This window comes from Panthera tigris, chromosome C2 (assembly GCF_018350195.1).
Source record: "Panthera tigris isolate Pti1 chromosome C2, P.tigris_Pti1_mat1.1, whole genome shotgun sequence".
Taxonomy (NCBI): Eukaryota; Metazoa; Chordata; class Mammalia; order Carnivora; family Felidae; genus Panthera; species Panthera tigris.
This window is the reverse complement of record NC_056668.1, coordinates 156095485-156623954: the sequence shown is the minus strand read 5'-3', so window position 1 is coordinate 156623954 and position 528470 is coordinate 156095485. Positions and strand designations below refer to the sequence as shown.

The 528470-nt window shown below is 46.2% G+C and overlaps 3 protein-coding genes, 3 long non-coding RNA genes and 1 pseudogene across 24 annotated transcripts; 2 read left to right on the top strand and 5 right to left on the bottom strand.

The window, feature by feature from the left end:
• The first annotated feature begins 24515 nt into the window (after positions 1-24515).
• Positions 24516-25429, top strand: LOC122242063. The gene is made up of 2 exons (XR_006222235.1): positions 24516-24661; positions 25294-25429. It is a non-coding gene; the product is annotated as an uncharacterized LOC122242063 (long non-coding RNA).
• A 16932-nt stretch (positions 25430-42361) lies between these two features.
• Positions 42362-42547, bottom strand: LOC122230918 (annotated as a pseudogene).
• Positions 42548-105013: 62466 nt separating this feature from the next.
• Positions 105014-153177, bottom strand: LOC122230590. Of its 2 annotated transcripts, XR_006207583.1 has the most exons (4): positions 152834-153177; positions 144507-144601; positions 131019-131145; positions 105014-105234 (listed from the first exon to the last, which is right to left on the bottom strand). It is a non-coding gene; the product is annotated as an uncharacterized LOC122230590 (long non-coding RNA). The 2 variants fall into 2 exon arrangements; XR_006207584.1 differs by lacking the exons at positions 131019-131145; positions 144507-144601; positions 152834-153177 and adding exons at positions 110184-110309; positions 110942-111112.
• Positions 153178-161681: 8504 nt separating this feature from the next.
• On the bottom strand, positions 161682-191285 carry ABHD5 (abhydrolase domain containing 5, lysophosphatidic acid acyltransferase). Its single transcript, XM_042956789.1, has 7 exons — positions 191144-191285; positions 178564-178649; positions 175831-176203; positions 167540-167694; positions 165051-165162; positions 162397-162583; positions 161682-161864 (listed from the first exon to the last, which is right to left on the bottom strand). Exons 1-7 carry the CDS (start codon positions 191188-191190, stop codon positions 161775-161777), a joined length of 1050 nt encoding a protein of 349 aa, XP_042812723.1. The 5' UTR covers positions 191191-191285; the 3' UTR covers positions 161682-161774.
• A 101-nt stretch (positions 191286-191386) lies between these two features.
• ANO10 (anoctamin 10) lies at positions 191387-454375 on the top strand. Of its 8 annotated transcripts, none has more exons than XM_042956784.1 (13): positions 191387-191679; positions 195669-195842; positions 249210-249362; positions 252521-252718; positions 254322-254456; positions 279447-279566; positions 280659-281228; positions 282867-282922; positions 284446-284520; positions 286013-286195; positions 297358-297549; positions 305908-306036; positions 336953-339644. In XM_042956784.1, the coding sequence occupies exons 3-13, from the start codon at positions 249224-249226 to the stop codon at positions 337148-337150; spliced, it is 1995 nt and encodes a 664-aa protein (XP_042812718.1). In that variant the 5' UTR covers positions 191387-191679; positions 195669-195842; positions 249210-249223; the 3' UTR covers positions 337151-339644. The 8 variants fall into 8 exon arrangements, 7 of the variants coding, with proteins under 7 accessions (XP_042812718.1, XP_042812719.1, XP_042812717.1 ...); XM_042956786.1 differs by lacking the exons at positions 191387-191679; positions 195669-195842; positions 336953-339644 and adding exons at positions 238254-238584; positions 408011-408127; positions 454121-454375; XM_042956785.1 differs by lacking the exon at positions 195669-195842.
• LOC107181282 lies at positions 227451-238081 on the bottom strand. Its single transcript, XR_001512104.2, has 3 exons — positions 237147-238081; positions 228263-228310; positions 227451-227462 (listed from the first exon to the last, which is right to left on the bottom strand). It is a non-coding gene; the product is annotated as an uncharacterized LOC107181282 (long non-coding RNA).
• An 11592-nt stretch (positions 454376-465967) lies between the features above and the next one.
• On the bottom strand, positions 465968-525120 carry SNRK (SNF related kinase). 11 transcript variants are annotated; one of them, XM_042956978.1, is made up of 9 exons: positions 525003-525120; positions 521739-521788; positions 520941-521200; positions 510894-510955; positions 506886-507580; positions 481488-481629; positions 476435-476647; positions 474050-474184; positions 465968-469925 (listed from the first exon to the last, which is right to left on the bottom strand). In XM_042956978.1, the coding sequence occupies exons 5-9, from the start codon at positions 507472-507474 to the stop codon at positions 468701-468703; spliced, it is 2304 nt and encodes a 767-aa protein (XP_042812912.1). In that variant the 5' UTR covers positions 507475-507580; positions 510894-510955; positions 520941-521200; positions 521739-521788; positions 525003-525120; the 3' UTR covers positions 465968-468700. The 11 variants fall into 11 exon arrangements, with proteins under 11 accessions (XP_042812912.1, XP_042812911.1, XP_042812918.1 ...); XM_042956977.1 differs by lacking the exon at positions 520941-521200; XM_042956984.1 differs by lacking the exons at positions 510894-510955; positions 520941-521200 and having other exon boundaries at positions 506886-507359; positions 507455-507580.
• Positions 525121-528470: the final 3350 nt, after the last annotated feature.

The window sequence follows — 528470 nt, the reverse complement described above, 5'->3', positions numbered from 1 at the left end:
AAGATTCTTCTCTAGAGAATCTGCAGACTTTGAAGGAAAGCCTCTTGATCCTGGCATTGGGGGCGAGGCCGGCCTGAATGCAACCCAATAGCCCTTGGACACTGACCAGTCTACAAGCCTTGCCTGTAGAGAAAAACACTCAAAGTGGAGAAAAACACTCCTGGACCCTGTCCCCCACTACATGAATGTACCTACTCACTAAATTGATCCTCTTAAAAATAAAAGAAAACATATTTCAGTCAAAAAAGAGAGAGAGAGAGAGAGAGAGAGAGAGACAGAATACCATGGAAAAGGAACAACAGAAAATATGAAAGCAGTCTCAAAACTTTAAAATGTAACTAAAATTATAAAAAAATTAAATAACAGAACTAGAAGATAAAGTATAGGAAAATTCCCAGAGAATAGGACAAAAAGTCAAAAATATGAATGATAGGGCAAAGAAGACAATTACATAAATGATCCAGAATTCCAGAAAGAGAAATGAGAAAAAGAAAAATGAGAGAAAGAGAAAGAAGGGAATTATTAAACATTACAAGAAAAATTTCCAGAACTTGAAAGAGCACATTACTCATCCAGTTCGGGAAGTGGAAAAGATCCACACCAAGCACACCAGGAATAACAAAAACTTCTGACAGCTTCCAACAAGGAGAAAAAATAGATCCTACACAAAATATTGGGCTGCCAAATGACACTGATCTTCCCAACAGCATAATGGAAGCAATGAATTTAAAAGTATGATTGATTTGATTTTGAATCAAAGAATCTACATTTCCAAACTATCAATCAAATTTGAAAACAAAATTTTTAGATGGGTACAAACTCAAGAAATTTGCTTCTCAAGCAACCAGTATTGGGAAACTACTGGAGGATGTGCTTAAGCAAAGAAGGAAGAAAGCAGAGAGGAAAGAAAAGAGGAAAACTTTAGATTCATCAAGCAAAGGAAACAACACAGAAGGATCATGAAGGGAACCTTGGGGGTAGTCTACACCTAGTCCAGAATAAAGAAGGATAGAGGGCCGTGGAAGAGAGGCCTTTAGAAAATCAAGAGAACTAATAAAGCACCTATATACTTGGTCATTTAGAAAATATGGGGTGCCTGGGTGGCTCAGTTGGTTAAGCATCCGACTTTGGCTTGGGTCATGATCTCACAGTTCATGAGTTCAAGCCCTACATTGGATCAGGCTCACTGCTGTCAGCACAGAGCCTGCTTTAGACCCTCTGTCTTCTCCCCCCTCTCTCTGCCCCTTCCCCCCTCTCCAAAATAAAGTTAAAAACATTAACATTTTTTAAAAAAAAATATTATTTGTACATATTTGACAGATCCATTGTAAGATATGGGGGAAAAATAGACACGGATACATAGAAAAATGAAGTAAATGGAAAAAATAGAGGCAGTGGTCAACTCCAGGAAAAACAAAAACTTGTACAAGAGATGAGAAGATGAAAGTGCCATCCTGCTTTAGAAGTGACCAATATTTACATACTTGCAAAAATGTAAACACTGGCAACTGTTTTAATTCCTGAAATAGCATCTTAGGAAAATGGGTAGAATGGAAAAGGAAGGAGGTGATCTGTAAGAGTGCTAAATCCTTATTTAACCTAATAGGACATCAATAAATCATTTTCAACACTGGTAAATCACGAATTTGCAGCATAGCATGTTATTTAGAAATAGGAGGGTAAGTACTGGGACAAGCAGCTGAACTAAATGGTTGCCTCTGGGGAGTGGACCTGTGGCTTGGTAATGAGGAAGAAAGAAATCAATGCTTTTTATTGCCAGACTTGCAGTATTGTTTCACTTAAAAAATTGAAAATCGTTTACAAAACCATAAGGAGGCTCCTTTTGAAGTGTGTGCTATGCAACCACGAATTGCAAGTTTCCTCTCAACATACTTTGAGAAAAGTGGGAGCAGCCACTCTCAAAGCCCCACGGGATTTTATCAACCTGGAGTTCAGTAAGTTCCCACATCATTCCCTTCTCCAATGTGTACACCCTGCATTTGTGAAAACCTTTATGCTTTAGAGGGAAAGGGGGAAACGAGTGTGTGGAATTCCCAAGAATTTAACTGAAAGAATCACAGCCCAAGGCACATATTTATTTGTATCACAGACAAACTCTCAGATTTGGTTGGAAAAACTTAAAATCATTAGTGTCTGCATTAGTGTCAAATGTGTTATCCTCAGTGTTTTCCAGTGGAGCAGCACATGTTTTAGAAATAAGTGGGAGACCAAAAGGAAGGAGCCAGAAAGCCAGGAAGTGTGACTCAGACATTTGCTTTTAACTTTAATTAGTAAGCCCTGCCAATCTACTTCTCAGAAGGGAAAGCTCATCTCATGCCCTCTTTCTTCTAAAGAGATTGCAAGTTACTCTCACCCAAGAAGTGAGCCACTTCGCTGCCATTGATACTAGTTAACATCCAAGCTGCACACCAGTCAGCGAAAATATATTGATCAGTGACTGTCTTTCTTTATCCTCGCACCCTCTCATAGGACTCCCTAATGCTAGTGGATTTCTCAAAACTAATCCAAGTCCCAGAAGGTCTGTAAAAGAAATGATGATGTGTATTGGCTCAGAAACAGAATTGCAAAGTGTTTTCCAGTTGGTAGACTTGCAGAGAAGAGGCAGAGGGGGTGGCATGCACAGAAGTGCATACCAAATTTGAGTCAATAAATATTTATTGAGTGCCGACTATATGCTGTTCTGCTGGGACATAGAAATGACAAGCAGAGGAACTGGCCCTCGGTTACCCCAATATTGGACCATAGCTTCATTCCAGGCCCCTCCTTTCTGTCTCACAGGATTGGGGCGCCCCACACTGCCCTTTTGGCAAGAGGCAGAAATGAAGGGACTCCAACTTAGGATTTCTTCTGCCAGTCGAGAGAAATGGGCTAGAGTCCATCAGAAGTCAATACAGTGTGAGTGCTGTTTTGGGGGGGGTGGTGAGGGCAGTTGCCCTTTTGAAAACACCGCTTTGCTAGTTTTCTGTATACTAAATGTTAAGTGACCTCTGGTGGTGTTTTCACAATGCCTTTAGGAGGAATCCCAATGTAAGGCTCCCGAATCATATAGACTCAGAGGATTTATGTAGCTAACTCTCCTTGTTAGGGGACAAGGCCTCTAGAGTGTCCCACAGGGGTGCTCCCTCATTTCCCATTCTCACTGCTCAAACCTTAGCTTCCACATTTTCCTCTGTAAGCCCTTCCTTTCCCTCCTTCCCAGGACATGACACCCCTCCCCCAGGCACCACCCCAAATTACCCTTGGGCATACTTCATTTGGATAGCAAAGATAGGTGTTTTTTTCTGTCCAGGCTTTTTCTGGGTCTTAGAAGAGCAAGTGGGTAACTATGGATGGTTGCAGCCTGGTCATGGCTATTCAAAACCTTTATGGCCTGTGCACCCTTACACATCCAACAGTTGCCACAGCAAGGTTTTGCTCCCATCTCAAAGGCAAAGGGCATTCAAAGGGTGGGGAGGTGGAAGATTTTCCAAGTAGGCTTTCCAACTTCTTGGAAGGTGTTGAAGTATCAGTTTTCAGAATGTTAAATATAAACGCCATAAATTTGATCATCTGAGCTATTATTGTATATCACTCATGGTCCAATCAAGAATTTAAAAACCATCTAGGTATCTCAAACAAAACCTAATACAGAAAATTGACAGAGCAAAGGAAATCCTCAACAAAATGAAAAGGCAACCTACTGATGGGAGAAAATATTTACAAATCATATATATGATAAGGAGTCTATAACAAAAATATATAAAGAACTCATACGACTCATGCAATGGCAAAAAAAAAAAAATTCCAATTAAAAAAATGGGCAGAGGATCTGAATAGACATTTCTCCAAAGAAGACACACAGATGCCCAACAGGTATATGAAAGGGTGCTCAACATCACTAACCACCAAGGAAATGCAAAGCAAAACAAAAATGAAATCATCTCATTCATACCTGTTAGAATTGCTGTTATCAAAAAGACAAGAAATAATAAGTGTTGGTGAGGATGCGGAGAAAAGGGAACTCTCGTGCAACTGTTGGTGGGAATGTAAATTCGTGCAGCCATGATGGAAAACAGTATGGAGGTTCCTCAAAAAATTAAAAATAGAAATGCCGTTTGGTGCAACAATTCTATTCGTAGGTATTTATCCAAAGAAAATGAAAACACTGGGGCGCCTGGGTGGCTCAGTCAGTTAACCAGCTGACTCCAGCTCAGGTCAGGTTGTCACAGTTTGTGGGTTTGAGCCCCGCGTCAGTGTCTGGGCTGACAGCTCGGAGCCTGGAGCCTGCTTCGAATTCCGCGTCTCCCTCTCTTTCTGTCCCTCCCTCAGTTGCACTCTGTTTCTCTCTCTCTCTCTCAAAAATAAATAAACATTAAAAAAAAAAAAGAAAATGAAAACACTGATTTGACAAGGTGTCTGTACCCCCATGTTCATGGTAGCATTATTTATGATAGCCAAGATATGGAAACAACCTAACTGTCCACTGATAAAGAAGGTAGAAATGGAATACTATTCAGCCATAAAAAATAATGAAATCTTGCCATCTAAGGCAACATGGATAAGGATTATGCTAAGTGAAATAAGTCAGGCAGAGAAAGGCAAATACCATATGATCTCGCTTATATGTGGGATCTAAAACAAACAAAAATCAAAATCATAGATACAGAGAACATATTAGTGGTTGCCAGATGTGGGGAGCTTGAGGGGGGTAGGCAAAATGGGTTAAGAGTGTCAAAAGGACAAAATTTCACCTATAAAAGAAATAAGTCATGGGGATATCATGTACAGCACGGTGACTGTAGTTGATAATATTGTACTGCATATTTGAAACTTGCTAAGAGGATAGATGTTTTCTTTGTAACTAAGTGTGGGGACAGATGTTAACTAAACTTATTTTTTTTTTAAAGCAAATTGGTTATAGAGGCCTTGGAAGGGCTGGAAGAACAATGGGGAAATGAGTGATACCCTGAGATCAGAAACTACTTGTACCTCTGGGCTGGAGCCCATGAGCTCGCACCTGCTGCTGTGCTGGGAAATGCTGAACATCCTTAGACCAGGACTGGAACCGCAGAAATGGGCTGTTGGGGTTTCCCTGCTGAATCTGGAACCACCCTTTCCAACTGCTACGATGCCGCCACACAGGGACCAGAGCAGAGAGCTTCTCTCTTCGTCCTCCTATCTGATCTCCAGCTGATGTCTCTGTTGGCCGAGTCTAGCACAGTATCTGCAGCAGGGACACTGGGAATATATTTTGTCGTCCTCCAGCCCTGGACTTACAGAGTAGCATGTGGAAGGGTGGAAATGAAAGACAACAGGAAATTACCCGACATAGAAACACCCCTCCTACATTTGACTCTGTGATGTTCAGTACAGATCTTCTGATGTTCAAGAGGCTTGAGGCTAAGGCATGGGGACGGGCATTGGAAAAGCTGTGTCCCCTGCTGCCGTTGGCCACAGTATGACATCATCATTCTGCAAGGCGGCTGGGATCTTGGACCATAAGACCTGGAGGGAGTCAGATTTTCTGCTAGAAAGTGCACACAGTTTTCTAGATGCTTATTAAGGTGGCCCTGAGGTCAGTTTGGTACAGCTCCATGAGAAAGAATTTTAGAAGAACACCACAAAACATTCTTTAGAAGAACACTACAAAAGTGTGATCTTAGGTACAAATTTGGCTCTTTGTATGCCAAAAAGAAAATATGTTTAGGCAGACAAGATGCTCAGCTTTGTTATCCCAAACCAGCTTCCAGTCTTGGGGAGAATGTGTTTCAAAAGAATATCCCTTTTCCTGGAGTCAGGTGAAATATAGAAACACAGAAACACCACCTAAAATGTTTTTTTATATAAAAGTACACATTAGGTTCTTTTCTTATAATTTCAAGTTATTTATATTTACATTTGGAAAATATTTAAAAAGCATACAGGAAAAAACAAATTATCATAAACAATTTTTAGGGTATATACCCTTCCACCTTTTCTGACATACAGAGAAAACATCTATAGGTCCCTTTTTACAAACATTTTACAAATAAAAATGAATTGTCTGAATATTTTGTAAATCTTTTCCTGCTTAACAAAATTCCATTAAATCGACTTCTACAAAATAATTTTTCAATGGCCCTTTGTAGTCTATGTGCAAATCCTATCAATTTGTACCATAATTTATTTAACCTACTTTATAGGTTGAATATTTAAATTATTTCCTGTTTTTCACTAATGCTATGATAAACATAAGCAAAATTTTTTGGAAGACTTTGAATATTTCAATAGGATAGATTCCCAGAGATAGAAATGTGGAGTCAAAGGGTGTGAATGATTTTAAGGCCTTTGACACACAGTGCCAACCAAGAATCTTCCAGACACACTGATCAAATTCTGCCCCAAGCATTCACCATATGAGATGTGAGGTTCTGTCACTTAAGGAAAAAACAAACAGGGGTGCCTGGGTGGCTCAGTTAGTTCAGTGTCTGACTTCCACTCAGGTCATGATCTCACGGGGTTAGTGAGTTTGAGCCCTCATCAGGCTCTCTGCTGACAGCCTGCTTCAGATCCTGTGTCCCCCTCTTTCTCTGCTACTCCCCTGCTTGCACTCTTGTGCGCTCCGTCTCTGTCAAAAATAAATAAAAACATTTTTAAAAAAGGATAAAAGAATAAAACAAAACAAACAGCCAATAACAATAGAAGACGCACAAAGCCCATAGAAGACCCGATTTTTGCTTGTCCGAACGATCCGAAACGTTAAATGCCGTATTTCACTGATTAGAAGATGTATCCTTTTTTATGTTCATATTTTAACATCTCTGACATCAGTGGGGTTGAGCACATGTCCTCGTCTATGCTGGTCATTCTTGTGCGATTACTAACAGCATTGCCCCTGCTTCTTAAGGGTTCCAGTTTAAGTGAATGGCATGATCACCCCAGTTATCTGCTAACCATACAATGTGGCTCGTTCTGACTTTGGACCAGGGAAGTCCTTCAGAAGGAGTCCTAATCCTGCCCTACAGGACGAGGGATGGCTAACCTGGGACCGGAAGGTTGCAAAGGGGCTCCTCTGACGGAGGTCGAGGTAAGGAGAAAGGTCATGCCCAGTGGACGGCCTCGCCCAGCAAAGGCCTGGAGGTGGAGGCCTGGAAGTGGCTGAGACATCCAGGGACCGAGGCACGCGGTGGGAGTGGCTAAGTTAGAGCTGCACGGTATTTTGAGCCAAGGGTCCACCTTTATGCACCAATAACCTATGGAGATTTGCATTTGGATGTTGGGATTCTTCCGACCTGAACTAGAATCCAACGCTATTCATATATATATAGTACTATATGAATCGAAGGAGACACTGAAATGAACTGGTAGGTAGAGACGGCTCGCAAGGCTGGCAGCAACCTCCTTCCAACCGGTATGTTCTACACAGCCCCGAAGAAGGAACCAAGGAACCCTGCTGCCCATCTGCCAGAACACCTCCCAGCTTTCTGAATGGTCAGAGACCCACGTCCAGCAACCCTGCAAGAAACGTTAAATTCCAGAGTTAACCTCGTCAAAGGACATGATGGAGATGCTGTTATTGATCCCAGAGGCATCCGACCTCTTCGATTTTTCCGGGCTTTCTTTCATAGAGCAGGGCAGCACATCGGCGCATCCAACAGGGCGCAATGCTCATCTCCCTTCAACCGATCAGGAACCTGGCACGGTTCCCAGTTCCACCACTGACCAAGTAAATCGTCGGATTAAGTCACCTGAGGTTTTTCCCATCAGTACAACAGGAGAAGCAGAAACTATATCCACACCCCTGGCAAATAAATAAAGAGATTGCCCAGGAACACAGAAATCAACCATTCCTGACATCTGAATTCCAGCTGTGTCTGTGCCACGGTGGGGGAGGAACAGCGACCTGGTTCCTTCGCGCTCCTGCCCTCCGCAACACTTCATACGTGCCTGTGCCCGGATAGCGGATCTGACCAGGTGCGTGGCCTCGAGCAGGTCCCGACGCTTCTCCCAAGCTGTTTCCTCATCAGCGAAACAGGAACACTAGTCCTGAGCAGACTCTGGTCCACCGCCAGTTCCGTTCCCTCTCCATCCGTACCTTGTTCGGAGAGGTACTGTCCCAGATGAAGTGCTCCCTGCCCAGGCTGCCTTCGCCCAGTGGTGACCGTATGGCCGGCTCCTGTCAGTGAGAGGTGGCCAGAAGCCTGCTGACGAGGCTCCGAGAAGAGTTACTGCCTTCCTTGCAAATAGGGACAGACTCAGCTGGCACATGCCTTTTACTCTCTGCCCTTCCCTTTCCTCTCGCCTGGGGCCACAGAGGCTGTTCTTGAAGGAGGGGCAGCCGTCCTGCGACAATGAGGACAGGAGACGCTTGCTCGGACTGCTGGAGCAGGGTCTCGGGGTCTGACGGCCAACTCCTCAAGCAGCTGTACCAGCCTCGGGCTACTAGTTGTCTGGACTTTGTGCCACATGAGGGAGATAAAACTCTTACTGTGGCTAAACCACCCTACGTGGGTGTCTCCGAGCTGCACCGATACCTACCTCGCAAAGTGGCCGTGAGGACATGAGACGGGTACAAATTGCCCACTTCCCTATCAGGGTGACTACCCGCGGGGAGATGGTCCAGTTTACCTTCGAGACACTGGCAGATAAGTGCGTGGATTTGCACCGGAACCCAAAGAGCAACTCATCTCCGGCTCAGAATGAAAGCTGCTTCGGGAAACCCTCACCTCCTACGTGCTGGCCCTCTGAGCCTCTTGCTCCCAGAAGCTGCACTGGGCCTACGTTGAAATAACTTGAAGTTTCTGCAAAAAGAGTGAGACAATGAGAAGGAGAATTGGAAAAGAGTGTGTGTGAATGAGGTAGGGCTTGGTCTGCGGGTCACCTGGGACTAAATCAAAGCGTGGCCCAAGAGGGCACCTGATTAGAGGGGCACTCAGTAAGGGGTGCTTAAAGGCACCCTGGGGAGTGTGCGCTCCCTTGACTCAGGCTTCTAGACGCGGCATCTGCGCGTGACTGGCAAAATGCAAATTAAGCTTCCCTCTGAGGGAAAAATATGTCCCCAAATGAAAATAAAATACCCTCACTCCAATCTGTCTGTGTTCAGATTTGTCACAATCAACAAAGAACAATTGGCCCCATTCCTCCCGAGGAGGGCAGGACCTGGGCAGAAATACATGACCGAGATCCGCTGCGCTCAGTTGCCTGCTTCTGTCGTTACTCGTGGCACCAGGGGCAAGTCTAGTCAGCTGCCACAGCTGAATTTAGCAGCTAATGTTGCTGAAACTTTGAAACAGGAAAACGTATAACGAAAGGACTGGCTTATGAGCTAGATGGTTAAACCATTTAAAACGCTGTCCGGTTTTTCTGGCCCGGAAAATTGCATATAACAAGTATGTGCACTGTCTCGGATTTGTGACGGCTCAACTTATAATTTTCCAACTTCGCGATGGTGTGAAAGTGGTATGCATTCGGAAGAAACTGTACTTTGAAGTTTGAATTTGGATCTTTCCACGGGCGAGCGATATGCGCGATCCTCCCTCAGGATGCCGGACGGCGGCCGCGAGCACAGCTCGGGGTCAGCCACACGGTCGGGAGGCTCAACAATTCTGACTATTCTGTTTGTCACTCTCAGTATAGACTCAGTAAATTACATGAGATATTCAACGCTTTGTTATAAAACAGGCTTTGTGTTAGATGATTTTGTGCAACCCTAGCCGATGTACTTGTTTTCAGCACGTTTAAGGTGAACTAGGCTAAGCTATGATGTTGGTAGGTTTGGGGCATTAAATGCATTTTCGACCTAATGATATTTTCAACTCATGATCGGTGTATTGGGATGCAACCCCAGGGTAAGCACAGGAAGATCTATAATTATTTTTATTTCAAACAGAAGAAAATACATGCTTTTTCAAGAGAAAATTAGTTTCTCAGAGTCTCTCCAAATGATATGCCGAAGACATATTTTTTAAGATATTTGATATAATGCCAAAATAACAGCCGAAATGCCTGGAAAGAACAAAACGGGGACATAATGATAACAGCTGACATAGGCCAGGCCTTGCGGGGTGCTCTGCACTGTTCTAAGCAATTTACATAGGTTAACTCATTTAAGCCTCGCAACAATTTGTGAGGTACAATTATTATCCGTATTTTACAGATGAGGTACATAGCTAATAATAAACGTTTTGCCCTTTCAATTTTAACTATAATCCTTAATAAGAAGTGCGCCGTGAAACAAAGCTAAAAATGCCCGCCTGTGGCCTAATTAACAAACATTTTCACCGTCCCTATTTTATTTTTATTTATTTTCTCCCCTTTAACCTAGAGTATATTTCTTCTGCTTTAATAAAGCTCACAAGTAGCCTTAGAGAGAGCAAGTAACAACTTGGTCACAGAGAAAATGAGATAGGAAACAGTAGAAACTTTCCTTGGCTCTTGGGGGATTAATTGTCATGGATATTTAATTTAGGATTAATAATTGTTTTAACCAAGCCATTTAAAAATGTGCCAAACCAGCAAGGAAGAGGGGAAATGAATTCGTGATCTGAAATTTGGGGAATAAAGCTTTTCTCATTAGCAAACAGCTTTCTCTTTGTAATGTGAATAAATCTAATGAGGGTCAATTATACGTTTTATTAAATTTTACAAAACCAGTGTTACTGGATCCCCCTCTGCTCCATACTCCCTCTGCCTTGCCTCCTGCGTTTCTATTCTCATTGCTTAGGATTTCTGCTATTGGAATATAAGTGCCATTCATTTCGGATCTTTATTTCCCACTAACCTCTCATTTCGGAGATCTCTCGAATATGATTATCTGGAAAGTCCAGGCCAAAAGCAGATGCCAGTAGCAGCTAATATGGTCTTAAGAAACAAGGCTCTGAGTCATTTGTGGGTTGGGAGTAGGAACAAGGACAGATGGGCAAGAGGGAGAATGATGAAGGTTGGGTATTCACATCAGCAACCTCCAGGTCCCTTTACCCATTCAGCCAACGGACCCTGAGCATATGTTATATGCTAAGCACAGCACAGGCACAAGAGAACAGGACACAGTCCTTGCCCTCCAGAAACTCACAGCCTCACAGGAATTCACGGCAGGTTAATTTCCTTCAGTGAAGAAGAATCTGGCAGTGACGATATTGCCTGACTAATCCAGTCGAAGCCTCTCCCAGTTGGGTAAGTTGGAGAATGGGTTAAAAGTAGTCGGCAGTGACGGGACAACCAAATAATTCTGCCTGTTTCTTCCGGATGATCTAGAGAAGTCCCAACAATGTTTCCCTTTAGCAACGGGTACCTGATTTTGTCAAACCACAATGCCTGCTTTGCCAGAAGCTTCCATCACCTCTCACTTTGCCGTGGGGAATTCCGAGCCTCACTCTTGCCCAGTCAGCTACTCAGGGGCCTGCAAAAGTTCCTTCTCATGAAACTTATCTTCATTTCCATTTGGAAGGGAAGAAAGAGGTTGCACACGCTACTCTGCTTGGCTCTTGCCAAAAGAACAGGACTAGAGGTACTGCAAGATATTGCGCATCCCTTCCACGATTACTACCTTTGTTGTCTTGTTGAGGGCTCTCTCCTTCCCCGGATGTCACTTGGAACATCTCCGGACTCTCAGACCCCCAGACTTCATAAATATTCATTAGGAAGTGGCCACCAGCCCACAGTCGAGCGATTAAGGAAATGCCTTGAGTGCAATTCAATAACTCTGAAGGTCCTTCAGCATCTTTCTGGTCCAGCCAGTGTTTCCACCATCTCTGCTGCAATCACTTTCTTCACTATTATAATCTTTCCTTGTATTTTGTTCTCAGGTAAATGAAAGAAAATCCCTATATCCCCTATTAGAGTTTCAACCCTGCTGTCTTCCCTTCTGGCTTCCCTCCTGGAGAGTTCCTTTAAAGGAATTGTGGGAGATCTGAAACGGGGATTAAAACAAAGCAAAGCGTAGAGCATTGTGCACAGGCAGAGGACCAGGTAAGCCCACAATGAGATCGGTAGTGCTGTTCTCCGCCCTTCTTCCATGCTCCTGCCTCAGCTCCCCCACGAGGGCCTCAGCTCCTCCCGGCGACTTGGGTGGAAAAGAGCTGACCGCAGGCCCTCCTTGGTGACAGACACTCTCCCGTGCAGTGCTTGGAAGGCAGCAGTGGGATGTCGCTGATTCCAGCTCTCACCGGCATCACTGTGGGGGGCCAAAGGCACGAGACCGGAAGTCAGCTGCTGAGCTTATGAAAGGAACAGGACTTTTGCCTTTGGCTCAGTGACCAATGTGTCCTTAGCCTTTGTCTGTTATCATGACTGCTCTTGATGTCAGAACTTTCCACTTCGCCTTCTGGTGCGAAATGCATCATTTTACCTGAGCATATTGAGGTGCTCAAAAATAATGGCAATGAGTTATTCCTATCATTAAGCTTCAGGAGGGCAAGACCCAGGTTTCTCCGACAGTTTGGGGATCAGCTCTGCCTCCTGCCCCCTGAAGCCTCATGAGCCCTGCTGAGCCATGAGTCCCCTCGCTGCTTTGGCCTGCAGCATCCCTCCACAAACTGTGTGCTCTCTGCTTCCCTCTCTGGGGCTTCCCTTGCCCCAAGGGGAAGGCCCACATGTAGCATGAAAACATGTTGTGCCAGGTCTGGCTCACGGGGGAGGGCTCTGGGCATCAACCCCCGAGGAAGGGGAGTTGTGGACGCAGGTGTGGGCAGAGGAAGAAGTCAGCATGACACTGTCCCAAGGAGACCCTGAGCTGACCCTTCAGCACGCCCTGGAGCTGGGGTGGCCCTGCAGAATTGCCCAGCTTAGGGGGTGGGTTAGACTCTATCTCTCAGCATTGATAGACTGTCCCCTGGAAGGAAGTGGGTCCTTGGATGAGGCGGTTTTCCTCCCCTGAGACATCCCCAGGACGGCTGATAGTGGACAGACATTCTTAGGCAACACTACCGGCACCAGGGGGAATAAGTCTTCCTCTCTGCAGGGAAATCTGGGGGTCACCTCAGCACCCACCATGCACAGCCCAGACATGCAAGAGAGTATCAGTCCATGGAGGACAGGAACTAATGGATACATGGAGACCTGCAGGGGACAATTCTGAGAAGCGTCCTCTAAGATCCCAAGAATGTCTACTGGGGTCTTTAACCCCAGTTGCTCATAGTGACGTCCTCAACATGACGATTTTCCTTTCTCCCTGTCCCACCTCCCTCACTCCTACTTTCCGGAATCGCCTCCCAGAGAAATCACCTGCACCCAAGTCTTCATTTCAGAGTCTGCTTTTGGAGTGGGGAGGACTCAGGCTGTGACACATGTGCAGCATGATGTCAATAAAGACTTAGTAATAACAGCGCTCACCCTGTACGGCTTTGTGAAAACAAGCTGGGATCTGCCATCAGAGAGATGAGTATCAACCATGCTGTTTCTTCAGACAAACCCTCCAAACAGTTGCAAAGGAAATGGCGCGAAGAGGGTAGGAATGAGATTGGGAACGAGACTTAAAAATTGGAGACCAACTGGACTTCATGAAACTTTTAAAACTTTGTGCACCAAGATACATGATCACAAAGAAAAGGCAATGCGCAGAATGGGAGGAGATATCTGTCACTGATATATCCAATAAGGGAGTAATCTCCAGAGTATGTACAGAATTCCTAAAACTTAACAACAACAATAAAAACCAAATAAATCAATCAAAGCTAGGCAAAGGACTTGAACAGACATGTCTCCAGAGAAGATATACGGATGGCCAATAAGCACGTGAGAAGATGCTCGATGTCTCTGGTCATTAGGGGGATGCAAATCCAAACTGTAGTGAGATACCCCCTCAGACCATGCGGATGGCTACTATCAAGATATCGGAAAGTAACAGATGTTGGCAAGGATGTGGAGAAAAGGGAACCCTTGTGTGCTATGCGTGGAAATGTGAAGTGGCCTGGCTGCTGTGGAAAAGTGTGGAGGTTCCTCAAAAAATTAGAGCTAGAATTACCATATGACCCAGCAATCCCACTGGTGGGCATGTATCCCCCCAAAATGAAAGCAGGGTCTCGAAGAGGTATTTGTACACCCATGGTCATAGCAGCATTATTCACAAGAGCCAAAAGGTAGAAACAACCCAAATGTCTATTGATGGATACAAAGAAGCGACATGTGGTGTATACGGACAATGGAATATCATTCAGCCTTAAAGAGAAAGGAAATTCTGGAATATGCTACAACATGGATGAACCTTGAGGACATTATGCCGAGTGAAATAAGCCAGTTAGAAGAAGACGGATATTACAAGATTCCACTTTATGAAGGATTTAGAGCAGTTAGAATCATAAAGACAGAAGTAGAATGGGAGTTGCTGGGGGCTGGTAGGGGAGGGGAATGGGAAGTTACAGTTTAACAGGTACAGAGCTTTGATTTCATAAAGTGAAAAAAGTTATGGAGATGGATGGTGGTGGTGATTACATAGCAGTTTAATACTACGGGACTGTGCACTTTGAAATCACTAAGACGGTAAACTTCATGTTATGTGTATCTTATCATAACACAAACATTGGCGGGGGGGGGCGGAATTAAGAGTTGAGAAACCAGAGGAGGCAGAGAAGCAGTAGCCAGGAATGAAAATCCAAAATTGGCCTGGGTTCAAACTGCGTTCTACTTATTAAGATTCCTGATGGGCAGTTAATCTCTCTGAGCCTCAATGGCACCACATCTGTAAAGTGGGACCAATGACAGAGACCCCCTAATAGAGCTGCTTGGGGGTCATATGAGGGACGAGGTTCCCTCCCATGGCGCTTTCTGTGGTTTGCCACTTTTCAGCCATGAGACTTTGGGTGGGCATTTAACCACTGAGAACCTGCAAAGTGGAGATAGGAAAGAGTATCTCTGTAACCTGAGCATTCTTTTTTTTTAAATATGAAATTTATTGTCAAATTGGTTTCCATACAACACCCAGTCGAGCATTCTTTATTTGAGTTCTCAGAGAAACAGGGTTGCATGGTGAGCAGAAGTGAACGTCAGGATCAAAAAGTCACTTCTCAACCACCACTTGTGTAATCGGTTCCCGTCGAAATGCCCCTGTCCACGCCTGCCATACAGATATAATGCAGATCAATTGCGAAGAGAAATCACAGTGGCTGTGCCTATCTATCACAAGGTTGATAAATGCGAGGTGACAGATCGCTAAAGTCACATGCAAACCCAGCAAAACCAAAACATCTTGCAGAGTTAAACTAGTTAAAAGTTGAGAAAAAGAATGATGGCAAGCTCTGGAGAAAAAAGTAACACTCGATTCCACCTGTGTCCTAAGAGGCGGTCATCATTTGTCGTTTGCTCATCTAACAAAGAGTTATCACATGGCCGCCAGCTCCGGGCGATACAGCAGACCAGCACTGCATTAATAGTACAGTTGTGTAAGGCAGGAGACAAAACATATCTTTGAAATGTTTTGTTTCACTTTGGAAGCTTAAAAAGATGCTGTTCTAATTTTTTTTTCACTACTTGAAATGACATTTGGTTCCCATTTTAAGTGGATTTACTTTAAGAGGCCTCTTTAAGATGTAGGTTATTCTGTTTCTGTGCTTCCTAAGTCTCAGAGTGTTTTACAGAATCAGGTGACATTAGGTACCTGTCAACACTTCACATTTTCTAACCAACATGACAGGGAAAAGTGACTTCCCCGGGGGACCTGCTTCTGTAGTATGGCATGGCTTAGTGAGAACCCCTCCCCTGCTTGGAGCTATTATTTTTATTATTTTAGGTGTAGAAAGAACTGAAGTTACAACATATTAGCATCATTGCTCTGTAGGAATCATTGCTCCTGTCCTATTGATTTGTCTTCCTTTTTATCACTGATCTCTCCTTCTATTCCCTTCTTCCCCTAGGCATCCACTTCAATGTGTTGGATGAAAGCCCTTGGATAAGTTATGCTTCTTTGTAGAATATAGTGTTATTGTGTTTTAATTTGTGTATATGGTACTGAAACTTGCTCTGTTTTTCTTTTTTTCACTCAACACTGCGTTTTAAGAGTGTGCCCTGTGGATAACATCACGTTATCCAGTGTGTCCAAGGACCCGCCCCTGGGTTGCCTCCAACTCTTTCCTACCGGATAACACAGATGTGAGTGTCCTTATAAATGCCCCCGGCAATCCTATCTGAGCAGGTCCTTAGGATATTACGTAGGAGAGGAGCCATCGGTCCTAGGGCAGAAGCCAGATAGGTTTCCTGAATGACCATCTCAGTACACCCTAACACCAGCAGTGAACAGAATTTCCCATCTCCTCACAACACCATCGGCCCTCATTGTTAACTGCCTTTCCATTTATCCTCTGTTCTGATGGGTGTAATATGTTATGTCCGCTGTTTTAGCTGCATTAACCTGACTGCATTTATACGAGTTTGAGAATCTCGCCTGTGAATTGACTACACATATCCTTTCCCCACTCTCTGTTAGGTTTCTTGTGCTTTTCTTATTAATTTGCAGGAGCTCTTTGTAAAGTATAAAAACTCTTTACCTTTTTAGATCATGGTGACTATATTTTTCCAGGCTGATACCTGTTTATATTTGTTTACCAAACAGAAATCATTTTACCTAATATAATTAGATCCATTGTTCTTTATTTGCCTTCTGGTTGCTCATCTCTGGCTATGAAGATCTTTCTCATACACGTTCCTCTATTAGCTTTACCACCTTCCCTTTTACATTTAAAACTTTAATCCATCTGGAGTCATCCCTGTCAGGGTATGAGGACAGGCTGTAGCCTTACTTTATTACGCATACTTTATTACTGTTTTTTAACTCCTGTTTCTTATCACAACTAAACAATCCATCCTTACCCCACGGCTTTGTGACACTACCTTCACCATTGTACCAGTTTACCATATAAAGATGACCCTAGTTCTATGCCCTCTGTTTGTTCTTTTGGTCTATTGTATTTTTCGACCCTCTGATTTTATGTTTAAAAAATCTTTAGGGATGCATATTCTGTTTCTTAATATAATATTTTCTGTAACATAAACCCCATATTTTAAACACCATAGACTTAAGTTCCAAGGCCTTTTAACTTACAGATAAAGAGCATGGTCTCCGCCATCAGAGGGAACAGTGTTCAAATCCTGCCTTTACCACTCAACATCCATGTGACATTGCTTAGCAGTTTCCTATTGCTGCCGTAACAAATCACTACAAACTCAGTAGAATAAAGCAACACAAATAGTTCTGGAGGTCATATGTCTAAAGTCAGTTGACAGGGTTTTGTTCTTCCTGGAGGCTCTAGGGAAGAATCCATTTTCTTTCCTTTCTAGCTTCTTCTTCTTCTATTTTTTTTTTAACGTTTATTTTTGAGAGAGATAGAGTGTGAATGGGGAAGGGACAGAGAGAGGGGGAGACACAGAATCCAAAGCAGGCTCCAGGTTCTGAGCTGTCGACACAGAGCCCGACACAGGGCTTGAACACACAAACCGAGATCACGACCTGAGCCGAAGTCGGAAGCTCAGCCAACTGAGCCGCCCGGGTGCCCCTCCTTTCCAGCTTCTAGAGGCTGTGTGTATACTTCTGGACTCATGACCCCACATCTCTCTGACCTCTGCTTCCTTGTTGCAATTCCTTTGCTGACTCTTCTGCCTAACTCTTTTCCTCATAAGGACTCTTGCAATAATCCAGGATAATCTTCCCATCTCAAGGTCCTTAACTTAATCATGCCTCCCATGTGCCTTTTGCCTTGCAGGGTAACCATTCACAGGCTCTGGGGGTTAGGACATGGACATCTTTGCAGGGGGCATTATTCTACCCACCACACCTTGGACAGGTAAGGTAACCTGTGTGAATGTCAGTTTCCTCATCTCGAAAATGGGGATGATACAGTAAGTAGATGATGTCTGCTTGCCATGGTGCTGGGAACACAATGGATGCTTAATAACTGGCAAATATTTTTATCCTCATGCACCGTGTACGGCACTTGGAGAAATTCAGAGTAGATGAGGCATTTTGTGAGAGAAATGTTGAATTACGGAAAATAACCGTAACAGATCATTTTATTAGTATTTTTGGTACTAAACCAAGTGTCCTATTAAAGCCCAGGGCTTGTCTGGTTGTCATATTCTAATTGTCATCCCGGTGAGTGGAGTCAAAGTGTTTTACTCTGTGTTTGAAACACATAATCTCTGATGTTCCCTGAATTCTCTGAATTCATAGGAAACCAAGATTTTATCACCAGCTCTCTTTTGCTCGAGAGCTGGCATTGCATGGTTTCAATAAAGAAAATCACAGAAGACTGAAAGAGTCTGGTGTTCATAAATCAAGGTCTGTGTGTGAGAGATCTCAGGGGACTTAATTTGGCAAAGGGAAGTTCCCTGAATCAAGGCATATTACAATTTGTGCCTAATCAGATTAAGTAGATCAAGGAAGAGGGGGATCGTGTCATCCCTCGCAAGGCTGTACATTTCCAGAGCAGGAGCCATCAAAAGGAGGAGTCTGGATGTCAGGAGTAGGGTGGTTGGAATGACCAAGTGCAGGCCGATCACAAGGCCAGCATCAGGAGCACTGCAATCCCAGGAAGATTTCATCCTGGTACAAAACCAGCATTTTGGAATCCTGAGAATTTCGTTTCTGGCACTGGAATTAGGTTGCCTGTGTTTGAAACTGATTTATTAGCTGTGGCGTTGGGCAATGTTCTAATCTTTCTGTGCCTCGGTGTCTCCTGCTCCCAAAACGGTGAGGCTATAATGCACATCCCTGGCCCCTATGTAGATTAAATGAGTTAATCTATTCAAAGTGCTCAGCCTCTCTCACTCAGCACACAGTTAGCTATTAGTATTGTTGTGATTGGCTGTCTCTCAAATGAACTGGATATCTTCCGAGGCTCGCAGGGGTTGAGTGATTCATGCATCACACTGTCGTCAATTAGGGACACGTGACCAGGATTCCTTGTCTAAAGCTGCTCCAACAGGAGAGAGTTACTGCAATCTAGAGGACGTTATGAGATTGGGAACAACAAGGGCACTGCCTCTCCATTGTATTGTGATTGCAAACGAGTCCAGGTTGCAAATCTTTAAAAAAAGCGGAGCTCCACTGCTCTCTGCAGTCAAACTCACCTTGGACTCTGTGGATTGAGAGCCAACTTGGCAGATACGAGACATTAACAGTGGATTAGTTGTGGTAGGCTCACTGCTGTAACAAACACATATTTCTATGGCTTAATAAAATTGCCATATTTCTGTGGCTTAATAAAATTGCCTCTACCAAGTGAAGTCCAGAATAGGTGTTCCTGCTGTGTGGGCAGCTCCCCTCCAAGTAGCGATTAGGGACCCAAGCTCCTAACACCTTGAGCTCTGGAAATGGTGCCGTCATTTCCATTCCTGTTCCACGGGCCGCCGTCACATGGTTACTTATGAACTGCAAGGGGATCTGGGAAATATGGTCCCGCTGTTGTTCCCAGCGAGAAGAGGACACAGATTTGATGACTAGCTAGTTGGTTTTGCTGGAGAAAATGACGTTTCTTCAGAGGACCGAATAGAAGCTCAGACAAAATTTCACCTGCCAGCTTCCCTTCAGGTGAGCCCCCACCATCATCACCCCTTAGATTCAGGGAACTGCTCAGCCGGGAACGACCGAAGCTTGCCATCTACCCAAGATCACCTGTGTCCCTAATGAACCACCAAGGATTCGGAACCAATGGTATCTTTTGGTTTTTGATGGCAGGGAGAATGGGGCAGTGAAAGGAAGACCAGGAAGCAAGCAGTGGATATTAAGGTAGCAAAAACGGGAAGGCTAAGAGGAACAATTGCTTTGAAATTAAAATATAATTTTTATTATGGAAGTATTTAAGCATACAGAAAAGTAGAAAAATAGTCTTACTACAAACATTTAAGTAAAAGAGTTAGAATCGCATTTAATTATGCAATAAAAGAAAAATATCCGTAATTCCACCACCTTCCAGCCAGTAATTGCTATGGTGTATTTCTTCCTAGTTTGTTTTTTTGTTTTTGTTGTTCTCCTCCCGACTGTAAGTTTCCTCGCGGAGTTGTAAAGAAGAGAAATGGCTATGATCCGGGACTGGGTAGCGTGTCCTTACAGCGGGCAGGGGTGGATTACCCAGAGTCCCCTGTGCTGTGTTCTTCACTCTGGGGGGCATTTCCCGCTTTTCCAATTCTCCAGCAGAAATGAGGGGGGCGGGAGGTGAGGAGCACGAAGAAAGAGGATGCATAACCCCAGTCAGTCGTACGTTCACTTTGTTAGCAACTCTGGTGGAAAGATTCCACGCAGGAGCGAGTGGAAACGCTTCCTCAAAACCACTTTCTCAAGGTGTCTCTCGCGTGCCCACACTTGGTGCCATGTGGTTGTGCTGGTTGTGAGGCTGGCGCGGCTCCTGTAGCGAAGACAAACCCGTCAGCAGTTTCAACAGGTGGGGGCGTGTTGCCCCTCAGCTGTACGCCCCTCGGGGGGGGGGGCCTACCCGGTCCCCAGAGGATGCCAGCAGGTGGTGCCTCAGCGCCCCGGATGCTCGCCGGTGCGGGTGCGCTCTTAACGTCCCTTCCCTCCCTGCCTCACTTCCCGCAGGATGCACCAAGGACTGGCCTCCAACCCAAAGGGTACAGTTACCAAGGCTGGCCGCCGTGCCACGAAGCCCCCGGCTGTGTCCGTGCAAGGCCTTCTTCCCGCGGACTGCTCCAGTCGCTGACCGTCACAAGGACCCCAACGCAGGTCGTTCCCAGGGGAACTGGGGCCCCCTGATGCCGGCTTTGCTACCTCTCCTCAGCCTGGCAGGCAGTGTAAGGCTTTCCTCCTCTTCTTCACTTCGGGCCAGACTCACCTTTGCCGGCTGGTCCGCCAGCCCTTCTGGCCTCATCTGGCTCCCACCCCACTGTCCCTCCCATACGTGTTTCCCTTAATAAAATCCTCGTATGTGTAATGCCACTTGGCACCTACTTAGAAAATCCAGACTGACACACTTCCCCTACTCCCCTCCTCATGCTTCCTAGAATCACCTTCTCAAGTAAACAACTTGTGCTGGACTCTTGTTGTCAGCATCTACTTCCGGGGAAGCCGGCCTAGAACAGAAGACACTACAGAGAAACTGCCCACACCACTCCCACTCATCACCCCGGAGCAGAATCTAGTCACATGGCCACATCGGACGAGGGAGGCCGGGCCAAGCAGTGTTCCAAGATGGGCCACGCGCGGGACGATGGATATTAGGGGGCCTGAGGGCAGTGTGGCTACTCCTTACTCAGCCTTCAAGGCCTGTTTAAATTCCTCCAAGGCCAAGGTTCTGGAGCAGGATGTAAAGAGGTAGAGCCCTTGGACAAGTCTGTGCTGATAGAAATTAATCAAAATCAGCCCAAGTCTGACTTTATACTATAGCGATTACCGTCTGCCCAAGACAAAAATCATGAAGTGTGTGAAGTATATGCCCTGAACGTAGCCCACCCTTCGGGCCATGGCCCCTTCTTTCCCTTTCAAATTCCCTCCGGAGCGTCAGCTGCCCAGAGCCCCTATTGCAATGTCCCAGCCCAGGCACTGATTCACCAACCCATTTCTCCTCCTTAACACACGCCTGTTCTGTTCCCCAAGGCTCTGCATACTAATGATGTGGTAAGTTAATTTAACCTAAAGACGTTAGTGTTGTCTGAGGCTTAACTGTGACAGCAACCGGACGGACACGTGTGGCGCCTAAGTAGAGCCTGTTAACGCCTTATCCAGCGGATGGAACGGTCACTTGCCTGGCGACTGCCACTGAGTCCTAGATTCCATGTGACAAGCAAATATTACCTGTCTTAGGCTTTTCTCCCAACGCAGATAGAAGTCAAGGCTAAGGCGTAAGTGGGTCGCCCCAAAGAAGGATCTCATAACCCAGCAAGCTGAGACTCCTTAAATTTTGTGGTCTGTTTTCCTTTGGGCCATGTTCTTTGGAATTTTTTTTTTCTGTCATGTTCAAGAAAGAAGCACTAGGTCCTTTGATTCAACACTAAACTGTTCACAACAGTTATCTCTAGAGAGAGAGACTGTAGGGCAGAGGTCAATGCCAAGTTATTATATTTCTATAGAGTTTGAATTTTTCATATCAAGCATATCAAGTTTTGGTAACTTTAAAAATAATGTAGTTTATGATAAGCCCTTTGCCTCACCCTGTGGTAGGGACAAGGCATCCGTCCTATCTATTCTTGAGACGGCCTCTTGGTCTTTGGTAACTGATGACAAAGCCAATCGTTAGGGTCTTCTCTCTTGGGAACGCATTTGATTCCTTCCTGCCGTTGTCTTTTTCTAACATGATATGAACTGTCCCTCAACCTTACCACTCACCCCATTGGTCAGCTGTTCTGATTTATTTAAGTAACATTTTAAGTAAAATTAGAATGGAGGCCACATGTGTTTGTCTGCAGTGCCTCGGCTTAGTGCCTAGTATAAAGTCGATCCTTTATAAATGTTTTTGAGTAATGGCTGAGCCCTTATATTCAAGGAACTCCTCACGACCACAGAGTTTTAATAAAGTGGCCACTGCAGTTCCTCTCCGGGAACGAACTAGCAATTCCTTGATGAGCTTTACTTGGGACATCCACCAAGATGCCGGACACAGTTGGAAAGGGGACATGATGGCCTGAATGATGGTATAATACTAAAATTAGGAGTAACATTGGTGAAAACAACCACCCCTGCCCTACTTACCTAGTCACTGGGTAAGGTGTGTTAGGCTTCAAGGAGAAATTACTGGCCACCATCTCAGACTTCTGTGGGAACTTCAGAAACTAAAAATAAAACATAACCAGAGTTTTGTGTTTTGTGTTTTTGACAATGGTATGTCCTGGGCTGCATTAGCCACGTCAACACTCTCAGAGACGGCTTTCCTGACCTTTTGTTTAGGCCCCATTACCTGCCGTTTAACTTTTGAAGTGATTTTCCAAATTTCACACTTTGAGCCCCTAGCCTTTTGCCAACGTGGTTGTGTGCTGTGAGAGAGGGGACTGCTTCATGGCACAGCAAAAGCAGATATGTCAAAGTCCAACCCTGGCCCTGCCGGTCCTGGCCCTGCCAGTCCTGGCCCTGTGACCTTAACTCACTGAGCCTCAGTTTTCTCCTCTGTTAAATGGTATTAATAATGACAGCTGCCTCTAGGGTTTGTTTTAGGAATTAAATGGCATAATCTACTTTTTTTTTTTCTTTAAAGCACTGGATACATAGAAAGCACTCAATAAATGGTAACCACTGTTAAAATCATCATCATCATCAAACCTTGTCAATGAGTCCAGAAGGACCTGAGATATAGGCCCAGAAAATCTCTTTTAAGCCAAAGAATACTAAAACGAGTAGAGTTCATTCTCCTAGCCCTCATGTTCCGTTCTTTGCAGAACTGGGAGGTGGGTGGGCTGGAGCAAAGGAGTGGGGAGTGGGGTGGGAGCGCAAAGGGAGAATGAAGCCCGCTGATGGTAGGTTGGTAGTTCAGAAGCAACAATGCCAGCAGAGAGGAGACAGGAATTACCAAGAGTCCTGATGCCAGCTCTCTGCTGACATAATTAATGAGGCTGTTGTGCCAAAAATGAAGCATGTTGTTAATACACAGACTTGTTGGGTGCACAAGGGAAATGCAAATAAAAGTTTTGCCAAAAGGAGAGTGGGGTCAAATCGGCTCCAAAGGGAGACCACACTATCCGTAAGACAATAATGTACAGATAACAAAACCGAGAAGAAAAGGGGTAAAAAATAATTGATTTCAAACACAGGACCAACAGCCAAAAGATGGTGGGCTTTTAACACTATTACCTGGTGATTTTACTCTTATCTTTTTTTTTTTTAAGTTTGTTTGTTTATGTATTTACAGCACGCTCACAAGCAGGGGAGGGGCAGAGAGACAGGGACAGAGAGAGAATCCCAAGCAGGCTCAACACCCTCACCAACTCGCTAATGGTGAGATCATGACCTGAGTCAAAATCAGGAGTCCCAAGTCACCTACAGAGCCTCCCAGACGCCCCTACTTTAGGTTCTTCACAGTGTGTCCAATTGGTCAAATTCACCTGATAACGGTAACTAAATTCCAATGGAGTTTTAGCATTCAGGATTTTAATACGCATTCCATAGGATATGTAAGAGAAAACTTCAGAGATTAGTTTCCTCTCTACTTTGCAGAGCTCTTGAGCCCACATGAAAAATTTGAGATTTCTGTGCCTGCCGTTCCCATCATAAAAACAAAATGATTATCCGTTTGCCATTGACGTCTTCCCAAAGGTGGCTTCCGTTTTCTTTGAAAAAGGCCCTCTTGAATCACGTGGGAGGGATCGGGCCCCTGGGCTGCCCCTGCTGCGGGGGTGGGGGTCGGGGCGGGGGGAGGCAGGGGTTGGAGCAGGAGGTGCCGCTGAGGCCAGGGGAGCGGAGTCGGCCCCCTAGAGGCAGTTGCTCTGGCAGGTCTCGAGCAGGTGCGTCGCCCCAGCTGCGAGCCCCGGCCCCGCGCCCTGACCTTGGCCGCGCAGGGACCGCCCCTCGGGGGACCGGCTGGCTCAGCGGACCTCCCGCGGGGGGGGGGGGGGGGGGCCAGGACGGCGGGGCTGCGGGGGGGGGGGGGCACTTGCCGGGGGACGCTCTCGTCTCCCCTTCCCCCGTCGCTACCCACCCGGCTCGCTGCCCACCACGCTCTTGTGCCGCCTTCTTTCCCGGCTTTTACCGGGCCCGGCGGTGACCCCGAGAGAACGCTCGGGGGTCGAGAGGCGGTTTTAGGCGGCAGAATGCGGAAAGGTCTGTGTTATTTCTTTACAGTTCATTTACTTTTCCTTTGCCTTCCGCCGGCTGCCGAGGCTCTGGTGACAGCAAGAAATACTTAGAAGCCGGCGCAGGTCCGCGGGGCTGGCGGCGGGGGCCGGACGCGCCGCGGCTGCGCGCACGCGCGCGGGGCGGGGGCGGGGGCGCGCGCTCGGGGGGCGGGCGCGTGCGTGCGCGCGCGCATTGTTTCCGCTGGAAACGGGGCCCCCGGCGGCCGTTTGGGTGCGAGCGCGGTGGCCGTCGCCGGGGTTTGGGCGCCGTGGCCCGCGAGGCGCGCGGGGGGTTTCCGGGCGCTTCGGCCGGACCCGAGGCGCGGTTCTCCGCCGACGTTCGCTGAGCGCTTACTCTGTGCCCGGGCACCGCTCTCACCCTTCCCTCGGATTCACCCAGGTTATCCTCAGTGACCACCCGGGAGAGGAGGTGCCGGTGTCCCTGTCGGGTTCCGGAGGGGGAAGCGAGGCACTGAGAGGTTGAGCCGCAGAGCTGTTGAGCTCAGCGTGGCTTCGCAATCTCCATCTTGCCGGCCGCTCCTTATTTCTTAAAGGCCGGCGCCCTTGGTCTCCTGTTGGAGAGTCGTAGAGTCACGGACCCGTTTCACGTCCCTCCAGGTCAAACACCATTTCGGTTCATCCGAAACCCAGAGGCCGCTCACGAAGGCGCAGAAGGCGTCAGAGTAACTGGCTGTGGCTTGGCAAAGTGGGATCTCTCAACGCCTTATCTAATAAAGGTCACCGTCATTTTAAACCTACTGGTAGCATCTTTTATTCTAACTGTAACATTACATATAGTTTAACACGTTTGGTTCTTGATTCCTATTAGGAAAATGTAGGAGAGCACAAAATCTCAGCGCCCCCTATACCATAGATTGTTGAAAAAATCCTTCCAGTCATTTTTCTATGCATATATATTATAATAAATTAAAATGGCTATATTAAAAAATTTAAAACAGTATAATGTACATTCTGTCTTACACCCTTTTAAGTGTAACAATACGTCAATGAACATTTCCCTGCCAGATATTCTCCTACACCTCTTTTTAATGACTATTTCATTATACGATTTTGCCATAATTTGCTAGCCTTGTTTTTTTAACATTTAGTTTTGCTATTATAAATAGTGAACATCAGAACGCAGTAATCTTTGACACACCTTGACTATTCCCTTAGGACACATGGCTAGCAATGGAGTTGCCAGGTCAAAGAATATCACGGTTTTAAAGGGGTCACATACCTTCCAGAAAGGTAGACTCGGTCCACACACCTCTAGGTAGAATGAATGTGTCCATTCCCCGCCCCCCCCCCCCCCCCCCCCCCCCCCCCCCCCCCGCCTCATTCTGGGTCATTGTTCAAGAGACTCTATTAAACAAATGACACACTTAAAGAAAAAATACCTATGTAATGTTGGAATGTGCAGGGTTTCAAGAGAAAGACTATATTGTTGCAAATTTTTTAAACATTTGGCAAATTTGGTTTATTCGGATGCTCCCCTGACTGAATGGGACTCTGCAGAGGATATGGTTAAATAGGGACTTTTAGAGAAAGAAATTAGGAAAGTTACTTCTCCAACAATTTTTTTCTAAGGTGAGGAGACAGATGCTGTCTATAAACTGAAAAGGGAGGTATTAATGACTTCTTTTGCGGGGCCTTGGCTCCCTGGCAACCTACCCATTGTCAGGTCTGAAAACGCGGACCGTGCCACCGCCTGCCTCAGAGCTACCTGCAGAAATATTCAAGGCAGCAAACCCGGGCAATTAGAGGTTTCTGTTCGTTTTCCTCCCCTTTCATTCTACCAACTCCCCCTCCTCCCCATCAGCAAGTTGGAGTGACAAATATTTTAAGTCAGCTTGTCACGCATGAGCAGCACAGCTGTGTGAATGACTGATTTTCTTGACATTCCGAACAGCTTTGTGTGAGCGCGTGAAGACCTGCAGACCCTCAAGTCCGACACCGTCTGACGTACAAGACGCCGTGGGTTTGGTATTTGAGGCAATAGTGGGGGTCTGGGCAGGTGGCGTTTTAGGACCAGGAAATGAAGAGACCTGCAGTCCGCAGACGTTTTTTGGAATATACGTGTTTGTTGCAATGACCTCTAGGTGGATTTCTGCAGCGACAAAGAGGAGGCTTTTAGGGTGTGGTTTAAATTCCTTTCCTTGCAAAGCTTGCTCTCAAATCACTTTTGCCTAACGGGCTGGAGACCACGATGTCCTTAGAGAATCTGAAAGAGGCACTTGGACCTGACTGGCCTTTTTTCTCCCCACTCAGCATTGCAGCAAGAGTAACAGATACCTATTTAGGGAAGGCATGTTCCCTTTTTATATGCAAACCTTGTTGCTAAAAATTCTCTTTTAGATGAATTATTAAACCCAATTTATAAAATAAGGACAGTACAGATTTCCTCTTGAACTATTCTTTCTCTTTGATATGTGATCCCCACGTCTGCCGGTGGAGAAAAGCAGAGACAATATGAGAGGCCAGGTGGGGGTGGGAGGAAGGAGGTACTAAAGGTCACTTTAGCACTGCAGAAATTCCCTGAATGCTTGGACCCCTTGGGGTACCTTTGGAATTCTTTAATCATCCTATACAAATGCACAGAAACATAATTATTTTGTAAACCTAGATGTCTGTCTTGTCATGGTCTAAGAAAGTAGGAATATTTAACGTATTGAAATTCCTCTAAGAAACTACTACTGTCTTTGGGAACATCTGTGTTTGGAGCATTCAGGTAGGTGCTTTCAAGGGAGAGAGAAGGTTATTCTTTTTCATTCAAGGGGAGGGATTTTTGTGTTGCTCTTGAAGGAGACTCCGCAGGAAAGCTGCTGGAGCAGTTGCGCCGATGCGAAGCCACCACCGGAGAGGTGTGGTGGCCCCGGGGTGTTCTGAGATCCGGGAGACCTGGATGCTCAACTGGCTGTTTGGGTCATAAACCTAACAGGACATGTAAACCGCCCCCCTCCTTTATGACATCTTCAGTAACATCTATACTTTCTAGACGCATGAAAGCCTTTGCTAATTAATATTCTCCTTACATGGTTTAGAACTGTTACGGAATTCACATCCCTTTCTGCAGTGCATACATTTTTATAGTCATTGTGGAAAAGAAGTTAACCATGAGGTTGAAATTCACACTTTAACGCCAACTTTAGGTGCTGCCTCCCAGGCTAGTTTTTCCTACTGTTGTACCTGCTCCGTGTCATCAACGTCCCCAATACATGCAACGTGGTCCCAGGGCCAGCAGCGTCACGTGGGAGCTGGATAGACCTCGTGATGCAGAATCTGCTTTTTAACAAGATCCCCAGTGATTCAGGGGCACTTGACAGTTTGCAAAGCGCTGGTCTACAGCACTGGTTCTAAACTGGCTGCACACGGGCATCCCTGGAGAGCTTCACGCACTATAGTCCTGAGTCCCACATCCAGAGATTCCGATTTCATTGCTTGGGGGAGGGGGGACCCCGAGGATTTTTCAAGCCTCTCAGATGATTATAATGGTATTTGATTATAAGAATGTTTGAAAAACACTGATCTCAGAACACTTCCTTTTCCAAATCGTTTTTAAACCCAGACACCTTGTGAAGTACCCGTTCTGGACACAAAGTTCGCTGCCTTCACCAGCCGCAGCTCTCCCCCGGAGGCGAAAGCTCCTGTGTAACAGATTTTCACCACTAGCCTCCGTGGAAGACTTAAGCCCATGGCAGACATTCAGAGGAGTTTCGGGGATGGTGATAGGGAGAAACTTAGCGTGTCTGACTCCATATTGCCCCCATTTCTCTTGCTGCTGTCACCTGTGGCTTAGAAACTCCTGCTTAGCCCTGCACGTAGGCACGCTACAGCTAAGATTTGCAGAAATCACCTTTCCCCCGAAACCCACCTCACCCGAGGACAGAAGGAAGTACGGACAGAAATGACTATGCCATGGCATGATTTACAGGATGATATGACCAGATTCCTGTACACAGAGCTCAACTGACCAAGGACAGAGAGTTTACACCGCCTTCCTGGGTTGTCTACAGATGTCAGTCACTTTTGACTCCACCCCTGTCCCCCTGCCCTAACATAAAGGAAGTGCAGCCTGATGCTCGGGGAGACGGATCACTGGGACAACAGTCTGCCATCTCCTGGGCTTGCCGGCTTTCTGGCCAAAGTCGCTTTCCTTGTCTCAGCATCTTGCCTCTCGGCTTACTGGCCTGTCATACGGTGATTGGAAGGAGCTGGGTCCCGGTAACGGGGTCACCCTGCTCTCACACCTTGTGCCCCACCTTCTGCTTCTGGCTGCCCAATATGGTGGCTGAGGGCAAGGGCTCTGGGGTTGGAAGGCCTGAGTCCACGCCACCGCTCTGTGCCCGAATGGATACCTACTCCCTCGAAGGCTGCATTCCCCTCTTCGAGTGGGGTTGATAATAGTACTTACCTCACAGGATGGTGAGGACGGGATCTGAGAGAGAATGCACGGAGACCACGTCCCAGGACTCGTATTCGAACAATAAAGAGAACATAACCCAACAGGACTAAGAGGAGGAAACCCTAATTAGTGCTCAGCTTTCTCTGCGGTTAAAAGCTTGCACATGGGGTTGCCAACAAGCAACATGCCTGTTCGTGCCGCAGACACCTAGAAAAACTCGGGAATCCAAGGGCCAGGTATCTCTGAAAGTCAGGGTAAGTGGAAAGGCTGAGGAAGAGAACCCATAAGTCTGTCTGAAGGGCAGTCAAGTCCCTGCCCTTCCCCATCCCAGCAGAGCGCCTGGAGTTTTCCCTCTGGAGAAAGAGACCCAGGGCAGCTCCAGGTTTGGAGATGCCAGGCGCGGCTGGGGAGGAGGTGAGGGCTGCACGGAAATGAGAGGAAGTGAAATCGTGATCTTACCCCTGCTTCGGTCCTCTTTCCCAACTAGGTTCCCAGAGTGCTGGTTGCCGGCACCCATTCTCCAGCCAGGAACCAGAGAAAAGACAAAAATGTTGAATTTGAGAGAAGCTTCTAAACGAACAGCAGGGCTGCTGCCTGATGGTCCTTAGTGAAGCCACGGCTGGCCAGCCCTTTCCCACTTGAAGAGTTTCCAGCCAACCTTTGAGGCCACTGTCCTAGCATAAAGGGAGGCAAAGATCACAGGAAAACCCCTCAACATGGAAAGCAGACATCAAAATAGATGAGAAGAAAAAGAATGGAGTAAACAGAGGTCATGCCCCACCCTTGAGGGGAGAGAAGTCATGGCACCCATGAGGCGAGAATGTTGAGAAGACAGTAGGGGGATTGGAAAACAGTACACAACAAATAAGATGAAATTAAGAGGACGGGGCTAAAGCCAAGATCATCTCTCAGAAAGTGTGATGAAGAGCACTAGGTAACATAAGACATCCGATAGAAAACAAAAGGTATTCTATGGAGAACAACAGCAACAACAACAAATGGAAGGAAAGTGATCAGAGGAAACAATATTTTGAAATATCCCAAAACTAAAGAATATGATTTTTCACACCAAACAGGCCCAGAATAAGGGCCCAGCACACTGGATTTTTTTAGAAGGGGAGAAGGACCCACCTAAAGCACATTTGCATGAAATTTAAATATTTCAGGAGTTAAGAGCAGATTCTTAAAAAGTGCTCTGGGACAGAAGGGGCAAGAAGAACAGATTAGGGGTCACTTGCACAGGGCTAGGGGTCAGAGGAGCATCAACTTTCTCGGCAACGTTGGAATCTAGAAGACAGGGCAACAAGACTTTCAAAATGCTGAAGAAAGCATATTTCTGGTCTAGAACTCTATATGGTAGTCCCCCCTATCCACGGGGGATACATTCCAAGACCCCCAGTGGATGCCCGAAATTGTGACTAGTGCCAAACCCCATACGTGCTGTGTTTTCTTCCTACACATGCATCCCTATGATAAGGCGTAATTTATAAAGTAGGCACAGTAAGAGATTAACAACAAAACTAATAAAATAGAACAATTACAACAATCTATTGTAATAAAAGTTACGTGGATGTGGTCTCTCTCGGTCTCTCTCTCAAAATATCTTACTGTACTGTACTCACCCTTCTTCTTCTTCTTGTGATGATGTGAGATGACAGAATGCCTACCTGGTGAGGTGAAGGAAGGTGAATGGCCAGACACTGTGACGTAGCATCAGGCTAGTCCTGACCTGACAGTACGTCAGAAGGAGGTTCGTACCCGGTCAGACAACCAAGGGCAGTCTCTGAATGATCGTACAAATACACCACGAAAGGGAATTAACAAAGGGAAAGGAAGGCACAGGATCTGAAAAATGGATGCGACACAGAAGAAAGGCAGAGGGAATTCAAGGCTCCATGAGTGGGGCCCTAGGATCACCACTGGGAAGCAAGGACGGGGAGCCACCAGCCCAGACTGGAACAGGAGGAAGGACGGCTCCAGGGAGGACATCTCCAAAATACAGGTGGAACCGACATGTTGGAATACGCGGAGGAGGATCTTACATCTGTTCTGGAGAGTTTGTGGGGAGAATTGGTGGTGACCTGAAATTGTGCGAATGGAAAAAAGGCCAGTTCTTAAGTCCAGGGAAAACAAGAAGTCATATATGAAAGGAAATGTAATACTTTTCTGGAGCAGCTTGACCAATGTGTTCTCAGTAAAAATAATATATTCATGGAATATTTACTTAACAAACAATGTGATATGATTACATGGGGAGGATGTGGTGGGAAAGTGGATAAGGTATGTGTGCTAACGCCCTCATCACCCATAGCAGGAAGGCAGGAGATTATGTCTAAAATGGAAAGATCAACACCACAGTGTAAGCCTTTTGCTCAGACACATGGAGGTAAATAAAAAACTCTATTTGCCAAAGAGTTGGATGTGGGGGTAGGAGGCACGGGAAGGGAAAGGCTGTTTTTCTCACTACCCTTTGAGTACTGTTTGGCTTTTTAAAACATATGTAGGTTAATATGTTAAGAAATCTTTGGTACATGTAGGATTAAATTTTCAAACGATGCCGAGCCCCGGGCCTGGCCCATGGTGAGTGTTGGCCAGTGTGAGGAAGCTGCCCTTCCCATTTCTGTCCCCAGCCCCCTTGGCTTTTCTCGGCAAACTTGAGAGGTAAGTGCAAAAGCTGGCCGGTGAGATTTTTTTCAACTTCACGTCTCTCTTGTGCACTCAAAAGAGCCGGCTGTAGCATCGGTTTTGGTCGCTGTTTGCCTTAGCCGATTAGGCGGCTCTAATAAGTTATGGTAGATCAGGGGCACGAGCAACAACGTTTCTCACGGTTCCAGAAATGAGAAGTCCGGGATCAAGGTGCTGGCCCGTCTGGTTCTCCGTGAGGGCCCGCTTCCCAGGCTGTCAGCGGCCACCTTCTCAGTGTGTCCCCACATGATGGAGACACAACGGGCAAGCTTCTCCCCCCTCTTGTAAGGACCCTTGCCCCGTCCTGGGGACGCCCCCCTCACGACCTAATTAGCTCCCAGTAGCTCCAAATACCCTCCCATTTGGGTTTCCACGTATAAATCTGGGGGGTCTCATTCAGTCCATCGCATCGGTGTGCTGCCTTATTTTTGTTTTTTTGCTACGTTTTGCCCTCACAGAGACGGTCCTTCGGCATTGTGCTTTGTTGGAGAAACTCAGTGCACAGGAAACTTCCAGAATGGTTTTGGCTGCTTTAGTCATTGAAATAAATGGTGTTTTAAAAAAGAAATCTTACTTTTCACCTTCTACATAACCAGGGATTTCTCTTACATATGAGGAAGTTATGTGTGTGAAAAGTCAGTGTCTTTTGGAGTAGCGGCATGGATGGATTAAAGGTTCCCCACTGAAATAAATAGTCGAGGCCTTTGTGCAAAATTCCCCTCTGCCTTATGCTGCTGGGAAGGGAGGGGCTTGTACACTGAGGGCCTTATGTGGGTGGAAAGCTGGACCTGTTAGAGCGGATTGTTTCCTGGAAATCAGTGAAAGGGCTGAGCCTGTGCATGTGGGCTGTCTAGGGGTGAATGGACCACCACCCCGGATCCCAGAGCCTGGGGGGTCTGGGGAGGGGGGAGGGGGAGGGGGGAGGGTCCGGTAGTAAATGCTGAGAACGCACAGACACCCGTGGAGGACAGGGGACCCGGCTCCTCACTGTGGATGTGGGGATCCGCAGGCCTCTTGCCTCCATGCGGCAGGGCCGGGGGAGCCCGACTGACACGGGGCTTAGAAGAGTTCCCTGTGTCTCTGTTGATTTCTCACAGCCACGTGGCTGTCTTCACCTCTGCAGAGAACAGGACGGCCTGGCGTTTGGACACGAGACAGGCTTGCCTCCCGGGGGAAAAAAAAAAAAAAAAAAAAAAAAGCCCTCTCAGTGACCAAAGTGTGTTTCTTTTCTTAAAGTCACTTTCTCCCCCTCGCGTTCCCATAACCAAGCTGAAGGTACAGGGCACCCAACGGGGCGCCCGTCTACACATCTCAGTTCAGCTCCTCATCCGCAGTGACTGAAACAGCAAAAAGAATTTTTAAAAATAAGTTTTGTCGTCAGCCTCGCTTGATCCCGGGCAGCACTGTTCCTGCAGATGTGGTGAAACCCTCTCACAGGCCAGCTTGCTTTGTTCCGGAGGCAATTTGTACAGAAAGCAGCAAGCTCCCCGATGCCAGACGGCAGGGAGATAGACCGCCATCCAGGCCCTGCTGCTGGGAGCCGCGGGTGGGGCGCGGGGTGTGGGGGTGCGAGTGTGCGTGTGTGCGCGCGTGTGTGTGAGTGTGCGGGGGTGGGGGGGCCGGAAGGCGTGGTGGGCAGAGGTGGAAAAGACGAAGGAGGAAGGGTGCTTACGAGGTTGAACCCCACTCTCGGGGCCTATTCTATGTGTTTAACAACGAGTGATCTGTTCTGTCTTAAGTATTCAGCCTCTTGATATGAAAATCCCAGCAAGATTCCACCAAATTTATTTTTACAGTACTTGCAATTTGCAGATGGACTTCAGAAAGACTTTCTGTTTGCACTGGGGGTGATTGCAGATAATTTCTTTTTCGAAATGAACCCCTTGCCCTTTCTGCAGGGGAGAGAAGATGTTTCTCGTGAAAAGAGCTGTCACGACAGGGGGCACCCATTCTTTATTAGCAACGGGATAATAAGTCCTGTTTCATGAGAAAAGTATAGACGGTCTAAGAAGGAAGACGTTCCTGCACGGCGTGCCTGTGCCCCATCCGCAGCTGCTGCCATGTGGCAGCGTGGTTCCTAATTTTAAGGACGGCATTGGGAAAGAAAGCATGTGTTCTGAGCAGAGAGCTTCACTCCACAGCGACTCAGTCCTGTGCAAAGGGGCTCGACAGAGCACGGGGGTACCCAAGGTGATTTTAGGTGGGACACAGCAAGCACGTTTCTTTTTTAAAGTCATGTATTTATTTTAATGTGTGTTAGAAAGGTGACGACCAACGTATCGGGTTCACAATGACACGGAGACATAATATCCCTCTAAGACAAATCATTTCGATTTTTAAAACGTGTTTCAGAAACAGTCAGCCAGGAGTGGATCATAATAATCCGGGAGAGTATCACCCCAGGTTAGGTGAGAAAAAGAATCCTCCCTGGTGGTCTCCTTTGGCAAGACTTGATGAGGGGGCCCATCGCAGATCCCCGGGACAGGGTAAATGGAGCCCTGAAACCTGCTAACAGCGGCCCCCCAGAGGAGCCCCAGCGGCAGCTGTTAGCACTGAGGCCCAAAAAGGTTAAAGAAGGGAACCGGGCCTCACTGAGAACTGAGGTGCCAATGGGTCCCGCTGTAGACGGAGACAGGACGCCCAAGTGAGGAGAGTCCCCGGGCCTCTTCCTTGGAGCTCGCTGCTTTTGCCAGGGCCTTCCATGGGCCAAGCCGCTTGGCCAGTGGCAGAGAACCTGGGGGGCGGGAATGGCGAAGGCAGTGCACGATGGCTGCGGTTTGGCTTTTCACAGCGGTCTGGCGAGGTTGATGTGATCACCGCCACTTTCTGGATGAGAAAGCCATGCCTTAGATGGGTTAACAGTTCCTAAGCTTACGCTGCTGATGAGTAGATCTTCACCTCTACTGAGGGTAACACTGGGTCTCAATCCAGATCTGATGGTCATCGAGCCTGAGCTCTTAGCCATCACACTATACACACAGACACGCACATACCCACACACCCACACACCCACACACACACACACACACACACTCCCCTCTTATATGACAACCAGCAAACTGATATTGGAACTGTGTTCACAAAGGCTATACACAATAAAGCATATTAAAAACGTAGTCGAGGGGCACCTGGGTGGCTCAGTCGGTTAAGCGTCCGACTTCGGCTCAGGCCGTGATCTTGCGGTTTGTGAGTTCGAGCCCCGTGTGGGTCTCTGTGCTGACAGCTCAGAGCCTGGAGCCTGCTTTATATTCTGCGTCTCCCTCTCCCTCTGCCCCTCCCCTACTCGCACTCTGTCTCTCTCTCTCTCAAAAATAAATAAACGTTAAAAGAAAATTCAAAAATGAAGTCGAAGTGCTGATGTTTCATTCCTTTCCAAGACCTCTGTGGTCAGGAGCACACAGCTGGCTTCACGTGTAGACGAGGTTCAGCCATCACACCACATCTTGGTAATTTACCCCAGGCCTTGTTATTCTAGCCACAGACATAAACCCTGTTTGTCCAAGTGCCGGAGTCTGGTTGACTCTCCTTAGGGCCTCACACTCAAGGACAGGGCTCCTGGCCAAATTAAAGTGGGGCCTGGGAGAGTACAAATGCACTTAAAAAATAATAATAATTGCATGTACTTTCTTTAATGAGGTCTCATTCCCACTTGGCAGCAGGAAGACTGAATTCAGTCCCCTCCAGCAAAGGCCAGCCTAATCCAATAAAAATGTTAGTCTAATCCAAGAATTCAATCACAGTCCAGTTCAAAGTTCTCACTGGGAGAGGTGCTTCCCATCCCCCACCAGATGGGAAGATCTCGGGGGCCTCCAGCCAGCCCTCAGCCTAGCGAGCAGGGGCAAGCCGGAACCCCACGGGGGCAAGCCTGCGTGGCCTTCACGGCCGCTGTGCTCCCCTCAGCTCCTTGTGTTCAGCTGCCAGCTCCGAGCCCATTTCGTGGCTCTGGGCCGTCTAGCAGGTGGGCACCTTCTGCCGAGCATGTGCAGAAGCATAGTGGCTGCTACGAGCCCCTTCACCCAAGTAGGCTGTCCGCCTCCCAGCCTCTGCCAGTGAACCCTCTGTTCCTCTGGGCAATCTTTGGAGGTGAGGAGAGTAGGCCACCATACTTTTGAAATTGACTTTTTAAATGGTTACGGGAAGGGGGGGCGGGGAGGAAGAATCCCCATCTGGTTCCGGATAGCCTGGACTCCCTTGAATAGATGGCGTGAGGCAGGCTTAAACGCTAATGCTTTATCCGAAGGTACAGTCCCAGCCCTACTTCGAGAGGCTGGTCATCTTGCTGTGCGGGATGTCTCTGAACAGATTTTTCGGAAATCCCAGGCCTTGAAAGAGTCCGTTATGGTGGAATGGAGAGAACGTCACTGGTCAAGTTCTCTACACAGGGAGTTAAGTTCCCTGCGCTTCCGGGTTATATCGCCCGAGTCCTTCGGGAGCCACTGGGGAAGCCAGATCCCAGGAAATATCCAGCATGATAGGTCCTCTGAGTCTTGAAGTCATGGGAGCAACCAGAGACCCACGCGGAGGCCTCAGGTGGGTAGAACTTAGTTGCCTCCCGGAAGCCCTCACGGCAGAGGCTGGGCATGGTGGTGGCCCCTTGAGAGAATGAGGCAGCGCGTGAGGTGTCTGATACAGAGAGGGTGATTTTTCCTTTTTACATATTCTAGAAGAAACTGGGCTGAAATCAGGCTAAAATGACCTCCAAAACGTCCCAGTATAAAAAACACACGATGGGTCACTTGGGAAAGAGGCTTCCCTCAGCATGCCCAGGATTCTCTCTGCTCCGTTCCAGGCTCTGAACCTGTGTGCAACTGTGGCAACCCTCCACGGCACAGAGACCTGGGACTGCTTTTCCAAGTGTGAGTTGTATGGTGTGTCCCAGTGGTTAGCACTAGGGCTTTCCTGATACACAGTTGTGCAGAATAAATGAGGCAAATCCAGGGTTTCCCACATTTGGGGCCTTTGCACGCTGCCTTCACATTTTGCCCCTGACCTGCGTGCCATCTGTTTTTATTATTTAGTTGATATCTTTCTTTCATGTTTTTAATGTTTATTTGAGAGAGAGAGAGAGAGAGAGAGGAGAGAGGGCATGCACAAGCAGGGGAGGGGCAGAGAGAGAGAGAATCCCAAGCAGGCTCTGCGATGTTAGCACAGAGCCCTATGCAGGGCTCGAACTCACAGACTGTGAGATCATGACCTGAGCTGAAGTCAAGAGTCAGATGCTTAGCCGACGGAGCCACCCAGGCTCCCCATTGACAGCTTTCTTTAAATTGACTCGATTTTAAACCGAACTCTTACGCTAAGCACAGTTATTTGTGAATTCTCTAGGATGACAAGCTGGTCATATACATATTCATAACATACTAGAATGAGCGTGTGAGTCTTAAATTGAGAAGATGATCATCATCTGACACCATCTCATCTGTGGAAAGCCGCACAAGGCTGCACCTTGACGGACGCTGAGCTAATCTGCATATTCAGGCAGAATCTGGTGTTGCGTCAACGTTCTCCGAGCCGGCTCCTTCAGCCCTGGCCAAGGCTGTGCCGTGTACTTCCTGAGCGTGCGCTGCTCATTTATTTGGTCCCCTGCTCTTCTGTCTGGCCTGCTGCCCGGGGGAGCAAAGCCTGTCTTCCACTGCCTCTCAGGCTGCTCCCGGACACTGTTCTCCCATTCCCATGCAAATGCCCTTCTTGACATTCCTGTCATTGGTCCCTACCTCCCCCTCCTCTCCCGGTGGCCACCTTCCACAACCTTCTGATCACACTCCCTCTCTTTCCCTAAACACTTGGGCACCTGCCACTTGTTTTTCTTCTCCACTCCAAGCCCTTCCATAAACTTCATGGCTTCAGCTTTGATGTCCATCTTTGACCTCTTCCAATAACCACTTCGTCACCTCCCCTTCTGGCAAACCATGGATGGCTGCATACCGTGGAGCTCACCACCTCCTGGAATTACACAACCTCACAAATCGTTCAATCTCATGGGGCTCCTGGGTGGCTCAGTCGGTTATGTGGCTGACTCTTGGTTTGGGCTCAGGTCGTGGTCTCACGGTTCATGAGTTCAAGCCCCACGTTGGGCTCCGTGCTCACAGCTCAGAGCCTGCCTGGGGTTCTCTTTCTCCTTCTCTCTCTGCCCTTCCCTGCTCTCTCTCTTTCAAAATAAATAAACATTGAGAAAAGAAATCTTTTAATCTCAGGCTTCACACTTCACCCTTCCAACCCTTTGCGCCCTTATTCCCCGTGTTCTGCCCCCTGAACTTCATTCGGACTCTAATTCTTTGATCCCTTCCCCCTTTTTGCCACAGTTCCTCATCCACTTTCCCTGCCCAGTCTGTGTCCTGTGAGGTTTTCCTTAGTGACTGGGAGGGTCCTGGCCGCTTTCTGTTTCCACCACACACATCGTACAAACCCCCAACCTTGGAGCAATCAACCTACCTGCAGGCCAGTCCCATATGTGGGCTGCGGTGACGGGGGGGGGGGTGGGGGTGGGGGGGGCTGAGCTCTGTTGCCGCAAAGCTATCCAGCCTTTTCTCAGTTCTTTGCTTGGTTCTTCTTTCCCGATTTTTGGTACTGTTGGATAAGGCTGCTGAAGAGGGGGAGAAAGGATTTATAAGTGTTCTGAAAACTATAAAGTGCGTATTTAAAAAGCCAAGCATTGCATCCTTATCATGAAAGACCTGACATGCCCCATTGAGGGATTCACAATCCGGCGGTTGTGAGAGCAGCTCCTTTGACCTCACCTGGGACCGGGACGTACACTTCTATTTGAAATGCCCTTCCCCTTTCAAAACCTTCAAATTGCCCTGGAGTCACTTCTTATAGGAAACCTGGTCTCAGCCCCGGGCTCGGTTACGCGGCCCCTCCCGTCGTGCTCCTTGCTGGGTTTTCTAACGAGCTGGTTATTTGTTGGGTTCCCCCTTAGCCTGGGCCGCGGGTCTTTGAGGGCAAGGACTGTGTCTAACTCATTTCATTCCTCCGCCTCTCGGTCCAGAACAGGCCCACAAAACTGAAATGAAGGGGAGCGAGAAGGAGAACTCCAACCTCTTCTGGAGAACAAAGAAAATGTAGTGCGTAAGATGGTGATGAGCCACAAGAGACAATATTTTGTCTGCTTAGCATTCTACCTTCTGGGGGAAGCATCTGTTCCCCACTCCAACCATGTGGAATGGAAGGTAACAATCCCAGGATGTCTCTCCCTTGGCCACTGTCGGCTGGCCTCGGCAGAGCCAATCAGAGTGCTTCCTGGGATTTTTGAACTGGAATTAGAGTCAGGGATGCAGCTCCTCCTTGTTGGGAAGGCTGTGAAACACGAGGCTGGGAGCTACTGGCGGCCACGTTCCGAAGTCAGCGTGCCGTGAGAGAGAACGTACTCCAGGGGAGAAGGAGTTGAGGGACAGGAGCGAGTCCCTGGTGCCCATCACCCCGGGCACCCAGGCTGCCAGTCTGAAACAGATGGAGTCCTCTCATCAAATTACCCTTTGGATCTAAGCTGGATGGAGTTGAGTTCCTGTCATTTACAGTTAAACGCAGGCCGGCTGACCAATGCACGTGCTTGTCCTTTGCCACTGTTTTACCTTTCTCAGGGCAGCATGGCTACTGAAATCAAAAGATGGGTCTGGAGAGAATTATGCTAAGTGAAGTCAGTCGGTCGGAGAAAGACAAATACATATGATTTCACTCATGTGTGGAGTTTAAGAAACAAATGAGCATGGGGGAACAAAGAGAGAGAGAGAGGAGAACCAAGAAACAGACTCTTAACTCTAGAGAACCACCGGATCCTTACCAGAAGGGAGGCGGGTGGGGGATGGGGGAAATAGGTGATGGGGATTGAGGAGGGCACTTGTGATGAGCACAAGTGTGGTGTTGGAAGGAGGTGACGCATCACTAGATGGTACTCCTGAGACTAATATAGCACTGTATATCAACTAACTGGAATTTAAGTAAAAACTTAAAAAAAAAGAGAAAACCAACATGGTCCAAAGAAATGCGTTGACGCTTGATCTGATCATGTTATGCTCCTCGTTTTTTCCCATCTATTTTATTGAGGAATCTTTTACACGGGGTAAAACTCTCCCTCTGTCGTGCACCATCCTGCAAGTCTTGCGGAAAGTAGGCTCGTGGAAACACTAGCACGGTTACAATAAAGACCAGCTCTGTCACCCCCCTAGAGATTTGCGTTTGCAGGAATGTCATATACATGGAGCCCCGCGGTGTGTAGGAACTAGCATAACCCCTGTGAGATGCGTCCATGTTACCGAGTGTACCAGTAACTCGGCCCTTTACACACTGTATAGTGTTCTGTTGTACAACGTGCCATGGCTTGTTTATCCATCCCCCCTTGGACATTTGAATTGTTTCCAGAGGTTTCTCTCAACATCTGCCCCACCCTCTGCTTCAGGCCCTTTGCAATTGCCCCTCAGAGAAGACGTCTCTCCAGGCGCTCACCCCTCTCCTAGCAATAGATGCTACCACTTGTTACCTTGACATTTGCTGCCCTAGTCATGGCATGTGGGTGGAGTGATTCGCACTCAGTCTTGGGCAGGCATGGTGTCCCCGTGCCGCAGGAGTGAGTCCTTCTTCTTGCTCCGTACCGCCCCCAGCCGTAGGGGGCATTTCATAGTCTGGGTCCAGGATGCACCTGCGCCTTTTCCTCAGGTGGAGGCTTTTTCTGTTCTCCTCCCAGCTGCAGAGGATGCTCTGAGGGCAGAAGAGCGGGCCATCCTTCCCACATCGGCTTGATGCTGTTCCACCGGGAAGAAGGACTGCTTGCCCTCCGCGCAGCAGCTCAGGACTCTTGCTGTGCTCCTCGCCTTCCTATGAGTGCTTGCTGGGTCAGTGGGGGAAAGCCCGAAGGTGGGGCAAAGTCCCTGTGTCTGTGGCTCCCAGGAGCTCCATGTTCCCACCCTTGGTCTTTAGCAAATCGGAGGTCCTTTTCTTACTCACTAGTGTGGCATCTGGTGACATCTGTTCTAGTAAGCAAGTTCCTTGGAGGTGACCGGCTCTCTTCAGATTTGGGATTAGATATTTAGCTGGTGGCTTCATCTGTCCCGGGGGATCCAGAGAAGTTGTTAACTTGTACAACGTTCAGTCTGTTCTTCTTGTAAGGGGGGGAGTGATGTGTCCCCAGCTTTCTCTATCATATGTGAGAGCCAGAAGTCCATGCTCACTTTTAAACGGAAGATGGAAAACAGAACCCCCATTTTGGATGGAGAGGCAGTGACTTCAAGCAGGAGAGGGGGCCTCCCATGAGTCAACCCCAGCCCTACGTTATTTTTAGTTGACCCCCAGGAATTTGGAAAAAAAAAAAAAAAACAACTTGAGTCAGCTTCCAATATTTTAAAATCTGAAATTTTCTCATAAAAATCTGACTCTGGGCTTCTCTTGAAAAAAACAAAAATTGCCCGCTGCGATCATCACCAGGCTGCTTCCTTGATGTGGGGCATGGTCCTCTAGTTCCCCGCCGTCCCTGGCACACGTGTGACACTTGGCCTGTGTCATGCACCTTCTTATCCTCCCTGCCCCGCAAGGGCCAGCGAGAAGGCTGAGCCCAGAGCTACTGGTAAAGGAGTAGCAGTTGTGAAAATGTTAAACCGCTTCCGGGTCGACAGGCAAAGAGCCCTTCCTTGAGCCCCCAGACAACCCCACCACGCCAGGCATGTTGGCATTCTCCGTAGAACCCCTCATGCCAAAGGGCTGAAGTTGCAAACCCCACAGTCTGGCAGCAGAGTGAGGGCCAGCAATCACCGTGACCGGATGATGTCTGCCCTGTTCCGGTGAGCAGGGTGACCCTTAAAATCCTGAGGCTCACAAGTACCACACAAGCTCTTGGCTCTGAGGTGAGTAGGCTGGTGAGTAGGCAGGTGATCTTGTCCGGGGCGCCCGGGCAGCTCAGTCGGTTGAGCATCTGACTTTGGCCCAGGTCACGATCTCACGGTTCGTGGGTTCAAGCCCCACGTCGGGCTCTGTGCTGACAGCTTGGAGCCTGGAGCCTGCTTCCGATTCTGTCTCCCTCTCTCTCCGCCCCTAACCCACTAGCATTCTGTCTCCGTCTCAAAAATAAACATTAAAAAAAAATTAAAAAAAAAATAAAGTGATCTTGTCCAACAACAAGGCTTTGGAAGCTCTGCTTGTAGAAATCATTAGAGCAGCAGAACATGGCACTGGATGCTGGTTCTAGAAGCATAAGAAGAGACCAAGAACTGATAGGAAGTGAGAAATTCAAGGGAAGGGGCAGAGAAGCTACAGCAACAGGAAAATCAGGAAGCAGGGCTGATATGTGTTGGAGATAAACCAGAAAATGGCCATGCCTCAGGGTGGCCCTTATCAGGGATTTTTTTTGCCTCTTTCTACTTTAAAGAGACACATAATTACAATGAAGTAATTAACTGTTTTGTAATTAAATACCCAAGTAATTAAATTTGAAATGAAATATGATAACATCAAGTTGTTCAGGCAGGATTAATTTATGTCTTCATCTGATAAATCATTTTCATTATTATTGGGATTAAGATTTTGAGAAAGAAATCGTAAGAGGAATAGTTCCTGCATCCCACAGAGAAAGACTGCCTGGGCTTTTGATTCCTCATGGACAGAGTTTCTTCAAAGGAGAGCTGGAAACTGATTTTAAGTCATGCTTTGGAAGAACAGGAGAACATATACTTGAAAGGATTATTTTTATGAGATTTGTACCTGGACTATTTTGTTCTTGGATTTTGAGTTTTCAATTAGCAATAATCGCGCCTCGGATAAACCTCATTGGCTACGATACTGCCACTGCGCAAAGCTGTTCTTGGATTTTGAAAAGTAACCAGTTTCTTCCTAAGATCTTGTAAATTTTTGACAAAAAAAGAAAAAAGAAAAAAATTATATTGAGGCCCAAAAGTAGCCAAATTAATAGCTACTCATCAAATAACAAACGTGTGCTGTTTTGCGCAAAGTACTATTCTAGAAAATGCCAGAACATGCAAAGAGGTAATAAAACAGTCACTTCTCTGCAAATGGAGGTTTTTCTTCCCTTGCTTTGGAGAAAAAGAATGTATGCACGGAGAAAGTAAAGTGGCAATCGTGGATTGAATAATAATAGAAGGCACTTGTAATGGTTAATTTTATGTGTCAATTTGGCTAGACCATGGTGCCCAGATAGTTGATGAAACATTATTCTAGGTGTAGATGAGATGACCATTTAAATCAGTAGACTCTGTGTAAAGCAGACTACCCTTCAGAATGTGGGTGGGCCTCATCCAATCAGGTGAAGGCCTTTCCAGAAAAGGCTGACTTCCCCAGAAGAAAGGGGTGTTCTGTTAGCAGACCGCCTTTAGACTTGAACTGCAACCCTCCCCTGGGCCTCCAGTCCGCCAGCTTTCCTTGCGACTTTTGGACTTGTCAAGCCTCCACAATTGTGCAAGCCGATTACTTAAAACAAAATCTCTTCTCTCCTCTCTCTGTCTCTCTCCTTCTCTCTCTCCATGTATATACATCCTGTTGGTTCTGTTTCCCTGCACAATCCTGACTAATACAGTATCAAAGTCAGGGGTGTCTCAGGGAAGTTCATCGTCTTTGGCAGACTCTAATATCACAGCCGCAAAGTACTGCAGGATGGGTAAGTCCAGAGCATCCTAATAAAACTGTGTTTATTAAAGCAGGCACACAGCCTTGAGGCCATACTCTACTGATGTGATTTTTTTTTTTAAGTATTGCATGACAATATTATTTCTCTCGATTCCTGAGTTTTTTGGCACCTCGTAAATTTTGCACTAAGGCGAATGCCTCACTTGCCTCACTCCAGCCCCAGCCCGGCTCCTCTGCATCGTGGCAGGAGTGATTCCTGTGGGGACAGATTACAACTGGTAGGACCAGAATGTGGCGTCGAAGTTCTGGGAAGGTGGTCCTGCTCTCCTGTACAACCCTGAGCGGCTGTCAAACCCCCCTGGGCTAAACCTGGAAACGTGAACATAGCAATCTTCCCTCGATGGCATCCTGGGGGATGACCTCCATTAAAAGCATATTTAATCCCTGAGATGCTGGGTCACTGGACAGTTTCCTAAGGCCAGACCCATGCCCCTTGCCCCGGCCAGCCCAACAAAGGAAGCCTGCGTGGCCTTGTGGGTAGCGTCCTTTCCGACAGTGTGTGCTGAAGGGTCCTGGGAGTGCCCGTGTCTCAGGCTTGATGGGAGCAGGCAGCTGCCTTTGACCGCGTGCCCTGGTCTGCAGCAGCCGTAGAAGAAAGAGGGAGAGAAAGGAGAGGAGCGAAACCAGCCCACCGCATCCCCTGCAGACTCCTGCCTGGAGAGCCCAGGGGGGACTCGGGCCCCAGCTACGCTGCAGCACACGACAGACCAGCTGCGGATGGTGTGCGGCTAGGGTTAGGGTGCCACCCGGCTGGCCTCTGTGACCTTCAAGTGAAAAACAGGACCGGCTGTTCTTCAGAACCTTGGAAGGCACCCGTCGGTGGGCCAGGTGGCCGTGTGGTGGACAACCCTTGAAGGGTGTGGCCAGAGCCGGGGACTGGGCAAGAAGGGGGGCTGCAGAGACCCGCTTGGTTTCGACGGAGCCTCCTGGCTGTCTTCAGGGACCACCTCCCCCCCCCCCGAGACCCAGCAATGGCAGTGACCTGGCCAGTTCCCTGACGGCTGCAGGACTCAGTGCCCTGGTCTGGAAAGTGGTAAGAATAGTAATAACCCCACAAGCTTAGCACGATAAAGGGTGGAATGAACGGGGAGTTGAGCACTGTGACCGATGCAGAGTCGTTGCTCAACAGATTAGCTGTTGTGTCCCTGTAACTGGCTGTGGAGTGGACGATGACCTAAGCCGAGCCCCACCACTGGGCTTCTGCAAAAATAGCAGTGAGACAAAAGGCCCATCCCTCTTGGGGGGGAAGCTGTTTCCTGCCAGGAGGGAGGACAAAGCCAGGGAGAAGCAGGGCTGGAAGTGATTGATGGCACATGGACGGTGAGCTCCTGGTGGTTTGCGAGTCCCCCTGACTCCGGGTGTCCCGTGTGGGCTGCCCGAGCCCCAGTCACTCTGCTCTCCCTGCAGCTGTACGATCCTTCAAACGACTTCCCCTCTGGGCCACAGCCAGTTCCGGGGGGGCATTCGTCTGCCCCGGGGCCTCCACAGCAACGCACCACAGGCTGAGCGGCTGAAACGACAGAAACGTACTTCCTCACAGCTCCAGAGGCCAGAAGTTTGAGGCCAAGGGGGCAGCGGGGCTGGTTTCCTCTGAGGCCTCTCTCCTCTCTCCCTTCCGTGTCCTAAGCTCTTCTTATAAGGACACCGGGCATCTTGGATCAGGGCCCACTCCAGTGACCTTACCTAACTGGAATCACCTTTTCAATGGCCCTGTCTTCAAATATAGGCATGTTCGCAGCTACTGGGGTCTCAAACGTCAGCACTGAATTGGTGGGGCAGAGACACAATTCACCTCATGACAAGGGGTTCGAGTTGAATTTCTGTTACCTGCAACCAAGAGAATCCTGGGACGCATGAGTATTCATGGAAACTGAATTGGGAGAAGATTTATCAAAATGCTAGCAGATGCTATTTCTCATGGAGGATTAACACTGATTTTTAGATCTGCTTATCTGTATTTTCTTTTTATTCTGCAATGAGCATGCATTCTTATTGGAATAAAAACGTTTTAGAATACCTCAAAGTATCCCAAGGACTTGCAGGTGTTGGGGCAAAGCCTAGGGGCTGCATCTGAAAACAGGAGGGCGGTGGAAATGGGGAGTGTGGGGGCTGATCACAGCGGGCACCCATGGGGGCAGGGGTGAATGGGGGAGACACCAGAGAGATGTGCCTGAAAGAATTCAGAAATAAGGACATGAGACGTCAGTCTGCCAGTTAAACCATAAAGCCAGCAAAATGGAGCCACGCAGAGAAATGCCAAGTCACCTTAAAGAGGCAGGAGGGCTCCAGCCCAGACTTGATTTGATTGGAGGAATGGAAAGGCTAGAGGAAGACGAGGGGGGGGAGGGGGTGGGGAGAGCAGTGGGGACTTGGGAACAGGGGGCCACCGAAGCAGGCAAACGAGGGTGGCAGCAACCATCAGGGGGCAGGAAGGAATTGCTCTTGCTAAAACCAGGCTGCCATTGAGCCAGACTTCTTGGGAAAAAGCCCGTCTTGGCTCTTGGGCTGTGTTGCATCTTTGTTTAAAAACAAAAACGAAATGAAAACTGGGAGGAGATTTCTCTTTTTGTTTGTTTACGGTTGAGAAGCCTGCGGCCCAGGGGCCGCACCAGAAGGACAGGGTAAAGACAGCACAGCGGGGAGCCGCGTGGCCACAAGACTGGGTCTCAGGGCCTGAGACCCGCCCTGGGACAGCCAGCGAGGTGGCAGGCTGAGAGTGCCCTGGGGAGGCTCTCAAAGGAGGCGTTCAGCAGGAGGACGAGGGGAGTCCTGGGGAGACCAAGGGCCAGCAGGAGCTCCCGAGGGCGGGAAGGGCTAGGGGCATTCAAGCTTGGGATCCCCAGGATGGCGCTGAAAATCGTCTGTTGTGTGTTCTGTCATAATCCGCCTTCCGTTCTCTCAAGCCTTGAGTGAAACTGCATGCCACACAGCAGCATCCTGGTGGTGACACTTCGGGGAATGAAGGCAGAGGGCTGGCTAGCAGTGGAGTGAGAGAAACGGCTGGCTGAGGAGAGGGGACAGCAGCCTGGCTGGGAGTGACAGATAGGCTTTCAGGAGGACTCATGTAAGGAGTGGCTGGAGACAAACCCCTTTCCTCAAAAAGGAGGGGAAGATGAGCCTCAGAATAGGGGAAGCTAGCCCCGAGGAAGGCACAGGCAGTAATGATTGTCACTCATTCTTTCCAAGTGGCAGTCCCCTTGGATAGAGTAGTGATCTCTTGGCTCTGTAAGGAGGTGGTCTGGGACACTGGGTCTGAAACCACCCCACAAGGAGTGGGATGACAGTGATTTCAGCCTGGTCTTAAGTGACGAAGCTCAGAGAGACCAGGAGCTCTGCCCAAGGTTGCACAGCTGGTGCATGAAGAGTTGGGATTTGAACCTGAGTCCTTCTGACTTCCAAGTACAGAAGGCTTCTTACCTGCCTCCCCCCCCGCCCCCCGCCCCCACTGCTTCAGGCAAGTCCGGGAGAGTTTCTTTCCAGCACTGTCAAAACAAAGTGGGGTCCTGACCCACGGGCACCCCTCCTTGCCTCATCACCACCGGAGCCCCGGGACCCGGCCATTACCAAGTCCAGCCAGCCCTCCCGCTGAGCGCACCCTCACCCTGCGGTCTGTCTGTTTGTGGTCTGTCTGTGGCAGCCTCTCCTCCCTGGAGAACACGGGCTGATCCTTGGACACAGGAGCCTAGGGTGCCTGCTGGTTCTATTTTTCCCTGGAGAGGTGCCATCAGTCGGGAGTTTGCTCGCATGAGCCAGTCCCTGGCACCCAGTCGCCTTTGGATGTTGTACGAGCTGCTGTTGGGGCTCTGCCCAAACCCCTCCGGTGCCCTTACACTGTCTGCGTGCCCCAGCACCTCCGGCACCTGAAGACGGGTCTCGGGTTGCCAAGCCGACTTTGCCCGAGTGCAGGGCATCCTCTTGGGGCCACCTTGACCAAGGACAGCTTTGTCCCTGATGGAGACACTCTGTAGTGAAACACGCGCTGTCCCCAGCGGGATGGAGCCAGACTTGCCCTCGGGCTTAGGGTTGCCAGCTCACTGCGTAGTCCCACTTCCCCACTCTCCTCCCAGTGTTTCCAGGAGGAGACATTCGCTGAAAAATCACCCCCTAATAAATCACTTCCACCTGCATTCACATCTCAGGGTCTGCTTTCGGGAACACCACCTAAGACAGACACGCGAACAAAATGAAAGGCCGAGCCTCCAACGCCGTGAGCCGGTGGACGGGTGTTCTGTTCCACACGCCTCCCCCACCCTCCCCCCGCCCCCCCTCAAAGCAAACTCTGTTTTCCACGTGGGAATAAAAACCTCTTGACCTCGGCTAATGGAGCGTTCGTCGACCGTGTTGAGCAGTCACGAAGAAAGGCGGTGCCTGTGGCTACAGCACGGCAGGTGCTTCAAACCCACGGTATTTCACGCAAATCTTGCGGTAACCTGTGAGTTATCATCACCCCTGTCCACCGGTGAGGATTCTGACTCATCAGGCTTATTTACTCTCAGTCACATCTCTGGGAAGCAAAGAGATGGGATTTGAACTCGGGCAACGTGACTCTATAGATGTGCCCTAACCACTGTGCCCCAGGGAGACTCGCACGCCCACACCTGCCGTCTCGGCCCCCGACTGGGGGCATCTCACAACTGGTGCGACTTCTGATCTGGTCACCTGGGTTTTCCTATTATTTATTTTCTCCCTTCCGACAGCTCAGGGCTTGATCGCGGTAGGCACAAGAATAAACAAATGATGTAGGATGATGCGTTTTTGGAGGGATTTGGATCTTTCTTTAAAAGTATAGACAAAGCATCTACATATATTTAACTCCTCAAATTGCACAGTGGCAGTTCCTGGGACCCGGCATTCCTACAAGCCAGTGAGGTCGTTCCAGACATTGGACCCTGTGTGCACGGGGCTGTGGGTGAGCCAGAGCAAGCAGTCGGGAGAGGAAATCGCCCCCCACCCCCACCTCGTGCCTCCCTCCTCCAACAAGCTGTCAACTCTGCAGTGGAGAACAGTGCCAGCCTGCAGGCTTTCTGTTCCCAGAGCTCAGGGATGACTCAGTTACTGAGCTATTTCCTTTTTTCATGAGCCTACCATGCAGAGATTTTCAAATTATTTCCCTGAAATATTTCTCCCCTCACCTTGCTGCCTGCCTTGTCCCCAGAAGGCACAATTTTCAAGAGGTTTCTTCCTAACAATGCACCAGCCAGCGTCTATTAGGTTCTTACTCGAGGCCAGGAACCCAGCTCAGCAATTTTATGTCTGTCCTCTCAACTCACCCTCACCACCACCCTGGAAGGTCAACGTTTCCATTTCTTGGATGTGGAGACTGAGGCCCAGGCACTTTGCCCAAGGCCATTTTGCCAAGAAGCAGCCGAGCTGGGACTCAAACCCACAACAGGTTTACGTCTTTAACCACTTGGCAATCCTGCCACGTTATTGTGAGAAGGGTCTCCTTGCCTGTGGTAGATTGTCCTGAAGTTCTTCCTTCCTTCCTTCCCTCGATAGGACTTTTCTACGGGCAGACCTTCCACCCCTGACTTCAGCCTTGACCGCGTGACTTGCCTTGGCCAGCGGGGTGAGCACGGAGGTGGAAGGGAGCGATTCTGAGCTGAGGCCCTGGGCGACACGGCGTGTTTGTGGGAGTCGTCCTGGTACCTGCCCTCTGCCGGGAAGAAGCCGTCGGCTCCCAGCTTGAGCCTCAGCATAAAGGCCTGTGGAGGAGAAGACCCGATCCCGGCGGGAAGCCTAGAGCTCAGGCCGATTCATCCAGATGCGGCTGAGCCCAGCCCAGATGGGCCCAATTGCAGCCAACCAGCACCCTGTGGGCACAAACTTGGGGGCTGTTGCTGTGAGAGCCACTGAGCTGTTGGGGCTGTCTGTTACCCACCACTGTCCCAGCGGGAGCCTCTCGCCATGGCACGGACAGCATTCTAGCCTGGCCAGCCCTGCCCGGTCCTGCTCTCAGCGTCATGTTGGAGGAGTGCAGGGTCAGGATCTCAGGGAGCCCCTCTGTGGGATCATCCGGCCTGGCCCTCCAGTCTCCATCTGTCACTGCCTCTGAGGGCAGCCCACTCCCTCTCTGAACATTCTCTAGGGAGGTCTTCCGTAGGTTGAGCCCTGACGGCCTGTGCTCAGCTAACATCCGCAGTCCCTTCCCTCTCCGTGTGTGATGAGCACCAGGGCTCCCCATGACCTTCGTCACTATAAGCAAACCCATTTTTACTCGTCAGTGTCCCTCTGAAATAATGGCCAGGGCCGTGTGCCTGTTTGCTCTCCCGCTCCTGCCTTGCCCATTCTTCTCTGCCCCACAGGGGGACGAACGCTGCAAACTAGTGTCCAGGGAGCTCTTGTTCTTTGGTGTCCGGCTAGGCGTAGCTAAGCAGAAGGCTCTGGGGGAGAGATTGGAGGCGGGAGAGGAAGGGAGAAGGCAGGGCATTTCTCCCCACCTCCCTTGCTTCGGGTGCTGTCCCAGGAAATGGTCGAGATTCCTTCTTGGTTCCAGCCCCACCCTGTTACCGGCGCCTCCCACCGTTCCAGGTCCGGTCAGGTGGTTCCAGTGCTGGGACCCTCCAGCCCTAGGGCTGGTGGTGGCTTCCAGCTATGGTGACTCTGGTTTGCCTCACCCTCTCCCGGTTCCCTTGCAGCTTTTATGGCCCTTGTAACTAGCTCCTCCTCATATCCACCCTCTCACTTCGACTACTTGGCCTGAGCTCCGTTTCCTCCGTAGACACTGGTTAATACAGTCTCCTGACTTTTTAGGGTCTCATCCCACATTATGTACGACATGCCCACACCTCACACAAATAGATCTCACATGTGAAAATGCCACACGAGTTGAGTTGCCGTTGACTAGCCAACAAAATGTTAAATTTTGTAGCTGTTTAATTTTAATTTCAAATAAAGTTTTCTTTCTTGGCATTGTGTCGCCAACATTTTCTTCCAGACCTTGGAACATTTCTGCAGCCCTGGGAAAGCTCGTGGGTCCTGTGGAGAAAATGGCTCTCATGGTGGTGACCGAAGGGAACAAAGTGTCCCAAGAGCGACTGCAAGGGCCTGTACTCTGGAGTCACTGTCTCAGTGCGAAGCCAAGGAGAAAGAAGCCCAAAGACAAGGGCTTTGGCCAGTGAGCCTTGCCCCTCCCATCCAACAGTATGGAGTCTTTGCCTTTGAAGAGGCGTAGCCTTCGGAGGACCCTGTGTCTGTGAGATGGATTTCCTCCACGGGCTGAAGGCAAGAGGGTCGTAAATGTGTCAGTGGAAGTCAAACGTCCCAAGTTGCCCAACCACCATAATAAAGTTAAAAGCAAAACTGTGCTGGAAGTCTGCCGAGACTTTAATGCAGGATGCTGCAATGGCAGCGAGAAGACGAATGGGGATCTGACAGCCCCTCCTCTGCAAATGGACTCGGCTGCCTCCAGATGGGCCCTTGTGGCATTGGCCCTGCCGCTGAGCGGTGTGGCTCGCTCTCGCCGAGGGCATGGCCATGGCCGGGACGAGAAAACTCTGCTGAGGTCTACAGGCAGCCTCAGGCATTAAGCACCGAGTTTCCTCAAAAGGCCCGTGGGCGGTTAAACTCTATCTTGGTCTTGTGAACAGCTCCGAGGTGGCTGGGACCCAGTCCCCATCTTGACAGTTCCCCCGGCCCATCTCGTCAGGTCCTATGAGGAGCCGGGTCTTGGTAGGCACACAGGGAAGGGGCCAGTACAGCGCACAGAGCAGGACTTGGTGTGAATGCCCACCAGTATGGCTGGCGGCCCGCCGACCCTCCTCTGGCGCTTGGCTGGTGGCACCGGGGGGTTTGATGCTATGACAGCCCCATCACCGCCCCCTCCCGACAGCAGGGGAGTTGAAGGCGCAAGTCCCTGCTTAGAGATGGACCAACTAGGGATTGTCCTAAAGAGAAGAACTAACTTAATGGTGCATCACATGAAGAAGGAGGAGGATGGGAGAAGAAATAAGGAAGCCCTGGCTCAGAGAGGACGTGGCTCCAGCCTTAAGCCATTGAAGGACATGGAGCGAGAGGGCTTTATTGGGCAGCTCCTACTGCCTTAGGCACACTCCCTGAGGCTGCTGACTTCACTGAATTTTCCAGAACACCCAGTATTGACCTGGGAGCAGCCCGGTCAATGAAAGTGTCTTCGTACAACTCGCCTTTGTTTATGTGGTTGGGAGCAGTGGCCCGGGGCCAAGCTGGGCAAAGAGGCAGATCAGGCCGGCACCACCGGCCAGGCTGTGACAGGTGCTTGAGTTGGAAGGCAACAACACAGATAGTATTTATTGGATTTTCCGGGAGCAAAGACCCCAAGCAGCATGTGTTTGAAAGGAACTTTTGATAAGCCACGTGGAAGAAAGGTTGTGCTCCCCAGGTACGTGGTGCAGTGCTCTGGAGGCTGACACCGGTGGTCACTTAGGAAGACTGTTGAAGAAACGCTTGAGAAACGTGAAAGGGTCTCATGACTGCCTCCCAAGGCGGGTGGGTCTCCTTAAACGAAGGGCTCTCATTTAGCTGAGTGGGAGGTGTAAGCTGGGCTCCTGCGACAGCCAGCGATCTTCTTTCCCACCGTAGAGCTCAGCCCCTCCCCTAAGCCAGTGTGGAACCACTGATTTAGAATATCTGTCATGGGGGTGACAGAATATCTGTTTGCCGGAGATCCCACTCTTTGCCATCCCGGCTCACTTAGGTCAGGCCTGGTCAGATGTTAGAATTTGGTGACGACAAGACCGAAGTCTACCTCTAGCCAGCTGTGCGATTTTGAACAAATCACTTACGTTCTCTGGGCTTCCATTTTCCTTCCCTGTAAAACGACCAGCTAAGACTAGGACTGAAGCCGTTGATGAGGCCAGGCAAGCAGCCATCACCGAGGACAATGCTCTGAGATCCCAAGAGACTGGGGACTGGGGGTGGGATGAAAATAACAAACGGATACACACTCACCACACCAGCATGTGTGAGCACCTCATTCTTGCGGTGCCACCCATATTAATCAAACACCTCCCGCATTTCAGAGGTTTTGTGGACACCTCCATCGAGGATGGGAGGCTGGCATCATATCCCCATTTCACGGGTGAGAGCAATGGAGGCAGAGAGGGAACGGCATCCGCCTAAGGCTGGAGGACGTAGAGGGCACGTGGTTGAGACAGCGCCACAGCCACGATGCTCGTTCTCCCTAGAAGACCTGAGCATGTGCCTGGCCATTTGGCCACAGGGCCTCAGGCTGGTGGCTTCCTTCCTGGGAGTTGACGCCCCTTAGACACTGCCCCTGCTGGGAAAGGCCTCATGCTCACAGACCCTGCCTAACTCCTGTTTACCATTAGTCGCAGCCAAATGGAATAAGTGCAGTATTGATTAATTGCAATTTTTTTGGAATACATATTCACCCTGATGTTTTATCATTAATGCATTAAGAAGCTGAACAAGCAATAAGACCAAATGGACTTCAAAATGCAGCAGAATTTCCATCCAGCCCGGTCTGATTTACAGCCATTACCTCCTGGCAAAAGACAGCTCCCATTACAGCCCACACCTTGGCTGAAACGAGAGAGCTCTTTGTTCTTAACCTTACAGGCTCTGTGCCACGCCACGGGGTGGGCCCTTCTTGGTGATGTGGACACTGGCCACTCGTAAAGTTGGAAGGCAAGACAGAGAGGAAGGAGTAAGATTTCACTGCCTTCTTGTGGGAAGCACTGTGGACCGGTCACCTGGTTATTGGGAGGAGGGGAACACCTGACGACCTTGCCACCTGCCCTCTGTCACGCCCCAAGCATCTGGTTGACTAGTATAGCAACCCGTATCCCAACGACCGGGTTCGGGCTTTGTCTCTGTCACTAGCTGACTGGGGGAAACTCAGTTTTTCACTTGCCTCCCCCCAGAAAAAACTCACAAAAAAAAAAAAAACCCAACAAAAATAAAAGACTGGAAAGTTTCTTAGAGCCTGGAATTTCCAGCAGTTAATGACTTTTCCTCTGTCCCTCCCTCCCCTCCCTCCTCCCTCCTCCTTTCTCCCTCTCCCTCTCTCTCTTTCATTCTCCTCTTCCTCTCCCTCTCCTGCTTCCCCTCCTTCCACTCCCTCTCCTTTTCCTCCTCCACTCCTCCCCATCTGCCCCCTTACCCTCCTCTCCCTCCTCCTCCCCACTCCTTTCTTTCCAAAACAATTTTATTCTTGCAAAGTCTTGTCAAAAACTCTCTAGATGCACTGACAGGGACAAAAATACCTTTAAAAAACCACTGAACAACAAAAAATCTCTTTAGGGGTGCCTGGGTGGCTCAGTCGGTTAGGCGACCAACTTCGGCTCAGGTCATGATCTCGCGGTCCGTGAGTTCGAGCCCCGTGTCAGGCTCTGTGCTGACAGCTCAGAGCCTGGAGCCTGCTTCAGATTCTGTGTCTCCCTCTCTCTCTGCCCCTCCCCACTCACACACTCTCTCTCTCAAAAATAAATAAACATTAAAAAAAATTTTTTTAATCTCTTTGAAAGGCACTTCTGCAAAGCTCAGATGTCAATAAGGAAAGCTTAGGAAAGTCATCATTAAGAGAGCTGGTGTTTTCAAAAGTTAACCCTAAGATACTCTAGAGAGTAGGGAGGCATGGTGACAGATGGGGGAGGGGGTGTCAAACATGTTGTCCACAGAATTGGCCATCCCCAGGATAAGATTTCTCTCCCTTTCCTTCCAAAGCTCTAGGGTCAGGCTGGATATCGCCTTGATCAGGGCTCCCCCGCCCCGATTCTCGTGGGCCCCTAGATGGTGAGCACAGCCATCTCAGAATGCTTGCTGCAGCCTGAGCCAGTGAAGGCTTCCTTTGCTCTGCAGAGGCCAGTCCCACAGGGACAGCCCGGCAGAAGGAAAAGGGCTCGTAGGCTTGGCGATTCATTCATTTCTTTCAGGGTTGTTTGTGGGTTACTGCATGTTGGGTACTTCCTGGTGGCAGGCCCCGTGCAGGGTTCAAAGATGGCACTTGGAGAGGAATGAGGGGCAGGCCTGGCCCCAAGAAGCTCAGCGCGTAGCTGGGAATCTGGACGAGGATGGTGACTGGCCAGCATGCTGCGGAGTCCTGGAGGTGAGCCCAAGATGTGGTCCGGAACAGGAGGGTGGGTAGGCTGGCAGGAAGGGTCCGTGAAATTAGAGCCGAATAGGAACTCTCAGTGGGAATTAGTCAGCCAAGCAGGGATTGGGGACATCCCAGGGGGCGGTCCATGTGAGCAAAACCCCGGAGACCTGAGAGACCAGGGCTGGGTCTAGAGAGCGGGGACGGGCAGGGCACAGACAAGAACGGTGAGAAGTTGTGCCGGACAGATAAGCAAGAGCCAGGACCAGCAGCGGCTGGTTTTGCGTGGGAGGTGATAGAGTTGTCTGCAGCAAGAGAATGATCTGAGGTGCACGGATGCATGGGAGAGGAGAGATAAGAACCAATGCAGTGAGCTGCGCACTTAGGCTGAGTGATGACGGGCTGCAAACACCCCCAGCCCCAGCCCCACGTGGGACTCTGGCACTCCTCGGGCACTCCTGGCTGCCCAAGAACAAAGGAAAGGGGAAAGACAAACGGTTAACTGATAGAGATCACAGTCCTGCAGGACCCAAGCCTCCATCACCCCTCCACAGCGGTGTGGGAAACAAAGGCAGAAGGAAATGGCAGATGGAACTAAATTTCCTTGTAACCTGCAGCCCGTTGACAAATACTCCAGGCAGGCCGGACTCCCTACCGTCATAATGCTAATGCTTTGCCAGAGGGAAAAACAACCCTTAGCTTGACAACAACAAGGCCTCCACTATCCTGCGAGTCTTCTTTAGTACACGAAAATCTCACTGGAAACTTTCTCTGGGCTTTACCTTCTCCCCACTCCCCTGCAACTCTCCTCAGGGTCCCCGGCGGCTCTTCCTGCCCACAGGTCCTGTCCCCGGGCTTGAATAAAATCAGCTTTTTGCACCAGAGACGTCTTCGAGAACTCTTTCTTGGCCGTCGGCTCCGGACCCCATGAACCCCACCGTCACCCCCGAAACCTCATCATAAGGACATTCTAAATATGACACTCAGTTCAGTGCTCCAACCAGAGCCAGGAGCCCACGGTGACCCACCGCTCTGCTTGGGTCCCAGTCCCAGAACCATCATGCGTTAGTCGGACGGTCTGGCTTTCTCAGGGGCCAAGTCTCCTGGCCTATAATGTGGTACGTGTGGAATCCCTGAGGGTTTGCAGAAAATACTGGGACCATGGCAAGTGCTCCACAAAGGCCCACTATGACTGTCGGACCTGGTCTGGAAACAAGAAAAGAGGCTTGTACAAGGGCACCATCAGCAGCCCTGTGAGCTCCAGGACGGTAGCTCTTTCCTGTGAGTCATCTCCTGACTGGCCTGGACATTCTCATGGGGACCCCGTGGGGGATGCTGATGTCTGGAGCTGATGAGTAAAAGTGACAGGGAGTCGGGGTGGAGAGGATCCTTCTGGTTCTTTCCAGGTGAACTGTGCTGATTCCGGCCTGAGCATTTGGGATCTCAAGGTAATCAAGAGGCCAAATGTACTCTGAGCCCTGCTGTGTGCCCCTTCCCCACCACATTACCTTATGCGACGGAGCGTCAACTTCCCAAGAAGGCAGAGGGAGGACAGGTGGCCCAGAACCCCACCAGGGTAGGCGGGGGATCCAGGGCACCCAGAAACCCTGTGGCCAGCGTGCCCTTGCGACCAGCCTACACCAGACCTCCCTACTCCTCAAGAGGCCTGTGCTGGCCCGTGTGTCAGGGATAATCTCCCCCTGGCTTTTCTCCCCGTGGGCCACACTCACCTCTTCCCACAGCCCCAGTCTGAGAAGAGCATCTTTTGACCGTCGGGGATGCTCACAGGGGCCTCAGGAGCCCAGGCCCCTGCAGACTGGAAGGTCAGACCAGCCCTGTTCCCTTGGGAAGGCTCCACAGGGAACTGGGAGGACCCTGTGAGACAGGCAGAAGGTGAAGGCTGCCCAAGCACAGCCCAGACCCCCCTGCTCGCCAGTGCAGCATGCCCTTGCTGCTGGGAGTGGTTGCTGTGCAGCCGCCCAGAGAATTGCCTTGGGCTGAGCAGGAATCAACTGGCCGGGTGTTTTGCCCGCCCAGTGGCTCCTGCAGCTCACGGACCTTGACCTCAAGTCCAGACTACCTCGTGCTCCAGAGCTCCTGGTGGGATGTGGCTCACGCTACACCCTGGTTGAGACCACGTCCTGGTTCCCCTCCTTCCCCACTCTTCCTGCTTCCCCGGCCGCTCTTTTCCAGACAGCACCCCCTCAATTAATCGTATGCTTAAAGATCCAAGTCTCAGGCTTGATTTGGGGGAACCCAACCTAAGAGACCATAGAACCCCAAGGCTGTTCTTCTTACTCCCCCAACACCAACCTTGCAGCCTCTCTGAATGACCTGCCTTCCTGTAATTTGTTGTGCTTTTCCACCCCCAATCCGAGGGCTTTGCAAACACAGTTCCTTTGCCTGAAATGCCCATCCCAGCTTAGCCCCACGAAAAGGCCCAGCTCGAAGGTCACCCTTTCATGTCGCTTCCGTTGAGCCATGAAGCACATGGTGTCTGCAGCTGCCATAGCATTGGTCTCAGGGCATGACTAACAGCTGTCAGAGGTGGGGCCAGGGTCAATCCATACTGAACTATGGGCTCTCAGGACCCCTCACTCACTCCTGCCAAGGTGCCCAGAACCCATCAGGTACTCAACTCGTGCTCAGGAGTTGAGCTCAGGAGTTGAGGCTCAGGACTCAACTAGCCTGCCCTTGGAATCTGTCTGTCCTCCGTGGGCCTGTCTGGCCTGCTTCTGTCCAATCCTCCCCTTTGGCACCTGGAACGGTCTCCTGAGAAGCCTTCAGGTCACCTCTCCTGTGGACTACATCTGTGAGAGACACTTGGAAAGAAACAGACTCACAGGGTAGTATGGCTGGTCCCAGGCCACATAGCAGAAAGGAGCAGAGCTCTTGCCCCCGGGACAACTTTCAGTCATCCCAATTTGGACCACTGTGGGTGATGGGGAAGGGGGCACGGTTTTCCTCAGGAGTCCAGGAGAGGCCAAATGTTAGTGCGAGTCTGATGGCGCGAAATGGACACTATCACTCCTTATGCAGCTTCTGCTGGCAGCCCAGACCCTCATCACAGATGATGCCTGATTTCCCTTCAGAGGAAGGAGCCTCAAATTGTATCAGTTGGGGCTGGGCAGGAGACAGAATTCACCCCAGATAGTTCACATGGACAGACTTCAATGAAGGGGATAATTCCTGAAGGGTGATCAGGGTTAGGGGAATAATCAGGGATGTTGAGGGATTCAGAGATTCAGAGGGACATCAGGAAGCTGTTCTTGGCCCAGGAAGTTGGCCCAGGGGCCAAAATTGGGGGAGGTGAACAGAGCCCCGTGGGACATTGGAGGAGACAGAGAGGCAGGGGAGCAACACCCCAACTGCTCCCCTCACACCCCATCCCCTGCTAGGATCTCCCACTGACCACATCCAACTAAAAGTTAGAGGGCAAGAAAACCTGGAGCCTCCCAAGAAGCAGAACAGGGCCAAGAAGGGCAAAGAACAGAGCTGGAGGTAGGGTAGCAAATGGAGAATGACCGACAGAGACAATGCCTCCTTTTAATGAACTAGCAGTGGGTGGTACCCGGGACAATGCAGAAATGGGTGTGCAAGACAGGTGCATGGTCATCCTAGCTTCTCAGTTTATCACCCTTCCTCCCACTGTGTCCCAGTGGGGCCACCACCACTTCTTTGTCACAGGGTCTAGCAGGTAACGGAGACCGACCTGAACAGACAGGGTACGTGGGAACAGATCCTTAGCCAGCCATTAGCTCAAGTTACAGACTTTTGCCAGGGACCGTATTGCTTCCAGAACAAGGAGGAGGGGTCGCTGAGGCCTGAGTAAAGTTGTCTGGTGACCCTTCCCCTCCCCAGCCCAATGGACACCCCGAAACAAGGAGAAACAACTCCCAGCACCTCTTCTCGAATACCTGAGGCTCCCTGGCCCAGCATTCAAGATGGCACAGCAAGGGGACTTATAGGGACACTCCTTGACTTTGTGGGATTTGGTTACATTTCTGGGTAGGAATGGGAGACTCTGGAAGAACTGACACACCTGTGTTGGTGGAACCATGAGCCGGTTTGTAAAGGAGAGCCTGTTGATACACAAAGGGCATTATCCACTGGGCAATTCTCCGTAGACAGAAGGAGGCAAGGATGATATGGAGACCTGTCTCTTCTTACCCACCCCTTTCTCCAGGTCATTGGGAAGGGACACCTGTTCTGTATCCCTTCGCCATATTAACATATGCCCTCCCTTAAGATAGCCTAACAAAGGCCTCCGAGTCTGGGAAGAGAAATGTCATAACTGATAACATTGAGTATATACAAAGTCAGATATGTAAATTCCTTTGCTTTTAGGTCCTATCTTGCAAAATGTTTGCCAAGGAGAGAGACAGCCCACAACCTGGAAAGGGGCTAGGGCTTGGTGGGGATATGAGGAGGGGGACTCCCAGGTCTCTGGAGGGAGCACTTCGGGGCGTACAGGGAGGGGCGTCCCGCCCACAAGGTTGGGAGGCCCCAAGTTGGCCCCTGCAGCCCAGCAGTCTTGTTCACTGGACGTCTCAGCAAGGACCAGCAGGAGCGAAGACAGAAGGGTCCTCCCAGAATGGCTGTGTGGGAGGGAATCCAATTCCCCTTCAGCTCCACAGGACTGCAAAGTCTAGTTTCGTTTTCTCCTCAGAGAAGAAATAAGATGTTTCTTGCATATCTGTGGTGGCAGATTTAAAAGCACCACACATTTATTGCATGCTACATACTCTAGGCCCTGAAAACAGAACTGACTGATGGGTTCATAACCCTGGCCATGGAATCCGATTGCTTGGCATCCATTTCCCAGTATCCCACTTACTAGCCAGGTGTTCTTGGGTAACTTACGCTGGCTAATTCAGCATTTTCAAAACAGGGAACAGAAAGCTTTCCAAGGGTATGTTGGTCTGGCTAGTGTGATAGATTGGAAACACGGCCCAGCTTTGCCCTGGTCCCTGCAGTCTGTTTACCCCACCCCTTCAATCTGGATGGGCCCTGTGACTTGCTCTGGGCAATGTGGCAGAATCGGACCCCTGCCCTCAGCAGCAAACCTGGTGCAGGAGAAGAGAGACGGGGGGCTCTCTCCACCTCCCTGCTTGCCCTGGCTGCCCCTCCCCCAAGCCCCAGCTCTCATGGCCCTCAGAAGACTCTTCCCTCTCCGGCCCGGAGCCTGGAAGGTGGTGTCCCAGGCAGGGTTTCCTGGAAGCACAGGGCAGAGGGGATTTGTGTGAATGAGCTTCATTAGCGGATGTTCTCTGGAAATTCTAGGAGGGGAGGGGGAAATGGGGCCAGGAAGGGAAGGAAGCCCAGCAGGGGTGTGAGGGCAGAGAGGGCTGCGTGTGCCCATCCGAGACAAGGTACTCAAACCCCATCAGTCGCCCAGGGGGCACGTCTCTCTCTCTGCACTGGCAAAGCTGGGTGTCGAGGGTGGCCCTCTGGCAAAGACAGAGGCAGAAGCCAGCTGCGGGGCTACACCCACCGGAAACCCCACACTTGAGGACACCCCTCCTCCACCTCTGGTTCTCCAAGTCTTAGCGTTCACCAAGGTGAGCAATGAGAAAGCAGGGCTTTAACTTCTCTAGCACAATGCAGCCTAGACAAACAGCGAGAGGAAGGGCTGTCTTGGGGCACCGGAGGAAGCCCGGCAGAGGAAGTACAAAGTGCTCTGATGCCCCCCGGAAGAGGGGGGATGGAGGGCAAGGAAGACGAGGAAAACAGTCATCCCGCCACAAATGGGTGTTGAATGGAACCGACCTATTGGATCGTGGGCCCTGGTGCCTCCACGTTCTAGCCGTGTGACCTGGGGCTGGTTATTTAACCTCTCTGTGCCATTGCTTTATCATCTGTAAAAGGAGGATGGCGAAAACAGTAGCTTTGTTGTGTTGCGCTAATCTCTACGGAGCACTTAAAACCATGCTCTGCATGGGATACACAATGTGCACTAACGGTTTTCATTGTTGTTAGTATTCATCATTAAAATAAACAGACTCTTCTAATTTTGAATTTGTGTGTGATAAATAGCTTTCTTCCTCTTTTAACATGGTTTTGGGTGAGCGGGCGAAACTTCCTGCCTCAAACAAATGAAAGTTTGCCTCCTTCTGCTTGAATTGGTGAGGGAAAGAGAGGTCGCATGGATTCCGGGGCGGCCTTTGGAGGTGACCTCTGGGTTGAGCTGAAGTTTTGAAGGTGAGCCTGAGCACACGGCAGGAAGGACCTGCACTTTCTTAGTCCTTATGTTTGTCACGCTAAAACCTGGAAATCACAGGGGGAGGAGGGGTCTGGTGAGCACGGCTGCCCCCCCCCCCCTGGCCTGGGAGTCGTGCCCACTAAGCATTTTCTGCTTCTCTCCTACTCAAGCACAAAGCTGCAGAGCTGAGGTGATCTCTGCAGAGAGGCAGCGAATGGAGAGGTGAGCAGTGTTTATTGATTTAGTAATTCGCACGCACTTTTCCGGCCAGATTCTCTTCCCGGAGACTCTGACAGCAGCAGGCAACTGCTAATGCAGTGCAGGGCTGCGGGCAGGGCAGTGGGAAGGAGATTGGCCAGGAGGCTGGGGGAGGCCTCCCTGGGGGAGGGAGAGGAAAGGGAGGCTTCCCCACTGGCCTGGGGCAGACACAGCAGGGAGCACGGTTCGGCTGGCTTCAGGAAACGTAATGCGCATTTCCACAAGGTGCTCCCCAAACTCCCCTTCAGACATGTCCCTAGAAGTACCACCTGGAGATGCCCTCAGATGTCAGCCCTCTGGGAGACGCCTCCAAGGAGGAAGACTGCCCCATCCCAGGTCCTGCCTCTAGCCCGGGACTGTCACATCCGGGACAGTCACACTGAGCAACACAAGCATACTCCACCCCTCAGTGTGGAACATTCTTCAGGGCCACCCCAACTCCAGAGCCCCACGGAGTGGAGTCATCAGAAATGTGCTCCCACTCGCTGCCCTGCATCCTGCTCCTCCCTCCACAGGTGGTGATCCCAGGAGCACAACCCTAGTAACAGTCTGGCAGGCTCGCCTCGGCCTCCCGGAAGTGTTGCACGCAGGAAGCCCGCAGAGCCACCCGGAGCCGCCAGTACAGGGCAACTCTTGGGTTTCCGGATCAACACCCGTCTCCCCAGAGATGGTCTCCCCCTCTGGTCTCCCCACAGTAAAACCTTTTTTTCTTTACGTAACCGTGAAGGACAGCTCACTATGGTTTTCATTCCAAGTGCTGTTGGGAGGTTAGGGACATCAGCCCATGCGGCAAAGGTGGCCCAAGGTGGACAGTCTTCTTCATCAACATCACGTCCCCTCCGGGGCTTGTCTCTGTGTTTTGACCTTTGGGAGCCCCAGCACTCTCCTCGTCCCAGGTTTCTCCCGTTAGGGGAGAGTTGCTTAGGTGTCAGAGCTTCCGGTGAAGCTGGGCCAGAGGGTGGTGCTGAACCAAGGGAATCGGCTCCAGGATGGAACAGCGGGCACCAGGCACAGGTACGGGAGGCAGGGAAAGCAGCTGGTTTGGGATTCACGTCTCTGGTCATGTGTATGTTCTAGCTCTCCCTTCCTCTACGCCTCTCCTCGTTGTCGTACTCAAGTCACAAACTCACCCAAGGATGAGTGACTACCGCACGTCAGACAGTACACTCAGCATCAAGAGTGCAAGGAAGAATCAGAACTAGATGGCTGTGCTCCGTCTGCGAGTCTCAGTCGTAGGGGAGACATCCCTCCATCCCTCCCTCCATCCATTCACTCGGTAATTACCTCTCAAACACCTGCTAGTACCATTACTTTAGACAGACAGATAAGGTAGACAGATGATGATGATATACGGATAGTCACTCCTGAGTTTTCTATCTTTGTGTTAGCACTGACACCCCACTGAGGGCAGGGAACGTGTCTATTCCCCCACAACTGCCCCCCAAGGCCCAGTGAGTGGTGCTGACCATCACTACTGTAAACTCAGGAAACAGGAGAGATGATTATAAGGTGGGTTTTATAACAGAAACCCTACGGATGCAGCGGCACCTAAGCCTGACCTTGAAAGAATCGTGAGCTTGGGGTTGGTCCCCCGTGGATCACCCAGACCATCTGTCCTGCCCAATCCTGGCACTGGAAGCAGATACAATATGTCGAGGATGTGGGAGAGACTGGTCCAACCAGCGACAGGGTCTTTTTTCCTTAGGAAAAGAGTCTCTTCTCTCCACAGGCCAGGGAGCAGAGGACTCATTCATCTTGCTCCTCACTTGTTCAGACAGACTGCTGTGTGGAGGGCTTCATGGGTGCAAAGCCCCTTTGGCCAAGTACGACTGGCCCTCTGACCCCAGCTCCCAAGCTGGGGTTCTGCTTCCAAGACCCGGATTCCCAGAGGACCTGGTAAATGCACGTGCCTCTGGAAGTCCCTAGAAGGGTCTCAGTCAGGGCTCACGCACAGCTGACTGGCAGTCTGCAATAACTCCCCCACCCCAGCCCACATCTGCTGTGCACCACGGGCTCTCCTGGCGTCCCCATCTCCTGATGCCCACCATCCCTGCCTCCCTTCCTGGCTCCCATTTCTGGATCAGTTAGGGAACTGTGAGGAGACCCTAACTGTCCGGGTCGGGAGACATAAAGCCCCAGGTATTTTAACAGAGAGAATTGAAGAGGAAGAATTTTTTATGATTTAATAGAAACCTTTATTTTTTCCCAATAATAATTTTTATTGGGCTACAATTGGCACATGACCTTGTATTCGAGAAGTGTTACCTGAAATTGAGAAAGTGAGGGGTGCTCTAAGTTATCACAGGTGGCAGCTACGGAAAGCAGCCACCTTCCCTCAGGCCGGGGCACTAAGGGAAGAGATCGGAATGGTTGAAACCCGGAGAAGCTTGGGGAGGAGGCCTGGCAGAGGGGGGACCAGCGAAGCTTGGAGAGGGGGCCTGGCAGAGGGGGGACCAGCGAAGCTGGGGGAGGGGGCCTGGCAGAGGGGGGACCAGCGAAGCTTAGAGAGGGGGCCTGGCAGAGGGGGGACCAGCGAAGCTGGGGGAGGGGGCCTGGCAGAGGGGGGACCAGCGAAGCTGGGGGAGGGGGCCTGGCAGAGGGGGGACCAGCGAAGCTTGGAGAGGGGGCCTGGCAGAGGGGGGACCAGCGAAGCTTGGAGAGGGGGCCTGGCAGAGGGGGGACCAGCGAAGCTTGGAGAGGGGGCCTGGCAGAGGGGGGACCAGCGAAGCTTGGGGAGGGGGCCTGGCAGAGGGGGGACCAGCAAAGCTGGAAGAGGGGGACCTGGCAGAGCGGGGACCAGCACATCTAGCTGTGAGGTGGGGGAGGCCGCCAGCTGGTGCTGGTGTCTCCGGGCTCAGAGGGCGCCCGTGGGGCTGAGACCCAGACTCTGAAGCTTGTGGCGTGTCTCCGGCCAGGGAGCAGGCGACGCAGCTAATTCTGCGGAATGGCAACTGGAAAAAATGCAACGTGTTCAGTGGCTGCCGCTGCCAGGGACAAGAAGCCGGGGGAGGTGCTCTCCCAGGATTAGAAGGCAGCGGGAGAGGAGCCGCTTCCTCCTCCAGCCGCGCAGTCTCTCGAGCGCCCCCTCGTGGTCAGCCTATCAGGCACGTCGGAAAACGAGACTGGGGCCCAGCGTAGCTTGACGCGCGCCCCGGGTCGTCCGCTTGCCGACACCACCACACGGGGTCCCCAAGGCGACAGAGCCCAGGGAGATCCATGATGATGAGGAGCGTGCTCTCTCCTATTTTGTGCAAAGAGCTGCTGGGTGACGCTCATCCTTCACTGCTCCCTCCGGACACAGATGCCAGGCGACGACGATGGGTCTGAGAACAGATGTGAGTGGGAGACCACAGGGGGAACGCAGAACTCGTCCTCTCTCCCGGAGACAGAGGTCATGCAACAGGGAAAAACTTGGAACAAAACAGGAACGCCTTCTAGAGAAAAGTCGTCCTTTGAGACAAATTAACTTCTGAAGGAACTTCTACCAATTGGCAAAGCCCATTGGAATCCCAGCGGTGGACATTGCTTGAGGCGAAGATGGGCCCCAGAGAACCACAGGGACGTGCGAGGCAGGCAGGAGAGGGCTGTCCTTCCCACCGTCGAGCCAAGTAAAGCGAGGTGCACGGGAGTCAGCCAGTCGGACAGGGGTGGTGCGAGCAGAGCTCTTGAGCTCTTAGTACAATAGTTACTTGATCGGTCGATCCAGCGGGTGGGGGAGGGGAACCCAGCAGGGGTTCAGTGAGGTTACAAGCTTAGGCTGGCCCCACCCCAGCAGAAAAACCGGAGTCAGGGTAGGGCTGGCTCTCATCCTTGCAGCCCCAGGCTGGGGACCTGAGGGCAGGGACAGGGTGGGTCCCGTAAGGGGCTGCTAATTGCTCTGATTGCAACTCCAGGGCAGAGTGTTTCTGGAACTGCAGAGCTCTGACAGAGGAGGAAATACCGGCGGAACATTTTTGATGAATAATTCAGTGAGCTGAAATGGGAAATGAGAAAGTTTTCTCTCCACTAAAGTGGAATTTGAAATAAAAAAAAAAAAAAAGAAGAAGAAGAAAGAAAAAGAAAGGAGAAAACAATAATAGCAGCAAGGCTTAGCATTCTGGTTTCCCCACAGTAAAACTTTTTCTTTGCATAACCATGAAGGACAGCTCACTATGGTTTGCTCTTTGACAGTCTATAGAATTTGAGCTGAGGTAGGAAGATACTTGGGTCACCTGGGATTGAAGGTAAATTTGATCTCATCACTGCCACCTTCCCTTTCAAGCATTATTTTACAAATATTAATTGGGCAACTACTGAAAGCCAAGCACTGTTCTGGGTGTTAGAGATTCAGTACTGAAGAAAAGAGATGTTCTTTTATCGTGGAGTGTGTGCAAGGGGGAGAGGGAGGTTTTCAGACATTAGATTAAAAGACACCGCAGGTGATAAATTCATATCTACAATTTGAGATATGTGCTAGATCAGTCAGGGTCCAACCAGGGGAGACAGAACTACTCTGCATATATAGAGCAGAGAGAATTGAATGCAGGGGAATTGTTACTTACACGAGTGATGGTGATGAGGGAGCATAAGTCAGGCTGAGGGCAAAGTACAAGCTAGCACTCTCCCCCACCCCCTCACCCCCCACAAAGTTGGATACGTATGATATTCCTTGGACACTCCCAGCTACCCCAAAATGGGAAAGGACAAAAAAACAAATGGTTAAACTAATAAGAGTCTCCACAAGAAAAAGGCAATCCCATCCACAGCCTAAAGTCCAGGAACTCCCTACTGTCTTAATGTTAACGTTTTGCTAGAGGGAAAAACAACCTTAGCTTGACAATAGCTAGACCCCCAGTAATCTGAGTCTTTAGTATATTAAAATCCCTTTAGGAACTCCCCCTTGACTTAATCTCCCCTGACTCCACAAAACAGTCACCCCCCACCCCCCCACCCCACCCCCACACACACTTATAGTGCAGCTCTTTCTGCCCCCAGGTCCTATCCCTATGCTTTAATAAAATCACCTTTTTGCACCCAAGATGTCTTCAAGAATTCTTTCTTGGCTGTCACCTCCAAACACCAAGAACCCCACCATCACCCCAAAACTTCATCAGTGGGAATGCCAAGAAGTCTGGGATAGTGAAGGAACTCTGAGATTATTAGCAGCAGGAAGCCTCTCAATAAAGGGACAATAAGAGGAGGTGATGTTATCAGAGTCCAGGACCTGGAACCATCTGAGAGCTAGGAACCAAAATAGAAACTGTCCGAAGAGAATTGGGACCATGGAATGAATAGATGTCCAGTACGAATGGAAGATGTAGGGGAACCTCAGCTTTTGTGCAGGTAAAATAAAAGACAAAAGAGAAGGGAGAAAACCCTACCTTGTCCCTTCTTCTTGCTTTTGTGACATTCGTCAATACCTCCCAACAGCTGAGGCTCTACAGGATTCAGGAAGTAAGGTAGTCTAGTAAATGTACTCCACAGGAGTCAGTCAGTCCCCCAGAGGTATAGAGTGAGCTGGTTAAGAACAGGGAGATAGATTTGAGAGCATACAAGCCAGGAAGCACCAGCACACATTCTCTGGAGGAGAAAGAACAGACTTGTGAGGGGGAATTAAACAGATAGTGTTATTAAATTGGATGACCATGGGAAGCCTCTTTGAGACATTTAGGTTGACATATAAGATTACAAAGAGTTATCCAAACAATGAGAGGTGTCCAGGAGAGTAAGAACTTTCTAGGCATGTGCAAAGGCACTGAGGCTAGCCTGTGCATAGAATGAGGGGAAGAGTGGCAAGTTGAAGGTGGAGATGTGGTTGGGACAGGTGATGTTAATACGTTGTTTGGTGTTTTAGAGAAGGGAAAATTCACAGCCAATTGCCTTTAATTAAAAAGAGATTTGGGAAAGGTTTTTTTTTTTTTTTTTTTTTTTTTTTTTTTTAACTCACACAGTGTCTGTTTACTTTTAGACAAAGCAATAACTAAAAACTTTCCAAATGTTCCAAGAATATAAGAACAAATTCCCTTTGTGAAGAAGCTAATGCTGTATTTATGGTAGTTCCCTCTGAATAAAGCTATGCCCTGAGAGTCTGTGAAGAAATATTTAATACAGTAGATTGACTTTTTCTGGTTCAGTTTTTTCCAAATCCCCTAGGTGACTATCTTTGGAAACGAGTAACAATTCTTGCCTCCATTTTTGCCTCTGCCACCAACATGACTTGCTTCCATCCCCTTCTCTCACCTCCTATGGGACCTTATCAGACTTATTTAAATGCCTGGGAAAGTGTGACTTGTTTTAAATGAATTCAAAACCACACTTTTATGCACAGTTAATCTTATTTTGTGCTTCTTGTGAATACATTTTAAACTATCTTAAATTTTAATGAGATGGAATTCTTAGAAATAGATTATTCCATAAACTGCAAACTTCCATTGTACTGGTGCCTAGCACAATGTCAGGAAAGCACAAATGCATGCAATTTTTATGAGTAATAATTCAGTAAATTAATGTTTTGTTAATTTTTTAATGTTTATTTTTGAGAGAGAGAAAGACAGGGTGTGAGCAGTGGAGGGACAGAGAGAGAGATGGAGACACAGAATCCAAAGTAGGCTCTAGGCTCTGAACTGTCAGCACAGAGCTCTACTCAGGGCTCGAACCCACAAACCGTAAGATCATGACCTGAGCCAAAGTCAGATGCTTAACTGACTGAGCCACCCAGGTGCCCCTGTTAATTTTTATTCAGAAATTTTAACTCTGTAGAGCTAGAATTATGTTAATTGACATGGGTGCTAAAAAGATAGGGGCACCTGGGTGGCTCAGTTGGTTAAGCGTCCGGCTTTGGCTCAGGTCATGATCTCACGGTTCATGAGTTTGAGCCCCACATCAGGCTCTCTGCTGTCAAGACAGAGCCCACTTCAGATGCTCTGTCTCCCTCTCTCTCTGCCCCTCCCCTGCTCATGCACATGCTTGCTCTCTCTCTCTCTCTCAAAAATAAGTAAACATTTTTTTTTTAAAAAGGCATTAGGATGTTCTATTTTTAGCCATGATGGAGTAACTGGAACCAGATTGACTTCTCACTGTTAAGAAATAGAAAATTGAACAAAATATTCGAAGTAATGGCTTTCAGACATTGGGCAACACTGCTACCTGAGAAAAAGATCAAAAAGATGAGCCTGGTATCACCCTAGCTTTCTGTCTGAAGGTGCTTCCGGCAAGGAAGGGGATCCAAGCAGAGCATTGCTTTTTCTGAGTTGAAGAGGCAGAGATTGCATTCAGAAAAAAATGAAGGGGCTGAATTTTCTGAGGCATAGCACTGGAGAGGGAAAAGCTGCTTAAGTAAATAGCTCCAGAAGAGTGCACAGGGATCCCTGGAGTCTGTCGCTGATTAGTAAATCACATAAGCATAGAGTGAAGATCCATGAAGCTAAGGAAAGAAAAACTAGGGAGCTATACGCAAAGCAAGTCATAGACCTCACATAGGGCTGAGAGGAAATCATGTATCAAATGGAATGGAGACTTCTCAGACTCTCAGTCCTCTGGTGGCAACCCAGGTAAGTCACATCTTAGCAGTGGAGCTTAACCCAGTCTTAGAATCAAACCTACTCAGGACCACCCCAAGGAAATTTAAAAGCTTGAAAACAAACCTCAGAAGGATCAAGCCTATCTGCAAGTAAGTTAACTGCATGCCACACGAAGATCCAACACCCTTTAAAGGTACACAACATCCAGGGTGCCTGGGTGGCTCAGTCAGTTAAGCGTCCAACTTCGGCTCAGGTCACGATCTCACAGTTTGTGAGTTCAAGCCCTGTGTCGGGCTCTGTGCCGACAGCTCAGAGCCTGGAGCCTACTTCAGAGTCTGTGTCTCCCTCTCGTCCTGCCCTTCCCCCACTCGTGCCCTGTCTCTCTCTCTCTCTCTCTCAAAAAATGAATAAACTGAGACAAAAATTTTTAAAAGGTACACAAAATCCAGCGCCTACCAATGTAAAGTTCACAATGTATAACATCCTGTCAAAACTTACAAGATATATGAAGAAAGAAGACAGTGCAACCCGAGGCCTGGAAAAAATTCAGACAGTTGAAACAGCCATGGGGAATTAACAGAGAGAGATGGTGGAATTAACAAATCAGATCTTTAAAGCAACTATTACAAAAGTTTACAAAGGTTCAAAGGAAGGCAGAAAAGCAATAAGCATAGAAATAGAAGATATAAAGATTAATCACACAAAAGTTACAGACATGAAAAATAAAATATCTGAAATGAAAAATTCACCAGATAGGATTAGTAGTATATTAGACATTGAAGAAAAATGTTCACTGATCCTGAAGCCAGGGATGGAAACTATCCAAGATGAAGCACAAAGGGAAAAAAAAAAGACTTAAAAATATAGAACTGTGGCTTCTGGGACAATATCAATCTAACATATGTGCATGGGAGTCTCAGAAAGAGATGGGAGGGACAGAAAAAATTTTGAATAAACAACCAAAATTTTCCAAATTTGATTAATATTACAAACCCATGGATCCAGAAAGTTCAATAAGTGCCAAGCAAGATAAACACAAAGAAAACCACATCAAGACACATTATACTCAAATTTCTGAAAACCCATGATTAAAAGAAAAATCTTAAAAGCAACAAAAGAAAAAATATGCATTACATAGACAAGAACAAAGATATGAATCTCAGAAACTTTTGTTCAGAAGCTATGCAAACCAAAAAACAACAGAATGATCTCATTAAAGTGCTGTAAGGAAAAAATCCATCAACCTAGAATTTTATACTCCCCCAAATCTTTCAAAAATTAATGTAAAACCGACTTTTTCAGACAACAAAAACAAAGAAGATAATTTGCCACCAGCAAAATTATTAATGTACAAAAATATGCTAAGAGTAGCTTTTCAGGCAGAGATAAATTACATGAGATAGAACTTGGATCTACCCAAAGGAGGAGAGAGTGCTAGAAATAGGAAATACATAGATATATATAAAGGGCAGTTTTCTCATTTTTATCAACCATATAAATAAAATTCCTAAGGATGTATTATGTGTTTTATAGCATATGTGGAAGCAAGATAAGGTGACCGTAATATCACTCAGGCTAGGTAGAGAAAATGAAGGGATGCTGTGTTAAGGTTCTTATACTACACATAAAATGAGAGAGTATTTGAAGATATGCTAGAATAAGTCAAAGGTATATTCTATACACTTGAGCAACCAGAAAACAAACAAACACACAAAAAACAAATAGGCATAACCAATAAGCCAAAGTGACAATGTAATAGAACACTAAAAAATGAAATTCAACAGCAAGATGGTAGTTTAAATCCAACTACATGGATAATTACATTAAATGTCATTTGTCTAAGCATCCCAAATAAAACAGAAATTATTCGACTGCAATTTAAAAAGCAAGGCTCAACTATGTACTTTCTTAAAAAAAAACACTTAAAAAATATATACACATAGAGATTAAAAGTTCTAAGATGGAAAATGTCATACTGTGCAGACCCTAATAATAAAGAAGCTAGAGTAGCTAAATTACTATCAGAGAAGGTACGATTCAGTACTAGCAATTTTTACCATGGATAAATAGGGAGATTGCATAGTTATAAGAGAAATAGACAAATTCACAGTTATCATCGAAGACTTCATATTCCTGTCTCAGTTGTCAGAGAACCCACAGGGCCTGAGAAGACTGGAAGCAAGGTGCCAACCAACTTGGCTCAACTAACATTTGTAGGACACTCCAACCAACACAGCAGAATACTCTTTTCAGGTGCACATAGAACATTCTCCAAGATAGACCATATTCTGGACCATAATGCAACACAGATTTTGTATTCTGATCAGTATGCAATAAACCAGAAATTAACAATAGAAAGGTGTCTGGGAAATCTCCAAATATGGTGGAAATTAAACAACACATTTCTAAATTACCCATTAGTCAAAGAAAACCCAGGAAAAATGAAAAATGAAAAATTCACTAGGATTTGAGAAGGCAGAAGAAAGAACCGGTGAGCCTGAAGGGAGGTCAACAGTCACACAGGGCGAGGTTGTTTTCTTCTCCATCTAGATGTTGTCGTAACAGAATGGTGGCCAGAATGGTGCAGCCATCTTGCTAAGGGCCAGATAACGGAGCCAACCCATGAGGATGGCAGAGCCAGGAAAGAGAGAGCCCAAGTCCTAAGTGACATTGACAAACTGCTGAATCAAGTAGCCTTTGAGCTCGCCCTTGTTTTTGAACTTCCAACTCTGTTAGAGGCTACATTTCTTTAATGCCTAACCCATTTGAGATAGGTCTTCTGTCTCTTGCAGTTGAAAGAATCTGATACATGTGCCGATATGATGGAATTGAACATAATAAGAGGAATTAAGAGTTTGTGGGGAAGGGACGTATTTGGCTTCCAGAAAACCTCCTTACTATCACTATTTTCCTTATGGATGAGGGTGGGGTGGGGGAAGGTAGTTGAGATACCTCAAATCACAGAATGTCAGAATTAGAAGGGTTTTTGGAACTTTTTCTCTAGAGGATATTTTTTGTCCTGCCAATCCAAACTGGATTCCCACCACCCTCCTACCACCCACTATATTTCATCACTACATTCTGTTTTCTTGACAGAGCTTATCACCATCTAAAATTACCTTTTAATTTGTTTTCTTGTTGGTTATCTAACTTTCTCTGCTAGGACATAAACTCTCTGAGAACCAGGAACTTGTCTGTTTGTGGTGGAGATTTCTGGGTCACTTTTCTCCCTGTCATCCTTATAAACAGAACCCCTACAATGATGGCTGTGGCAACATACCTAGCTTACAAAGCTACGTTTCCCAATCTGCCTGGCTGGTAGAAGCAGACAATTGTATGTAGGAAATAATTCTGTGAGCTTCTTGAAAAGCTCTTAGCTGGAAGGGGCTCCCTTTCGTCCATTTCCCTTCTTCCTTCTTCATGTGATATGATGGGTGGGGTTACAGTAATTATTTTGGGACCTTGAGGTGCCCTTGATGATAAAATAGCATAAGAATAACATACCAGAGAAATAAAAAAAAATTCTGTGTGCTTGGTGACTACAGAGCCACCATAACAACTCTGATCTGGGGGTCTCTAGACTTGCTTTATGTGACATAAACAAATAAACCCCTGATCTTATTTAAGTTCTTTGGTCTTTCTATTTTATGGGGCCAAATCTAATCTTCATCGATAACTTTTATTCTCTACATAGATATATCTCCAGGGCCTTACAATAGCGCCAGTCTCATCATAGGTACTCAATTAATATCCACTTCCCAAGCTAACAGATAAGGGCACTGGATCCAATTAAAGGAAACAATTTGCCTTTGTCACATAGCTGGTAACAGGCAGAGGTGGGATCATGTTCATTACCTATATTGCCCAGCTTCCCAAGCATCATGGATGTGGCAGAAGGAAACCATTTGCCCATCACCTCCATGGTCTCATCTGCACTTCCTCTGCCCGTGTGCATCTGACTTCATCTTTTAGCCATACCTGCCACACCACCTTAGTTGAGTGGCACTGTCCTCCATGGTGTAGCAGCAGCAGCAGCAACCCAGACTGCCCTGCTCATCTTCCTGCCAGGACCCAGTTAACTCTACCAGGGCAGGGAGTTCCTCCCTGGCCCTTGGTTCTCACCCTCCCAGGATTAGAGTTTTCCAGCAGGATTTGCTATAGGTAGAGTCCCCCACTCGCCCCCAGTTTGGGTGGGGCCCAGCAGGGGCTCAGAAATTTCACCCTGCCCACCCATTTGGAGCACCAGGGGCATGATTAGGAGTCCCACCTTATCCCATGTCCACTCTGGAGCTGGCCTCTAACTGAGCTACCGTAAAAGGACCACTCTCTTGCTCCCTGCAGGTCAGCATGAGATGCTGGACAGATGGAGTGCAGAGATGTCTTTAGATAACATCTTCCTTGCCTGCCCCACCCCTCCACCCCCAGACATGGGAAGGAGAATTTGGGTTCTTACACATTATCCATTCTTAAGCATATTCTTCTTTTCCTACAATTCCTAGGTCTAAGTTATTAAGGGAGCCACTCAGGGCATTTGTCAAACCTGAGTCAGGTTAAAAGTTTTAGTGCCCAGATCAGCAAACCCTGTTCCGTTTAGTTGACAGCACGTTAGTTTATTTTCTCCCTGACTGGAAGAACACAAGATGGTGGAATAATAATGGTAATAATAATAGCAAGCATTTACAAGTGTTTACAGAACTCCAAGCATAGCGTTAAGTGTTTTACATAGATAGTCTCATTTAATTTTCTGCAATAACCCGATGAAGCAAGTATCACTGTCCCCACTTCTAGGGGAAAAAAATGAAGCTCAATTAAGTTAAATAACTTGCCAAGGCCCCACCCAGTCAATAAGAGGAAGAGTGGAAATGAACTCTTAGACTGAACTCTTATTTCCATGTGATGCCACATCTCCATGAGAGGATTCTGTGAACTACCACGTTGTTATTACCCCCAATAAAGAGAATGCAGCCCTCTGCTTACCTCCGTTCAGTCATTCAAAATTTGCTGAATACCTACTGTAAGGCAGGTCCCATGCTAAATATTGGGGCTTTAAAGACACATACTCTATAACCCCTACCATTTCAAGATGCTTTGTAGAGGCAGGACAGAGCACTTTTCTTTCTTGATGAAAGAAAAAAAATAGTCAAAATTCCAAACCACACTCTTAAAAGAGAGCTGCTATCTGAAAAATGGGAGCCTAAGAGAAGAGTTTATACCAGGTGGTTTTGTTTGGGAAGATTCTCCAGGGAACAAGCATATGGAAATGGGACAGGAAGAATAACCATTAGAGTGTGTGTTCTATGGTTGGTCATTGTTGTGGGAAACTGGCGCCTGATCCCGTTAGGACTTCTGAGGAGCCATGTAGAATGTGCTTGAAATTTGATGTGGCTGGGGGATGGAAGAGGGCAACATTATCTACCAGCTTCTGCTCTCACTGGTCATAGGTTGCCCCATAAGGTGTTAAGTCACATGCACTATCTCTGCAAAAAAGCAGGCTCTCAGTAGGTAGGGCGGGGGGTAAAAAGTGACAAGCAAGTCTGCATTTTATACATCAGATAACTGGAGAGGAGAACTGTTGATCGTTGTGAGAAATGTATTGAGCTTCAATCTGAAGCAAATCCATTCTGCAGGATGAAGTGCTGGTGAAAAGTATTTGGAGACGATCCACCCAAGCCCAAGTGGCTTTTGATCCAATTTATTCCCTTCATCTTTCTCCACACAGCTTGATTCCTATAAAAGAGCTGACCAAGAAAGCATCAGCCTCCATTAAAAAATGAATAACATGAAAAGGAATAATACAAAACCGATGTAAATATGCCAAGAGAATAAGGTAATGATGCAAGTATGACATACAAAAAGCAAATAAATATGGCAGGACACTTGCAACAAAACAGAGGAAAATTTATAGACCAACACCTCTCCATGCAAGAAAACAGAAGTTATACATATAGCTTTAATGAAAAAAAAAAGAAAAGCTCAAAGAAGAGAAATAAACATTCAAAGAAATTGTAACAGAAGGAGATGAAAAATGATATGGCAGATCTCAAGAAAACAAAGTATTTAAAAATAAAATTAATATTAGAAAAAAAGAATGAAATATCATAAAACAAAGATAAGATAATGTAGCAAAAGTTTTTTAAAATGTTTATTTTAATTTTTGTTTATTTTTGAGAGAGAGAGAGCACGAGCACGAGCGGGGGAGGGGCAGAAAGAGAAGGAGACACACAATCCAAAGCCGGCTCCAGGCTCCAAGCTGTCGGGGCTCAAACCCACAAGCCGTGAGATCATGACCTGAGCTAAAGTCCAACGCTCAACAGATTGAGCCACCCATGCGCCCAATAGCAAAGGTTTTTAATCTCCAGATTCAAATATTTTTTTTGTTTCAGTAAAGTTTTTTCTGCTATGACTTTGAATATTATGTTATATTTCATTCTCTTTTTTAAGGATACTAATGTTGGTTCTTCTTTGTCTTTCATATTTTTCATTTCTTTTGAATCCTGTCACAACTCTATTCCAATTCATTTTGCTGGTTTTATTTTTTCATTTTATTTTTTAGTTTTAGTTTTAGTTTTAATTTGAGTTTACCAATTTAATCATGGATCATGAGAATCTGCTTTGCTTTAGACTTTCCACACAATACTCAAGAGTAGAAGCCAGTAAATCAAAATCCACGAAGTCATCAAGGAAAGAAAATGTAACCAACTTAGGGTGAATTTATTCCAGCAAAGTTGTCACCCAAAAGTAAATGCCATACAAAAAAAAAAAAAAAAGATCAAACATACAAAAATTAGGGACTAAGTCTTTCTTCAAAATACCTATCTTTCAAGAGAAGATGGAAAAGCCAAGGTAAAAGGACTAGTGAGCATTAAACCCATTTGCATGTAGAACTAAGGCCACGCTAGGGCAGTGTTAATTACAGAAAAGAACATAGATGTTAAAAACCATGATGATATGAAATAGTATCACTAACAAAAATCAAGAAAAGAAGTGAAAGATTCAGTGGTGCAGACTACTTTAAGCAGTTCAGTATCCTCAAATTTCACACGAGGCAGATACTAAACACATTATCAATTACGAGTTAACTAACAAGTGTGTCTGTCTATTGTGTAATCATGTACGGTAAACAACTAAAAATAATCATATAATTAACACAAGTCCAGTAGTCTTAGAAGCACAAATGTGATAATTATTCATATTTCACATTGGGAAATAAGTAGGCATTACCTAGTATCTTAAAAATGATTTCAAGTTATTATATAAAAACATAGGATAATTTTTATAATAGCAGTATAAATTTTTTTCAAAATAGACGAGATCTAAACAGCCCAAATTACTAGAGGAAAGCACACACACACATACACACACAGCAAAACAAAGAGAATAGAAACAATTCAGCGAGTGATTAAAAATAGAGAACATGACATAGAATATGTCCAAACTCTTTTGTCAAAAAATACTATGTACATAAGATATATTTATTTAAAGCAAGATCCAATACTTCAACTGGGATTAAAAAGTCATACTTAAATATATGCTATATAGAAGAGATAAAACAATAGAGAAAATCAATGAACAAATAGATGATTCTTTGAAAAAACTTCTAGCAAGACTGACAAAAATAAAAGGAGAATATACAAATCACCAACACAGGGAAAAGATCAAAGGTCATCACCACAGATCCTGCACGCATGAAAAATAAAATTAGGGAATATTGAATATTATAAACTTTCCCCTACAAATTTGACAACTTAGGATAAATGAATCAATTCCTTGAAAACCACGCTCAACAAAGATAGAATAAATAATCTGAATGAAGCCACTAAAAATTGTAATTCACAAATTAAAAGTTCCCCAAAAAGAAGTCATCATGCCCAGGTGGTGTCACCGAAGAATTTTACCAAATATTTAAAGAAAAATTAACACCAATTCTAAATAGTATCTTCTAGAAAAACAAAGAAGAGGATACAGGTGTGAGAGGAAGAGAGCGGTCAAGGGTGACTCCAAGGAGTCTGAACAAAGGAAAGGAAGGATGGAGTTGCCACCAACCAAGATTGGGAAGACTGGAGAGGCATAAATAAGATAAAGCAAGGGTAATCAAGGTTGGTGTTGGGCATTGCAACCTTAAGATACTTATGAAGCCTGACAATGTCTACATCAGGCAGCAGTAGAAAGTTCAGGGGGAGTCATGCCCAAAGATACTGACCTGAGAATCTTGAGTGTCTGAGATAACCTACCGGGGGTGAACAGACAGCGTGCCTGACACAGCAGTATCTAGAGGACTGAATTTGCTAATTTTTTATTTAGGACTTGTACATTGGTGTTCATATGTGAATTTGGTATGCAATTTTATTTCCTTGTATTGTCTTTGTTTACTTTTCATACCAATATTATGCTAGCCAGTTAAAACAAATGTTGTACCCTTTGGATTAGTGTTGTTTATAATCTCCAAACCTCCCAACCTCCAAACATACCAGATGCATTTTCTAAACCTTCAAAGAATCTTAGACCATTTTTTTTGTGGCCTTTGTTTTTTTAGAGCAGCTTTAGGCTTACAGCCAAATGCAGAAGAAGGCACAGATATTTCCCATCTACCTCCTGCCCCAACACGTGCATTGCCTCCCCATTATCAACATGTCCCCCCAGAGCAGTACATTTGTTACCACTGATGAATCTACATCGACACATGAATTATCACCCAAAGTCTACGGTGTTCCTTAGGGCTCACTCTTGGTGTTGACCATTCTGAGTTTGTATAAATGTGTAGTCACATATATCCATTAGTATAGCATCATATGACTAGTTTCACTGCCCTAAAATTCCCCTGTACTCTGCCTATTCACCTCTTCCCACCCCCTGGAAACCATGGATCTTTTTACTCTCTCCATAGTGTTTCTCCAACATGGCAGCTTTTCCAGAATGCCATATAGTTGCAGTTGTATAGTATGTCTTTCCAGCCTTTTTAGATTAGTTTCTTTTACTTAGTAACATCCATTGAAGGTTTCTCCATATGTTTTCATGGCGTGATAGCTTATTTCATTTTAGCACTGAATAATATTCCATTGTCAAGATGCACCACAGTTTATTTATCTGTTCACCTACTGAAGAACACCGAGGTTATGTCTAGGTTTGAGCAATTATGAATAAATCCTCTAAAAACTATAGCGGAAGCTTTTGTGTGGACAAAAACTTTCAGTTCCTTTTGGTAAATGCCAAATAGTGCGATCGCTGAATCATACGGTATGAGTACGTTTAGTTTTGTAAAAAGCACCAAACTGGCTTCCACAGTGGCTGTACCATTTTGCCTTTCCACCAGCAGCGTATAAGAGTTTCTGCGGCCCCGCATCCTCACCAGCATTTGGTGCTGTCAGGGTTCTGGATTTTGAACCCTCTAATGGGTATGTAGTGGTATCTCATTGCTGTTTTAATATGCGTTTCCCCGATGGCATATGACGTAAAGCATATTTTTACATGTTTACTTCGCATTTATATACCTTCTTTTGTGAGGTGTCTGTTAAGGTCTATGGCCCACTTTTAAATCAGTTTTTTTTCTCTTATGGTTGAGTTTTAAAAGTTCTTTCATATTTTGGGTGCCAGTCCCTTATCAGATTTTTCTTTTGCAAATATTTTCTCCCAATCTGTCACTTGTCTTCTCATCCTCTCAATACTGTCTTTCACAGAGCAGATGTTTTCAATTTTAATTAAGCCCAGTTTATCAATTCTTCCTTTCATGAATTATGCCTTTTGTGCTATCTAAAAAGTCATCATCAAACCCAAGATCATCTGGGTTTTCTCCCATGTTATCTTCTAAAAGTTTTATAGTTTTGCATTTACATTTAGATCATTTTGAGTTAATTTTTGTGAATGGCGTAAGACCTGTGTCTAGATTCCTTTCTTTGCATGTGGATGTTCAGTTGTTCAAGCACCATTTGTTGAAAAGAATATCTTTGCTCTATTGTATTACCTTCAATCTTTTCTCAGAGATCAGCTGAATATATTTACAGGGGTCTATTTCTGAGCTCTCTATTCTATTCCCTTGATCTATTTGTCTATCCATTGTCAATTCCACACTATCTTGATCACTGTAGCTTCTAGAATTAGTCTGAAAGCTGAGTAGTGTCACTCCTCCAACTTTGTTCTTCTCCTTCAATATTGTGATGGCTACTCTGGGTCTTTTGCCATTTCATACAAAGTTTAGAATCAATTTGTCAACATCCATAAAGCCATGACTCCCCGTATCCGTCTATCCAATCTTGGGGATAGTGATGCCCTGTGCCCTCACCTCTTTTGAGGATTCTAGAGGGTTCTAGAACAGATTCGGTCTGTTCAGCTTTTTACCTTTTGTCAGGATGGAATGGCAGCTTCCCAGCTCCTTATATGTGGAATCGGAATTGGTTATATTGCCAATTTTTTTTATTGTTCATGGGTCTATGCAATATTTTAATTCCTTTTGATGCCATTTGCACTTTGCAATTGCTGATATTGGTTTACAAAATTCGTTTAGTTACACAATTATTGGAATGAGTATATTCATTCACTCTCAATAAGATTTACAAAATTCTGTAAAGTTAATGTTATTTGTTCTTATTTCTCTCTTTCTTCCTCAATTATCCTCTGATGCTGTTTAGGTTTTTCTATCGTTGATGTTCTTTTACTCCATTATGATGCATATAGGTGTTGATACATTATTATTAACATGCTTGGTACATGATGAGCTTTTCCAGTCTGAAGACTCATATCTTCCTTGATTCATTCTGAAGTATTTCAAACAGACCAAAAAGATTAGAGAATAATTCAATTGAATGTACATGTACCCATCAGTACAACTGAAGGCCAGTATTTACTTCTCCCCAGTCACATTCCTAATCACTATCCTAAATTTGATTGATCAACTCCCGGTAGGTGTTTACAGTTTTCCCACAAAAGAATATATCCCTAAGCAATATGTTTTCATTTTTTCATGTTTTCACAGTTGAAATAAATGACACATTATGTAAACTCCAGTAATGCGGTTTTTAAAAAACTAATCCACTTTTCTTTTAAATTTTTTTTAATGTTTATTTATTTTTGAGACAGAGAGAGACAGAGCATGAGCAGGGGAGGGGCAGAGAGAGAGGGAGGCACAGAATCCGAAGCAGGTCCAGGCTCCGAGCTGTCAGCACAGAGCCTGACGCGGGGCTCAAACTCGTGAACTGTGAGATCATGACCTGAGCCGAAGTCAGACGCTTAACCGACTGAGCCACCCAGGCGCCCCCAAAAAAACGAATCCACTTTTTATGTGAGTGTGAACCAGAGCCACCCAAGTGGTGTGCCACAGCTCACTGGTACGGGCCGCAGCTGACCGACCTCTTGGCCCTCTGAGCAGCCGGGTGGGACCTAGAGTCCCTCGACAGGTGCCTCCAGAGCCAGTGGAAGAGGCTATGTTCCTGGAGCCGAAGAAGCACAGTGGGCCCAGTCCAAGGTAGCAACAGGGAGGCCTGGTGGGGGGAAGCCCTAGCAGATGCAGCTCTAGGTGGAAAGCTCCACATCTCCGCCTCCCTACCTCCACCCCTGCTGGCTGCTGCCCTCTCTTCTTCATCCACGTCCTTCTAGTGGTGAGTGGTACACACTGGTGCTTCTGCCCTATTTTAAAAATGCTTCACGTGATAAAGTTGTTGAGGTTTATTTGAGGCAAATCTTGCCGTACTCCTGAACAGCAAGACCTTAGGATATTTTCAATCTTACAACCTGTCCCTTCTTAAATGTCGTTTTTATCGAGTATTTTTTTCTCCTTGTTTCTCTTTTATATCATAAACCAATACCTCTGTTGCTGTTGTTCTATGCAGTCAATATCTGTTTAGATGTACCCCATGGTTGTGCAGGGCTGATACCAAATTCTATGGTATTTTTTGTGCAAATTCGGAAAAGATGCTTCTTTCTCAAAAAACTTATCTCCAACTATGAAAAGCAGCACTAAATCAGTAATATACATATACCACCCAATGACAGAGCACATAATAAACATGGAAGCTACGCTGTCTGCCATGTAACAGGCATCCAGACATGACACCTCTATGGAATACACAACCTCTACAACTGCACATGGCAGTTCAGATTTGCCAGGTCTTTAAGCCCCATTCTGCACTGTAACACAGTTCTTGTTTCTGAGTCAATTTCTTTCCTCCTTCCTTCCTTCCTTCCTTCTCTTTCTTTATTTCTTTCTCTCTCTTTCTTTCTTTCTTTCTCTCTCTCTTTCTTTCTTTTTTTAAAAAAAAATTTTTTTAATGTTTATTTATTTTTGAGACAGAAAGAGACAGAGCATGAACAGGGGAGGGGCAGAGAGAGAGGGAGACACAGAATCTGAAACAGGCTCCAGGCTCTGAGCTGTCAGCACAGAGCCTGACGCGGGGCTCCAACTCACGGACTGTGAGATCATGACCTGAGCCAAAGTCGGACGCTCAACCGACCGAGCCACCCAGGCACCCCTCTCTCTTTCTTTCTAAAGAGAGAGTGCACAAGAAGGGGAGGAGCAGAGAAAGAGGGAGAGAGAACCCCAAGCAGGCGTCTCACTGTCAGCACAAGCCCTCTCAGGAACAATGAGATCATGGCCTGAGCCAAAATCAAGAGCCAGGATGATTAACGGACTGAGCCACCCATGCATCCCTCTGGATCAATTTCCATACAAAGGGACAGTCTTTAGAAGTTCCTTCAGGTTTCTAGGAAATAAATCCCTCAGTTTTTGTCAGTTTATAAATGTTTTTATATTGACGTTTTATAAATATGATTATGTTGTGTCTTGTGATAGGTTTAAGTAGTTCGAAACTCCATGTCAATAGTTATTTTTTCTCAACAGTTTGAAGATAGTATTATATTGTCTTTTGCTTTTATCGCTGTTAGTGAGGAATCTATGGTTGGTCTAATAGTTATTCTTTGCCAGTAACCCATCCTTTCTCTGTGTTTGCTATTAATTTTTTGTTTCGTCTTTGAAGCTCTGCCAATTCTTTTAAAGTTTGCTGTGTAGACTTCATTGTGCTCTCTGAATGTTAGGATCTATTTCTTTTATCAGCTTTGGAAAATTCTCTGCAATTTTCTCTTTGAATATTTTCTCTGTTCTGGTCTTTTATCTCTCTGAAATTAAAAATAGACATACACTGATTTTTTCGTGCTATCTTTTGGTTCTGTTAACCTTGTTCACACTTCTCATCCCATTTATCTCTCAGAATTTTATTTTTCCTTTATCTGTTCTCCAGCTTACCAGTTCTCTCTTCAGCTATCTTCAGTCTCCTGTTTAACCTTTCCACTGAGATTTTCATGACTATATCTTCAATTTCTAGAAATTCTATTTGGCTACTTTCTCAAATATAGAAAGATTCTTTTTGATAGAGTATCATTCCTTTCTCCTGTTTTCTTGTCCACCTTTTATTTAAAAAAATTTTAAATATACTTGATTTATGTTCTGTATCCAATTATTATATCATCTAAAAGTGACTGGGGAATTACATTCTGTTATGTGTTTTCTACTGACTTACTCCTGATATCTTGGTTCCTTGTGAATTTTGTAATTTTGAATTTTGAGCTCATTTTCAATGGCCTTTATCTGTGAAAGTTTTATAGGCTTGGCTGAAACACGTATTTCTCTGGAGTGAATTTGTGTTCTTGCCAGGCACCCCAGAAATGGTTCCAAGATGAGATTAATGCTACAATTTTTCTAATGAAAACTTTCAAACATACACAGAAGTTTACAGAAATCTCCCTCACACCCTTCACCCAGTGCGATATTCAGCTAAGAGGTTGTTATCATCATAGTAATCAATATGGTGTGGCACAAAAACAGACACATAGGTCAATGGAAAAGAATAGAGAACCCAGAAACAAATCCATGCTTACATGGTCAATTAATTTATGAGAATGGCGGCAAGAATATGAAGTGGGGAAAAGACAGTCTCTAAACTGGACAGCAACGTGCAAAAGGGTGAAACCGGACCACTGCCTTACAGCATACACAAAAAGAAATTCAAGATGGATTAAAGACTTGAACATAAGACCTTAAAACAGAAAACTCCTAAAAGAAACCATAGGCAGTAAGCTATCTGACATCCATCTTGGCAATATTTTTTGGGGGCCAGTCTCCTCGGGCAAGGGTAGCAAAAGCTAAAATAAACAAATAAGATAGCATCAAACTAAACAGCTTCTGACGGTGAAGAAAACCATCATCAAAACAAAAAGGCAACCTATCAAATGGGAGAAGATACTTGTAAATCGTATATCCACTAAGTGTTTAATATCCAGAATATATAAAGAAAGTATACAACCTAATATCAAAAAAACAAATATCCCAATTAAAAATGTGGGGGGGGGGGACTTGAAGAGACATTTTTCCAGAGAAGGCATACACATAGGCACAGGCACATGAAAAGATGTTCAACGTCACTTGTCATCAGGGAAATGGAAATCAAAACCACAATGAAATATCAACTCACACCTGTCAGATTGGCTAGTACCAAATTCAAACAATAACAAGTGTTGGCGAGGACGTGGAGAAAAGGAAATCCTCGTACTTGCTGGTGGGATTGTAAATCGGTGCCACCACTATGAAAAACAGTGTGGAGGTTCCTCAACAAATTAAAAACAGAACAATTGCATGATCCAATAATTCTACTTCTGGTTACTTATCTGAGGAAAATGAAAACACCAATCCAAAAAACTAGATGCACCCCTATGTCTGTTGCAGCATTATTTAGGATAGCTAAGATATGGAAGCAAGCTAAGAGTCCATAAATAGATCAATGGATAAAGAAGATGTGTGTGTATATAAATCTCTCTCTCTCTCTCTCTCTCTCTCTCTCTCTCTCACACACACACACACACACACACACACACGATGGAATATTACTCAGCCGTGAAAAGAATGAAATCTTGCCATTTGAAACAACATGGATAGACCTAAAGGGTGTGACGCTAGGTGAGATAAGTTAAAGAAGGACAAATACCATATGGTTTCACTTACATGTAGGATCTAAAAAACAAAATGAATGAACAAACCAAACAAAACAGAAGCAGACTCATAGTTACAGGAAACAAACTGTGGGTCACTGGAGGAAGGAGGAGTTGAGGGATGTGCAAAATAGGTGGAGGGATTAAGAGGTAAAACTTCCAGTTATAAAATAAGTCATGAGGATGTAATGTACAGCATAGGGAATACAGTCAATAACATTTTAATAACTTTGTATGGGACAGATGGTAACTCGACATCCTGGGGATCATTTCATAATGTATAAAAATATTGAATTGCTATGGTATACACCTGAAACTAATAGGATATTGTAGTCAATTAGACTTCAATTAAAAAAAGAAAAAGGAAAAATAAATCACCTCAAATCTCATCAACAAAACATAACCATTACTAACTGGCAAGAAATCCTTCCAGATAGTTCTCTGAGACCTCACCACATATGCCACCTGGTCATCTCTGCCAACAGATATAGCTGTACTTCATCATTTCAATGGCTGTGCATGCACACACACACACACACACACACACACACACACCAGTCCATTCTCATTACCACATAACAATAGTTATGTTCTGTAAAGTCACTGTGAACACAGAATCAGCAAACACTGAACCATTGCTCACGGGGAAAATACCCGGTTAGGTTCCTGTGAGCTTCTGGTCACATTTTCATCAACTAATCAATACATAACCTTGTTTTATGTGTGTTTCTGTTTAAAGACACCCTATGTTATTGATTCCTTAACATTGAACTTACAGTCAACAGCACAGTATAACTCCTGCCTGAATGAAACACCTAATAAGGGTATTTTCCCCATAAGGTACATCACAGCTTTCTCACACTTAGGGACAGTAGACGAGACTTAAGCACTATGCTTGGGGACCACTTAAAACAGGGAAATCATCAACAAAGAGCACAAAAATGCAAACCATGTTGCACGACATCTGCTGTGAAAAGGACCCTGTTTACAGTATGAGAGCTGAGATAAACAGGCAGAGAGTCGCCCTTTCCACTTCACCTGGGAAGGTGCACAGTGGGGGACACAAATTTTTCACTGCTTTGCACAAGTCCACAAACGACCGCAAAAGTGTCGCAAGCATTAATTTGGGGGTTACAGAACATTGAGATTATTCCCAACTTTTCGTTACCTAAAAATACAACTTTGCTGTAAATCCCTTACGCGTGTATGTTTGTGAAATGATCCCTTGGATATATTCCCATGAGTGGGCTGCTGCATCCGTGTGAAAGGCCATTTCCACCTTCTATCAATATTGCCAAAGGCCTCCCCCTCTCTCCCTGTCCCCTGCCTTCAACTCTTCTAAGTCCTTCTGCCTTCCTCTTTCCCTTCCTACTCCCCTTTCCTTCTGTTTCTCCTTGTCCCCCTTTTCTTATTCTTATCATCTGCTGTTGAAGAAGTTTCAAACTAATGAGGAAATGAGGGGGTGCCAGGGTGACTTCTTTGGTTAAGCATTGGATTTCAGCTCGGGTCGTGATCTCACCGTTCGTGGGGTAGAGCCTTGCACTGGGCTCTGTGCTGACAGCATGGAATCTGCTTGGGATTCTCTCTGTCCCTTTCTCTCTGCCCTTCCCCCTCCCCCCTCTCTAAACACAAATAAATAAACATTGAAAAAATAATGGGGAAACGAGAAGAGGAAGCTTGAGGTGGGAAAAAAAGGAGCAGGAGAGAGGAAGGAAAGGAAGTCTCCCAGTAGGATGCCAGGTCAGTTTTCTTCATCCCAACAGTAACATTTCACTTGCAAACACCATTACATTATCCACTTTAAAGATTTCATTTTAAGAAGTGTTAAAGTTTTATGTTATGAAAAGATAAATTCCAAGGGAAATCATAGTTCATACCTGCAGTAGATAAAAGCTGGCTACAAGTTATTTGATGCTCCCCATTCCAGCAGGAGAGGAAATCTATGTCCTTTCCCCTTGAACCTGATGGGGCGCTTTGACCGCTTAGACAATAAAATAGAGTGGAAAAGACACTGCCTGAATATCCAGGCTCCAGTCTTAAGGAACAGCACCATTAAGTATCTCAAATCATCTCTTGGGACCCAGATACCGTGCAATTAGGAACCCGAGTGATCCATGGAGAGACCCACGTGGAGAGAAGCGGAGGCCCCTGGCTGTCGGCCCTGGGTGGGCTTTCACTGAACAGCCAGCACCACCTTGGCGGCCGGGTGAGTGAGCCATCTTAACAGTGGACGTTTCGGCCACCGTGAAGCTTCCCCAGCTGTTGCAGCTGGAGCCGAGAGAAGCTGTTGCCTCAGAGAGCTGCCTGAACGGAAGAGTCAGGCGCAAAATAAATGACCGTTGCTCTTTTAAGACACTAAGCTTCGGCGTGTTTTATTATCCAACAATATATAGCTAGAACATTATGAGGCAAATCCGTCCTACGTAACAGTCAGTCGTATTTGTAGCATTTGTACCAAAGTTCTGCTGCTTCTGTTATCGTCTAAGAAGGTGAGTTAAACCAGCTTTTAGTTCGGTGTTTTGTTTCATTTTGTTTTATTGGTTCCATGAAACCCTTGGATAACTTCTATCAACCCATTCTTAGAATAATGTTTGTAAATACATAAGACAATATACCCTAAGTAGAAGTGTAGTCACTAAAATATTAAAAAATCTTTATAAAGGAATTATACATGAGATAATAGGATCCAGTGGGGGGTTTAATAACTACCATAAACTTGAAGCGTGATGAGCTCAAATAATTTTTCCAGATATGCAAGGCAACACTTGCCTGTGATATGGAAATAACTGTAATTTTTATAGGCGGATCTTGCTTATATGATTATGGTTCGTTACCTACATGAATAGTCGAAGAGAATGCAAGTTTTCAGTCAGAATTAGTGAAAATACGTAGGTAACTGCTTTCCCATAGATGTCCACAAATTCTTAAATTGTATTCTCATACCTCAGGTTAAGAACTGTAAACTACCCAGTTGTAGTTATACGGCAATAGAATAACTGCATTCCTCAGTAAAGACTGAGTTTGAAAATAATCTCTCTCCAAAAGCATAGATTACAAAAGCAGTCGGGACAACAGCCTTCATCTACCCACTCAGGCTGAATGTCGTAAGCAACAAGGAATCATGTGACTCTTGAAAGTTCTGAGACAGTTGCATTCTCCGGCCACGAAGGGGTCCGAAGCATCAGCCTAAGCCCACATGTGCTCACACACCCCAGAATGTTCTGCTTGAACCCAAGGACAACTGATTCACTGCCATGAGATGCAAAGTTATCTGTCATCTGTTTAGCACAGCAAATTACTTTATTTCCTGAGTATGTGCTATGCTGAGTCTACTAAGAAAGTAATATCTGGCAGTGATTAGTAACTCTGCCTTAGGCAAACAAGCAACAAAAGCCAGAGCTTGAGAGGGGCAGGGTGGGAGGCAGCCGACTCAAGGGACGTGGCTGGGTCCCGGGAAAAATTGCCGCTGGGCTAGGATGCACAACATTACTTTGAGCTCTTGACTTGGCTTTCTATGTACATCTTTTTCATTCCCACCTTTTGGTGCAAACCGGCTTTCTTTGCTACTCAGTCCCTGGGGCAGAAAACTTGGCCAATAACAGCTCTTGAGTTTTCTATGTGCTCTATCTTTAAACAACTGTAATGAGGCTGGTTTGACTCTCTGAATTCAACACCCAAAAAATCACAGGGACGTACTCTGACCAATCAACTGTGGCTAGAAGAGGAGGCTCATGTGTTAAAAAGCAGCTGCTGTCATAGTAACCATGCACATGGGGGGAAGGGTGGAAGAGGGGGTTAAGTTCCCAGAAAAGTGGGGCAAGGGAGGGGCAGGTCACGCGATTTATCCGGCATAAATATAATGAAGGTGTAGATAAGAACGGCCATCCTCCGTTCATGATGGATGCTGTGGAAACTTACCTGCTACCAAACTGAATGGCTTTGTGGGTGGCCCCAAGCAGAGCTCATGACACTGAGAACAATTTTTTAATAAATCTAAGGCATATATCTTTGAGACTGTATTTTTTGACATCAGCAAAGGCTTGTGGGGGAAAACTTGGGGGGCTTTAGTGGAACCGTCAGATCCCAGGGAAAGTTCTTCAGCCTTGCTCTGGAAAATGAAACCGGGCTGTGGGGACTCTTTCCCTGAGAGTAGGAGCTGTCATCTGAGGTCCCCATTAGAAATCATTCCGTAAATTGGAACAGAAACAACGATTTCTTTCAAAAACCTGAAATTTATACTGTGCTCTATGACAGTGCTTCCCAAACATTTATTGTCAGGAACCTTACACTCTTAGAATTTCTTAAGGCCCATAAAGGGCTTTTTACATGGGTTACCACATTAGAAATTAAAACTGAGACATTTTTAAAAGTCTGTTTCACTTACCTATAAATAAAATGTTTATTTAAACATAACAATATCTGATATATTTAAATATTTATGAGAAATATTTATTTATTTTGTTTTTATTTTAACATGACAATAATAAGACCATTCCATGTTAGTACAAAAAAATATTCTTATAAAAAAAGTATATTTTTGAGAACAAAGAAAAATGTAGTGAGAAGTGTAGCATTATTTTATCTTTCTGCAGAGCTCTTAATTGTCTGGCTTAATAGAAGGCAGCCAGATTCCCCTGCCTGCTTCTGCATTCAATCTGTTGAGAAATGCTGTTTTGTTTGAAGTAGATATGGAGTTGGAACAGGGAGGAATATTAAAGTAGCCTTTTCAGAAAATTGTGGCTGTTCTCTCATACTAAACGGAAACTCTACAAATGGTTGTCAAATCATATGCTGTTACGTTAAAATCTTCCATTTCGCCTGGATCTTTTACCCAGGCTTGATTTTGTAGCATCATGCATTGGTCACTTGAAAAATATTGGTTCCATGAACTCATTGCAGATCTTTCAAATGTTGAGACGTTTCATTATGTAACATGAGAAACCATAACCACACATGTTGACCCCTTCATCAATTTCACGAGAACAGTGTTTAAACATCAGGCCGCTGTCAAGCTCAGAAAGACAAATACAAGTTTTCCAAAATTCTAATTTCTGCACAAAAGCTTCAGTGTTCTCATGGGAAACAAATACTGTCATTTATTTTCCTTGAAGTGACGTGCTCGCTTCATTATTTCTGAGAAAATGCCTGCCGAATGCCTAAGTCTGTAACTTGTTCATTTAAGTAAAAACGGTGTTCCGCGAAAACAGCGGCTGGTCCATCTCGCAACTCAGAGAATCACGGTTGCGTTTCCTTGAGATGAGCACCGCCCTTCAGGATGCGATGTAAGGGCTTTGCGTGCAGCTCCCATTTCAGCACATAGACTAGGAAGAAGATGTGTACTCGTCAACCGCAACTCAATAAAATTAATATTTTTTACCAGTTCATTAAAGATTTTCTTAATTGCAACTGGTATTTTTTTCTCTGCAAGTTCAAGGAGGTGAAGAATGCAATGACCACTAGTCCAGTCGGTGCCACCACCTTGATTCATGCCAAGACACCAGCATTTTGCCTTCCGTTGCTTTTCCACCATCAGTGCAAATGTCAACACACTGAACAGGACAAATGCAGTCTTAGTGCTATTAAAAACTTTTTTTGATCTGTCAGACCCTTTGAAGGGGTCTCAGAGATCCCCGGGGTCCACAGACCATACTTTGAGTTCCACTGATCTACAGTTCACAAAGTATTTCCCTATAAATGTCTTTTGTGGTCTTCACAGAAGCCCTTTGAGATGGGCACTCCTGGGACACTCCCTTTGTAAGGGTGAGGAAAATGAGGCTCCTAGATAATTAAATGCCTTGTGCCTGGGCTCAGAGAGCCAAGAACTAAGAGAGAGTAGAGGGAATTCTTGTCATTACTTCCACAGATCCCAGCACAGCATCAAGATGGAAAACACCCATCTCCATCCTGACTCCACCAATTGGTCCCCTGGGGATCAATAGCCAGACTTAGCAGGAAGGAGAATATCCAAACACATGGCATTTGGAAGCCTGGCACAGGAGGGGGAGTCAAGGCAGCCTTGTGGGGTGGCCACAGGAGCCAGCCATCAGTGGAGCAGACCCTCCTCCCCACCTGTTAGGCCCCTCAACTCCAGTAGATGATTCATGAAAGGTTCAGAGGTTGGCATGATGGCCTCCTCTCTCCACCCATCTCAAAGACAAAGGGATGCACAGCAAGAATGAGGAGGAATAAGCTAGTAATTGTCTACCTTCAGAATAACATTTATTATTTCAGTCTTCAAAGTTGCTCAAGACTTGTGTATCCTGCTAGTGTAAAGACACAACTCAAGCCAGACACAGCCTGCAAGCTCGCCTCTGGCTTGTCTATAGCCCCATTCCAGGAGGAGATCCTTAAGCCTGTGACTTTGGTGATGCTTCTCTGCTGACACATTCTCAGACGGCCTGGGAAGCCAAGGGAAGAGAAGGAAAGCAGGCTACAAAGCATCCCTGGGGCTTTCTACGGAGACCATATGATGAGTGGATCAGCAGTGAAGAGAAGTGTCACGGCTATAGAGCTCCGTGGGATAGAAACAGAATCACAAACAGTATCTTTAGGAAGGAAGGGAGACATGACAGGAATTGTGGGTAAATACGTATGCAAATTTTCTGAGGGCTGGACACCTCCAATTTTCTGTCCTGTTTGATCCAATGGATCCCCAGGTGAAGGGAACTGGTCAGCTAGACAGGCAGCGAATGAAATGAGAGTAAGTAAAACCGGACATGACTAAAAAGTATTAGAGACTTCTGATTTCTAACTTTACTTCAGACCTTGTTTTCCAACCCAGACAGCCAGGAGGACACGGGGAGAAGCAGAGACAAGTAGGAGAGGCCACGCAAGGCTGGATCCAAAGGTCTGACCTCCCCAAAACTCCCATCCTTGTCCCTTGGCTTAAGTATGTGTCTGCTGTATAGAAAAGGAGAAGTGCTAAGGGCAGAATCATCCATCCATCCTTCAACACACAGGGTCCTGACCACTGCTGGCAGATTTACTCTCTAGAGGAGGAGAAAAACAAGTGAAAGGAAATTTGACAGAGTGCTGGGTGTCTGACGTGTACATTTGGGGCACTGAGGGAGAACAGAGCAGGGACCAGGGACCAATCCCGGCCCTGAGAGGTCAGGGAAGACTTCCACAGGCTGATAGTATATAAGTGGAGGATGGACAGGGAGTGGTAGGAACCAAACTTGCAGAATCATAGAAAGATTATGTCTGGGTTCAGGAGACTCCCAGTGGCTCAGTGTAGCCAAATTCCAGAGTGGAAATGCAGTGGAAACTCTGGTGTAGCCTTGACATTTTTTAAGCAGCACTAATAGTGTTCCAGGCCAGTAACTTTCCAATGTAGGGACTTGTAGATCATCCAGGACTCCCAGCAGTCTTGGGGGAGGGAAGCAGAGAAAAGTCATAACACTAGGTACAAGGCACAGTGATAAAGCAACATTGGTCCCAGGGGAGCCACACGGGGCTCCATCATTTTTTCCACCTCTCCAGTTCCTGGAAGCACGAGGTAGAGGTTGACTCATAGGAGTGAGGCAGAACACCAGGTTCTAGAAAGTGTATGAGGTCAGAGCATGACACACAGAGAGGCTGACTTAATGGTGGGTCCTCAGAGCCAGTGGGTCATGTCTCCTCGAATATCACTCGACCAGGGACCCTGTGAACTAAGACCCAAGAATGGAGGTAGTAATGAGCTGGCAGCTTTGTGCTCATGTGTATCTATATAGGAAGGATCCCAGGAAGTGGAACTCATGGTACACAGATACGCATCAAAAGGCTTCTAGAAGGCTGTTTGCTTTACATTCCTATGAATAATGAGACAATCGACTTCCACATCCTCACCAACACTAGACGTTTTACTTTTTCACCAACTGAAGAGAGCTCTTTGATGATCACTTGAGAAGCATTCACAGGGCTAACCTAGAATATCCACTAGTCAAAAGACGGCCCCTTTGATAATAAGAGGGGAGTGTGAAACTGTCTCTTGCATGTTCTATACTTGGGATTTTTTTTTTTTTTTTTTTTTTTTACATTCAAGCTGGTTAACATATAATGTAGTATTGGTTTTAGGAGTAGAATTTAGTGATTTGTCACTTACATACGCCACCCAGTGTACATTTGGGATTTCGGTATGAGGATGGAGCCTTCTGGACTAGTCAGTCTTGACTCTCTATGTGTGTAATGATTTTGTCTTCTAGCAATCCCGCTGGTGCCAATAGAAGTCTAATGTAAAATACAGTCTAGATGTAGATCTAATCCTTGCTATTTGGGAGATTGTCTTGTCTCTCTGATAGCTGTTCTGTTTTGTTTTGTTTAATGTCCTATAGTTACAATCTGATTATTTATGGAGGGTTTGGTTTGGGGTTGTGGGTTTTTGGTGTTATCCTGCTTCTAACTCAGTCTGATTTTTGATCTTGGGGATTCATGCCTTCATTTAGGTCTTAGAAATTCCCTACCATTATGGCCTTGAGACTTGTCCTCCCCATCGGTGGGAACACAGTTGTCTTTCTTCAAACATAAGCTCATGTTCCCAGCAGTTACAATAAGGAATAAGTCTGTGGGAGGTGATCAGAAACTTTAGCTGGGGCTCCTCAAGGCAGACGAGTCTCCTGGGAGACAGGCTGGGAATGAACCCCTTGGGCTGAGGTGCAGGCAGGTACGTCCAGGAACAAGGAACTATGTGGGATGGTGGACAAGAATGGGAGGCATGTGGAAGGCAGCCTGAAAAGGCATGAATGTGGAGCCTGAATAGCTTGGTCCTCATTCTGGCATAAGCACTCACTACACTGTGACCCTGAGTAAGTCTGACTCAAGATAGTGATATGATGATGATACTCCATAGTAAGTCACCCTTTTAAAAGGATTTCATCCATGGTAACTTTTGAAATTCACAACAGTGCCATTAAAGACTGGTTGCTTCATCTGTACAGTGGGAGCAATGATTCCTTCTGCTCCCAGAGATGCTGTAGGGATTAACTTGGGAGAACCCTTGTAAGCTGTAGCATCACATAAACGTAGGATGAGTATATTAGGATTGTGCTCCGCCTGTGGCTGAGGATGCTGAGGCTCAGAGGGTGTCCGTGGTTGGGTAGAAGTAGCACTTCTAGGAGTCTGAGAACAAACCCAAACTTTCTGACTATACATTCTCACTCCCCCTGCTGTGCAGTCTGTCACGACCAAGGCCCTCCACATTCCCCACAGCCCATGGTTAGCAGCAGGTCATGGTTTCTACAGTGGAACCAGCCTGGGTTCAAATCTTGACAGCAGCGGGACCTTGAGCCAGTTAACTTTTCCAAGGCTTGGTTTTCTCATGTAAAATATGGGGAGATGATAACACCTTCTCCATCTCGTTAGGGGATTAAATGAGATAATGCAGATAAACCATGCTTGTCTCATGGTAAACACTTAAGAAACGAGACCCTTATAATTATTTTTGCTTCCACAGAAAGTAGAAATGGAGGCAACTTAGGGGGAAGTCCAGCTCTCCTACAAGAGACTCTCTGGAGTATTTAAACAGAGCCTCCTCCCACCCTTTGTGAGGGCATGGCGGGGGGGCGTGCATGGCAAGGGGGACCCCATTGCTTTGGACAAGAGCTGAGCTTCCTGCACACCATGGGGAGTGGTGTTGATAATCCTTATGTCAAGGCAATGTGATGTTGACACAGTACTCAGCCATTTCAAAAAGGTATTCTTCTACATTAACTTTTTGAAATTCACAATACTGTGATATGGCAAACCTAATGATAATATTGCCTTTGTTACTTGTCCTACTTATTGATAAAAATAGGCCCACTGAAGGTAAATCATATAGCATATCAAATATGTTCCTTAATCTTTTATAGAAACCATGTTGAAGATAGTTTTCATTATGCTTTCCAAAATCTTTTAGATCAAAATAAATTCCTTTTTTAAAAATTTATTTTGAGAGAGAGAGAGAACACATGAGTGTGAGTGGGGGAGGGATAAAGGGAGAGGGAGAGAGAGAATCCCAAGCAGGCTTCATGTTCAGTGTGGAACCCAACTCAGGGCTCATGAAACTGAGAAATTTCATGACTGTGAGATCATGATCTGAGCCGAAATCAACAGTCAGATGCCTAACCAACTGAGCCACCCAGGCACCCAAAATAAATTCCTTTTAGAATTTAGTGGTAGATGAATACACAGATAATTAGAATTATATGACCTGGATGTATTTTTTCTTTTTTTCTAGGCAATCGTAAGACTATGGGATATGGTTCACTCTCAATCTCAGCAGTTATGTATTTTGGTATTTTGTACTATGCTTAGGACCCGGGAAGACTATACACAGTGGAGGGCATAGTCTGTGTCCTTCAGCAATTACAATTTTCATGGGGCAGCAAAGTGGTGGCCCAAGACCCATCCCGTGGTAGCATGTCAGGCCTCCCAGCCGGACAGCCTAGTTCATCTCAAGGTGCTAGGACTGGGCTCTGATTGCCCCCAGCCATCATGCTCACTATTTCCATAGACTTCCCAAAGTCCTGTAGCTGGGACAGCAGTGCCCAGAACTCTGGCTATTTGTACATACATATCAGAGGAAAACCAAAGATAAGAAAAAAGCCTTCAAGATGCCCCCGTGTGGTGCCAGGTCAGGAGTCCCGCCGACCTCCCAGCCAGCTTTTGGAATTAAAATCCACAGGCGAGACATCTCTGGGTCACTGAGAAGGCCCAGTTGTGTTGCCATATGCTTGGGACCCTCGCTTCAGATTTCCAGCTTTTCCAGATGGGAGCAGGGGGGAAACTGTGGGAGGGGCCTGGACCTTCTAAGTTCCTGAAACTCAGCCCCAGTTGCCAGCCTTCTCACAGCAAAGCTGCTTGCTCCAGCAAGCAAAGGCTGAAGTTGACGTATGGCTCATTTTCAGTACACAATACTGTAATTTTGTGAAATGATAGCGGTATCGATTCCAGAAGATTTTCTCTGCTGAAACCCAGAGCTGAGGTGCTAACTGCAGCCTCAGAGTGAGTAACAGCACTTCTTCACACCTCATCGATTCAACCGGCCTGATCCTCCACATTGACGGAACGGCTGAGGGTCCCCAGCAGAGGCTGAGGCCTTCATTGCCCAGTAGTTCACAGGCCATCCTTCTTCCTGAGGGGCCCTGACGCAGAACACAGGGCTGACCCTCCCTCGGAACAGGAGTTGGAGCAGGGCCCCAAGGAACCTACCTCACTCTGGCTATTGGGAGACTCAAAGCCACTGTGCAGAACGCATTTGGATCCTCATTCTAAGTACATTTACTGTTTCCTTCTGGTCCTCAAGACAGGAAAGGATGTACTGTTGGCCCCTGAACAACATGGGTTTGAACTGTGTGGGTCCGCTTTTACACGGATTTTGTTGATGGATACGGTAGAGTACTGCAAATGTATTTTCTCTTCCTGATGATTTTCTTAATAACGTTTTCTTTTCTATAGCTTACTTGGCTGTAAGAATGCAGTATGTAGTACATATAACATGCACAATATGTGTTTATGTTGTCAGTAAGCCAACAGCAGGCTCTTATAGCTAAGTTTGGGGGAAGTCAAAAGTCGTAGTGGATTTTCAACTATACACACAGGGAGTTGGCGTTTCTAACCCCAATGTTACTCAAGGGTCACCTGTACTTCCTTTAGGATTGAAGTAAAAACAAAGTATGAATCAGTGAATGAATGAATGAGAAAGAGAGGAGAGGAGAGGAGAGGAGAGGAGAGGAGAGGAGAGGAGAGGAGAGGAGAACAGACAGAGAAACAAGGAAGGAAGAGAGAGAAGAGGGAAGGAGGGAGCGAGAAAACTATAAACTCTGAAGGAGCACCGTCAAGGCAGGGTGAGCTGTGACCTTGAGTAGAACTGAATTATCTGCCAGTTTCAGCATTAGTTTCAGATCAGGATTCTTTGTGGCAGAGTTTGAGAAGGAGGCTCCACGTCAGAATCATGGGGCTCTCGTCCCACCACCCTTGGTAATGGGCCAGGAATTTTTTAGAACACAAGATACCAGGCTGAGCTTCTCAGCTAAAAGGAGATGGGCCGGTTTGGAGGGGAACTACAACAGTCTGGGAGATTATTAAAGGGTTATAAATTAGGAAGATAAAGGGGCTGGGATAAGACCAGAAGAAGATATCGTAGGGGGTGTCTTGATGGGTAAAATCTGCTTTCAGTGTCCAGAAGGAAGGAGACATCACCATTTTCCCATTAATTTATTCATTCAACAGGTCATCTAGATGACCAACAGATGATGATCGATCATCTACTATGAGCAGACACTGCTGGTTCCTCTGGAGTTTACAGGTGAGCAGGGGAAGCAAATATTAGATGAATCAATTCAAACACACAGGCAATTACAGGGTGCCCTAAGTGTTTTAAGGAAGGAAGCTGAGTTCTACGAGACAGAGAAGCAGGGGGCTTCAATGATTTGGGGGCGGGCCCAGGGCCAGCGTAATCCATCAGATCTGAGACATGAGAAGAATCTAGCAGCGTGAAGCAAGCTGGACAAGACTTCTCTACTTGTCGGTGATGTCCAGAGCTTGTTGCTTTTGAGGAGAAGCAACGCAGTGTGGCAGGAGTTGAGAGGAAAAAAGAGGAGGGCTGAGCTCGGGGGAAGACTGTGTAGGGCCTGATGAGCCAGACCCAGGAGTCTGAAGGGTATCCTGCGTCTGACGGGAAGCCATCGGTGGGCTTTAAACAGCGGAGAGGTATGACCTGAACCGCCTTGAAAACATCCCTCACACCACAGAGTGCAAAGTGGGGTGGAGCGAGGGGAGACCAGTTCGAGCGAGACTTGGTCATCTGGCCAAGTGGTGTGGCTTTGCCCAAGGTGAGAGGGAGAGAAATGGACAGATCCGGGTCCCAGTTTGAGGGAGGGTGGACGGGACTTGGTGGAGAGCTGGCTGTGGGAAGGGCAGGGCAAAGGACACGACTCCCAGATGTGGAGTGCGGGCAGCGCTTCCCGGGAGTGGGAAGACAGAGGACTGAGGAAGAGGGAACAGCTTCCTTCCTGACCCTGGAAGCCCACAAGCCCTCCTCTGGCTCTGTGATGGCTGTCCACTGGCCCTCACGCGCCTGCAGAGGTGCGTGGGCCGATGGCACTGAAGGGGCTGCCCTGCCCACGCATGGCTTCAAACCCTGCAAGAAACCCCCCCTCCGCCAGGGAAGAAGCCGACTGGGACTGAGCTCTGGAAAAATATCCCCAGTGGTGATGTCAAGACACTGGGGAGAGGAGTTCTGAGTCACTGCAGGGCTTATCGTGGGACCATGATTTTGAGCATTTATTTACGTAATTAACTTTTAAAATCTTGTGCAGCCACATCCTATTGACCAGGCTGTTACAACCCTGTTGGATCCCAGCATCAGGACTACGAAGTTGGAGGGAGCCCAAGGGGTCACCCGTTCCAAACCCTCGTCTCCGCCCGAGTCCCTTCAGTGTCCCAGCAGGGTGGCCATTCCGGTCAGGCCTTTCCACGCGCCACACAAGCAGCTCAAGACAACACGAGCCATGCATGGCACACGAGAGTGCCTGGGGTGGTGATCTCCACAACCCACAGTGTGCGTGTCATCCCGCACACGTGTGCACACCCACACGCACACGCACGATTCCCCTGAGACAGTGCTCACTCTTACTGCACCCTGACCTTTTCTATTGTTCCACTGTAAACGCTGGTTGTCTTAATCCACTGAACAGATTTTATAGCTAATATGTTGCGCACTTGCCCGGGACGTAGACTACAGACTCTCGGGTGTCGGACAGACCCCGACAAACACAATTCTATGCTTCCTCAGTTGCTCTGCTTGATTCTCAGGAGCAGTGAGGGTTTTATTTAGATATTATTATAAACAAACGTAAATAATTTTGATTTTATTTCTCTCTTTGGGGGGACATCTGCCACACAGAATGGTTGTTGATGCCTTTATCCCCAAGTCCCGGGGCCTCTCTCTCTGATATAAAATGCGATAATCCACCAAGGCTACAGTTGCTGTATGTGGGCCACTGACAACTTTATTGAAGGGAACGTTTCTTTTCGAAAAAGTCAGTCATGTCAGTAATCGATCAAGGTAAACTTTCAGTTTTCTAATTATTTTTGTTCTCAAGAGAAGTATTTAGTGACTCCTGAAGGAGGGAAAAATGATAACAATGTGCATCTGGGTCCATAAACCATGTTAATGAATACACGTTTGAAACTGGATTCGTTTCATAGACACTAGTTCCTAGATGATACCCCCTGTCTACATATAGGCAAGTACTGGGAGAATGGGGGAGAGATTCAGAGAAATGGCGAACCCACTACAGAGTTAGCTTATACTTGACATCAGTTTGGCCTGACCTTTAGCTCCCAATACAACATGCCTTAGATTCTCAGTTGATGTCATTTTTAAAATAAGACATTTTTTAATTTCAAAAGTATATAAAGGCATATTGTATAAAATGTGCCAAATGCTAGCAAAACATAAGAATAAAGAAAGAGGAAGGAAAGAAGAAAGGGAGGGGGGAACTAAGGGAAAGAGAGAAAAAGAAAGAAAATTAAACTCAACCCAAATCCAATCCCTCGGAGAAAACCACGAATAACATGGAGATGTATTATATGTCAGTTAATTCTTCAAATTGCTTCTGATCTCACGCATGTGACTTTTCCAAGATTAGTTCTTATTTCAGCTCAATAAGATTCTCCTCATCTTCTCTCTGACCTAAGGGCTGCTCTTGAATTCTGGTTTCACAGCCTTGCGACGCCTATCATCTCAGTAAGTTTGTGTCGTCTGCCTTACTTTAAACACACATATACAGATAGATATAAAACCTCCGATTCACTCTAAACTTAGCCTTGGTCAAATAATTCCTACACAGTATGGGGAGTGCAATTAACTGACCATGATGTTGTTGTTGCTATTGCTTTCCACTGGACTTCTGAAACATAGAACTTCTTCAGGGTGGCATCTAAGTCTTATTAATGTCATCCCCCACAAGATCTATTATAATGCCTGATGCATAGTAGGTGTTCAATAAATGTTTGTGGAATTAAACTGCAGAATGCTGAGTTCATTACTGGGTCACTCCGAAGGACAGACTGAGAACATTTATTGATGATTTAGTCCAGGCAGCTGGTCTTTTAGAACACATGAGTCAGGCTAGAGTGATTAACAACAACAACAAAAAACACAAAATAAAGGAGGACCCAATCTTGTCCATTTGACTGCCAAGAAATCCATTACATTCTCTGATGGGAAATCCAAAATTTTCTGCTCTCAAGGTGGTAGACGACCTTCCAAGATCCTGCACAGAAACACAGTGGAGCTATTCACCCTTGGGGGCACTGGGGGCACCCATCGAGCCTGGGGTGACAGCTGGGCACTGAAGGGAGACTCTTACACCACTCTCCCCTTTTCTAAAAACATTACCTGAGAGTTTGGTCTCGTTCTTGTAATGACAGCGGGCTTAGAACGTTTCTTATTTATGTCTTATTTTTAATGTCCTTCAACCCGGGGTGTCCTTTATGTCTTTGGCTTGGACATCCAGGCTCTAGCATTTGTTCTGAGCTTCAGAGGTCTGTTTGCTGTTGGGTCAATGGGCATGAAGTGGTTAGTACTTCTCAAGGTGAATGTTGTCTCTGGTTGCTAGGGTCAGCCATGAGGGAACTAGTCAGTATTCACTAGCACATTCCACCCCCATGACATCTTCCTATAATTTAGGGACACTTAATCCATAGAGCTCAGTCCTTTCAACATCAGTTTCTCCCAAATGACTGCTGCCATCACACGCCCAGAGATTCTCATGCGATAGCAGATACTGTCGGCGCTCCTTCCATATCTTGTTGAATGGTTTCCCCATTGCCCCCCACTGGCTTCCCCATGTGCTTTCACCCCCATTCAACAGCACCTGCTAGCTTTCCTGGAAAGCAGCTCTTCGGCTTCTGGAGCCTCTTTGCCTATATACACGCCTGTAGCAGGAAGTGCCTGGATATTTGATTCTAGAGACAGCCCTCAGCCAATGGCCCGGTGACTCTGTCACTGGGAATGACCTCAGCCCTGGGGCAGCCCATCCTCACACTTGGGGATGGTTAATCATTGTACAGATAGGACCGTGTTGCAACCCTAGGTTATAAGCTCGTGGCAACTACCAAATAGTGAGGTATAAATCCCAAGAGAGTTATGTGAGGCCTTCCGCCTAAGCAAGAGCCTGGGTTCTCCCCCTGGCCCTCTCAAAAAGAAAAGCATTGTACATTCCATTGTAATTCATCTTCAGAATACTTCAAGTATAATTGCTAAGTAATGAGCTGGCACGTGCAATGCAAAAAGTGCTGGATTTACCGCCACCTCAGCCCCGAGCCGCTTTCTTTGTAGGCGCCTTCTGTAGGCAAGGACGTGAGTGGAGCCAGTGGCGTTCAGCAGGGGACAGAATGGGGAAGAGAAAAGCGAGGGACCGCAGGATTGCCTTGAAAGGCCTGTTGTCCGTCATCCCATAGGGAGAGAGGTGTTTACACACGCACAGCAACAAAATAAGAAATTAAGCCTCCCACCATACCTGAGTCCAGCCAGCCAGGTTCATTTAGCAATTTCTCCCTGAATCTCAGCTACGAGCAACGGATGGACTTTGATAACCTCACCCGAAAGTTACGCCTTCTGAGTCCCTCTTCAGCTGCTCGGGTCTCAGGGAAACAGACAGAAGCTGGTACCCTCTCTGCTATGTCTGTGAGGGTGGGCTCTCCAAGGCCTCACTGCTGTGGCAACTCAGAGACACTGTACAATAAGAGACCCCGGAGGGCTTTCCAGCTCTGAGTCATCTTAACCACCCAAAGTCCTCGGGGCTGGGATGGATGTCCCTGGAGACACTGCCTGTTGGATTGTCTCATCACTGGAATTTACTGTGACCGCGCCTGGATTCAGAGAAAAGATGCATTTCTGATCTCTTTGGAGACCAAAGAGCAACGATGGCTGGCAGGTATTGAGCTTGTAGGGTGTCCCAGATGCAGTATAGCAAACTGTACGCCTTAATCCTCACCACGATCCTATAAGGTAAGTCTTAGTATCTCATTCTGCAGAGGGGAACACGGAGGCATAGAGAAGCGAGGAACATGCTTGAGTTCATACCAATGTTATGTGTGTTTCTGGGAAGAGGTGTTAGTCAGTTTGGAGCCCCAGGATCCTTGCTCCAGAGCTCAGAGTCTACCCTGCTAGCTTATGCTGCCTTTCTCTAGAAAAGTTTCACAAGAACTTTTACGGGTTTTTGTTGGTGTTTATGGATTTTACTATAACTTGTGTCCCCTGTTAAACTGCAAATATCCCAAGAGAGCTTTGAAGCTGTCTGCCCTTCACAGTCCACTATGAGTTAATACCCTAGCTCACCTCCTATAGTCAATGGCCTTTCTCTGGACATCGGTCTGGGGAAGGGGGGTGAATTTGAAGGCCAGGGAATGTCTATTCAGAGAGAGAGGTTAACCGTGGAACAGGACACCGCAGGGCTCTGGGATGGAAGGCTTTGGCAGCCAAAGGCCATGCAGAGGTCACCGGGAGGCTGGGGGAGGAGGGATTGTCACAGCAAAGAGGCATCCCAGGAAAGGGGAGAGCACCGAAAGCGCTGGGAAGCGTGGGGCCACTGAAAGCTGTCTCATGTTCAACCTGGGCATCCTGCCCCGAGTGCTGCTGGCTGCACTATGCCTCAGTTTTACTTTCCATGTCCTGGAGATTTCTGCTCGGGCTGGTGACCCAGGCACTCACACCTGCCCCTGCAAGGATACGGCGCTAGCCATTTCCTTATGCACAGGTGGCCACATCCTGCCCCACCCCCTCCAGCTCTCCGGCCACATTGACTGGACCAGGAGAGGGCACCTGTAGCAGAGGTTGTCAAATGCACCACGTGAATTCTCAGCAGCCACAGTAGACAGTTTCCGGTATGCTAACGCCTTCCCACCTCTGGAACTGTCTTTCTTCTCTGCCTAGGGATTCTTTCTGTCATGGGGACCTTGGTCAGAGCAATGGGAGGAGAGGTGGAGGGGAGGTTTAATGGCTCCAAGGACAGCTTTCAACCAGTTGGGGATAGGAGTTGGGAGATAAAGGCTCCCCTCCTGCTCGGTATGGCAGAGGGTCCCCAGCAAAAGGGGAACCTGCTCCTTAGCACGCTTTGATGAGATTTCCTCCTTTGCGCATCTCGCCACGTCCCACAAAACCCTGAAGTTAGAACCTGGGTGCAGGAGGATTCCAAGAAACCTGGTGAAGGAGTGGAGAAGCAAGGAAGGGAAGGGAGTGATGAGGGAGCATGGGGCAAGCTGAGAGCAGAGCACAAGCTAGCATACCCCCCACCCAGGAGGGGTACGCGTGACATTCCTCAGGCGCTCCTGGCTGCCCAAGGACAAAGAACAGCACAGAAAACAAATGATGAAACGGATAGAGCCTCCATCAGTTTACAAATATCTTAGCGAACGACAAGAAAAGGCAGTCTTACCAACAGCCTAATCTGCGGAAGCCTGTAGACTCAGTTTCCTGGAGCTCCAACACCACCCTCCCCTCCCTGTGGGGAACAAAGGCAGGTGAAATGAGTTTCCTTACAAGCTGCAGCCCACTGACAAACACTTGAGGCCGGCTGAGTAAAACGATTCTCCGGGAGCTCCCTACTGTCTTAATGCCAACGCTGTGCTAGAGGGAGAAACAACCTCAGCTTGGCAAGGCCTCGGGTATCTTCGGGGTCCTCTTTAGCGTCTTCGGGTCCCCCCTGGAGGGTCTCCCTTTTGACCTTACCTCCCCAACTTCATAGTAAAGAACCAGCCACTCTTCGCAGCCCCAGTGGAGCCCTTCCCGCTCACAGGCCTGTCCCGCCGCTTTAATAAAATCACCTTTCTGCGCCAAAGGCGTCTTCGAGAATTCTTTCTTGGTCGTCGTCGGCTCCAGACCTCCCACCACTCCAAAACTTCATCAAGAGGAAACCCCGAAATAGAATGTGTTAAGGAACAAGTTGCTTCCAGAGGCTGCTGGGAGATTTTTGAGAGTGTATATGGAGCACACCTTAGAGCCGCCCCCCAGAAGAGAGCCGGGGAGGCTGGGGGACCGATCTACCTCATTTCTCCCCTTATTGCTTGAGGGTCTCCCCCAGGATGGGGCATCAAATTCCCGGTACGTTCATGCCATGCGAGCTTTTCCTCCGGAGAACAGCCCCAGGCGGGAAGAAAGCCATCAGGGTGTGCAAGGACCTGGGGAAGAAAGGCATCAGGGTGTGCAAGGACGTCTGCAGGGAGCCCTAGGGCAGGCCTGATGGGCATGGGCAGGGCCCATGGGGTCTTGCTACATCCTTGAATTAACGAGGCCCTGAAACTCAAGCCAAGCAGAGGCCTAAAGAGCAGAGGCCTGACATCTGTGGCGTAGACCCCGTGCCCCAATTTCGTTACAGATGATTCCATTCTGTTTCTAAACATTGGCTCCCAGAAGTTGTCCTGTTTTCCTAGAGACTCCACAGGCGGAATCCTGCTCTGCTGAGCTGATAAATGTGCCTTCTTAGGTCTGCCTTCCTCTCAGTTTACAAAGGATTTGGGTCTTTGTTATGTCGAATGAAGAGGGGGGAAAAAAAATGGAATACTCATTCTGGCATTAAAGATTACTATTGCGGCATATTGCACCATATCTTTTTTTCTGGTGAATTATTAATGAAGCCTGTTTTTGTTTAATGCCGGCTAATAATTTCCAAAAACAGATCTACAACTTCAGCTGTAAATGCGCGTCCATGAATCACTCTACTGAAAACCCAATTGTATGGTTAGCAAAAACCTCTGACAATAAAACTTCATCTTTCAACCTTCCTCTCTGCAATCCCTGCAGAATGGCAGACAGGCCAGGGCAAGATCCAGGAAGGTGAGAAGGGGAAGTTGAAATAAAGCTTCCCACGTCAGCCTTCAACGACCTTGTTCAAGGAGAAACGAAGGGGTTGAAAATCTGGGAAAAGGGCGTTGAGACAAGTGACTTTCTTACTCCTGACTTTGAGTCGGGAAGAGAAGGACAGTCCCACATAACTGGGGGAATCCTGTGTTCAGTGTGGACTCTGAAATGCCTTTGAGACTTCCAAGAGGAAATGTCAAGTAGGCATCTGAAGTACAGAGAGCAATGAGTTGTCCCCTTAGCGGTGGGACTTAAAGCTGCGGTCCTGGATGCGTGCTGAAAGGCCAGGGGCTTGTGAGGGAACTGGTCCCCTTTGCAGGCGTGGCTGCCCACCCAGAAGACCCCCGGCAGTCACAGAAGCTTCTTCAGAGAAGCAGGAGAGAGCACAGAATCAAGCGATGGCATGGAATCCAAGAGAAAAGAGTGGGAAGGTGGGGATGGTCAGCAGCGGTCAGTGCTGTCAGGAAGACGGGCGCGCCGAGAGCCGAGAACCGTCCACTGGACTGGGCACCGTCGGCCGACGGTGAGGAGAGTAGTTTTGTCAGAGGGAAGGGAAGAAGCCAGCCAGAGAGGGCAGAGGAACTGGTGGGAGTGAGGGGATGCGACAGTGGCCACAGAGCTCCCTTCGGGTTGGTCTGATCCTGAAGGGAGGAGAGAGGAGGAAGCGACGGTGGAGGGTGAACATTTAAGAGCGTGTCGTTTAAACGGGAGAACTGCGACCGTGTTTGAAAACTGGTGTCGAGGACACTGGGGCACGTGTGACAGAGAGACGGGTGCCCGCACCGCGCCCCTGCGGCCCTCACGAGAGTCCCGCAGCTCCAGCCAGTTTTCCGCAAGCACCTGTGCGCCCACGTGTCTTTACGCCTTTCTGGGCTCTTCCTCTGGCAGGTGGGGGGCCTGCTTGTCTGTGCCGTGCAGTCGGGAAGCGTGGGGAGACCGGGCCCCAGAGGCAACGCTCAGTGCAGGGGGATGGGATCCCGGACAAGTGCCTCAGCTTCCCTGTCCCTGTCCCCACGTGGCATGATTCCAGCTGTGCCCTGACCGCCTCCCAGAAGGACCCGTAAGACCCTGAAGCCCACTTGCCCGAGCGGTCCTTCGCTTCTCCCTTCCCTGCCCCACCCTCCGCTTTCTCCCTGGGCTTTCTGGGATCGCTAGACAACCAAGCGATCATCCAACTTCAAGCGCCGTGGTCTGTCGTAGGAGGAGCCCAAATGGCAAATGTAGGGCAAATTCCCCAGGAAAGCAAGAAGGGCTGAGACACCACTGGTGAGCACGCGGGAAGCAGAGAGCAGAGAGGGGCGACGGGTGAGCACCTACGTTTGGCATTAAGGCGGTGAGTCTCCTCTGATGTCGCCTGTGTAACGTGAGAGGCGGGGTCGCCTGCCGGAAGAGAATGGGGAAGGCACCGGCCGCTAATGGAAGGCACCTGAGCAGGGAAAACAGAAGGGTTTCCAGGAATATGGAGGGTCCATCTGTGGCCCGTCACAAATTCCTGGTGAATCCCCCCGCCTGGCCTGCGACCTCCTCCAGCAGCACCTGGCTGCCCTGAGGCAGGTGAAAGGAAAGTGGGCAGGTGGGATCACCCAGAGGGGCCACAGAAGCGGGGTGGCAGGAAGACACATCAAAAGTCTGAGCCTCTGCTGCGCGAGGAGGGAGTGAAGGAGGTGGGGCCGATGAGCGGAAGTGTTAGACGGGAAAGGCTCTTTCTGCAGAGAGCCAGGTAGTAAACAGGCTTGGGAGCCACACAACCTCTGTCACAACTACTCAACTCTGCTCTTGTAGCTCGAAAGCAGCCAAGACGACCCATACACAGATGGGCGAGGCCGTGTGCCAATGAAACTTTATTTACAAACACAGCAAGCCACGTGGGCCCATGGCCATAGTTTGCCAAGCCCTGGATTAAAGAGGAGCGTTGGCCAGGGGAGTCCAGAAGTGGTGCCATCCAGGGAGGACCAGGTCAGGGTGTAGCGGGGAGGGACCAAGGTGGGTGAGGCAGAGCACCGCTGACGAGCCGGTCGAGACGCTGAGGGTTTGGGCTGCGGACGCTGACGTCACCTAGGACAGAGGCAAGAGGAAGAGTGTAATTGCATGAGTGACAGGAGGGACTGAACGTTCAGCCGATGATGGCAGAGAGAGGTACGAGCACCTTGAAGAAGCAGGGAGGTTACCAGGGAAGGCAGTCATTGTCTGGGATTTTCCAAAGGGGGAGAGGGACAGACACAGTGGAGGTTATGCTTCATGAAGGTGAGATGACCCAATGGACGTGAAAGCTGTGCGTTCTACAGTTTGAGATCAATTCCCCCCCCCCCCCCCCCCGGAAACCAAGGAGATCCTGAAAGTGACCACATTGTCTCCCCGTTCCCAACCGACTCACTTGCAAGGAGCCTGTTTCCACCTGGCCTCTCCTCGGCCCTACCGCCATCTCTGGCTCACCGTTGCCTAGGAGGGAGACCCCAAATTTCTTAGCGAGACGTTGGAATCCATCACCGCATGTCCCCCAGCTACTCCTCCAGCCCATTTACCATTACGCTTCAGCAAGCCAAAGATTTACTGCTTCCCATACCCACTCCACAATGCTCACTTCCTCCCATGTGCCTTCAGCAGAAAGACCCTTTGTCTCCCGGGCCCAGCTGGGGAACGTTTCTCCAATGGCCTGGGCAGAAGATGACCTTGCCCTCCTCTCTGTGTCTCCAGAACGGGACTGGGGAGGCTTTACAGCCCGCGCCGGCTAAGAATGTGGTATCCTTTGAAAGCTGACATTTTCAAACTGTCCGTGGATGCTGGGTGGGTGGCGGAGGGAGCAGAAAAGCAGCATGAGGAGGGGTCAGCCGGGACCGAACTGGTGGCCACGGCAAACCAGGACAGCTCCCGCTCCACGTGCCTCTTGGCAAAGCACATGTCCTTCCGCAATGCGCTCTTGTGACCTGCGGCAGCCCTTGGGGGCTCTCCAAGCCACTCGCTCGCCCTCTCAGACCCTTCCTCCCATCTGGGCGAGGCTTTCCTTAAAAGACCTTCTGGCAAAGAGCATATTCTCCTTCCCCGTTTTCCCTGAGTGCTGCGGCAGCTGTAATCGGAGCGGGTCTCGGCACCTGACTGAACTGCCTGGCCCACCCCCCTGCAGCACCTCTCTCTGCTCCCTTGTGCTGTGGTCCGGGGCTGCCGGCCCTCCCCTAGGAGACTCTGAGCCCACTAGGCCACCGTGTCACCTCTGGTCCCTGCGCCGTACGCGGGAGTCAGCAGCGGCCTCCCAGCACGGTTCCGGGCCATCAGAGCGGCCCCGTTTGTGCCACCCTCTCTCTGGGCGGCTCTCCAGTTTGAAGGACCCCTGGAGCTGAGCCTTCGTGGCCGAGGGGTGCCTGAGAGATACGGCGTGGGCCTCAGTGGCATGTTCAGGAAAGCAGCTGCTTTGGGATGACACCCCTGGGCTCTGGGGATCAGAGCTCTGGCCTATGTGGACCCTATCGCTAGCATGACACTCGCACCCCCCTGGAGAGCGGGAGCCCCACGCCCAGGACCCTGGGTTTGATCCTGGACAAGCCCAGCCCCGCAGGGAAGCACATGGGAAGCTCCATGGCAGTCAGCCCCAAGAGCAGCCGGCGGTCCCCCAGCCCCACCTCCCTCCCATCCTCCGGGGCTGCTGGGGCGGGTATTGCCCTGGAGACCCAAGGCCTTGGTGGGTGTGGGTGCAGCTCCAGGCGGGGTCCAGTTCGCTTCCCTGGAACTAGAACAATCTGGAGGCACCCACAGGGGCCAGCTCCCCTCATCAATTCTGCATCTTCCTGAAAATGTACTTTTAAGCCCCTTAATTGCATTTTAGAGATAACCCTGCAAGCAAAGTGGCAGGAAGAGAAACCATAGAGAGAGGCTGGTGGTCAGGCTCTTTGTTTTAAATCAATCAAACATCTGCGACTAATGCAGCTTGGGGCTGCTCCTCAGGAAGCATTAGCCCTATTAGTGGGGGCTGGCAGGAACACAAAATAAGATATTTATGGGCTGGGCACGTGTGCATTACCACGGGGACCAAGGGGCCGGGGTAGAGAACGGTACAGGTCAGCACGTCTGCTCACCTCACCTCGCCTTTGCCGAGGGCGTCCACGGCAAGCAGGGGACCGAGGGCCCAGGTTCTCCGCCTCGGTGCCACGCGCACCCCGGCACAGTCACCGGAGACGATTCTGCCTTCCGGTCCTCGCCCCGACCACAGCCGGGAGCCGGGGCGAGCGAGTCTCCCCATCCTGCCGGGCTCTGGGCCTCTGCCCGGGAAACGGTGGACCTGGGCAGGCGATGGCTCTGAAGCCCCGTGGCGGGTGGGGACTGGGGTGTTCTCAGGACCAGGGTGAGCCCGAGTGGGCTGGACACGACACACACAGGGTGCCAATGGGACAAAGTAGCGAGGGAGAAGTTGCCGGCTGAAGACAGGACAACTGATACCTGGTTTTAGGTCATTTAAGAGCGGTGTCTGCTGGGGCGCCTGGGGGGGGGGCTCAGTCTGTTGAGCGGCCGACTTGGGCTCAGGTCACGATCTCGCGTGATCTCCGGTGAGTTCGGGCCCCGCGTCGGGCTCTGGGCTGACGGCTCAGAGCCTGGAGCCTGCTTCCGATTCTGTGTCTCCCTCTCTCTCTGCCCCTCCCCGTTCATGCTCTGTCTCTCTCTGTCTCAAAAATAAATAAACGTTAAGAAAAAAAATTAGAGAAAAAAAGAGCAGTGTCTGACAAAACTCTTCACGATCCACGAATGGTTAATAAAGGTGCTGGGTTGTAAGCAACCGCCATACGCTGGTCACTTTGGGAGAAGAATCTAGAAGGAAGGAAATGTGCTCTGTGGTGGCTAGAAATAAGGGTGAAGGTAACAGAGGAGTCATAAAGACAGGACAGGGAACAAGAAATCCCAGAAGTCCTGAACCAGGCCTGGGGGGTGGGGAGCGGCCCGCGGGTGGGGGCAGAGCCTGGCAACTCGGTTTGCCCAAGCAATGAAGGACAGGGGCAGGCCTGTTTTCCCTCTCACGCTCTGAGTGCTGCCGCCTCATTCTCCGGGCCGGGAAGGAGCCAGGGTGGAAAGCGGTGGAGGCCGCCCCCGCTGGTCTCCACCACAGGACCTCGTGAGCGATTTCCTCTGCGTCGGGACCACAGGAGAGGTGGAAAACGGCTTCCTTCCCGGGACCGTCGGCCTCCTGAAGCGGGATCGGGGGTGTGCCTTACGCATGGAGTCAATTAACCACTGTCGTGTGACACACGAGCACACACAGACCACGGCTACTTAAAAGCACCACTTTCCGCTCTGGTTCTGCAGTCCAAGCTGGGGTCGATGGCAGTTCTCAGGCCGGTCATTGCCGTGGCCGCTCATTACTTGTCTGAGACTCACCTGGGCCCGGGAAGGCCGAGACGCCCCACTCACACCGGACACTTTGGTTCTCCTCCACACGGTCTCCCCGATGCGTGGGCCAGAATTTCCTAGGTGGCTGTGCGTGCCAAAAGGCGAGCCTCCACGCACGGGGCTGCTTACGTCTCGTTTGCTGCTAAGCCACAGCAAGTTACATGGCCAAGGTCAGGGTGCCCACGGGAGGGGATCACGCAAGGGCGTGGGCGACACGAGGCACAGCTCTTCGGGGCCCCCGCTTGTGACAATCCGCCTCAGTCACCAGTCACACTGCTTGCATCACAAATACGCAAGAAATGGGAGTGCCACGGCTCTTCGTGTCCGTGTTCTGGTGCCCTCTCCACTCCCAGACAGGCTGGGAGGAGGAGTCTGAGAGCACTGGGAGGTGTGTGGGTGCACGGCCTCCCCCAGAACGGAGCAGCCTGGCCCCGAGGACCCAACCTGCTAGACGGCCCAGTGGGCATCCACATCTGCTGAAAGCGTTGGCCACTGGCTTCTAGCCGTAGCCCAGAGCGGAGAACGCCCTTCTGTGGGCAGCTGGCCCCAGGGACCCCGGTGGAGGTGGCCTCAGCCTAACCTACGCCGCAAAGGTGGAAGGACGCATATGGTGACCAGGTGGCTTGGCGTGAGGTCCCATCCGTGCCCTGCTCACCACTCCCCCCACCCCCCCCCCCACCCCTGCTTGTCCACCCAGCTCTTTCATCCAACAGATGAGGAATCTTGACAAGGCAACATGGCCCGGGAGGAAGAAGAGAGCCATCGCCTTGGCCTCACCGGCTCCCTCACTCTGCTTTGCTGCCCCTTCCCATCTCCCTCACGTGCTGCGGCCTGGGTTTCTGCGGCCTCCCCAGCCTGGGAGCATCACAGACCCCGGCCGTCTCTGGACCCCAGGACCTGGCACGTGGAGGTGCTCAGGAAACACGTGCAGAATAGAGATGGTTACGGTCGGAGAGGCCTAAGAGTGGGTATGCGGGTTAGCCCAGACGATGGCACCTTCCCTTTAGGAAAGCGGAAACGGACGGAGCCGCCTAAACCCAACTGTACAAACGCCAGTCCACAGAGTCCCCCAGGCACCTGCACAGAGGCCGAGCCCCGCCTGGCCCCACCCAGTCCGCATCGCACTTCGGCGTGATCGCCGGGGGCTCTGCAGGTGGAGTGGTTTGGGAGGAGCTGGTCCAAACGGCAAGCACCCCAACGGATCTAATCCTGGGCTGGAGGTTCGGGGGGAGAAGGCCGGGAGGTCGCGCCTGACTCACTCCCTAGGCCTCCGCCTGCTCCAGACTGTGCTTGCGGTCGACGTGCTAACTTCTCCGAGACTATGCCCGCCGGGGTCCACTTCTCCCGTTCGGAAGCCTTTCTCTTCTCTGCCCGGACGCCTGCGGCTGCAGATTCCACCTCAAGCTCCGTTCCGGGCGGAAAGACCAGACACGCGCTCAGGTGGGGTGGATATGTGAAGTCTTGCCGGCCCAAAGGATCTAAGGGGCCAGGTCACCTCAAGAGCAGTGAAGAAGGAGGCGGTTGCCATTCCTATCCGCTCAGCCCTGGGAATCCATGGGCCGAGGGCTCCCGTGGAGAGTTTGCGCGTAAAAAGAAGCACGATATCGTACGGGAATATTGCACACAGCACCCACCTTTCTGCAGGATCTGCTGGGACCTATCTTCCCCAGTGATCTGTGACTCTTGTGTTCGACATCAGCTCTGATTTGCTGGGCAACCTGAGGCGAGGCCCTTGACCTCCCTAGGCCACAATTCCTCATCTGAGTAGCAAGGAAAACCAAAAAAAGATTGTTGTAAAATGTTGGCTGTGTTTGAGCTGAGAGACTACTTCTCTCAGAGGAATTTCTTCTCTGCTGGGAGGAGGAATCCCTTAAAGGCCCCCCTCATCTGGAAAACTATCCGAACAAAAGAAAACAACTAGAAATCCATCTCCGACAGGGAATTAATCACCCTAGAGCAACCCTTTGACCGTGTCACTTTGCTGCTCACATGATTTCCAGGACTTCCAAAACCTGTCGTATGGGTCCCAAATTCCCCAGCAGGGGTCCCTGCGACACCTGCCACATCCCCTCTCTCCAAACCCTTGGCCCAGGTCTGATTCTCCTGCCAGTGACCAAGCACATACTTCCGAGTGTATGTTCCTGGGCTCCTAACATCTCACCTCCTCCTCCAGGAAGTCTCCCGTGATCACCTTCAGCCAGACATAAGCTTTCGTTCCACGGCACCTCTGTGTTCCCTGCTGGCCTGGTAAGGAAGCGGCCATCCGCCACCCCCCCACCCGCCCCCACCCCACAGGCCCTCCAGGACCAGGCCTCTCTCCTCAAAACCACTGCTCCTCCTACGAAGGCAGCACAGCGCCCTCCCCACCACACTACCCAACAGTGCTTCTCACGTTTGCCAGTAAAATATCTTCAGTGGCAGGGCACAAAGTTGAAGTCCCCAGGTCCCGTAGGAAAGCAGCACTGGGCAGCCTTTACTTCCCTCCGCCAGCACAGCCAGCGGCTCTTTGCTCCTGTTTTAGCATTAAAATTCATAAACTTTTACATTCCACACAGTCGTTATATATTTGTTTTAATGTTTAATTTTATTTGAGAGAGAGAGAGAGGAAAAAAACATGAGTGGGAGAGGGGCAGAGGGAGAGAATCCCAAGCAGGCTCGGAGCTCAGTGAGGAGCCGGACCGTGGGGATCACGATCTGAGCCGAAATCAAGAGTCGGACGTTTAACCGACCGAGCCACCCAGATGCCCCTATATATGTATTTTATACAAAAGTCACGATTTTCCTATGTCCCAGGCTTCCGGCCCACTTAATACGCCGGGAGGATGTGTCTCTCCACAAAAGAGGTCTGAGGCTGAAATGCCCATTGCAAAGTGCAGGAAACAGAACCGGGCAGACAGTTCCAAGGGAAGGCCAGCTCCCGACCCACCGGGCTTAGCACCAGATGAGTGTGCTGAAGGGTCCGGGCTTTACGCTTGTACCTCATTCCCCAGCAAAGCCCTGGACAGCTCACAAAACAGCCTCCCAATGTGAACTTCATCTCATTTGGGATCATGACGAAATGGAAGGGCGGCGAGAAATAGGAGATATTGACCTCATTTTATGAAGAGGTCCTGGGCTACTGGGAGCCCCGTAACCAGAAAACTATGGAGGCAGAACGGAAACACCTGCCTAAGTTTCCCAACATAGGAGCTCCCTGCGACCAGGACAGCCAGTCAACGAGCACCACCCAGGCAGGAATTCTGCTTCATGGACACATGGCCGGGAGACAACTCAGCCGCAGCCAAACGGAGGGCGGGACCCATCTCCCAATCTCACGCACACACACACACACACACACACACGCACACCCCACCCCCTTGGGCCTACCTTCAGGAGCCCCTCTCTCACCCCCGTCCTTGCTGTCATCCACGCCAGCAGACAGAGCCTCCACCCAGAGCTGGGGGGCCTGGCTCTGGCCACGGGACACCGAATGGACTGGAAAGCAAGTCTGTATCCATTTCCTCTTTCCTCCAGACCCACTTCCCATGTCCAGGCGCACAGAGGGAGCAGCTCCTGAGGAAAACAGCCTTCCACAGGACACGAGGGCGAGTGTACGAGTGGCTCTCCATCAGAGCTCCGTCCCCGTGGTGAGTGACTCTGGGCGTGGGTGATCACGCAGCACACGGGCCAACTGGGACCCTGGCCCTTCGCGTGCAGGGCTGCAGTCAGCGTGAACCCTCTTGGGAGAGCACGCTGAGCTCTGGGTGCGCTGTGCCTGTGCACAGGGATCGGGGACGCGGGGTCGCCCCCCTGAAGCTCCACGGCCAAAGCCTCCCCCCCCCCACCCTGCCATGGAGAGGGCGCCAGACGATTCCCCTCACACGTGAGACAGCCGCCCACTGGGAAACCACTCTAAGACTCTGTCTTCATCTTCAAAACAGGGGAAATCACTGGATCCAATCATCCTTCCTTGGGCTATGGAGGCGGAGAACACATCTGAAAGTGTGTTTCTAAAGGTGATCAAGTCCTGGCCCCAAGCCAGAGGAGGGAAACTTAAATCAACATCCATAAATGCCACAACCCCTGCGAAGTACACAGGCCATTTCAGTACAGAAGGGGAAGGGCCACGACGATGTCGGTGGGGATGCTGGAGGGAGAGGAGGCCCCGCTCTGCCCGGGGAGGTAGTCCAGGGGGCAGAATGCTGTCACTCCTGTAGGTGTCCGGTGAGCCCGCCCTGACTCAGGGGCCCTCACGGGCCAGGCACACGAATGGGGTATGAAAATGCGAGAGGCAGGTCTTTGGCCCTTAGAGACGGTGCACTCACCCCACGACCAGGCGGGCACTCAGGCTCGGTGTTGCCAGGGTCGCCAACTCTCAAGAGAAGCTGGAAGGCTGGATGTATATGTAAAATTTCCCACTGTTTAGAAGTTGGCAACTAGTTCCGTTAGAATAGCCACCTCATCTGAGCAACTCTTCATGGACCACACCACGCTGTCTCCATACGCCGTGGCTGCAGGAAAGCAGCCCCTCCGGGCACTGGGATCCCTCAAGCCCTGGGGCCAGGAAGCCAGGGTGTGACGGACAGAGTCAGCTGGTAGGCCGGACGTTTCTGAAGCTGTGGTGGGGAGTTCTAGCTTAACGTGACCCTGAACGGCTCCTCCTCGTCCCCCCAGGGCCCGCCTGCCTCCAACCGGCATCAGCTGCACAGGATGACCTACGGGTTTTGCTGCCAGAGCACCGTGGCTCCCGGCTGGGGGCAGAGCCGATCCTCCAGCGGGACCTGTGAGCAGGACTGGGGCAGGACTGGACACCGCGCGCCCCTGTCTGCACAGCCCAGGGCAGCCGGGCCCGTCCAGCTCTCCGAATTTGGGGAATTCATCCTCCCTTCCCTGCCTTTCCGGCTCTGCGTCCCCGGCCATTCCCAGACAGAGACAGTCTGCTTCAGTCAGTGGCTATTGGTGGATCGATCGGGTTTTTGTCCCTTCTGCTCCAAAGGCAGCCGGGAAAGTCCCCGCACATCTCTCTGAAGGAGAAATAGGATGAAGGTAGAGGGATTTGTAAATGTCCTACACGCTGCTCTCCTGGGACTGGAAGGGGCCTTGAAACGCGCCCCCAACCTGTGCTTCCACCCAGGGGTCCAATGAAAACATGCAGAGAAGTGAGAAGACACCCAGACCCCCAGCCTCCAGGGAAAGGCCGGCCTCCTCCCTAAGTGGAGGGGTCTCTGCTCTTGCAGAGGACAAGTTGCACACAACACACCCCCTCTCCCCTCGCTTCGCAGAAATAGTTCCCTCTTTTTGAAATGTGGGATTAAAAAAGCCATTTCTCAATTAAAAAACAGACTTGCCGGCAGAGGCTCAGGCCGCTCTTGCAAAGGCTTTGTTGATTTTCTCCCAAACGTTCCCAAGTGCTGATGTAAATAATGAAAGCTAAGTTAAATGTTGCAAAAATAAGTGATCCGAGTCCACTTGCCTTCCTCCAGCCTTTCTGAATCTGCAGACGTTAGACTTTCCCCTGAAGCCTGTCCTGGAAGTTTTTTAACAGATTCTGCTTAACACACTTCAGAAGTGTCATCCCCCAAATAAAGACTTTTTGTACCGATCTCCTTCTCATATAACCACTTGAGGTAATGATGTTAGTATGATAAAAGCATTGCCGTTTTCCATTAAATTGTATGGCTCTCAAATGAAATCAAAACCAAAACTTTAAATAAAAAATCCATTTCAAAACATACGCATCACAAAATGGAAGCTACTGAGGGTTCTCCGGGAGGCGGGAGGAGGGTGGGGGATGGGTGACATAGGTGGAGGAGATTAAGAGGTACAGACTTCCACCTAGAAACTGAGTCTGGGGTGCCTGGTGGCCCAGTCAGTTGAGCGTCTGACTTCGGCTCAGGTCACGATCTCGCGGTCCGTGAGTTCGAGCCCCGCATCGGGCTCTGTGCTGATGGCTCGGAACCTGGAGCCCGCTTCGGATTCTGTGTCTCCCTCTCTCTCTGCCCCTCCCCTGCTCATGCTCTGTCTCTCTCTCTCGCTCTCAAAAATAAATAAACATTACAAAATTTAAAAAAAGAAAAGAAGTAAGTCATGGCGATGAATAGTACAGCATAGGGAATGTAGTCAATAGTATTGTCGTAACGTATGGTAACAGATGGTGATGCCACTCACGGTAATGAGCACTGAGTAATGTATCGAATTGTCAAATCCCCATGCTCTACACCTGCAACTCATACAACATTGTGTGTCAACTATACTCCAGTAGTAAAGACCTCCAAAATGGAAGAAAAAAAAAAAGACGAAGATTTGAATTGTCACCTCACAAAAGGAGAAAGAGAGAGAGAGAGAAATAAAGGGAGAGAGAAAAGCAAGCCTCCAGTGTTGGCTACGTGAACAGACCTGGGAACACCACTCAACGGCTCTCAGCTCCAGTTTTCTTCAGGCAAAAAGGGATTAAAACAGTTGTCCTTGTGACCATCCAGAGAGCTACCTTTACAGCAGGCACACTCTTCTGGCTGCAGATTGAACTCTAATAAAGTCCTTGTCCACACCTACTCCCAGGAGAACTCATTGGGTGATGGACATGGCCATGACCTGTGACCTCTGGGCCGCCAGTGCAAGAGGAGGATGACCATTGGCCCAGAGCAGGTGGCCCAGAGCACCCACACCTGTGAAGCCTGGCGAGCGGCCATGGGACAGCAGGCAGAGAAGAGGCTGGAGGAAGACGGGTTCTGTCCACACCTGGTGTGCCGCTCACACTCTCATTTAACTTCTCTGTCCCAAGTCCATCTGCCTGTGAGGCGGGCCCGGCGATCATCGCTTCACACGGTAGATGCCAGTGGGGCTGCGCTAAGGGTGCAAATACGACTACCCAGCCCTCTGCCCTGCGGTGCCTCCCGTCCAAATACCCAGCGGCCTAGGCGTTAGCTCCTTCCCCGCGCTCTCAGGGGCGGCCCCCACACCCCCTGCTCACCCTGAGCGGGGGCACCTCTGGGGTCAGACCGTCAGGCGGGATGGCGTGGATGAGGCACCTAGAGCCTGCCCTCAGTGGCCCGCCCTGCGTCCCTGCCTCAAACCTTCTCAGCCTCCGTCCTCCGGTTCTCTGTTCACAGACCACCTCCCTTCCCTGTTCAGGAAGGGGCTCAGCCTCCGGAAGCCTCGGTAACCTGGTGTGAAAAGTAAAAATAAACAACAGATTCAAGATAACAGCTTCAGGCAGCAGGATCGGGACAGAGGCACGGCCTTCACTGTCTGGAGTCTCTCCTGGCTCCCGGGAGGGCTGAGCGATGCACCCGGGGTCACAGGGTTGGCAAGCGGCAGCCAGCCGGGATTTGCGCCTAGGTAGCCTGGCCCTAGGCCTGGTCCCGCTCTCAGCGGAGTGGAAGGTGGCCTGGAGGGGGGGCTAGAACCCCACTCTCCCCTGCACCAGTGTAAGCACTAGCGGGGGGCTCTAGGACACAGCAGGCCAGCAGCCCGGCCTGCGAACCGGCCCCAGCCCCTGGCCTGCCCGCAGCTCTGCGGCAGGGACAGGAGTTGCGCCCAGGCCCCCGCCGCGCCCAGCCCGAGGGCGCGCAGGGTGGCGCTGACGCCCGTCCCGCAGGACCTGCTTTCCCAGTCCCTGTATATAGGTCACCCTTCAGATCCTGGTGTGATGGCTCACCTCTCTCCTCCGTCACAGCCTGATAAAGAACCCGGGCCATTAAGAAATGGAACAAATTACTAAATGGGCGGCACAAGAGAAACCCAGGGATTAAATTAGTTCGTTATTCATAAATCATACATGACTCTTCCTCTCACCGATCCTTGTCTGTATCCCTGTCTGCTGGGCCTGAACCGGTGAGAGCCTCCTGCTGGCAGGAGGGCAGGGCAGGCCTGGAGGCCGCATTCGCCCTGGTGGGGACCGCGGGGGTGGCGGCCACCCTCGGGCGGGGCACCAGAGCAGGACTGTCGCAGGCCTCTGAAAAGCAGGCGGTAGGGGGCGGTAGGGGGGGTGGGTCGCTGCAGGGCCGGCTGCGCCTGGGCGTGCTTCTGCCCCCGGAGGTGGCTGGGGAGGGCTGAGGGCAATGGGGGTGTCACCTCTGTGCGCCACGTCACCCCTCTCCAAGGTATGTGTCAGCCTGGCACACGACCTGTCTTTGGGGGACGTCTCGGCCCCCGACGGGCGCGTCTGAGGACCGAGGGTCCCTGGGTGCCCCCTGTCCCCGGCCGGGGTCTCTCTCCAGAGGCCTGTCCTGCCTGGGATGGAGCCGGGAAGCAGAGACACCGGCGCACCCAGAGCCACGGCCGCCAGGGCGTCGGTCGCGGGTCTGGGAGGAGATCCCGGCCCCGCCTGCAGCCCCCGCCGCCGCCTTCGGGTCCGCCCGACGAGGAAGGAGCCAAGGCCGAGGCGAGGGGGGCGGGGGGGGGGGCGGGGGGAGAGGGAGGCTCGGAAGCGGAGCCCGAGGAGGCCGGAGCGGCCGGAGCCGCGGGAGGGAGTGAACCCTCCCGGGAGGAGCGTGTTAACGGCCGAGAGCGAGAGGTGCCTCCCCCTGCTGGCCGGAGCTGGGAAAGACACCGCAACGAACGGAGCCCGGGGCCAGGTGTCCCGCGCAGCGCTTTCGGCAGACATCTGCTTGTTGCTTCCAGCTTCGCCCCAGCTGCAACACTATTTTGATATTGCCTGACTCCTATGCTGCGGGCCAGGGATTCCCCCACAAACAGCAGTATTGTTCTGGAACTGTTTGCGTGAGGGTGTTTTCCTAAGCCGAGCCTTGCCGGGACGGTGCAAATCGCCTGGCCGGCTCTTCTGTGCTCCAAAGGGCCGGCTGCATTTCAGAACTGAGAGGGGGCGGGAGCCGTGGGACTGGGAGGTGAAAGGCACATCAAACAATCAGCAGTGCGCCGAGTGCCTGCCGGCAAGAAGTGGGCACAGGTTCTTGCATAAGAGCAGTGAGTGTCCCACTTTGAGGGCCTGCCGCGTGCCGGCTGCACCTGCTGTCTGAATCCTGCAGTGACCCTGTACTCACTGTACAGATGAGGAAACTGAGGCTCAGTAAGCAACTTGTCTGAGCAACAGGCCGAGCCATGATTTCAACCCAGCTCTGAAGCAGTTCAACCCGCGCTCTATTCACATCATCGTGTGACCTCTGAAGCTGGGCCCATTAGGGACACCCGTGTGCTCGTGTCTCACTGCAGCCAAGGCAGGCGTCTGAGGCACCCTCTTGGTCTTGCCACACCGTCCTGGCTACACTGACGTTCTACTGGGCAGAAGGTCAGACTTTTCCCCATCCTCAGTACCCCAATTCATCCTGCCCCTTTGATTCTCGGATTTGGTCACCTCCCACCCCCGCCTCTTGCTTCACCGTTCGGGCGAACTTCCAGTCTTAGCCACAAGGGCACCGTTCCCACTGAAGCCAGAGGTCAGAGCCTGCCGCCTGCAGTGTCACCCAGCTCCCCCGTAGCCAGCTCACAGGACCCGGCTGCCACCGACACGCACACTGCCCTGGCCCATCACTGCAGCGCACCGGGACCCCACGAGCCATCTGACTCGACACTGATTTTCACAGCTTTGCAAATAGTTGCCTCAGTTCCCATCCTCTGAATGCATTATAAAGTTAAAGGGAGAGAAAGGAGTCTTTTTAAAATCCCCCAGCTATCTTAATTAACATGCAGAATGCTTTTCTAGCAGTGCACAGGCTGTGATAAAACGGGAAGCTTCTTAACACAACATATATTTAATCTGTGGCATTCACTTCCACATGAAATTCAATCAGATATTTTAAGGGAGTTACCAGGGCTCTCGTATCGAACTGTGAATCAATGCAGGTGTGATAAATACACTCAGGCTACCGAGATGCTTTATCAAATGATAAAGGTGTAGAGTGTGGGGGTGGGTTGAAGGACAAACCTTAATTCTAATTCTGTGCACTGTCACAGAGGGTCAGGGAATTTAGTGGACAACGCTTGGGCTATCTAATGACCCACTGCCTCTGAAAAATCAATTAAACTCGCTCATGTGTTCTGTTTTTCTGAAAACTAATTCAGGCCTGCTATGTTCAGGCGCAAGGGAGGCGGTGACTGATGAATGATGTGGCTCAGATCTCCGCCCCTGCCCCCCACTCACATTCTAATGGGACAATAGGCAGGCACACAAGTGGAATCGTGCCGCTTTCCAAGCTCCTGGGGAACATCTCAGGTGGATCTGAAACGGGCCTCCATACTCAGAGGGCAGGGAAAGACTGAGGAGAGAGGCCGGCCCCTCAAGGTTTGTAGGTGGCAGGTTCTGTCAGCAGAGGAACTCACATGTGAGGCTCGTCTCGAGCGGCACCAAGAGGAGTGTGTCTCGGACCCGCACGCCGCGTCTTAACGGCTGGTACAGAGGAGTGAACTGATTCAGTCACATCTACCATTCCGGTGGCCTCCACAGCACATCACTGTCCCTGGAGCAGCCTCTGGGAACAGGAAGGCAAGTGGAGCCCACGCTCCAAGGACAGGAGAGGGGGTGAGGAGCCTCAGACCAACCAGTTTCAGCTCACAGGCCAATTGGTGGTCACGCTTTCTTTCTCGAGGACCTCCCCTCTAACAGAGCAGAGATGAGCAGCCGGGTTGAAATACGGAGTAAATGAGAGGGAGTTCAGATAAGGCAACCGCCAGGAAGCCTGACAAAGGGCCCACCGCTGGAAGAGGGAACAGCCTCTTCAACGTCCCTGAGCCTGGAGGCCCCGGGCGTGGGAGAGGGGGGACAGAAAGGATACCAGTGGGACGGGGACCAGTGAAAAGGGCAAGCGCCGAGGACCCGCATTTGGCTGCAGAGGTAGGCCTTCCAACTTACCAGCCCCACCCCAACTAAAGTTCCACCCGCTCCAGATCCACAGGGAAAGGATGACTGGTCTGGCTGCTCTGTGAGGAGATAGCTCACCACGGGGGGAGAAATTGAGCAACATCTCACATCACACGCAAATGCGAACACCCGACAGATCCAAGGGCTCGCTCAGTGTGAGAGCCGGCAGAAATAAGGAGTCAATCCCAAGGAAAGGAGCAGAATATCTTTGTCTTGTTGGGATGAGAAAGGACGCTTTAATCCAAGGAACACAAACTTCAGATAACGATAGGATGAATTTTGCTACATCAGAATTGAGGATTTTGTTCAAAAAAAAGAAAAGAACACTTTAGACAAAGCTAACAGCTGGGTGAAGACTTGGAGAAGATTTGCATTGTCTAAAACCAAGTGACTGATATCAGAATAAGGGTCGGTAAAGCCCACAGGGCCAAATGCAGCTGGCTGCCTGTTTTTGTACATAAAGTTTTGTTGAAACACAGCCACACCCATTTGTTTATGTGGCTGCTTTTATGCCGAGACACCAGAGTTGAGCAGTTGTGAGAGACCGCACAGCCCTCAGAGTCTGAAAGCTAGTATCTAGCCCTTTATAGAAAATATCTGTTGACCTCTGATCTGGAACGTGTAGGAAACGGCATGGCAGGCAATACACAAGAAAGTTTGCAAACCTATGAATAGATAGTTCATCAGGGAAGAAAGGGACTGGCTAATTATATATGATATAGTGAGTAATCTCACCAGAATTCAGAACAGTACATATTAAAACAATATGGAGATTCTCTCACAGATAGGTAGTCAAGTGCTTGTGGTGATGGGAAAAAATGAGAACCCACAAGCCATTAGGTTAGAGTATAAACTCATATAACCATTCTGCAGAGTCTTCTGACTGTATTGGTGCTGCAATATGAAATTGCTGATACTGAACCTGAGAAATCCCCAGGAAAGCCACCTGTGCCCAACCCTATCCCAGTCAATAGGACAATAATGCCACGTATGAACATTGTTGACTGTCCACCCTTCATGAGGCTCTCCCGTCCCTCACTTCCTAGAAATGAGAGATGGTGTTGTTCGTGTATTCCCGGCGTCGTTTGTGTATTCCTCTTCTATAAACGGCTCAAGCGTTGGGATGGGAAGCAGACCCCGTCCCTCCCCGGGCCCAAGGCGAGGCCAGATTGGTTAAGAAATGGGCACAGAGCCAAATTTATGGTATTGAGATTCAAAGCAAGGTTTGTCAGCAGATTTGGGGGGAGTTTTTCCTTACTCTGCTGAATTAGCTTCCAGAATCAGCTCTGTATCTCTCTCTTCCCTCAAGTGTGAGCTGTGGACACAATGGCGAGAGTATTCAGGGTCTGACATCTGCACAGAAGATACATGGAAGAGAGTAAAGCAAAAAGAATCCCAGAAATTAGAGCTGGGATTTCTTTTTTTATGTTTATTATTTTTGAGAGAGACAGAGAGAGACAGCGTGGGAGTGGGAGAAGGGCAGAGAGAGAGGGAGACACAGAATCGGAAGCAGGTTCCAGGCTCCAAGTTATCAGCACAAAGCCTGACGCGGGGCTCGAACTCACAAACTGCAAGATCGTGACCTGAGCCGATGTCGGTCGCTTAACCGACTGAGCCACCCAGGCGCCCCAAGAGCCGGGATTTAAATTACCTTAACCCTAAAGCCTGCCCATCTTCTGGGCCTCCAGATGAGCAACAGAGAAATCGTTTAAGCTGGCTTGTGTTGGATTTTCTTACTTGAGCTTCGGGCACCCTAACCAATAGAAGCTGTTGGAAAGCTGTAAGATTTGAGAAACCAGGGAATCTATGCCTCAGTCCTAAGCTTCAAAGAAGCCACTCCCCACCACACACACTATCACACTAGCCTGGTGAGGAAGATGCAGAGGAGAGATGGCTGAAATGTGTGCAGCGAGGACTCCTAGCCTGAGAGTTCCCTGCATCGCCCGCATTCATGGGCCAGAGCAGTGTCTCAGGTCAGGTCGCCAGAGGCAGAGACTAAGATGGGAATTCTTATAGAAGTCACATATCCAGGGCATGCCCTAGGAGAAACCCATAAGAAAGTGAGGGGAGTAAGATAAGGCAGAAGAAAGAGCAAAGTCAGGATGTGGTCCCACGTGGAGTCCAACTGCATCCTGGCCCCACAGGGAGTTCTGGAGTATGAATTATACCACAGAATTGGGCCATGTTGGTATAATACAAAAACATATATTTGATCTGTGTCCCTGTTCCTGGAAGAGAGCTTCTAGCCCCCTTGCGGTCCCCAGAATGAGAGGAGTGTCTTTTTGGATACCAGTGAGATGACCGTGACTCTGGGGCCCCTAGATAGCTTCCAGATGGGGCTGGTGGCCAGGAAAACCAAGCTGTGATTAGAGGGTGGGAACCCCCACCCCCTGATCTCCAGGGATGAGAAAGAAGCTGGAGAGGAAGTTCAATCACCAAAGGTCAATTACTTAATCAATCACTTAATAAAGTCTCCATAAAAACTCCTCAGTGGTGGGGCGGAGAGCTTCCAGGCTGGTGAACACATCAAGGTCCTAGAAGGGTGATGGCCTGGAAAGGCCATGGAAACGCCACACCCCTTAACTGCCCTCCTCCTCATTCCCTGCCCCGAGTATGTCTTCCGTTTGTTCCTGAGTTGTGCCTTTCATAATAAATCAGTAATAGTAAGTAAAGCGCTCTCCTAAGTTCTAGAATGACTATTCCAGTGAATGATTGAACCTGAGAGGGGGGTTGTGGGAGCCCCTAAACTTGTAAGAGGCCGGGCGGAAGCAAGGATGCTCTGGGCAATCTGTCTGCGGTTGGCATCCAAAGCAAGGGCAATCCTGTGGAACCGAACTCTTAAGGCCTGTGGAGTTGGATGTTAACTCTGGGCGGTTAGTGTCAGAGTTGAACCGGATTGTCGGGTGCCCAGTTGGCGTAGGAGAGTTGCAGAATCGGTGTTGGGAAAGGCACACCGCAGTTGGTGACGGGGAAAGAACATCTCACCACCTTGAGGCAGAGGGTGGTCTTTTGCACGCTGGCATCAGTCCAGGCTGTGGGCTGCCGTGGGGAGGAAGACCTAACCCGGCTGAGGTGTGGGCCACTCCCGAGGAAGGCAGCTGTGAACTCTTAGCTTGCGATGCTCAAGCACCGGGGGGACCAGTCCCCAGAGAAAGGGTTCTGGGTGGGGGACCAACGGCACCCAGTATGGGCGGGGCAGTCAAATATTTCTATTCCCTCTGAGAAGGCACTGAAGGCAGTGACAAGAGGAACCTGTGGCAAAGACTTGTGGCCAAAACAAGCAACACAGAGCAGTAGACCAGAAGAGGACCGTAGGCCGCGGACAGACAAGGACGTCCCGGCAGATGCCAGTGTGACGGAAGGTCAGCGTGCATTGTCACACAAGGAGGCTGTCGTCCCAGGGGCACCGGTCTGGACAGATGACAATAAGGAGCCGCACGCCTCCCGCCCCTACCACCACCAAGGCCCGGACACCGCACACCATCACCCCTGCGCTCTACCCAGGAACCGGAGGAAAGAGAAGAAGCCCCACGTTGACTAACACGAAGCTTTTCACCGCCGGGCAGAATGGGACTCTGGGCCAGAAATGGGAAACGGTGAGAGAAAAAATTACACCCGTGTGCTCACTCGCTGATTTGCAATCACCACATGTGCTCCCGCTAAAACATAAAAGAATGTCATTAACAGGAAAACACTCTCAGCGACTTCATTAATCATGGTCATTTTCACACTTCCGTGGTCAGCTACAAGCCCGGTAGATCAGGCTGAGGCCTCCCTACTCAATTATAGTGTTTAGCAATTAACTGCTCATCCCCTGCCCCGGGCCTGCCCCGGCTTTCAGTAAAAGATAAAGTGCTTGGATTTCACAAGTGCTCTTGGTAGGAAATCCCCCCTCACTTGGGCAGACGACCGTGTTTGGTGTCGCTAGGGCAATCATTTGCTGCTGAGTGAACAGGCCTGTTTTCAGTGACGTTACTAATGGCTGGGCCTTGTCTCTGAACCCCAAGGTGATTAAGGGCATTGATGAGTTCCCAGTCCCTCACAGGGCAGTTGGATGATCCCAGAAAACTGCCTCCTTTAGCCTCAGTTGGCTTATCTGAGCAATGGGGCTAATAATAGAAACTTCCTCAAAAACTTAAATGGCACCACGCCCGAGAAGTGGTGAGGAAAGGGCCTGCCGCGTAGCACTTGATTAATACTACGTATTAATATAATATACATTAAATCTTTTAAAGACTTTTATTGATGCCCCCATACAGAAAAGTGCACATACCATACAGGTACAGCTCCGTGAGTTTCCCTGAACGACGCGCCCTTGCAAGCAGCACCCAGATCCCAAGGGGGAACACGGTCAGGGCCCCAGAAGCCCCTTCCTGTGGACTCGCCCACGATGGTAACTGCTCTCCTGCCTTCTAATAGCAGCCTGTGCATGCTCCATTTTGCATTTATGCAAACGGACCCATACTGTGTGCCCGGCTTTGGTCGCTCAACACTAAGCCTGTGCCATTCATTCATGCTGCGTATAATTGCGCTCCACTCACGTTCATCGTTTTACACTGTTCCACTGTGTGAACACACCTTCATTCGTTCATCCATTCGTTCTTTGGTGTTACGGGCCTTGAGGTGGTTTTAAGTTCAAGGTGATTATGAGTGAAGCTGCTCTGAATATTCTTACCTGGTCTTTTTTTATTTAAACTTTTTATTCTGAGACCATTGTAAATACATATACGGTTGTAAGAAACAATACAGATAGAGCCGGTGTGCCTTTTCCCCAGGTCCCCTCAATGATAACATCTTGCAAAACTATCCGTACCATATCATGGCCGAGATACTGGCATTAATAACAATCCACCACAGATTTGCTCAGATTTCCTGTTTCCCCGTACTCGTGCGTGTGTGTGTGTGTGTGTGTGTGTGTGTGTTGAGGTCTGTACGTTTTTCTCACGAGTGTAGGTATATTCACCACCAGTCAAGATGCTGACAGTCAGTTCCATGACCAACAGTCAGTAAGGATCACAAGAGCAAACTTGAAAGTGAATGACAGGCCAATTGCAATTTTGGGAGAAACCTGCAGTCAGAACCACCCAGCTAAGCCACTCTGGATTCCTGGCCCTCAGAAATTGTGACAGACGTTTTGTTGTTTTAACCTGCAAAGTACTGAGGTAATTTGTTATACAGAAATAGATAATACAAAAGCTTATATCAGACACTTGTTAAAAATGTAAGTCTCTGAATCTCCCCCAGACCCAGAACCTGCCTTATATAAACTCCCCCAGGCAATTCTGATGAGCATTCTTTTTTTTTTTTAACTTATTTATTTTGAGAGAGAGAGAGGGTAGGGGAGGGGCCGAGAGAGAGAAAGAATCCCAAGCACAGAGCTCAACTTGGGGCCCGATCCCACGAACCATGAGATCATGACCTGAGCCAAAATCAAGAATCGGACGCTTAACCACCTGAGCCACCCAGGCGCCCCAATCCTGATGAGCGTTCTTTATTTGAATCACATCTCTGCCATTATCTTCAGGCAATTTACTTTCCTGCCCTTGATTCCATGCCTTAAAAATGGGCATAATCATGTCTGCTTATGAGAGTTTCTGTTTCTTTGTTTTGTTTTGTGTTCTGTGTTTTGTTCAATCCTTGGTTTAGGGGTGAAATACGTACAGCACGGCAGTGGGCACTACAGGTGCCCTGCCCATGTCCCCTCGCTCTTTCGGCGTATGCCTGGTGGGGCAGGGAGACTGCAAACACCTCACTGCTTTGCCTGAGACCTTGCCCTTGCTGCCTTAGCGGGGAGCCTGAAGTGCTGGGGATTTAACACCCTCCCCACCCCCACGACCAATGGCTGACAGGAATTGTATAAACACCTCAGTTCCCTTGCCTTCTGGGTAGAATGACTGAGCGGCAAGTTCCACATTACTGCCAGAAGTGAAGTTCACCTCACCTGGGGGGATCCTTGCTAGAGAACTCACCCTTTACTGGCCGTCCCCCACTCCCCTGCAGGCATGGTCTTCTCTGTCCAAATTAACCACTTACACCAATACCCTTGGCTCAGGGTCTGCTCCAGGCAAGCACCTCACCCAGGGTTGGAACAGTATGTGCTCAGCTAATGTTTTCGACTATATATCAAATACTTCATGTCTAGTTAATTAAGGACGCAGGAGAGAATCGATAGGCTAATGATGAACTGTGAGAAAGTATACGCAGGATTGAAAAATCCAAGTATAACTATCCAGACTCTCAAATACACAAAGTCTTCTACAAATCAAGAACAACCACAATTTCCAGAGGAAATCAAGAGGGGCCCCTGGGCGGTTCGGTCAATTAAGCGTCCTACTCTTGATTTCGGCTTGGGTCATGATCTCGTGGTCTGTGGGTTCGAGCCCCACATCGGGCTCCACGCTGACAGTGGGGAGCCTGTTTGGAATTCTTCCCCTGTCCCTCTTTCTCTGCTCCTCTCCCTCTCAAAATAAATGAATAAACTTTTTTAAAAAGAGGAAATAAATAGAAGATGGTGATCAGGATTGGGCAATGCACAGGAGGGGAGGCCAAATGGCCAACGAGCATGTGAAGAGAAACTCCAGATCAGCAGTGATCAGAAGAATTCAAATTCAGACCACATGTCCTCTTACATCCACCAAGGGGGCAAGTATTTGACAGGTGGGGATGTGGGACCCCTACCGTGCTGGGAGGTAGATGCTGGAGCCACCACTGTGGACGGCTTTCAGGCAGCATTCAGCAAAATTCAGAATCTGCTGTCTCCACCCGCCCACACACACAATCCACCCCTGGTCCCATAAATCCCATGGGAATTCTCACAAAACACCGGGTGGTTTACTGTAGTGTTTTTATGTTGGGGAGCTGGAGGCAGGCTGGTGTCTTTCGCCAGGGAAATAAGTAAACTGTGACAATGCATACTTTAGAATAACATTCAGCACTCAGAAGCAAAACAGACATCTGCAGAGCAACACGCAGAGCGAGAAAAGTCGAACCAGGATGAGATTTATAGCAAAATTCCATTATGCAAATTAAGAACCAATGCAAGGCAGTCCTGCATATTTCACGAGGCTATATACATATGCAAGGACATACACCAAACACATTTAATGGCTAAGGATGGCTAAGGGTGGGGTGGGATGGAAAGCAGCAACAAGAAGTTAAAAAAGGACCCTCATGAGAAGAGCAAAATTTTAAACCATAACGTGATAACACAGGAGAAGATCCTTATGACCACGGAGTAAGAAAAAATTTCTCATGCAAAGCATAAACCTTAACGAAAAAGACTGCTAAATCTGGCAATATTCGAATTTAAAGCCTTTCGTGCAATACACCCCATGTAAGAAATGAAAAGATAAACCACAGACTGAGAGAAGATAATTGGAACGCAGGAGACTGAAAATGGATCGGTATAAAGATTATACAAACTCCTCCAAATAATGGCCAATATTTATTGCATGCTATTGAATGCTTACAAAGTGCCAGGCACTGTACTGCTCAAGGCACTTCACATGGGTGGATTAAATATAAAGCAATTAGGAAAATACACACTGGCAAAGGCAATTCAGAACCAAGGCACATTGCACAAGCAGTTCTTGGGTTATTTTGTGTGACATTATGCGAATATTACAACCCACAGAAATTGTGTTCCCTCCTTGCTTGGCATCTCAAAATCCTGCCCCAGCTCTCAGGAGGTAATGTGGCTGAGTAAAAGCTCTGTCGGCCATGGGGAGCCAAGATCTCAACCCAAGATCCTGACCCACTCTGACCTTCTGTCTCCCCTTTGGTAGGATGATAATATCTCCCAGTGTGGTTTGAAGGGCCTAGCCCAGGATTTAACGCACAGTAAACACCCAATAAATGGTTGTTCTTTTTCTGAAGCAAAATAACAATAACTCACATGTAGTAAGGACCTGGCCCCAAGCTTTCCATGTGCATAGTCTCAACTAATGTCCACAGCAGGTTTCTCAAGTAAATTGCTGTTATTATTCTCATTTTGCAGATGAGGAAATTGAGTCTTGGGAGGTTAGGAGACCGTCTGGGTAATGCAGTGAGATCAGTCGGGCCTACATTCTGAACTGCCATATGGCGGCTTCTATCATTAACACATAAGCTTACCAAGTCCAACTTTCAATCCAAAAAAGTATCTGGAACTATAGAAATCTTCTGTTGATGAAGCTGAATATGTTTCCAAATAACGCAGGGCAGGGAGAGGGATGTAGACGTTAAACTGTGTATTCTGACCCAGTAGGTCTGGGGGAACCCGAGGAAGTGCTTTTCTATCAAGCTCCCAGGTCGTCTGAGCCTATGGGTCCTCACATCTCACTGGGTGATTCTGGTTCTAGTGGTCACTAAGCCACTTTTTCCACACCCCAGCGGGCTCATCTTGTTATATACACTAATCCTAAAGTTTTGTGTTTGAACTTAGGGACAATAGGGGCTCTACAAGCTTTAGAAGACGGCATATGTCCTCACACACACAACAGACGCCAGAGTTCACAGCAAACTGTGAATTAAATTCCTCCGCACCTCTGTGGTTCACTGTTTTAATATAAGATTGCTGGGATGACTCAGGCACTGACTGTTCTGGGCCTCGGTCAGGTGACAGCTGATTTACAGGAAGAATGCTGTGTCTTGAGAGAGTCACATGGTTTGCTCATCGGCGACGTAGCTCCTGCTGTGAGCCAGACCCTGGACACTCACAACAGGGAAGGCCAGGATGAATGCACCTTGTGGCCAGGAGCTTGGAGTGTTTCTGGAAATGCCTTTGGTGGACCAGGTGCACGAAGCTGGGAAGATCAGGCTGCCCAGGTGTTTGCCCTAGAGCCAAAGTCAGGGGTCACCAGCAGAAGCCCTCTCCCAGGGCAGGGAGGGGAAGTTTATGGGAGGGAAGGAGCCGCCAGGGGAAAACAACAGTGGAAGCGCCAGGGCAAGGGAGGAACAGGTGCCGAAGAGCCAGCTGGCCCTCTCATCCCCTCCTCCTTCCTGCCGGGCTGGTTCACCTTGCCCTGGCCCTATAATGGGGCCACACCAGCCTGACTACATGCCAGCCGCCAGTGACAAAGTCTGTGTCTCTTGGCTCCAATTCTTGAGAGGTAAGAGCTGATTGATTCATTTCGTGCCGTGGGCGGATGGTTTCTTTAGAACTGGCCAAGGCAGTCCAGAGCAGGAAACCTGCCCACGGCGGTCCACCCCTTTGCCTGCCAGTTTCACAGCCCATTTTCCGATGCAACACTTCTAAAGGATCTTCCATTTACCATGATCTAAAGGCACAAATGCACAAACACGTACACCCTTGCCACTTGCCAATGAGGGACACCCAAAGCCACGGCCAACTGGGTACAGCTGGGGGTGATACCGCTCCCCGCTGTTCTCAGAGTCCAGCATTTCCAGTAATATCTTCACTCTCTGGGCCCCCAAACAGTCAAGCCCAGTGTTACCTCCCCACAGTTGTATAACCTAAGGACTCCGGCAGTAGATTTCCCTTTCGCTAATATGCCTTACACACAGTAATGAAATACAAACAGAGCAAGTTCAAAAACACTTCCCATTTGGAAAGGGGTGAGGCAGATCTGCCTCAAGGACAGCACCTTACACCGTCCCTCAGTCCACAGCAAATTTCATGATGTCACACAATGGCACAGGCCCTCCTCATCTAGTTGCCGCTGAAAGGCAGGATTCTCGTGAACAACCAGGAACGTGATAGGCCCAGAGAGTCCCACGAGCGTCATTTGTTGACCGGCCTCCGTGGCACGGGAGTGAGGCCTTTGGTCAGCACACCTGGCTTCCAGGTGGGCAGGGACCACATCCTTGTCATCATGATATTCCTCACAGTGCTTACTAAGACAGGCTCTCTGCCCACACGAGCTTTGGCTCGTTGTAAAACTATCTTTCAGGGTTGAGACGGTGCAGAATCTCAATGCTTGGTGTTCAGGATGGAGAGGAGAAGAAAGGAGAATGGCTGGGGTGTGAGCCGGTTGCTGTTGGCGGGCAGACAGACGCCTGGACTGATGAAATGTCAAGGAAGGAGGCTGGCGTGGGATGGAGAGCAGGTGGCGGCCTCGAGCTGCTTTTGCACTCCGAGGGGCCACGTGAGGCAGAAGCGACGAAGCTTTGTTCTGCTCTTTATACCCATGTCCTTGGTCCCGTCCACTTCAGAGCCAGCAGATGGCTGCCTCTCCCACCCAGCTCAGGTAGGTTGATAACGGCTGCCAGGCAGGAGCCCGGCCGGGGCGAGGGTACGGAGGCAAGCTGCTGACTCAAGGGAGGGATACTCACTAGGCCACGGGCCTAGAATTTAAGTTTGTGCCACTGTTCAGCATAATCCTAGTATTTTTCACCGAGTGTTTCCCGCATCCGAGCAACAGCCTATGTGCTTTTCAGGTACGTGCCATCTCGTGTCATCTTATGCCAACCCCGTGAAGAACACACAGCAGTGGCCCCATTTCCTTTCCAGGTGGGTCTCGTGGACCTAAGTGGATTCCTTGAGGTCACGTGCAGTAGACCCAGTCCGTGCCTGCCCGCTAGGCAAACAACAACTCGCACGTGCCTCCACGGCAATGGCCAGTCCCCGTGTCACTGTGGGGGACCCTTGCCCTCAGACTGCCAGGGTCCACTTTGTCCACCTGCAGGAATGCCTTTGGTGCCTGGGAATTGAGGTCTTCTGGGGGGACGCTGAAGCTGGGGCTGCTGGGTGCAGGAGTATAAATGTTCTGCTGTGTTGCCTCCGATAGAGAACCCTGAGAGATGACCTACGCTGATCCCAGAGCTCCCAGAACCAGCCAAGCGGGAGCCCTCCTCCGTGGGCTGTCGTTTGCTGCCTCACGTGTCACCCCTGCCTGCTCCCGCTTCCCTTCCCTCCTGGCTCTTCCTGGGAGCATTTCCCAACGAAACACTTGCATGTAAAGTCTCATCTGGAGGTCTCCTTCTGGAGAACCAGACCTTGGACATCACTTGGCTGTAAGTGCCAAAGCCTCAGTTCAAATTCAGGTCCAACGATCTACCGTGTAAACTGCCTCAAAAAGAGCACCACCCTGAGGGGCTCCTGGGTGGCTCTGTCAGTTAAGCATCCGACTTTTGATTTTGGCTCAGGTCATGATCTCACAGCTCATGAGTTCGAGCCCCATGTTGGGCTCTGCACTGACAGCACAGAGCCTGCTTGGGATTTTCTGTCCGCCTCTCTCTCTGCCCTGCTCACTCTCTCCCTCCCTCTCTCAAAAATAAATAAAGAAACTGAAAACAAAGAAAGAGAGAGAGAGTGTCACCCTGCCAGAAACAATGACAACAACGTAACAGTAAACTTCCAAATAGAAAGACGGAAGACCTGAACTAGAACTCTCACCAGTGCCGGTCGCGGACAGCCTCTGCCTGTGGGCCACGTGGAGCTTTAACGCTCCCCCCCACCCCCCATGCTTCCTCCTCCCTCGACAGGCCCAGCATAATTACGGAGGAGACAGGGATTCCAGTTTGGGAAGCGAGGAAGGCTTTCCCAAGCCCGCTAATTTTTTTGTTCTTTCTTTCAAACCTCTCTGCAAAGAGTAGAAGTTAATTGATTGTCCTACAGCTCGGTGTGTTCCATTGTTCTCTTTTCCACAGCCAAATGAGTGTGCAGATTTGATGCGTGTGAAGTAACATCTTCTGTAGCTCCTCCCACTCGCAGAAAGAAGGGAAAGACACTCACCATGGCACTTGTAGTTCACACATTCTTCCACTCAAGTGGCAGGGAAGCAAAACGCCTCAAGCTGGGGGTGGAGGTCGGAGCGGGGAGCAGAGTGCTTTCCCTGTCTCGCCATATTTGGGAAATCATCCTAGAGTAGGGAAAACAAGATGCCATCATCGTGAATATAATCTCACATAGAGAGAAAGGAAAGTGTCTTGTGACTGTCATGAAACCCCACCTATCCAGAGTCTCCTGGAAATGCTGAGGTCCGTGGATCTCAGGAACGCTCTCACTTAACCCTTCCCCGGCCCTCCAACTCTCTCCCAGCACGGGCTTCACTTCCTCCCCGCCGCACCCCCCACACCCAGCCAGAGAACTTCTGTGGAAGAGTTTCGAGGTGACTCCTGAATGAGATGCTCTAGGGATTACGCGAGGTGACAGGAGATCCAGGATTGGCTGAAGTAAGAGTCTAGAACATTCCTTACTTTAATTGCGGGAAATTCTACCTGTAGAGCTAAAGCCAGGGGCTAGGTTCCCCTTTGCTCACGCCGACTCAGAAGCCAAGCACCTTTCAGAGGGACAATGGCTTCCTTCAAGAGCAGTTGTCACTACGGGTTTGCCTCCCTGGTGGAAGTTTGCACCAGGAGCAACACAAGTAAACTTGAATCAGTCATACCCCTTATCTGGCCTTGCCTACACACACTGAGTATTTTGTCTGCTGTTTCCCAGACATTTCTGGTTCACCTCCCTCCATGAATATGATGGGATTGCATGCCTGGGCCCCCGTAGTTGCTTGAGGACATGACCAACTCTAGCCAATAAGCTGTAATGAAGTGGCATTTAATTGCCAAGGCGAGGTCCTCCAGAAGCCTCTTTTCCCTGTGGCGTGAGACCAGCAGTGCTCAAGATAGCAATGCTTCCATCAGCCTTTGCTCTCTGAATGACTATGAGCAGACCCTTCCACATCCATGATGACCCACAGTGGACATGTGAACAAGCAGGAAATTAATCTCTGTTGCTTTAAGATACTGAGATCGGGGTTGTGCAGCATCACCCAGCCTATCCTGACTTGATACACACCTGATATTATCTGTTGTTTGGCAATTGATGTAATTTTTCTAAGGGATGTAGGTAAATTATGACTAAATATATCGTATTAGGAAAATATCCTTAGGGAAAAAAAGTGTCTATCAATGAATGGTACAAAAGAACAAAAGAAGGGCAAAAACCGATGTCAGAGTATATTAAAAGATAAAAGCAGGGGATAGAATTTGCCATGTGGATGAGTTTCACCAAGGATCCGGCCGGCTCCAGAGGTGCCCCTATTGGGAGTATGAATCAGGAGGATTTGGGCGATAAAAACAGCAACCCAGGTTATATGCCCCTGACGCCAGAAGCCCATTGGAGGAAAGAACAGTGTAAAATTGTTACCAAAAGGGCTGCAGCTCCTCCTTGGCTGCTACCAGCAGGGGCCAATCAGTCAATGTCACCCAGAAAACCAGCACAGCGAGAAGAGAAAGACGTTGTTACACAATAGTCATTCTCCCTCTGTAAGTTACGAATAAAAATGCAAATTATGTCCTGGTTAGTGCCGCGTTCAGTTTAAAATACTCCCTTTCCCAGACTCCCTTGCAACTAGAGGGTGGTCAGGAGACCAATTCTAGCCAGTACTGGGTGGAGCTTCCAGGAGGATTCTGCTCCCCTAAAGGCACAGACCCAGTACCTTGTGCCTTTCCCGGGAGCGACGCCTTTCCCGGGAGCGACGCCTTTCCCGGAAGCGACGCCTTTCCCGGAAGCGACGCCTTTCCCGGAAGCGATGCCTGGCGGCGCTGCCTCCGTCCTGTGAGCATAAGGGTGAGCGCCACGGGCCCAGGAGAGTGGAGATGAGCCAAGCCTGGGCTCCTGACCCAGCCCTGCGAACCGCCACATCAGCCCTGCGCCATCTCCTGACACCTCAGCCCTGCACGGCCACCTGACACCTCGCGCTGGGTGACAAAGCGAACTTCGCTGGCTTAGGCCCCCCTTGGCGGGTTCCGGCTGCGCACAGCTGGACCTACCCCCACCGGCCCCACCCGGGAAAGTGCAGCTCCCGGCCAGGGCCTGACCCACAAAAGGGTCTGGCTTGGCCAGCAGAGCGTTTTAAGTGGTGATGTTTTAAATGTGGGGAACCGCATTCCAATTTCAGATTTCTGGCTTCTTTTGAGGAGCTCTAGGGTATGAGAAGATTGGGCATCCCTCCGTGGCGGTGCTGCCCTCTCTGCTCCTGGGGCTCCCTCTGACTACGGCGGGGGTCCCCCGAGGTGGCCCTGCTCATGCAGACGCTCAACCCGTCCCTGAGCTGCTCCAGCCACTGTTTTGCTTGCTTGGCCCCCGCAGCCGTGAGTCTGAAGCCCTCGTGGAGGAAGGGGCGCAGGCTTGGCAGTGGCCACTTCAAATCCCTGCTCTGAGCCAGTTATTCGGTGTCTCTGAGAGATAAACAGCTACCAGAAGGGGACTGTGGGTTTAGAGGGGACGGTGTAAAAGCACTTCGCGCGTTATCTGCTATTTCAAATAAATCCATAGAGCCCCTCAATAAATCTTAGTTCCTCTTCTCTCCTCTGTCCTTGAGTTCTCACGCCTCCTGTGACTGAATAGCTCAGGGGTATGCTTGCCCAGGCTTAAACACACCAACGTCCCGTCCAGAGGTGACACCCCCAATTTAGTGACCAAGTTCCGCCTCTGACTTCTGACTTTCAGGACGGTCCCGGGCAGAGCCTCCTTTACAAACATCAGAGTTGGATTCTGAAAAATTCCCTTCAGTGAAATGAACCTAATGTGACCAACAGGTCCTTTTTCTGGCCCCCCTTTCCAGCCTGGAACATTTGTCGAGGTCTCTTGTCCATCGTGGTCCCCTAGGGCTTAATGGTTTCTGTTGGCCCAGGGTCCAGGCAGCTCCACCCCATCCGTCAGGGATTCTGAGCCACAAAAGGGGTGCACCTCTTTCTCTGCCTTCCTCCCTAACGAGCTGGGTGAGGCTGAGGGTGGGAGTCAGGTTGAGGCGGGAGAGAAGGGGTGAGCAGAGGGAGGGTACAAAGAAACAGTGGCTGACAGAGGGGCACAGTTACCACATCAAGGGGGGATGTTCTGAGGGGCCCAGTCTCTCCCCCCCCCCCCCCGGGTTCTTTGACTCCCCCCCCCCCACCATATCTGTGACACATCTGTGCCTTCATAGCATCCAGCCCAATCCCCAGCATAACACCACCACCTGGCCTCCCCGCCTCTCCTCTGACTCGCCAAGCCACGGGTACCACCCCCAGATCAGGTGCCTTCTGGACCTGACCATCCTCTCTCCTGACTGTACTTCTATTTCTCCCCCGGCGTGGGGCGGGGTGGGAGGGGCACCTCCTGTTCTCTCTTGCAGGCCATCAGTCCCTCGCCCCCACCTATGCCTCCCAAATAACATCTTTCCCCACAGAAACCTTCTCCCCACAGCTACAAAGACACTATTTGCACCTTTAAATGGGGTCACATGGGAAGTTTTCACGCTTGCCGTATCAGAGAATTCAGTTTACGGTTGGCCTTGGGAACCTGCACACCTCCACCTGAGGGTCCCCCTGATTGCTGGGCCCTAACTGCCTGGAGGGGTGAATGTGTGTCTCAGAGGCTACGTCTGACTCCAGAACCAGCAGGACCAAAATCTCAGGATCTCGGGCCCTTCACCAGTCCCCAACTGGGACTTGGAGGAGGCGCAGTTCCTCCTAGAGGGCAGAAGGCCGGCCCACTTCTCTGAATCCCAGGGACAGAGGGGACCACTACGGGCTCTGGTGAGCTTTCACAAGCAAGAAGGGCAGGCATAGCCTTCCTCACCCAGGCAGCAGCCCGTGGAGGGCTGGGCAACTTAGAGACCTCACCGAAGGTGTTGGTAAGTTACTGACTAGCCAGGAGCCCCAACAAATCCCTTGATTTGAATAATACATATCCAAGAATCCCTGTGGAGGCCCTCTTTTGCTAGAGCCAGAATTACAGATTTTCTTTGTGAAACCCCCACCTGTATAAGGAAAATAAATACATGGAATTGGTCATATTGATAATGAGCATGCCGATTGGGTTTTTCTGTGTGTTAAATATTTATATGCATTTTCTCAGACACAACTTAAAACTTCTTGACACTTCTCATAATCTCCCCAAACAAGAAGGGCCCCCACCCATCACACACCAACACTAATGCCCAGTGTGGTCCCCTGCCGCCTTCTTATCCGCTAGGCAGCCACAGGCAGGCATGCACTCCTTCAGTCAGTCACTGCATATCTACTAGGTTCTTACTCTGTATTTTCCAGAGTGTTGGAGGTATTTCCCAGGTATTGGAGGAAACCACCGCAAACAAGACCAACAGCAAAATCAGCCCATGGATCCTCTATGCCATGGGCCAAGAGGAATAAACCAACAAAAACTTCAAAGAGGGCTAACGAAGAAATACACAGGGGCGGGAGTTACGGGGGAAGGAGGGAGGAAGAGGGGTCTCTCTGACCTTGAAGCACATCTCTTCATAGGTGACTTTTCCTTCCTTCACTCCTTGATGCAGCAAACATTTATTAAGCACCTACTATGTGCAGGGCACTTGGCCCTGGGATACAGCAGTGACGGAAAGAGGCCAGAACGCCCGTCCTCATGGAGCTTACATTCCAGGGGGCGGAAACAGAACGAAAGGACTAAAATAGAAGATATGTCAGATGGGATAAGTATGGTGGGGACTCATCTCGAGGTGGCAGTTGAACAGGCCACAGGGAGGATGGGTGGGGGAAGATCCTTCCAGGGAGAGGGAACAGTGTCTGCCAGGGGGCTCTGGATAGAGCCCAGAGGGTACCGAGACAAGACCTAAGTGATGATAAGGAATCAGCCTCGCAGAGCCAGAGCGGAGGGCACCGGGCAGAGGGAACAGCAAGGACAGGCTGGGTGTGATCAAGGAGCAGAGTGGGTCTGACCAGCAAGAGCAGAGTGGCAGCTCTTGGGGGGCGGGGGGTCCTCCTGTATGGCAGGAAGAGGCCCAAGTTCACACCTTGGCGTCTTGGCTGATGCTGTGCCCCTGTAGGGATGCCGTTCCCACCCTCTTCTTAGAAAGTAGAAAACAAGCACCCACTGGTTCGGGCTCACTCCTGATGCTCTGCCCTCTCCTCTCGGGCAGAAAGATTTACTCCGTCTTCAGAGTTTCCTCGTTAGCTGAGCCTCAGTCACATTAAATGGCAGGCAGTCTAGTAGGAAAGACAGTATTTTAATAGTCTCGGCCATCGCTCAGTGCCTGGGCCGAGCTCAGCCGCTGCTTAGTAAATAAGATGACACCCCATTCCTCCTGACACCCCATTTCCTGTCGCACCGGTCCACAGCTCTGGCAACGCGCGCCTCTCGGCTGCCACCCTGTCCCTGTCACACAAGCGTGTCCCCATTCCTTCTGTCTCGAAGGAAGAGAGCCTCCCTGAAGCCTGCTTCCCTGTGGGTGTGGCCCATTCTCTCGTTCCCTCTGCAGCAGGCACTTTGGGGGGTTGTGAGGATGGCCTGTCTCCAGCCGGGCCCCTGCCGGTCAGCTGCGAGCCCCGCCCCCCATCCCCGTACCGCTCAGCAGCGCCCCCACCCCCATCTGGCTGGTGCCACTCTCATTGCTGTCTGAGAAATGTGTACCTGCCGGGCACAAATGCCCCCACGGCCTCTTGGTTCCCCCGGCCTGGCAGCTTCCTCACCTCCCCAGTGTCGACACATTAATGAACAGCCAGCTCTCAGTCTCTGGATTGAAAATATATTAATGAACAGCCAGCTCTCAGTCTTTGGATTTATTATATATAATATATAAAACATATATTACACATAAAATATGTATGTATTTATATATAATATAATTTTACATAATATATTTTATATAATATATTTCATATATAACGTATATCTTATATGTAATATATAAAATATACATATATTTATATTATATATGTGTGTATAGATATGTGCTGAGTGCTGGCTGTTTATTAACGTGTCTAGATATATGTATCCTCATTCCCTTGGTGACCTCATCTAATCCCACAGATTTAAATGCTATCTGTATGTAGCCCAGTGTGCTTTCCTTATATATGCGGCCACCACCAGACGTGGCCACTTGGAGGCTTATGGGTCAGGAAAAGCTAGATTATGATGCAGAACAAACAACTCCCGCTCCCACATCTCAGTGGCTTAACACTACCCAGTTGTGTTCTTGCTGGCGCTCCCTGCCCGCCACAGGTCAGCCGGGGCTCGGGAACCCCTGGCCGGTGGAGGCCCCCCATCCTGTGAGCAGCCCTGCCCACGCAGAGCCTCGGGGCGTGTCGTGGCAGGGACTGGAGCGTGGAGAGCCACGCACTTGCCGAACCCCCAACCTCTGGCATGTCTAGCTGGTGTCTTCTCTGTCATCAGCTTAAGCAGTTTTTAGAAAGAAAACATACAGAGACGCACACACGCGCGCAAATAGACGTCCACTCCATAAACTTCACACACGACAATCTGCTTCCACAAGCAACAGAGTTAATGTTTTCACAACCTTCCCCACCTAGGAAGGAGTTACAACCAAGTCTTGTGGGCAGTCAGGATTAGACCTTCAGCAAGTGAGGGTTTCCCAGTCGGGTACTGACAAATGTTTGGCAACCCACTTTCTCAGAAACCCCAAAGCCCTGATTTGAACCGTTTGCCAATCACCGCGGCGTAAATACCCCCGCTGTGGCTGATCTTCACCAAGATTCTCACCGCCAGCTCACAGAGTTACTGAGTATGTCCCCATTAGCTCCCATGGGCTGATAGGAGCCAGCTCTGGCACCGTCCCGGTTTTACACCAACACCGCTTGACCTGCTCTCCTGAAAGAGAATGAACGGGGAGAGGACATATATCCAGTCACTGTGACAACATTTTGTGTGCACTTGTTAAGACTGGTACTAGTTGGTATTTGGGTTCCACCGCTTTAACCAAAGACCCAAAATAACCTGTACACCCGTGTTCATAGCAGCATTATTCACAATCACGAAGAAGCGGAAACAACCCAAGTGTCCATCAGCAGACGGATGGGTGAATACAGTGTGGTGTAGACCCGCAATGGAACACCATTCACCCTCAAGAAGGAGTGAGGTCTGGTACGTGCTGCCACATGGGTGGGGCCCGACAACTGGGCTGAATGACAAGAGCCAGACGCAAAAGGACAACCATTGTACGATGCCACCTGCGTGCAGCCTCTGGAACAGTCAGATTCGTAGAGACGGAAAGTGACACAGTGGTGCTCAGGGGCTGTGTGGTGGGGGGGAATGAGGAGCTGGTGTTGAGCGGGTACGCAGTTTCCGTTTGGGATGATGCAAAGTTCTGGAAATCGACAGCGCTGATGGTTACACCACAATGGAACGTGCTTAGTGCCACTGACGTACGCACTTAAGAATGCTTGAAACGGTAAGTGTTATGTTATATGTATTTTACCACAATAAGAAACGTTTTCAAGAGCACTCAAAATAATAGAGGCTTGAACACCCTTTCTGTCGCTCACAAAAGGCTGGTGGTGGTCCAGGGCTGGCCCGGGGACTCCGGGCTGCTGGCCGAGTCCTTTTCCACCCGGGTACCACGCCGCCACCACATGGGCTGTCCCCCGTCACGGTCTGCACGGCTGCTTCCTTTCCCTCCACCCCACCGGCCTCGCCACCAGCAAGACGCGGGCACGTGGCAGCGGGAGCCGTGTCCCTTCCCCCCGGGACTCATGGCCTGGATATCTTCCATGCGACTCGGGAACCAGAAGGGATTTAGCTGCAGCAGAGGCTGGAAAGTGGTAGTCTTTCATCCAGACAGGTATGTGTCCGGCTGAAAATTCTCCTGGTCTGTACAAGGGGGAGAACGGATATTGGGTCACGGTTAGTGGTCCCTCTTCCGAAAGCCGTAGTGACCCTGTGGAGTAACCCACGTTACCCCACCTCAGCGAAGACGCGTCCGAGGCTCAGAGTGATTAACTCCCCCGGCCCCGAAACCCTGACAGATGCCGCCACGTCGGGCCCCCCGCAGCCTGTGCTCATTCCCTCCAAGAGGCGACGTTCCTCTGACGCCACCTGCAGAGCTGATGCGCGAGAGAACGATGGCTGGGGGTGCAGGAGGGGGAGCTGCACAGCATCACCTCTTACTGGACCTGAGCCCCCGGACTCAACCCCAGGGGCACTTGGGTGGTGGCTGAGAAGTGACTTTGAGCTGCTAAACGGCGGTACGTGTGGCGTGTGTTGGAGTCGCCTCCCGTGAGAATCGGGACGGGAGACGTGAGAATTATCGGGAGTTTTGCGACCACCACAAAATTAAGGTGTGTACGTTGACACTGAAATTATATGAAGAGCAAAGATGAGACTCAAATCTGCCACTTCCCACTATCTCACCGCATTTTACCATTTCTCTGTGCTCTTGGGGTTACTTCCGTGGATTGCTGTGTACACGGTGGAAAGACCGTCAGCCGGTGAGCGGCTGGCCGCCTCCCGCCGACTCTGTGTTCAGTAACGGCACTTTGGTAACTGGGTATCAGCCTTGGGGGGCGGGGGGCGGGCGGGATGTCTGCGGTACAGAAATCAGCCAAGGTTACAGATCAGAGCCTGTAGCCACTCACGAACACGTCACTGTATGTATGTGCAGAGGTGATGACCAGTGGGGTAACTGGGAGACAGCCAGCTGGGCCGGCTCTCTCCCTTCCCGGCTACGTTCTGGCGTCTCCTCAAAAAGGCCTGCAGAAGGAAGTTGCCTGACTGCATTTTTTTTACAGCCGTTCACATTCGCTTGAAGTTCAATTAGTTCTCGCCTCGCATAGTTGGATGCTCTGTTCTTACGCAGGAGCACATTAAGGATTAGCGTGTCTTCTTGGAAAACTGACCCCTTTATCATTATGTAAGGCCCTTCTTTATCCCCAGTAACTTTCCTCGCTTGGAATTCTGCTCTGAGTTAACGCGTAACTACTCCTGCTCTCTCGATATGGGTTAGCATGGCACATTTTTCTCCACCCATTTGCTCTTAACCGATATGTATCTTTATATCTAACGTGGGCTTCTTGTAGGCAACATACAGTTGGGTCTGGTCTGACCATCCCTGTCTTTTAATTGGGGCACTTAATTGTTTTTTAATGTTTATTTTTGAGACAGAGAGAAAGAGAGACAGAGCACAAGTGAGGGAGGGGCAGAGAGTGAGGGGGACAGAATCCGAAGCAGGCTCCAGGCTCCGAGCTGTCAGCGCAGAGCCCGATGCAGGGCTCGAACTCACGAACCGTGAGATCACGACCTGAGCCGAAGTCAGACGCTTAACCGACCGAGCCACCCGGGAGCCCCTAATTGGGACATTTAGACGTTGACGTTCCAGGCGATTTTTTATATAGTTGGATTCATATCCATCAGACTCGCTACTGTTTTCTATTTGTTGCCCTTGTCCTTTATTCTTATTTCTGCCTTCCGCTCTTTTTTGGCCTTTTGTGGTTTTTTATTATTCCATTTCCCCTTCTTTGTTAGCATGCCAGCTACACTTGCTTTCTCGCCTTTTTTTAGTTGTCACCCTAGAGTTTGCAATATGCGCTTGCAACTGATCCCAGTCCACTTTCAAACAAGACTATACCACTGCACAAGTGCCGTGGGGACGTCATGATCCACTCCTCGCCCCTTCTCTCACTGCCCGGCATTCACTTCACCTGCATACAAGCAGACATGGACGTTGTCAGACACCCTGTTGGTATTGTTTGGAGCAAACGTATCTGTCAGATCAATGAAAAAGAAGAGGCATAAAAGTTTTCATTTTCTTCCCATTACACACGTGTTACACAGTCCCAAGCTCCTCGCATACTCTGTTCTTCTTCTAGTCCGTGTTCTCCTCGCTTTTCGGTTTTCAAGGAATCTATTGATATGTCCTCCAGCCGGAAGCTTCTTTCCTTAGCTGTGCCCAGTCGACTCAGAAGCCCGTCAAAGCTTTCTCTGTTTCTGTCCGGGTTTGATCTCCATTGTTTTCCGTTTTCCGTTTTCTGCGTTGCTGTTGCTGTTGCTGTTGTTGTTCCTTGTTGGGATTTCCCTCCCCGCTTCCATCGTCTACCCGCTCTTGCGTGCTGCCTACTTTATCCTCTGGAGCCCTCGCATGTGAATTCCAACTGTTTTAAATTCCTGGCCTCATGACGCCAATATCCCCGTCGCGTCTGGTGTCACCGCTTGGTCTACTCCGCAAGTCGTGCTTCTGTCTCTTGCCGCACCTTGTGCTTTTTACTTCAAGCCAGAAGTGAGGTTCTGGGTGAGAGGAAGTGTGAATGGGCCTTTGGTGGTGTGCTGGCGAGGTGGGGGGAGGGGGGAGCCCCCGTCTTCCTGGGGGCGGGCTCGGTCTCCCCGTGAGCCAGCGCCTCTGGACCGTGCACTTCACAAGAGCTTCTCAGTTTTCGCACCCCCTCCCAACTTGGATGGAACGGATGGCTGGAGTGGGCCGGTGCTGGGGATTGACCTTCCCCCAAGTCACTTAGGCTCTGGTTCAGTAGCTTCCCCTGAGAACTGGTCTTGTTAAGAAAGGCAGAGTGCTCGGCACATTGAAAAATGGTCCTTTATCCCTCCCTGTGCCAGGAGCCTGATTTTCTCCCAGATATCTGTGGTGGGAGACCAGTGGAGCCACGGAGGTAAGTCTCACAATAGGAGCCACTGGAGGCGAGTATCGCCACAATACTGTGGGGACCCCCTTCGTGGGGTCCCCCTTCGTGGGGTTGTGTCCCCTGAGCTCCAGCAACTGGCCGGTTATAGTGGAAGTGGAGGCTTATCCCACCCACGCGCTGGCCCCCACCGTGCTTCCTCGTCCCTTCTCAGGGAAGCCAAGGCCACCATGCTCACCTGCCTCCCCAGTCTCAGGGGCGGTGATTTGCCCTGAGTCCTCCTCGCTTTCATGGATCCCAAAAGATCTGTGGATCTCGGTCTCCGTAGCTTGTCACTTGTCGGGATGAGATGGCAACTTCCAAGCTCCTTACGTGTGGAGCAGAAACCCTAAATCCCTGCAGATTTAGGGGTGGGATTTCTGGTAAGGTGTTCAGGGATCGACGGAGAAAAGTGATCCGGGCTGGGATCCACATCCCTACTATAGCTTTCTGGGGCGCCACTCGTGGCCGCCCGATCGCCCCGCGCCCTTCTGTTCTCACAAGCTGCGGTGTGACTAGCGGGTCCTCTTCCTCGCCAGAGGGCCGAGGCAGGCGCCAGGAGGCAGGTCTGATGGGCGGGGATGAGTGGCTCTCTGCCCTTTGAGGGGACAATGTCCATTTCCCTCGTGAGCCATGAATCACGTGATCGATCACGTGATGCCCCCTGCCCAGCTCTGGATTCATTATGTGACCTGCGGGCAGCGGGGGGCTGGAGGATCCGGAAGAGAAGACGGACAGCGGGCAGAGGCCGAAGGCAGGCCCGAGCGTGGCTCAGCCAGGCAGGCCGGTGCTGCTTCCCCAGGAATCCACGGTCACCAGGCCCAAGAGCTCGGCTTCTTGTCTCTTATCAAGACACACGCGCACAGGCGCCCACACGTCACCTTCAGAAGAGAGAAAACAAAAGCCGAAACACGCAGTGAAAGATGAGGGGTCTCCTGCCTCGCTGTGTTTTCTGTGCTAAAAACAAAAGCAGCAGGGAGAAAGCCCTACCTAGAATGCAAAGCTGAGTCCCCTCAGCCCCAACCACAGCTTCCTTCTCGGCAAGGACTGTGCTCACCGTCCAGAGACGTGTTCTGGTTCTGCGAAGGGCAAGGATGGGCTGGCAGTGTCCACATTTGGCCCCCATGGCTAGGCTTTTGTACCCTTGGCTGACTCGAGTGCCAAGTGTAGGCTGTGACCTTGGGCTAGGCAGATGCGAGACAGTTACGCCAGGGGCTGTGGGCCACCCTGTCCTTGCTCGTGTCTGCCACACGAACAGGAACATTCTGATGCCACGTGTGGGGCTGAAGTTCTCAGCGAGGCTCTGTTTGCGTCTTTAAATTTTTTTTTAATGTTTATTTATTTTTGGTAAACAGAGAACACCAGCGGGGGAGGGGGAGAGAGAGAGGGAGACACAGAATCCCAAGCAGGCTCCAGGCCCCGAGCTGTCAGCACAGAGCCCGACGCGGGGCTCGAACCCACCAACCGTGAGATCGTGACCTGAGCCGAAGTCGGACACTCGACCGACTGAGCCCCCCAAGCGCCCCCTCCAATTCCTTTTTATAAAATGGGGTTGAAGACTCCATGAGCTCACGGCATTGGAGCCCTGGGCAGACGTGTGTACCTTTGTCCCCTCACTTCCTGCCTCTCGTCCCCACCCCCCAGGAGGAGGCAGGACCGTCCTCTCCTTCCTTCTCTGCATCACACATTGTTCACCCCCTTTCTCTCACTTCCTCAGGGTCCCGGTTCCCGTCAGCACTGTTGGCAGAGGGGACCCTTTTCAAAGCACCTGTTCAGCTTCCAAACTTCCAGAATCAAGGTCTCTGAAAGAACAATGGCCACCCCTGCCTTGGCCACTGCCCACGCCCGCACTTAAATTCTCAGTGGCGTCCCAGAGCCTCCCGGACGCATTAGCTTCCCTTTGCCGCTGTACGGATGACCACGATTTAGTAGCTGAAAACAACAGAAATTCACTATCTTCTAGTTCTGGAGTTCAGAAGTCCAAAACGGGTCTCTCCGAATCAAGATCACAAGGCTTATGCCCCTGTCCAGAGGCACAAGTGGAGGGTCTGTCTCCTGGCATTGCCCGGCCCGTGGCCCCCTCCCATCTTCAAAGTCAGCAGCGTCTGGCCGAGGGCTCTGTGCCACCGTGTCCCCGTGACTTTGACTCTCCCGTGTCCCTCTTCCGCCTTTCGAGCCCCTCGTGATTACATCGGGCCCGCCTGATAATCCGGGCGACTCTCCCCACTTTAAGGTCAGCTGATTAGCGACCTACTTCCCTCTTGCCGTGGGCACAGCGTGTTCACGGGGTTCGGGAATTAAGGCACCGACGTCACCAGAGGAGCCATTATTCCGTCCATCACGCAGGCCTAGGTCAGAACGCCCTCCCGGCATCTTTCCCACACAATGCGGCGGGACGCGAGTCAGTGAGTCATCCCCGGCTGCGCCCGTCCACTGACGTTAAGGAAGCGACCCGGAACCAAATCCCTCAGGCCCGAAGGGTCTGGCCCCTGCTTTCCCCTTTGGCCTCGTCTCGGGCCTCTCTTGCCTCCTCTCCCGCCTCCTGACCGGCAAGCTTCAAATAGTCCCTCATCCTGACCCAGCCCTGTCCTGCCACCCGGCCTCCGCAAGGGCCGCTCCCTTTGTGCGAACTGCCCTTCCCTTTCCACTCTGCGTGAGGAGTCCTCTTCAGCCTCCAGGCCTCGGCCTGAGGGTCACTCCCTCACCTCCCTGATGCCTCCGTCCGCCCCTCCACGCTTTCACTTGCCGTGATGTATGTAGCAGCTCCCCGGGTGAAAGCTGCCGTGGGGACGGGGTGGTGGGCAGAACGGTGCCCCCTTCCCCAGAGATGCCCACCTCCAAATCCCCAGAACCTGCAACACAGTACCTGCTGGCAAAGAGGGCTTTGCGGGTGTGATCAACTTCGGGCTCTTGAGGTAGGGCGATCAGCCAAGACGAGGCGTCGTGTCATCACGGGGATCCCTATAGGGGGAGCAAGAGAGCCAGAGGTCAGAAGGAGGAGATGGGAGGGCAGAAGTAGCGGCAGGCAGGAGGGAGGTGCTGCGAGGGTGGAGGAGGGGACACGAACTGAGGAGTGTAGACGGCCTCTGCAGCTGGAGAAGGCCGGAAGCAGGCTCTCCTCGGAAGCTTTCGGAGGAAACCAGCCCCACCGACATCTGGAACTACCGCATGGTGAGTTTGTGCTGCTTTAAGCCAAAGTCCGTGGTAACTTATTACAATGGGCTAGAGGCAGCCGATCCAGACAGGAAACTGCATTTACATCTACTCGAAACGGTGTTGCCCGAGCCCAGGAGAGAGCTTCTGGTATAGTAGAGGCTCCGTACATCTTTTTATTTTTTGATGTTTATTTATTTATTTTGAGAGAGAGAGTAAGAGGGTGCACGCACGAGTTGAGGAGGGGCAGAGAGAGAGGGAGAGAGAGAGAACCCCAAGCAGGCTCCCTGCGCAGTGCAGAGCCCGACGCGGCCTCAATCCCACGAACCGTGAGACGGTGACCCGAGCTGAAACCAAGAGACGCTTAACCGACTGAGCCACCCAGGCGCCCCGAGGCTCCATAAGTCCCTGATGAATGAGAAGTGAACCCAGCATTCAGGCATAGTGGCCCCCAGCTTCTCCCTGCCTTCACGTGCCCGAAGGAAGTAATGTGGGAAACCACTCCTCCAACTTCCCATGCACGAGACAACAAGAGGAAGGCCAGAGGGGTGCCTGGGGGGCTCAGTCGGTCGGGCGTCCGACTTCAGCTCGGGTCATGACTCATCGTTCGTGGATTCGAGCCCCTCGTCGGGCTCTGTGCTGACAGCTGGGAGCCTGGAGCCTGCTTGGGATTCTGCGTCTCCCTCGCTCTCTGCCCCTCCCCAGCTCATGCTCTGTCTCTCTCTGTCTCTCAAAAGTGAATAAAACAAAATTAAAAAAAAACATTTTGGGGTGCCTGGGTGACTCAGTCAGTTAGGCAACCGACTTCGGCTCAGGTGATAGTCTCTCAGTTCGTGAGTATGAACCCTGCACTGGGCTCTGTGCTGATGGCTCGGAGCCTGGAGCCTGCTTGGGATTCTGTGTCTCCCTCGCTCTCTGCCCCTCCCCCACTTGTGCTCGCTCTCTCTCTCTCTCTCTCTCTCTCTCAAAAATAAATAAAATGTAAAAAAAAAAAAATTAAAAGGAAGCCTAGGAAGACGGGCTGCTGCGTCGGGACAGATGGGGGGTTGCTACCCCCCAGCCTAAAGTGGCCACAGGGTGCAGCCCAGATGCCTCTGGTACCAAGGAAGAGGCTGTCCCGTGGGAGAAGACTTTTCCAGGTCACTTCGTCACGGGAGGGGCAGGGGGAGCTTCCCGGGGCCTCTGAGTGGGGGGGGGGGGGGTTCCTTTTGATGTACATGGTCACAGGGAGGCGGCGGGCCAGGCTGCACAGACAGGCTCGTGGGGGTGGGAGCGGGCGCCCTGCACACCCCTCTCCCCGCACCCCCTGCTGCACTGGGCGCACAAATGAATGGAGCTCAGAGCCAGAACTCTGACAGCTTCTCGGGGTAGGAAAGCAGAGAACCGACAAAGGAGGTGCGAGTGTGACAGGAGGCGGTGGGTGGAGAAGATGAGCTGGAGGGGGTGGGGGTGTCAGGAGGGAATTCAAACGTGTCCACGATGTTTATGTTCTTAAAAAGAAGGGAATCCGAACATGGCAAAGACAATGGCGTTTGTTGAATCTAAGAGTTATAATTGGTCATTTTTTCTGCCTTTCAAATGCTTTTTAAAAGAATAGAAGAACGGACAAAGTACTGCTCTCTGATCTGCATGCATAAAGGAATCCCGCAAATTCTCTATCACACACACACTGGTGTCTACAGGGGCTAACTGCCCACCCTGTCTCCTTTTCTTCCCATCATTAAATCATTTTCTGTGTATATAGAATTTATATAATTACAGTAAGTAGTTTTAGTGCTTTTTAAAAATTCAATGAGTTTTCTTATCAATTTAATTATTTCAACACATTGTTCGAGTTAATTAACTTTCACTGAGTTGATTTACTTTTATAGTCAAAAAAGGTTTTTAAAGCTCAACAAAAAAGATTTTTGGAAGTCAACATAAAAATGCATGTTTATTATTGAACCCGTCGTGTGTAAAACATGTATCTGTATTTTCCAATCACCCTACCAGCTACTGCCCAGACATAAACTCTTTTAAGATTTTATATATTTCCTTTTGATTGCTTTTAAGCAATCTTATTTCCTTTGACTGCCACGCATCTGTATTCTTTTTTCCCCTTGACGCTCTACCATAAGCATTTTCATCAAATTTTTAAGAACTTTTTCTAAGCAGAATTTTAATGGGTCCTCAACCTTCATTATAGTATATGTTCCATAAATTTTTTACACACCCGCTTCTCACCAGCATTTGGAATGTGCTGAGGCGAACATCTCTGTGTGTGAATCTTGACCTGAAGCGTGTTTGTCTCCTCCAGGCATTTTCTAGAATTGGAGTTACCAGGGAAAAGGGCACCCAGTGCGTAAAGTCCCTGTGACACCGGCTGCCAAATTCCTTCTAGAAAGGATGTGACCCCGTAATGTGGCCACCAGAGAATATGTGCATGCCAGTCAGCTTAGCAAGAATTTCAGAAGCCTAGCTCTTTGGTATAACTTGCTTTTCTTGCATCGTGAGTTAATTTGAACATTTTTTTCATTTTTTTTAAAGTTCATTTATTTATTTTGAGATTGGGAGGGAGAGGGAGAGAGAGAATCCAAGGCAGCCTTTGCACTGTCAGCGTGGAGCCCAGCGCGGGGCTCGATCTCACGAACCATGAGATAATGACCTGAGCCGAAATCAAGAGTCGGACGCCTAATCGACTGAGCCACCCAGGTGCCCCAGAACATTTTTTTCTTAACTGTCTGGAGCGTTTTTTTAATGTCTAACTGGCGCGTGCTCTCTCTGGCATCTGTGCCCAGCCCCTACCCGCAGGTACAAGTCCTCTATCTACCAAGGACAGCATCCCTTTGTCTGTTTTGTCCTTGAAAATCCTCTTGCCCCAGTTTACATTAGCTTCTGCTCCAAGTAAACCCACCTCTGGCCGTGAGTCTTTGGCTCTAGAGTGGCAGCTTGCCCTGTGGCCTCCGTTCTGTGAGGAGTCCTAGAGAAACCCTGGACTTCTGGGTTTTCCAGCTTTCTCTTAAGGGCGGGAGTAAGGACTGCTCTGTCCTCTACACGTCACAGCTGAAACCAGAAGAGGCTTATTTCTTCCGGAGCTTTTACATTCTGAATTCAATTTCTCTAATGGTTATAGGACCATTCGGCCGTGAAAGAAGTTGGGTTTGTAATTAACAAGCTCCCAAAAAGACACCTCCAGGCCCAGATGGCTTCACCGGAGAAGTCTAGCAAATGCTGATAGTTCTATGCCTTTTTTAAATGCTCTGCCTGAGTGATTTTCTGGATCTAATCCTCTGTTCCTACACGTTTTCATTCTAACCCGAATGTGCTTCCAGTTTGTATGTCCAGCCGGGTATTTGCCTTCCGTGGTGACCATCGGACGGTGGGTTTTGCCGTCGCTCTGCCTGGCACACCGTCTTCATCACCGCGTGCATTTAGCACATTTTCCAACTCTTCCAACTTCCTCTCCTTTCTCTTTGTGCGCTTTCTGACTTCGCTGATAGAATTTTGCAGGTGCTCATAGAAACGAAGGACCCCTTGTATCAACTGCCTGTGAGAGCGGTACGACACGGCCCCTTTGGATTTTCGTCGGCATGTGAACCAACAAGCACAACGACAACAGGACGCAGTGGAACAGCTCAGTCCCTTCGTCGTGTTTGCTCCATTCGAGGGCTGGTTCCCCTCCCTTCCTTCTGTGGGGGTGGAAGGCACGCGGCTGGTGCCGTGCTTAAACACGGTACTGGGGGCTCTTGGTGGCAGGAACCGCGTCCTAACCCTGAACTTCCTGGCTCCGTCTGCCAGACCGTAGCAGACTCGGGCAGAGAGGCCAGGGGCAGCATGGGCACAGTTTGGGGGCAGTCACTTCAGCTCTGTTCCAGGGCCCGCAGGAGTCTCGAGAGGCCCGTAGGCCAGGATTCCAAAAACCAGGCCGCACGTCCGACGCACTCAAGAAACTCGGCAAAGACAGACCCCTGACCTCCGTGCCGAGAGTCTGATTCAGTAGGCTGGGCCTCGGACGTTTTAACACGAACCCCAAGGCTACTCTGCCACGTGACCAGCTTCAGTGCCGGGCATTCCTCTGCCCCCGTGAAACCGCCCACCTGTGCAGGTCTCAGAAGCCCTGAGAGGGCTCCTTTCTCTGGAGATCATTTTTAGAAAACTATTTTTGGTTCCCCCTTCCTGGTGGTGATCAGTCCGTAGACTTTCCTGAGTTATTCCCCTTCAGCTCCTGAGTACATGGCCAGCTTCGGAGCGGGACACCCCCGGGGCCTTGAGTCAAAGCAAGAGATGAGAAGTTTGCTTGAGTTTAATTTCCGGGCAAGCGGTATGAACGTTACGGCCACGTGATGGGTCCCCCGCTCCACAGCCGAGATCAGGATTTTAAAAGCAGCACGGGGAGATGCCTCTGTCCCCGCCGGAACCAGGCCCGTGAGTCTCCCTTGGGAGGTAATGCTCACGGCCCTGCTGAGCAGACCGGATTCCCGGGAAGCAACGGCCTTCCCCATGTCCCAGCAGGACCTCCTCGCTCTCCCCACCTCTCCCTCCCTGGCCCACGTCCATTCTTCCAGCCTTGTCTCATTCGCCCCCGACTCCTGAGCATGGCACTGTGTCCCAGCACGTGCTGGGCAGAACCCCTCACGACGGGCTTCGCCAGCAGCCTGGAGCTTGTCAGACAAATGCGTTTTCCACCCGCCTTATCCAATCCCGGCCCGATCCGCTCAAAGCAGCTCCTTCTTCAATCTCTCTCCTGCATTTTGCCCTGTTCTCGGGCTGCTGGAGTAGCTGCTGCTGGGAACAGCCGAAGGTTTAACCGGCTTTGCACTGGCCCACAACCCCGGGAGCCCAGGAATGGAGTTCCAGGGAAGTGAGGACTAAGACCTTTCTAGTCCATTCCCACACGTGTGGTGCTGCCACGCGAGGGTTTCCTTCTGTAATGCTGACCCGGCCGCACCCCGCTTCCACGCAGGAGCAGAGCTGCACCTACGAAGCAGGGTGGCCAGATTCCATGAGAGCAGGTCACCAGGTCCACCCGCTTTCCTCACACCCTGGGAAACAGGGCCTCACGTCATCCTACACCCTCTTGTCAACTGCGGAGAGCCTGATTTTCCTGGAGGGCACAAACCTTTGGGCAGGTTAGGTGGCCATCCCACTTTCTTCTCCGAGGTCCTTCCACATTCCGTCACTCCCACCCCACCAAGGACCAGGGTGCTGCTGTCCGGGCCCCAATACTTAGCCATTCCCAGGGTAGCACCGTCTAGATTGTAATGTATGATGTGCATGTCATGTATGATGGTGCAGTCTGTGCACTGCTCAAGTCCACAGGAGTGGGCAAACTTTGGCCCACAGACTGGGTGGCTGGTTTTGGAAAGCTGTATTGGCTCCCAGCCACACCCGTTCCTCTACATATTGTCTATGGCTCCTTTGGCACAAGCCCAGTAAAGGGGATCCGGCTGGAGAACCACAGCACCTAATCATGTTCACCCCTGAGAGCTCACTGTGGACTGACAGGTCCCTGAAAGGCTCAGAGAGATTTTTCATCTGAACCTCTCCTCCCGCAAACAACAAAACCGTAGTACAGACGGGGAGCTCATCTGTGCTAGAGCTGGGACAAGAGTCCGGGCTTCCTGACTTTCCGACACGGCTTTGCAGGGTGAGCACCGGCCTGATTCTTGTGCCGGGAAAAACCCGGCGGCGGTGTTAGAGAATCATTTCTCAACGAATGTCATCTAACAGGCACCAATGGAGGGGGTTCACCTAACGCAGTCACTGCGCTTTGCACACAGTCTTTTAAAAGTTTATGGCACTATTCTTGTGGAAAAGTATCTATGTATCCAAAAATATGTTTTTTCTCTCTGAGAAAAGGACATTTAAAAGGAAGTGCTGTATTTGTTCCAGTTTCTTCGAGAGAAACGTGATTCCAATGTAAATGGCCGAGAAGGGCAAGACTAGGACAATGGTCCAGATGTGAAAGGCAAACACAAGGGTGTACTGTGGAAAATTTTGTTCTTGAATGTTTAAGCTCTTTTGTTTTTTTTTTTATTGCATGGCTTGAAATTTTGACCTTTTAATACACAAAACTGACAAATCGGTTTTATGATGCAAATCTAAAACAACCTATTAGCGGTGCCAGACTCTGTTTTCTCAAAGCCGCCTTCATTTGCAACACATCGATATGTTCATTCGACAAATAGTGGCTACATGATTGCCTTTGAACCCACGCGAGATGTTTATGGGCAAGACGTTTGCTCTGCCGACTTCAGGGAGACCAGGCAGGGCTTTCTGGAGACCGAGGGCACCACCGGGTCTCCGGCAGCTGGCAGACCCTACTGAGAAGGCACACGGCGGCAAGCAGGCTGAAAGCCGTCCCAGCAACCCCTGCTAGCTGGTGTCCGCGCCTCTGTGTGAGCCCCTCCCTCCCTGGAGTGTGGGGGAGTCACGTGACTTCTTCTAACCAACAGAACCTGGCAAAGCTGAGAAGGTGTTACTTCTGTGATTACAGCGCCTAAGATCGTAACTTCTGTCTTGGCGGCCCATTCCATTGCCTTCTTAGCTTACAAGCTTTGGTGAGCGGAGTGACCACACCGGGGAGGTTCACATGGCAAAGGACTGAGGGTGGTCTCAGCTGACAACCAGGCAGGAACGGAAGCCCTCCATCTATCAGGCCGAGTGGAACTGAATCCCCCCTGGTAACCACGTGCGCCTGGAAAAGTCCTTCCCCACTCAAGCCTTCAGATGAGAGCCCCACCCTGGGCGCCGTCATAACTGCAGCCTTGGGAAAGGTCCTGAGGCGCAGGACGAGTGACCCCGTGCCCAGGTTCCTCATCCACAAGCTGTGAGATAATAAATCTGTTTTGCTTTAAGCCGCTAATTTTGTGGTAATTTGTCACACAGCAGTAGGTGCTCAAGGCCTTTGCAGAGGAAAACGCCTCCAGAAGAGAGGGAGCTGGAGGAGGCAGGGCGGGCTGACCCATGCGAAAGGGAAGACAGAAGAAGGAAACGAGACATGAAGGTCACAGACCACGGTGAGGCTCCAGGAAGGCTTCTGGCAGTGGCCGGGGAGTGCCCGCTGGGCGAGCCCCACGTCAGGCAGAGACGCCTGGCTGCTGAGCCCCCCACCACGCTCGGTCCCTGGCTGGGGCTGGCTGGGATAAGTGTGGCCTCGAGGGGAACACAGAGGCGGGTCTGGAGGGGCCGCTTCTGGGGCCGTCAGTCCATCTTTCCCCAGAACAGAAGCTCCGAGCGGCACCTGCTGAGGTCACCTCACCCTTTTCTGAGAAGGGAGGCCGCATCCTGCAGCCTGTCCCCCAGCTGAAGATCCACTCTTCGACGTGTCCCTGGCCACCAGCCACAGAGTCTCAACGGCAGCGCCCAGAGTGTGCATCCCAGTGCTCCTAGAAGCTGTAATTATTTACGTAGATCTAAACGAATGCCTTTAAAAAAATTTTTTTTTAATGTTTATTTTTGAGACAGAGAGAGACAGAGCATGAACGGGGGAGGGTCAGAGAGAGGGAGACACAGAATCCGAAACAGGCTCCAGGCTCTGAGCTGTCAGCACAGAGCCCGACGCGGGGCTCAAACTCCTGGACCGCGAGATCGTGACCTGAGCCGAAGTCGGACGCTTAACCGACTGAGCCACCAGGCACCCCTAAACGAATGCCTTTTAAACCGCTCCTCTCCCCAGCCTTAAGTGCCCGGGACACGTTCAAGACCAGAGGCTCATCCGTCCTGTTCGCTTAGTTAGCTCCCTGGCTGGCACACATACATGTAGAACACGTACGTTCGAGTGAAGAAAGCTTCACAACTCGTTTGATGTCGTTGTTCTCGTGTCGATGGCAGACAACTGAATTTCCACCCCAGCGTTTTGGAGTATTTGTTTCGTCCCGGCTTTGATTTTGTATTAGTTGAGAGTCTGTCTCTGTCACCGAGGGCAAAATAACTTCCCACTGCTGCTGTAACCCGTCACCACCAAGTCGGTGGTTTAAAAGAGCCCAGATTTATCGTCTTACGGTTCTGGGGGCCCAACGTCCAAATGGCTCTGGCTGGGCTAAAATCAAGGTGTGTTACCTCAGGCTGCTCTGGGAGACAACGCACTTCTTTGCCATCCCGGCTTCTGGAAGCTGCCTGCGTTCCTTGACTCGGGCCCCCTTTGCCCCTTCAGAGCCAGCAATGGCTGGCAGCCTTTCCCTCATCGCATCACAGTGACTCTGGCTCTTCTGCCATTGTTGCCACGCTAAAATTCCTAATATAGTTTCTAACGAGAGGCTCCACCGTTTCATTTTGCGCCCCACAAATTGTACATCCAGCCTCGGCTGGGATTTTGCAAGTTCAAGAGCATCGTTATTTTGCTCTCACTCTTTTTTTTTAGTTTTTTCAAATGGTTTTATTTATTTTTGAGACAGAGAGGGATAAAGCATGAGCAGGGGAGGGGCAGAGAGAGAGAGAGGGAGACACAGAATCCGAAGCGGGCTCCAGGCTCCGAGCTGTCAGCACAGAGCCCGACTCGGGGCTCGAGCTCCCGGACCGTGAGATCATGGCCTGAGCCGAAGTCGGACGCTCAACCGACTGAGCCACCCAGGCGCCCCTGGAGATACCTGTTAAATGTACCTTGTCCCACCCCCCACCCTCCTCATACACACTTCCGCAGCTGCACATTGGCCTTAGGATGGAACCCACGCGATTATGAGGTCCACAGAACTGGTAGCCAGGGTGGAACAGGCACCAGCTTACTCCTTGCTGCCCAGTCTCTCAGGAGCCAGGAAACCCTTGCTCTTACAAGCCTCCCAGCAGATTGAAAAGGGCAGTTTCCATCTGTGGTGAGAATGCCAGCTGCTTGAGTGTTGAGGGAGGGTCTCTGCGTCTTCCTGCACCCGGGGTCTTACGTTCAAGGCTCAGTGGTGGCTGTTTTCGGCGCTCAGGCCTTATTCCCCTTCCGGGCTCTCAGCGGTGTCTCCGGTAGTTGGAGGAGAGGTATGTGTGCGACCTCTGACCTAACGACCGGCCCCTGTCCCCCCAGGCCAAAGATTAATGATGAGGTACGTGTCAGAGCCCCAATTCACAGGTCACAGGACTGTGATTACCGGAATTCCAGATCCTCCCTCCTCCGAATCAGCCTATAGTAAACAAACCCCTTCTGAGATCAGATCATTATTTTCAAACTCCTTTGTGATCGGCATCGGACGGCGGAGATGCGGAGGGAACGTGTCAGGAGCGTGATCACCCTTTAGGGTTTGGGGGGTTAGTTTTAGGGGACTGGGAATAGTCTCCATCAGCAATGAGGAAGTTTGAAAGCGTTCACCCCTCGAGCCTGTCGCCGGCTTCCAGGCTACTAAGCCTTCACTAATCTTCCACTACAGTTGACGCCGCGGGGTTCCGAGTAAGGCAGAATATTGCGCCTCTCCACCAACCGAAGTCGAATCTGGCGTTCCTCAAGAATTCAACCGTTTTGCTTCTGTCGGCTTCGTAAAAATTTGCGGCACTAAGGCTACTGGATGACAGCGAACCAGCCTGGCTCCAACCATAAACAGGAGAAGTAAATTCCAGAGAGGGCAGAGGCCTCCGGAACAGTGTACCAGTGAAATGTTGCAAGTTTCTGGAGCCCTCGGTGGCAGGGAGAGCAAGGCCTGTGAGGCCACTGAAAGCTCAGGATAGACGGGCTTAAAAAAAAAAAAGAAAAAAGGCAGCCTTAGAGAGAGGAGACAGAAATGGTGGTTTCCAGACGGGATATTGACGGCAAACTATATTTGGTTTTCATCTCAGCTAAGTGTGGGGCCTCATTCTCTAAAAGCAGTGCAAATACCCACACTGCTTTTCCTGCCTGGGCTAATTCTTATTTACATTTTTCCGGTAAACCGAAACATCCACGGATCGCTAGATGTGGCCACAACAGTCTGAGGGTGAGTAAAGTAGGTACAGAAATAACACGCAAGTGTGTGTTACAGCAAAGCCCGCCTCCACCTAGCCAAGTCTCAAGCTTGTACGGAAAGAACACTAGGGGACGGTGATTCCCAAAGTCTGGGAGCGAACAGCTAAGTCCCAGTTCTTAGCCTAAGAGAAGCCACAAGGTGGGGAGAGGCCCAGAACTCCGGTGGAAAACCGGGAGTCTGGGTTTTAAGAAGCAGAAGACAGAGTTCAGGGCAAGCACGGCCACTGCAAAATGAGGAGGGAGCCCTGCAAAGCCACAGACCAGAGCCCCAGGTCTGACTGTGACCTCTGCCCGTTTCTGGCTGTGTGCAGAGGGCAGACCACAGCCGATGAGACCTCAGCGGCCGCTGAGAAACAGCGTCTGCAAGTCGAGTCCAACCCAACCGACTGATGAACCACAGAATCGACGCTCCCCGCTCCGACGTATTGAGGAATTGGGGGCGGGGGGGGTGGCGCCCGTTGAAAATGTAGATTCCCAGTCCCTACCCACAGATCTGCAGAATCAGACTCTCTTGGGTACAGTGCCTCGACTGTGCGCTTGTAACAAGCAGCCTCGATGACTCAGACACACGAGAGTTTGTGCTTGGCGGCTCTGAGAGCTGGCACGGTCCACATCTCATGCTTAGCTTTTGCCAAAACAGGCTGCGCTTGAGGGCGTGGCGTCTGTCGTGGCCAAGGAAGTCTGTCATCTGCCAAGAAGATGTGTCAGCTGCCTGAATCCTCGGTGCCGGCCACACGAAGCTGAGAGGTCGTTCGGAAGCACGGAGGAGATGCTTCTCCCCGAAGAGCATCACGGAAACCTCCTTGATATGGAAGAGCGCCACGGAGAGACGGGACAGCCGTCCGTCAGCACGAGGCCTTCCCCCGCTGCTCTCTTGGACTCCCCAGACCCCCTTACCCTGGTGCTTCTCCCACTTCACGGAAAGCAGCTCTTTCAAGTCTTGAGCAGATAGGTGTTAAAGACCTGCTGGGGTTCTCGCAGGCCAGCAGGCATCTAGCAAGCTGCTTGGCTCAGGAAGGTGAGATGCCGGTCATTCGCGTCTGGCACCCTGGTCGCCCCATTCAATTGTTCCCGTGGCTGTTATGTTCCGATTATAAAAACCTTCACAGATAACAAAACAAGGACGCAACTTGCAATCAACACGACGGACACAGCAGCGATGTCTGTCACGCACTTAATCTCCCCACGCTGGTCATTGTGACTGACGTGTCTGATTTTACCAAGGAGTAAAGGCGGCCCTGTCTCCACAAGTGTCCAGTGTCCTGCAATGTGGCGAAACTGACTTGGAACTCCCAGCCCTCACGTCTGTCAGTCAAGCGACCCCTCTCTCAGGACGATTGCAATGGTTACTAAAGAAAAAGTAGGCATGGGATATTCTAAATTTTCAATTAATGGGCTCTTCGTGGAAACCTGTTAAGCCTTGAATATGTAGAATTTTTTGAAGGATTAAAACATACGGTGGACTAGAATTCCTCACCCATTCATTTGGAAAACTACTTGCTAAGAATGTTCTCCAATCTTAAATCTGGGAGCTGATCTAATTAAGTGATCCCAAAGCCAGGCTACAGCCGGAAAACAGAAAAATACATTTTAATCAGTTCTAACTTAACATTAAAATAGCAGGAGATATGGTGGTGCATATGAGATGGGGAGAGAGAGAGAAAAAGGTAGAGACATCAAGATATATACATATATGTCTATTATAATATATATTATATATTATATATAGTAGACTTAGATATATCTTATCTTAGTAGACTTATATATATTATATATAGTAGACTTAGAAGTATAGAGAACTATATATATCCTAATTCAGATGCCCCTTGCCACAGGTGTATGCAAAATTAAACAAATGAAGAGGGCAGTTTCCTGTCGGGACCATGTTTCTGTTTTAGAACAGAGACAGACAAATTGTGACTTTAGAGCTCAGTTTTAATTAAATCACTGAGGCTTAGAGCCTTACCAACTCTGAACGCCTGCCCCTCTTCCCCGAGTCTGGGTCTGCACATCCACACAGATAACACCACAACTGGTAAGTTACTTTCTTACCTAGTTAGCATTAGCCAAGGTGTTGGGTTTTTCTTTCCTATTTATGTATTTTTACTAAAACAATGAATACACCAGGTTCCAAAATTTACAAGAACATATAAAACAGGCTTGCCCTTGTTCAAAGCTAACTGCTATTAACAAACTCATGTACATGTTTATCCTCCCAAAAATGTCTCTTTATATCAGCATGAAAGTATATCCTTACGTAACTTCTGAGATACACGCTCTTCTATATGTATTTATATATGTGTGTATATATGTATGTGTGTGATATATATGTATATTATACACACACAATTCTGAATTTTTTCATTATTTTCATTAAAGATATTTTGAAAATTTTCCATATTTTCACTTAGAGATCTACATTATAGATCTACCTCGTATTTTTTCAGCTTCATTGAGATGTTACTGGCATATAATGTAAGTTTAAAGTACACAATGGGATGATTTGATACGCTTATATATTGAGACCTACCTCATTTTTAAGGCTGCATACTCTTCCAGAGTATGAATGTATTAGAATTTAGGCAGATATTGGGTTCCAGACTTCTAATGTTACAATGTTGCAATAAACATCTTGTAGATGTTTTTTGCACATTGGTGCTGATGTATTTGTGAGACTGAGAACTGGAAACAAAATTGCTGTGTCAGGTGACATTTATAATTTTACCATATAAATTACCTGCCAAGGGGTAATAGCTATTTACAGTCCTACTGAAAGTATGTGGGAATTCCTATTTGCCCTCAGCCTTGCTAGTGCATCACCCCCACCATTCTCTCCTGCAACACCATTTCTCCCCCACCCCTCTCTGCTGGGTCATTCATCAGGTTCCCCCTCTACTATTAACACTTGGCTGCTCTTTACTTCTAAAAAAAAAAAAAAAAAAAGTTGTCTATACTGGCAGTCTCCATCTCTCCCCGTTCTCGTCCATCCTTAAATTCCTGTTATGGAAATTCTTAAGCATGCATCAGAGTAGAACAGAATAATAACCCCCGATATAAGCCCCTCTATATCTGTCACTCAGCTTCAACATAACATTCTGCTCATTTTATTTCCTGCCCTCTTTTTCCTAAGTATTTTCAGTCATAAATTCGACCACAAAGACTTCAGTGTGTGTGTCTAATAGATAAGGGCTTTAAAAAAAACAAATGTAGTCACTATATCATTTTACCCACCATAATTAATAATTATTTAATATCATCTGATATCCAAGCCATCTTAAATTTTTCTGTCTCAAAGAAAGTCTAAGATGGTTTTGTTCAAATCAGGATGCAAACAAGTTATGTTCCCTAGTCTTTAAGTCCAACCATCCATTCTTTTTTTTTTTTTTAATTTTTTTTTTTAATGTTTATTTATTTTTGATACAGAGAGAGACAGAGCATGAATGGGGGAGGGGCAGAGAGAGAGGGAGACACAGGATCGGAAGCAGGCTCCAGGCTCTGAGCCATCAGCCCAGAGCCCGACGCAGGGCTCGAACTCACGAACCGTGAGATCGTGACCTGAGCTGAAGTCGGACGCTCAACCGACTGAGCCACCCAGGCGCCCCCATCCATTCTTTATTTTACACTTGCAATTTGTTGAAGAAGCTGGGTAATCTGTCCTGTGGAATTTCCCACATTCTGGATTTCGTGTGCTGTTGACCATGTTCTTCAATATCCCACACCTTTACAAACTGATCTTCTGACGTGGAGGCTTGATTACATTCAAGTTTTGTTTTGGCCAATAATTCATTCAACACCGCTGGTGTTGGGTCCTTGCTATTGCAACACATTGGAGGCATTAACCTCTGGCTGTTCCTTTTTTAGTAACACTAAGATCGATCACTGGGTTCACATTTTTCAACCCGGGCCATTCAACAAAACGTTTCCCATCAACCTTTCACCTTTCAGCAGTCTAGGTCCATTATTTCACTAGAAGTGACAAAATGGTGCTTTGTTAATCCTATCGTTTCTCTGACATCTAGCTATGACTCTCACGTGAAGAACTTTCCCTTATCAGGTCAAGTGGATCCACAAAATGCTCAGGATAAATGCTTTGTTTTTCTAGTTAGCAATTTTCAAAATAATGGGTTGGAGCCCTGGTCATCTCCAAATAGTTTTTTTTTGTTTTTTTTTAAATATTTATCTACTTTTCAAGGGAGAGTGAGTGGGGGAGGGGCAAAGAGGGGGAGAGAGAGAATATCCCAAGCAGACTCTGCACTGTCAGCACACAGCCTGACGCGGGGCTTGAACTCATGAACTGTGAGATCATGACCCGAGCTGAAACCAAGAGTTAGACTTAACTCACTAAGCGGCCCAGACGCCCCTAGTTTTGGTGTTTTAACCATCATTGTGACCTCGTGCATCTTTATGCATTTCTCATTTCAGTCCACTCTTTTTTTTTTCTAGTGTTTATTTTTGAGACAGAGAGAGACAGAGCATGAGTGGGGGAGGGGCAGAGAGAGAGGGAGACACAGAATCCGAAGCAGCTCCAGGCTCTGAGCTGTCAGCGCAGAGCCCGACGTGGGGCTCGAACTCACGACCTGCGAGATCATGACCTGAGCCAAAGTCGGATGCTTAACCGACTGAGCCACCCAGGTGCCCCATATATAGAGACGTTTCAAAAGTGTTTTCTAAATAATATTCTGAAACCAACTCTAGGAAAACTTTGTTTTGAAAATTCGTTTTAGAAGGAAGCGGACATCCCACTAAGGGAGGCACTAAGCCAGGAACAGCCGTGCGTGGCCGTCGGAGTCCCGCACAGCAGCCTTCCCTCCCAACGCCCACCAGTGTTACTTCCCGCACACCCACTGGATCCATGGTCCTACGGTAACTCGTGTAAACAGACCGGGCCACACCAAAAACCCAAGAAAAATACAGCAGCTTTGTGCAACTATCACAGTAAAATTTATTCTGTAAAATCCAGTTAAAGTACACTGTGCATAATTTAGCAAAGATCAAATACCGTAATAGAATTTTTTTAGGAAAACATTTAGCACCCACTGTATTCTCAGGAATTTTGAGGACCGTGACCGTCTCTGCTAGCTCAATTTTCACAAGGTTACACGTTGTACAACCTAAGGGAAGATTCAACTTTTAAGAAGGCTGACAATATTTTTCAAATAAAGCAAAATCAGTTAGCAGGAAAATAAGTTCCACCTGACATCTGGGTACATCTTTTCCCCGAATCACCTGGCATGTCGTGGCCAGAAACTCCACTTACTAAGTGAACTAGTAGCTTCCCTCCAAGGGTTGGGACCAAGTTTCCTTCACAGAAATCCTCCTGTACCAGTGAAAACTGTCATTTGCCCAATTAAGAGAGACTGCAGAGCGTGTCAAAAATGCAAAAACGGTCCCCAAATTACTTGTACCACTTAAAGGTTTTGGAGCTAGCCCTCAAAGACACTGACTGCAAAGTACGGACTACTTTTGTTCGTCAGGCAGAGAACTCGGGCAGCGTGCCTGGGCTCTCGTGTTACCTTTGGCCGTAACCTAGTTTAGGTGCCAAGTGAGATGAACTGTTCGCTGGGAACTATCTGTTGTGCTACAGTACAATTTGCCTTTTCCTTAGTAGGGAAGGTATGGTTGAAAACAGAACATTCGGTCTTTCTGGCAGTTAATCAACACGATACAACCTTATGTTTCTTAACTGTAGATTTCCTAATCAACCATTTAAAAAAGGTAACAGTCAAAACCATTAAGCCTTTCTTTGCTCTAGTTCACCGTTTTTATTTACATAACCACCTTTCTCCCAGACAAGCAATGTTACTGGAACGTAAGGCAAAGATGCCTTGTTGCTCACAATCCTGTTCAACTTCCTCTTTTGGAGCGTCTTCTCAGCAGCCAGTTACCACACGGTAATTTTCACAGTTTCAAAGTTTTCCTCGTTTTAAAACAGCAACAAAGTGTTATACTTGATGGCAGTTATGGTCAAAGAGTTCCATCAACCTTATACAGTTTTCATAATATAACTTCAAGTATGTGTATCATTTCATCAACACAAACCTCGCAAATGAAAACCAAAGAACCCCAACCACCTAGTGCCATCTCCCTTCTGGTGCCTTGAGACGTAAGAGCACCACCTATTTGTCTATTTCAGTGGTTAAAACGTAATCCCGTTTCAGCACCCATCGACGAGAGTTCGAGCTTAACGACAATACATGACGGCTTACTGAAAGGTAACAGTCTTAACATCCCCTCAGAAGGAAGTCTGTTCCTTCTGCTGCAGCTGGCTCCTAGAAAAGAGTGTTGACGGGGCAAGAAAGGACAGACGTCTAGTTAGGGCTGTGCAGTCCTTAAATCGCGTAAGTATTAATGTCGTGTTTCCCTGGAAGTACACAATTATACCAGATATAAAAGATGTCAAGGAATTATGTTGTTGAGATACATCAGGATGAGCCACATTTAAAATGTTGACCATGGCTTTGCAGCCTTAAATAGAGAACAGAGGAAAAGCACAGAAATTAATGCTGGTGATCAACTCCCACCTTTTTAAACCAAAATGCCGTTTCATCAGCACTCCACTTCGAAAACAAAGCGGAGGATTCTAAACAAGTGATAAATTTTACACAAAATCGTGATGACCTAGATCAGTCATTAGACATGGTAAATACAAGCAAAGAAAATAAAGTGCACCTTTCCAGTATATAAAGTTATAGACCCAGTAGTCACTTGTTTAATTGGCAAAATAGACTGAAATATAAAAAGTACTGGACACAACAAAGTTAGACAGAAAGTAGTACTATTTCAGTTGAAAAGTGACAATCTTTCAGTACAGCAGAGGGACAGATAACCTTTTATTAAAGCTATTAGATTTGGAGACTCTTGAATAGTTTGATTTTGTGTAGGAGAAAGGAAAGCCATTCTTCTAGAAGGCACTAACTGAGTTAAATGTGCAGGCAACTTCACAAAGAAAGTGTGTGCGAAGGACAGTCGACAAGACCGCTTGGTCTTTTCCTGCAGTCCTTACTCTGCAGGGGGGACTGTGCACTATCGCGGAGGCACCGTATCAGTCCGCACGCAGGCTGCCCCACGTCCCCGCCAGTATGCTCAGTCGACGGTCTCACAGATCTCCTTGACCTTCTGGTTGAAGTCTTCCGGTTGATCTGCATACACATAATGCCCCGCCCCGAGAATGGCCTGGGAAAGGAAGGCGTCAGGAGGTCGGTGAGCAAAAGCATTTAAAAAAACACGAGGACATAAACAAGGCACCTAGCAATGAAAGTGACAACAGCTACACAGAAATAAAACGTAAGGGGATGAGCAACACTGATCCGCAGTACCTTTTGTGTATCTCCATCAACTAAAGAATCTGAGAACCAAGGGAAAGATCTGTTGGACCTTACTACAAGTTTACACGCAGAGAGCCATTCTAAATTGACCCGCGCCAGCAGATCAAGTGAACCGAGGGAGAACATGCTGCCTCGTGAGGGGGGAGCTGCTCAGGGGCCACTGGAGTGTCCTTCTCCCGCGTGGGAGATGCCACAGCTCTAGGGACAGGCAAGGCTGGCCTGGACAGGTGTGCGAGTCAAGCCCTGTCCATCGTCACACGTGGCATCAGGTCCTGACGGAGGCTCTGAACGCTCGGGGACGACGCGGAATCTCCCCGCAGGCCGACACGACGGAGCAGGCCGCACCTGCAACGGGAAGCCCAGACTGACCCCACACTTACTATCGTCTTCACGTACGAATGTGGTCGCAAGGACTGGATGCTGGTGCCGGAATTGCCATCTATGCAGGATCGGGCGCCATAGATCACCGAAACCGGAATGTCAGGGTGCATTTTGCCAATTCGCCGGAGCATCGGCCTTTTTGCCCATCCGTAGGGAATGGTCATATTTTTGAACGCTGTCTCACCACTTAAGGAAAAGGAAAACAACATACATGTGACTTCGGGGGAGGAGCATGCATCGCACTCCCACCGTCTCTATCAAAACGCTCATATTTAACTTCTCCCGAAGAAAAACCTCAGTTTAAACAGAAAATGACGCACTAGAAAGCGTAAGAAACAAACCCCACAGAAGGTACACGCTTTTGTTAGATAAACAAGATTTTCTCAACTCCAGCTGATTGAAAGTCACCCTCTTCTAAATCAAACATGCAACCCTAGTTCCCGATCATTCAATTATTCAATTCCCTATGGGGAGAGTTAACATGTTTTCTTCACTGTAACTCATTCTGAAATGTAGAACATAGCTTTCCAACACGTGCACGGCACCAACTTTTTACCTGCAATAGTAAAGATACCAAGATGAGAAGAAATGCAGATTGAGTATTCCTTGTGCGTTTACATTTTTTCTTTCCTGCATATCATGACATTTGCTGTTTAAAAAGCCCTTTCTGGCAAGGGAGAGGCCGCCTCCTGGAGCGGCCCATTCTCAGAGACGGCGAAGGGCTCACCCGGGACCACGCCGGTCACCTGCCAGCTAGCAGTCCAGCAGTGCCACGCCTCTTCCGTCCTGCCCACCACCCAGGAGGCAGCGTCCCTCTGCCTCAGTCGTCCAGGGCCGGGCACCAGGCAACGAGTGACCAGCCCCGGATCTCAGAGCCTACCGAAGCCGGTCCACTAGCCGGTCCTAAACCGTCTGCCGCGCCCAGCCTTGCCTCTCCTGAAGGACCCAATAAAAGTTCTGGCCTCACTTTCCCTTCACGCTTGTTTTCTGCCACGTGACCAAAGTCTCGTGCTTCCCTGTCCCGCCTCGTGGCACTCAGTGACCCCTTTCTAGGTCCTGTGAGTATAACAAACTTTGCTTTCTTGAGCCTGTGTCTTCTCTTGTGGCCACACCTGACCGCCCGTCACACAAAAGAACACAGCACACTCTGCAAACTCCCAGGACGGATCCGCTCAGCTGTCACTTCGGTTTCCTTGCAGTACTAGGCAGAGCTCTGAACTGCCTGTTGTGAAGAATCCAAGTTCCACCGTAAGAAAGACAGCGAACTGGCACCGTGCCGGCACACGCAGTCACGAAACGTAGGGGGACAGGAAAGCAGGGAGACCACGCGGGAAAACAGGTGAGGTACCTGGGACTGGCCGCTAAAAACTGCTGGACGACTCCGTACAGGGTGCCGTCCTAATCTGCCAGACCCCACGGCCCAGTGAGTCACAAAGTCGTCAATCTCTTCGGGACCCCAAACCTCCCAGCCTCCCTCACTCCTGGCAGAGGAGCTCTAACCCACTTTACTAACAAGACTCAGACTTCAGCACAACAGTGGCCACGGCCTCGCCCCTTAACTAAGCAGGCGTGCGCGTTCTCAGCCAAAAGCGAGGGAGGCTGCCTCTGCACCTGGCCTCTCGGCGTGTCACCCAAGTCGGAACCTTGGAAGGCTGGGGTACCACCTGCAGGTTCCGAAGTGTGGCCCGTGACCCACCCACACTGGAGTCATCTGAAGGATTTAACATGCAGCCCCGCCCACCGAATCAGTCTTAGAAACAGAGAGTTCAGGGGTCACACTTTTGACAGTCCCCCCCCCCCCGCCCTGCCCCCAGCAAGTCTGCTATGCCATGAGGCAGGAGAACCGGGGCTCTCCTCGGCCTGCCGTGTGCTTGACCCTCTCCCTACAACTCCGCGGCCCTGTCTTCCAGGCTCCTCCTAGCTCCCCACTATCTTCAGGCTGTTCTGTCCACTGGTGCCTTGCACCTAACATCTCTAAGTCATATTTAAAAACAAGAAAGAAACACCTTTGTTTGGCCCTCTTGCTCCCTGTGGTGTCTCCCCTCTTCTACTCACTGACAAAACGCCTGCACAACTCCCTCCCTGTCTCCCAGCCCTCAGGTATTCCTCACCCACTGGAGCAGAGCTTCTCCCGCCGGCCCAGGGTCATTAAAAAAGTGCTCAGCAAAAGAGGAGCGTTGTCATCACGTGACCTGGAACCACGCTGCAGGGCATCTCCCGGGCGTTTGTGAAGTTTGTGAGACCAAATGCCCTTTGGCAGAGCAAAAGTCTCCAAAAAGATCCGTGGTGTCCCCAACTATTTCCTTTTGTTTAATCTGGCAGCCCTTTCCTCGCAGAACATGCAGACTCGGTTCAGAAACGCGGTTTTATCTGCAATGCTGCTTTATCTCCCACCTCCGACCCCCTCCCGCAGGTGCCCAGGACCACGGCCCCCTCAGCTTACCCAGGACACTGTGCGGGGAGACAGCACACACTGCTGCCTCATCTCCCAGCGGAACCCGGGACAGTTTTGCGTAGCAGACACCCCACGAGCAGGGGGTACGTTAACAAGCATCCGTCATTTAAGTACTGATAAAAGTCTCGACTACTCGCATGCTTTCAAAGAAGGAATGTGTCAAACGCCGACACGGTAAACTGGAACCCTAACCCGTACCTTGGAGTCTGCACGTTGCAGTGGTAGATGTACTCTGTCACCGTGTCATCGTCAAACATTGAAGAATACTTCCGCTTGAAGTCAGGCCTTAAACGCTGCACGAGACTTAAGCCTATGTAACGGGAAGTGAACGTTTTGAGTTACAGTCAACTGGCCGACTAACAGAGAGAGGCTTTGTGTTTGCTCCCAGAACGGGCGTTACACGCAGACACAGCCACATGTGTTAAAGTGTATATTTTAGGTGGAAAAGAGCACAGGGCCTAGTAGCTGCTCTCCTCAGGTTCCCTAAGCATTAAAATAAGGAGTAAAGAGTATTCTACTATGACTTACAGGTGTGTTTCAGGAGCTCAAAACGTACAAGTTAACTTTCTAAGACTTGTCTTCATAGGAAAATAAATTCCATTAAACATGGCTTAAGTTAATTTATTAATCTTTAGTTCTCCCGCAATTGTAACTCATTAGCCTCTAAATAAACAAACTGGGATATACAAGTCTTTCTGTGGAAAAATGAGCCGAGTCTCTGCGGGATTTTGGACACTTCCAATCCTCCCGGCTAAGGCCATCCACTCCTGAGGTGAGAAGTAGGGCCAAGGCCCCCAGAGGAAAAAGGATGAAGGGCAGAAGCTTCCATCTGGTCCCTATTGCCCCTACTGGGGCCCCAGGGGCTAGCCAGTTTCCCTTTCTGCTGTCACCGCCCATCATTCTAGCAAGGTCTTCTTCATCGGCCCTCCTTCCCACCTCTGAAGGAATTTTACAGCTCGGTGGAGAATTCTGATGATGTGGTTGATATTCTACATGACCCCCCCACCCCGACCATGTGCAGCAACAGTGGCAGACAGAGGGCATGGCGGGAGGGGCCACTCCTAAGGAGCCCCCCTCCCTCCCCAACTACTGTCTCTTAGTTTCTTTTCATACTTTACTCTTCCCACACTCGCTACATGTGGAACTGTGATCAAGCATAATCCACTTGTATTTCAGGACTGTACAGACTAAATACAGTTTTGAATAGTCCATCAAAGGAGGACCAGACACCTAAGAGGAGTGGCTCTGTACTACTGAGGGGGGGGGGGGGGGGACGGTGAAAGGGTTGTGGGTGGGGCACAAAGGCTATCTGTCAGAGCACTGAGGAAGAGTGCTGTGGTCACCAACCCAAACCCTGTGCAGTCCCGTGGTTCTCCCTATCCCAAAGGGGCATAGGGCAAAGAGGGGCCTAATACTTAGGAAGAGGGGAGCAGAATCTACAGCCGCCTCTGCAGCAGTTATTTCCACACCCTCCCCCATCCCTCTCCTCTCGTCTTGCTGACAGAAGCTGACTCTTGTCTATGAGTTAGGCAGCAACATGCCCAGGTAAGTGGGCCCCTCACTCCAGCCCCTGGCAGCAAATCATGATCGATCAGCCACAGATACGTATTGTTCCTTGCCAGTGCAAGAACCAGGGGTGGGCAGAGCCGTATGGGGAGGCCTGCTGGGGCCTTCCAAGGAAACTTTCTTCCCTGACCAAGAGCATCATGGGGAGAAGGCCATTTTCCACTCTTTCCTTTCTTCTTGCTCAGAGCGCTGCTTCGTGAGATGAGGCTTCCCGCCATAGCAGCCAAACAACGTGAGGAAAAAAGGTCAGGAATCACAGCTGCAGGCCCCAAGGCCAACGTCAACGAGCCAGCTAGTACAACAAATTCGGACCACCTGCCTCCAGCCTGCTTGCTACGGGAACAACGAAAGGCCCTGTGGTTCAGACCACTTCGGTGTTCAGCTACTTGCGGCTACCAGCACTCCTCACGGATACAAGCGATGAGAGGGGAGCAGAGGTCCAGACCATCACCATCGGGTCAAAGAGGAAAGGCAATTAATTCCCTTGGCTTTGGGGTGGAGACAGAGGAGCTGAGGGTGGAATCAGCTCTAAATCAGAGACTAACCCCTGTATTTCAAAATATGACCAGAAACATAGATCACGAGTCCCCAGAACCTCGGGTGGAAAAGGGTGATTTTATCTTCTTAACACTCTGACATTATGGGGCAATTAGGGAATCTGGCCATACCCAGTTGCCCCATGGTCAATCAAGTCAGGCTTTGTGATCTGCCAGCTGCGTATTGCCAACTAGCCAAAGCCTCTCTAATATCCCCAACAGGTCAACAAGCTTCACTTCTTCTCCTCGTGCCCTGGGCTAGCTCACCTGCGGCATTTCCTGCCTTCTCAGTTCTGCTAATTACCTGTAATGTTTACAGTATGTTATATATATAAATCTATCTACCTACCTATCTATCTATAAATCTCCTCTTTCAGAAGATCCAGTTTCATTATCTTTATGAAAGGACTGGTACTTTTTAGAGAAGGAGGAAAAAAAGTAATTTAGTAAATTAGTAATTCAGAGGAGGAGAAAAAGATTCAGTCTGTTTTTAAGGTTCTGACCAACAGTGGCGATCAGTAAATACTCCTCTACTACCAATATATAAACACATAGCTTTCCTAAGATACGGATGTAAGTACTCACCAAAGGGGCCTGCAATCCTGAGGCCAGCCAAAGGGTTAAAGGGAGTCAGTGCTGCTCCCAAGGCTCTGATCCACACTGGGATTGGCCTGTCTTGATCGGCAAGGTCCGGCCGCTCAGGAAAACCCCAAGGCTCCACTAAAATGAGATGATTAACCCTGTAGGGAGGAAGAACAGAAACAATTTCATTTGGCAATCTCACCCCAGGACTCTAAAGAATTAACATAGTTTATAAAGCAAAGGTAGAATCAACCACCTCAAAAACTTTCATACTAAAGACAAGACTAATGGCTGACCAGTCACATCATGATCTTATTGCGTGTAAACTTTCAGATGTGATAGGAGCTGAGAGGTTTACGGGAGGAAGAGGGCTTCCTTTTTCCTGGAGGTAAACGTGGATAATAAAGGCTACAACAAGAGTAGCGTCACAACAGTGGCTGACACTGTAGAAATGACTGAAGATCAATATTACCCTCGTCAAATAGCTTCAGATACCAACAACAGCGATCTCCTGTGAAGCAGCCATTCTAAAAATTTAAGAGGCATTAATTAGCACTTAAGGTGGGTTCAAAAGGACTTTTAAATAAACTTTCCATAAACACAGACAATGGGCTGAAATTTCCCCTAGTCTGGTAAGCATGAGCACATCTGCCCTACCCATGAGATCACAATACACTGAGAACAGATTCTGTTCCTAACCCTTTCCTAATTTTCTTCTTTAATGACCAAAGACATAGAAAATTCTCAGCCCAATCTCACATAAAATCCTTTCCTATCACTAACAGCTCTAATTGTTCCATCTTATGAAACCTCCTCCTGACGAGGGAGGACCAGAATTACCAGCAGTACTCCCACGTGCCCGCATCCGGTGTCATAGGCCATAAAGATCCTGAACAGGGCACAAAGGTCCTCATGACTCACGTGATATTCAGCGATAACCAAAACAGCCAAAAAATGCCAGCAAAAACATCCCAAGGACAAATGGACAATGATTCCTACGTCCCTTCCCTAAGTCATGACTGAAACAGAAAGGTAAAGAAGCCAGAACATGGGCACAGATGGCTACTATTCCCAATGTAAAACGTTTTATTGTTTTTGCCACCACAGAGAAAGATGAGTTGATAAGGAGTCCTTTGCTTTGACTGCATTTTCTCAAATACAAAGCTTTAGAGGACGGACCCAGAGCACAGAGCTCCAAGGGCCCTTGAGAACACGCAGCCCAATGTTTCATCTCACAGATGAGAAGGAAACTGAGGTGCACTGTGTGACCTGCGCCGGGACATACGGCTACTTAATGCGGAAGCAGGGATAAACCCCCATTTCCCGATTGCAGTAAACTAAACCGTGCCAACAGGCCATAGAGCAGAAGGTTCTCTCTCTCCCCCAAGAACAGGCCAAGCAACATAAGATGACATATAAGTAAAGGTAAAGCTTAACTTGTATCAACTCTAGGCCAGTCCTAACCCTGAAATACCAGATTTCGAGCACTGAAAAGATTTGTAGAGTGTAGCTACCAATCTTGTGTGGAGATGTGTAATAAGTGAGATTTCCATATACTTCATGAGACTATTTTCTACTGGCGTATGGGAAGGGGATGAAAAGGAGTTTGTTTGCTTTTTTTTTAACAGCAGAGGCTAACTGATAATGGACTTCCTCCTAAATTCCTTATTACAGCCCACAGTGAGACCTGAGGGGCAGGGAGAGGCAGGCATGCCAGAGGTTTCAGTGGAATTAATGACACAGTCACCCAGTCGAAAGCAGCAGAGATTCCCATTAGGAAACAGCTCGTAGTATTCACTATGACTCGGCTCCTGAAGAGAAAAATGAACTCTTTGTTAACACATATTTTACCTTAAAAACTTTAAGGTAAATTAAACTTTGTTATGAATTTCTTTGGGGGTCCTGCCCCGTCTATTCTAGGCTCGTACTGATCTGCTGAGCCAAGAAGGGGGAGGACAAAGGAAACTGTGAGGGAGGTCAGGTCCGGTCTATCTCTAGCTAAGTGACTGCCTTGTTTCTGCCTTAGTTTTGGCTTGCCTGGTTTCATACAGATCTTCAAAACAGCATCCGTAGATAAAAATGCCAGTTTAACAAATTATGCAAAGTACACACACTAGAGAAGGCTAACTTTCTTTTTTTTTTGAAGGGAGTGAATTGACCCAACAATTGTTCAGTCTTGTGTCTTCAGCCTAGCATGGTGCTTAGCACACAGCAGACGCTCAGTAAACATCTGGAGTATTAGGTTGTTCCATGTTTCCACTCAGAAAGGAAAGCATGTAAGTATACAGAAATTTTACTAACTATACCCATAAAGTAAGCACAGCACTTAGTGCAAGTCTGGATTGTTTTGGTCACTATTATTTCTTATATTAGCCTTGCAGGCCACTACCCATTAGTGGGAGTCAGCCAGCTGGTCTTTTTAATTGCACGGTTTGGAACAGAAAAATATTTAACAAGTGTGAGTACCATTCCATGGAACTTTTATCTCAGACACACATACGATTCTTAGTGAGAGAGTATTGTCAAAAAAGCTTGAAAACAACTTTTTAAAAGCACTGCCAAAACGTCTAACCTGGAGTTACAGATCATCTGCCTCCACTCGATGTAAAATGCCTCAGAAAAGAACTTGCTTATTTCTGGTTAGAAGACTTCTAAATGAGACAGACCATCAGAGCACTTAGGTTGCGGCTGTTAATAAATGTCCAGGAAATGTTATCCAGTTATAGCAGCAAAACTGGGAAGGCTAGTAGAGAAGACTTTTTGTAGGGGGCGTGAGAAGACAGTGGCCAGAACCATGTGCGCAGTGAGGCACTGAACTTTGAGTCTTCAAGAAAGCCTGACCACAGGTTATTACAACCTCGCACCAGTCCGAGTTCCCAGGCTACCTTCTCACCAGCTCTGCTGGTGACAAGATTACCTCCCTTGCCTGACAGAAGTTATTGGGTTTAAATGTGTATCTAAACTTACAGTAATGTCGACCCAACCCTCTGATAGTCCACAGAGGACAGCCTGACGGGATTGCTGGTTCACATCCAGGATTAAGGAATGAGTCTGGCAAGATGGCATACGTGAGTCACGCTATCAGACTCCTTCGCCAAGAAAGAGAGACTGATTCAAACGACAGGAAAAGAACTGGCAGAGCAGGAAGGAGAGAAGAGCCTATCCGTTTCGAAACGCTTGAAGAGGCATTCTTCAAATCGGCCACCGGAGCAGGTCTCGAATTTGAAGATGGTGAGCACATTACAGCCCAAGGGCAGAGCAGGGGATGACCTCTGCTCCGACAGGCGGGGAGGAGGGAGTCTGAATGCCAACAAGGGTATTTTATATAAACCTGACTCTCATGGGCTTTAAGGTCAGCCACCAGCCAGAAATGATACAAGAAGACAATCAGGCCTAGAACCAAAGAGCACAAGGGAACCAAAGGACCTACTTACAGAAGAAGGAAAGGAGCAGGGAAAGCCAGAGGAAGAACCCTCGGCCCCAAGGCCAGCCCCAAGGCACTTCCCGCCGGCTCCCGCCTCTGAGGGACAAGGCAGCAGCTCCGAGAACAACGCACGAAAGACCCCCGACTTCAGGCCAAGCAGAGGAGCCTCTCTTCTCAAGTGGGGCTGGCAGGAAAATGCTCAGCCCGTCTCTGTACCGTCAGGAGACAGAGCCAGGCAAGGCTGCAGGTCAGAAGACCTGAAGGTCATTCCGTGCAGAAGAAAGGACCCGTCGTAACCTTTTCTACTGTATCTATTCTCTTGGCCAAACACTTCCTAAATCAGTAAGTTTCCACACGGGCCTTTTCCGTAGTTTATGACAAGGTGTTTATGGCGTAGTGCGCTTGGCTCACTCGACGCTCTCCCACGCCCACCTTACGGGGGATCACACAGCCTGAAGAGGAAGGTAGTGGGATGGCAGCCCGTGACGCCTCACACCGCGAGTGGACCTACTGTTTGCGACACAGCACATCAACCTACAAATGGAACGACGATGGCATCTCTCATACACATCGTGGTAAGCGAACCGAGATGAACGAAGCTCATTTGGGGGATGGGACATAGTGATTGTGCCCCCATTTAAAGAAACCTATACACCAGTTTGTAACCGCGCTGCTCACCAGCCACATGGCCTTTCCAGAAGGGCCCAAGCTGTCCACCTAGCAATTTCTTTCCCCACTGCCTAGAATGCTCTCCCCTTGAGACTCAACCTCAGCTTACACTGCACTTCTTCAGGTGTCATACTGGGCCAGGTTCTCCTCGAGAGCTCCCACGGACCTGCCCACCCCCTTCACACCCCTCAGCAGGTTAAGTTGTACCTCTTCTCCAGCACATCTTAAGCCTTCTAAAAACATACAGTCTCTCAACATTCGTTAGGGGCGCCTGGGTGGCTCAGTCGGCTAAGCATCCGACTTCAGCTCAGGTCGTGATCTCACGGTATTTGAGTTCAAGCCCCGCGTCAGGCTCTGTGCTGACGGCTCAGAGCCTGGAGCCTGCTTTAGTCTCCCTCTCTCTCTGCCCCTCGCCAGCTCATGCTCTGTCTCTCTCTTTCAAAAATAAACATAAAAAAACTTATATAAAAAACATTCTTTAAACACAACCAACCTGCTGGAATGTAATGTTAAAGTATTTCATTCATTACCAGTATTTCAATGGAGGAATCATCCAGGTGCTTTTCTACATAAAGCATCACAACCGCTGAACGCTCAGTTTTCAACCATTTTATTAAGAATTGGGAAAATACGTGACTGCCGCCACAAGTTAGGCCACAAAACAACTTTTATGGACAGAGACACTCTGCTGCTCATCGACATGAAGCATCTTATGTTGACTGAATGAAGCAAAAATTAGGGAAAGAAATGGATCGGGTTTTATCTGTTCTCTAGCAAAAGAACGCTTCCTAAACAAGTACATTAAACTAGTAAACTATGCACTTTCATTCTGTACCTCAAACTGCCCTATAAAAATAAAAAAGGAAGAATGGGGCTACCCATAAAAGATGAGAACAGAAATAGGTATGGACTGTTGTCTTTGGGTTTGTTCCTGCACGTGTAGAAAAAAATTGTTTTACTTCAGAAAGAAAAAGAAAGATTGTATTTGTTATACTGGAGGAAACAAAGAAAAAGGTAACTCTCTCAGAGTCCATTAGGAGAAAAAACAGAGACACAAGAAAAGATGCACAGTGAGTGAAGGAAATTATGTGCATCTCATCTGATCTCAACTAGATCATTTTTTCCTTCTTCTCAACCCCCTCCCTGCAAAATCTTCCTGAAAAGCAAAGATTTATATATTTTAATGTTTATTCATTTTTGAGAGACGGCGAGCGAAGAGAGAGAGAGAACATGAGAACACGGGGGAGGGGCCGAGAGAGAGGGGGACAGAATAGCCAGACGGGGCTGTGCGCGGACGGTAGTGAGCCAATATGGGGCTCAAATCATTGGCTCACATCGTGAGATCATGACTTGAGCCAAAGTTGGATGCTCAACCGACTGAGGCACCAGGGTGGCCCTCAAAGATTTAATCTCATGACAGCACAATAAAAAATGGTACCTGTGGGAAGGGCTATGTGTAGTGTAGAGGCAGGAATTATACAGGAAATGTCTGTACCTCCCTCTCAATGTGGTGGTAAACCTAAAACTGCTCTAAAAAAAAATGAAAATCTTTTCAAAGAGCTGGATCAAGTGAAAGCTGGGTAAGAGACATTGAGAGTAGGTAGTTCCATACTCAGTTAATACTGTTAAAAGATAAAGCAGGCATATTGAAAACGTCCAGAGTTTATTTGAGCAAAAATGTGAATGTGGCAGTGAGTGGTTAGATATGCTCCAGCAAAAGGAGCAGGGCAAAGACTTATGTAGAGAATGCGTGGAAGCTAAGAAATTATCTGACTGGCTGTAGGTTAAAACCAAGTTGGCTATTTGTGATTGGTTGTTTTTAGGCTTCAATTCCATAACCTTGAGGCAATTACAGGTTTGGATTGTAATCTGCTTACGTAGGCCACGAGAGCATCACAGCCACCTCAGTCTGACGGCCTCCTTGTTTCATGAACTTAACACTGGGCACCACCATGTGCCCAACCACAGTGGTCCGACTGAATGTCATGCATGATTTGGGATATCTGAAAATCCAGAGGACCTCACTATTTCGAAATTAACTTCTGTTTAATAATGTAAGTAATACAGGTAAGAATATAGGCTTGAATAGCCAACATGGTCTATAGACTTCTTCTCAAATACTGGGTAGCAATCGCTCGATTTAAACATGCTAATTATTTCAAGCATTCTCTTGGTGGTTCTCGGTCCCGACACATTTCTTTAGTTTTATTTCTAGCATTAGGCACAAGCATTCAAAACGCATTTTCTAAACTGCGGCCCACTGCAGGAACCACTGGCTTGCTTTCAGAGACTTGTGCTGCCCACCATGCCATTCAAAGTATGTTGCTGTTCTTTCTCTTTCATAGAAAGTTTGAAGGTGCTCATTCTTCACTGGGTGTTGCATGTAAGTGAAGAATCACTGAAGTCTATCCCTGAAACCAGTATTTCACTGTATGTTAACTAATTAAAATTTAAATAAATAAATAAACAAATAAAAACAAAGTGCTCATTCTCTTTTGAATCACTGATTTCTTCGGAGTACTTCGTAACTGCAAATGAAACTCTCACCAACTGACCTAAATGGTAAATAGCCATGAAGGGCCAGGATTCACGGCCAGGGTCTAGCCCACATAGTCCTGTATCACGGCGCCAAAGAATAAATACCACAAGAGAAACATAATAAACCCCTGATGAGAAACAAAGGAAGCCCAGCCCCGCTGCAAAGAGTCCCCTGTTATCTTACGCCTGAAAAGTATCCACTTCCTTCTCTTACTTTCCACTACGAGTAGGACACAGTAGAAGATAGTAAATTCCAAAAGCCAACTAGAAACAGAAAATGTGCTGGCTTTTTTTGGAAGAAGGGGTCTGTCATCTGACAAGACTACAACCGGCCAGCACACCCAGGACTACAAACTCTCCAAAGGGCAGAAAGTGTTAAAGCTGAAGTTGAGACAAAGAACGTGTACAGAAAAAGCCACTGTCTGAGGGAAGAAAACCTCAGGGACGCAGGGCTGCTGCCCGACGCTTCCAAGTGTCGACGGCACACCTGAGGTCACGTGACGGGGCGGCCTCACAGGTGCGTGCATGCCATCTGAAAACAAACGACCATCATCCGAGGTTTCCTTCACAGACCTCACTGTCAAAGTTGGCTGCAATTCTGGATTTAAAAATTAGTCCAATGAGAAAATGCACTGGCAACATAAGAATGTTGATTTTTTTTGTCTCTTTCCGAATGATAAGGAAAAAAAAAGCTTTTCTTCTATTTTCTCAGCACTCAAATGTGACCTTCACTCAGAGCTGAAACAAATAGGAAATAGCACAAGAAAATAAGGTAAACAAAGAAAGCAGAAGTACAAAGATTCTGAAGCAAAATTCAAGTCATTAATTCAAAATGACTCTGAAAAATGAATCTGTAACAATAAAGGTAGGGCACAGATAATAAAAACCCTGTCAGATACACTATGCAGATATATTTTCTGTAGTTTACAGGTGAGAAAACTGAAGCTTCCAGGCTGAAGGATTTGCTCTAAACCAAAAAATAACATTGGCCCCCAGGACTTCTAATTTCTCACCTTTGGGTTCCTGTTACACTTTATTATAACCTGAAAAAGGTTAGTAAAAGCCTGTTGGGCCCAGAGATCTAATGATAACAATAACAATAAACAATACCACTAAAAGAATTCTTTTTTTTTTTTAACGTTTATTTATTTATTTTTGAGAGAGAGAGAGAGAGAGACAGACAGACAGACAGACAGACAGACATCATGAGATCATGAGCAGGGGAGGGGCAGAGAGAGAGGGAAACAAAGAATCCCAAGCAGGCTCTGCACTACAGTGCACAGCCTGATGTGGGACTTTGAACTCACAAACCATGCAATCATGACCTGAGCCAAAATCAAGAGTTGGACACTTAACCAACTGAGCCACCCAGGCACCCCACCCCTGAAACAATTCTTACTTGTGGTTTAAATTGTAGACACTCTCAAGTTTGGCAAACAGAAAGTCCTTTCCTCAAGCCTTCTACCAATGTTCAGCAAGTGTAACAAGAAAACACTGACATCAATATTTCAGTCACTAAACTGGCCACTGGTTGTGCCTATTTGGTCTCAAGGATCCTGTAAGAGAATCTGTCTTGAAAGGCTCAAACACCAACAGCCACCAAAGACAGGCAGGCTAGCAGAGACCAGCAGCTGGCTGTCTCTCTTCTGTCACCATCACTTACCTTGAGGGGTACTTCAGAGAGTAAGCAGCAGCCAAGAACCCACCCAGGTTGTGTCCAAGCAAGATCATTTTGTCCAATCCCAGGGCACATCTCCACTCTTCAATGGATTCCACAAACTGATTCTCCACTTCTTCCGCATCACTGTCAAACCTGGGCCTGCTACTTCGTCCAAAGCCCAACAGGTCAAAGGCATAGATGGGTCTATCGTTGCAAAGATCTCCATAATTCAGTGCCCAGAGTCCAAGACCTCCTCCAAAACCATGGAGGAGGACAAGCGGAGTCTTGTTTGAAATATTGTGAGAGAACTTCAGCGTCCATATCTTATTCCCATTCGATATACAAACGGGTTCTTTCTTGTATGTGCAGGGGACACCTAATGAAAACATAAAAAAGAAATTCTGCTTAGTTTCCCTACTTCTCCTGAAAAGAGGAGTATTCTCAGGGCAATCAGAAATTAATAATCTTCTAGACTGGTATCAATTCATAGGATTTTAGCCTTTATTAGGTCATTCCAAAAAAAAAAAAAAAAAAGCACACATCTTCTTGAAGCAAGTAATTCTCATCTAAGTGGGAAGATCTATCCCAGGGAAGTCTCAAGTACCTGCCGCCGAGGTCTTTTGGCAAGTTGTGTTAGTTCTTTGGACTTCTTTTCACATCTACCAAATGAGGGTCTGAGGCTTCTAGAATTGGAGAGGAACTTAGTGCTCACGGACCCACTGTTTGGAGGTCTCTAACTGTGCAGACTATAGCAAAAGAATACCTTGAATTTGTCTAACACTGGAAGATTAATCACTGAAGATTGAAGTCAGACTCAAAAGGAACATTTTTCCCTAAAAAGTGACCAGGAATTTAGGGAAGGACTAACAGTATCTGTATTAAACACATAACCGGAATCTTAAGTCATTTCAAAGTTTAGTAGAAAAGAGGTGACAGGGTATGGCAGGAAGGCTTGGCACGAAGTTTTGGTTCAAGTCCAACAATAATGCAGAGAATCACAGTTTTGTAGATAAAAACTTTTACTTGCCTTCAGTGCTGTGGGACTCAACACTTTAAATCTCCCCCAAATTGACTAAAGACAAAACCAATTTGAAATTCCTTTATGTTAAATTATCACCTGAATTGTTGACACTTTAGATATACCACTTACTTGCCCGTATTCACCCGTAGTGGACAAACACCAGAGAACTGGGAGTTTCTGCCCTTTAACCAAACAAATAATCTCAGGTTTTGTACCACACAGTAGCAGTAAAGAGGAAACTCAGCATTCATTCAGAATAGTAATGGAGCCCAGGCCTCCAAATGGGGGGAAATGCCGTCGGTTTAGAAAAGGACACGATCCAGCATCGGTACCAAAGCAAAGCCCGGCAGCATTTTGAACACAGATGTCTGCGTATTCCCGTCAACACCAGCTGTAACCTCTACTGGGCAGCTCACCCCACTTGTTTTCACATCTGACACTGAACCAGGGCCCGATTCTCATTCCTTTTTGCACCCCCAGACTCTCTCGGTAGGGAATCAGTAGGGAGCCAGTAAGCACCACTGCCAGGAAGTATATACCCAGAGACACCAGGACTGCCCTGCCCCAACAGTGCAGGTTTGGGCAAATTTCAGCGCTCGTAAGAAATTTTAAAAACAGGTTTCCACACCACTGAAACGCAGAATTAAGGAATCCTACGAAACTAGCACCAGAAGGAACTCTAAGGATCATCCTGCCCCTTCATTTTACAGGTAGCAAATGGGAAACGGACGGTGGCTCATCCAAGGTCCTGACACCACCAGACTGCAGGTCTGGGCCTGGACCAGGTTACCTTGTTCCAGTCCAGTAAGTGCTTCACCACACAAGGCCATGTGTTCTGGAACACCTAGAGCATGTGATCAGGCACAGTCAGGATCTCTGGGGAGTCCCTGAGACCCTTCCAGGAGATCTAGGAGGTCAAAACTGTTTTCATGACAAAACTAATTTTTTACTCTCATTCTTTGATGGGTATGCAGTGGAGTTTCCAGCGATCACATGGATGTGATTACCAACAGTCTTAATGCAGAAGCAGATCCGACAATCCAGTTAACCTTATATTAAGCCAAACGTTAAAGAGATTTGCACACAATGCTACTTTTCTCGCTACATTTCTGCTTGGGAAGTAGTTATTTTTAGAAAACATGAATCTGTAATAGGTTTCTTACTATTACTTTAAAATGGATAAATTAACATATTTCAAATAATTCCATTTTAATTTCTAGTTGGTAAACATTGATAGCTATAACTGATAAACAAAGCTCCTTAAGGTCCTTACTAATTTAAGTCCTTTAATTAATTTAAGAGTATAGCGGGGGGGGCGCCTGGGTGACTCAGTTGGTTCAGCGTCCAACTTCGGTTCAGGTCATGATCTCACCATTCGTGGGTTCAAGCCCCACGTCGGGCTCTGTGCTGACAGCTCAGAGCCTGGAGCCTGCTTCGGATTCTGTGTCTCCCTCTCCCTCTGCCCCTCCCCTGCTTGCACGCTGTCTCTCTTAAAAATAAACATTAACAAATTATTTTTTCTTAAAGAGTATAATAGGGACCCAAGACCAAAAAGTTTGAGAACCCCTGCTTCCCAGCGTTTCTGCACTTGTTAAGAACATGGTAAAGGGAAAAACAGACCACACACAGAACCTTTTCTCCAGTTTCTGGGCAGTGTGACCTATGAGATCTAGTTCAGCAAATAGCTCAGTTAACTTACAGGAAGAAAACCTTACATTTTAAAATTTTCTCTTCAGCTTCTTTAAGGTGTGATGTAGATGTAGGGCACCAGGTGGGAAGCCAACCAGTTAGCCATCCTGACCTAGAGCATCAAAAACAAAATACAAAGAGAGATGTTAATGCCCTTCTCAACTCCCAGCTGTCACATCTAAAGAAAAGCAGAACAGGAAACTCATCGTCCATACGACGGTGAAGCTGTCTACCTGTGGCACAACCCACCTAATACATACAAAGCATTGTGGTAAAGTACTGGGCGGCAGACATTCAACTTCAGCCTGTGAACCTACAGGTAGACATGGCTGGTTAACTGTCGATGAAAAAGCTTCAGGCTCCAATAAACAGCAGATGAAAAGAATGACCCAGGTATCTGGCAGGGGGGACAGAAGCAAGCCTGAGGCGACCAGTAAGGCAAGGCGTGGGGACGCGAGAAAAGACAGGCTTTGCTAGTAGCTAACGAAGGAGAGGACGAACCTTTAACTCCCGGCCTGGCAGCAGCAGACCACAAGCTCATCCTAACAATCTGGGAAAACACAAAGCGTCAGCAGTTCTGTGACAGTCAGTGAGAGCTAGCTCCTGACCAGGAACATCCAAAGTGAAGAGCTTCCCGATTAAAGAGAAAATGAGTCCGAGAAGGAAGAAAGACAAACCACTGCAGCTTCCAGATGAGAGGTATGGGCCTAAACCAAGGCTATGGCACCAAGAAGATGAGGCCAAGGAATATTTAAAAATAAAACAGGCTGAAGGATACAAACTAGAAGATACAACTAGAAGAGGCCTAAGTTCCGGAGATCTAAAGCAGAGCGCACGGATATGGTCTGTAACATGCACGCTTCAAAACTAAGAGACCAAATCTTAAGTGTCGCCACCTCAAAAGAAATGGCACTTATGTAATGTTGTAAGAGGTGTTAGCTAAAGTGTAACCAGACTGCAGTATATAAATGGCATATAAATAGTGTCAAATCAACACAGTTGATTTGTTGATAAACTTATACAATGTTGTATCAAAGGGGGAGGGTGGAATCTAATGGAGGAAACAGGTGACCCGGCAACTATAATACATATACATACATAATACATAATACATATATACATAAATATAATCATGTGGAATGAATTCATTCCACAAGTACTTACTGAGCACTTAACTATCTGTGAGGAACTATTTTAATCACTTGGGACATACCAATTATCAAACAGAGGTAAGAGTGATTAGTTCTCCTTGAGGGCATCAGAGAGTTACTTTTGAGCTACATCTTCTAGGTAAACAGGATTTAGAGTGGTAATTTAGGCATCCCCCATGAAGGGCACGAGCACAAGCACAGAAGGAAGTGCATGATGTGTGTTCTCAAGTAACAAGGGCATTGTTTCCAACGGCTGCTATAACAAATTACAAACTTCATAGCCTAAAACAACAGAAATTTATTCAGGGCCACACTCCCAATAGAGGCTCTATCAGAAAATCCTTGCCTCTTCTGGGTTCTGGTGACTGCCGGTATTCTTTATCCTAAGGCAGGGTCACTCCAGTTGTCCCCATCCATTACCACACTGCCTTCTGTGTGACGTCCTTCTCCCCGTCTGTAATCAATCTCCCTCTGCCTTTCACTTATAGAATCACTAGTGATTGCATTCAGGGCCCACCCAGACATCCCAGGATCATCGCAGTGTTCAAAGTAATTGTAATTAGTTAAATTAAAAGTCTGCAGAATCTTTCCCATATAAAGTAACATTCACAGGTGCCAAGGATTAGAAAATGGACACGTCTTTTGAGACCATTACCTTTGGGGACCACGACCACAGATGTAAAGCATGGAGTATATTCCAAGATAAAATATTTATTTATTTATTTACTTACTTACTTATTTTATTTATTTATTTATTTTTTATTAAAAAAAATTTTTTTAACGTTTATTTATTTTTCAGACAGAGAGAGACAAAGCATGAACGGGGGAGGGGCAGAGAGAGAGGGAGACACAGAATTTGAAGCAGGCTCCAGGCTCCGAGCCATCAGCACAGAGCCCAACGCGGGGCTTGAACTCACAAACCGCGAGATCATGACCTGAGCCAAAGTCGGCCGCCCAACCGACTGAGCCACCCAGGCGCCCCGTTACTTACTTATTTTTAATGTTTGTTTATTTTGAGAGAGAGCGAGACAGCATAAGTGGGGGAGGGGCAGAGAGAGAGAGAGAAAGAGAGAGAGAGACAGACACACAGAATCGGAAGCAGGCTCCAGGCTCTAAGCTATTAGCACAGTCTGACGCGGGGCCTGAACTTGCCAACTGCGAAATAATGACCTGAGTCAAAGTCGGACATTTAACCGACTGAGCCATCCAGGCGCCCCCAAGATAAAATACTGAAACGTTCAATAAATGGTAGTTGACATTATACTGATGACAACGGAACAATTCACTAAAATCATGTGATGTTAATTAGTAATTCCTAAAATGAGAATTTTAAATAAGGTTCAGAAGAACTTTGAAGATGGAAATTGACAAAGAACGGTCATATTGCATCACTCCTTACCTCCAAGGTAAGGCTACTTCTAGCTACCTACAATAGGAAGCTCAGCCCTGCTCCAGCCTTTTACTTGATATTCTAGTGTCATTTTTGCCATTTCTTATTCTGTTTCTGGCCACACAATATCCCCTGTTCTCTTGCTTCCTGGGCCTGAATAGCCTTAGAACATGTATCTCCCCTTCTTGTCATGATCCATTATACCTCTTACCACCCTCTGATTCGATTTCATTTCCCCTTTGCCCACATACCCAAACAGGACTAGACCAAGATGGCAGGATTAACACCCAATACACAAACTCTATTCTCTTCCTTCTCAAGTTGTGTTATAACGTTCATATTTACTCATCAATATACTCGCCCAGCTGTAAGATCCTTGAAGGTAAGGACTCTGTGTTCACCAATGTATATTACCATACATTGCTGTCATAAATGAAGTTATCGCTTCACCTGAAATGTATTAGGTACAGTGAATTGCAAGTGGATCACTTGAATACAAGAGAATTTTCTGAGATGGCAGTGACATTCTCTAAACAGGTGGTTGAATTACACAGATGTATGCATATGTCACAATCCAGCAAATAAACACTTAAGATGTAAGCATTTCATCATAATAAAATTTTATACTAAAAAAAGGAAAACAGGCTGGATTTGATAACTGGTTGGATATAAAGAAGGTGTAACAGAGGATTTCTAGGTTTCTGACTCAGGTACCACTAATAACCACACAGAACGCACAACTAGGAATAGGTGTGAGTAGAGAAATCCAGCTTTTTCTAAGCTTTGTAGGTCCATCCTACATTTCCCTGTCCTATAGAATCTCTCTGGGCATTATGTATAATAGCTGCTCAATAAATGTCTGCATAATGATTAAGTCACTCAGAATCAGGGTATTTTCGGTCCAAGTTATCCCCATTTTGCAGATGTTCAAAGTAAGGTTCAGAAATGTTAAGCACGACATCCAAGGGTATTAAGGTAGTAAGGAAGTGACACAAGTAGAAATTTAAATTCAATTCTGTCTGGCTTCAAAAGCTCTTTTTTCTCAGGTGACTATCTTCCTTAAAATGCGTGAGGAATTGTCATGACCTACAGGATAAAGTCACAGGACAAAGGCACATTCCTTAGACCTGCAAGGCAAAGAAGACACACAGTAGCCTACATTCTAACCAGGCTCCACTCCAAATGTTCTCTGTGCTGGTTTCAAACCTTAAGATGATATGACCCCTAGGCATCTCCCACAAATGGCACATAGAACTTATTAACAAGGTATAAACATAATAGAAAACATCATTATTAGTCTATAAATATATAAGGCTATTTACAAATCATCGAGGAAAGACAATTCAAAGTTTTAGCAATGAGTTTTTCAATCATTCAACAATTTGTCAACTGTTGGCAAAAAAAGCAGTTAACGGGCAATTAAAAGAATCTCCTGATATTTAGAGCTTAAAATTTAAAAAGTAAACCATTATTAAGCTGAAGCTCTTTTGTCCTTGACCAGGAATGGTCATCAAAGTCTGTTAGGCCGCAAAAATATGAGCTAGTACCAAAAGGAAGCCACTTATAACTCAATCTCATCATTGTTCTTATATATCCCTCAAACTATAGCACGGTTCTTTGCCAGAATCAGAGGTTGGTACTAAACAAACAAACAAACAAACAAATAAAGTGAAATGAACTATAATCTACTAGTGCTCCAAAAGACATCACAGACACGTTGGGGCAAAGAAAACACAAATGCAGTCTTTGTTTCTGTCTTTTTTTTTTGGTAAGTTTATTTATTTTGAGAGAGAGAGAGAGAGAGAGAGAGAGAGAGAGAGAGAGCGCGCGAGCGCACAGACGTGCACGCAGGAGTGGGGGGAAGGGCAGAGAGGAAGACAGAGAATGCCAAGCAGGCTCCACCCCCAGCACAGACCCTGACGCAGGGCTTGATCCCATGAACCGAGCTGAAATCAAGAGTTGGATGTTCAACCTACTGCGCTACCCAGGTGCCCCATGTTAGTCTTTTTGAAAAATTTACATTGTCTGAATACCTGCTACGTACAGGTCCTCGAGTTTAAAATGTTATACAGCAGCCTGCAATATAGGAATTATGCCTACACCAGCTTTCAAAGGACAGATCCGGTCCACTCATCTTTGCCTCCTGATGATGGGCTTAACTCAGAGAAAAGGCAAAACAGCATTTTTATGTTTGCAAGCCTAGTGCATCACACTAAAACTCAGGGCTTTTCAACCACAGGAGCCACCAATCCTCTTCAGGCTTTCAAGGCAACCTTTTCATCAAAGCAGCTAATTGTTTTTAAGTGAATTTTTCTGAAGTACATTTAAACTGAAAAACCTATATTTAACAAAGCATAGTAAAATATTTTATTTTTACTCATTGGAACTGTAAAGATACCTCTCCTCTCCTAAGCCTTGATAGTATTTCTGTCCAATCAGTTTGCCTAAACCAGATGATAATATGTTTTATAGAAACTGTCTTCTTTCTTAGAGATACTCCACATGATTGACTCCAAGCCACATAATAGGCTCAAAGGAACGTTTCTAAAGAGTGCAAAGCTGGGGCCTTCTTTTCCGTCCTTTTCTTGATCGCTCCTCATTCCCAGTACCCCGTCTGGAGCTGGCCGCCTCTACTGCTTCAGCCCTCCAAGACGCTCATCCGGCTTCGCCTTCTGCCTTCCGGGTATAAACCTCATCTTCCAAGAGACCCTCTGCCCCTTCCACAAGATCTCCTGTGTCCTCCAGCGTTGTTCTGCATCCTGGGCTTGGTGCGCGAAACCGGCACTAAGGACACAAGGCCGGAGCCTGTCAGATCCCCAGCAATTCTTCTGAGGTCACAAAATCCAAAGTAAATATGAAACTCACGTGGCCCAGATATAAACCGTAAACAAGAAAACAAACAAAAAGGTAACCAAGATACAGGCTGCCTTCTCATAGCTTCAGAAAACAAACAGAAAAGCAAAACTTCCCTGTTTTATTTAAGCAGATCATTGATAAACACCATTCATCCACTGGCTGAGGCCCTAACTTCAGAAGCAACCCAAAGGTCAGTCACGATACAAAGAAACAGTCATTCACGATGGGGACTAACACCTATCTAGGACAACAGGAAGACTTACCAATGTGCACCAAAACATTTTCTACACGCCTATTAGCAAGACTGGAGATCCCAGCCCTAAACATCAAATCAAAAGCCAAATAAAACAAATCTTGCTTTATAATCTCTGTAACAAACACAGAGAATCTTTTTAGTGAGCAGACTTCGGAGTTAAAAAAGGAAGGAAGGAAGGAAGGAAGGAAGGAAGGAAGGAAGGAAGGAAGGAAGAAAAAGTAAAAAAGAATTTGAAAGACTGCAGGAGAGGTGGCAACTCTAAGACAAAGATATGCTTAACATATCAATAGAGTTCTTAAGTTAATAAACTTAAGAATCTGATTTTAAGTATCCTGAGTTTGAGAGATAAAACACTACATTTTTTACCTTAACTTTCTACCTAATTTTTCAAATATCTTTAACAAAGTATTTATACCCTATTGCCATCAACATTTAAGTTTCCTGGTAATCCCTGTTTTGTTCTCTAAAACATCTATCTATAGTATTACCAAACCTGAATTGCACAATCTATAAATATTGTGAAACAGGTTTCAACGCTTTCTGAAGAAAACATACAGAAGGCTGGCCAATTTCCACACACTGTTGGCCACTTAAATAACAGTTCTAATTAGGTTATAAGTAAAGAGGATTTCATTATATTACGATTTTGGTTAATATGACTTTCCATCTCTATACTGGTGCTGTCCAGAGAGAAAAGCTGTTTATTACCGCTCTCTATCCTACTCTAAAGCACAGTGTTCTACCTCATTTAGAAACTATGAGGTTTTGCTTCTTTTGCAAATATCCAAATTTGAGGTGTGAATATATATATTCCTCTAAAATAATTCCTCACCCAGTGAATAATTAAAAACTTTCAAGTTGGACATTACGACCCTTCTGTAAATAAAGGCCTTCTTTCCTGGGTAATGGTTTCCTAAATCCTATTCTTGGAAAAGAGGAAACAAAAAGAATTATGTCTCATATAACCGTAACTTAGGCAACTAACACGCCCTTTCATTTTAAATAAATAATACTTGGGGCCCCTGGGTGGCTCAGTCGGTTAAGCGGCCGACTTCGGCTCAGGTCATGATCTCGCGGTCCGTGAGTTCGAGCCCCACTTCGGGCTCTGTGCTGACAGCTCAGAGCCTGGAGCCTGTTTCAGATTCTGTGTCTCCCTCTCGCTGACCCTCCCCTGTTCATGCTCTGTCTCTCTCTGTCTCAAAAATAAATAAACATTAAAAAAAAAAAATTAAATAATACTTACATAATTCAAATTGTCACTAACCATTAGATCAATGACCATCCAAGCCCCTCTGACATATTTTAACATATTAATTCACATTCTTTAACTTTTTACCCCCTATATTTTTAACATCTAACTTTTAAAGACCGACCTAGAGCTGGACAATCAGTATTTTAGACAAAGTCACGTGCTGGTGATACTTTCCCCCAATTGTTTCCTACCTTTTTTCACACAGTAAACACCATTCTGGAGTCAGACACAGCACCAAACATACTTAAATAGAACTACAGGTGTACTTTTAGATTTACGCTGCTTAACAAATCTAAGGGACATTTCATGTTAGTTCTAAAATAAGTTTATCTAGGGGCACCTGGGTGGCTCAGTTGGCTGAGTGACTGACTTCAGCTCAAGTCTTGATCTTGGAGTTCACAAACTGGAGCCCCACGCTGGGCTCTGGGCTGAGGGCTCAGGGCCTGGAGCCTGCTTCAGAGGCTACATCTCCCTCTCTCTGCCCCTCCCTCACTCATGTTCTGTCTGTCTGTCTCTCTCTCTCAAAAATAAATAAAAAACATTTAAAAATTTTTTTAAAAAGCTTTAAAATAAGTTTATCTACTAGATAAATAAACTAAAAATCCTAGACCAAACTGAATAATAATTTAGACAATTTTTTTTAGTGTTTATTTATTTTTGAGAGATAGAGTGCCAGTGGGGGAAGGGCAGAGAGAGAGGGAGACACAGAATCGGAAGCAGGCTCCAGGCTCTGAGCTGTCAGCCCAGAGCCTGACTCAGGGCTTAAACTCGTGGACTGCAAGATCATGGCCTGAGCCCAAGTCAGCTGCTCAGCCGACTGAGCCACCCAGGCGCCCCAATAATAGCTTTAATAAAATCATCTTTCCACACAAATCTTTATGATTCACAATCAGGGGTGGGGAATTACAGGTGACTCCATTCAGAGTCATCTGTAATTCTCAAACGTACTATCCAGTGTTGTTTTTATTAAGTGGACCATCCTGGGACTTTACAATCTTTTGTTAAATTCTTTGTCCCAGCACTAAAATCTCCATTTGCTGGTCTGTGACTGGCATTTTGGAGAACAGGCAAAACAATGAAGTATGAGTTGGTTCATCCAAGGTCAAGAAATAGAACCATATTCCCAACCTCCTCAATGTAACTTAAGTTCAGGATCTTATTGTTATCCTAGTCAAATTCAAACTTTGAATTCTTATGAATGTATCTTTTGATGTTCTTTGAATATCTTAGGATGTAAAAACATCAAGTTACAAAGCTGCAAAATATAAAATCAATTACTAGGGTTTTTTTTCTTAATGTTTGTGTCGGCATAAGTTCATAATATTGAAGTGTTTAATTCAATAAACATTAATTGAAGCTTACTATTTACAAAACCCCATCAGGCTCCACCAGACATCTGAGTGTGACAAAGGTTTGTCCTCAATGAGCTGACAAAACAAATATACAAATAACTGTACTAGAAAACAGGGTAGAAGCACCATCAAGGAAAACACCACAGACCTTTAGGGAAGGGAGACTACAATCTGTTTTGGGTCACAGACAACAGTGTGAACCAAGCCAAGGGAGGAAAGAGAGGTAAGGAACACGTTTAGGAAACAACGAAAGACGAGAGCCCAGCACAACAGGAGGAAATAAGACTCCAAAGACAGATAAGAAAGAGCCACACTATGTGCAAAGGGCTTGAAGTCAGGCTGAGTAGTTACAATAAAGCCACTCTGTGTGGCTACACTGCAAACTAGGCGGTGTCTGTTGGAGAGATAAAAGTAACTAATGAAATAAGCGATGTTGAAAGCACAGGAACAAAACGAGTCGCTAAAGCCTGCTATGATCCGGGAAAGGGAGTAAGAAGGGTTTGAGCCAGGTGGTTCCCCAGCGACACTGGAAACGGAAAGCGGATGTACCTGGGATCAGCTGGGCTTGATAGATCTGGAATTCAGGGCAAAGAAGATGGACGGAAGGGGGCAAAGACCAGGCCACAGTTCTGAATCCGGATGACCAGGAGCACGGAAGTGCCCTAAGGAAAATGAGGACGTCAAGGAGAAGAACCGGACTTTCGGTATTGTTTAGTTCGGGGGAAGAAAGGTGAAAATGAGATCCTAGTCTGGACACATTACATCTAAGGAATGAGTTGCAAGCGTCTGGCACACAATTAGAAACATCACTAGAACACGGAAGACGGCACCAGCATGAGGATGACATTTCGGTTCCCTCCACAAAAGAGACACTTCAAGGATGAGTGGAACTACAAGACAAAAGATGAAAGATGAAGAGACGGTCTTGGAGAAGTACGACATTGAAAGAACGGGAAAGGGGCGTCTGGCTGACTCAGTTCGCTGAACATCCGACTTCGGCTCAGGTCACGATCTCATGGTTTGTGAGTTCGAGCCCCACATCGGGGCTGTGCTGGGGCTGTGCTGACAGCTCAGATTCCGTCTCCCTTTCTCTCCGCCCCTCCCCCGCTCATGCGCTGCCTCTGTGTCTCTCAAAAATAAATAAAGAGTAAAAAAAAATTTTTTTTAAATAAAGAACGGGGAAAAGAAAAGAACCTAACAAAAGTGACTACTGGTCTGAGGTAAGGCGCAAAGCAAAATGTCTTAAGAGCTACAAGGTCTGGTAAGAATTTCAAACACTGAAAACTCAAGACCCCAGAAAGATTAAGTACCCAGAAAAATAAAAACCCACTGGGATGTGTCATGCAGAAATGTTATGATTTTTAAGAAGCTGGGTGGCAAGGATGTGGCAAAGGGAGATGGCAACGGAGAGAAGTCACTGATCTTAGCAGCGTTTTAAAAGATAGAGAAATCCATATCCTATCTGCACGGCAAAGAACTACAGTCAAATTCTAATGTAAATCCAACAGGAGGCTGGTAAACCCACTGGAGGAGAGAGGGAGAAACAACAATCCTGTATTTATAGCATGTGATGGTTTCCGTGGTGTGAATACTGCCACCGTGGCTGATTTCAAGCTGCCAAAAGCTGCCGGCACAGGGCAGCTCCAACACACCCCTGCAAACCACCTGTTCTGTCCACCCTGCAGCCGAGCCACTCCGGGGCGGTTTTCCCCTCAACTCCACTGACACGTAATCATTCTGTGCGAGACCCGTGCAGCAATTCGCAGAAGTCCACCCCGCTCCTGTTACGTTTAGCTTTCTCAACTACATTGCAAGGAAAGGGGCTAGATGTTGAAAGCCAAAGGGTGTCCAGGCATGGCTATCTATGTAAGTCACAGAAAAAAACCAAGAAGCGTAAGCACCAAGAAAGCCTTCCTAAACCATTTTATGATTGTTTCCTTTGTTACTGTCCATTCTCCATCTAAACCTGAAATGTCTTAGAAAACACGATCCAAGATTTGTGTTTTCCCGGCAACCAACACTGGCTCTTGGGACAGTTCTAGGCGTGGATGCAAGGAATAAATAACAAAGTGTCAGTAGAGTAAAAGAAACAAGAACCAAGCTCCTGCGTGAGTCCCAGTCCCACTGAGAGGCAGCAGAGACGTGGTTTAAACTAAGTCAAGACACCTGGGCTCCAACCCAGCTCTGCCGCTTGCTAATGGGGTGCCGGTCCCCCTCTCAGGTGCAGTTCCAAATGAAAAACGAACAGTAATACTGCGCACACAGGGTTGACCTTAGCTTGAACACGAGCACGTTCAGGCAACGCCTAGCAGGAGCGGGTGGTTGATCGCCTGCTTGGTAAAGTTCAGAAGGCCACACTAGTCTGGACACTGGACCCTGCTCAAGTACAGGGCCAGGAGTACCCAGGAGGCCCGCCTCTGTGTGGGACTGCGGCTGGTCAGCTCCCTACGATTCTTGAGAGTCTGTGCCCACTGATCTGCGGACATCGCCCCAGCCACCAATTCCTTTCACAGTCGTGTCCTAGAGTCTCAGGCCCCACCACAACACGGAGACCAGAAAGTCCACCTAAACACAGTTTCAGAAGGAGCAAGAAATGTTGCAACAAACTAGAGGGGATCAAGCTACCAATCAGGCTCCTACTCGTGTCCACGTGAGGGCATTCCGCATCTTACGTCACCAGGAAGTTCATCAACAAACCAAAACAATCGGCCCACTGATACTGTAAACAACCTTCGTGGGAAGGACCAGTTTCTAATATTCAAAACTGCCTCCCACCCCGCATCTTTCCAAATACACCTGTCTTCACGGTACTCCACGTGAGTACGTGTTACGTGTCGCATGCAACTTTGTGTAGACATCTGAAGCAGAACTGCTATCAAAATAGTAAATATATATACGGATGGGGCCCCGGGGGGCTCAGTTGGTTAAGCCTCGGACTCCTGGCTCAGGTCGGGATCTCAGGGTTCGTGGGCTCCAGCCCTGTGTCCAGCTCTGTGCTGACAGTCAGGGCCTGCCTGGGGTTCTCTCTCTCCACCTCTCCACCCCCCGCCTTTGCCCCTCCCCCGCGCTCTCTCTCATTCTCTCCAAATAAATAAGTAAACTTAAAAAAAAAAAATACAATATATATATATATATATATATATATATATATATATATATATATATATATAAAAGCACAAAAGTTTATTTTCCAAAAGAAAGTACTACCCTTGAAATAGACGGCAATAATATTCGTAATTTAATTTTTCCACGAATTAGTTGCCGTCAAGGGCATGAAGTTCGTTACAGGTGGAAAACAGTATGCTCATCGATCGGGTTTCACGCTGGACATCTGCCCTCCCTCCACTTCCACGAAGTTTTCTACAGACGCACGTCCTCTGACGCGCACACGCACGCCTCCGGCAACGCCACAACACTCAGAAGCAAAGACCCCTGCTGGAAAGGTTGTTAATTTTGGGGGCGCCCGGGTGGCTCGGTCGGTTGGGCGTCCGACGTCGGCTCAGGTCACGATCTTGTGGCTTTGCGAGTTCGAGCCCCGCGCCGGGCTCCGTGCTGACAGCTCGGAGCCTGGAGCCTGTTTCGGATTCTGTGTCTCCCTCTCTCTGCCCCTCCCCCGTTCATGCTCTGTCTCTCTCTGTCTCAAAAATAAATAAACTTAAAAAAAAAAAAAAGAAAAGAAAGGTTGTTAACTTTGACCTCGCTACCTGTTAACTTTCTCCTAAGGATCTACGAATTACACGCTTCCGGAAACCCAGCCACGTAGCCACGCCCCCGAGCCGCTCTCCCTCGCTGGGCTCCTCCCCTCGACCCCCCGACCCCCGCAACCTCCCGCGGCTCCTCGGGAGACGGCCGCAGGGAAGCACCGCCCCTTCCTCCCGGCTCCCGGGGCTCAGTCCCGACCGCACCTCCAGGCGGAACGGCTTTCCCAAGCGAGCGGAGAGCCGCAGTCGTTTCCCGCGGCGCGAGGCAGGTGCGGGGACGGCCGGTCACCGCCCGCCGGCCGCCCTCGGGCAGGCGGGGTCAGAGGAGACACCCAGGCCGGCGGGCCCGGTTGTGTGGGTGCCGGGCCACCCCGCCGCCGGCCCCGCAGGGACGCTTACGCCGCATCGCGGCCGCCTCTCCGTGCGGGGGGTCCAGCGGCCTCCGGCGCAGCCGGGTCGGCGCCGACGGGCGCCCTCCAGGGGCAGAGCTAGGCCGGGGCGTCTCCTCGGGGCGCAGCGCGGTCTCACGCCGGGCCGGACGACGGAGAGACCAGGCGGGGTGCGAGTCCTCTGCGATGCCGCCCGGCCCGGTCCCGGCCCTCGTGGGGGGCGCGTGCCCGAACCCCACGAAGTCCCCGCCGCGCTCACCTCTCGCAGGTGTCCGCCGAGCCCACCTCCTCCTCCTCCGCCGCCATAGCCGTCGTCGCCTCGCGAGCGCAGGACCGCGCCTCCCAGCCGGCTGACTGGCCGACTGAGGCACCCGGCGCTGCCGCCGCCCTTAAGGCCGCCGCCGCCCGCGCATGCGTCGCCCTCCCACTCGCGCGACGCGGCCGCGCGCGAGCGCGCGCCCGGCCATCCCCGCCTACACCCACCGGCTGCGCATGCGTCCCCCGGGCCGGTGTGACCCGGGATGGGCGCTGGGCGGGGCTGTCAACAGAAGCGCTGGTGAGGCTCGCCTGGCGGTGTCTGGCAGTAACTGCTTTCAGTAATGACTTTGTGAATGCATCAAACGCTGGTATTAACTGTCCGTGCTGGGCACTGGGCAGGCATTCTGTCAGTGCCTTGGGACTGAGGCGCGTCACCTTCCCTGGAAGAGCCAAGATAGTATCCGATAGATGCTGCAAAGGCGCATGGAACTGCAGAAATGGAGGGGACTCTGGCCTTCCGCCAGCCCTTCCCTCCAGGTGGGTAGGTAAGGGGAAAGGGTGACTCGGGACCCTCCGTCGGGAATCACTGCCGTGCAGGGACCGGTCTAGGCGCTGCCAGAACCAGCAACTCCGCTTAGCCCCGCGCTCTGGACACACTGGAGGGGTGTAGAGTCAGTAGAGCTCTTGCGGGGGAGTCACTAACGTAGATGTAAACATGCTTGAGCTGTTTTCAAGCCTTGTAGCCATCAGACACTGTCTGGGATTGTGATTACACCTCTCCGTATTGCAGGGGCCGACGGCAGGCTGCCCCAAATGTGCTACTTTGGCGTATTGATTATTTCAAACACGTTACTTAAGAGACCACCTGTGTAGGAAGGACACTCAGACCCTCCTCTGTCCCCTGAAAACAGGAAATCAATCGCCACGGGAAAGGTACCCTCTTTGTATCAGGAGATAAGGAGCCATCCTTATCACCAGAAATGTAGAGCCAAGAAGGCTTTATAAACAACCCTTGCTACTTTTTACTAATTTACTACCCCAGCCCACATTCTGTTTAGAATTCCTTACTAATTGAAGCTTCCAAAGTTAGGTTTTCTATATCCTGTCAATTCTTCCCAGATCTATTGTCTCCGTCTGGAAAGTATAAAGCCTTCCTGCTTTGGTCATTTCTTTAGGCCTCAATTTCATGATTTGGCCTCTGTAATAAAATGTTGGATTTTTTTTCTCCTGCCAGTCTGTCTCATGTAAATTTAATTCTTAGTCCAGTTGGAAGACCTGTAGGTAGAGAAGAATTTTTCATCCATCCTTATCTACTGTGTGCCTGCTGTGTGTCCACTCTGTTTTAGGACCTGAGAAACAATGTATTAAAATGTCTGAGAGCAGATCTCCCAACGTTCCAGGACAACCTGGTGCCCTATTTCCAAATCCACTTCCTTTTGGTGACCCACTATCCACTTAACCTTGAGCAAGCATGTTTATGTTAGATCACCAGCCCCTGCTTTGTCCAATCAGATAGTCAGGTGTGACATTTTTAAGGCGAGTACGTGGCCTGTTCTGAATGCTGTTCCCCAGCTGTGGCATCTGAAAAACTAAATGCAGCCGTTATATCACCACGACTAAATGTACCATACAGGTTGATGACTGGTGCCCCACTGGTTCCAAGGTGGGCTTTAATTTCTAGCCCACCCCACCGCCTAGCAGGGATTTTTTTTTTTTCTTTAGGGAAAATGCTATCACAGGAACCTGGATCTTTCTCCAAAGTCTGCCAAGCAGGCACTAGCAAACCAGAATGAGGCTGAGGCATGGAGGGTTTTCCGAGGGCCCCAATGGCCTTGCTGACTTATAAATGTTTATAAAGTGCTGTAATTAAACAAAGTGAGAAAGTGAGTATGGTAGGGAGATAATAAGAAGGACATAGGATAGTAAGGGAAATGGTGCCTGGCTCAAGGGAAGGGCCTGGACATCAGCTGTTTGACCTTAGGGGAAAAAAAAATCACATGGTTAGGGCTTCTTAGACTCTAACCTGCATGCAAACTTCCTGGGGGATATTTTTTAATTGCAGATTCCAATTCTGTAGGTCTGGTATGTGGCCTGATTATTAATTGAGATTCTCTCTCTTTTTTTTTTTTTAATGTTTATTTATTTTTGAGAGAGAGAACGCAAGTGGGGGAGGAACAGAGAGAGAGGGAGACACAGAATCTGAAGCAGGCTGGAGGCTCTGAGCTGTAAGCACAGAGCCTGATGCAGGGCTTGAACTCACAAGCTGTGAGATCATCACCTGAGCTGAAGTCAGAAGCTTAACCGACTGAGCCACCCAGGCACCCCGCGATTCTGTATTTCTAATCAGCTCCCAGTGATGCCTCTGGTCTTGCTATATGGGTCAGCACACGACCCTTTAAATAACAAAGCTCTAGAGCAGCCACTAGAACTTTCTGCAGTGATGGAAACAATCTAAATCCTACTGTCCAGTAAAGTAGCCATGAGGCACGTGTAGCTATCGAGCATTTAAAATTTGGTTTGTGTGACCGAGTTTTTTACTTTAACTTAAACTTAAAAACCCACATGTAGCCAATGGCTACCATGTTGGACAGCAAGGTCTAGATTGTATACTCCTTATCTATGAAAATGAGAGTTTGAAACTGGATGATTTTCTATATTCCTTCTGGTGTCCTCTGGTCCCAAGTTGTTTTCAAGGTGTGTATGGAGGGAGGGGATGGATGAGGGAGCAAGATGTTACAGATGTTAAAATTTGGTATGAAGGACGAGGGATCAAGAGCTCTACCATGGTGGGGTGGCGGAAGCGGGCCATGATCACCTAAGGGAGGGATTCTAGAACTCAGCGGTAGAATTGCCCTCCAGAGACAAGAGACTCTGAGTAGCCAATGAATGTCGGTTGAACTCTTCAAAAGCAGATAAAAGGCCTTCTTTAGCAAGATACAAATGCCAGGCCATAAAGGAAAAGAGCAAGTAATATAACCACATCAAAATTTAAAGTTTCTGTGTGGAAAAAAAAAAAAAGATACACGATGAAACACAATGCAAAAATTTGAAACAGACCTGGGTTTAATGTCTTCAATATATAAAGAAAAATTAAATGATAAAAAAATATAAAATAGATTTTTAAAATCCTTCTAAAAAAACTCTCAAGTCATGAACAGACACAAGATGCCTATACTCATCTGGGATCAAGAGAATGGAAATTCAAACCATGATGACATAACTAAAAAAGGTTCATGGTACTAAATATTGGCAAGAACGTGGGTTGATGGGGAATACTTCCACCCAGCCCATGGGAGTGCCAACTGATACAACCATTTGGAAAACAGTTTGGAAGTGACCCGTTTAAAAAATGTAAAATTAATATACCTTCTGACCAAGCAATATAATTTCTAGAAGCCCAGCCCCTCTCATGTGCATATAGAGATACATAAAAGGATGTTTCAGTATTTTAATAGTAAGAAGAAGGAGAAGAAGAAGAAAAGAAAGAAAAGAGAAGAAAAAGAAAACGAAATAAAGATGCCCATGATTAAATAAATTCTGATACCCCCATAATATGAAATGCCTTGACAGCAATTAATAAAAATGAGGTAAATCTGTATTCACTAATTTGGAAAGCTCTCCAGAACATACCGATATGTAAAAAAAAAGCAAAATCCATGAAATATGAGCCAAAAGTTGGTTCTTTGAGATTAATAAAATTGATAAACTCCTAGCTAACTAATCAAGAAAAAAAAAATAGAATTGAAGGCTACAGATTTGGGAAAGAGGATGTGACTACAGATTCTACCAACATTAGGATGATAATGAGGCAGTATTACAAACAGCTTTATGCGAATGAATTTGACAACTTAGATAAAATAGACAAGATTTTATCTTAAGTTAGAGAACATAACTTACCAAAAACTGACAGGATAAAATAAGAAACTTGAATAAAATAAAATAAAATTAAATTAAAATAATGGTGTCAAAACCCTTTAAGAAAAAAAGAAACTTGAACAACTCAATATTTATTTTTAAAAACGTGAATAGGGGTGCCTGGGTGGCTCAGTCAGTTGAGCGTCCGACTTCGGCTCAGATCATGATCTCGCAGTTCATGAGTTCGAACCCCACGTTGCACTTTGTGCTGGCAGCTGAGAGGCTGGAGCCTGCTTCAGATTCTGTGTCTCCCTCTCTCTCTGCCCCTTCCCCGCTCATACTCTGCCTCTCTCTGTCTGTCAAAAATGAATAAACGTTAAAAAAAATTTTTTAACGTGAATATATAATTCTTAAAAACTGCCTACATAGAAACATTTTTTTTTTTTTGAAGAATTATACAATCTCCCCCAAGGGTGGAGTAAGATGGTCATAAATTCTTTACTCCTTCTCACACTGAAAGTTGGAGGCTATTTTCTCTCCCCTTCGGTCTGAGCTGAGATTTGTTGGGACCAATAAAATGTTTCAGAAATGATGCTCGTAATTTCCGAGTCTGGGACTTAAGAGATCTGTGGCTTCAGTGTTTACCAATTCGTGTTAATTCCTCTCGAAAGTCCGACTACCCCGTGACCACCACGCTGTGAGGAAACTCTGCTGACCATGCGGCACCAGACTTAAGATTTCTGGCCCAGCCTCTGCTACTGAATGCCCCCAAGTGAATGACACCAATCGACAACACGTGGATTAAAATATCTGCCCAGATGAGCTTAAGTTCCTGACAGAGAACGGTAAAAACAAAATAATGGTCGTTTCAAGCCACTATATTTTGAGGTCGTTTGTTATATAGCAATAGGCAATTGAATCACCTTTGCATCCCATAGGGATAACGCTTTACCTCACCAATGTGTGACGCTGCTATTTCATAGAGGAAATTAAGTAGTTGATTTATTGAGTTCAAGACTTTTTTCACCGTTTTTTTCACTTTTTGTTTTGAGGTAATTGCAGGGTTACATGCAGTGGAAAGAATATGGCGCGATCCCATGCATCCTTTACAAACAGTTTTCCCTTGCGGTAACATGATGCAAAACTGCAGTTCAACGTCACAACCAGGATATTAACAGTGACGTAAAAAAGACATAGGACATTTCCATCATCACAAGGGTCCCTTGTGTTGCCGTTTTGTAGCCACACCCACTTCCCTCCTGCACACACACCACACCCCTCCATCCTTAACCTCTGGTTAACGACTAACTTGCCTCTATGGTTTTGTCACTTCAAGGAACTTCTGCAAATGGAGTCATACAATAGGTAGCCTTTTGAGATCGACTTGTTTCTCTCAGCATAACTCCCTGGAGATTTATTGAAGTGGTCAGATGTGTTAGTAGCTTGCTCCTTTTTATAGCTGAATACTATTCCATGGTTGGATATACCACCGCTTGTTTAACCATTCACCTATTGAAGGACATCTGGGTTATTTCCAGTTTGAACCTTACAAATAAATCTACCATAAAAATTCATGCACAGGTTTTTGTGTGAACTGAAGTTTTCATTTTTCTGGGATAAATGACAATGCAATTGCCAAGTCACAGTTGCATGTTTAGTTTTTTAAGAAGCTGCCAGACTCTTCCAGAGTGTCTGTACCATTTTTTGTTCCCACCAGCAAAACGTAACTGATCTAGTTTCTGCACACCTTCACCAGCATTTGGTGGTATCTCTGTTTTTATTTTAGCCATTCTGATAGGTGTATAGTGATGTCCCATTGTGGTTTTAATGTGCATTTCCCTGATGACTAGTGATGCTGAGCAACTTTTCCCATGCTTATCTGCCATCCATGTATCCTTTTCAATGAAATGTCTGTTCATGTGTCTTGCCCATTTTCTAACTGTTGAGTTTTAAGAACTTATTATGTTCTCTAGATGCTGGTCCTTTGTCAGATATATGGTCTGCAAATATTTTCTCTCGTATGCAGTTTGTCTTCTCATCCTCCTCACATGGGCTTTTTCAGAACAGAGATTATAATTTAATGAAATCCAATGTATTGATTGTTTTGAGGGCTTATGCTTTGATGTTGTCTAAGAACTCTTTGCCTAACCTGAGCTCCCCAAGATTTTCTCCTTTGTCCTTTTCTAAAAGTTTCATGGTTTTCATGTTACATTAAGTCCATGATTCATTTTGAGTTAATATTTGTATAAGGAAAGAGGTTTGGGTCAGGGGTGCTGTTTGTTTATTCCTGATGGCTATCTAATGGCTCCGGGACAGATGGTACCACAAATAGTTTTTGACATACTGCTCAGTAGTCTCTTGTGCTCTTACGAAGGACATATGATGGGTGAACAATGGTAGACATTTTTCAGGGTAAGGAGACTTGCAGGGGTGGATATGAAGGTGTGGTGCTTAAACCCCCCTTCAAGGAAGGGCTTCTTATCCCAGCTGCTGTGAGAGTTTCAATGGAACAGCTTTCAGTCCTTTCAGGGAACACTTTACCTACAAAGAGCCACCTCACCAAGGTCATGCCACTCTAAGCAAAAGTCCCATCTAATGATGGCTGGAGGTAGGACTACAAAGGACCAACCATTTCTACCCAAAATGGGATGATTCAGCTGAGCCTGTTAAACTCCAGAAGTCCTTGTGGCTGTGGTCAAGCCCACATCATAGCTCAACTTCTTCCCAGTCTCACTGACCTCCTCCTTTCCATGGATGTTGATCACCAGGGCACTCCTGGAACATTAAACCCTGTCTCAGAGACTGCTTCCTGCAGAAGCCAAATTGTGACACTTGTTTTCATTTGTATTTAATGATAAGCATGGCATTTGGCTTAGGTGTTGACAAGTGAAAAGGTTAGAACTTGGTGGGTTTTACACTATGATTATAGAAGCCAAGTCACGATGGGAAAGCTTTCCTTAGGAAATCTACTCTCAGCATGCAGCACTACAAATGAGGAAAGGAATCTGAAAGGTAGGGAGAGGACAGATGTGCGTGGTAAGATTAGCACATGCATGCATGATTAAGAAAGAGAAAGATCACGAGTGAGATAGAGTGAGACCTGCAAGATGCTGTCTCCTCTGTCACCATGGTTCATAGTGGTTCCAGCACTAGGAAGGAGATGTGTAGGTCAGTATCCAGAAGTGCAGCAGGGCCAAATCTCCCCATCAACATTTGATCAAAAATCAGAGAGTTATGAGCCGGAACATAATCCCCAAACTAGTACCACCTCGGATTCTGATGTCCTTCTCATATTTTTATGACTCCTTAGAAAGCCCAGACTCAGAGAAAAGAAGTCATTGGGCATGATTGTCCAGTTTCAGATTCCAGTGCCAGTGAAGGTGGAGACAGGGAAAAGAGGGGAAAGGAAAATGCCACAGGGGCTAGCATTCAATTTCCAGTCATGGCTTCCCCTGGCCCCAGGAAATTTGAAGTCATGTGATTTGGGGAGCGAAGTTTAACGGTGTTTCTTTCCTCCACCTTCCGTGTCACTTGATTATAATAGAAGAAACCTAGGTTTTTATTTTCAGTAGAATCAGTGTTTCTTACAACATTTTTTCCTACCGTATTTCAGATCTTTTAACCTTTATTTTCCTTCTGGTTGTTTTTTTCTTATCGGCGCATGCTGAAATATTAAGCATCCTCATAAATCAGGAGAATGCCCTCCAAAATGTTGACATTGAAAATGTCAGTTGCCTTTCTGTGTTTGAACTTCTGAGAGCAAAACCCTTCTACGTAGTCTTTATTTATGCCCCTGAGCATGTGTAGCAGGGGCAGGCTTATACAGTAGCAAGAAGTGCTCATACCCATAATTCCCTCTGACGTTAATGTTGCCTCTTTATTCACCCCCTCACCATTTTGCAAATGCATCCTTCAGTTTAATACAGCTTATTGAATATCCATTCCATTTAGTCGGCACTTGTGGCAGAAAACAAACAGCAACTGGTATCTTGGCTCTATTACATTTTCTGACAAGTGGAAAATATCTGTTTGTGATGCAATAAATACTTGGTTCTAAGTAATTCAGCAAATTGGCTTATTTAGCTTCAGCTCTGCGGGGATGCACAGAGGGAACAATTTTTACCCATCATTGATTCTACACTGAAATACGTTGATTGTCTATGCCCACAGCTGGAAGAATTTTGTGGTGGTATGAGTGAATGAGCAGTTAGTGGAAATGCTGTTCTAAGTCATTGCAGAACCAGCAGTAACCTTATTGCTTACGTACATGGCTGGAGCCAGCCGGCTCTTATCAGTTCGTGAGAGTCTATTGTTAAATATTCAGGAATTTTGAGCTGGATGCGAAACCTTGGAACTTTGAAATTGGGGACTATTTATGCCACAGAAATTGGCAATCATTTGAGATCAGGGCTTTTTGTTTTTTTGTTTGTTTAAAATCCGGTTTATCAACACACCATTGCCTACTATACCGTAACGTAGGCGAGTTACAAAGGAGGTGGCAGGTGAAGAAATTGAGGTTTCCCAAGAAATTGAATAAACCCAAGTAAACTAAAACTACACAAGAAACAGATGACAAAATTATAACAACTTTGTGTAATGGTCAAGGTATACATAAGCATATTTAAACACTTAAAAGGTAGAGATCTGATTATTAAATCAAGCAGGTATAGTAATGATTCATGGAAGTGAGTCTCAAATAAGGCTTGTTTTCTTTTAAGTTGAGGTATACAGCACAAGTCATAATAATTACCACAAAGTGAACACCCCCACGTAAGCACAATCCAGATGATCGAGGAGATTTTGCAGGAGAAAAAGGGACACTCTAGGAAAAAGTAATGGAATAGGCAATCCAGGTAGGCATGCAACAGAAAAAAAACACCTGTAGCTCCATGACAGATATTTGAGCTTTAAGAATTTCAGTTAGATAATATAACCGGCTCTGGATTTTTATTTTGTTTTAATATCAAGATACTACAGATCAATTTATGAAGACTTTTTTTAGCTGTGCCGATGAATATACACTTAATAGCCAAATTTAGGGCATTTCTTCGCATAACTCTTCTCCTTTGAGATTTGAAGGTATTGCTTAGCTATCCTCCCCTCTAAGTATAGCCTCGGACTTAATGTACCTTTGACCCTTAAACAATATAGGCTTGAACTGAGTAGGCCCACTTATATGCAGATTTTTTTCAATAAATACAGTAGAGTGCTATAAACATGTTTCCTTATGATTTTCTTAACATTTTCTTTTCTCTAGCTTACTTTTTCTAGGAACAAAGTATATAATCCATGTGATGTACAAAATACGTGTTATGTAAATAACTGTTTATGTTATCAGTAAGGCTTCTGACCAACAATAGGTTATTTGTAGTTGAATTTGGGGGGGAGCCAAAAGTTGTACATGAATTTTAACTGTGCAGGGGGTCAGTACCCCTAACCCCCACTTGTTCAAGGGTCAACTAATTTCTTCACTTGCCGCAAGGGAAATGGATTATTATGAAATATCTTTCAAGTTCAGTAGCATATCCAGTATGTATATTGCTATCTGCTACTTTTGCATTAACTCACCAGTCTCCCAAAACTAGACATTTAAACCATCGTTTACGTGCATATGTGCAATTCTTGTTGGGGGGGGGGGGAAGTTGTATATTAAAAGTGATCATTTTAATGATAATCAACACATGTAGTTTTACCAGATTGAGTATCATTTTTTATCATAAACAGTTTTTCTGTGCAATGAAACCTTTCAAACAAAAATTACAGCGTAGCATGTGATTATGCTGAAATGATCTACCAAAACGATTATACCCTCTTAGTGAACCCATCCTATAAGCCTTGTTTTCCTTCCTGGCATCCAGCAGAGTGTCCAGTTCTCCACGTAGAAATCTGGTCACAGACCATTGCAGGAACATCAGGGTACTTGTCAGCAGCTGCAGTTGGCTATGTTTCTGTTAATGTGCTTGCCAGTTTTCACTGGGGGTGATCCTATCTCACCTGAAGTATAATAGTTCCTGGAGAATAGAGATATGTTCTCCACTTCCTTTATAATTCCCAGAAGTACTTAGAACTATGCTGTAATCTATATACTGTGAGGACCAAATAAACCCTGCTTGTTGACGGAGTTACAGCTCAGGTGTAAGTACCACCTGCAAGGAATTAAAAATGCTACCTGATTAAGCCAATTGATCTTTCCATCATTCTTAACAGTTAGTATTATTTCCATGAAACAAATGGGAAATCAGGGAATAGAGAGGTTCTGTTACCTACCACAACTCTACAGAGAACTTGTAGCAAGAGCCGAGAGTACTTTTCTCTCTTTGTATCATATGCCCTATGTTGGTGGTGACTGTCCCATGAGGTGGTGATGGGTTGGTAAATGGCTATCCCACCATATGCCCCCTCCTCCCATAGCTAAGGCGATCTCGGGGTTGTGTTTCTAGCAATGGTGTAGATTTGCTTCCAGTTGAAAAGAGTAATGTAGCTGTTATGAAATTGACAAGACTAGCTTTGTTGGCCTTCTTAGTGTAGGGTAATAACCACCGAGCTACCAGCCAAAAGTGTAATTTAAAGCCATAAGGCAACTGTCACCAGCAGGGGCTCTGTTCCCATTGCCAGTCAACCCATCCAAGTAATGCTCTAATCAGTAAATTAGAACAGCTGAGACCTCAGTTATCAACCAAATTTGTAAATCAGCTATTCACTTGGGCCATTTAATTATAAGAATGCTGAATCCACTCTTTTTATCCAGTTCCACTTCTGAGGACTGGATCAAATGGATTATTTTTCACCCTAATTGGAAACTTGGAAATCAAGTTGGTCCAGTCATAGAAGCATTATGAAAAATACCACCAAAGTTTAGGCTAGAAAGTTTAGGCTCTTAACTACAAATCTCCCAATCTAAATCTCCAGATTTAGGTCCCAGAATTTCATTTAAAAATAAGCTAAAAATATGCTTTGATTATGATAGATAGATAGATAGATAGATAGATAGATAAACAGACTAATATCCATGACAGATGGATATATAAATAGATATAAAGATATGCAGCTATAACCTCTTTCTTTTTTTTTTCTCCTATCTCGTCAGCTTAACGGTAATTTATTTCGTCAAAAAAAAAATGAAAACAAAGCAATTATCACTCTAGGTAAAATATACAGGATTTCAGTTGAATTCCAAAGCAAAAGAGAATTTAGGTATCTTGCATAAATGTTTAGCCATTTTTACAACTTACAGAATATTGATTGCCAGGTTTAGTTACCAGTTTGATCTCCTAAACCCCAAATAAGATATTTCAGCCTCCATGCAACTTCAGTTCTTAAACTTTTCCTTTAATAGTTTGAATTATCACTGCAATTTAGCCTTTACTCAAGTGTAAGACTTTTTTTTCTCTTGAAAGAAAGAAAACAAAGAGATGTTAAATATTTCCTTTTGAATTATTCGCCAGTGCTCAAAATACAGGTTTAATTCAAAACCAGTGTTTGCACTATGAATAACATATCAGGATTTGAGTTAAAAAACATTGAGTCTATGAAAGAAATAGAGTGTTGTTTTAAATTACGGCTTCTTTAAAATATAAATGACTTAAAATTACATTGATATAAATTTTTAAATGTATCGAAAAACAAAAAAAAAAAACAGTTAAATATGGAACACTAAAAGCACATACTAGAATCTCTTTATACTTGTATAATTAAATATCCCTGAGTTGGGAAATAGAAAAGTAAAAATTTCTCGTAGCAATCAGTTCCCTATGTCGCTCACAAAGAGACCATTACCCAACTTTACCTATAAAGATTTGAACAAAATAATAAACGTTAAGCTAGTAAATTGAATTCTCAGAGTTGGAGCCATGGTCCAACAGTAGATCCTATGGATTTTACTAGTGACTCATACTCTGTCCTTGAGCAGAAGCAATATGTGTTTAGAAGGTGTTGATAGAAGGAAAGGTAAATGAAAAGGGAGGCAGAAGAGAAGTAAATAAAGAGAAGTGTCTTGCCTTTTCTGTAATAAACTGCCCTAAGAATCACCATGCTAGAAGGCCAAGATTTTTCTTTAAAACCAAAAAAAAAAAAAAAAAAAAAAAAACAACCCACAAAAACCAAAAAGGACATTGCCTTTTCATTTTAAAACACTTTTTCCAGCAAAATATACATATAGAAAAGTACACAAAACAAACAACTAGCCCAAAGCTTTATTATACAGTGAACATTCATGTTATTATCACAAGGGTCAAGAAATGGAACGTTTCCACGTTCCCAAAACCTCCCTTGTATGCCACTCAATCATTGCTCCAAATCTCTAAAGTTAACTCCTCTCTTAAGTTTTAACACCATAGTTTCGTTTTGCCTGGTCTTAACTTTACACAAACAGCTTCATAAAGAATGTGAGCTTTGGTATCTGGCTTCTTTCATACAACATTCATCCATGTGATTGCAATTTCCTATAGATGTTCATGTCCATGGTCAAAAGACACCACAATGTATTGATCTGTGCTATTGCCCTTTCTTTGATGACTGACTTTGTGACCTTAGAGCTGTTTGAATAGTTTATTAGCTTGTGTATTAGCTTCGTGTGCCTTGATGACCTATCCTTTCCCATGGGCTTTAAAAATACACCTTTATTTAAGATATATTAGCCTTGATTGTTCAAATTCTCAAAAGGGAAGTTTTAAAACTAATATTTCCAAAATAAGTTGTACTATTGTTAATTTTTTCCTATTATTTCCAAGGACTATTTAAATAGCAACAGTTGTATGCTTTTGCCTGGATGAAAAGGGGAGTGGTAGGCAAAGGAGAAGGAAGAAAACTCAAAATACAAATACAAAATACTTATTTATAACCCTAGGAAGAAACATCAGACTACTCAGATTGAATACACATCTTACAGGAAAGAACTAAGGGCTATGTAATGTGTTGAAAGCTTTCAATGTTTCCACACAATAAATAAAAACATAGCTGCTTTCAAAGATGGGATTTGTGAGGCACTGACACTCTCTGTATCAGTTCGGTTCTTTGGCTTCAATCACAGTAACTCCCTTGAGCCATCTTAAGCAGGAAGAAAAATGGACCTAAAGGAACCCAAGGGCAATAGGGTTCAAGGGAGACTGGGTAATGAGGTCAGCCTCTAATGAGGTCAGAGCCTGGAAAGACATCCTCAGCAGCCACCTTGTAGCAAGCAGAATCTACCAGTCCTACCAGTCGGATGGAATGAAACTAGTTTTCAGTGTCTTTATTCCTCAGCTCAGATTCGGATTTAAGGAGGGAGCAAGGAAATTGCTTTGACTTGGGTCGACTACTTTCCCTTTAGCTGGGCAGAGGGGGTGGTGGAAGGAGGAGAACTTCAGCGATAGTCCCACGAGACCTTATGCAGTGGCTGAAAGGTAATCATAATGAAGGTAACGAAGGGGCGGATAAGAAAGAGAAATGGACACAGAGAAGCTCAAACCACTAAAACCTACTGCATGCTCCTACAAAACAACTCCCATTTTGGATCCAACATGGGCCAATGGCAATCGGATCCTCTGCTTTATGGACACAGTTTGGGAAATGCACAGTTTATGGCATTATTGCCCCCACCGTCTTCAGGCTTGTGGATCGTTGGGATTATTTCTATTTCTAGACTTTATTTCTGGGCATCTCTGTCCTGAGTTTTAAAAATTAAAATACGGGCGCCTGGGTGGCCCCCTCAGTTAAGCGTCTGACTTTGGCTCAGGTTGTGATCTTGCGGTTTGTGAGATGGAGCCGCACATCGGGCTCGATGCCGAGTCCGCAGAGCCGGTTGAGGATCCTCTGTCCCTCTGTCTCTGCCCCTCCCCTGGGCGCGCACGCGCGCGCGCTCTCTCTCAAAAATAAAATACACATTTTTAAAAAAGAAAAATAATTAAAATAAAATAAAAACCGGAAGTTGCAAAAAGTCAGTGGAACTCCTTGGAGAAGAGCAGGAGGAGAAGGAATCGTAAGGATTGTCACGCTTCTGTGAGTTGCACCTAATCATTCTCAGAATGGAAAGTTTCATTTATTTTTGGATGAGTATATTCCCATCTAAGGTTTTGTTTACAAAAATGCTGATAAAAAGATGGAAAGGAAGGCCCTGCCCTTTAGGCTTTAACTGTTACCCGTAGAGACTGAAAGCCCTTTCCTTTTATCGGAATCGTTGCATGAGATTTAAAAAAAAAAAGTGTCTCTGATCGCTGTATACTGACTGGTAAAAAGAAAATGATTGTTGGAAGATTTTTCTAATTCAAACAGGCATTACAGAGTCTGTGATCACTGTGCCTCATGGAGTTAACCTGAAAAAAATACAAAAGTCAGTGTGGCCAAAGTAACATCCATCATCCCTGGTGCCTCGGGCTGTAATTCACTGAATTGTTTTGCTTAGAGCAAACTGCCATTTGTGAATTTGTAGACATCAGGAAGAAAAATCCAAGCGCTACGCCCAGGGAGTGAAGTCAGAGGCCAGGCCGGTTCTTTTCCCATCAGTCCCGTGCACCGGTTGCTTAAGGCAGGCACCCGTTCTGAGTAGTCCCTGCCCGTTCTGGCAGCGGGATTTCGGTGAGCATGGTCATCCGTCCTCTGCAGTCCATCTTTTGGCTCTTCCACACTCAGAGCAGGGGAACAGAAGAATGTAAGGAAAATGGTAGAGAGTGTTCACCTGGCCGGCAGCATTTGTGTTACCAGTTCTCACTTGACTGACGTTGGCCGGGTGTCCTGGCTTCCACGACACTGTCGGCTCTCTCCTGAGAGGCACTGGTAGTTGGTTGGAGACCTCAGCCCAAGCGATCTCCATTCCAACATTTCCTGATGTAGATAATGTTAGCTTTCAGTTAGAGATTCATCCCGGTAAACCCACACACCCTGTGAATTCTATCCCCAACGAAAAATCTATAGCGCTTGCCTGAGATGTTGTTCAGGGTCGGAGAAAGGAGACCCACACTGAGTATTCTAAAGACAGGAATAAAGTGAAAGTCAGTTGTTATTTGTACCCCCCCCCCCCCCCCCCGCTTTGGAGTGTGAATAAGAGGCAGAGTAAACCTACACGTGTGACCTATGGTGGCAAATTCCAAAAAACCCTCTCAATCCAGCTCAAACGATAATCAAATTTATAGAGTCACAGCTTTAAGCCCAGAAGAGGGGCTTCAGGGCTGACTGAATCTGGTGGCTCTGGCTCCATTTCCCTGTAATCCTCTCTTGCCTGCCCTTTCCTGGTGTCAGCTGCGTCTTCAGAGACGTTGGAGATGACTGCAAAGGTCTGGGCTCCTATCCAAACGTGCGAAAGGCCGGGGAAAGAGTTGATGCTTCTAGAAGCTGCACCAAAGACCCTGGTAAACTGTTCTTTGCATCTCACTGACCTGTATTGTCATGATTACCTAGGTATCATGCATTCGGCCAAGTTCTGTCCGAGGGGTTGGTAGATCAGCTTTTCCTGAGTAGTGGGGCTTCACGGGATTCTAGGAATGAAGAGAGAGCAGATGCTGGGTACCAATGTTCACTCTAGTGTCCTCCCCAAACAATTGTAATGACTAGGTCTCATCTCTTATTGTTAGGCACTTGGATTGTTTCTAGTGTTTCACAAAAATTCACAGGGACACATAACCCTGTACATAGTCTTTTGAATACCTCTTGCATTATTTCTTGGAATGTAATTCTAGAAAGGGAATTGCTGAAAATATTAACGTCTCTGAGCATTTGATTTATATTGCCACATTGCCTTCAACCCCATTATTCCAAGTTATACTCCCACCAGAAGGGTATGAGAATCCTAGTTTGCCATATATTCACCAGCCATGGGTATTATACTTTTTAAAACTCTTCACCAGCGCATTGGGTGAGAGAGGCATTTTGTTGTGCTTTAATCAGCATTTCTTGAACTAGCAGTAAATATTAATATTTTTATATGTGTTTATTGGCCAGTTCTATTTCTTATCTTGTAAATTGCTCATTTTCTTTATCTGCATTTCTGTTAAAGTATTGATAATTTTCTTACTGATTTTAACCATTTTTATACATTTAAAAATTTTTTTAATTTTATTTTTTAAATCTTTTTTTAAGTTTATTTATTTATTTTTTGAGAGAGAGAGAGAGAGAGAGAGAGAATAATGGAGGGGCCGAGAGAGAGAGGGAAAGAGAGAATCCCAAGCAAGCTCTGCATTGTCAGCGCAGAGCCCAATGTGGGGCTCAAACCCATGAACTGTGAGATCGTGATCTGGCCATGATCATGATCAGGAGTCAGATGCTTCACTGACTGAGCCACCCAGGTGCCCTATATATTAAGGATATTATTAATACTGTGTCTGGTGAAACAAAGTTTATTAATAGCATTTTTATAGAGAAATTATAAAAGTAATTTATAATCAAGTATATAAATCCTTTCTTGTTATACTTTTTACCTTGGTAACATGCTTAGAAAGGCCTTATTTGACTCTACATTATATAAATACTCAACTATTTTTTCCAACTATTTAATCCTTCTTAAGTAGTTTTGTTGAGATATAAGTCACAAGCCAGAAAATTCTCCCATTTAAAGTGTAGTATTCATTGGTTTTTAGTATATTCATGGAGTTGTACAACCATCACCATTGCCTACTTATAGAAAGTTTTCGTCACCCCGAAACGATTACATTTCCAGTTGCCTGAGCACCGTTCATTGAAAAGACTGTTCTTTCCCCATTGAATTGTCTTGGCATTCTTGTTGAAAATCAATTGAGTATAAATGTAATGGATTATTTCTGGGCTCCCAATTCTATTCTGTTAATCTAGATGTCTGTCTGTATGTCAGTACTGTATGTCTGTATGTCTGTATGTCAGTGCCTCCTGATGATTGCATGTTTGCAGAAAGTTTGGAAATCAGGAAGTGTGAGCCTTCCAACTTTGCTCTTCCTTCTCAAGACTGTTGGCTATTATGGACCCCTTGCATTTCCATACACCTTTTAGCATCAGCTTATCAGTTTCTGCAAAAAAACAAACAAACAAACAAACAAAAAAAAAACCCAGCAGCTGGAATTCTGACTGAGATTACACTGAATCTATAGATCAATTTGGGGATACTGCTATCTTAACAATATTAAATCTTCTGACCCAAAGACATGGGATGTCTTTCTATAAATAAAGATCTTCTTTTTAAAAAAAAAAAAAAAAAAAAGCTTATTTTCTAAGAAATGCCGCCTTCCTCATCCCTCCTGCCTCCCTTTCAACTCCAGAGGAGTAGTACCAGAAGAGAGATATGAAGCAGTCTTACAGCAACCAGCTCTAGACTGTGCTGTAAGAGGGAAGAAGTGATTTGAGTCAGATCTGACATTAAGTTTTGAACTGGATTGGAGTAGTATGAATCATCAAAAGGGACTGGAACAAGATATCATCTGCCCCTGATGTTATTAAGCTCAGGCAAGGAAGATTAGACATAGAATGGATGAAGTATGATGAGAAAAAGTGAAAAAAACGTGTTTTTCATGTTTCTAACTCAATGGGTTAAGACTTCAATAAACCTGTTTGCACAAAGCTGAACAAAAGAAACACTCTGCTCTCAAGGAATTCATCATCTCGCCTACATCATCTTTGCCAAGGCTGCCCCTTTTACAGAATAAAATCTTTTGAAAGGTGTCATGAATAGTGTTTTTACCCTAAACCTCATCCAAATTTCACATTCATTATTTCACCTAATTTACTGCCCTCCAAAAATACATTTACTGCCAAACAACTTTTGTACAAGGAACAGAATATTAATTGAAAGGAACACATGCTTTCTGGCACATGAGAAGAACAAGAAATAAATGATGTGATGAGCACTTTCTTATTCACTTTATCAAAAGGTGCTGCCTCAAGGAGGGCGCTATTGTGCTCCTTGGGAAAGGAAATTAACACAGGTGTTTGTTATAAATATACTTCCATGAGTGCCTTTCAGGCTGTTGACTTCTTTCAGAGACGGTAAATTGCTCGTTTATTACACTAATGTTAATATACACAACTTAATGTACACAATTTGTCTAATGGGAAATAAAAGAAGCTGAATTAACACAAACGGAACACAGCTGGCTTAAGATAATTATTTAGGGCTGTGGGGAAATGCTCACAACAGCTTAAAACTTAGAAAACAATGATCCAAGACTTTAATTCTTGCATGTGTACTCTTCCCTAAGCTCTGCTCTAATACCTACCCAGAAATTCTTTGATGACAGGCTTTTCACTGAAGTTTTTTTAAACTTCTGCAAAATAATTTCTGATTGCATTCTTTTCTGTGATTCTCTATGATTTACATTAAAAAAGTTAAAGTTACTGCCACTTGTTTTTTTAAGCTTAATTTCCTGTTACTTCTTTTCCAGAAGGACACCAGACTTCATATCCTTGATGGTTTTACTTAGTAATTCCATGTCTTTCCTTAATTTTCAATGCAGTTTTCTTTCAACTACCTGTTATTTGTCTTATCTTGTACCCATAATTAGCCTTTTACCGACCGAAGACCTTCCTAACACCTCCCTGCCTCCTATGCAGGTTTTATCATAGTGGATGAATTCTACATTTTCTTTCTCACCTCTGAACCCCACTGGTCTCGTGAAATTCTCTATCTTCAAGTGAGGATAATCTATACGGATTAGAGGGTCCTTGTAAGGGTATGTGTGTGTACAACAGAAAACAGGGTTCATGATTAACTCAAAGTGGGATGGACAAGGGACTAGTCTCATAGGCAGACATCAGCATTGGATCCTTTAATATAGGGAATGAATTTTTAAAGTAGATTTATTGACGTATAATCCACATGCCATAAAGTTCACCCTTTAAAATTGTCCACTTCAATACCATTTAGTATATTCATAGTGTCATGAGTTTATCACTACTATCTAATTTCAGAACATTTTCATCATCCCCCAAAGACAACATTAGCATCTCTCCCTCCCGCCAGCTTTAGGCAACTACTCATCTATTTTCCGTCTCTATAGAAGTACCTACTCTGGATAGTCCACAAAAATTTGATCTCAAAATATTTGACCTTGTGTGTCTGGCTTCGTTAACTTAGAATATCAATGTTTTATCATGTATCAATACTTGATTCCTTTTTATGGCCAAATAATATTCCACTGTATGGAAATACCACGTTTTACTTATCCATTTATCAGTTGATGGACATTTGGGTTGTTTTCTAATTTTTGTCTATTATGAATTGTGTTGCTACAAACCTTTACATACACATTTTTGTGTGGACATATTCTTTCAGTCCTCTTGGGTATATACCTAGAAGTAGAATTTTTGGGTCAGATAGTAACTCTGCATTGGACACTTTGAAGAATAACAAAAACATTTTCCAAGGTAGATACAACATCTTACATTCCTACCAGCCATGCAGGAGGGTTCCAATTGCTCTACATCCTTGAAAACACTTGTTACTGTCCTTTTTGATTGTAGCTACCCTACTGGATGTGAGATTAGCATTTCCCTAAGTAGTAATGATGTTGAGCATCATTTCATGTGCTTGTTAGCTATTTGTATATCTTCTATGAAGAAATATCTGCTCAAATCTTTTGTCTATTTTTTAATTGAGTTAATAGTCTTTTTACATTGGGTTGCAAGAATTCTTTATAAAATTCTAGATATAAGTCTCTTATCAGAAATGACTCACAAATATTTTCTCTTCTCTTCTGAGATCGTATCATTGATGGTATCATTTTCAGCAAAAATGTTTTGAATTTTTATGAATATAAATTTATCTATTTTTCCCTTGGTTGCTTGTGATTTTGATGTCATATTTAAGAAACTATTGTCTAATCCAAGGTCATGAAATTTTATCCTAAAAGCTTTGTATTTTTAGCTCTTACATTTATGTCTTTGACCCATGTTTAGTTAATTTTTGTATATGGTATGAGGTAGGGATCCAACTTCATTCTTTTGCAGGTAGGTATCCAATTGTCTGTACACCATTTATTGACCTGTTCTTTTCTTATTAGCTCCCTTGCCAAAAGTCAATTAACCATAAGAATAAAGGCATGTAAGGGTAACTCTCAAGCCTATTTTGTTGACTTGTCTATCCTTATGCCAGTGCCACATTGACTTAAATACTGTAGCTTTGTAATAAGTTTGGAAATCTGGAAATATGAGTCCTCCAACCTTGTTCTTTTTCAAGATAGTTTTGACTCATTAGGGTTCATTGCATTTCTACATGAATTTTAGAATCACTTGTCAAATACAAGTGAAAAGAGCAGCTGGAATTTTAAGAGGAATTATTTGAATCTGAGATCAATTTAGGGAGTAAAGTGTAAAAGTGAGATGTTTCTATTTATTTAGATCTTTAATTTTCTTCAAGGATATTTGTAATTTGTAGTGTTCAAGTACTGAGTTTCTTTTATTAAGTAAATTTTAAGTATTTTGTTTTTTAATTAAGTTGTTTATGAAATTGTTTTCTTGTTTTCCTTTTCAGATTGTTCATTGGTGAAGTATAGAAATACAATTGATTTTTGTATATTAGTCTTGTATCCTGCAACGTTGCATCCTACTAACTAGTATTAATTTTTTTTAATGTTTCTTTATTTTTGAGAGAGAGAGAGAAAGGGAGAGAGAGAGAGAGAGAGAGAGAGAAAGACCTAGTGGGGGAGGGGCAGAGAGAAAGAGGGAGACAGAGAATCCGAAGCAAGCTCTGTGCTCTCAGTGCAAAGCCCTACATGGGCTCAAACTCATGAACCCTGAGACCATGACCTGAGCTGAAGTCAGACACTCAATAAAATGAGCCACCCAAGCACCCCTAGTATAATCCTAATAGGTTTACTGTAGATTTTGCAAGATTTTCAATATACAAGTTCATGTTATCTGTGACTATAGATACTTTTACTTCCTCAGTTTCAATATGGATGTCTCTTATTTCTTTTGGTTGCCTAATTGCCTTGGTTAGAACTTTATACAATTTTGGGGCATCTGGGTGGCTCAGTCAGTTGAGCATCTGACTTCAGCTCAGGTCATGATCTCATGATTCGTGAGCTCCAGCCCTGCATCAAACTCTCTCTCTCAAAAATAAGTAAAATTTAAAAAACAAAAAGAACTTCCTATACAATTTTGACTAAAAATTGTAAGAGTAGACTTCCTTGTCTTTTCCTAATCTAAGGATGAAATAATTCAGTGTGTCACCATTGAGTGTAATATTAGATATTAGCTGTGAATGTTTCTTAGATGTTCTTTTTTTTTTAATGTTTATTTATTTTTGAGAGAGAGAGAGAGAGAGAGAGAGAGAGAGTGCATGTGCACTCAAATGGGGGATGGGCAGAGAGAGAGGCGGACAGAGGATCCAAAGCAGGCTCCTGGCTGACAGCAGCAAACCTGATGTGGAACTCAAACCCATGAACCATGAAATCATGACCTGAGCTGAAGTCAGACACTCAACCAACTGAGCTACTCAGGTCTTAGATGTTCTTTATCAGGTCTTAGATGTTCTTTATCAGGTCAAGGAAATCCTTTTGTATTCCTAGTTTGTGAAGTGTTTTTATTTGAAAAGGGTGTTGGCTTTTGCCCAGTGTTTTTCCTGCATCTATTGAGATTATTATGTGAGTTTTAACTTTAATCTATTAATATTGTATATTACATTGATTGACTTTATATTTGTTAAACCAACTTTTCATCCTGGGATAAATCCCATTTGCTCATGGTGCATATTCCTTTTTGTGTGTCACTGCATTTGGCATACTACTATTCTGTTGGAGATTTTTACATTTGCATTCTAGTTTTCTTGTAATTATTTTTGTCTGATTCTGGTATCATGGTAAGCATATATTTGAGTTATTCTTGCTTATATTTTTTGGAGGGTAAAGGATTGGTATTAAAACTTCTTTAAAGGCTTGGTAAAATTCACTTGTGAAGCCATCTGAGCTTGGGCTTTTTTTAAGGAAATTTAAAAAAATTAATAATTTAATCTCTTGTTATTGGTATAGTAAAATTTTTTTAATATCTTCTTGAATTTTTGTCTTTTTAGTAATTCGTTCGTTTCATCTAAGTTATCTAACTTGTCATCATGTAAATGTTTATAGTATTCTCATATTCTCTTTTTTATTTTTGAATGGTAAGCAATGATAACTCCTCTTTTATTCTTGATATGAGTAATTTGAGTCTTTCTTTTTTCTTGTACAGTCTTGGTAATGGTTTGTCAGTTTTGCTGATCTTTTCAAAGAGCCAACTTTTGGTTTCTTTTATAGTTTCTATTATTTTTCTATTATCTATTTGTTTCCTCTCCAACATTTATTATTTCCTTCATTCTGTTTGCTTTTGGTTTAGTTTGCCTTTATTATTATTATTTTTTTACTTTATTAAAGTGGAAAATTTATTCCATAAATTTTACTGTCTCATTTTTTCATTTTCATTAAAGTCAGATTATTTTCTAATTGCTCTTGTGATTTTTTTCTTTTGCCTGTTGTTTATTTAGGAGTGCGTTGCTTACTTTCCACATATTTGAGAATTTACCAATTTTTCTTTTATTATTGATTTCCAGGGTTTTTTTTTTTAATTTTTTTAACGTTTATTTATTTTTGAGACAGAGAGAGACAGAGCATGAACAGGGGAGGGTCAGAGAGAGAGGGAGACACAGAATCTGAAGCAGGCTCCAGGCTCTGAGCTGTCAGCACAGAGCCCAACGCGGGTCTCGAACTCACGGACCGTGAGATCATGACCTGAGCTGAAGTCGGACACTTAACCGACTGAGCCACCCAGGCGCCCCCCAGGGTTTTTTTTTAAATTTTTGTTAACGTTTATTCATTTTTGGGAGACAGAGAGAGACAGAGCATGAGTGGGGAAGGGGCAGAGAGAGAGACACACACACAGAATCTGAAGCAGGCTCCAGGCTCTGAGCTGTCAGCACAGAGCCCAACGTGGGGCTCGAAATCACGAACTGCGAAATCATGACCTGAGCCAAAGTCGGACGCTCAACTGACTGAGCCACCCAGGTGCCCCTATTGATTTCCAGTTTTATTACTTGTTATCAGAAAACATTACTCATATGTTTTAAATTCTTTTAAATGTATTGAGGCTTATTTTATGGCCTGACATATGATAATCCTTGAGGAATGTTTCATGTGCACTTGAGAAGAAAGCTTTCGTTGGGTGGAGTGTTCTATAGATTTCTGTCAGGTCTCATTGATTTGTAGCGCTGCTCAAGTCTTCTATTTCCTTGTTAATCTTCTGCCTCGTTACTCTATTTATCATTGAAAGTGAGATATTGAAGTCTCCAATTATAATTGTTAAATTTTCTATTTTTCCCTTCAATTCTGCATTCTGTGGTTCTGTTGTTAACTACATATATGTTTATAAGTATTGTATCTTCCTGAGGGATTGAACCCTTTATCATTATAAAGTTTCATTCTTTTTCACTAGTAACAACTTTTGGCTTAAAATCCAGTTTGCCTGATATTAGTATAGCCACAACAGCTCTCTTTTGGGTATTGTTGGCACAGTATGTATTTTTGCATCCTTTTACTTTCCCCCTTTTGTATCTTTCAATCTAGTTGAGTCTTGTTTTTGTATCCATTCTCCCGGTTTATGCCTTTTGATTAGGATGTGTATTCCATTTGCACTTAGTGCAATTATTGATAAGGTAGGATTTGCATCTACCACTTTATTCATTGTTTGTCCCCTGCATAAGTGACATGGTTTTTGTTCTCCATTATGGCCGCCTTTTGTGTTAAATAGGTATTTTATAGTATATCATTTTAATTCCCTTGTTTCTTTTACTGTATTTTGGGGCTGTTTTTCTTAGAGATTGCCTGGGAATTAAAACTAAAGTTAAAACTATCTTGTATGGATTAATACTAACTTGATTTCAATAGTATACAAAACTTTGCTCCAAAATAGCTCCATTCACTCTTCCTTCATTGCACTATTATTGTCAAACACATTACTTCCTTACATATTATAATTCTATCAACAGCTTTATAATTAGTGCTTCGGCAATTGTCTTTTAAATCAGATAGGAAAATAAAGGAGTTACAAACAAAAGTACATGTATATTATCTTTTATGTTTACATATGTGTTTACCTTTACTGGTATGCTTTATTTCTTCATATGGATTGAAGTTTCTGCTTAGTGTCCTTTCATTTCAGCCTGAGGGTTCTCTTTAACATTTCTTATAAGGTAGGTTTGCTAATGGTTAATTCTCTCTGTTTTTGTTTATCTAGGAAAGTCTTAATTTCTCCTTCATTCTTTTAAAAAAAAATTTTTTTTTAACATTTATTCATTTTGGAGAGACAGGGCACAAGCAGAGAGAGAGGGAGACACAGAATCTGAAGCAGGCTCCAGGCTCTGAGCTGTCAGCACAAAGCCCGACACAGGGCTTGAACTCACAAACCGTGACATCATGACCTGAGCCGAAGTTGGACGCTTAACCAACTAAGCCATGCAGGCACCCCTAATTTCTCCTTCATCCTTAAAGGGTAGTTTTGCTGGATATAGAATTGGTAGATGGGGCGCCTGGGTGGCTCAGTCAGTTAAGCATCTGACTCTTGATTTTGGCTCAGGACATGACCATGGTTTGTGAGTTCCAGCCCCATGTCGGGGTCTGCGCCGACGATGCTGATCCTGCTTGGGATTCTCCCTTGCCTTCTCTCTCTGCCCCTCTCCCACTTGCATACTCTCTCTCTCTCTCTCTCTCTCTCTCAGAATAAATAAATAAACTTAGAAAAAAAGAATTGGTAGATAATCTTTCTTTTAGCATTTTGAATATATTATCCTACTGCCTTTTGGCTTCCATGGTTTCTGATGAGAAGTCAACTGCTAATATTACTGAAGACCTCTTGTATATGAGTTTCTTCTCTCTTGCTGTTTTTGAGATTCTCTCTTTGGCTTTTGACAGTTTAGTTGATGTGTCTGTATGTGAACCTTTTTGAGTTTGTTGTAATTGAAGTTTGTTGCATTATTTTGTGCAGATTAGTGTTTTCATCGAATTTGTGATGTTTTTGCCATATTTTAAAAAATATTCTTTCTGCCCCTTTCTGTTCTCTCCTTCTGAGACTTCAGTTATGTATATTTAGATAATATTGGTATTTTCCCTCAGATCTCTGACACTCTGTTCATCTTTACTCATTTTGAGTCTATCTGGTGATTTTTTCATTTCAGTTGTACTTTACAACTCCAGAAGTTCTATTTGATTCTTTTTTATAATTTCTATTTCTTTACTGATATTTTATATTTGGTGAAACATCTTTAGTTTCCTTTACTTCTTTGAATATATTTATAATAGTTGGTTTAAAGTCTATCTAGTAAGTTGAACATCTCACCTTCCTCAGGCACAGTTTCTATTGACCGTTTTTCCTGTGTGTGTGTGTGTGTGTGTGTGTGTGTGTGTGTGTTTGGATGACATAATTTTTTGTTGAAAACTGGACACTTTATGTAATAATAACACGGGAGCTCTGGAAATCAGATTCTTCTCTCCCTTCCCAGGGTTTGCGATAGTTCCTGCTGTTCACTGTTGTCACTGCTGCTGTTTGTTCGGTTTCATGACTTTCCTGATCGAATTCTGCAAAATCTGGATTGTGATATGTGGCTTCCAAAGCACCTGCTCCCAAAGTAGCTTAGTAATAAGCAATAATTACAGATTTCCTTGTATTCCTGGATCCAGTAAGTCTCCCAGCTTTTCGTGAGGGCCTTCGTGCATGTGTCAGGGCAGACATTTTCTATGCTGGTCTTAGTCTTCACTTCCTGTTTGTATAGAACCTCAAGCTCGGGGAGAGGTGAGAGTTGCACACTGCCCTGTGCGTGCCTGTGACCTGTATATTCCCAAGAACGTGTTGGATCTTTGCAAAACCCCTCGTGGACATCTCATTCCCCAGTTTTTCCTTGTAAGTTTTTCGGTCAGTCTCTTGTTAGCTGCAAGTGACCTCAGGCAGCTTTAATGTTTGTGTATTACCTACCACTCTTTGTGTGTTAAGATATTTTAATACCTTTCTAAACCTCTGATTTCTGAACTAGTATTATCCTCATTTTCAGACCCAGAAAAGTTAAGTCTATACACATGTCGTCACACTGCTGGTCAGTGATTGCATCAGCATCCAAAACTCTTCAGACTGTCTCCTTCCAAAGCCCAAGGGGATATGGCTGAAAAGTAGTTTGGAATTAGACACTGGGGGGTTTGAATGCTTTGAATACTGTGTAGTTCAGTCTCCTGGACTGGACCCAGTAGTTGAGAGAATGATGTTCTGATGGTAGAATTCTTACACCCATTGTAAGGACACCTGTGGTGATACCTCAACACCAGTTGGAAGGTGGAAGAGAATTTTGTCCTTTGGGAAGCAAAAATGCTTTCCCTCTTTCCCACCTTTTATAACAAATAGTCTTTGCCTTCCAGACTTGTACCCCCACAGGTGACCAACACCTATTTACCCTTTCAGATGTAAAGAAAGTGGATACCTGTGACCGGCACAACCATGGCTCTCTGAACAACATTCCTTTGGGGCTGCAGTTTCCTCCCTGTAAAATATGGGGCTGGATTAGATGACTTCTAAGGTCCCTTCTACCATAACAGTATTATATTAATCCTTTAACTCAAAGTCTAACTGAGAATCAAAGTGACACCTGCTGTAAAGTGAGAGTATGGAAAGAGCGGGAGAGCACCAGGCAGCAGCGCACTCTCTGTTTGCTCTCTCCCCCTCTCTGTCACTTCTGCTCAAAATAAAAGATTAGGAAGTGCCCCTCATACAAACATGAGAAATAGAACTCCTGGAACCTTTTGTTTTTACATCATGTCATAGTGAGACAGTTAGCGTTTATTCCCAAGGTCAGTATTCACTGAAACACAGCTAAGTCAAACTTGGAACATGGCTCGGCAGTAGACTAATAGACTTCCTATGGAAGTTTTCCACTGGTCAACTAAGCAACTTATAATAATCGGAGACACTTAAAAGTTTTTGCTGGAGCCTTTTTACATATGAAGAAATTAAGTACAGAAATAGCAGAGTAAAGAAATGTACCCAGGAAGTAGCACTTGGGGCCTGGCTGTTAAGTAATGGGGGTAGGGTTTTGGTTTTTAGGCAAACATACCAAAGCCTGCACATGCTCCTGTCTGACTTGAAAGCAACCACCCCAGAGAGAATACCGTCTCAAAACATTTAGGAATGCTTTCAGTGGAACTGTCTTCAGAGGCAGGGAGCACTTTCTTTAACATCCTAGGAGCAGTTCAACCTTAGGTGTTTGAGGATGGGCTTAATTGGTGAAACGAATCACAAATTAGACCAGAGCTTTGCATAGTGACTAAGGAAGATAATCAAGATAGATCATATTCCTCTGGATTTCTAACTGAGGTGTGATCGCATTGTTTTCGGCCTTACTCTGTAAACTCTCTAAATGGGGATGTTAGAGTAGAGCCACGCTGCCTACCTTTTTGCTGGTAGGTTGGTATTTATTTCTGATGCCGTTGGCATCAGCCAGGCTCTGGCCGGGCACACGTGGCTTATTCAAAGGGCAAAAGGGCATAAGTGAAGAGGGCTTAGGAGGGTTTTTTTACAGTGGCATTGGTAGGACAGAGCCTGTTGTGAGCATTGTTCCTCTCTGTTCCAAACAGCGAGGGAGCAGATCTGTTCCACAGTAAAGTGTCTTTTTGTGGACCTCATTCCTGCCCAGGTGTTTGTTCCAGTGACAAATAATCAATCAAGCTATTTCTGTCTGAGGAGAAGATAGGCTTTTTGATAAATGATGTTGGGACAAATAGCCCCTTGGAAAAGTTTAAAAGCGCATCTAATCCTCACATTGAAATAAACTCCAAATGGATCGGAGATCCTAGTGCAACTGTGAAACCAAAGAAGTATCCCACGGTGAATTACTTTATAACCTGGAAGTGAAAAAGGCCTTTCAAAATCCAGGAACAAAATGGGGAAGAGATTGATAACATTTACTACCAAAACAAACAAAACAAAGCACCCTAGTAAGCCAAGTCAAAAGGCAAATGACAAACCAGGAGAGAGCATTTGCAAGTTATCTCACAGATGAGGGCAAGTGTACAGAGAACCCTTAAAAATGGAGAAACCCCCCATTGGACAGAAGTATAGACAAGAGTCATGGACAGAGAGAAATGTGAGAAAAGAGAGAAAAAGAAATGTGAGTCGTCCCTTACACGTATGAAATGATGCTCATGTTCCCTTATAAAAGGGAAAGGCACATTAAAACTTTCCTGAATCTAAAAGTTTGATGACATTTTCTACTGAGAGGAAAGCACGAAACAGAACAGACCTTATGCAAGGGGATTTGACAAAGTTTAGCAAAATCACATACGTATTAACCTTTGACCCAGCAGCCCCACTTTTAGGAAGCTATCCTGAAAGTACACGTCCATAAATTTGCACAAGGTGGTGCAATACAACATTGTCTGCAGTAGCAAAATACTAGAAATAACCTAAACGTTCACCCATGGGGCAGTGGGCAAATAAACGGCAATCCATACACAAATTAGAGCTGAGGCAGTCATAAAAATACGAAGGCAAATGTCTATGAACTGAGATAATTTGCAGAATATATTTTTAGCTTTAGCCCATAGCAGTACACAGAGCATGTACTGTATACTTTGTGTTTGAGAATAAAAGGCGGAATAAGAATATACTTACATATGTGCTTCTATTTTCAAAAAGAAGCAATAAAACTGTTTGCTCTAGGAGGTGGAGAGACGAAGGAAGGGGGAAGGTTGGAAGTGAAACTTCAGCGAGTTTGGTTACCCGTTCACACAGTTTGTACTTTGGGATCATGTAAATGTTTTGCGAATTTAAAAAATTAAAATGGGGGTACCTGGGTGGCTCAGTCAGTTAAGTATCATTGGACTCTTGATTTGGGCTCAGGTCACGATCTCACAGTTGGTGGGATCGAGACCTGCATCCAGTTCTGCACTGACAGCACGGAGCCTGCTTGGGACTCTCTCCCTCTCTCTCTGGCCTTGCTCTCTCTCTCTCTCTCTCTCTCTCTCTCTCTCTCTCTCCCTCCCCTCTCTCAAAAATAAATAAATAGACTTAAACATTTTTGGAATAAAAAAGACTAGAATAAATTCCTAAACCAGAAAACAAATTGGAACAAATGAACCTAACTTTATTTTCAATGTGGCAACATAGCTACACAAAGAACAGAATCACTTCAGTGCTCTGATTATACACCCTTTGTGGGATATGATCCAAAGATAGGTGACTAGAAACAGATCTTAAACTTCAGTCGGAAATTTGTTGTTAAAAAGGCTAAAATTAATAACATAAGAAACAACAGGTGTTGGTGAGGATTTGGAGGAAGCTTCCTGCACTGTTGGTGGGAATGAAAACTGGTGCAGCCACTCTGGAGAACAATATGGAGGTTCCTCAAGAAACCAAAAATAGAACTACCCTACAACCCGGCAATTGCACCACTAGGTATTTACCCAAAGGATACAAAAATACAGACTTGAAAGGGTACGTGTACCCCAATGTTTATAGCAGCATTATCAACAATAGCCAAACTGTGGAAGGAGCCCAAAGGTCCACTGACTGATGCATGGATAAAGAAGATATATATACAATGGAATATTACTCAGCCATCAAAAAGATGCAGTGACATGAGCTAGAATGTATTATGTCAAGCAAAGTGAGTCAATCAGAGAAAGACAAATACCATGTGATTTTACTCATATGTGGAATTTAAGAAGCAAAACGGATGAACATACTGGAATTGGGGAAGAGAAGGGAAGGAAACAAACCGCAAGAGACTCTTAATGGTACAGAACAAACTGAGGCTTGATAGAAGGAGGTGGGTGGGAGACGGGCTAGGTGGGTGCTGGGTATGGAGGAGGGCACTTGTGATGAGCACCAGGTGTTGAATGTAAGTGATGAATCACTGAATTCTACTTCTGAAACCAATATTGCAGTGTATATTAACTAACGAAAATTTAAATTAAAAAAATTTGTTGTTATAGTATGACAATTCCGAACTAGGAGAAAACATATAACTCTGAATTAGGGGGAAATAAATATTATGCCCACCAAGACTTTCAGTGTAAGAAAAAAGATGCAAAGCAAATATTAAATCAAAGAAGTTAAAATAAAACACTGTAAGTTTAAATTTGAATTGAGAATGTCCATATGAACTCACCTTCAAAAGTGTATGTCTTTCCTAGATCTGTCCACTGAAAAGGCCAAGATGTAATAACACCCTAGTGTCAGTGAACACATCTTGCCCCCAGATCTTGGTTTCTTTTTTTTTTTTAATGGTTTATTTATTTTTGAGAGAGAGAGAGAGAGAGAGAGCATGTGAGCAGGAGAGGGGCAGAGAGAGAGAGGGAGACAGAGGATCCCAAGCTGACAGTGCAGAGCCTGATGCGGGGCTGGAACCCACGAACCGGGAGATCATGACCTGAGCGAAAGACGCTTAACCAACTGAGCCACCCAGGTGGCCCTGGAGATCTTGGTTTCTAAATATCATTTCTCACCAACACGAAGAATGTCCTTATTCTTGGGAGATGCATGTCGAAATCTTTAGGAATCGAATGGCATGAATACAGTTTATTCTCGATGCTTCAGCTGTGTGTATGTGTGTGGTAAGGATCTAATGATTGCACCAAGTAATCCCTTTTCCCGCACTTGGCATAGCTCTGCAGAATTAGCTCCAGCTGCCCACACTCTCTTCTGGTCGTGGCCTCCATTCTGAAGATGAACCAGAGCCTGAAAAGATGCAGATTACTAAAGTGCATGTCTCTGAGGCTCAGAGACTCTACAGAGGAGAAATACCACGCGTGCTCTAATTTTCTGCTTAAAAGTACTTAAGTCCTTTCGATTTGAGATATTTAAAATAGATCACACCTGAGTTCAATCTTTCTTTTTAAATGTTTATTTATCTTGAGAGTAAGAGAGAGCCGAAGAGGGGCAGAGAGAGGGACAGAGAGAGGATCCCAAGCAGGCTCCACACTGACAGTACGTAGTGGGCAGACACAGGGCTCGGACCCAACGAACCGCGAGGTCATGACCTGAGCCGAAATCGGGAGTCAGACACTTAGCCCACTGAGCCACCCAAGCACCCTGGGGCTTCAGTCTTAGTGGCCAAAAGCGCTGATTGAAGTACCATTTCCCAGTGCTTTTTTGGTGTCTTTGGCTGTGATAACTGAGCGTTCGCATTCGTAGCCGCTGGCTTCGATGTGGCTCTGATCTTTCCTCAGGAATTGAGAAATGTGGGTTCTTCCTGGGCCTCGATGACTTGCTATGTAATTTGGGGCAAGTCAGATCACCTTTGGGATCTTTGTTTTCAACGGCCAAAGATGAGGGTCGGACTTGATTTTTTTTTTCCGCAGTAAATTTTTGTGATTTTGAATTCTCTCCAAGTAGGGCAGTGTATCTGCAGATATCAGGAGCAGTAAGAGAAAAGAGTAAGGCTTCACTGAGATATGAGGGGCCACCTGGAGTAGTTTAATTTTTCCAGCTAATTTTTTTTATATCAATCCTGTATCAGATTCTTTAAACATGTTAAAAATGGATAAGGGCAACAGATGGTTCCTTAGTTACAAGAACAGTATTTTGGTATATGATTTTATTGATAATTATCCTTAATTCCAAAAATTTTTTAAGTTTATTTATTTATTTCAGAGAGAGAGAGAGGGAGACAGAGAGAGAGAGAGAGAGAGAGAGAGGAGAGAACACACACGCATGTGCATAAGCGGGAGAGGAAGGAGGGACAGACTCCCAAGCAGGCTTCACTCCATCAGCGCAGAGCCCGACGCGGGGCTTGAACTCACGAACTGTGAGATCATGACCTGAGCCAAGATCAAGAGTAGGATGCTTAACTGTGCCAGCCAGGTGCCCCTCCAACAATTTTTTTTTTTTTTTTTAATCTAGAAGGAAAACAATGGCTTGTGAGTGGTTCCAATCCAACACCTCCCTGTGGCTGCAGCTCGCATGGCTATGCTAGAGCTGGCCGACGAGTTGTAATATGCCTCAGGTTTGGGGTGATCTACTCCCAAATAACTTATCACGGCAGAACCATTGAAACACAGTAAATCCTCTTGTTCCCTTGTGTGACTGGGGAATTAGACAATCAACCGCGACCATCTAAAAGTCTTGGAATACAAAATGCACGAAGCATGAAATCCTCTTGAAAACCATTTCATTCTCTTAATTATTCATTAGGTTCCTCAGCGTCTGACAGACCTTCAAGGTCATTATTATGAACATTAATTATCAATGTAATGTGACCGGGGAGAAGCCGGTTTTAAAAGAGTCCTGTCTGGCAGAATTCTGCAAGTGAAAGAAGTCACCATTTGGGTGTGCGTGCATCTACTCTGTTGCTGTATGGTGAGAGAATGGGAGTTTTGGAAGCAGACCTTCCAGACTCTTCTTGCCGCCTGGGATAGTCACCCACTCTGTGTAAACTCTCGCGCGGAGGCCTGGAGGGAGAGGGTACGTGCTGATCCGGTGGTCGGGGAAAGAGAGAAGAACCGGTGCCAGGCAGGGATGGCAAGTTCTCCATGACCAGGGGGTGATGCTTCCCCCCAAGCCAGCTGGTTTGTTCATGCAGTCAGCGTTGATCAGGTGTCTTCTCTTTACCATGCTTTGCGCCGGCTTGGAAACAGCACCAACGTGGACTAGGCTGAATGGAGCTGCTTCAAGTCCAGTCTTTCCGCACAATTAGCGGAGGGTACACTTCTCACCGTTTCCCCCATCCCCTCAAAGTTCACCACCGCTACTAAGAGGTACTGTGAAATTTAAGCCCATTGAATATAAATGCGTCTAATGACTGATGCATTTAAGTATTTGTTCTTCCAGCAAATCGTTGTGAAGTGGTTCATTTTGGAGTGACTGTCCAGAAACGTCATTTTCAGGCCTCCTCAGTGTCCTCCTCTCTTTGGCACAGCAAACACTTCTGTGGCCCCAACTTAGGGCAAGTTTAGGCTGAGGACATGCCTCCAAAAACAACTGGTTATGTTGATATGACAAAATAATGCCGGAGAAGTTCTCAGAATGAACTGGGCCGCCATCCAAACAGGCTCATAGTTGACAGTGTTCTGACGTGTTAGATTGTACCTTCTGGAAAAAAACAGGATTGTCTATACAGCATTTTCATCACAAACTGATTGCTCAACTTATTTTAGCTGTGTGGCATTAGGATGTATGTATTAAACGTTAGCACTGGGAATATACCACAAATACCCAGAAAGGTACAGATGTGAGAAAGCTCTGGAATGTGAGGGTAAGGTGGCTGAATCATCTGATCCTTGGACTTGCTGCACTGTGCTGATTTAAAATGTCAAGTTCAGGGGCACCTGGGTGGCTCAGTTGGTTAAGTGGCTGACTCTCAGTTTCAGCTCAGGTCATAATCTCACAGTTTCGAGAGCTCGAGGCCCATCCCGGACTCTAAGCTGATGGCGCGGAGCCTGCTTGGGATTCTCTCTCTCTCCCTCTAACTCTGCCCCCTCCCCCATTCACACCGTCTCTGTCTCTCTCAAAACAAATAAATAAAGTTAAACATAAATAAATAAATAAAATGTCAAGTTCTTTGTCCCTGCCATTCCAAAGACGGAACCTAATTCCCCTCCCTTGACAATGGGCTGGACTTAGAGACTTGCTTCTAATAAATAGAAGGATGCAGAAATGGTGGTGTGACTATGGTGATTAGGTTATTAAAGGGCATCACAACTTCCTGATTACTCTCTCTGATCCTGTCCTCTTCGGGGAGCCAGCTGCCACGTCACCAGCACAGATACAGAGTCCAATGATGAGGTCCGTGTGTGAGGAACTGAGGTATGTCCTACCAGCAGCCACGAGAGAGAGCCACCTAGGGGGGCAGATCCTTCAGCCCTAGGCACACCTTCAGATGACTGCAGCCCCAGCTGACATCTTGACTGCAGCCTCAGGAGGGATCTTGAGCCAGAACCACCCAGCTAAGCCACTCCTACATTGCTGGCTCTCAGAAACTGGTGGATAATAAATATTTTACTGTTTTAAGTTGCTACGTCTGGGAGTAATTTGTTAAAGAGGCAACAGGTCCTATAGGCAGATGCCTAAAATAGTTGTTGAGAGTAACCTTTCTTACCCCTTCACTCGACGGTGCCATCGTGCGGCCACCCTCACGCACGCGCGCATGCACACACCCATGCATGCACCTGTGAAGAAAACTACCCCACCCTGCAGAGGCCCTACAACTCCTGCCCCGTGCACCCTGGGAGGCAGGTCTTTGACCACTGTTTCACACTATGTGCCAAGCAACTGCTCTCTGGGTACCTGTGAGCTAAATATTTTTATCCTTTAACTACACAATTCAAGGGACATCTGGGTGGCTCTGTTGGTTAAGCATCCAACTTCAGCTCAGGTCACGATCTCATGTTCCGTGAGTTTGAGCCCCGCGTCGGGCTCTGTGCTGACAGCTCGGAGCCTGGAGCCTGCTTTGGTTTCTGTGTCTCCCTCTCTCTCTGCCCCTCCCCTGTTCTCACTCTCTCTCTCAAAAAGAAATGTTAAAAAATTAAATACACAATTCAGGTTTAATAAGCATTTAATTTTTCAGAAATTCTAAGGTACAAAAAGAGATTTGTCACTGTATCCTATCCAGATCCCATTGAACAGACTGGATATCCAATAATACATGAAATTGTTTTGATTTTGACAGTTAAAAACCCTGTAAAAATGACAAATGCTTTAATGGGTAATATAAATATCCAATTGGTGGTATTTTTAACATTCTATGAACATATCTCAAAAAAGCTTCTCTTAATTTTTTGTAAATTTTGGTCAAAGAAAATTAATACAAATTGCATAATTTCAACAAAGGTCATCTACTACTACTTGCTTGTGATAAAATGTATTTATCTCTCAATTATTCATCTCCTTGATTGTAGTGCTAGTTGGAATGTTATCCATAAATGAGCTTATGGTGTAGTGAGTCGATGATTATTGAAACATTTGATTTTAGAGAAGGCACATTTTTCCCGGGAATAACTTAGAGCTTGTGTTCACAAAGGTCACATTAATAATTTTTAAACCGTAATTTAATTAGAAAAATAAGATACCTCATTTTAATCAGCTTGTATTTGAAAAAACCACAAAGATAAATGTAAGCCCTCTCCAGGCTTCCAGAAAAACCTGATTGATTCTACTCTGGGGATTTCATGATTATTCATTAATTGCTGCCTGTGATGTATTTTTTTATTTTTATTTATTTTATTTTATTTTTTAAATTTACATCCAAGTTAGTTAGCATATAGTGCAACAATGATTTCAGGAGTAGATTCCTTAATGCCCCTTACCCATTGAGCCCATCCCCCCTCCCACAACGCCTCCAGTAACCCTTTGTTTGTTCTCCATATTTAAGAGTCTCTTATGTTTTGTCCCCCTCCCTGTTTTCATATTATTTTTGTTTCCCTTCCCTTGTGTTCATCTGTTCTGTGTCTTAAAGTCCTCATACGAGTGAAGTCATATGATATTTGTCTTTCTCTAATTTTGCTTAGCATAATACCTTCTAGTTCCATCCATGTAGTTGCCAATGGCAAGATTTCATTCTTTTTTATTGCCGAGTAATACTCCATTGTGTGTGTGTGTGTGTGTGTGTGTATATCACATCTTTCTCCATTCATCCATCAATGGACATTTGGCCGTGATATTTTTATACTGTATTCAGAACATGTACTAAGGCCCACTAGCTCTAGGAGGCAAATGGCAACTTTCTGACTTATCATCCAACAAGAGTTCCTTTTTTTTGTTTGCTTCCAATTTGTTTTCTTTAAGATGAGAGATAAGAAGCAAGACGTAAGAGAGGCCCTTGGATCAGTTGGAACTATCAGGTTGGGTGTACAAAGTAGACTCCAAGAGTCATTCTCCACTTGTGAGCCACTGAGTGCCTGGAATCCCAAGACGACACCACCCAGGGCAGGTGCAATGCACACAACCCTGCGGCCCCGCCCCCTAATTAATCAGGTGAGAGCTAAGGGCCTTGACATTTCATCTCTTGAGTCCTTCATTTTTCTTCTAAATTTTGCCCCTAATTTCTCCACGTTCTATGGTGTTTAACTGGAGACTTTCCAATGGTGACAGAGGTTTGGGTTGTTTTTTGTCTTTGAGGCTCGCAATGCTTTAAAAAAGAAAAGTGGTTTTTTTTATTACATTTATTTATTTAAAAAAATTTTTTTTAACGTTTATTTATTTTTGAGACAGAGAGAGACAGAGCATGAACAGGGGAGGGGCAGAGAGAGAGGGAGACAGAATGGGAAGCAGGCTCCAGACTCTGAGCTGTCGGCACAGAGCCCGACACGGGGCTCGAACTCACAGACAGTGAGATCATGACCTGAGCTGAAGTCAGACGCTTAACCGACCGAGCCACCCAGGTGCCCCTACATTTATTTATTTTTGAGAGACAGAGTGGGACAGAGCACAAGCGGGGGAGGGGCAGAGAGAGAAGGAGACAGAATCCGAAGCAGGCTCCAGGCTCTGAGCAAGCGGTCAGCACAGAGCCTGACGTGGGGCTCGCACCCATGAACCGTGAGATCATGACCTGAGCTGAAGTCGGTCACTTAACTGAGTGAGCCACCCGGGCGTCCCTGAAAAAGAAATGTTAAAGCAGGTGATTAAAATAGACTTAATTGTTAAGTAAACACTTGAAGTACCCATATTTAATAAAATATGTGTTTAACACAAAAATACAAGGCAATATAATTATACTAATTACAAGGTAAAGAAAGGATTTATGAAAAAACACGAAATTCATTATATATAACCATTACTGTTGGGTTCTGTTAATGGGACACAAGTTGAAAGTTACTCGATAGACATCTTTCAATCCTGGGTGTGTATCTCTATACCTACTTCTGTACTGTCGCAGACTATTAGCTCAAATCTGGGGGCATCTGTGAATGGGGAATACGAGCCAATGGACACTCCTGGTCCTGTACTGGCCCATGTAGTAGATGCAGGCAAGCCCAGCCCTGTCCCCCCAGGAGCGTCCATCTCCCCCGATTTCCGGTGGCCGACATCTGCATCCCCTGCCTGAGGGCATCTCTGGGGGTCGGCACGCTGGCGTGCAACAGAGAGGGAGGCCACGGTACCAGAGAACTAACCTCTCTGGCCAGCAGTCCTCAGGCAGGAGATTGTGAGGTGTGTTTTCCACTAGCCCGGGAGTTGCCCAGTAGGGTCCACCCCACCCACCCACAGGAGTGAGCCGTGTGATGACACGCCCTCCCTCCCAGTCTCTCTTCTCTTCTCCCCTACCTGTGCTCCTTGGCTCTCCTCCCAATCTTCGTCTCAAGGCCGGCTTCCGGGGACACCCACGCTAGGACAACCCTATTTCTTGCTTATGGTTTTTTGTCTATACGTTAAGGATTTACTATAGAAAAATACTTACCTCTCACACACTGGACTACTCAAAGAGAAGCTGTCGGAGCTCAGCAAACTGTGGGGACAAAATAAAGCAAAATTACGATGTCAGATCAAGTCAAAGGCCATTAAAACGTTGTCATTTTATATTTCATCGTATACATTAAAGGGCTATATTTTGAAAAGTCCCAGTTCGTTTTCATCCATGTCTTAGGTTTACTGGACAACCCTTAAACAGCAGAGTAATATCTGTAGGGTATGTTGGAAGAAGTCAGATGGAGGGATTATTTCTGTCCAGGATACACGAAGAGACTTGAAGTGACAGTCAGGGCCCTCCAGGGTGTTGAGCAGCAACATCTGACGTGAGTTCTGAGCAACAGTTAGACCCCGGGGGCTTGGAAGCTCGAGCTAGGCTCCCAAAGCTTTGTTTGCTGTGAAGGAGGGAAGTAGATGCCAGCATCGAGGTGTCATAAAGGACATGGGGGCCGTGACATGTGGGTTCGGTTTCATTCTCGTTTTGTGCTGGGGCTGAAAGGGCCGTGTTGCTGCGCGCCCGCCCAAGGAGACCGTAATTGTCAGCAGCATCGTCTGTGAGGCCCCCACCGTGGACGGTTCCTCCTCCTTTGCTGTCCTTCGTCGTGACTCTTCCCCACCCTCTCCCCAGCTCCTCGGACTGCTCCCTGTTTCCCTAGCGCATGCTTTGCTTTCCTGCCTCTGCACATCTGTTCATGCTTCCTTCTTCCCGAATACCTGCCCACTTCTATACTCCCCACTCCCCCTCAGTGCACACATATCCACAGGACCACGGCTCCTTTCCTCAAGGCCAGCTTGAACGTCACGCCCGCTGCCAGCCCTCCCGCGGATCCTTCTAGCTCCAAGCATTCCGTTCCTCCTCCGACCTCCTATGGTTCATTTATCTCTCCGAATCCCATCATTCTTTATCTTATAATTAGGTGTGTGGATGCCTTGCTCCGCCACGCGTGTGTCAGCTCAGGGAGCGGTCATCGGTGGCGAGTGCATGAAGAAAGGAACGGAGGAATCTGAAAGTCACTGCATGAAATCGCAGTGGTTTTGGTTTTAGAATTTTTCATCTGCCTTTTTTTTTTAAATATAATTTGTCAAATTGGTTTCCATACAACACCCAGTGCTCATCCCCACAAGTGCCCTCCTCAGTGCCCATTAACCTTTTTCAACTGCCTTAATTTTGATTGTTTCTGGCGGGTAGGGATACGTGGAGGAGTAGACAAGAATTCCACGTAGGGGAAAGGCACGAGTACACATGCGTACACACGCACACACACACACACACACACACACACACACACACAGATGCACCCTAACTCTTATGTATGTGCGTGGGGGGGAGGGATAGGAAGGAAGGAAAGAAGGAAGAAGGAAGGAAGGAAAGAAGGAAGAAAGGAATGAAGGAAGGAAAGAAGCAAGGAAGAAGGAAGGGAGGAAGGAGGCAAGGAAGGTTGGTTTCCTCTGGGGAGAGAAACTGAGTGATTGGGGTTAGGGAGAGAGACCTACCTTTCTCTGTCTACTGTCCTACAGTTTTTACTTTTGTACTAAGTATCTGTGTTATCTAACTTTTTTTAAAATTTTTTTTAAAGTTTATTTATTTTTGAGAGCGAGAGAGAGACCAAGCGTGAGTGGGGGAGGGTCAAAGAGAGAGGGAGACACAGAATCTGAAGCAGGTTCCAGGCTCTCTGAGCTGTCAGCACAGAGCTGGACGCAGGGCTTGAACTCATGAGCTGTGAGATCATGACCCGAGCTGAAGTCGGATGCTTAACTGACTGAGCCACCCAGGCGCCCCTTTGTTGTTGTTGTTTTTAATTAAAAGACATACGGGGGGCACCTGGGTGGCTCAGTCAGTCAAGCATCCGACTTCAGCTCGGGTCATGATCTCACAGTTCCGTGAGTTCAAGCCCCGCGTTGGTCTCTGTGCTGACAGCTCGCAGCCTGGAGCTTGCTTCAGATTCTGTGTCTCCTCTCTCTGCCCCTTTCCCAATCATGCTGTGTCTATCTTTCTCAAAAATAAAATAAACATTAAAAAAACCTTTTTTTTAAATAAAAGACATATGAAAAGGAAATCCAGTAATCCTTTGTCCTCTTAAAAAGACTTATTAACTCTGAAGTTCTGCTACCTGTGTAGGCTGTAGAATATACAACCGACCCTTAAACAACACAAGTTTGAACTGTGAGGCTCCACTTATACGTGGATTTTTTACAGTACGGTACCGTAAATGTATTTTCTCTTTCTCATGATTCTCTTAATATTTTATTTTCTCTAGCTTACTTTATCGTAAGAATACAGTATATAATCCATATAACATACAAAATATGTGCTAATTGACTGTTTATGCTATCAGTAAGGCTTCTGTTCAGTAGTAGGCTAAGTTTGGGGGGGTGTCGAAAGTTATACACAGGTTTTTGACTTCTTGGGGAGCTGGTGCCCCTGTCTTCCATGTTGCTTAAGGGTGAACTGCACTTGGGTTGAGAAACTCATGAGTTGTGTTGGTAGCGAGACCGATCCTAGTTGTTGGGAAATACTTCCACATGGGTCATTTGTATATCTGCACATCTTCTGAGTAAAGGCACTGAAAGTCTTTGTTCCAAATTGTCATTTGAAAGATGTTTGTATAAGAAACAGCCTTGAAGCTAGAGCTAGCGTCTTTGTGTGGAGCGGAGGGCAGGTTTGTCTTGTGTCCAGGATTATAAAGATAATGTTTCCCTCAGAGGTAAAGGTCAAGTAGGCTTGTTAAATCTGGGTTAACAGACCAGGGTTCCTTAAACTCAGAGTTCCTGAGCTATGATGCAAGCCCAGTGAGTGTGCAGAATTCACCTGAGCTGTCCCACATACCCCACCCCCACCCCCGCCTCTCTGGGGAGCTGACACAAAGAGCTCACACTGCCTGCTGTGCAATGAATGATAAAGTCTTCCATATCTGACCCGGGAGTTTCTTGTCTTCTGTTGGCATCCGTGAAACCATGGCAGGTTAACTTATTGGCTCACAAGTATGGTAAAATGTCATACCCTTCATAGTTCTCGACACTAATGATACAGATTTTGATAGGTGAAGATACCCATCTCAATCCAAATCTGATATGTAGGATGAGCAGTTCTCTTCAGGTGAGCAACTTCATAGAGGAATTCTATTACTTCAATGGCTTTATTCCGGCAATGTATTCAATACAGAGAAGACACAGAAAAGAGCCATTAGCCATTTAGCCTGTTCCCTGCTAAGACAGGAAATTGAAATAACTCTGGGAGCCAAATTATGTCCTTGGTTATCTGGCAGATGTCAAACGGTCATTACTCTGTATTACAGGTTTCCAGTAAAAACACGGTGGAAATAAAACAACATTTTCCCCAGGATATTAAGAATATCTCTATGATATTTTGTCTACTCTAGCAAATAGGGGTTTGTATGCAATAGTTAAATGGAGGATGGAAATAGTTTACATATTTCTAGGGGGGTGAGATAGGTGTTTTTGTATATGGACATAAATTTCTGTGTTTCATTCCCAGATATCAAAGTGGAAAAGATTAAAAAACAACAACAACGTGGAAAAAATTTAAAAATGGTTATTTTGTTTAAGTCACTCGTCTGTGGTATTTTTGTTACAGCAGCCCAAACTGGCGAAAACGCTGACGTTTGACAAAACCAGGAGACCCCTGAAATTCAAAACCACACAAAACAGACGGGAGTGCACCCAGGGCGGTGGCAGGAATTAGGGACACTGGCCGAAGCGGAGCAAGCACGCTCAGGGTGGGCCGCGGGTCTCAGAGAGGGCCGGGGGCGCTCCGCGGGAGAGGGTTCAGGGTAGGGGGTGCCCAGAGCCCAGTCCCCGCCAGAGGAGCCGCAGGCAGGGGTGAAGGGTGAAGGTAGGAGCAAGGGGGCAGGGCTGCACGAGGACGCACACAGACCCACCACGCGGGGGTAGGAGGCAGTCGGCCGGTGAACGGGGGAGGACCGCACCATGAGCGGTTCTCCAGGGGCCTATTTTGGGGCTGAAGGAAAGTAAAGGCCAAGCCAGTTCACCCGCCCGATCCTGAGCCGTAAGAAAAGCTTCCATCCAGGGACCTGGACCCTACCAACAACGCCTCCTGCAAGCGGCTCACAGGAGAGCAAGAGAGGCAGGAGCCCACACACGAGCTGGTGGCACCTGGAAGAGAAGTGAAAGGGAAAAAAAGGCATCAAAGAATTGAAGGAAAACTGGCAATAGTCCAAGGGAGAACAGACACTAAAGCGAAGTCAGCAGGAGCCGCGGGGAGCGGGAAGGAAAACAGCAGAAGAGTTTGAAGGGATTAAAGAGACTGGGTTACAATTCTGAATAGGGAGACGAGAGTGGGCCTCGCTGAGAAAATGACATTGTGAATAGTCTTGGAGGAGTGAAGGGGTGGGCGGTGCGCCAGGGAAGAGTGTTCCAGGCAGAGGGAACGGCAGGAGCAAAGCCCCGCCCAAGGCAGGGACAATAGTGTTATTTGGCACATCTATATTTACAAGTGTGTTATCTCACTGGGAATTCTACACATAAGCCTTCCAAATTCCCCTTGTCTTTTTTGATGCTTTTTGCTCTGAATCCAACCATATTAAAATCGTGATGTTGGCTTCATTTGTGTTTATATTTGCCCGGTGTGCCTTTGCCCATCCTTCCATTTTAAAACTCTAAAAATTATTTTAGGGTGTCTCTAACGTAGAGTATAGAGCCGAGTTTTAATTCATCCAATGTGGACATTTTTTTGTTTATTCGCAAGTGATTCAGGCACATTTGCCATAATTGGCCAAATGTGTCCGTCTTAGTGCTGTCATATTATTTCACGTTCCCACTTCTCATCTTACCTTACCTGCTCTCAGAATGTGGCACAGCTCCTTCTTCATTCCTGTTCTTCACCTGCTTCTGAGACACCCCCTTTCCTACTCTCCTAGCTTACCCCCCATCTCACTCACCGGTCCTTCCAAATATCCTTTGCTGTTTTTTCCCTCTTGTCCCGAACTCTCACCGTTAGAGCTGAGGACCGGGCCTCAGTCCTTGGTCCTCTTCCTTAATGGCTCCTCACCTCTAGTGGACCCATTCAGGCCTGCATTTTCAGACATCATCTCTGTGCTGATAATCTGCAAATGCATCCCTCCAGCCATGCCCTCTCTCCTGACTGCTGGCCTGTATTCCAACTCAGCTTTCCACAAAGCATCTTAAACTTAATGTGTCCAACACGGGGGTCCGGAGTCTCCTCCAAACCCATTCCTCCCACAGTCTTCCCTACCTCGGTTAACGACAGAGCTGTCACCTGACTTTTTGTTCTCTCATACTTCACATCCAACGTGTCTGCCGTTCCTGAGAACTCTTCCTTTAGAATATTTCTAGAAACCATCTGCTTCTCATCGCTGTACTGCTCCCACTGTGGGGCAATCCTCTCTTGCCTCAATTACTACAATAGTCTGCTTCCAACCTTGTGTTCCTGCTGTGTGTCCTCAACACGGGAATCTATCTGAGTGATCCTGTTCAGATGCGAGTCACATAATGTCACTCATCTGCTCAGAATTCCTCAGCGGTTCTCTATTTCCTTCAGAATAAAAGCTAAATAAGGAAACCTATTCATAAAATTCATTATTGCTAAGAAAAAAGGCACATGAACATCTTCACAGATGATGAAAAGGCATTTTTTGGTAAACTTTCAGCATTCTTCCTTGATACGTAAAAACACTTTCAATAAGATAAGAATTCATGGATTCTTTTTGTCTCAAACCCAAAGTGAACCTCCTACTTGCTGAGTAAACACCAGAAGCATTTCCTTAAAGTCAGAAACAAGAAAAGAAAGAAGGAAAATTGTAGTCATTTCCAGATTATGTGACTGTCAACTTGGGAATCTTTAAGAACTAAACTACTATAAACTCTAAAAGATTTTATTTGGGTCATAAAACTATTATACAAAAACTAACGTTCGTATGATAGGCAACAGCCAAACAAAGCTATACGGGAAGAAAAGTTCTCATTTACACAAGTAATGAGAAAGGTAAACTGTCTAGGAAGAAACTCCATAAGAAATGGGCAAGATTTACGTGAAGATGTTCTAGGTCTAGTGGTTGGAAGCCTAGAGATAACACCAGGCTCTTTAGTTAGATGCGCTCACTTGAAGTCAGGTAGTGGAAATTAGGAAACCATCTTCCAAGGGCTCCTGGCCCTCCCACTGGAGAGGAAGGTTGTGGGTTTCTTTGCGCAAGTCCCAGTGTCTCCTTGAGCTTCCTGGGTGCCAAGAAGCAGTAGCGGTTGTGGCAGCTTTTGGATCCAACTCTGAGATCACAGAGTCCCATTTTAAGGTGTTTATTCTCCGCGTTCAGGCAGTGGCTGTGGGTGGATCTAACCCCTGCGCGCACATGCAGTAAAACCTTGGTTTGCAAGCGTAATTTCTTCCGGAAACATGCTTAGAATCCAAAGCATTCCTGGATCAAAGCAAATCTCAAGAACCATTGGCTCAGTTGTGATCATGTGACGGTCGGCATCCCGTCCTACTCGTATTACACGACATTGCTCATTTATCAAGTTCAAATTTATTAGAAATGCTTGCTTGTCTTGTGCAACACTCACAAGATAAGTTATCTGCAACCCAAGGTTTTGCTGTATTTGGTATTAGAGGTGGTCGCAGGCATCGGGCGCTCAAGATGGAACTCTGGGACTGGGTCTGACCCGGCTAGGTTTGAAGACGATGTCACTGGAGGAAAGTCGGATACTACAAATCCAGGGCACACAGTGGGAAAAGTTATATCACCTGTGGTCACCTGGAATGAGCAGTTTACTGAAGGTGAGGCTTTAAGCGGCTGCTGCATTGGACAGTTATGATGGGAATAAGGGATTCAAAAACTGTCAAGGTGGGCTGGCCTTTTCTCACTGTACTGGAGAGTTGTTTTTGTTGGTTTTTTTAACGTTTATTTATTTTTGAGACAGAGAGAGACAGAGTGTAAATGGGGGAGGGGCAGAGAGAGAGGGAGACACAGAATCTGAAACAGGCTCCAGGCTCTGAGCTGTCAGCACAGGGCCCAAAGTGGGGCTTGAACTCACCAACTGTGAGATCATGCCCTGAGCTGAAGTCGGACACTCAACTGACTGAACCACCCAGGTGCCCCCCCAAAAAATTTCCTTTTAAAGGAAAAATGTGAAATCATGAAACATTTAGAGGAAACCATGGAAGCATTTTCAAAATAATCTAAGAATGGTAAAGGTCTTTCTAAGTATGATACAACCTGGAAATACTAAGTAGTAAAAAAAAAAAGCCTTGGTAAAATTCACCAATTAGAAATGGAAAAGATCTGCATTGCCAAACAAAACAAGACAAAACAAAAACACAAGCAAATAAAACAGCATAAAGAAAGTCAAAAGATATGGCAAGCTGAGAAAAAGTCTTGACATTCATATTTAAGAAGAGGACTCTTTTTACCATTATGTAAACCTTCTCTTTCCAGTAGAAAATTGGACAAAGTATGGGCACCTGGGTGACTCAGTCGGTTAAGCATCTGGTTCTTGCTTTCGGCTCAGGTCACGATGTCAAGGTTTGTGAGTTTGAGCCCCACATCAGGCTCTGTGCTGGCAGCGTGCTGTGTGCTTGGGATTCTGTCTCTCCATCTCTCTCTCAAAACAAACATTTTTTTTTTAAAAGAAAATTTGGCAAAATATATGAACGATAATTCACGGGAAGTAAATACAAATGTCTTTTTCACACTCCTCATAAGAGAAAGGCAAATTGAAACCTGTTGTCATCTGTCAGATTGGTACGTTCCATCCCAGATCTGGCCAGAATGGAGTAAGTCCACTGCAGCCTGTGTCCCCCACTGACTACTACTAAAACCTCTGGATAAAATATGCAAAAGAGGCTTTGCAAGTTGGAGAAAGTGGTGAAAACTGTTTTTCCTTCTCCCTCCTCCGACCTGAGGCCGGTCAGAGTCACAGTGCTGCACTGTGGTAGTACAGTGACATGGGGAAATGAGACCCTGAAAGAACACCTGTCCCCTGGACAGAGGAAGTGGGAAAAGGGACCCCTGTTGTGCAAAGAGCACGAGGGGAATCCCTGTTATTTTTTTCTCTCTCTTCCCTCAATGCTGCCTTTAGAGCAGCCCCAATTGCACAGAAGTGCATGAGAGATAGAAAGCATAGGAAATTCCAAGAGAACCTTAGCTTTCTGGCCAGCAGAACTGGAAAGAGGAGGTCCTGGGAGCCAGAAGATATGAAGGAAATCCCCAAAAGGAGAGGGAAGGGAATCCCTAATTCTGTGTAGTGGTTTGTTATGCAGCAATAGGTAACTAATACAGGGACCCATGTCATTAACTCACCCCGGTCAGCCATTTGTGTTGTCCAACAACTGATTTGTCATACTTAACACAGAATGTTAATTTGTTAATTGTGGAGATGAAATGAGATTGTCCATGCGAAAGGCGTTTTTTTATATTTCCATTCCAATTTTGTCCCCCCTCCCCCACCAATCCTTCTGGTCATATAAATGCCAGAAGATGAAGTCATACGGAGGGAGGGCCATTCAAGTTCAGGGGTTGCAAAGATAGGAAGACTGCAATTTTAAAAAGCCTAATAAGTAATTCATGTCTAAACCTAGTGACTCGCAAACAATTTGTCCCATCTGCAGAAGAGAGAGAACTTCTGGACATATCCATGCAGGGCTTACTAAAAAAGACAGCCATGTGAGAAATGACCAGTAAGGTTGTGAACTCCCGTGACAGAGCATTGGGGTTCTAGAAAGAATAACAAACAGCCCCTATCAAGTGACAAGCTTCTGTTCCCATTCCCCAGTCTCCCTCCTCCCTGTCCTGAACCTGGAAGACCCAGAAAAGGGGCAGAGGTGTGGAGGAGCAGATCTCACTTCTCTGGCTCGGCAGGACTTGGAGGCATTCCTCTGGGCTGACCTGGGTGTATGGAGGGAACCCTTATAAAGGGTTCATTCGTGGCTTTCTTTCGTTCCACTGAGGGTTACTGCTTGCCTGTTGTGGATCGAAGGCCGTTCCAGACACCGGGAATGTATCAGCGGACAAAACTGACAAGAATCTCTGCCCTTGTGAAGCTTACATTTGGGAGAGACTGACAGTAAACATAATAATATAAAACGTTAGGTGATGCGTGCTGTGAAAAAAAGATATAGGAGAGCAGGTAGGGTAGATGGTGGGACGTGGAGGAGAGCAAGTATTACACACGATGATCAGAAAGGGCCTCAGTGAGAAGGTGGGATTCTATTCCCTGGAGGGAGGAGAGGAAGTAAACAGTCTTCGTAATTAAGGAATGCAGAGGGAACAGCCAGGACGAAAACCCTGGGGTGGGAGCTGGGTGAGTGAGATCTAGGAAGAGCAGGGGGCCAACGTGGCTAGGGCAGAGAAAAGGGGAAAAGTAAGAAGTCTGAGAGATGAAAGGTGGCGGGGGACTTGTTCTGATTTTTGAAAGTGACAAGAAAATTGGGGTCGGGACTGCAAGAGACCGGCCAGAGGAAAATGCGAAGAGGCATACAGGTTTCCCTGGCTCTCAGAAAGCAGAGCATTTCTGTAAATTGAAAGGCGAAGAATAATCCTCGCACAACCTTGCTTTCCGAAAGTTCCCGTTACCGAAAGACCTACATTAGTACCTGTTTTCGCTAAAGGAAAGAAATCTGAAGAGGATTACCGCTTTTACTAAAAAAGCTATTGCTGTAGTAATGGAGGTCTTTGGTAAGAGCAGGGATACCGGTATTTTTTTCTCCGCGTCTCCACTAGGCTCCACCCCCGCTAGGTGCGAAGGCCCAGCGAGGCCCCACCCCTCATCGGAAAAGCAGCCCATGAGACACGCCTCTCCCACCGTGGTCCCGCCTCCTCTCGGAGCGACAGCCCATAGGACACGCCCCCGCTCGCTGTGGCCCCGCCCCCTCCCGGTGGGACCGCCCGACGAGGCCCCGCCCCCCGGCCGCGGACAGCCCATAAGGCGCGCCTCTCCCACCGTGGTCCCGCCCCTCCTCGGGAGTGACAGCCCACAAGGCACGCCTCTCCCGTGCCCCGCCGCGTTCCCACTCCCGGCCAAAAGCCAGCCAGGCCCTTCCTACCTTTTCTCCGGAGCCGTTCCCGCCCCAGCCTCGGAGGGACTCCCCACTAGGCCCCGCCCCGCTCAGGGCGACGCAGTGCCGGGCCCCGCCTGTCCCGACGCGGTCCGGCCCGGCCCGCGCACCCTGGAGTCTGGGCCCCGCCAGGCCCGCCACACCCAGCGCCCGGCGCGCCCTCCCTGCAGGCCTCGGCCCGCCCCCCGCCTCGCGCGTCCCCGGCTCTGCCTCCCCGTGGCGCCGGCCGTCGGGCCCGCCTCCGAAGACGTGGAGCGCCGCTGCGGCCGGTGAGTGGGGGAGGGGCCCGCAGCCCCTCTCGCCGTCGGCGGCGCGGAGCCGGGGTCCGTGTGGGACTGAGCCCCGGCTGCCTGGCGGCGGCGGCGCGCCTCCAGGGGCGCCTCCCACAGCCCTTCCTTCCCGGGGCACCTCCCCGGGGCACCTCCCCGGGGCAGTGTCGGGAATGGGGAAGTGGGACCGGGATGGGCGCAGATGGGGGTTGGGGAGGGAGGACTGAAAGTATGGGGGGGGGGTGGCAGGCGCAGGTGGGGGCTGGGGAGAGCCTATAGGAGTCTGGGATGGAGGGCTGAGCATTGGAAGAAACGTGGTGAAGCCGAAAGCTGGGACTTTGGTCAGGATGGGGCCTTGGGGTCTTCGGAGCTCAGGGGAGTGAGGTCGTGGGTGGGGTTGGGAAAGGCGGCCAAGCCTATGGAAGGACGTTTTTTGGAAGGACCAGCCCAGCGGCGCCCAAGATTCACGTTTCTCGGGCCGCCTGGGGAGCAGGGACGCTTGGGATACGTCCGAACTAGCGTGGCTGGAGCGAACTTGCAGGGTCATGCTCCCTTTCACATCGGGGTGATTGGGTTTCCGGGCTCTCCACTGGCACACGTAGTACTTTTTAAGCAATAAGTGCAAGTCAGGGGCAGTGCCTGGGACACCTGAGAAATGTGGATGGAATCGAGTTGTCCTCCTATAGGCTGCTTCTGTTTTCCTGGTGCCTGCCCAGCGCCGGACTCGGTGCGCGCCGTCTGCTGCAGAAGGCTGTTCCAGCAGCCAAGACAGTGTACAGACGTTCCGGGCTTCAAAAGTACAGCGGAGGTTTATTGGGACTGCAAAACAGTTGTGGCCCATGCCCTTAAATCCTGCGGAGTTTAATTTCCAAAACGCGAGTCCTGTGGCGTTTTTCAAAAGTCCCATCTTTACTCTCTGCCTGCTTTCAATTTGAAGTCTCCCACTAACTTACAGAACCAGATATTTTCTAAGGGCCCGTTCTGTGAGGACACCTAGTTTTAAATTCACCGTGGGAAGTAGATCATGTGTGTTCTGACCAGCTTTTGCTGAAAGAATTGCAGAATTACCGGTGAAGGATGAAATTTAAAAGATTTAAAGTAATGCAAGGGAATAGAAAGGGCCTAGTAAATCGGTGTGTGTGCTTAAAAAAAAAGCCAGTGAAACTTTTTTTCATTGTAGAACCTTAGAAGATAGAGAAAAGAGTGTAAGGATGAAAATGAAAATCCCATGTAATTTAACCAACCCTCTTAACATTTTGGTGCAATACTCCTTCATTGTTTTTGTATTTTATTGTGTATTAAATGTACATGTTACATAATTGGGGTCACATTGTTATATTACTTTGTTGTCTGCTTTTACCCCCGCTTGGCATTTCCCCCGATCGTTAAGAATTCTCCGTAAACGTCTTTTTATATGGTGGGTGATCATCGTATGGATTCATGCTTTTATCACATATCAGAGCTTTAGTTTTGAGTCAAGTGCTATGCTTGCAGGTGAGATGCAGTGTTGCTCCAGGGTTTCAGACGTGATTCCAGAGCAGACAGGAAGTGTGAGTGAGAGGCGGTCAGTCCTGGCGAGGCCCAGTTGGGTGCTTCTGTGCAGAGGTGGCCTTCTTGGTGCAGCATCTCTTTAGGCCTAGGCCTGGGCTGCTGTGGCCAGGCTGCTTCCAGTACGTCTGTCCCGCCTCTCCTGCATCTTCCGGTGCGATCCTGATGCCATCAGGTTCCCAGATGTGTTTCTCACATGGGCCTCACCAGCTTCCTTACCTCATCAGTGTCGCCGAGAAACTCTAGTGCGGGTGGGTGTATACGGTGTGCTGACTTACCACTCCCAGATTTGCTTGCACACCTTATGTAACTCGGAGAGGCAGCTGCCCTGGGTCTCGAGGAGGGAGTGTCTCCCAGTTGCCCTCGTCATTAACAGCCTGTTGCAGATTTCAGAAGACGGCTCTGTTTTCTTACCCTCAGGGCCTCCAGAAGGGTCCTGTCCTTCCATCTAGCCCCGGCCATTAAAATTGCACCTTTTCTCCTCGGGAAATCCCTCTCATTTTCCAGCTCAATCAGTGGGGCCCTTCGTCTTTCTCTCAATGATCTGTTCCTGTGCTGCTTCGTGACTGAGTAATTTTGGTTTGTGTTTCTCCTCGGGTCTGAAATAAGGTGATTTCTGAAGATACCTGTGCATTTCCTTCTAACTAGCCTTTGGATTTATAATTCCATTGCCTTCCCCCACCCCCAAGCTCAGGAAGAGAATACAGAGTCTCCTATTCTTTTCTTGATCCTTGATGAAAGATGCATGTACTCCCGGCCCCATGGCTGAACTCACAGTGTGTTTATCTTCATATGCGCATTTCAGCCACTATGGTCAGGATTCACCTCTTCCTGTAGGCAGGTGATTGCAGTAGCTAATGTAACAGCGCCTGAATCCAGTTCATTTTTAGGCCTCTCTTTGGCGCTGTGTGCAGTACAACACACGGTAAGAACAGAATTTGGGACGGCTGTCCTGTGCCCCAGAGTGTCTCTGGAACCTGTATGCTGTGCCTTTTAGTCATTCCTGGCTGCTGTCCTGGTTGACAGCTTGGGTGTAAGGGGGAAATTGGTTGTGGTTGCAGAAATCGTTGTACCGTCCAGTGCCCAAGAAGACTACATATGTTGGATCGCTGTTTTTTAGATTGGCCCCTGCTGGGACCACGAGCCTCTTTTCTGTACCCACACTTAACGCCCTCACGTGCCCCCCTCTGGTATTTTGGTCGCGTGTATTTATTAGTCATGTGCATGGTGATGATGGTAGACCAAGCTCCCATGAAGACCCTCTGGTCAAAGCAGGTTGCAGAACTCAGCTTAGGCCAAGGCTGCCCTGAGGCTTCTTGTTTTTACTGCCTTAGACTTGCTCTGCATGCCATTGAGCCCGCGGGTGGGGAGAAGCGGTTTAGCACGGGCCCGGATTCCGCTGGCCAGTGAATTACAACACTGAGTGCTCCATACCTGCACCCTGCTGCGTGCAGAGCACAGGGGCAGGGATCCCCCAAGGAGAGAGCATCCCAGAGGTGTTCCTATATAGAGACAGAAATTCCCTGAGCGACGGGTGCCCCTCGGTGGGTTACAGGGACAGGAAGAAGACCGCACAGAAGGTGTGGCGCGTCGGGAGAGGGGCGTCTTAGGTCACCAGGGTGGTAAGTACGTTGTGGCGCGGTGGCCGGCCCGAGCGCAGAACAGCTGAAAGCGAGCGTGAACAGAGCAGAGTGGGCCTTCGAGGACTGTCACCAACAGTGTTGAGCCTCGAGGGCATTTTATGTGCTGGAGCCTCAGAGGGATCAAGGCTTCCCGAGCTCCACCAACAAGCCTTCACGGACACTCTTTTCCCACCTGGCATGGTTCAGAGCGGAGTCCAACCAACACGGGCCCTGGACTTAGTCTGTGAGACTTTCAGGGAGCTAGGCTTGCAGCTGCCCAGCGTGGCCGGGCCGGCGTTTCTTCCAATGACAAGACTGTAAAACTGACTTTGTTGACTAAGTTCACAAAAAGGAAAAAAAGAGGAAAAGGTCTTTTTCATACTGCCTGGTTTCATTCAAAGAGCACTGGACTTCAGTCTGTATCTGCCACGCTGGTTGTGTGATTTCGGACCTTGTGAATATGATACAGTGAGGTCATGGGACTAAGTGACCCCTAAGGCTCCTTCTGCTCTAAAAATTCTATCGTTGCCCAGCTCCACTGGCGCTTTTGGCCGCCTCCTTCTGGATAGGAGGGGATGTGCCTATGTGCGGAGCCGTTTCATTTTATATACTGTTGGACGGAAGGCTTTTCGTTGTTATCGAGCCTTTATTCAAAACAATCTTTACAGTTAGGCAACTTCTTTTTTACAAAGTTGGTGTGTTTTTAATCTGGGACTAAAGCAAATTATCTTGTATTATACAGTTTTAAAAAGTATCGTTTGGCCTTTCCTAAAGGGTACATTTCACCCTTACTTTTAAAATGTCGGACCTCTATACTGTGTTACAAGTGTAAAAGCCATTTTTTTCTAATTATAAGAAAAAAAACCTTGCCTATTAAAGTTCAAATCAAAAAGAGAAACGTAAAGAAGAAAATAACAATCATCTGAAATCCTACTACCTAGACATGACAGTTGGGAGAGATATATCTGCCTAATCATCGATGGGATATTTATTCAAATACACACAGTATGGAGTGAATCGTGAGTGTAGCCACACGTGGTTAAGGGTGTGAACTCTGGCCTCAGGGTGCCTGAGGTTAGGCTCTTCTGCTCGCTACCACGTGACATTGGACAAACTCCTTAACCTCTTTGACTTCAGTTTTCTCATCTGCTAAATGAAAGTGTTAAGAGTTTCTTTTTCATGGGGTTGGTGTGAGAATTCAAGGAGTAGCCCATGTAAAGACCCCAAAGTTAGCTAGTGTTGAGATGGCGGCGTAGGAGGGCGCTGGGCTCACCGCGTCCTGCTGATCGCTTAGATTCCACCCACATCTGCCTAAATAACCCAGAAAACCGCCAGAAGACTAGCAGAACGGACTCTCCAAAGCCAAGCGTAGACAAGAGGCCCACGGAAGAGGGTAGGAAGGCCGGAGAGGTGTGCGTGCTCCAGGGACTGGCGGGAGGGAGCCTGGTTGGTGGAGGGGCAGCCTGCCTGGCGAGGCGGAGCCCCCGAGTCTGGCTTGCAAAAGCGGAGGGGCCGGACTGTGTGAGTTCTGACAGCCAGTGGGACTTAACATCTGGAATGTTAAAAGTGAACAGCTCTGCTCGGAGAGTGAGAGGGCTAGAGGACAACGGGAGGGAGAGTTGTTGAGCCCCGGAAGACAGAGCTCCGCTCGTGGGGAACAAAGGCTCTGGCCAGCGCCATCTCCCTCTCCCATCCCCCAGCCGAAACCCCAAAGGGAACCAGTTCACCGAACTTGCTTGCACCGTGCAAGCACCCAGCGCTGTGCTTCTGTGGATCCATCCCTCCGACGGGTCTGCCTCCCTCCCGGTCGCTGCAGGGCCCCTCCTGCAGAGGACCACCGACGGCAAAGCGATCTGAGCCTGCCCCTCCTGCCCCTGTGCACCTTGCGGATCCACCCCGGCTAATACGCCAGATCCCATCGAAGCAGCACCACAAGCCTGGCAGTGTGCAAGTAGCCCACTCCACAGTGAGTCCTGCCCCTGGGAGAGGAGAAGATAAGGTACACACCAGTCTGACTGTGGCCCCAGCGGTGGGCTGGGGACACACATCAGGTCTGGCTGCAGCCCGCCCACCAAAACAAGTTACTTGGGACAGTACAGGGGAAGTGCCCTGCAGTTCCGCGCCACTCCAGGGACTGTCCAAAATGACGAAACGGAAGAATTCTCCTCAAAAGAAACTCTAGGAAGTAGCGACAGTAACGAATTGATCAAAAACGATTTAAGCAATATAACGGAACAAGAATTTAGAAAAATAGTCATAAAATTGATCGCTGGGCTTGAAAAAAGCATAGAGGACAGCAGAGAATCTATTACTACAGAGATCAAGGGACTAAGAAATAGTCATGAGGAGCTAAATAATGCTATAAATTAGGTGCAAAATAAAATGGAGGCGACCACAGCTCGGATTGCAGAGGCAGAGAATAAGTGAATTAGAAGATAAAATTATGGAAAAAGAGGAAGCTGAGAAAACGAGAGATAAAAAAATCCAGGAGTATGAGGGGAGAATTAGAGAACTAAGTGATGCAATGAAACGGAACAATATCTGTATAATAGGAATTCCAGAGGAGGAAGAGAGAGAGAGAAAGGGGCTGAGGGTGCACTTGAACAAATCATACCTGAGAACTTCCCTGATCTGGAGAAGGAAAAGGCATTGAAATCCAAGAGGCACAGAGAACTCCCTTCAGATGTAACTTGAAACGATCTTCTGCACGACATATCGTAGTGAAACTGGCAAAATACAAGGATAAAGAGAAATTTTGAAAGCAGCTAGGGATAAACACGCTCTAACATATAAAGGGAGACCAATAAGACTAGTGACGGATCTATCTACTGAAACTTGGCAGGCCAGAAAGGAATGGCAGGAAATCTTCAATGTGACGAACAGAAAAAAATATGCAGCCGAGAATCCTTTATCCAGGAAGTCTGTCATTCAGAATAGAAGGAGAGAGAAAGGTCTTCCCAAACAAACAAAAACTGAAGGAATTCATCACCGCTAAACCATCCCTGCAAGAGATCCTAAGGGGGATTCTGTGAGTGAAATGTTGCAAGGACCACAGAGTACCAGAGACATCACTACAAGCATGAAACCTACAGACATCACAATGACTCTAAATCCATATCTTTCAATAATAACAATGAATGTAAATGGACTAAATGCTTCAACCAAAAGACATAGGGTATCAGAATGGATAAAAAAACAAGACCCATCTATTTGCTGTCTACAAGAGACTCATTTTAGACCTGAGACACCTTCAAATTGAAAGTGAGGGGATGGAGAAGTATCTATCATGCTACTGGAAGTCAAAAGAAAGGTGGAGTAGCCATACTTATATCAGACAAACTAGACTTTAAAGGCTGTAACAAGAGATGAAGAAGTGCATTATATAATAATTACAGGGTCTATCCATCAGGAAGAGCTAACAATTATAAATGTCTATGAGCCAAATATGGAAGCCCCCAAATATATATAAAACAATTCATCACAAACATAAGCAACCTTATTGATAAGAATGTGGTAATTGCAGGGGACTTTAATACTCCACTTACAGCATTGGATAGATCATCTAGACACAGGATCAATAAAGAAACAAGGGCCCTGAATGATACATTGGATCAGATGGACTTGACAGATATTAGAACTCTGCATCCCTAAGCAACAGAATATACTTTCTTCTCGAGTGCACGTGGAACATTCTCCAAGATAGATCACATACTGGGTCACAAAAGAGCCCTTCATGAGTATAAAAGAATTGAGATCGTACCATGCACACTTTCAGACCACAATGCTATGAAGCTTGAAATCAATCACAAGAAAAAGTCTGTAAAGAACACCCTGCTAAAGGATGAATGGGTCAACCAGGCAATTAGAGAAGAAATTAAAAAATATATGGAAACAAATGAAAATCAAAATACAACAATTCAAATGCTTTGGGATGCAGTGAAGGCAGTCCTGAGAGGAAAATACATTGCAATCCAGGCCTATCTCAAGAAACAAGAAAAATCCCAAATACAAAATCTAACAGCACACCTAAACGAAATAGAAGCAGAACAGCAAAGACACCCTAAACCCAGCAGAAGAAGAGAAATAATGAAGATCAGAGCAGAAATAAACAATATAGAATCTAAAAAAAACAGTAGAGCAGATCAATGAAACCAAGAGTTGGTTTTTTGAAAAAATAAACAAAATTGATAAACCTCTGGCCAGGCTTCTCAAAAAGAAAAGGGAGATGACCCAAATAGATAAAATCATGAATGAAAATGGAATTATTACAACCAGTCCCTCAGAAACACAAGCAATTATCAGGGAATACTATGAAAAATCATATGCCAACAAACTGGACAACCTGGAAGAAATGGACAAATTCCTAAGCACCACATACTTCCAAAACCCAAAGTTACCTAGTGTTGTTGTCATTTTGATATTAGGATGGATTGTACATATCCATAAATGGGGTCTTGTTTTGCTTTTTTTTTTAAATCTTACAATGCGTAATGAAATGTTCTCCATGTTAACATAGTTGCATCCGTACCCTAGTGTTGATGGTTCTGTTGTATGGCTGTGACGCGTAAATACTTTATGTGTTTCGCCAGTGTCCTCTTGTTGGACTTTCAGGTTGTATACGTTGTGTCTTTTTTATTTCTTTGCCATAACTAAACACAAAGTAAATGAGAAAGAGAGAGAGGAAAAAAAGGAAGTTGTAATGACTTCCACTGTATATATATTCTATTTTATTGTCTCCTTGGCATGAATTCCTAGAAATGGCGTTGTTGTGTTGAATGGTAAGCGTATTTCATATTATTTTCCATACTGCCACTCTGCTTTCTGGAAAGATGGCATCAAAGTACAACATCTGTCAGCTGTGTGTGAAAATGCCCGATTTTCTACACCTGTGCCAGAACTAGGTTCCGTCCACCTTTCAGCTTCAGCAAACCTGAAAAGGGAAAGGCATCTTATAGTTGCTTTACATTTCTTTTATTGGTATGTTTGAACATCTTCTCAAAGTGTGTGTTGGCTGCTTCTATTTCTTCTTTTGTGACTTGTGATTTCAGGTTTCGTATTTTTTTGTTGATTTGTAGGAACTCTTTGGATGTCAGAGATGGTGACACTTTTGTCTGTAGGATCTTGGAAATCTTGTGAAGGTTGTGTCGAGTCATGAAGGGCATATAGTAGCTCAAATGACAATAATCAGTGAGCAAATATTTTTTATGTATTTCTTGCTGGTGCTCATACACGTGTTTAGAACTGAAACCTGCATTTAGTGTCTCAGAAAGAGTGTTGTGTGGTCTGGAAGTTGTGAACACAGTGGGCCTTTTATACCGACGTTAGGCGATGCGCAAATGCCAGGAAACTGACACCTTTGACGTGTGTCCACACACACCCTGCTGAACTGTGGATTGTGCCCTGAGCCTAACCATTCCTTTTCAGCTTGGCTCTTTACTTCCTCTTTCCCATGTTCCAGGTCAGAGACCTCACAGTTATCTGTGGACCTTTTCCGAGTTGAAGGCTACCGGTTCTCAGCCTCCCTTCCCAGAAGGTTAATCCCGCCTCCTCAGGCTGCCCTGCCCCAGACGGTTTCTGCTATTGTTTCAGGCCTCCTGTTGGAATGATCTGATGCTTCCGCTGTAAGACTGTGAGCTCCCTAGAAGCAAGATGGGGACCTTACTTACTTTTGTACCTTCAGACTCTTATCACAGCATGACTGAAAATAAGCATGTCATAAATGTTCGTTTATTTGATCTTTCCGTTTAAAAGGTGACGATGCATAAGCCTCTGTAGTGTACTGGTACATTAACCATTTTCCTCAACTTTTTGTTTTGAAAAATTCCAGAAGTTCAGGAGAGTTGAAAGAATATTCATATTCTGCCCCCTAAGTCTACCTATGGAGATTCATCTCACTCCGACACGTAGCTGATTCTCTGCTCAGAAACCAACAGTGGCTCCATTCTGGGCATTGGAGCAGATGTGAACTGTAGCATTCCTTATCCTTAAATGGTCACAGCTCACAAAATGTTGCCCTCTCTGCTCTGGTCCTGCTCTGTCTGCTCTGTCTATTCTTAATGTCATTGATTTTACACATTATTTCCCTCTGTAGAACATGCCTCTTTTTCTTGATGGAAACTTTGGCACATTAAGTGTTCTGAGTTCCTATAGCTCTAATGGCTAATTTTTATCATTCTTTCATTCTGTAGAGTTCCCGACCACATTACTAGCTGTTAGGAGGTGAGTGCTGAGGCCCGTTTTGATCTTGTTACCTTCATAGAGCCTGGCACGCCCGCTTTGGATTTGGCTGTTATTTTATAATAGCATTCCTGAAGCATTTGTGCCATGATGTGAATCCAGCATTGATTTATAATACCTATGTTGCCCCAAAACTTACGCTGTGTTGGAGTAAGAGAAAAACTTATCAGTCTAAGCCAGATAACCTAGGTCTGTTTGATCTGCTTGTTGCAAGATCATAATTCACCCTAAAGAACAGAAGGCTGTTCTGTGGTGTTGGTCACTCCTTTTGTGATTATTCCCAAGAACTGATTTGCACTTGTACTTTGGAGTCATTAAAACCCACGTCAAGTACAAAGTTAGAATAAGTAAGTCTAAAGTCTGGAAATTGTCTCTGCTGTGAATCACTGGGTTAGAGAGATTCACACGAGAAACATTTTAGAGGGAGGCCATTAGGCCTTAGTGACTGATGCCATTTGTGGACATCCAAGTTGACCAGAGTACTTTTCAAGCGTGGAAATGGAGATAAAGATGATATTCCTGAGAAAGAGAAACTAGGAAGGGAAGCTGATACCGGGGACTTCAACTCCATACCTAAGCATGAACTCGGACCAGGTCAATTCCCTGCTCTTACTGAACTGATCACTCCCATCGCTTATTTGACAAAGCCCCGTTCCTTTGTAGTCACGGTCCCTGGTTAGATACCTGCTCATTCCCATCCTGCACCCCCCACCCCTACACACACAAGTGGTGCTGTAGCCACACCTCATCACTTGTGTGTCTCTGATTCTGTTGGCTATTTTTCCTCTCTATTTTGTACAGGAATACTGTTTCTTCTACGTAGAATGCCATCCAAGTCTCGCCAGCAAATTCCTGTTCATTCCTCTAAACCCTGTTCGGGTGTCAGATCTTTTGTAAATACTTTCTACCTCTTCCTGTGTGACAGTGTATTTCACACGTTTTGTCCTTCCCTTATCTGATGTCCTCCCTGCCGTGTTCTGAGCTGCTTACAGGAAAGGATGATGTTCCCCCTGACTTTGTATGGGCCTGGCTCGCACTTGTGCTTTGAGCCATTGGTTGAGCCTGTCTCATGTCCATTTGGATCATGAGAAATTTTCCTTTGTCCTGGGACCCAGAATTAGGTGTAATTAAGAGAAAATACAAATACGTTTTTTATGTTTCCATATATTTCACTTTTCCATTATAACCCATGTGCTTTTTATTTTATTTTAATTTCAGCACATTTGTAAAAGATGAAAGTGACCTTATCAGCTTTGGATACTTGTGAGAGTTCCTTCACACCTTTGGTGGTCCTAGAACTTGCGCAGGATGTCAAAGAAGAAACCAAAGAATGGCTGAAAAACAGAATTATCTCTAAAAAGGAAGATGGAGGCAAGTAAAACAAATATTACTCAGACTTAGTCATGATCAGTGACTAAAAATGTATTTTCAAATGTTTTACAGTTTTTTCCTTGATATATTTCTAAAATTAATATCCACTTCTTTGCTCTTTATGATTTATCTGGACTTGAAAGGGAATCTAAGTCAGCATTAGACTGTAAGCAGCACGAGTGTGATTTTGTTCACAGCTATAAATGCTGTGCCTAGTACACTGCCTGGTGCACAGTAGGTCAATATTTGTCAGATGAGTGGACGAGTATCTATCTGTGTGTCAGGTATGGTGCTGAGAGGGAGATTAACACGGTCCCTGCCTGAAAGAACGTTACTGTTACTGTCACTGTCGGTGTAAGGAGACTGAACGTGGCTTTCTGGAAACTGAAGTAACGGAACAACAACAACAAAACGAGCTGTTACAAAGCAGTCAGTGCACGATAGTTCGGAGTGAATTGTTTGTAGACTAGCTGGAAGAGGAAAGGGAAGAAAGGGGAGGCCCTTGGTGATGCTTTTCAGGACGGAGAGGGATGACTTTATAGGAGAAGCCAAAGTTTAGCCCTCTCCCAAAGGGCAAAAGGGGGTCTACATCTGGGGGAAAGAGTGGAGGACATTTTACATGAGGAAACGCTTCATAAAACTGTACAGAACAATACCTAAAACTTCACCAAGTCTCCAAACACTGAATACAACTTAGACTTTTTTTTTTTTTTAAGATTTTGACTGTAAACTGAAGTGCTTTCTTAAAAATAAAACCTTGAATCAAAGTGGGATTTTTGATTTTTTGGAAACAACCAAGCCAAAAGAAAACTTGAAAACGAGAGTACCTGCTTACTAAAATCAGAGGTGTTTCACTGGATTGGAGTTTGTTCGTTCATTCGTTCTTTCTTTAAATGTTTATTTATTTTTTTAATTTTTTTTTTTTAAACGTTTATTTATTTTTGAGACAGAGAGAGACAGAGCATGAACAGGGGAGGAGCAGAGAGAGAGGGAGACACAGAATCTGAAACAGGTTCCAGGCTCTGAGCGGTCAGCACAGAGCCCAACGCGGGGCTCGAACCCACGGACTGTGAGATCATGACCTGAGCCGAAGTCGGACGCTTAACCGACCGAGCCACCCAGGTGCCCCTAAATGTTTATTTATTTTTGAGAGAGAGAGAGAGAGAGAGAGACAGAGTGTGAGAGGGGAAGGGGTAGATAGAGAGGGAGACAAATCTGAAGTGGGTCCAGGCTTTGAGCTGTCAGCACAGAGCCTGAAGTGGACTCGAACCCATGAACCGTGAGATCATGACCTGAGCGGAAGTTGGACGCTTAACTGACTGAGCCCCCCAGGCGCCCCTGGGTCCCTTCTTTGAAATTCCTGTGATGGAAGAGCTTTTGTTGTGCCTAAGAGTGAGGGACTTCTGTGTATTCCCAGTCTTCTCTGTTCCTTGTGTGGAACAGACACACAAAGACACACAAGAATGGGGAAGCAGCGGGCATCTTTCTACTGTTGGGAAAGCAAAAAGGAACATTCCAAAAAAGCATCCTCATCTTTCAGGTAAGGGTAGTAGGTTTAACACTCATGTTTACTTTTACTCTCTTCTAAACTCCTATTGAAATGACAATAAAAGGATCTTTTAAAAAAGATAATAAGTCCAGGTTGACAGAGAAGAAAGGAAAGAATATAACAGCAGCACCATTTTGGAAGCTAGAAAACAGGTGGATGAGTGGTGAATAACTTCTCAGATTTGAAAAAGCCAAAGCTGAAGCTGGCAGGGGTACAAGTTGAGGTACAGTTTGGTTTATACTGCAGACCGAAGACTTCTAAAGACTTAGGTATTAGTGACTGTAGAGACCTGTGGAGGCAGAAATAAGTGCTACCAAGAAAAAGGAAAAAGAATCGACCAAGATCCATTTAAGAAATAGTTAGCTCCCCTGATCCCTTCTGTATTCTACCATCGGAGCAGAAGAGTGTGAATTATTCTCTGCAGAGGGTCAGATGCTTGGATTTTGTAATGGGGGATTTATGCACAGTTGAAAACAGAGATTCTGTACTGAAAATAGGATAATAACTGAGTATTATTACCCCTGTCCTCCACCCCACGAATCTCATACCTAATTTAGTATCCAAAATATTAGCTAGAATCAATCATCTAGGAAGCAGATTGAATACTCTTTCCTGGGGACTCTGACCAGAGTCAGAGTCAAAGACAAAACAACCAAAGGCAAAATAACCCAAGGTGCAGAAATCAGAGAGTTGCCCATGGAAAATGACCTGGCCAGATGACTGTGCATGGAAGGCCATCTTTAATGAACTCCATCTAAACCTTCAGAGGTTCACTGTACCCTGTCGGGACACCTTTCTTAAACATGCGCATACAATAAAAGATCACCAAACATCCGAGGAAAATCCCTAACATGAAAGAGAAAGCTAAGCTAAAACAAGCAGACAAAAACAGCAAACTCTGCAGAAGAAGAAAACCAAGAGGAAATTAAAAACTCAACTCTCAGTTATGAGAAGGTAGAACATTCTATAAATCAAGAGTTGGATGCTGTAAAATATTCATTTAGGAAAAAAGCTCTTAGAGAGTGGAAATATGAAAGCGAAGTTTAAAAACTCAAAGGGTTAGAAAGTAATTTTGATAAAGCCTACCAGAAGGTAGAGCAAAAAGTTACAGAATTGGAAAATTTGACAGAGAAAAAATAAGGAAGTTAGAGGACTCGTCCAAGAGGTACACATCTGAATAAAAGGAGTTCTAGAAAGGGAATGGAAGAAAAGGAGAAGAAATCATCTGAGGAAAACTCAAGGTGGATGCCATGCTTTTTCAGCTGGAAAGGGCCCACCTCGTGCCCAGCACTGGAAATGAAGAGGCCTGTCATTGGGAAGTTCTGGAACCCTGGGAATGGAGAAGATACTACAGACTTCAGGAGAAAAAGAGAAAAGGTCACGTACATAATAATACCACGTATATAAGGATCACACTTCGTAGCAGAAACATGGGAAGCTAGAAGGCATTTTCTGGAGGAACTTGACTTATGTGTAGTTCTTATCTATTTGGGAGATGTATTTGAATTGTTAATACATTTTGCTTATATCAAACTAGAAACAATACTTACCTAGAATGTTTTCGTCCTGGAAACTTTCCTGAGATTGTGCTTATCTTTTGTTTTTGAAGGTGCCCAGCTGCTGTTTAGACCATTGTTAAATAAATATGAGAAAGAAACACTAGAAAATCAGAACTTATATCTTGTCGGTGCCTCCAAGATTACATTGTTACTGGGTGCGGAAGCAATGGGTCTGGTAAAAGAGTGTAATGATAACACTATGAGAGCCTTCACGTATGGAACCCGATATAACTTCAAAGATTTCGATGGTGAGTCCCAAGATTGTTTCTGTCAGAATCATTTTATCTCACAAATAAGGTTTTGATCAGTAGATCAGGCGTCAACACACATTTTCAGTAAAAGGCCAAATAGTAAATATTTTAGGCCGTGTGGGCCATACGTCCTCTCGCAGTTACTCAACACTATCCTTGTAAAGCAAAAGCAGCCCTAGACTGTAAGAAATGAATGGGTGCAGCTGTGTTCCACTAAAATTTGCTTATAAAATATGGCCCATGGACCTTACTTTGTGATCCCTGGAATAGATGAACATAAATTAGGGTGACAAATGTAACTTATTACTATTATTCTGTTCTAATTCTTAGAATGGTGTATGTTCACTAGCTTGATACAGAAAAATGTTATAATGAGAAATGCAGTAGTTCAGTATTCTAGAATTGCCATTTCCTGGTAGAGTACCTGGTTCTGTTCCGGCCTCATAGCCCGTTCCAGAAGAGAGTGGTTTCTGGAAAGAACTGAGAAAGCCAAGGTGGCTATGAGGTCAGAGTGGGAGTTGGCTTCAGAATAAACTGGTCCCTTCCAGGGCTTTGGAGTTAGAAGATGTGATTAGGCTTCTTCAAAGTCACTCTGGATTTTTATATCTTTATGCTTTATTAGCATAAATGATAATGGTAAAAAAAATCACCTCATTTAAGAGGATTCGCTTGTCAAAAAACAGCACTGTTTTCTTATCAGACTGTCTTCCCCCAATTTTATGGGAGGAATATTCAACTCCAGAAGGGAACAACCTGGGCTGAAGAGTTTGAAGGAGGAGAATTTGTCATGTAGGCAAACTTCAGTTCCATCCCTAGTTAGGATAGTGTTAGAATTCTGCTCATTGGCCTTAAATGAGATCAAGCAGGTGTCTGCCATTTGGATATTTGTACCCTGTTATATAAGAACCAGGACCGTAGTCCCTCGCTCCCCTTAGCTGTGGGCGATACATTCCGAGACTCCCAGTGGATACCTGAGATAGCAGACAGTACTGGGCCCTGTATGGGCTGTGTTTTTTCCTATATGTGCATACCTATGGTAAAGCTTAATTTATGAACCAGACACAGTAAGAGATCAACAACAACAATACTAAAATAGAACAATGGTAATAATCTGCTGTAAGAAAAATGGCGCAAATGTGGTCTCTCTCGAAGTATCTTATATTACTGTGTGCACTGGTCTTGTGATGATGTGAGATGATTCAGCTCCTGCCTGCTGAGACGACGTGAGGTGAATGAACTAGGCATTGCAACGTGGTATCAGGCTACCACTGACCTTCTGACAATAGGGCAGAAGGCGGGTCATCACCTCTGGACCATGACTGATGCAGGTAACGAACTGCAAAAAGCAAAACCCTGGATAAGGGGGAGCCATCGTACAGTGATCGAAGGATTGTATTATGTGAAGGCAAACGGTAATTTACTCTTATAAAAAGGCGCTTTATGTTCTATTTAATTTAGGAGTTTTATACTTTGCTTATTCCTTGTTGTTATTTATTTATTGTTTATGTCCTCATTTCTATAACCCCAGGTTATTTGAATCTTACTAATTTTATTTTGGCCGTCATGAGAAAATAACTGGAAATTTTTTGTCCTCATTTAGATGACAATGATGACTTCCTCACAATGGCAGAATGTCAATTCATTATCAAACATGAACTCGAAAATCTTAGAGCCAGAGATGAAAAGATGATCCCTGGTTACCCCCAGGCAAAGCTGTATCCAGGAAAGTCGCTATGTAAGTCATGCTGTCAGCCACTTCACGGACACGTGTTCTGATGCACTTGTTTTTGCTTAGCGGATGAATAACCAGTTAAAGAAGCTTTGTGTCTTTCTCTTACTGACAAACATACAGAACTGTGTAATAACATACTCTGATGAACATGCCTTTTGCCATTAGAGCTTCGTCATATTGCACCTTTAGATCAATACGTTTGTTCCGGGTGGTTCCCTGCTTCTGATTTACCAAGACCTCACAGCATTTGGTTTGCTTAAAATTGGGTGTGAACACATACACGTATTACTCAACACGGATTAGCAAAGTTTACATTATGCCCAGATGAGGAGTGAAAATGGGAGCCATTGTCTTTTCCTGGAGCCCTCTTTCCATCTCCTCCCCTTTCAGTGGGTGAGCACATGGGAACAAGGCTTAGGAAGAGTCACAGAGTGACATGATACCTGAATGCACATCAGCAGCTTGCAGTTTTGTGATTTTCTGTCATCCCATCTGAAAGAGAATACTAGTTTGCAGATAAAGTGCTCACTACAGTGTGTAATTCCAGGTCTGCCTCCTCCCCCCACCCCCCAGGGTGGCAAGGCCTCAGAGCATTTTTGCTGCCCAAATATACTTTAAACATATAAGCTACTGTGTTCTGTAGTCGGTTTAATACTACCTTCCAGGCTTCACCCAGCAGGACAGATGCCTGGGAAGCAGTCCACGTTCAAATTTTCCCTGTTGTCGTCAAATATATATTAGAGTTGGTTTGTTCAAACCAAGGTCCAGTCATAGATCACCCATTTTGTATGGTGGTTGTGTCTCTTAACTCTCTTTCTCTTATTGTGATAAAGTGCACATAACATAAAATTTAAAGATCGAAGATAAAAAATTTAAAGATTTTCACTGGTATTAAATATATTTAGAATATTGTACATTGTCCTCACCATGCCTCTCTGTAGCTCCTTCCATCTTGTAAAACTGAAACTCTGTATCCATTACACAATCACTCTGCCTTCTCCCCTGGCCCCCTGCCCAAGCAACCACCATTCTTTCTGTCTTTATGGTTGTGACTACGCAAATAAGTGGAATCATACAGTATTTCTCTCTCTGTGACTGGTTTGTTTCACTTAGCATTGTCTGCTAGGTTCGTCTATGTTGTAGCATATGTTGGAATTTCCTTCTTTTTAAAGACTGAATAGTATTCCTGTGTGTGTGTGTGTGTGTGTGTGTGTGTGTGTGTGTACGTACACGTGTATGCCACGTTTTGCTTGTTTACCCATCCGTCAGTGGACCCTTGGGTTGTCTCCACCTTTTTTCTATTTAGAATAGTCCTTTTATGAACTGGGTGTGCAAATATCCCTTCAGGGTCCTGCTTTCAATTATTTTGGGTATATACCCAGAAGCGGAATTTCTGGGTCACATGGTATTGCTATGTTTAATTTTTTGAAGTACCTCTATACTGTTTTCGATAGCAGTTGTGCCATTTTACGTTCCCATCAACAGTACCTAAGGGTTCCAGTCTCTCCACATCCTTCCTCTCCAGCCTCTAGAGTCTCCTGATTTGTTCATTTTAGCCACTCTGACCGGCGTGAGGTGGTATCTCAGTGTAGTTTTCATTTGTATTTCCCTGATGAGGAGTGACATCGAGCATCTTTTCATGTGCCTGTTGGCCATCTGGGTGTCTTCTTTAGAGAAGTGTCTATTCATGTCTTCTGCCCGTTTCTTCACTGGATTATATGTTTTTTGGGTGTCGAGTTTGATAAATTCTGTATAGATTTTGGATACTAAGCCTTTATCCGATATGCCATTTGCAAATATCTTCTCCCATTCCATCTGTTGCCTTTTGGTTTTGTTGAATGTTTCCTTCGCTGTACAGAAGCTTTTTATCTTGAGGAGGTCCCAATAGTTCATTTTTGCTTTTTGCTTCCCTTGCCTCTGTAGACACGTCAAGTAAGAAATTGCTGTGGCCGAGGTCAGAGAGGTTTTTTCCTGCTTTCTCCTCTAGGGTTTTGATGGTTTCCTGTCTCACATTCAGGTCCTTCATCCATTTTGAGTTTATTTTTGTGAATAGGGTAAGAAAGTGGTCTAGTTTCAACCTTCTGCATGTTGCTGTCCAGTTCTCCCAGCACCATTTGTTAAAGAGACTGTCTTTTTTCCATTGGATGTTCTTTCCTGCTTTGTCAAAGATGAGTTGGCCATACCATACCAACCATGAGTTGGCCCATAGTTTGTGGGTCTAGTTCTGGGGTTTCTATTCTATTCCATTGGTCTATGTGTCTGTTTTTGTGCCAATACCATGCTGTCTTGCTGATTACAGCTTTGTAGTAGAGGCTAAAGTCTGGGATTGTGATGCCTCCCACTTTGGTTTTCTAACATTATTTGGGGTCTTTTGTGGTTCCATACAAATTTTAGGATTGCTTGTTCTAGCTTCGAGAAGAATGCTGGTGCAATTTTGATTGGGATTGCATTGAATGTGTAGATAGCTTTGGGTAGTATTGACATTTTAACCATATTTATTCTTCCAATCCATGAGCACGGAATGTTTTTCCTTTTCTTTGTATCTTCAGTTTCCTTCACAAGCTTTCTATAGTTTTCAGCATACAGATCTTTTACATCTTTGGTTAGGTTTATTCCTAGGTATTTTATGGTTCTTGGTGCAATTGTGAATGGGATCAGTTTCTTTGTCTTTCTGTTGCTTCATTATTAGTGTATAAGAATGCAACTGATTTTTGTACATTGATTTCGTATCCTGCAACTTTGCTGAATTCATGTATGAGTTCTAGCAGACTTTTCGTGGAGTCTATCGGGTTTTCCATGTATAATATCATGTCATCTGCAAAAAGTGAAAGCCTGACTTCATCTTTGCTAATTTTGATGCCTTTGATTTCCTTTTGTCGTCTGATTGCTGTTGCTAGAACTTCCAATGCTATGTTAAACAACAGCGGTGAGAGTGGACATCCCTGTTGTGTTCCTGATCTCAGGGGGAAAGCTCTCAGTTTTTCCCCATTGAGAATGATATTAGCTGTGGGCTTTTCATAAATGGCTTTTATGATGTTTAAGTATGTTCCTTCTATCCCAACTTTCTCAAGGGTTTTTTATTAAGAAAGGATGCTGAGTTTTGTCAAATGTTTTTTCTGCATCGATTAACAGGATCATATGGTTATCTTTTCTTTTATTAATGTGATGTATCACGTTGATTGATTTGCAAATACTGAACCAGCCCTGCTGCCCAGGAATGAATCCCACTTGATCGTGGTGAATAATTCTTTTTATATGCTGTTGAATTCGATTTGCTAGTATCTTGTTGAGAATTTTTGCATCCATATTCATCAGGGATATTGGCCTGTAGTTCTCTCTTTTTTTTTTTTTTTTTTTTGCTGGGTCTCTGTCTGGTTTCGGAATCAAAGTAATGCTGGTTTCATAGAATGAGTCTGGAAGTTTTCCTTCTCTTTCTATTTTTCGGGACAGCTTGAGAAACATAGGTATTATCTCTGCTTTAAATGTCTGGTAGAATTCCCCAGGGAAGCCATCTGGTCCTGGACTCTTATTTGTTGGGAGATTTTTGGTAACTGATTCAATTTCTTCACTGGTTATGGGTCTATTCAAGTTTTCTATTTCTTCTGTTTGAGTTTTGGAAGTGTGTGGGTGCTTAGGAATTTGTCCATTTCTTCCAGGTTGTCCAGTTTGTTGGCATATAATTTTTCTTAGTATTCTCTGATAACTGCTTATATTTCTGAGGGACTGGTTGTAATAATTCCATTTTCATTCATGATTTTATCTATTTGGGTCATCTCCCTTTTGCTTTTGAGAAGCCTGGCTAGAGGTTTATCAATTTTGTTTATTTTTTCAAAAAACCAACTCTTGGTTTCATTGGTCTGCTCTACTGTTTTTTTAGATTCTATATTGTTTATTTCTGCTCTGATCTTTATTATTTCTCTTCTTCTGCTGGGTTTAGGCTGTCTTTGCTGTTCTGCTTCTATTCGTTTAGGTGTGCTGTTAGATTTTGTATTTGGGACTTTTCTTGTTTCTTGAGATAGGCCTGGATTGCAAGGTATTTTCTGCTCAGGACTGCCTTTGTTGCATCCCAAAGCATTTGGATTGTTGTATTTTGATTTTCATTTGTTTCCATATATTTTTTAATTTCTTCTCCAATTGTCTGGTTGATCCATTCATTCTTTAGTAGGGTGTTCTTTAACCTCCATGCTTTTGGAGGTTTTCCAGACTTTTTCCTGTGGTTGATTTCAAGCTTCATAGCATTGTGTTCTGAAAGTATGCATGGTATGATCTCAATTCTTGTATACTTATGAAGGGCTGTTTTGTGACCCAGTATGTGATCTATCTTGGAGAATGTTCCATGTGCACTCGAGAAGAAAGTATATTCTGTTGCTTAGGGATGCAGAGTTCTAAATATATCTGTCAAGTCTGCCTGATCCAATATATCATTCAGGGCCCTTGTTTCTCTTCTGTTACCTTGTTAGCTCTTCCTGATGGATAGGCCCTGTAATTACTATATAATGCCCTTCTTCCTCTCTTGTTACAGCCTTTAATTTAAAGTCTAGTTTGTCTGATATAAGTATGGCTACTCCAGCTTTCTTTTGACTTCCGGTAGTATGATAGATAGTTCTCCATCCCCTCACTTTCAATCTGAAGGTGTCCTCAGGTCTAAAAGAGTCTCTTGTAGACAGCAAATAGATGGGTCTTGTTTTTTTTTTTTTTTATCCATTCTGATACCCTGTGTCTTTTGGTTGGCGCATTTAGTCCATTTACATTCAGTGTTATTATGGAAAGATACGAGTTTAGAGTCATTGTGGTATCTGTAGGTTTCATGCTTGTAGTGATGTCTCTGGTACTTTGTGGTCCTTGCAGCATTTCACTTGCAGAATCCCCCTTAGGATCTCTTGTAGGGCTGGTTTAGTGGTGATGAATTCCTTCAGTTTTTGTTTGGGAAACCTTTATCTCTCTTTTTCTATACTGAATGACAGACTTGCTGGGTAAAAGATTCTTGGCTGCATATTTTTTTCTGTTCATCACATTGAAGATTTCCTGTCATTCCTTTCTGGCCAAGTTTCAGTAGATGGGTTTGCTACTACCCTTATGTATCTACCTTTGAATGATAAGGCCTGTTTATCCCTAGCTGCTTTCATAATTCTCTCTTTATCCTTGTATTTTGCCTATTTCACTATATGTTGTGCAGAAGATTGATTCAAGTTACGTCTGAAGGGAGTTCTCTGTGCCTCTTGGATTTCAGTGCCTGTTTCCTTCCCCAGATCAGGGAAGTTCTTAGCTATGAGTTGTTCAAGTACACCTTCAGCCCCTTTCTCTGTCGTTGTCTTCTTCTTCCTCCTCCTCCTCCTCCTCCTCCTCCTCTTCTTCTTCTTCTTCTTCTTCTCTCCTTCTTCTCCTCCTTTTCCTCCTCCTCCTCCTCCTCCTCCTCCTCCTTCTCCTCCTTCTCCTCCTCCTCCTCCTTCTCCTCCTTCTTCTTCTGGAATTCCTATGATGTGGATATTGCTCTGTTTGATTGTGTCACTTAGTTCTCTAATTCTCCCCTCGTACTCCTGGATTTTTCTATCCTTTTTTTCAGCTTCCTCTTTTTCCATAATTTTATCTTTTAACTCACCTATTCTCTCCTCTGCCTCTTCAATCTGCACTGTGGCCGCCTCCTTTTTATTTTGCACCTCATTTATAGCATTTTTAAATTCATCCTATTTTTTTAGACCCATGATCTCTGTAGCAACAGATTCTCTGCTGTCCTCTATGCCTTTTTCAAGCCCAGCAATTAATTTTATCATTATTATTCTAAATTCTTGTTTCGTTACATTGCTTGAATCGGTTTTGATCAATTCGCTAGCTGTCGCTAATTCCTGGAATTTCTTTTGAGGAGAATTCTTCCATTTCGTCATTTCGGCTGATTTTCTGTCCCTTGTGCATTTTAAAAGCTTGTTGTGTGCTTTGCATTGGCGAGCACTGCTATATTAAAGGAGGGTCATACCGTGTCCAGGGCCTGGCCCTTCTGGAGGTGTTTTTCCGGAGATTGTTACTTGCTCTCTGTTGTTGTGACTTTGGTTATTTTATTACCCTATTTGTAGTGATATTTTGGACCGTCCAGCAGGTGTGCTTTGATTTGTTCCTTGGAGTAGCCCTGGAAAGGAAAACAGACAAACAGGAGAGAGAAACACGCAAACAAACAAATAACACAAATGAACAAAAACAAAAAAGTAAAGACTAAAGAAGAGGGGGGAGACGGTCCTGATGGAGAAAAAATACACCTTGATTATGCAGAGAGACTAAAAGGCTTAATCCAGAGAGAGAGAAAGGAAAATAAAGAAGGGGGCAGGGAAAACCTAACGAAGATTAAGTTACCCAGACAGAGAAACTATGTGGCTTAATTATTCCAAGAGAGAGAAAGGAGCGTAAAGAAGGAGGTGGAGAACGTGTATCGAGACAATGGATTAAACGTGCCTGTTCAGAGAGACCAATGAGCAGAGTAACCAGCCTAAGGGACGGAAGAGATAAGGAGGAGAAAGGGGGGGAGGGGGAGGATATGTCTCTACATGCAGAATTGACCTAGAGTTAATCCAGGCAATGCTGCAGACCTTGTCGGGAATAGCCGTCTGCAGGGTCTAGGGCCCCTCCGGTGGATACGCAGGTACGCAGTGCAAAGGGGCGTGGTTTGGCGTAATCTGGAACCACCCCCACTACTGCGTGGGGGGGGGGGGGGGGCCCTGAGGCCCCGCCTTGGTGGGGTTGAGGGGCGAACGGTGATCCCCCAGTCTCTTCTCCACCCAGCGGACCGGAGGACTCCGTTTGAGTCGTCCTCACTGTGCCCCGAGCGCAGACGGGGCGGTCCTTCTCTGTCCGCCGGCTCCCCTGACCCTGCGCTTGGCTAGGATTCAGATCCTGCTCCCTGCGCTCTGGCGCTGGGGAAGCGCCGCTCAGGGTGGCGACGTGTGGTGCCGGTGGCTTTGTCTGTGCCGCTGCACTTCGGGGAGGACGGCCTTCTCCTACTGCAGACTCAGCCACGGCCCTTGCCTCGAGCCCCGGGGTGGTGGTTGCAGGCAGGTTCCGCACTGCCACGCAGCCCTCCAGGGAGGGAACCACCTCCTCCAAGTGCGGACCGAGCCCCTAACCTGCCGCCACACCCAGGCCTGGCTCCCCTCTTCCCTAGGTGCGCGGGGGAGCTGGCCCCAGGCTGGAGATAGCCCCGCAGTTAGGGTTCGATCCTTCTCAGTCTCAGCCGCAGGGTCCGGGGTCTTTCTCCTGTCCAGATCCGGTTCGACACTTCCCCAGCCGCCCTTTCTCTTCTCTTTGTCTCTCTGCAGAAGGGGTCCCTCCCCTCCGTGCCCAAAGGCCTTTTTTTAAATCTCCCCCAGTTGGCAGTCGCCCACCTATCTTTTTTCCAGCTTTCCCATTTTCTTCCAGTAGATTCAGTCTTTTCCGCCCCGGCTCTGGTGTTCAGTCCTTTGGCTTCTACACTTCTTTGTTTGAGAGACACGGGAAGTATGGATTCCCCCTACTTCTCCGCCATGTTGGCTCCTGAGCATCATTTTTTAAAATATTTATTTTATTTTGAGAGAGAGGGAGAGGGAGAGAGAGAATTCCAAGCAGGCCCTGTCCGTGAGCAGGGCATGATCTCACTAACTTTGAGATCATGATCTGAGCTGAAATCAAGAGTTGGATGCTTAACCGACTAAGCCACCCAAGCACTCTGAGCATCTTTTCGTGTTCCTGTTGGCCATCTGGATGTCTTCTTTGGAAAAATGTGTATTCATGTCTTCTGCCCACTTCTTAACTGAATTTTTTGTTTTTTTTTGGGGGGGGGGGTTGAGTTTGATAAGTTCTTATAGATTTTGGATACTAACCCTTTATCCAGTATGTTATTTGGAAATATCTTCTCCCATTCCATAGGTTGTCTTTTAGTTTTGTTAATTGTTTCCTTTGCTGTACAGAAACTTTTATTTTGATGAGGTCCCAGTAGTTCATTTTTGCTTTTGTTTCCCTTGCCTCCAGTGACGTGTCTAGTAAGAAGTTGCTACAGCCAGTGTCCAAGAAGTTGTTGCCTGCTTTCTCCTTGAGGATTTTGATGGCTTCCTGTCTCACATTTAGGGCTTTCATCCATTTTGAGTTTATTTTTGTGTATGGTCCAGGTTCATTCTTCTGCATGTCGCCGTCCAGTTTTCCCAGCACCACTTGCTGAAGAGACAGTCTTTTTTCCACCTGATATTCTTTCCTGCTTTGTCGAAGGTTAGTTGGCCCTATGTTTGTGGACCCATTTCTAGGTTCTCTGTTCTGTTCCACTGATCTGAGTGTCTGTTTTTGTGCCAGTACCATACTGTGTTGATGATTACAGCTTTGTAATATATAATACAGCTTGAAGTCTGGAATTGTGATACCTCCCATTTTCCTTTTATTTTTCAGGATTTCTTTGTTAGAGATATTTTGTGGTTCCATACAAATTTTAGGATTGTTTGTTCTAGTTCTGTAAAAAATGCTGGTGTTATTTTTATAGGGATTGTAGATTGAGTGTGTAGATTGCTCTCAGTAGTAAAGACATTTTAACGATGTTTGTTCTTCCAACCCATGAGCATGTGATTTTTTTTATTTCTTTGTGTCCTGTTCAGTTTCTTTCATATGTGTTCTATAGTTTTCAGAGTACAGATCTTTTACCTCTTTGGTTAGGTTTATTCCTAGGCATCTTATGGTTTTGGTACAGATGTAAATTGGATCGAATCCTTGATTTCTCTTTCTGCCGCTTCATGGTTGATGTATAGAAATGCAACAAATTTCTGTACATTGATTTTGTATCCTGCAGCTTTGCTGAATTCATGTATCAGTCCTAGCAATTTTTTGGTGGTGGAGTCTTTCAGGGTTTCTTTTTTTTTAATGTTTATTTATTTATTTAAAGAGAGAAAATGTATGAAAGTGGGGTGAGGGGCAGAGAGAGAATCCCAAATAGGCTCCATGCTGTTTTCACAGAGCCCAGTGTGGGGCTCAAACTCATGAACCGTGCGATCATGACCTGAGCCCACAGCAAGAGTTAGCTCGTTAACCGGGTAAGCCACCCAGGTGTCCCTTTCAGGTTTTCTACGTAGAGTATCATGGCATCTGTGAATGGTGGATGTCTGACTTCTTCCTTGTCTGTTTTGATGCTTTTTATTTCTTTTTTTAAATTTTTTTTTTCAACGTTTTTTATTTATTTTTGGGACAGAGCGAGACAGAGCATGAATGGGGGAGGGGCAGAGAGAGAGGGAGACACAGAATCGGAAGCAGGCTCCAGGCTCCGAGCCATCAGCCCAGAGCCTGACGCGGGGCTCGAACTCACGGACCGCGAGATCGTGACCTGGCTGAAGTCGGACGCTTAACCGACTGCGCCACCCAGGCGCCCCGCTTTTTATTTCTTTTTATCATCTGATTGCTGAGGCTAGGGCCTCTAGTGCTAAGTTTAATAACAGTGGTGAGAGTGTACATCCCTGTCTTGTTCCTGACCTCAGAGGAAAAGCTCTCAATTTTTCCCCATTGAGGATATTAGCTGTGGGTCTTTCTTATATGGCTATTATAATTTTGAGGTATATTCATTCTATCCCTAGTTTGTTGAGGGTTTTTACCAAGAATGGATGCTGTACTTTGTCAAATGCTTTTTCTGCATCTATTGAGAGGATCATATGGTCCTTATCCTTTCTTTTATAAACGTGGTGTATCACATTGGTTTGTGAATATTGAATCGCCCTTGCACCCTAAGAATAAATCCAACTTGATCATGGAGTATGATTCTTTTAATGTACTGTTGGATTTGATTTGCTCCTATTTTGTTGAGAATTTTTGCATCCAGATTCATTCAGGATATTGGCCTATAATTTGCTGGGGTCTTTGTCAGATTTTGGAATCAAGGTGATGCTGGCCTCGTAGAATGAATTTGGAAGTTTTCCTTCCATTTCTATTTTTTGGAACAGTTTGATAAGAATAGGTATTAACTCTTCTTTAAATGTCTGGTAGAATTCCCCTGGGAAGCCATCTGGCTCTGGATTTTCATCTGTTGGGAGATTTTTGATGAGTGATTTAATTTCTTTGCTGGTTATGGGTCTGTTCAGATTTTCTATTTCTTCCTGTTTCAGTTTTGGTAGTTTGTGTGTTTCTAGGAATTTGTCAATTTCTTCCAGATTGCCCAGTTTGTTGGCGTATAATTTTTAATAATATTCTCTTATAATTGTTTGTATTTTTCTGATGCTGGTTGTGATCTCTCCTCTTTCATTTGTGATTTTCTTTGTTTTGGCCCTTTCTCTTTTATCTTTGATAAGTCTGGCTGGGGGGTTATCCATTTTATTGATACTTTCCAAGAACTAGCTCTTAGTTTTGTTGCTCTGGTCTCCTGGGGTTTTTTTTGTTTGTTTGGTTTCCATATTGTTTATTCCTGCTCTAATCTTTATTATTTCCCTTCTTCTGCTGGCTTTACCCTTTAATTGTTGTTCCTTTTCTACCTCCTTTAGGTGTGCTTTAGGTTTTTTATTTGAGATGTGCCTTGAAGTAGACCCGTATTGCAATATACTTCCCTCTTAGGACCGCCTTTGCTGCATCCTAAAGGTTTTGGACTGTTGTGTTTTCACTTGCATTTGCTTCCATGCATTTTTTAATTTCTTCTTTAATTTTCTGGTTAACCCATTCATTCTTTACTAGGATTTTCTTTAACCTCCATGTATTTGCGCTGTCTCCAAATTTCTTCTTACCTTTGAATTCAAGTTTCATAACTTTGGGGTCTGAAGTTATGCATGGTACTATGATCTCAGTCTTTTTTATACTTGTTGAGGGCTGATTTGTGACCCAGTATCTGACCTATTCTGGTGAGTGTTCCATGTACACTTGAAAAGAACATGTAGTTCACTGCTTTAGGATGAAGTGTTCTGAATATATCTATTAAGTCCATCTGGTCAGTGTGTCATTCAAAGCCATTGTTTCCTTGTTGATTTCCTCCTCAGATGACCTTTCCATTGCTGTAAGTGGGATGTTAAAGTCCCCTATTATTTTTGTATTGTTATCAGTGAGTTTCTTTATGTTTGCTATTGATTGATTTATATATTTGGGTGTTTCCACGTTGGTGGCATAAATGTTTATGATTATTAGATATTCTTGTTGGGTAGACCCCTTTGTTATGATACAGTGCCCTTCTCTGTCACTTGTTACGGTCTTTGGTTTAAAATCTAGTTTGTCAGATATAAGTGTGGCTGCTCTGTCTTTCTTTTGACGTCCGTTAGGATTATAAATCGTCCTCCATCCTCTCACCTTGAGTCTGCAGGTATCTTTAGATCTAAAATGAGTTTCTTGTAGGCAGTATATTGAGGGGTCTTGTTTTTTTTTGTATCCATTCTAATACTCTCTTTCTTTTGATGAGAGCGTGTAGTCCATTTATATTCAGGGTGATTATGTATATAATATATATAATTATATATTCAGGGTGAATATATAATATTCATTATACACATATAATATATAGTATTACTTATATATGTATACACACACACATATATTTACATATATAAATTTAGTGTCATTGTATTACCTATAAAGTTGGTGTTTCTGGAGTTTTTCTCTTTCCTTCCTAGTCTTTGTGGCTTTTGGTCTTTCTTTCCCACTCAAAAAGTCCCCTTTAATATTTCTTGCAGGGCTAGATTAGTGGTCATGGTCTCCTTTAGTTTCTGTTTGTGTGGGAACCTTTATATCTTTTTCTATTCTGAATGGCAGCCTTGCTGGATAAAGTATTCTTGGCTGCATATTTTTCCCATCTAGCACATTGAATATGTCATGCCACTCCCTTCTGGCCTGCTAGGTTTCTATGGAGATATCTACTGCTATGCTGATTTGTCTTTCCTTGTAAGTTACGGATTGCTTTTCCCTTTCTACTTTCATGATTCTTTCCTTATCTCTGTATTGTGTAAATTTTACTACAACATGTCTTGGTGTTGGCCTACTTTTATGATTTTGATGGGAGTTCTCTGTGCCTCCTGGATTTGGATGTCTGTTTCCTTTCCCAGATTAGGGAAGTTTTCAGCTGTAATTTCTCAAATAAACCTTTTGCCCCCTTTCCCCTCTCTTTTCCTTCTGGGATTCCTATGATATGAATATTATTATGCTTTAAGGAGTTGCTGAGTTCCTTAAGTCTATATTTACGATCCAGTGTTTTTCTTCCCCTCTTCTTTTCAGCCTCATTATTTTCCATAATTTTATCTTCTATATCGTTGATTCCTTCCTTTGCTTCTTCCATCTTTGTTGTCATTACATTTAGGCTATTTTGCATCTTCGTTCTAGCATTTTTATTTTGGCCTGACTAGTTTTAGGTCCATTACCTCTGCGGTAAAGGACTCCCTGGTGTCTTCTGTGCTTTTCTCAAGTCCAGCTGGTATCCTTACGGTGGTGGTTTTAAATTCTGGTTCAGGTTTATTACTTATATTTGATTTGATTAGATCCCTGGCTGTGACCTCTTCTAATTCTTTCTTTTGGGACAAATTCCCCCATCTGGGCATTTTGTCTAGGTCTCTGTTTTCTGTGTTTTAGGAAAGCCTGTTATGTTTCCTGCTCCAGAGAGTAATGGCTATATATCAAAGAAGTCATATGCTGCCCAGGGTTTGGCACTTCAGGAGGTGTTTCTGGCGTATGCTGTGTGTACTCTACTGTTGTTTTTTGGCTGTTCTTTACCTCAGGTCAGTTCTCTGCAGCGGGGAGTGTTTGGACCTTGTCCACTGTGTGGTGAGTTTTAATTAGGTGTGTTTTGGTCTACTTCTTAAAAGAAGCCAGATGCCATTTCCTTGAGAGCTGAAGTTTTGCAGCACTTTATGGTCAGTAGATTTGGTGCATGAGGTGGTTTGTGGTGGTCTTGTAGTGGAGGGGCCTGTTGCTGCTCTGACTCTCAGGCACTCTCGCCCTAGTTCAGAAGCACCTTCAGAGTTCAGGGGGTGGGGCTTGGTGTGAGTGACTCAAGCCTCTAACGTGAGGACTGTGATTTTCGCTGAAGTCTGCCTGTGCTGATGGGCAGGGATAAAAATGGCATCAGCCGGCTTTATTGTCCCTGGAGAGGGGAATTCGCACTTACTGCTGTTCAGGAAGCCCTCACAGGGGAGCACACAATCTCCTCTCGTTTGTCCCACGCTTTCCTCAGACCCCTGCCTTCAGCTGGTCTGTTTCCGAGCCATCTGCCCACCCGGTGATGCAGCGCTCCCATCTCAGGCGTGCTGACTGGGTTTCACAATTTCAGATTTTAGGGATTCTACCTGTGCTGATCTTCTAGGGGAGGGTCTTGCCATGCTTTGGCTGGTGCTGGTTTGTCACAGAAGGGCAGTTGCTCAACTGTCCAGGGGCTTAAAGTTTATGCTAAAGCCAGTAAAGAGCCCACATCCAGGTTAGCTGCCCTCAGCAGGTGTCTCTCCCGGCTCTCTTGTCCCCGGAGAGGCAATGCTACCTCTCCCAAATGCACTCCAAGAAGAACTGTCTCTCCCAGCGCAACCCAGGAGAACACACTGTCCACTCCCAGGCCTCTGCCCTCCTCCATAGGAGACCTCTAGGCCTGCCAGGCTCCACCTTGGTACAGACTTCTGAAACCTCAGACTTTGAGCTCCACTGCTCACAAAAACTTGGAATAATCAGCCCCTCTTGTTTTCCTTGACAGGGTTTTTGTTGTTCAGTGCCCTGCATTTTGTTTTCTCTCTCTCTCTCTCTCCCCCCTCCTCTCTCCCTGATCTGGACTCTCTTTGCCCTGTGGCACCTGTGATTCTCTTCTCCCCCAGATCAGGTCCCTGCATCTCCTACCTTCTCGGATGTGGTCTCTTTCCTTCCTGTAGTTACGCAGTTTGTTTTCTCAGTCCTCAGATGTATTTCCTGGGTATCCAGTCCTCAGATGCAATTTGATATTTATCTAGATGTTTTCAAGGAATGAGGGTGGCATTGGGTCCTCTCGTACTCTGCCACCTTAACTCCTCCCCCTCACTGTATTTTCATGCCTGAGTAACATTCATTTGTAGGTATGTTTATGTAGTAGGTCTTCTTTATCCATTCATCTGTCGATGGACATTTGGGTTTATTCCTCATTTTGACCATTGCAAATAATGCTATATTGAACAAAGAAGTGCAGGTATCTTTGAATTAGTGTTTTCCTTTTCATCAGGTAACTACCCAGAAATGGAATTGTTGGATTGTATGAAATTGCTATTTCAATTTTTTGAGGAACGTCCATACTGTTTTCCATAGTGGCTGTACCAATTTCCATTTCCATTAGCAGTGCAGTAGGGTTCCTTTTTTACTACCTCCTCACCAATACTTGTTATTTCTTGTCTTTCTGATACTAGCTAATCTGACACACGTGAAGCTATACGTCATTGTGGTTTTCATTTGCATTTCCCTGGTGATTAGTGGTATTGAGCATTTTGTCATGTGTCCATTGGCCATCTGTCTACCTTATTTGGAAAAAAGTTCAGTTCTCTGACCATGTTTTTTAATGTTTTAATTTTTATTTTTTTATTATTTATTTTATTTTTTTAATTTTATTTTTTATTTTTTAAAATTTACATCCTAATTAGTTAGCATATGGTGCAACAATGATTTCAGGAGTAGATTCCTTAGTTCCTCTTACCCATTTAGCCAGTCCCCCTCCCACAACCCCTCCTGTAACCCTCAGTTTGTTCTTCATATTTATGAGTCTCTTCTGTTTTGTCCCCCTCCCTGTTTTTATATTATTTTTGTTTCTCTTCCCTTATGTTCATCTGTTTTGTCTCTTAAAGTCTTCATATGAGTGAAGTCATATGATTTTTATCTTTCTCTGACTAATTTCACTTAGCATAATACCCTCCAGTTCCATCCACGTAGTTGCAATTGGCAAGATTCCATTCTTTTTGATTGCCGAGTAATACTCCATTGTGTAGATATACCACATTTTCCTTATCCATTCATCCATTGATGGACATTTGGGCTCTTTCCATACTTTGGCTATTGCTGATAGTGCTGCTATAAACATGGGGGTGCATGTGTCCCTCCTAAACAGCAGACCTATATCCCATGGATAAATGCCTAGTAGTGCAATTTCTGGGTGGTAGGGTAGTTCTATTTTTAGTTTTTTGAGGAACCTCCATACTGTTTTCCAGAGTGGCTCTACCAGCTTGCATTGCCACCAACAGTGCAAAAGAGATCGTCTTTCTGTGCATCCTCTCCAACATCTGTTGTTGCCTGAGTTGTTAATGTTAGCCATTCTGACAGGTGTGAGGCGGTATCTCATTGTGGTTTTGATTTGTATTTCCCAGATGATGAGTGATGTTGAGTATTTTTTCATGTGTCGGTTGGCCATCTGGATGTCTTCTTTGGAGAAGTGTCTATGATGTCTTTTGCCCATTTCTTCACTGGATTATTTGTTTTTTGGATGTTGAGTTTGATAACTTCTTTGTAGATTTTGGATACTAGTCCTTTATCTGATATGTCATTTGGAAATATCTTCTCCCATTCTGTCTGTTGCCTTTTAGTTTTGCTGATTGTTTTCTTCACTGTGCAGAAGCTTTTTATTTTGATGAGGTCCCAGTAGTTCCTTTTTGCTTTTGTTTCCCTTGGCTCTGGAGACGTGTTGAGTACCAGGTTGCTGCAGGCAAGATAAAAGAGGTTTTTACCTGCTTTCTCCTCAAGGATTTTGATGGCTTCCTGTCTTACATTGAGGTCTTTCATCCATATTGAGTTTATTTTTGTGTATGCTGTAAGAAAGTGGTCCAGGTTCATTCTTCTGCATGTCATTGTCCGGTTTTCCCAGCACCACTTGCTGAAGAGACTGTCTTTTTCCATTGGATAGTCTTTCCTGCTTTGTCAAAGATTGGTTGTCCGTACGTTTGTGGGTCCATTTCTGGCTTCTCTATTCTGTTCCATTGATCTGAGTGTCTGTTTTTGTGCCAGTATCATACATACTGTCTTGATGGTTACAGCTTTGTAATATAGCTTGAAGTCTGGGATTGTGATGCCTCCTGCTTTGGTTTTCTTTTTCAAGATTGCTTTGGCTCTTCGGGGTCTTTTCTGGTTCCATACAAATTTTAGGATTATTTGTTCTAGCTCTGTGAAGAATAGCTGGTATTATTTTTGATAGGGATTGTATTGAATATGTAGATTGCTTCGGGTAGTATTGACATTTTAACAATATTTGTTCTTCCTATCCAGGAGCATGGAATCTTTCTCCATTTTTTTGTGTCTTCTTCAGTTTCTTTCATAAGCTTTCTATAGTTTTCAGCATATAGATTTTTCATCTTTTTGGTTAGATTTATTCCTAGGTATTTTATGTTTTTTTGTGCAACTGTAAATGGGATCGATTCCTTGATTTCTCTTTCTGTTGCTTCATTGTTGGTGTATAGGAATGCAACCGATTTGTGTGCATTGATTTTATATCCTGCAACTTTGCTGAATTCATGAATCAATTCCAGCAGGTTTTTTTTGGTGTAATCTTTAGGGTTTTCCATATACAGTGTCATGTCATCTGCGAAGAGTGAAAGTTTGACCTCCTCCTGGCTGATTTGGATGCCTTTTATTTCTTTGTGTTGTCTGATTGCAGAGGCTAAGATTGAATAACAGTGGTGAGAGTGGACATCCTGTCTTGTTCCTGACCTTAGGGGGAAAGCTCTCTCTGACGATGTTTTAATCAGATTGTTTGTTTTTTTGTTATTGTTGTGTAGTATGAGTTCCTTATATATTTTGGATATTAACCTATTATCAGATATATCATTTGCAAATATCTTCTTTCATTCAGTAGGTTGCCTTTTCGTTTTCTTTATGGTTTCCTTTGCATAGCAAAGGTTTTTAGCTTGATGTAGACCCAATGGTTTGTTTTTGCTTTTGTTGCTCTTGCCTGAGGAGACAGAACCAAAAAAATAGTGCTGAGACCAGTGTCCAGGAGTCTACTGCCTGTGTTTTTTTGTTTGTTTGTTTTTGTTGTTGTTGTTGTTTTTTAAGGCATTGTATGGTTTCAGGTCTTACATTTGAATTTTTAATCCATTTTGAGTTTATTTTTGTATATGGTGTCAGTAGTTGATCTTTTTTCATTCTTTTGCATGTAGCTGTAGTTTTCCCAGCACCATTTTTTGAAGAGATTGTCTTTTCCCCATTTGTGTATTCTTGCCTCCTTTGGCAAAGATTAATTGAGCATATCTACATGGGTTCATTTCTGGCTCTCTGTTCTGTTCCATAGATCTATATGCCTTTTTCTGTGTGTGCCATTACCATACTGTTCTGATTACTGTATCTTTGTAGTGTAGTTTGAAATCTGGAAACATGATACCTCCAGATTTATTCTTCTTTCTCAAGATGGCTTTGGTTATTCAGGGTCTTTTGTTGTTCCATACAAATTTTAGAGTTATTTATTCTAATTCTGTGAAAAATGCCATTGGTATTTTGGTAGGAATTGCATTGAGTTTGTAGATTGCTTTGGTTAATACGAACATTTTAACAATATTAATTCTTCTAATCCATGAACACGGTATGTCTTTTCATTTATTTTTATCTCCAATTTCTTCCATCAATGACTTAAAGTTTTCAAGAGTATAGGTCTTTCACCTCATTAGTTAAATTAATCCTATTTATTTTATTCTTTCTGATGCAGTTTTAAATGGAATTGTTTTCTTAATTTCTTCCTATAATATTTTACTACTAGTATATAGAAACATGTAGATTTCTGTATATTAATTATACATTATTCATCTTTACTGAATTCATTTAATCTAATTTTTGTGGATTCTTTAGGTTTTTCTATATATAATATGTTATCTGCAAATAGTGACAGTTTTACTTCCTCCTTATCAATTTGAATGCCTTTTATTCCTTTTTGCTCTCTGATTATTGCAGCAAGAACTTCCAGTACTATATTGAATAAAAGTGGTGAAGGGTGGACATCCTTTTCTTATTCCTAATCTTGAGTGTGATATTATCTGTGTTTTTTTGTCATATGTGGCTTTTATTACATTGAGGTATGTTCTCACTATACACATCTGGTTGAGAGTTTTTACCATAAATGGATGTAAAATTTTGTCAAATACTTCTTCTGCATCTATTGAGATAATCATTTGATTTTTATCCTTCATTTTGTGAATGTGTGAATTTTGTGTGAATTGATTTGAGGACATTGAACCATCCTTGCATCCCTGAAATAAATTCCATTTGATTATGATGCGTGATCCTTTTAATGTATTATTGAATTTGTTTTTCATTTTGTTAAGGACTTTTGCATCCTGGCCTGATACTGGCCTGCAATACTGGCTTGTGATTTTCTTTTTTTGTTGTATCTTTGTCTGTATTAGGGTAATTCTGGTTTCATAGAATTAATTTGGAAATGTTCCTTTCTCTTTAACTTTTTGGAATAGTTTGAGACGGATTGATACTAACTTTTCTTTAGCTTTTTTTAGTGTCTATTTATTTTTCAGAAAGAGGGTGGGGGAGGGGCAGAGAGCAAGGAAGACAGAACCCCAAGTAGGCTTCAGGCTCTGAGCTATCAGCACAGAGCCAGCTGCCGGGTGAACTCATTAACCACGAGATCATGACCTGAGCCAAAGTCAGATGTTTAAATGACTGAGCCACTCAGGTGCCCTGATACCAACTTTTCCTTAAATGTTTGGTAGGATTTACCTGTGAAACTGGTTCTGGACTTTTGTTTGTTGGAAGTTTTTTGATTACTGATTCAGTTTCATTACTAGTAATCACTCTGTTTAGATTTCCTCTTTCTTCCCTTTGTCTTCTGTGAAGATTGGATGTTTCCAGGAGTTTATCAATTTCTTCTATCATGTAACTCTTGGTAGTAGTTTCTTAAAATCCTTTGTAATTTATATGGTTACTCTTTTCTTCTTTTCTTTCTTTCTTTCTTTCTCCCTCCTCCTCCTCCTCTTCCTTCTCCTCCTCTTCCTTCTCCTCCTCCTTCTTCTCCTTCTTCTTTGATGAATCTGGTTTATCAATTTTATTCATCTTTTTAAGGAACCAGCTACTAGTTTCATTGATCTTTACTATTGTTTTATAAGTCTTCATTTTATTTATTTCCACTTTGATCTTTATTATTTCCTTCCTTCCATTAACTTTGGGCTTTGTTCTTCCAGTTTATTTAGGTGTAAGGTTAGATTGTTTATTTGAGATTTTTTTGGTTTCTTGAGGTAAGCCTCTACTGCTATAAACTTCACTCTTACAACTGCCTTTGCTGAGTCTCATTGATTTTGGAATGTAGTGCTTCCATTTTTATTTGTCTCAAGGTATTTTTTTTATTTCCTCATTGATTTCATTGGTTGCTCATTGTAGTTGATTTATGGTTTTATACCGTTGTGTTCAGAAAAGATGTTTCATAAGATTTCAACCTTCAATTTATTGAAACTTGTTTTTGCTCTACTATGTGATTTATCTTGTTAAATGTTCCACGTGAATGTCAAAAGAATGTGTATTCTGCTGGTTTTGGATGGAAATTTTTGTATGTATCTGCTAAGTCCATCTGGTTTAATGTGTCATTAAACCATCTGTGTGTGTGTGTGTGTGTGTGTGTGTGTGTGTGTGTGGTTTTTTTATTGATTTTCTGCCTGTATGATCTATTTGTTGATATAAGTGGGGCATTAAAGTCCCCTATTCTTATTGTATTATTGTCAGTTTTTACCTTTTAATCTGTTCGTATTTGCTTTATATTTTCAGTGCTTTCATGTAGGGTGCATTGATATTTACAATTGTTATATCCTCTTGTTGGATTGAGTTTTTCAATTATTATGTAATTCTTTGTCTATTACAGCCTTTCATTTACAGTCTATTTTGTCTAATAGAAATATTGCTACCCTGGCTTTCTTTTCATTTTTATTTTCATGGAATACCTTTTTTCATCACTTCACATTTAGTCTGTATGTGTCTTTAGGTCTGAAGTGAGTCTCTTTTAGACAGCATATAGATGGGGCTTGTTTATTTACCTATTCAGTCACCCTTTATCTTTTGAATAAAATAACACTTGGAACACTTAGCCCTTTTGTATTTAAATTACTGATTTGTACTTATTGCCATTTTGTTAATTGTTTTTGGTTGTTTTTTTGTTCTTCTGTGTTCCTTCTTTTCCTCCTTTCCCTTGTGATTTGATGACTTTCTTTAGTGTTGTGTTTGAATTCCTTATTTTTTGTGTATCTATTATAGGTTTCTGTTTGTGATTACTATGAGGTTCACATATAATACTCTATGTGTATAGCAGTCTGTATTAAGTTGATGGTTGCTTAAGTTTGAACGCTTTCTAAAAGCGCTACATTTTTACTCTCACCTCTCCCTGTTTTATGTTTTTGACATCATATTTTGCGTCTTTTTATCTTGTGTATCTCTTAACTGTCATAGATATCATTCACTTTACTACTTGTGTCTTTTAATCATCATACCCTCTTTGTAAGCAGTCAATCTACCGCGTCTGGTATATGCTTGCTGTTACAGTTAGATTTTTTTCTTTCAAAATTTTCTTCTAGTTAGGGCCTTTTCTACTTAAATCCCTTTAACATTTCCTGTAAAGCTGGTTTAGTGGTGAACTCTTTTGTCTGGGAAACTCTTTATCTCTATCTACTTCAGTCCTGAATGATAACCTTGCTGGGGAGTGTTTCTCTTTGTGGGTTTTTTCCTTTCAGCGCTTTGAATATGTTGTGCCACTCCCTCCTGACCTCCAAATTTGGTAACAAATCAACTGATCGTATTTCGGGTGTTCCCATGTACGTAACTAGTTGCTTATCTCCTGTTGCTTTTCATATTTTCTCTTTAATTTTTGACGTTTTAATTATTTTGTGTCTTGGTATGGACCTCTTTGGGTTCATCTTGTTTGGGGCTCTTTCCTTTTTGGACATGGATATATTTTCTTGTTGAGGTTAGGGACGTTTTCAGTTGTAACTACTTCAAATAAGATTTCTGCCCCTTTCTCTTTCTCTTTCCTTTCTGGGACCTCTGTAATGCAATTGTTATTACCCTTGATCTCTTAAGGTCCTGAAGGTCTCTTCAACTGTCTTCAGTTTTTGAAATTCTTTTTTCTTTTTGCCATTCAGCTAGGGTCATTTCCATTACCCTGTTTTCCAGATCACCGATCCAGTTTTCTGCATCTTCTAATCTGCTGTTGATTCTCTCTAGTGTATTTTTCAACTCAGTTATTATAGTCTTCGTCTCTGGTTCCCTTTTTATCTTTTTTTTTTTTTTTTTTTTTTTTAATCTCTTGAAGTTCTTGCTGTGTTCATCCATTCTTCACCTGAGTTTAATGAGCATCTTCGTGACCATTACTTTGAACTCTTTATCGGGTAGATGGTTTATCTCTTTTTCACGGAGTTTTCTGAGGTTTTGTCATATTCCTCGCTCTTCCCATCTTGCCTCTCTATGTTTGCTTGTGTGTATTAGGTAGATCAGCCATGTCTGTTCTTGAGCGAGAGGCCTTCTGTAGAAGGTGTACTGTGGGCCCAAAAGTGCATTCTCCCGCTGGTCACCAGAATCCGGAGCTCCAGTGGTGTCCTTTGTGTGTTTCCTTCTGTTCTGGCTGAGCTGCAACTGTTGTGGGCCCGTGGTGGGTGGGAGCCCCTTTAGGGGAATGACAGTGAAGGTGGAGGTGACCTGGTGAGTGTGATAAGGTGGGAGCCACTTTGGGGGCTGCCTGCCAGGGAGGGGAGGGTTAAGTGGGTCAGGTCTGCAGGGGAATATGAGGGTGGGGCTAACAGTGCTAGCAAGGTAGAGGAGAATCAGAACTGTTTCTTGGGGCGCCTGGATGGCTTAGTGGGTTAAGCATCTGATTCTTGATTTCGGTTCGGGTCACGATCTCACTGTTGGTGGGTTCCCACTCCGAATCGGGCTCTGCATTGACAGTGCAGAGCCTGCTTGGGATTTTCTGTCTCCCTTTCTCTCTGCCCCTCCTGGGCTTATGCTTTCTGTCTCTCTCAAAAATAAATCAATAAACTTTAAAAAAATAAAAGAACTGTTTCTCACCAGTACTAGGCACCTGCCACTGCTTCCATTCATGGAGGAAATTCCTGCAGTTTCCTGCACCTCTGGCACATGCCCTAAAGTTAGTCAGTAAATCTCCTTCACGTATGGCCCAGATGCTTTTCAAACTGTTGCCTCTGCGCTGGGTCTTGGAGTGAGTAGGTGCATGGGTCTTTGAAGAGTGGAGTCTCGGTTTCTTATCGCCCTCTGGCTCTCTTGGGATTAAACCCTGCTGATTTTCAAAGCCAGACATTTGGGGGGCCCATCTTCCCAGTGCTGGTCCCCAGTGCAAGTTTGCCCCATGGAGGGCTGGAACCCCTTGGTCCTCAGGGAGGACCCCCCTACGTGTGATATCTCCCCCACTTGTGGGTCGCCATGCTGGGGTGTGGGTCCTGATCACACCACTTCTCTGCCCCTGCTGTGCTTCTTGATGTGACTCTCTGTAGCTCTAGAGGATCTGTTCTGCTAGTCTTCCGGTCATTCTCAGAGGGTTGTTGTGTGTGTAGTTGTAGCCTCGGAGTGTCTGGACGAGGTGAGCTCAGGATCCTCTGCTCTGCCATCTTGATCCTCGCAGAAGCAGTAGTTTCTGTCTTTAAAGGGGCCGGCACAGCATCATATTTTCCTTTGAAGGTAAGGGTCATTTGAATTACATTCTTAGCTGACAAGAGAAAGTTAAAGGTTTAAAAGCAAAGCCTCTATTTTTAGAAGCTGAAATTGGAACCATGCTTTTGGCATTGATGGTGAAGAGAAGCCTGGTAATTTAGGACATGAGGCTGTATATTCTCTCTGGGTCCTTCAGTTCACGGTCCTATTTTTAGAAGTAGCTGGTTTGTATGCCTGCCTCGAGAGTCATCTGTAGTGGAATGCAGTCAGTTTTTTAAAAAGAACTTAGTAAAATAGTTTACATGTTGTCAGTTCACAGTTGAATAACTTGATATAGCAATTGGAAAGCATAATGCTGGAAGAAAGAATAAGGTACAGCTGTGCATCCTCAAATGAGAGAGAAGAATCAGAACCGTTGTGGGTCACTGACTTCCTTGTGAGCTGAAGAAAAACCCTCTGAAACACTTCAGAATAAAAATATTAAGAAATGGGTTTGATGGCACCAGTGGCTAATATAAATTAAACCATGTACCTTTCCTCCCTTATTATAAATGTGTCTGTGCATGTTTTGAGTGTATACCTTTCTTAGTCATTAAGGATTTCATCACAACCCTAGCTTTTTAAGACTTTTTTTGATAACTTATGTCTGAGATATAATAGTAACAATCATCTATTAAGAATTTTTCTTCCAGACCCAGACTTTTCCCACTTTTGGCATCACATCTCTCCTATTTAGCATTATTTGCTCATTTCTTTTTTTTTTTAAATTTTTTGTTGATGTTTTATTTATTTTTAAGACAGAGAGAGACAGAGCATGAGTGGGGATGGGGCAGAGAGAGAGGGAGACACAGAATCTGAAGCAGGCTGCAGGCTCCGAGCTGTCAGCACAGAGCCCGACGTGGGGCTCGAACTCACGAACTGTGAGATCATGACCTGGGCTGAAGTCGGACGCTCAACCGACTGAGCCACCCGGGCGCCCCTCTTTGCTCATTTCTAAGAAATTAGCTATACCTTTAAATTACTCTGAAGAGTTTATGATAGGACGTCTGTCTTGAGAATACTCTCTCTCTTTGTTATATGTAGTATTTCAACATGAAACACAACATGTTCCCACCCCCCATGCTGCAGACATTCTTTTGCCCTCCTCTTTGAGGGACCTGTTGCCTAATAAGCCCGTCACTTGTCTTTGGTGAGGAGGTAGATAGGAGATAAGGGAGACAGCCCTTGTGACAGGTGAGCTGGTAAACCTCGGAGAACTCCAAGCTTATCAGTAGATGCAAACAGCAGAGCATGTTCTCTTTATGCAAACTCCGACTTGGCACCAGCTATATTCTTTGTTAGAGATTGTACCAGCAACTTGTGAGCGAAGTACTCTGTCTCCCCGCACATGGCACAAGGCGTTGCCTCAAAGTTCCCCCTGCCTGCTGAGCACACTTCCTGTTAAGACCCGAACGCCCACCCACCCGGTGAATCACTCTAAGTATATGGATGAGAGGATGCCCTGCTTTCATTTATTATCACCAGGGGATATCGTCTTTGGTTCAATTCACTCGCCTCTTTCCACTATGTGTGCGAGCGGATAAAATCATACCAGATGACTGGCTGCTGAAAGTATGATTTTATTTGATTTTGACATTTGCTGTTTGTAAACATAAGCCCTTGTTATCAGATTAGAAAGGGTGAAAATGATCCCGCAGATACTCAGTATCAACAAGAATGAAAGGAACTGAACATTGTCTTACCTTCACTTTGGTGGGAGGGACAGATTGGTAAAGTCTTTCTAGGGGCGGTTTTATAGTAGATGTTTAAATTTAAAATACGTGTGCTCTTGGACCCAACGGTTCTACTTCTAAACGTATATGAGAAAATAGTGGGCAGGTGGGAAAAGATACGTGTATAACAATTTTACCTTTTATAATAGCAAAGGAAAAAGGAAGGGAAACAAGTATTTTTCAACAGAGGATTAAATTATAGCACTTCATACAAGGGAATATGATGATACCGTTAAAAAGGACATTTCACGTCTGCAGGTATTGGCATTGAGAACCATTTATCATACACTGCTGGGTGAGAAAAGGTTACAGAACACTGTGGTGTAGAATGATCCGACTTTTGTTTTTATAATGTGCATTTATGGGTGTATGTTTTAAAGTCTGATATTGCATGAAATTGCTATTTACGCTGGTTATTTTCTGCGGGAGGAAGAGAATAACTGGTGTCTCTCAGTTCTAATTTGTACATTTCTGTATGGTTTTACATTTTACGTAAACTTGTATTGCTTCCATCGTCAAAATAGCCAAGATGTTTACATGGTGAAGAACAAAGGAATATCTGCCTTCAGAGCAGTAGGCGGTGATCTTTGCGTAGCACTGCTTCCTTCCTGGGCTGTCTTCACAGCATTCGAAAAAGTGTGTCATGCCATGAGCAATCTCAGATCCGTTTTATGTAGCTTGGCACCATTTGCCTTCACAGTGAGAAGATTGCTCACCTCTGGCCTCGTGATTCAGGTATTCCCGCTGCACGATAACGAAGCCTTGAAGAAACTGGAGGACACCTGGTACACTCGCTTTGCTCTCAAGTGTCAGCCCATAGGTGCGTGTCGAGGGAGGTCATGTGATTTGGCGCCTGGGGCCATGAGCACCCTTTCCCCTCCCCCCTCCATTGTTTGGATATCCTTTAACCTGACTCAGATTAGAGGGGGCCCTGTCGTACTGACTCTTTTAACGTGTTCCTGCCTTAGTTAGGAGAATAAGGATAGGGCAAAAGAGCTTATCCCAGTGTACTCTCACCCACCTCCATAGACCGATCTGACACATCACCTTAAAAAAAAAACAAAAAACGTTTTAACGGCATGGAATTAACCAAGACGTAATAGCCCCGTTACTGCACCACCTCAGCCCCTGCATCCCACCCTGGGCCCAGCGCTGGATGCTTTCGCAAGCCCGGCGCTCACTCGAGTAGATACGGCCGGCAAAGGATGATAGTGTTTGCGACCCCTTTTGAGTTAGCTTGTGTTGCGTTCACAGAATATTAACAGTGATGTTGCTTGTCCCTTCTTTTGCCCAGTGCTTTTCTGAAGGTAATAGATACGTGAGTTCCCATGGCTGTTCTAGAAGTTAATGTGTAGAATATTGTTCTGCGCTTTTGAATAACTTTTTTGCAGTGTGCTGAGAAATTTGCCATGATACATTGATGAAAATTTATAGTTTTGGATAGTGGGAGCAGACGCTGTGGATGGGAAGGCTTCTTTGAAAAGAACATCTACAACTGTGATATTGAAGTGGGAGTAAGGTGGGGAGCATAAATTGAAACCCCCAAATTAAAATGGTTCATTGGCTACGGCTGGATTTAAACTAGTACCGTGGAGATTTGGGACAAGCCCCGAGGTGGGTTTTCCTTTGGGAAGAAGGCATCCATCAGCTAGGGAAGCAAAGGGAGGACAGTCCCAGGGTGCCTGGAGAGCAGCCACCGCAGCTGTGGCCTGGGCTGTGAGCTGGGGAAGGCGTCAGGCTTGCCGTCCAGACAGGCGCGGTCTTTGTGGCGCACGGAAGACGGGTTGACCATCACGCGCTGATTGGGAGATGAGGGTATGAAATGATCCCCACGTACCTAAAAAAACAAATGGTGAAAGTCGTTGGTAGTCTGTACTTCAGTTGTTTTTTTTTTTTTTCCTTTTTATTGTAGACCATATTCGTGGCTACTTCGGGGAAACAATTGCTCTTTACTTTGGATTTTTGGAATATTTCACTGTTGCCTTAATCCCCATGGCGGTCATTGGGTTACCTTACTACTTATTTGTGTGGGAAGACTATGACAAGTACGTGATCTTCGCCTCCTTCAACCTCATCTGGTCCACAGTGATCCTGGAAGTGTGGAAGCGTGGCTGTGCCAATATGACCTACAGGTGGGGGACACTTGTCATGAAGAGACAGTTTGAGGAGCCCCGGCCAGGATTCCATGGGGTCCTGGGTATCAATCCCGTCACCGGCAGGAAGGAACCTCTGTACCCCAGCTACAAGAGGCAGTTGCGCATTTACCTGGTCTCTCTGCCGTTTGTGTGCCTCTGCCTCTATTTCTCCCTGTATGTCATGATGATTTACTTTGACATGGAGGCCTGGGCCTTGAGTCTGCACGACAATAGTGGATCCGAGTGGACCAGTGTCCTGTTGTATGTGCCCAGCGTCATCTATGCCGTTGTGATTGAGATCATGAACCGCCTCTATCGATACGCTGCTGAGTTTCTAACTTCGTGGGGTAAGACTTGATGCTTGTATTTATGCCTTGTTTGCCTATCAGAAATGTTGCTTGGCTCAGAGGGTTCCTATCACTGCTACCTGGCAAAGCAGGGAGGTGTGGCTCTGGGTGCACTCTCGAGACTGGGGGAGGGGTTCGTCAGTTTTGTGGGCTCCGTGTCTCTCAGCTCCTGGTTATCGTGGCACTCACATAGTGTTAGTCACTGCACTCCAGGTGCCCGGCTGGCTCTTTGTCCATGGTGTCTCATTTTCACCTCCTCAGGACGCCATGAAATGGAAGTTTGTTTATCTTCAGGGATAAAGACACAGAGAGTTAGCAAGATTCAGACAAATTATAGAGCCAGGCTAACCCAGACTCTGTGTCCAAAACCTGTGATCCCAGTGCCATAATGTGGTATTTTCCGTTGAGGATAAAGTAGATTGAATTACCTTCAGATACTTTGGCCAAATGAACAACGTCTGGTATCTGGAAACCAGTTGTTTAGTTGCTTATAGGACCGAGGTTTGCCTTTGGCCTTCGTGTAGCGGGTACCCTTGTATGTATCTGTGGTACAAGGAACTGGTCATGGTTTAAAAATGCTCTGGACAGGCCATTTGCTCTGTAGTTATTCACTCAAACAAGTAAATATGCAGTGCGATTTCCTATGAAGAAGTCTATGCCTTAATTTCATGGACCATAAAGATGTTTTAAATTATTTTTGTCAGTCTTTTAGCAACTATTATCCATTGAGTCCTTTCCGTGTGCTGTTACTGGACTAAGGTTTTGTGTTATCTATTGTCCCGACAGGGACCCTGGGAGAAGCGGGTGTCCGCCTTGTTTTTGTAGCGAGGAGGCTGAGTGTCGGGAGGTTCAGTGACTTGCCCAGGACAGACAGTGGCTGAATAGCTGGGCTGGCGTTCCAGTGCAGGCGAGCCTCAGACCGCCTCTCTGCAGGGTGACACTTCTCTTCGGGAGTGTCTTTGCCCTGCTGTCTTGGGGCCAGGACTGTGTCTCCTTTCCGTAGCCCAGGAGGGAATTTTGAGTTGCTCTTTGAGTGAATCCTTGTAAGGCACATGGACAGACACTTTATCGCCCTCTTCAGAGGTTGCGGTCAGTTTCACTGTGACCACTTGTCCAGGGTCTTTTTCTGGGTGGCTGTCTGTGGGATCGTTTGCCAACACTTCCCATGATTCTTTGTTGCAGTAATACTTTAAGAATAATTTCAGGGGCACCTGGGTGGCTCAGTGGGTTAAGCACCCGACTCTTGATGTTGGCTCAGGCCATGATCTTACAGTTTGTGGGTTCAAGCCCCGTGTCAGGCTCCGCGCTCGTGGTGTAGAGCCTGCTTGGGATTCTTTGTCTCTCCACCCCTCCCCCACTCTCTCTCGTTTCTCTCTCAAAAATAAATAAACATTTAAAAAAAAAATTTCAGAACACAGTGCTCTTGTAGTACCATGGAAAATGTGTCCTAATCTTCGTTTCTTCCTGTGCGATGTTCTTGAGGATAAGCGGCAGCCGTGATTGACAGTCTGGCACATTTACTCACCGAGGCTCTGTTGCCTGATGTCTCTGCCTCAGCACATCTGCCTTTACCCCACGACAGCCTACCATACTGCTTTCTTATCTGAGAGAAATTTCCTCTCCTGTTTCCTTTTGTAGAGAATCACAGATTGGAATCTGCCTACCAGAATCATCTAATTCTGAAAGTTTTAGTGGTGAGTAGAGTTTTTATGTACAAATCCATTCGAATTATGAAGCTTCCGTATACTGGTTAATACTTAGAAATGTAAATACGAAAACTGGCTTCTAATTTAAGATATCAGACGGTTAATATATTTTGTACAGGTAGGCAGGATTGATTACGTGTGCTTACATATATGTTCAGTGCTCTTACTACAATTGTGCACGTGGTGTAAGACTTCAAGTATAGAAATTAGGGTAGCCAATTTCTAGTTATTTAAAAAACTAAGCACATTACAGACATGTTTCTGTCTTTTTCCTTTTGGTGACTTCTTTGCTTCACTATTTAACAATTCTTTCTGTTGCCCACAGTCTGTTTAGTGATGGACCATTAACTTTTTTTCCTTTTTTTTTTTTTTCCTTTTTGAAAGAAATTTCTAAAGTCTAATAGGTTCCCAGCATGTTTTGGTGGGTGGGAGGGAGGAAATGGAGAGAAGGCGTAGTGTAACCTGCTTGCTGTTTGTGTAAAAGCTCACACATTATGCCCTTTTCCCACTATTATAAAAAAGAAGTGCCAGCTTGGTAGCACTTGGTTTGTCAGGAGCTTACCGCAGCCATTGGTAGCATGACTGAGGATCGAGAAAGCCGTAGAAAGAGTCCTCTGACCTCTCGACTGGACCACAGTCCGTGTATCTTACTCCCAAGAAAGGGTTCCGGAGAAAAGAGTTTCTGTTCCAGCCAAGAAATCATTGTCGGAAGCTTGTTACCTGGTTGTTCAGGCCTTAAGAGATCACAAAGCTCTGACAGGAAGGTGCTTAGGTTTATGGGAGTAGGTCTGATTATAGAGGCAAGTGTGGCAAGTAAAATGCAGCATTTTTTACAAATAGGTAATGCAAAACGAACAGTTTTAGCAGTTTGGACTTTAGAAAAGGGGCAAGCAGCCATGCATCTCTAAAAAGTCTTTGAAGGCCTCGTTCTAGCACTGCGAGATGCTTGACGTGCAGAATGCTGGTGCTGTCTGGCTGGCCTGGCGTCTCTCCGTGGGGCCCGGTGGGCCAGGCCTTGCCGGGAAGGAAGCACGTCCTCCGGCACCTCAGTGTTAGCGGGGAGTCCGGGTGGACCCCGTTGCCGGGTCCGCAGGGCTCCTCAAGTGAACGGGGGGTGGGGGGGGCTGGGCAGAGGTGAGGTGGGCAGGGAGCGAGCCCGCCCAGGCCATCCGGCTTGCCGGTGGGGGCCGGGAAAGGCTGGGCCTTGCTCTTCCTCTTCCCTTAGAATGTAGCAGAAATGTGCGGGTGCTCCTCTGTTCCGCTGTTCCCTCAGGCCGTGGGTCCCAAACCAGTTCGCTGTCCAAGCTGTTGGCAGCTGTCAGAGGTCTCCTCTGCTCGCCTCTTGCGGTATTTCCAGGGTTTCTGGATGTGCTTAGTGAGGAGGAGCAGGAGAAACAAGTCTGCCCTCTGGTGAGGGCTGGAAGTCCCTCGTTACATTGTTAATGCTGTATTTACAACTGTAATAAAGTACCGTAAAGCAGTGTGAAATGTTGCCGTCTTTTTCTTGGCAGTTCAACTTTCTGAATTGCTTTGCCTCCCTCTTCTACATCGCCTTTGTCTTGAGGGATATGAAGCTGTTGCGTCAGGTGAGTGTGAAAAGCAGGAAGTCTCAGTCTTGTAGGTTTCAGAGGTCCTTTCCTGTATTAATTTACTAATTATTAATTATTAATTTCCTGTATTAATAACAATAATATTGTTATTATTGTTATGGATAAAATCTGACATTTTGTATATTTCTAAGCCAATTCTAAGTGAAAAACCATTAGCAATTGCACTGTATATCGTACTCAACTGAAAACAAATTCGTTGAAGCTAACCAACTTGTAAAATTAATCATGCGGTACAGGAAAAACACATATGTAGTTCATCTCAAAGCCTGTAAAAGCAATTCTAATGAAAAGTATTCCTTAATTGAAGTGTGTGTGTGTGTGTGTGTGTGTGTGTGTGTGTGTGTGTGTGTGTCAGAGTGAGAGGTGATTGATACAACCTTAAATAGGTCTTTCCCATTTCATTTTTAAATTGATAAGTTGTTAACTTTTATAATTTTTTTTTTTTATTTTAGAGAGAGAGAGAGAGCACGAGTTGGGGAGAGGGGCAGAGGGGCAGAGGGAGAGAAAGAATTGTAAGTGGGCTCCACGCTCAGTGTGGAGTTAGGCATGGGCTCAATCCATGACCCTGGGATCATGACCTGAGCCGAAATCAAGAGTCGGATGCTTAACCGACTGAGCCACCCAGGTGCCCCAAGAGTCTCTTTTTTTAAACAGAAGATGAAGGACAAGGAGATAGGGGAGGACTTTTAGAATAATGCACTTTTAATCCTAGCAAAGGGAGTATGTGATGGAAACACTTCTATCCATCTGGGGTAAGTGGAAATTGACACAGCACTTCTAGAAACGCCTAGGGCAGCTTTGCCAAGAACCACAGTCCGTCCTCAGTAAGTCATCAGAGACAGGGCAAAGATTCGTGTACACAGGTATGCGAAGAGCAGCATTTGTAATAGTGAAGGTTGGGAATAATACAGTCAACAACAGTACGTGGGCTGCTTGTATTTTACATGTGATTGGAAAGAAATATCCTAAGATGTTAGCAGAGGTTCCATCATGGTTGTGGAATTATGGGTGGCTTTCTTACTACTTTCTAAGCTTACTACGATGAAGGAGGGTATATTCATTTTATAAGTTTTTTGAACTTTTGCCAAACTTTTTTATTTTTCAGAGTTGGCAATATCATTTAGATTATTATGTTGTAGCAAGGATGAGATGACAAAAAACAATTTCAAATTAAATTGTTCCCCTGCCAGCTCATTACTGATTTCATTTCTTATTATAATCTTATTTATAACTGATTTATTTCTTATTATAATCTTACTTATAACTTTTTGTATTTTAATGTGTTCTTTCTGTGGGAAAAAACAATAAATTGGAAACATTATTCTGGCACCTCGCTTCTCTGATATTAGTTGTGATATTAATGGTATGCTATTTGTTGAAGATTCCATTTTATTTATTGCATAATTATACACATACTGTGATTTTACTAAGCTACATTGTCAGATATTACTTCTCTGCTTCTTTTTAGAGTCTGGCCACCCTCCTGATTACCTCCCAGATCCTTAACCAAATTATGGAGTCTCTCCTTCCTTACTGGCTCCAAAGGAAGCACCACGTGCAGGTGAAGAGGAAGGTGCAGGCTTTAAAAGCGGACATCGATGCTACATTGTACGAACAGGTTGTCCTGGAGAAAGAAATGGGAACCTATTTGGTAAGTGTGAATATTGCCGAATTAACCATTGAGTAAAAGCGAGTAGCAGTGGACCCGCTCGCTGGCCCAGATGTGGCTACTTTGGAAGTGCTCTCCTGCCAGCGTCCGCGCCAAGAGCTCCTTTACCGTGAACGAGGGGGGACCGCGCCTTCGGTGTTGCCGCCCTCAATCTGAAGTTAAGCCTCACGACAGCAGGGGGCGGGTTTGGCCGGTTGCGTCGCTGCTTCCCCCACCCCCAGGGCGCCAGGCAACCCTTGCTGCAAAGCTGCCCCTGGCCCGGCCGGCTGTGAAGAGGCCGCGTCCTGCTCACTCGCCGGGGCTGCTGCAGACTCCTGGGGGAGGCGGAGACCCGCCGCCGAAAATGGGGCGCCGCTCTGCAGAGTCTCTCCGGTTTCCCTTAGTGGTGTGGGAAGTGACCGTGGTTCCTTCTGGATCAAGACTTTCTGAGTTCCTTTGAGGAGCTGCAAGCAGATCACTGCAAGGCTGGCCGCCTGTGACAACAGTGCGGGGAAGCCCCCGGCTCGTGGAACCTGACCGTGTGTTCGTGGGCGAGGGGCGTCGGGGTCGTGCGCGCTTCGGCTCCCGGTGTCCTGCGTCCTGCACCTTCCTGCGCGGTGCGCTCTGCTTCTCGGTGAGTTAGACCCTGCAGCGGCCCGGTCAGTGTTCAACTCTCGCGGTCTTGTTTTCCGCCTTCGCGCGTCATCGTTTGACCCTCTTGGCCCACGTGCTCCTTCTTCTCGTGCGCTCGCGAGTGTCACTTGGCGTGTTCATCTTGAGGACGTGTGTCTTCCCTCTCTGCTCGCTTCTTCCCGCCCGGTCTTCACAGCTGCCCCAGGAGCCTCCGTGGCTTAGCCTAAAACCAGGGGTCTGTAGCCCCGGCTCCCACCTTGTGGGGACCTTGGGGGTTTTGCGGAGCCAGTCGACACAGACTGCAGGTCAGGGCGGCAGCTGTGGCTTTTCAGCCCCCTTTCAAGGACAGGGGACCACTGTTCTAGCCCCTGGTTTTGTTCAAACAGCCTAGCCCCAGTAATGCTTCAGGGGAGGAGGTGCCTTTGAATCCCTCGCCCCGCAGGATACAGATCGAGCCGCGTCCGTCGGCCTGCGGGCTGGAGTCGGGCCGGGCCCCCGCTTACCACCTTCATTTTGTTCCATTTCTCACCTGTGCGGCTGTTTTTCTGGTTTCTGCGTGGTGATACGCGTCTTGATGAAATATGCACATATGCACTAGCGTCTTCTGTTAGTGCTGTCTGTGGGGGGAGAGTGTGATTCAAAGTATACGCACGGCACACTTGGCCAGTAACGCTGCTTGTGTGTGTATGTGAAGCGTCGGAGAAAACACAGGCGTGCGAGAAAGGACACGTTCGCACCTTGTGGTGCTTCTTGCCTGTGTTGGTCGAAGGGCGGGCTGGCTGGGGCCTGAAACCTCAGTCTGTGTCTGACTCCTTTCCTTGCGTGTTCTGGGGAGCGGGATTTCTGGCCGTGTTTGTTTTCCATCCTTCCCTTTCTGGTGGAAGCCGGACAAGCAGTCTTTCCCCTGAGCTGTCTCTTCCTTCCCCTCCGCCTCTCCTCTCGTCTGCAAAGGCCCCTGTTCCCGCCTGGAGCCGCCGCATCTCCCGCTTCCCCGTCTCCCTGCCCCAGCTGTGGGCAGCCCTCCTGTCCCAACCAAGCAAACCCGCACGCACTTCTGCTGGCTGTGTCCTGTCTTTCCTGCCCCAGTGTCTTGAAATAATTATTTCATGTTGGCGTCTCTCCTTCCCCTCTTCTCTCCCTGTGATCACTTAGAATCAGCTCTCTTCTTTTTCTCTGAATTATTTGGACAGACGACATCATCCCCCCAAGTGCCCCAAACCAAATTCACAGTCTTCTCCAGACCAGTTTCCCCTCCTTTCCCCCCGGCTCACTGACTCGTATACAGTAGTTCAAGCAATGTGTCCCTCATCCAAGCAATTTTGTTTATTTTTTAAAATCTACATCCAAATTAGTTAGCATATAGTAAAACAATGATTTCAGGAGTAGATTCCTTAATGCCCCTTACCCATTCAGCCCACAACCCCTCTAGTAACCCTCAGTTTGTTCTCCATATTTATGAGTCTCTTCTGTTTTCTCCCCCTCCCTGTTTTTATACTATTTTTGTTTCTCTTCCCTTATGTTCATCTGTTTGTATCGTAAATTCCTCACATGAGCAAAGTCATGATACTTGTCTTTCTCTAATTGGCTAATTTCACTTAGCATAATACCCTCCGGTTCCATCCACATGGTTGCAAATGGCAAGATTTCATCCTTTTTGATTGCCGAGTAACACTCCATTGTGTATATAGACCACATCTTCTTTATCCATTCACCCATCGGTGGACATTTGGGCTCTTTCCACAGCTTGGCTATTGTGGATAGTGCGGCTATAAACATTCTCATCCAAGCAATTTTAATTCATCCAACAACTACATGCTACTGAGGTGACAACCGTCAGAATCTGAGACCTCACCTTTTTGGCATCTCATGACATCCGATAACACCTTGGTGAAGGACGGTAAGGTGAGCGTTGCTTTTCCCGTGTTAATAACAGGCAGTTGAAGCTCTCTGCTGTTAATCCCTTGGTGACCAAATCAGGAACAAGATCCGAGTCTTTGCTTTTCCAGTTCGGAACCTGTCATTCAGCCTGGGCAAGAAGCAGTGCACTCGCTTCTCCTGCAGGCCCCGGGTCTGTGAGCGAATGCTGTGGTTAGCGGTGCTGCTCCTTGGCTTGCTCGAGGGGCTGGGGTCCTGGGTGATCTGACACGCTCCCTCCTCACCGCCTGCACATCCCCCTCTACTCTCTCCGTGGAGCGACAGTCCGGTATTTGCTATTTCAACTCTCTGCATGTATTGGGAGAGGGGACATGCTTTGGGGTCACATTTGATCTAGACCACTGTTTCCTACGTGCTGATCCTTCCCTCTGGGTGTATTTTCCTCCACACTGAAGTCAGTGAATTTAGGATTGTATTCTCTGTAAAGCTCATCCTGACTGCTACACATGAATCTAAAGTAATATTATCAAGTTTTGGGAAGAAAGACAATTTGACTGGAACACAAAAATTGTTATAAAAGTAATACTTGTTTAGGCACAATGGGAAGCTTGGATGATGCAGGACAGAGTGAAAAGTAAGGAAAAAGGAAACCTCCATAATGGCCCCCTGGGGGTGATCCGCCGGTGTCTTTTGGGCCTGCTGCGCCCGCCAGGGCTGAGGCCATGGGTGCCTCGGGCCTGCGTTGTGCTGCCCCTGCCCTGTGAACTCCCGGATCCTGCCCAACCGCACAGCTGCGTGACTATGACTTTTCGTGATGAGTCGCCACACCATAAATGAGCTGCCTTCTAGTGAGCTAGACGTTAAGAGATTTGCTAAAACCGTAAACGAGTGCCACTCTCTACACTGAATGTTTTTGTCTTGGAAAACGTAATTATTTTTCAAGCAGTATCTCATTGATGTTAATGTTTTTGTGTAACCGAATCAATGAGAAATATTTTTTACGGTTTTGAGTTTTAATTTCAAATGGGGAAATATCACAAGGTAGACTCCTGTAAACAAAAAGTCTTTGCTGTCCTCAGTCATTTTTGAGAGTTTAGGGCTGCAGAGACCAGAAGGCTTGAAAGCTGCAGGTCTGGAATAGCCTGTTGCTTTTTTCGTTCTTCGGGGCGTTGGCTCGTTGTGAAGCCAGTGTGTCCCATGGTTTCCTCACGAGATTCCAGTTTAGCGATTCTGGGAGAGCACCTTCCGTCGCACCCCACCCGGAGCTGTGATGCCAGGCAGCCCCACGCCTTGTCGGATCCTTTGCTTGACCTGGGGCTGGGCTCGTCGCAGGGACGGAATTGCACTTTGGAAGGAGTAAGTGAGCTGCTGGTAGATATTTTGAGACTTCCGGTTTCCTGTCATTGGTAGCTCTTTCAAAAAGTTCTAAATTGTTGCTGTTAGATGCGAATGCTGTTGATTTTTGTATCTTGTTACCCAGCAACCTTGATGAACCCTCCCATTTTTTTCTAATCCATTTTCTTGGGTTTTCTTGGGTTTTCTGTGTAGAGATATTTCAGCTATAATTTCTTTCTTCCTTCATCTGTACAGTTTTTATTATCTATTGGACTCATGAATATGTTCAGTATAATTTGGGCAGAAGTATTTACAATAGGAATCTTTCTCTAGCTCCTGACTTTTTTTTTTTCTTTTTTGGTCTCCTCACCATTGAGTGTCAACATTTGTCCCGTGTTCTTGGTAGGTAGCTTTTTATCAGTTTAAAAATGTTCTTTTCCTTACTTGCGCAGAGTTTGTATCGTGAAAGATGTTACATTTTATCAAGTTCTTCATTTATTTGCTTCTGTTGAGATTATCGTATTAAGATTTAATATTCTCCTTTACACTAATAAATTTCCTTTTTTTTTAATATGAGAATTTATCGTCAAATTGGTTTCCATACAACACCTAGTGCTCATCCCAACAGATGCCCTCCTCAATGCCCATCACTCACCTTCCCCTCCCTCCCACCCCACTCATAAATTTCCTACTGGAACATCTGCTGAAGTGATTAACTCTACCTGCTCACTATTTTTAAATATACATTGTCACGTTGAACATGTCAGTATTTTATTTAGGGTCAAGTGCCACTGTCTAATAATTTTTCTTTCTCTGTTGCTGAGGTCACTGTCCCCATGTTATTTATCATGGTAATTCTTAGCGAGCATTCAATATAATATTGAATAAGGAACAGTTTTAGGAGAAAAATGGTCAGCCCCTAGTGTCCGTGTGCTGCTTGTGGCCTTAAATATAGTACTTTCTTTCCTTGTTGTATACTCAGCGTAGGGAACTCATAGACCTGTTTCTGCCCGGCTGGTTTGAGGATCCAGTGGGATAGAGCCCCTGGAACCTGAAACTTTGTTTCCATTCATCTAGTAAATAGATACATAAAATTAGTTATGACTTCACAGAAATACCACGGTGTTCTTCATGACTGCTTTGTTCTTAGATTTTGTAAGTTGTCTTTGCTAACTTGCAGCTAATCGGGTAGACTGTATCTTGGTTAACGTATTTTTATTTTAGTGTGCAATTATTTAGATTGTTGAATTTGCATTTTTTTCTCCTTCTTGCTTTTGGAGTACGTCCCTGGTTTGCTAAATTTACTGACTCCGAAGCGCTCAGTGTAAAAGTCCTGATAAAGTGTTAGCGTGTGTGTGCTATACTCAGTCCCTGCGTGAGATGGAGGCAGAATGCAGAGTGCGCTGCTGTGCGGAGAAGGGGCCCCCTCGTGTTGTATGCTAAAAATGCCAGGCCTGAGCATGCCTTCTGGAGGCTGCCCATTGGCACAGGGGAGGATTTGTCTACACAGCTCTGCGGAGGCTCTATCTTGTACATTCTGATCTGAAACAGCAGTTTTGAAAGCCGAGCATAGGCTGTCAGGATTTCTTAAGACCCAATTGTGGTAAAAATGGCGTAACAGCTAAGGTTTTTTTTACTCTGCTCTTGATTTCTACGCTTTTCAGAGAAGTGGATTGATGCTATACCACTGGGTGTATTTTAGAACCACTTCTGTGTGCTGCAACGCAGCGTATGGAAATACTTTCCAGAGCCAGATGCTTCCAGAGAGTCGTTGAGAAACTACTCACCGCTGAATCCCCCACTGAGCCCCAACCCGCCAGCTCTGGAGGCACGTGTGAACCTTGAAAACAGCCAGAGTGTAACTCAGAGTCCCTGGGTTCGTGCTTTGTCCTCCCACCCAGGCCGTCTGAGAGCACGCTCTGCCGTTCCCAGTATTCTGTGCCTAGGTTTGGGCGTTTTCTGCCAGAAGTAGAATCTGACTTCCACTGCAGCTCAACTAGTGAGCCTACTGTGCGCGTCTTGGTGAAAGACGGACTCTGAGATACAGTAACAATAATTACAATAATTCATTTTAGAGAACATTGCTTTAAAATGTTGTGACGTACATTTTTATTAAGCTGGAGTGGTTCTTGCCCGTGCAGTGGATGATCATGAGGAGGCCCGAGGATGCCGAAAGCCGGCGACATGGCCTTCGGCATCCTGAGGGCTGGCTCTGTCGCTCAGTCGCTGCACGGCACAGAGAACTGCTCCTCTTGGGTCAGAATAAACACGTGTTGTGAACAGCAGGCCTCCACTGAGGAGTGAGGGGTTGGAGTGCTCGTCGCCTGGTCCTGTAGAGTTTTGGTGACGCCATTCAAGTGGCCAGTGGGGGTCACCGATGCCCAGGCAGCCTACTTCAGTGAAGGCTCCTTTGCCCAGTCGTTAAAGATCACGAAATAACCCGCCTCGTACTGTTTACGTTTCTCTGCCACCAAACTGAAGGTGTGTGATGACTGTTTTCCCTTTCTTCCTTTGGACTACACCTTTTAAAGTGTTGTTAGACAGGTTTTTAAACATAGTTTGAAAGGGATTTCTTCATGTTTCTATGGCTTCCCTCGATTTCTGCTGTGGATTTCATTCTCTGGCCTCTTTTGTATATTTGCTACTTCTGCTAGGGTGACTCTTGAGAGCTCCCTTATGACTATCAGCTTTTTTTTTCTTTCCTTTTTTTTTTTTAAATTGGGATACAATTCACGTACCATAAGATTCACTGTTTTGAAGTGTACAGTGTAATGATTTTTAGTAAATTCACAAGGTTTTACAGCAATCACCGCTACTTCCAGAACATTTCATCATCCCCGAAAGAAACCCCACGCCCAGGAAGCAGTCCATCCGTACCCCAGTCTCCGGCAAGCATCAGTCTACATTCTGTGTCTGTAGGTTTGCCTCCTGCGTGCACGTCATGGAAATGGAGTCATACAGTCCGTGATCCTGTGTCTGGCTTCTTTCACTAAGCATAATGCTTTCAAGGCTCAGTCCACAATACAGCCTGTATCGCACCTCGTTCCTTTTTATGGTCGAGGGATATCCCATTGTATGGATATGCTACATTTGATTTGTTCATTCATCAGTCGATAAACATTTGGAACAAGTTGTTTCCACTTTTTGGCCGTTAGGAATAAGGCTGCCGTAAACATTTGTGTGCAAGCTTTTGTATGAACGTCCGTTTCTTCTGAACATCCATTGGTTACCATAGGCTAGGTCACATGTTCACTCTGTGTTTCGCTTTTTGAGTAACTGCCAGAGTGTTTTCAAAGGCAGTGGTACCATTTTATATTCTCACCAGCCATATAGGAGGGTCCCATTTTTTCCACATCTCTGTCAACACTTGTCATTTTTTGCCTCCCCCGCCTTTTAGTAGTAGCCACACTTACTACATGTAAGATGGGATTTCGTTGTGGGTTTGATTTGCATTTTCCTAATGCCTAAAGGTACTGACCATCTTTTCATGTGCTTTTTGGCCATTTGTATATCTTCTCTGGAGAAATATGTATTCATATTCTTTGCCCATTTTTCATTCAGTTATCTTTTTATTATTTCATTGCAAGAGTTCTTCATATACTCTGAATACAAATTTCTTATCAGGATGTGATTTGCAAATATGTCCTCCCATTCTGTGGGTTAGCTTTTTATTTTCATGAGTGTCCTTTGATGCACAGGTTTTTGACTTTGATGGGAGTCAAATTTCTCTCTTTTTTGTTGCTTATTCTTTTGGTGTCCTCTCTGAGAAACCATTGCCTTATCTGAAGAGAGGAAGATTTACTTCTGTATTTTCTTCTAAGAATGTTATGGGCTTAGCCCCTACATTTAGGTCTGATCCCTTTTGAATTGAGTTTTGTAGATAGTGTGAGGACAGAGTCCAGATCCATTCTTTACATGTGGATATCTAGTTGCCCGAGCACCATTTGTTTTAAGAAATGATTTTTTCCTTCATCGAATGATCTTTGCACATTTGTTGAAAACTGTAAGACTGGGGCGCCTGGGTGGTTAAGCGGGGCTCAGTTGGTTAAGTGTCCGACTCTTGGTTTGGGCTCAGGTCATGATCTCGCGACTTTGTGGTTTGAGCCCCACATCGGGCTCTGCCCTGGCAGAATGGAGCCTGCTTGGGATTCTCTCTCTTCTCTCTCTCTCTGCCCCTCCCCCACTTGCACTGTCTCTCTCTCTCTCAAAATAGAGAAACAAACTTAAAGAGAAAAGAAAATTGTAGGACTAAAGACACATGGATTTGTTTCTGGACTCTCAGTGCGATTCCATTGACCTCTGTGTGTCTGTCCTTATGCCATTCCTACAGTGTCTTGATTACTGTAGCTTTGTAGTAGGTTTTCAAATCAGGAAGTGCGATTTCTCTCTGTTTGTCCTTTATCAAGATTGTTTGGCTCTTCTGGGTCTCTTGTAATTCCTTATGGTTTTAGGATTAGCATCTCCATTTCTTTTAAAAATGCAGTTGAAATTTTGATTGGGATTGCACCGAATCTATTCATCAATTTGGGGAGTATTGCCATCTTAACAATACTACGTTTTCTCATCCGTAAACGTGGAATGTCTGTCCATTTGTTTAGGTCTTTTTAAATTTCTTTCAGCAATGATTTGTGGGTTTCACCATACACATCTTACCCTGTTAAATCTATTACTATGTGTTTTATTTTTGATAATATTGTAAATGAAATTGTTTTTTAAATTTCATTTTCAGTTTGTTTGTTGCTGGTTTATAGAAATATCATTGGCTTTTGTATATTGATCTTATATCCTGCAGTTTATTATTAAATCATTTATAATTAGACCTAATAATCTTTTGGGGGGTTCTTTAGAGGTTTTTTACGTATAAGATCATGTCCTCTGCAAATAGGATTTTTTTTTTCTTGTTCTCCATGGCTCTTATTTCTTTCCTTGCCTTCCTTTCCATTCCTGGTAGAACCCCAAGGATAGTGTTGAATTGAATAGAAGAGTTAAGAGCAGACGTTTTTGTCTTGTTCCTGATCTTAGGTGGGACACTTCAGTTTTTCACCATCAAGTGTGATGTTAGCTGTGGTGTTTCGTAGATGCGGTTTACCACTTTGAGGAAATTCTCTTCTGTTACTCATTTGTTGAGTGTTTTTATCATGAAGGGGTATCAGATTTTGGTTTTTGTGTTTTTTTCTGTGTCTATTGAGATGATTATATATAGTTATAGAAAGTATACATTTATATGTTATGTACATTACTGTGCTACATATAAAACTTTGTTGTGTTTATTTATTTGCTTTTGCTTGCTTTAGATTTAGTATACTATTCTTTCTCTAGATTTTTAAGGTGAAAATCTCAGTTGTTTTGAGATCTGCCTTTTTTTTTAATGAAGCATTTATACCCATGAACTTCCCTTTGAGCACTGTTTTCACCACATCCTTTAAGTTTTGATATGTCGTGTCTTAATTTTCATTCATCTCAAAGTTTTTCTAATTCTTCTTGTGACTTCTTCTTTGACTCGTTGGTTTTTTAGGAATATGTCGCTTAATTTCCATTCAATATGAATTTCCCAAATTTCCTTCTGTTACTGATTTCCACTTTCATTCCACTGTGGTCAGAGAAGATACTTTGTATGATTTTTAAGCCTTTTGGGTTTGTTGAGAATCGTCTTAGGGCCTAACATCTCATCTATCCTGAAGAATGTTTCATGTGCACTTGAGAAGAACGAGCATTCTGTTGTCGTTGGGTTGAGTGTTATATAGATATTGACGTGGGGCCGCAAGCAAATGGTCAAGAAAGAATTCTTGAGACATTTTCGGTGCAAAAAGGTGCTTTTATTATAGCACGGGGACAGAACTCGCGGGCAGAAAGAGCTGCACTTTTGCTGTATGAAGCTGGTGGTCGTATGCTTAGTGCTGAAGGGGGAGAGGACATGCAGGGAGTATTAGATCATAAATGTTTCTTCAAGTTTCTATTCATAAAACCACTTCTGCAAGATTTCTCGAGTGCTCGTCATTCAGTTCGATAGTAATTGGCGATACGTACAGGTAGTCATGAGACCCTTTGAGAACGTAGCAAGCAGCACTTAATTTGGCCCTTAATGAAAACTCTGCAGGCTGTAGGTCAGCCTGCTGGACTAGAAGTGAACACTTTCCTGCTTCTGTCCCTCATCAGATGTCTGTTCGGTCGCTGTTTTCGTGTTTGGGCGTGCCTTCAACACTAAACCAGGAAGTTTAAAATTCTGCCTTGCCATTCACTTTCTGCTTGTGCAGAGCCCCGAGGTCAGTCAGAGGTGAGATCCTAGAGCCTTCTGTGGTGTTTCCTGAGATGATGCGGTGACCCTTTGCCTGTGCCGCGTCTTCTAGATTCCCAGGAAAATGTTGGAGTTCAACAAACCCCCTGTGGCTATTGCATTCCTCCGCTTGTCCTTTCGAGCTCCCTGGCTAGTCTCTTGTTTGCCCCCGCTGCTACCCATTGCCTCAGGCAGACCAGTGTTTAAAAATTCACCTCACATACTCGGGGAGAAGCCCTGAGCACTGGAAGAGACTCAGTGAAGTTGAATAAAGACCAGCCTTTTGAGCGGAATCTTGTAGGTTACCACTAACCAGGCCAGATCATGACTTCCCTCTGGGAATGAGGCTTTCTTTCCCAGATCTCCAGCCCCAGTCTGCTGCTCCCTTCCCGTCCTGGTGGTGCATGCTGGGTTTTTTCAAGGTTGCTGCAGAACTGGGGAGCAGGAGATGAGATGAGAATAAGTTAAAATGCCAGAAGATTGAGCTGTTTTTCATGACTCTGTGCCACCAGAATTGCTGCAAGCCTTTGGTTGACTTCCAGAGCACTTGAAAAATTGGTCCTGACACGTTTTGCCCTTTTGTTGTTGGTGTTGATTTTATGGAGGCGCAAACTTCTGGAGGTCATCGCTACGTTCATTGGCATCACCACCATCCGTTTTCTGATGGAGGGTCAGGGACTGAGGTTCTGGGGAGCCCATGATGGGAGGGGGCAGTCATGTAAGATTTCTAATAGTGATGTCGGATCATTTCTTTTTACTTGGTTAAAAGCAAACATCTTTAGCTTTGCTGTTGTTTGTTATGTAATAATTCAGTGATTTGGCACAATGGAATGAGGAGCTAAATCATTTTTTTCGTTCTTTCGGGGACTTAAATACAAAATTGCTTTTGAATTTATGTAAATTCTGTTGTTGACAAGAAGAAATTGGGAGGAATTCTAAGATTGTTTTTTGGTTGGAGGCTGGTGCCTTGGATGGTATTGCAAAGTGTTGCTGTAATTATATAATATTAAAACAATTCCTGTTTTTTTCTTGTGGTTTACATTTTCAGGGTACCTTTGATGATTACTTGGAGTTATTTCTTCAGTTCGGTTATGTGAGCCTTTTCTCCTGCGTCTACCCATTAGCAGCTGCCTTTGCTGTGTTAAATAACTTCACTGAAGTTAATTCGGATGCCTTAAAAATGTGCAGGGTCTTGAAACGTCCATTCTCAGAACCTTCAGCCAATATTGGTGTCTGGCAGGTAATTATTTGAGAAAACATGATTCCTTTGGGGGAAAAAAATAGCAAAATGGGCCATTATGATTAAAAACAAAGGTGCTATGCTAAGGAGAAATTTGAGAAATTTAGTTTATTTTTTATTTGAATTTTATTGCATTTTATTTATTGCCACAGACTGCGTTGTGTCACTTCAAAGAGTCATTTACTTTTTCTGGGCTTTGCTTTCCTTGTTTTGAAAATTGGGGATGGGGTGGGGGAGGTAAATTATAATTTCTGTGACCCCTTTCAGATGTAAAAATTCTGATAGTTTTCTAGGAAAGTAGCCAGGTGGGACTTCACTCACTGAGTGATGATGAGGCCCTCCCCACTTCTGTGTGGGTTGCAGATCACGTCGGGAGTCTGGACTTCACCCCTACACAGCAATAATGAGGTTCCTTTTCCAGTTTCTGCTGGGGTGGTTTCAGATAAAGCCTAATGGAGAGTCAGGCCTTCTGCCACCACCCAGCACAGCAGAGACCACGTGGGAACATGGGAACACACACGGGGCACTTGCATTCGTCCTAGCAGAAGAGGTATCAGTGGGAAGGTCTAGTGGGAGACCAGAGTTCTGGCCCCAGTCCAGCAATAGGAAGGACCCCACCCTCCACACTGGGCGTCAGTGGTATCCAAATGGGTGACCTAACGAGGTGTTGTCCCTGCTTTGCCTGCTAGAGTGGTGTTAGAGGAACCGACTGAAACAAAAGCTTTAAATAAATTATCGAATCTAACACCTAAAATGTCCAGGTTTCTATTTAAACAGTCATCATACCGGGAACCGGGATGAACCAAAAAGAAAAAAGGGGCAGTCAGTAGATGCCACCATCAGGGCGACAGATATTAGAAATATCGGACGGATTTTAAAGCAGCCTTGATCAAATGAGTATACCTCACACAGACAGAAAAATAGAATATCTCAGCAAAGAAAGAGAAGATATAAAAGAGAGGCAAATAGATATTTTAGAAGTAGAAAATACAACTAAAATAAAAAGCTTAGTGGATGAGCGCAGTAGCAGAATGGAAGAAATAGAGGAAAGATCAGAAACTGGAAAATAGAGAATAGAAATGATTCAATCTGAACAGCAGAGAAAAAATAGACTGACAAAGTAAATATAACCTCAGAGACCTGTGGGACTGTAACAAAACATCTAACATTCCTATTATCAGAGTCCCAGAAGGAGCGGGGAAAGGAAGGATTAAAAAACGCCTGAACTAATAAGTCCAAGACTTTTTGATTTGGCAAGAGACCCAGAACTACAGACTCAAGAAATTGAGTGAATCCCAAACAGGATAAGCCCCCCAAAGTTCATGTCCAACACATCGTAATTAAACATGTGAAAACTAAAGACAAAAACTTGAAAGCACCAAGAGAGAAATGACATGTTGTCTATAGAGGAACACAATTAGAATGATAGCCAATTTCTCATCGGAAATAACGGAGGCTGGAAGAAAGCAGCATAGTATTTTTCAAGTGCTGAAAGAAAAGTAGTGTCAGTACAGAAGCCTGTATTCAGAGAGAATATCCTTCAAGAATGAAGGGCAGGGGGCGCCTGGGTGGCTCAGTTGGTTAAGTATCGGACTCTTGATTTCAGTTCAGGTCGTGACCTCATGGTTCGCGTCAGGCTCTGCTCTGACAGCGTGGAGCCTGCTTTGGATTCTCTGTCTCCCTTTTTCTCTACCCCGCCCCCTGCTTGCTCTCTCTCTCTCTCTTTCTGTCTCTCTCTCTCTTTCTCAAAAATGACTAAATAAATAAACTAAAAAAAAAAAAAAAAAAAAGAATGAAGGGGAAACCAAGACACTCTCAGATGAAAGAAAACTAAGAGAATTTGTTGCCAGAAAATCTATGCTAAAAGAATAGCCACTTTATTGATTGATTGATTTTTAAATGTTTATGTATTTTGAGAGAGAGTGAGCAGGGGAGGGGCAGAGAGAGAGAGGGAGAGAGACAATCCCAAGCAGGCTCCACACTGTCAGCGCAGAGCCCAATGCAGAGCTTAATCTCATGAACCATGAGATCACGACCTGAGCTGAAATCAAGAATCAGGTGCTTCAGTGACTGAGCCATATAGATACCCCTTAAAAGAATAGTTAAAAAAATTTTTCTAAACTTGAGGAAATGATAAAAGAAGGGACCTGGGACTGTCAGGAAGAAAAACCATGGAAAGCAAAAATACGAATAAACATAATTAGACTTTCCTTCTCTCTGTCTCTCTCTTTTTAATGTTTATTTATCCTTGAGACAGAGACAGGGCATGAACAGGGGAGGGGCAGAGAGAGAGAGGGAGACACAGAATCTGAAACAGGCTCCAGGGGAGGGGCAGAGAGAGAGGGAGACGCATATTTCTGAAACAGGCTCCAGGCTCTGAGCTGTCAGCACAGAGCCCGATGCGGGGCTCGAACCCACGAACCGTGGGATCATGACCTGAGCCGAAGTCGGAGGCTTAACCGACTGAGCCACCCAGGCACCCCAGACTTTCCTTCTCTTAAGTCTTTAAAGTTACGTTTGACAATTGGAACAAAAATTGTAACACTATCTAATGATTCTAAATATATGCAGGGAAAATATTAAGATATTTTACAGAATGGTAAAGGGAGATGAGGTTTCTGTACATCCTTCAGACTGATAAATGGTGACACAAGTAGACTGAACATATGTAGATGGTCCCCAACTTACAACGGTTCAGATTATGATTTTTTGGCTTTACAGTGGCGTGAAAGCGATATGTATTCAGTAGAAACCATACCTCAAATTTTGAATTTGGATCTTTTCCCAAGCCAGCGGCATGCAGTATGATCCTCTCTCGATGTTGGGCAGCAAACCACGGCTCCCAGTTAGCCACACAGTCACGAGGGTAAACAACTGATACACTTAGAACAATTCCATACCCACACAACCATTCTGTTTTTCCCTTTCAGTACAGTGTTCAACAAATTACAGGAAATACTCAATACTTTAGTATAAAATAAGCTTTGTGTGAGATGATTTTGCCCAGCTGTAGGCTAATCTGAGGGTTCTTAGCACATTTAAGGTGAGCTATAGGTTCAGCTCTAATTCAGTAGATTAGGTGTAGTAGATACATTTTTGTCTTACGATATTTGTAACTTACCCTTTTGGAACACAACTCCTAAGTCAAGATCTCTCTCTCTCTCTCTCTCTCTCTCTCTCTCTCTCTCTCTCACACACACACACACACACACACACACACACACACACACACACACAGAGTAATATACGTAATAAATTGCCAAGAAGACATAGCAGGCTTAGTGTGTGTACACTGAACAACGATGGTCTAAAATACGTGAACCAGAAATTTATAGAACTGGAAGGAGAAATCGACAAATCCACAGGTATAGCTGGAGACTTCAACATGCATTTCTCAACAGTTGGTAGAACAAGAGCTAGGAAGTCAGCAAGGATATAGAAGGGCTCACCAATACCACCACCGTCAGGTAACAGAATCAAATCCATATTACAGAGCACTCTGCTCAGCACTTGTAGAATACACATTCAAGTGCTTACAGAGCATTCGTCCTCGGGCAGAACACAAACTTTAAACATTTTGAAGAATTGAAATCATGTATAGTATGTTCTCTGACTCTACTGGAATCCAACCAGAAATCAGCAGGAGAAAGATAACAGGAAAGTCTCCAAACACTCGAAAACTAAATGCATGGTTTTCTTGAGAAAGAAAGAGAAAGAGAAGGGCATGAGTGAGGGAGGGGCAGTGGGAGAGGAAGAGAGAGAGAATCTTAAGCATGCTCCATGCCTCGGCTGACATGGGGCTTGATCTCACCACGGTGAGATCATAACTTGAGCTGAAATCAAGAGTCAGTTGTTTAACCAACGGAGCCGCCGAAGCGCCCCCAAATGCACGTTCCTTAAATAACGATGGGCCAAAGAGAAAGTTTCGAGTAAATTCAAAAGACATTGAACTGAATGAAAATGAAAGTACAACGTATCAAACAGCTAAAGCAGTGCTGACAGGGAAATTTGTAGCACTGAATGCATACACTAGAGAAGAGGAGAATATCTCAAACAATAATCTAAATGCCTACTCGGGAAACTAGAAACAAAGCACAAAAGAAACCCAGAAGAAACAGAAAGAAAATAATAAAGATAAGAGTACAGATGGATGAAATGAAAAACAAAAATAATAGAGAAGATTACTGAAAAGAGTTGGTTCTTTGGGAAGATCAATATAGTTGACAAGATAACCGATATAAAAAGAAAACAGCAGGTACCACTACAGACCCTTAAAGTACCGAAAGTATTGAAGGGAATATTATGAGCAACTCTACACATACAAATTTGACAGTTTGGATCATTTCCTCCAAAAATACAAACTACCACAACTCACCCAATACGAAATAGATAATTTGAGTAGCTCTGTAATTATAAGGAAATTAAATTTGTAATTATAAATTTCCAAAAAAGAAATACATCGGCCCGAATGATTTCACCAGCAATTTCTAAGAATGAACCCCAATTTTACACAATTTCTTCCAGAAAACAGAGGAGGAGGGAATATTTCCTAATTCATTTTATGAAGGCTAGTATCAGTGTGGTAGAAAACCAGAGTGCGAGACAGGAGAACAACAAACCAACATCCCTTGTGAGTAAATGGACAAAACACCTTAATAAACTATTAGCAGACTGAGTTCAGCAATCTGTAAAAAGAAGTGTGTACCATGACAAGCGGGATTTAGTCCAGGGATGCCAGCCTGGTTTAATATTAGAAAATTAATCTGTATAACGTGCCATTTAATAGTTTGAAAAACTGCATAGTTGTATCAACCAATACATATCAAGCATTTGAGAGTCCAACATTCCTTTTTGAGAACTCTCACAAAAATAGAAATGGGGGTGTTTCTTCAACTTGATAAGGGACATCTATTTTTAAAAAAAAATCTAAAGCTAACATCATACTTATTGGTGAAAGATTGAATGCTTTCCTTCTAAAATTAGGAACAAGGCAAAGGTGTTCACTCTTGCTACCTTTATCGGACATGGTACTAGAAGTTCTAAGTAGCCTGATGAGGCCAATGATATCTCTGGTTTACCCACTAGCTGACCTCAGGTGCGTGAGCAAATCCAGTCAAAGTCAGCTGAGACCAGAAGAATTGCCGAGACGAGCATATCCTAACTTGTCCACCCACAGAATCATGAGCTAAATAAATGGCTGTTTGAAGCCAGAGTTTGGGGTGGTTGGTTATGTAGTAATAGCTGACTGATAAAGGAAGTCTCAGTATTCAATACATATCGATTCTCCTTTCGTTTACAAATTGACCTACAGATTAATTTATAAATGGAGCACTACGCCAGCCCAAGGTTTTCTTTTAAGCCGGTAAGTGTATTGTCACATTCACAGGGAGAAATGAATGAAATAGAAGAACAAGAAAGCTATGAAGAAGAATAGGGACACTTACCATGTATTAAAACTTGTTACATAACTTCCGTTATTAACGTGGTGTGGTCCTGGTGCGTCAGTAGACAGTCAGACCAGTTAAACAGAAGAGTAAGTCCAGAAATGGATTATGTGGTCTATGTGAAGTCTCAGTTCAGTGGGGGAAATAATTGTCCACTAATGGCATTGAGATAACCAGGTCTCCAGATAGGGGGGAAAGTTTGCTCTTCTAACGTTAAAAGAAGACTAGGCACGACACAGAATGGGAGAAAAAATACACAATACGTATGTCTGCCAGAGTACTTGTATTCAGATTAGGAAACTCTTACAATTCAGTAAGACATTTCAGCCTTTAGAAACAAGGACCATGATTTGAAGAAGTACTTCACCAAAAAACATATGTGAATGGCCCGTGAGCTCATGAAAAGATTTATAATTAGTTACCAGGAAAATGCAAATGAAAACCAGAAGATAGCACTACATACCCAGTTTAAAATGAAGATTCATGGTGTGAAACGTTGGCCATGATGCGTAGTAACTGCAGCTGTCCTACTTTTCTGGCGAGGATGCGTCATGGTGCAGTCGCTTTGCAGAATGAGATGGAAGTTCGTTAGAAAGTTCAACGTACACCTACCATACCCTCAGCATATCGGCTCCTAAATATCCAGGAGAAATGAGAGAACGTGCACATTTCAGGAGGCACGCATGTGTCTGTAGTAACTTCATTCAGAGTAGTCCAAAACCGGACACAACCCAGTGTTCCATCAGTAGGTAAATAAATAAAAAATGATGGTATATTCATAAAATGGAATACTACTCCACAATAAAAATGGAAACGACTAGATATAGATATAGAAATAATATGGATCAATCTCAAAATCCTACTGGGTGAAAGGACGGGGAAGAGTATATACTGTGTCATTCCAGTTAGGACATCCTGGAGCAGTGACAAAACTGCAGTGACAAAGAGCAGGTCGCTGTTTGCTTTGGGCCGGTGTGAAGAGAAGGATGGATTGCGGTGGGTCATGAGCAGTCTTTTGGGGGAAGTAGAATTATTCTGCATCTTGTTTGTGGTGGTGTTGTCACAGGTATATACGTCAATCAAAACTTAAGTGTATACCTTCAATGAATACAGCTTATTGCACATAAATTATAACTCACTATAGCTGTATTTGAAAAAATCATGTTTCATTATAGACGTAGTAAAAATGCAGGAAACCAGGCACTCTTCTGCTGATAGGAGGATGAACTGGTCAGCCTCATGGAGCGCAGCTTGACGTGATTTATCAAAATTATGAATGCGTGGTACCCTTGACTCAGTTCCACTTTCAGGAATTTATCCTAATTCCACTCTTGTTAAATGATGTATCTACACGGTAACTAAACGGAACAATGATTGTCATAGCAACTAATGCCCACCAATAAGGAAATGGTTAAATAAATTCCGATACATCTCTGCAATAAAGTATTTAAACAGTTGTGACAAAGAATGAGAGAGTTCTTTGAGTACTGACATAGAATATTCTCCAAGACATTTTAAGTGACAAAAGCAAGGGACCGGACAGTATGCATTGGGCTGAAAGAGGGGAAGAAAGGGCATATATATTCAAATTTCTTTATAAAGTTTGCATGTAAAGCATCTGGAAAGGTAAAAAAAAAAAAATTCATAATGGTGATCCTTTTGTAGGGAGCACAGGAGCTCGCGGGTAGGTAAGGGGTACATGAGGGCAAGGAGACTCTTCACTGTAACTTCAAGTTTTCAATTCTGAGCTATGTGAAGGTAAAAAATGAATAAATAAAAAAATTTAAGTTACTTAAAGAGAAGATAAAGTCTTGAGTAGGTTTGTTGTAAAGAAAACTCCGGAAAAAATAATCAAGTTAGACAAAGATTGCTAAAAAAAGATAGCGGAAATTCTCCATGAGACCAGATATTTATTCAGTTGGGATCCAATCATGTTTTGTTTTGCTTCTTTTAAAATTTTAGTTTCTAACAGTAATTGTATTTTTTAGAATTCGTGGGACTGTTATCTGATTCTTGTTTTAAGCGAAAGTACAGTTGGCACACAACGTTACACGTGTTTGGGGTGTGCAACACAGTGATTGGACAAGTCTATATGCTCTGCTGTGCTCGCCACAAGCAGAGTACCCGCGTGGGTCACCAGGCGTTGCCGTCACAACACCTTGACCGTAATCCCTGTGGGCTGCAGCATTCCTCCCCGCGACTTGCTCGTTCTGTAATGGAAGCCTCTATGTCCCTTCCCAGTGGTTAGGTTACTCGGCAGAGATCAAGTGTTGTGCATTAAAAGGAAGAGCGAGCGGGCAGTGGTCACAACATTTCCGCAGTCGGTACTCTGTAGTGGGCTCTGGGAGACTCCTCCACGGGGCCTGGGGTCAGTCTGTTCAGTAGCTCGGCAGGGCACGTGTGTTTTTCCGAAGTCTCCTGGGCGAATGCCACTCGAAAAGGATCATGATAGCTGGTGCCTCTGGTGTAGCCGAACCAGCTGTGGTCTGTAATGTGGCAGAGTAAGACAGTCACAAAAAAATTCCGTTTGAAATCATACTAACAGTTTTTGAATGTGAAACGTTTTTTCTGGTGGCCCCACCTTAGATTCCCTTTAGGTACGAGTAGGGTAACTTGAACAGCACACTCCTCTCGGATGTATTCCAAATTCTCAGGCCCCTGGCCACCTCCAGCTGGGAAGGTAGAACATAGTGCTTTGGATATTCCAACCAAAAATATTGAAAATGCCTTGTAACGGCATGATTTTTTTAAGCCGAAGAAAATCACAGCATATGGAGAAAAAGTTTTAAATGTACTTGGGATATTTGGAACGAGGGAAAGGCTTTTTCTTTGATTTTATATGATACAAAAAAAGGCTGAGGAAGTATGAAAGAGGTCATTGTGGTTTTTAATTTCACATTTTTTTTCCTTTTAGTTGGCTTTTGAAACAATGAGTGTTATATCTGTGGTCACTAACTGTGCTCTAATTGGAATGTCACCACAAGTGAATGCCCTCTTTCCAGAGTCAAAATTGGACCTCGTTTTGATCGTGGTAGCCGTGGAGGTAAGTGAAACTTTCAACGTATTTTAAATAGTCTCCACGCCAGACGCCTCCGTTTAAGCAGAGATGACCTACAGACAGCAGCGGTATCCCTGTCTGTCCGTGACTGGCAGTTTAACGACACACATTTCCTGGTAAGACGGTGAGGTAGTTCAGGTGACGGACAGACACGCATTTCTGGTTGCTGCCCAGCTCGGAGAGACCGAGCCGTGGTGGGCTCGGGAAAGTGACTCTTCCCGTCCATTGCTGGGTAGAGAACTTCCGTATGAAATAGAATTCTGTAGATTTGACGTTTTTTTAGCCCCTTCTAGGGATCTGTCATTTCTACGTTCTTCCGCAAATCAAACGCTTTTTGATAATGACTTAAATCTCGTTAGCAACAGGTGTGGAATTCATCGTGAAACTCTAAAACACCCAGATGTGATATGTATCAGGAAGGCGCATAACCGTGCATACTAAGTTCAAGGAGGGTGGCTGGCCGTACTTTTTAGGTTTTCATTTTGTTTATGGTGGTTCCGAATATGGATTACTGTAACATCTTGAAAATTCAGCACTGACCAGTTGCAAATGGACGCATTCGCAGGAATTTTTTTATTGCTAGTGCTTATTGTGACCTTTCATTTTTAGATACTTTAAAAATAGAGCAGTTGTGAACATTGAATCCAGCATAATTTAGCAGGACTATAAGGCAGTGGCTCGTATACCTAAGGCCTCAGGACTGAGGGCCAGCTAGCAGTCGGAGTGTGAACTTGTGCTGAAGAACTCGATTCTGCTTCACGGTGTTTATCTTTCTGTGTATTTAATAGGAATCTGTGTTCGTGGTGGATGTTCTATGCAGAATATGCGTTTTGGAGAATGATTTTAGACAGCAGTGAGTAGGAGGGAAAGGGGACGGCTCCAGCACATAAAAGTAGATCTGCCTTGAATTTTGAGAGTTGAATAGGATTTTGGAGAGCTATTTGCAAGGCTGGTTTCTCACCTGTGTTAGTGAGAGAGCAAGACAGAGGCGTCTTAGACGGCCAGCTGCCCAGGCTCATAGCGTACCTTCCATTTAGGATATGGCCTTTAAGTTTGTGGGTCTGGGATCTTGTCTTTGCCAGTACATGCAGAGTTAATTAGGCTTTTGGGACTGACTGATGCTTAAAACTAATGAGACTCACAAAGGACTGACCAGAATGCCAGGCAGTTAACTTACCAGAAGGAGATACTTTTCCAATGACTGTAACAGTTGGTGTTAAAGTTAAAGTGGAACTGGTTTAGTAGAAGATTTCTTGGTAAATTGGGAACCAGAACAAGAGGAGTACGAAAGTCTTGAGAGACACGGAAGGACCTGAAAACCGTCCCCTCCCCCAAATCGAGCAGAGCTCTGCCGTGAGCCACATCTGGGGGTTCCGTTGCCAGCTTCTGAGCGATGCGGGACGTGTTCACTGCCCACTTCTTGATTTTGCCTTCGCTTTCTCCAGATTTCTGGCTGGTCCAGGGTTCTGTGTATCCCCAATGCTACTTCTTTCTTCTTTTGTATTTGCTGATGTCTTAACATCAGATATTTGGGGCCTGGTTCTTCTCACTTAAATGGGGAGATATCCTGGCCTACAGGAGCATTCTGCAGGTGGCACCCAGGAATTTGCTGGCCTGCGTGGGGTGGGCCGCAGTATTTCTGTGGTGTTTGGCTAGAGCGTCTAAAAGTTCTCTGTCTTGCTGGGCCGCCCCTGTGCTGGCTCTTTGGCTGGAGAGCAGGCTTGTCTTGGGACTTTTTTTTTTGTCTGTGCCCGTTGGCATTTGTGCTTGCCCCTTCCTCAGCACTCAGTCTAGGACGTATGAGGTAGAGAGGAATACCTGGGGTCCTCAGGGTACTGGGGTCTATGCTGAGTCGGCCTTCTTTCTACCTTTCAGAGTTTCCATGTGTTTATTTTGTATGTAATGTCCATGGTCTTTGGTTGTTCTTAGCAGGAGGAGTAGTGAAAACTACTTCTGTTCCATTCTTCCAGGAGCAGAAGTCCTCACTCTGTTAATCTTTTTTTTTTTTTTTTTTTTCTTTCCTCTTTTGCTTAGGACCAAAGTCCTTTCTTTGGGCCTGGCTAGCACACTTTTATTCCTTATGTCTCAGCTTAGATGTCACTGGTCTCCCAGGCTTTTCTGATCCTTCCATCTCTGCTGGATCTCTTCTCTAAGCCCATCTTGAAGCTCCATGGCCCTCCCTCCTGGTGATTATCCCGTTTATATGCCTTGCGCTTCCTGATAGGTGTGTTTATGTAATGTCTGTCTCTCGCGTGCACTGTTGGTTTCTTAAGACCAGGGACGGTGTCTACTTTTCTATCTAGTAGATAAGAGTACTAACTTGAACAGTGATGGTAGGTATACAGTTCAGTGTTGTGAATGTGGAATTAATAAATTAAGCTATTAAAAAAGAAAATGGGCATTTCTTTCTTTCTTTTTTTTTTTAATTTCAAAACACAGAATGGGGGTGCCTGGGTAGTTCAGTTGGTGAAGCATCCCACTTCTGCTCAGGTCACAATCTCACAGTTTGTGAGTTCAAGCCCTGCGTCGGGCTCTGTGCTGACAGCTCAGAGCCTGGAGCCTGCTTCGGATTCTGTGTCTCCCTGTCTCTGTGCCCCTCCCCTGCTCATGTTCTGTCTCTCTCAAAAATAAATAAACTGAAAAAAAAATAAATCAAAAGAAAAAGAAAAAATGGGTATTATTCTTTTCTGATAAACATATTCGGTATTAATTATATGACTATATTTGTTTATAGCGTTTTCTGAGTTCTACTTACAGAACACAAAGTGGCAAGTGCTCATTTTTTTATTCCTTAATTATACACAGTCAGTATTGAGAGCTACTATGTATATGCTACTGAATCTGGTGCGAAGGAAAGACAAAGCTGGCTTTTTATTTTTGTCCTCAAGAGCTCTGCTTCCTTAATGTAGCTGAGAAGATGTGCACATTTTACACATACGCGCACGCACACGCACGTGTCCACATACGGACACTATAGCTTAGTGCATCTACCAGAGACGCAACTAGGCAGAATAAATGATGTGTCAGGTGACTGGCCTGTGGTGACGTGGAGGAGAAGATCATCACGACTGTCATCCAAAGACAGGGGACCCCTTGTGGTCTTCTCTTCTTCTTTGGTGAGTTCTGAGAAGGCTTGGATGTGAGTTAATCCCGATTTCCTCCATGCTAGCGTAGACTTCCCACTCTGAATTCTAGCCCGGGTGGAATCTGCGCCTAGGATGTAAGTTGGGGATGCCTGGCAGCCTGAGGGGTGGAAGGCAAAAGCTCAGCCACGGGCTGTCTCAGCCACCGACTTTCGAGTCCGTCATGACACGGAAGAAATGTGTTTTTCAGCTTAAAATTCTTCCCCGTAGGCCAGAATGCCAGCAGTGTTGGGCTATTTCATTACCAGCTAGACTTATACCTCTAAACAAGAAGTATTTCCTTTGGTTACCGAGATTAAATCCTTATAATAGTGATTATTTTGGTGTGTTCTGTTTGTTTGTTTTTTTAATGAGCCAACTCATAGAGATGTTACCAATATTTGTTAATACAGAGATCATTACTAATATTGAGATCACCCAGAGTTAAGTCAAAGGGTGAAGGATTGTAAGGAGGTTGTAACTACATGTATATACCGCTTTCTCATTTTTGGTTTTTATTGTGGTGAAGTAAACATCGGAAATTTACCGTTTTAACCTCTTCAGAAATTTAATTGTGGTAAAAAAAAAAAACCCCACATAATATGAAATGTACCCTTTTAACCACTTTTAATTGTACGGTTCAAGGCATTAACTGAAACTCTGTATCTATTAAACACGAAGTGCCCATTCCCCCCTCTCCAGCCCCTGGTAACCACCATTCTCCCTTCTGTTCTTGTGAATGTGATTACTCTAGGAATCTCACATAACAGAATCATCCAGTATCTGTCCTCTTGTGTCATAAGGTCTTCAGGGTTCATGTGTGTTACAGGATATGTTAAAATTTCCTTCCTTTTCAAGACTGCATGATACTCCCGTGTATGTATATACCACGTCTTATTTATCCATTCGTCAGCCGATGGCCACATGGGTTGCTTCCGCATTTTGGCTGTTGTGAATAATATTGCTGTGAACGTGGATGTACCAATATCTCTTTGAGTCCCTGTTTCACTTCTTTAGAGACCATAGCCAGAAACAGAATTTCTGGATTACGTGGTAATTCTGTTTAATTTTTTCAAGAAACACCATACCATTTTCCACAGCAGCTGTACCGTTTTTACATTCCCGCCAGCAAGGCACAAGCATTTGTTCAATTTCTCCACCTCTTTGCCAACATTTGTTATTTTCTGTTGTTTGTTTAATAATAGTCATCCTAATGGGTGTGAGGTCATACCTCATTATAGTTTTGATTTCCCTGACAAGCGGTGATGTTGAACATCATTTCATGTGCTTTTGGCCACTTGAATACCATCTGTTCAGTTTCCTCACCCGTTCTTTTTTTTAGTTGCCTTTCGCTTATCTGTTGACTTGTAGGAGTTCTTTATACGTGCTGGGTATCGATCTCTTGTTAGAGACCTGACTCGAGAATGTTTTTTCCACTTCTGTGGGCTACCTTTGTACTCTGTTGGCACTACCCTCTTAGTGCATAGAAGCCCAGGTTTTCCGCTTGTTTCTTTTGTTGCCTGTGCCTTTGGTGTCATAGCCAAGAAATCGTTGCCAAGTCTAATGTCATGAACCTTTTGCCCTTTTCTTAGGAGTTTTATAGTGTTGGGTCCTAAGTTTAGGTCTCTGATCCATTTTGAGTTAAGTTTTTCTACAGTGTAAGGTAAGGGTCCAACTTCGTTCTTTTGCCTGAGGACATCCAGTTTTCCCAGCACCCCGTTGAAAAGACTGTCTTTTCCCCAGTGAATGGTGTTGCCATCCTCGCTGGAAATCACTTGACCATAAACGTGAGGTTTATTTCTGGCCTCTTAATTAATTTCCATTGGTCTATATGTCTGGGTTTTTTTAACCGCTTTATTGATGTGTGATTGACATACAAAAAGCTGTATGTGTTTAATATATCTAACTTGGTGAACTTGGTGAGAAGTATCTTTCTATCTTTATGCCAGTACCACACTGCTTTTGGCACCATAGCTTTGTAGTAGGTTTTCAAGTCAGCAAGTGTGAGACTCCCAACTTTGTTCTTTTTCAAGGCTGTAAAAGATTGTTTTGGCTATTTGAGTGTGTGTTTGCTTTAATGTGCTTGTAGTAACTGTAGCTATTTACTGATTTTTTGGAAACTATTGATCAAAAGTTGAGTTATATTGGCACAGATTGGTATTAAAATAAGTCTTCCCTTTGTACCAAAGTAGTATATTTGAGGATTTGCTGTTTTTATTTTATTGACTTTCTACCTATTGAGAGGACCCCAGCTTTGTTTTCTAAATTGAAAATTTTGTGTGTCAGGACAAAATCTAGCTCAGAGAAAGTGTTAGAAATAACCCAAAAATTAGTAAGTTAGCTAGTTTTATTCTAGTGTTGCTGAGACCTGAGCTGAATGCCATCTGGTCTTGTAATGAATCCGAAAAGTAGAAAGTTTAATATAAATTAGAAAGTATACGTTTTTGGTTTATTACCATGTAAGTCTGCAAAATCCTACTGAAATTACAATTCAGAATGTTATAGAGAGTTCATTAAAACCATCCGTGGATCAGATTAGCAATGTTTCTGAGATATTTCCTTTGATCTGTAGATAGGTTTTCAAATAAGGAAGTAAAATTTTAATATTATACTTACTTACCTGTTTTCTCCTGAAATCTAGATAGTGTCAGTTTTAATTACTGAATTTAAAACAGTGTTTTGCTGGTAGCACATTAAATTAATAGCATGCTGTACTTAACATATATTCATTCATGGCCCCTAAAAGAATAGAAATTTCACTAATTCGAAACCTAGTAAATAAGCCATATGTGTATTTAAATTTTTGTGTAAATTTTTAACATCTTGATGGAAATAGCAGTTTAAGGTATTTTATCTTAAAGCTATTTTCTCCAAATTAAGTAATATCTAAAATATATTTATGGGGTGCCTGGGTGGCTCAGTTGGTTAAAGTGTCTGACTTCGGCTCAGGTCATGATCTTACCGTCTGTGGGGGTTCAAGCCCCACCTCGGGCTTTGTGCTGACAACTCAGAGCCTGGAGCCTGGTTCGGATTCTGTGTCTCTCTCTCTCTCTCTTCCTCCTCCCAGCTTATGCTCTCTCTGTCTCTGTCTCTCTCTCTCTCTCTCTCAATAGTGAGTAAATAAACTTAAAAAAATTACAAAATGTATTCGTGTCAAAAGAAAAAAAGAATTTGTTAAAACAAAGGAGACTTAGAAAATTTAACAGTTTTATAAAGTTGGAGTTGAGAGTTAGTATTGTCACAGTTTAAATTGTAGATGAATTTGATTGTTTCAGTAGTAACACCAGGGAACTTTAATTTTTATTTAAATTTTTTATTCAGGTTTTTGGTTTTTTGTTTTTTTTTTTTAAGCTTGACATAGTAGAGCATAAAATTCAATAAAAGGCAAAAATGATCATTATGCTTGGTAACACAGGGTCATATGTCACAACTTTTGTGTATTTACTGCCATCTAGCGTTTCCTTTAAAAACTAAGGACACTTGAACGCTATTTTATTTGTAAAATGTTACAGACATTTGTTACAGGCTGATCAAGAGAATAGCCTACCAATGTATGAAACCACGTGAGAATTCCATTTTTTAGGTTAAAAATATCCAAAAACTGGTGGTGCTAGAGTCCAACCCATAAGATTGAATCAATGTCCAAATAATGTATTTTAAAAATAAGCATTATCCTCACTTTTGAGGCAAAGTTAATTTCTTTATTTGATGTAATTCCAAGCAAAGGATCACTGCTTTAAGTGAGGGATTACACTTGGGGCGGCTGGCTGGCTCAGTCGGTAGAGCACACAACGCCTAATCTCATGGTCGTGAGTTTGAGCCCCACGTTGGGCATGGAACCTACTAAGCAGAAACCAGGGAAAAACAATGAGAAATTACACAAAGGTCTCTAATTCCTAAGGAAATAGAAAGGACTTGAATTCTGGAAACAGCCTGTGTTCGCTAATCTCCCGTTTTAGCATTAACTGCATTCACAGTCCTCTGTTCGTTCTGAACTTGGCAACATGCACCAGTTACACATTCTGAATGCTAACAATTCACCTCCTAAACGCTACTGTTTCCTAAGGTGAAAGTGACTTGACTCTTCACCCTAGAAGTGGCACTACATTTCTAATGTTTAGGTCCTGGTGCCCAGCAAGCCAGTTTCCACCATGCATTTTAATTGGTAGTTAAAAAAAAATATCGCTTCATTGCACTTTCTTAAATTAAAAAAAGAAAAAAGAAGTTATGTGATTTTTTTTTTTTTTTTTTGGAGCTGCTTAGAAACAGAACTGATTCTCGTCAGCTTGTAATGACCAAGGATGTCTTCTGGGAATGGACAGAGGCCTTTGGGTTCTTTTATGCCCTAACTCGCAGAGTTTCTTTTTCTATTTAAAAAAAAAAAAAATGGTTTCAGACTTCAAGAAAAGCTGCAAGCGTAATACAGATAATCTTTATGTTTATTTTTTATTTACAGGATTCGCTCATTTGGAACATTTTTCCACGTGAGTGCTCGCTCTCTCTCGGTTCATTTATGTTTAGTCTCTATGTAGGAATACATGTGGGTGCTTCCAGGTACGGAGATTCTGTCCCTCTCCTGCCCCGTCGTGCATCATGGCCCTGGGCCAGTCACCTCCTCTCGTGAGACCGTTTCCTTGACCGCCGATTGAAACTAGTACAGCTTCTCTTCCAGGGACACCATGAGGAGGAGAAGTAACACATGTGTGACAAGTGTCTGCATGGTGCAGATGCTTGATAAATGCAGGTCTCGCTGCCCCTCTTCCAGACGAGCAATAGACACGCTGTGCATGTGAAGTTCCCCCTCTGCACTTGGCAGAGGCACAGGGGTGAGAGCTGTGGTTCTAACTGGCTCCGCAGCGGCAGAGTGAAGCTGTCATTGTCTCTACTGTCGTTGTGGTCGTTACTTGCTCAGCGGGCAGTGTGGCCGCGTGGAAGTCGCTTGGGTGTCAGGGCCTGGAGGCAGCCGCGTCAGGACCTCGGCTCTTCTTCTTCCTCCCTGTGTGCCTTAGTTTGCTCAGGTGTAAAAGTGAGGGATGCCAGCTCTGACCCGAAGGAGGAAGCGAAAAAGTGGTTAGCAGTGAACATCGACACCGTTGTTAGGGGTGCATACCTTAGCAGCTAGGCCTTGTGCCTCCCTCAGCTCGGAGCTTCCTTGCCCTCGGCTGTGTTCCCCAGGATAACTCGAATTGGTTTCTCGATCAGATGTTAGTCAGCCTCTCTTACGTTTCCCTCCTGTGACGTGACTCCATTCTTTTCCTCTTCCTGCTCCCGCTCCCACTCCTCAGTCCGGCCCCCCTTCGCACCCATTATCGCACCAGGTCTTCCTGATTCTGACTTCCCGAACATCCGTCCAGTCTCCCTTTCCCGTGACCGGTGGCGTGGCCTGAGTTCAGGCTTTCACCATTTCTCGTCTGGACTTTTTTTTAAAACAACTTCATGGATGTCATTCACACACCATCCAGTTCCCTCGTTTCAACCTCACATCCCCCCGTTCTCGCCTACCCTTTCACGGCAGATCGTCGCCGGCCTCCTCGCTTTATGCCCTCATCTGCCCCATGCTCTCTCCTTCTGGAGTGGTTGTTCCAAGACACGGTACTGATCCTATGTCTCGTCTACAGCAGCCCTTAACTCAAATCTCCGTGGCTTACAAAGGAGCAGTGCCTTGGTTGAATCTCAGAGTCTTTTCCAGGGTCCTTTCCCCTTCACCCCCCCCACCCCCCGCTGTCCCAGTTCACACTTGGGACATCCCAGAGCCTTTCCTGGGAATGAATAAATGGCATTAGCATTTCCTAAAACCAGAGGACAGTGATGTGTCTCTTCCACCAGACCGAGTTTCCTGGGAGCATTGGCAAGAGTAGGCATGCGGTACACATTCAGTCGCTGAGCAATGTCCACTGAATTGCCCTTACTCTTTGTTTTCAAGTGATTAAGCAGTTGCTCATTAAATGTTTGATAATGAATGAATGTAGTCATGTATAGTTGTTTTTTCAATGAGTATAGGGTTAGTGGGAACTGTTTAAGAAGTAATTTCTTAATTAGTGGGGCACCTGGGTGGCTAAGTCATTTGAGCATCGGACTCTTGAATCTGGCTCAAGTCATGATCTCAGGGTACATGTGTTCGAGCCCTGCCTCAGGCTCTGTGCTGACAGCTTGTGGAACCGGCTTGATATTCTCTCTCTGCCCCTCCTGCCCATGCTTTCTCTCTCTCTCAAAATAAAAGCTTAAAAAAAAAAAAGAATTAATTTCAACTTTATGATTAAAGACTTTGTTGTATTTTGGGGAGGTATACTAACAAAACCCTTAGGTAAAATATTAAAATTATTTCTAAGAAAGTGAGCTGAATTAGGCAGTATGACACAGGGGTTCAGCACATGGCCTCTGGGTTCAAATCCTGGCTTCACCACTGATGAGCTATCTGTCTTTGAGTGAGTTTAGTACCTACAGTTATTCTGAGGATTAAATGAACAAATATACACGGCACGCTTACTATAGCACCTGGCAAGATGAACTAGTCAGTATTTGTTAGCTGTTACTGTTGTTTCAGAAAAAAAATCTGTTCTCATAGAAGTCTCTTTACCTTATTGAAAGGACTGATAAAACTCTGAGAATTCAATTAAAAAGCTTGATTGTAAAGAAACCCACAACCAACTATTTTCATTTGGTACTACTTCTGAACGTCGGAGCATGTATCGGGCTCCTAGCAGGGCAAAGAAGGTTTTTGACTTTTGGACTAGGGTACTTTTGAATGGAATTATTGAGTTGGGTTTTGTCTTCCCTTTATTTCTGTGATAATCATGGTAATTTTCTGGTCTTTCTGTAGGCTGTCGCCCTCTTCAGTTTGTATCCAAATGAAACATTGCTCTGCGTTCTTTGAATGGGGTGGGAGTAATTAAAGATCGTCAAGGCACATTCTTTCATTGAATGCATATTTATTGTGTGCCCAAAACCTGCCAGATATTACTAAGGTACAGCCCTGGCTTGGCAGGTTTTCCAGACAGGATCATCCAGGACATGGAATGGATCACGATGCAACAGAAGGCCTGTTTTCTGGCCTCCCAGGTGGCCCAGCTCTCCCTCCCCTCCCGACGGGGCCTGGACTGGCACAGGCACCCCCAGCCCGCTGGGAGGGGGCCATGGCGACAGCGTCCCCTCACTGAGACGAGTGCACACCAAGAGGCATTTCGTTTCCGGATCTGTTTAATGTGTGGCATTCTTGTTACCGTAATTGGCATAATTTAATGAAATGGAATGAAAACTGATGAAATGTGTGTGCTAAAACAGAGAGAGCCGTCATTTCTGTGAAAACCTTTGGAAAGACTCCATAAAGACAAGTTACTGTCAGATTGGATAAAGATGAGGCAATTATAAAAGATTAGGGACAAATCATAAAAAGATGGGCAGCTTCCAGGTTCTGTTTTCACTTTGCTCCTCATGTGTCTTTAAGTTTTTCCTTCTTCTTTAAAGAAAACAATCCTGAAGCTCTTCAACGTTGTCTAATGGGTGTTATTTGTGCATGGAAGACTGAGAAACTCCGTCGCTGCATCCTACTCAAGGGAAAGGTCTTGGCCCTACATTAAACTATTTGCAAATAAATTATACTTTAAAAGGTTTGCCAAAGTAAAACATGAATGATACGCATTTTTATGATTCTTCATTTTACCTACTTTGTTGATGAACTGAGGAATTACTGGTCTCAGGTCTACCGCCTAAGTGAGTTTCTTCTGTCCTTGGGGAATGTGGAATTAGGGGCGTGGCTCAGAAGTTTGTCCATTAGTGCGAAGTATGTGTTTTGTTGAAGAACCCAGTGTCTTCCAAATTGTTGGTTGGGACATAACCTATTTAAATATGATCTTACAAATTACTTTGTATTCTTTTAAAATATTACAATGGTTAAGCTAACTCGAGTCTTGTCCTAGAAAGTTTAGTAAAAGCAAGCCTCACACTTCTGAAAGAGATCAGATTGTATTAAGAATAGCGTTGTTTTCAGAAAAGAATTGTACAAGGATTAAGAATTAAAAAAATCAACAGTTTCTCTATACTTTTAAGGCACAATTTTAATGCCTGGCTGCATTTTCTTTAAGTGAAACCTCAGAACATTGTATATATCCATACTCAAATGTGGGCACTCCAATTCTAAAAACAACTGGAATGACTTGGGTTATTTGTCTCTGAGAACTGTTATTCTGCTGTGCTCTCGGTGACGCTCCCAAGGCCTCTGCCAACTACCTGCTCCCTCTAATATGTCCTGTGCTCCCTGCTCTCATGCACGGACCCGCCAAGTGCACTGGCCTTCTGTAGGATTTACCTGCTAGCCTCCTCCTTGTGTGACAGTGATCTTCTGTTTCAGACGCATGAATCAGCTGAAAGCCAAACTTGCCCCCTTTCTCCATTTTTCTATTTTATCTTTTGCGGTATGGTGTGATGAGAAAGCAAAATACATTCGAAATGCTTTCAAAATGTTTTCAATTTTTCCCCCGAGGGTGGGAAGCAAGTTTTGCTTCAGAAGGCGGAAGGACGTGTTAAGAACATATGACTACCAGTGTTTATAGTATTGGATGCAGTGTTGAGAAGTTCCAAATCCAGAGGGAACCCATTGGGTAGGCCTTGTGTGGCAGGGGACCTCTTGGAGGAAGAGGGAGACATTGGGCTGCCCCAGAGGCACGTGTGAGCCTGGGAATGGTAAAAGCTGAGACCGTATGGGTTTCTCAGGGAGGGTGAAGAGCATGAATTGGGGATGAGGGGTAAAATGGGGAGAGGGGGCCCAGGTGGCTCAGTCAGTCGAGCGTCTGACTTCGGCTCAGGTCATGATCTCATGGTTCGTGAGTTCGAGCCCCACGTCAGGCTCTGTGCTGACAGCCCGGAGCCTGGAGCCTGCTTTGGATTCTGTGCCTCCCTCTCTCTCTATGCCCCTCCCCTGCTCGTGCCCCCCACCCTCTTAAAAATAAATAAACATGAAAAAAAATTTTTTGAAAAGAAGTGTGGGGAAACTGATAGAGGGCCCAGTGCTCACGATGAAAAGCTGACATTCCGTTCCATTTCATTCCAAGGGGTCTCTAGTGAGACGCTCAGGGGAAAACTGCAGTAATCATTTATCCTCACTGATGTCACTCTCCTCGGCCATGCCAGTGACAGGTAAACCTGAATAGGTTGGAGCCTCTAGTCCTCCCGTGACTCCAGGGAGTTAGCCCCTCCTGGGACTCTGCCGGGGGACACAGTGGGTTTGCTTCTGTGAAGCCTGGCCCCATGCTTGTAGACAGTGTGGCTGTCCTCCACACTGCCCCCACACCCTGCCCTCCTCTGCCTCAGTGCCTTCTTGCTCTTTCCACATCGGTCCCGACCGCTGGAGTGCACCCAGCCTTCTTTCCCATCATTCAGTCCACCTTGCCTCTTCAGTTTCTGCCGTCCTGCTGGCTAGGTCTCAGTTCTGTGTGCCCGCATGCTTGGTTTATTTTTTTGCAGAAATACAAAATGCTTGTTCTTCAGGTTATCCTTTTGTGCTTTCACGTGGCTTGTTTTGCTTCCATTTAAAACACAGCTTCTGAGTTTCTAGGCCACACTGGAAATGCAGAGAAGATAAATGGCACTCTTGCTCTCTAAGAAGGCTTGGGCCCCCAGGCAGAGCATTTCAATACTCATTTTTGATGTCTCTCTTCTTGTTTTTTCGCTCAGTTAAAATCGTGCCTTTAAATTCACGTCTATCACCACGTAGACCCTGTTTAATAACCCGTTTCCTCTAGGAAGGTTTTCCCACTTTAGCAATACCCCCGGCCCAAAATGTCGTCTTAGTAGTCTAGGTCCGATCCTGCTTCAGGAAACACTTACCTGCTTCTTGCATTGGAATTTTATTTCAGAAATTGGGCCAGGCTTTAATATCACATTCTTAGCATTATCAGTGTTGATAGACTAATTGGATTAGGTGAAATGGTATCAGTTTGCCCAGCTCATAATTCCTCTGGTTTTTTTGTTTTGTTTTGCTGTCACTTCTGTTTTCCCTCTGCCTCACCCACCTTTAGTCTGTAACTTAAAAGCTGCAGAGGTTTAGAGGGACTTTAGTTTCTTCTGCAGTCCCCCAGGGTGCCATGTTGCAAACACTGGATTAAATTGGAAGCCGTGCGACAGTGTTTTATAGACTCCAGGGTGCTTATAAATATAAGATATGAATATTGCCACTGTCATTTCTTCCTAATCAGTAAAATGTGTTCCTAATCCCATTATGCTATGTTACTAAAAATGGACTATTTCCGAAGAGGTGAAGAACCACGAAAAGGAAAGATTTTGAACGTTGTAAGAAAATTTCTTGCATCCTTTAGTTACAAACACTTATCTGCCAGCTGAAGGAATAGAAATGCCATGTTTCACGTATACACACATAATGTGTGTGTGTGTCTGTATGTATGAGTGTGTGTGTGTGTGTGTGTGTGTGCGTGCGAAATGATATACCTAATCTGAGCCTGTAGATCAAGTTTCTCCTCTGGCAGCTCGAGCATGAGGTGGAAGATGAGCCACAGAATGGAAAGATGTGACCATGGCGTGCTGCTTGCTGTCAGTGGTCCCCAGCCGTGACCATTTCTACAAGTTCAAGGGAGGATTCAGTGCTTCCATTTCAGGTTCATTGTAGCACGCCATGGAGAAGCTAATTGGCACCATCTGTGCGAATGACTGAGTCTGTAATGTGGTCACTGGTGCACAAAGAACTCAGGTTGAAGGAGTATTTCACGGCAAAAAGGTGGTAGGATTGGAGCAGAAGGAATACAGTCGATTAATATTCTTTTGTAATGATCAGCTGCAGAAAAGCAGCCACAGGAGGAAAGAACAGCTCTCCGATAGGTCACCAGTATCCTTCCAACCGAGAGTTTAGGGAAGACACGTGAGCACGTCTATGGGGACAGCTCGCTGCACTGCCTTTGCCACTAGATTTGTCCGATGCATCCATTCTCAAACGTGGACATTTAAATTTACTGAGCGTGGGCGCCCCGGATTAGGAACGAGGTGTGTGTTTGGCTGTGAAGGTACAGCACAAGGACACATTTTGGAATGATGGAGTTGTTCCGTGTCCTGATGATGACGATGGTCTCACACCCCAGCGCGTTTGTTCAAAGAGCTGCACGAGTGGTGTTTACTCTGTAAATTTAAAAATGAGGTTTAAAATACATAACACGTTACTGAAAAAACACGTTTTGGAAAATCTTTTGCCTGTTGTTCAGGATATGCTTGCAAGATGAAAGACGTGATTCTTTCCCAAAACTAATTAACACTGAAGCGACCTAATACCAATTAATCTAAAATTTGATTTTGTATAGCAAGTGGCTTTTTTCAAACTCCAAATAAGATTTTGTAATCGCATTTTTAGAGGTACTGCTAAAAGGAACGTGTCAGGAGGCGTCGGCTTCTTTGGTTTTCCTTTCTTTAATCTCTCATAACTCCTGTCAACGTTAAAGGGGATGCTCATCCAGAGGACTGCTTTGCCGACGAGGGGAAATTGATGAGGTGAGCCATAGTTTCAGACATTTGAGAATTCACTGGTCATGCCTAAGAACAAAACTGATCCCCTGTTTTATATTTTGCTGTTTTCAGAATGTAGGCCATGCACACAAATGCTGATAATTGTATGGCAAGTAACACGCTCTTACTGTTAAGCCTTTCACTGGCACCGGATATTCCTCATGTGTTTCTAGAAGCGTCAGGGCAGGTAGACGGGCAGAAAGCAGCAGCACACTGGGAGCGATGAGGGAGGGATAGAGGTTGATGTTGGTTAATGGAATCATTAAAAACTGTAAGGTTGTATTTGGTGATTTTTAAGTAAATAATTTCAAACTAAAAGAAAATTTTTAACCAACTTGGAATGTTACATTTACTTACGAGTTTGACTTTTCTGAGGATTGTTTCAGTAGTCCTAAGGCAAGAAGCTATTAAGGGTTTAACCAAAAGAACATATTTTTTAAATATGAGAAACTAAATAGTATGTAACTATGATCCAATTGAAGGTTGATTTATCAGTTGAGTTCTCATTTTGTAGTTTTTATGTTAAAAAGTTTTTTTAGTGTTTATTTATTTTTGAGAGAGAGAGACAGACAGACAGACAGACTGTGAGCAGGGGAGGGGCAGAGAGAGAGGGAGACACAGAATCGGAAGCAGGCTCCAGGCTCTGGGCTGTCAGCACAGAGCCCGACGCGGGGCTCCGATCCATGGACAGTGAGGTCATGACCTGAGCCGAAGTCAGACGCTCCACCGACTGAGCCACCCAGGTGCGCCTGCAGTTTTTATGCTTTAAAATAAAGGTCCGTGACCTTTCAAAACTAGGGCGCCAAGCCCTGTTTATTCATTCCTTTAGAAGAAAGAGGTTTAAAATCTCAAGTCTTGAGAAGGGCCTCATTTCAAATCTTTATCAGCTGGCGTCATAGTTACCAACTCACATGTTAGCTAAGATTAATGGAATTTGACTTTTCAGGATGTCCCGCCCTGTCGTCTTGGTCAGTACGTCACTACCCCTGCTGTCAGTGGTGCTCGTCGCACTGCTACGGGTGGCTCACGTGCTGTGCGCGCTGGTCTGGGAACCGTTAGTGGTTTGCAGAAACGTAAGGCGCTCAAGCTAACCTGGGAGTCAGCAGGCCGCTTCCTTCTTGCCCGTGTCTCGGTACGGAAAGCAGTGTCATCGGAGCTGTGGGTGCGCTTAGGGAGAGCTGCTGTACCTTCTGGCCCAGGTCTGTCCTTCTCCGTGCACCGCTCGAGAGTGTTCTGCCCTGCGGCGTTGCGGTGAATCCTCTCCTTTCCGAGAACGCTGTTGGATTCGGATGTTGGGTTTCCCGCTGCCGGGCGACGTTCCTGTTCCTGACCTTGCAGCCGTGGCGCTCCACGAGCCTCCTCCGTGGCCATTTCCGGGCGGACATTGGAACAGGGGAGGGGGTGGGGGCCTGCCCTGCGGAGAGGCTGCCCGCACCCTCTGCCTCTGCACGTTGGAACGTTGTCCAGGTCAACAGACGGTGTCCCGTCGCGACTGTGCTGCCTGCTCAGAACCTCAGCTGCTGCTTCGGCTGCATTATTCTCTTGACCACACGCACACGCACACGCACACGCACAGGCGAACAGAGTGCTGAAAACAGCAGATGGTGTTCAGGTGGGCATTTCCGTCAGTGGGAGAAAGAGCTGGCCGCAAGCTTTCCTTTTCCGCTCTTCTTTTTGTTGTAGACGTGTAACTTTTTATCGAGTTATTGGAGAAGCTGTTCCCTCCCACACACATACACGCCTTTGTGTGAGGACAGTGGCAGCGTGCCTCATTTCCCTGTCTTGAAATCTGATGGTATCTTTTGATACGGTTGCATTTTTGTTGGTAGCTGACAGCAAGGTGTTTCCTTACAGAAATAATGATCTTCTTTATGTAAATGTTTAAATTTATTCTTTGACTAGCGGTACATTTACGTGATTCAAAACTTGAAAGGTTCAACGACACGGTGATAAAATCCCTCCACTTCTGTCTCCCAGTCAACAAATTCTCTTTCATGAGGGCAATCACTGCGATAGGATTCTTACATGTGCTTCCTGGGAGATTTAATGTGCAGATAAACAAATGTATATAAGAATAATGGTTCATGAGCAGAAGTTAGTGCATTTGTTTTACATCCAGTTGTTCCGTACAAATAAGAATGCTGACCTCTGATGCTATAGAGCTCTAGAACTTACGACTGGAATGATCTTTTACATGGCAGTTTTGACTTGTTCGGGATAATAGAAGTTCTTGCATCATCAGTAGATGACGGGTTGAGGGATAATGAATGACTGGTGTGCTTGTAACTTTAGGTTTGGATCTGTTTTACCTACAAGTTAGGAAAGGCGAAAGCTGCTTATTAATAACGAACATTTTGTCCTGCTTGTTGTCCGGGATAGTACCAAGATTGGGTTGGGCCCAAAGCAGAGGAGCAGTCTGTTTGCCAATGTGTCATAAGTTTTTAATAAAAATGAATTCCATTATTCTTAGGCCAAAGCTCGTTGAAACTGATAATCATGCAACTATGGGTAAAGAATCCGTTGCAGCAGGATCATTCAACAAAAATGCCCTGGGTTGCTTGTTGAAGTTGCTTTTCAAAAACATGAGCTTCGTAAAATTTCAACAAATGTATTCTTTGACCTGGAAATTCTACTTGACGTGATCTCTCGTCACGAGAGAGGAACTTGGGACGGGGATGATTCAGGCTCAGTGCTGCCATTCTCTGGACGGGCTTCCGGTTTTCTGGCTGTTCCTCACTCCCATCTGCTGCATTCCTCTTTCTCCCTGGCCCTGCATGTCCCTCTGCTTCCTTCTGCCTGCCACTTGTCGTTGCCGCCCTCTGAAATGTATCACGGTCCCCTTTCTGCCGACCACCCCTGCTTTAGGCTTCTTTCCTGCCGAATTTTCTCTGACTGCTCCGTGAGGTCTGGGGCCGTGTCCTGGTCTGGGGGCACCAGCGCTTTCCTAAGCCCCTGCTGGATTTGGGCCCAGAGCGTGGCATAGAGGCCACAAAGGCAGAGAGAGAAGAGAACATCTGTTTGGTGTGGAACAGGAACAGCCATCTCCCGAGTCAGAGAGCAACGTCTTCGGAGCAGGGCATGTCTTTTATGTGAATTCTCGTTGCTAGGCGTGAAAAAGGAACCAAGCGTGCGTAAACCTTACCCTGTCACTGTGTTTTTGAATCCTTGGGTCAGTGATCCATGGATGCCCTGGAGGGATTCTTTTGGCTGTTTTGTTTTATTTTACTCTTCCTTGGGAAAGAGCATGAAAATGATGTGCATCCAAATTAATTTTGTTCTGAATGACTATAAAGATATAGCATAAGGGATTTTGGGGGGCGATGGAACTGTTCAGTACCCTCACTAGAGTGGTGGTCATGCAAATCTATGCATTTGTTAAAGTTCATGAAACTACACACAAAAAAAGGCAACTTCATCATACGATAGAAAATAAAATTTAAAGACAAAATAACTTTAAAAATTTCATGTATCCCTGCAAATAGGTATCTGTGGATGTCATTAATTAAGGAATCACTATTTTACTGGATGAACTGTTGTGTGACTCCGCTGTAAATACTGGGATTTCTAAGAACCTATTCCGATTATTTCCCAGTCTTTGTACCTACCTTTCCCACCCTATACACACCTACCCGTATTTTCATATTTAGTATAATATCAACTCTAAATTGAATGAGGATAGCAAGTCAGAGATAATAGCTGATGATTTTTTTGTTTGTTTTTTCTAAATCATTAGGAAGAGTTTTGAGCCATTTTATATGGGAAGTTTAGGCAAAGGCAAGGCATTTGCAACCATGAAAGCATCAGTTACTTTTGCCTCTTTATTTAGAGAGAATCCTCATCCCTTTCACTATCAGACCTTTAGTCACCTCTTTGCATTATTAATATCATTATGGGAATAATTGAGACTTTAATCAAGGCCGCCCGTGATTCTGCCCTTCTCTCTGTTGGCAAGATACAGTTGATGTCACACGTGAGGCTGCCAGATGAATTGATAGGGTAATAGTTGAGGACATATCCATGGTGACCCCCCAGTGATGAGAATTTCTGTTTAGTGGGTAGAAAGAACGTCACTGGACTTAGGACACTGCTCTTGGTTCTTTCATTATGTTTTTCATTACCATTTAAACCACAGAACTGTGAGATCACATGTGGCAGGGTGTTTTTACTTCAAGACCTGCTGTTAGTATTTTTAAAGGAATTACAAAGCAGAAATACAATGCAGTGACTTCATTTCATATGTTAAAGTATTAACGCCAGAAGAAACTCTGCCATAGACATTCAGAAAGAAGGTGATCTTATCTGAGTCACAAGAGACCATTATTTTACCTTCATTCTTATAAAACAACTTGGGAAAGCTAGAATAATTACAAATCTAAGAATAAAATGAAGTAGATCTCGGTGAATTCTTTGGGTAAGGAATAAGCCAGTATTCGTAATTTTAAAGAGTGTTAAGAATATTTCTCCAAAGTAAAATGGAGTTTGCTTTTAAAATATGTGTTGCTTCTTGAGAGTCTTTCGTTTTGCTGTGTCTTCAAAATAGTTGAATGTTGTTTAAGTAGCAGGTGGATGTAATCAAAAGTTAAAATACCTGTACTCATGAGCTTAGAGTCATTTTTTTGTCTTCTTGCCTGGAGTTCATTAATAGTATTCCACATACGGGTTTTACTTAAAAGAATATTCAGATTTTCCTTTTTAGATACATGCATGCCATTTAAGTTTGAGACTTTTTCTGTGCCCTAACATAGGATCAGGCTTTTAAAGGTTCTATGTGTGCTTGAGAAGAAAATAGACTCTTTATTATAATCATGTAATGTTATCAGTGTCTATACCTTATTAAAGCTCTACCGTATTAAGCATATTGCCTAGGTCTCCTAAATTATTGCTTTTTGTCCACTTGTCTTCATTTCAGAGTGGTGTTAAAGTATCCTATTAAATACTATGCTCCTGTTACAAAGCACCTACTGTAGTTTCTGGTTTGTGAATGCAATTGCTATGTTATTTGGTGCATAGAGATGTATAACTGCTATATTTTCATTTTAAATTGTGGCATTTAACATTATAAAAGTATTTCTTAGTCATTTTTAATGTTTTTTGACCTAAATTTTACTGTCTGATACTAGAATTATATCTCCCTCTTTCTCTTTTTCTCCAACTTATTCTTATTTTTAGCTTTCCTGAATCACTTGGATTTAGGTGTGTCTGTTATCTGTAGCATAGAATTTAGTTTTCTTTCGGAAGATAGTTTGGAATCTTTTACTTTTAATTGGTGTGTTAAGCCCATTTGCATTAATTGAGATGCCAATGTGTTCGGCCTCAACTTTGTCATGCTATTTTATGTCACATATTCTATGGTATTATATTTACAGTGTTTTTTCTCTGTATGGTCTATACTCTCTTTTTGTGAGATGTTTAGGAAGGTTTGTTTTGTACCTTTATAGTTATACCTTCTATAATGTCCTTAATTCTTTTTTTTTTTTTCTTTACTTAGATATCTACTATTTGGTTTGTCAGGGTTTTTTTTTTTTTTTTTTTTCATTTTTATTGTGTTTTAGTGTTTATTTATTTGAGAGAGAAAAAGAGAGTGCGAGCAGAGGAGGGGCAGAGAGAGAAGGAGATAGAGGATCTAAAGCAGGCTCCATGCTGACAACAGAGAGCCCGATACGGGGCTCGAACTCACAAACTGCAAGATCATGACCTGAGCCAAAGTTGGACATTTAACCAACTGAGCCACCCAGGTGCTTCTGGTTTGTCAGTTTTAAAAAAACGTCCTTTGATTATGTTTTATCTCTTTGACAGTTAATGTATTTTCCTTTCTCCTTTCTCCTCTCATTTCAGTTGCACTATTTCTGCCTTGTCAAAATGTTCGGCATTCGTATGTGACTTTTTGAGTCCTAGGAAGCAATTAAATCTCTCTGGTGCTTTCCATCGGTCACTTTTTTTCATGAAGCTTGTTCTCTAGTACAGTGCTTCTCCAACAATAGTAGGCATACTAATCATTTGTACCTCTTGGATTCTCATTCCTTACATATGCCACATATGTATGTGGCAGTGTTGTGGCAATGAACCCTACTTTGGGTAGTAAAAGATTCCTCAAGAAGAATTTTTAAGTTCTTAAATGTTTAAGACTATTCTATAACGTTTATATTTGAAGGACAACTTAGCCGTATATAAAATATTTTGGTTCAGTTTTCTTAAAATTTCCTGAAAATGCTCCTGTAATATTGTCTTGGTTTATTACTGTTAAACTTTGATGTCAGCCTGGTTTTTCCCTTTTTGTGAGTGACTTGGTCATTTTGCATTGAGGCCCAGACGTTTCTTTTTACTTTAAAATTTTGTCTTTAAAATCTAATAGTTTTAAGGTAGGTATGTGTCTCAGAGTTGACTGGTTCAGACCACAGAAACACAGGGGGCTCTTTCAAATGAAGTTTCAGATCTTCTTTTATTTCTGGAACATTTTCTTGAAGTATAGTTTTTAAAGTTAATTGTGTTCTCATGTTTTTCTCTAGGGTTTTCAGTTATATGTATGTTGGATCTTCTTTTCCTATTTTCTATATCTATCATTTTATTTCATTTGGACATTTCTATTTAATTTTGTCATCTTGGCTTTTTTAATTCTTTCTTTGGTGTCCTTTATTTTCAATTCTATCTGTTCTTCCTGGGCACTTTGTGGTTTAATCTTCATTTCTAAGATGACTTTGTCTTTTTCTTCAGTTCTTTGATGGGCTGTCATTCTTAGTTCACATCTTCCCGTTTGTTGGATTGTTTGATATTTCGGTTCTGAGTTTTTAAATAATTTTAAAGTTTTTAAATTTATTTAGAGGTTTTCTTTCATATCTGTAAATGCTTACTTAATATTTAATTCAGGTTTGAATCTCGAATTATAACTTTCATGTGGTTTCTGTTTTGTTTCCTTGGTTTTGGGGTTTCTTTATTGTTTTTTTATTTCGCTTGTGAGCAAAACCAAAAACTGAAACAACTTGATTCTCAATGTCTGTTTTATTCTCCTCGTAACTCTGTACAGATGTTATTGCTAGTTTTCTGTTCATTTTGAAATGAATGATTTTCCTGGACTAGCTTTAGTAGTGCTAGCTGGCAGGGGTAAGACAATCACTCATCAGCTCCTTGGTTCACGAGTGCTCCCTGCTTCTGGTGTGGCAAAAATGCTTTTCCCTGTTCTCTTTTTTCTTGGGCTAAGCACTTTTTTTTTATTGAGATATTATCGACATACAGCATTATTATTAGTTTCAGGTGTACAACATAATGATTCAGTGTTTTTACATATTTGAAATGATCACCACATTTAGTCGAGTGGACATCTAACACCACACAGCTACAGCTACAAATTTGTTTCTTGTGATGAGAACTTTTAAGGTTTACTCTCTCAGGAGCTTTCAGATAATCAGTACAGTATTGGCTATAGTCATCATGCTGTATATTACGTCCCCACGACTTACTTATTTTATAACTGAAAGTGTGTACCTTTTGACACCCTCATCCATTTCACAAGGACACTTAAGTTGTTTCCGTATCTCGGCTGTTGTAAATACTCCTGCGATGATAGGGGTGCCTATGTCTTTTCAAATCAGTGTTTTTCTTTTCTTCAAATAAATACCCAGGAGTCACATTGCTGAATCATATGGTAACTCTGTTTTTAATTATTTGAGGGATTCTGCATACTGTCTTCCAAAGAGACTGCACCAATCTATGTTCCCACCAACAGTGCACAAAGATTCCCTTTTCTCCACATCCTCGCTGACACTTGTCATTTCTTGTCCTTTTATAGTAGTCATTGGGACTGGTGTGAGGTAATATCTCCTTGTGGCTGTAATTTGCAAAAAAAATGCTGTTTCTTTAGTGAGTGCCTGTTTTGTGGTGAGTATTGCTCACTTTTGTGTGAGCATTGCTCAGGTTTGTGCAGGACCATCATTTCTGCCTTTTACTTTCTTCTCCCATCATCACCAGCCTCCATGAGATACCTGATCCTTCTCTGTGACCCTTCCCCCAGAAATGGTGCCTTCTTAAGAGTCCAGTCTCTGGTTCTGTTCATTTTCCAGTTCTGTCCCTTAGATTTTTCCAGGAAACCTCTGATCCGCCGTATCTCAGACCTGTTTTCGGTAGTTCCTCACTCACAGAGGAAACTTCTCTTTCTGTGGGTGATTTTAGTTGTCGTCCAACACCTCTAGAGCTCTTTTTTTCCCCTTTGCCGTTTTTCAAAGTTTCTGACTTCCCACATACATGTGGGCTCTCGAGCTGGTGTTACTGGATTTGGGTGTTGATTTCCCTGTTTTCGTGTAACCTGAAATTCACGGCATTCCCTGTCTCCTAGTGATGTTGTAGTCACGCATAATGCATGGCTGCATTTGTTCTCTCCTTGTTGATCCGTTTTGTTTTGTTTGAGGATGTATTGAGAGGTTTGGATTTAGGTGGCTCCATTGACCTACAAAACCCCAGAATTCTGCAATAGCATTTTTGTATCTGGAAAAAATTGAGTTTATTTTGGTAGTTTCGGACAGTTTTAATATATGGTATTCATTTATGAACTAAAGAATACGTTCATCTTCTATTTAGCTTATACCATATTTTATATTGCTTGGATTATGATTGTACTTGTTCTCATTTATACCCAGTTTGTTACAAAGTCCACTGTTGTCAAGATAATAGCAAACGTCCGGGACATTGTCTGTAAGGGGCCTGCTGGCTGTGTTGTGATATTTCAGATGGCCAGGAGGCATTTTGAAGCTGCGTTTTTATAAGTATACCACCATTGAACAAAATGTGAAACCCTTCCCCAAAACTCATGACGCATAAACCCGTGATTCGAATCCTTCGGTCGCTCCACACCACCGAAGAGTAGCGCAGTGTGTGCGTTGCGCCTGTTTTAGGTGCCGTAGGTAAACATGCGTGTATGTCCCTGTACATCTACCGTAAACGCCATTTTCCACCATCGTTGGAGTCTGTTAAGCCGGAAATTATTTTAGACCCTAAGAGAATTTTAAGGGACCTCTCCTGTAACTTCTTAAAGCAGGGCTGAAATAAGGATATAGATGCTATATTCTGTAATATCTATAGGCTACTTTTTCATAAAAATTTGTATTAAAGTGTAACGTACGTATAGATACTGGTCGTGCGTATGAAGCTCAGTGAAGTTTCGGGAAGTAAGCATATTCATGAGACAGAGAACATTGTTCCAGAAGCCCCTCCTGGCCCTTCCAGTCAGTGCGAACCAGAAGTAACTACTCTCCCGACTTCTGTGGCCGCTTAGTTTTAACTCTTCTTAAATTTCGTATAGGTCGTATTACACACGATGTTTTTTTCAGTGGTGTCAGTCTGTTGAAATTTTTCCCCAACTGTGGTGCTTTTTAAACGGTTTTTTTCTCTGACTTGTTGATGACTGCTTTAGCATTGCTGTGTTGATGTGCATGCCGAGACTTCCTCAGGGCTGGAGGCGAGCTGCGGTACTCCACAGACGCACGGTTTCCAGCATCGGAAAAGTGATCATAAATATTACATCTCTAAGTCCAGTGAGGAAATTCTCAAAATGGCGGCTAATGAGAGAGATTAATAAAATATGAATATATTTAAAGATGTGGTGACAGAACAGGACAATTAGTATGTTGCTAATTCTGAAAGTGAGTCTAAAATGAGAAAGATAATTCTGCAGTCCATATGTTAGTCATACCCCTGACTGAGGAGATAAGTTGGCAGTCTTTTTTAGGCTTCCTCATTTTCATCATTTGCTTGGTTTTATTTCCCTCAATGTGCTGATTTCAGTGACTTTTTTACTTAATACTTTCTAAGTATATTATGTGATTATGCTGGAGTATATTGAATGTTGTCCTTTGAAAAGAGAAGTGATTGCTGTGTTGCAAAACAAACAAATCCAAAGCAGAGAGATGATGCTGGCACGTTACAGTGGCGGCAGATCCTTGGATTTGGAGGGAGGGATTTCCAGAAGACCTGAGGGTTGAAGTGACCAGTCCTCGTTAGATTCCTCATAAATTGCTCACATTTCGGTAATGAAAACAGAAGGAGAATTCGCCCTGGAGAGGAGCAGGTTTGGAAGCTGGGCCTGTGCTGGTCCTACTTGTCTCAGCCTCCTCCTCCTCCACCACTCGGGTCTATTTGAGGAACTCAGGAAGAAAAGCGGAGAGAGACAAAGAGTCTTTCCCTGCTTAATAATTCTACTCCCTTACGTTACTTCCTCCTTGTGCAGGGTCAGGGTGTGGGAGGATGAATACACGATCCACACACAACGCTTGTTTGAGATGAGCAGCTCCTTTCATCCTAGAAATTCATTCTTGGGCGGCCGTGAGAGGTTTGTCTCCTGGCTTTCCTCCTCTGTCTTTGGCTCTTCCTTCTTGACCTTCTAGACGGGCTGCTCTGTCTCAGGAATCATCCCCTCCCTCCTCTCCTGTCCCTCGTACACCCCCTGCGTGACTTGTCTGTTCCACGGTTTCCGCTGTCCCGTGTTCAGAGGAAGTTGTGGAACGGACAGGTTCCTGTGCACCCGATGCGTCCACCTGATGGCACCCAGCGATCCAAAGTCAGCCACCCAGAACCCGTTTCCTCTCTCACTGTCAGCCTAGTCTTAGCCAAGACTTAGGACCCTCACTGCCACGCTCAAGCAGCCAGCAGCCAGTCTAGGCCATCACTTTGTCCAAATTCGGTTCTTCCTGACTCAGATCCTGTGTGTGAGCTCAGAACAGGCCGTCACTATTTCTCTCTGGAACGATAGCGCCTTCTTAGCTGGCATCCAGGCTCGGGGACCTCAATCCATTCCGCTGCTAAAATGATTGTTCTACACACAAATCTGACTTTATTCTCTCCTTAAAAGCCTTCAGGCTCTCCACCATTTTCAGGATTGAAATCCAGATTTAGCTTTGCAGTCTGTTTGTGAAATCGTGCAGCTCGTCTCCACTGCTCTCCTCCCCACATTTTAATAATACCTTGCTCCTTGAGGCTTCTCCAAAGGACCGAGCTCTTGCTTGCTTGGCATTTTAGGTGGCTCTGCTTTCTCTGCTGAGAACCCTTGCCAGGCATATTTAGCTTAAATTGCTCATTTGCAAATCGGTTTGTCTAAAGACAGGGTGCGGTGAACATGAGTCATTCTTTGTATCTTTGAGCATCGAATCTCCCTTTTGTGTCCACAGAACCTCTGACCTGGTAAGGCACAGTCCACCCCACAACTCCCCAGAAGCCGGCAATGCCAGGCGCTCCCTTCCCAGCCTCCCTGGCTTCTGGGCCACAAATACAGGCACGTGATTTATTTTCAGACAGTTATAACCTTGCCACTCCAAACTTTGAGCTGGAAGCGAGTGGTCCCCGAAAGGAAGTACCGTGCAGCGTCCTCTCCGGTGAGGGATGCTGTTGCAGAGGCTCTCGTCAGCGCTGTTACGTCTCTCTGTCTTGCAGCTGTGGCCCCGGCACCCTCACTGGATCAACTCCGTGCTTGATTTTGGACATTGCTCCTGGCTGGGTGACTGCCACGCCTGGTTCTTTAGACCTTTCAGAGGGTACGCAAGCAAGCTGACTGGTTTCCTTTTAACAAACCCCTTCTTTGTCCAAGCAAAACAGAATTGGTGTGTGTAGCTTGCAAAGAAGAACCCTGCTTGGCTCACGTAGATTCCAGCATCAGTGCCTTCAAGGGCAGAGGGAAGAGTGTAAGTATCTATATGACTGCAGTGACATAAGACACGTGTAAGAATTGTGGAAGGCTCTTAGCTTGCACATAAGCGAGCAGTCACGATACTTACCGAGAGGAGCTTATGCTATGTGTGTCAGTAGCATAATTCAGGTCACAAACTTTCCCAAGAAAAGAGCAGCGAAACATTACTATGAGAGTGAAGATGGTAGAAATGTGGGTGTAGTAATAGCTGTGGGCCTTTTATTAAAACATTTGTATCGTCGTGAAATATAAACAAGAGAATTTGCCATTTAAACCATTTTAAGTGTACAATGTGGTGAGTGATTACATTTACCACGTTGCACAGCCACCACCGTGAAGGATTAACTCCCCAGACCCCTCTCACCCAACCCCCTGACGTCTCGTTTCAGTCTCCATGCAGTTGTCTGTTCCAGATATTCATAGAATTATTTGTCCTTCTGCGTCTGGCCTCTTTCACTTACTGTAGAATTTTCACGGTCCCTCCATGTTGTAGCATGTATCAGAAATTCATTCCTTTTCGTGTCTGAATCATACCGCAGTGTATGGATAGACCACATTTTGTTTCTCCGTTTGTATGTTGGTGGACGTTTGGGCTGTTTCCGCCTTTTGGCTATTTTAATATAATTAATGCTACAGCGAACATTGGCATACGGATATGTTTGAGTCCCCGCTTTCGGTTCTTCTGAGTGTATGTCTAGGAGTGGAATTGCTGAGTCATATGGTAAGTCCACATTACACTTTCTGAGAAACCACCCAACTGTTTTCCGTACAGCTGCACGATTTTACATCCCACCAGCAGCGCACGAGGATTCCCATTTCTCCGTATCCTCATCAACCCTTCTTTGCTGGGTTTGCTGTTGTTGTTGTTTTAATTATAGCCATCCTAGTGGGCGTGAGGTGGTATCTCATCGTAGCTTGCGTTTTGCTTCCCTGATGGCTAGTGACGGCGAGCACCTCTCATGCATGTGGGGCTTCTCGACTGTCTCACTGCACCAAGAGCATCTGGGTCGGTTAAACGAAGCTCCGTTCCATAATTGGCATTTTTCCTGGAAGCGAGCGAACAGCGCTTCTTTACCGCGTGTCATTTTATCACCATGCCCAGCCCTTAAACATAAGGCTTCCGTGTAAATACTAGTAAAGGCTTGCCAGTCAGCAGGGTTTCAAAAACCATCCTTTTTCTTCAACCTGATGAAGGGCATATACACAAAACCTCTAGCAAACATCTCGCTTACTGGTGAGAGACCGAAAGCTTTCCTGCTAAGATCAGGGACAAGACAAGGATACCCACTCTTGATACTTGCCATTTTTAGTCAACGTTTTCCTGGAAATTCTAGCCAAGTAGTTAGGCAAGAAAATGAGATAAAAGATGTCTAGATTGGAAAGGAAGAAGTGAAACACACAATCTCTGTTTGCAGATGACACAACCTAGTTCGTAGAACATCCAAAAGAATCCACTAAAAAACTATTAGAACTAATAAATGAGTTCAGTAGAAGACAGAAAAATATACGCAAAGGAATTATATTTGTAAACAGTAGCAATGAGCAGTCCCCAAGTGGGATTAACACAGTTCCATTTATAATAGTATCAAAAAAGAATAAAATGAAGCCAGTACCATTAAGATGGCAATACTCCCCCAAAATTGATCTATGGATCCTATGTAATCCCTATTAAAATCCCAGCTAATTTATTTGTAGAAATTGATCCTAAATTTCCTATGGAAATGCTAAGGACCCAGAATAGCCAAAACAGTCTTGAAAAAGAAGAGTAATGTATGAGGACTCATAATTCCCAATTTCAAAACTTACTACAAAGCTACAGCAATCAAGACTATGTGGTTCTTGTATAAGAATGGCTATATAGATCAGTGGAACAGAATTAAGAGTCCAGAAATAGACACATTTATGGTCAGTTGATTTTTTTTTTTTTTTTTTTTTTTTTTTTTTTTTTTTTGCAAGAGTGCCAAGACAATTCAGTGGGGGGAAGAATGAGTAGTCTTTTCAACAAATAGTGCTGGAACAACAGAATATCCACATGCAAAAGAATGCAGGTTGACTCCCCCTACCATATACAAAATTCAACTCACGATGGATCTGTGACCTAAATGTAAGACCTGGGTTGGGGGTGGGTGTGAGGGAGGGACATGCAGGTTGGCAAGAGGGAGGGTTTTATGGACCGGACCTGGAAGGTCTTGTCTTGTCTTTTCTTGTCTTTTCTTTGAAGCATAATTCTATTTTTATTTTATTTTTTTAATTTATTGTCAAATTGGCTAACATGCAGTGTATACAGTGTGCTCTTGGCTTCAGGAGTAGATTCCCGTGATTCATCGCTTCCATACAACACCCAGTGCTCGTCCCAACAAGTGCCCTCCTCAGTGCCCATCACACATTTTCCCCACCCACCCCCGCCTTCCCCCACATCAACCTGTTTCTTCTCTGTAGTTAACAGTCTCTTATGGTTTGCCTCCCTCTCTGTTTGTAACTATGTTTTTCCCTTCCCTTCCCCCATGGTCTTATGTTAAGTTTCTCAGATTCCACATATGAGTGAAAACATATGATCTCTGTCTTTCTCTGACTTATTTCACTTAGCATAATACCCTCCAGTTCCATCATTGCAAATGACAAGGTTTCATTCTTTTTCATCGCCAAGTAGTATTCCATTGTATGTATAAACCACATCTTCTTTCTCCATTCATCAGTTGATGGACATTTGGGCTCTTTCCATAATTTGGCTATTTTTGAAAGTGCTGCTGTAATCACTGGGGGTACAAGTGTCCCTATGCATCAGCACTCCTGTATCCTTTGGAGTAGTAGCCTTTCCCAGTAGTGCTATTGCTGGTTCTTAGGGTAATTTTTTTTTTAATGTTCATTTATTTTTGAAGGAGTGAGAGACAGGGTGCTAGCAGGGGAGGGGAAGAGAGAGACGGAGACACAATCTGAAGCAGGCTTCAGGCTCTGAACTGTTAGTACAGATGCAGGGCTCGAACTCACGAGCCATGAGATCATGACCTGAGCCGGACTTGGAGGCTTAACCAACTGAGCCACCCAGGTTCTCCAGGGTAATTCTATTTTTAATTTTTTGAGGAACCTCCACATTGTTTTCCAGAGCAGCTGCACTAGTTTGCATTCTCACCAACAGTGCAAGAGGGTTCCCCTTTCTCAACATCCTCACCAACATCTGTTGTTTCCTGAGTTATTAATTTTAGCCACTCTGGCGTGAGGTGGTATCTCATTGCGGTTTTGATGTGTATTTCCCTGATGATGAGTGATGTAGAGCAGCTTTTCATGTGTCTACTGGCCATCTGGATGTCTTCTTTGGAAAATTGTCTATTCATGTCTTCTGCCTATTTCTTCACTGGATTATTTGTTTTTCAGGTGTTGAGTTTGGTAAGTTCTTACAGATTTTGGATACCAACCATTTATCTGGTATGTCATTTGCAAATATCTTCTCCCATTCTTTTGGTTGCCTTTTAGTTTTGTTGATTGTTTCCTTTAAAGTGCAGAAGCTTTTTATCTTGAGGTCTCAATAGTTTATTTTTGCTTTTATTTCCCTTGCCTTCGGAGATGTGTCGAGTAAGAAGTTGCTGCGGCCAAGGTCAGAGATGTTGCCTGTTTTCTCCTTTAGGATTTTGATGGTTTCCTGTCTTACACTTAGATCTTTCATCCATTTTGAGTTTATTTTTGTGCATGGTGTAAGAAAGTGGTCTAGTTTCATTCTTCTGTGTGTTGCTGTCCAGTTCTCCCAGCACCATATGTTAAATAGACTGTCTTTTTTTCATTGGATGCTCTTTCCTGCTTTGTCAAAGATTAGTTAGGCATACGTTTGTGGGTTCAATTCTGGGTTCTCTATTCTATTCCATTGGTCTCTGTGCCTGTTTTTTGCCAATACCATGCTGTCTTGATTACAGCTTTGTAGTAGAGGCTAAAGTCTGGGATTGTGATGCCTCCCGCTTTGGTTTTCTTTTTTAACATTACTTTGGCTATTGGGGGTCTTTTGTAGTTCCATACAAATTTAGGATTGTTTGTTCTAGCTCTGAGAAGAATGTTGGTACTATTTTGATTGGGATTGCATTGAATGTGTTGATTGCTTTGGGTAGTATCGACATTTTAACAATATTTCTTCTTCCAATCCATGAGTATGGAATGTTTTTCCATTTCTTTGTGTCTTTTTCAGTGTCTGTAGTAAGTTTTCTGTAGTGTTCAGTATACAGATCTTTTACCTCTTTGGTTAACTTTATTCCTAGATATTTTACGGTTCTTGGTGTAATTGTAAATGGGAGTGATTCCTTGATATCTCTTTCTGTTGCATCATTATTGGTGTGTAGAAATACAACCATTTTCTGTCGATTGATTTTATATCCTGTGGCTTTGCTGAATTCTTGTATCAGTTCTAGCAGTTTTTTGTTCATTTCTGTTTACATTCTGAGGTCTGTGGAGATCAGCCACAGCCATTGGGAGACCACGTGGCCACTGGGAACCTGGGAAGTGTTTTCCTGCCCTGTGTCCAAAAGAAAGAAGAAATGTATTTAGGTGAATAGCTGGCCATCTCTGCTACAAGGAGGTTGCCATTGGTTATTCTGGGTCTTCACAGTTCTGAAATTCTGTTCTTCATTAGCTTTTCCTCATGGAGTCCTACAGTTACAAGAACTTTGAAGAAGTGAGAAGACTAACACTGAATTACCTTTTCCTTGGACATAGGAAAAAGAGGAAAGTTCAGCCAGCAAAGTTTTTCACAGCAATGCTGTTTGCAAAAAAATATATTCTGTGGTCTTGCAAACTCATCTGTTGGCCAAGGCATATGATACCGGCTTAAAACCATGATGATCCCCACTGATTTCTGTCCTGTTTCCATGAGTGCTGAAAAGATAATCATTGTTCTCCTTTGTGCTGGAGAAGCTACATGAAGCTTCCGAGGATGAATGAGCACTTTTTGTAGGAAAAAAAACAACCCAGTGGTGGCTGAGTGAAAACCAAATGTGTGCATCGGATTCTGCGCATCGAAGATCCTCTGGGATGGCCAGGAAGTTGGACATCTCGTTGGGAACGGAAGGTCCTCACCTCAGTGGCAGGATCATGGGAGTTAATTTGTTTATCCATCTAACTAAGTTGGAGTCCCTCGAGGGCATCTGTTTTGTGAATTTGGTGTATGTATTGCCAGTTGAAGAGGTCGTCACACTCCAACTTTGAGCTTGTCATCTAATTATAACGTGCTCTCTGGATATGATTATAGAGACTGATGGAAAAGCAAAAGAGAAGCAGAAGACAAGAGGCACCGTAAACAGGCACAGTGCCATTTATTTTGAAGAACCTGTATTCTGCAGTGTTTTGAGGGATCTTGCCTAGGTATATGATGGAATCTTGAGCTTCCCCTCAGCCCACATCATACATCTGCTTTCAAATGTGTTGAATATTTATGCCTTTATTTTCAGTTCTATGCCTAAGCGAAACGTTGCATTTTTGAAAAACTTTCACAGAAAGACTATAAACCAGTACTGGTTGAAGCTTGGTCTGCAGACTGCTGTGAAGTCCACAAAGTGTTTGATACTGGTCAACAGTGAAATTAGTACAGAGGCAGGGTAGAAGCCTTTAGGAATGTCTCAGGAAGTTTGACATTGCTGTGACGTTTAAGCATGTGGTCAGCGGTCTCATGTTGTTGAACGAGATAGAGGCCAAGCAGAGTAGAATGCAGCTTGCATGGTGAGCTGTGTGTTGGGCAAGCTCATTTCGCTACATGCGGTGTGTATGCGTCTGCCCTGACTGTGTAACAAAATACCACGGACCGGGTAGCTGTTTAAACAACAGAAATTAGATCTCACAATTCTGGAGGCTGGAAGCTCAAGATCCAGGGTGTCAGCAGGGTAGATTCCATTCTGAGGCCCCATCCCTTGGCTTTTAGGTGGCTGCCATCTTGCGATGTGCTCACATGACCTCTTCTTTGTGTGTGCGTTCAAAGGAAGGGAGAGAGAGAGAGAGACCTCTTTGGAGTCTCTTCCTATAAGGAGACTAGACTCGTTACATCAGGGCACCACCCTTATGGCCTCATTTAATCCTACTTATGCCTTTGTCAGCCCTGTCTTGAAGTTATAGTCACAGTGGGGGTTAGGGCTTCAACATAGGAATTTGGGCAACACACAATACGGTTCAAACCCCAGTAGGGCCATACGTAGGTCCATAATGGACAAGGAATTTAAAACTTTGGTCCTTCACCACAGATGGTTTGAGAAGCTCTGCTGTAGACATAAATGGGGCTAATTAACTCATTTACAAGTAAATATTCCTAATACCAAAACAGGAAACAGTTTGCTCTAGATTAAAAGTGTTTGAATATTTTTGAAGTTTACGTGTCTCGATTTCCTATAAAGTTGTTTGTGTGAAATGGTGACCCTTTGGAAGAGATTAGATTAAAATCGGGAAAAGACGTATTGAGTCGTTAATTCCTAAAGAGGCCTGGGCTTAAGCTTGATGTGATTACCGTGCAGTAGCTCCTCTTGTAGAGGGGCTGTCTTGTCCGTGCAGTGGACTCATACATCCGCGCCTCCGTCTGCTGGCTCTGGCCTTCTGGCTGCCTGAGGACACCGCCCCGTGGACGTTCAGCGGGCACCACCGTGGCGGCACTCAGAAGAGAGCACAGTGGCCTCCCGGGACTCCACTCTCGTGCTGCCTTCTTTCTCTGAATTCCTGTTGCAGCAAATGGTTTCACTGTCTCCCTGGCAGCTCCCTTTGAAACCACGGGCCATTTTTGCTTTCCTCTTTTCCTTTAGAGCTTCCTTTTGTCTCCCACCTGCTGATCCTGCCCCTAGAATGCCTCCTCCTTCAACTTCCTTTCGGAGGTGCCATCCACCTTCAGGGCCACTGTTGTCATGCCTCATTGGAGTATTTCAGCGAGTGCCTGACTGCTCTCCTTGACTCCAGTTTCTTCCTCTGCCGTCTGTTGTTTGTGACGCACAGTTCTGACCATCTCATTTGTGATCGGAAAAACCTTTGGTTGTTCCCCTTTTCATAACATAAAGACCAGCATCCTTAGCAAGGGACTTAAGATCCTCTGTGATCTGTCTCGTAGCTGTCTTTCCTCCCCTCCCCCTCCCACCACCCCTCCTTTCACGGACACCTCAGTGTCTGTGTCTTCCTGCTTTGGTGTCTGCCTGGAGTTTCCTTAGTCTTCGAATTTTCTCCCATCCAGTTGCTGCTGTCAGAGGACCCCTTGTCCTTCAAGGACCAGTTTAGACGTCACCTTTCCCTGGTCTCCCCATTTAGGATTAATGATTAATTAATGTGCTTCCATAATGTGTTCTGGTATCATAATAGTGTTTCCCACGTAGTCTCTCTTCTTTGACCTGTGTGGCACCATATATATATATATATATATATATATACGTATATTATATATATATACATATAATATACGTATATACATACGTATATATATGTATATATATATATTTTTTTTTTTTTTTTAACATCCTTCTCCTATTTGTGCCTATATATTTTAACTATGCTTCTTTTAAGCAGCATATGGTTAGGAGTTATTGTTGTAACTGGTTCGTTACTGTTGTAACTAGTCTGACAATCTCTGCCTTTTAATTAGGATGTTATAGCATTTATATTTAACTTGGTTATTGATATGGTTAGATTTACGTCTACCGTCTTGCTGTCTGTTCCCTTTTCTGCCTTCTAATGAATTCTTACAGGTTTGTGTGTATGTGTGTGAGTCTATATTTTTTCTCCTTTTGGGAATTAATAGCTACAATTCTGTTTATGGCCGTGATTGCTTTAAGGTTCATATTATACATCTTTATTTTATTACAGCCTGTCCTCAAGAGATACTATATCACTTCATGTACAGTATGAGAACCATACGATAGTATATTTATACTTCTGTTTATCTCTTCCTTCATAATTATGTCCCAGTATTGAATCAGGACCCTCTGAATACTCTATCTGATGACCCATGAGTTAGGTTTTCCAGTCTGGCTGGTGGGAGCAGACATTTTCTCAGTCCTGTGTGAGCACCAGGCACACTGTTCCCTCCAATCCATTCAGATGCTCCCTTCCCAGACTTCAGGTCGCTTCCTCAGACATGCGGCTCAGGGACACCATCTGCAGACCTCCTCATCTGGCACACATTTGGTGTCGTGTTTTCCCTGGACTCTTGCTGCAGCTCAGGGAGCCTGCTGGGCACAACCTTACCATCTCTCCCCTTGCTGAGTCCTGGAGACTTTCTGTAGGCAGCAAGCTAGAGTGACCGGATGCCCACCTTGTTTCCTGTGTCTCAGGGATCATAGTCCTTCATTGCTCAATGTCCCGTGTCTTGAAGACTATTGTTTCATAAAACTTTGGCTGTTGTTATGTTGGGTGGGAGGGTTATTTCGTCTTGGCGGACGTGGAAGTTGCCCCTCGGGGTGTTTTTAATCAGTAGGAACATAATATTTTTTAATACAGTTAATTATGTAGGAATGAAAATAAAATCCTTTCCATTTCCACAAAGGGCACTTCTGTCTTTCTAATCGCCAAGGCCAAAATCCAGGGAGTCCCTCCTTGACTCATCTCACTGCAGCCCTAAATCCAAACGTCTTGTTCACTTTAAAGTATGTCCAGAATCTGACTTCTACTCACCACTTGTCCTGTTGGCATTGTGGTCCCGTCACGATGACTGACTCTGGCCGAATTCCCGAACCTCTTTGTACCTCTGCTCCTCACCTGTAAGATAACGTGTGATGACAGTACCTACCTTCATATCATTGTCATGAAAAGAAGCAAGCAGGTGTTTTTAAAGTGCTTGGAGCGGTGGCTGGTGTTGATTCAGTGAGAAGTGGCAGACCTGCTTCTCTCTTGGCCGGCTCCTGAGATGTCGATCTTCCCCCGCCTCTGCTTTTCTCGTGTGCCCAGAGGCGCATTCCGTGCTGGAAAGTACAAAGCAATGAGAGGGCACGGGTGGGGGTCTTCCCATTGCTGTCAGAAACCGACCTCTGTGCTCTGGACATGTGTAACGGGAAGGCAGATACAAAGAAGGAAGATGGTTCACTACTTTGCCGGTGCGGGAGGCTGCAGCAGGCCAAGGGCTCCGATATGGCAAGCCCTCCCGGCGTGAAGGGCCGGAGGGGTTTTACAGGCGAATACGGGACCTGGGCAGTCTCCGCAGGCACGGGCCACGTGCTGCCACGTCCTGAAGGTGGTCTCGCGCCTGGCACTGATGGTGGCCATCCAAGCCTCGCTAATGAGCATACGTTGAGGCCAGCGAGATGTCAGTGTGGGTACAGAGTTCCCGGCACAAAGGGTCCTACAGAAAAACAGGTGAAGGTGCGGAGGGAGGCTTCAAGAATGAGGAGGGAAATATTTGTTCAGTTTGAGGTCCAGCTTGGCTGGAGCACTGGTGGGTCCCTCTTCATTTCCGTCCGTCTTTGTGTTGCTGTAGTGCATTTCCCGTCGGGGGCCCCAGCCCTCCTCACGCTCCCACTCCAGCCGTCCTTTAGGGAAGGCACCGTCGGAGCCCGTGGCCTCTGAGTTTACGTGGCAAGACTGTGTGCTGCCGTACAGCTTAGCCCTCGTGCTGTGGACCTCACTGTCACGTGCCTGCACCATCCAGGAAAGCACCCGGGAGGGGCAGTGCCCTGATGCCTGCAGGCACAGATTTGAGCTCACAGTGCAGAGCCCCCCTACTCGGGGAGTGGTGTCTGAGTACCAGACCTTTTCTCCCGCTGCGGAAACCCACAGGCCCCGTTCTCGTGGGACTACGGACACAGGCCGCCCTGATCCTCTCCGGTGTCAGGGCCCATTCGGGACACACATCCTAAAACTGAAAGTGGGAGGCCACGGGGGCAGCCCAGAAATGAAGGGCAATGACACGACCAGCCATGAACCCAAGCCAGGCAGACGTCTTCTGCCTGACCGTGTGTGTTCACAATTACGATTGACATGTGAGGAAAGATGCTAAGGTTTATTTTATGAAAGATCGTTTTGAGGCAGAGATGGAGATTGGATGTTAGACGTTAATTTAATATGAAAGAGCTCATGCAGACTCCACTCTCAGGCTAAATAGAATTGGAAACGTCATCTAGAGCTAGGACCTCGTTAAAACATTTTTCTGAGATTTTGCAGATACTGTCAAATCAGTAAATTGATGTATGAACTGTATTTGGTAATTTTCTAAAAAAATCTAATTTGCGTTACTAGAGCAGCAGCAAAAAAGCCCAGTAACCATAATGTATAAATAAATTCTATTAGAAATGTAATACTTATTTGTGCATCATTTTTTTTTTTTTTGCATTAAGTGTCTTTGTATCACTTAAAGCTATAGTCTTTAAAAATGGTATCATTCGAGTGGTGGTGAAATTGCGAACATTGCTTATAAAAATTCACTAATTGGTCAAGTTAGTCAAGCTATACTATTGCTGTTTATAACAATTTTAATTAAACCATGAAATGGGATTACCATTAGGTAGTTAATTTTTGTCACCTTGAGAACAGCGTGATTCTACCAAAACTAAATGTGATTGTGTCATATTTAACACATTACTATTTAAAAAGATCATCTTTTTTCCAGTTGAGCTGGAGATATGAACAACGTGCAGAATGTAAATTGTGGCTGACTTGGTAGGATTGTTGGGGAGTTTTTATATAAATCTGGTGGGTTCAATTAACCGTCAAGTGAATCGACCCTACAGTCTTGCTTGCTTGCACAGTGGCATATTCAGTTAGGTCCAAAGGACTTGGGAGAAGGTGCTTAATGAGACCGCGGTGAGGTAATGACCTTATGATGTTTTTCACTGACATTTTTACGAGACCATTGTAGGTTCGCATGTAGTTGTAAGAAATAATACACAGAGGTCCTGCGTGCCTTTTCCCCTTTTCCTCCAGTGGTAACATTTTGTAGAACTATAGGCCATGTTACAAATCAGGACATTGACATTGATCCAGTCCTCTGATCTTGGTCAGATTTCCCCAGTTTTACTGTGCTCATTTGTATGTGGGTATTTGGTGCTGTATGATTGTGTCACGTGTAGGCTTGTGTATTCACCATCATAGGATACAGAACAGCTCAACGCTGCAAAGATCCCTCTAGTCCTTTTATAGCCCCACTTACCTCTGCACCCCCCACCCTCACTCACCCCCTGTATCTCCTACCCATGGCAATCACCAGCCATTCCCCATTTCCAAGAGTTTGTCTTAAAAAAAAAAAAAATGTTACATGAATAAGTCATGCAGTTACATACCCTTTTAAGATTGGCTTTTTTCACTCAGCCCAGTTTGCTGAAGATTCATCCAAATTATTGTGTGTATCGATAGCTTGTTCCTTTTTATTGTTGAGTAGGAGTATGGTTTGTTTAACCCTTCAGCCATTGAAGAACATTGAAGAACAAATAAGGCCACTGGGAACGTTTCTGCACAGGTTTCGTGTGAGCTTCAGTTTTCATTTCTCTGGATAAGTGTCCAAGAGGCACTTAACATCGCTGGGCCCTATTTGCATGTTTAGTTTGCTGAGCAGTGGCCAAACTTTTTAGGTGCCTGGACCATTTTACATTCCCACCGGCAGTGAATGACTGATGCAGCTTCTCCACATCCTTGCCCGGACGGTGGCATCACTGATCTTTATTTTAGCCGTTCTGATGGGTTGGCACGGATATCTCATAGTGATTTTAATTTACATTTTGCTTCGGGCTAATGATGGTCGCCATCTTTTCGGGCTTATTTGTCATCTGTGTTTCCTCTGCGGTGAAATGTCCGTTGATGTCTTTTGCCCGTTTTCTAACTAGATTTTCTTTAGACGGGGAGTTTTTACAGTTTTTCGTGCAGTCTAGTTAGTAGTCCCGTGTTGGATGTGTGGTTTGCAAATATTTTCTCCCAGTCTGTAGCTGCATGGAGCTTTTGCAGAACAAAGGTTGTTAACTTGGATGAGGACCTCTTCGTGACCTTGTAAAGCTTGGTCTTTTTTAAAAAATAGGGAGAAGTACCTTCCGTAGAATGAGAACAGTTTTCTTTTCAAATTAATTTTATTCCTTTTTTATTCACTAACTTCTTTCCCCCACTTTTGCCGTCTCTTAAAATTTTTTTTTTAACGTTTATTTATTTTTCAGACAGAGAGAGACAGAGCATGAACGGGGGAGGGGCAGAGAGAGAGGGAGACACAGAATTGGAAGCAGGCTCCAGGCTCTGAGCCATCAGCCCAGAGCCCGACGCGGGGCTCGAACTCACGGACCGCGAGATTGTGACCTGAGCCGAGGTCGGACGCTTAACCGACTGAGCCACCCAGGCACCCCTGCCGTCTCTTTAGCATCGTAAACTTTTTCTCGTTGTGAAAAATACTGCAATTATTCAAAGTATAATTTATTTCAAGTGTTCTTAAATAAGTACCTTTGCATTTTTCTCCTACCCTTCACAGACATCTAGAACATTTCCTCTTGGTTTGACCACGTTATTTGTAAGCATTTGTTGGGCTGATTTATTTATTCACATGCTGACTGTAGACTCTTCCCCTTCTTTTTAAAACCACGTCCACGTGCTGGTGGCACTTCATTTTTACCACAGTTAATAGTGACACAGTGGCTCCCTAGAGCCTATAAAGGACATCTCTGAGTTTAGCATTCGTTGTCTCTGCTGATGGAGATCCCCCCACCGTCCACGGGCATCTGGAGACCGGCCTCTGCTCCACTGAGTGGCCTGGTCGCTCGGCCACCAGTGACCGTGCTGCACTGTGCCACCGCCAGATGTCTGGGATGGTGCCTCTTCTCTGCTCCTTCGTGAAGGGCTTGGCTTCAGCTGCAAGGACCTCCGGGCGGCACCGGCTCGTGGCGTGCCAGCCTTCGAGGGACCAGCAGCAGCAGGGGTCGTGGGAGGGCGGGGGTGCCTCACACACATGGCCGGTCCGCATGCGGTGCCGGCTGAGGAAGCGGCCGTGGGCAAGCGTGCCCCAGTTGCACGTGCGTCCTGGATAGGGTGGTGAGAAGGCTTCCCAGGGAGAGCGAGGCCTGAGAGTGAGGCGGTGGCTCCTGGGCCTCCCTGGATATGTGTTCTTCCCTCCTGTGAGGCAGGGCAGGGAGAGCCTAGAGCACCCACCCTGCCTTTCTCGAAGCACATGGCAGAACAATTCTCACCTTTTTTTTTTTTTTTTTTTTCTGTCTTGTCTGGACTCTGGTTAGAGAAGAAGGCACTGGTGAGTTTCCTGGACGCTAGGGATACAGAGAAATGCGTCTGGCAACTCAGGGTAAAAGGGTAACAGTGTCAAGTCCGTAGCAAAATAAAGCCCTGAAGTACTTTTTCTCCTTATGACACTAGCTGTGTTCCGGAATCTTCCCATAAATAGGAATCGTGACTCATTCAGTTGATTCAGTAAGGATTTATGAGCACCTGCTCGGTGCCAGACACATTTCTTGCAATGATGATACAGCAGTCAGCAAAAAGAAAGAAAAACTTTGCCTTCATGGAGTATATATTTTAGGGGGAAAGATAGTGAGTAAGATAAGTAAATATTCAGGATGTGTTAGTGGTAAGTGCTAAGGAGAAAACTAAGGTAAGAAAGGGAGATGGGCCTTGTCCTCATAGGGTGGGGAGAAGGCTTCCCAGGGAGAGTGAAACTGAGCCAAGGCCGAGAGAGAGGCCCTGCTGTGGGCCTGGGCCTGGTGTGTTGAAGAAAAGGGGCAGCCAGCTCAGTCTGTAGAGCACGTGACTCTTGTTTCTTAACGTAAATTCTAGTTAGTAAACATGCAGGGCACCATGGGCTTCGGGAGTAGAATTCGGTGGTTCATCACTTCATACGAACGCCCGGTGCTCATCGCATCAAGTGCCCTCCTTAATACCCAGCCCCCACCCAGCCCATCCCCCTCCAGCTCCCTCTGTCAACCCATAGTTTGTTCTCTGTGGTTAAGAGTCTCTTATGGTTTGTTTCCCTCCTCTTTTTTTTCTCCTTCTCGTATTTTCATCCGTTTTGTTTCTTCAGTTCCACATGAGTGAAATTGTATTGTATTTGTCTTTCTCTGACTGACTTCTTTCACTTAACATTATATATACATTCTGGCTCCGTTGACGTCATTGCAAATGGTAGGATTTCATTCTTTTCAGGGGCTGAGTAGTAGTCCATTGCATATATATAGACACCACATCTTCTTTGTCCATTCATCAGTCAGTGGACATTAGGCTCTCTCCGTACTTTGGCTAGTACTCATAATGCTGCTATAAACATTGGGGTGCGTGTGTTTGGATCTTTGAATCTGTATTTTTGTATCCTTTGGGCAAATACCTAATAGGAGCATGCGACTCAATCTCAGGGTTGTAAGTTCAGGCCCCACGTGGCATGGAGCCTACTTAAAATTTTTTTAAAAATTACAAAAAGAGCCCAGGGGCTCATGTCACTACATTGGAGTGAGCAAGGCAAAGAAGAGATAGTCCAGAAACGTAACAGAGGAAACGGGAAGGCAGATGACGTGGGGCTTTTCAGGTCACGGGCAAGACTTTGATATAACCCTGGGTGATGCGGGAGCTGCTGGAGGTTCTGAGCAGAGATGGGCGGTCAGAAGTATGTGTTGGTGGGGCCACTCTTGCTGCTGTGGTGACACAGACCGGAAGGGATAAGGGCAAAGGCAGAAAGACCAGTTCAGAGGCCGTGGCAGTGATCTGGGACGGCAGTGACAGGGTCCTCGGCCAGGGTACTGAGTGTGCGGGTAGCAGAGGTAGTTGACCGGATGTATTTTCGAGGCAAAATCAGGAGGACTTGATGACAGGTTGCAGGTGGGATCTGACAGAAGCAAGGCATCGAGGATGACCCCCACGTGTGGCCTGAGCACCGTAGAGAAGAGAGCTGTCATTTGTAGGGTGGGGCCATTGTAGATGAGTCGTGGCAAACAAGGTCTGGATAACACTGTAAGAGCATTATGTCTTTTTTAAAACGTTGGCCGTCAGGAAGCATACGCAAAGGATAATAAATTACGCTCATTTTAAATTTTTTTTTTAATTTTTTAAATGTTCATTCATTTTTGAGAGAAAGAGAATGTGTGAGTGACTGGGGAGGGACAGAGAGAGGGGCACAGAGGTCCAAAGCGGGCTCTGAGCCGACAGCAGCAAGCCGAGTGCAGAGCTCGAACTCCCAAACCATGAGATTGTGACCTGAGCCAAAGTCGGAAGCTTGACTGAGCCACCCAGGCGCCCCAGGTATGCTTACTTTACATTGTAGTCTTACAGGAACACCGTATCTTAAATTTATTCATCATAAACATTTTTGGATAGAATGTTTTTCTTTTTTTCTTTAGTGATTTAAATCTTGAATTCTTCACCTTTTTCAGCTCTTCTACAAAACAAGGTGCCTCTGTCTCTGCTACAAATTGAAATGTAAAATTCATTTGTTCCACAGGTATCTTTCGTCCCTCTTATGCATACTCATAAGATCCCAGTCCTGTGGGGGGAGTAAGAAAGTGCCCTGAGGCACCATATTATTTTCTTAAACATAAGTAAAAGATGTGAAAACTGCAGCATAAGGACCAGACTGAAACAAATTCCACTGGCTGACAGTTTTGGCTTCTTGACTTGTGTGTGCATACATCACATACTCCTCTGGAGTATCTGTCACAGAATGGCAGTGTTTTGGTTCTGTGATCTGAAATGATGACATGAAAAGAAGATGGGAAGAAAATGTGATGCCTCTCTTCTGATGAGTAAGAAAGCCACTCTGAGGTTTTGAAGCAAACCTCAAGCAAAGGGTTTTGATGTATGATTTGGGGCTTCCCTGGAACCCGGGTAAAGCCCTGGAGATGATGACATCTTATGTAAACCACCTGCCCTTCAGTCAGTTCTCTAGTGAAATGATGTCAAGGGAATCCAGCCTGTAGGGCAGTCCCTGGGCCAAGCAGGAAAACTGTCCTTACAATTAAAGCCGTTTTAATTCGAATCTGATTTTCCCATGGAAAAAAGCAATGTGAGAGAGAATTTTATTCTTACCAGGGATCCAACGTTCAACATTTTATAGAAATTACCAGGCACATTGGATTTAACTATAACTATTTCCAACTATAAATGGCATTCCGTGTATACAACTTAAGCTGTAGTAAGAAACCCAGTTCCCGGTTGCGGACTTGTATCTCACACTGTGTCAGAAAGCTGCTTTTGTTTTGCTGTTAGTTTTCCTAGAGCAGATCAGAGAAACTGCTGTTGTACTTTGAGAATTCAGAAGAATTTCATTCAGATTTTTACCACCATCTTTGAAAGAGACTTCGGACAAGTTGGTAAATTGTTTAGAAGCGGATTCAAGAACAATTTTCTGAAAAGACTTTCTCCTCTAAATCAGCTGAACCAGCCTGAGTTTCAAATACCTCCCTCAGCAGTGGTGGAAAATATATACCAACACAGCCACAGGGGTAATCACGGAGGTAGCAGTTAGATTCCCATCCGTTTCATAATTGTTGTTTACACTTCTGAGTGGAGGGAGCTCGTGCTTTTTTCTTTGGTTCCTCTGCCTTTGGCTTTTGCGTCCGTTTGTATTGATTTTTCTGCCCTGCAGATCGCCAGCGCTTCGTTGCACATTATCGTAACAAGACTCAGAACTTCAGTGCGAATGGCAGCCATCGGTGGGCCTGCTACACGGTACAAAACTCCTTCTTTCTCAGCTGTGAACTGGCCTCAATAGAGTGCAGCTTTTAATAGGATGCGTTGCTGGGCAGTGATGAGACCTTCGCTTACATGACAGCATTGAAAAATTCAGACAGATCTTAACCGTGGGGGCAGCTGCAGCAGCCGGGATTGGCCTAAAGGCTGTTAGGAACTAGTCCTTTTTAATTTTGTCAGAGATGATTTTGTAGCCACCTGAGAAGACGAACTTTTTAAATGTTGTGGTCGTAGCTCATTTCCCTGGGCCTAATGTGCGGTCCTTACCCGCCCCCTGGTCACGTGGCCTAGCTCTGTCTGTCCCCATCTTGCTTACATTGACCTTGAAGGGGCAGAGAAACTTGCTTTGTGACTTGGGAGCCGGCACATTTGATCTCGGGGCCTACCCCTCTCCTCATCCACTGGGATGAAATTTGTGGTGGACTATTTGTAAGATGTGGATTTCCCCAGAGGAAAAGGACTGGACAATACGAAAAGTAGACGTAAATGATCAAAGTAGAAGCTTCCTCTAAGTATCTGAGGGTATTTAAAGGTGTTTAAACCACTAGAGGGAGCCCACATTGTTCTGATTTCTAAAAACTATAGTGTTTAATAGCTTGATTTTATTGGCTGTGGAAAAGGATACCTTCTACCAATGATTTATGGATGCATAGTTTCAGTGATCTCCATCAGCTTACTCTTAAGTTGGAAATGGGAAATGGCTGGGTCCAGACACTGTCTACACTGGTGATCTTGTGCTCAGTGTCACAGAACATGGTGTGGGCGAAGTGTTTGGGCAAGGACCTTGCTATGGCTCCAGGGTCCCAGGCTTTCCCCTTCCCCTTCCCCATAACAGTCCCTGCCATCTTCCACCCTCTTCCTGCCAACACCCTGGCAGATTTAGCCCTATTCAGTGGAATGTCAGCGATCTGTAGCTGTGGGCTGGGCCCTGGGCCCTGGTGAGTAACATAGCCATCCTCATTAGCCCGGGACTCTGAGGCTCAGGTGCGCCCGGGTAGCGGGTGGTGGCCTCTTTCCACCTTTCCTCCCTTTGCCTCCCCCTGGAGGGCTCTGTCCCAGTGATTTTGCTGATCCCTTCACCCCTCAGATTTTCCACGTTTTCTGTCTTGATGTTAATGGAGTTCTGTTAGTGTTTCTTATCTGCGGCGGGCCTTGTGCATAGAAAGGATTACTCAAAATTACTTGTGTTTTAGTACTCAAGTTATTGAAATTGTGAATGTAAAAGACAATGTTTCTTATGCTCAATTTATAAAGCTTGTGTTTTATTTGTAAATCTAGTAAATTTTGAATCACAGTCACCTTCATTAATATTCTGATTAACATTCAATAAACTTATACATAAGCGCATTAGGGTTCGTTAAACGATCAACCTCCACACAGAATTAGTTAATTAAGTTAAACTTTACTTGCAGACTTTGTCTGACCCGAGCATGCCAAAGAGCTTGGCAAAGCATCCTTGGACTCTAACAAGCTGACTCTTCTGAGCAAAGAGCAACGCAGATCAAATACATCTAGCTCGTTAAAGTAGGTTTGACTCTGTTAAGCACGTCAAGCACGTTAGAAGAAGAAAAAACACAAGATAACTCAGTGATGTTTAGAATATGTGGCTGTGACCTTCTGATAGGACATAGCCAAAGTCGTTTACGTTCCCTGCTTCACCCCAGGGCTCCTTATCCCCCCAGAGGGAACAGAATTACTGTCACAGACCCACACAGAGCTGAGGTTAGGAACTTGACGAGGCTGGGCCAAGGCCCAGGACTCGGAATGCTTCCAGTATTTCTGCCAGAGCCAGTTTATTGAACCCATTTGCTAGGAATGGCTTTTATAGTGGTAAGACTTTGTTCACCCATTTAAAACATTTTGGAATTTATAAAACTCGACCCCTTCTACTCCGGATATGACTGATTTTGTTACTGAGAACTTTGGGTTAATTCAGTTCCTCACACACCACCCTCCCCAATCCTGCTACAAACCTTTTGCGGGATTTTTTGGTTTCCCTTTTATTGGTTTCTTTGACCACTGTTCTACGTCGACCTATAGGAAGTCAAATAGACTGGAAGCTTATCTAGCCTTTCTAAGCCTTCATAGGTTACCCCACCCCAATCCAGAACGCATACGCGGAGAAGACTAAAATACTTGTTGTGATAATTTCTGGAATGGGTGTGTTTGTGTTTGTGTGCATGTGCACACCTGTGCACACACACATCCTAGCTAATGCATCTTTTCAGGTCTGAAAGATAAATCCTGGCCTCAGGTTGATTACGTTCAAGGGTGGTTTTAGTGTCAGTATCTGTAGAGTTAGACTTTGGGATAAAAGCTGAATATATCGCAGCTCCACATCCCATCGATCCTAAGGGCATGTTTTCTCACTGTCGCGCCTCTGAAAGTGACTGCATGCAACGGTGGCTGCCATCGGCCAGCACGTGGGCAAATTGAACGTCTCTCCTGGTAGCGCGATTGGCAACCACAGCCCCTCCGGCTTTCAGCACAGCGGCTGTCGAGCCCCCTTTGAAAACTGGAAAGTGAGCCCGGGGTGGTGCAGAAAACCCGTCTTTGGCTCCTGCCAGTGAGCTCAGGCAGAGAGCATCAGTGAAGCTTCGAGTGCAGGCCAGCTGCTCGGAAGGGCTCCCGGGTACGCGGGGGAGCGCCCCTCCAGCCCCTGCCACACCCCGACGCTGCTGGGCCGCACGAGCGAGCTGGCTCTGCCCCGGAGCCCAGAGCCCGGAGCCCGGAGCGCCCTCGACTCCGAGAGGAGAGCGATTCCCAAGGGTCGGGCTCTGGATGTGGGCGGAGACATGAGGAGCGGGCCAACGGCCATACCGTGCTCTGTGTTCTTACGTGCCGCGGGAGAGTGATGATTTTAAAAGTCTTCCGAAAGGAGTTTTAAGAGCCCCTTCAAAAGGGACTTCTAGGTGGTGAGAACACACTGTGGAAGGTTTGGGGTGAAGGGAGGTGGTCGCGGGAAGTGGGGTTCGCCTCCTGTTCTCATCTCTTCCTCTCCAGAACCCAATTTTTTTTGCACTGCTGCCGACTCCAGCCTCCGTGCTTTGCAAGTTCCCCCTTCCCCTGGTCAGTGGCTCTCCTGGCTGCCTCCCGGAATCCTACCTCCTCCGCCGCCACCGGGCCCTCCTTGGTAGATGCCTCCCCATCTAGAGCGTTTCTTTATATCCACGCTCCTTGTTTGGAGGCATATAATCGAGCCACGCTTGAGTACATGTTACTATGGAAATGTTTTGTGTTTGCTTCACGCCCGGATCCCGCACCGTAACGGACCGTAAGCTCGTTGTGACAGGGTCTGCGTCTCCTGTGTTCCTGTCATTTTACCCAGAGTGCCAGCATCGCAGTGCGCTCACTTGACAAATACTTGCTGACTTTAGCTGGGCCCCAAATTTTAATAGAAGTCAGAACTCTGAAAACATTTAATGAGAAAACCAGGGCAAGTGCTTCCCCTCCCCCGTCCCCAGTGGTTTCTCTCCGGGAGCTCCGGGACTCTGGTGACGGAGGCTGTGGGCCAGCCCCTGATCGTGCCTGGGCTGTGATTTTCCCCTCCTTCCTCCGTGTTCCCCACCCCCTTCAGCTACTCTGGTCCGGGAAGTTACTCCAGCGCCCCAAGCGCCGCAGCCTGAGGACCCTTGCCCTGCAACCCGCCTGCTGGTGAGGGGACACGTAGATCTGCCCGGGAGCTTCCCAGCAAGTGGGAGGGACAAACAGCAGCCCCATCGGCCGGCAGGGCCTTAGCCTGCTGCACCCACGCCCCTCGCGGCACAGAACGGGAGTCGGTACCCGATGCTCAGGAAGAGAGACGTGAGCAGGGCGATTGTGTGTACCTTCAGGTCTTTGAAGGTAACTACGAGGTTGCCAGTGACCTGACTCACAGCTGAGAACTTCTTCTGGTAGGGACAACACGTGAGTCATTCCACATGAGAAGTACAGAGATTATGCAGCAAAATTAGAAATTAAGCATCAGCATGAAGGTCTGTACCACGAATGTCACTTTAGGGTTCTCGGATTTCCTGTTTAGCTCAATTTGTATCGCTTGTTTCCTTCTTTCTTTGAATATATCATAAAAGCGGTATGAGAAATACTATATTTGGGGTGAATTCTACGGTTCTGCCAATGAATTTGCCGCAGGGGGTCGCTGCCCAAATAAACAACAGGCTCACGAGGGTCCCTGGGAGGGCAGAGGGCTTGTGGCAGGTGGCAGGGTCACAGGGAGCCTGAGAAGTGGCCTCTCCCCTAGCCCTGGGCCTCCCCCTGCTGCGGAACCGGAGCCCGGAGGAGAGGCCCTTCTCCTCTTCCGGGATTGGTTGCAACAGCGACACGAGTGAGTCTCGTTTTGAGTGCTTGGTGTCCTATCTACATTTATATTTACATTAAGCATTTAATTCATTTGGAAATGATTTTTGTTTTTGAGGCAAGAGTCCAACTTCGTATCTCCCACAGGAGTATCCGTTTATATTCATACCACTTATTAAATAAGCCGTCCCTTCTAGCAACCTGAAATCTTTAGCATATGTTTCAAGATTTTCTATGTCACTGACCTTGCGGTCTCTTTTTGAGCCAATCCATATCTTCTTAGAGCCGTTAAAACAAGTTTTAGCGTTTGGTATGGCAAGTTTTTCCCTACAGTTTTCCCTCCTCCGTTTTTCCCCCTAAAGATTTGTTGGCAGTTCTCATACATTTATTTTTCCATGTGAAGTTTAAAATTATTTAGTTCAGTTTTAACAAAATCCATTGGGTTCTGAATGAAATTGTATTAAACCTGTATATGAAGTTTGGGAAGATTAATACTTTGTGATAAGTTTGCTCATCTAAGGACACTGTATTTAGGGTCTCTGTTTATCACCATCTTATTACCTACCCTTCAATAAAAATGTATGGATTTCTTCATATAAGCTCTGTACCTCTCTTGTTTTCCTTTGGTAATCCATTGCTTTTATTGTTTTCATGAGTAGTATTTTTCTAATCAATTTCCATTTCTAACTAGTATAAAGAAAAACCTTTTAAAAAATATTTGTCTCCAAGAACTACTAAACTCTCTCATTAGTTATAACTGTTAGTTGTTTCTTGGGTTTATACTCATAGCTGTAATGCAAATCATGCTTTCTCTTCTCTGCCAATACTTATACCATTTATTCTGTGTCTTCTGCCATGGCATTAGCTAGGGCCAAAACAATGTTGACTAGTAGACGTCCTTTAGTCTTGATGTAAATGCTGATGACCTTACTGTTGCACCATTTAATAGGTTGTTTGCTGTAAATTTGTAGTAAACGGCTTTGGATCTTATTCTATTTTAGGTAGTTTGCTTTGCTTGCTTGTTTTAATTAGGAATGACTATTGAATTTTATCAAGTGTTTTTTTAGCCTCTGTGCCTTATTGGCAGGGTTTTTATTTGTTCACTTTTTAAAAATTCAAATGTAATAAATTATGCTGCTAGTTTCCTAATGGTGAGCCGTCTCAGCAGTCCTGAAATAAACCATGCTTGGTCATGTTGTTTTATTCTGTTAATTCACTGCTGGATTCTACTTGCCGGTGCTATATTTAGAATTTTCGCATCTATATTTATAAGTGAAATTGTCTGTAGTTTCCTTTATCAGGTTTTGGTATTCAGTATACCCTAGGTTCTTAGAATGAACCAGGGGAACTTTCCATCCTTTTCCATGGTCTAGATCAGTTTTATTACATAGCAAGTATCTATTCTCTGATGCTGTCTGCTGCCCAGTGTTGTTGTTGTTTTAATTTTTTTATGCTTATTTATTTTTGAGACAGAGAGAAACAGAACAGGAGTGGGAGAGGGGCAGAGAGTGAGGGAGACAGAATCCCAAGCAGGCTCCAGGCTCCAAGCTGTCAGCACAGAGCCCGACGCGGGCTTGAACCCACGGACCGTGTGATCATGACCTGAGCCGAAGTCGGAGGCTTAACCGACTGAGCCACCCAGGCGCTCCAGCTGCCCAGTGTTAATGAAGGTGTAGGGTAACACCAAGCTTTTTATCTTTACCATTATGATTTAAAAATAGGATCCTACTGCTCTAAAATGTTTTTTTCCCCTCTCTTCTGAACTGCCATATATATATATATATACATGTATATATATATATATATAATATTTTTTTTTGCTTGTTACTTTGCTTGAAACGTGAAAACATAAAAAGTTTTAGAGTTTCAGTAATTTTTAGGCTGAAGGCTTATTGCAACAGGAAGGAACGAACGGTTGAAGGGAAGAACCATACACATAGCATCCAAGGCTTTTGTTGTTGCCTAGTTGAAGATCTGAAAAGGGGGAGGGCCCTAGATTTAGCAGGAAAGAGAGAGCAGGGCTAGTTGTGGGAAGCCTAAGTCCAGCCCCAGCTCCCTCACACTAGGTGGCTAGAAGCAAGCCTTCCCTGAGCCACAGGCTGTTTTTGCCTCACCCAGGTGTCACGTTCCTAACTGCTGAATACGATTGCCATGAGGATCGGGAAAAATAATACCCACGGGCTTCAAGATCCTCAAAGCACTGTGTTGATGCAAAGGGTACTTTTATAGGATTATTCTTTTCAGATGGTTGTAATAGAAGACCTCATCAACGAAAGGACATTTTTATTTGTAAACATTTAGGTAGTTGTTGATTTATTGTAAGACAGTGTCTTTGATCAGGACCACTGCTGACCATGAGATAAAAAAACAGGTTTTAAATTTTGTTAAGTAATTTCACTTTTAAAGATGTTACACTATGCCCCAGTGAGCCAGGCCAAGTAACACTTTAACTTCCTGGTGCCATTTACAGTATTTATTTAGAAAGGAAACAAAACGCGAGGTCATTTATTTTGTAGGTGTCCGTGCCCTTTCTGCCTTTCTTGTCCTCATAGAGAAAGGCCTTTTCTAAGCCCTTTGTTTGGTTACCTGGAAATCAGAGACTTATTAATTTATGTTACTTATTTTTTATTTTTTTATAGCAAAATGCTCCTTTAGCACACACGCGCGCACACACACACACACACACACACACACCCACCAGAAGAGAAAAATAATTTTCTCTAGCAGGTACTCACAGTACCAGCTGATGGAATCAAAACATGTTTTGAGTACCTGAAATGAAAGTTATTGCAGACTTCATTTTATCAAACCGTGTAAGAATCCCCACGGTAGTATGGTGAAAATGCACTGCATCCTCCTTTGTCCCCCTGTGTCTTCAGTGGTCACCCGAAAGAGTATATAATCCGCTCTCTTAGCGCATAGCGGGCCCCTGCTCAGCAGTGCACCACGCTGCAAACAAAGTCCACATGATCTACGGGTCATGTGCTCTGGGAGACAGTACAGCCCTCCCCTCCCCTCCCCTCATTCATGGGCAGTCTTGACTGATGAATCCGTGGGGCAGGGTCAGGTGCTGGGGCCGCTGATGTTAGTCATCTGTGTCTAGTGCTCGGCTGGGAGGCCGGCCGAGGGCTGAGTGGTGCCCCTGGGTGCATCCGCGAGAGCAGCTACACGGAGTCTAGTTACGGAAGTGTGGCTCCCCTGATGAAATCCCGCCTCACGACGCAAGTTAAAAGAACGAAACATGCCGCCTAAAGGAGGAATTGCAAGATCCCCCAAATTCTACAAAAATACATGGTTACTACACTCACTGAGGAAAAGGCCTGGGGTCTGGAAGCAGATCTTTCTTATTTTGGGTAGAGTCGCTTAGGAAGTCATTCTGTGCACAACACATGAGCAAAGAGGAAGAAGGGAGTGAGACATTTTTCTAAAGGAACGATCGTCTTGTTGGATTTCTGCTTTGTGGTGTTCGATGGTGATCACTCATCAGTGCCCAGAGCACAGGAAGCTGATAGCATATGATCATGTGTTCCAGGAGAAGATATAATTAAATAATTCTTGAACATGACCAAAAATTGAATCTCTTAAGAGACAGATTCAATAAGCAGTCTCGTTCACTAACATCGATGTCTTAGTTATTGGATTGCCTGCCCATTAGCCATTTCTTCTGGAAACTAACCCCCCCTCGCCCCCATGCCTGACTGCAGCTGTGTCCCCGCCCTGTCCTGTTCCCTGCCCAGTGGTGAGCACATGAGCACACAGCCTAAGCTCCACTGCACCTCCCTTCCTTGGAGGGTTTGGAATCGCCACCCAGGGTAGCCTGTCTGGCTGCCCTGCTGCACGGGGGACTTGTATACTCAGGAGCTGTTGTTCTTTGCCCTTTTTGCCACATGGTTTGGGAAGCAGAGAGACCCCCTCAGAAGGCAGAGAGTGGCCAGAAGTGGAACTCAGAAAAGAGCAATCTTCAGGGGCTGTGGAAGTTTAGCCCGTTGATCCGAGTGCGTCCTCCTGTGTCGTTCTGGAAGGCATGGTTACCCTGGGAGCAGTTCCTGGAGCAGAGGTGTTCAGCAAGTAGCTGGATTCCCCCCGGGGAGAAGGTGGCATAACTTAGATGATTGTGCGGATGCTTCCGACCCTGAAATCCCATGGTTCCCTAAAGGCACAAGTTAGGTATCGCTCCTAGTACTTACCGTAATTTAGAAGCTAGATTTTATAAATCCTTCTGCTTATAGTTGACCGGGTATATGGTTTCCCCTTTTTTAATATTTATTCATTCTGAGAGAGAGAGAGAGAGAGAGAAAGAGAGAATCTCAAGTAGGCTCTGCCCTGCCAGTCCAGAACCCATCATGGGGCTTGAACTCACGCACTGTGAGATCATGACCTGAGCTGAAAGCAAGAGTCGGACGCTTAACTGACTGAGCCACACAGGTGCCCCTCAGTTTCCTTTTTAAATCTTATTTTATGTTTTGAAAGTAATGCATAATCATAATTTTAAAGCCCGATATTCCTTTAAGACAGAGTAACCGGTCACTGCCCTTTTCTAGTTTCCTGGAATCAGTGACTCAATATCCGAGCCCTTTCTTCTGCTAGTCACCTCTACCTTTCTACATAATGTGTTTTTCGGTTTTATTGACTTCCTACTTTGTAACACGATTGTTGTTTTAAAAACTTTTATCTTTATTTATTCTTGAGAGAGAGACAGAGTGTGAGCAGGGGAGGGGCAGAGAGAGAGGGAGACACAGAATCCGAAGCCGGCTCCAGGCTCCGAGCTGCCAGCACAGAGCCCGACGCGGGGCTCGAACTCACGAACGGCGAGATCACGACCTGAGCCGAAGTCGGACGCTCAGCTGACTGAGACCCCGGCGCCCCGTCATATGAATGTTTTTACACCCACCGTACACTCTGTTCCTCCAACCCCCTAACGTAGTTTTACGTCACAACTTTTGGTTAAATTCTTTAATGTGTCCGCAGATAAGCAGGTAGTGCGCCATAATTATGTTCCCTTACATATAACAGAGTTGATAATTGCATCACTTTTTATTCGCTTCGTTTTCCCTGTACCTGTTACTGGTTCTTGAATGTGCTGTGCTGAAGCACATCCGATGACCCGTCAGTGTTGTGCCTGGTTGTTTTCCATGCAGAGGTCGGGCCCAGAATGGGAGCTGTCCTAGGTCAGTTTGGGCAGGGTCGCTCTCGAAATACGCGACACGCTTCTCGTCCTCGTTTCCAACCTCTTGAGGATTTGCTCTGCTTTGTTCCCCATACCTTGTCTTAATCTGCTTCCTTGTTTTTGCAGATGCATGAGAGAGATTTTGGAATCTTGCATGAAAACATCTTCATTCCCGTTTTTCCTCCACATGTGGAAGGCACTGTTTTCCTGCCTGCAGCTTTGCTGTTGAGAGGCTGACACCAGCCTGTCCCCCGTCTTTCAAACATGGCCTGTTCATTCTCTCCAGAAGTTTGCAGAGTCTTCTCTTTATCCCAGATACTTTGAAATTTTATAGTGATTCTTTTGTAGTTTGGTGGGGGGTTTTTTTGTTTTTGTTCTTTCTGAACAGTTGAACACGATACTCAAAATTCCTGTTCTTCACTTCTGTGAAATGTCTCGAATTATTTTTTTTGAAAACCATGGTTTCCACATCTCCTATCTTCTCTACCTCTGGGCCTCTGTTGCATTATCTGGACTTAGCGTTTGTTGTGTGTTCCCCCCTGCCCTGGCCCCCGCCACCCTGTCTCCTTTTGGTTGGTTGTTTTGCTTTCTTTTTGTTTTTGTCAATTTGAGAAGACTCCCTCAACTCCTTTCTGATTCTGTCGAATATATTTCTATGGTATGTTCAGTGTCCAAGAGCTCTGTTCTATTCTCTCTGTGTTCCCATCGCTCTTTAAAAATAGCATTCTGGGGGTGCCTGGGTGGCTCAGTCGGTTGGACGTCTGACTTCGGCTCAGGTCATGATCTCATGGTTCATGGGTTCAAGCTCCACGTCGGGCTCTGTGCTGACAGCTCAGAGCCTGCAGCCTGCTTCAGATTCTGTCTCCAGCTCTCTCTGCCCCTCCCCCACTTGTGCTCTGTCTCTCTATCTCTCTCAAAAATAAATATTAAAAAAAAAATAGTATCCTTTACTTTGTCTCGTGAACGCTGTGTCACATCTCTGCAGTTGTCTTCCATTCCCCGCCTTGTCTGTGTCTCCACCTGAGCCCCCTCTCAGGCGATGACATTTGCCTAGTCCTAGCTTGGGTCTCTCTGGCTGGAAGGGGCCTGGCTCTGAAAGGCGGGGAGGTGGCCCCAGGAGCCCTGCCAGGCCTGGCGGCCGGCCTCCTGAGCTGCCCGCGGCCCTCCTCGGGGCACTGCGGGCTGGGAGGACGTGAGAGCAGAAATGAGTTCATCTGTGTGTGCCAGAAGCCTCTCACACCTGAGTTGCATTTTGAGCTTAACCATTTGGTAATTAACTTTTGTCCTCCTCAGTCTATTCAATACTGATCACTTAGAAGTGCCTGCAGCTGTAAACTTGGCTTTTTTTTTTTTTTTTTTTCCTCTCTTTTTTTAAAGCTTTCTTCAAGGCAAACGTAGCAATCACATTTCACTAAAGGTTGTTCTCTGGTTCTTTTTTATCTTTAAGTCCTAGAATTTTGATGTTTTTTTGCTGCTTTATTGAAATTTGGATTGCCAGATTCTGTATTATTTCGTTAAAGTTTCAAATTTCTTTTTTCTTTTACCTTCCTGAAGAAGAAAGTAGCAACAAAATTGAAATGCAAATAGGATCGTGAGGCTAAGAAACTTATAGAGAACATCTAAAAGGGACAGTATGTTCTTATCCAGCCTCGTAACATGAAATACTTCATACAGTTGGTCCCTAAATCTTGTGCTTAAGTTCTCCTCTCAGCCAAAGTAAAAAGGGAAAGGTAGCCCATCTCTTTTGTTATTAAAATAAAGAATCATAAATCAAGAAACAGACTCAACTACAGAGAACAAACTGATGGTTACTGAGGGGAGAGGAGTGAGGGATGGGTGTAACAGGTGACGGGGATTGAGGAGGGCCCTTGCGATGCCACCGGGTGTTGTGTGGACGTGTTGAACCACCGAATTCTACACCTGAAACTAATATTACACTGTCTGTTAACTAGCTGCAATTTCAATAAAAACTTTTTTTTAATAAAAAGCATAAAATTCTTCTTCAGGGAAAAGTAAACCCCAAGATGACCTTATCAGATAATTCCTTGATTAGGGAACCTTGACTGCTGAATGATCAACGTCCTCAAGATAGTTTTAGAAAATGTGCATAGTAGGCGATTCAATATAGTTTCAACATAGTTCAATATAGTTTCAATATAGTTCAATATAGTTCAATATCGTTTCACTATAGCTTCAACATAGTTCAATATAGTTTCAATATAGTTCAACATAGTTCAATATAGTTTCAATATAGTTCAATATTGTTTCAATATAGTTTAATATCGTTTCAATATAGTTCAACATAGTTTCAACATAGTTCAATATAGTTTCAATATAGTTCAACATAGTTCAATATAGTTTCAATATAGTTCAACATAGTTTCTGAAGTGCCTTAACTTAGTAGAGGCGTTGCCTCAGGGGGCTGTGAAAATACTGCGCACTTGGCTTTGCTTTTAGGCGCTCTCACCTTGAAATAGAGATAGAATTTGGAAGCCTCATAACTTGTGTGACTTCTCAAGCTTCTGCCAGGGGGTAGATCACCGTCATTTTATTTCTGAATTACCTGCCATGTAGGCCTGGTGCCAGTGCCTCACGGGATTTAAAATGGGAACTGTCGTATAAAGGACGAACACAGCGCGGAGGTGAGAGTTAAGCTCTTACTGAATGAATTCCTTGTGCGGGAACACCTGCCTCCAGGTAGAAGGCCTGCCTCCGTTCCGGCAGGCGGGAGGCACCAGAGTGAGCAGAGCCACCATTAGGCGGGAGCTGCGGCTGCTCCCTCACCTGTCGGAGGGGGATACAGCTCCTGCCTGGGGGACGGCTGGGAATTCATACGCTTTCCGAGCGGGCTCGGTGCACGCGAAGCGGGGTGTTAAAGCACAGCGTGCAAGGCAGGACCGCTTCCCCGGGACCGTCTGTGGCGAAAGGGCTTCAGAACTTTCCTTCGTCGCCCACCGCACGTGCCTGTGCTGTGCAGCGCGGCTCGTCTGTCGTCCGCCACAGTCCGAGGCTCCCGTCCAGGCGCGGGCGATACTTCCTGTCGTGCTCAGAACCAGCAGCGGCATCTTTTGTGCCAAGACGGTGCCTTGTCCGAGCAGGAAGGCTGCGTCCCCTCGCCCTCCTGGGAGCCGTGTGCCTGATCACACCCTAGCTTCATCCGACAGCGAAGGGAGGTGCCAGGACGTTCGAGATGAGGGGTCATTTGTCATCAGGTCATTCCCTCCCCGTAATACAGTCCAGGGTCTGAGGAGGTATCCGGGGCTTGGATCCGTGTCGAGATTATTCCCTTTGATTCCTAAATGGCTTTTATGTGATGTTATGTTACTGATTTGACACTTAAAAAATAACCACCGACTATTCTGAGCTGTTTTCTTAATACAAAACTGGAGGGTAATCGTGGGAGGATCACGTCCTCTTTCTTTTTCTATCCGGCAGGAAGTAGGTTTGCCATTTTTTATTTCTTCTTCCAAAACCCATGCTGTGGTCACCCATGAATTCAGATCTAGACCTTTTTCCTTTTCACAGTTAATTTTGAGTTCTCTCATTATTTTAATGTTTATTAGTGGTACGGCCTGCTCAGGCAAAATTGCACAAAGTGATCTCACTCAGGATTTCCTGGGAAGATGGTGAAGTTAGGGGAGAAACCAGCAAACGTTACCAAGAAAAAGGAAAGTTAGGGGGCAAATTACATCAGTACAGAAACAGGGTGCTCATGGGGAAGTGGGGCCTAGCGCAGCCGACAAGAATTGATGGGTTTTCACCTGATAGAACAGGTGAAGGAAGGAAGGACGGACCGCCTTCGGGAAGACACCAAGAACCAACCCGTGACTTCCCTTTCTGAGGAAGTTGGTGCAGTGTCATGAGAATGAACTTTAACAACTTCTCGTCGACTGCTGCAAACCCCGCTCAGTAGAGAGGCCAGGGCAGGCCTAGGAGAAGCCAGGATCCTCTTCTACCCAGGATTCAGACACATTCAGACACTGGGGACGAGGATGTTGCCACAGTAAGCCAGAGCTTAGGGACAACCATCAGGCCTACTGACAATTGTTTTTTGGAGCTTTCTTTTAGTATTTAGTTAGGTGTGATTAAGCACATGGTAATTGTAGGAGAAAAGTAAATAAGCTGAAAGAGAAATCCATCACTCAAATCTAATGCCAGAGAACAGCACATTATAAACTAACAATGAGTAAACAGCGTATCAAAACAGAAATCTGAAGTAAGCCAGGTAGAATAAATGTGAGATAATGGCCGTGAACATTTCTGGAGAAAAGAGTGCAGCGGTAGTAATTTGCCCTATCATAGGATATAAATCCACAGGAACTGGAAAATTGTGGTGCTGGCACCAGAGCAAATAGATAAATGGAGGGGCGCCTGGGGGGCTCAGTCGGTTGAGCATCCGACTTGGGCTCAGGTCATGATCTCGCGGTCCGTGAGTTCGAGCCCCGCGTCGGGCTCTGTGCTGACAGCTCGGAGCCTGGAGCCTGCTTCGGATTCTGGGTCTCCCTCTCTCTCTCTCTCTCTCTCTCTCTCTCTCTCTCTCTCCCTGCCCCTCCCCCGCTCATGCTCTGTCGCTCTCTCTCTCAAAAATAAACAAACATTTAAAGAAATTAAAAAAAAAAAAAAACAAATACATAAGTGGAACAGAACAAAGTCCAGGAACTGTTAGAAGTACAGACATACACAAATTTGGTATATTTTATGATAGGTATTTCCTGTCAGTAGAAGATGATGCATTGGTTATTGAATGGTGGTGGGACAACTGGCTACCCATTTAGAGGGAATGGGTAAAGGTCGAGCCCCTCTTTAAATTATACGCTAGTTATACTAATAATACATTATTATCTGGTTTCAGTAAAGTTATAAACATAAAACTGAAACCCATAAAAATACTAGAAAGAATTATAGGTGAATGTGTAGCTAACCTTTGGGTGGGGAGACCTTTACTATCTGAATGGCACCAAAGGAAGAAGTAACTGTAAAAGAAAAGATTCACAAGTTCCTTACGCTAACATAAAGTTCAGGACTGAAAGGGAGCTGCGTATCCAACATAGGTGACAAATGTTGGCCCCTTCTTCTAGTGGTGTCCCTTGCCACTATAAAAATAAAACTGTATACAAATCTTTATTATGGGAAAGATGGCCACAATAATAAATGAGAAGTGAAAAACTTGTAAATGTACGTATTTGCATGTATGCATTTCTGTAGGAAAAGGCCTGGATGCAATCCAGATTTAACAACAGTAGTTTTTAAGTTAAGATTTGGATAATCTATTCCCTGTTTCTTTTCCTGCATCTTTTTCATTCTTTTCCCATAGTGATTACGTATTTAATCAAGTATAGTTGAAAACCAAAGGACAAAACAGTTTCACAAAGTAATTGGTGATAATAAACTTGGAGAGAAAGCGGAGCTTCGCGCTTCCCCTTGATGAGACCAAATAGGCCTCTTAAGGGAATTTTGGAACCATCTGTCTTAACTGCGGGATAACTGAGCGGCATTGGGTAGCATCGTGAATCTACACGTAAATTTCTTTCAACGTAAAAACGAAATGCTTACGTTCCTTCCAAAATAACTAAAAGACTGTATATATTTTTTAAATGTTTATTTACTTTTGAGAGAGAGAGAGACGGTGTGAGCAGGGGAGGGGCAGAGAGAGGGAGACAGAATTGGAAGCAGGCTCCAGGCCCTGAGCTGTCAGCACGGAGCCCGACGCGGGGCTCGAACCCACGAGCAGTGAGATCATGACCTGAGCCAAAGTCCGATGCTTAACCGACTGAGCCACCCAGGCGCCCCTGGAAGATTATATTTTAAATTGTCATTTCTCTTATGATAGTTGATATTTGATTTTTTTATACATTCATTCTTTTCAGCCAGTGTTTGTTTTGTCTAGTTCCTCTGAATTAAGCAGCAGAAAGCTGTTTTAACGTACAAATTTATCATGGGGAACCAAAATTAGTGAATATGCCTCTTAATGAGAGCTTTGGTTTAGCCATTTTAAACTGTTTATAAATTAAAAATGGAATCCAGGAGAGATTGTTTTAGCCCCTTGTCCACCCAGAAGCTCTCAGCCGCCAACACGAAAACGCCTCATTTCTAAGGAAATGTTGCCCTTCCTGCCGCAAGTCCTCCAGGGGTTTATTGACTTGGAGAAGCAGCATAGTGGTTTTGGATGATCAAGGCCGATGGGCTCCTTTGAACCCACCAGTTTCTCTTAGGCGTCATGACGTTGGCAATCTCCTAATGGGAACGAGGCGGAGAAGAGAAAAGAGAGCTCAGATTTTCTCTGTCCTCAAACCTCTCCCTCCCCCTCACTCCTAGCAGCCACCGCCTTGCCTACAGCTTTGCCTTTTCCAGAGCGGCACAGAAATGGGATCGTATAGTTTATAGCCTTTGAGCCTCTTTCTTTCACCCAACGTAACATTTGAGATTCATCCGTGCCGCTGCATTTGTGAAGAGCCCCTTGCTGTGCACAGTAGTATATGAGTGTGTGGATGCACTACAGCGTGTCTGTCCGTGTTTCAGAAGAGGGATATTTTGATTGCTTCCAGTCCTTGCGATTTTGCGTACAGCCGCTGCAAGCATTTTCCCACTGCTTTGTGCGAAAAGGTTTTCATTTTACTGGGGTAAATACCTAAGAGTAGGATTGTCGCGTCATGTCAAGGAACTCTGCGTTGTTCCTTACGTTACAGCCGCCACCCGTTGTTCCCATGTGGCGGTGCCATCTTGCCTCTTCCCGCCAACAGCGTGTGAGGCTTCTGGTCCCTCCATGCCCTCACCAACACCTTGGTGTCCGCTTTCGTTCGTTTGGCCACGCTGGGGGTCGTGTCGTGCTGCAGCATTTGCATTTCTCGAGTGACGAGTGATGTTGAGCATCCTCTCAGGTGTTGATCTGTGACCACGTGTTTCCTTGCATGAAGTCACTGCTGCAGCACCTGCTTTTAGCTGCTGTGTTCGTGTAGACGTTTCACTGTGTCGTGCAGACATTTCAGAGTGTTGATCTGTCTGATTGTTTCCTTGAGGTGTGTCTGTCTTCTTTTTTCTTTTCTTTTTTTTTTAAACTGGTCTCCCTGTCCCTATAATATGTTAGAAGTTTGGTTTACAGGCTTGATTAGATTCAGTTTAAGCAATTTGGTCAAGCACATTTCGCAAGTGGTGTGTATATGAGGGATTTAAAAGATGCGTCGGAGCAGATTGAAAGGCACACCTTGATGATACCACCCTAACACTGTAGCAGCTTCCCCAAAAGCGGGAACGGCTGGATAATGTCCTTGACTCTGCCAGAGGGACAGCTGGGATCAAACACAGGAGGACAGGTTGGACCTCAGTGCAGAGGGAACGGATGGTAGAGGGTGAGGGTCCAGCCAGGTGTGGGAACAGGTTGGGGGGGGGGTGGGACTCACCGATGTCCTCTTCTGAAAGCCTCTGTTCTCTCCCCAAAATAGCAAGGTTGGTGCTGACAGTACATAGAGACAGGTGTTGGAGGCTTGAAGACCAGGGAGCAAGTGTAGAGTCAAATGGGGGAGCGAGAGACTGAATGGACCAGAGTAAAATGACACAGGCCAGGCCCTGAGAGCCCTCTTGAGGACATGAGCTTACATGGAGGTCACCTGAAGTTGTGTTTTCCCCCAACCATTGTTGTGAGTGTATTGTTAATAGTTGGACCAATTTTGATTAATTGTGGGCCCTCGCTTTTGGAAATTTTCTCAAAATGTAGGAATGTATCATCTACAGAAATGTCATTAGCAAAACCGGTTACGGTTTAGAATTTTAGCCCCTAGATGTTCACCCCAAAGCCCTGGATACCTGTCCTCTGCAGGAGACGGACGTTAAGAAGTTTCAAATGAAGAGGAGAAAATCTTGCAAGGAATAGTCCATTTCCTAAGTGTAGAATTTTGAAATTTTGAAACTTTGTGCCCACAAAATAGGAGATGTTCTATGGCAAATAAGGGAAAAAGTAAATGTTTTATTTATACTTGATTTCTTAATATTTCTTTTGAAATTGGACATACTTTCACTGTTAGTTAGACCTGGGATTGAATGTTTGATGTTACTTTAAATAGGTTTCCAATTGGGGAAAAGTGTTTTCTGAATATTTTCTGGGCCATCACAACAGTGTTATGTAAGAAAGAAAATCGTTATAATATTCTTCTAAAAATACTTCAATGGAAAATTATCTTGCAGTTAGAATATGTCCGTTTAAAGATGTAACATTAAAAACTCTGCAATCTTGATTTACAATGTATTTTTTACATTAATACACTTTATTTTTTAGAGCAGTTTAAGTTTTATAGAAAAATTATATAGAATATTTATATTTACCACATAACCCCAACTCCCCTAAACAGTTTCCCTTATTATTAACATCCTGCATTAGTGTGGTAACATTTGTTACAATTGATGAAACAATGTTGATACGTTATTAACTAAGGTCCAGAGTTCACACTAGGGTTCGCTCTGTGTTGTACATTCCGTGGGTTTTAACAAATGCCAACTGCGATGTATCCACCATTAGAGTATCATATGAAATGGTTTCACCATCCTCGAAAATCTCCTACGTGTCACCTCTTCATCCCACCGTCCCTCCCACCCCCAATCCCCTGGCCACCATCGATCTTACTACCGTCTGTACAGTTTTCCCTTTTTCAGAATGTCGTATAGTTGAAATCATACGTAGGCTTTTTTAGGTTACATTCCTTCACTTACTTAGTAAAATGCATTTAAAGTTCCTGCGTGTGTTTTTGTGGCTTACTAGCTCATTTGTTCTCATCACTGAATAGTACCCCGTTGTGTAGATGTACCGTGGTTTGTGTATCCAGCCGTCTACTGAAGGACATCTTAGTTGCTTCCGATTTGGGGCAATTATGAATAAAGCTGCTCTAAAGGTCAATGTAATTTTAAAGCTACAGTTGTAATTGCTGATGCTTTCCTTAAGCAGCACTGACATTTGATAGACCTTGCTTTGCCTGATTACTCACACAGTAGGTCCAAGAATGTTTGCAGATGGCACTGGCCATCTGGAGCTTAAATCCACATGAACCTGAAAGAATTGTCGGGAAGGCAGATCATGAAAAGAAGCCATTTGATGTGGGACTGAAAACCCACCTGGAGGTCTAGAGAAGAGATTTTCACACCACCACCACCACTGCGTAAGCTGCTGGGGTTGCTCTGCTCGATCCTGGATGCCGTCATGACAACAGTAAGCGCAGAGACGCCTTGTGAGCTCCGAAAGCTTGATTTGTGTTCAGAGTCTGTGTGGGGGAGGGAAACCCTGTAAGGTCTCTCCTTCTTTCTACAGGCCTTGGTCCACGTGGAGCCACGTGCAGACGTGCCTGTACATCTTTCACTGGGGCAGCCTCTGCCACACGTGTGCTCTGTCACTCTGGCCCCTGCACAGGGACTTTACATTCGTCCACGGCATTTCCCGTTACAGGACAGTCTTCTTGATGGAGGGTGGTTCCTTGATCCACCCTTTCAGCCCTTCTCGGGGACTGTGTGTCACGCTGGGCTGCACACTGGGGAGACAGCGGTGACCGACACAATTGTGGGAGTTAGGAAACTGACGTGCACAACGGATCAGAATCCTTTAGGATCACTGCCCATCCAGCTCAGTGCCACGGCCGTTTTCAGCTGTGATACTACACCATGCATATGAGAAGGCACTGCTAAAAATCCTAAGACCTTCTGACCGAAGCAGGGGAGTGATTAATTTTGCTCTGAAAGGACAACAGCAGTGGGTTGCGCTATTTATAATTAAAACTTACAATATGACCCAAAATGCTTGCCTTACAACTCAAAAGAATGCATATGCTCGAACGGTAAGAAGCCCATTACCGTGATGAAAGCTGAAAACAAACATACAAAGTGTCAGTGTCTTCCCATTGATGGGAAAACTCTAAATTCCTCCGTATCTTATTTTAATTCTCTGAACAGCCTGGTTTATGCATATCTCAATCTGATACAGTTGTTATTGCAGAGAAAGTTGAGAGTTCAGGATTCACTGCATCATTCTGTTGTGCAGTCCTCTTAATCAGTTTTTGCAGGTATAATTTGCATACAGTAAAACACACTCATCTTAAATGTTGCGTTTGATGGGTCTTGACAGTTGTATCCCCCTATGTAACTACCGCTACAAAACGACTTAGGATATTTCCGCGTCTCCAGAAAGTTCCTCCTTCCTCTGTGCAGTGAGCCTCTTCTACTCCCCGTCATAGACCATCGCTGACGTGCTTTCTGTCACTATGAATTACAGTTGCCTGTTCTGGAAATTTGTATGAATGGAACAACTCTGTGAATACTGCTGGCGTCTGGCTTTTTTATTTAGCGTAACGCTTTTGAGATTCATCCACATCATTGTATGCAGTGGGTTTCTTTTTATATTGCTGAGTAGTATTCCCCTATCTGAATATACTACAATTCTCTTACCCACTCCTCTGCTGATGAACGTTTTGGTTGTTCCCGTATTTTTACTATTATGCACGAAGCTGCAATGAACATTCTCACGTGCTTTTTTCATGTACCTCTGTCTTTGTTTCCCTTGGGTAAATACCTCAGGGTGCATTTGCTGAGTCGTAGCGTAAGTTTTTGTTTAACTGTGTAAGAAACTGTCAAACTGTTTCTGAAGTGTTTCTAACCTTTTACTCTTCCACCAGCATGAGTTGTGAATTGCAGGAAGTCCACATCCTTGCCTGTGTTTGAAATTGTCGATATTCTAGTTTTGTTTTGTTTTAGCCATTGTGACAGTTGTGTAGTGATGTCTCCTTGTGGTTTTAATTTGCATTTCCTTGGTGACTAATTATGTTAGAGCATCTTTTCATATGCTTGTTAGCATTTTATACATCTCCTTTTGTGAATGGCCTGTTCAGTTATTATGCCCATTTCTTTTAATGCGTTGTCCTCATTACTGAGTTGTAAGGGTTCTTACAACTTGTAATATACAAGTTGTATTCTGTCCATAAGTCTGTTGTCAAACATAGGCAGGAATTTACTCCCAGTCAGTGACTTGCCATTTTATTTACATGTTTTTTTCTGAAAAATCTTCCATTATGCCATGGTCCTGAAGATTTTCGTCTGTATGAATTTTCTGGTTTTAGCTTTTATGTTTAGCCAGATCTATGATGCATTTCAAGTTAATTTTTGTATATAGTATGAGATAGAGATTGAGGTTCAATTTTTTTTTTTTTCCTAAATGGCGTCCAGGTGCTACTCTAACCATTTGTTGAAGAAACCCTTTTCCATGTATTGATTACTTTGGCATTTTTGTCTAAATTCAAATAATCGCATATGTATGGCTCAATTTCAGGACTATTTTGTTCCATTTGTCTGTATATCTAATCTTCATGTTTTAAAGTTTTAAGTGGTTTTAAGTCTTCATATCAGACATTATTGGTCCCAAACTCTGTTGTTATTTTTCAAAACTGTTTTGCTATTCTAGGTTTTCTGCATTTCCATCTGAATTTTAGAAATCAATTAGCTGATTTCTAAAAAAAAAAAAAAAAAAGTATTTTGGGGATTGTGGGGATTGCATTGATCTATTAGATCAATTTGGAAGTGATTGACTGACATTTGAACGATATTGAGTCTTCTGATCCATGAACGTCGTGTATTTCTCTGTTTATTTAGGTCCTCTTTAACTTTATAGATTTTGTTGTACAGAATTTACATAGATTTTGTTAAATTCACCCATAAGTATTTTATGTCTCTAGGTTCTGTTGTAAATTGTATATTTATATCAATTTCCAATTTTAATTACTAACATATAGAAAGAAGACTTAATATTTTCATGATCAGATATCCTGCAACTTGGCTAAATTTGCTTATTAGTAATAGTAATTTCTTTTTAAAAATACATTCTTTAGAATTTATTGTGTACACAACCGTGTTATCTGCAAATAAAAACAAATGTTCTTCTTCCTTTACAACCTGTAGGCCTTATATTCACTTTTCTTGCCTGATTGCACTGGCTGTAACCTCCAGCAGAATGTTGAATAGAAGTAGTAAAAGTTGACATGCTTGCTTTGTTTTTGATTTTAAGGAAAGGCAGTTAGGTTTTCATCGTTTGGTGTGCTGTTAGCTGGGTTTTTTTTTTTCCTAGATGCCTTTTTAAAGATTAAGGAAATTTCACTCTCCTTCTATCTTACTGACTACTTTCACCATGTATGAGTATTGAATTTTGTCAGAAATTTTGTTTGTGATAGGTCAGTTTTCTCATTTTTTTTCTGTTAATGTGTTGACTTACATTAATTAACTTTCTGTTGTAAAACCAGCCTTGCATTACTGAGATATATCCCACTTGGTTATATTTTATTACAGATTGTTAGATTCAATTTCCTAATATTTTGCTAAGGATTTTATATCTATGCTAAATAAGAGATATTGGTCTGTAACTTTATTTTCTTATAATTATCTTTGCCAAGTTTTGGTATCAGAACAATATTATCTTCAATTTCCTTTCCCTTCCTTTTTTTTCTGAGAGAGATTGTACAGGATTATTTGTTTTGTTTTTTTTTAAATTGATATTATTTATTCCTTAAATGTTTGATATAATTTTCCAGTAAGACCATCTGAGCCTGAAAAGTTTTTAAATTATGAATTTAATATCTTTATTAGATACAGGGAAGTAGTCACATTTTCTATTTCTTCCTGGGTCAGTTTTGGTGATTGGTTCTTTTCAGCAGTTTGTCTATTTTATCTAAGTTGTTAAATGTCTTAACATAAAGTTATTGATGTTACTTTCTCATTATTCTAATTTTTAGAGAATCTTTAATGATAACTCCTTTCTCAATCCTGATATTGGCAATTTCTTTCTTCTGTTTTTACTCTTACTCAGTTTAGCTAGAGTTTATCAATTTTATTTTTATTTTCAAAGAACCAACTTTTGATTTCATTGATTTTCTCTACTGTTTGTTTTCTGTTTCATTGATTTCTGAATATTCTTTTAATATTCTCTTTATTCTGCTCGATTTGGTTTAGTTCTTTTTCTAGTCCTTCATAATTCTATATCATGAAAGACTTCTTAGGCTAGATCCCCTAGCTCTTCTGTTGGAAGTTTTCATTTTTTTTTTATTAGCAAAATGAATTTAGTAATCCATTAAAAGGGTCATACACCATGCTCAAGTGGGATTTATTCCATGAATGCAAGAATGGGTTGTTGAAGTTTTCATTTCGGCAGTCATTTATTAATTTTGTAGAACTCTTTCTGGTTTTCTAATCTTTCCTTTTTCATGAGTATCTGTTCTTGCAAGTGAATGCGAGGTTTTCTTAGTTCTCTCTGGCGCCGTCCTTGAAAATAAAATAAAAACCTTCTCTGTGAATTCCCTGCATGCTGTTTCATCATCCTAGACTCTTTCATCTATTTTCAGATTTCCAGAAATTTGTAGAAATATCCCATGTGCTCACTGTGTCCTTCTCATTTCTTCGTTATTATGGAATTGTTCCTTTTGTATTTCTTTGCTGTTCTTTGGATGGTCTCTCCAATTGGATGTGAGAGATACATGGGAATCTTCTCTTAGACCAATATAGTTCATTCCTTTTTAGCTGCTCTACATGGTAGCTAGTCTATGATGTGCCTGATTTCTAATCCCGTGCTATGGCTTACTGGCTGTGTGCCCTTGGGCAAGTTATTTAACCTGTCTGTGCCTCCCTCTTAAAACAGAGATAGTGGGGCGCCTGGGTGGCTCAGTTGGTTAAGCGTCAGACTTCGGCTCAGGTCACGATCTCGTGGTATGTGAGTTCGAGCCCCGCGTCGGGCTCTGTGCTGACTGCTCAGAGCCTGGAGCCTGTTTCAGATTCTGTGTCTCCCTCTCTCTCTGCCCCTCCCCCGTTCATGCTCTGTCTCTCTCTGTCTCAAAAATAAATAAACGTTAAAAAAAATTTTTAAAAAAACAAACAGAGAGTCGTACCTCCTTCATGCAGTTGTTGTGAGGACTAAGTGAACTACTACATATAAAGCCCTTAGAACAACTTCCAGCATACGTAAGCCCTACGTAAAGGTTTTCTGTTTAGGTTGTAGCCTAGATTTTTGTACATACCCTCCAGTTGGGTCTGTGTGCACCGTACTGAGATCGGGGTCCCAGCTTTAGTGTTTACGCTCCGGGTACATCGTGAGAGGCTGTCCACAAAAAGTTGACATTGCTGAGAGGAAACACACATGCATTCTGGATTTTCATAGAGATTCCACATCACTCTTCTACTGTTGTACCACCATTGGTAGATATGGGAATTCTCTGTTGTTCATCTTGTTTCTAACCTGATAGACAAATGAGGATGGCTAATGCACTCCCATCCCTCAGTTAGAGAGCTATGGTAATAATTAAATAAACACATTAAATTAAATTAGGTTTGTATTTCGAATCCTTAATAATCTTGAGGTGCACAGCAAGGCCCCCTCACTCACCAGGAATGTGCCCATGAAGCAAGGCGGGGGAGACCTGGAAGGGCCAACCGTGGTGGGGGAGGGTCAGAGCTCATCCACGGCCTGAAGCATCGTCCCTCCTGTCATGGCTGAGCCTCGTCAGCTCCACCAGCTAGGGCTGAGCTTGACCACGCCACAAAAAGCAACTTTTTGCCTATGACTGTTGGAAGCCGGAGCAGAAGCTTCTGCACCAGCCGGAAGCCCTCACCAGCCTGTGGTGGCAGCTGAGAAGCGCCTTCACCAGGAGCGTCTCACGCGGAGCCTGGCAGCTACGGCACACCTTTCAGCTGTGTCCCCTCCTTGCCCACACGCACCCACTCCGTGCCCGAGCTTCTCTGCACAAGCCGTTCTTCCTCCGTGGCCCATGGGCAAGTACCGCCATGGGCCACAGAGCCTTGTTCCGTCACCATCGAGCCTTTTCTCCCTTTGCTAGCGAAGAGCACGGGGTGGAGAACTGGGCTGCGAAGGCAGTCCCCATCCTTTTTACCCAACAGCACTGCCTCCCCACAGGGAGGGGGTCGTGGCTACCTACGGAATAGAACAGGAGGCGAACGTGGCATGGCGGCAGGAGGTGGTGATGGTGGAGGTGGATGGACAGAAAGCAGGTCAGGGAAAGAGAGAAGTGCCACGCTCGGTGAGGAGTGACACCGCCATTGCTCCTAGAGCCATCTGATGGCCTTGGGGCTAGAATGCGTCCGCCTGGCACTGAATGGTGCTGCCCATCTGCTCACGACCTCGTCCTGTGCAACTCAAGGGGATCAGAGACTTTGCCTCAGCCACGTGGAAACATGGGTTCGGAAGCTTGTGGCATGCAAGACATTGGTTGAAGTCCAATCTGAGATTTAATAGTCTGCGTTTCCTGTCTGCCGCTACTTCATTTGATGTTAATGGAATTTATAATCCGTAGGAGAATTCATGTAGAAACATTTTCTGTGTGGAAATATTTTCAGAATATTTTATTGTTACGGTGAGTAAAAGGATGTGAGGAGTTTTGTGGAGCAAATCAAATTATTTCAGCTCAAACTCAAAAACTTTTCAGGGCTGCATTGTCTTGTGCTAAGAACATCCTTCCAAGAAAGGGGAAGCTTTCTTAAACTTCTCCTTAGAACAGATGTTTCTTAAGTGTGTCTGTCTTAGACCTTTAAGAAGATTCACCCGCTGGGTGCTGTATGGATCCTATTGAATAATAGACTCCATTGTAAGGGATTTCTTGACAAGGACTCCAGGATCAGCATTTGTAACGGGCCTCCAGGGTTTTAATATTTCTATCTTATAAGTAACAAAGGTCACGTGTAGCACAGTGGGGACATGTTGTTAGTTCCCTTTCATGGGCACTAAGCTGGGAACAAAATGAGAGTTCCTGACCCTTCTTCCTGTGTTCTCTCATCCTGTCTTGGCTGGCAGGAGCTCAGTGAAAGTGAGGCAGAGAAACTTGAGCGATTATTCTAAGGTCACCCAACAACTCCCATGGGAGTAAGAATGGGGGTCCTTGAGTGTTGGTTGATCAGATCGTGAGCCCTTTGGGCCCCAGACACGGTTGTCCCGCTCTCCCTGTAGCACTGAGCCACATCACAAGTGGCAGCTTCTCGGAACACATTACTTAATTTGATTTCCATCCGGGGCTGCTCTTCTCCCTGCAGCCGATTGCCTTTGAGCGTAGAAAGCGTAGTTTAGAGATGGAGAACAGAAAGCATAGTATGAACCAGGAGCTTGTTGGAAACACACGTTTATTCTAAAGGGAAACATGAACACGTTTCTGCAAGAAGCCGTAGCTGTCAGGGTGAGCTCTGATGCTGTGCTTAGCATTGGCTAAGAAGTACTTCGTGTGCTAAGTTATTAATCATAGCGTCAAACTCAATTCTATAGGAATCTTTTTATCTACTTTTCTCTCCGAATATATCAAATTATGATCAAAGCTTTGCTCTTTATTAGATTCACGATTGACTGATTTCGTTTTTGGCAACTGCTATTCTAGATCCTGTTAAATGCCATCCATAAATTGTGATAACGATTGTACCAAAACATGTCAAGTTTATAGAACGGAGATACTCTGTTGGGCGCATTATCGTGCTACATTATAGATCTCTCCGGAGCCAGGTGTACAAGTAACAAATAGTGAAAAGCTTCAAGTATGAAAAATACATACCAACTAACTGTCCATTCGTAAGAACGCTCTACTCACTTCCCCCATGACCACCACTAGCTCAGATACACAAATCAAGTTGATCCCGTGCCTTGATTCATGGTACAGGCATCGTTGCTTGTATTTTATTTCCTTTAGTCCCACTCCTGTGACCCTCCTCCTGCATAAGCACCCACACCGGCATCCAAGTATGTCCTTCCCTTCCACTCAGTTATTTACATTGTGTTGTTTTGTGTGTGTTCTTGAATTTACGTGTATGGATTTGGGCTCTGAGTCTCTTGTTACTTTTCACTCATTACTATGCTTATGGTGTCTTCATTGCCGTGTATAAGATGTGCTTCATTGTTTCGTGCTGCTGCAGAGATTTCCATCTTCTGAATGTGCCAGAATTTATGCATCCATTCTCCTAGTGATGGACACCTATTCTGCCTCCAAGTCTTTGCTTGTAAAGCCAGTGCTACATAAGGGTGCCCAGCTTGGTACTTGTTCTCCGGGGCTTACGCTGAAGCACCAGGGGAGGAAGTGCCCAGGGTTAGTGGATGGTTAGCATCTTGACGGTAAAAATTAGTGCCACTGGGGTCATATGGAACTTTCAGGGCTGTGAAGTGCACACATTTTGCATAGAAGATGACATTCGACAGTGCAGCTGAGATTCCTATTAATTGCGAGCCGCACCGTCTGAAGATTCTATTTTCGTGGCGTCCCTTCCCTTTTCTCCTGATGACTCCGCAGGTGCTGACTGTCACTCCCTGCCAGCTTCCCCGGGAGGGAGCCAGCCTGAGCCAGCCTGAGTTATCCGAGGAGTGGGCAAAAAGTAGCACCTCGATTTCTATTTAAAGAAATTAATTATTTCATCATGGAGCAGATACTTAAGTGGTTTTTTTCAAATGTTAAATAGTCTCTTTGTTTTTCTTCGTCTCCACGCATCAGAAATTAAAGTTAACTTTTTGTTCCTGTTGCATTTTGACCTTGCTCTACAATAGCCGTGCCTGGAATATATCCGTCTACAGAGTAAATACAGCCTCATGTGCCACAGGAAATTATGATTTATCCTTTACGTGTCTTGTTCATCTTGGTGCCCTAAGCCCCAGAGTCAGAGTCTGATGCCGAAAAAGAAAAAGAGGTTTGGGACCAACGTTTGATGAATTCCATCGTTATATTTGGAAATTTGGCCAGCACCCGCCCACTCAGAAACTCAGAAGATCAAATCGCAGCCCGCGTGGGCTCCAGGAGGGCCCCCAGATGGTAAAGGGGCGAGAGAATCGTCCAGTTCGGCCGGTCTGAGGAGGGATCGGTGGGACGAAAGCTGCCCCGCGGGGATGGCCCTCCTCTCCTGCGACCAGCCCATCGCCCATTTCCGGTCTCGGCCCGCGCCGCCCCGCACCCCTCACCCCGTCCCCGGAGGACCTGCGGGCCTGTCTGGCCCTCCCTCCAGGGCCCTCTCCCCGGTACCGGTACCGTCGCTGTACCTGCTTCACCGCCATAGCAGTCCACTTCCTTGACCCCTGCCCAGCAGTGAGCTGTCTGCCCCCCGACTTCGGCCATCACCCCACAGCCGCGCCCTGACCTTGCCCGTGCGTCTGGCACCTGACAGGCCGCAGTTTACAGTCATCACTGACCTCGGGCGTGTTTTCTCGGCCTGTCCTCTCTTCCTCTCTGCTGGGCGACGGCTGCAGGCCTGCTCATCGCCCAGTCCTCCCGTGTCTCCCTGCCCTGCCCCCTCTCAGCTGCTGGCCCTGCACCTACACAAGCCTTTGACCTTCTCTCCTGCCTGCGGAGCGGAGCGGCTGAGCGGCCGGCCGTGAGTCCCTTGCCGGGGCTCCACGGACCCTTCCCTCCCCCCACCTCCCCTCGCACGCTCTCCAGCACAGGCTGCAGTGCCCTCCCTGCTCCGCCCTCCACGCCCATCCCCCTAGGTTGTGATTGCCTTCTTTCTGGACCTCACCCCCTTCTCTTGAAACAGCACTCCTTCAGGACAAAAGCCCGGGCTCACGGCCTCCACGTAGCTTCTTGCGTTTTCCCTTCAGCCGTCACCCCACCAAAACGCCGCTTCTCGGGGTCACCAGGGACCAGCATAGCATCGCTGCCGCGCCGTTCCTCAGGCCTCGCCCGCCTGACTCCCCTCCCCTGCGAACACTCACACCACCTGCTTTTCCTGCGGCCTCTCTGGCCGCTCCTCCCGGTGCTTCTTCCTCCCTCTCTGCGTCCTGCTCTCCTCTCGTCCTCGCCTGCGTGTGCATTTGTGTGCGATGGGCCTGGTGTGTGCACGTATGCTTGCCTGTGTGCGTGTGCACGTGCCTGTGCCTGCACCCGGGCCCCTGTGTCTGACCCCTCAGCCCTCTGAGGCCGGGCTGCCTCGGGCCGTCTTTGCACCCCTCTTCTCGTCTGCATTCATCCCTCAGGCGACCTCTTCTCGGTGACAAGTGCTGTTTAGATGCCTTGGGACCTCAAATTTTTAGTCACAGCTCTGTAAACAAAAGTTCCTGTTTGACTCCTTCGCTAGGGTTAGGCGTCCCAAGATCAGTATTTCCCAGGATAAGCTCTTGTCCCCGGAGCTACCGTTCCTGTAGGCTTTTCTGTCAGAGGCAAGGCAAACTTCATCCTTCCGGGGGCTTAGGCCTGAAACCTCATGTTCCCCAGCGCTCCGCTTCCTCGTGCCCCGTCCGTCTGCAGGCAGATCCGTCCGGCCCCAACCTCGGAGCCAGAGCACCGCTCCCTGCCCCGCTGCCACCCGTTTGGCACAGGCCCCCACCATCCTTCACCTCCGTTATCACGCGATCCCCTGACTGGCCCCTGCTTCTACCCTAGTCTCAACATGGGGTTGTGGTGTGTTAATCGCTTTACCCAGGCCGTGTTACTCCTCCGCCCAGAAACCTCCAACAGGCGTCCATCCCGTTCGCTGGAAAAGCCTGTGACCTCACAGTGACTCATGAGGCACCCCAGGGTCCGGCCCCATGTTCACCTCTCTCTCATTCTCCACTTGGGACACACCGGCCCTCCGCCTCGCCTTCGGATGAACAGCCCATCAGGCTTTCGCCCTTGCTTTGCCCTCTAACTCAAGTGCTTTTGCCACCGAGGGCAGCATGTCCAGCTTCTTTACCTTCTTCTGGTCTTTGTCACTCCCCTTCTTGGTGAGGCCCTCCTGGCTATCCTGTCTGAACGTAGCCCTCCTCGCTCTATGTTATATCCCCTTCTTTGCTTCCTAAGTGATACTTATCAACCCCTGCCATGCTGTAGGTGTTACTTATACACAGTGTAATTACGTGTCTCCTGCACAAAGCTAAGCTCCAACTGAGCTCCGGATTCTGCGGCACCTCGAGCCGTGTCTGGTACGACGTGGGTGCCCAGTGAGCAGTCGTGGTGAATGGACGCGTGTCGCAGTTTCCTTAAGAAGGATGCCCTGTGTGATACTGGCATAAGGATAGACTTACAGACCAATAGAATAGAATTGAGAGTCCAGAAATGAATCCCCACTTGGGTTTTCAGTCAGGATGCCAAGACAACTCAGTAGAGAAACAGTACTCTTTTCAACAAATGGGGCAGAGACAACTGGACAGCCACATGGAAAGAACGAAGGTGGACTCCTACTCACAGCATAGGCAAAAATTAACTCAAAATGGATCAGAGACCTAAATGTAAGAGCGAAAACTATAAAGCTTAGAAGAAATATCGGTGTAAATCTTCATGACCTCGAATTATGCAAGGTTTCTGAGACAGGACAGCCAAAGTACAAACAATGAAAGACAAAAATAGATAAATTGAATATCATAAAAATGGAAAAGGTTTGTGCTTCATAGGAACCATCAAGAAAGTAACAGACACCTACAGAAAGGGAGAAAGTTTTGCAAATCATGCATCTGAGAAAGGTCTTCTATCTAGAACTTATAAAGAACTCAATAATAAAAAGACAAATAATTTTAAAATAGGCAAAGGATCCGAATAGACATTTCTTCAAAGAAGATAAAACATGGCCAATAAGCACACGTAAAGATCCTCACATCATTAGCCATCAGAGAAATACAAGTCAAAACCCCAATGAGACCATAGTCACTGGAAGGTTATATAAAAAGGCAGATAATGGTAAGCGTTGGCAAGCATGTGGAAAAATTGGAACTCTTATACATTGCTGGTCGGCATGTAAAGAGCTACAGCCACTGTGGAAAACAGTCTAACAATTCCTCAAATATTAGACATGGAGTTGCCACATGACCCATCAGTTCTCCTCCCGGGTCTGTACTCAAAAGAAATGAAAACTTAGGTCCACACAAAGATTTGTACACAAAAGTTCAGAGCAGCGTTACTCCTTTCCCCAAAGTAGAAACAACCCATTTGTCCGTCACCTGGCAAATGGATAAATAAAATGTTTATCGATCCAATTGGATTTATTAGATCGTGAAAAGAAATGAATTACGAGCACGCGCTGTAACGTGGACGAAACTTGAAAACATGCCAAGTGAAAAGTCGGTCACATATTATATGATTCCACTTATATGAAGCGTCCAAAACAGGCAAATCTGTAGACATAAAAAGCAGGCTAGTGAGTGTCTGGATTTGGGAGACATGAGGGATTGGTGAGCGATAGCAAAGGAGGAGGGTGGTTGTTTGGGGAGAGGAGGTTAAGGAAGTTGTTCTAAAATTGATCGTGGTGGTAGTTGCACAACCCTGTGAGTATATTAAAAACCATGGAATTGTAAACACTTAAGATGGGAGAATTATACACCAATAAAGCTGTTCTTAAAAAGGAGACCGTGGGGCACCCGGGTGGCTCAGTCAGCTACGCGTCTGACTCTGGACTCTGGCTCAGGTCATGATCTCACGGTTTGTGAGTTCCAGCCCCACATCAGCTCCACGCTGACAGTAGAGAGCCTGCTTGGGATTCTCTCTCTCCTCCCTCTGCCTCCCCCTTTCAAAATAAATAAATAAACTTAAAAAAAAGAGAGAGAGAATGCATTTATAAGCCTAGAGAGTATTAAGGAAGCCTCTTCTAGAATTGCCCGGCAGCTTCGTTAGTAACAATTTTTTTAAGGTGTTTATTTATTTTTGAGAGAAAGAGAGACGGCACCAGCAGGGGAGGGGCAGAGAGAGAAAGGGAGACATAGAATCTCTCTGTGTCAGCACAGAGCCCAACATGGGGCTAGAACTCACGAACCCTGAGATCTTGACCTGAGCCAAAGTCAAATGCTTAACCGACTGAGCCACACAGGCGCCCCTATTAGTAACAAATCTTTAGCCTTTGAGGGTAGATTTGACTTTTAGAGTAGGAAAAAGAATTTGATACCAAATCTTAGGAGTTTCCTTGGTGGCCAGACCGCCCAATACAATTGGAAATAGAAAAGCAATGACAACAAAAAGCCATTTTCATTCGCTCACTCTGGTTGTACATCTAAGAGTTCTAAAAATCTTGTGTGACTTTTCCATTCCAGTTATTTAAACAATTCTTTTTGTTTATTTATTTTGAGAGAGAGAGAGACAGAGCGCGAGCAGGGAAGGGGCAAATAAAGAGGGAGAGAGAATCTCAAGAACTTGAGATTCCCAAGCAGGCTCTCTAATGTCAGCGTGGAGCTGATGTGGGGCTGGAACTCACAAACCGTGAGATCATGACCTGAGCCAGAGTCCAGAGTCAGACGCGTAGCTGACTGAGCCACCCGGGTGCCCCACGGTCTCCTTTTCACGTCAGTGAAGAGCCTGACGTGGGGCTTGACTCACAAACCATGAGATCATGACCGGAGCCAAAATCAAGAGTCAGACACGTGACTGAGCCACCCAGGTGCCCCACCCATTCCAATCCTTTAAAATAAGCATAGAGCTCCCAGACTCGTTACTAATGTGAACAACAGCTATTTGAATATATACGTTCTAGTGTATTTGTTTAAAATTCATCTGTGTTACTTTGTAGGCTCCTCTAAGTGCATTTAGATTCCTCAGCTACATTGCAGGGTCCTTGTGTGGAAGGGTTTTGGTCGTATTTCTTTTACCACCTGTCCCACCCCTCTGCTGCCCCATCCTCCATCACTAACCACCATGCCTAGACAAAGCCACAGGAAAGGTGCTTTAACATCCTTATTATTTGACTGATTGCTGTCACAGGTCTGCTTCCCCAGGAAGTAAACTCTGAGATGGACGCTGGTGTGCAGGACATTTATTAGGGAGAGCTCTTGAGAACCACCACCTGACAAGAGGGGAAGGAAGCAGGAAGGAGCAGAGGGAGAACTGGGCGGCAGTGCAGTCTCAACAGAGAGCTCAGCCACTCCGCACTGAGCTCTTTTTTTTTTTTTTTTTAACGTTTGTTTATTATTGAGAGACAGAGAGAGAACATGAGCAGAGAGGGGCAGAGACAGAGGGAGACACAGAATCCAAAGCAGGCTAAAGGCTCCGAGCTGTCAGCACAGAGCCCGACGCGGGGCTCGAACTCGCAAACTGCGAGATCACGACCTGAGCCGAAGTCGGACGCTCAACCGACTGAGCCAGCCGCCCCGCACTGAGCTCTTAAGCTGGGACAGTGGCCAGGCTTTTATTCTTCACCCCCCCATAAACCAGTCTTTGGGTGCAGGCTGCCTCGGGGAAGGGTGGGCTTTGGCAAGGTGACCTCCTTCAGCTGAGGGGTGCCTTCCAGCAGCACCCTGAGCACCTGGGGGAATGCGTCCGGCAGTCCTGATGGGACATGTAGGAGGCATGTCCCTGCAGTTACGTTATACACCAAGTATTCCTCCTCTAAAGATTCCTTGAGCAACTGTTGACAGCGGACTTAGAGACCACAGCTCAGATATTGTAAACTTCATATTTGTTCTGTAATTTACGCTGAAAATAAGGAGTTTCTTCTTACCAGATCAACATCATCTTTAAGACTTTAAGTTAACTTTACCTTAAAGACATTAACTTTAAGATACCTACTATCAATAGTATATTATAAAGCCTAAGCAGTAGAAGAGAATGCCTGGACAGTAGAAACGTAAGTCATTTATGACCAAAATGCAATTTTTCAGAACTGTGCCACAGTTTGATAGAAACACTTTTTTAAAAAATGTTTTAATGTTTATTTATTTCTGAGGGGGGGAGGGGTAGTGAGAGAGGGAGACACAGAATCCGAAGCAGGCTCCAGGCTCTGAGCTGTCGGCACAGATCCCAGTGCGGGGCTCGAACTCACGAACTGTTAGGTCATGCCCTGAGCCGAAGTCGGATGCTTAACCAACTGAGCCACCCAGGTGCCCCTGATAGAAGCACATTGTAACCTGCTGTATTGGGGCGCAAACGATGGCACAGGTGTGCTCAATATTTCCTAAAGCACAGGGTCCTTTAATATGGCTTTAGTTCGTGTGGGCTTCAGTATTACATTCAGGAATCTTATTTAGAGTTTATCATTTGATTTTTAAAAATGTATCACAAATGACAAAGTTATTAATAGAAAAGATTTCTTTATCATAACCAGGGAACTCTCTTAGGTAATCTGATTCTAGTATAGGTGAAAAGCCAGATATGTAGTTTTTCACAGTTTCAGGAATCAGATTTTCTGTTTTCAGTTGCATTCACAGGCATATAGACAACTAATTTTTTTAACTTGATTCTAAAAACCATTCTAATAGAACAAAAGTCAGTTGCTTTCCCATATACTAGCAATGAAAATTGGAATTGGAAATTTAAAACACAATACCATTTACATTAGCAGCACTCCGCTAAAAAATTGAAATAGGCCTAAGTCTAACTATATATGTACATATACACGTATATATATATGTGTGTGTATATATGTGTATATATATATGTATATATATGTATATACACACACATATATATATGATCTTGATAAGGAAAACTATAAAACTCTGATGAAAGAAATAAAAGAAAATATAAATGGAGAGTTAGTCCATGTTCATGGATGGGAGGACTCACTATCGTCAACTTGATCTGTAGAGTCAATGCGGTTCCAATCAGAATCCCAATAATTTCTCTTGTGGATGGATGTCAACTAACTGATTCTAAAGTTGATGTATAAAGGCAAAAGATCCAGAATAGCCAACACAATACTGAAGAAGAAGAACAAAGTCGGAGGACTGACACTAAGACATACTGTAATGTTTCAGAATCAAGACTGTGGTCTTGGCAAAAGAATAGAGAAATAGATCAGTGGAACAGAATAGACGGACCGGTACTGTATCCAGTAAATATAAGCAACTTGTGTTTGACAAAGGAGCAAAGGCAATTCCGTGGAGAAGAGATAGTCTTTTCAACAAATGATGGTGAATCAACTGGACATCCACATGCCAGCTAATGAATCTAGGCACAGACCTTACACCTTCACAAAAATTAACTCAAAATGGATCAGAGACCTAAATGTAAAACACAAAAGTATAAAACTTCTAGAAAATCTAGGTGACCTAGGGTTTGGCAGTGAATTTTTACATACAGTTCCAAAAGCATGAAAGAAATAATTGACAAGTGAGACTTCTTCTAGATTAAAAACTTAGGCTCTGCAAAAGATAATGGCAAGGGACGGAAAAGACAAGCCACAGACTGGGAGAAAATACCTGCAAAAGGCACATCTCTTAAAAGACTTGTATCTAAAGTGTACAAAGTTCTCTTAAATCTAAACCTAGGAAAACAATCCAGGAATAAACAATCCAACAGCTCATTCACTGCTGATGGGCATGCAAAATAGTGCAGCCTTTATAGATTGGGTTCTTTCCCTTAGTTGTGGAAGACAATTTGGCAGTTTCTTACAAAACTAAACACACTCCTTACCATACATCCTAGCAATTGCCCACCTAGATATTTGCCCAACTGAGTCGAAAACCTATGTCCACACAAAAACCTCCACATGTATGTTTATAGAAGCTTTCTTCATGATCGCCAAAAATTGGAAGCAATCAAGATGTCCTTCAATAAATGACTGGAGACCCCAAGCTAGGGTACATCCATACAATGGAATGTTTTCCAACATTAAATTAAGAAGAAATGAGCTATCAAGCCATGAAAAGACATAGAGGAAACTTAAATGCCTATAACCAAATGGAAGAGGCCATTCTGTACAGGCTACAGTAATGTATGAGTCCAACTATATGACATTTTAGAAAAGGCAGACTGTAGAGACAGTAAGATTATTAGTGGTCACCAGAGGTTCGGGGGCAGGGAGGAAGGATAGGTGACCCACAGATGTTTAGGGCAGTAAAACCATTCTTTATGATAAGTAATTGTGGATACGTGACATTATGCATTTGTACAAACCCACAGCAACCCTCATGTGAACTGTGGACCTTAATTAATAATACTGGTTCCTGGTTGTGACAAATGCACCACACTAGTAAAGAATGGTAACCAAAGGGGAAACTGGAGGAGTGGAGGGCATATGGGAACTCTCTGTACTTTCTGTGCAATTTTTTTTTGCAAAACTAAAACTGTTCTAAAAATAAAATTTCTTAATAAACAAGTAGTAATAAAACATCATTAGAATTAGACATGTTCCACTATAAATCAGATTGATGTAAGCCAAAAAAAAAAAAAAAGAGATCTTTATCCTTGTACAGAACTGAGTAGATGTATTTCCTTCTTCCTCCCCTTACTTTTTTCCTTCCTCCAATCCCCCAACCTTCCCAAATGCTTTTCATTGTGAACAGAAAGTTCACAAATTAATAAAATGCAGATGGATGTTAAGCAAATGAATAGAGGCTCGGCACCACTCAGAGTAAGAAATCCAAAATGGAAACTGAACTGAAACACCAGTTGTCAACTATCCGACTAGCAGAAATCCGCAAGAGGGGTACTCTCCTCGTTCTCCCAGGGGAGCAGGTACTTCATACTCAGCTTCTGGGAGTGCGTACTGGCCTAACACCACGTATGGAACGATTTGGCAGAATCTAGTTGAATTAAAACTACACGCATCCTTGCACCCAGCAGTTCTATATTTGGGATAAAATCCCACATTTGCATATGTCCAAATTGTAAGTACATGGGGATATTCACTGCAGCATCGTTAATAATACCAGAAAGAATGTAAATGTCCATCGGGGTAAATAAATTATGGTTGCTTTCTGTGTACCCATATGGAAAGAGCTCTGATATTGGTAAGTCAACATCCTATGTGCTCCTTTTATGTAAAAATGGAGAAAAGTAATAACACACTCCCATTTGTTTGTATATTTGAGCACAGGACACAGGAGGGCACTGGCAGGCAGGGGCAGAGAGAGATTTTTCATCAGCTAACTTTTTTTCCCCTAACCGTGAGACTGTATTACCTTTTAACACGTATTTCAAAATCCTAAATTAAATATGTACATTTCTTTAAAGCATTTTTTTTTAAACATTTATTTATTTTTGAGACAGAGAGAGGGAGGGTCAGAGAGAGGGAGACACAGAATCCGAAACAGGCTCCAGGCTCTGAGCTGTCAGCACAGAGCCTGATGCAGGGCTCGAACTCACAGACTGCGAGATCATGACCTGAGCTGAAGTCGGCCGCTTAACTGACTGAGCCACCCAGGTACCCCACGACAGACGCTTTTAAATAACTGTTTAGAACAGTTTTCGATTTACCAAGAAGTCGGCGCAGTGGTTCAGATGCTGCCCGTGTGCCTGATGTGTCCCCTGTTTTTAGTCTCTTAACGTTCGTCCAATTTGTGAGCCACTGCTAAGACGTCATTTTGTTAATTTAAGCTTATTTATTTTTATTCTAAGAGAGAAAGGGCGCACGCGAATGGGGGAGGGGCAGAAAGAGAGGGAGAGGGAGAGAGAGACAACCCCAAGCGCATGCAGCCCAACGTAGGACTCGAACTCACGAACCGCGAGACCGTGGCCTGAACCAACGCTGGACGCTTGACTGACGAGCCACCCGGGTGCCCCTCCTACATTGTTATTAATTAAAGTTCACAGTTTATTCGGATTTCCTTTCTCTTCATTACATGTCCTTTCTCTGCCCCGGGATTCCATCCAGGATACTGCGTTACATTTAGTTGCCATGTCCCCTTAGGCTCCCCTGGGCTGTGACAGTTTCTCAGACTTTTCCTTGTTTTCTGAAGACTTGGGCGGTTTTGAGGGGTGCCGGTCAAGTATTGTGTAGAGCGCCCCTCGCCTGAGACGCGTCTGATGTTTTTCTCAGGCTGTGGGTTTGGGGGAGGAAGACCACAGAGGGGAAGAGCTCTCCTTATCACTCCTGTCAAGGGCACACACTGTCAACGTGACTTACCACCGTTCACCTGGCTGACGCGGTGCTCGTCAGGTGGTTTCCCTGTTGCCCAGTGTACCGTTTGTGCTCGGCTCACCCCTAAGGAGGGGGATTCGTGCTCTACGTCCTTGAGGGCTGAGTATCGGTGTAAATTTTTTGGAATGCCCCACAAGGGAAATTTGCCTCTTTGTATCAATATAGATTCATGGACGTTTATTTTATATTTGGGGTTATAATGCAATACTGCTTATTGTGTTGCTTAAACTGTTGCAGCTTCGGCCTTTGGGGGCTCGTGGTCTAATTGGCCCTGTGTCCCTTGGATACCACCCCCCGCCTCCGTTATTGTGTGTGTGTGTGTGTGTGTGTGTGTGTGTGTGTGTGTGTGTGTCTACGCCTTTTTGAGCACTCCCATACTTGCTGTCATGATAAAACGCTGCACGCTCATCTTCTGTATTTCCTGCCCAGGCCTGGAATCAGCCGTTTCCCCATGGAGTTCTGGTTCCTTGTATTGGAGAATGGTATTAGAAACAAGATCTGGGTGCACTCCTTTGCATTTCCATCCGAGGCTTTGTATTTAAGGTGGATTTCTTGTAGATAACATACAGTTAAGCTTTTCTTTTTATCCACTCTGGTATTCTCTGTCTTTTAATTAGTACATTTAGACTAATTACATTTAAATAGATAGATATAGTTGGGTTAATATCTACCATGTTTTGGGGCGCCTGGTGGCTCAGTTGGTTAAGCATCTGATTTTGGCTCAGCTCATGATCTCACCTTTCGTGGGTTCGAGCCCCGCATCGGGCCGTGTGCTGACAGCTCGGAGCCTGGAGCCTGCTTTGGATTCTGTGTCTCCCTCTCTCTCTGCCCCTCCCCACTCACGCTCTGTCTCTCTCTGTCTCTCAAAAATGAACATTAAAAATTTTTTTAAATAAAAAATACCTACCATGTTGTAAACTATTTTCTATTATATTTGCTTATTTCTTTTTCTCTTTTTTCTACCTTCCCTAGGTTTACTTCAGCATTTTACATGATTAAGTTTTATCGTTTCTTTTAGCCTACTAATTACTACTTGTTTTGAAACAATTTTTAGTGGTTGCCAACAACTTTAAAATGTACATTTCATCCAAATTACACCTTCAAATAACACTTTCCCGGTTCACATGTAGTGCAGGCACCCCATAACAAAATATCCCCAATTCCTTCCTCTTGGCCTTACCACACAGCTGCCAGCCATTTCACTCATCCATATACCGTAATCACCTAACGACAGATATTGTTGTTGCTTTAAATCAGCAGTTACGCTTTGGATCGATGAAGAATAAGCAAAAAGGAAATGCCTTATCTTCATTTTCTGACTCTTTCTGTAGATCTAACTTCCTGACCTCCGTCATTTTCCTTCTACCGAAGAACTTTTAACATCTCTTGCACCGCAGGTCTGGTGGCAACACGTTATGATTTGTGTCTGTGTGTCTTCTCCCCCCCCCCCCAACCCAGAATAATAACTTCTAGAAATACACACTTACAGAAAGTCTTTATTTCTCCTTCACTTTGAAAGATAATTTTGCTGGATGTAAACTTTGGTTTGGTGGGGGTTTCTTTCCACACTTTATTTAATAAGCACTGATTTTATTCTCTTCTTGCTGGCATGGCTTCTGTTCTTACCCTCGTTCCCCTAGAAGCAATGTGTTTTTCTCCCCTCTGGCTTCTCTCAAGATTACCTCTTTGGTTTTCTGCAGGTTTGAATGTGATCTGTCTGGGGATAGACTTTTTGCCATTTATCCAACTTGACGTTTCGTGAGCTTCCCAGATCTTTGATTTAGTGTCCGTCATTGATTTTGGAAAGTTCTCGGGCATTATTTCTTCAAATATTTCTTCTCCATTCCTTCTTTGTTCTCCTTCTGGTATTACAATTATGCATGTGTTACCTCTTACTATTGTGTCACAGTTCTTGGGTATTTTTCTGTTGAGTTTTTTTCTTTTTCATTCTTTGCATTGATTCAGACTGGGAAGTTTCTTTTGACCTGTCTTCAAGAGTGCTGATTTTTCTCAGCTGGGTCCAGTCAGCTAATGATCCCATCAAAAGCATTGTTCACTTCTGTTAGTGTTTTTTATTTTTTTTATTTTTATTTTTTTTATTTTATTTTTTTTAACGTTTATTTATTTTTGAGACAGAGAGAGACAGAGCATGAACAGGGGAGGGGCAGAGAGAGAGGGAGACATAGAATCTGAAACAGCCTCCAGGCTCTGAGCTGTCAGCACAGAGCCTGACGCGGGGCTCGAACCCATGGACCGTGAGATCCTGACCTGAGCCGAAGTCGGACGCTTAACCGACCGAGCCACCCAGGCGCCCCTAAATGTTTATTTCTTTTTGAGAGCGAGAACACAAGTGGGGGAGGGGCAGAGAGAGAGAGGGAGACACAGAATCCGAAGCAGGTTTCAGGCTCAGAGCTGACAGCACAGAGCCCAGTGCGGGACTTGAACTCACAAACTGCAAGATCATGACCTGAGCCAAAGTCCGTTGCTTAACCCACCGAGCCACCCAGGCGCCCCCATAGTTATTTTAAACTCCCTGTCTGATAATTCCAGAGTCTGTTATGTCTGAGTCTGGTACTAATGATTGCTTCACCTCTTCAGAGTGTGTTCTTGCCTTACGGCACACCTTGTAATTTGTTGTAGAAAGCCAGACGTGCTGCATCAGGCCATGGCAGCTGAGGTAGATGGGCCTTTGGTCTCAGGATTTGTTAATCTGGCTGGAAGTTGGGCTGTACTTGACGTTTATTCGGGCCATAGATACCAGAGGCTTTGGGTTCCCGTTGTGCCCTGATTTTTGCCTCCCTCTTTATGTTGGGCTTCCCTGGGTCCCCCTCCTCAGAGAGAGTGTGTCTCCTTTAACTGTCATCCACTGTTGTGAACACTGGAGCCCTGCTGGTGGTGAGAAGGTATTGAAAGGGGGTGGATTCTCCCGTCTTTGGATCAACCCTCAGTCTTTTAGTGCGGCAGTGTTTCAGGAGAGTGGCTTCCAAAAGTGTGCTTTCACGAGTAGAGCCGCCTCCCTCCCCCGGACCCTTCTCTGGCTGCGGGGGCTCCAGAAGGACTTCCTTGAAGTTTTGTTGTTGTTGCTGTTGTTGTTTTTCCCTGCATGAGACAGGAAGGCTGGAGGGGGCTGGAGTACAGAGGCATTTCCTTCCTGCAGCTGGAACCACATTCCAGAATTTGCCCTGGCGAAGTCCCTCTTGCTGGAGAGTGAGCCTTTGCTGTGGAGAAGGCTCTGAACAGTATTTCATAATGCCTGCTCTTCCTGTCTCTCTGTGAGACCTGGGCGGACATCCTTCTCGTATCCTCACCATGAGAGCCTGGTTGGGCTCCTGGAGGGAAAGCCTGCGAAAGTGTGGGCCCCCCTAAGACCGCAGCCTTTCATGGTTTCTCGCTCGTGCTGGTCATACTCAGCCGCCAGCAGTTCATCAAAGTGACCTTTTAAGTATTCCTATCGGTTGCCATTCTAGGTAAGTAGATCTTGGTTGCGGGAGCTCTCTGGATGCACCTGTCTCCCCAGAGTTTGGGTGGTGGTTCACCCACGGTTCTTAGGTCCGGGGAAAGTAGTTGATCTTCCATTTGTCCAGCGTTTTCTTGTTTATTGATGGGAGGGATGACTTCCAAGCTGTCTTTGCATGTTGGGAGCTAAAACTGGAGGTGTTCAGAAGCCTTTTTGAAGAGTTGTTGTTTGGCTTGTGTAAATTTGTCAGTTACAAAAATAGTAAATCGAAGCATATATTCAATAGTAAATATACTAAGTTTTGCTTTAGGGAAACATGAAGCAAAATGTTTCCATAACTAAGCGTAGTGTTTGCTCAATGACAGCAAAAATGGAAGTTGTGCTGCGGTGTAGGCAGAAATCTGGTGCCCTCCTGCACCCCTGGTCTTTCTGGCCCCCCTTCTCCGCCTTTTCCCATGGTAACGGGCCGAGGCTCAGTTTACCGACTTTCTGTCACCTGCCGCCCAGTTAATCAGCAGATCCCTCTGGTGTGGTTTGGTGCCTGAGATGTAAAGCCCCTTGTTGTTTCCCACACTGGTTCTCAATTCAGAATCATATTTTGGCTAGAAACATTCGTCCAGAGGCACTGTTCCTAAAACTGCTGATAGGGACATTGTGGCCTTCGGCAGAACATTTACATATGCAGATGACCGGTGTTAATGAGATTAGAATGAAAGTAGTGGGAGAGGTGCTTTCTGTGTTCACCTAAACCAGATAACCATCTGGTTTTAGGTGGCTCCACTGAAGGACACTAATATTCTTTGAAAGAATTTCTTTCTTCAAAAGAATACCTGATTAAACAGCTGCCACTAAGATGTCGATGCCCAAACTGAGTTGGAGGTCATCAGAAACCAATCTGACACAATACTACCGTAGTGACTCCAGAAATTGGCATTTCTGTACTTGACTGCTCACCGTTTGTCAGGTGTGACGGTGGGCATGCGGCAGGAGGAAAGCGAGGCCCGCTGACTCGCACGGTGTCCTGCGGGAGATGTCTGCACACAGGGCTGCCTGGCACCCGAGCTTAGGCTGTTCCATCCACAGTGCCTTCAGGGCAGTAGTGTGGAGGGAAACAGTGACGTGTAGGGTGAAGAACCGAGACCTTTGCCCTCAGCCCAGACACTTAGTCCCTGAGGCTCAGTTTCTTGCCCTTGAAGTCATTAACTTTCATTTAGAGGCTCTCCCAGATTCGTACAGCTCTAAAATCCCTGCATTCTCTTTTTGTAATGTTTATTTATTTTTGAGAGAGAGAGAGAGACAGAGACTGCAAGCAGGGGAGGGGCAGAGAGAGAGGGAGACACAGAATCAGAAGCAGGGCCCAGGCTCGGAGCTGTCAGCACAGCCTGACGCGGGCTCGAACTCACAAACTGTGAGATCATGACCTGAGCCGAAGTCGGACGCTCAACTGACTGAGCCACCCAGGCGCCCCCTTGCATTCTTGATAGGACAGTACGAGTCACTGCCCACCCGGTAGCCCTTGCGTGGAAGCTCTTAGCCACTGTTTCCTTCTCTGCATATCAATTGAGCTTCATAACAGTGTAGCTTGGTAAGAGTAAAAGAGGATGATGCCTGGGGGAGGAGGAAGAAACACAAGCCTGGCAGGGATGGGTTCGAAACAGCGGCCGCCCGAAGGGGGGACCTTTCAGAGGCCAGGTGCACACAGGACCTTGGCAAACTGAAGCTGGCCCAGAGCAGCCAGGTAGAACCGAGGAGACGGGATGGAGCTTTTGCCCAGTGGTGCCGAAGAAATGCCAGCTAGCTTTACGCAGTTGGGACTCGAGAAGTGTTACTAAGCATGGCTAGCTCTCAATTAGTTCTGTAAGGAACAAATTGTTCCCACGACCATAGCATCTAAAGTAGAAAAGCAACAGCAACAGCAGCAACAACAACAAAACCAGAAAGAAAACAAAAGACTAAGAGGGAAGGAGATGAAGTGTGTGAACAAAGAGCCATCCTGAGATGACAGCTTTACGTTTACACCTGTGCCATAAGCTGTGAAGGTAATCACCACGGTGAAGGGAGAAGTCTCCTCCTGTCTTGTACCTGTGACTTGGGATCCCCACTGCCGCTGGGCCTTTGAGACTTTCCTTCCGCCTTCCATGATTCTTCCAAGTGCCCACGATGCCCCTGTATCTCTAAATATGAACACTGTGTTGCAAGGCCAGTAGGTTGAGGGATGGTTTAGGTGGCGCTAGACTGCATCTTAAAAGGAACTGTAACTGTTTCCTAGAAGACTTCACATGTAGAGTCTCCTGAGCCCTGCTGCCCTCCTCATCCTCTGTCACTGACCAGGCAGGCATTAGGCAAGTGACTTCAGGAAGCTGGCTGTGTGTCTTCCTTGCACTGTGGTAAAGCCACCACCCTCGCCTGGCCCCAGAGTGCCCGATGGCTGGCCTTTGTGAGTAATGATTTAGAGATTACACATGTGTGTTTCTCAGTATGATTTAAATGCGCACTTGATTGCCCAGTTTAAGTCATGAAGGAAGTATACCGTGGAATGAAACCACAATCTTAGGGTACCACTTTGCTTGTAGGCTTTAGAGAACGTTTCCAGGCATGCGTTATTAAGTGTTGCTTAGGTTTTTCCTTGTCAAGTGATAAAAATAATTGTTGAAAAAACGAAACGGCCTCCGAATAAAACATAACCCTCCTACAGATTGCGTTTCCTTCCACAATCATCAGATCTGGCTTGGAAACTGCTTTGTGCGTGAAATGTGGCTCTGAGTGGGAAAAGAACAAGGTTTGCACATGTAAATTGCTTCAGCGCTGCATAGGACGTGTTCTCGGGTGACGCCAGGATTGCCAAGGCCTTGAAGGCCAGCTTTCTCACCCCAGTGACAAATGACAATGCCATCAACTCAGGGTCGCTCACCTATAAGGGGCCTCTTCTGTTACCAAGTCTCAACAATGGAGATCGTATTTTAAAAGGGAAGAGCTGATTAATTTATTTGTAACCTTTTATATGATTTCCCTCAATTCATTGGTTCTATTCAGTGGTGAGATCAAGGAAGAAGACGTAAAAAAACTTTTATGTTTTTATTGTAATCAGTTTCTCTTCTCTGTCTCATTGTTTTCATTGGCTCTTCTAATGTTTTTCCATTGTTTTTTCGCTACACGCTTATTTTAGATTTCAACTTCACGCTAACCTTTTATTTTTTTTAAGTTTATTTATTTTGAGAGAGAGAAGAAGAGAGAGAGAGCGAGCAGGAGAGGGAGAGAGAGAGCATCCCAAGCAGGCTTCACGTCGTCAAGAGACTCGAGTCATGAACCGTGAGACCATGATCTGTGCCAAGATCAGGAGTCAGACGTTTAACCAACTGAGCCGACCCAGGCGTCCCTCAATGTTCCACCAACTTTTAATCCCAGTTCTTCACTCACCTGATTGATCTTGGGAAAAATAGCTCATGTGGACAAGCCAACGGCCCGGGCTCTTTATGATGACGGTGACTCCCTGTCGTGCCCTGTGTGCATCCTCACTGCCCCAAGCAGGCACCTTAGTTGGGAGCACAATGCCCTGGTATCACAGGTGCTACCCTGCCCCCACTGCATTTCTCAGGGTCCATCAGTGACCCACCAGGTGTTAGGACCTGGAGACACTGTACAAGAAGCCTCTTTTGAAACTACAGAGAAGATTCCTATTCGTGCTGTTATTGAGACAAAGACCAAAATTTTTATGCTTTCTCATCTGTTTGCATGAAATACCTTTTTACTTTTATCCTTTGTGTGTCCTTGATTCTAAAGTGAGTCTCTTGTAGAAAGCTTAGAGTTTGTTCTTGTTTTTCTGGTTTGGTTTTGTTTTTTAATCCATTTAGCTTCTCTGTGTCCTTTGATTGGGGAGTTTAATCTGTTTACATTTAAAGTAATTACTGACATTTGCTTTTAATTCCCTTGCCTTTGGAGATGTGTCGAGTAAGAAATTGCTGTGGCTGAGGGCAAAGAGGTTTTTGCCTGCTTTCTCCTCTAGGGTTTTGATGGTTTCCTGTCTCACATTCAGGTCCTTCATCCATTGTGAGTTTATTTTTGTGAATTGTGTAAGAAAGTGGTCTAGTTTCATTCTTCTGCATGTTGCTGTCCAGTTCTCCTGGCACCATTTGTTAAAGAGACTGTCTTTTTTCCATTGGATACTCTTTCCTGCCATACATTTGTGGGTCCCATTCTGGGGTCTCTATTTTATTCCATTGGTCTCTGTGTCTGTTTTTGTGCCAATACCATGCTATCTTGATGATTACAGCTTTGTAGTAGAGGCTAAAGTCTGGGATTGTGATGCCTCCCGCTTTGGTCTTCTTCTTCAATATTACTTTGGCTATTCGGGGACGTTTGTGGTTCATACAAATTTTAGGATTGCTTGTTCTAGCTTCGAGAAGAATGCTGGTGCAATTTTGATTGGGATTGCATCGAATGTGTAGATTGCTTTGCGTAGTATTGACATTTTAACCCTATTTATTCTTCCAATCCATGAGCACGGAATGTTTTTCCATTTCTTTATATCTTCTTCAATTTCCTTCATAAGCTTTCTATGGTTTTCAGCATACAGATCTTTTACATCTTTGGTTAGGTTTATTCCTAGGTATTTTATGATTCTTGGTGCAATTGTGAATGGCATCAGTTTCTTTGTCTTTCTGTTGCTTCTCAAGATAAAAAGCTTCCGCACCGCAAAGGAAACAATCAACAAAACTAAAAGGCAACCGAAGGAATGGGAAAAGATACTGCAAATGACATATTGGATAAAGGCTAGTATCTAAAATGTATAAAGAACTCACCAAAGTCCACACCTGAAAAATAAATAATCCAGTGAAGCAGTGGGTAGAAGACACGGATAGACACTTCTCCAAAGAAGACATCCAGATGGCCAGCAGACACATGAAAAGATGTTCAATGTCACTCCTCATCAGGGAAATACAAATTAAAACCACACTGAGATACCACCTCATGCCGGTCAGAGTGGCTAAAATGAACAAATCACGAGACTCTAGATGCTGGCGAGGATGTGGAGAAACGGGAACCCTGTTACACTGTTGGTGGGAATGCAAACTGGTGCAGCCGCTCTGGAAAACGGTGTGGAGGTTCCTCAAAAAATTAAAAATCGATCTACCCTATGACCCAGCAATAATAGCACTGCTAGGAATTTACCCAAGGGATACAGGAGTGCTGATGCATGGGGGCACTTGCACCCCAATGTTTATAGCAGCACTTTCAACAATAGCCAAATTATGGAAAGAGCCTAAATGTCCATCAACTGACGAATGGATAAAGATGTGGTTTATATACACAATGGAATACTACTTGGCAATGAGAAAGAATGAAATCTGGCCTTTTGTAGCAACATGGATGGAACTGGAGGGTATTATGCTAAGTGAAATAAGTCAGACAGAGAAAGACAGATACCATATGTTTTCACTCATATGTTGATCCTGAGAAACTTAAGACCATGGGGGAGGGGAAGGGGGAGAAAAAGGTTACAGAGAGGGAGGGAGGCAAACTATAAGAGACTTAAATACTGAGAACAGACTGAGCAGACTGATGGGGGGTGTGGGAGAGGGGAAAGTGGGTGATGGGCATTGAGGAGGGCACCTGTTGGGATGAGCAATGGGTGTTGTATGGAAACCGATTTGTCAATAAATTATATTTAATAAAAAGAAAAGAAAAAAAGTAATTACTGATAGTACCAAAATTTTGTTGCCATTTTATTGTTTTCTATATGTCTCATAGTTATTTTGTCCCCCTTTCCCTCTCTTGATGCCTTTCTTTGTGTTTTGTTGCTTTTTTTTTTGTAGTGACTTGCTTTGATTCTCATTTCTCTTTTGTGTATTTTCTATAGGTATTTCTTATGGTTATAATGGTGGGTACATAAAACACCTTACAGTTATAACAGTCTGTTTAAAACTGATAAACACTTTAATCACATGCAAAATCTCTACTCCTTTATGTTTCCCCCCACCAATTTTATGTTATTGATGTCACAAATTACATATTTTCATATGTAGTATTCATCCACATAGTTTTATAGTTATTTGTATGCTTTTATCCTTTATATTGTATACCAGAATTAAAATTACTACCGCCACTGTAGTAATACGGGATTTGGTGTTTTCCTTTATGTTTACCTTCACCAGAGAGCTTTATATTTGTACATGCTTTTGCGTTGCTGTCTAGCATCCTTTATTTCAGTGTGATGTATTCCTTTTAGCATTTCTTGCAAGGTAGGTCTGGTGGTGATCATTTTCTCAGCCTTTGTTTATCTGGAAAAGTATTTCTTCCTCATTTTTAAGTAGGACAGTTTTGCTGAATATAGTATTCCTGGTTGGCAGAGTTATTCGTTCGGCACATTGGATATCATCTCAGTCCTTTCTGGCTTGTATTATTTCTGTAAGAAACCCTCTAAATAATTTCACGGGGCTCCCTTGTAGTTGATGCAACACTTATGTCTGCCGCTTTCAAGATTCTCTCTGTGTCTTTCAGCAGTTTGATTATAGTATGTCTCAGTGTGGGTTTATCCTGGTTGGAATCTTTTTGACCTTCTTGCATTTGTGTGTCCATTTCCTTTCTCATTTTGACCATTATTTCTTCAAGTAAGCTCTCTGCCTCTTAATGTGTTCTCTTTCTGAGACTCCCAGAATTCATATATTGGTCTGCTTGTTGATGTATCTTAAGCTTCTTAGGCTTTCTTCATCTTTCTTTATTCCTGTTTTTATTTTTGCTCCTCTGACTCAGTAATTTCAAATGACATATCTTCAGGTTCACTGAATCTTCTGTTTGAACAAGTCAACTGTTGAACCCATCTCGTAAATATTTGATTACTGAATTCTTTAGCATCAGAACTTCTGTATGGTTCTTTTATAGTTTCTGTATTTCTGTTGATATTCTCATTTTGTTTATGCATCATTTTCCTGATTTCAGTTATTTTTCTGTGTTCTTGTAGCCCATTGAGTTTCTTTTGGATGATTATTTTTAATTATTTTTCAGATAATTTATAGATCTCTGTTTCTCTAGGGTCAGTTTTCCAAGATTTATTACTTTCCTTTGATTGTGCCATGTTTCCCTGTTTCTTCATGTGCCTTATTTTTTGCTGAGACTTATGCATTTGAAAAAAAAAAAAAAGCCACCCCTCCCAGTCTTTACAGACTAACCTTGTACAGGGAAAGAACTCCATCAGTCGGCCTAGCCAGAGGGCTCAAACCTTTTCTGAGAATGTGTCTTCTCTGAACTTGTGCATATAGATTCCCAATTAGGGACGTTGTCGGTTTAGTTTTCAGGAGTTTGTAATCTCTTGCTCCCTCCACTGTGTGTCTGAAGTACTGCAGCTCTTTGGTACCTCCACATGTCACCAAGCTCAGGTTGTCCTAGTGGCCCCCAGGCATTCAAAACGCGTCATAGCCTCTCCAGCACTCTGAGTCTACTGCGATAGAAATCAGTCCGTGGGGCAGTCACTTGAAAAGCTGGAACATTGGATGTACATTCTACTCTTCTCTTCCTCTCCCGAGGGAGAAGCCACAAATGGGATATTTTCTCCCAGTTGTGCTGAGTTGTATCAGCTTGGAGGAAGGGCTAATCACAGGTGAAATCCAATGGCTTTTCTTACATATTTCAATGTAGCTGCTCTTGACTTTGTGCTCGCCTAGGGTTCTGCAACTTCTTAACTGGTTTCCGGAGTTGTCATAAAGGCTTTTTGGACTGAACAAGGTTTGGGCTTTCTGTTTCACCATCTTGTCGACATCACTCAGGCCTCCAAGTCTTTAGTGGGAGTCTGGCATGACCATGGGCTTCACTTCTCTCTTGGGCCTCCCAACCCTACACCAAAAGCTCTCCCAGATGGTTACATGCTTTCTTTAAAGGGCAGGTCACTGGCTTTCGTGCAAGAGTAGAACCTTGTAGTCACTCCGTTACAAGGTGGCATAAGAAAGGGCTCCCTATGGCCCTTGCTCTTCTGAAGGCAGATTTTTAATACCTTCACTTTGGTGATGACTCTGGCCCAATCCTTTCCTTTTGTGGGGCTGAATCTGACATTGGCCTCTCTCTGAGGCTTCTTTGGAAGGATCTGCATTTGTGTCAGGAGATGTGCTAGACTTTCTGCTCCATCAGTCTTACATTCAGAATTTCTGGCAAATTCTCTTGGTTCCTAGTCTCATTCTTTTCAGAATATATATTTCTGTCATTCCAGGGGACCATGGGGACACAGAAGAGTAGATGTATCTACCATCATGAGATGAAAATCCCTGAGGTTTTTTCACATTCTTTTAAAATTAATATTGAGGTATAATTGACATATAATATTATATTAGTTTCAAGTGTACAACATAGTGATTTGACATTTGTATACATTGCAAAATGATCACCACAGTAAGTCTAGTTATTGTCTTTCACCTTACAACGTTAATATTATTGACTATGTTACCCATGCTCTACATTCCGTCCCTAGGTATTGTTTACTTTATAATTGGTCTTGTTTACTTTATAATTGGAAGTTTGTACTTCTTTTTTTTCTTGATGTTTATTTATTTTTGACACAGAGAGACAGAGCATGAGTGGGGGAGGGGCAGAGAGAGAGGGAGACACAGAATCCGAAGCAGGCTCCAGGTTCTGGGCTGTCAGCACAGAGCCTGACGTGGGGCTCGAACTCACGAACCTCGAGATCATGACCTGAGCCGAAGTCGGATGCTTAACCGACTGAGCCACCCAGGCGCCCCGGAAGTTTGTGCTTCTTAATCCCCTTCACTCATTGCAGCCAACCAAGTCCCCTCCCCTCTGGCAGCCACTGATCTGTTTTCTGTATTTATGAGTCTTGATTTGTTTTGTTTTTTAGATTCCACACATAAGTAAAATCATGCAATATTTGTCTTTCTCTGTCTGATTTATTTCAGTTAGCTTAATCCCTTCAAGGTCCATCCATGATTTTATTTTTTATGGCTGTGTCGTATTCCATTTACCCATTGATGGACACTTGGTTTGTTTCCATATCTTGGTATTATGAATAATGGTGCCATGAACATGTGGGTTCACATATCTTTTCAAATTAGCGTTTTCGTCCTCTTCGGGTAGATACACGGTAATGGAATTGCTGGATCATATGGTAGCTGTACTTTTTATTTTTTGAGGAGCCTCCATACTGTAAGGAGCCTCCATACTGTTTTCCATCACGGCTGTACCTGTTTACATTTCCCCCAAAACTGCACAGAGATCCCCTTTTCTCCACGTCCGTGCCAGTACCTGTTATTTCTTGCCTTTTTGATAACAGTCGTTCTGACGGGTGTGCAGTGATCATCTGCTTGTGGCTTTGATTTGCATTTCCCTGATGTTTCGTGACGTTGAGCATCTTTTCACATGCTCGTTGACTGCCGTCTGTATGTCTTCTTTGGGAAAATGTCTCTGCCCAGATTTTAATTGGATTGTCTGTGTTTGGTAGTTACTGAATTACATGAGTTCTTTATATATTTTGGAGCTAACCGCCTGGGTTTTCTTCTAGGAGTTTTATGGCTTCACATCTTATGTTCAAGTCTTTACTTCATTTTGAGTTAATTTTTGCGTATAGTATAATATAGTGGTCCAGTTTCATACTTTTGCATGTAGCTGTCCAGTTTTCCCATCACATGTGTGGCAGAGACTGCCTTTTGTCTTCCCTGTTGTGTATTTTGCTTTCTTTGTCACAAATTAATTGGTCATATGTGCATGGGTTTATTTCTGGTTTATCTGCTCTGTTCCATTTATGTCAATACCGTACTGTTTGATTACTATAGCTTTGTACTGTAGTTTGAAGTCAGGAAGTGTGAGGCCTCCAGTTTTGTTCTTTCTCAGAATTGATGGCTATTTGAGGTCTTTTGTGGCTCCATACAAATTTTAGAATTATTTGTTGTAGTTCTGTGAAGGAAATGTCATTGGAATTTTGATAGGGATTGCATTGAGTCTGTAGATTCCTTTGGGCAGTACTGACTTTTTAAAAATAATGTTTATTTATTTATTGTGTGTGTGTGTGTGTGTGTGTGTGAGAGAGAGAGAGAGAGAGAGAGAGGGGGGGGGGGGCAGAGACGGGGCCAGAGAGAGAGAATCCCAGGCAGCACACAGCCTGACACAGGGCTTGAACTCACAAACCATGAGATCATGACCTGAGCCCAAATCAAGAATCAGATGCTTAACCAACTGAACCACCCAGGAACCCTGGTAGTATGGACATTTTAATAATACTAATTCTTCCAGTCCATGAGCACAGAATATCTTGTCCATTAATTTGTGTCTTCTTCAATTTATTTTATTGATATCTTCTAGTTTTCTTAGTACAGGTCTTTTATCTCATTGGCCAAATTTGTGCCTAGGTATTTTATTCTTTTTGATGCAATTGTAAATGGGGTTGTTTTCTTGACTCCTCTTTCTGATAGCTTGTTACTAGAGTACAGAAATGCAACAGAATTTTGTATACTAATTTTTTATCTGCAACTTTACTGAATGCATTTATTCTAACACTTTTGTGGGGTTTTTGTTTCGTTTTGGGTGGCCTCTTTAGGGTTTTCTATATCATCATGTCATCTGCAAGTAGTCACAGTTTTATTTCTTTTCCAATTTGTATGCCTTTTTTTTTTTTTTTTCATGACTAATTGCTGTGGCTAGGACTTCCAGTACTGTGTTGAATAAAAGTGGAAAAAGTGGGCATTCTTGTCTTTGTTCCTGATCTTAGGGGGAAAGCTTTGAGTATGATGTCAGCTGTGGGTTTGTCATATTTGACCTTTGTTATGTTGAGGTACATTTCCTCTGTACCCACTTTGTTGAGAGTTTTTATCATAAATGGAGGTTGAATTTTGTCAAATGCATCTATTGAGATGATCGTACAATTTTATCGTTCATCTTATTACTGTAGTGCGGATTGATTTGCAGTTGTTGAATCATCCTTTCATCCCTGGAAGAAATCCCACTTGATCATGGTATATGATCCTTTTAATGTATCTTAAGTTACGTTTGCTAATATTTTTGTTGAGTGGAGTGGGGGGTCGGGGGGTGCATCTGTATTTCTCAGGGATATCAGCCTGTAATTGTCTTTTTTTGTGATGTCATTATCTGGTTTTGGTAGCAGAGTAATGCCAGCCTCATAGAATGAGGAAAGCTTTTCCTCTTCTTCAGTGTTTTGGGAGAGTTTGAGAGGGGTGGGTATTAAATCGCATTTGCATGTTTGGTAGATTTCACCAGTAAAGCCATCTGATCCTGAACTTTTGTTTGTGGGAGTTATTTGATTACTGATTCAGTCTCCTTATTAGTAACTGGGTCTATTCAGATTTTTTATTTCCTCATGATTCAATCTGGAAGATTTTATGTTTCTAGGGATTTATCCATTTTTCTAGGTTGTCTAATTTGTTGGCCTATCATTGTTCCTAGTAGTCTGTTATGATCCTTTGTATTTCTGCAGTATCAGTTGTAACTTCTGTTCCATTTCTGATTTTATTTATTTGAGCACTTTATTTTTTTTCTCGGTGGGTCTAGCTAAAGAGGTGTTAATATTGTTTATCTTCTTAAAGAACCTGCTCTTAGCTTCATTGATCTTTTCTATTTTTAGTCTCTATTTCATTTATTTCCACTCTGATCTTTATTACTTCCTTTCTTCAACCAACTTTGAGCTTTATTTATTCTTCTTTTTCTAGTTCCTTTAGGGTTTAAAGTTAAATTGTTAAGTTGAATTTCTCTTGTTTCTCGAGGCAGGCCTATATTGCTATGAACTTCCCTCTTAGAACTGTTTTTGCTGGCACCCATAGATTTTGGTATGTTGTGTTTCTGTTCTCCTGAGGATTTTTTCCTCAAGAGCCTAATTCCATAAATTGTTTTGAATCTTGGATCCGATCCACTAATCATTTCTTATTAATTGGCATCTGGCATGTAATGTGGTAATCAGCAGAGGATGCTTTTTTGGAGTTTCTTTTATTCCTTGGTGGCTGGGCCCCGCGTGGAAAGAGGTAGCATGGCAGACATTCCACCGTAGAGATCAAATTAGCTTTTCGGAATTCCAAGAGCTCATCTCGGATTTGCATTCTGTGTTTCATGAGAGAGAGGGTTGGTGGCTACAGACACAGCTGCTGCTATAGATCGTATCGTAGTTTCTAGTTGTTGTAAAATAAAATGGTTCTGCTCACTCTGTGCACCTGCCACAAGACTCCCGAGTGTTTGACGCCCTTGTGGTGACCAGAGGTGAGTGGCACTGATGGTAGCGTAGGCACTACTGTGCTTCTGGGAAGCACTTCGCTCTGCATGCTCGTTTTCTCTGGTCCTGTCCTTTTGTCCTTTCCCAGCTAAGACACCCTGTAATCATTACTTGAAGCATACTGTAGTGGGGAGCCGACTTCTTTGTATTTATTACTTTTAAAATTCTGCCCATCTTCCCACCCCGCCCCCTACTGTTTCTTTTCTTCTTTACTTTGTTTAGGATAAAATTTTGTGAGTTTTCCGTTAAAAGAAAAATGTCGATGAAGAAAGAATCACAATTACGGCCCAGAAAACGTCTTCTCTTTTCATAGACAGGCTATGAAAAGCCAACCCGAGTATTCATTTTTTAATACATTTTTCTTCAAATCTGAATAGATTTGCATTTTATCTTCGGTTTGCTTTCATTTATGAAAACAAGTAGAAATAGCTAAAATGTTTTTTGTACTTTTTTTTTTCCCTCAGTTCAGTTAGCATAAAGCAGTTCCCAGCCTTGAGACATATTTGCTGTAGAGGAAATATAAACAACATTTTAAACATTGATTTTTTGAAACATAGCGCTACGACCGTTATTTAGGGTTCCAGGCCCACAAGTGCTTACTTAATCCATCAACTTGAACTCTGGATCCTGGACACAAGATCAGTAAGTAGAAGGCAGTGGAGGCGAGCTGTCTAGTTTATCCTTCCCTGACCATTGAGACAGTGTTGGTTCCTTTCTGCTTCTGTTTACTCCTCTTCCTCAAAGCCAGTACCCCACTGCGGAAGCTGCTGCGGTGTTTCCCCCGACTTCCAAGCACTCAGAGGAGTATCGGGGGTGGGTGGAGGCCGGAGAGCCCTCGAGACCATGAGCACCGGCTAATTAAATTAATTGATAGTTAACCTGTGAATGGCGATGCTCTTTACTCTCCCAGCGGGATGTTAAACCGAACAAACCCATGATTGGTGGCACTTCTGGGAGTGTCGCAAAGCAGGGCGGGGTGCGGGCTTGGTCAGTGTGACAGATTTGGGGAGGGAAGGAAGAGGTAGAGGAAGGCCACCGTCTAAGCAGTCTGGCTGTGTGTCAGTGCTCACTACATATTTGCAGAATGAATGAATGCAAAGTGACCGCTTTCACAACTTCTTTTATTCCTAGACTCCAGATGAAAAGCCAGACTCGCTGGGCTGCAAGTTGTCTGGTTTTGGCCTGTTTACTGGGCATATGGGCAGTTGTAACGAGGTGGGGTTAGGAGCCTGGCAGAGCATATGTAATTTGTTCAAGTGAGTGTTGGTGTGCAACCCTCTCGGGAGCTTCCCGGGTATAATCTGAAACTGGCCCCTGACTGCAAATGGCAGGGAGAGACGGAGGAGAGAGGCAGGCCACTCCTGGTTGGAAGGTGGCAGGTTTAATAAGCAAAGGGAACTTATATACAAGGCTTGTCTTGGGTGGCAGCAAGACGAGTGGATCCCCGCATCTGCCCGCCACATCTTAAAAGTCTTCGTAAACTTTTATCAACAGAGACCTTAACTGGGTTTAGTCAACTAATCTGTGCAAGGTGTTCTCAACACCCCATCACCGTCTCAAGGCGATGTCCTTGGAGCAACTTCTGGGAGCGGGAAAGGCAAACCTCATCCCCACATTCCAAGGACAAGGAAGGGAGGGAGCAACCTCGTCACCTAGGTCTAGCTCGGGGGTCCAGTAGTGGTCATGTCTTCTCAGTGACCTTCCCCAGCATGAGGGATCCTCGAGCTCTTTTCACAGAAGTGTTTTTTCCCTTATACGAGTGATACATGACACGCACCCCGATGTTTATAGCAGCATTATCAACAGTAGCCAAGATATGGAAGCGCCCCAAGTGTCCATCAGTAGATGAATGCATAAAGAAGAGGTGGTCTGCATATACAATGGAATATTATTCAGGCACAAAAAAGAATGAAATCTTGCCGTTTGCAATGATATGGATGGAGCCAGAGAGTATTATGCCAAGTGAAACAAGTCATTCAGAGAAAGACAAATCACATATGACTTCACTCATATGTGAAATTTAAGAAACAAAACAAACAAGCATGGGGGTAGAGAGAGAGAGAGGCAAACCAAGAAACAGACTTTTAACTCTAGGGAACAGGCTGACGGTTACCAGAGGGGAGGGGAGTGGGGGACGGGGGAAATAGGCGATGGGGGGTTAAGGAGGGCACTAGTGATGAGCACCAGGTGACGTATGGACGTGTTGAATCACTAAATTGTACACTGAAACTAATATGAACACTATGTGAAGTGGAATTAAAGTACAAACTCAAAAAATAAAATGTGGGAAAAGAAAACAAAATAATGCATGTTTGTTAGAGACTAAAGATAAAGAGATTGCCCACATTGCCAACCATCCAGAGAAAACCATCGTCATTGTCAAGATGTTGATAGAGTTTCTTCTGATCTAATTAATAAAATTGGCATTTTTGTCTTGCTCTTTAAGACACTTTTTTTTTTTTTCTGTCTTGGACGATCTTTCTTAAGGAAAAGACACTTAGTGATGCTTTAAGGTTAGGTCTGCAAAAGAAAAAGGAGAACGCTATGTGGGATTCTCACCTGTCCTTCCTCATTTTAAGTATGAGGTGCATATTCTGAACAATAAATTTCTTTTAAAGTACTTCTCTTCTCTAAAATGAGTGCCCCCAATGCGTTTTTTCCCCCGAGGCCACCCTCCCTCCTCAGCCCGACAGTGTCAGACCTCCCGTGTGTGGCTAAGCCCCTGCCTTGCACGTCAGCCTGGTCTGTGCTGAGACTTTTCTTCCAAGGGTCTTCTTACCATTCTCTCGGTTCCTTCTGCCAAAGCATTTTGCACTTCCACGTTTAAAATCACTGAACTTAGGTTTGACCCTTTAACACATTTAAAACCGTTTAAACTTGCACGTTTGAAACCCAAACGCCTGGCTAGCCCAGGTCTCCCTCCGGCTACCACCTTCTCTCTTACTCTCCCTCCTTCCAGACTTCCTGAACTGAACTCTGTGGATGGCCCTCCTCTCTCCAGCCTTGCTTCCCAGGCCCTTCTCAGTCCACCTTGGTCTTGCTTCTGTGGCCCCCACTCAGCTGAAGCCACTCCCACCAGAGTCGCCAAAGGCCGCCTGGTGTTAGAGCCACAGGTTTCCCCCCAGCCTCCATGTGGCTGACCTTCCTGTGCCCACCTTGACTGGCTTCCTTCTCTCCCCTTCGCTTCTGTAACTCCAGAACCTGCTGGATTTCAGCCTGCCCCCACCTGCTGCTTCTCAAGCCAGTTGCCAGGCCTCCCTCTTTTGCTCATCACACACGTCTCGTTCCTTCAGGTCCACCCTGTGCCGTCTTCTTGCCTCGTCTCGTCCCTTCTCCCTCGCCGTGTGTCCCTGCGGATCCCCCCGTTCCCGTGACTCTGTGTGCCGTTTATGCACGTACCCCAGCCACTCCCACTGTTTGCCTCCAGCCCCGTCGGGAACGTGAGACCCCTCTACCCCACTGCCTCCTGAGCCTCTCTGCTCAGATGTCCTGTGGACACCTAAAAGCCCACGTGGGCCTCTGCTCCCCATAGCTCCCTCCGGCCTGCCCCTCATCCTGCGCGCATCGTAAGGCCGCGGAAGCCTGTCCGGTCCTCTGCTGGTAAGCCCTCCGCTCCTTCCTGGAGGCCCCAGCCCGTTGCTGTCACACACACCAGCTCACCCTGCCGACCTGCCCGCCTCTCTGTGGCCTCTGCACTTGTCCGCGCTCCGTGCCGTGAGTGGTTGGTGCCTCGATGCCTCCTCACTCCTCACTCAGCTCCCGGTGCCTCGGTTTTCCCCTGTCCCCCAGCCCCACCGTCCCTGAGTGCCCTTGTTCCCTCTCTGGGTTAGCTCCTCCCCCTTTCCCAGCCAGCCCCTCCTCCTGTGTGTCTCTGCTCCAACATACTTCCTTCGGGAAGCCCTCTCCGAACTGCTAGACACTGGGGCAACTGCCAGTGTGTGTAGCCCCTACACGTGACCTCAGGATGGCCCAGGATGACTCGTCTTCTCCTCCAGCCTGTGCACCAGGACATCGTCTCCTAGGCCCGCGTCGAGCACCCTGGTCACTAATAAACGTGAGAGGATGGGCACAGCGCCTTCCCTTCTGGCTTTCAAGGTGCTGGTACCCGGCTAAAGGGGGTTCCGCTGCGCGGTTTGCGTGCAGCTCTGCAAGGAGCATGACCCTGGCGGTGTTCCGCGGGAAGGCAAAAGCTTCGAACAAGCAGGTCTACGAGGAACCTGTTTTGCAAATATAGTTCAGAAGAAACTGAGTTGTCTGCATAAGAGCCTTTAGAAACATTTATTATAAAGTAATTTTAGGAAAAGGAGCTACAGAGCTCATAAAAGCTCATTGCTACGTAAATGTTTTAACCATGTTAAGATGACTTTCTATTTTAACCAATGTTGTCTAATAAATACCAGTGATTGTAACTCACGAGGGTTATGGACAGTTCGTACGGCCGCTGTGAGCACCGAGGTCTGTGGCAGCTTTGCTCAGCGGCCTGGTAACCAGTCCCGGTTGAGGTGACACATCTTCCGGCACCTTGCATCCGAGGGGAGACTTTGGCCGGGTCCTTTTCCCACCGCTTCCCTCTGAGACTGCACAGAAGGGAAAGCGGGTGCAGACTTGCTAGGGGATTGGAAGAGGCCAGTGGCTGGCTCGTGGTGGGGCTCTGGCAGTTTGAGGACCACCACGTCTGGAAAACGTGGAAGGGTTCTTTTCATCTGCTCACTTGTTTACTTCTTGTCTAGTGTTTCTACTAAAGAGGTTAAGTCTTACATAAAATTATATGTCAGGACTCCAGTGGAATGAAATAATAGCACAGTATACCTTTTTGAATTACTTATTTCTTCTTTGTCGATTTTATCCAGGCTCCTGTTCCTTTAACCCAATTAGTTCAGAATTACAACAGATGGTGTCATCTGATCCGTGCTGTGTCACCTGCCTGTTTTCACCCTGTAGATACTTAGTCAGCGCCTTCCAAGTGTCTTCTCTGGTCACGGCAGTCACACTGCAGCGAAGGCTGCCTGGCCTGGCCCACCCCGGACCTCTCGTTTGTACCAGGAGCTCCTGGCCTGTGCTGAGGCTGCGCCCATTTTCAGGATTGAGTCACTGCTTGTTAGGGCACGATGCCGATTTCCTTCATTAGTTCGTGCTGCTCCCAGGAGACAGCCACACGGTATTCGTCTTTCAACCTCCTTTTGAAAATATCACAGTAAAGAATCCATCTAATGTCTTTCAGCTGTCTTCTTTTTCGGTCAGTAATTCAATGCAACACTTCTTAGAGCCTGTTCCACTTCCTTCACTGATTTCCGAAACGCCTTTTAATTATTTCTTACCTTTAAAAATCATTTCACAGCTTTTAATATTTAGTAATTCATGCTGTCATCAAAGAGGCAACTGTATTCTTTTGATCGTCGAGACTCCTGTGGGTGTTGATGCTGGATCACAAGATGATGCCGGAATTGGAGACGTATCAGTAGGTCGAGGCTGTGCGTTCGAAGAGCAGGCTTACCGAAGGAAGCAATCCTGTTGGCTTCTTCTTTTCTGCAGAGGAAGAAGCATAATTACAAACCCTGTATTATTATAGTATAGAGAACCTTTCTGTGTTTTGGTGTAGGAGGGTCCTAAGCTTCCCATGTTATAACGGACACATTCTGTATACCTGCCCTACAGTGTAAGGAGTCAGCAGCATAAGGCACTACGTTGCAGTCAATCAGTTCATCAGTATTTATTGATTATCATCTCATGAAGGAAACTGCACCGGGCACCTTTGGGGATGCAGAGGATTCAAGGTGTTGAAGATGCCTGTACATTTCACGTAACTCAGCCAGAAGCATAGCACAGGGAGGACGCTACCGGGCAAAGAATAGAATGAGTCTGCCGATGGTGTCTGCTAAGGTACATTCGGAAATTAGACACAGGTAGAAAAAGTTTTGTGAAAGACTTTTCAGAATGAATTTCATTTTCCTTTAGAGCACTGAAAGTATCATATGGTATCAATTTAAGGGAATAACTGATTTTAAAAGAATAAAGCAAAGGAAGACACTGGTTAATGATGGGCCACGAGGGAGTGGGTTAAATATAACTCTTGGGCCTGGTTGATCGCTGATACGTCGCAGGCCAGTAATTAGAAATTACCCAAGGTTAACGAGGAGAATCACAGATTGCTTAGTTACTGTTTTGTTTCATTGCACGTGTGGTCTAATGTGCCATATCAACATGTACCCTTTCTTGTTTTCAGCATGCACTCCTGGCTTTAAAGTTTATACTTGCATTTGCCATACCTGATAAACCACGGCATATCCAGATGAAACTGGCCCGATTGGAATTTGAGTCTTTGGAGGCACTCAAGCAGCAGGTAAAGGCAACTGTCCTGAAAGTCTATGTATTTCTTTAGCAAATGCCGGGGGCCATAATTTAGAGGACTCGCTCTCAGCATTTCCTTCAGCCCTTGAAGTTACTAGCTCAAATAAATACAGAGGACTACAGTTTAGGACGGTGTAACAAAACCAAAATCCTAATAATATGAACAACAGATAGCTTCAGGGAACTAAACTAGGCAAGACAAAAATATCCAAGTGATGTTAAAGAATAGAGCTAGCATTCAGCAGAAGAACAAGGCCGGGATTTCCAAGACTTGCCCTGGAGCAGCCCCCACCGTTTCTAAGTCGGCCTTCTGCAGAAGCATTAAACGAGGGGAACTGAGTAAATAGAATCTTGCATAATATTGCAGAGAGTGAGGGGGGAGTGACAACGTGTGGGCGAAAGCATCAGAAAACGCCCTGGAAGTAGCAGCTTCTGCCAGTGATCTCCGTATTCTCCTCAAAGACGATGCTTGGAGGTCTTCACTCCGACTCTCGATTGCAGCAGAGTGTGAGCAGGAAGACAGACTCCTACGTGCCCGAGCCAGTTCTCTCCAGCGATACGTAGCAGCTAAACCAGTGAGCAAATCAATAAGGCGGTGTCATCTGAGAAGACAGACTCTAGGTCCGGGACCCGGGTTCTGACCCACACAGTCCGTTAGGCTACCAAACCACCCTATACAGGAATTTTTTTTTTTTTTTTTTATGTCTGGGGAGCTGGGAGGAAAAAAATTGAAAGGGGGACCCATCCAAGCTGACCCTCTGATAGAAGCAAGGGGCTCCAGGATGGTCCACGAGGCGGGAGTCCCCACACGGGAGCAGAGCGTGCCCCCAGTGAGGCAGGGTGTCCCCAGAATAAGACTTGCGATAAGAGTACAGAGAAGAGGGAGGAGCGCGCGTCCACCAGCTGGACGCAGCCGGGGAGGAGACTAGATTCCCGAGGTCTCCTGGGTGGGGACAGGTTCACCTAGCCGGTGTGCTTGAGTCGTAGACGCCGGGCGTCGTGCTCAGCAGTGAGGGACCAGAAGCACTCACAGCAGTGTCGGGAAGCCTGTTACCCCCTCGGACACTTCTCGTCGATCTGGGGGTGCTGGCCAACACAGCTACACAAGAGGAAGAAATAGGAGGTCAAGTAACCTGGAAGACGCAAGTGTATCATTACTTGAAGGTTATAGGGTTATATATCCAAAAACCACGAGATAAATAATTGGAAACAAATAGGAAAACTTGGTAAGGTTACAAGAGTCATCTAAAATTATTTGTTTCCTTTCACAAGAAAGGACAGCCATTTGAAGATATTATTGAAGAAAAAGTCTCATTTACTGAAGAAGCCAAACTATAAAACCTTTAGGTAGTAATTGATCAAAACAATTTGGATAATCTATATCAAGAGTATTTTTAAAAGTCTGCTGGGACCAAAAGATTCAATCTTGTGAAAATTTGATGCCAATTGAAGTATATAGAAACAAACATTTGAGAATAGCAAGGAGATTTCTGAGTAAAAGAAGAAAAATGAGGCCTCTAGCCCTGCCAGATATTAAAATGTATTCTGAATAATACGATAGTTATAGCAATTGAGTCCATTTTGAATTAGGGAAGAAACAGGTCGGCGGAATACAGAGTCTGTAAATGGACCCAAATAAAACTGGGACTTCAGCGTATGGTAAAATTAACATTCTGCGGCAGTGGGGAAAAAGAACTGCGGTTACATGGTCTGATGACAAACAATTGTTTGGGGGAAGTTATTGTAGTTTGTTTCGCCTCATTCCTTACACACCTCTTACCACCACCACCCTGCAAAATTTAGATGGTTAACAGATAAAAAAGTATGACAATTTAAAACTTCTCTGTGACAAAAGAGAAAGAGACAAAACTCAACAGATAAATTGGACAAACTGGGGAGATACTTGCATGAAAAACGGTTAATATCTTTAATTTAAAAAGAATTTTGAGGGGCGCCTGGGTGGCTCAGTCGCTGATCTCACGGTTCGTGATTTCAAACCCCGCGTCGGGCTCTGTGCTGATGGCTCAGATCCTGCTTCGGATTCTGTGTCTCCCTCTCTCTCTGCCCCTTCCCCGCTCGTGCTCTGTCTCACTCTGTCTCTCAAAGATGAATAAACGTTAAAAAAAATTTTTTTAAAGAATTTTGATAAACCCATTTAAAAGGACAGTCCAGTAATCAAAGTTAACATAAGAAGAGGTATTCAGCCTCACTCACAGTTAAAGAAACATAAGGTCACACAGCAGTGAAATACCGCATTTTACACGTTCTGTTGCCAAATGTTGGGTGATGATCTGTTCTCGTCTGGTATGGGGAAAGGGACACTTTTATGTACTTGACAGAAGTGTGAATTGGCTTAACCTTTCTCGAATGCAGTTGAATCAAAATTTAGATTACCAAGACTCTCGCTAGGGTAACCGTTCTAACCGCAAAGTGGACCAAAATGCAGGTGTCGAAACATCTCCATTAGCAACAACCCTGAGACAGCCAAACTCAGTAGGAGACAGATGAAAATAATTGTTGTCTGATAGTGGTTCCATATGAAAAAGTTCTGTGACCCTGCTTCTTGAAAAGATCTCTTTGTGCTGGAGGCTGTGCACACGTGTGCGTGTATGAGTGCGTCGTTGCCATTTTATCAAGTGGAGAAAGCAGGGTCGAGAACAAATTTGAGCTCACTTTTGAAGACGAGAAGGAAGGAAGGGAAGAAAAATGGACAAATGCAGATGTGTTTTTGGGGAGAAGGGCGCCTGGGAAACGCTGAACAGTAGTTACCTTTGAGGAGGGATCAAGAGTTCTCTTTTACATGCGGTTTGAATTTTCTGGCCATGCACGGGTATTACTTTTTTAAGGTCAACAGGAATTCTTCGGGAGGGGGATTAGTTGCCATTTGTTACCTGTATGCTTTTCTGCACTGGAAACACTAATGTAAGTAAATAAGGAATGAACCCTCCCTCGTGCTGGTGGTTTGAACAATTACTTAAGTTCCCTAACGCCATTTTCAGACTCCCCTAAGAGCATCCTTCACGCATTCTTCCTCCTCCTTCCTCGTTCTTTTTACAAACATTCCTATATGTTGTTGGTTTTCTTCCTGGAAAAAAAAGTGTAAACGTCGGGTGAAATTTTTGGAGTAAAATTTATTTTCACGTAACGTGTTTTGCACCTGAAGTTTGAAGGCATGACTCAAGTGTGGAAACCCAGAGGCGATGTTGAGGTGCAGTGGGATTTGTCTGTAAAGTCCTCAGTGGACCTGAAATGACGTCAGGGTAAGACCAAGGCTGAGGGCAGGCCCCCTGAATTTGGCACCCCACTCTACTTCAGAGGACTTGCTCAGCTCCCATTTAAAGGAGAGGCTGAGGAGCACCTGGGTGGCTCAGTCGGTTGAACGTCCGACTTTGGCTCAGGTCATGATCTCGTGGTTTGTGAGTTCAAGCCCCGCGTCAGGCCCCGTGCCGACAGCTCAGAGCCTGGAGCCTGCTTGGGATTCTGTGTCTCCCTCTCTCTCTGCCCTCCCCTACTTGCACTCTGTCCTCCCCTACTTGCACTCTGTCTCTCTCTCAAAAATAAAGAGTAAAAAAAATTTTTTTGTTTAATAAAAATTAAAAGAAAATAAAGGACAGGCCGAAACTCTAGGGGTGAGGGGCAGAGAAGTCAGCAACCTGGTGGGGGCAGAGCACAGTCCCCCCCCCACACAGCCAGGTTCCTTAGACTTGTGACAAGCATGTGGGCACAGACAGTTATAACGGCCTCGTTGTTCAGATCCCCAATCTTACACTCACCCTCTTTCCTCAAATGTGGTCGTAGGAGGCCCGGGTGCCCTGTGGTTCCTCCCGGGCTGTCCGGGGCCACACCACCTCTCTTCAAACAGTTGTCCTCCCTGTGCCTTGTCCCCACGGTGAAAGCCTCCCCCCTGAGAGAGAACCTTACCAAATGGAGGTGTCAGGGGCTAAACTGCATTCTGTAAAGGCACCCACCCTCCCGCCTGCCACAGCCAAATTCATCTCCTTAAAAGGTGCATTTCCAAAATGTATCCAGGAACTTATGTCCAATAATTGCTTATGAATATGTGCATTCTATGTATGCGATTTTTACCACTTACGCACCAGGAATACTTGTGATGACCAGTGGTCCGGAAGAAAATTTTAAACACTTACAGTGAGATTTATAGTCATGGAACTTTTTTAAAACGTTTAAATTTCCATTTATGAGCATATTATTAAAGTATGACCATGATTGACACTTTCAGGCTGAAAAAAAAATTATTAGCATAAAATCCTTTGGGAGAAATGGCAAGAAAATATGATTTCAAAGAGGAGAAAAAAAGGAAAAACAAAATTGTTACTATTAATGAAGAGGGTATCCATCTACTTCTTAAATAGGTGATGGTGGATATCACATCCCTGTGGTGTTTCTTGGACATCTTTAAAAGAGTGAGCTAATAGTTTATTTTTAATATTTACACTATGGTAATATGCAATATCTACAGGAAGCTAGAAGATACATTTTCATAAGTACCTAATTTATGGTGAAAGTTTTTAAATATTTTATTTTAAAGTTTATTCATTTATTTTGAGAGAGAGAGAGAGAGCATGCATGGTAGAGGGGGGGGAAGGCAGAGAGAGAAAGAGGGAGAGAAGGTCCCAAGCACGATCCACACTCGTAGTGCAGAGCCCAGTGGGGGCGTTGAACTCACGAACCACGAGATCATGACCTGAGCTGAAACCAAGAGTCGGACACGAACCAACCTAAGGGCCCCCATGGTGAAGATTTTAGATGTCAACATAAAATAGTATGGGAGGGCACATAGCACCCAAACATTTTCAGGGGTATGTAAGCAAAAACGTATTTTAATTGTATAGCACTGTCTTAGGAAGAGCTTTGGTAAATCAGGTTTCTGCAGCGACTGCATTTCTAGCGAGGTTCCATACGTTGGGGCAAACAACCCCCTGGCCACCTGTGCACCCCTGAATTCCTTGTCAAGGTGAGATCCTGCTTCATGCGAGTGAGGCTTTCCTCTCGATCAGGATGGCACATTGCCATGCATTTGTCGGAAAAGCAAAGGCTCTGTAATGATGTTGGATATTAACGTGTCTCGTATTACTAAATGCATTTACCTAGAAGTCCCACTGCAGGGCTGCTGTGCTCGCTCTGGGGGGGCTCAGAGGTGTGAGTGTTCGCTGTGGACAGTGATCTGTCAGATCATGTCAGCTCCTGGCTTCCCCTGGCTTCCCATCACACCCTACCTGACAGCGAAACAAAGCCCTAATTCAAAGGCAAAATTTATTTACACTCGTCGTCATTGAAAGATGAAGCGCTAACCAAAATTCTGTCTCGTATTTTACTTGTTTGTTTGTTTGTTTGTTTGTTTGTTTGTTTGTTTAAAGGGAGCTCTGTGCCCAATGTCTGGCTTGCTCTCATGACCCTGAGATCAAGAGTTCCATGCTGTACTGACTGAAGCAGTCAGGCGCCCCTCCCTGTCGCATGTTATTTTAAAAGAAGAAAACAGCCTAAAAGATTTTAAGTCCCTTTGGGCTTTTTTCTTAAGCCATAGATGTGATTCTGTGATTAAGATCACCTTCTAAGAAAACGTGATTTTGGTGCTGATTTTGCTATTAAGGTTCTGGAGGGACAGAAATATCCTACAGGTTTTGAGTCCGCATATCTCTCAAATGCCTTAAAACAGGACATTCTTAGCCAGCTTGCACTAGAGATGATCTTAAATTCACATGTGTGCCGCTCAGATGTCTCCGGTCCATCGAGTGGACAGGGGTGGTGAGTGCTGTGCTCGGGGTTCCTTAGGGCCTGGAACCACAAACCAAGTAGAAGCATTCCTCTCTCCACTATACTGTGTTGAAATCACGATCTGAAAATCTGACCTGGGACGGAGGCTGGACGGTGGAGCCTGTGGCAGCTGCCCCTCTCCTGTCCCACCTCGTGCCGGCCCGGGCTTCGTGGTGTGGTCACCACTACAGCACGGGCCACAGAGGTTCACGCTTCTGTCAGTTGAGACAGACATTTGTTACGTTGCCTGTTGAGCCTCACTGTGCAGAGGTCCTGAGAAGCCCAGAAGGTCCTAGATAGGAAAGGTCGCCCATTTAATGCTTTTCAGAAACTCAGATGAACTGGCACGTCTTCAGTTTACTCGCTGAACTATTGACATTTCTAGGATGTAGAATTTGTCTTCTCTTTCTTTCAACTGACATTTAACTATCTGCTTTGTGAATAAGTAGAGCCTAACTCACGGGGCTCTGCCCATACATCAAAGGCAGAGAGGGCTTCTGCTGTGTCCTCTGGTCAGTCAGTGGGCCCCAGGTCAAAACTGGAGTTATTGAAGACATATTTTGGAATAAATCTCATTAATGCCTACCTAGCCCATCCCTGGGCTCTTTCACTGTCATGTGACCAGAAATCGACGGTAAAATTGTCAACAGAAATTATTACTTTTGAATAATTAGTATTTTATGTTTAATTTACGTTGGAATCACTACTTTTCAATTCAGGTTCTCATTCTACGGACAAAACATGACTGAGAAATTTAAGTCCGTTCTTAAATTGGGCAGTGCATCTTGAATGGAGAAGTTTAGATAAAGACACATGTGCCTGGGCCCCACACCTGAAGAGTCAGATTCCCTAGATCTAAGGTGGGGCCCAGGCACCTACATGTAAAAAACCCCTCCTATTGCTTTAGTGCCCACCCCCCGCCCCCTAATCCTGAATCCCCAGCAAAGATAGATCCCAAGCATGTTCAGGGGAGTGCCAAGAGCTAGCAAGGTCTGGGCCAGGGTCTGCCACCATAAATGAGGCAGATGGCCTCTTCGCACCTCAGTGTTTGTTTTATGAAACGAAGGGCTGGATTGCGTGCTCTGTGCGAAGGCCCACAAATCTGCCATTTTGCCCAGCGCTGTTCTACTGCAGGAGCCCTGAAGCCATTTGGAGAAGTGCTCTGTGCATGGTAGCTGTTCCTCTTAGCCGTGGTGGGAGGGGACAGACGAAAGGAGAGGTACTGAGGGCAGGTCCTTCGTGGGGGTCAGATAGGGAACTGTGGCATTTCTAAGTACACAGGCGGGTCAGATGTACGTGAAGGTGAGAGGCAAACTGGAGAAAATAAAATGGTTTGCTCTGCAGACAGAATTCTCAGAGAGTCAGGTTCCAGTCGGTAAGACCTTTGCAAAAATTCCAGAGAGTAAATATCATCCTCGCGACACCCTTTTGTTTCTTTTCAAATTGACGTGCTCAGTTCTCGGTAATTTTGAGATCTAGTTAAAAATAGGAAGGAGCCACTCAGCGTCCTAGAGCGCGAGGACCCCGCGTCCTCAGAACAGCTCCCACTTCAACCGGCCTCCGGGCAGCCAGGCGTCCCAGGGCCAACCACCCACAGAAGCCAGGGCGCTGGGTCCAGACGCGGCTTTTCAGAAAGATGACAGCCTCCGAAATCAGTCAGAACAAGATAAAGACTTCTAAGAGGAGCCCACGGTGCTAAGTATGGCCCTCGAGGACCTCGAAACAGGTGTGGGACCCTTGCCGGGCTGGGCCAGCGGGCCAGTGGCCTCAAGGCCCGTCTCTGTTTCCTAGAGGGAAGTATATTTAAACCCTTTCCGGCACTTAGCAGTCATCTCTGAACTTCCCTTGCCCTGCCTCTGTGCTCTCGAGTCGGGGTGGGTAAACCCGGCTTTTAAGGGAGAGTTTCGCCGGACTGTTGAATGTGTAGTCACAGGCTGGTGTCCCAGCGTGCGGGTCAGGAGGAAAGGAGTCCGGAGAGAGAACCGGCTCCCGAGAAAGGCACTGGCCGTCGGTGCCAGACGCGGCCTCAGTCCTCAAGGACGGACGGCCCATCTCCCAGGGCCCCAAGCCGGGTGCCGGCCTCGCGGGCTACGGGGCCTCGAGACCTGGGGTGGCCCCTCCGAGCGGACCTCTCCCCTCCTCTTGTGTTGGCATCTCCCCAACACAGCAAGGCCCTGGGAGGTGGTGCCCACCGCGCGTGGTCAGAGCGAGGCTCCGATGAGACACAGCGTGTGTGTGTGTGTTGGGGGGGAGGGGGGAGGGGGGAGGGAGAGACGAGGGTGGCGAAGCAGGGCAGGGACCCCCTCGAGCTCGGGGGCCCTGCGTCGCCGGGCCCGCCGGGAAGGAATTCCGGGAAACTGGTGCCGTGAGACCGGTTTAGGTGACGGTCGCGACTCCTTGTTTTCACGGCCCGCACGCAGCTGGGCAGCAGCCGTAGTAGAGGGACTGGCAGGTGCACTGGTGACAGTCCCCAAGCGCCCTGCTTCCTGGCAGCCGGCCCTCGGCTTCACGGGGGAGCGCCCCGCTGCCGCGTGGCACGGGGGCCCGGTACCCACCTCTGTGCCTCCCCCCCCACCCCGCCGCACCAGGCCAGGCGGCTCTTCACCCCTGCGTTCCCTCCTCCGGCACAGGGCCTGACGCCCAGTAGACTCTGAACACATCTCCGCCCCCTCAAACTGCGTCTGTGGACTCCCACGTAGTTGAGAAGCTAATGTATTAAGTAAATGACAGGTGACGTCCTTGGACAAGAAAAGAGGAGCCTTACAATAGGTCCTCTGGCGAAAATGGAAACAGCTGGGTCATATGCCTTTCTGGGATCACTAGGTGGAGAGGGCACCCCGAGGACTCGGGTCCGAGCACTTCCTCAGGTCCCCATACCCGAGCCCTAATGAAGCCCAAGTTCTGTGCTTTTTCCCCCCAAAAGACCGTGCTTGATATCAGCGACAAGGTGGCTCCCAAAAGATGGTCAAATAAACCCAAATCAAGCCAGACAGAATTCTAAAGTCGTTTTTACTTTGCGAGAAGTATCTAGACTCTACAGCAACCCTCTTCTTACCACTGATGTGTAGACATTTTTCCCCTGCATTTTCTGTTCTCGCTGGAGAAGCGTGCTGTAAGGTACACAGAGCCAATAGACGTTGAAATAAGATGCTTCACTAAAGCTCCAGAAAGCCTCTGATCATTTTTGTCTTCTCTAGTAAACAGGGTTGGAATTTGTTGCTCATCTCATTCCCCTGGTTTTCTAAGCAAAATTTTAAATTGTAGCTCTTAGTTTTTTCCCCAGATGTAAGAAATCTAGCCAAATGAGAACCAGAGCTATTTTTACTTGGGGAAATTACCTAACAGGCCAGGAAACAGAATAAAATGTAGCATTTTCCTAGCCAACATGTAGGTAAACTGGAAGCACGGTGGGCAGAGGACGCCCGAGAGGACGGTTCTGTTCCACGTGGAACGGCTTCGAGTTCACGGTGCTGCCCAGGTGACACCCTGTGCTTTGACCCTGGCTCACGTTTGTCATCAAAATGTGTCTGCATTTGTAAAGAAAAAAGTTCACCTTACAGCACATTACTTTAGAGATTTCAGAATGCTTACAACCATGTGTATATTTTTTATTTCTGGTATAATCATATACAGTGTTAGTTTCAGGTGCACAGTGCAGTGATTCGACAATTCTCTGTGCTACTCAGTGCCCATCATGACAAGTGTGCTCTCAATCCCTTTCGCCTCTTTTGCCCATAAAAACTATATGTTTTAAAAGAAAAAAAATGTATATTCTGGCAAGATAGTAAAAGTTCTAAGAGTTCCAACCTCAGATTCTGTACTAGAATAATAATGATGTTGCCTTGAGGGCCAGCATGTGTGAAAGCAGGCCTTCCTTTTCTAGGAAAATGCCCGGGCTGTTATGAATGCATCTGTTTACTTATTTTTTAACCAAATATTCTAGGATATTAAAGACTATATTGTCGGCTCACTAAGATCAAAGATATTTGTCCGTGACCACCAGACGAGAAGCTTCTTAGGGACAGGATTACACCAGACACAGATTTTGTATTTGCTGAGTAAGTGAGTCCGTAATTAAATGAACATCACTAGGGTCAAAGCCCCAGCCCTTTGTGCCTTTTTCTGTTACTAAATTCTAGTCTTTTGACTTTGAAATTATCTTCTGCATGTTATATTTGGGATTTAGGAAACCATTATTGAGTATTTACTATGTCAGGAAACCATAGACTTTTTAACTTTTGTTTTTAATTACTAGTAAATTGCTAAAGTAGAAAATATTTAATATAATAAATGGTATTATTTTCCATTGATTTCTATTGCCACAGAACCTCAGGATTATGATTGAATATTATATCATGCAGTGAATGTAAACCTAAGAGATTGGGCTGAAAATTCAGTGATTGATAGACTAGAAAATTTAAACATTAAAGTAAATCCTTAAGAACAACACAGATTTGCCCCTGTGTCCTGAGAATAGAATACAGAGAACAAGAAATGTTTGGTTTAGGAACTTTTTGAAATAATACCTAATTAAAGGAAAATAATCATTCTACATTAATAATGGCTCTAAGAACATAAATAGTAAATTACACTGAATTCATACATGAGTCATAATTAAAATACAGATCTTAAAATTCAGCAAGTATTAAGTGCATTCTGTGACCAAAACACAAAAATATGAATTATCAGAAATTCCCTATGTCATGTAATTGTCCAATGTTAGAGGAAAAATTCGCAATCCTGTCCCAAACCCTGATTTTACAGATTAAGGAAAGGGTCATTAACTGTGGTTGTTAGCTTGCAAGATGGGTCCCAATGTTCCCTGCCTCTCTACTATGTACACCCATTTGAAGTCCCATCCCAATAGGATACTACAGAATAGTGTTAAGTCTCTTCTGAAGCTAGGTCATTACAAATTTATTTATATATAGTTATAAATTTTTAATGACCTAGCTTAATATATATATATATATATATATATATATATATATATATATATATAAGCTGTATATGTGTGTGTGTGTGTGTATAATTTGTAATGACCTAGAAGAAGACAGAAGCTATATATATGTATGTCTATATATAGCTTCTGTCTTCTTCTTCCTCTTGGATCATTTGCTCTTAGGAAACTAGCCGCCATGTTGTGAGGATGCTCAATGTTGGAGGAGGTCAAGAGGATGTGGTGGCTGGTTGACCCAAGACCTGGACCCTGGGCAGTCAGAGGCTCCTCCCCTGTCCTTGGAATGTCCGTTCTAACCACTACTCCAACCCCAGGAGCCATTTTGGAGACACAGCCTTGAGAGAATAGTTGTTGAGACCATCTGGACTGTATATATGACCGAATCCCCCTAAGATCTCTATATAAATTTTAAGATTCTGGTGGGCACGTATGGAGATCTACTCGTCTTGTGGTCACTCAAGACAGACCTCGCATGTAATTGCCCTGCTGCCTACCTGGAGACCACTCCAGGTCTGCCTCTTTTTTCAGGCTCTCCTTGCCCTTTATGTATGGGGGCCAGTTTCAGATTTCACCTGAAGAACCCCCAAGGTTGTGAACCAATACCCAAGCAGCCAGTGGAGAGCCTCAGATGACTAGGAACAACCAAGTGAGTGAACCATCTTGGAAAGAGATTCTCTAGTCCAAGGGTGGGCAAACGTTTTCTGTAAAGAATCAGGTAGTAAATATTTAAGATGTATGGGCCATACCGTCTCTATCAAAACTACTCAGTTCTGCTGTTGTAGTGCAAAGGCAGCCACGGGTAATACGTGAGTGAAAGGAATAGACTGTATCCCAACAGAAGTTTACCTGTAAACACGGGCAGTGGGCCAGATGTGGCCCGTGCACCATGATCTGTCATCCCCAGCTCTTAGCCTCAGTCGGTCGCCCAGATGACTGCAGCCCTGCTTCCTGACTGCCCAACCATGAGAGGCCCTGAGCCACAACCACCCGGCTGCTGCCAAATTCCTGACCTACAGAAGGAAGGAGAATGACTGCATGTTGTTTTAAGCCACTCAATTTCGGAGTAATTTGTTAACACAGTAATAGATAACTAATGTACCAATAATCCAGGAGAGGAGGCCGGGGGCAGATGAACCCAGTTTGACTGCGAGGTGCTAATTGTTGAGGCGAAGCGGTAGGTAGATATGGGGATACATGATACTGGCCTCTCCACTTGTGTGTAGTAAGTTAAAAGAAAAAAACGGGTAAGTGATTTGTCTGCAGTCAGCCCATGACAAAACCACAAAGCCCATGCTGCATACCCGGTCTCTGGCTCTGAAGTCCTATGTTCTCTCGGCTTCCTCTTTCTGCATAAATAGCAACCAGTATAGATTTGGCTGTTTGCCCAAGTTTCCCCTCAATTCTTTACCACCTTACTACCTCCAACTTAACATTCAAGATAGTTCTTTGGACTTCGATACCATCGTTCTTGTTGAGCCATCCTGGGGACCTTTGTACCTCTTCCTACCCCTTTATAGTATGGACTGTAGAGTTGGTCGTTCCTGGGGGATGGAGCCTTTGCTCAGAGACCCAGAGTCCTACCTGCATGTGGCCTGGGAGAGAAGAGTGCTTACTGTTCACATTCGTATGGAATGCTGCTGCCACCAGAGCACCCGCAAATCCGTTATCTTTTTTTAAAAAGGATTTCTTTAATGTTTATTTATTTTTGAGAGAGAGCATGAGTGCGAGAGGAGCAGAGAGAGAAGGAGACACAGAATCCGAAGCAGGCTCCAGGCTCTGAGCTGTCAGCACAGAGCCCGACGCAGGGCTCGAACTCACGACCGTGAGATCATGACCTGAGCCAAAGTCAGACGCCCAACCGACTGAGCCACCCAGATGCCCTACAAATCCGTTATCTTAAGTAATTCTTACATAGCCTCCGAGGAACGGCCTGGCAGGTGTCACTCCAGGATTATATAGGTGAGAAGACAGAGACTCTGAAAGTTTAAATGGTCAAATAAAGGTGCTGGGTTCAGTGTTCTTGCTTCCTTCCTATACTACTCTGATGCTTCAGGACAAACAGGATTTGACATTAAATAGAATACAGTTCACTTTGTGAAGACACAGTGGGTTGGCACATAGTAGGTTCTAAAATGAGTTTAACTTCGCTTTAAAATCCCTCTGAAATTAGAAATTACCCTGAAAGGGTTTTAATTGGCAATGTAAATAACTTAATATATTGATTGTTAGGTACGTGACATGGATATTTGAAATAACTTGTCTTTTGATACATTGCATTGACTGTATGTTCTCACCTCCCCTCTGGAATCAGAGAATGAGTCTGGATTATTCTGCTCTCGTAGTTCCCCAGGAAAACCATGAACTAAGATTCAGTGGTGGATTTTGAATATCTCATGCATTTAACCAGATGTCTTCGGTGGCGCCATTTACAAATGAGAGAAAAGGATGTGAACAGGTGAAGACAGTGGTGGGAGAACAAAGAACAGAATAGCAGACCTGGTGAAGGGTCATTGGATGATGAAATTCAGTTCTAAAGTACGTCACCTCCTCGTTCCTCTTTCCTTCCAAAAATTGGTTTAGTGTTGTGTTTTCCTCTCCTAAACATGTGGTTGGAAGGAAATGAATTTTTTTCTCATAAATTTTTGGGTTTTTATTTTGTTTATTGGTGGCTGTCCTTTCAGATAGAGTATACAAAGCAGTTACTGTCTGCCAGGTAACTATGTTACCAGGGCTGTAACTTTAAATTCTTGACCTCCCCGCTCCCCCCCCCCCCCCCGCCCCCAAACCAAGCTGGAGGAAAAAAAATCTATTTGTTATTTGGAAAGTAAATGGATCTCAAGATTCTCTCCGGTTCTTCATTCAAGTTGCTTAAAGCAGTGTTCGTGTGGGTAGATTTGCAGGCTCTTTGGTTTGAATTGTCTTGAAAAAAAAAAAATGAGAGGCGTATTTTTAATTTTCGAGTCTGGTTTTAGTCACAGGCACGAGAGAAAAGGAACTGCCAAATGTCTGGGAAACACAGCACCAACGCCTCTCCTTTCCCATGTGATAAATATTGTTTTGATTAGAAGCAGAATAAAACCAGGTTGCTTTTTTTGACTTCTTGGACTAATGAGTTCGCTTTTTCTTTTTTTTTTTTTTAATGTAAGTTGTAGAAAACCATTTCCAAAGACATCGGTCTGGGTTATTTAAACTTTATTCAGGATAGCTGTGCACAAATCATTTCTGTGAAAAATGACGTGTGATTAAATAGTTACCACCCAGAAACTCGCTAAGGAATTGTCATGTCTATGTGTGTGCCAAAACATTGGCCCTAAATGAAGCATTTTGGTTCTCTGAAGGGTATCAAATATGCCAGGAGCACAATGGGTGGTTTCATGCCCTGGGTGTTAAATGGCTTTTGGAGTCAGGTATACATGTCTTGGGAATCCCAGCTTCACTGCTGAGTAACCCTGGGCACGTTACCAAACATCTATGGGCCTCAGTTTCTTCCTCTGTGAAATGGGCGTAATGACAGGAATAACCACACGGGGTAAGTAAGCAGTCGGGTCCAGGCCGGCAACCGAGTCTGAGTCTATTGCTTGTCCACCGTTTTCCACCATAGAGCAGATGGGTATAGATAACAGAATTCTCTGCTGAGTGCAATGTAGAACTTGACCACCGGGAGACAAAAGACTCCTTTTTAATGCTCCGCCCTTGGAAATGGATGGGTTTCATACGCCACCCTTGGGAGACCTTGCAAAAGAGAAGGAACTGCCTGCTTTGGACATTTACCTACTTTCTGGCCGTGAGCTGCCTCAGATCCCACCCCACCCCCCACCACCCCCACCGCCCCACCCTGCCCAAGCTCTGTGGTTCCTTCAAAACGGTTACTCTCCAGCTGTATTTTAACCCAAAAAGGTCATTTTGAAATGCGAGTCAACCAAAACTCATTGGACTTCAAGTGAATTTCTGGAAAGGAAAACTGGGGCCACCTCCCCGGGCAGTGGGCTGCGTTCAGAAATTACAGTGGGGCTCCGCTGGGTACTTGCTCTTTCAGTGGCGACATTCACGCGTAGTGGGCTTGAAATAAATGAGAGCTTCGAGTTTCTAGTAGGAATAGCGGTACGAGATCAACATGGTAGGACAGAGCTGCAGGGTAGGATTCTGTGGAATCTGTGTGCGTAGGTCAGTCACCGTTTTCTTTTCTCCCCTCCCCCCCAACTCCTCATCTCTGTCTCTTCTTCTTTTTCCTGATTTTCAAGAAAGGAAAAGGCCTACGTGCCCAGAGTGGCCCTTCTTTGCATTTTATGTCATCCATACGCCGCCCTCCTTTTAACCTTCATTCTTCATGTTTGGGTTACTATTTGTGTGCACGCTCGCTCTCTCTCTCTCTCTCTCTCTCTCCGCTTCATTTCCTTTTAGCAAACTATCCTGCTTTCTCTCCTGTGGATCGTTGCAGATGCTCATTCATGCACCCCTGGTCTCAACCCCTCCCCCGGGATGGCCACAGACTCGTGGCCCGTGCTCTTGGCCAGCGTTCCTGCTTGGGAAGCTGTGTGTCAAGGATAAGGGTGACAGCCCTGGTGAAGACTGCCCTCTCTTAGTGGGGGGCTTGGGGTTGAGGGGCTCATCTCCTCTCCGAGTGGCCCGTGCTGGCCAGGCGTTGGTGGGGGAGCCCCTCCAGTGCGCTGACCCCCGTGGGGCCTGGGAGATATGCGGGCTGCTTTCCTGGTAAGAGCAGAGGTTGGAATGGACCTCATTCAGATCCCGCTGTCGGAGATGCAGCCCGACGCCAACTGAACTCGCTGTCCCCTGAAGAAAACGGCCCACCCCTTCGATGGTCATAATTAACTCGCCTCTGAACGCGGCCATACCAGACGGCAAACGAGCGGCTGTCTCACCTGGAACCAAGAAGTGCATGCATCCCAGGGAGGAGAACACTCTCTGTCCCTCCTCTCCAGAAGCCTCTCTCCGGGCTTGGGCTGAGGAAAGTACAAAGTAGGGTGGGAGAGACAGGAAATAAAAGGCTGAACAGTCGAGAGCTCTAACAGAAGCTGCCTCCTGCCAGATCCCGAGTGCAGCTTCGTTTATGGCCCTGCCACAGTAGAGCTTTTGCTTGAGATCATAGTGCACATAATTTTTGTTGTTGCAACAAGGCAGGGAATAAAGACAATTGTTTGCCATTTGTGTGGTCCCTCTCACTTGGTCAAAAAGAGTGCTCTGTGACAGAGGCCCTAAGGTCTAGACAGCACTAGTTTTGAGATAAGCTGCTGACTCAGTAATGCTGGAGCGCCCTCTGCAATGGGGACAGTAACCACAGGAAGTAGGGTGATGCTCCCAAGAGCCCGTCCAGCGCCTGGGCGTTGGCCGTGTTCTCAGCCATCGCCGGTGTCCTGCCTGGGATGGTGGAGACCGCCAGGCGTCTCGACAGTCACCTCTGCTTGCCTCCTTTTCCATATTCTCTTAAAACAACTGCGTCAGCATTTCCGATCTGCCCCCAGTGGGAAGCTGTGTGTCACCCACCCCCCCCCCCAGGCCCCCTCAGATCCCCGTTCAGACCGCGCGCACTCGGCCAGGGGGTGGCTGAGTGGTAATGAGCTGTCGTCGTCGTGGGGGCACCGAGCGGGTTTGATTTTCATTCACATTTGGCTATAGGACCCGGCTGTCTTTCATCCCTAATTTCAGGAATGCTTGTGACAGTCCAGATACCCCTGTTTTGTAGAATTGTCTGTTAAAATACATATGTACATCTTTCCTCTCTGGAACTCGGGCCTGTCCTGCCGACACACAGGGTGTGCCAATCAATCAGGTTAACTGTAGAGAGAAGAAAAAACTTAGGTTCTCGTGAGTTGATTATGTCTTAACACGGTGGCAGTCTCAGGAAGAAATGGTTGGTTAGCACGTGGCTAATCCCCTTGAAGTTGATTTTTCTGGGAAACAATAACGCCAGACACAGTTGTCCCTGAGCTGCAAAATACAGACTCAGGCATCTTCAAATGGTCCTCCATTAGGCTTGAAACCATCTGCCTGTTTGCAGCGAAAATACAAATTTTCCACTGTTCTGAGCACTGTGACGGTGGCATCCCTCCAGAGAAAGCACAAACGGGGCCCTGCAGAAGCACTGTCGCCAGCCGGCTCTGCAAGGCACTTCGAGTTCATTTCCACTGATCTGACGAGGGAACAGAGAACCAAAGAAAAATACAATGTCTTTTCAAAATTAAGCTCCCCTTCTCTAATATCCTCCCGGGCTTCCAGAGGATTAAATCGCACTCAATCCGCCTTCATCGAGTTTCCATTTGCATTTAGCCTCTCACAGCTGTGAGACCATCGTCAGAATCAGTGTGATCTGCTTTTGAGGGAGGACAGTTGAAATGGGAGGGCGAGTCTCCCTGACAGGAATGTCCCCGGGCTGAAGGTGGTATTACCCGTGGCCCCAGAGCGGGCGTCGCCTCTCTGCACTTTGCGGTGAAGTCAGATTAGCATCTCCGCCACGATGTCCAGGGTTCCAGACCCGCCCCCCTACAGGGTCGCTCGTTCACGTGGACTAGACGATCTAAACACCTGTCGCCTTAGGCGATAGACATAATCGTTGGAATAATAATTTGGCCTCAGTGCACACACGCAAAAATGGACACATACCAGCTGAAGGACCTCGTCCTGCTGACGTTATGGGACTTTCCATACGGTAACCCAGTGAGAGAGGCGTCAGCTTCTGTGTGCCGTGTTAACAGGATGGCGTCCTACGTCGGAGAGCCATCGGAGAGAAGTTTCTCGTCAGACCACGAGGAGTCATAGTCTCTACCTGGAAGTGTTCACAGAAAACCTCTCTTTTCCGAATACAGCACTGTTGTATTCAAAGTATGTGCAGTGGGCGAGCGTGAATTTTCCGAGTGTTCGGTTAGATGAGGTAAGTGGGACGGAATGGGTTTGGGGACATTACCTTCTTGCCGTTACATAAATGGCACCCTGCTTGAGCAGGCACATCAGGGTTTTCATATGGGTCCAAGAGCACATCAGAGTAGTTTAGCATGCTGCAGGCTTGGGATGTCTTTCTCTTCTCTTCTCTTCTCTTCTCTTCTCTTCTCTTCTCTTCTCTTCTCTTTCTTTCTTTCTTTTTTCTTTCCTTCTTTCTTTCTTTTTAAGAAAATATGAATAGAGAAAGGCTCACAATATTGTCATCATGAAAGGTTCCATTACAATCCAGGTAACAGGATGCAAATACCCTTGCCCTGCAGAATCAGACATGAGCACAGCAAGAAGAGTTGAATATTTTGTAAAATTATTTCTTTAAATGACAGTAATAGGACATATGTAAAATTACTTAGAGAAAAAGTCTTTTTGCAGTAACTTCGTAGTAAAATACAGTTAAGAACAACTTGTGTACTGTTCTCGCTCCCTCTGTTTTACCTTTCGCTCAGCTTCTGTTGGATGGGGAGGAAAAAGCTAGATAATCTCATGTAATGTAATACATCTTATTGTGCATCGTCAAAGCAATTAGCATGGCAGAAACAACCCCAGCTTCTCCTTGAGCACAAATGAAGGACTCAAATCGCTCTCTTCCTCCTCCTGCTTTCCTTTTTAAAGATGGATCTTCAGGAATAACATGCTGAAAAAAGAGAACGATATTCAAATGTAATATAAAAACTCCCCTTAAAACACTTGAGAGACATTCAGCCTTTATAAGTTTGGTTTTTTTTTAATCTGGTATTTTGTTAACATTAACCTCAAGTGTGATATACAAATTAGATGGGTTAGTTGGTTTTTATCTTACTTACTCACAATTCAGTAATGTAATACGCACATGCTTTTGAACGTTTTTTCTTGTTGTTATGGTTCTTTTGTTGTATATTCAAATTACCTGGTACAGTTCACTCCGGTTCCCTGCCGTAATTAGCCATCCGTAACGCAAACCGGATTTTACATCTGGGAAAGAAGATTCTGAAAGATACAGATGCGTGGCTATAGGGGAAGTAAGAGCATGCACTTCCTCTTCTCCCCCCACGGCCGTGGCTCCTCAGACTCTGCGTTTCCACTCCTGTTCCGTGGGTGTCGGCTATTTGGGCGGCGGTGGTGGTGATGTGTGGTTCAGAGCAGCTTCACCAGGGATGTTGAAGAGTTCATAGTGAAGGCAACTCAAAGCAAGAAGAGATTAGTGGACGGCTACTGCAACTAGTCAGAAAATATCTAGGTCCGCAAAGTTCTTCCACTGATCTTGAACCTAGACTCCTCAGCCAGAATGTGGAGGGAAAAAGCCATGAGGAGGGCGACCCAGTCCTGGGCTCGGGACAGGGTGCCCACTGCAGATCGCGGGTTTCGCTCATTCATCCAGCAGACGTCTCGTGTACCTTGTGTGCGTCTTAAGTAGGGCAGTAAGTAAGACATAGGGCGGTATGGAAGGAGCAGATCTGGAAGTGCTGTATATTTGGTGACTTTGCAAGTGCTGATTATAATTCTTCAGTTGCCAGACTCTTAAATTATACCTTTGAATTCCTCAAAGGAGCAAGCACTAAGTTGAAAATCAAACCCATTTTCAAAATCACAGCATATCCTGCTGGTTTCCCTTATGTCTCTATTTTCATTTGGTACTTTAAAAAGTACAGAGATTGTCATTCTACAGAGTATAAGAACGTAGCTTAAGCCTCTGAGATATAACTAATAGATGAACCATGTTAATAAATCAGTTTTTAGATGAACTAAGATTCTTCTTCTCCATCATCTGAGAGATCTGTGTGACCAAGAACCGCTCATTAAGGTAACAAGCTGTGTTTTTAGGTTTCCATTGCTAGGGTTAGGAATTGAGGTCCCTAACGTGGGGCCTTGTTTAGGGAAACTTCCTCGTTAGTCAGGGATGTGCTGAGGAATCTGCTAGGGTCTTGCACCGTCTCTGTTCGGGGACTCTCCTGCAGCTCCCCTGTCCCTCCCACTTGCCCTTTCACTACCACAGCTTTCTCTCCCCAATACAAGCGGAACTCTAGGGGTGCCTGGGGGGCTCTGTCGGTTAAGCGTCTGACTTCGGCTCAGGTCATGATCTCACTCACGGTCCGTGAGTTCGAGCCCCGCGTCGGGTTCTGTGCTGACAGCTCGGAGCCTGGAGCCTGCTTCAGATTCTGTGTCTCCCTCCCCCCCAGTCTCTCCCCCCGCTCACGCTCTGTGGCTGTCTCTCACAAATAAATAAACATTTGGGGCGCCTGGGTGGTTCAGTCGGTTGGGCGTCCGACTTCAGCTCAGGTCCCTGAGTTTGAGCCCGACGCTGTGCTGGCCGCTTGGAGCCTGGAGCCCCCTTCGGATTCTGTGTCTCCCTCTCTCTGCCCACCCCCCCTCCCCCCCTCCCCCCCCCACCCCCGCCGTGGCTGTGTCTGCAGCCTCGTCTCCCGGCCAGCCGTCCTCTGCAGCCACACAGAAGCGCGCCAGGTTCCCAGGGCACCGCTCGTGCTTTTGCCTCTGCACTTTCTCGTCTCTCTCCTCTCCTGGCTCCTTCCCTCCGCCCACTTGTCTCCCCTGGAAACATTCTCCTCCTCTTTTCAGACTTCTGGGTCTCCTCCGCAGCACGGTCATCCTTCGTGCTGCACGTGATCGTGGTTTACCTACCTGCGTCCTGGAATAGCCAGGAGGGAGCCTGCCTGTTTTCTTAGTACCTAGCTGCTGCTGGTGTACATGAAACAGCGAGCTCGCGCCCCTTGACGGGCGACCCCATACTTGCACGTGTGTTCCCAAAGAAGGTCGTGGCCGCGCCATGGTGCGAGGCAGCAGCATTAACCTTCTGGAGGACCCTTCGAGACAGGCCCTGCCCCTGGGAGTCTGAGAAGTGCCGGGAGGAAAACAGGAGGTCTGGGCTTGGAACACCTGCGGTCATTCGGGCCCTCTCCTTCGGGTCAAGGGACCTTACCCGGTGCTCTAGAATTTACGAGTCCGAGGCCTGGATTCCATCCAGTCTGTGCTCCAGCGCGGAGAAGCCAGGCAAGCTTGGGCAAGTCTCGTAACCTCTGCCTCGGTGTCGTCATTGCTACGCGTGAGGTGTCGGAGCAGGCGATGGCCTCTGGGATTGCTGCAGGGCAGCTCTCCCTGCGGAGACTCGGGGTGCACGCTGTGGGGGGGGGGCATCCCCCGGGCGGCTCCCGTAGCGTTCAGACGACAGTCCTGTGATCAGTGGCACCATCCTTTAAAATGCCTGCATCCCCACAGATGGGGAGAGAATTTGGAATGTGGTAAGTGGCATGTAGTGTTCACTTCATCTGCTTTGTGCTGTAGAGCTGACTAGCTTTAACCTTCTCAAAGGATACAGCACAGCTCTGAGAGCCACGAGGGAGACGAAGAAGGCGTTTGCTTGGGGGAGAGACTTCAGCACACCCGGCTTTAGAGTGCGTTCTGCCTGTCTTGGCTGTCGTAAACTGGGAGCCGCGTGATTCATCCCGTGAGACCCTCGGTACCATAAGTAACCCGTGCTCCCTGGGCCACGATGCGCGTGCCAGAGACAGCTGCCCACGTGCCGATAACTTACCAGCGTTACGATGTGACTCTTGTTTCAGCTTCGCAACGAACAGGGGATGGTGGGTCCTTTCTTGCCTCTGAGATTTCAGCAATAGCTCACAGTGTTCAAAGCTCTGCCTGTGAAATGTGGTCACAATCAGTTTTAACTAAATACGCCCCCCCCCCCGGCAAAGTTCTGAAAATGAGTTGAATATGGTGAGCGACAGCATTTGCAAATATCTCTTTGGATGTCTCCATCGTGTTTCTGAGCAGCGAGGGCTCAGACACGGCGGAGGCGGCCAGGCCGGCCCCAGGGGAGCAGGAACCCTAGGCCCCCCTCGGCCAGGCACAGGTGCTCTCTGGAGGCCCTTCCAGGGGGTTCCAGAAGATGGCACTGAGTGGTCGCCATGGCGGATGGGATCCCCTCTGCTCCCCTGAGAGTCGCGTCTCTGTAAGGGTGAACGTGTTGCTGGTTCCCATGTCGTCACGGTGAGGATCTGGAGTCAGCCTGTCCTTCTGCTCTGACCCTGCTCTGGGGCAGAGGGCGATTCTTTGACTTTGTCCTTTTGCACAGCTTTCAAGAGAGGCTAAAATAAGTATTCCACCTTCACTATGGTGACGCCCAGAGGAAATTAGAGCAAAAGCGTTTTTCTCTTCAGGCCCAAAGAAGTAGGTAATCCCTTTGACAAAGCAGCTGATGATAGTCGAACACTATCAGATGAATTTGTCAGTAATTAGCTAATGATGAGTATACATTCTAGCTTGAAATTCTAGGTCTTTGGAAAAAACCTACAGATCAAAAAGCGTTAAGGAGAAAGTTGTCAGTTTCTCATAAATAAACGGAAAGCTTTGAATCTTCATAAAGTTACAACACAGAGGGCTCACAGAAGTCGCTGGGTCGGAGTGACCGACCGTTCCTGGGCCACACCCTGGGTGGAAGTGGCCATGCTTACACCCCGCTTGGCCTCCTCGCTGTGAACGGTTCTAGGGGTCCACAAGTACAACACCCTGTTGACCCCGGGGTTCTTTTCAGGTAGGATTGCTTGGAATTAAAGTCTAGAATTCACCAAAGGATAGAGCCATCAAAATCCTGAAAAACCAGGATCGGTGTGTCAGAAAAGCCAAGCAACCCGCAGGAATTTGGATCTGCTCGAGACTGAAAGGATAGGCTCGATCAGCGGGCAGACGAAAATTGTAGCACAGGCTTAAAACGTGTTTGAAATCTTCACTTATTTAAAACCGTAAAATTTTGGAGATCATCTCTGCTTAACTGCTTCATGTGCTCAGTGCACCGAGAATGTAGCGTAAGTGATTTCTGCCTTGGGCACCGTGTTGGTTTTCTGTGGCTTCGTAGCAAACAACCGCACACTTAGTGGCCCGGAACGACGCATTTAGTAACTCACGGTCTCTGTGAGCACAGCTTAACCGGTGGTGTCATCAGAGTTCAACTGGAGAAGGAAGGCTCTTCGGGCTCTGCAGTTGTGAGCCAGATGCGTCTCCTGTGCTAGTGACTGTCAGCTCCCCATCCTCTTGCCGGCTGTGTGCTGGGGCCACTCTTGAGTCCCGGAGGCCACCCACAGTTCCTGTTCGTGTTCCTCTCCGTAGACCTCTGCGGGACGGCAGCCTCCTTCTCCAGTCTCTGACTTCAAGGACAGCCCGCGCCCCTTTTGAAAGGGCTCTCGACTTATTACGGCCAGCGTACTCGGGAGAATCTCTCTTTTGGTTACCTTGAAGTCAGCTTATTCATTACGTCTGCAAAATCTCTTCGCCTTCGCCACATAATGCGGCCCATCACAGGAGTGACTCCCCACCACCTTTGTCACATTCTGTTGATTAGAGGCAGGTTCCAGCTCCCACTCATACCCCAGGGAAGGTATCCACGTCCAAAGCATGGATACCAGCAGATGGGAATCGCAGGGGGTGAAACTGAGGGCGCCCACCACAGGCACCCAGTGAATGGCTATTACACCGAAAGGACGAAATGGGAGAAATCCGTCCCCCGGAGCAGGTTATAAGCCAGTGGTTTGGGAGGCAGAACACATGTGCGAAGAGGGAGAGGGCGGCGGTCAGCAGTTAAGTTTATAGGTGAGCTGAGTAAGCCTATGTCACAACGCGTGGCTAAGCTAAAATGTCACCGTGCGACTTCCCTTTGCTTGGAACGAGATCAGGGTGTGTGCAGTACTGGGAAAATACGTCTTCACGTCCTCTGGGGAGCAGGGCCCTCCCACCCATCAGCGCCCCACTCCAGCCCCGTTCGGTGAGGGGCCACATCTGCTCTCCCTCTCCCACATACCTCGAGCAGCCCAGTCCTCTCGGGCTGCCCTCGGCACCCGGCTGCTGCACCCACACGGGCCGGCCTGGCCCCAAGCTCCCCGGGTGCCCAGACGACCTTTCTCTGCTCCCCCGGGCAGAACCACCCCCCTCAGTAAGGCTCCTCTCACTGGGTATTAGACTGAGCACCAGGTGAGGAGGAAGACTAACCTTCGTGGGCTTTCAACTGACATCGGCTAGAAGCTGAGCGTCTTTGTGGTTTTCTCCAAAATTCAGAATATCGTGTGGCACCCCTAAGAGTTCCCAGCAGTGCTCGGGGGTGCCTCCGGGCACAGTTTGAGGACCGTGGCTCTCCCCTGTGCGGGATCCCACCCGCACCGAGTACTCGCTGTTTGCGAGGTCCCGTGTCCAGGGCAGGGACAGCAAGGGGAGGAGGAAACATGCCGATGGCGGGCTGGAAGCCTGAGCAAGATGGAGAGCTTTGCAGGCCTGCCCGGGGGTGGGGGTGGGGGGTGGGGACAGGGGAGGCCCTTCTAACCCTGGGTTTGTGCCCAACGCGGCAGTTTGGCCCCGGACAAAACGTGTGTCAGCAGTGCTGTGATGTTTCCTGATAAAACTGCCTTCTGATTTGTCTGGAGCAGAGCTCACGTCCTCACTAGGCTGCGGATGGGGTACTGGGGCCTTGTGTCACTGGCTGATTTGCTTCCCATTTGAGGTATCAGTTGTCCAGTTAGCCTCAGCGAGGACCCCCGCGTGTGTTTTTAGACCAGCTCGAAGAGAAGATGCGTGACTGTGTGTCCGTCCTCAACACCCCTCCTTGGGCTGGCGGACAGTCCCCCGTGGAGCTGGTGGGGCACCGGGCAGCTGTGGGATCGAGGGCGCAGGTGGAGGGTGAGTCCTTGCTACAGGAGCATAGGCGTCAGAACCCCAGCACGCCAGGAGCCCGTTTACCCTGGAGCCTGTGCGGCCGGCTGTCACTGGCATGAAGTTTTTTGTGTTTTTTTTTTTTTAATTTTTAATGTTAATTTATTTTTGAGAGAGAGGGAGACAGAGTGCCAGTGGGGGAGGGGCAGAGAGAGAGGGAGACACAGAATCCCAAGCAGGCTCCAGGCCCTGAGCTGTCAGCACAGAGCCCGACTCGGGGCTCGAACTCACGAACCGTGAGATCGTGACCTGAGCCGAAGTCGGATGCCCAACCGACTGAGCCACCCAGGCGCTGCTCGCGTGAAGTTTTAACACACGGAAAGCAGTCCTGTGCATCATGTAGGTGTAACACATTGGGGGAGGAGAGCCACGTGGGAGTGGGGAGTGCCAACCCCAGGGGAGTAGTCCTCTGCGTGGGGGGGAGGGTAGAAGATGAAGGGCTTCCAAGGCGGAATCCGTTGTGTTGGCCGTGTCCCTGTCTTCAAGAAGCTTGGGGGGGTGGGAAGGGGAGGGAGGGCGGGGGCGGTTCTGTCATTCTTCCCAACTGCATGTGTTTGTGAAATATTTTATGATTTTGAATAGGAAATCTTCCTAGGAATAGGAGTACTTCCTATGAGGAATAGGAAATAGGAATACTTCCTAGATTGATGAGAACTAAATTTTTGGTTTGTGTCCATTTGCTTTAAGGAAAACCAGTAAATAAGCAGATGTGCCGGGGAGGGCGGGGGTGGGGGGGCGCCCGTTGTTTCCCAAGTTTTGCAGCCACCGACTGAGCTGAGGGAAAAGCCTACTGGGGGATATTCCAGGCTCCGTGTGCTCAAACCAGCTGTGCGCACAGCCTCCGCTGTCCCCTGGGGCGCGGGGACCCCGTCTCAGAGTCCGTGCCCCAGCCTGGCTCTTTCTCCAGAGTCAGCACCAGCCAAACCTGCAGCTGAAAATGTGGCGGCTTCTGGCCCTTCAGAGAACGACAGGGGAAGGTGGGGAAATCCAGGGGTATGTTTGCGTTTGTATCTTTTATGCTAGTCCTGAACATTTTTTACATTTGCAGAAGGAACTCCATTCTGCTATTAGAGCAAAAAGAAGCCACCGGTCATTTCCATCCATTGATTTTTCCAACCTGAAGATAGTCTGGGGTTTTTCTGTAACACTCCACTTCGCCTGAAACAAACTGAACCGTGAAGCTACTGGTCTGTGAAATGATTGAACAAATTAAAAATGTGTGTAAACAGCCAGATCAGAATTAACGAGAGAGTCTAACAGCGTAAGCAGAGGCCCCGTGACAAAAGGAACAAGTCTTTAAGTCTGTCTGTGCCACACTCTGTGTTTGCTTTTTTCCTCCTTTCCCCCCTTTTTAAGATGGAACGTCATCACCCAGAGTGATTTCGTAACAAGATGTGAAATTTTGAAGTTTTTTTATTTTGTTCTTTAAGCTGAAACTGTTCTCCTTTAGGTCAGGAGTAGATTGTGTAATGGACCGTGCTGGCTCCTTTGTAAATGCTTTGGAGCCTGTCTTAGGCTAATTACTCTGGAAGCTGAAACGAGTGGTCTGTGGGGCCAAGGTTGTTGATACTTTTAGGGCCAAAAAACGAAAAAACCTCCCAACATAGTTTTTAAAACCTAGCGCTCCTAATTACTAACTAGATAGTAGAAATACATACATACATACTTTTCCTCAAAAAAAACCCAAAAAGAGGCAGACTCCAGTCCATGGTGAAAGATGATTAAGGAAAACAGAAAAAGGTCTTGTCATGACAGACTGTGGCCCGATTCTTGGCCAAGTACGTGCTACTGACCCTGTGGTTTCTAGCATCCCTGCGCTTTGCCTGGCCGTGCCGGCCACCGCTGCCACCCCCTACACAGAGCCACAGTCTTCTGTGGCCAGGAGAGCTTTTTGAAGACGTGAGCAATGAGACCACAGCCAGCCAGCCAGCTCTCTGTATGTGGTATCCCTGGCGATCTCTCCACCTCTGCTTTCTGTATCTGGGGAGGACCGGTGAACGTTCGATGGGGAAGTGAGTCCACACACCCCTAAGGTTTATTACGGTCTAATCAGACTTCCCATTTACTTCTGCCTCGTCCGGAAACCATATTTACACAAAAGGAAAAACACAAGAAAATCATAAATCCAAAAGGTTGGCGTACGCACACACACAGCCTCCGCTGGCCATCCAGAGGGAGGACAGTGTGAAGGCGGATGAGACACGGGGAGAGGAGGCCCCTGGAAAGTGCCCCTTCTTGTCACCCAGTCTTAGGTGGAGTAGATCACCAAAGATCACCTAGTCCTTCTTTCTGTGAAGATCCTACCTCAGAGCATCAGATATTTGAAGAAAACCAATAGTATGAGAAAGACACCAGGATGTGCTGATTTTTGACAAAGACACAGATGTGGTGCAGTAGAGAAAGGATAGTCTTTTCAACAAATGGTGTGGAAGCAGTTGGGTATCCATATGCCAGAAAAACAGAAGTGAACCTGGACCCACGCTTCATACCAAAATGGCTCATAGACCTAAACAGAAAACCTAAAAGTATAAATCTTCTAGAAGAAAGGATGGGATAAAATCTTTGTGCCTTGCATTAGGCAAAGATTTCTTAGATACAGCGCCTTAAGCACAATCCATAAAAGAACAAATCAATAAATGGCATGTCATCAAAATTGAAAGCATGCTTTTCAGAATCTGTCATTTCTATAAGGAGAAAGCTAAGAGAGAAGCAGGAGAATCTGCCAGAAGACTGTCGGGCGTGCCTCTCAGACACAGCCTTTTACTCTCTGAGGGGTGGAAACGTGCTTCATCAGACAGGTTGGCCTTCCAGCGTCCTCCCCACAGTTGCTGCCCCTTTCCCTACCGGACGGGAGCAGAGGCGGGGCGGCGAACGAGTCCAGCAAAACCGTAGTGTGCCGAAATCCAAAACCTGTTTTCAAATCACGGAATCTACTCCTGAAGCCTGTTTACACTCTATGATAGTTGACTAGTTAAATAGTTACGCTGCTTACACTATATGTTAGCTAACGTGACAATAAATTATTGAAAATCAATAAATAATGAAAACCGTTCTCAAGAAAAGCCACAGAGGAGCTCACCGTTGACCCATGAACGACATGGGGGTTAGAGGCACTGATCTTCCCCCCCCCCACGCAGTTGAAATTTGCATGTAACTTTTGACCCCCAAGACACTTAACTACTCATAGCCTGCTGTTTGACTGGAAGCCTTACCAATAACATACATAGTCGATTAATAAATATCTTGTATATTAATAGGTATTATATACTGTATTCTTATAATGAAGGCGGCTAGAGAAAAGAAAGAGTTATTAAGAAAACCGTAAGGAAAAGACATCTGCTGTACTGTATCTTTTGGGAAAAAAATCCGTGGGTAAGTGGGCCAGCGTGCTTCAAACCTGCGTTGTTCAAGGGTCAACGGCACCTTCCTCGGCATTTTCCTCTGGAAAATATGGAATTTGAGGGAATCGGGGAGAACGGTGGCTTGGAGCCACGCAGCCCTGTGTTTCTATCCTGAGACCGGGGCTCGTTGGCTGTGGGCGTGGGGCCTCACTTGGCGCAGATCGGTTACCGCGAGTGCGACGTGGGAAGTTCCGTGAGGACCAGGGACAGGGCGGCCAGGTGCCCCGCAGGCAGGCGTCGCCCCTCTCCCAGGGGTGCGGCGTGATGGTCGGGCCTCCTGCCGGCTTCGCCCGCACGAGCACGGTTCCTCCGGGTGTAAAAACTGCATGCAAGTGTAAGGGTTACTGTTGTTTTAATTGTTTCCTATAAAAGCTAGCTGATCTTTCTGCTAGAAGAAGTCTAGGCTCTAACATTTTAGAGGGGACTAAACAGTCCTGTGCGGGACGGAAAAAGTCCAGGAAGGGAGCCAGGCGAACAAGTCAAGAGGGGAGGCTGCAAGGATTTGACACACGGGAAAGAGAACAGGTGAGGAGTTTATGCCGGGAGGTTTTCCCGCGGAGGGGAGTCCGGGCTTTTCAAGGAGGAGCTGCATGCCGGGCCTCAGGACAAGAGGACAGACTGGCAGCTCGGAGGAAGCCTGCTGCGGACCACACGAGGCCACGGGGCCCACAGGGGGGACCGGAGGACGCAAACGTGAGGCCTGCGCTGCCGGGCAAGGGTGCTGGCACTTTGGCCCGTATGTGGAAGCTGATCCGCCCACACGCGTCCGCGCTGCCCGTCCCCCTAAACTTCCCCCACGTCTCCTGAGAATGAGGTGTGAGTGTTCACACCTCTTCCCTCCCCGGCAGTGTCCCTCCTCTGCCGGCTCTGTCCCTAGGCTTGTGTATGGTGTAGTGTCGCGGGGACCGGAGGCAGACGGCGGGCCCGACTGCCTTCGGAGGAAAGGACAGACGAGGGGGCAAGAGCTCTGGGACTGGAGGAGGGGGCAGGGGGCAGCGCCCGGGAGGGCTTTTCCGAGGAGACGCCGAGGAAGGAGCCACGCCCGAGGTTCCCGGGAGCTGGGCTCCCGGGCCGCTTCCCCCCACCCCGATGCCGGAGAGTCTGAGGAGAGGGAGACCAGGTGTTGGTTCACGCTGGAGGCCAGGACTTGTGACTGAAAGGAAAGGCAGACAGATGGCTGCATGGAATGGAATGGCCGCCTCATTGGGGTTTCTAGACGAGGCCCAAAACGTCAGAGTAGAACAAGCAGCACCTCAAAATTCACGAGAAGAATGGACTCGTTGGAAAATCGGCCCGTGTGACCAAGAGAACTTGGTAATTTAGGGGAGAGAAACATGCCCAGACAGGGCCTTCAGTCTACGTAGACTCCTAAGCCGCAGATATGACGTGTTTCGTTGAGAAGACGCTCAGTAACTTACGGGAGAACGTAAGTAACGATGAGACATGGGGACTTTCATAGCCTGGGATCTGTCGGAGTTGTTTCCATATAAAGACTCAAAGTTATTAAATGCACGCGAGGTGTGATGTCACAAACGTCGCGGTGTGGGCCAGTCCCGGGGTTGAAGGGACAGCCCGGTGATGGCACTGAGGAGCGAGGCAGGTTTTGGCTCTCTCTCCACGCAGCGCGGTCAGGATCTTGGCTTTCGTCGTGGTCGCCAAGTGGATGCCGCGGCTCCGGGCAAACTGTCGTCACAGACTCCTGTTCAGAGGCAGGGGTGGGGAAAGGCGGCTTCTCCTCGGAGTCTCTTTCTATTCAGAAGGAAAATCTCGCCCAGAAGTCCCTCAGGAGACTCACCCTCCGGCCCCACTGGGCAGAAGTTAGTCACCCGTCCATGCCCTAACTGTCGGGGAAACCGAGAAAGCACCTGGCGTTGCCGACATCCGGAGGGAAAGATGGGCTCCTGGCACAGGGAAGGAAGGCGCCAGGTAGCAGTCGGAGGGAGCGTACCGCGTTATGACAGGTTCACACTGGCAATCAGCTGTGAGAACGGAGGATGCGTGAAATGGAACCAGCAGTAAAGGCGGCGGAAAGGCCACGGAAGGTGCTAGCGGAAGGCATTCAAAAGGGTCACGACAGGCTTCGGTGATGAAGGCCAGAAAGGAGAGGTGAAAACGGCATCAGGACAAACTGAAAGGCTTGTATTTTATTTAAAAAAAAAAAAAAAAAGGTGACCAAACAACACGTGAAAAAGCAGGGCTGCTTCCTGGGCTGCAAGTTCCAGTGAGCTAGAGGCTCAGCTGCCGAAGAAGCTGATGTAACCGGAGGCTGCAGGCATGGTGTCCGGGACAGAGGGGCGTGACCCTGAGGCCCCCTGGGTCCAGTCCTGGCCCCTCTCCTGCCCAGTCTCCTTCTCTGGACTTTTCTGCCACCTTAACCCCGCGGCGTCACATCCTCGCTGCTCAGGGCCCCCTCTCGGCGACTGCTCGGTAGACACCCTCCCCGATGACTCTTGGCCAAGCGCTTGCTTCTCCGGCCTGCCCTGGCCCCAAGTCCTGGCGGACCACTACGGCCCCGTTCCCCCCCACGGACTCCTAGCACTCACCAGGCCTCAGCCCGGCTCGTCTCGCGGCCGGACCCAGACTCGACTCGGGGGGCTCGGGGGATCCCCGGCGTCCGCGCGGCGCCCGGCACGGCTGGTGGGCACCTGGGACTCTCCGCCGGGCTAGTCGGGAATAAGTGAGAGCTGCAGCCGCATCGTGGCATGCTGGGAGTGGTGTCTCAGGCGCGAGGGCGCCTGTGAGGACAGGCTGGGGGGGCGGGGGAGGGAAGGCAGGTGGGCCCGTGGCGAGGCCGTTGACCAGCTCCACGAGGGGGTCCTGTGACCGTGACCAAGATGTAGAGGGCAGGCACAGCAGGAATGTTCAGGAGACAAAGCCTGGCCTTCTGAGGCTCCTGAGCCGCGAGCTGCGCACCTCACACTGAGCCGTTAGACCGCCCGGCTTCGGGAGAGGATCTCAGGTTGAGTTTTGTCAGTTTGGCGGCATCCAAGGGGAGAGGTCAGCCGGGCGTTGGCGCTGTGAGCCTTGTGTGAGATGGGAAGGAAACCTGAGCTGGGCGCAGGGATGTGTGTGTGCCCTGCGTGCAGGCGGTGACCACGGCCGGGTATGCGCGGTCCCTCCCAGCGAGAGCACCGCCCACGGTAGCCTGCAGCCACCTGTGGCCGTTTACGTTTAAGTTGGTCAAATTAAATCAGACGAAAAATTCAGCTCCTCAGTTGCACTGACCACATTTTAAGTGCTAAGAGAACATTCCTGGCATCACAGAATGTTCTCGCGGGGGTGCTGATGCAAAGTGAACAGAGGGCCTGGAGTTGACCCTTGGGGATTGCTTTCAGAAGAGGCTGGGTATGGGGCAGGGGGAGGTGGGAGGGCCGGAGGGCCAGGTGAGGTGCCACGTCACAGTCACGGGCAGCGGTGCGGAGGGAGGTAGCGGCAGGGTATCCGGGGCAGCCGTGAATGCACCAGATGAAGCCCAGAGAACGCCCTTGGGTTCGGCAGCATGGTAGCCAGGTGACCTCAGAGGGATCTTTTGCAGTGGGTTCACGGGCCGGGAGCCATGGAGGGGTAGCTGGGGAGCCAGAATGAGAAAACAGCTGAGAGAGACCATTCTATGAGCAGGGTCAGCTGGGAGAGCGAGAAGGACACTGGATGTCCACAGAAGGGAGACTGGGGTAGGCGGTTGAAGGGAGGATTTTGTTTGTTTGTTTAATGAGAGAGAGTACGATGTTTAATAGCCTCAAGAAAATCCCAAGAATTTATTCCCCAGATATGCTCAAAGGTCATAGGGACACCCTGGTTTAGGGGACTAGTTAAATGAATTGTCCCGTCCATACAAATCCTGCAGGCACCCAAAAGAAAAAGGGCTTCCTGCAATTCCTGATACAAAACTCTCTCCAAGATTTATTTTGCAAGATGCAGAATATATTATGCTACCCTTATATGAAAAACAAGAAAGATACCTAGAGATACCCTATGTTGATAATGGAGCGGGGGGAGGTGGGCAGGGTCAACGAAACAAAACTTCTGAAGGAATGATCACGAAATTGGTCGTGTGACAAGAAATCGCCTCCAGGTGAGGGGCTGGGGAACAAAAGCAGGAATGAATCTTTATTCGCAACATTTTTATAGTGCTTGATTCCTTTAAACTAGGCACACGGATTTTAAAAATAAAAACATTTGTAAAAGTCACTAGGAAGAATTTGGTTGAGAGAGAGGTTAAATAATCAGGAGAAGTATTCCACCTCCCGCCTCTCCGGCCAGGACCCCTCCAGCTTTTATTACTCCATTCAGCTCTCCGTGGAATCCGGCATATTTTGAAGTCATGAGTTTTCTGATATTCCACGCTAGCCATCCTGTCTTTTCTGTTGCCGGACAACAAATTATCCCCGAACAGTAAACAGTGGCTCTCTCCCCCTTTCTGTGAATCTGCACATGGCTCACCGGGGTGCCTCTGATGTCGGGCAGCGCTGCAGGCCCCCCAGCGCTGGACGGGCTCACACGCACACCTGCTGGGAGCTTCAGGGCCCGGATGTGGGTTCCCCGCCACGTGGGCCTCTCCACGGGACCACTCACAGAGCCCGTGCAAGAGAAGGAGCACCTGAGACAGAAGCCACAGCCTCTTTGTAACCTAACTTCAGAAGTGACATCCCCTCGCCTTCGCTGTGTTCTGTTGTTGAGAAGGGAGTCACCAGGTCCAGCCTACACCCTAGGAGGGAGGGTTCCACAAAGGACTCGTGCCAGGGGCAGGGACCAGCGGGGGCCAGTTAGAGGCTGCCCAGCACACATCCCGAAACGCAGCCCAGTAGAGTGCTTCTTTTTATGTGATGTTCTCTTCTAGTTCATCAAAATACTCAGATTCATCACTGTAAGCTCTTACCATAACCTTGTGGCCTCAGAATAACCTGTTGCTGTTTTACCATTCTGCAGGAATACTTCGTGTTAGATACTTCCTGAATCATACCAATTTGATAAAATTTGGGGAAAGTTTGATAAAACAGGAAGGTGGCCGTCCTATTCAAAGTCACTTAGGGAACAGAACATTCTCCTGTATCATATAAGAGAAAGGCCTCGATTTTAGGAAGTATCCACTGATGTGTTTGGGGGCAAAGGGGCATGTTGTCTGCAGCTCACTCTCAAATGGTTCAGGAAAAAAACAGAGCGAGTAAGGAAGCAAACGGCAAAAAGAAGACAGTTGGCAAATCCGAGTAAGAGTATTTCTGAATCCCTAGTACTATGCGTGCGAGCTTTCTGTAAGTTTGAAATATGACAATTAAAAGCTCGGAAATAAAATTCTCAGACGCGTCCCCAGACCTGCTAAATGAGAATCGCAAGCGGGACCTGGGGAACTCGCTTTACCAAAGATCCTCAGAGGCATCCTGGTTGCCGATCAGCAAGGTGTGGGATGCCCTTGGAGCGCTGCCGCACCACCGCCCTCGGCTCTCCTCCAGCCGTGGATCGGCCCCTCGGAGGGAACGGGGCGTGGTGGCACAAGGGGGTCTAATTGTGCGGCCCAGGAAGATGTGCTTGTGGTCCCCGCAAGGGGCAGAAGCAGCGGGTCGCAGCGCAGGGCTGTGCCGAAGGCCTCCCCGCCCTGCCTCTTTGGGCGCCTCCCAGTCCCGGGCCGCCGGCCTCGGGAGCCCACCGTGTGTCTCAGGGAGGCCAGCAGGCAGAGGCATCGTACCGGCTCTCGCGTCACTGTCCCCCCGCTTGCGGGCGTGTGTGGCACATGCCCCGTCCTGCCTGCGGCGGGCTGGGGGTGCTCCCCGGAAGTGCGCCTGGTGCTCCGGGCTTCCAACGGCGGTGGGCGTTCACGGGCTTATGGGAGGCTGGGGGACCAGAGACTGCCGCCAGGCCAGAGAGCGTGGCCACCTCAGAGCTCCCCGCACAGCAGCCTGCGGAAGGGCAGGAGAACGGGGCGAGGCGGGGGCCGGGAGCAGCGGGAAAGGAGCCCAGAGGTGGGCTCGAGGTCCAGGCCGGGCCCGTCCGCCTGGGAGCCAGGAACCCTGGAGTCTCGGGCACCGTCCCGGGGGCTGCAGGTGCCTTGCATCACTGGGGTGGTCAGCTGGTGGGGCCGGTGGGACTGGGGCGAACAGGAGAACCGTGGGTCGAGCCCCTTCGTCCACGCTCCGTTCTTGGTGGGGGGCGTGGGCACCCGCGGAGGGCTCTGTTTGGAAATAGCCGCCTTCTCACGGGGTCGAGGCCTTTCAGCCCTGACTCACCCGCCGTTTTGTTGTGTTCCGTTTCCGCCCCGTGCGTGGTTTCCTCTCGTGGTCAGCCTCCGCTTCCTCCCGGCCCGGGACGCCTGGCTGCTGCAAGCCCGGGGCCTGACTGGCTCTTCTGGCCACGGAAGTCTCCATGCTGACGCCAGTTCCTTCTTGACGATGAGGGCGGCGGGGCGTTGTGCGCGCGCTCCTGCTGTTCGCCCTCTGGGGGCTTCGCTCTTCTCCTCCAGTGGTTTTCGTGCCCTTCAAGTTAGGCATCAGAGGAAGCGCATTTATCCACGTGCTTTTCCACGCACGTGCCCAGAACGCTCGGTTCCGAGGGCAAAAAACACACGGCGTCTACCCACACCCTGGCTACCGCTCTATGATTATAGACCTGGTCAGGCTGGTCTCTTTGGCTCGTCCCAGACAACTTGCAGAGACGCTGATTTGTTCCCCCCCGAGACGCACGTGAATCAGCTGTGACTCAGCTGCAGACTTTGCTGGGGGACGCAGAATCACTTCACCAAAACCTGGCCGCGTGCTCTGCAGAGTCTGCCCCACGTCCTCTTAACAAAATGACCAGGTCGTTCGGGGCGAGAGGCGAAAGTCCTCTGTGTTTCGTTACTTTTACCAGGGGTCCCCTGTCAGCAGACGCCTTATTTCTCACGCGGTCTGCTGTTCTTGGCTTCGCGCGGGGAGACAGCAGCAATGGTGGAGAGGGAACTAAAAATCTGAAGGCACGTTTAACTCACCACCTATCAGGTGGATGGGCTCGTGTTCCTAAACAGCAAAGCGAGGAGGCAGAGCTCTGACACTCTGGGTACGCGACTTGGGTAGAAAGCTCGGCCGTGTGGCTCGAGCAGGATTGTGTGGCCGACAGCTTACCCCACGCTGGGGCCGTGAGCTCGTCCAAAGGCCACACCAAGGACAGCACCGGTCACCCAGGCTAGACCCCCATTTCCCTGGAACTTTCCAGATTCTGAACAGTGTGATGGAAACAGAAGGAAGCCATTGTTGCTCTCACAGCGTGAAATACGGCCACGTCTTGAGACCCGGAGGCAGCGAGTGGAAGCGGCGGAGTTGGAGTCAAGGCCGCGGTACTGGCTGCCTTCCTGCGGTGGTGTTGGGAGCTTCTTGAAGCTCCTCCTCCCTCCGCTTGCGTGCTCTTCTGCACGTGGTACGCGCCTGCAACTGCAGCATTTTCGTCCTAGCTTTTCCTCCTTCTGAATTGGCAAACAATTCTTTTCTTTGTTCTTTTTGTTTTGCTTTGGTTTTTGGTTTTTTTGCCAAATTGCCTGAATTTGGTAATGCTGACCTCACTCAAAGAGCCAAGACCGTCTTCTAAGTTCCTTTGTGCCTTCAGGTCCTAAGAACAATCAGAACTTTTGTACTTCCGTTACGTGGCATTACACACAGAATAGTAAAGTAGCTGCTAGTGTATATTTCTGTTATTTTGGAGGGAACCCCAAAGAGCCTTTGGAACATGGTCGGAACAGGGATAAGCCCGTGCACGTGCACCTGCCGCCTCTCAGAGCCTCACCTGATGGTACTCCCCTGACCGTGGCATCCCAGGAGCACCGCTCTTGAAGGCCAAGGCCCGGAGGGCGGGATGCACTGAGTGGCTGATCCGGGACTGGTTCCATAGTTCATTTCAGCGAGACGCCGTAATCGCTGCAGTTGGGAAACCCCACCTCGGTTCACGTCACCCCAACACGCGCCAGGCCGTATCTCCCCGGACACTTGGGAGAAACGCGACGTGGCCTGACTAGACCGCGTGAGGGGTGTCGGCCGTGAACGCTCTGTGTTCCGATCACACGAGGGTCTTGGGTTTCTTTGCTCTCAAAGACACATGTTTGCAAAGAAGTCCTTTCTTGCTCACAGAAGTGATGAGTTTCATGCCTATCTAATATTTTTAATCAGTGAAAATAAAAAATAGACATGAGTTTTCAAAACCCCATCCAGCTTGCTATTCTAACTCCACCTGCTACAAAGTCTGACCTGGACCCGTCCGCCGGCAGGAAGGTTGATGGGAAGATAGTCCCTTGGACGGCAGTGCCGCGGAGGGGTGTCAGTGGCCTGTTGCCGCTTCAGTCCCAGGTTTCAGGAAACGCCGACAGCCCAGATGTGCTCAAGAGCCCGTGACGTTCCTGCCCCCCTGTATTGGGCCGTCAGCGTTGGTTACGGTCGCTGCCACTCACCCATGAGGGGATGTAGGTGACGGGAAGGAACGTGAAACAAAAGATGTAGGAGAAAAGCAGTAGCTTTTCTACTTAACGAGGCTTGTAGACGGGCATAAGTAGGCAGTAGCTGCTCGGGGGGAAAGGGACGTCGAGCGAGTGGAGGCTAGAGCCCGTCTTGCACTTAGGGCGTTTTTCCCAGAGAAGAAGATCAAGCATGGTCAGGTGGATCGTGCCGGGTCCCAGCTTCGCCCGGGTTCTTCAGAAGGGGCACCGATGGTGGCCGTCCTGGTTCACAGCACGGGCACCCGGGGCAGCCGTGCTCACCTGCCGGGGATGGGACCCTGCCCCCGGGTGAAGAGAACACACCTCTCTCTCAGGCAGTGGAGACGATGTAGAGCTGTAAACATCGCAGTCAGTGTTCTAACCATTGGTTTGGTTTTATGTGGTTTTAGTCGTAATATTGATCGGGAAATACCAGATTGACAGAGGATAGAGAGGTGTGTGTTTATCAAAGAGCCATATGGTGTTTAGATGGGGGACAACAACCTCATTGTCCTGGGGAGATCCTGCAGATGGTGGGGGGCACTTGGGCCTTCCCCGTGGCCTGCACCCGGCCGGAGTTTCACAAGCATCTTTCTAGTCTTCGGCGGTGGGCGAGGCGCGTCTGAAGGCCGGGACCGGTCTGCAGCGGGCCGGAGCCCTTCCTTGGCTGCGCCCCCCCCAGACCCCACGGCGGGCGCACGGAAAGGGGTGTGGGTCCCTCTCGGGACAGAGACACAGCTCACCCTGTGCCGCCACCCCCACTCATCCCGCTGCCTCTGTCCTCGTAGTGATGGCATGGCTTTCTCAGATTAAAGGTTATTCCCCCTTAATACTTAGGAAAAATGTTTATTTTAAGCTTTAAAAAAAACACATCTCTGGTTGAAACCCTGATGTGGGCCGTAGACTGTCTCCTGCATTTAATTCGGTGGAATGTTTACCTCGGCCCTTTATTTTCTAAACTGTCTGGCCTTCTGCTCATGCCGCAGTGAAATCCTGCCCCTCCTACTCCTTGACCCAGGACCCCTGTGGGAGGCTGGGCCCTGGGTTCCCTCCAGCGACCAGCACATCACCTGCCCACCCCACTCTCGGAGTCCTCTTAGAGACCTTTGATTTCTGTGGTTAGTCAGTAGTGTTCATTTCTAGTCTTTGGGCTCTTAATTAAGCCTTTGTGCGGCACCTGGACCCAACCAAACTGTTGACGTTTCAGCTGCTGGGTCTCTAACTGCCACCGAGCCATGGCTTTTACTGAAGGAGCACCTGCTGGTGCTTTCTGCCCTTCATCCCTCTGTGACTGTCCTCTGGCCTGTCCACTGCTCCACTCGCAGCCTGAACCCTGAGCCTAGGGGTTCAGGGATGTCCCTACCCAGCAGCCTAGGGCCTGTGGATAAAGATGAGAGTTGACCGGATCACCCTGGGCCTTGGCTGGTTACAAGCCTCTCCGGGTCTCATCTCCTAAGGGACCCTAGCGACCTGTGTGTAAGCTTCTGCGGTGAGAGAAGGACGCTGCGTCCCTCGCTGGCTCCCAGGGCTTCCAGACAGAAAAGGGAGTCACGTCCTGAAGGCCCCCGGCACCTCCTCCCTGCAGTCAGATCAAGAGGGGGCCGCTTCCTGAGGAGGTGATGCTGTGAAAGTCTCGTCCAGGAAGGGCCTCCTGCAGGCCAGACGCTTGCTCATCTGGGCCATCTGAAGAGCTGGGTCAATGTCTTGAAAAGTAACACCACCGGGTGTGTCAGTATCATGGGCCGAGGAAGGACAATTAGATTGTCCCCCTCCATGTCTTCTGATAAACAGCCCGGTACCATATCGCAGCAGACGTAGTGGATGGAAGGTTGCCTTCCGCATTTTACTCTGCAACATAACGTCGTACCTAGAGGTCTAGTCATTTCAGCGAAAGAGGCCGTTGGGAAAGTAACTCAGTTTTTTAAAAGAAACTTAGTCATTTGTCCTCTGATTCGGGGCAAACCAATCACCAGACTCTTTTTACCTGCTTATTTGCCAAAACACAAAATGCTTTCTCCCCCTTTCTCATGCAGAATTGGTGGCCCCTTCATCCGACTCATGTGACTTCCCAAGGACACCCGTTCTGTGTCCTCCTCACCCTCGCCGTTATCACCCTCCTTCTTATGTGGTCATGATGCTCACAGGGCATGGCCGTTTCAGAAGGACTGATTGTTTCATCCGTATATTTATCTTATTTCCTTACGATTACTCGTAGCTTGCTTTTGATCTCGGGGACTCTGGCTCTTTTCGTCTATAATGGCACTTCTGTTCCACGTCATCCGTCTGCATTCTGACCTGATCCCCGTGGCAGGATGCTGCGCCATCCCCCTTCGTGGATGTCCCCGGGCACTCCAGGGCCCGACGCTCTTACTCTCCATGCTGGGATCTGCGTGTTTCCAAAATGCATCCATTCAGTTCGGCTGCCTTTGAAGCAACACCTGTTACCGGTTTTCTCTCCTCCCGTGACGAAGAAGACATCGCTTACTTGAACCTTGGTTGTTCCTGAATAACTGTATTCAGGACTATCTGTACTCCCCTTTCTGTGTTTAGTGAGCTGCACTTTGGTACCAGACCTGGGTCCTGACTCTTTCCGTGTCGCTTGTTGGAGGGGCTCTCCTTAGTGGCCGGCTCACCACGAGCCTTTGGGCACTTGCGATTTTGCCAATTAACGTTCCAAAGCATTTCCCATATTTTCTGGTTCTTGTGCCCTTCAGGGGCCTTTCTTTTGAAAGAAGAAGAAGAAGAATGACAAGGATTTCTGCTTCTTAAAAAAAGATTAACTCTCAAACTTCCTTCCTGAAGTCGTAAGAGACTTCTTACTGTCATGCGTAAAATCACGCTCACAAGTCAGGATGGAGGTGGACGCGGTGGGTTCCAGGGCCGGACTCCCTTGGTTTAGAGGTTTAGAGGTTTAGCAGAAGCAGAAAGTCTGAGCCAGGTGGGATGGCACCAAATTTAGGCCTCACCAAGGATCAGAAAAGTGGCAGCAAACCCTCCTGAGATGGAAGTGTGATCCAGCTGAACGTGCGTCTCGGAGCACCGGTGGCCGCAGCGGGAAGCTAGGTGCTGTTAAACAGCACAAAACCAGAGCAGTGTCGGCACGCTGGGCGCAGGCCTCCCGTGAGCTGTGTGACCTCGGCAGGCTTCTCAGCCTCCCTGTGCCTCCGTTCCACCTTTGAAAGGATGACGACGGTATGTTTCTCGTAGGGTGGTCATGGGGAGCAAATGAGTTAATACAGAGTTGGGAACGGCGTCTGGGATGTGTTGTGATATGACTGTTGGTCACTGAGTTGCACAAAAATAATAGAATGTAACAGACGTTGAAAGTTGTATCAATAAAGCAGGAGGGGGAATGAGGTTTTGATGTAGAAGCAGAATTAGAAATGCAGGAAACGGGCAGGTGGAGAGGCAAGTAGCCGAGACTTCCGTGGAGCTGTTACAGAGAACACGCGTGAAGCACAGGGCTGGTGTGGACGCACCTGCCCGTGCCCCGCAGCCCGTGGGAACCCACGTAGCTCGAGTGTGCCCATCGCAGGCAGAACGCCCGGGTGCTGGCGAAGGTCTGCGGCGTTAATCGCTTAGTGGTGGCACCCACGTTTGGCATAGATGCGGAGGATTGCACTTAGAAGCCGGCAACTCAGAGACGACACCAGGAGCCACCGATGGAATGTGGAAGGACAGAGGCCACGAGCAGCCCTGACGAGGCCTTTCTGCACCTAGTAACCCTTCCCAAACCCAGCAAGGTGGGCCACTCTCTCATCAGTTTTGCTTTGTATGCAGCACCTTTTAGCCACCCGCAGAACTTCATCGCATCGACAGATACATCACCTTAGCAGCCCAGGCTTCAGAGATGGCTGTGGCGGATCGAACACACTCGGCCCCCTCTTCCAGAACAGGGAAGCGTGAGAGTCAGTGCGTACCTGGGGATGGCAGGGAAGCAAAGCCTCTGGCTTCTGTAGGCCCCTCGCTCTGCATAGAAAGTCATTTACATTCTCAGGAGATCTGTGGGGTTCTCCTTCCAGGAGCCTTTAACTTCTGCGTTTGGAAATTCAGCTCTGAAACCCAACTACGCAGAGAAAGCAGGGCCTACACGGTTATTTAAGAAGTAGGTTTTTTTTAATGTTTTTAAGTGAAACGGACTCTACCCTCCGCAGGGTCAGCTCGGCAGTTAACGGACTTGTGGCCCCCAGCGCCTCAGCCGATGGTGGAGCTGGGCCTGGCCACCAGGTCTTGGAGCTTCTTCGGAGCTGGGTTTTGATCTCGGGGGAATCTGTGTTTCCGGCTGGGGTCAAGCTGGTAATTCGGCAACCCTCCTGGCGGCCCTTGAGTTTCCTCCTCCAGCCACTTCCCCGGCTGTCATCGCGGGCCACCCGAGCCAGAGCCAGAACCACAGCTGGCTCTGGGGGAACCAGGATTCCTGTCCGCACTGAGGCCCAGTCCTCAGGGGCCCGGACCCGTACTGCGGCCAGGGCAGATAACTAGACCTCCAAAATCCTGGCGTTTCGGGCGTAAAGCCCACACGCTCGTGTCTTTTCTGTGATCCCATACGTGTGACCGACACATCTGTGGTCCAGAGAGCGATGCTCGCTTCAAGAACGTGAATGCGTCTCACACACCCGTGTGCTGCAGTTTACTTGCCAGCTCATGGTGGCCACGCTGAGTTACGGGCTGAGCCCTCATCGCACTGGCTGCTGCCTGGGGCTCCAGGCCGTGGTCCCTCTGCCACAGGTATTTGTGGAGAGCTGGCTGCAGCTCCCAGCACCGTGTCGTGGGCCCCTGGGGGCAGAGGGCAGTGTCGTATCCTCTCCGGAGCACGCACTAGGTGGATAGAACACTGAAGCAGGAAAACCCTGCACATAAACGTGGACAAAAGCAGACGGCGCGAGCGGAGTGCAGGAATTACAGTGGAGGGCGACGGCGACAGGCAGCCCCTCTGGGCCGAGTGAGCTGCGGTTCAGTCCAGAACCTATGAGAAGGCCCTGTGGTAGCATGTTCTGGTTCCCTGTTTGAGAGCCCGGCTTGGGGGGCTTTTGGACGGCATCGGCGAGTCTGGGAGGCCGGTGCTGGGAGCGGTGGGTGTGCCTGGCAGGTGGGGTCGGCGGGGCCCCACGGCAGACAGAAGACCGGGGAGGGGCACAGAGGCATCCGTCACGAGGGCTCAAGGTTTGGTCGGAGCGGCAAGGTGATCCCGGCCCCCGAGAAGGGGTGAAGGAGTAAAGCTGGCTGGGGTGGGGACGCGGCACTCAGAGCGCCGGCCTGTCTGATGCTCGACAGACCTGGCATTTTGTACGTGTTATGAACCAGACCCTCCAGGGGGAGAGGTGCTGTACGCAGGGCCCCCAGGACAGCCTGGGGGGCCACGGCCCCTGGGCCCTCCTGCCCCGTAGCCACTGCTGCGGGGCTCGTCGGAGCCTGAGGGCAGATCTGGAGCCTTTAATCGTCATATTAGAATGTGTCCGGAACAGTGCTGCTTTGAGGGGAGCTTTCCTCTAGATAGAACAAATGAAAACAGTCTTGGGGCGCCCGGCTGGCTGAGTCAGAAGAGCATGTGACTCTTGATCTCGGGGTTGTGAGTTCGAGGCCCACGTTGGGTGTCGAGATGACCAAAAAATATATAAAGAAAAAAACAGTCTTTGTGGCATGGCCCATCCTTTGCTTTCTTTTTCACCTGAACCACCGAAATTGCTTAATTTTGCCCTGACTCTGGCCACATGACCCCAAACAAGCTGCCTGGCCTCAGCGTGGTGGGAGACAAGAGAAGACCTGGGTTGTGCTCGCCAGGGGTGCGGGGGCGCGGCTGTGCGGGAAGGAGGCTTCCAGACGGCCGTCCTTCCCGCTGGAGGTGGAGGCTTCCTGTCAGTGCTAGAATCCCCGGGGGGCAGCCAGCTCCACCAGAATGGAGGTGGCCAGGGGACTGGTGATCCTCATGCCCCGTCGCCAGGCCTGCACCCCCCCGAGGCCGGCAGGACTTGGGGGGGAGCAGGTGCTGTGCCTGAACTGAACTGAGCCAGCCCCAGGCCAGCGAAGCCTCCGGTGAACGGGAAGGCAGGAAGGCAGCGGCTCTCTCCGCCCTGCAGCCCGGAGCTGCCCCGATCCGGCTTTTTCCGTGCGCGGTGGTTGCTCCCGAGGGGGAGGGGTAACGGAGTCGTTGGAGCACAGCGCAACCCGGGCAGTAATGGGATCCGTCGGTTGTGACTTCCTGAGCGCTGAGAACGGAGAGATCCGAAGCTGATCGCGGGTTCGGTCTGTACTACAGGCTGGGCGGGCGAGGGCCCCCCCCCCCCCCAGGTCTCAGAAGGCACCTGCCTACGTCTCCGCAGGGCGGAGCGGGCCCGCTTATGCGTCCTTTCTTGCGCGGAGCTGCGCACTGGGACCGCACACTCAGCGACTGTGCTCCCCCTATGATCATCGCTAATAAGGATGCAAGAAGTCAGCCTGTACTTTTTAAAGAGTTATTTGGAACATGAGTGTTTTAACGAGTCACGAATTAGGGAAGATTTCATTCTCTTCGTTCTGATGCTTCTGGTGGGGAGGAAGTCGGCACTATTATCCTGCTTATATTTTTAATGAGGTTTTAATTTAGGAATCCCTAAAGAAGCCAGGTTTGTTTTTTTTTTTTAAAGGAGTAATGCTGCCCCCCTACCCCTACCCTCGCCCCAGGCAAAAGAAGCCAGAGGGCTGGGCTGCAGGAGGCAGCCTGGTGCCCAGGGGGAACAGCACGGGTTGGGCCCTGCCCTGTGACTCTGCCTGGGCCCACAGTGTGGTCCAGAAGGGACCTACCCCCACTCCACTCCAGCTTGCTTACCTGCGCAAGACGGCAGTCAACAAATCAGAGACTCCCAAGGCTGGGGACGTCTCAGGAGAAACTTCAGAGACCTGGGCCCCCCTACAGACCAGTGAGTTAGCATCTCAGGGAGGGGCCTATGAATCTGCATTTAGGAGAGTCTCCAGGGTCTTAAGCGGCCACAGGACTGAATGATCATGAAGGTTCTTTCGGATTAGAACATCTGTGCTTCTTAGCGTTAATTCTGCCAACATTCATGGTCTCCCCTGGGCGGGGAGGGGGCTCAGCCCCCTGGCTCCTCTTTACCAGGAGGGTGGGGTGGGGGTTCTGTTACAAGTTCATAACAGCAGACGGCATCTGGACCCTTCCTTACCTGAGAGAAGTCGTCACAAGGCCTCGTAGCCTCTGACTCTGTCTTTCGGGAGGAACAGAAGAAGCCTGCCTGTTTGCAAGGGAAGATTTGGGTGTCGCTCACTGACCTCAAAACCAGTTTAACTCTTCATCTCTGGCAAGCCGGCTGCCACAGCTTGTTTCTTCTAAGCTGCTGGAGTGTTTCTTTGGGCTTTAGCCATGGGTTTGGAGTTCTGGTCCTGCCCCGGCTCAGCGTGTCCAGCAGGGAGGACGGAAGATACAGGGAGACGAGCCAAGCCTGAGCTCCCCTCGTGGCCAGGATGCTCAGCCCTGTGCTGGCAAAGGTCTGGGGAGCACAAGCCTTCCCGCCCACTGTGGGCCACGTCTCCGGTGGGGTCACAAAGCTCCATGAGGCAGATCGGGCCCCACGGGACCCACCACAGAGGGGAAGGGCCGCAGGCGGGCTTGGCCCAGCCCAGCAGATTGAGGGGCCTGGGCAGTCCTCCTTACAGAGATAGGTGCTCCCGGCAAACTGCTCCTGCTGCCTGGGCTGAGGCCTGAGAGGGTGGTGGGTTCACTGGCCGCCGTTCCTACCTTTGCAGCTCAGTGCGGGTAAACGGTGACCTCCCGGATGCCCCCTGAGCTTGGGAGCCGGCCACCCTGAGCAAGGGGGGCGGGTGCTTCAGGCAGGGAGGTGGCTTCCGAGTCCCTCCAGTCCCTCCCTGGCCTGTGTGAGGTCCCACCTTGGCCTGAGAGAAGAGTCACTGAAGGCCGGGTCGTTCCGGGGAGAGGGCGCGTCCCACAGAACCCTCGGCCCGGCTGCCGGAGAGCGGGGTGCCCCTCCTGGGAGATCTGCAGACCCCCTCAGTCCCCCGTGAGGGCAAGGGGCTCCCGGAGGCAGGAGGGAGGGAGCAGCTGGCACCCTGCGGGGAGCCTCAAAGCCTCCTTTGGATCAAAACCCATTTTGATTTTCCTCCCCACGAGAACGCTGGGGGAACATGGCTAGAAGATTCTCTGACCAGCCAGGGAATAGTCTGTCCCCCTTGTAGCTCTAGTTTAGTTAAATCTATTTAGCCTTTACTTTCTATGGTTACTTGTCAAATCAGGAAATAGGTTCATATTCTGCCTGTCATCAAAAGACCTTTAAGAAGGTCTCTTAAGTATTAAATGACATCAGCTGGGAGAGTCCGCCGCGAATCCGGCCTGAAAGGTGCCGGTTTTGCTGTTTGGGGATAGTTGCATCAGCCGTTAGCAGGCGAAGTGGGCTCGACCCTCACGTGGCCTGGCAGTTCTGCTCCTCCCGGTTGGTGAACTAAGTCAAGCCGTCACCATCGCCCCTCAGGCCGAAGGTTGTGCAGACATGGCCGCTGCGGGTCCTCGGGCCAGGGTCCGCTCCTGCGCCCGCGTCCTGCTCCGGTCGGCCTGCTGCGTCCCCTGCAAGGAGAGCCCGCTCCCCCGCAGACTGGCCGCCGTGAGCCGCCTGCCCCCTTCCCCAGCAGGAGCCCTCCCAGAGCCTGCTGCGGACGAGCAAAGGCCCGGCAGTTCCCGGCCCACGGGGAGAGCGGCCGCCCGCAGGCTCCCGCCTCCCGTGGAAGACAGGCCGGGCTCAGAGAAGGGAACCGTCTGGGGTGAAGTGGGGTCTCCGGAGGCCCGGCAGATCTGAGGGTCCTCACAAGGGGAGATGGGGTTGAAGCGGAAGACGGAGGCTCTTGATGATAGTCCACGAAAGGGGTTCCTCGCCGTGAAAGCCAGAGGGCACGTGGTGTGCTGTCCAGCCCCGCGTGGGGCCGGGGCCTCCCGCAGGGGCGGCCAGGTTCCTGGGGCAGCGGCGGACTTTGTGCGCGCAGTTTTGCGTTTCCCGTAAGTAACGGTTATCGAAAATCAGCGTGTGCATTTTAGGCCAAATTCCAAAGGAGTTACTCAGTTTTTCAGCAAACAAGCAGAGCCACAGTCGTGTTTTCCAGCACCCACGGGACAGGGGGCTGCGAGGGTGGGGCCCCAGGACCTCCTCCCCCACGGCCGCCGCCTCGACCTGGGGCCCGGGCTCCTTCCGACACTCCCCTCTGAGCCTGGCGGGCTGCGCCTCCGTCAGGCCTGGCCCTCAGCGAGATTTCATAGGATGCCCCCGGTGGCGCTGGATGGCCGGGCGTGGTCCTGTGGCTGCAGGGACAGAGGACTGCTAAACATATCCGCTGTTTTGGCCCATCGGCTCGGGCCAGGGATCTCAGGCACGGTGACCCCCACAGCCACCCTGCAACGTGTGCACCACGACTCCCATTGCGCAGATGCGGAAACAAAGGCCCAGAGGGTCACCCAGTTCGCAGTTGCCCCCGCGTCAGTGCTCCGGGCCCCCTGCTGTGTCCTCTCCCTGCCCCTCTCGTTCTGGGGGATCCGGCAGGGGAGGGGGGGGCGGGTTTCCAGCTGCTCCTCATTTCTGGATCCGTAGAATCCCCACCGCGCTGGGTTCCCAGGCACCACACTCCCAGCCACGCCGCGGGCCGCGTCGGACAGAACGCCACGACTTCTCGGCCTCTCTGGGTTCCGAGTGCCTTCGCCGGAGCCCCAGGGGCACCACCGCCACCCGTGCCACCCAGGGGCCACCGCTCGGGCTTGCGTGGCTCACCCAGTGTCCTGTGTTCTCTCAACAGCAAATGAAGCTCATGGCCGAGAACCTGAAGGAGGAATCAAGGGAAGGCCGTAAGGAGGAGGAGGAGGAGGAGGCCTGAGGGCCGCGCGGGCTGCCCTGCACGAGGGCACGGGGGCACCTGGACCCGGACCCCATGCGTGGCCCATGAGGCGGTGCCCGGTGGCAGGCAGCCCCGCCCCCCGGTGTCCTGGTGGGGGCCCGTGGAGCCCCCCGCCAGGCCGCACGCCGATGCGGCTGTCCCCCTCCCCCCACCCCTACCCCCCCCCCCCCCGCACCGCCCCGGGGCCTCACCCCTCGCAGCCAGCCGCTGTCACGCCCGTGGCCTGGGCCGAAGGGGCCGCCTGCCGAACCCCAGTCGAGGGGGGGCGTGCGCCGCGAGGCCGTGTCGCCGGCACCCGGACAGCTGCGACCACCCCTTCCCCGGTTCTGTTTCGCGGTGTGTCCCCCGAAACCACAGTAACGAAGCCATTAAAGGCAACGCGCACCTCTCTGACTCCTCCTTAGCGCACGTGGCCCGGGAGGCCCCCCCTTCCGAAGCCAGCCCCGGGTCACGTCGTCGGGGGGGGGGGGGCGTTGGCGCCAGAGGCGGGGTGCCGGCTGCGGGCTCGGCTGGGGACGGGGCGCCCGTGCGCCACCCGCGGAGCCTGGGGCCGGGCCTGGGGCCCAGGCCATCCTCGTCCTCGGTCCTCGTCCTCGGGAGGTGAGGCTCTGTCCCCGCGGGGGGCCTGGCCAGGGCCGCTGGGGGGGCTGCCTCCGTGCCCAAGGCCCCAGGCGGAGGGAGGGAGGGCCGGCTGCCTCGCCCGGCACCCCGGTGTGGGCTCACCCCTGCGGAAGAGGGCCCCCGCCCCCCCCCCACCCCACCCCCGTGCCGTGGGGCCGCGCGCACCTCTTTCCCAGGCGCGAGGACGGTGCCTCTGGGGTTCCGGCTGCGGTCTAGCCGGCGTGAGGACCGCCCGGGAGGGCAGGGCCCCGCTTCCTTCTTCCCCTGCCAGCTGCCCCCCTCTGCCTCACGCGGCGGCCGGCACCCCCCCCCACCCCCCAACTCCCCGGCCCGGGCCCGGGCCCTCCGGCCGGGCCACCACGCACCTGCGGGCCCTTCCTTCCACTTGGGAGGCAGCCGGGAGGGGCTGAGGACCTGGTGGCTTCTAGACCCGTGTCCCTCGGGGCCTGGCACCTGGATCCCCCCGTTCCTCCCGTTCGCATCGGTGGAGGCGGCCCCGGGGGGGCCTAGCGTGCCAGAAGCCCCTCCTCCCCGCCAGGCCTCCCCGCCCGCCGGCGCGGACGTCTCCCAGTTGGCCCTGCCCGGTCCCCGCCTGGCGGAGGGCGCTCCAGGGCACAGGCGGTCGGTGGTCGTCCGGGGCTTGAGGAACGCTTTCCGCAGCTCGCTCGCGTTTCGAAACACCAGTGAGCCGTAGCCGCCGCTGTGGTCCCGGGCCCTGAGCCGCCTCCGGGAGCCTCCCCGCGCTGCAGCCCGGGCGCCTGTGTTTGCTGGGGAAGGAGAGACGGCAGGCGGGCCGGGGGGCCAGCTCCGGGTCTCCCGCAGGTCCTGGCTGGGGGGCGAACGCAGGCGGGGGGGAGAGGCCCGTTAGCTCAACTCCCCGCCCGGGGTGGGGGTGGGGGCGGGGGCCCACGGCCGCCCGCGAGGGGCGGCCTCTCCGGGCTGGGCCTGCTCGCCCCCCGAGGTGCGCGCCTCGCTGGAGGCTGCCTTCCCCAGGAGCCTCCCCTGACCTTCCTCGCCACGAAGCGCTCCGCCAGGGCGAAGCCAGAGCCGCGTGGGGAACGTGGTACCCCTGGGGTGCCGGGCACACGGGAGCCACGTCCGCGGGGGCCGCGGGCCTCGGGAGGGTGGCCGTGGGACCGGCCGGGCCGTGTCGAGAGGGAGGCTGGCGGTCCGCGCGCCCACCCAGGCGCTCGCCGCGGCCCGCACCCTGCACCTCCCTTCCTTAGGTCTCCTGCGCGCCGACTGGGCCCGCGCGCTCCTGTCTCTGGCCTCCCCTCCGCCCTCGGGGCCCGCCGGCACCCCTGCCCCGCCAGCCGTGGGATGGCGCCGCCGCCTCAGGCCTCCCGCTGGCCACGCGCGAGGGGACACCGCCCCGCTCTGCTCCCCGGCTCCCACGGGTTCGGCTGGGGGCGCAGCTGCGTGACCACCCTGCTCGCGCGTCCTCAGCCCGCCCGTCCCACAGAGCGGAGCGGAGCGGACCGGACCGGAGGCGCCCCCTCCCCGCCGCCCTGCCCGCGTGGACCCCCGAGGGTGCAGAACGGGACGGCACCCCGAGGGGACCCGGCGGCGTCCCCCAGGGGGAGGATGGGCCGGGACCCGCAGGAAGGGCTGCTGAGCCCCGTGGGCCCGGCCCCGTGTTTCTCAGAGGCGGACAGAGGAGCCGCCCACGCTGTGGTCAAGCCCAGAAGGCTGAAAGCGGGTCTCTGGACCGCAAGCCCGTCGCCACCGGCTCTCAGGGACGGTGGCGGAGTGGCCGCCCAGGCAGAGGCCGGGCCGGGGGTGACCGCAGCCCTCGCCGGGCAGGAGGGGGGCAGGGGCCGGTCCTCCGGCCTGCGGGGGGCGTGGAAGGCGTCCCGCGGTCTCTCCCCCGAGAGGAGTCCCCCCACCCCACCCCCCGGAGGTCCTGCGATACTGTCACCAAGCCGCGGGTGGCCGGTGGGCCTTGATCCCGGGTCCCTCCTCAGCCCGACCCCCCTCATGCTGGTTCTGTGCCTATTTCGCGGGCACCCCTGGGACGGCCCGGGCTGTCAGGCCCCACACGGGGGCCCCAGAGGCCCCAGGGGGTCCCGACGCCTAGGCCCGGTTTCCGCTGGCGGAGCCAGCCCTGGGCGAGGAGGGGTCAGGCGGTGGACACTCCTGTCCCTCCTGAGGGCCACACCTTCACACTCCTTACCCCTCACTCAAAAGCTGAGACTTCAGGGCAGGTCTTTATCTCAGTGGCTTTTGGGAGGAAGTCAGAAGCCAGTGGCTAGGGATGCCCGGTCGCACGATGCAGCCGGTGCCGGGGGCCCAGTGTCCCTTGAGATGCCCTGTGAGCCTCACTTTCCTTACATGGTTCTTTTAAAACCGAGGCAACCGGGGCACGCGGGGTTCCCGCAGGAGTGCGGCCCGCTCTCAGCCCCGCGAAGGCCCGCATCGGCCAGGACGGTGCCGCGGCCCCGCCACGAGCTGCCTGCCAGCGGCCCTCTCCTCAGCCCTGACCCCGCAGCCCCCGCCCTTTTCCCCCCCGCAGGAAACCAGCCAGAGAAGACCCAAGGCCGAAGGCTGCAGAACCAGAGGCCCGGCCGTAGACTCCTCCAGTGAGTTATTTCAGGAATCCCACGGCCCTCGAGGAGGGCACGTGGCACCGGCCCTAGGCCGAGCCCGCGTCCCCCACGCCCACCCAGGGAGGCTTGGAGAGAAGGGGGCCCGACCCAGGCCGGGGCCGCTGGGGCCCCGAGGGAAGACGCGTCCCTCATCCCACCCAGGAGAGGGGCCACGGCGTCTTCGGAGGACGGAAGACGCTCTTCCTGGGCCTGTCAGGAGGCCCCTTTGGCCATCTTCTCGTCCCAGCAAAAGTCGGCTCCCGGGAAGGCTGTGGGACGCAGCGTCCTAGCTTTCCAAGAGGCGAAGTTAGGAGGTCTTAGAAGACAGTGGGGGGCCCCACCCGAGGCCTGTGCCGGGCGGGCGGTGAGTCCCGGACCGGGCCCCGTGGTGGTGGGCCCCGCTCGGTGACGCGGGGCCTCTGGGAAACAGTCACCTGGACCCTGTTGGAGCGGATGCCCTGGTCCCACCCCCGGGCCTGAGGGACAGGACTTTGGCAGCTTGGCCCGAGTCTGCATCCCAGGGGATGCCTGCCCCGAGGCTTGGGAACCACGGTGGGGGCAGAGGCCCTTCTCGTTTCTCTCCCGAAGGGGCTGATGCCAAAGGCCCTCCAGAGCCAGCCTCCCGCCCCCCGGCCTGGTCACCACGGTCACCACGGGGGGTGGGGGGGGGGAGGGGAGGGGGAGACCCCACCGGGACCTGACCACGGGGCACAGGAACAGACCCTGGCCAGCCCCCCGGATGCCGCCATCGGATGGCCTCCCTCCTCCCCAGGCCTTTGTAGGCCCTGAGATATGGGGGCAGTTCAGGGAGGGAGGGGGCCGGATGCCTGCCGACAGCGACAGCCGCGTGGGCCTCGAGGGATTACCTTAGACCAGGAAAAGACCGTGGTGGCGTTTGTCCCTGAGCGCGTGGCGCAAGTCACGCTGACGGCACGCGGCTCGCAGACACCGCAGCCTCCTCTCTAGACCGTCTGCAGGGCTGGTGAACTTGGCGCGCGGAAGGGAGCAGCCGGGCACCAAGTGTCCAGAGCACGTGGCCCCCTCCGCGTGTCCTCTCTCTCGTGACCCGGGCAGGAGGACGCGGGGCGGCGCGGGTAAGCCCAGGCCGGCGGGCCCTCTCGGGGAGCAGGACGCCGCAGCCGTCCCCGGACCCCAACAGGCACAGGGCAGCCCGACCGGCCCGGGGCGCGCAGAGCTCGCGGCCGGATCTTCGCCTTGCACTGCTGCCCCCCCCCCCCCCCCAGGACGTGGTGGCCGGGTGCCGAACACCCGGAGGGCGCTGCCTCCGTCTACACAGCTGCCTGGCTCGGAGGAGGGAGACCACTCCTGTCTCCGCCCCGACGGAGACCGCTGAGCGGCTTTAAAGCAGCCTCCCCCCCCCCCCCGACCCCAGAACGCAAGGCCCCAAAACGGGCGCCACGGGGTCGGCCCATCACAGGTGGCCGGAGCTTTCCACGGTCACCTGCCCCGTCCTGAGGGCGCCCTGCCTGCCGCGGGCCCTGGAGGGCAGCTTGCTGCAGCCGCCGCTTACCAGCCACAAGTCACTCTGCGGCGCCTCACGTTTGGCCCACGCCCGAAGGAAGGACGCAGGCTGGGGTTTGCGTCGACGACCCGAATCGGCCCGGCCACATGGCCGACTTCCACCCAAACCGTGGGGTCCACCAGGCGGTCGTTGCTGTGCTTTCCACACGCACACGCGGAAGGCCCCGTTTCCCACAGACCGCGGGCATCTTGGGGGCCTCCCCGCTCCCAATTTCCTCCCCGGGGGTGGGTCCCAGGGAGTAGCTAGCCGGCCCAGGGAGGCCTCGGCCAGCTGCAATTCTTCGGGGACCGTCGTGGGACCAGCTGTCTCAGCCCCGAATCTAAATGATCTCGAGGCGTGATGACCTGCCTCTTGGTCTCACGGGCAGGTCCACACCCCCCACCCCCCGGACCCGCTGTGTCCCCAGATTTGGAATTTTTCAGGTGTTAGAAGGGTAACGGGATGCAAAGACGTGTCACAGGCTCCAGTGGGGTTTAAAGCGGAACCTTCTAGGACGAGGTCTTCACACTGCTTTGCCCAGCTCTCGGGTACTGGAAGGTCGAAGGTCATGTCGAAGGCCCTTCTCGCCCCTTCGCATCCGGGTGGGCAGCCTGAGGGGCGGGCTCTGGGATCCGGCCAGTGGTGTGCCCTTGGCCAGGCCCCTGAGCCTCAGCGCCCCCACGGCGAAGCAGGGGCAGTGCGCCACCTGCCCACCCCTCAGTGGGGCGCTCTCAGAGCGACCCCACGCGCTCACTTTGCCCCTCCCAGGGGCACCTCCCAGGACCTGCTTCCATCTCATTCTCCACAAGCTCGGGGGAGCCCCTGGTGCCCAGAGCCGACCCACAGACCGCTCGGCCTCAGAAGTTCCCAGGCTCACCTTCTCCTCGCAGCCTGCGGTCTCCACTGCTTGCCTCCTCCGTGCTTTCTCTTACGCCCAGGCTGGAGCGCGTCTGGACTCCTGTCTCTGGCCTTTACTGCTCCCTCAGGGCCTCTGCTCTTGCCAAAGCCCCCACCCCTTTTCAGTGTTGAGATCACCTCCCCATACTTGTGGGGTACAGACCTGCAAGGAATCTGTCAGCCAGGCGCATCACCCACGGGGCCCAGCGCAAGATGAAAATGCGGTGTCCTTGCTCGAAAGGTATTGAGAAGTTCAAGACAACAACGTAAGAGCAGAGCGTTGACTAAATCGAGGGGACCCTTCTGAGCCGGCGCCAGGGGTGGGTGACGGGCCTCACTCAGTCTCCACCTTCATGCCGGCCTGCCACCAGGCACCGCTCCTTCCAGCAGTGCCCCCCGGCCTCCAGTGCCTCCGGTATTCCAGTCCAGAAATCAACATCCTAGGGAAAGGAGGAATGAGCCAAGAGGCAAGGTAGACAGTCCCTCAGCAAAGTCCACTCCGGGCTCCTGGTGATCCCCATCCGCCCAGCCGTTCAGTTCTCTGACCCTGGCATTCGGCTCCGGTTCCCTCCCCGGACTCACCCTCCTTGGAACTCTCAGGACCCTCCCAGCGGTGCCCTGCCACACGTCACCATCGCTGGTCTTCCTCTGGTACTAATCGAAATCGTCATGTCACCCCTAAGGGGACTATGAACTCGCAAGGACCAAGATTCAGCTTTTTTTCGCTTCCTAACTTCTCATCCTGTAACACTCTGCTTCGAGTGGGTTGTCCGCCAATACTCTGTTCTGGAGTCAGGGGTCCTCAAAAATACAGCATACTGGGAGTCCTGTTAGCTCAAGGAGGGCTGAATCCCACTTCCCCTCCTCATCTATCCCTCCCCAGATCCCAGGGGGGCGGCTGTGGGGGCAGAGAGGCAAAAGGGCAACCTAAGTCTGATGTGTCCTTCAGTGGAGGGCTTAGGAGATATCGTCTCAGTGGTGGGTCACATTGGCCCTTGGTCTGTGCTAAGACGCTTTAAAAGCAAGACCCCCAAGGGATCCTCCTGATTCCGAGTAACTGTATGCCAAAATGAAAACCAACACTTTTTACGTGAATAAAACAATCCAGCAGTCAACAGTGTGAAATGCGTCCGGGATTGTAATAAAACACTATCAACCGAGAATTCTGTACCCGATGGAAATGTCCTTCACGAATTAAAAGTACTTTTTTAGACAAGTAGAAGCTGACAGAATATACTGTCAGCAGACCTGCACTGTAAGAAAATTTCAAGTTCTAAAGACAGAAGGAAAATACCAAAGTGTGGATACACAGAGTGAAGAGTGGTCAGGATAAAGGTCCTGGCAAAAGAAGAGACGTTCCCCTCAGGTTTCATCTCTTAAAAAGGAAACAATTTAAAACAAAAATATTTATGCCTACGTAAAAATAAAACGTATGCCAACAATAGCACAATGAGTAGGGAGAGGAAAATGGAAGTGTACAGTTGTAAGGTTCTTACATTCTACATGAGGTAGATTGTGGGGTTTTGTTTTTGTTCTGAGAGAGAGAGATGATGTGTGCCAGCAGGGGAAAGGAGCAGAGGGAGAGAAAGAGAATCTTAAGCAGGTTCCACATTCAGTGTGGAGCCTCACATGGGACTCAGTCCCACACCCCTGGGATCATGACCTGAGCTGACAAGAGTTGGATCGACCAACTGAGCCACCCAGCCGCCCCTAGATTGCGGTTTTATACGTGGATGTGTGTGTGTGTGTGTGTGTGTACACACACACATATGTACATACATGTATATGTATACATATCCCTATAGCAACCACTAAAAAATTAAAGAGGCACAGCCAAGAAGCCAATAAAGAAGCTTAGTTAAACAAAAAGAAGCAAGTAAAAGAGTGGAAAAGAAACAAGAAATAGATAAGACAAATAGAAAACCAGGAAGGTGGTAGATTTAGACAACCAGGTTGAGAATTACGCTAAATGTAATTGATCTAAAACACTCCAAATAAAAGGGAAAGATTTGCAGATTGCATAAAAAGTCCCCGCTATATGCTTGCTATCTGTAAAAAAAATCCAAAAACAAAATAACTCTACCTTAAATATAAAGACAAAGGTTAAAAGGAAAAAGATGGAAAGTAAAAAGATGGAAAAAGATACAGTCCTACGAATCAAAGAAAGCTGAGTGGCTATATCACACCAAGTAGATTTCATGACAGAGAATAATTTACCAGAGGTAAAGAGGAACATTTCATAATGATGAAAAAGATCAATTTGTCGGGAGGATTTAACAATCTTAAATGTGCGTGTACCTGACAACAAAGCTTCAGCTAGAACTAAATAAACCTGATAGAACTAAAAGGACAAATGGCAAATCCACAATTAGGGATTTCAATACTCCTTCCTCACCAAGTGATACGAGACAAAAAGTAAGCATACAGAAGTCTCAAATCGACATTAGGAAGCAACTTAACTAACTGACAAAGAACACTTTACCAAGAACCGTACTTTTCTGGCACTCACAAAAACATTCACCAAGGAAGTCCATTTAGCTGAGCCATAAGAAGAGTTTTGGTAAGCTTAAAAACATTTAATTATACAAAGCCTAACTTCTGGCCAAAACAGAACTGCACTAGAAATTAGTAACAGAAACTTATGTGGAAAATCTCTAAATATTTGGAAATGAAATACCTTTCAAAACATAACATGATTTAGCTTTTAAAAGGGTCACTCACACAAAAGACTCCGAATAGCCAAAATCATGTTGAAAAAGAAAACCAAAGTGGGAGGCATCACAATCCCGGACTTTAGCCTCTACTACAAAGCTGTAATCATGAAGACAGTATGGTATTGGCACAAAAACAGACACAGAGACCGGTGGAATAGAACAGAGAACCCAGAATTAGACCCACAAATTATGGCCAACTAATCTTTGACAAAGCAGGAAAGAGCATCCGACGGAAAAAGACACTCTCTGTAGCACATGGTGCTGGGAAAACTGGACAACATGCAGAAGAACGAACCTGGACCACTTTCTTACACCAGACACAAAAATAAACTCAAAATGGATGAAAGACCTAAATGTGAAACAGGAAGCCATCAAAACCTTACGGGAGGAAACAGGCAATAACCTCTTTGATCTCACCACAGCAACTTCTTACTCGACATGTCTCCAAAGGCAAGGGAAATAAAAGCAAAAATGAACTATTGGGACCTCATCAAGATTAAAAGCTTCTGCAAAGCAAACAATCAACAAAACTTAAAGGCAACCGGCAGAATGGGAGAAGATAGTTGCAGATGACATACCAGATAAAGGGTTAGTAACCAGAACTTAGCAAACTCAACACCCACAAAACGAATAATCCAGTGAAGAAATGGGCAGAAGCCATGAATAGACATTTCTCCAAAGAAGACATCCAGATGGCCAACAGGCACGTGAAGAGGCTCAACGTCACTCCTCATCAGGGAAATACAAATCAAAACCACACTGAGATACCACCTCACGCCGGTCAGAGTGGCCGAAATGAACAAATCAGGAGACTCTAGAGGCTGGCGAGGATGTGGAGACACGGGAACCCTCTTGCACTGTCGGTGGGAATGCAAACCGGTGTAGCTGCTCTGGAAAACGGTGTGGAGGTTCCTCAAAAATTTAAAACCAGATCTACCCTATGAGCCAGCAATAGCACTGCTAGGAATTGACCCAAGGGAGACAGGATGCTGAGGCACAGGGGCACTTGTGCCCCAGTGTTTATGGCAGCACTTTCAACAATAGCCAAATGATGGAAAGAGCCCAAATGTCCATCCACTGATGAATGGAGAAAGAAATTGTGGTTTATATACACAATGGAATACTACGTGGCAGTGAGAAAGAATGAAATCTGGCCAGTTACAACAGTGTGGATGAAACAGGAGGGTATTCTCCTAAGTGAAGTAAGTCAGACAAAGACAGGTATCATGTTTTCACTCGTGTGGAATTTGAGAAACTTAACAGAAGCCATGGGGGAGGGGAAGAGGAAAAATAGTTTCAAGCAGGGAGGGAGGCCAACCATAAGAGACTCTTAAATACAGAGAACAAACTGAGGGTTGCTGGGGGCGGGGAGTGGGGGGAGGGGAAGCCGGGGGAGGGGCACCGAGGAGGACACTTGCTGGGATGAGCACTGAGTGTGGTATGGAAGCGATGGATCGTGGGAAGCCCCTGCCGAAACCAAGAGCACACTGTATACGCTGTGTGTTCGTATGTTAGCCGGCTTGACGATAAATCGTATTCAAAAAACAAAGAAAGAAAACAGAAACAAAACAGAACAGTAAAAGGATCACTTGCACCGCCGAATGGAGAACACACAAGAGAAAGGCAAGGGCAGAAGCGGCAAGGTGCCCCAGGAGGAATTTACAGTCGTGCACTTGAGTGCGTGTGAGTTGTGTGAAGACGATGGTGTCATGGGCTGGAGTGTTTGTAGTGAAGGCAGTAAGAAAGGGTGAATTTGTGTGTGTGTCGTTTTTATGGTCTTTTTTTTTTTTTAACGTTTTAGTTATTTTTGAGAGAGCGAGAGACAGAATCCAAAGCAGGCTCCAGGCTCTGAGCTGTCAGCACAAAGCCCGATGTGGGGCTCAAACTCACCGATCGGGAGATGATGACCTGAGCCGAAGTCAACGTTTAACCGAGAGCCACCCAGGCGCCCCAAGAAGGGGTCAATTTTTGAATGGTGCATAAGATTTTCTGTTTGGGGGGTACTTAGGTGCTCAGTCATCTGAGCGTCCGACTCGATTTCAGCTCAGGTCATGATCCCAGGGTCATGGGGATCAAGCACAGTCAGTGTGGAGCCTGCTTGCGATGGTCTCTCTCTCCCTCTTCCCTCTGCCACTCCCCCCCCCCCCCCCGGCTCACGCACTCTCCCTCTCGCTAAAAAAAGAAAAAAAAATTAAAAAAAAGGGAAGGGTGATACCAAGATTCTTGTACAAAAAGGTTGAGAGCGGCCACTTACGAGACGGGAAAAATTAGGGGGGGAAGGATTTTGAGGGGAAGGTTGTAAGTTTTGAACACGAACTAAGGTGCTTATCAGACACATCCGTGTAGCTGAGTCAAAGAGGTTGTCGCAGTGTGGTGTTCCTGGGATGTGGGCTGAATGTGTCTTGGGTTCTATCAGCACGTAAACTGAATGGGATGGCGGAGAGACTGAGCGCAGAGAAGGCTCCAGGAATGAACTTGCAGTACTCCCAAGTTCAGAGTTTGGGAGAACTAGCAGCCGGGGGATGGGAAGCCGTGAGCTGAAAGCGGGCCCCAGGACAGCAGGGGGGTCACAAGGAAGGCTGCCCAACTGCTCACACGCTACCGTGGGCTTGAAGCTGACCGCTGGGGTTGTGGCCGCCAGGGCCCAAGGCTATGGCGGGGGCCGACGGGAAGGGAAGAGGCGCGAACGCGTACAGATTTCTTTCGGGGTTTGTGGTAACGCTTGCACAACATCTACACGGAACCCCCTGAATCGTACAAGCGGTGCATCTCAAAGCCGTTTTTAAAAACCGACCACTGGTTTTAGCACCTGGAGGTCACTGCTGACCTTGAGCAAAGCAGGTACCGTGGGACGACAGCAGCGAGAGCCCGACTGGAAGGGTCCAGAGAGCGAAGAGAGAGAACAAAGACATCTTTTTAAGATAGGGGAACAAAGTCCGGTTTGTTTTGTTTGCTGTTAGGGATGATCTAGCAGAGAAGCGAAGATCGAAGAGAGAGAAGAGAACGGCCGGTAGTCCCCACGGCTGCCTCACTTACACCCGGACAGGCTCAAGGTGCGAGCGAAGGAACTGACCTTGGAATCCCACCGCCGGGAGGAAGGGCGGGGCACGCGGCACAGGTGAAGGTGGGGGGCGCAGCGGGAGCCCGCGGCCCTTCCCTTCCGTCGCTTGGGTTCAGCCCACCATCAGGGAGCCCGGTGGCCCAGCCGGGGGAGGAAAGCGACGGACCCGGGGAGCGAAGCACAGCTGACGGGCAGTCCTGGGGCCGCCCGAGACTTGCGGTCAGGAGTTTCAAGCAAGAACAGTCACGGTTCGATTCTTTCCAGGCACCTCTGGCAGCACAGGTGCACATGACGCAGGCTGGGTCTCGACACAGCTGCACTCGCAAGACACAGAAACACGGACTCGGCTTGTATTGCTGAACACCAATATGCCACTTTATTATTTGGATTGTTCTTCCCATCTGTCACATACCTGTCGATGTTTACACAATGAGGAAAATCCACCAGCAGTGGAAGCAACCGACCAAATCAGCTGATGACTCTGTACCCTCTTAACACACATCAGTTCTCACTTGGTAGGGAGACCCTTACTTCGATTCAGTCTCACGGCTATTCTTAAGATCGGTGTCGAGATTGTCACGTCTTTAAATACAGATAGAATTGCCAGAAGTACATAATTTTATATATATATATATATGTGTATATATATATAATATATGTACACACACGTACAGAAAAATACAAGACTAATTGTTTTTCCACAATATTTAATTTACACACTACTATAACTCTATGCAACTTCTGAAGACAGGTTAAGGGGTACAAGAAACTGTTTAGAGCTAGTAAAGAGTTTGGTCCAATATTATCTTCATGTAACGGTTATCTGCTCCCTCCCTTTTATGTGACGACATACTATGACATACAACACATGCACAGTCATTCACTTACGAACAGGTGAGTAAGACACCACTCAGACTAACCTCTGTACACCCAGAGGGCCAACCAAGCACACGCGACTAATAAGGCTCTATGATACAGCTGTGCAGCATGAACGGTCAACACGGCCGCTCCTAGAGTGAGCACCACATATACGTCGGAATATAAAAAACCATCGGAGACCAAACACACGTGGGTTAGTTAAAAGGTGCCATTCCAAGGCTATACATAATCACAGGAAGAAGTATTTACATCACTTGGAAAACAGCTGCAACAAAGAGTTTATTGCCAATGCCCTTTAGAAACTTCTCTCCTACGTCTAATACAGATGTTACGCTCACTTGTCTATGTGAACCACACATCTTATTTCTGGCCCTTTATAAGATCCCTGCTCAGAATTTCAAGCAAATATGTTCTATGGCTTCACCCACACATCTTTTCTGGTAGCTTTCAGTTATAAATATCACAATGAACTAGAGCTGTAGCTTAAAACATATCTAGCCTAGGTCTAGAAAGTAAAAGAAGTATTTTAAGTATCACCTTTACTTAGCGTAGTAAGTATACTGTGAAATTCCCTAGTGCGGACTAAACTATACCATCGTGAGTAGCAGAATCAGCGTGTAGTTGGAGCCGAGAGCCGTGGAACGCAGTCCTTGGGTGCTCTGCCCCCTCTGCGGACAAAGCGACGGGCACTTGAGAGACACGAAGGGAAGCTGCTGGGAGTGGGAAGGCCCCCCACCCCCGGCCCGGCCGCATCCCACCCCCGGTGTGGATAAGCACCGCTTTGAAGACCCCCCGGGGCACAGCTTGCAGAGGCGGCATCCGGCCCCTCTCAAAGTTAGCCATCTGCAATATGGTGCGTCTTACAGACAAGACGCCACGAAAGAGGATTATCTGGTCAAAAGTCGTCTTTGTACAGGAACAGTTTAAAGCAAGAGTTCTTCGATTATTGTTTTGGCAGGAAGGCAGAGTGGAAAACGCCTCCAGAAAAGAAAAAGAAAAAAACCAAAACAACAACAAAACACAAAGCAGGCTTTGTGCGTTTTGTCTGCTGTACGTGTGAATTTCACTTTTATAGGTGTATTTTTTGATCAGCCAATTCTCGTAGCTTACTGGACAGCCAGAGAACATAGAAGAATGGAAAAAACAGAAGAGACAACCGAGTTACCAGACTGCGAAAGATCACAGCCCAGTAATTTTTTTTTTTTTTTTTTTAATTTATAGGCTTTTGACTTTGCCACCCTCTGTGTGCACCTTTGCTTCCATATTAGGCCCTACAGTTTCTTCTATCTACAAGGTTTTAAAGGAAACCCTAGGATGTCCCCTACGGGAAGGAATTTACACCGAGCATCTTTTTGTTCTGTTGGACAGACGTACACTCTATAAGTAGAGTTAAGACACCATCAGTTCACTTCATCACGTTACAAAATAAGATTGTCTGCTTGTAATTTACCACTACGGGGGAAGCTGCCTTATAAATCTAAGTACTTTATCTCACCTAGTACAAAACAAGAAAATCTTTTTCAGTTAAATTTTACGAGCCCAACCTTGTTTTCACACTAGAGCTTAAGACAAACAGGTGTGGGTGTATTGAAATCATGGTTTTAAGGTTCTCAGTGCAGACGCTCGCTGTACTCCGCGCCTCACGGGCCCCGGGAGGCGGGGCTCGGGCCTCGGGAGGCGGGGCTCGCACTCGCTAGCTCGCTCGCTCGCGGGCTCCAGGCCCGGCGGCAACACAACGTTATTGCTTTGGTTCGGTCTCGGACAGCACGGCGTGTGCCTCAGGGCACGGAGTTTCCGTTCTCGCAGGTCAGGACGGGAATTTACGTTTCTCACAAGGAGACAGAAGCATTTTTTTCTCTCTAGGTTAAGTGCAGGACATCCACTTTCTAAGTGCTCCGTGTATCTTAGGTCCCAAATATACATTTTAATTTAATCCTGATCATCCACATTAAAATTATAAGTGTAAAAATGACACAAGAGACTTTTCGGCTGGAAAAGAAAAGCAGTGTCTAGCAGCATGCACAAAGACCATGCATTGTCACGTCGGCAGGCGAACAAACGCGAAGGTAATAAATAACGGCTCCGAACGCCCCCTCGAAGAGAGGAAGCGCGGAGAGCGGCCGGAGGGCCGGGCCGGGGCGCTCCGCTCTGGGCGGGCGGCGGGCGGCGGGGGGCGGGGGCCGGGGGCCGGCGGGGCCGCGGTCAGATGACGTGGCAGCAGCTGGCCTGGCTGGAGGCGCACAGCAGCCCGTCCTTAGGGTTCCGCTGGATGTTCACAGAGATGGTCTTTTCGCACAGAGGTAGCTGCAGCACGTTGTTTTTCAGGTTCTTGCTCTTTATCCGTCCGAGCTCCGCGGCGCCGGCGGCCACGTGGTCGGAGAAAAACTTGCCGCCGCCCGCGCCGGGGGCCGGCCCCGCGCCCCCCGTCGAGCTGATGCACATCTTCCACGTGGACTTCTCCTGCACCTTCACGCTGGAGAACGGCAAGCCGCCCTGCGGGTCCAGAATGTACCTGGCGCCGCCGTGCAGCTGCGAGCCCAGGCAGAGGCTCATGAGTTTGAGGCTCTGGACCAGCTCCCCGGGGCCGGGGCCGGGGCCGGGGCCGGCGCAGCGGCGCGTGCTGCCCGACGTGCCCGTGGGCTTGCCCCCCGAGCCGCCCGCGGGGCTGCCGCCGCCCGCGCCGCTCTCGCTCGGGCTGGCCTTGTCCGCGCCGCCGCCGCCGCCGCCGCCGCCGCCGCCGCCGTCGCTCGGCTTGCCCTGGCCCCCGCCGTCGCCCTCGCTCCCGGGGGGCCCCTCGCCGCTATCCCGCCGGTGCCAGGAGTAGGTGAAGCCGCCGTCTTTGTCCAGCCGCCGGCGGCTCTCGGAGTCGTCGTCGCTGGTCTCCGAGCTGCTGCAGCTGGAGCCGCGGCCCTGGCTTTTCCTGCGGTGGTAGCGCTTGTGCACGGTGCCCGGGGAGGCGATGTTCATCTTCAGCCGGCTCAGCTTGGGAGGCAGGTTCTCATCCATGTCGAACTCGTCGTCGGACTCCCCTTCCTCAAAGATCTGGTTGAGGACGGGAGCGCTCTTCCTCGACGTCAGCCGGTTGGTGACCGAGGGCTTCCGGCGCAGAACCACCTGCGTCGAGAGGGACACGGGCTTCTTGTCCTCCTCATCTTCCTCTTCGTCCTCCTCCACCCGGAACAGGCACTTGCGCCCGCCGGCCGTGGGCTTCAAGCTCGCAGGTGACACCGCGGAGAGCGCCGGTCCGGCCAACTCGGGGAGGTCGTCTTTCTTGGCCGAGTCACACAGGCCTTTGCTCCTGTGGCCGTTGAGGACGCCGTCGGCAGCCCGAGCAGGAGACTGAGGGACGGTCCCGTGGGACAGAGGAGTGGCCGTGAGATCATCCTCCAGGTCCTGGGGCACGTCGATCTTGGTTGGCCACGACTGCCTGCGTAACAGATTGGAAGGAGAGAGCCATGTGATAATAGGCAGACTCTACCTACACGCCACGCCACGCGATGCTTACGGGGCAAAATCCACAGACCGACAAAGAAAGAAAAAAGACAAGAAAAGGAAAAACCACCCCAGCGGCCTTGCAAGCCCGTTCGACGTCCTCTAAAGATCAGCGAGGGCGCCAGCAGGGCGAACGTGGTTCTGAACCACGGGTCCGGTCTGTGGCTCACTGGCCAAATGGACACATCAGAGCTGGCGGGAAAGAGGGCCAAGAGCCAGCCCCGTCTTCCCATACACATCTTACACCACAAGAAAGCAGTGTTAAACAGCACAGGGAGGTCACCAAAGCAAAATTCAAACACCACACATTTTGTTCCTCTGGGTCTTGGCGCACGACCTTTGAGGTATATGGTTTGCTAATAAAATTCACCTGAAAAAATAAAATACAATTCACCTGAAATGCCCAGTCTTCCAGATAGGACAGGATGGTGTAAAAGTGGGAACAGCTCAAGATTAAATAGGAGAGTACTGCAAAGAAAAGTCAACGTACACTGGCATGCATCTCTTCATCAATTAAACACACCAAGCTAAATATAAATGCACGTATTTTTAAAAAACTTCTTGTAATGTTTATTTTTGAGAGAGCGCGCGTGAACGGGCGGGGGTCGGGGGATGGAGTGGGAGACACAGAATCCGAAGCAGGCTCCAGGCTCTGAGCTGTCAGCACAGAGGCAGGACGCAGGGCTCGAACTCAAGAACCGTGAGATCATGACCTGAGCCAAAACCCAGAGTTGGACGCTTAAACTGACTGAGTCACCCAGGCACCCCTAAATGCACGTTTTTAGATGTCCACACAAGCGAAATGGGCGCCAAATCCATAATCACTGAACCTTCAATTTTATTCCCCAATCTAGAGTCACCTAAGGAACAAGAACACTGCTTGGCAGCCAAAGAAAAAGACTTTTGAAAATGAGGTCTCTGGCCTGTGTCGTCCTCTCTGTCCGGGGTAATAGCAGATGCCAGAGAGATTTAAAGTAGCCCCTTCCACACTATGACACTTTTGTTTCACACCGATTATGTTCCTAGAAATAAAACTCAATTAAATCTATAGTTGGAAAAAAACCACCCGGCATTTATGATAGACCTCTCTTCCGCAGCTCAGAACCAACGGTCCTTTCTCAGCGGCCCGTCGGCTAGTCACTGCTGGGTAGTTTAGGAGAGCCGAGTGCCGGATAAGGTCTTTGAGGTCACTAAGTGCCTTTGGACAAGTCACCCGTCCCCCAGCCACACAAGTACGTGAAGCCGGTGGCTCTGGGGCACCCTGGGGAGCCCCGGGCTGGGAGGCCAGCGGCCCACGGTGTCCGACCAGCAGAGTGGCAGCCGGCGCAGTCCAGGACGCGGGGACCCGCCAAGCGGCGGGGGCTCTTCACGCCTCACCTCCCGAAAAGAAAGCCAACGCCGTTCTCAGAACCCGCGCCCAGGAACAGGCCGGCTGGGTGCTGCTGCTGGGGTGGCGCCTCCACTGGCCACGTCCGAACCGATCGCTTTTATAGGAGTGAGTCAAGTTGTTAAACGGCTCACGTTAACCGAGCACGCACGTGAGCTCCTGTTGTGCTAAACTAAGTCATCTGTATTGTCACAACACTGTGAGCAAATCTGGCTTAACAAAACAGAGGAGAGACAGCTAAACAAGAATTAGGAAGGAGTCACATGGACGGCACGGTTCACTGCCTCAGTGCTCACCAGGGCCAGCGCTGTCCCGGGAGCCTGACGGGGGTTAGTGCACTTGGCCCCCCCGGCTCCACAAGGGAGCCGCATCTTCCCTCTTCACAGACGAGGAAATGAGAACACAGTAAGAAACCTGACCAAGGTCATGCAGGCTTGTGAACAGTGACATGTGGGTTGGGTTCCACGGTTACTCCCCCCCACCCCCCCCCCCGCCCGCCCGAGGCAACCTAGGAAGCTTCCGGATGGCTGTGGCTGCACAGACAGACGTCTGCGGTCTGGCCTCAGTGGTCCTCCTCACTTCCAGGTCTGTCAGAGGATGCCGGCCCCGAGCCCTCCCGTGCTAGGGTCAGCTCCTCAGAGGACCCCGTGAGGCCTCTTCTAACACACAGACCGCACCACGCTTCCATCCCACCCCGGCAGAACACGAAGAAGGTGCACTGCCTGCGGCCGGGGGTCCCCGGCTCCCCCTGCCTGCCCCTCTTGGGGAGCTAACTGCTGGTTCAAAGGCCCATCTACTGACTCGGGGTCACTGACCTGAGGGCACGTCCAGCAGCAGAACCAAGTCAGGTCCAGGGTTCTGGCAAAGTCACAGTGACAATAAGAAGAAGGCAAGGAAGCAGGTCTACCACCTTGCCTCGGCCCGGGAGGAGGCGAGGCCCTCACAGCATCTCCACTCCAGCATCCCCAGGAGAATAAAAGGAAAAGCTGAGGGAAGGTTCTGATACTTCTCTATCGCCTCTGTCAGTTTTGTTAACTTTTATAATAAAGTAAAACCAACTTAACTCGTTTACATATGTGATCAAGTTTAGATTGAGTTCTGATCTGTTTCCCTAAAAATAGCTCAAATCCAAACATTCCATTCTCCAAGGCTGGGGTGATTCCAGACTCGGTGGCCCGATGTGTGGTGACCCTGCTCTTTCCCATCAGGGGCCTCAGCCCGGGAGTAGGTTGACCTCACCACTCAAAGTCATGGTCCTGGCTGGTCTCACGCCCAAGAGCCCCCAGCCCCCGGGGCCCAGTCCTCTTCCAAGCAGATACCACACAGCATGCCTAGGCTTTATTACAGAAGACTCCATCCAGGATATAAATGAAGTTACAAAGACCACTTTCCAGTTCTAGATTTCTAAATCTTTATTCTTTGGCCACCCAGGAACATTTTCGTCTCTCTTCTCTGTCGCCCCATCCCAAGTAACAGCCTACACACGGCAAGCTGACAGCACGTAATGTAACTCCAATGGCTTTCTGCCTATTTTAAATAATAATTACTACTTAATATTCACACATACATACATATTCCTATGTGGATGTAAGAGTAGAGAATTATTCAGAATTGGGAGCATCCTTCTCTTTTTGAATCACTACACTTCCACGGATTACTTCATCTGAAGAGGGAAAGATAAATTATATATAACTTTCAGAGTGGTGATGTCAAAAAGGAACCCTCTCCATGCTTTGATTTTAAATAGAAAGCTAATATGGCAGAAGAAAAAGCAAAGTGGGAAAGAGGGGGTGGGAGGGGGGAGGAGGAGAAGATGGAAAGCACACTCACGACTTTGACAACGGTGGTGGTAAAACACTCATAACAGGGACAGCACACAGAGCAGCCCAGTTCAGGAGGCAGACAGTATTATCACTCCCATTGTCACTCCCAGTCAGAAAGAGGTTAAGTGACCTCCCAAGGTCAGGCAGCCAATAAATCAACTAGCTGATGTGTGTAATCACTGAAATCCTGAGCTAACACAATGGCACAGAAATGCCCTGGATGTTCTTAAAAATTATTTAAAAAAACTGAGGGAGGGGCGCCTGGGTGGCTCAGCCGGTTAAGCGGCCAACTTCGGCTCAGGTCACGATCTCGCGGTCCGTGAGTTCAAGCCCCGCTTCGGGCTCTGTGCCGACAGCTCAGAGCCTGGAGCCTGCTTCCGATTCTGTGTCTCCCTCTCTCTCTGCCCCTCCCCCATTCATGCTCTGTCTCTCTCTGTCTCAAAAATAAATAAAAACGTTAAAAAAAAAAAAAAAAAGAAACTGAGGGAAAGTATGGCCTTGTTCCTGGAATGAAAAATTAAAGAAAATAACACATTAATACATATCATATCTGGAAGAGTTTAATGGAAAATAGTTGACACACACTCAGCTGCTTCTCCAAACGTGTTTTCCTGGCCAGGCCAGCAGCCACAGCCAGTCTCCCCTGAACGCAGGAGGGAAGGTGTCCTTGGTGACGAAGGGACAGGACCCCTACACGCGGAGAGCCCATGCACGGCCTCTCCCATGAGGCTGCCACCCCTGTTTATATTCTCTTGCCCCAAAGAGTGATTAGGAAGCATTTTTGAAAAAGGGGTTCACTATTTCAAAACATTAAACTTACTAAAATCAGGGAGGATTTTTTTTTCTCACCTAAACTGGGCCTTGATATTGCTAGGGCTTGCAGATCTGGTTTGTATTTCTTTCTCTTGTTTCTCCCTCAGGATCCTTTCAGCAAGCAGGAAGTATGTGGCCGTGATGTGGTTGTACCTGTTGGTTTCCAGGGCTCTGAGGAAAAGAAGGGGGAACAGACACAAGCCACGTCAGAGGGTTTGCTTTTTTACAAGCAGAACTGATTTTTTTTTTTTTTTTTTTTTTTTTTTTAGGTACAAGCAAATGAAATCCAATGCCCTGGAATCTTTAAAATTATGAAAAAACACAGACAAGAGGAAAAAAAAAACCCAAGCAAGTCATTATTTAGATCACTCCTGAAATTCTAAAAAATGACTCCATAAAAATGTTCAATTTGTAAGAAAAATAAAAAATGCTGATAGCTGCCGAGCTGGGTGTCAGTTTTCCACACATAAAAAAGGTAGCGAAGCTTTCCAAGAATGTATGCGTTATCCAAAAATGTAATGTGTGTGTCAAAGTGTTTGTTTTCACTAAACTGGCTCACGTGCTCCCATCAGAGTAGGAAATGGCAGTGCGTTATGAGACACTGATATCAATCAGAAAAATTAGGAAAAGTTTTTCTTTTTACACTCTTTGCATTTATTGGCATTTTACACACTAATGAATTGTTAATGTATCTGAGAGCACGTCATTAGCCTCCTCTTTGAATAAAATCAACGTACTCATTCATCCACTTCAAAAGAGCGCTTGGAGCACCTAGTCTGGGCACGCACCGTGCGGCCAGGGGCTGTCACGGCACACGCACAGGGCACACGGCCACCCGCTCTCCTGCAGCCGGCCTGGCCTGGGAACTGCACGAGTGCGCGAAAAATGGTCTACCGGGCCCAGAAATACGTAACTGTACTTTTCAGAAACTTTCCATAGTAGAAAATACACAATGAACACTCAGGAAAGAAGCAATACAGCGACTGCTTTTCACAAAATGAATGGGGTTGCGGGGGGAAGGGTCACAGCTAAGGGGCTGGGCGGGCTGAGGGGCCACTCTGAAGAGCCCCCTGATGCAATTCAGGGCTCAGAACGACTTCTTAGAGTGGTTTCCTAAGCGGAGTACCAGATAAGGACACTGGCCTGTGTTCGGGGAACCAAAACACGTGTCTTTGAGTTGAGAAGTCATGCTCAGGAGGAGACGTGGGCCACAGGCGAGACCTGAGACCAGCCTGGGGGAGCCTTGGGCCTCCCTTTCACCATGCACGTGCGCACTAGTGGACAGGAAAACAGGGTCACCTGACCCAGTGAGACTGTCCTTCCCTTCAGATTTCTCACTGAATTTGCAGGAATTACAAATCGTTCTAAATGATACCACTGCATGTATTTATTTAAGCTAAGAACATTAAGCCAGTTCAGCCAGATACAAAGAGCCTTCTATCCACTCAAAATGAAAAATCACTTTCTACACATTCCTAAATCGAATGTCCTTGGCAGAAGTAGCAAGTGTCCCGCTCTTCCTGTTCATTTAGGTCATTAAGTAGCTTTGGATCAATCTCTGAAAACTCATAATGCAGCTGGCTATCTGTAGAAATGTGTATTTACACCAAAATTTTGAACCTGGTCTTTTTTGTTTTGTTTTGGGTTTTTTGCCCCCCAGAATATGTCCTCTTTCCATTATACCTGTTTCATTCAACAGGTTAACCAACTTTTGATTGTTCATTTGTGGAAATACTTCATAATTTTCTAGACAGGACCTCTTATAGGAACCAATCATTGCTAAAACAAAGCAACAGCATCTTTATATTATCCCTAATTCCACATTTCTTAGGTTATTAAGACCTAGCTTTGGTTTTAAGGGATTTAATTAACAACTCTGTATCTTGTGGGTTCCAGGTTGCTGCGGCTCTGAAGGGCCAGAAAGTATCACAGCACGATGCAGCCAGTGACGATACCCAAGCCACCAGGCGCGGCGGTGGCCCACTAAAATGTTACTTACAACAATGTGTGACTGGCCCCATAAGACAAGCCCTGATTTAGAGGCTGTGGTCTGCCCCATTCTCCCTGCCCACTGTGGGACCAGCAGGAGACACGGCAACAAAGAGGATACTGCTGTGGTAAGACGTGCACTGGGATGCACAAGAGGCTACTCCAATCCCCCCCGTAGGAAGCGAGAGAGGCCACATTACTTGCTGACGCCGAGCGACGGCTTACTCGTTCACTAGTACAAAAATAAAAACAATAAAACAACAAAACCCATGAGACAGGCACCGGGGCCAGGAACTCTAGAGATAAATGACATAACCCCCGCCGGCTGGGAACTCTACCCATTATGGTGGCCACAAGCCCTGGCAAGTCAAGAGGAGAGCCCATTCCACGAATCCTAAACCCATGGCCCCATGCGCACGAGTGCCGACATACTCCACAATGGCGTCTCGGTCCGCTATGTCCCCGAGCACCATGCGCTGAATGATGCTGTTGTGTTCCTCCTCCGAGAGGTTTTTGTATGACACAAGGGGGATGTTATACTTTGTGGCTGGCGAAGGGTCCACTCCTTGAAGCCAAGGATGATTCTCAATCTCTTCCAAGGAGGCCCTTCTCTTGGGATCTCTCTGTAGCATCCGTGTGATCAGGCTGGAAAGGAAGGTAAGTTCATTGTTAGAGCAAACTGTTGGAAGGGATTAGTAATGGTGGATTATTTTATTCATCGGAATTGTTCCCTACATTTAGACCATCAATTCCATTAGGTTCACCGGTGGTGGTGGTGGTGGTGGTGGTGGTGTGGCAGATGGGAATAAAGAAAATTCAGCGTCATCAGATTAATAAATAGAAAAACACAATTGCCGGATATACTGACAAGCCGAACAGCCTCCCATCATCTACAAGTAACTCTAGGTATCAACATCTGTCCTTGATTAACTGTGGCTTAGCGACATACCAGAACCAGCTACGATGATCAGCAATGACACACAGGATAGAGTGCACGAGCCAACATCTGCTTCCGGAAAAATGAATGACCCTAAATGCCACATGCATCTTGTTTAAAATGCCCCGTGCTGGCAAAATAGTAAATGCACACGTACATCAAGACGGAAGGAAGGGGTACTCAGGTAAAAATGGAGTCAAAGCAGGAGTCTTAGGAGGTGAATGACAAAGCTAGCCTTTGACCTGACTGCTTCTGCTTCGGGTTTGAAGGCTACAGTGAGTGCATAAAACAGAATATAATGTGTAGGGCCTACTGAAGGCAGGGGGCACAACTAGAGCCCTCGTAAGGAGCTGGGATCCCAGCTTCTGTTGAGAAATGAGAAACAAATCTACTGCTAAGATATCAGGCAGGAAACCTGCCTGCCTCGACACTGGCTGTGGAGGTCGGGCATGGAAATCTAAGAATTGCTAGCCACAGGCGGCTCCTCAAACATGCCACATGTTTGTGGTCCAAATTAATAATATGTGCGTGGAACACACAGGGAAGAAGTTAATTTAAAGTGGTTTTAAGCTGGAGGTGCTGCTGGGCTCCTACAAGAAGGAAATGCAAACCCTCTCTGTAGCAATGGAACCGAAAGAACTCCCCACATATTACAAAGAATACAACCTCACAGTCAAAAAATATAAAAGAAACAAGCACCTGTAGCAGGAACAAAAAAACACACAACAGCAAAATCAGAATGCAGTCTTCAAATACTGAATTTTTCAGACATAGACCGTAACTGTGTTGAATATGCTTAAGACATGCAGAAGCCTACCAGATTCTGTATCTCCCTCTCTCTCTGCCCCTCCCCAGCTCACACTTTGTCCCTCTCTCTCTCTCTCAAAAATAAACAAACATCAAAAAAAAAAAAAAAAAAAGACATGGAGAAGCCTTGGGGCGTCTGGATGGCTCAGTCGGTTGAGTGCATGACTTTGGCTCAGATCATGATCTCACAGTTCATGGGTTCAGCCCCATGTCAGGCTCTGTGCTGACAGCTCAGAGCCTGGCACCTGCTTTGGATTCTGTGTCTCCCTCTCTGTCAAAAATACAAAAACACTTAAAAAAAAAAAAAAAAAAAAAAAAAAGGTGGGTGGAGGGGCCTGGGTGGCTTAGTAGGTTAAGCCTACTCTTGATGTCAGCTCAGGTCATGATCTCATGGTTCCTGAAATCAAGCCCCGCATTAGGCTCTGCACGGACAGTGTGGAGCCTGCTTGGGATTCTCTCCCTCTGCCCCTCCTCTGCTCTCTCTCTCTCTCTCAAAATAATTAAACATTAAAAAAAAAAAAGCAATGGACAATTTTTAAAAATTAGACATAAAGAGAATTAGAATTCAAAGACAGAGCCAAAGAAATAACCCTGCATTGGTGGACTAAGAGGTAGAAAATACGAAGGTTAAAAGACATGGGGGACAAGAGTGAAAATACCTAATGTACATCTAACCCAAGTTCCAGAAGGGAATGAGGGAATGGGCAAGAAACTGTATTTGAAAATATAATGGTTAAGGATTTTCCAAATTCATGGAAGAAAACAAATCCTGATCCAGGAAGCCCAACACATCCTAAGCAGAATGAACAGAAGCTCTCAAAGCAGCCTGAGAAGAGACAAATCACCCATGCAAGAACAACAGAAGGTTGAACAGCTAACTTCCCAATAGCAACAAGACATATCAGAAGGTGCAGAATAACATCTTCAATAACCTGAGAAAGATCACATGTAACATAAAGCTATCTTCAATGAAAAACTGAGAAAGCTGATCACCAACAAATGCTCATCAAAGAAATTCTAAAGGGTATAATTTTGGCAGAAGAATGTGATCCCAAGTAGAAGGATATACAAAGTTCTTATGAAACATCTGGGTAATTCTAAACAATTTTTTACTACATATAATAATACTGTCTAATTTGTGGAGTTAAAAAAAATAGGTTACTGAAATATTGAATGATAAAGTATTCTAAGGATTTTGGGTTGTTTGGGAAGAGAATAAACATAAGGATTAACTTTCAATTTTATTAAATTAAGTATACAAACATGTATGTGTGTGTTAAAACAGACTATAACTTCCAAGCTAGTTGAAGGGAGAGAGCCAAATAAGGCGAAAAAGAAAAACTTCCATCAATCCCAAAGAACAGACAAAAAGAAAAAAAAAAAAAAAAAAAAAAAGAAAGAGAGAAAAGGAGGACAAATATGAAGCATATAAAAAGAAGATAAATACATCTATACCTTTCAGTGAACACAATAAATATGAATGGGAAACTCTCTGATTAAAAGACAAGAATGCTTAGATGGCTCCGAAAACAGCTCCCAGCTGTTAAAAAAAAAAAAAGATGTACTTAAAACGAAGATGATAAAAGGTTTATTTAAAGGAAAATAATGGAAAACTATATAGCATACATAAATGCTAACCAAAGATGACAGGTTTGGCTAGCTAAAACTAGATAACACAGATTGACTTTAAGGCAAAAAGCATCATTAGAGATAAGGAGTGATATGTAAGTTCAATTCACTGGTAAGATACAACAATTGGTACCTGGTAACACTGCCTTAAAACAATCAAATAAGAAACTGACAGACCTCCAAGAATAAAACAATAAATCTACCATCACAGTGGAAGAGTATCTTAGTAAGTGATATATCAAGTAATTAATCAAAAAACTCAGAAAAGATGTATGTAATTTAAATGGCATAATTAACAAGCTTGATCTTAAGGTATATAGAACTGACCCCAACAATTGGAAAATATACATTGTTTTCCAGAACAAAAGGATCCTTTACAAAAATTGACTCCATGCTATGCATTAAGCAAGCCTCAACAATTTGAAACAAACAAAAAACTAGTTACTATATAGACTATATTCTTGAACTACAATGCAATTAAGTTAGAAATGAAGAACAAAAAGCTAATTACAAAAACTCTATACACTTGGAAATGTAGAACTCCCCTCTAAAAACTTACAGGTTAAATAAACCATTTGAAACTAGAAAATCCTCAGAACTGAATAACAGGTCTATAAATCAAAACTAGTTAAGATGCCAGAAAAATGGTGCCAGAAGGCAATTTATATAGCCTTAACTCTGACATTAGAACAGGAAAATTTGTGAGCTGAGTATCCAACATAAGATGGGGGGGGGGGGGGGGGGGGGAGAGAAAAGAGGAAGAATTAGCCCATGAAATAGGTAGAAGGAAAATAATACAGATAAAATTCACAACATAAAACAAAAAATACAAGCAAATTAATAAAGATAAAAGGCAGTTCTTTGAAAAAGACTAATAAAATGAACAAACTTCAGGTAAGACTTATCAAGAGAAGGCAAAAACTATCAATATTGGAATGATAACGTGCAACATCCCCACTGATCTATACACTTTACAAATATAATCAGAAAATATAAATACTTAAGGCCAATACATTTGAAAATTGACATAAAATGGACAAACTCCTTAAAAAACACAAGTGAGCAAAACTGATATAGGAAAAAGCAGAAAAATGAATGGTCCTAAGATTACTAAAAATAATCCCTCTAGGAGGGAGAAACAGAAGGCTTCTAAGATATTACTACTGTTCTATTTCTTAGGCTAGAACAGGTTCTACCACTGTCACATCATTAGTAGCTGGAGAAGCCAGTATCTGAATCCAGAGAGTTTGAATATGTAAATTCTTAACCATCCACCTCACAACTTAAGATGGGGCTCCACTTGGAGAAAAGATGTCTCAAGCTATCAGATTTTCTTACCCGCTGATGGGAAAAACTAAACTCTTTGCTACTACAGCAAAATCCTTTAAGCAGTAGCTACAATCTCAGCTGAACTTACTTAAAAATATCACTCATTAAAAAAATACACACACACACACACACAATGTCAATGAAATACTGGGCTTCTAACAGTTCTTTTATATTTGTCACTACGTTTATCATAAAGTATAAAGTACTCTAAATTCCAAAGAGTCAACTTGAGTGTACTTTTGTTTGCTGGCTTCCCACAGTCCTATAAACCAAAACAGAGCTCTTCTGTCGACTGGGGAGAGTCATGTTGTAAATAAAATCACGGGACACCTTATGTAACACCAAAATGGTGTGTTGGTGGTCTATTTCAGGATGGGATATGCCTTAAGTTTTCTCTGGAATTTAAAATAATTCCAGGTGGTCTTGCTTTTTTGCTGATGCAAAAAGGGAAAGGTAGTTCCCATGGTAATATCTTCATTTCAAGTGAGTAACTACCATTCTTGGAGGCTGAAGAGGCATGCAATGGATTTCAAGAAAACAAATATATTTAAGAAACAGACTAATACATTTTGTACTCTAATATCAAATTTCAAGTCATATTCTGGGTTGACCCCCCAAATACACTTAACAAGAACAAAATATCAAGTTTGAAAATTAAAAGAAACCCAGATGCTCAGGTGCTGAAGTCACCTCAAATTTTCTTGACGTGGAATAAAATAAAACTTCTGGTTTTTATATGAGTACTTAAGTTTCCACATTCTTTTTTTGTTTGTTTCTACTTACTCTTTACACTCTTTGGACACATGGGATGGTACTGTATATTTGCAATCCATGATCATGGTCAATGTCTCACTGTCATTGGCCTCTTGAAAGGGTGGCTGTCCACACACCAACATGAAAAGGATCACTCCCAGACTCCAAATATCTACAAATTAAAAGACAGACTGTTAAATACTGGACGAGTTAGAAAACCAAAAACACTAAGAAGAGCAAAAGTAGACTAACAACATTATTTTATTTGAATAGTGAAAAGCGTTTATATCTCAAAACAATAACAACAACAACAACAACAAACATTTGGGGAAGAAAACTTAAGCCCCAATAAGGCAGGGAAGGTATCCGTCTTGTTCACTGTTTTTCTATTCACTTCAGCCACAGGGTGAATGGTCAATAAATGTTCAACAAATTAATTCATTTATTCATTAGTTAATGGCAAGAACATCAAGTGGAAAGTAACAATCAAGGTTCCCAAACCACTGGACAACAGACTGCTGTTTTTCTCATGACATTATTTACCAGAGAAAAAACTATTAATACTCTGAGACATGAAACGGATCTTGCCTAATATCACAATTATCTCAGTTGTTCTTCACCTGGATCCTGGTTAGAGAACCAGATAATGTTAAGTCACAGTCACAGTCATTTTATAGTTAAGAAAATTAAAATTCACAGAGGACAGAACTATTTCTGTGTTGTCAATAAAGAAAAAGACAGGTGATGTATTATTTCCAAGGCCAGAGCTAGGTCTGAACATGTAAGTAACCAGGAGCCACACTGTGGCTTAAAAACAGCGGAGGCTACTTAAATAAAGTGCTGGAAAAGATAGTAGGTTTTCCATCACTGTAAGTATTTCAGCAAAGGCTGAGCAACTGTCTAACATTCTACATAAGACATTCCTGTACTGACTGTAAGTCTGGACGAGCTGACATCTGAGGACCCTCCCAACTGTAGCATTAGATTAACTCCCACAATAACAAATAACCCCCTACACTTCTTGCCATTAAATAACAAACTCACCAATCAGTTGGAAAAATGATGGCTTTTCAAATGAAAAACAGGAGGACTCCATTTAGGAAGGATAGCACAAATCATTCATTCATTCCAGAAACTAAAGTATAGACATGCTACGTAAACATTCATATAATAAGAGATGATGAATTCAAGAAGCTTTCTACCAGAAAAAGGCCACCACAAAGAATGGAGAGGCAAGCCACGTGGACTTTGTCACCACATCTGTTAATACTCAACTGCTATTTTCACTTAACCTTAAACACTCAAACTAATGAAGGATCCATATTATTTTCCAGCAGAATTATAATTTGTTAATAAAATATCTTTTCCTTGGTCCAAACTAAACAAAGAAGGCAATAAGGCAGAAACCCAAAATTATAAACACTTGTGACTTTTTTTTTATGTATACGATAAATTTTACTAAGGATGCTTCAGTGGAAATTAGTGAAACGGATGGAAAAATCTACTAAAATTAAAACATTACATATGTAAGAATGAAAGAGACCTAAAGAGCATTCAGTCTGAACCTTAAGCTCTGCAGTGTCCCTAAGAGGTCTGCCTGGCATTGCTTATAGGATGCATGAATTATGTGACCTACCGCCCCAGGACAGCAAGCTGGCTCCACTCACTGACCCACATTTCTTTACCTTGATCTTGGAATGCAGAGGGCCATCGCCGTGCAAAGTCCAACAATCTGCATAATGGTGGCTAGCTGCACCTGCTCTTTAAACCTCTGGTGAGAAGAATTTACAACCCCAATTCTAGTTGTAACTTAGTGGGAATTTCAAAGGAAATTTACCTAGTTGATGGTTAACTTAAACCCTCTTTGAACAACCTGAACCTGCTACTTTGGGGGGTCACCTGCCCCAACTCCCAAGCCACTACTGTGAACAAGTGGCAGTTACATTTATTCTCCTTTAACGCAGTGCCCCTCCCTCATTTCACAAAGCAGTTATATTCTAGAAACTCACGATAAAGTAAACTCACCTTTTCAATGATGTTCACTACACAAGGAGGGAAACCCACCACATTTTTTTTTTTTTGGTTCATTTATTTTATTTTGTGTTATTTTATTTTTGGCTATCTCTTCTCCGAAGAAGGGAAAGGGATTTTAAATGGCTCGCAATAAAAATGCATAAAAATAAACATCAGGGTAGTTAAAATAAAAACTTTCTTCTGTTGTTCAAATACTGACAATGTCTGAGGTTACTACTATAACCAACCCTAACCATTAATACACATGTATTTGAGACACACTAAATTCGTCTTTCCATATAAATCCTACAAAACAACAATTTGTATAAAATGAATCTGGTTACATTATTTCTTCTACCATCTCGTATTTCAACTGTGAATAAACTAGTTTGTTTTTTTAGCTCTTTACTTTTTCTCTATGCTAAATTGGAGATGATATCTGACAGTGCAACTACACAAAGCTTATGTTTTAAAAGCATAAGCAATAATATAAATATCAACTAATAATTACCCCAAGTTCTTATCAGGTTAAAGAAAACTTTCTGTTAAATATCAACCTCAACAGTAACAAGGAAGTCCAATTCTTTGGAAAGGTTCTCTGCAGGATCATTTCTCCAAGCAAACTCACACACTCCACTTGCTAGGAAGTGGTGCACGATTAGAAGAGTAAAAGAAGAAAAATAACATATATATACCGTTTCCACTGTTTCCGGTCAGAGGTCAAATAATTTCTGAACGTACAGATGCTGAATATTTGAGAAATGTGGAAAAATAATTCTATGCCTGGGAGTCTGCAAAGCCAAGTGACATCAGGCAAAGGATCTAAACTAGACGAGAACAGCAGTGCGGTCAGGGGGACAAAGTTTTAGAAAGGGCAAATGACCCTCTCACTGGGACAACCTGATTATTCACGGGGCCGCTTATGCCATTTATTTATTTTCCAGACTTTTAATTTCTCTTCTTATTCTACTGTCTTGGAATGATTTTACTTTCCCATCCTAAGGCCAAAGGAAAGAGATAAAAAGTCACTAAATAAACACAAAGTGGTATGACTTTAGCCAAGTGATTTGAACGTGTTTCTCCACTGTCCAACGGGCATAGTAGCAATAACGCACTTCCTCTTAACGTTGCTGTGGGTATTAAACAGAAAACTCGGATGCGTGCCGAGTATTCCGGACAGAGCCCAGCACACATTCTAAGGAGGCTGCCATGCCTCGCCCCCATCCGTCTGTGTTGGGCGGGCACTGCTCCTGAGCACAGGGGACACAGAGATGAATGGGGGACACCCGTGCCCTTACAGGACTCCCAATTCACTGTGAGAAACAGACAACAGATAGCTCAGAAGGCACAAAGCCAACAAGAAACACCAGTGGAGATGAGGGGAGAGGAACAGGAAAGGCCTCTTGGTAATACAGCTAAAAAAGGTGGTAAGTCATAATCTTGGATCCCCAGGACAAGCCAGGTGGTATCACAGGGCTAAGAATGGCAACAAGAAAGATTATCTATTACTCTCCCCTCAAATGGGGGAGGGAGTTGGCACACATCTTAACAAAAATTCCTTTTTTAAGATTTTTAAATTTAAGTTTATTTATTTGAGAGAGAGAGTATGTGCTCATGCGTAAGCAGAGGAGGAGCAGAGGAAAGAGAGAGAATCCCAAGCCAGCTCCAACGCGGTCAGCACAGAGCCTGATGCAGGGCTCGAGCTCATGAACTGTGGGATCATGACCTGAGCCAAAACCAAGAGTCAGACACTTAACTGACTGAGCCACACAGGCACCCCTAAAAAGTCATTTTTGTATTTTAAAATATCTTTTTCCATTAAAAAACACTTGCTTATGAAACTACACACTCCCGAGGTATAGATCATAGACTCAGCTTGAGATTCGCCAAGTCTTTATGGGGGATGGATGGAGGGAGACAGGTGAGAGAAAGAGCATGGAATGGGGATTTTCTATTATTTTTTATTTTTTTAAAATGTTAACGGAATTGTCTATTGTACACAGGTTAACAAATATCAACCATCTGAAAAATCAAACTTAATGTTTTGACTTCAGACCCAGGTATAAACCCTTGGTTAAAAAAAATGGAAAAAGAAAATATTACTTAATACATATAGTTCTTCTGGTTAAAAAAAAAACACACACACACACTTCCAACTTATGGAACTGTGGGAAGGGGTGGAAAGATAATGAAGTCCTTGTTAATATAAAGGCTGGGAGTCACTGGTCTCCCTCGAGCTGCCAAAAATGAGCAGTGAAGTCTCCTTTAGCTGCTAGGTAGGTCAACTGTCATAACACAGTTTAATTATGCCATTTCTAGGGTTGGAGGTGGAGTTTAAACTACAAAGATCATTTTAGGAAGGCTAACAAAAGATCAAAATGAAAACAAAACAGTCTAAAAGAACATACTAACAATTTGAGGAAACACTACTGTCAAAGGGTGGGCGGGGGGTGGCTGGAGGGTGTCATGACTGCCGAGAGGTCTTCTAAAAAGTCACTTCTGAAGTGAATTATCTAGGGACCCAAAAAAAAAAAAAAAAAAAAAAAAAAAAAAAAAAAAAGAGCAGGGATTAGAAAGTAATAAAAATGGGAAGACCAGGAGAAAAGTTCTAGGCAGAAACCTCTGTTTTTTTCTTCTCACTTTCTTTTATCAGTGTAGCCATCGGTCACGAAAGCAGCAACAGAATGTTCTAAAACCACTACAGATGAAGTACGGCACCTTTCACGACACCCCTTAAAACCGGCAGGATTTAAGCAAACACGTTTCAGTTCCAACTGTGGTTAGCAGCAACCGACGTATGACCCAAAACGAATGTAGAAAGCAATGCTTTCTTAGAAGAGCAGCACTGTTACAGAAGCGTGTCGGTCTCACGACCTTTGTTTCTGGTACCGGGGTCTTCTGGTGTGAATTCCTACCTACACGACAGGATCTACATCTGCATTCAAAACCACCTAGAGCTCCGGATGCTGAAGATTCTTGTTCCCAACAAGATCAGTGGTTGGTTCTGAGGGGCCTGACTAGAGACCACTCTCCAAGTGGTAAGAGTGGGGTAGACAAGGAATGAAGAATTTGGACAAGTCCATGTTTTAGGGTATCTACCTTATTTCCGGTTTTACCAACACTCCAGTTAGAAGCAACTTTCTATTATTTAACCAGCAATCATTTCTTCTCTTAAAAAGAAAGTTAGAATAGGGGCGCCCGGGTGGCTCAGTCGATTAAGCGTCTGACTCTTGATCTCGGCACAGGTCATGACCTCATGACTTCATGGTTCGTGAGTTCGAGCTCTGCGTCAGGGCAATACTCACTGTTAGTGTGGAGCCTGCTTGGGATTCTTTTTCCCTCTCTCTGTCCCTCCCTGGCTCATGTGCTCTTTCTCAAAATAAATACATAAACTTAAAAAAAAGAAAATCAGTGGGGTGCCTGGGTGGCTCAGTCGGTTTGGCATCCAACTTCGGCTCAGGTCGTGATCTCACGGCTCATGAGTTCGAGCCCCGCGGCGGGCCTTGTGCCGACAGCTCAGAGCCTGGAGCCTGCTTCCGATTCTGTGTCTCCCCCTCTCTCTGCCCCTCCCCCACACACGCGCGCGCGCTCTCTCTCTCTCTCTCTCTCTCTGTCTTCCAAAAATAAACAAACATTAAAAAAAAAGAAAAAAAAAAAGAAAGAATGAATGCCATCACTCATACCTACTTCAAAACAGTTCTTTCCCACACCTGAATCCACCTGGGGACTTCAAAACTCAATGCTGTCCAAACCAAGCTCGTCACTTTGTACCCAAGCGTATTTGTCTCATTTGGGTTCTAGTGTGGTCTGTGGCACCTCCACCTACCAATCAAAACTTCGGAGGCATCCTGGACCCTGTACCACAGGCGTCCCCTCACTTCCGCATCAGGAAGATCGTGCCAGTTCCGGCATGGGCCCACAGTCCTCCAGGGCTCCTACCGCTGACCTCCAGCTCCCCGAGATCCCCCCAAACCGCCCTCCCAGCTGGCAACCAGGGCATCGCCGCGGTGAGCTGTAATCGCAGACGTTTTCCTCCATTACCCGGAGCTCCAGAGCAGCACATGTCCCCTGCATCCTCAGAGGTTTGCCGAACGAAATCGACCTGAAGCTAAAGAGACGGCAAACGCTTCTGCAAAGACCGTTTGGACAGGACGCCCCAGAAGGCAGCCGCCGCGGAGGTCCTCGGTACGCGGGCAGTGGGCAGTTACGGACGGCTTTCAAATAAAAGCTAGGAGGGAAAGGAGAGGGAGTATCTGGAGTGGGGACAGAGGGGTATCAGTGAAAACAAGCTGCAGTTTCTTTTGGTGAGGGGTTTAACAAGCCTGGCGCAAACCTGTCTTTTCAAGTCGAAAGAAAATAGGAAAAAGTTCAAGAAGTCCGAAGGTTATCAAACGTGTGGGACGGCACACGTTCGCGCAAGTGCAAACCCGACAAGCAGCAGACACCCTTCCAACTCCGCATTCTTTCACAAATCACCTCACAAATCTGATTTTAGCAACCTCGGGAGATGGAGAGCGAAAGAGAGTGATTTCCTCTAGTGCGGCCTAATGAAAAAGCATGCCTGGGCTAAAGCATCCGAGAGACCTGGGTTCAAACCCTACCTTGGCCATTTAATTAGCTCTGTATTCTTGGCCAAGTTATACCTGCCTTCTGTGCCTCTGAGTTTTCTCTCCTACAAAAGGTGGACACCACCGCTCAGCTGGCGATTTCCGTGAGGGTGTCCAGGCAAAAAGTGCCACACGGATCCCCGCAGAACGTGGAAGGATGGATAAAAATCGTTGCCTCGAAGTGAAGGAGTGAGACTGGTAGGGAAAAGCAAAAGGAATTTTATACTTTTTATTCAATATACTTCTGTACTATTTGAATTCTCTTACAAGAACATTCATTTATATTCATTTATTGCTTATAAAAAAGTAATTAAAAATCAGCTGTGCTTAACAGAACATTACGAAGTGTACATACTTCAATGGGAGAAGCAGAAGCGTCTTTAGAAGAATGTCAAGGTAATGCGGTAATTAAAAAAAAAAAAAAAAAAAGCCTGCTCACTGAGACAGTGATTCTCAACCTGTACGTCTGGGGACACTAGATTCCGTAAGATTCCCTTGATAAATCCACAGACCCATCTCTCCACAGCATGAACAGTTACAATTATCTTAGCTTTAATTTTTAGCACAAATAACGTCTGCCAAGGACCAAAAGTACTTCAAGTATTCAACTCGGGGTCTTGTGCAGCAAGGGGAGTCCGGTCAGTGCTGCCGGCCACTCACCCTCCGGCCCGTCTCTGCGCTTCAGACACACCCGCGGGTTCCCAAGGGGAAGGGGACGCCGGAGCCACAACCGCCGCAGCGCGGCCACCTCGGGGACAATCCCGGAGTCTGCTTCTGAACCTCCGCCTAGCCGAACAGCCCCTCAAGGCACTGCTCAACATCCAGGTGAGGCAAGAGTCCTTTACAAATCCACAGCTTTCCAAAACTACACCTTTTAAAAAACACCTTGTGAAAACAAGACGCTTCCTTTTGCAAGCTTTTGGGAAAAATCAAAATCTCTAGTTTTGGTCCCATGTTACTATAACACCGGCCCCAAGTCTAATGTTCCTATTTTAGAAACACTTTTCCAACGTGGAAACAAGGGCCATCGGCATGGCCCCATTCACACGAGCACATTCCTCTCCTAGGAATTTCAACACGGATGCTCTTCAAAGAGGGGGCTACTGCCACGGACACACGGCAACCGGAAGTTCAGTTTTCAGAAGAGACTTCACACTTCAACTCCCGCAAGAGTATGACGGACGCAAACCTCACAAGCAGAACGCTGGTCCAGAAAGGAGGAATGCTGAGATTTAGTATCAGGTCTAAAAGCCTCCGATTCGATTTGTCTAGACAAACAACATAAACCACGCCGATTGAAGAACTATACGAGTAGCATTTTATACATGTGAAGTCTGCTCGATGCTTCAGTTTAATACCTGGTGGAGTGCTATGATGTTCTCTTAAATTTATTCTAAAGCAGAGCTTTCTGTATAAGGTTGAAGTATGCTAACGTAAGACAAATATACAAGCCATGAAAATACCAGTTAATAAAAATCATCTGCATATGCCAACTCCCGTGGGTTTTCTTTCAAAAGGCATGATGTTTAAAGCAATACATACAGTTTTCTGGGTGTGGGGGATAAAAGTCAAGTGAAGTTTGCCCTTTGACACAACACAGCATTGCCCTAGAGTCCCCAAAAAGGTTTAAGCTTGTCAAAAGACTTTTTTAATTCTCATTTGAGGATAAAGAGAAAAAAAAAAAACTTTAAAATACTGTATTTGCTATAATAAGATTCAAAATTCAAAATATTGGTTCTTCAAAGGTTTGATTTTGGCTAGTTCTCCATACCTAACACCTAAACAGGCATGTGGTTGAGAAGTGTATACAACTTCTTTTCCTACATTACAAAACACAAACAAAAAAGAAATCAGCGTGTTATACCTTTCTAGGAATTACAATCAACATACAACCTGATTGGTTCCACATAGGATATGACTTTCAGATCATTCCTCCATATTAAAACTTTAGCTAGAAAGTTCTCTCAAATATAACCGCACATTTCCCAGTTTTTAAGTTAACATTTACTTTTTTCAGATTATGAGAGTAATACATGTTTAATGACAGAAGATTCTATTAGCAAGCCTGTAGGAGACTCCCACACACTCATCAACACCACAATCTTTAATATTAGCCTATTAGGCAAAAATATGATAGATTTGGTTTTATTTGTACTGTCCTGATTATTTTTCCCCCATTTCTTCAAGGTATAATTTACATACACTGGAAGTGACCGTTGTTAGTGTGCATTTCTGCTAGTTCTAACAAATGCAGTCATGAGGTCACTGCCACAATCTAGATATGGAGCAGCTCTATCACTCCAGAAGGTTCCCTGTACCTTTACATTCCTCCCCTGTTCCTGGCCCAGCCCCTGGCAACCACAACTCCGTTTTCTGCCCCTGGAAGTCTTGCCCATAAATGGAATCCTACAGGATGTAGTCTGGCTTTTTTAACCAATACATTTGAGATTCATCCATGGTGCCGCACATGTCAATAGGTCATCACTTTTTATTGTTCCAATGATCTTCCACTGCACAGATGTTTCAAAGCTTATTTCAGTCTGGGGCAACTATGAATAAAATCAATAAAACCATCTGTGTACAGATGTTTGTGCAGACTTAAGTTTTCATTTCTCTTGGGCAAATACCTAGGCAAGGGTGGGCTTCCTAAGCCATATAGTTAAGTGTACATGAGCTTTAAGGGAACTGCCTGATGACTTTTCACGGTGGCGCTAGGATTTTTACATTCCCATCCTCAAAGTATGAGAATTCCGGTTGTTCCATTCACACCCTTGTAAGCCCTTGGTACTGGCAGTTTAAAAAATCCCACCCATCCTAACAGATGTACTTTTAGTTTGCATTTTCCCTGATGACTAATGATGTGGGGCATCTACACGAGCTTACTATTCTATTATGCCTTCTCTGGTGAACTGTTTGTTTGCATCTTTCGTTCATTTAACATTGAGTTGCCTTTTAATTTACTGAGTTTTGAGAGTTTTTATTTTATATATAACCTCTAGTAATACAGAAAAAAGCTTTATTTTAAAATGGTCATATTGACCGTATTTACATTTCCTGAAAACAGCTTCAAAAGCTTTCTCAAAAAATTACTTGAGTATAGTTGACGTTCATAGTTATATTAGCTTCCAACATAGTGTCCAACATAGTGATCTGACGATTCTATGCATTACTCAGTGCTCATCGTGAGCAGGGTAGTCACCATACAACATTATTACAATACCATTTGTACTTTCCATTTCCGTGACTTACTTGTTTAAATGTATACCTCTTAATTCCTTTTATCTGTTTATCTGGCCGCTTGTTTTCTGTATTTAAGAGGCTGATTTTTTTGTTCATTTGTTTTGGTTTTCAGATTCCATATGTAAGGGAAACCATATGGTATTTGACTTTCTCTGACTTAATTCACTTAGTATAATACCCTCTACGTCCATCCATGTTGCTGCAAATGGCAAGATCTCCTCTGTTTTTAATGGCTTAGTACTCCATTGTGTGTTGTGTGTATACAAACTACGTCTTCTTTATCTATTCATCTATCGATGGACACTTAGGTTGCTTCCATATCCTAGCTATTGTAAATCATACTGCAATGAACATAAGAGTACATAAACCTTTTCAAACTACTGTTTTTTTATTCTTTGGTCAAATACCCAGTAGCAGAATTACTAACTGTACGGCATTTCTATTTTTAATTTTTTTTTTTGAGGAACCACCACACTGTTTTCCACAGTGGGTTCCACCAATTTACTTTCCCACCAACAGTGCACAGGGGTTCCCTTTTCTCCCCATGCTTGCCCAACACTGGTTATTTCTTGTCTTTTTGACACTAGCCATTCTGATCAGTATGAGGTGATCTCCCATTGCAGTTTTGATGTGCATTTCCCAGATGATTAGTAAGGCTGAGCATCTTTTCACAGGTCTGTTGGCCATCTGTTGGTTCTCTCTGGAAAAATGTCTGTTCAGGTCCTCTGCCCATTTTTTAATTGGACTGTTTGTGTTTCTGGTGTTGAGTTATAGAAGTTCTTTATATATTTTGGATTTATCATTTGCAAATACCTTCTGAGCTCTGAGAATTCTTTATGTATTCTCTATCAAATATGTGACTTCCAAATATTTTGTCCCAATTGGTGTCTTAATAAGATCTTTCAAGAAGCAGGAGTTGAGGGGCACCTCGGTGGCTCAGTCGGCTAAGTGTCCAACTCTTGATTTCAGCTCAGGTCATGATCTTACAGTTCATGGGATTGAGCTCCACATCGGGCTCTGCACTGACGATGTGGAGCTTGCTTGGGATTCTCTCTCTCCCTCTCTCTCTGACCCTCCCCTGCTGTCTCTCTCTCAAAATAAATAAACATTTTTTAAAAAAGCAGGAGTTCATTTTGGTAAAATCCAATTTATCAAGTTTTTCTTTTATAGATTGTGCTTTTGATGCTCTATCTAAAATAGCTTTGCCTAAGTAAAAAGCTACAAAGATCTTCTGTTTTCTTCTAGAACTTTTACATTCTATGTTTCACATTTAAGTCTACGATGCACACTTGAGTTTTTGTAAGTGTATAAGGAATGGATCAAGATTAATTTTTTGCATATGGATATCCAATTGTTCCAGTCCATTGTTGAAGACTACTTAGGCTTTCTCCACTAAATTGCTTTAGCACTTCTGCTGAAAAATCAGTTGATCATATGCGTGGGTTTATTTATGGACTACATTCTATTCCACTGATTTATATGTATGCCCTTTTCTTAACACTATATAGTCTTAATTATTGTAGCTTTATACTAAGTCCTGAATACTCCAGTTACTTTTAAGGTTAAACTTTTCCATCTTTATTGGTTATTCACATGACCTTTTAATGAACTCTCTTTTCATTTGTCTTTAGTAGAGTTCCTCGTTGATTTGTAAGAGCTCTTTCAATAGTAAGAATAGTAATCATCTATGTTACAAATTATTTCCTTGGTTTGTTTCCTAATTATAATTTCTAAAAAAATACATGTACAACCATACCATAAACTGGAATCAAACCATATCCATAAACTGGAATCAAATCTATTACCTTTTCCTTATGATTCCTGTTTAGAAAGGCCAAGATCTTATAAATGTTTGCCTTGGGGGGGGGGGCGTGTAATTCGTGTTATACAGATCCTTAATTCACCTGGAATTTATTTTGACACATAACACAGATAGGAATCTGTCATTCCTTCTTCCTTAAATGTTTAACTATTTCCAATACAATTTATTAAATAATTCCTCCTCTGATGCCTTCTGATAATTGAGGAAGTTAAAACTATTAGAGCCTGTTTGCCTACATCACTTAAAATCACCAGCTAAAGAACCATGCTGAGGTATAGCGGTGTCCTCGGGAGAATCGGTCCTTATACTAAAGGGTCACAAAGCAGACACTGGTACAAGTACTCAACAGATGTGTGGCACCACTATTTGCCAGGCACTGTGCCAGGTGCTGGGATGTAATCATAATGAGACCTTAGAGGTTGGCAACAAAGGGAGAATGTCCAGGACAGATGACACTATTGCCCTTTGTGTCCCTTGCCACAATTCATCTCTCTTGATTCATTTGCAGAGAAAATGATGACCATCTGGCTTATAATTGATGGCTCCATCTTACCTTCCACCGAGGATACCCGTGTGAGAGTTGCTTCCAAGTATGTACCTCACCCTACCTCCAAGAGCCCACAAGCACTGCTAAAGGCTTGGGCTCCGTGCAGTAAACAGAGGGACTATCATGTTTGGTTTGTTCTCTTCCCAGTTATGAGAAATAACTGATATACACCTGCAGAACTTTAACGTGTAGAACGACAGTCTGGTTTACGCATGTTGGGAAATGATTTAGTTAACATCCATTATCTCAGAGACAATAAAAAGAAAAAATAATTTCTCCTTGTGATGAGATTTCTTAGGATCTATTCTCTTAACTCTCCTATATACCACACGACAGTGTGGACTATAGTCATCGTGCTGTTCATTGCATCCCCGGTACTTATTTAATCTTATAACTGGAAGTTTATACTTTTCGAACACCTTTTTCTAATCCCCATCCCTTGCCTCTGGTAACCACACTCTGATCTCTTTCCCTGAGTGTGGGGTTTGTTTTGGTTTGGTTTTAGATTTTCACATATATAAGTGAGATCATACAGTATTTATCTGTCTTATCTCACTTAGCACAATATCTGCAAGTCCGTATTGTCACAAATGGTAGGATTTCCTAATTTTTTATAGCTGAATAATATCCCATGGTATGTGTGTATACGTATATATACCACAACTCCCTTACCCATTTATCCACCGATGGACACTTAGGGTTGTTTTAATGTCTTGGCTATTGTCAACAATGTTGCTCTGAACATGGGGGTGCAGAGATCTTTTTGAGTTAGTATTTTCATTTCCTTTGGATATATTCCCAGAGGTGGAATTGTTGAATCATATAGTACTATTTTTAGTTTTCTAAGCAAACTCCAGTTTTCCATATGGTTGTACCAATTTATATTCCAACCAACAGTGCAGAAGGTTTCCCTTTTCTCCACATCCACAACGGCATTTGTTATCTCTTCTTTCTGATGATGGCCTTTCTAGCAGGCACAAGGGGGTATCTCGTTGCAGTTTTAATTTGCATTTCTCTGATGACTAGTGATATTGAACATCTTTTCATGTACCTGTTGGCCATTTATATATCTTCTTTAGAAAAATGTCTATTTAGGATCTTTATCCATTTTTAACTGGATTATTTGGTTTTATTGTCATTGGGCTGGAGTTTTTTTATATATTTTTGATATTAATCGCTTATCGGATACATGGTTTGCAGATATTTTTTCCCATTCCACAGGTTGTCTTTTCACTTTGTTGGTGGCTTCTTTCCCTGTGCAGAAGCTTCTGTGTTTGATGTATTTTTTATTTTATTGCTTGTGCTTTTAGGTGTCCTATATGAAGAAATCACATCAAGGAGGTTTTTCCTGTCTTCTTCTAGGAGTTTCATGGCTTCAGGTCGTACATTTAAGTCTTTAATCCCTTTCAAGTCAATTTTTGCGAGTGGTGTTAAGACAGGGGTCAAGTTTCATTCTTCTACATGTGAATATCCAATTTTCTTCAATTTATTGAAGAGACGGTCTTTTCTCCAGTGAAGATTCCAGGCTCCCTTGTCAAACATTAGTTGACTATATATGCTTATTTCTGGACTCTTGATTCTGTTCCATTACTCCATTTGTCTGTTTTTATGCCTGTACCACTGTCTTCATGACTACAGCTTTATAGCATAGCTTGAAATCAGAAAGTATGATGCCTCCTGCTTTGTTCTTCTTTCTCAGGATGTCTTTGGCTATCTTGGGTCTACTGTGGTTCCATATAAATCTTAGGAATGTTCTTCTATTTCTGCAAAAAAAAATGCCACTGGAATCTTAATAGGAATGGGCTTTTGGTAGTATTAACATTTTAACAAAATTCTTCCAATCCATAGACAAGGGCTACTACCCATTTATTTTTGTATCTTTGATTTCTTTCATCATGTCTTATAGTTTTCAAAATAGAGATCTTTCACCTCCTTGGTTTAATATGTTCCTAAGTGTTTTATTGTTTTTGATGCTATTGTAAATGGGATCAATTTATTTCATTTTCAGAAAAATTGTTAATGGATAGAAATGCTACTGATTTTTGTACATTAATTTTGCATCCTACAATTTTACTGAATTTTCTGATTAAGTTCTAAGAGTTTTTTGGGGAGTCTTTAGGATTTTATCTATATAAAATCATGTCATCAGCAACTAGAGACAGTTTTACTTCATTTCCAATGCTGATGTCTTTTATTTGTTTTTATTGCCTGACTGCTCTAGGTAGGACTTCCAATACTGTGTTAAATAGGAGACTGTGTCTTGTTCTTGATCTTAAACGAAAAGCTCTCAACCTTTTACCACTAAGTATGATGGTGGTGGTGGGCTGGTCATATATGGCCTTTATTATGTTGCGGTACACTGCCTCTACACCCACTGTAAGTTCTTACCACAAATGGATGTTGAATTTTGTCAAATGCTTTTTTCTGCATCTATTGAGATGATCATGATTCTCTTCTTTCAATTCTAGTAACAATAATTGATTTGCAAATGTTGAACCATCCTTGCATCCCAGGGATAAATCACACTTGATCATCATGGTGAATCACTTTAATGTGCTACTGAATCCAGTTTGCTAGTATTTCATTGAGAATTTTTGCATCTGTATTCATCAGGGATATTGGCCTGTAGTTTCCTCTTCTACAGTGTCCTCTTCTGCCTTCAGTATCAGGAAAATGCTGGCCTCATGAAATGAGTTTGGGAATGTTCCCTCCTCCTTGATTTTTCCAAAGCGTTTGAAAAGGATTGGTATTAATTCTTTAAGTGTTTGGTAAAATTAACCAATTGGATTTCTGATTACTGAGTTTATCTCCTTACTAGTAATTGGTCTATTCAAATTTTCTATTTCTTCTTGATTCATGTCTTAGTAGGTTATATGTAGAATTTTCCCATTTCTTCTAGGTTATCCAGTTTGTCAGCATATAGTTATTCATAGCAGCCTTTTTGACCCTCTGTATTTCTGTGGTATCTGTTGTAATAGCTCCTTTTTCATTTACGATTTTGTTGATTTGGGTCTCTCTCTTTTCCTTGATAAAATTAGCTAAGGGCTTGCCAATTTTGTTTATCTTTTCAAAGAACTGACTTTTAGTTTGGTTAATCTTTTCTATTGTTTTTTTCTGTTCTCTATTTCATTTATTTCTGCTCTTTATTATTTTCCTTCTTTCTATATGGGATCTTTCCTGCTTCTTAATGTAGGCATTTATTGCTACAAACTTCCCACTCAGAACTTTGTTGCATCCCAAGTTCTAGTTTTGCATACCCACAAGTTCTAGTATATTGTGTTTCCATTTTCATTTGTCTTCAGAAACTTTCACTTCCCCTTTAATTTCTTCTTTGATCCATTGGTTGTTCAGGGATATCATGTTTTTTAAGAGTTTTTGGTTATGATTTCATGATTCTTTCTCTTCTTTGCTATCAGTGTGCCAGTCTCTAAGAAGCCTCTAATATTACCTATCTGTAAGTTGAAGGCTGAAAATGTGAATTTGCTGAACTTGCTAGAATTTTATGTAAAATTAACCAAATAAGGATCTGAGTGAGACCCTGATGAAAACTACAAACAAAATACATGGAGTTTTACATGGGCTTAGGAGAGTCCATTTCAGCATCCTAGGAGACTTTATTTGCTTGCTTCATGGTGCTCTGCTATGGGACAAGTCAAGAAATGATCTAAAGAAAGTGATCAATAGTTCTCTAATTGGTAAGAGACGCTGATAGCTAAGGACTCTGAAGTTCAATTCTCTTACATGAAGTAACACAAGAATGAAGTCTTAGAAGCCTTCCTTAATGATTAAAAGACTGTTCCTTCTAATCCCCTGACAGCAGCTAGAAGAGTCAAAAGTAGAAACGGAACACAACTTCGCTAACTCTTCTTACCTCTGCTGATTAATGAATTCATCTTGATACTGAAGCTGGATAGTAAATCCAAAAAAATTTTATCAAGCTGTTTACTGACAACTTCAGAGCAACATAGCCCACCCACAAACTGAGAAGTAGAACAAAATTAGGACTAATCTAAAACTATTGGGAATCTTCTACTTCTAGGTAGACTGCAATGTGTTGAGCAGACTGAAGGTCCTGCTGTAACCACTAGAAACAAAATGATAACTTGCAGAAATCAGGTTTTCAAGGCCTTGGAAGCAACAGAAATAAATGAACTGAAATTCCAAAATCAAGAAGAGCTCTTTCTAAGAGCTGAGGCAGAAATCCAAACAAGAATCACGTGACCTCAGGAATATCAACAGATCACATGCGTTCCTAAAAAAGGTTAAACCAAATCAACTTATACTATACCTAAAAGAAGAGCTTATGTCTACCAACTTTTTAGAAACCTGAAAAATAGGTAAATTTAGGAAAATACAGCTAGTCTGATGCAAGAACATAAGCTTGCAGTAGACTGACATTCAAAGTCTCATGTAACAATCAACTGGTTTTTATACACATTAGTCTCCTGAGAATTTGTTAAGCCGGTTTCAGTCCTCTGGAAACTAATTACTACTGAGCACAAAACTGAGACTCACACTTTGGAACTGGGGGATCACACCATCTGAGGGGCTTTCCTGCCATCTACTGGAGCTCCTGATCCACGTTAAGTCTCTTTAAACTGTAGCAAGGACCTAAAGTCAACGAAGAGTTGATACATACAAACTGTTCATGACACAAAATGGGTTTAAAAAAAAAAATACCAAACACACCAAATACCTACAGATTAAGTCTTGGGCTTTAAAAAACACAAAGGACACCATATCCCCAAAGATCTGATGTTCCTTTTGGGAGAAGCCCTGTCTGTAAGCTTACCTCCAGCTTTCCATTACCATCTTCCCAAGTCATAGCTAGGAAATTTAAAACACTAGAAGGAAAATGAGAGATTAATGTATAAAACAAGTCAGAGTCAAGTAGCCAAAGGCACAAAAATAAGGACACAATTCCACACCTCTATTTTATGTTCCAAAGCTTACTTCAAAACTGCTTCAAAGTTGTGGGCCCATTTTTTACTCAGCCCCACAAGCCTGCAAGATCAGATCTAAAATAAGCTTCATAGCGGTCTGTATAACATGCTTCAAACCGCAGGCCTGCCTCAATGTGCAGAGAGGAGGTGAGTCCAGGACATGTTAATATATAGGCACAAGTCAGGGAAAAAGAGTTCCAGTATGAGCAAGGATATCGGGCCGGGCCATGGGGGAGGGGGCATGATTACACTTTGTAAAAAAAAATTCAGCAGAATGTAAGTTTTCATTTCTTTAGTTCGTTTTCTGTAATATTTAACTCATTTAAACAAACATTAGGGCCTGTCATGTTTACCTGGTGACAGGAATGGAACACAGATAAGATATAAAACACACAGTTCTCTTTCTCAAGGACCTTACTATTGAGCAAGAGCCACAAGCGAGCCATCTGAAATGAGTGAGGTTTGGCGTCATCCCATCTAATTCCAATGGGAAAAGGCCATTAGGGCATGTGTCCCCTTCATCTCACCATCCTCTGTTTTTAGCCATCTAACAACCCCCCCACCCCCCATTATTTTTATCCAACAAACCAGTGCAACTACTCTGTGCCTGGCTGCATCCCAGGCAGAATTTAGACGTACCCACCAAGAGCGTCTCCCTCCACAGTCTTTTTCTCCTACTTGCTGGACATGGCCCAAACGCTGAGGTCCTACAGAGTTTTTCTTAGGTTTCAGGGTTTAAAATAATTGCAAATTAAACTTTTAGAATATCGTTAGGCGCTGTTGTACACTACAGCGGATATAGTTTTTAAAATATCACCATCAGGCCAACCAATAGAAACGAGGTGAGATAAATCAACGTTTTTCTGAAGACCAAGTGGGTTAGACAGAAGATGGGTTAATCGAGGACGACGGGAAGAGGACGTTTAAAAACAGCGAGTCCATGTACTGGGACGACGGTCGTGAGGAAGGGCCGGAGCCACAGAACGCCTCGGCTAATTAGCTCGGCTTGGCCCCGCGGTGCCCCCTTCGAGGCCCACTCGCCATCTTCCTCCGCCCCAGCCGGCGGCGACGTGTGAAGAGCCGGCCGAGGGGAGCCACAGCCCTTGAAAGAAGAAAACCACACGGCCGTGTGTGTGACCGTGACCGTCGAAAGCGATTCCTGAGCAGCTGCTCCGCGAGTCCTGACCACTTCGGGACCCCACAGGCGACTTCCCGATGCGCGGGGACAGTCTCCCCAGAAACGGAGACGCGTCGCCACCAAGTGCCACCAGGCCACTCCGGAGCGAGCCCGAGAGCGCCGTCGAGCACAGCACCTACGGTCAACGCAGTTTTCAGCAGTTTTTAAGAAGACCACGGTGACGTCGCTCAACGTTCAGGAGTTCGCAGTGTGTGGCGACGCGTATCGTGACTACGTCGATTCCGAGTTTACCGTGTTGCAAGTGGGCGTTAACGGCTGAATTTTTGTTCTGCGAACGGGTCCTTCTTCAGCAGGTTTACGCGTCTCCCCAGAAAAAAGATAAAGAAATACCCAAGTAGATTTGATAGTTTCGACTCCCTAAGGGCTTCCTAAGGCTACAACCCGAAGTGAATAGATTTAATTTCTGTATTTCTGAATGGAGACAGTTAACTGTTTTAAGTGGTCTAAGAAGCTCTTTGAAGTTCCAAGAACCTAACCCGTTACCAAGCAGATCCTTTCATTTGTTTTTATCTAACGTTAAGAACACACACGAAGGAAAACCCCTCCCTTAGAAGTTAACCTAGTCCCCACGTTCCGCAAGTTAAACACCCCTGGAAGCACGTGTGCGGAAAACACAAGGGCCAAGGCCCCGGGCCGCCCTCGCTCCCGGTTTTCCCCCCGCGGCCGACATTCCAGCGACTCCCCCGAGGCCAAGCTTCCAAAGGCGGAGAAAGCCCCTCAAGAGGAGCAACGAGGCCGCGATCTCTGACCGCCCTTCGGGACGGCGGCCCGGCTCCACGGAGACCGGGCGTCTGTGACCCTTCCGCGAGGGCCGTGGCGACAGTCCCGCCGGACCGAAGGCCGACGTCGGGTCCGGCGCCGGGCCAGGCACCAGCGCGTCCTCCTTCCTCGCACGGCCGCCGTCCCGCCCTCGCCCTCACCGCACACACGCCGGTAGCGGACGGACCGAGAAGCCAGTCGAGGGGGGAAGCGGGGCGCGCCCCGCCCCTGGGGGCCGAGAGGGTGGCAGGCGGGCCAGAGCCGTCGGGGTCAAGGGCCGGGAGGCCCAAGGGCCCGAGGCAGGACTGCGAGCGCAAGGTGACCGGCAGCAAGGGGGCGGCATCGCGGGGCCGCGCGGGCCCCTGAAGGCGCGGGGGTCGCGAGTGACGGAGGACACGGGGCGGCCGACCTTGGGGACCGCGCTGCCGCGCTGAGGACTCCGCTTCCCACGGGGAAGGAACGGGAAGACCTCCGGGATGCCGAGCGCAGCAGAGCTGCGCACCGAAACTTCAAAAGGAACGGAGAAGCAGCTCTCCCCGACGGGCGGTGACCGCCTGCAACGGCCGCGTCCCCGGCACGGCGCCCCCTTCCAGCCGGTCCCCGCTGCAAGTGCCGGCTCTTGGCGCCCGAAGACCCGGGGCCTCCTCCCTCCCGGAACCGTCAACGTCCGGAAACCGGCGGCAGGAACAAACGACGGGAAGGCGGCCTCCGACATCCCGGCCTTCTCCCTCTCCTTCCGAAGACGCACGGAGTCGCCGGGTCGGCCCGGCCCCCACCTCCTCACGCCGAGAGCCCGAAGACTCGAGGTCGGGCTCGAGAGCGAGGAGCGGGCCGACTGTAACCTCCGGCGTCTCTCTCTCCCAGCGGCACCTGCGCCGCCGAGCGCCGCACGCCTCCGCCTTTGCACACACGCCGTGACAGGGAAGGAGTGAGAGGGGCCCGAGGCCCACGTAAAACCAAACGAGACCAAACCCGAGGCTCGTCAGTCGGCGGCCAGGGCCCGGAGAAAAGTTCCAGGTGCTACAAATCTTCCGGACGAAGAACATGGTTTCGAACGAGGCGGCGAGGGAACCTCCCGACCTGCACGAGGCCAGGGGACACCTGACAAGAAGCTCTGGGAAGGGCAGCGGGAGGGGAACAAGCAGGACGGTCTCCCGGCTCCCAACGGGAAAGGCACGCGTGTCCAGCCTGAGGTTCCAGGCGCGGGAACAACATCAGAAAAGATTTCCAAAGGACCTGAAATTTGGTTTTCACTTACTTAGCCCCAAATAAGCACAAGGTGTGATTGAAATGGGGCAGAGGGAGGCGAACGAGAGAAGTTTAAGCTCAATTATCAGTATCAGAAGAATTTTATGTTCTCGTTAAAAATGTTTGAAACTGAAGAGATTTAAACATGTTTTTTCCTGAACACTTATTCCTTAAAGCATATGAGAATTAAAATGTTGGGAGTCTATTTTTCCACTAATAACCTAAAACATTTGATCCTACGATTTTAAACCAGAGGTAGACAAGGCTGGATGCACATCAGAATCTCACAGAAGCTTCTGGATAAGGGCCTCACCCAAGACTATCTGAACCAGAATCTCTAGGGCGGGGCCCTGGCAAGGTTTGCTTGTTTTTGAAAAGTCTGCTCCAGGTGAAATTTACCAGTGGTGAGTAGAGAACCACCAATTTAGATCTTACCACTAGCAAATTATAGTAGAAAGTGGCATCAATATATACTTCACTTTATCTGAATCTTATAACACAGTGAGAACAATAAGCACCAGAGCTAAAAATGCAGTAGGGAAGACATTAAAGGACATCTGTCATTTTAATCACATTTTTCAGGCCTCTCGTTAAAAAAAAAATCAACGGCTGAGTTAGCCTAAAAAACCCCTACGTACGGTACCTATAGATTATACTACCTATAACGTGTCGTGCTCAAGAATCTTTATTACAAATATTAAGTTCTAGAGTAGCTTATTTATAAAACTCAAAAGATTTTACTCAAAGCACAGAACGGCTCTTCCCTAAATACATAATTATACAACAGTCACACTGTAAAGCCAGCACGTCGTGCATGCAGAGCTAATACTGTAAAGTGCTTTCGTTTACATAGGGTTCGTGGCGGATCAGTTTTCACCTATGATCTCTGAAATAACTGTCATTTGTTTCACAGGCACACGGAACTTCAGAAAGTTTAGGAAAGGAGTTTCTTCTTTTGGTTTTACGTGACAAGTGGTGATGGTATGCTCTGTAAAAGGTACCTTTCAGAATATGTGAGCTGCACTCGACAGCTGGATTGTGGAAGGTGTGCACCACGTTTCTAAGGATACGTCTTTCACTTCCATACAACTGAACACCGCATGCGGCCGCCTGGGCCCAAGGAGGCAGTGTGGTTCATGCTGGATACGTACCATGTAGGCAGGTTTTACATTTACCTTTTTAAATAAGACAAGATGGTGCTTTAAACAGACCAAACTTACTTCCCTATGCGTAAAAAAGGCACAAATGATCCCTTAAAAATGCATAATCTCAAACTCTACACTCAGGCCTAAACTCTGTGACACAAGCCAAGGTCTTCTAATCTATAATCCATCAGGGCTCACGGTCCAAATGGCAAATTTTAAGAGTAGGTAATAAAAATTTAACCACAGTCTGACTCTGGGAAGAGAAAGTTCAAGTCGGAAAACACAGAAACATTGCTAAAGCATCTGTCTCTAATAAATTGTAACTTTGAGCAGGAAAGATGAAACTATACCCCCTCAGATTTGGTGCACCTTGGGAGGGACTGTAAAAGCAAATACATTAACAGCTTTTCTGGAAAAAATCTGAAATAAAAGCAAGGAGTTATCAATTCACAACAAACTATAATAGCAGATTTAGATAAACCAAAGAGAAAATTTTTGATTTATGCCCTTCTGGACTAACTTCAAAGTTCTATCACAAAGATATTACACCTTAGGTTGTACAATGTGTACAGTAAGGACTGACTTTTTTAAACGTTTTCAAAGAAAATATTTACACATTATTATACACATAATGCTACAATCACAGTTCCCGTGGCTGCCCATTTCCCAAATTGTCTAAAAAAGACTCTTGTAGGAGGGAGTATGTGGACATATTTCTTCATGGCGCTAAAGCAGAGGAAGGAACAGGCTGTCCCGAGTACATTCAATGTGGCTTCTAGTTAAACCACAACTCTTGGCTTGAATATGCCACGCAAGATTTCCAAAAACTGGTATACTGCACACGCTATAAGTAGCACATAAATTAACAGTCAAGAATATCTCAATTCATGTTTTACTAATCCACTTTGTCACAAGATAAGGCAATGCTTTTCAGATAGACTGGCTAGTCACTTTTAAATTCATACTGGATTTTGAAATGTTCTTCGCATGTACTAAGTTAGGTCAAAAAAAGGAATAATTAAAGATGCTTAGGAACACAATTTTAAGATATGCCCAGAGTCTTCATCAGCTCTTGAAGCATTACTGAACCAGAAAAAGTATATCTTAAGTAATAAAAGCAAACTAAAAATCTGTAAAAGGTACTACAAACTACATATAGTTCTTGTTCGCAGGTCAGAGGGAATGATATGATACTGACTAACTCTGAACATTAAGGGCAGACGCCAATACATCCTAAAACAAAATGACAAAATAGAATCTATGGCAATAAACACAGTTACATATTGATAAAAGGTATAGGTCATTATGCAAAATAAATTATAGAAATTTACATACTTTACACAGAAAATAACACATAAAAGCAAAAATTGATTAAAATACAAAATTCAGATTAGAGTAGGGAACTAGTATAATTCTCTCAGAATATAACATCAGAATAAAAACCTGACACAGAGGAACAAATTATACAATTAGCAACTTGAATTATGTACAAAAACTTTGTATATGCTAAAAATAGTCACCAAAAATCACTATGTATTAAGCCACACAGAAAATCTAAAAATACTCCCCGAAGCAAAAACCAGTAAGGTTGCAATGTAGACTACTGACTGCCATGTACTAAAATTAGAAGTTAAAAACCAAACAGCTAAAAAGAAACATAAATCTATCTACTTTGAATTAAAAAAGAAAAAAAGAACCTCTGGGTTAAGTAAGAAATAAAACAGTAAAGATAAACTTCAGCAATGAAAAACAATGACCAGAGAGTGAAATCCTCAGGATGTTACCAGAGATTGCAGGAGAGAGCAACACACAACCTTAAATGTTAGAAATCAGAACAATGAAGAAAAAAAGCTTTCAACTGAAGACAGTAGAAAAGAAAACAAAGGGAAACTGAAAGATCATGGAAAAAATTAGTAACAACGAAAGAAAAAGTAATGACATAGAAAACAAGTGCAGTTGTAAGCATCCTCCCACTTTCCTTTTCCTTTTTAAAAACTTTTTAAAAGTTTTTTTAAGGCAAGATTGAAGATACAAGGAAAAAAACAAGAAGATTATAGTGAATACCTGTGTACCCACCATCCAAATTAGAAAATAAACATCACCAATATAGATAAAACCTTCTAGATATGCCTGCCCCTCGTGTAACCTCATGCATTCTTCAGAGCTTTACTACATGTGCATGCACCCCTGAACAGTACATAATACTGCTTCATATGTTTTAAACTTTGATATAAATGTTGTAATACTATCAGTATTCTTACAAATTTGCTTTTCTTAAATGTTTGTGAACTACCGCCATGATGACATCCATGGTTCATTCATCTTCACCAATATACAGAATTCCATCACATGAATATCAAACAATGTATTCCCCTGCTGATGAATACTCAATAATGCTGTTAAAAACATTCTCTGAAAATCTGTGTACATGAGTGAGAGCATCTCTAAGGGTGTGTACACAGGAAGAGAAGTGCTGGGTCTCAGGATTGTGTACTTCTTTAACTTTAGTAGATAACTGTCTTCTACGTAGTACTAGTTAGATTTCCTGAAGATCTATAGTGTTATCTACACTTGGTTTGGTCTGACATTAGTTTTTCCCAATGTGAAAAGTATGGATAGTATCTTATCAGGCTTTTATTTTCCCTGATTATTACTGAGGTTGAACATCATCATTTCCACGTTCAGACATTTATGCTTCCTCTTCTGTAAATTCTTGGCTTCATTTTCTGACGAGACCTGCTCCATTAATCAAAAATCTCTGACTCAAATATCCTAATGAAAGGTTTCGGTGAAGCCATTATCTGCGGTGGGCAGGAACCATTCAACAACCCTTTCTTTTATAGGACACAGAAATCTAAGACGAAAAGCAGTATTTTGGTGTACAGAATATTCAGTATAAAATTGGTACTCTTCAATGTGTGCCTTTAATCTTCCATAACCTGCATTTCAAATGATCAGAATGCAAACGGAAGACTCCTAAGAAGTGAGATATCATGTACATGTAATATTAGAGCATTATTATTCCAAGATTAAACTAGACATTGTAAAAGCTGACCACACCTTCAGCTTAACAACTTGTTAAAAATTAAGAATAAATTCCTAAATTCCTACATGACTTTCAAAGCAGATACAATCCCAAAGGGACAACACTGCCACAAGATGAAAAGGAGCAAACACTTCCACCCGGAATAGATAACTCAGGACAAGAGAGAACACAACGTTTTGGAGTGAAGAGAGGGTAGCTGGCAATGCAAAGGGCTACCAAAATTCTGGAATCCACCACAGAGCAGATGTCTGTATGTCAATTTCCTGTCCTATACAATGAAACAGACAATAACCACCACACCGGTCGCTGTGAAAAGTAAACACGGTAACACAGGATACAATACCTCTATCTGATTCAATTCTACTCTATGGATGAGGAAATGAAGCAGAGAGAGATCAAGTACACTCTTCAAGATCACAATTAATAAAAGATCCCCATGCCCAAATTCTTCATAATGTACTGTAGCATTCACAGTACTTTTCCAATATGAGTCTCAATGAGTGTTAAGGGATATGTCCAGGAAGGAGCAGACTAGGGGGACTACCAGAAGGATCTAAGAAGATAGGAAATGTACTCAGACGTTCAAAAGAATTACAGTGAGCAGGTGATGGTTACCTTAAATGAGAACTTACTCATTTTTCTCTGTGCTGACAAATATACTTAGATGTTTGCCACATAAGGGGTAAAACTAACTGCCAGCTTTAGGAATACACGGCATTCATGAAACCTAATCTGTTAATTAAGACACATTTAAGAAAGTCCCTTAAGAAATTATTTTCAGATAAACAGCAACCAATTTGACCAACTATTCTCTAGCTGGTGGAATTCAAGTGGGCAAATATTGGAGGAAGGTTACCTACCTACTGCGGGTGCATCATATTCATCACCAAGCAGAATTTCTGGAGCAGAATACGCAAGAGATCCACAGCTTGTTGTGAGCTTCTTCCCTGGTTGAAATTTGTTGCTGAAACCAAAGTCTGTCAACTTTACAAGACCTTGTTTTTCGAAGAAGACTACATTCTCTGGTTTTAAGTCTCTGTGAACCACATGGAGTTTATGGCAATAAGATATAGCATGAACGATCTGAGCAAAGTACTTCTTGGCCAAATCTTCATTAAGTCCCTCTTCGTGTTTCATTATGTAATCGAACATATCTCCTCCATCTCCAAGTTCCAGAATAAGATAGAGTTTGGTCTGGGTGTCAATAACTTCATACAGGCGTACGATGTTGGGATGCTGCACTAGTTTCATGCATCTCACTTCTTGGAAAAGATGACCAGTGGCTAGAGTGTCCAACTTTGTCTTGTCAATAACTTTGACTGCTACTTTTTCACCTGTAAAGACATGCCTGGCAAGTTTAACCACTGCAAAATGACCTCGACCCAAGGTTTTATCCAGATCATATAATCCAGCAATCTTTCCATCATACCCTCGCTTGAATCCTGCCATGCTGGTCCAACAGAAGAAAAAATATATAGACTGTTCAAAATGGATCTTCTCATATAAGAATATTTGGTGAAAATAAGGAATTCATTTTCAGTGTCGCCACGGACACCTACAAAATAAGAGAAGAAACAAAATTAAGTTTCTGTAGCTTTTCCTTTTATAGTTTCCTTTTTTTTTTTTTTTTAAGAGAAGCCTGAAGTAAATAAATTGAGACATAAAATGAGTAAGGGCCATATAACAACCTGTTTATATATTTTGGGTTTATATTACAAAGGCTGAGAATTTAAATACCATATTAAATTTTGCAAACTGAAAAAAAAAAACTGATTTGTTGAAACAAGTTTTTGGTGAGGTCAGAAATAAGAAACCTGGCAAGTTTGATAAACTATGTTTAAAAAAAAATTTTCCCCCAAAGTAATTTCAATTAGTGTCTTAAAAAACAAGGCAAGAATTGACCAAAGGGAAAACAGAATAAACATTTGGACAGAAACCCAACAACTTTTTCCTGTTATTCCAAAACTAGCACTATTTCCTGTAAGTACCAAAAAAATCCCTTTAGTGAAGCCTCCTCTAGTTAGAATTCCAGCTGGAATTCCCTTCCCTTCTCCGTTATCTCCACAGCAGCTTGGACACCACCAGCCCATGAGGTCTTATTCTACAGATTTTCGTATACACCATTTCCCTCCTAAGACCATAAGGTTCTTGAGAACTCTAAGGTTCTATTTTTTTCCTTCTACCCTCCCCTCCCCTAAACAGTGTTTTACATATAACAGGTAGTCAATATTTTGTTACATTTTGAAATTCAACTTCTTTCCAAAATGTTTACATGCCAATTGTTTGCTCTTGTGTCACTAGTGCCTAGAATGGCAACTGACACACAGTAGGTGCTTAATAAATGTTTGCTGACTGGTACTCGCTCTTTGTACTTATCAGTTATGCCTCTATCACAGTCTTCAAACTGTCAAACCAAACTCACCACAATCTGTTTATATTCCAAAAACAAACAACTCACCACAATCTGTTTATATTTCAAAAACAAACAAGCATGCATTTTTTTTTAATTTTTTTTTTTAACGTTTATTTATTACTGAGAGACAGAGAGAGACAGAGCATGAGCAGGGGAGGGGCAGAGAGAGGAGGAGACACAGAATCCGAAGCAGGCTCCAGGATCTGAGCTGTCAGCACAGAGCCCAACGCGGAGCTCGGACTCACAAACCGGGAGATGATGACCTGAGTCGAAGTCGGATGCTTAACCGACTGAGCTACCCAGGCACCCCAAACAAGGATGCATTCTTAAACCATCTTAAAGATCCTTTGGTTTTAAAGACCATATCTCACATGGCATTTAAAATTCTAAACCTTTATTATGTAAACTCTAAATACAGAAATCAGCTCTTATAAATGACCTTCAGAAAAACAAATGTATAAAATCATACAAATTATCACTTTAAATCTCACAAATTCAACTCCCACTATTATTTTTTCTGACCAAAATTTAATAGAATTATTATAAAATCCAATGAGGAATACAGCCATCTCCCAAGACTAGCTCTCTCCCATGAGTGCATACAACCCTTCCCTTCTGCAAAGTCTCTTCTAATGCTCCCAGTATATACTTTCATGTTTCCAGTTGTTTTATTAAGAACAGTAGTTACATCATTTACTCCCACTTAGATGAAAACATCCCAAAAAAGTAAATTGTACATAGAACAAGGTGTTTTTTTTTAAAAGCACTAGCATTACATTCTTTCAATCTCGTTTTTGCTTAAAAGAACAGAAGAAAAGCGAACATTAAAAACCTATTATACGTATTTGTGTAAAATGAATCAAAGTGCTGCAACTATGATTCAAACTGTTCTTATTTCAAAGCCCACGTTCTTTATAAACATTTAATCACACTAAATGATGTTATGCTTAGGGTAGTATCTGGAGAGTTAAAGTACCAACTATAAAAGAGGCATAAAGTCATTCCCACATGCAAACTGAAATTATCTGAAACACCTATCTGGAGCGACCCTCAAATATCTATATTAGCTGTATGTTTATTAATATGTTTTTTATATGTTAGTAATTACCATAATAATAAATATAAGTTACCACTTACTGAGTAAGTATAACATCTCACTCATATACCAAATTCTTTACATCATCCTCATTTAATCCTTACAAATGCCCTCAGAGATAGGGATTATTAGCCCCATTTTGAGGCACAGAAATGGTCAGTCACTTAGCATAGTCTACCAGGTCCGTATGTAAGACTAGGATTCAAACCCAGGACCACCTGACATCAAAATCTGTGCTTTTAACCACTATCTACACTGTTTCTGCAATCTAAATGATTAATCCCGTTTATTCTATAAAGATTTCAAAAATAAGAAACCAACAGTACTACATACAGGTGTTGGAGAAAAAGCAAATTTCTTCTATACTGTGTATTATCTTGTCATATAAGCTAATAATTTTAATGACAAGATTAACAGGAAAATCCAAGTGGAAAGATGTTGCTTTATTTGGACAGTAGTTCCCCCAAAGAAAGTTTAATTCAGGCATATTTAATTTTCAAAAATAGCAACTCTAAGCTAACTCCAGGGGGCAGAAAACTATCTTTGTATCTTTAATTTTGATTAATTATAAGGGCAGTAATTATTCTTAAAGTTCTACCTCAGTCTATTAAGTTACAAGCTGGCAAATGCAACTTAAGCTTTCAAAACAACTTTTAGGCTGCCCTCAAGTGATATAATATTTGTTTTTCTCATCCCTTTAGTTTAGATGTATTCTTGTTAAATGGCATATAAATCAGATTTCAGAAATAAATTTGAATTTAAATTAAATTTTAATTAAATTAATTAGGTCATTCACTTTGTCTTGTTACGAAAGTAATAAATGTGTATGTAAATGAGGGGGAAAAAAGTAGTTTTTCAGGGTCTCTGACACCCAGAAACAATTACAATTAACACTCTGCAGTTTCTCTTCCCAGAACTGTGCCAGCAAAAGGGTACAATGAAAATAGTTTTTAATCCACTAGCAAGTTCACGGGAAAGAATCTAACAGGGTCTCCTCATGATGAGGCTACCGTGTAGTGAAAGAATAATCATTTTCACTACCAAGGAATGTACTCTTTTTGTAATTCGTTTCGTACACACAGTGTCTATGAAACCACAGCGGTTTACCAAACACCAGGACATTATGATTAACTGAAGGTCGAAAGGAAAAACATCCTCGTTACTGATCATCTCTTTAAGTACTAGCCTACTGGGCAACCCAACCATCAAGTACATTTTGTGTTCGCACAGGAAGTAACTACATTGTTTTTTGATCTTTGAGGACCTTGCAGGGCCTGAAAGTCATGCTGAACATCAACGCTGAATGTTAAGAGGTGGCTTATACAGAGTGCAGGTGCCTCTAATGGCTCCAGGACATACCCTACAAACCGCATACTGAATAATCCTTGTTACCACTGTGTTTTGTGAGTTGCTTCTTTTTCCTAAAGGAAAACACAGAAGGAGATCTGAGTTTAGTTCTATTTGTTTTAACTTTGCTTAGAGTCAAAATACACATTCTAAGGCTGGATCCAGACAGACATAAAAATGGCAAGTATGTCTTTAGTGACCCAGCATCCCAGGATCTTTCTCCCCTCTGTGAATTACAACCCATTCAAAGAATCTTGAGGAAACAGAAATTTAACAGTGCACACATAAACAGAGATTGTTCCAGGCGGCCAGGTCAGACAGATTCTACTAGAAGGAGGAGGAAGTAATAATAATAAACGGTGAATTCACCATTTTCTAAATGCTTCCTGGGTAACAGGCTCCAAATCCACATTTCACTGAATCGAAACCAAGAGCCCGCAAGCTAGGCGCAATGAGGCCTGACTTGCCCAGTAAGCAGCAGGAGGCAGTTCCAATCCTGCCCAGCCTGGTTTCCAAGCCCAGCCTGCCTGCAGGAGCCCCTGCCGGATCATGAAACGTTCACTCCAACAGCCAAAGAGGGCGACCTTCACAACAGACAATCTTCGAGCAGGCCAGCAGAAATCAATTATAATGCCAGCACCTGGGAACACACAAAACACCTTCACACGGAGGCTTTCCATTCGATAGGAAAAAAGAAACTATCACTATGAACACAGGGCGCCGATAGCTAAGGCTGTGGCATACTGGCTGAGGTGCCTCACGGTACTCTCCACAACCCTGAAATATCCCACAAATACTGAAAGGCCTAAGCATTCACACTAGGCCAAGGCGATTTACACAACACACCAAAGGTGAGCATCCAGGTAACCCTTAAGCTCACACATAGGGCCTCGTCTAGAGACAGGGAAACCCTGGAACGCTTACCTGCTCCTTCAGCTCCAAGAAGGATACGGCAGCTCCTGCCATTACCCTTGCTTCCCTCTCTCCACCAGCCCGTCTCGTCCAGCCTCTAGGCAAGGCAGTGGGGTAGTCCGGCGTGGCCGAACACTGGCTCGGAGCGCCGAGGACTGGATCTGAAACCCAGCTCCCCTACCAGTCGCCATGGGCCCTGAACAAAACCTGACCTCCCTGTATGATCAGTTTCCCCATTAGAAAATGTTAGTAGTAAGAGTACAAGTTCACAGGTTGTGGGGAGAATTAAGTGAGTTAGTACAGCAAAAAGGTTTGCAATTAAGCCTGACACAGAGGAAGCAGTAAACACTAGCTACCACCACCACCACCACCATTATTGAAACGATGGTGTTCTCCTTCGTCCAAATAGAAATGCTTTTACTGTTCCACCCTACCGCGAGAGAATGAATTTACAGAGCTGTCCAGTTTCCTAAAACATATTAAACTGAAAATGAGGGATGTAAGACTGTAATGCAAAGAAAAGAGTATCTCTAGTTGGGCATCAAAGTCTGATAATTTTTCCAAAAAAATCCCACAAAATCTAAGTATTTGCTTTTGAAATATCAAGAGGACCTTCTTTCAACTCTACCCTTTCAAAAAGAACTAAATGTTCCTTTACATTTTCTTCCCCGAAAGTAATATATTCTTACAGAGAATCTAGAACATACAGACTAGGAAGCAGGAAGAATTAAAAGGCATCCGTAGTTCTACCACTGAAGATCAGCGCCATTAACATTTTGGCAATCTTTCTGCAAATATTTATACAGTTTCTTCGTTTTCAAAGGTGTGATCATTCTACACATAACTTTATATCTTGGAGCCTACTTTTTTCACTTGACATAGCACTTTCCTTTTAATATTTTGCTTCAATTATGAAGTTATGAAAGAAATATCTGTACAATATAGGGAAAAATACAATTAGAACATATAAACTGACAAAAAGAATTTTTTCTTACAAATCATCCAATTTTCTACTGTCTGAGACAATCTCTGTTAGCAGTTTGGTACAAAGCCGTTCAAATTATTTTCTAAGTATAATATATGCCAAGGAACAAATTTTTTTTATAAAATGGAATAATACAGACAGACACAAAGAGAGAGAGAGGTTTACAACCATCTTAAAAGTATTTCTCTCTACAAGTTGATACAAATTCACTTTAGAAAATTTGGAAAATGCAGAAAAGCACAATATAGGAAGAAAAAAATCACCTTATACTTTCTTTTTTTAATTTAATTTTTTTTAAGTTTATTTATCTTGAGAGCGAGAGAGCGAGAGAGCAGGGGAGGTGCAGAAAGAGAGGGAGAGAGAGAATCCTAAGCAGGTTCCACACTGCCAGCACAGAGCCCAACACAGGCTTAAACTCACCGTGAGACCATGACCTGAGCCGAAACCAAGAGTTGGACGCTTAACCGACTGAACCACCCAGGCGCCCCCATTCACCTTATACTTTCATCCAGGATGACCTCTCTTCATCTTTGAGTATATATTCTTCATACCTATGCTTCTTACAAAGCTAAGATACTAGATGTGAAGTCTCACAACTTTTTCCTCTACTTTATATAATGAATATTTTCCCACCGCACTGAATTCTTCTACGTCAATATTTTTAACGACTACATAATAAAGATGATATCTTTTAAAACAGCAAGACCACTAAATGAGGCCCTGCTAAAGCAGTCTTACTTAGCGTATGCTTCCACATGCACATAACCGGGCTGGACCAGAATGAAACAGGCCAACTAGCCTCAGAGCGTTTCTAATATGGAGATTCATGTTTGAGAAACAACTACCAGTACATGTTGCAAGAATATACCGATGTTCTCCCAGCTAAAGAGAAGCAAACTGAAGTGTGCGGGCGTGGCTGGAGAAGAGGAAGGAAGTGTGGGTGGCCCGGCACACATTTTGCAAGCTGCTGAAAACAGTTGTAGAACCAGCCTCTGTTCAACCTACTGTCATTTGGAAGTCACCCTGTTTGGCTGGTCAAATTCACTCTTAGACTGGAGATTTGCATGGACATCACCACCACTACAGTGTGGTCTGTATGTCAAACAGATACACGGACACACTACTCACACCTCCCCCCACCAGGAGAGGGGAGGACAAACAGCACACTGAACACCGCCACCCGTGGCATAAGCAGGGGAGTGGAAATGAAAGGGCCACATGTGTGAATTAGGCTACTTCTACTGCCTCTCCCCATTTTACTTGGGATATTGTAAATTTCCTCCTAAAAGCAGACCACCAGCAGTTACATACACAAAAACCTCCCAAATTAAACGCTTAAAAAAAAAAAAATCCGTACCAATGCTCTCCCTCTAATACAGATAACTGAAAGATGAGTTTCGCAAAGCCACGCTAAAACTGCATTTAAGCTCGTTACGTACGAAAATCATCTGCTATCTTTTATAGATACCAAAAATGAAAACCATGATTTTTCCTCATGGAAAATACTAGGCTAACCTGTGTGTTTATAGAAAAATTAACGTAAGTGGAGAACTGACTCTCGATGAATACTACCACGCTGATCTTACTGCTAAAATTTCAAAGATACCCGTAACAAAAATGGCATAGGCTGAAGAGAGTAGACTAAATCCTCTGAGAATGTCAGTAACCCCCAGGTCAAGCAAAATAAACACAACTCTACACGCAGTTGCCACTGCCGTTCCGTTTGTCCAAAGTAAACAATATTCCACATTTCTAGAATAGCGCTCCTCCTCCTGGGAGTTACCAATATAAGCCATAAATCAAAGATGAAGAAATCACAAATAGGTCAAGAGGTCCTTAGTTACGGAAGGATCCAGAGTTTTTCACTGATCAGCTTGATATTACCACATGGTTCTCACGTAGCATTACGCGGTCACCAGTCTGCACTCACCGGATGGACTCGAGATAGAACTATAAATTCAAAGGTTAAATTATTTGCTATCAGAAATGTCCAAGTAGGCAAAATTATACCTCCAAATGTCTAGGAAAGTATTTTCCAAGGGAAGGTAACCGCCTACTGTTCTGCAAGTTTTCTTCCAAGTGGTCACTTTTAACGGACACCCCAGGGGCAACCGAGGGGACTAGGACCGGCGGGCTAAAAGGACTGCTCTGCTCTTCAGGCAGTGACTGGGTCACCAGTGCAGATCGATCTCAGGAAGCACCGACTTACGTAATTTTACTTTCCCTAAGTGAAACAAGCAATGGCCCAGGATACATCAAGGCATTTTAACGTACCCAGTAGTCAGGCAATTTATTAGCTGATACAGAGTAGTACTAACTATTTGCAAAGAGGAAGGGGTTAACATTCAAGCCACAAAACTCGGACCAGCAGTGCAGACAGTAAGTTCCAAATTCCGAAACAGAATCTGCCTCTTGTTAAAATGATGAAAAATGCTAAGTGTGTCACCATTTCTGGTGACAGCCTGGTATAAAAGTGCTCACATAACACATAGTGACTTAAGCGAAAGCTGGTATGTAAAAGTTACTCCAAGATAAATAAAGGCAACTCACAATTACTCCTTGTTGCCAGGAAAACAATGAAAGTGGAAGTTGGGAGAATTTAAAAACTTAGTAATCTAAATCTCTCTTCCAAATTTTTATTAATGCTGTCAAAATCCTGTCATCTTTTTCTTTCCTTGCTGATATCATGATGAAGATGCTCATTAAAAAAAAAAATGGTCAAAAAAGAATACTGGAACAGAAAAAAGTAAACTAATCTATAAACAAAAATACTGGTCTCTAACATTTCACTTACTTTTGCTTAAAAGACTTAATCATTTGAAGGGCGCCTGGGTGGCTCAATCAGTTCAGTATCCGCTTCGGCTCAGGTCATGACCTCGCAGTTCATGGGTTCGAGCCCCACGTCGGGCTCCGTGCTGACAACCCAGAGCCTGGAGCCTGCTTTGGATTCTATGTCTTCCTCTCTTTCTCTCTCTCTGCCCCTCCCCCACTCATGTTCTGCCTCTCTCTCTCCCTCCCTCTCTCGAAAATAAACATTAAAAAAAAAAAGACTGAATCATTTGAGATGCTTTTACATTGTTAAGTCTGCAAATTATCTGATTTCTGAAAAGCAATGTGGTAAAACATATATCAAGAACCTTAAAATAATACTCTTGATTTGATAATCTCACTACTAGATACACATTTTAAAGGAAAGAAGATGTTGAAAATCTTTACAGTTAACAATGTTCAATGATATTTATGTATGCAAAAAAATTAACCTAAAGGTCTACAGTAAGAAAACAATTAAATAAATCACAGTATACCTAACATTAACACTATGCAGTCATATTTTCAGGCTATTTAATCTCATGGGAAATTCTCACAATAAAATGTTAAGTAAGAAAATTCATATGCCAAATTTCATGGCATATGATCTCAATTTTTTAAGCGTATAATTTGTCTGCATATATATTTTAAAAATACCAAAATGTTAAGATGGTAAGATTAGAGAATTTTTTTCTCTTTATGTTTTTCTGTTCTTTTCAAATTTTTGGCAGTGAGTGTGTGCTGCTTTTATAACCTAAAAAAGACAGAGGTTATTAAAATTTTGACTTTTGGGGAGGCTCCTGGGTGGCTCAGTCGGTTGAGCGTCCGACTCCTGAGCTCAGGTCATGATCTCACAGTCCGTGAGTTTGAGCCACGCATCGGGCTCTGTGCTGACAGCTCGGAGCCTGGAGCCTGGAGCCTGCTTCGGATTCTGTTTCTCCCTCTCTCTCTGCCCCTCCCACACTTACCCTCCTCTGTCTCTGTCTGTCTCTGTCTCTCTCTCAAAAATAAAAAAATAAACATTATATAAAAAATTTTAATTTTTACTTTTTTGTAAACAATTATCCAATTTACTTTTCCACTAAGATCTATGAAAAGACTAATTCCCCTAAAAACATATTGTCCAAAATCTATTTATGTCATGTTAATAAACAAGACATATTCAAGGAAATATTTTGCTTCCCTTGTGGGACAAGGTATGCAATTCCTTCAGGCTGAGGAAAGAAGAGGAACGCTGAGCCTATTTTCATTAGCAAATATTTGAGCCCTAATTGTGTAGGACATAACACAGTATCCTTTACAATTTTACAAATAAGTTATCTACATATAAAAAGATAAATAACTACACAGGTTAGTCTGGGTGAGGTGTGCCAAAGGAAGAGTAGAGGACTCCAAGAAGGCAGGATCCCAAAGACAGGGCAGCCCACAGACCAGAGCTTATCCTTGAACAGGGAGCAGTGGAACACCATTCTCAAAACTGGGGGAAGGAAACAGCAGAGCGTGCATACGGCTGGTTTCAGAAAGGACAGTATCAGCTTGGGTGCAGTTATGATTTGGGGTAGACGTGAGGTAAGTCAGCAGGGTTAAGAAGGCTGATCCTGAGAAATACCTAATGGCTTACCACTTAGGCAACTGTGATGAACTCTTTCTCAAAACTCATGGAAAACTTGCCATACTCAATAATTCACCATATAGCTATCTTTGAATTACACTTGTTTCGTTAAAGTGTCACTAAAGAGTTAAAAATGCACAGACGCAGCTTCTAACCACAGAGCTGATAAGAGGTCTGCACAGAAGAGTAAAACTCTAGATAGTAACGTGAAAGCAACACACAAATAAGGTCATTGGAGGATTGAAACCAATTTTAAAAGCTCACTGTCCACTTTACAGTTCGATAAAACAGCAGTTTTTGTTTTGACTCCGATCAGATCTCTCATTATCAACCCTACTACCAGCCCAAAAACCTACTACTAACCTAAATACGATTATACAGATAGGAGTCCCGTCCCATAACAAAACCACAGTTGACTTTGTTTCATTTCAAATTTTAAAAATGTCTTTTACTGCCACAACCACTCCTTTTAGAATTCCAGGTTTGTGGTAATGCAGGTCTCAAAAAGAGTAAACCATGTCATTTCTGGGGATCTATGTAGGTAGTGGACTCCACATTTGTTTTATCACTTATTCCTCACAATCAGCAACGTCACAGAAATATCACACCCATTTTTACAGATGAGAAAGCGGGACCAAAGAAGAAAAGGACTTCTTTGCCCCAGTCCTACACCCAGGAAAGGGCTGCCCAGGTTGGACTCCAGGTTCCACTGACTCTTGGGTCCTCCGTTTTTTCCTGCAACAATACGAGACGTCCCTTTTACCTAGGCCTTCCTAATTCCAAAATAAGTCTATTTGGGGGTGGCTGAGTAGCTCAGTCGGTTGAGTGTCCAACTTCGGCTCAGGTCACGATCTCCCAGTTGGTGAGTTCAAGCTCCGAATCTGGCTCTCTGCGGTCAGCACAGAACCGGCTTCGGATCTTCTGTCTCCCTCTCTCTCTCTCTCTCTCTCTCTCTCTGCCCCTCCCCCACTCATGTGTGGACGTGTGGACGTGCTTTCTCTCTCAAAAATAAAACAGACGCTTAAAAAAGTAAAAAAATAAAAGAAATCTATTTTGGTATTTCTCGCATTCCTCTAATTCTGATATGCTAAGCTACTTACCTAGCCCGGCAATCAATTAAATGGAGGAAATTCCCTAACATCACCAAAGACTTAGCTAATAAACATCATTAACAAATAATTCCATTACAGACTTCTTGAAACTTCTTTTTAAGAAATGAAATTACAGGCAAATAACTATTCAAAAGACAGACTGAGATATTTACTGATCATGTAAAACTGGAATGGCACCTTAAAAATAACTTCACCTTAGAGTTTACACACAATTTTGCGATGGCAAGAACAGCCAGTGGCACAGAACAGCCAACACAAAATAAGTAATTCAGATAAATTTAGGAGGTTCTCTTTTCTGCTTAAAAATTGTATCCTTTCTGAAACGCAATTTTAATATACTTTGCAAATTACATTCTCTCCATTTGTTTCTGAAAAAGCATTTTCCTTTGAAAGAGGATTAGCAAATACCCATAAAACAGGAGAGCAAAGGACAAAATCAAGCCCTGAAATGGGAGACTGAATGAATATTCTCACTCCACATTTTCTTTAGTACACATAATACTTTACGCCAATAACGAGAGAACTGTTTCACTTGTAGAAAATGAGGTAAAACAGAAAGCCAAACTTTACTTTAAAATTCAATCACTCTGCTTTTGTCCACTGTTATATAAAAGGCTATAGAGTATTATGACTATTTTAAAAAGAGATCCATGAACAGTACGCTCCAGCTTCATAATCTCTCTGTGAATATTCGTTAGTATATCGTCCTAAATCTGAAATGAACTTTATCCAGGTAAGTTACACTGCAAGAGCAAAACCTACATTATCTAAAACATAATCTCTCTAATAAAGAAAAACCAACACAAATGAATATGTATTTTTTAAAATCTTTTTTTAAAGTTTATTTCTGACGGAGAGAGAGAGAGAGAGCGAGCGAGCTAGGGAGGGGCAAAGAGAGAGGGAGACACAGAATCCGAAGCAGGCTCCAGGCTCTGAGCTGTCAGTACAGAGCCTGACGTGGGGCTCGAACCCACGAACCGTGAGATCATGACCTGGACCAAGGTCGGATGCTTAACGGACTGAGCCACCCAGGCACCCCGGATGAATACGTATTCAACCCAGTTTATTATTCAAACATTTCCCCCTAGCTATGCAATATAAAGACAATATACTGGCCTAAGAGGTGTGTACACAGAGCAGGAGGAACATCAGAGAGGAGCTGGGAGGGTATCCTAAGTTTTAACATTTCACACTACCACATGGTCAACCTTTTTTTTTTTTTTTTTTTTAATGATTTATTTATTTTTCAAGGGGAGAGACAGAGCGTGAGCTGGGGAGGGGCAGAGAGTGAGGGAGACACAGAATGTGAAGCAGGTTCTGAGCTGTCAGCACAGAGCCTAATGTGGGGCTCGAAGTCACGGGCCGTGTGACCTGAGCCGAAGTCGGACACGTAACCGACTGAACCACCCAGGCGCCCCGGTCAACCTTTCTTATAATCCTCACCACAGAGGTGCACTTTAACAATGATCAAAATTCATTTATTCAGCAGATGTGAGCAACGGCATCATAGCAACAGAAAGAGTACCACAGAATCTGGAGCCCAGGAAGTTACTCAACTTCTATGAATAGGTACATCTCAATCTATAAAACAAAGATAATCACCACCTTGGACACTTATCATGAAGGTTAAGTGGGATAACACATATTAGCAGGATGTGAGTAGGATCAAAATCACCCACTGTTTTTCCTCCAACTTTTCAGAACTGGCCTTCCTCCCAGGAGACTCTGACATCTGAGAGGGGTTATATACTTAGCTCCCCCCTTCTTTTGATATCCCCTAACAGGCCCGAGTTACCCCCCTAACTAGACGCCTCTACTGCACATACCAGGAAGATCACTGCCACAAGGTCTGTGCAGTCTCTTACAGGGACAGATAGGCTACAAGAGGCGTCCCTTTCCCAAAAGCTACCTTGGAGAGTTCATTCAGGAGGCGTCTCAGAGACATTCATTTTCTCATCTGAGCTAAGAAGTGAAATTGGTGATGACGGGGAAGAGGCTTTTCAGAAGAGAAACCTCAGAGAGCTTACTGTGACCGGGGCAATAATGCATGCAGAGCATAGGAGATGAGATCAGACAGGGAGGCAGGGGCCAGATACCCAAAGGGCCTCGTATTCCAAGCAAATCAGCCGCGGTTCCTCAAGTCTGGTGAGCCCTTACCGTGCTTCAGGGCCCAGCTTAAGGTCAACCCTCCTGAGCGTGTCCTTGCCCTCCGCACACCCCCACACACCAGCTCCCGTGCCCTCTCACAGTGCCATTCCTTTCCCATCAGGGCCCTTATCACAACTGCGGTTATAATTACTCAGGTGATTATGTGAGTAACAATCTGTGTCTCCACTCAGCTAAATGAGAACTTCAGTCCGTGTTAAGGCCCACGTCCATTTTATTCCGGTCTGTATTCCAGGGCCTGCCCAGTATAGCATCTACCCAAAAGAGAGAGATTCATACTATTAAATGAACAAACGAAAGCTGGCACTAAGAAGCCAAAGAAGAATCCTGTGCAGGGGAACGACAATCAGAGATGACAGTTACACAAACCACTCTGGCAGCAAAGTGACGACCAGACTGGCAGGGCAAGACTACAGCTGGGGGGACTACTGAAAACATCTCCAGGTAAATGATCGCTTACTGACCTAAACATGAAGGCCGCCAATATGCGGGCAGTGATGATGAGGATGTAACAGAGGAGACCCATTCAGGAAGCAGAAGCCAAGAACTCAATGTGTGGGGTGAGGGGAAGCAAAGAGGGAAATCCGGAATGGTTCTGGCGGAGAGTGGTAGCAGAAGTGGTGCCATTCACTCAGACGGGAAACGCGCAGGACAGGAACAAACATTTCCTGAGCATGTACTACATGCCGGTACCAAGCGAAGACGTGCCCTCAGCTCCAAAATTCTATGATTGAAAAACAATTTAAATTTAGCCCAGCTGTATTACAATGGCTGTTACCAGGATGATAAAACCCAACAAACTAAAGTTTGGAGTTTTGAAGTTTTTTTCATCAAGACACCACTTGGGGACACGGACTATGCATGAGGCATTACTTCGGTCTGGGGATGCTAAAATCAAAGAAGTGGTCTCTGCCTTCCAGAAGCTGAGTCTTCTCAGTTTGAGAAAAATAACTGCATGTCGACAAGGAGACCCTGAGGCCCAGGGAGCCTATGATCTGACCGTTTCTATGACCTGTAACCCACGCTTCTGGAGCACAGACTTGATAACCTACATGACATTTCCAGGCCAATACACAGCCGAGGGGATATTTAGATAGGCCCAATCCTGTTTTGAGCCTAGAGACGCTGCAGAACCTAAAAATCGCAGCACAGGGTCTGTGACGGACTCTGAAGTAACTGCCATGGTACAGCCACGTGGCAGCACTTTGGAGGGTGCAGGTAGGAGAGACAAAGCAGCCTGGTTTGTCCCAGGAAGAGCCTACCTGAGCAGAGGCCAAGTGCTGGAGGTGCCAAAGCAGGATCTCAGGAGGTTCTGGAAGCAGCAGAGAAATAAATGTTCAGGGAAGGTACGGCAGGAACCCTCTTTTAGACAGGCTCCTCCCCTACCAGCGGCAAGAAATGGTTTCCCACGGGACAGGAGGCCTCAGCCCAGGGCAGATGTGCAGAAAAACAGATGAGGAAACAATCCAGTGCGAATAACGAAGCTCCAGATCAGCCAGAGCAGACAACACACTTCCAGTGCCTTGCGAGGCTATTAAGCCGGAGAGATTTTACACCAGCTGTTTCTAAACAAAAACAAAAGACCAAAACCCTTCCCTCTCCATGCCCAAAGCTCCTGGCCCACGCTTCTCCCTTCCTTTTCACATTCTTTGAAACCAGAACGGTCTTTACCTCCACTCCCTTTCACCCACTCGGATCTCAGTTCTTCCTCCACCACTCCACCTCAGCTTTTCATCCTCCCTGAACCTTCTGAGCACCCTCCCCTTTTCTCGGCCTGGGATCTCTACCTGTCCCTCAGGACCAGTTCACCGTCGCCTCCTCCATGAAGCCTTCCCAAGTCAGATTGTTCCTTGCTCCCACCTTTGTGCTTCTACAGAGCTGTGCCTAAGCCTCGGCACAGCAGCCGTTGGACCCTATTGTTAGCGTTGACTTCAGTGGCCCTGACAGCCTGTAAGCTCCCAAAGGCAGGAACCGGTTTTTACTCAATTTTATATTGCTGCCCAGAACCCAGGGCTGCGAAAATAAGCATGCAAAGGTGCCGTGGATATAGCATAGGTTAAGCTTATCTTCAAAACTTCCAGAATCTACTCAAGTAACTTTTCCACCTAAGTTGCTCTAAGAATTTACCTGCACACACATACAAATACCTAAATTATGAAGAACAGTTTTATTAGAAAAGCATCTTGGTTAAAAACTCTGTCTTCTAGTTAAGCAAACAGCGTGCATGCAGTTAAAACAGGGCAAGTTCCTCATCTATGTTTTTAATTCCTAAAATTCTGATCATGCGGCAAGTTCACTTGTGCCCTTTTCTTCCTGGGCAGCTACTGAGCTCTTAGGCCCAGACAAGCTGCTACAGGGAAGACACCAGGCCTTATTTATATCAACACCTAGAGCCATGGCTGTTTAATTATCTCCAAAAACAAGTAACTTCTTTCCCATTTAGTTTCACTTTCTGTATGACAGAAACAAACACCCACAGTAAGGGTTAGATAAAGACTATTTCCTGTGACCAGTAAAAGTATCATGAAAGCCCCTCAACTTTACTAAGGACATATAAAAACCTTCCTTTTAGGAATATGGGATTAAATCTGAATATAAAGTCCAATTTATATTTCTGTTCTAGAAAAATAAAAATTAGGATAACTTCTGAGTTCTTGTATGTTTTAAACTCATGGAACTTACTGCAACAATACTGAAAAGTTTACTCTTAATAGTGAAAAATTAATAGGGTGAGAATCATTTCTGTGCCTAAAATAATATAAAAACCGTGCAGATTTAAAAAAGACAAAGGTGACACTGAAAGTTCCCTGCCTAGAAAACCTTGAAGATGTAAGAAAAGTTAGCACCATGCACTTAATTTTTCAGTTACTACACTGCTTCAATATGTGACCTTGGGAATGTCATGTAATTTCATTTTTAGTTCTGTAAAATGGGAATGTCATCTATTTTCCAAATAGGGACAATACAATAGTCAGATAAAAGAATCAATACGTATTTTTCTTTTTCTTTTCTTTTTTTTTTTTTACAGAAACTTGTCTAATTAGTATGCTTAAATCACCACTTGTACAGTGCATTCCTCCTCAGGAATCCAATTCCAAGAGAAATATTTAAGCAGACGTTGAAGACAGATTTCCTTAAGGGAATGGTTTTATAAATCTGGAAAGCAATGTAATAAGATCATAAATTAATAAGTTGATTACATAAACCTTGACAGCTCCTGGCTTTAAAGCACACTAATACACATTCTGATAAATTAGACTGATTTGAGACACAGTGTCCCAACCCAGTACAAGGAACCCGAACTGAAGCATCTGATGTTTGAAAGAAATTTAGTGAAAATTCAGCTGAAGTGTCTGATGTTTGAAAGAAATGTAGTGAAAATTCAGCAGGATACTCAACATCTGCAGTTCGATCACTTGTAAGCCATGCTTCACCTTAAAACCTGGTAAGGTGGGAAACGCATTAAATCAGCTTTACCACCCGCTCCTAAGACTGAGAATGCACTCAATTTTATAAAAGAGAAAAAAAGTAACCTGACAATTTGCAAGGTCCTATATCCTCAAACCTCGATAAAGAACCCTACTGCTAAATTCTCCCCAAATACTGAGCGTGAAACCGATCTCGCCAAGAAGCTATCTGATTGTACCTGGTCCAACTGTCAGGAACAGCACAGCTCCAAGAACCCCCCACTGCCCTCCCCCCAACCCCAACCAGGAAAACAGACTGTCACTTTCCCAGATCCCAAGTCCAAGTTAAAGGCAGGAAGGTTTTTGCAAAATGGTCCAGAAAGAATTCAACAGGCGATGACTACGGTAAAGAACGGATTGCTCTCCCAATCCGGGGGGGAAAAAAAAAAAAAAAAAAAATTCTCGCTCTCCCCTGGGAAGGGCACTGCTCCTCCTTCCTTACCCCGATGCCCTTTCTCTACAGACAACAATATCCCCATTCTATTGTAAGCCTGCAGTTTTACCAAGGAAGCCCCTTGCTGCGGCCAGATTTCCAGATTCGTTTGAAAAAGGAAACACATTCCGAGAACACACACCCCACGAGAGAACCCAGGCGCGGGGAGCCCGGCCGGGGCGCGGGGCCCCGCGGCGCCGCACTCGGCCGGCTCGGGGCGGGGCGCGGGGCGCGGGATGCGGGCGCCTCCCGAGGCGCCGCAATCCGGCCGCGGCCGCAAGGGCAGGGCCTCCGGGAGCCCGCGGCCGGCCGCCGCAGTGCCGGCTCCCGCCGGGCCCGCCGCCGCCGCCCCGCCGCCAGGCCGCGCCGCCGCCGCCGCCGCCGCCGCCGCCGCGCGGGCTCGGGCCGCCGCAGTCGGGGCTCCGCGTCCTCCCGGGCCCGCGCTGCGGCCGGCGCGGGAAGCGCGGAGCGCGCAACTTACTTTCCGCCTGCGGCGGGCGCCCCGGCCCGGACGTCCGGCCCGGACGTCCAGCCCGGCGACGGCGCAGGCTACCAGGCGGCGGAGGCCAGCCCGCAGCCCCGGTCCACGGCCGCCGCGCCCGCCCGCACTCCGCGCTTGTCCCTACCTCAGCCGGCAGGAAGGCGTCCGTCTGCAGCGGCCGCGGCGCCGACGACTCCCTCCCGGCCGCCGAATCCCCGCACCCAGCGCAAATCATAATACCGAGCGGGCGGCCGGGCGCGGGGAGGGGGTGGGGCCGAGCTGCGCCTGCGCGGGACGCGCGTCACTGTGACGCAGCGCCGGGGCGGGGCGGCGGGAAGGGCGGGGCCGAGAGCACCTGCGGGCCCCGGCGGGCGGTCTGCTGGAGGGCGTCCTGACGGCGCCTCCACCGCGGCGGGTCCGGGCTGTGGCCGGCGGTGGGAAGCAGGCGAGGCGCGCCCGAGGAGAGGGGACGGTGAAGGAAGAAGCTCCAGGGACGTGGGACAGTGGCCGAGAAAAGTAGCGCGAGCTGTCGGGGGAACTCGGAGGGAAGGGACTGCGTGCGCACCTGACTGCGTCCTGGGGCAGGGGGCCGAAGGCAGCGCGTACTTTACCCTTTTAAAGGTTCACCGCATTTCCCGCCCAAGTTCAAGCAAGGCGAGAGAAAAAACCAAATATACATTCATGTGCATATATACACTTTTGTGTCGACCGTTTTATTTCTGGGAACCCAATTTGAAGGAATTTTGTTGATTTTATTGCTGTTTAAACAAAAGTAGAGAAGCCCACCATCTGAATGCAGCGTTGGCTAAAGGTCAGCGGGGGACCCTGTCCTGGCCCCATCAGCTAGCTGTCTCCACTGCGGACTGGGTGGAAAGGCAAAAGGTCGTGGAAAACGTTAAGGCACACGAAGTCCGGGATTGAAAACAGCAGACATTAACCATGGCACTAGATGGTTGAGTGACATGGTCACCAGGCCAGGTGGGTCAGAAAGGGAGCTTAGCCAAGGCTGGAGAGGGGTGCAGGGGGGAGGATCTCCTGACTCCTGCCCTTGCAGGCTTGTCTCGCAATGGCGATCAGCTCCGAGGTGCCTAAAAAGAGAGAGCCATGAAACCAGATGCCAGGTGTCTCCAATATGCTTTTCACTTTCTGTTTCTCCTTTCTGTCCACCTTTCCAATAAAAGACGCCTAGTAAAGAAGGACACAAGAATGAATGAAGGAATCAATTTTAAAAAGCTGCTTTGATGTTCCAAATTTGCTTAAATTGACTGGATGCAGAAGAGAAATATGTGGCTTTACCAAGTGTCTCTTTGACCTGCAAATGTCAGAGATGGTTTTTTGTTTTTTGTGTTTTTCAGACTCCACATCAGCACTTTTGCATGTCTGAAGATGATTGAGAAGTAAGAGCGGATTGCTGGGGGGTGCAAATTCTCAGGGTAGTAACGTCAGGGTTCTATTAAAAGGGGCCTCCTAATGCCCTAGTGTGGGTGATGGATCATTGGCTGGGGAAAGCCTCAGGCTCTAGGCCTCTGGATGGGCCTCTGCTCCTTAAGGATGGGTCAAAGCCCAACGCTGGGATCACTCTGATTTAGAAAGAACATGAAAGAAAAATCTTACTTTGAAACTGACGTTGTCACTCTAACTGTATGTTAAGCAATAGCTCCTCATCACTTGGCTTGTGGAATTTGGTCCTTTGTTACTAGAAAGTTGGAAAACCATGCACTTTTACCCTCAGGGAGATACGCTATTTAGAGAACCCTGTCAGGGGAGGGGGGGACCACCAACACTAATGGTTTCCCAAGAGAATTCCAGTGGTTGATGGCCTCTGCCACCAGGCCTATAGCCCCTGAGATGTAACAGCAACCACAAAACAATGGCCATAATAGATAAGCTCTTGGAAAACGGTATTTATGTTGTTGCTTTGTAGCTCAGGTTTTGAATAAAATCTGTAAGTGTAACAAGGACATAAGAGGAGCAAAACAATAAATAAAAAAGAACAGAATAACAAATTGATTTGAAAAAAGTCAAGGATGCGGTCAATGCTGGCCACATGGCAAATCATTTATTCATCCCCAGTGTTTCTTGGGAAGCTGGAGAGCTGCTGGCAAGAACATGACCCATTTTCAGTTCCACACCGTAAATTTGGTAACGTGATCTGATTGATACTTAGGCAATATTTAAAAATCTACAAATACAAATTAAGATATTATGACTTAACTTTGACTTGAAGCAAATAGGTGTATTGTTAATGAAGAAGCCCCTCCTCCAGTCTGCCCTGGGGCTTTCTCCAACACAGACTGCTTTTTTAATGTTAGGTCTTTTTATGGACCCGTAAGAAGCTTTAATTAGATATACAGCACTCTACAAAACGACGAGATGGAACACGCAGGTTTGCATTACAGTCTCTGTGATTCAGATCTCACACATAACATAATGCCACCAATTTAAGGAAGAAGTTGTTTACTGGAAGGCAACCAGGGAGATGCTATAAATTAGATCAAGATGTGAAAAGCAAGCAGAGTCACGGAAGAATTGCCATTTTCATCTTGGGACATTCCCTGCTACCCCCCTGCAAAAGCAGCGTGTTCTCTTCTCTAAATATTGTTGGTTTTCATAATTGGTAAAAAATTTTAAAATAGATCTATTTAAAACAACAGATATTGAATACTCATGTACAGTTCAATTTTGAGTTGTGATATTTAAGGATTTTTCTTTTCCATATTTAATTAGTCATTTTGTACATTGATATTTGTGCATCTCTAAATCCTGGCTTCCTCCCAGTAGGAGCAAAATAATACTCCATTGGAGTGGCTTGCAGAGTTCCTCAAAGACTTTCCTTACCGCCCCCTTGGCATCAGTTGGCATGTTTAACTCTTTTATCTCAGGTGTCAGTTAAGGCCAACGTGTGGTGTGTGTGTGTGATACATTTTTGATGGTGGCAAACAAAGATCGAAAATGCCAGCCCTTGACTGCTTCTTTGCAACCTGTGAACTAGGAGACATGGCAGTCATTGCCTGGTGTTGAATCCCAGCCCCACCACTTAAGGCTGTATGGCTTTGGGCAGGTTGCTTAACTCTCTGTTTGTTTCCTCCTCCGTAACATGGGGAAGGGTAGTGATAATGATACCTTTCTTATAAAATTGGTAGGAAGCAGTGGTTCTCAAATTGTGTTCCCTGGACCAGCAGTATCAGTTTGTTCTGGGAACTGAATCAAAATGCAAATTCTCTATTAAAACGGGGCCTGGTACACAGTAAGCGGTATATTAATGAATATTTTTAGATGAGTGCAATACGATCTTGCCAAGCTATACCAAGTTTAATTTAGGCCAGAAGAAGCCTGCCCGTGCCCTCCAGCAAGTGAATCCCTCCTTCATCCCACATCCGAAAACTGTAACATGGCCTGCCAAACCCTTCGTGACGGGGCTCCCACCTTCCTTTCTTGCTATTTCCGTTCTCCACGTACGCCGTATCTCCATCCTCCCCAGTTTTCAAAGGGAACCGCTTTTTCACACCTCCAAGACTTGGCCAGTTCTGTTCCCTCTGCATGGAAGTGTCACCCACCCTTTCTCTCCGCTTTCCGCACTTCGAATCTCACGAATTCCTACTTATGCTTCAAA

Excerpts from the sequence above, each read along its gene's own strand:
- ABHD5 (XM_042956789.1), bottom strand. The coding sequence starts at position 191,190 with ATGGCGGCGGAGGAGGAGGAGGTGGGCTCGGCGGACACCTGCGAGAG. Across the intron at positions 176,204-178,563 it reads TGAAGAGAAAATTTTAAAAT|GTGTCCCCTGCACATACAAG; the intron begins GTAAGGTTTTCT and ends TGTTTTCATTAG. Across the intron at positions 165,163-167,539 it reads CAGGATTGCAGGCCCCTTTG|GCTTAAGTCTCGTGCAGCGT; the intron begins GTGAGTACTTAC and ends CCCGTTACATAG.
- ANO10 (XM_042956785.1), top strand. The coding sequence starts at position 249,224 with ATGAAAGTGACCTTATCAGCTTTGGATACTTGTGAGAGTTCCTTCACA. Across the intron at positions 252,719-254,321 it reads TAACTTCAAAGATTTCGATG|ATGACAATGATGACTTCCTC; the intron begins GTGAGTCCCAAG and ends GTCCTCATTTAG. Across the intron at positions 281,229-282,866 it reads TGAGTTTCTAACTTCGTGGG|AGAATCACAGATTGGAATCT; the intron begins GTAAGACTTGAT and ends TTCCTTTTGTAG.
- SNRK (XM_042956978.1), bottom strand. The coding sequence starts at position 507,474 with ATGGCAGGATTCAAGCGAGGGTATGATGGAAAGATTGCTGGATTATAT. Across the intron at positions 481,630-506,885 it reads ATATGATGCACCCGCAGTAG|ATATTTGGAGTCTGGGAGTG; the intron begins GTAGGTAACCTT and ends TTTAATTTGTAG. Across the intron at positions 474,185-476,434 it reads GACCGAGACGCCATTGTGGA|AGCCCTGGAAACCAACAGGT; the intron begins GTATGTCGGCAC and ends TCTTTTCCTCAG.